The sequence below is a fragment of the Apodemus sylvaticus genome, chromosome 1 (assembly GCF_947179515.1).
Source record: "Apodemus sylvaticus chromosome 1, mApoSyl1.1, whole genome shotgun sequence".
Classification (NCBI taxonomy): Eukaryota; Metazoa; Chordata; class Mammalia; order Rodentia; family Muridae; genus Apodemus; species Apodemus sylvaticus.
In genome coordinates this window covers 141,448,304-142,025,019 of record NC_067472.1, presented here as the reverse complement: position 1 = coordinate 142,025,019, position 576,716 = coordinate 141,448,304, and the positions used below count along the sequence as shown (strand labels likewise).

At 44.9% G+C, this 576,716-nt stretch overlaps 4 protein-coding genes across 11 annotated transcripts; 3 read left to right on the top strand and 1 right to left on the bottom strand.

The window, feature by feature from the left end:
* Window positions 1–7,550: 7,550 nt before the first annotated feature.
* On the bottom strand, window positions 7,551–52,996 carry Asb7 (ankyrin repeat and SOCS box containing 7). 3 transcript variants are annotated; one of them, XR_007973936.1, is made up of 7 exons: window positions 52,458–52,996; window positions 52,173–52,270; window positions 45,990–46,107; window positions 43,387–43,648; window positions 23,245–23,850; window positions 10,693–10,945; window positions 7,551–7,887 (listed from the first exon to the last, which is right to left on the bottom strand). XR_007973936.1 is itself a non-coding variant. In XM_052161113.1 (7 exons), the coding sequence occupies exons 5-7, from the start codon at window positions 43,595–43,597 to the stop codon at window positions 10,806–10,808; spliced, it is 957 nt and encodes a 318-aa protein (XP_052017073.1). In that variant the 5' UTR covers window positions 43,598–43,648; window positions 45,990–46,107; window positions 51,244–51,318; window positions 52,173–52,270; window positions 52,458–52,996; the 3' UTR covers window positions 10,084–10,805. The 3 variants fall into 3 exon arrangements, 2 of the variants coding, with proteins under 2 accessions (XP_052017073.1, XP_052017065.1); XM_052161113.1 differs by lacking the exon at window positions 7,551–7,887 and adding an exon at window positions 51,244–51,318 and having other exon boundaries at window positions 10,084–10,945; XM_052161105.1 differs by lacking the exon at window positions 7,551–7,887 and having other exon boundaries at window positions 10,084–10,945.
* A 241-nt stretch (window positions 52,997–53,237) lies between these two features.
* On the top strand, window positions 53,238–78,684 carry Lins1 (lines homolog 1). 6 transcript variants are annotated; one of them, XM_052161058.1, is made up of 9 exons: window positions 53,238–53,377; window positions 59,280–59,410; window positions 64,958–65,238; window positions 70,974–71,476; window positions 71,562–71,651; window positions 72,258–72,399; window positions 73,131–73,718; window positions 74,856–75,027; window positions 77,744–78,684. In XM_052161058.1, the coding sequence occupies exons 4-9, from the start codon at window positions 71,078–71,080 to the stop codon at window positions 78,615–78,617; spliced, it is 2,265 nt and encodes a 754-aa protein (XP_052017018.1). In that variant the 5' UTR covers window positions 53,238–53,377; window positions 59,280–59,410; window positions 64,958–65,238; window positions 70,974–71,077; the 3' UTR covers window positions 78,618–78,684. The 6 variants fall into 6 exon arrangements, with proteins under 6 accessions (XP_052017018.1, XP_052017039.1, XP_052017007.1 ...); XM_052161079.1 differs by lacking the exon at window positions 64,958–65,238 and having other exon boundaries at window positions 71,181–71,476; XM_052161047.1 differs by lacking the exon at window positions 64,958–65,238.
* A 35,780-nt stretch (window positions 78,685–114,464) lies between these two features.
* On the top strand, window positions 114,465–196,458 carry Cers3 (ceramide synthase 3). Its single transcript, XM_052178453.1, has 11 exons — window positions 114,465–114,571; window positions 138,558–138,731; window positions 146,855–146,969; window positions 152,640–152,758; window positions 155,002–155,059; window positions 158,244–158,294; window positions 159,428–159,520; window positions 160,641–160,769; window positions 164,194–164,300; window positions 170,289–170,442; window positions 196,303–196,458. Exons 1-11 carry the CDS (start codon window positions 114,465–114,467, stop codon window positions 196,456–196,458), a joined length of 1,263 nt encoding a protein of 420 aa, XP_052034413.1.
* Window positions 196,459–215,773: 19,315 nt separating this feature from the next.
* Adamts17 (ADAM metallopeptidase with thrombospondin type 1 motif 17) lies at window positions 215,774–528,665 on the top strand. Its single transcript, XM_052161031.1, has 23 exons — window positions 215,774–215,955; window positions 216,302–216,672; window positions 225,767–225,932; window positions 270,076–270,245; window positions 291,980–292,063; window positions 292,724–292,881; window positions 298,687–298,730; window positions 347,584–347,689; window positions 376,416–376,556; window positions 378,248–378,398; window positions 402,324–402,425; window positions 403,947–404,092; window positions 417,393–417,559; window positions 422,906–423,033; window positions 429,871–429,991; window positions 441,639–441,719; window positions 450,711–450,868; window positions 455,246–455,405; window positions 458,124–458,259; window positions 496,938–497,142; window positions 501,001–501,153; window positions 524,081–524,258; window positions 525,969–528,665. The coding sequence occupies exons 1-23, from the start codon at window positions 215,877–215,879 to the stop codon at window positions 526,133–526,135; spliced, it is 3,372 nt and encodes a 1,123-aa protein (XP_052016991.1). The 5' UTR covers window positions 215,774–215,876; the 3' UTR covers window positions 526,136–528,665.
* The last annotated feature ends 48,051 nt before the right edge of the window (window positions 528,666–576,716 follow it).

The following is a 576,716-nucleotide window of genomic DNA, read 5'->3' as shown; positions in this document are numbered from 1 at the left end:
CCATCTCAAGACATTTAAATTAAAAGAGAAAACAAATTTTGAGATAGGATCTTACTATGTAGCTAAAGCTGTCCTAATCCTGCAATGTAGATTTGGGTGGCCTGGAAATAACAGAGATCTGCCTGTCTCTGTCTCTCAGTTACCGGGGTTAAAGGTGTGTACTAAAAGAAATCTAAAAACATTAAAAATAGCCATGACAAAGGTCAAGACTGTCAGAGTGGGCATTTTTTAGGGCTTCAGTCAAGGGAGTGCTCTGATGAGCCCTAAAGGCTTGCCAATACACACACCATTCCATTATTCCTGTCTGAAGAGTGCCTTGGTTTCTATTCCATGGCAAATACCTGGCACAGGCGAAATCAGAGCCCAGTAATTTGTAGAAGACTGATTAATAAAAAGCTGGGAGGCCTGGCTTCATTCTACTGGTGAATACTGGGAGTGAGGGGCCAAATCTCTCTCTCTCTCTCTCTCTCTCTCTCTCTCTCTCTCTCTCTCTCTCTCTCTCTCTCACACACACACACACACACACACACACACACACACACACACACACCACGTCCCCTCTATGCAATAAACAAACCAACAAGACTATGGAAAGAACTCAAGAGGTGGCAATGGAGAGGGCTCCACTAAAGTTCTCATTCCAATGCCTTGACAATTGGAACCCATAAGGACCCAGCCAACCTGAGAGCCCAGAAGGACACTCAGAGCTGGACAGTCAGAGCTTGTACCCTGCATGCTTCAGAGACCCAAAGTGCTATGGAAGCTCAGAGAGGGAGCTCCCCAGTACAACTCACGGAAGCCAGGGTCCAGTGGACTCTACGCAAGTTCATAGTCACCAGGACAGGAGGCCCACCATAATTCCCCCTGGAATTATGACAGAGAAAAAGCAAAAAAAAAAAAAAAAAAAAAAAAAAAAAAGGGCGAGTAGGGGCCAGGAGGAACAAACCCAGCATTGGCGGGAGCCAGGACTAAATCCACATGAGATTTGAAAAGACTGTGGATGCTGTCACCTACCTGGTCCTGTTTTCTTTATGGAATTGAAGAATAGACACAGTCCTAGAAGTAGTGAACAATCACCATGGCTGAACACAATACTGGAAAATAGAAAAACAGGCAAAGACCCAGGACACTGAGTGCCAAGAATCTCTCTGATCAGTAACTCAGAGAAAATGGTTTCTATAAGCATTAATAGTCAACCAGGAAGCCGTGGTATCTGTTCTTCCCCTGTACTTTCTAAAATAGAAGATGGTTGTAGCCCACAGCCTAATGATCAGTTATCAATCATTCTTTCCGAATTGCATTGAGATGTATTTTTATTTTTGGTAAGGGGGGGGGGGAGGGACCAAGCAGGTTAGGACTTTACAGCCAATGCCCCACTGCAGTTTTCTGAGGGTGAGCCCGTCCCTGTGGCCAGCTCACATTCCACTTCATTCCCACCCAAGGGTTCAGTGACTGACACTGACGAGGAAATCTGACGTGCTCCAGAACAGTAGATCTCAACCTTCCTAAAGCTGTGATCCTTTAAAACAGTTTGTCAGGTTGTGGTGACTTCCCCCAGCCATAAAATTACTTTTGTTGCTACTTCATAACCGTAATTCTGCTACTGTCATGAGCCTTCCTGTAAATATTTTGGGTAATAAGAGTTTGCCAAAGGGGTTGAGACCCGCAGTATAAGACACAGTGCTCTAGAGGAAGTGGTAAGAGTCACACACAGGGTCCACCATCTCCAAGCCCTCTTTAGTCTGGGAAAGAGAAAGACAATCGAGAAAACTCTTACCCAGAACTACCAGCGGAGGGAGAGCAGCACCAGGTCAAAGCTGAGCATCAGGAAAAAGAGCCTCCCGTTACCAGATGGATGGAATAGGAAATCCCCAGCCGTGCCGCGACTGTGTCAGTTGAAGGTTTAGTCTACTCATGACACATCCTAGTTTCTCCACCTAACCAGAATGTACAGCCACACACAGTCACGCCACCTGACCTACCTATAAGAGCTGATTTCACTGAGAGGTAAACCACTTCACTGTTCTCAACTTGACTTAAACTACATTGATATAATTTAAAACTTCCCTAAGGAGAGAAAAAAAAATCCACATAATCTGAAACCCAGTCCTGCAGAGGCAGAGACAAGTGAATCCCAGGGGCTTGCTGTCCGGTTGAGAGAACCTGTCTCAATAAATAAGAGGACAGCTCAGTGCCAATCTCTGGCCTGCAAGGATGAGCATATCTGCATGCGTGCGTGTCAACATTGCATGTGGAATTTAATACACACACACACAATCATATCTGCATACACACTTGGATGGACACACATACATACAATCCACAATGAGATTTTAAAGATCCTAAAACAAGCCAAGATTTTACATTTTTACATTACTCATAATTACAAATGACTTTCTTCTTCTTCTTCTTCTTCTTCTTCTTCTTCTTCTTCTTCTTCTTCTTCTTCTTCTTCTTCTTCTTCTTCTTCTTCTTCTTCTTCTTCCTCTTCCTCTTCCTCTTCCTCTTCCTCTTCCTCTTCCTCTTCCTCTTCCTCTTCCTCTTCCTCTTCTTCTTCTTCTTCTTCTTCTTCTTCTTCTTCTTCTTCTTCTTCTTCTTTTTTTTGGATTTGTTTTTGTTTTTTTTTTTTGAGACAGGGTTTCTCTGTGTAGCCCTGGCTGTCCTGGAACTCACTCTGTAGACCAGGCTGGCCTCGAACTCAGAAATCCGCCTGCCTCTGCCTCCCAGAGTGCTGGGATTACAGGCGTGCGCCACCACTGCCTGGCTTACTTTCTTCTTTTATCCTTGTTTTCTTCCTCTTCTTTCTCCTCCTCTTTTTAAATTGAATAGTAGTATTTTGTTTCACCAGAGTCCCTGGGCTATCCAGTTTCAGGTTCTTGGTCACTCATGCAGTGTTGGGAATGGGCTCCATTTCATGGAGTGGGCCTTAAGACGTCACATATTCACTGGATACTCCCACAAATTTTGTGCCACCATTGATTGCACTGGTGTATCTTGCAGGCAGAACAGCATTCCTGATCCAAGGATTTATGGCTAGTGTGGTGTTTATGTTAATCTTTTGGTAGCACGCTGAGAACTTTCCTGTAAGAGATGCTATAATGAGGTGAAGGCTCTGTGTCTACATAGGGTCCAGCTTAACTTCATCATATCCAATCAGTTGTGTGGGTGCTGTCTTCACCAACAGGGCCTTGCTGTCAATGTGTGTGGTGAGCAACCTAGAGTCTTGGCAACAGCCTGGGTTGTTTCAGGATTCTTATGGGTTATGAGAAGTAACCCAGTCCAGTGACTGGAAGCTTAATTTGGTGACAAGAAATGGTCCAGTTTGAGCTCTGTCTCCAGAATTATTTGGTTTTGGTAATTTCAGTTAAGTAGGCTTTATATATATTTTAGGAAGGGTCTACTGTATTATACTACCCTAAAATGCCCCTTGGTTTTAGCTGTCTCTCCCTATATTCCTTCCTTCGTCCTCCCTTTTCCTTCCCCTCCCCACTTGATCATCCTCTTCCAGGTGCCCCCACTCCACCTATTTGCCTTTCCCAGGGAGAGCTAACTGCACCCCCCTAGTCCCTTATTCTACATCTTACCTCTGTGGTTCTACGGATTGTAGCTTGGCTATCACTGACTTAACAGCTAACATCCTCATATAAGCAAGTGTATACTACAGCTCTTTCTAATATACCTCAGTCAGGATGATTTATTTTTTTCTAGTTCCATTCATTCACCTGTGAATTTCATCATTTCAATTTTTTAGATGGTTTAGTAATACTCCATTGTGTAGTTGTGCCACATATTCTTTACCCATTCTTTTGTTGAAGGACATCTAGGCTGTTTCCAATTTCTGGCTATTATGAACAGAGCAACAATGAATATGGTTGAGCAAGCGTCCCTACGGTAGGCTAAAGCGTCCTTTGGGTATATGCCCAGCAGTGGTATAACAGGATCTTGAGGGAGATCCAATTCTCATCTTCCTGAGGAACTGACACACTGATTTCTATAATGGATGTACAAGTTTGCACTTCTACCCGTAATGGATGAGTGTTTACTTCACATCCTTGTCATCAGGAGCTGCCACTTGTTTTATTGATTGGTGGGTGTAAGATAAAAATCTCAGAGTATCTTTGATTTCCATTTCCCTGATGGAATAACAAAAAACCACACGTAGCAATAAAATGACTCTGAATAACATTCTTCTACACTCATAGATCAGCGCCTTGCTAAGCCGTCATCAGAGAAGCCTCCTCCTACAGCAAAAGGAAAAAAGACAGAGACAGAGAGACACAGAGACCCACAGACAGACATTACACACAGAATGAGAGACCTCTGAATAGTCAGCCCTAAAAGAGGTGTCTCCATTAAACCCTTCCCCTCAGGGCTCAGGGAACCCCCAAGGAAAGAGGGTAGGAGCCAAGTAAGGATCAGGGTACAAAGGAAACAAGGTGTTCTAAATCAACAGTCAAAGCACACAGGGTCTGCAGGAGGCTTCTAGGTTAGTGTTTGTACAGGATTCTAGAGTATGAAGATGAGGGGCTTTCTGCTTCTCCTGCCTGTTCATGGGCCCTTATCCGTCTGTTTTGTCCAGTATCAATGCATTAGCTTGTTTTATGTTATTATATTTCACTATCCCTTAGAAGTCTGTTTTCTGAGAGACACAGAGAGGGTAGATTCAGATGGGAGGGGAGGTGGGGGAGGAACTGGAGTAATAGAGGGAGAGGAAACCATTATCAGGAGATACTATGAGAAAAAAAATCATAGCCTCATGGTGGTGGCACATATCTTTAATCCCAGAACTCTGGAAGCAGAGGCAGGCAAATCTGAGTTTGAGGCCAGCCTGATCTACAGAGAAAGTTCCAGGACGGCCAGATCTACACAGAAAAACAATCTCAAACAATAATAATCCCCCAACCCAAAAACCAAACACTTTCAAAATATACTTTCAACAAAAGGAAAACAAACACAGATGCCTACTAGACTTTTTTTTTAAAGGTCATGACTTACAACAGAAAACGTTTATAGTTTTAAGGATTAAAAAAAAATCATGAGTGCATGCCTGTATGTATGTTTGTGCACCAAATGAATTCCTGGTACGTGAGGTCAAAAGAGGATATCACATCTCCTTAGAATTGGAGTGACAGATGACTATGAACCACCATGTGGGTGCTGGGAACTGAACCTGATTCTCTGCACCAAGAAGTATTCTTAACTGCTGAGCCCTTTTTCTCTGGCCCCCAATTTTAATCACATTTTCTACTTCTAATGTATTAAATTTCTTCAGGATTGAAAACAGGTTTTGCTTGAAGATGCATACAGAACCTCCCTCCCCTCAAAACAAACACGCAGGGACACTTGAATAAATGACATGTAGGCACTTAGTAAAAGAGCCGTACTTAGCGAACAAACATGGCTCTGAGGTACTGGGGCTAGGGGTTTACCATGCCACCGACATTCTCTGGTAAAGCACTCAGGACCAGCCTCCTCGGTTTTTCCAAATGTGCTGTTGTCTGTGAAGACCACAACTTGTCCTTACAGAGAATGGAAACTCTTCTGGAACCTCTTCGATATAGAAGCATCTACACAATGGCCTCCAACATGGAACCAGAGATTTACCGAAAATTGTCTGATCCAGCTGGCACCCTCTTGTTCTCCTTGGATTAGCTAATACTCAACTACTGACTGCTACTAACTACCAGGCAGATGGGGAGCGGCAGCAGAGTAGAACAATAAAGAAGCATCGGGGTATACAGTGGGAGACTCCATCAGCTGCTCTGTAACCCCAGGATCGGGCAGAGGATACTTGACATCTCCTTTTTTTTTTTTTTTTTTTTGATGGTTTTGTTTGTTTGTTTGTTTGTTTGTTTGCTTTTTGGTTTTTCCGAGACAGGGCTTCTCTGTGTAGCCCAGGCTGTCCTGGAACTCACTGTGTAGACCAGGCTGGCCCCGAACTCAGAAGTCTGCCTGCCTCTGCCTCCCGAGTGCTGAGTGCTGGGATCAAAGGTGTGTGCCACCACCACCACCACTACCACCACCACTACCACCTGGCTCCTTTGGTTTTTAAGGAAGTGGAAGTTCACTTCTTTAATCTGACACTCAGCAGGCTAAAGGCAGGAGGATAAAGAGTTAGAGCCTTGGCCATACAGTGAGACGCTGTCTCAAAAACATTGAAATGTATACTGTTATTCCTTCTTGTGTTAAGTTACAGAACTAGGGGGAGGTGACCCAAAGCCTTTCTTTCATCTTGGACACCCAACTACATGGGGTGTGGAAATATTTTTTTTTTATCAAGCAGATGGTATGTTATGGCGATAGCTAGTAAGCCACTTTTGTAATCAGTCTTTTATCTGGAAAAACAATACACACCTTACATCAATCTTATCAGAAAAGGCATGGCTCCAAGATTTCCAGACAACCAAGCTAGTTTTCAAATCCAAACTCCATTAACTATTATAAATGATTTCAAATATCTCCACTCTTGGCCTCCATTTGCAGCAAACCCTGGACAAGCATGAAGCGAAGCGTTCTGGCATATCACTGTACCTCATGAGGTACTTCAAGAGTCTATCCTTTAGAAGGACACCATCATTCTCATTTGTAGCGCTGAAGGTCTCTCTCAGATCCAGCTGCACTTATGCTGCTGAGGAAATCCGGACTCTAGGCAATGCCGCTCTCTCATGCAGGCTGGCACGGCACGCCACCTCAGCTCTGCTGTGCCTGCATTTGCTGTCCTGCTTAGTGTGCTGTGGTCTGTACCCACACCAGTGGTTCGAATGAACATTTCCTCCACCGTTTATCAATACTCAGCTCCCAGGTAGTGGCACCGTTTGGGGAAGCTTGGGAGGTGAAGTGCAGCCTTGTTGGAGGAAGTGTCACTGGAAGTGAGCTCTGTGGGCTTGAGGGACTTGATCTACATACTCGATGTGAGTTCTCAGCTTGTTGTTCCAACCTTCATACCCGCTGTCCACCCTCTGTGGTGGCCTTTTATCCCCTTGGAACCGGAAGCCTAAATAAACGCCTCCTTCTATAAGTTGTCCTGGTTTAGTGCTTCATCACAGGTACGGAACGGCAGCTAAGCACCTGTCCTCTTCTCCACAATCTGGCAGATAATGAATATGACTCGTGAAGCCTCTGTGCTGGAGCGACACACTCAAGACCAAACCTTTGCTGGCTTGTGCTCACAAAGTGTACTCTCAGGGGGGAGGTGCAGTGGGAGGCTCAGCACATGAAGGGCCTCTGCCTGACAACCTCCGCTTGAACGCCATGGTGGGATGCAGAGCAGGAGAGAACAGACTCCTGCAGGTTGTCCTTTGATGTCCACAAAGTATTTAGGTAAATAAACAAATGTAATAAAATACTAAAAAGTAAATAAATAAAAAGGAGTTAAAGAAATGGCTTGAAATGTGCAATTGTTTTTGAATCATTTTCTCATCCAATCACCAGTGACCTAATGTGCTGATGAAAAACACAGCTTTATTTCACTTTACCAAACACCTGGAGTCATTACGACGTTAAGGCAGAGGAGAAAGAAAACACAAATTCAGTATTTTTTTTAAACCAGATTTAAGATTTTTTTTTTTAATTCAAATCGACCCAAAGCAAAACTTACATTACAAAGAAAGAACAGAATATATTATGGTACAACACACTGGGAGTTACATGAAAGCTAAATTTGTGGGCAAACGGCCTCGTCCCAATCCCATCCTGGGCTAACGGGTGATTCAGTGGGGAAGTTAGAAACTCTTTCGCACGGTCCACTCTGGCCATAAGCTATGCTTTTCGGGTGTCTTACGAGGGGTGAGGCTGACAGGCCGTGCTAGCCTCCCTCGTGCTTCTGAAGCGACTCCTGCCACTGCCACAATGCTGCCTTCTCCAGCAGAAACGTCGTTCCAAGCATGACTGATAATGAATTAAAAAAAAACCAAACAATCAAGTTACCCAAACTAATGAGCAGGGGTTATTCTGTAGTAAATAGTTTAGAAATATGGGAATTAAATAATCTAAAAAAACACTCTTAACTCTGCTGTACATTTATAAACACAAATATTTACAAAGAAACACCCTTGTTTTCAAAAGATGAGGTTTGCAGTTCATTAATGATCAGATTTTATGAGCTGGTTTCTTTGGTGTATTTGCCAAATGCATTTTATAAAGTTTTAGTAATAGGCTTAAATAATAAATTTCAAAAGAAGCACAAAAGAATCAGTGGTGAATTTTGAGTCAAGATTCTGGAAAAGCCAACAGGCTGAGTTTCTGAAAGGGCTGTCTCTCTCCTCAGGGCCACAGACTGCTTCTCTGATAACCAAATTCAAGTGCAGACCACATGTGCATCGAGACCACATCACCAACTGTACAGCCTTCAGTTACCTTAGATACAGTACATGACTGGGCTCTAGTAATAAACAAAGTGTCCAGATAAGTCAAACCACAAACAATAAATAAGGGAATTATACACTTCTTCATTAAATAGAATTTTCAATTCCAGGAAAAACACTCAGAATTTTTTTTTTTCTGAAGTCACAGCAGCAAACAGCACAAAGAATTTGCCGTAATATGATCTTTTTACTTGGGATTCCCTGATTCAACTCAATCTCAGTGGCTTAGTTCAGAACCCTCTGAATGGCTGGAGAGTGAATGTCATTTTTGACTTACTAAATAAATTAATTTACATGTGTGATTCCTGTGCAACTGAACACTAACATGGCAGCTCAGAGTCCAGACTCCAGACCCCCTCCCACCACCTCCCATGCTGGGCTGCGGTTCTAACAGAAGTTACACTCAAGTAATTTCTAGTGACTTTGTGTCCCTAAGGCTGTTAGCGAGTCTTCAGCCTTGGCCTGGGGCCTGAATAAAGAATGAGAACACTGCTTTGCAGTTGCCTTAGAAGGGAGATCTCCTTGGAGGGAACCTTCCAGACAGGGTCACCACACCCATCCCTACCTTCCTGGGTCCCAGCTATCACACTGGCCACAGGCTCCCCACTGAAGGAGGCTACGGGCCACATCAGCAAGTCCCCAAATCATCATTCTGCTTGTCCAGGAATCTGGGTGCCACCTAGGCACATGTAGATCCTATGTTCTGATGTCACAGTGACTCTGTGGCCAAGAGGGCAAGCTCTGGGCTTGAGTGAACAGCACTGCTAGCCTGAACTTGGGGAAACCTAATTCTGCTTAATTATACCATGAGGGAAAGACTTTACCCTCTATGCCTTCAAACTGGCAATTCTAACAAGAAAGGAGAAGCCCTTATCTTGCAACTTTTTGATAGCAAATTTATTAACAGTTTATAAATATTTAAAAAATTTGTCACAGCACTAAGAATAGCATGGGGGACTTAAAAAGGCTGTCTTCAAAGTAACATAATGTCAAATAAAACAGTGAGCACATGTCTGCAGGAGCACCCCTGATGCCTAGTACCTATGGGACCTTCTCCCTCCTTACTAATATTTTACTACATCTGGGTCTTCCTTGCACATAGTTGTCCAACCAACCCAGAAAATAAAATATTTGTCTTGAAGAGCTTTACTGTACCCACCTTCAAAATAGACAGTAAATATTTAATTAGCATATTAGCAATTTGCCAGGCTTACAAAAGGGTGCCCATTAGAGTCTTTCCCCTTAAAATATATATGCATACATATTACCAGGAAGGAAAAAAAATCATCATGAAACCACCCCAAATTATTTAATCATTAAAATAGAATGGTTTAGCAAGAATATGGGCTATTTCTAGGGAACACTGTTATCACCAGTATATGAAATTTGTTCCTTAAGGCGAAATAAAACACAAAGCTTAAAATGGAAACAGAGGTGACACTGGTGGCCTGCCGTGGGATGGAGGTGGTGGTTACGGCTCCGAGGGGCACAAGGAAGCCAGCCGAGGAACGGGAAGAGCAAAACCGTTCAGAGACGACACCAAGAGAGTTGCTTGCACAAGAGGCACCGGTTTTGTTTTGTTTTGTTTTTTTAAAAAACAGAATACACTGGCTTTAAAAAGTTAATTCCTTTCCCCATTGATTTTGTTTTAAAAGCACAATTCAATAAGACAGAAAGAGAGAGAGGGAAGGAGAGAGGGAGGGAGGGAGGGAGGGAGGGAGGGAAGGAGGAAGAGGAAGGAGTTGAAACACAATGTTTCAGGGTAGTGTCTTAGAGTTGTTAAAAAAAATAATTTAAAAAAAGCGCACACCAAAGGAAGCAGAGGTACTGGGTTTGTTTTTTTCATCGGAAAGCTACATTAATTAGAAGGGAAAAAGGATTTTTAAACAGCTCATCTGTACTCATTAAAAATGAATGAGGTGACAGCATCACTGTAAAGTTTCTTCACAGAGAATTTTCCAGCGTCACCCAGAATCACAGGAGGAGAGCCTGAGACCTTCAAACTTTAAGAAGTATTCCGTCTACTGGTTCCTAGTACCTTGTTTGACAGTGAAACCAGAGCATCGAAAGGGAAAATTCTCTGCTTCAAACCTGTCTATGTTGTGCATTAGGAAAAACAAGTTTTCTAAATGCAGTGTTGTATAGAAAGGCTTGGACCTCATCGACCTGGACCAAGAAACCAAATTAAGACCTTCAAGCGTGGGGTGTGTGTATGTGTGTATATGTGTGTGTGTGTATCCCCCCCCACATATACACACATACACACACCCATATAAAGATCCCTCCCCAAAATGAAATCCAAACAAACAGAAAACCTAGAAGTGTATACCTGCTTTCTGACTTGACCGCAAATCAGAAATTGCATAGGATATACTTTGTGCAAGGCCTGGAGCCTCGTAAGTATCTGGAATAACTCTGAATCTTGTTCACAGTCCAGGTATATCAAATATCATCAAATTTGTGTTTTAAGTAGTCTTTCATGACCTTGGCAATTGGTAGTTCATCAAGCAGCTTCAGGTTTTGAAGGCCTATACACTGTCGAATTTTAATTCGGCACAGGTCCTGCAGGGTTCTGGGCTGTCCTAAAACGACAGAGAAAAGAAAGTGTTACAAAGGTACAAAGCATTGGAGAGGGAGGGATGTGAGGGGAAGCACTGTCTGAGGAAGGGCCTGCTGTGGACTTACAGGCAAAGGACTGAGACTCAAGTGTCATATGTACCTTCCTGTGGCGTCTCACCCACTTGGTCTTTTCCAAAACTCTTTACAAGGGATGTTATGGTCTGAGTTCATAATGGCCCTGTTGGGCACTCGATTAGAAGGCTGGGTGCCTGGATGATAGCACTGCCTTGGTGAGTGCTGTGGATGCTCCAGGAGGCAGGGCGTGGCTGGAGGACAGAAATCAGTGGGAGCAGAGCTCTGGGAGTTGATTATTATTCCTGAATCATTTTCTGTTTCCTCTTCTCTATCTACCGTGACAGAAGCAGCCTCAGCTGCCATGACTTTCTGTCCAAACATGTGGGGCCAGTCAGCCTTTGATGTAACTTGCTGAAACCCTGGGTCCAAAGACTGTTTCCTCCTTTAAGTAGTCTGTGCTGGGTAACTGGGTTACTATGACAGATAAGCCACTAAGATAGAGGTAGATGCCTCCATCTCTGCCTTACATATAAGGTCCCGAGGATGAGAGATTTAAGGATACTGGCAGCTATCAGACAACCAACTGTAGTTTAGAATGAGACTAAGGATAGTCTCTATGATTCCAAGCCTGGCATTCTTTCTACTACAAATCAAAGAATTGTGGGTCTGTCCCGATGAGAATCTAATACAAAGGGGAGCTTCCACAGGTAGATGGTTTCTCTATGCCTCAGTTTCTCCACAAGAAAAGCATGGCCTGGATGATATGCTCTCTGGGGTGGCCTGCTTTAACTCTGAGGCAAGGACACTGGAGCCCTGATACTTAGTAGCATCTCTACAGAGCCCTTGGCAAATGACATCTGCTTGCCTATTCACTGTCATTGGGTCCAGCAGCAAGAATCTGAAAGCTATCTTAAACTAGTCTGAACTGGTAGCTTACTTCCTAATCCACACCCTGATCATCCATCGGCCAGTAACCACGGCTGTCACTGAATCCAAAAGAGAAGCAATAAGATCCAAATTCTTTTCTCTCAACAGTACTGAATATTATCAATACAAGGAAAACTTCTTCAACAGTGGTTCAGTAGGTGTCTGGAGTCACACAGGACATAATGGTATGTATGAAAAGGCTATCCCATATTGAATTCTTGCTGCTTCTTGTACAACAGAAGCCGTGTGATATGTCTGGAGTCCTTTAACCATTTTACAAGTGAGGCATATGTAGCTCCACTCCATTTTACTGGCAGTCTCAGAGAAATTAAGTAACATGCTTCAAAACCCAAGGAGGTAGTGTATTTCTATAGCCAGCAATCATTTAGTCTCAAATCCCATTATGGTTTTTAAAATTACTGAGGATATGAAAGAACTTTGATGTGAGTGGCAACTATGGTGATGACCACATCACAAGTTAGGACAGAAATTTTATAAATACCTGCAAATTCGTCTAGAAGTAATTCAAACAAACCAATTGCATATTAAAATGAACAACATGATAAAAACTGTTTTACGAAATGGTCGAAGAGTGTAGCAGCCCCCCACGCTTTGCCATGCTTTATATAATGCACGGCTTTCCAGAGATTAGCTAAGCTCTCCTGTGTACATTCAGTCTGTCCAGATAAAATCCCCACCACATAGTCTTCAGAGAGAAGGGACATGAAGACGGGCGGATAACACCACACTGCTGCTATGAGATCACTCCGACCTCAAGACCTCCCTGGAAGGGCCTTTGTCCCTTGCATGCATTGTTTTTATTGTGATAATGCAAAATTAAGTAATTTTTCCTAAGAACTCCATAAGACTTAGATCTTCTTATCTAGCAATGGTGCTCCACAGAGGAGGACTTCCCTAAGTGAGCACAAGGCCTCATCACATTCAACTCCAAATCGGAAGGAAAAATAAAAGACTCTGGAAGGCCTGGGTGAGCACGCTACTCTCCATCAGCACCTCACCCGTGGTCGCCTAGGAGCCCCAGGGCAGTAGAGCTCGGGCTCTCTCTCCATCACTCAGTCAGACACCCGTACCATTAGTGCTGAACTGAGTTCTCCTGGCAGTGAACCATTTAAGACAACATCCATTATATTATTTCTTTGCAGTGTTTCCGGAGAGGCTTGACTGGGGATTCTCTTGCAAACTAGCTCACTCAGCCAGGGCTGGCGAGTTAGTGCTGTGGCCACTGGGAGCCCAGCTAGGGCTGTCCAGGCCTCCATGCTCTGCAAGGCTTTGTTCAGTGGAAGTCCTAGGCCAAAGCATGTTAGAATGCTCTTCTCAGTTTGTAATTCTTCTTCTTAAGCGACATGCCACAAATGGCATCCTTTGATATTTTGGAAGAATGTGGTCTTTTCAAACTCCTTTTAACCGCATGGAACTCTTGACTACAGAACTGCCTTGCACGGTATGGGCACACTGTAGTGGTTAAACAACAATCCTGGAGACAGGACACATGCTTGGCTCCTGGCCACTCACAACCCACACAGCCCACGCCAAGGTGCTTAGCCTGCTGCCTTAGTTTCTTCATAACAGCACCTACCTCAAAGGTTGTGTAAGAAATAAAAACATTCACTCAGTGTAAGGCAAACTGGAAATAACCGGAGAATAAATTCTAAAAATATTAGTTGCTAAACACTTATAGGAATATTTCTTCTCATTTTCAGGAAACAAGAAGGCCATCCTTAGAAAGTGGTCTTGCTCTTCTGGTATAAAGATGGTAGGAAAGCGAGATGGCTGGAAAGGGGTGAGTAGTACCCGCTAGCAGAGAACAGTTGGGCAGACTGCTGGAAGCCACTGTTAGGACTTCAAAGGGCTGAAGACTTTGACTGCGTAAAAAGGCACGCATCAGGAAGCGGGTGTAACTACTCCTCCTGCTCACTCCAAGAAATGAGCTCGGCTGGCTTGTCAGCATGTAGAGTCAATAGCAGGCTGACGGCAAAGGGCCATAAGGGTGGCTCGGGGTTACTGTTCCTCCACAGATACCGCGGGGAATCTTTCTTCAGCATCTTGGGACTAGACTACGATTACAAGACAAATATTTTCTTGTCAACAGACCACATACAAGCATTTTCTGAGAACCCCCTGCATGCTTAGCAACGCACAGGGACAAAGAAGAGAAGGAAGGAGGAGTGGAGGAAGAGGAGGCAAAGGGCAAGAGAGGAGGGACAACTGCTGAGACTCAGGCACCGCCCACTAGGCACTGGCACTGCAGGGAGGGAGGAGTGCTGCCCCACTCCACCGTGGGGCTGTACCAGGGAGGCTCGAGGGCAGCTCCCTGCAGACTGTAATTTATGGAATCATACACACTGGAGGATGCAGCAGGAACTACAAGGTGTTCAGACTAATGAACGCCAATGGGATTACACAACAGTTCAAAGGGTTGATCTTTGCAAGTGTGGAGAAGCCTATCATTGCCAATAACCAGGCTGGCACAGAATAGGAAATCCCCGTCTGACGGGCCCAGGTTAGAATAGCTAGGAAGCCTGGACAATGGCATAACTTAGAAAATCAACTGTTCCAAAGGCCTTCCCCCTCCACACACACTTTGTGGCTTTTGTGAGGGAGGCCTACTTTATTTCTTGGGATAAAGATATCTGGACTTGGGGCCTGGAAAGATGACTCAGCCGTTAGAAGGGCGTGAGCTGGTCTTGCAGAGGTTCAGCTCCAGCACGGCGGCTGCTCACAACCATCGGTCACTCTCCAGCTCCGGAATCTCATGCCTCTGGGCCGTGTGGACACCTGGCCTCGTGGGCACAGACACCCACACATAATTAAATCCTTAAAGCATACTAATTTCTCATAAAGGTAGATGAAGACCAAGCATGTGAAGCAGTCAAGGGTAACCACCCAGAAGAGCAAGTCTCAGGCTTCACTGTGGAGGTGGACAGTGATGCGGAGGAGTAGGGCCCTCCCTCCTCTGGACTGCTTCAGGGTCTGTCATTCTCTAAAGAGCCCTCTATCTCCACCAGCATCCAGGATGATCTCCTAATATTTCTGTTTAATTCCAGTCTCCCCCACTTTTTTTGAGACAGGTCTCATTATGTAGCCCCAGCTGGCCAGGAACTCACTGTACCAGGTTGGCCTACACCTGCCTTTGCCTTCTGTGTGCTAGGATTAAAGGCAGGCACTGCCATGTCTGGCCAATGACACACTGTTCCTTTTGCTCTTGCTTCTAAAGTCCTTTCACTGAGACTAAGTATATAGTGGGATAAGCAACTCTGGCTCTGTAGGTCCAATGGCAGGTTCTAGCTCCCTTAAAATAAAATGACAGTATTCGCGTACAATTCAAATATACAGAATCAGCTTTCTAACATAAATCTATTGGTTACATTTTCCTCAGGTAACTGAGCACTGGTGGTATGAATGTGAGTTTCTCCATAATCGTGGGCATACAAATGCTCGGTCCCCGCTGGTGGCACTCTTTGGGGGCCTGAGGAGATGCGGTCCTGCTGAAGGACGCGTGTCACTGGAGGTGGGCTTTGGAGTTTAAAGCCAATCCTTTGGCTAGTTCTCTCTGCCTGGTGCTTCCTGTTCCTGCTGCCATGCCTTTGTTCTGCCATCACAGCCTCTAATCCTCTGGAACCAAATAAACTCTTTCTTCTATAAATGCCTTGGTCATGGTGTTTTATCACAGTGACAGAGAAGTAACAGAGTTAAGCAAAAATGATCCATGGTTTACTCTCAAATGTCAAGACATCTGTGCGTGCCAACAGTTACAGTAGGGATTATAAACACCTCAAGAAGGTAGAGAAGAAGAGCCTTTCTGGATAGTTAGAATACAGGGATTTATTTATTTATTTACAAGGATGGTCTCTGTGTCAAAGAACCTAAGATGTACTGTTATCTGGATGGCAATGGTGTTCATTTCTGAAAATGATTTTTAATATGTTAGCAGTAGAAACTTCTGTAAGGCTCTAATGTAGATGGTCTGGCAAAAGTTTCCAATTCACTAGGAAAAAAAAAAATCAAGACCCTTAGTTAAAATGTGTCACATGAATTTCTCCACAGGGAGAGTATACTTATAATAGGTCATCCTATAAACTAACAACAAAAGCATTAGGAATGAGCACAGTAGGTCAGGGCAGTTGTCATCCAGGCTGTGTGGGGGATAAATCCACTACATACTACTCTGGGCTGGATTTAGCTCAGAAAGCCACAGTCTGTTTGACTTCCTTAAATTTTAAAACACTGAGAAGTCGTGCGTTTTGTTAACATGCATTTTTTTAAAGGTGTATATTTGTGTGTGTGTGTTGCGTGTATTGTATGCACGTCTGAGTCTGTACATGTAAAGTGAGGTGTGTGTGTGTGTGTGTGTGTGTGTGTATGTGTGTTTGTTGGTATGTTGGTGGTGCCGGGACTGAACCCCGGGCCTCTTGCACACTAAGCGTATACTCTACCACAGAGCTACCAAACCAAGATTCCCCTGCCCCCGGGCCTCAAAGGGTTTTTTTCTCCTTTTTGCTTCACTTTTTACTTTTAGTCTCAAATCTTATTTCTGTAAACACAGTACTTTGTGTGTGTGTGTGTGTGTATGTGTGTTTTAATAATATAGTACTTGACTATTACTGAAATCTAAACAAAACCATATTTCTGGTTACTTCAATATTTATAAAACAGTATTTTTAAACATCTGTGATTAATGTTCCACCAAGCAACTATCTTAAGTACTTGACAGATTAAGTCCTGTGAAACAGTTTACACAGCGCAATTCCCAGCCACTTCAGTTTTTCCTTTTAGCATTATGAGCTATTTAATTCCTTAAAACAAACAAACCCAAATCCCCCCAGGCCTACCTTTTACACAGCTCTGAAAGCATGCGACAGTGACTCTAGTCTTTGCATGATGCTTCTGAGACACAGGTAACTGCCTCAACTCAAGTGTCTCAGGATATTAAAAATAAACTCAGTCAACTCAATGACCCAAGGCCGTCTAGACCAGCCGTGGAAGGAGGATGCTGACCACCGGAAGTGGGCCACACCAGCAAGATGGTGGATGCTTCATTTACTTGGGAACCTGGCATGTCTCGTCTCTGAAAACTGTCTCCAGGATCCAAGGTACTAAAATTCCCAAGTGTCAGGAAACACTAATCCCAAGTCAGCAAAGCCACCATTTCATAAATGCCAGCCAGGAAGGAGAGGCCTCACCATGAGCATTCATGCGTGCGGCAGGCTTCACCTCACCCACATTTTTACTTTAATTAAAAATACATAAAGGATTCTTCAAATTCTAAAATGCCAAGCTGAGAAGATACCTTTAAACCCCTGAGTGTAGGACTGGGCATGCAGTGTGGTGATGGTAACCAGGGACCGATTACCGAGGATGTCCACGGTCCTGTCTTTGATCGTTAGCACTGAAAATGTGGAAATTACACAGTGCTTGATTCCCATTGCTTAGCTGGAAGATAGCTCTGCACCTTTACCATGGGAAACTCTCAAGGAACATTTGTTTGTGCTGATTATATTGGTCTATATTTACCACAGTCAGAAAACTAAAAATTTCAGAAACATTTTTGACTTGTTTAAAAATAACAGTGATCAGTTCATCGGCTGATATAATTTTTATAAAACAAACAAAAACCAGAATCACTGTCCGGAACAAGGTGGCTGCAAACAGAGTGCTGTTTCTCCTCTCCTGCAAATGTCTGCCTTCCATCTGCTCTGAACTTCAGTGTGCTTGCCCAAAGGTCTCTAGCTTCACTCAAGCATGCTGCTAGGAAAGCAAGGAATACTTAAACAGCCTTTCCAGACAACCCTGGATCCTCTATGAAACTGTCATAAAATGAGCAATGAGCTTTTTTCTTTTTCAATTTGGTGTGTGTGTGTGTATGTACGTATGTGTGTATGTATTGTATACATATGTAAGTGCATGTGTGTGTGTGGTGTGTGTATTGCATACATATGTAAGTGTGCATGTGTGTGTGTTGTATATTGCATTCATGTGCACATGTGCGTGCGAGCGTGTGTATGTGTGTGTGTGTGTGTAGGGCATGTATTACATACATATGTAAGCGTGAGTATGTGTATGTGTGTGTATTGTATACATATGTAAGTGTATGTGTGTGTGGTGTGTATATTGCATACTTATGTAAGTGTATGTGTGTGTGGTGTATGTATTGCATACATATGTAAGTGCGCAAATGTGTGTGTGTTGTATATTGCATTCATGTGCACATGTGCGTGCGAGCGTGTGTATGTGTGTGTGTGTGTGTAGGGCATGTATTACATACATATGTAAGCGTGAGTATGTGTATGTGTGTGTATTGTATACATATGTAAGTGTATGTGTGTGTGGTGTGTATATTGCATACTTATGTAAGTGTATGTGTGTGTGGTGTATGTATTGCATACATATGTAAGTGCGCAAATGTGTGTATGTTGCGTATTGCATACATATGTAAGTGCATGTGTGTGCAGAAGCCAGAAGTAAATGTTGTCTTCCTCAACTGCTCTTTCACCTTAGTTTTTGAGGCAGGGTCTGTCTTTACTAAAGCTGGAGATGAGCAGCCGGCTGGAAGCAGGCCAGGGAGGCCCAGGGATCAGCCCTCTTCACTCGCCTGGCGCTGGGGTTACAAAAGCATGCTACCATGTCCAGCTTCTATCTGGGTGATGTCTCCATGCTTGCCTGGCCAACACTACCAGCTCAGCCGTCTCCCCAGGCCCAACGGTGATACAGAATCTGAAATACATTGATGAACTTTTTGTACTTTTAGATTATAGTCCATTGGAATATATTAAACTTTTAGTGGACCTTTTACCCATGCACACAGTAACATAAATTAGTCATCAGAAACACATGGCATACTAGGTTATGAATGTCTTCAAATTGTTAGCCAATTTAATTATATGATAGCAAAATAAATCACTTTTCTTAATATTTCCACCGATCTCAGACACTCATCACATAGGAGGACTCCCACAACTGGAAACACGAGTTTTTAAAACCCCTCTTTTCAAAGCTTAAGTCTGACTGGTCATCAATACTGTGGTCATTTTCCTTAATGTGACAAGTGAACTTGGTTCATTTCTAAGAAAATGCCTGCTAAGTGCCTATGATTAAACGGTATAGTTTGGCTGTCAGTCAATCTTTCAAGAAGAAATGGTTCTCCAAGAAAAAGCTGCTGGTCCAGCTCAGACAGACCTGCCACTTTCCCCCTCAGCCATCTTCACCCACAGAGCACTGACAAAAGGGACAAGGCTCAGTTCAGTTATGTGTACTGTTACATGAAGGCGTTTGTAAGTGGGCTGCAACACTCATGGCTGGGGCTGCCTGGCAGTGATGAAAACAGTGATTCTAGGTGCCGCAGCAGCCAGACAGGCGTGCCAACCTGAAAGCGGGTTCCCTTCAGAGCTTCTGCACTGTGGCATGAAGGTCACCGAGTGAAAACTGTGGCTGTGCACCTCGTCCTACAAGTCCATCCTTTGGAAAAATACAACAAATAAACACCACCCAGTGCTCTGTGGCATGGGCTCTTTCTCCCTTCTTTCCTTCCTTCTTTCCTTCCCTCCCTCTCTAGTAATAGAAAACCACTGCCTTTAAAAGTAGCTGTTGGTAAGAATTTGGTTCAGTTCCCCACCTTTTTTCAAGGAGGGCACCGAGCTCTGTGTGAGCCTTGGGGCTGAAGAACTGCTTGAGATTACTAGGTCATTAGGTTACTAGGCCAGCCATCTGTGGCACTCGGCAGCACCCCATTCTGCTGCTTTGATGGCATCTCTGATAATGGGCACAGTTGGGAGCCTGTGATGATGCAGGGACAGGAATCATCTGATCCCAGTGTGCAAGACACTCATAAGCTCAAGGATGCTTCTACACTTCAAATAAAAAAGGTAAAATCAGATGGATAGCCTATTCCACCTCCCACAGCTTAGACGGCAGCACTCCCGAGTCTGAGAGGAAGAAAAATGACTCAACTTAGTAAAAACTAAGACTGACTTTGGAGCAAGCAAAGAGACGGAAGCTTCAGGCAGAGCACCTTCCTCGAAAGCTCTGGAGATTATGATTAGCCCAGTGTGCCAAGACTGAGGCAGGCTTACCCGAGCAAAAGCCACGGGGCCCATAAACAGAAACACGGGACGGACAGAAAATCAAGAGCCAGTCAAAGGAAGCCCTGCCAGGTCCTCAAAGTGAGACGGATGAAGCCCCGGATGGTTATGACAGGGGAGGGTGTGTGCCGCACCTCAAACCTCTCCATTGTAAGGCTGCTCTCCAGAGGCAGACTCCCACAGAGAAGAGACACGTCCCAGTTCAGCCTCCTCAGCCTTCCTAGCTCACCTTACAGAACTGGAAGGAAAGCTACCTGACTGGAAGGAAAGCTACCTGACGGAGAAAGCACATGTGACCATTCCAGCCTGGGCCACCAGGACACCTACAAGACTGGAAGTCAATCAGAAGATCACAGGGTGGTGGGGCCTGTCACACCTTATATCTACACCAACTGCCGTCCAATGCAGTAGCAGTGGGTTAGACATGAGGAGGAGTCAAGGGAGGAGGGTGAGAGTGGAGGAGGGGCAGAGACAAGGACCCTGGGGAACTTAGCACACTCGGCCATCTGCAGTCACACAGGCACAGCCCACACCTGTCCAGATGACGAGAGAGCCTCCCATGAGGACGATTAGAAGGGGGTATGGTGGCTCAAACCTAGTTCCAGCACTAGGGAAGCACAGGCAGAGGGATCTGGTGCAGGTTTGCAGACAGCAAGGCACAAGACAGGCATAGCTAGAGCCAAGACCATCTTGAAAGGACCAAAATTGAAAAAAAAAGGGTGTGTGTGTGTGTGTGTGTGTGTGTGTGTGAGAGAGAGAGAGAGAGAGAGAGAGAGAGAGAGAGAGACAGAGAGAGTGCATGCACACTATTAACCTGAGTTCTTGATCTTCTCATCATGCCTAGTTTCAGCTTAAAAGAATTATCATACTATGCTAGACAAGATAAAAAGAAAAACATCCAAAATGATAAAGCTAGTGTCAGAACAGAATTAGGTGTGACGCAGATGTTGCAATTGGTGTAACCCAGAGAACCTAGAGTAACTAACTGCAGCTATTCATTTAAGCCTAGGAAAGCATTAGGGTGAGGAAGGCCCCACCAACGCCCTAAGGAAGCAGCAAGGAGGGAAGGTTCCCACACAGTGTGCAGATATGGAGGACCACAGCGTGCTAAATGAGGACCAGAGAAACACAACCAAGAAAAGCCCTAACTCTACCTGCCTGGACCCAACTTTGACTCTGTCTTCTGAGCAAGGCCCTCTCCTACCTAAGGGGAAACATTTACAAGGAAAGAACCCTGGAGGTCTGGGGCTCTTCCGTTACACAACCTCACCAAGCACCTCTCAGGTGCTGTGCTCTAGCTGGTTTCATACGGTAAGCACAGCAACTTCAGGTCACCAACTCTATTTGTTTTATGCTTTGGAAGCAGGGTCTGTGACTGCAGCCTGTTCCTACTCAGCTTGCCCGGCCTCAGCCTCCTGAGGTATCTGCCACACTCAGCAAGCAGGAGCAGCCCTTCCCAACCCTTCCCTTTCCCTGTAGAAGCGGCTGGGTAGCACAGAGGCCACCCTACCCAGTCCTCTGGTCTATAACCCAAGCCTGAGCATTTCTACATGTGCTATCGTCCCAAACTACAATTTCTCTATGAATGAAATTCCAGGCATGAATTGTTAGTCACTACCTGAGGTTATGTCCTGTCATAAAATGTCTCTGTCTTTCTGGGAAGAGTTTACATTCTGGGAGCTGGCTCAGCAGCACCGCTCTTACAGAAGTCCTGGGTTCAGGTTCCAACCTCTGCATGACAGCTAACAACCCCTCAAACTCTAGTTCCATAGGACCTAAAATTAGAATGCTTTCTGGCCTTTTTGGATACTATACGCACATGGTACACAGATGTATGGGCAGGCAAAGCATCCGAACACACTGAGTAAAAATAAATACATTCTAGAAAATATTCCATATTCTAATAACTCTTCAGTCTGTACTTACCCATTAACTACACAACTTTACACTGTGGTGAAGGATGCTGAGAACAAAAATAGCAGCTAAACTATAGCCAGTTCCTCAGGTGAGTTCCTATTAGCTAACCATATCCTCGGGTTATGCTATTCTTTGAATATTTTCACAGAGTTACACAATTGTACTCTTTCAACAATATTTCTTCTGCGTTCGCCCTTTTTGTATAAATAAGTCCCTCTTTTGGTTTAGGAAGACATTTTCATAATTCACTTTCCCCCTCAGCTGTAATGCAACCCCAAAGGCCCAAACACCCCCAACCCTCCTGGCTCCACAATTCTGTCCATGTGGGCACAGTACAAGCTGTCCCAGTCTCCCTTGCTCTAGCCCGGCCTAGGGAAGGGACAGTTCATCTCAGGCCTGCCAGCTGTGTGCCCTCACTACCATGCCACCAGGTCACTGCACATACCTCCAGGTCCTCCAGGTCTACTGTCCTCTCTGTTTACCTGCCCCACTCCCTGGCTTTTTAAAAACTCAAAACTAAAACTGGCCTCTAATCATAATCTAAATAAAACTAAATCAGAATCAGAATCCGGCCTTCTGCCTGTAATCAAGATCATGCAAGGAAAGGCATCGAAATACTGAATAGCACAACAGAGTTAATCAAAGGTGCGCACAGATGTCAGCTTCGGGTCACACATTAACCTGTGATACATACCCTTAGCTGGTAGGGAAGCCAGACAAGAGAAGGTGACAAAGTCCGTGCAAACTAACACCTCCCCTCAGAAAACAGCAAGGCTACCATCCACCATGAGTCAGACACTTGAAGGTGTAAATGAAGTGTCTCTCGGAAGTTGGGCAGCTGCTGAGGTAAGCCGTGTGGCCTAGGTTCCCAGTGTTTTCAGACACCTTCCTTAGCCTCTATTACTGGGGTGTCTAAATAATCCAGAGTGGCCTTCCTCTCGTGTGGAACTTAGCACGAAAGTACAAAGCTGTCCTCATAGTTAAGCAATCTAAGAGCCCACTCCTCTTTCAGGTCTCCATCTGAGCCTGCGCAGGGCCAGCCAGGCTATGGCTCGGAGCAGGGGAGCCACCCTACTCTAACATTCAGCTCCATCCATTCCGAAAACAGTGCCTGTCCTTGACCCAAACTTTCATGTCCACTTTTAAAAACACGAGGGGGTTTTGGATAAATGAGTACTACTTACCATGCAGGACTTATAAGAATGGTTAGCTTCTAGTCATCTCATATTACAAAAATATCTCAAGCAACTCAGAAGGTTCGGACTAAGAGGAAAAGATGCAATAATAGTAGTAATTGTATTACATACTTGTGACGTCTTGTAAGAAATCCAAACACGGCCGACTACTTCCTGAAATACTTATGGAAACGGCCAGTGGGGTCTGACCTTCATAGTTCCTTGTGTTCGTGTCCGCTCCATAGTTATACAGCATCCGTGCACAGAGCACGTCATCACGCAGGGCAGACAAGTGCAAAGGAGTCTGTCCGTCTTCTAGGCGCCCCAAGTTTGTGTCTGCTCCTCTCTGAAGAAACATGCGGCAGTAGGAGTGGTTGCTTTTGATCACAGCGTAGCGCAGCAGAAACCCGTTCTGAATGTCGATGTTGGCATTGTGGTCCAGCAGGATTTTCACACAGCTTGACCTCTCCCGGATGATGGCAAGCTGAAGCGGAGTGGTACCTTTATCGCTGAGCGGGTCGACCTCAGCCTTGAACTCCAGGAGGAGCCGGACAAATGAGTCCCTACCGTAGTGGGCAGCCACGTGGAGGGGAGTCCAGCCATCATTGCTTTTTGCATTAATAATGTCACTCCTGTACTCAGACTCTAACATCAGGCGAGCAATCCGGGCCCGGCCGTGCATGGCAGCGTAATGCAGAGCAGTGAAGCCTCCAATTAAATCCTTAACCGTGGGATCAGCTAGGGTTAAACCAAAATGAAAACATCAGTGCCTGCTAGACAGAGCAACTCTATCAAGGCAGAGTCATCAGGGACCAGCCAGCTATCCCAGCCTGTGAAGGGTTAAATGCACTGAAGGATGCTGTGGACTTTCCTCAAGCTTAACAGAAGTGTGTCTCAGTGGAAGGCACATTCTAGTAGCAAGTTACCAAGCCCAAGTCAGCGGAGGAGGAGGAGGAGGGAGAAGACCGACGGACTGATGACCGACCGGCACTGTTTAAAGACGGACCCTGCCAGCAGACCCACAGCCCTTTGCGCCCCCTGCTGGTCAGCCTGAGACTGTTCAGCCTCCGATTGCAGCCTCACTCACATTTCTCCTTTGTCTCCAGCTATTTTTGTGTTTTCTCTTGTGCTACTTCTTGGCCTAAGGAGAAGCAAGCACAGCAACAGTGCTTCTCTGGATTACAGTATCCAATGGTCAGCCTGACTTGTTTTAAAATTAAATATGGGGGGGGAAGGGGACAGAGATGAAGGCAAAGAATAAAGGCGCTGTCGCTGCACTCCATGGAAGAAGCAGGTAAGCCTGTGCTGAACGGCCTGGCAGGACACAGCATGGGTACATGTGTAAGGCAGGACACAGCATGGGTACATGTGTAAGGCAGGACACAGCATGGGTACATGTGTAAGGCAGGACACAGCATGGGTACATGTGTAAGGCAGGACACAGCATGTGTATGTGTGTAAGACAGGACACAGCATGGGTACGTGTGTAAGGCAGGACACAGCATGTGTATGTGTGTAAGGCGGGACACAGCATGTGTACTTGTGTAAGGCGGGACACAGCATGTGTACAGTGTAAGGCGGGACACAGCATGTGTACAGTGTAAGGCGGGACACAGCATGGGTACAGTGTAAGGCGGGACACAGCATGGGTGCATGTGTAAGGTGGGACACAGCATGGGTGCATGTGTAAGGAGGGACACAGCATGGGTGTATGTGTAAGGCGGGACACAGCATGGGTACAGTATAAGGCGGGACACAGCATGGGTACAGTGTAAGGCGGGACTAAGAGTTCATCTACAGCCAGTCCTGTGAGCGTACTAGCAAGTAGTCCCTCGAGCATACTAGTAAGTGCTTTATTTGGAAAAAAAAATGGAAGAAACCTCAGCACTATATCAACATTGCATTTTTTAAAAAGCTGTTTTAAAGACTCCTAAATTAATGGATCCCTGGGAAGACTTAAGCTTCGTCTGCTGAGTGACTCTCTGAGCTACTGACCTTTGCTGCCTACTTTGGCCTTTCCCGGGTGTCAAAGGTCAGCACTTTGTGGCTCTCATCCCATTGGCATCCGTGGGACAGAGACAAGAGTTACCTCTCCCACATGGGAGACCTGGCTTCCTGGGAGTGAGCGAACCAGCTGAGAACGCCCAGGTGGCCTAATGACAGCATTAAATGCACCTCACGTAACTCAGCTGTTAGTTACAAAAAAATAAAAAATAAAATAAAATAAAATAAAATAAAAAGAATGTTTTCACAGGCACAAAATGCCTCCAGAGCTATGTGACTAAATACTTATGTACAGTTTAATAAGGTCTTATTTAGTTCCAGACTACAACAGCTGGATTCTCTTACAAGAGGCTGTGAGGCAGAAAACGATATGTTGAAATATTAATAATACCGTAGCGGGTGAAGACTGCAGTTAAAGAGTTGTTAGCAAATAGAACCTGTACAAAGTAAACTATTACTTTAGCTCCTCATAATATGACATAAAGTGACAGGTAAAAACAGCAACAAGAAAAAACCCCAACAACAACAAAAGAGAAAGAAAGCATCAGCAACGGCCTTAACTAAAAGAATATTTAGTATCTAGGAGACTGCAACAGGCAAGCCAGAACCCCGATGCACAGCACTGTGCTGCCACCTGCTGGAAGAGTCTGATCATGCACTAGTCAGTCATCTTTCACTACTGATGAAAACATCTTTCACATCTTTTACATCTTTCACTACACTACGGAGCTCTCAGACCAAACTGAAGGGTCCTATAGATAGATCCTGCTGTTAATTAAAATAGATGAAGTGATGGTTGGGGAGATGGCTCAGTGGTTAAAAGCTCTTGCTGCTCTTTCAGTTCCCAGCACCCTTATCAGGCAGCTCACAACTACCTGCCTTCAGCTTCAGAACAACCACCGCCCTCTTCTGGTCTTAGCAGGGACTGCACGCATATACATAAATCATATTCTCTCTCTCTCTCTCTCTCTCTCTCTCTCTCTCTCTCTCTCTCTCTCTCTCTCTCTCTCTCTCTCTCACACACACACACACACACACACACACACACCACAATGAAAAAAGGTGTCTTTAAGCTATAATCCCTCTTGATCCTTCAGGGGATCTTGGGATCCCCTCCCTCCGCTCCTCCCACCTTTGAACGGTGCAGTGTTTCTTACCCATACCCTACAGTCATTCTAGATGACAGGTCAAGCTACAATGCTATAGCGAAGTTTCTCCTACATGTTTGATTTTCACTGTATGTCTATGTAAGGTTCCGCTTACATTCTAGTGCTACACTGAACCAAGAAAACACAGATTAACACACAGAGCAATGGCCTAACTCATCTCAGCACAAATCATTCAAATGTTAACCAACTGCTTCTTGCGAACAAAGGACAGAAGCAAGAACTAGAAGGTAATAATGCATAAAAACTACAGCCATTGTCCCCAGGAAAAGGTGACAACATGAAACACAGGGCATGTGAGGGTGCAAATCAGCCAGTGTGGCGAATGCAGTAAGAGCTCACTTGCAGCACCAATAAAATTCACAGGACAATGTCAAGTTGTAACGTGTAACACACATGCAAAAACTGCCTGACTGAATTTCCTCAAGTTTCTTCATTGGTATCTGCAATTTCTCTTTATCAGTGAGACTTCCGAGTACTCTGGCTAAAATAACAACCCCAGCAAGCTTCTTCTGCCTCCTTACCAGATACTCCACCCACCAGTGAGACCCATTTTAAACAATAAGTAGCATAACACATGGAAACACAATACCTTTAAAAACCAAAGATGCATCAGTGTGCTGCATGGGTCTGTTTACTAAAGGCTTTATCAAGTGGAAGTGTGATTTGTTTATCAAATGCACAGGTTGATAAGCTCCAAGAATTCACAGTCACATTAACTAAACGCACTCAACATCCACACCACGTTTGACCCCTCAAAGTTCCTCACTCGTTTCACAACCAACTTTCTACCTAGATTCTCAGAACCAAGCAGATGGAGGACAAAACTGCTTTTGAGGACAAAACTTTGCTTTCATAGGCTTTCACTAGAAAGGAGCCACTTACGGAAGTGAGGCTGGTTTAACTTCGCTTCGCAAGCACTTCTGAGCCACACGGACTTATCTGCAATGGGAGGCTCTGGAAGCGATGCTATCACAGCCATTTCTGTTTCTCTCTGTAACAGAGAACGTTTCTGTTTCTCTTTGTAACAGAGGAGAACAGCAGACGCTGATGTTCAGAGTTTAGCTGTGTAAGAAGCTGCTGTGCAGCCTGCCATCAGTGGCTACCCTGCCTGCTGTCCCTGACAGTGATGTTCCACAGCATCAGGACCACTTTTAAATTTGCCCATCAAAAGACTACGTGATGATTTCTATCCTGTTAATTCACATTACAGGAAACTGGAGAGCTGGCTTCTCTGTAGGCTTTCTTATGGATTATCTGACAGTGTCCACTCATTTCCTCCGGGATGTTCTATTATGGAGTTATAACGGTTCTGTGCATATTCTGCACATGGGCTGAATAGAGTATGTTTATTCACTGATTTATCTTTGCAGGGCTGGCGGCTGAACACAAGCAAGCGCCTGCCCCGACCTACACTCGGCTCTCTGTTAGTGACTTTATCAACCTCCCTTTCTTTTTGTAAGCATTTCCTAGACTATTGCTCTGCTGGAGAAAACTTTCCCCAACACAACATGATACATTTCCTTTTCTAGGGATTTTGCACTTTAAAGCCTTACACGCAGGTCAATGATCTACTACTAGTTAACATTTATGTATAGTACAAAGTAAGATCAAGGTTCATCATTTCCCATACAGCTATCTACTAGTTTTGGCACCATTTGTTAAAATACTTTCTTTACAAAATGGGGTGAGGGAATGGGGAGGACAGTGAGCAGGTAAAGGTGCTTGCCAAGAAACCTGCTGGCCTGAGTTCTAGTCCTCCATCTCACTAAGAAGAAAACAGACACCTAAGGAACTAAAGTGTATTCTGATCACTACATATATACCCCAGCAACACACACACACACATGCACACACACACGCACTATCCCTTCTGCTTGTACAAACACAAATATTTTTTTCTGCTTTTTTTGAAATTCATTTTATCATCTATGTGTAGTTTATTTCTAAACTATTCTGTTTATCTAAAAATACATCCGCGTTGGGTAGGGTGTCATAAAACCAAAGGTGGTGGCAGAAAGACAGTGGGTTTGAGACCAGCCCGGGAACAGGTTCAAGGGCAGAATAAGCTACACATCAAAGCCTCTGTCACCAAGCCACAGGGATGAGGCTGAGTGGCTGGGCAGCAGGCTTACACAGCACACACACGGCCCTTAGTCCACCACAGCCACAGAAAAAGATGCAATTAAACGAGACCACAGTTTTGGCACATGCCAATTCCAGACTGGTTTTTAACTACTGCATCTTTATAGCATGTTTGGTATTAGGTACTGTTAACGCCTCCAACCTTTCTAAAAATTATTTCAGGTAATACATTTTCAAAGTGCATTGTTAGTTTTCCTTACAAGCCTGACCTAATTTTTACTGTTCTCATTCCACCAACTTAACTGATGGCAAATTATCCCAAATGATCTAAATAATACCAACTTTCCATGGAACATGAAGACTTCTCTACTTATTTAGGACTTCTTAATCTATCCCATCAATGTTTCAGTATAGACTGTATATTTAATTGAAATTACTGTTAAAAACTTTAAATTGTTGCTATTATGAGCTGCTACTTCATCCTCTAGATGTTAACTGTTGACAGAACTTGTGTTTTGTCTGCAATCTAGTTCAATTCACATTTTAGCTTTTGTACATTATATATGTATACAACATATATGTATATACACATACATACATTCATATATATATGCTACATGTATGTATACTGAGACAGTGTTACCCATTTGATTTGCTATTATTTAGTGTGTATGATACTGAGGAGACACATATGCCAAGGCATGCCTATAAGGAGTCAGTTCTTTTCTTCCAGGGATGAAATTCAGGCTTCAGACTTGTCCAGCAAGTGTTTTTGCCCGAGCCATCCCACTGGCCTGTAATGCTTTTACTCGGTCTATTGCAACTGGTTTGTTGTGCTTTTACTCCAATGGTGACAATACAAGAGCATCTTGCATAAAATGAGTCAAAGTACACACAGCACACCACACAGTTCAACACTGAGCATGAAGCTAGCTGCAGCTTTTCCTGGGTCCCCTTCTGAGCTTCAGTCTTGTTTGCTCTGTCATCCTGAACGGGTAGTGTTGTCATAGGCTGTGAAGTGAGCCTTTGGCACTCATCTTTGATTCTATTAACTTAGCAAACAGCTAGCTCAAGGGCTGTGGATATTACACAAACCTTGAATTTCTGAGATAGAACTACACAGACACACTGTAACACCTCTTCAGAATGCTATGGGCATTGTATATAGTAGTATCTACCTAGAACCCGTGTCTGCTGTCATAAGGCTATTGCTCTGAAGTTTGTTTTCTGCCTGTGGCTTTGGTTTTAAAGCAAGACGTCATACTGCACAGTGAATTAGGAAGCATTCCTTCCTCTAAAGAATGTGTGCGGGATTACTGTTTGCCCCAGCAATACACAGTACGAGCAAAGCCGACAGGCCCTGTAGCTTTCTTGGTAGACGTTTTAATGAGGAACTCAGTTTGTCAACTCTATAGACAGTGACTAAGTCATTCTTTTCTTACAGCCATTCTTTCACATAGAAATGTTGACAATTTGTGTCTTCCAAGGAATGGAATTCTTCTCTATGACATGAAGCTCACAACATCCCTTGTCTTTTTTTAACTCTATAGCATCCGGGTGAGAGTCTGTCCCCAGCCCTGAAACTGGTTTTGGCTTTTCTCCTTTTCAGCCTGGCTACAGAGGTTTCAATTTTATTGACCTTTTCAAAGAATTACATTTTTTCTTTATCTCCATCAATTTTGCTCCCTTTCAGTAAGACTAGTTTTTGTTTTCTCCCCTTTTAAAAAATGTTTTGTCTTATTTTTAAGTTTATCACAATTATGTCATTTTCCCCTTTCTCCCTGCTTCTTCTAAACTCTCCCATACAACCTCCTTAGTCTCGTTCAAATTTACGACCTCTCTTTTTATTAATGGTTGTTACACACATGTATATACATGCATGTACATGCATGCGCCTAACCTGCGTAACATAAACCTAACCTGCTTACTAGCATGTATGTACACAGGGCTGTATTTGGCATTAGATAACCAGTCGGTGTGTGTCTCCTGGGGAAGACTGTCTCTCCTGATCTCAGCATTCCTTGGTGGCCTGTAGTGCTTGGTGGCTGAGGTCTCATGATTTTCAGTCTATTTGGCACGTCTGTTGATCTTATTAAGCTCATGCTTAGAGTCACGTTAGTGAGATATGAAGGATGCGGCTTCTGATACTACTTGGAGACACAACCTTTGGCAAATTCCTGATCCTCTGGCTTTTACAATCTTTTCAGCTGTTCTTCTTTGAGACTTACTGAACTGAAACTTAAGACTGACTGATAGGGGAAGTCGTCCTGGAGATGTATCCATTGGGACTGGGACCTACAACTTGTCTGCTGCAAGGAGACGCCTCCTTGCTGAGGGTGAAGACTATACTTACACTTCTCTGCAGGGATGAGGACAAGGGTTTAAGAATGGAGCCAAGGACTGCGTTCATCTGAGACAGTGGCAGTTATAGGTTCTCCTCTGAGATCCATGACTTCACTAGGCCTTGGGCGTTGGCTAGGTTTCCAGTACCTGGTATAGCTTCCCTCTGCTGAGTGGGCTTTAAGGCCAGCTGGAGGGCTGTTGGTTACCGCCAAGGCATGCCTGCCCCTAGTGCCCCAAGGGTGGTCAAGCCATGCTGGGCATCGTGGCTCATGGCATCAGAGCTGGGTGGGACTGCTGGCTACTTCCTTCCTTTAGGGGTTTGTACGATACCTGGTGCCACGAGAGCTGGTTCTCAGGTAGGAGCTTCCTGGTCAGCTCCAGATGAGGGCTTCTGGGTCCTGGGGTCTCCAGCAGTAAGACTTACCTTCCACCTTTGAGGAGCAACCAAGGGCAAGAGCAGTAGCTTAGGATGTCTTGGAAGCCTTTTGGACAACCCTGAAAAACTACCCAGGACATTCCTCATGCCTGGTATCAGGTTTTCTGGTAGATTAGCTCTTGGAAGGAGTACTGTCAGCTCAGAAGAGAAAATTTCATTTAAAATATCTATGCACATTAATATACAGACATATATTATAGTCTTAGGTAGACAGTTAATAGTGTGATTCATTATGACTTTTATAGACATCTGTCCTTATAACCTCCTCTCTTATTTCTCTTTCCCTTCCTAATTACACCCTCCTTCCCTACTTAAACCATTTGTACCCTGCTCCTAATTACAGTCTCCCTCAATATTCAAGTCATTTGTACAATGCTACTAATTAGAGCCCCACCTTTCCCTATTTAAATCAATGTACCCCACTATTCCCCTCTCTAATTCTCATCCACCCCAACTCCCCAGGAATGGTGCCCCCTTACTTTCTTGGTTTCTGCCTTTATTTCAGGATACATATTCACATATGAAGAGCTGGAGGGAGGAGCTTGCAATAAGAGAGAACAGGTAAGATTTGTCTGTCTGAGTCTGGGCTACCCCACTCAAAAGGCTTTTTTATAGTTAATTTCATTTACTTGCAATGTTCCTGACTGCGACTTCCTTTGCAATGAGTGGCGTTAGATAGGGTGTATCTACTACCATACCTTCATTCTCCATTCATGGGTTGAAGAAGACTCAGGCTGTTTCCATTTCCTAGCTTTGTGAATAAAGCAATAATGAGCATGACTGCACAAGTCTCTCTAGATATAGTCAAGTCTTTAGGACATACGCAAAAGAATGGAATGGCTAGGTCATAGGGTAGATTTCATTTTAGCTTCTGAAGAATTCTCCACACTGATTTCCACAATGGCTGCCCTGGTTTGCAGTCCCACCTGTGGTGAATGAGGACTCTTTTCCCCTGTATCCCCTCTTGCACCTGCTGTCTATTTTCTGTCGATTTTTGCCACTCTGACTGGGGTAGATGAACCTTCAATGTCATTTTGACTACTATTTGCTTAAATGCTAGGGGCAGTGAACATTTTTGGTGATATTTCTTAGTTACTTTTGTTTCTTCCTTTGAGAACTCTCTGCTCTAGCCTTAGGCACAATTTTAAATAAGCCATTTGATCTTTTTATTTTGTGAATTCTTTGTATACTCTGGGTAGTAATCCTCTGTCAGATGTGTAGCTGGCAGAGACTCTTTACTGTTCTGCAGGCTTCCTGTTCACCTCTTTATTTTGGTTTTTCAAGACAGTACCTGTCAGTGTAACAGCCCTAGCTGTCCTAGAACTGGTTCTGTAGACCAAGATAGCCTCAAACTCACAGAAATCCACCTGCCTCTACCTCCTGAGTGCTGGGATTCTAGATATGCACCAGCACCATCTGGACAGCTGACTGTTTCTTTGGCTGTGCAGAACATTTTAGTTTTATAAAACTGCATGCCAATTGTTAGCCTTCATTCTGGGGAAATAGACTCCTATCCAGAAAACATATCTCTATCATGCAGAATACCACCTGTTTTCATTCAGTGTTTGGGTCTTTATTCCATTTGGAGCTACTATTTTTTGCAGGTCTAACTGAATTTTTCTGTATGTGGACATTCAGATTCTCCAACACCATTTGTTCAAGATTCTTTCTCCAGTTTGTTTTTGACATTTTTTCAAATGTTAAATGGCTGAAGTTATGATTTTTTTCTACATGTCTACTTTTTTGCTAGTACCATACTGTTTTTATTACTATGGCTTTGTAATATAGTCTTAAGATCTGTCATGGTACTCATTTGTACTTTCCCCCCACCCCACAGGATTATTTTGGCTCTATGGCTCCCTATGAGTTTTAGGGTAGTTTTTTCCACTTTCTGTAAAGAATGAAATGGGTGTTTTGATCAGGATTGCTTGAATCTGAAAATTGTTTTTTATAAAAGTCATTTTCACAATATTAATTTTAGTAATCTATGACCATGGGATAACTTTAATTTTCCAGTTTCTCTCTTTAGAGCTGTAAAGTTTTCAATGTTAGAGGTCCTTCACTTCCTTGGGTAAGTTATTTTATTTTCTTTGAGACTGTTGTGTGTCCATGTTCATGTCAAATGCAAATAGGGATAGTTTGACTTTCTCTCACTTATTGTATCCCTCTAATTCCCTTCATTTGCCTTGCTGCTCCAGCTAGTACTTAAAGCACGATGCTGAACAGGAGTGGGGGTAGGGGGCCTCCATGTCTCAGTGGGATTGCTTCAAGCTTTTCTCAATTTAAGATGTTGGTTTTCCTGGGTTTCTCATATATAGACCTATTATGTTAAGGGGTGGTTCCCTCTATCCCTGAATTCTCTAGAACTTTAATCAAAAAAGTATGTTAGATTTTGTCAAAGGCATTTCTGTGTCTATTGAGAGGCTCATGTGAATTGTCTTTAAGTCTGTTTATGTAGTTTATTATACTTATTGACCTGGCTTATGATGAGCCATACTGCATTTCAGGAGAAAGCCAGATTGGATGTGTGTCTATACTGTTTTCAAGTACATTACTGAGTTTTAGTTAGTCTATGTTCATCAGAGATATGGGCCTCTAGTTGTATTTTGGTGCATCTTTACCTGGTTTTGGTGTTAGAATGATTCTGGTATTTGGAGTGCTCTTCTTTCTATTATTTTAAATCGTTTAAAAAGGATTGGCTATAGCTCTGACTGTCTGCCAGAATTCTGCTGTGAATTCATTTGGCTGCAGATTTTTTTTTTTTTTTTTTTTTTTTTTAAAGCTGGAAGGCCTTTTCTTACATTTCAATCTCAGTTGTTTGTTATAGGTTGTCTTCTTGGTCTAATTTTGGTGGTTTGGTTGAATTTAGAAATCTATCCATTTATTATACATTTTCCAACTTAATGGAATACAGGTTTTTAAAATACTCTCTGGCAATATTTTAAATTTCTTTTGGTATATGTTATAATGTCTCCCTGTTCATTTCTGACTATTAATATGGGTTGGGCCAAAGGTCTGTTAATCTCATTTATCTTCTCTGAGAACCAACTCTTAGATAAGGAGGTTATTTCTCTTTCATTGATTTCTATTCTTTCTTGCCATTAACTGGGTTTGGATTTGGTTTATTGTTTCCCCAAATTTTTGAGATGGATCATTAATCATTTATTTGTGCTCAGACTATTTTGATGTGGGTACTTCCCTTGGAGGGCAACTTTATAGAAATATACACTTCCCTCAAAGGACCACTTTGAACATGCCCCAGAAGTATGGCTGTGTGGTGCTTTCACTTAGTTCCAGATATTTTTTAATTGTTCTTCTTGATCTCTTCTTAGGCACAATCATCATTCAGTAATAAGTGGCTTAACCTCAATGAGTTTGTGTATTTACAAGATATTTGCTTGCTGTCAATTTCAAGTTTTATTGCAATGCCATCAGATGGAATACAAGGAGTTATTTCAACCTTTTTGAATTTGTAAAGATTTGTTTTGTGTTCCAGGATGGGTTCTATTTTAGGAAAACTTCCATGGGGTTGCTGAGTAAAATGTGTAACCTTTGGTGCTTAGGTGGAATGCTCTGTAGGTATCTGCTTAGCTCTTCTGATGTATGTCAACTAAGTCTGATGTTTCTGTTTATTTTTTGGCTCAGATGACCTTCCCGCTTATTGGAGAAACTGACATATTAAAAATCACTTAATATTAGTGGGTTGATGGTAACTTTTGAAAATGTTTATCTTTAAATCTAGCAGTACAATTTTAAGAAATGAAATTGGGTGCACCAGAGTTCGATGCATATATTCCTATAATACTGTCATCTTGGATAACTGTTCCCTTGATTAGAATGAAGCATCCCTCTTTTCCCTCTTTATCTCTTCTGATCTGTCTTAGTCTGAAGTTTATTCTGTCAGATATTAGGATATCACTCCCTGTTTGCTTCCTGGTCTCAACTGACCACAGTCCTCTTGTCCATCCTTTTACTATAAGGTAAAAGCTAAGATGCAGTTTTTGTAGAGAATAAATTGATGGGTTTTGTTTTTTGATGCATTTAGTAAGCCTGTGTCTTTTGACTGAAGACTTGAGGCTATTCATATTTAAAGCTATTATTAAAATGCGTGTTAATTGTGGTCATGGTGTTATTTTTGGCACTATGTCCTCAGTGGTAGTTTGTGGGTTTTGCTAATGATGACTTTGCATTTCTTTCTACCGTCTCTTTACTATCCTCATTCCTCTCTGCCATCTAAATATTGAGTTTTTTTTGTTTGTTTTTTTTTTTGTATTTTCTTTAGGTTTGGTTTGTTGAATATAATTTTTTTTAGGCTTTTTATATTGTGGAAAGGTTTTCTTCCTCATTTATGTGGGTATCTGCTGTCTATCAGTCTAGGCTGACAGACAGTCTTTAAGAACTTGAAATGCATTCTCCAGGCTCCCTGGGCTTTTGAAGTTTCCTGAGAAATCAGCTGTTATTTTGAGTTTTCCTTTATGTGTGACTTGAATTTCCTCTTGAAGCTTTCAGTACTTTCTCTGTTATGTATGCTTAATTGGTGTTTTAACTATAGTTGGTGTAATAAGCTGTGGGGATTTTTTTCTCTGGTCTTGTCTATTTGGTCTTTTGTGTGCTTCTTATATTAGTATGGCTGTGTCATTTCCTTATTTCATGGACATTTTCTTTTATAATCTTGTTGAAGATTTTTCTCCCTTATCTATGCCTAGATTTCAAAGGCTTGGGTTTTTACATGGTGTCCCACATTTCCTGTAGGTTGATTTTCTGTGTTTTGCTCTTCATGATATAGTCTTCTGCTTGATTCATCTGACAAGCCAGGCTCTCCTAAGTCTGCAGCTGAGTTGCTTGGGTTATTTGATCCCAGCATTGATTTCAGCCTGCATTCTCTGTCTCCTTAGAGAACTCCATCCCCAGGCCTGGGTGTACCTGCCATCCCACCAGCCCTAAGCTTTGCTTTCTTTGGGCATCACTAAGATATTTATTTTATTCTCCTTAAGCTGTTTTTCTTTTCTGTTTAATTTCACTATGTTGTTTATGGCTTCTTAAAATCTTTGAATTCTCTGATGAAGTGAATAACTCTTAAATTCTGTGTCCCAGTGTTATTGGCAAACATTTCCATAGGACTGTTGGGTTTAGGGGAGAAAATACTAGCTTGACTTTTCATTGTTGGTATTATTGGGATGAGTCTGGGCATATAGACATCTAAGTTTGATAGGACAGGATGGGGAAGAAGAGAGGATGGACAGGCAGGTTGGGCCTAGAGGCTGGAAAGGCTTGGGTGGAAAGTAGAGAACAGAAGGGACTGAGACGGTGTTCAGGATGGACCTCCTAGCCCAGCCTGGAGTGTGGGGGTAGATGTGGCTGGGTGAAGAGGCTAGACATGGAATGGAAGGGGCCTGTGCACTGGGGGTTAGGTAAGTTCTGGCAGATGACTAGAGATTGCTTATGGCACAGACAAAGGTAGCCAGAGTAGGCTATGGCACTAGGTGAAGGACACAAGCTAGATATGATGGCTGGGGAAACGATGGCATGAATGGAAAGGTTGCACGTTAGGAAGATGGCACGATGGGAAGCTCAGGGAGACTTACCAGTCTAGACCCTGGTAAGAAGGATATGGCTGGGTGGGGAGAGTCTCGGGTTTTATTTTGTATTTTCACCCTGCTGTCACTCTGGCTTTAATTCAAATTCTTTCTTGTGTGCTGTGCTGTCAGACACACAAACATACCCAGACAGTTGGATGGACACACACACACACACACACACACATTCTCTACCTCTCTCTAAAGACAAATAATAGTTACAAACATCTTGTTTTCTGCCATTGCAAATAATGAAATGAGCAAAAGAAGGAAAACAAACAACACACACACAGAGTGAAAGATAGGTATAGCATTTTTATGTAGAAAATATTTCCTGCTTTTAAAACTCTATCCTTGGAATAAACTAATAAAAGTTAGTTATTACTCAATCAAGTTCAAACTAAAAGGCTTACTGGTCAAAAGCATCTCCCACTCTTGAGGCCTTAACAAGGACTACCAAGCTGCGTCCCCAACTGTTCCTGCTGATCCCAATCACATGCGTATTTTTACGATACCTGGACTGTTGGCAAACCTTTCATTTCTACAGCTACAGACAGCTCTTCCCACTGCACCCTGGGTGTCTTGGAATGCTATCCCTCTCTCACTTATGTCCATGTGTCTATCAAGGGGTGCTGCCTTCTTTCCTCAGGGGACCTGGCAGTGTCCTCTATGTACTTAACTTCCAGTACTTCAGTCAAAGGCCTCCTCATCAGCTCACAAACTCACCGTATCTAAGGATGAACAAATGCACAATGACCATTTCTTCATCGTACTTTTTGAAATGTGCAGCACGGTCTTGGAACTTGTATAAACATTCAATAGGATATTAAAAGTGTGATAAGGGGTTTCTTATAACCTCTGCCTTTTCAAGACACTCTTAATCCGTAAGTTCCCTGCTGATATCGGAAAGAGTGCCACAATTTTCGATGATTATTAGTTGGCTATGAACACGTCCCCACCACACAGGGTGAGAGGCCAACTCTGTGGAATGACTTCTCTCCTCCCACACTTACACAGATTCTGAAGGACAAATGTAGGCTGACAGGCTTGCACGGCAAGTGCCTTCACTGCTGAGCAACCTCACCGGCCCCACTACCAGGATCTGTCCATGGTAAGATAATATGCAGCCATTTGTGTTGAAATTTTCAAGTTTTTAGACTTTTGAAAACCCCAAGTTTTCATTATTTTGAAACAGTATGCAAGGGAACACACTGTCACTTATCTGTGCAGTAACACTCTGCACATGTGACTACCAAGCACTTAAGTCATAGACAGTTCTTAAACTAAGGATGGAATCTGTCTCCTTTCACTGAAGTGCAATAGCCTCTCATACTACAGATAGCACAGGCTCAGTTAAACTATCGAGTAGGTCTCACCCCTAGCCCCTGCTTTTGTGTTATACAACTCAACCAGAGTTTTGTCATTTTAAGCAAACCTGGATTCCCTCTTGGCAGTACAGCTGTTTCCAGCAGGTTTCCTCCCAGGACGACATCACTCTCTTGACTGTCATGCACGAGCAGCCTTTGGTCCTGAGTTTACTAGCGCTGTGTGTCGGTATTACTACATGGCTATGTGGATTTGATAGATAAAAACTGTATGAATATCTAAGTAAACAATTTCTGGTTGTGTCAATGTCTTAGGTTTCTACATCTTCTTTCTTATACTCCACCTGGCTACCCCTTTTGCCTGCTTCCTGGTGTAGCTTTGCCATTTCAGTAAGTGGTGAGAGTTCTCCCTTCTTGTCAGCCCAAACCTTTAGTTGCCTTTGATTTTGCTCGCAGCATAGCTCACGTGCTCTTCTTGCCTATGTCTTGGGCCCCTCTGACGAGCTCTGTAACCAGAAAACTCCCTTCAGCCCGGTCTGCTCTTCTCTGTCCCCCACCAAGCCCCACATTCCCTAGAATAAACTGCTGGGCAAGCTCCAATTGTACTCAACTATTTCAGTGACCCACACAAGCAGAATATCCCACACCGTATTTCCGGTTCCTTCCTGCTTCACAACTTTCAAGAACTCTCCTCCAGTCCTGCACTCTGGAGGGATCCTGGACACACTCGTCACACCTCACACACAAAGGAGGCCTTGCTGCACACAGCATGTGGCTCGCTTGGGAATGCCTTTCTTCTTTTCTAGGCAATATGTAGAGACCCATAGTTTGGATTAGAGCCTAACTCCACACTCATCATGGTGGAAGGCTTGGGCTATTTGAGTTACATTTGCTTCTATAGCTTGTTTTCCAAGGGGAAAATGAATGTCACCCTCTTAAGAGCTGTGAAGCAACTGCACTCTCAGTCATCAGGAAGCATTGCAACCTACATAGCCACCCACTGGGCTTACTGGAGCCCTTCACTACTGCGGCTGCGCTGAGAGCAGGGCCTGGCATACATCAAGGCTTGGCAGCAATTTCTGAGTATGAGTGAATGCGTCATCAGGAACCAAAGGCCTTACACACCTTGGAGTCCTGTCATGTACATACAGGGAGTACAGAGTGCAAAGTGAACAAACCCATTTCTTCCAATTCTTTCCCTCATCTCCCCTATTTGATGATTTGGAAAAGCAGCGATCATGAATTTATGTTTAATCCTAACCCAACTTTTTAATTTTTTTTTTTTTTTGAAGAAACAGTGAGTCTTATCCTTTGAGGTCAGGAAACAGTCATTTTACTGGTTTGTTCTCTTTCTCACTGGGAACAAACATGTGGATGCAGTTCTTCCTTCAGGGAACTTCATATAAATAAGAACTACAGATGCTCAACAGGATGCTAAAAATCCTTTACCATGCTAGACTGGTGCTGCAGTAAGATCCAGGGAACAATATTACACAGGGGAGACAGAGCAGCATCCAGGGCCCAGCGGCAGCATCTAACAGGAACAAAAATAAAGTTCTCACCTGACCTGGTCTAGCGGAAGCAGGTAGTATCTCTGGGAGAGCACTAAAGACTTAAAGGGGAATCAGGCGTGTGCAAGGGAAAGTGGACTACGGTGGAGGGCACTTTATGATGACCTCTGTGGCTAAGCCTCTAAGCTCAGAGAGCCCAACCAAGAAGGGAGGGGGCTGCGCTGGGCTGCAGCTGAGGGCTCAGAGGCCCACTGCTGTGCCAAGTGCATGGTGGACTGAGGATATTCTGAACAGAGAAATAAGAAGTCCCTGCTGGATTTAATTTCCATTTCTACCTAGAAGTGTCACGTTATTTGGAGACTGGGTGGGAATCAGGCAATATAATATGAAGAAGATCATTTCAGCCTTGTTGAGGAAAGAGGCTTCCTCCCTAAGAGACAGCTAGCAGGAGAGGAAGAATCCAGAAGCTCAAGCAATAGGTCACATCACAGGTGAGGATGGAAGTGGGTAGAACAGTCCGGAGATTCCTGCGTGGCACTCCTAGACTGCAGGGCCACTTACAGATGTACTGGACATTACATGGAAGATGTGCTACGCACTCAACCCTGATGCATGACCATGGCAGGGGTTAGCAGCTGGGTTTCCTTCCTACCTAACCTTTGCAAACTTGTTTTACAATTTGCCGTGAGGGGGATGAGGAGGCTCATTCTCCAAACCTCTTTTCAGTAGGGTGATGTTCTCATAGAACAATACAAAAGCATTCCACGGATCCTGGAACACTAATGAGGTTTCAGAAGTGGAAGCACAACGAGAAAGCTGTGTGTGTGACCCAGCAGTGTCTAGCCGTGAGGAAAGAAGGAGTTCAGGCAGCCTTTGTGGGGAGGAGCAGTGACAGTGTACATTCTCATGCACAAACACCAATTCTGGGCAAATCCAAGGACCACAAAATCTGGAGAAGAAAATGCAGGCGAATAATGACCCCGCAGTATGAAGTGCTTACTAACCAAGACCCAACAGACACAAGCCAAAAGGCAAGAGCTAAACAGAATGTGCCCAGTTCATTGTGAGAGCAACAGGAATGTGAAAATGCTACAGCTAAGAGAAAGGTTTCCACCTGGTGCTAACAAAGGTGGGCACCTGAACACGCCTACGAGTGACGAGGAGGAGGGCAAGCTCAGGCTTGCCGCAGTCTGAGCTTCGCATGTCATCTTGGGAGGGGCAAGCACATCACACAAGAAAGAGCCAGCCACCTGGCAATACACTGCTGAGAGAAGTGGGGGAAGGGCACTGTCCCACCCAGTCCCAGGAGGCCACAAGAAGGAACTGCAGGCTCTTTGGAAGTCAGCATCCATAAGCTGCTGTTTGACTTGGCAAGTACTTCTGGGAATTAAGGCAGAAACTCTGACAAAGGTTTAAACAAAAAGGGAAGACCACCCGTCAAGGACACTCCCTGCTATACTGGCCCTAGCAAAAAATGCCAACAATTTCAAATGCCCCACACTGGGAGCTAAGCACAAATCAATTGCACCAGAACAGTGGAATCTGAGGCTTAACTAGGTTCTGATAAGGAATTATCTTGACATAGCTATTCCGTGACAAAATCAAGACACAGAACATAACATTAAACAGAGGAGTGGGCCAGAAGGAAGAGGCTGGAAGCCTATTTCTGCAGCTGTAGAAGCCTACGAGGCCAGTTTCTAGAAGGAGAGTCTGGTCCTGAAGAACAGCTAGCGCCACCTCTGGGCACTGCCAACAGAATATATACTTGGGTTTTAAGCAAGTAGATTATGCACCACATTCTCCGAAGTCTGCTGAGAAAATGTTATGCTTTCTAAAACACTAAGATGAACAAAGCTGAAAAAATAACCAAATGGTAGTCTGTTTATTTGAGTGACTACTGAAGATAACAGGGTAAGACTGAACTCATTACTAACAAAGCTCACGGAGGTTTTTTTCTGTAGTTGGGTAACTCTACAAATGCCCTAAATTACACTATGCAGTGTGGATTCAGGAATGGCAGAGTTCACTGTGCTAATGTACATACATGTACACATGCACACAGTCTTCTTAAACGTGTGCCGGCTTGAACCCTAGGCTTCACGCACGTTAGACATGCTCTAGCCCTGTCAGCCACCTTCAGCCCTGTCAGCGATCACCCGAGGGGTAGGGGAGAGAGTGGTGCTTAGGAACTGTAGCCCAAAAGTCAAATGCAACTCTGCAACGGATTTCCGTTTCTCCCTTAGCACTCACTGACATACACACACAAGTCAGGCTGAGCACAGCCACAGCTGTGACACATTTTCTATGGCTGCTCACGCACTACAACTGATAGGACAAAAATGTGTCATAAAATTGAGTGAAAAACTGTGGTAAAACAGTTGTGTCATGTGTAGACTAAAAATTACGTGAAGCACAGTTTCTACAGGCGTGCTAGAAACACTCAGAGGACTAAGTGCCCAGACTCACTCATGCCCAGAGACCCTTCTGAGTAGCGGCAGGCAAGACTGGGCAGCTGATGTCTGTCCGAATCTTATCTGAAGATGTGCTTTGTCTCAAGGAGCTCATGCATTTAACTACCCGAGCCCATTCTTCATTAAGGGAGAAAGGCAGAACTGGACAGCAACAGGACTTGGCAAAATAAGAAAATACTAGTGATCTTAGTCCTAACTGTCCCTGGTAAATTGGGCATTCCACTTGCACCCCTCAGTAACTTCAGAACCGAGGCCTGTAAGTTAAAAGCTGAAATGACATGGAAGATAGCCACTGAGAGAGCACAGGCCGGTGACCATCTGGACTGTGTACATACTCAATGACTTGGGACATATAAGTCTCATTTCAGGCCACTGGGACACACTCTTGGGCTGGATTCAGTCTTATCTTGGAGTCAGACTATGGGTAGCCTTAGCATCCATACAGTCTGATAACTCACATGGCCTGTCTGAGAGCTGTAGAACATCTAGTATCTTCTGTACTTTAGAAGGCAAGCAAGTCTGGCCAGTCTTTTAACAAAGTACACCCCTAGAAGGAAAAAAATAACTGCTGATGAGCAGTCCAGGCCTACAATGGCCGGGACAAGCTGTTCTACACCTTAATGCAATGTACATAGGAGTGCTATCTATACACACACACACATACACACACACACACCTCGAGAACAAACAGCCCTCCCCCCCAATATCTTCAGGGAAAGAATGAAGTTAAAATTCACTGGTGAGAAGAGTCAATAGTGTCAAAGTCTTAGAAAAATGTCCAGTTTTCTGAAGCAGACATATAAAATGGCAAATGTGGTCACCAACCAAGTCTGTCTACAGAATCAGACCTCTGATAAGCAGCCTTCTTGCATATGTAGACACCCTGTACGTTCTAGAAAAGTGGGGATATCCAAAAGCACAAGAAGAGAAGCCATCCAAGAGGCTAAGAAAGGCAAGAAGGACAGGAAGGGCCAAGATGCTTAAAGGGATCTGCGCTAGGCTCCTCTGCTTGAGCAATTTCCAAAAAGGGAAACCTGGGCAACTCCCCATGGCAGATGCCACCACCACTTCTGCTTCTGACACCCGGGTGGCAACCTGCCCCAATAAGGGCTCTTGGTTGAAGTAACCTGGGATAGTCTGTCTGTCTGCAGAAATTGCATGTGCCAGGGTAAAGCCCATTCAACAGTCTGGTTTGAAACAAAACTCAGTGTTTTGTCAACAAACATCTTTGCAAAGAGGGGAAGATAAGACACTGGGCAACAACGCAAGCAAAACATTAAACTCCATGTGCAAACGTGCACGGGTGCGTTTTCCACAAGCGCCATCCCAAGTTTCGCCTTGCATCCAGTGAACTCACCTCCGTGTTCCAGAAACACTCGAACACACCTCTCCTTTCCTCTTGCTGCAGAGAAATGGAGCAAGGTCCAGCCATTGGCATCCCGGCCATTTGGGGAATAGCCCTGTTCCAGCATCTTTCGTACTGTGTGAACATCCCCGGCCGCCACAGCAGCCTGAATCTGCAACTCTTCCTGGAGCTCAGGGTTCCTCCGGCAGTGGTGGTGTAACATCCTAGCTGAGTCTGCTTTTCACCAACCAGACATTAGGTCACAGGAGGCAGCCTTTCGGGAAGGGAGAACACATGCAATTTAGAATGCGTGGCTCTTCAAACTGTGCTCACTGACCACCACACAAAGGTTCGCTTCCTAAATCCGGACAGCGACAGGCAGCAGCAGTTCAACAAGACCCGGCAACAGGCATCTGCTTAGACCTGAAATAGCTGCATTAAGGCTACATATTAATTGAAAGAGAAAGCCAGGTAGAAAACCCCCACTTAACAAAAAAATCTTTCCTGTGTCCTTTTGACTACATTGGATCCTAACAGCTCTATCTGAGGTAAAATGGGAGGTGGCATTAGGAAGCTAAGATGGCCGCAGCAGTACCAGTCTTGGCAAGTCCGACTTATAAGATGCACCACCAAGGTGGAAGTCACAAGCTACTCAAGGACTTTATCATAGTCTGAGTCAATAAATATGGAGTACCAGAAAACAGCCCATTAAAGCCCAGAGGAGGAACTGAAAGGCTAAGTCTCTGGCCTAATCCACATCGGCATCTTCTTTTTCACACAAGGTAACAAAGCATTGGGGAAGCAGGCTGAGCGAAGTGACTGCATAAAATAGATTATATTCACACGTGTGTGTGTGGATGTGTGTGCATGCTCTGCTTTTTCTCAATTTTTTTTTACCTTGGGCTATCTGATCATGTTTGTCTTCTCTTTTACTGTCATATTCTTTTAAAACATTTTTTTTCTAATTTTGGTACCAGAAGTTCTACTTCATAAATACTCAAAGTAGTATGCTAAATCAATAACCTGTTGATTAACCGCGATGAAGTGACTTCAATGAATAATAGTGCTGCGGACTCCATACCCTCTGCAGGTCCTGGAGAAATGTGTCCTCACACCCAGCAGACATTGAGTTTGTCCATGCACACAGGGAAGCCACTTCTCATGTCGGGGTACAAGCCTGTCTTTATGCTTTGAAGCATTTGAGATACACGCAGAAACCCAGACTGACAAGATCTTAGGAAGAGATTCCAAATGGGCTGCTTTGTAAGACATAATTAGACTAATCTCCTGGTTTGTAACCTCCATTTCTATAAGTAAATCTGCCTGAAAGAAAACATGTGCTAAAGCCTTTGAAGACATTCTGTTCTCCGATGAAGGTTAGACAGCTCAGGATAATTTTGCGACCAATTCTTTTTCTTGCAAAATTTCTCATTATGGACTACACACAAGAAAAGTAAGCCTACCTTGGTGGAGCCAAAACAGGCTAGGAACACAAACATCTGATGTACTTTTACACAGAATAATGACATCATTATAGTCTCAGCAATATCACTCAGTGATATAATTTAAAAATATCAAGCTATTACCTCAAATAGCTGTTTCCTCAGAGAAAATTGGGAAATGAGAAATTTCTAGATAATCTGTTCTCTTAATAAGTAAGTTTCCTTGATTCTTCACTTAATTACTTCCTTGAAATTCAGTCTCTTGGCTTAGAAATTTGACATAAAAAAATACCTTTCAGAATAGGTTTCACGTTAGTTTCAGTGCTGTAACCAGCACACATTTAATGGGATCTCTGTGCACTCAGACCGTCATCTTTAGCAGAACGCCCTTGAAATTTGGATTTATTTTACTATTCTTCTTGAGTCAGTCTTATTTAGTTCCACCTGGCCTTCCAACTTGCTATGTAGCCCAGGCTGGCCTTGAGCTCTTGATCGTCCCATCTCTAGCTACCAAGTGTTGAGGTCATAGGTATGTGTCGCCATGTTGACTCAGGGTGAGTTCTGTGGGTGGTGTATGTGTTCAGATACACTTCCGTGTCCTCTGCAGTTCTCAGCTTACTGTTTTAGAGCAGGACCCTCATTGAACCTTGGCTTTACCATTTCTGACAGACTGGCTGTTGATCTAGCCTTCACCATCTTCCTTGTCTCCTTGCAATCTGGTCCTAGGGTTACAAGTGTATATCTAATGGAACCCCATGGAAGAGTCCATCCCCAGCTATTCCATGAGTAGATGGGATCTAAGCTCTTCATGCCTGTACCGAAGCACTTTCACCACCAAGCCTTCCCCAGGCCCCACCGCATGTGTTTAAATAGAAAATTGTCTTGGCACTTGAAAGAGGTCTCCTCTAGAGGAAAAAGACTGAAACAGGTCAAAATCAACTTAGGCTTTTCTTTCAGTGCATGCTACATTTATATCACTATTTTGCCCATTCATTTCTGTGCAACTCTATTCTATTAATGGTAGGGACCAGACCCAGAGCCTGCTAAATGCATACGCCATTACTGAGCTACAGCCCCAACCAACTCATTTGCAGATTTCAAGAGGAAAAATAAAAGTTATACGGGATTTTCCTCAAAACAATCTAAGAGGCTGATGACCCTGGGCCATCTTACCTTACAGAGGAACGCCTCTTCTCCCAGTAGATGGGTTGTCTACCAACCATGGCGTGCATGCAGCATGGTGGGAGGGGTTCCCAGTGTGTCCCAGCCTCAGAGGAGTAGTCTTCGTCACCTATAAACAAATCCGATGACAATCATGGGACTTTCCTAAGGTAACAGAGAAGCACAGCTATCTGCAGTCTACTATTTCTGCTACTTCCCGATGACTTTATGTTTCAGGAGTTTATGACGAATCGACAGAGAACTCAGAGAAGGTTTTTCAAGAAAATGATCTTGTTGCTTTACAACAGTCTCCAAGATGTAATCAAATATGATTTATTTTTGAAATTCTGTGCCCTTTACCCCCACCCCCAGCTTCTTGAAAAAACAGTAAATAACCCCACATTTGGAATTTGGCTACAAGCTAAGAATCTTGTTTTGTCTGATGAGAACTGTCTCTTCAGGCCTGCTTCCTTTACTTGGTAAGGATACCCTCAGTCACCTGCTCTTTTTAAAGAGAACTAAAGGGGGGGGGGGAAATGTGTGCATTCAATACAGCAGCTGCCTGGGGCCAAGTGTAAACTATGATAAGTAAATAGCACTTATGCCTTTGAAAGGTGGTTCTTCCCATGCCTTAAAGGCACCCAGTAATAACATTTACATACACACAACAAGCTAGTTAAAACATTAACTAGCCAGAGATTTTACTACCTACTCTCTTAGAATTATTAAAGGAAAAAAAAAAACAAAACAACAAAAACCCAACCTATTTCTCTCTCTACAATTAAAAGAAAAAACAAACAAACAAAAAAAACTCATTCCCCATTCCAACGGAATTCCAACTCTATACATTCTGTTCAGGTTAAGGTCATAAAGAGGAGACTTCCCTACAATATCACAAGGAAATCTTCAAGGGAGACCTGACACCCCTTCTGGGGAGGGGGTGGCTGAGCCTTTAGAACTTAAAAGGTTCCCACAAGGAGACGGATGCCCTCTGCCAAGTTGAGCTGTGCAGGGTAAGAGCAGCAGTGGTGGCTTGCTGGCTGTGCAAGGGGAGCTCTTCATGTTTTAGTCTTCCTTGTCAGAAGCCTTTAAGGAAGGCAAAAATGTTGGCCTGTTCACCAAGCTGAAGTCTGAGTGCAAACTGTGCCTATTATTTCCAAATAAATGGAGTAGACATGGTCAGAAGAACTCCTTCAAAGCCAAGCATAAATACCACAGAAGAATCCTTGCAGAAACCAAGACTGAGGCAGGAAGTCTACAGCATGAACCTGGAGCATCTTACAGTGCCTGAGGGCAAGGAAGTGCTCAATGAAAGCTACAGCCACAGGGGCGAAGGAGCCAACTTCTCAGCTCTCAGGGACCAGAGACCACCGATCATCACTTCTCACCAGGACGGCATCTGCAGTCAAGAGTAAACAGCATCTCGTGGTGCGCAGCTCTAAGCCCACCAGGTTCCAGGCTGGGGTCACAAACAATACTCGTTAAAATCATTGTGGGGCAGGCAGGACCAGGGTGGGCGATTAGAGTTAAACAGAAGGCAAAATATACAGGTATGAAGTTGTCAAAAAACAAACTTAATTTCTAAAAATCAAAATCAAACACCTTACATCTAAGTGTGTCTTCAGTATTTTCTGCTTCCCTAGGGTCATGAAAATGTCCCAGTGTGGCTTCAAGCCTTTAAGAGTCCCTGCAGATTTCCAGTGGTCTCCAAATGCCCATCACCACTTGCACAGAGACAGCTGGGCATGACTGCCAGGAACTGTGGGAGGTGGGAGCTGAAGAAAGCGTGAAAAGTATTCACTAATATAAGGAAAAGGCAGGGTGTTAGGAGATAAAAGGATCAAATTATTTCTCCCTGCAAGAAAGGTAATAATGTCACAATTCCCTGTAAGTGACTTTAATGGGACAAGGGGACAGCCCCTAAGTGTCTAATGTGTGCTCTGCACAGCTCACAGCTTCCTAAAATACAGTCCTGTACATTTAAAATGACATTTAAAAATATTTTTAATTTTTGAAAGAAATTGTTGTTTGTTTTTCTCTGAGTGCCTACACTTAAGTAGTGCACCTCATGCATGCTGATGCTAGGGGCGAGCAGAAGGTTTCCAGGCCTCTGGAGCTTCAGTTAAGGCAGACGTGTGTAACCCTGTGGGTGCTGAGACCTGAACTAGGTCCTCTGCAAGGGAAACATATTTCTGACAGCCTCTTAATATGACACTTTTAAGGATATAAGATATTTTAAGATATTTTGTTCCTGTTCTGATAATACCAAGGACTTATAATCAAAGATTCTTTTTTTAAAGTATAAAGTCACTCCTTGCATGCATGTGCTATATAATAGCATCATAGGGGAAACATATATGTGTGTACCCAGTACACATAATCTCTGTTGTCTGTACCATTGTCAATTATATAGGCAATGATTAAAGTAGCCTCAAAGTCCAAGGTATCAGACCAGCAGTGAATTTTCTCTTTGTGTTACATATAAAATAAAGAGAAAAAAAAAGGCATTATGGTCCTTAAGAACAAATTCAACCTCAGCAGCAAAGAAACTATTTTTTTAAAAAAAATCAAGAAAAGGCACAGATGGGAATGGAAAAAGGCCTAGTTTTCTGCAGGGAATGCAAGTTCAAAACTCTGATGGCTCACAGAAATCATCTATAAAACAGGTCTCTTGACAAAGGAGAAATTTCTTAAATAATACACAATCAATGGAAGGTTCTCTTAAATTAATGGTGGTTGGAGACGCCAGCAACTTCTGATACCAGACCCACTAGAAGTTACATTCTGGGTTTTAGTAAGCAAAGAAATAAATAATAAACAAACATGGAAGACTTTAGAGGTAATGGTGAACATTTGTTTGTATAGGAGACCAGGATATGAAAAGAAAATCTCAACTTTGAAGATACTGCCTCTGAAGACAAAACCTAAAAATCCACCAATGGATCACAAGACCCCAGAGCAAAACCAGATACAGACATACATTGTGCCCAATCACAGTTTGTAACATGGCCAACAGGCCTGCTGCTGGGCTCCACTTACATAGTCAAGAGCCGGACACCAGAAATAAGGCAGGTATTATTTTAGTATCGCCCAACATACCATAGTGATTATGCCCCTAAAGAAGGATATCATATTTCCTCTAAATGACTGGACCTCTATGTGATGCAAAGATTTATTATCACATGGAACTATGAATCACATAAATTCTAACAGAAAACGTAATGATTTTTTACAAAATGTAAATGAAGTGAGGTGACTGAGAAAAGTTTAGAATTATGCAGACCCAACTCAAAGTTTAAACCACAGGTATTAGAAATGCTTTGTCAATAGGGCTTGCCAAGTCAAAGCAGCCTCAGGCTAGTGCCTCAGAAGTCTGCAAGAACACTGCAAGGGAGTGCATTCAGATGAAAATGAAAAGACAGAAGGCCAGGTCTCAGATAGACAAACTGAATCTGACTCTATTTACCCATTTCAAGAATAGTATCACTAAGGCTACATGTTGACATACTAAAGACTGCACACACATACTCAAGCCTGTGCTCATGCATACACACACAGGAACAAAATAAGACAGTATATATTCAGCTTATATATAATGTACACATATAACTAACAGAATTAACTGTGAATCACATCATTTTAGGTATAAAGGACAGAAGTAGTCATAATATGCTGAAGACCTAGCACTGAATAACCCCAATAATTCTCCCTTTGTGCTATGAATTTGGCTTTGGTTACCAAATAATCAGGTAAGTGCCCTCTCATGTCACTCACAATAAAATTAATACTAAGTTGACTGCCAGATATAGAATATATTGAGCTGGTCATATGGTTAAGTAAATGTCCAAACTAAAGAAAACTAAATAAAATGTTAAATAACTTAGACCAAACATTCTCAACTATGCTAATTATTACATTATTAATGTAATTATACTCCCCACTGTCCTGTCTTAGTGTGTGCGCGCGTGTGTGTGTGTGTGTGTGTATACACACACACACACACACACACACACACATCTCCTTCTCAGGAAAGCCATTGTCAGCTGAGCAAATCCTTGTACTCGGACATAAGCAGCAACAATAACCTGGCTGGGAACCAGGACAGAGCAATGTCCTGTCTTTATAAGTCTGACTAGTTATAATCTGACTATTAATAATCTTAGGTAAAAAGAACCCTCATTTAGGAACCCTGGCAAGTGAGGTTGTCTCTAAAGCAGAAAAATGCCCTCCACCCCACTGAGAAGGCTAGACACAAAATATATACTGCATTTTATCTCTGAAATACACTCCAAATATTTTATTACCATTTTTAAAGTTATACAGTACTTAGAAGGCATCACATTGCTGATCCATATTTAGCTGCTGAGCCAGCTCTCTAGCCCTGAGTTCTGCATTTAAATAACCACCTCTCTTCAACTTGAGACTTTGCCTTGATTCACACACACACACACACACATACACACACACACACACACACACACACAAATGCTACCCTAAATTTTCTCCATAGTACAGTCACTAGTGAATTTTTTTTTTCTTCTTTCTTTTATTTGGTTCTCTAAAACTGTGTTTCACGCTGTAGTCAGCCCAGGTTGGCTTCAAATTCTCCATCCTCTTGCCTCAGGATCCCCATTCCTCAACCTGGAAAGTACAGCAATTAGAGTCAGGTACAAGCTTTTGATCCCAGCACTCAGGAGGCAGAGGCAGGCAGATCTGAGTTGAAGGCCATCCTGGTCTACAGGGAGTTGCTGGACAGCCAAAGCTACACAGAGAAGCACTGTGCCAAAGCACCAGAAATGTTTTTAAAAAGGAAGAAAGAGAAAGTATATCAATTACAGAGAGAACAGAGAGCTGATATATACTATTTTAAAATTCTATTCAGAACATACTTTCTTTGGCATGTAGTATCAAATCTTAAAAGTGTGCAAGCCCTCAGAGCCCCTTAAAATTATCTTTATGTCTTAAAGATTAGTAGAATCAAAAGGTATTACATGTGTCTGTGTGTGTGTGTGTGTGTGTGTGTACGCCCAAGTGCAGACAAGACATAAAATCTAAAGGACTAAATAAAAAGCTTACCATTTTGACATCTTTTACTAAAAATGTAAATAAAAAAAAACAATTGAGATATTAAAATGAATGAGTCACTTTTTGTATGTGATAACAAGTGTTATAGAGTTATGCATTAGGCAGTCTCTAGGCTGTCCTTTGTATAATCTCTCCCTATGGTTTACTTGTATACATTCTTTCTATAATGTTCTAAACTTACCTTTAGGGTATTTTCGGAGGCAGCAGAAATCTGAGCACATGACCTAGGTGCTTACATTTCAATCTAGTAAGTTCTCTGTAAGGGTTTTAAAATGAGAAAACAAGAATGACCACTGCCAAAACCGAGCAGCAGATAGCTAAACATACCAAAATAATACTTTGTTTTAAAATCCCTGACTGTGCCACTATTGTCAAGGAGATACATTGTAAAGTTTTATAAGTTCATCTAGAACACCAGAGATGTAATAAATACTATGTATCACTTCATAACAACTCCAGGGTCCATCCACTTAGTCACACACAAACACAAAAAAAACACTCATAGTAAACTATATACTTTGTTTCAGGGGCTAATAGCCCTTTTATACAGTTCCTATACTGATCCCATTCTTAAGCTACACACAGTCCCTTTTCCCAGGAAAACCAAATCCAATTATTTTCTTCAAAACCCGTAAATTTCAGTCCTCCAGTTCACCTTCTACTACTAAGCCATTATCAGTTAGGTAACTCTGAAGCTTTCCTGATGGAGGCATAGAAAAAAAAAAAAATGGACATGGGCAAAACAGTAAATTGTGGTTTAATTAAAAGCAGCATCATTCAGAATTAACAAGCAATTAACACGGAATTGAAGAATTCCTATGAGAGTATGGAAGGCGGGGAACTACAGAAAGGTCTCCAAGCATCAGAACAGAGTAAATGACACAGTAGACCAAAAAATAACGCAAAACACGGAAACACTCTGACCCGGTCCCAGAAGACTGGGATAGAGAAGTTACTGAGGTGTTAAGGACCAGGCATGAACAGTATTTGCCAGGAAACTAGCATCTAAGAAAGCTTGCATTCCCAGGCAACCACCCTGAAAATAAAGCACTACTTAGTGAGGTAGGGGCCAGGAGTAAACAATGGGGGAAGGGAGGTCTGGCCCTTTACCTTTAGAGAGGATGCTGGTCCAAAGCACTGTGCTTATTGCTTCTCTGGTGGGTGGCCAGACCCCTTCTGCTCGCGAGTGTCCTCCTGCCAGCTCAAACCTGGAAAACAGAAACCAATCGGTGGTGCAGTGATCCAGGGGCGAGGAGAGGGCTCTGAGGATGGGGGAGATAAGGAAAGGCTGGAGGGTGGCAAAAGCAGGCAGGCTAGAGCAGGGCTTCTTCCCCAACCCCCACCCAGCTAGCCAGCCAGCCCCTTCCCCTCAAGGGAGGAAGAAACTGACTTTACCTGTCTCCTCAGTTGCAGCTCCTCTCTCTCCTTTCAGCCTCCTCCACATTCACCAACTTCTCCATTGAAGAAACACCCCAGGCAGGGCCGGGCACCGTGTTCCTGATCCTCCTTGGTGCTTCACGGCCCCAACCCGGACAGCATCCAGATAGTCGATCAGGCTGGGGGTGGCGGTCTTGGCCTCAGAGCAGCCTCCGGGAAGGGGTGCTGGGAGGAAGTGCCGGCTCGGAGGGGTGGGGGGGCAGTCCCGGTCCAGGGGCTCAGACCAAGGGTCTGCCGCGCTCCGGGCCGGAGGCTTTCAGCTACCGAAGGACTCAAGAGGTCTGGGGACAGAGAGACCCCAAGTCGTGCCAGGTCCGAAGTGTCAGTAGCAGGGTGTCCCGACAGGGGGGTTTCGGGATGCACTTTGCACTGGGCCACCCCCGCCCCCTCCTTCCAGCACTTTGGGGTCACTGGGATGGGACCAAGCCTTCGACAACCAATCAGCTGCCGCACTGGAGCCTGCGCTCCAAGCCGTAAACCAGATCAGCGGTGGGTGGGGGTGGGGGTAGGGGGTGGGGGCGACTTGGTTGGTTGGTTGTTTCCTTCTCCTCACCCAGAGGCCCCCACCCCCTGGCTGTCGTAAAGCTGCCCGCGGATTCGCGACAGTTAGAGGAGGCGGGCTGGTAGAGGCTGGGACTTGTCTCCGATTGGTCACTCTCACTTTGTCCCTCCGCTTCCCCGCGGCGGTTTTCGAGGCTCCACCCCCGGCCTGGAGACTCGAAGCGGTTGCTAGGAGACACTGTACTACGAATGGGGCTTCTACGCCTGCTGAGGGAGGGGCCGGCGAGGCCTTCAGTGGAGTACGGTGGCCCGGAGTGGGCAGCTGTGGGCACGAGTGTCCGGGCGATGGCTGCGTGGCCCGGGCGGATGGTAGCCAGGTAACCACGAGTCCAGGTTGAGCTGGGTGGCTGGAGCGACGTGTGGGTGGCAGGCTGAGCAACGGGCGAGGCGACTGGCCCGAGGGCAGGCGAGGAGGGCCCCTACTCGCCGCCGTTCCGCGGTGCTTCTTGGAAGCGAGTGGCGGATGTTTGGTGCATCTGTCGGTCTCTGAGACCCGGTTAACTTCCAGGCTTCGCCTCGCCCAGCCTGCGAGAGAGCAAGCTCTTCGGGATCGCGAGGCGGGTTCCAGGGCTTTCCTGCGAGGATTGCGACCCTCGCGGTTTCCTGTGAATGAAAAGAGCCGGTGGGGGGGAGGGGCATGCAAAGTGGGCACATTGATACATTGTTTAAATGCATTGAGTCTTTTAGCAAGTGTTTACTGCGTTGATACTTGTTGGGGAGACTTTGTGAACTTTTCTTTCTTTTCTTTTTCTTTTTTCTTTCTTTTTTTTTCTTTTATCTTAACAAGAGAAGATGAAACTGCAGAATGATTAGGGAAACAAAAACAAAAAACCCACAAAGTAATGGAATACAGTTTGACTAGAATGCATTGGACTCTTAGATTGTTAGCCAGGTCTCCCAGAGAATGACATTTGCACGCTGTGAATGGCAATAAATAAATAAATAAATAAATAAATAAAAAACTAGCCAAACAAAGATCTGAGGGAAGACCTTTACTGGCAGTTAATCAGAAGTGCAAAGCCTTTGCTACTGGAATAAGTTTAGGGGAACTGTGGCTGAGTAAGGGGGAGAAAGATGGAAATGAGATTAGGGGGCATAGACAGGCTGCAGATTTTGCAGGAATGTATAGGTTCTGCAATGAGTCCAGTTTCTATGTTTTGCATTGATCACTTAATATAGAAAGCTGTTACGGAGAATTGGATTATTGGGAATGATGTAACCTATTGAGATATTTTGTTGCAGATGGGAGTCAGTGTTCAGTGTGCCTTTGGGTCTTTTCTTCTAGGCTGTTATTCAGACATTTAAAATTTATTCCTTTGGTGTCTTCCACAGGAGTCACCTCTAATGTGGACAAAGTTCACTCATTCCTAGGAAAGGTATTGGCAGGACTTGGGGTGTGGTATGGTACCAAAACTGAAATATATTGAAGACAATAATATTATGGTTTTAACAGGGAGTATTGGGCGGGGCTGTCTAGTCCTGACTTGAATATATACAGTGTTTCTAGGGGTTAGTAGATTCCGAGTCAAAAGGTAAGTAAGAGTAGATGAAAGACAACTGAATATGATTTCCTCAGAAAAAGGGCTTAGTGAATGCCTGGGCATCTTCTAATTGCAGAAGTCTTTGCGGGCCTCAGAAAAGTATACAGATTATTAGCTTGTGGGCACAGAAATAGAGACAGGCAGATCTTAAAGGCCCTGCAAGACCATATGTTGTTGGAGTTTGGGACATCATCCTAAGAAAAATAGAAAGATTTTTCAGACTGTGGATAGGTGTACTATAAGCCAAGATGCAACTGCTTAGGAAGGGATCTGTTGTCTATGTTGAGGGCAGAAATGGTTCACTGTAGCTGATGTGGGTCCTATTCGCTGAGCTGAGGAGAAGGAGGTGCAGTAAAAAGTGAGTTTGAAGGGCATGGAATGAGTTGAGTTGATGAAGGATAAATGTTTATGGGTATTCCCTCTCCAGGTAGAGTTCTGCAGGAGGCATGTGGGGTCTTCCTTGAAGACTCAAAGTTAGTATTCAGTGGAAGCCAAACAACCACATTTTAAAATGTAATTTTTCCCCTCTGTACTGGCTGGTTGTGTGTGTCAACTTGACGCTGGCTGGAGTTAGCACAGAGAAAGGAGCTTCAGTTGGGGAAGGGCCTCCATGAGATGGAGCAGTGAGGCGTTTTCTCAGTTGGTGTTCAAGGGGGGAGGGCCCATTGTGCCATCCCTGGGCTGGTAGTCCTGGGTTCTATAAGAGAGCAGGCTGAGCAAGCCAGGGGAAGTAAGCCAGTAAGGAACATCTCTCCATGGCCTCTGCATCAGCTCCTGCTTCCTGACCTGCTTGAGTTCCAGTCCTGACCTCCTTTGGTGATGAACAGCAGTGTGGAAAGTATAAGCTCAATAAACCCTTTTCTCCCCAACTTGCTTCTTGGTCATGATGTTTGCGCAGGAATAGAAGCCCTGACTAAGACACCCTCTTTCTCAAGATGCTGGGCAGAGGCAGCTAGCCACCGCTCCCAAGCAGCTGCACCATCAGGAAAACCAGGCAGTGTTCTGGGGTGTGCTGTGTTACCAGATTTGTTGGTCTGTGGTGTTTTTACATCCCTCTCCCCCATGTCTATAGAAGGCCTTGATACGTCTCCTCTACACATACAGCTGTGGGTTCTCACAGCATTCAACAGTGGACACGAGAGATTCCGTACTTTTATAAAATAGGTTTGTACTAAATGAAGTTTGCCCACCTGTAAGCTAATGTGAGTGTTGTAGACATTGTCAGTAAGTTAGGTTATAATAAGTAGGTTTTCTTACTACCTACCTAAGGTGTGCTTATTGGAATGTAGCCTCATGATAAGTCAGTGAGTATACTTACATAGCCCAGAAAGAAACTAAACCCTAACTTATAAAAGTAAAGTTGAGGACATAAAAGTTCATGGGATTATTCTGCAAGAGGAGATGGGGAGGGCTGAACTCTGAGAAGTCCTGACAATGAGAGACCAGGAGGGAAAGAGGATTCAGACAGGGTGATGGAGAAGGACTTTCTGGACATGGTGAGGCCTTGTCAAGACTCAGTGTGCTTTTAGAAAAGGCAGGTATTTTTAAAATGGAAAACCTGCAGTTATTTTCTATATGTATTAGGCTTACATTTTCTTTAGAGAATCTGTCCCTTTGGCCAGGAGGACAATTGATAAAATTTTAGTGGAAAGAAAGTATGAAAGTTCTAGGGAAGAGTAGGTTTATTTTAACATCCCCAGCATGAAGGCATCTGACCAATATGGGTAAATGATGAAGTCACCATTACCTTCAGTGAGCCCCACAGGCTGCTTTCCCTCCATCAGTATAAAGCTTTTCAGAAAATGTAAGTTCTCAGAACATCTTTATATGTTTTACACTTACTTATTTAATGTGTATATGTGGGCATGTGCATCCCCACTGTGCATGTGCGAAGGTCCGAAGACTGCTCGCGGGCTGGTCTCTCCTTCCACTCTGTGAGTCCCAGGTACTGAACTCAGCCATCATGCCGGCCTAGGAGAACATCTTTAATAACTGTTTACTTAGATTAGAAAATGTTTAAGTTTAGTTTCCCAAATAAGCAGGTTGCTCTACAAGAAGTTTTCAAACACTTCTGGCTATTAATTTAGATCAAATATCCGTAGAACCTAGAGCTATATAAATGCATATTCAGAGGAATAGGTGCGACTCTAAGCAGGTTCAGAATCTAACAACAAGCAAACACAAAACCTGCAACAAACTATTTGGAAAGACTCCACATATTTTCTAAAGCCTTTTAATCATCAGTTTTATCTTTGGTGCTTCCTTCTAGTTATCCTTTTATGAATTCAAATCTTGATATGACTCTTTAAAAAGATTTACAGTTAGAACCCAGTTCTCTTTTAAAAGGACTTACAGTTAGAATCCAGTTCTAATTGTCAAGGACTGGTCAATGGTATGTTTTGGTAACTTTGGATCTTTTCACTCTATATTTGAAAATGAAAGGAAGCACTCTACTCCGGGACTTTTAGGATTTCCTTGCTGTGGTGTACCACTCATAATACGTGAGGGAAACATATCAGAGGCCTTTGCTTTACACCAGGCTCGTCCGACCAACCCAGCTAAACCAGAGTGGCCAGTTGTACTAAGTATTAGTAATCAAATTAAACTCCATCAGGGCCCACTGTGCTTGAGCCAGCGTGGAAGGATGTCCTGTCATTCCTGGAGGACACTGAGCGGAAGTGAGCACCCTTTATACTCTGCTTTGCTTGTTCAGCCTGTAGAGCACAGCTCCACTGTCCAACTCCTTAGTCTCTTCTTTATCTTTATATGATGTCTGGAGATTGGCTCAAGGGTAGAGTACTTGCCTAGCATGTTCAACACATTGGGCTTAATCCTGTGCACTGTAGGAAAAAGAAAAAGGGGAAAGAGAATTAAAGGAGATTGTTGCCTAATTTATGAGTCATTGATTAAAAAAATCTTTTAGATCTTTACAGACATTAAAGTGTTTTTTTTTTTAACCATTCAGATGTAATTTACAAGTTAGTTGTAGAACATTTGCTAAGTATAAAACCAGGCAGTTTCAAAGTCCACAAAGAAGGAAAGGAAGGAGAGAGAGGAGGAAAGGAGTCTGTGTGTGAAAGGCAGGGAGAGCATAGCTTCGGCGCACACACAGCTCGGGCCAGATACCGCCTCTGCTTCTGAGACTGGAAGATCTGCTGCACCTTTGGGAGGGTCACTGTGCTCTTTCCGCATGGACAGCTCGGCCACCTTCCAGCTAGAACTCCACATCTGCGTTCCAACAATTTTTCAAGCAATGTAGAGATAACAGAAAGAACATCAGATAGCCAGAGTTTCACAGGGTGTGCTACTGGAGAGCACGACTTGCTTTGTTGATTTTGGCTATCAGATTTTAATTCTTTTATTGGAATTCTTTGACTTGAAAGGCAGTTTAGAGAATGGGGCTTTGGAGCAGTTGGAGGTGGTTTGTCTTTGGTCTGCTTTTGTTGCCTTGGGGATCTATCCCATCACTGAGCTACACCCCAGCCTTAGACTGCAGAATTATTATTTATTTAAGAAATATTTTAAAATTTTGCTCAAATGACCAAAGGCTAAATGTTACAAAACTGAAAAATGTTAGCACTCTGTTACAAAGAGTGAATTTAAATTAGTCAATGCCATGCATATTCTCAGTTAAGCATCTATATAAATACCTTTTTTTCACCATTTTGTTTATATGAGAATAAGGGCAATATTTGCATACAAATGCAATGCAATGATTCTGATCCCCAAAATCAAGACTATATTTAAAAGCACTGATTTAATTACATGATTTTTTTTATCTTCCCATAGCTTGGTTGTTAGTTTAAAAAGATACTTTTTTATATTTATTTCTTTTGTGCATGTATGCATGCGTATGGAGGATAACTTTCAACAGTTGCTTCTCTCTTTCCATCCCGTAGGTCTCAGGGATAAACTCAGTAGTTAGCCTTTGGAAGAAAGCTCCTTCACTTGCTGAGCTGTCTCGCCAGCCCTTTTTAATTTTATTTTTTAGTACAAGAGATATTGGTATAACATATATACTGGTATAATATACATTATAATACATTGACTTATTGTAACACTATATTTATAGTGTCAATATGGGCAAAATATTTTAATGTTGATTATTTACTATGTTTTAAATGTTCACGGTTTTTTAAAAGATAAAATAGCTGCATATATTTAAGTTTTATTTGAAAAATAAAAAATAATAACTGGTCTTTCTAGTTCCTAGTAGTAAGGCCTATCTTGCTTTTTAGTGTAAGTGATATTCCTGCACAGGATCGTATTAGGCCCAGTTCTTAAATAGCTGAATGAGTCCCACATGCATCGAAGGCTAATGGCCTTCCTGGGAGCACTTTTATCTCACTGATATGAAAGTCATGCCTTTGAGATGTTTTCTTACTTTGATGGAAAAAGTGGGTAGGGTTTCAGAATAGTGCTTTTTCTTGTAAGATCTGTTTCTGTCGTCTGGGAATGAGTGTTTGCATGTATGTCTGTGCACCACATGTGTGCTGGTGCCTGAGGAGGCCAGAAGGTGTCAGATACCCGGGACCTGGAGTTACAGAGTGCTATGAGCCACCACACGGGTTTTGAATTTAAGTTCTCCTCAAGAGCATCAAGCGCCATCTCTCCAGCCTGAGCTATTAAATGGTATTAGTAAGAGGAACTCATCTTTGCTCCTTTTCATCATTCACAGTTTTCAGAAGTGACTTTCGCTTGGGAACCGGACAGTCCAGGGATGTGGCAGGAACACAGAGCTCTTTCCGTAGGTGACCTCAACTGACCAGATGTGGTAAAGAAGCTTCTCCGTCCCTTGCTCTGTTACCGGTGAGCTGGCTTTCCTAGTTCTGTAGCCAATCTAGTTGTTGCTTTAAAATCTTGTTTCTGTTATTGTTCAGAACACCACCTGTCTTTTATTACTCAAATCCAATTTAAACAAGATTACATATTTTAAAATTTGTTTTTAAGCGATGACTTCACTGGGGACAGCATGTCTACACAGCAGCCAAGTCAGGCATGTTGTTCTCCCTACAAACTGTTAGCAGAAGCAGGGAGGCAACCCCAGGATCTTCCTTCAGCAGATAATCCACAAATCCACTGCACTGATCTCCAGTTCCTGCTGGACAAAACTTGGTCCTGAGAAACTTCATGAGAAACCTCACCTTGATATCTTAATGATGGGCTTTCTGTCCTTGAAACAGTGGTCACAGGAACCAACAGCTTTGTTTGACTATCCTTGTGTAATCTTTCAGTCAAGTGGCCTGCAGAAGCCAGTGTGTGTGTGTGTGTGTGTGTGTGTGTGTGTATATACATGTATATGTGGTTACATATGCGTGGGTTTATACCATGTGCTCATGTGGATGAAGGCCACAGGACAACCTTGGGTTTCAGAAACAACGTAATCCTCATTTGAGTCAGGATCCTTCATTGGCTTGAAGCTCACCAGTTAGGCTAGGCTGGCTGGCCAGTGTACCTCAGAAATACTCTCATCTCCAGTGCTAGGGTTACAAACATATGCAACCCCATCCTTACCATAACCCCTGCCCTCACCCCCAGCTTTCTCCTTAAGTACACACAGTGTTCCTTAAAGAACCCAAGTTCAGTTCCTGGCACCTTCACAACTACCTCTAATGTCAGCTCCATGAGACCTGATATCCTCTTCTGACCTCTGCAGGCACCTGGTGAACACATGTAGCATATGCACATACACACACAAATCTGTGTGCCCGCACATGCACGCATGTGTGCAGAGTTTGGTTTACTCATTAAAAAATGGGTCTTAAATATAAAGCAACATGGGCTTTTTGTTTGTTTTCAGTGGTTAAATACACAAATAAATCTTAATACCTCATTGGAAGAAGGAAGTTCCAACCCCAAATGTAGCAACTAGTTTAGTTGGTCTCTATAGAATCTGGGTCTTGGGAATTTTTCCTAGTAATTTGTGATGTCTTCCCTGTATGACCACTGCTCTGTAAGCCATATCTGTCCTCTAAAGCAGTCAATAGTAGAAGAAATGCTAGCTTGTGCTCTGGGTGGTGAGAGGCACTGTTGTGGATGGGACTGTGTAGGGACCTGAGAATGATGCATCAGGCCACATTAGACACAGATACCCAGTGACACCCTTGTCCTGCAGTCCAGCCGGCAGAAAGGGATAGGGGTGAGCAGAGAAACCACATTGTGATGCTGGTCTCACTGACCCAGCGAACAGGGCAGACGGGGCTAAAGAGCAGCGAATCTTTCCCATAAAGATTGACTCCTGAAGGACTGCTTAATCACTTCAGCAATTAAGAGCAGAAGACCAACACTTTTAATATTAATAAAATGTTCCACTTCTAGAAAATGCTTAGCTCGATGTGATATGAAGCCAGAGAACTCAACTTTCTTACCTGTAAAATCAAATAGATTGTGCAGAAAGTTTTAGTGTCATCTTTTGATCCAATTCTTAGTTCTTCCCAAATGCACAGAATCAGAATCGGGGGTGGAGGAGTGAGTATGTTGCCCACTTTCTAGCAAGCCTTCTGGGAAATTCTGATGCTAGAATTTGAGAACATTGTCTAGATGATATTCAAGATTCTTCTGGTACTAAAATGAGGGGTGGTGGTCCTGGGGCTAGAACCCAGGTTCTCACATGGAGTTACAACTCAGGACCTCACACATACCAGACAAATGCTCTACCTCTGAGCCATATTCTGCCTCAAAAACTGTTCTAATGCTCATTCCAAATCTGTGTGGTACATTAGAAAAGTTTGGCTTTGGAGAGTTCCAACAGCAGCTATCCAGGAAAGTTCAAATCTATAGTAAATGCTGCAGGCCTCCTGACTCCAGCTCCTGACAACCAGACTGCCATTCAGGGCGCTTTCATAGGGACTGACTGGGAGTCCGTATAGCCTCTGGGCCCTGTCAGTCTAGCTCAAGATGGCTCCTTTCTACAGTCGGCTTATAATAAAGGAGCAGAGTCAGAAGTTAACTGCCAGTCCCCTGACTATACTACCTATGTATGCTGTTGTTGAAATGACCCCTCCTCCTGAGCAAAAAGCAGTAGTTCCATTTTCAGTGTCCCACAATTACAGCTAAAGGCAACCCACGTGGTGGGCACATGGATTTTGACAGTTTTGAATAATGTGTTCTACTCGACAGCAGTCCTAACAGCCCAGTGAGGGCTCTTGTGAGCCAAGAGAGAAAGTTTTAATGAACATGGACTTTAGCATGTTGGATTGGGCTGTGACAGGAGGGTACCAGGGCTGCCCTATCATAGGCATGATCTATGATTGTTCTCCTGTACTGGGCCTGTTTGTCACATTGTCTCTCCTTCTTGGTCTCTGAAGCCTCATCCCAATCATAAATATCTTAAAGGAAATGCTATACCTAGTAAATTGAGACAAGTTTTTGTCATATATTCAAGGAAACTTGGCTGGCAAAATGGACCTTGAGAATGGCAAGGCCTTTGAGACTCCCTCCATCCAAGATCCTCATGGCCAATCTGGAATGAAGCAAGGCTGAGGTCTCAGTGGGCCTGTTTTACTTCTTTCAACTTGGTGTAATTAATAGGCTTTCTTGAGGCCAGCCTTTGTCATACCTTCTATTAAGCAGGGACACAGGTAATTATGACTCCTCTGTCTAGATCCTTATCTTGATAAGTTCAATTAGGGTCTGTTTGAAAACGGCATCTTCCCTGGGAATGACTTTCGTAGTGTCTTAGTTTGGTTTCTATTGCTGTGATAAGCACCATGACCAAAAGCAACTTGGAGAGGGAAGAGTTTGTTTCAGACTCTTATACTGGCAGTCAGGGTGATGGGAAGTCAGGGCAGGAACCTGGAGGTAGGAATTAAAGCAGAGACCACAAAGGAATGCTGCTTCCCGGCTGGCTTTCCATGGATAGCTCAACCTGCTTTCCTTTACTCTCTAGACCACCTTCCCAGGGTGGCCTTGCCCACACTGAGCTGAGCTCTCTTTCATCAATCAATCAATCAATCAGGATAGTACTCCACAGACTTGCCTACAGGCCATCCTTATAGCGGTATTTTCTTTTTTCTTTTTTAATTTCTTTTTTTTATTTCATTCAGTATATTTTTTATTTACATTTCAAATCATTTCCCCTTTCCTGGTCCCCCACTCCCCGAAATTCACATAAGCCCCCTTTCCTCCCCCTATTCTCCCACCTACCCCTTCCCACTTCCCTGTTTGGTTTTGCCCTATACTGCTACACTGAGTCCTTCCAGAACCAGGGGCCACTCCGCTGTTCTTCTTGTACCTCATTTGATGTGTGGATTATGTTTTGGGTATTCTAGTTTTCCAGGCTAATATCTACTTATTAGTGAGTGCATACCATGATTCATCTTTTGAGACTGGGTTACCTCACTTAGTATGATGTTCTCCAGCTCCATCCATTTGCCTAAGAATTTCAATTGAAACTCTCTTTACTCTGATGACTCTAGCCTAAGCCAAGTTGGCAGAAAATCTAACCAAGGGTTATAGGCATGAGCCTCACCAACCCATTTCTTGGCTATGAGCAAATTCCTCATGTATAGGAGGCATATATATTATATGAAATTCTTTAATGAAGTAGGGGTGGGGAGAGGGAAAGATACTGGAGAGGAGGTGCTGAAACTGTGGACAGCTTTTATAGAACAGCTCCTGCAATGGCATCTAACAAAAGCTGTAGGCTGAGGCAGGAAAGGTATTGCCACCATGGACAGCTCCTTGTGCACCAGTAGGGTGAGGCAGGCTAGGTGCTGACAGCTCTTGAGGGGCAGGAAAGGCAGTGCACCACCTTGGACAAGTCCTGTGAGGGCTCCAGGCTGAGGAGGTTCTGTGGTGTGGCCATTTTTTGACAGGAGTCACCATTTTGGACAGCTCCTTGGGACATTTTACTGTGGTAGCCTAAGACTGGGGTGGGAAAGAGGAGCCTGCTGCTGCTCTGATGGCTTTTGTGGTCACCTTCTCAGGAAGTCCTTTATCCCTTTTCGAAAGTTGCACATCAATTGCCTTGAACCTTTGTCCCTTAGAAGGATGTCTGTTAGAGCCTGGGGAACTGATTTCCAGTCTTCCCTCCTGCTTTTGAGGCAGGGCCACCCTAAGTGTCCCAGAGAGGCCTTGAACTCCACCTTCCTGCCTCAGCCTTCTGAGTAGATGGGATTATAGACACGTGCTGTTTATTTATTTAGCTAAAATTAATGGTTCATTTTAATAAATATTTTTTTCTTTAAGGTCATTGTAGAGTCACAAGCAGTTTAAAGAAAACATAGCAAGACCCTATGTAGCTTTTCCTGATTTTTCCCAAGGGTAGCATCTTGCTCAACACAGCCCAGGATCTTGATTGACACAACCTGCCTGTCCCCCTCAGATTTCCCTCTTTATCTGTAATGCATTTATTTGAATGTTTGCCTAGTTCTGTGTGGTTTTGTTAGCACTGGCATGCCTCCTGTTATCCTTCATCGCCCCACCCACTAAGGAGGCAGAGCCCTCAGCTGGAGGCTGATTTCTGTCTGTATTAGGATGCCCATTTGACTTTTAGGAATAGCAGCAGTACTACAGAGCTTCTAAGATTGCCCCCTTCCCCCACCTGAGCCCTCTAAGGCAGCTCAGGGAGTAACAGGTTTAGTTGATGATGGTGTGGCTCCCCCACTTTGATTCCACACACCCAGTGAAGGACATCTTGAGCAAGTTTTTGTGTGAGTGACTTTATTTTCCTGGCATGAATGCCAGCTCCCCAGTTGTTGGGTCATCTGGTAACTAGATGCTCCACTTTGGAGAAGCTGCCAGATTAATTTACAGACTAGCTGTTATAGTGGGACGCAGTTCCTACACATCTCTGCCAGCATCTGCTGCCTCTGGTTATTATTGCAGCTATTCTGAGCGTGGTTTTCTTTATAGTTATTTTTGTTGTTCTTTCATGTTTTTGTTTGTTTCCTGTTGTGGTAGGAGAACAGTCACTTGCCAAAGGTAGCTAGAACAGAGGACACTGATAGCCCTGGGTTATAGAGTCCTTGAACTTTTTTGGAACGTTATCTTACCTAAGTGCAGTTGTGTGATCTGTCTCAAAGCTAACGTTTCTATCTCTTTAGTGAACACTCTCAGCAACTCGGATTAAAAGGTCAGGTAAAATAGCTATGGGTGGCAACCATGCTGGCCCAGAAAGAGGCATTGGTGGGCACTGTTGTCCCCCAGGAAGGCTTCTCCAGGGCTCCCTGAAGCCTCTTGCTCAGGGATAGTCCTTGTTCGGGTCAGCTTGCAGCCTTGGCTTGTAAATGTGCAGTACCAGCCTCCTGGCAGTGTGCATAGGATTCCTCCTCGGGGTCGCCTTCCACTTCAAGACTGGCTTCTGTCTGGCTCTTTCTTCTGCATCACAACTGCATTTCCCCCTCTGTTCTGCAGAGAGAGTCCAGCGCTGGTGAGTGAGTGAGGGGACTGAGGAAGCAAATGGCTGCTGAGGACAGACAGACACTGAAGTGATCTTCATGCAGCCAGTCCCAGCTCTGCACTCATGACTAGGCGACACCTTGGGGACCATGGGCAGCAGCTCCCGTGTGACACCCTTCTGTGACTCAAAACAGTTCTGTACAGTGTTCATCAGCAACAAAGTCAACTCGTTTCTGCGTCCTCCTTTCTGTATCTGAACCTGCTTAGCCCTCTGGCCTCTGCAGATTCCAAGATAGGTGAGCTCCGGCGAATTTCTGATTCCCATTTGCTGGGGTGGTAAGGCTGCTAGGGACCACCTTCTGTTTCTGGGTAACTGATAACACCCAATGTCAGTTTGAAGACTGTTAGTTATGAACTGACTCCAGAGCCATCTGGTTTCATTAGAAGAATGGGCATTCCAAGTAGAGTGTTATAGAATTATAATCAGTTCTGATTTTTGTGTTTTTATGATACTACCTCTTTGTACCTATGGTGATTTAAATATGCTTGGTTTAGGGGGTGGCACTATTAGGAGGTGTGGCCTTCTTAGGAGGAAGTGTGTCACTGTGGAGATGGGCTTTGAGACTCTCCTTATAGCTGACTGGAAGTCAGTCTTCTCCCGGCTGCCTTCAGATCAAGATATAGAACTCTCAGCTCCTCTGCCACCACGCCTGCCTGGATGCTGCCATGCTTCCCACCATGATGATAATGGACTGAATCTCTGAATTTGTAAGCTAGCCCTATTAGATGGCCCTCATAAGAGTTGCCTTGGTCACAGTGTCTCTTCACAGCAATGGAAACCCTAACTAAGACAAGTACCTTTGTTTATTTTCTTTCTTCCTTTCCCTCTCTACCATGGATTGAACCTAGAACCTCATGCGTATTGATCATGGACTCTACTACTGAGCTATAGTCTTGGCTTCTTCATAGGATTTTTTTAGAAAGCAAATACTTTAATTTTGTTTGAGTCTAGGGCTTCAAATTTTGTTTTATGTACCATGTTTCCAGAAGAGGTTGTTGGAAGATGTTTTTGTATACTATATATTCTTTGACAAGAGGTCAAGACTTTATATTACATTTTTTCTAAAAAGATAATTTTTTTTTACATCAGAAAAATGTAACAATGTCAGTGCATATCATGTACGGATTAATTTCAGGTTTTATGTCCATGTTATGATTAGACATCTCCAATATTCTTTTTCCAGAGTGGGTAGCTTCCCTTTTGGACTCCATAGAGGTATTTCACAGCCTCACATACAGAGGCTCCCATACTAGACAGCTAGCTTTGACCACATTTTGATAGGCATGGCTTCAGAATGGACATCTCTCTCCAGGCCAACGTGACATTCCAGTTTGCAGTGAGCAAACCCATGGACAACCACTTGAGTGACACAGCATGGCCGGTTGATTCCTTAGTCTACTTTTTCAGATTTTTTTTCCCTTTAATACAGCATTTTTTTTTCTGGGTCAAGGCAGGAAATTTTTCTTGAGTAGTTTTCTATTTCAATGCTATATTTTTTGTTCATTTGTTTATTTTGATCACAATGAATTATGATTGAAGTACAATTGAAGTTTTATGGTAGGTCCCAGGAGAAGCACCCTGCCCTTTAATCTGTTCTTTCCTGCTGGGCCCTGAATATTTGTTATATCTTCTTTTTGTTTTGCTATTTTCTGTCTGTAAAAAGCCCATCTGAATATGCTGGGGAGTAGAACCTAGGAAGACCTCATTCATACACGGTAAATGCTCTACTCCTGAGCTCCATTTTCCAACCAAATATGTATTATTGTTGTCTGTATGTATTTGTATTTGTTCATGTACATTCATACTACACATGGATATCAGAATACAGCTTGTGGGAGTCAGTTCTCTCTTTCTACCTGGAGGATCCAGGGACTGAATTCTACCATTAGGCTTAGCAGAAGGCACCTGTGGCAAAGGACAGCGGTATTTTGAATGAGTGTGCCCACCATTCGAACAGACACTTAAATATTTCATTTAAACTGTACAAGCTTAGTCTGATTTCTTAGATTCATTCCTACTATAGAGGCTGGGTCCTACCATGAGAAGAAAACAAGCTGCCTTAACTTGACCCCCATTCTGATTGATATTCATTGACATTGACTTTAATCTGCTCCCTGAGAGGATGGTTGTGAAGAATGACCAAGGACTAAGTAGAGACTTCATTCTCACTTAGTAAAGTGTGAGGTGATAGCAACAGTGTTTGCAGTATTTCTGTTGCTATGTATAACACTGAAATGAAAATGCATTTGTTGCTGAAGTTCTTAATGATAAGAGATGAGTGTATGATAATAGTTAAAGCCTAATAGTCTAAGTATCAGTACTACTAAGAAAAAAAGTTAATGAAAAGGGATTTAGACTTTGAAATATAATATGAAGGCCAATTTCTGACCTATAACTGGAAAAATATGCCAACAGCTGATTTTATTCAGGCCATTGCAGTTCGGAGAGTGTTCTCTTACAGGAAACCTCTCAAAGAGGATGGCCAAGGGAAGAAAGGTGATGGGACCCTGTAGTTCTGGTGAATTTTGTGGCTGAGGAATGAAGATAATACTCAAGGCCAGCCTGTGCAACTTAGCAAAATCCATCTCCAAAAGAGGGGAAAAGGATATGCATGGTGGAGGTCAGTCCCATCTGGACACACAGACACAAGACAGCCCTTTCTGGTTAGCCGTGTGTTAGCATTACAGCGGGTTACGGAACTTCTTATCTGTTGCTGCTTATGTGGGTACAGAAAAGTTCAGCAGTGTGTAATGGAACAAAGCTACCATAATGTGGATAAATTCTAGGGAATACACACCACAGCTTGAAGATAGTGTTCAGAGGTTGGAAAGATTGCTTGGTAGCTAAGAATGCTTGCTACTGTTGCAGTGGACCTGAGTTCAGTTCCCAGTACCGACTTCTAGTCACTCACAACTGGCTGTGACTTCAGCTCCAGGGGAATCTGATGTCCTCTTCTGGCATCTGCTGTTAATGCAGTTATATAGTGCAAAAAAAGCCCACATAGACACTCACGTACTCATAAATAAAGATAAAAATGGCAGAGAAGACTTAACCAAAAGTTTTGTTCATAAATTTAAAATCTATAGGTTTGTTAATATTAACTGCTCCACTTTAGTTCTCTATTTCTCAAATGCTAAATAGAGAACTAAAGAAGAAAACCATAATAGTCTGAGGTAGGTGTGGCGGTACACAAGTGTAACCCCAGAACTCCTGAGGAAATGGCAGGTATGTATCTGTGAGTTTGAGACCAGCCTGGTCTATATAGTGGGACTCTGCCATAGAACAATCAACCAAGCAAACTAAAAACAAAAGAAAAACAATCAAACTAACAAGAGAGTAAGAAAGGTATGCTTATGGTCCACAAACATACATGCAAGCCAAACACCCATACACATCAGTTTTATAAAGAGATTGACAAAGTCAAGACCCGTGAATGAACCACACTGTAGAAGAGAGGCCCAGGGTGAATGCTGGCCTCATAACCTTTCCTCTGAAGAGGGGAACTAAACATGTGCAGGTAGGGTAGCTACATAGGAGACGTGGTGGAGAAGAGGAGTCCATGGGGTTTTTTAAAGGAGTGTCTTTTAAGAAGACAAAATTAAGGTCTACACAGATGGCTCAGCAGGGACTGGAGAGATGGCCTAGTAGTGAAGAGCACTGTCTCCTCTTCCAGACGATCTGGGTTTGATTGCCTGCACCCACATGGCAACTGTCTCAGCTACATTTCCTGTCATTTCATTGCTATGAAAAGACACCATGACCAAGGCAACTTGTAAAACAGTACATTTAATTTGGGAACTCATGGTTCCTAAAGATTAGGGTCATGGCTGGCATGCTGGGGAACATGGCAGCGGGCAGGGATGGCACTGGAGCAGTAGCTGAGCCCTCGATCCCCATGCTCGAGGCAGAGAGGGCTAACTGACAGTGCCATGGGCTTCTGAAACCTCAAAGCCCACCCCTAGTGACACACCTCCTCCAAATCCACGCCTCCTAATCCTTCCCAAGCAGTTTCACCTACTGCTGACCAAGCATGCAAGTGCCCGAGTCTTTGGGTGCCCTTCTCACTGCAGCTAGTATCCATTAGTAACTTCAGCTTCAGGGGATCTGACATTCTCTTCTGACCTCTATGAGCACCAGGTATGGAAATGGCACATGGACATATATGCAGGCAAAGCACCCGTACACATAAACAAAAGTAACATTTCCTAAAGAAGAAGACAGCATATGTGAAATGTATATTGGTTGTTGTTGGGTTTGTTTTTTGCTTTGTTTTGTTTTGTTTTTTGCTTTTTACAAAAACTCATGAACTAATGAGAGGGAATGAGGCAGCTCTCACAACCTATTTAAAGAAAGAGAACTAAGAACATATGGAAAATGGGAGTGTTAAAATAAGTTTACAAAAAGATGCAAAAAACAAAACAAAAAAACCTCTTTTCCCCCCTAGGGAGAAGATTCTTTGCTTGTCTATAATAGTGTGTGTGTGTGTGTGTGTGTGTGTGTGTGTGTGTGTGTGTGTGTGTTTTAAGATAGCCCAATAGATTCCCAGAGGCCCCTTTGGAAGAATTTCCAGGCCTGTCTTTGCTTACCCCAGTGGCAGCATTTTCCCTCTGGCATCGACTGATTGCTCATATTCTCTGTTTGAAAAGCTGTGTGTGACTTTAGTTTTTTGGATTTGGTTTTTTTGAGACAGGGTTTCTCTGTGTAGCCCTGGCTGTCCTGGAACTCACTCTGTAGACCAGGCTGGCTTTGAACTCAGAAATCCACCTACCTCTGCCTCCCAGAGTGCTGAGATTACAGGCATGCGCCACCACCGCCTGACTGTGTGTGACTTTAAATGGGTCGTGTGTATCTCACCCCTGGTCTTCATCATGGCAGAGAATTCTGGAACAGCCTGAATGTCTAAATTCATATCCAGTTACAAGTACAGACCGCTCATTTGGGGACTCTTTCCCTTTGCTTCTTGACTCTCTTGGAATAGCACCTAAAATTTACAGTTACAGAAGTGCTGACCAAGGATCTTAATCTTGTTATATAATATTATATAAAATTAAGTTGGAACTTAGTAATTGATAGCTATATAGCAATGTAACTTCAGGTTTTAATCTATAAATTGGAAGTGAAAGTAAAAATTTTGATTTACCCTAGTGGATTTAAACTGGGGCATCTAACAATGTCTGCAGACCTTTCTGGTCACCGGAATCTGGTGGGTGATGCTGGGGTGTTTGGCTGGGAGATGGCAAAGGTTTGAGAGAGATTGGGTGAGGGCAGGGGTGCTTACCAGCCTGGAGTGTGCTTGCAGCTCCCCATATAAGGGAGTCTGGCTCCACTTTGAACAGTACCAAGATTGAGAATTGAGGCAGCCGCCATGAAGCATTACAGGAAAGCTGCTGTTTTCCACCTGGGCTTGGTGATGCCAGCCCACGATCCCACATACCAGGAGGATCCCAAGTTCAAGGGCTTCTTGAGCTACCGAGTAAGACCAAGGGCAGCCTACAGCTGTAGGCAGCTTACAGAGTTCCCACCTCCAAACAAAATGAAAAGGCAAGTCTAGGCTGAAGATCAGAAGTAGAGTGCTTGTCTAGCGTGCATAGACACACTCATGCACAGGCACAAACGTCCTCACGCACTTACACACACACACACACACACACACACACACACACACCAAAAGCAAAACAACACTATAAAGAGTTTTATGCTCTTATATTTACATATAAAACATACATTTCATCATTGCAATTTTAAGTGTAATAATAATTTTCATTTGAAGAGTCCAGCAACTACTATTATCTCTAACTTGAGATTCCTAAGAGCACAGTTTTGTTTCCCTTGTAATACAGCTTTAACACTCATAAATCACTTTTTTTGTTTCAGGCTTCACTGAATCTCTAACTTGAGATTCCTAAGAGCACAGTTTTGTTTCCCTTGTAATACAGCTTTAACACTCATAAATCACTTTTTTTGTTTCAGGCTTCACTGAGGAAACATCTTAGAGATCAATTGTATTTCTAAGCCTTCAATATTTACTCCTTGTGGCTGTTGACCCTCTTTTGAAATAAATTTTGGAAATCAAAATGGAAGGTGTCCAAGTAATTTTGGATCAGTTATACAGGAAAGTACTTCTTGGAGCCACCCTTGAAGATGACGTCTATGGTTACATCTTTTATCTCAACCCAGATCTCTCAGAACAAGATGGCTGTCCAACCTTCTCCGTACCTCAGTGTAATGTCAGTGGCATGCTCCATGGCCTGGCAGGCCAGCGGGGGCCATCCTCCCACAAGGTGGCCGTCCTTCCTGAAGCACAAGAGTCTTCCAAGATGACTAGGGCCTGGGAGGTGAAGCTCCTTCAGCTCACGGTGATTGACACGGTACTGCGCAGAGTACTGTCTGCTGAACCTGAGACCCACGCAAAGGAGGGGTACAGAGAGCTAGCTGAAGTCCTTTTGCAGTCTGTTGAACTCGATTCCAAATTGGTGAGCCACTTTTTAAAAAGATATAGATACTAAGTAAAGTCGTTAAGGTTCAGCAGTGTGACAAACTGTGTTTGTTTTGCTGTAGATCTGCATGCTCCAGAATTCCGATAAATTATTGTCCCACATGGCTGCAAAGTGCCTCGCCTCGCTCCTGTATTTCCAGCTGAGAGAGAAGGTTGGAGAAGCCAGCACGTTAGTTATTTCCCTTAGTGTTTGAAAGTTCACATACTTGAGTTAATGAGATACTTGCACCCACAATAGCATGCAAAGCCAAAAATGTAGGAATAAAATAAGATCCTACCCCAAAAAATAAAGAAGAAAGTGCTTGTGGAGGCCACCTCGTGTGCGCGTGTGCACACACATACACACACACACACACACACACATGTGCGCGCACCTGTGCTTGCACACACATGCAGATCCAAGCTCTATTGTCTTTCTGCTTCAATTGCTTCTTTCTTAAGATAACACTTGGAATATGCAAGATGTTTATGGTAGAACATTTAGATAGTAGAATCGAGAATAAAGAAAAGAAAGACGCACTATTGTATCATTAGTAAATGACATGTGGCTATTTCCATAGTTCTCTTTGATCCTTCACTTCTAGCCTGTGTTGCCTTTCCTGCCTTAAAGAATATTGGAAGATTTTCCTTCTTTGTTTTGTCAAATATTAGCATATTATTTTCAAGCTAACAAGTAAACAACATTTTGCATGTTGTATTGTGCGATGATTTATTATGAACAAAATAATTATAACTACCCTCTTTTTTCTCATTTGTAGAAAACGTTGAGTGATTCCTGGGTCACTTCTTGCCAGAGGCATCTCTCTGAGTCCTCTGAGAGTGGCGAAGCAGTGCATTGCCTCTGGATCCTTACAGCCGTAATAAAAGAGATCTTTAAAGATACACACTCACGGAGAACAGGTAAAGATGACCTGGCCACAAATGATCACCACCCTCTCAGGAGCTCTGCATTTATAATGAAGAATAAAATTCATGCTGTATCTCATCTCTCTTGAAGTTTGGAAAAATCCACGATCTCATCGTGGATATTTTTTTATTGAACATAACATTGGAGCGGTGTGTGATGTGTGTGTTTGGTGTGTGAGCATGCATGTGTGGATGTGTGTGCATGTGCATGCTTGTAGAGGCAGAAGTCAGTCCTGGGTGTCTTCCTCCATCGCTCCCAGCATATTTATTGAGCTGAGATCTCTCACTGAGCCCAGAGCTCATGAGCTGAGCCAGGATGGCTGCCCCCCAGCTCTCCCTCCCAGCTCGGGTGTTACAGCTGTGCACCACATCTGGCTTTCCCACGGCTGCTAGTGATCCTAATCCAGGACTTCGTGTTGTACAGCCAGCACTTCACCAGACGAGCTCTCTCTCGAGCACTGAAGATAGCCTTTTAAAAAAGAAATCAAGACATAGTCATTAACTGTCTCTTGTATAACCTGCCCATATACATAAAGCATGCATTAAGTTTTAGTAATTAGATATTAACCTGTGTATTCTCACTTGGTCTTATTAGAAGTAACTACTCTTAAACCTATTTAATATCATATAGTGATATATATATATATACAAATTAAACTGTAAAGTTTTGTTTTAAGAAAGCTTTGTTTTTCCTGTTGCTTATAACTCCTGTTTTATAATTACAGAAAGTCTAAAGCAGCTCTTGACTCCTTTTGACATTACTTTTGAAGTATTCTACAATTCCTTATTTTCTCAGCATTTTGGAAGCTTCCAGAATCCCTCTAACATAATCAACAGCCTGATGTGCTTTCTGGAGCTGCTTGAGCTTCTTGTAGCCTCCAGAATCCACCTGAAACTGCACTTTAGGAGCCAGAGGATGTTATTTTTGAAACCCCATGCTCTAGATATTCTTGCCTGGCCTATTCCAGCTTTTATAAAAAGGAAATTGATTATACTCATCAAAAAGTGCCTTCTATGTAAAGTGGGCGAAGACCTCTGCCGTGAATCTGTGCCCACCCTGATGTCACCAGACCATCTTCTGGACAGTGACATGCTCGCTTTAGCTGATGCACTTCTGCAGGCTGTGCATTTGGGGTTGTGGAAGGCACTGACTGTTCCTGGAAAGCCTTCCTGCTTTGGAGGGGATGAAGTTCAACCTGGGTGCAGACTCGGGGCTGGTCCTGATCACGTGACCCTGAGAGCAGCAAGCTTAATTACAGTGAAATCCTTAGAAATCAAGTTCCAGAATTGTACCTCAGCAACAGAAATGAAAGGTAGTTCTCTAGACTCATTTTTTTTTAATTCAAAATTCTATACAACTAATTATTCACTTAAGAATGTCACTCATGACTATTGAGGCTAGTATCGTTTCAGTAATCTAGCTGTGTTTTCCTGATTAAACTTAGTAAACACCTTTTTAAAGGTAAAGGGGACTGTAGGAGACTGGAATTTCAAAAAGCATGTCAGCTTTTTATATACAATTAATATACGTTGGAAAATGAATACAAAAATAGTTGTTTTTTGAATTACTCCTAAGCAAATGAACATCAGCTCGTAGTTAATTATATTATTCATAAAAGCAGTATGACTATTCATGTTGATTATGAATAACTTAATAACTATGATTTTGATAATCAGAAGTTAGGTCGACACTATTGAGAAGCTCTGTTGATAAAGGAATTTTTTGCATATAACTTGAAGGTGCATGTTGAGAGTGCCCAGAAGAGCCCTTTTCAGTGTGGTGCTGTAGAGGACATGCCTTCCACTGCTCCAGGGGAGATGAACAGTAGAGGTCTCCAGGCAGGCAGCCTGAGGTTATAAAGAGAGCATGTTTTTAGCTGTGGTGGCCTCTCAGGATGATCTGAGTAGCATAAGGATGTTTAATTAGCGCCATTACAGTTTATAACACTAGGTGGCATCTGTTACGTAATTCAGAGGTTTGAGTTGCAGTTAGACTCCCAGAAGTCTAGACTTTTGCCGTACTATACTTGTACTTTCTTTTGGTTCTTTAACAAGCAAAAGGAAGGAAGATTTTTCTGTTATTTTGAAGCTATTTCTTTTTATGACTTAGTGGTCTGTAGTTAACATGAAGCTGTGGTCACCAAGGAAGAGGTCGTTGTCCATTCAGTTTCATTACATGCTGTCATCATGAAATCACATAGTTATCTCTTAGATAAACTGTGACTAGATTTTGGCTGGTAGATACCCTGACCATATGTTTTTAAATGTGTGCCCTTCTGTAAGTCACCTTTGCTGTCCTCATTTCTTCATTTGAGAAACAGAAATTCCCTCCTTTAGGGCTTTCTGAGAGTGTGAATTACACTAATGCATACATAAATTTGCATACAGACAAGATGGTATTTGTGCATTTATAAGCATTACCTGAACTTTGAAATCTCTGTCATTTGAAGTTGACCTGCAGAAGTTCATGTCTGAGTTATTGGCCTTCTTAAAGCCTCACCTCCAGCCCTCTCTCCAACTGCACAACCCGTGTGAGTGGCTGTCCAGGGTCTTCATAGAGCAGGACGATGACATGCTGGAAGCTGCCAAGGCCTCCCTGAGCATCTACCTTCGCTTGACCAGGTTTGTGTATTTCTAGTAACTCGGATCCTGCAAGCCAGAGAGTTGGGAAACACACACATCAGAAAGTGGGCTTCTGTCTGGGACATTATTTCTTTTCCCTACTTGGGTAGACTATCTTGTGATTTCCTATTGTTTCAGCTCTGCCTTGTGTGAAAATGGATGCTATTTGCATTATACTCAGGTATTGCCTATGTGATCAGGGCAGTACCTTTTCTGAACTTCAGCTGGTGGTTAAGAATGTTTTTAAACCTCTAAGACTGCTTGTCTGAATTAAGCTTCTACCTGGTGTGCTTTGCTTTGTCAAAGTGAATGCAAATATAATCTCGGGAGACTTTCCAGACTTGCACTTCATACACCTGGGCTGCTTCCACTGAAGACACATTGCTGGGACACTGGCACCCTATTGTGTTTCTACTCTATCCTTGCAGCAGTGTGGGAATTACTTCTGAACCTGATAATGCTGACCCTTTCTTTTTTAAAAAACAAATTATTTTATTAGATATATTCTTTATTTACATTTCAAATGCTGTCCCCTTTCCTGGTCACCCCCCCCCCATGAAAACCCCCTAAGCTATGCCCCCTCCCCCTGCTCACCACTCCTACTTCCCTGTCCTGGCATTCCCCTACACTGGGGCATCGAGCCTTCTCAGAACCAAGGGCCTCTCCTCCCTTTGATGTCCAACAAGGCCATCCTCTGCTACATATGAAGCTGGAGCCATGGGTCCATGTGTACTCTTTGATTGGTGGTTTAGTCCCTGGAAGCTCTGGGGGTACTGATTGGTTCATATTGTTGTTCCTCCTATGGGGCTGCAAACCCTTCAACTCCTTGGGTCCTTTCTCTAGCTCCTCCGTTGGGGACCCTGTTAAAAGCAGTAAGGGGGAAAGGTCAAGTAATATATAAAGGTAGATCTATCAGAATTACACCAGACTTCTCGCCAGAGACTGTGAAAGCTAGAAGATCCTGGGCAGACCTCAAACAGACCCTAAGAGAACACAAATGCCAGCCTAGGCTACCATACCCAGCAAAACTCTCAGTTACCTTAGATGGAGAAACCAAGATATTCCTTGACAAAACCAGATTTACACAATATCTTTCTATAAATCCAGCCCTAAAAGGATACAAAGGATAGTAGATGGAAAATGCCAACACAAGGAGGGAAACTACACCTTAGTAAAAGCAAGAAAGTAATCTTTCAACAAACCCAAAAGAAGACCCTTTCCATTATTTCAGTCTTGCTTTTTTTTTCTTTTCTTTTTTTTTTTTGATTATCTTCTTCATTTACATTGCCAATGGTAAAACCTTTCCCAATTTCCCCCTCCCCAAAGCCCCCTCCCCAACAATTCCCTACCCCTCTTCCCTCCCCCTGCCTCCATGTATATGCCCCTCTACCCAACACAGTCTCACCTCCCCCCCAACCTCCTCCCCCCCAACCTCCTCCCCCCATCTATTTCCCTTTGTTGGGGCCTCTATTGAGCCTTTACCTGACCAAAGGCCACTCCTCCCACTGATGCCCAAAAAGGCCTTCCTCTGCCACATTTTTGGCTGGAACCATGTATACCCCTTGTTTGATGATTCCAGTCTTGCTTCTTTAAAGCCCTCAAGTACCTGCTCCATTTCCCTCTCCCTTGGCCTGGCAGAAGGGCTTGCTCACTACTGATTGCTAATGCAGCCTGTGCCTGCTCCGTTAGGACCAGCTGACAGTGGCTCTCTGTCTCTGTGTGTGTGACTCTCTCTGTCTGTCTGTCTGTCTGTCTGTCTGTCTCTCTCTCTCTCTCTCTCTCTCTCTCTCTCTGTGTGTGTGTGTGTGTGTGTGTGTGATAAGTTGCTGAGGGAAGCAATGCTGCTTCCCATCCGTAAGTGTTTCAAAGGTTCTTCTCAAGAAACAGAAGTCCTAGTGTGTGTCAAGTCCTGATAGAAAGTTCAAGCGCGCCCCTTGACTGCTCAGCACTGCCTTTTTACTCCTCTGGTTTCTGTGAGTCTCCCTGCCTTCGCTTTAGCTCAGTGTTCAGAGGGGGGGTTTCATGCCTTGGGTACGAAAAGTGTCACCATACTTGTAAATTTAGATTCAATTCCAATTGTTTTAGGCAAAAACAGAAGTTTTTGAAACCTGGTTGAGAGTTTTAAGGGCATCAAATTGGCATCAGGTATAACTTTGTGTGTGTGTGTGTGTGTGTGTGTGTGTGTGTATTCTCAGATCACACCATCCATCCTTTTCCCTGTTTATGATCTCACAGCCTGACTCATCCCCAGACCTGGCCCCAGCAGCCTCAGGCTTTCTTTTTATCGGTCTTAGAGTTGTAATCTTTCTTAGGCTGGAGAGATGTCTCTGGGAGGATCTGATTAAATGTGGATCATGAGGCCATGTTCTGATTGGTCAGTCTGGGGTCACATGTCTACACAGATGAGATAGTTCGGTGTTCCATTTTAAACATGGACTGAGTCACCCTGGAGAGGGGGCTTCTGATGTAGAAGAAAGGACAGGAGGCTTTTGTGAACACAGAAACTAAAACTGGCCAGTGATGAGCAGATTCTATTTTGACTTGTTTCCTTTTAAAGTGATATGCAAGTAAGTGTGCAAACGTTTCTTTTGGTTTTGGTGTGTGTGTGTGTGTGTGTGTGTGTGTGTGTGTGTGTGTGTGTGTGTGTGTAATTGTGCACACACAGACATATTTGTAAAGACCTGTCACCCTGAGACTCCCTTGTCTGCCTTTTCAGAAAATTGGATGCTTCTGCAAGTCTGACCCAAGAACAGGAAGCATGGGTCCGCTCCACACATGGGCATGGCTGCAACCCTCACTGTGTCTTCTTATACTTCTTAAAGAATATAGCATTTGATTCTATGGTTCTTCTTGACTTCTTGATATCCTCAGAAACCTGTTTCCTTGAATATTTTGTTAAATATTTAAAACTACTGCAGAAAGATTGGGGCCACTTTCTGTCCACCTGTGAGTTCTGTGCTGCAGTGGAATCACAATGTGGACTAAATGTTCATGATACTGTCTCCTCATCTGCCTACAACCTAAGCATCAGCCACACAGTACCTCATGCTCCGGCTTCTCCTATTGAAGAAAATACTTGCCCCTGGCTCCCCCGGTCTTCTGATGCCTCCTCTGGATCCCAGAGCCAAGTCATGAAGCCTCAGGAAACTCGCTCAGTGCCAGCTACTGGCCCACCTTCCCAGACACCACGGAGTTTGGTAGATTATGACAGCTCCGAAGCTTCTGAGGAAGAAACCACCAATGAGCATTCAGCAAACAGCAAACAGACACCTTTATGTCAAGAAATGACTGGGGAAATCCAGGGCCTACCTAGGGCATGTAAGGCTCAAAAGGAACGTAGCCCAGAGTCTCAGTCAAGGCCTCTGCTCTCTGCAGAGTCCAGGTCTCTTTTCTCTGCCAAGTGTGGAGTTGCTCCAGACGGGACTGTCTGGAAAGTGGGATTGTTTCTTCGAACAGTGAAATGCCTTGAGGAGCTACAGGGTGCAATTTACCGTTTGCAGGAGAAAAATCTCTTTCCATATAACCCAGCAGCCCTTCTGAAGTTGTTGAAAGGCGTGGAAGCCAAGTGTGATAACATGAGCCCCAGGTGACATCGCAGCCTTTGTTTCCCTTTATATAAATTGTCTATCTAAGATAAATAAAAACAAACAAAACCTACCAAGATGGATTTCTGAGTCTTCGCCTAGTGTCTGAGAAAGGTGCATCCTGTGACAGGTCAGCTGCCCAACCATGCTGCAGCTGACAGTTTACGCTAGTTCAGACTCCGTGGAGTTCACCGTGACAAATGACTGCCTATGCTATAGCCTAAACTAAGTAAGATTTATCTTCTGAGCTCAAGAGGCCAGGAGCTTAAAATGAAGATGTGCAGTGGGATGTTCTGGGACAGTGCACACCTACCTACCCAGGATGCATCTCCATTTCTGCACGCTCTGCACCCTTTGCAACCATGGTGAATTTCTCCTGTTTTGAGCATAGCTTTCCAGTTTGAGTAACATTGTCTCGTAGCTTTGATTTGCCCTGCCCTGATCCGAGACATTGACTACTCATGTCTTACCCCCCCACCCCCCATCTGAGACATCGCATACTTATCCTTGTGAGTTGTTTGCCTGTCCAGAGAGCCAGTTTCAAGTTGGGTTCAAAGAAACCCTGTCTTAAGGCAGAAAAGCCAAGAGTGATGGAGGAAGCTTGCCGATGTCCTACTCCTCTCCCACAGGCTTGGGCACAGGTACACAAACCCACACATTCTCACGCTCCACACACACAAGGCACAAACCGCTGGTAGTAATCAAAACACTTTGATGCTTACTTAGGGAGGAAAATTTAACTATTAGAAACCAAAAGAGTAGTAGTCAAATAGAAGTGTGGATGTTAAGAGGTTGAGGGAGACATGAGGGTGAGGCTATGCATTGGCAGTGTGTACTTGAATTTTTAAACTTTCTTTGTCTTAGTTACAGGCCTTGCAATGGCGAGGGAAGCTTTGTAGTGCTGGCCTTGGGGCCATTTGCTCATTCTCACTCTCCTGTGTGCTGCCTTCTTGCCTTGGCTTCCCCACAGCTGGGGCTACAGACAAGTGGCACTACCCATAGCCCTCTCGTAATTAGTAAAGCACATCAAAAAGTGTGTGATTAAGTCTTACACATGTGGGGCTAGAGAGATGGCTCAGTGGTTAGGAACACCTGCTCCTCTTGCAGAGGACCTGGGTTCAATTCCCAGCACCCACATGGCAGCTCACTACTGTCTGTAACTCCAATTTTGGGGGAGTTGACACCCTTACCCAGATATTCATGCAGGTAAAACACCAATGTACTGAGATAAAAATAAAACTGTAAAACAAGAATTGTGCATTGTTAAAGACAGGAGAAGACATACTTCATTGGAATATTGCAGACCTGTGAAAAAGAATGCATTGTATCCATGTTGTGGATATGAAACTTCTCCACCAAAAAGAATATACTGGGCTTCCATTTGTTTAAGAAAAGTATTGGGACAGGAGCAACAGACATTTATATCTTCATGTTACATATGTGATTACCTTTTGGTATCTAAAGGCATGACTTCTGGGACCTGCTACTTCCCCCACCATGAAACCAAAATCCATTGACAGTCCCTTTATAGAACAGCATGCTCTCTTTGTACAACCTACATACATCCACCTAGATTCACTTACACTCACACAAGTTCTTGTTGCACTGTAATATTTATTTATTTTATTCCCTTTACATCCCAGTCACAGCTCTTCCCCCGTCTCCTCCCAGTCACACCCTTTCAAGTCCCTTCCCAGTGCCGCCCTTACCTTCTCAGAGAAGAGGAGCCCCCCTCACCCCTGTGCCACCTCACCCTAGGACATCTAGTCCCAGCAGGACTAGGAACGTCCTCTGCCACTGAAGCCCAACCAGGCAGTCCAGTTAGGGAAAGGGGAATCAATAGCTGGGAACAGAGTGAGAGAGTCCCTGCTCCAGATGTTAGGGGGCCACATGAAAACCAAGCAGCACATTCACTACAAATGTGTAGGAGGGGTCATAAATCCAGCCCCTGAAAGCTCCCTGGTTGGTGGCCCAGGCTCCATAAACCCCATGGTCCCAGGTTAGTTGACTCTAGGTCTTACATGGTGTCCTTGACCCCTCTGACAACGCTCACTTCTATCTCCAGCTCTTCCACAAGAGTCCCAGATCTCAACCTGATGATTGGCTGTGGGTCTCTGTACCTGCCTCCCTCTGCTGCTGGGTGAAGCCTCTCAGGAGACATGCTAGGTTCCTGTCTGCAAGCATAGAAGGATATTATTAATAGTGTTAGGGGTTGGAATGGGTCTCAATCAATGAGGCAGTTATTGGTTGGCTGTTTCCTCAGTCTCTCCTCCATCTTTATCCCTGCACATCATGTAAGCAGGACAGATTTTGTGTTGAAGATTTTGTGGGTAGATTGATGTCCCCCCTCCCTCCTCTGGGAGTCCTGCCTGGCTACAGGAGGTGGTCACTTCAGCCTCTGTATCTCCCTCTGGTAGGAATCTTAGCTAGGGTCACTGCCATAGACTCCCAGGATCCTCTCCAGTCCCAGGCGTCCAGCTAGTCTCTGTAGATGCCCCCCCCCCATTTCCATTCTCAGTCCTAGCCTTCTCCAGCCCCCCACCCCTTGCCACACCTGCACACCATGCTTGTTTCCCTCCTCACTCCCCCCCCCCTTCCCATCCACCTCCAGTGGCTATTGATTTACCACTTCTGAGTGAGATTTGTACATCTTCCCTTGGGACCTACTTTACCCCAGTATTGTTGGGTCTGTGAATTGAAGCATGGTTATCCTTCACTTTATAGCTAATGTCTGCTTACAAATAAGGATGGATCATATGCCTTTCTGGCTCCAAGATACCTCACTCAGGATAATATTCTCAAGTTCCATCCATTTGCCTGAAAATTTCATATTTTTGTTTTTAATAGCTGAATAGTATTCCATTGTGTAGATGTATAGAATATATATATTCTATATTCTTTGTTTGCATTCCAAATGATTTCCCCTTTCCCAGTTCCTCCCTCCCCATATGTCCTATAAGCCTTCTTCTCTCCACCCATCCTCCAATCACCTCCCTCCTTTTTCTCTGTCCTGGTACTCCTCTACAATGCTAGATCAAGCCTTTCCAGGATCAGGACCCTCTCCATACTTCTTCATGGGAGTCATTTGTTATGCTAATTGTGCCTTGGGTATTCAGAGCTTCTGGGCTAATTAATATCCACTTATCAGAGCTGGCATTCCATGTGTATTCTTTTGTGATTGGGTTACCTCACTTAGGATGATATTTTCCAGTTCCAACAATTTGCCTAAAAATTTCATGAATTTATTGTTTTTAATTGCTGTGTAGTATTCCATTGTGTAAATATACTACATTTTCTGTATCCATTCCTCCACTGAGGGACATCTGGGTTCTTTCCAGCTTCTGGCTATTATAAATAAGGCTGCTATGTACATAATGGAGCATGTGTCCTTATTGCATGCCTGGGGAATCCTTTGGGTACATGCCCAGGAGAGGTATAGCAGGGTCCTCTGGAAGTGTCATGTCCGGTTTTCTGAGGAATTGCCAAGCTGATTTCCATAGTGGTTGTACCATCTTGCAATCCCACCAGCAGTGGAGGAGTGTTTCTCTTTCTCCACATCCTCGCTAACGCCTGCTGTCTCCTGAATTTTTAACTTTAGCCATTCTGACTGGTGTGAGGTGAATCTCAGGGTTGTTTTGATTTGCTTTTCCCTAATGACTAATGATATTGAGCATTTCTTAAGGTGCTTCTCAGCCATCCGAATTTCTTCAGGTGAAAATTCTTTGTTTAGATCTGTACCCCATTTTTAATAGGGTTATTTGGTTCCCTGGGGTCTAACTTCTTGAGTTCTTTGTATATATTGGATATTAGCCCGCTATCGGATGTAGGGTTGGTGAAGATTTTTTCCCAATTTGTTGGTTGCCGTTTTTTGTTCTTTTGACAGTGTCCTTTGCCTTACAGAAACTTTGTGATTTTATGAGATCCCATTTGTCAATTCTTGATCTTAGAGCATAATCTATTGGTGTTCTATTCAGGAACTTTTCCCCTGTGCCCATGTCCTCAAGGGTCTTCCCCAGTTTCTTTTCTATTAGTTTCAGTGTGTCTGGTTTTATGTGGAGGTCCTTGATTCACTTGGAGTTAAACTTAGTACAAGGAGATAAGGATGGATCAATTCAAATTCTTCTGCATGCTGACCTCCATTTGAACCAGCACCATTTGTTGAAAAGGCTATCTTTTTTCCACTGGATGTTTTCCACTCCTTTGTCGAAGATCAAGTGACCATAGGTGTGTGGATTCATTTCTGGGTCTTCAATTCTATTCCATTGGTCTACTTGCCTGTCACTGTGTCAATACCATGCAGTTTTTAACACTATTGCTCTGTAGTATTACTTGAGGTCTGGGATACTGATTCCCCCAGAAGTTCTTTTACTGTTGAGAATAGTTTTAGCTATCCTGGGTTTTTTGTTATTCCAGATGAATTTGAGAATTGCTTTTTCTAACTCTGTGAAGAACTGAGTTGGGATTTTGATGGGGATTGCATTGAATCTGTATATTGCTTTTGGCAAGATGGCCATTTTAACTATATTAATCCTGCCACTCCACAAGCATAAAAGATTTTTCCATTTTCTGAAGAACTCTCAATCCTGAACATCTATGCTCCAAATGCAAGGGCACCCTCATTCATAAGAGAAACTTTACTAAAGCTCAAAGCACACATTGCACCTAACACAATAATTGTGGGTGACTTCAACACTGCACTTTCCTCAATGGACCGATCAGGAAAACAGAAACTGAACAGGGACACAGTGAAACTAATCGAAGCTTTGGACCAATTAGATTTAACAGATATATATATATATATATATATATATATATATATATATATATATATATATATAACATTTCATCCTAAAGCAAAAGAATATACCTTTTTCTCAGCACCTCATGGTACCTTCTCCAAATCGACCATATAATTGATCACAAGACAGACCTCAACAAAAATAAGAAGATCGAACTAATCCCATGCCTCCTATCAGATCACTATGGAGTAAAATTGGTATTCAATAGCAACAAAAACAACAGAAAGCTCACATACACATGGAAACTGAACAATACTCAATGATACCTTGGTAAAGGAAGAAATAAAGAAATCAAAGACTTTTTAGAATTTAATGAAAATGAAGATACAACATACCCAAATCTATGGGACACAATGAAAGCAGTGCTAAGGGGAAAACTCATAGCCCTGAGTGCCTCCAAAAAGAAAATGCAAAGAGCATACACTAGCAGCCTAACAACACACCTGAAAGCCCTGGAACAAAAAGAAGCTAATTCACCAAGGAGTAGAAGGCAGGAAATCAAACTCGGCTGAAATTAATTGAGTAGAAACAAAGAGAACCATACAAAGAATCAAGAAAACCAGGAGCTGGTTCTTTGAGAAAATCAACAAGATAGATAAACCCTTAGCCAGACTAACCAAAAGGCATAGAGACAGTATCCAGATTAACAAAATTAGAAATGAAAAGGGAGATATAACAACAGAAACTGAGGGAATTCAAAAAATCATCAGATCCTACTACAAAAGCCTATACTCAACACAACTGGAGAATCTGGAGGAAATGGACAGATTACTAGACAGATATCAAACACCAAAATTAAATCAGGATCAAATAGATCACCTAAACAGTCCCATAACCCCTAAAGAAATAAAAGGGGTCATAGAAAGTCTCCCAACCAAAAAAAGCACAGGACCAGATGGCTTCAGTGCAGAATTCTATCAGACCTTCAAAGAAGACCTAACACCAATACTCTAAACTATTCCACAAAATACAAGCAGAAGGAACACTACCCAACTCGTTCTACGAAGCCACAATTACACTGATACCAAAACCACACAAAGATCCAACAAAGAAAGAGAACTTCAGGTCAATTTCCCTTATGAATATGGATGCAAAAATACTAAATAAAATTCTTGCCAACCGAATCCAAGAACACATCAAAATGATCATCCACCATGATCAAGTAGGCTTCATCCCAGGGATGCAGGGATGGTTCAATATAAGGAAATCCATCAATGCAATGCACTACATAAACAAACTCAAAGAAAAAAAAATATGATCATTTCATTAGATGCTGAAAAAGCATTTGACAAAATTCAGCATCCTTTCATGCTAAAAGTCTCGGAAAGAACAGGAATTCAAGGCCCATACCTAAACATAGTCAAAGCAATATACAGCAAACTGGTAGCCAACATCAAATTAAATGAGGAGAAATTTGAAGCAATCCCACTAAAATCAGGGACTAGACAAGGCTGCCCTTTCTCTCCATATATTTTCAATATAGTTCTTGAAGTTCTAGCTAGAGCAATTGGACAACATAAGGAGGTCAAAGGGATACAAACTGGAAAGGAAGAAGTCAAATTATCACTATTTGCAGATGATATGATAGTATACTTAAATGATCCAAAAAACTCCACCAGAGAACTCCTACAGGTGATAAACAACTTCAGCAAAGTGGCTGGTTATAAAAATCTACTAAAGCAAATTTTCCTTTGCTATACTCAAAGGATAAGCAGGCTGAGAAAGAAGTTAGAGAAATGACACCCCTCACAATAGCCACAAACAATATAAAGTATCTTGGTGTGACTCTAACCAAACAAGTGAAAGATCTACACAACAAGAACTTCAGGTCTCTGAAGAAGGAAATCGAAGAAGACACATTTTTTTTTATTCTTTATTTAGGTTGTTTCCAGTTTCTGACATTATGAATAAAGCTGCTATGAGCATAGTTGAGCAAGTATTCTTGTGGTATAGTGGGGCATCTTGGGGGTATATCTGGATCTTGAAGTAGAACTAGTCCCGGTTTTCTGAGAAAGCGCCAAAGAGATTTCTAAAGTAGTTGTACAAGTTTGCACTCCCACCAGCAATAAGGGAGTGTTCCCCTTGCTCTACATCCTCACCAGAATGTGCTATCAATTGAATTTTTGATCTTAACCATTCCGATTGGTATAAGGTAGAATCTCAGGGTCATTTTGATTTGCATTTCCCTGATAACTAAGGATATTGAACATTTCTTTAAGTGCTTCTTGGCTATTCAAAATTCCTCTGATGATTATTCTGTTTATCTCAGTACCCCACTTTTTAATTGGGTTATTTGGTTTGCTGATGTGTAATTTCTTGAGTTCTTTATATATTATGGATATTAGCCCTCTGTTAATGTAGGGTTGATGAAGAACTCTTCCTAATCTGTAGTCTGGCATTTCATTCTATTGACAGTGTTCTTTGCCTTATAGAAGCTTTTCAATTTCATGAGGTCCCATTTATCAATTGTTGATCTTAGAGCCTGAGCCATTGGTGTTCTGTTAAAGAAGTTGTCTCCTGTACCAATGCATTCAAGGCTTTTCCCCCACTTTCTCTTCTAATAGATAAAATGTATCCAGTTTTATGTTGAAGTGTTTGATCCACTTGGACTTGAGTTTTATACAGGATAATAAATATGGATTTATTTACAATCTTTTACATGCAAACATCCAGTTAGACCAGTACCATTTATTGAAGATGCTTTCATTTTTCTATTGTATGGTTTGGCTCCTTTGACAAAAATCAAGCGTTCATAGGTGTGTGGGTTTATTTCAGGGTCTTTGATTCTATTCCATTGGTCAACCTGTCTGTTTCTATATCAGTACCATGCAGTTTTTATTACTGTTGCTCTATAGTATAGCTCTAGATCAGGGATGGCGATACCTCCAGAAATTCTTTTATCATTCAGAATTGTTTTAGCTATCCTGGGTTTTTTGTTTTTCCATATGAGGTTGAGAATTATTCTTTCAAGGTCTGTAAAGATTTGTGTTGGAATTTTGATGGGGACAGCATTGAATCTGTAAATTGCTTCTGTTAAGATGATAGGATTCCCTGTGTTAATCCTACCATGATCCTTGAGACAATCTTTCCATTGTCTGATATCTTCCTTTGTTTTTTCCTCTGGGGACTTGAAGTACTTGTCATATAGGTCTTTTACCTTTTTAGTTAGAGTCACACCAAGTATTTTATATTAGTTGTGGCTATTGTAAAGGGTATTGTTTCCCAAATTTCTTTCTCAGACTGTTTATTGTTTGTGTAAATAAAGTATACTCTTTTTTTAAAGTTACTTTTGTATCCAGCCCTTTGCTGAAGGTGTTTACCAACTGGAGGAGTTCTCTGGAAGAATTTTGGCACCAATTATGTATACTATCATATCATCCTCAAATATCAATACCTTGATTTCTTCCTTTCCAGTTTTTATTGTCTTGATGATCTTTAGTTGTTTTATTGTTCCATCCAGAGTTTCAAGTACTGTATTGAATATATAAAGACTTGGCAGCCTTGTCCTGTCCCTGATTTTAGTGGGATTGTTTTAGGTTTCTCTCCATTTAATTTGATGTTGGCTATTGGCTTGCTGTATATCACTTTTATAATGTTAAGGTATGTGCCTTGTATCCCTGATCTCTCAAAGACTTTTAACGTGAAGGGGTGCTATATTTTGTTAAAGGCGTTTTCAGTGTCTAATGAGATGGTCATGTGATTTTTTTTCAGTTTGTTTATATGGTAGATTACATTCATAGATTTTCCTATATATTGAACCATCCCCGCATTTCTGGGATGAAGTCTACTTGATCATGGTGGATGAAGTTTTTGATATGTTCTTGGATTTGGTTTGCAAGTATTATTTATTTATTTATTTTTAGTATCTTTACTTCAATGTTCATCAGAGAAATTGGTCTTAAATTCTCTTTCTTTGTTGGGTCTTTGTGTGGTTTAAGTATCATGGTAACTGTAGCCTCAGAATGAGTTTGGCAATATTGTTTCTTTTTGTATTTTGTGGAACAGTTTTAAGAGTATCAGTATTAGCTCTTCTTTGAAAATGTTGTAGAATTATGCACTAAAACCATCTAGCCCTGGGCGATTTTTGGTTGGAGGGCTTTTAATGATTGCTTCTATTTCCTTAGGGGTCATAGGAGTATTTAAATAGTTACCCTGATCTTTATTTAACTTTGATAAGTGGTATCTATCTAGAAAATCATCCATTTCATTTAGATTTTTCCAGTTTTGTGGTGTACAGGCTTTTGAAGTAAGACCTAGTGAGTCTTTGAAATTCCTCAGTTTCTGTTGTTATGTCTCTCTTTTCATTTCTGATTTTGTTAATTTTAGTTCTATCTCTCTGCCCTTTAGTTAGTTTGGCTAAGGATTTGTCTATCTTGTTAATTTTCTCAAAGAACCAGCTTTGGGTTTTGTTGATTCTTTATATTGAATTCTTTCTAACTGATTTTAGCCCTAATTTTTATTATTTCCTGTTGTCTGCTCCTCTTGGGTGTGTTTGCTGCTGCTGCTGCTGCTGCTGCTGCTGCTTCTCCTTCTTCTCCTCTCTTCTTCCTCTTCTCTTCCTCTTCCTTCTCCTCTTCCTCCTCCTCCTCTTCTCCTTCTTCTCCTTCTTCTTCCCTAGAGCTTTCAGATGTACTTTTAATGTGCTAGTATGAGAACTCTCTAGTTTCTTTATGGAGGTATTTATCACTATGAACTTTCCTCTTAACACTGCTTTAATCGTGTGCCATAGGTTTGGATATGTTGTGCCTTCATTTTCATTGAATTCTAGAAAGTCTTTCTTTGTTCCTTCCCTGAACCAGAGTTCATTGAGTAGAGAGTTGTTCAGTTTCCATGAATTTGTAGGCTTTCTGTTGTTTCTGTTGTTAAAGTCCAGCTTTAACCCATGGTGGTCTGATAAGATACAAGGCATTATTCCAATTTTCTTGTATCTGTTGAGGCTTGCTTTGTGACTGACTATATAATCAATTTTGGAGAATGTTCTGTGAGGTCCTGAGAAGAGGGTATATTTTGGGTGAAATGTGTTTTACATATCTGTTAGGTCCATTTGATTAATAATGTCAGTTTCATTATGTCTCTGTTTAGTTTTTTTCTGGATGACCTGTCCACTGGTGAGAGTGGAGTATTGAAGTTTCACACATGTGGGGTTCAGTGTGCAATTTAAGCTTTGCAATGTTTCTTGCCAAGGACCAGCCTCAGCTTGGAGATGGGGTGTTCAGGAGTGGTGACTTGAAATCAAATCATGGGTACAAGCAGGCAGCATGTATTCTGCTTGAGACAGCTTTCTCTAGAGATCTCCAGACAGCTCATCTGGATAGCTTAGCTCTCACAGATCAAAGCCCAGTCTTCCAGACTCGAGCTGTCTGATTATCAAGGAATCAATATATATATTGACTCATGTTCAACAACCATCATTCCAGGAGCAGGAACCATGTCACTTCATGCTGTTCCCTCTATGGCCATGCAGGATTCAGCAGTTTCTTTTATAAATGTGGGTGCCCTTGTGTTAGAGGCATAGATGTTCAGAATTGATGTGTCATCTTGGTGAATTTTTTCCTTAATAAGTATGAAGTGCTCCTCCCCATCTCTTTCAGTTAATTTTGGTTGAAAGTCTATTTAATTAGGTATTAGAATGTCTTCCTCAGCTTGCCTCTTGGGTCTGTTTGCTTGGAAAACTTTTTTCCAGCCTTTTACTCTATTGCTGAGGTATGGTTCTTGTGTGCAGCAGAATGTTGAATCCTGTGTTTTAATCCATTCTGTTAGCCTGTGTCTTTTTATTGGGGAACTGAGTTCATCAATGCTAAGAGATATTAATGACCAATGGTTGTTAATTCTGTTATTTTGATGTTGGTGGTGTGTGTGTGTGTGTGTGTGTGTGTGTGCTTCCCTTGTTTTGTTTGTGTTGTATGGAATTACTTATTTCCTGTGTTTTCTTCTCTGTAGTTAACCTCCTCAAGTTGGAGTTTTTTTTCTCCTAATATAGGGCTGGATTTGTGGATAGATATTGTTTACATTTGGATTTGTCTTGGAATATCTTGTTTTCTCCATGTATGGTGATTGAGAGTTTTGTTGGGTATAGTAGTCTAGGTTAGCATCTGTATTTTTTTTCCAGAGGCTGTAAGGCATCTATCCAGGCTTTTAGAGTTCTGTTAAGAAGCTGGGTGTAATTCTGATTGGTCTGTCTTTGTATATTACTTGGCCTTTTTTCCTTGCAGCTTTTAATACTCGTTTGTTGTTGTTGGTGGTGGTGGTGGTGGTGGTGGTGGTGGTGGTGGTGGTGGTGGTGGTATAGACTTAGTGTTTATTATGTGGCAGGAGGATTTCCTTTTCTGGTCCAATCTCATTGGTGTTCTGTAAGCTTCTTGTATGGCATCTTTTTCTTTAGGTCCGGAAAGTTTTCTTCTATGATTTGGGAAAGTTTTCTTCTATGATTTGGGAAAGTTTTCTTCTATGATTTTGCTGAATTTTTTTGGGTCCTTGGAACACGTCACCTTCTATTATTCCAATTATTCTTAGGTTAGGTATTTTCATAATATCCCAGATTTCCTGAATGATTTGTGTTAGGAATTTTTAAATTTCACATTATCTCTGACTATTGTGTCAATGTTTTCTATGGTATCTTCTATGCCTGAGATTCTCCCTTCCATCTCTTGTATTCTGTTGGAGATGCTTGTGTCTGTTGTTCCGGTTGTCTTCCCTAGGTTTTCCACCTCCAGGATTCCCTCAGTTTGTGTTTTCTTTATTGCTTCTATTTCTGTTTTGAGGTCTTGAACAGTTGCATTTATTTCCTTCACCAGTTTAATTGTTTTCCTATTTTTCTTTAAGGGATTTGTTTCCTCTTTAAAGACCTCTACCTGTTTGATCCTGTATTTCTTCAAGGAATTTATTCACTTCCTCTTTACAGGTACCTATCGTTTTTTATAAGATTGGATTTAAAAGCATTTGCTTGCCCTCTGGTTGTGTTAGAATGTCTAGGGCTTGCTGTGGTAGGATAGCTGTGCCCTGAAAAGTCATATTGCCTGACTTTTGTGGATTGTGTTTTTATGCTGGCCTTTAGCAATCTGTTTGCCCCTGGATGTTCCTGATGTAACAGGTGTTGGGAGCGGGACCTAACAGGCCTCTGGTGGGTATCCTTATCCTGGACAATGGAACTCAGGGGCAATGCAAATCTCCTAGCAGTTGGGTGTTCCATTCAGGTAATAGATTTGGAGGGGGGGGGCAGGCCTAGAGGTAGCAGCAGGACTGTGGAGAGAACTGCACACTGCTCAGTGCAGCTAGGGGTGTCCTAGAAAACTGGGTGGGCAGGATAATGGGTATAGGGATGGAATCTAAGCTGTATGCTTCCTGATCAGCAGATCTGGTGAAAGTGGGCAGAGAAGTATCAGACCGTGTTTACATGGGGCTAGATGGTGGCTCATTGGGTAAAGTTATTTCCTTTCAGGCAAGTATATGAGTCCACTGAGAAGGTGGCCTTCTCCATCCCCAAACCAAGAGTCTTTATCTCAAAATGTCTTTTGTCTGAAGATGGGTGGATGGCCCTAATTCTCTGACAGAGAGGGCAAAAGAGCCCAGGAATGGAAACAGCCAGAAGGTGAACGATTTCCAACAGGGGTTACTTTTGGCTCTTCCAGGGTATAAAAGTGCCTGCCGCAGGAAAGAGAAGCCCAAAGGTAGGACATGGAGTGAAGGCCTAGTAGGGAGCTCCAGCTCTCGGCCCCAGCTTCTCCAGCCTCTGATGGCTGTTTTGAGTCCCAGATTTGCTGATGGTATCTGTACTGATGTTATTTGCTTTTTCACTTGGAAGCGTCCCTGAAGGAGACATTCTGCCTGGACTCTCAGTCAGGAACTCCAGCTCAAGCTCAGCGTCCCTGGGGAGTTTCTCCTGGTGTTGATGGGCTCTGATTTGATGGCATTACCATTTGTTTGCTCTCTCAGTTGGGCAGTTCAGTGGGTTTGACTGGATGCTTTGGGTGTCTGATTAATATTTTGCTATTTGTTGGACCTCTCTGTCTGTAAATCACTATTTTCTCTTTTGTCTGCTCTACACTTAACAAACTCATTTAAAACCAAAAGCATGGCTATTGTAGATTATACCCTGGACCGTGCAGAACTAATAGGCATGTTGGTTCCACTGCATTTTGCCCAACACTGGAGGTGTATTCTTATTTGTTTTGAAAATACCAAGTAGCCACACTTGAGCTATTTTTAGTAACAGTTGTGTTAGTGTCTCATAATTATCTAGTACACCTAGCATGCTCGATTAATTAACTTGATAAATAAGTACTGGTCATACAACGAAGCATGGAGTCCAAACAGGTTCCTCAGGGCCTTATACAAAGGGCCCAGCCTCATTACAACCTCTTTAAGCCACTGTTACCCACTCAGATGCTTGGCCCTAACATGTATTTCTGGCAAGAATCTCTTAGATTTCTGGTCTAGGAAGCTGTTCCAATTGGTTCTGGGCCATTAATTCTGAGTGGCCCTGTATTCTCTGCACTTGACCCATTCCTTAGTGTAGTATCTGTCACAGCGTACTTAAATCAGCAGTCTTTCCATTTGTCAAGTCCTTTTTACATTGTCCCCAGTATATAGCAGTATTGCTTCATAGACACCGCAAACAAGAGGAGCTGGAGAATGTCCTGGGGAAGACGATGTGTGGACAATCAGAACTTGGAGCTTGTGTGCATTCTCGAGATGTCATCTCCTATTCAAGGTGCTCTTCAGCTCCCACAGGTGATAGTAAATGGTGTGTGCTGTGACAAGGCCTAAAAGATAAAGTCACTTGCAAGAAGATCACCAGTTGGAAAAGCAGCCTGGTGGAGCAAAGTAGAGGTTTCCAGGTAGTCTGCTCTAGACATCCTCTCATCTGCCTCCTTGTAATTGTTTTCTATCATGGAGATGCAGGGGTATGGACGTGGGTGGAAATGAAAATTGTTGCAGCTGTGAGTATGGGTGGCAGGGGGTATCATGAGGTCTAGAAAGGAGTATTCAGGTCAGATGACTTAGGATGCTGGGCTGAAGGATTTGAGTGGTTCCTCTAAGCAGTGGAGCGCTAACAATAAATGCAAGTAAATTCAGACAGCCATTCCATGAATCTCAGGCACTGTTCTGCCCAATGCTAACAGTGGAGGTTATGTTTCAGAGGGGCTGTCTTTGAACTGGAGGACACCAGGTTTGGCCAAAGGTCGGAGCATCACTTGCACTGATTGACCGAGAGTTGAAAAGCACCCCACTGAAGCTGTGTTCCTGCATCAGCTCCAGGACACCTATAACTCCAAGTAGGAAACTGGAAGGAACTCTTCTGGAGGAATCTAAGGCAGGAGGAACACCTGAAGAGAGGGATGCTGAGGGCTCACCAGAAGAAATGCCTCAACCAAGGCCATGCCAAGTGGAGCCCACAGTGGCAAACCTTCCTATATGCAGATTCCAATGGGCACGAAAGCATACTGTTTTAATTAGGGTTTCAGTGCTGGGAAGAGACACCATCACCAAAGCAACTCTTCTAAGTGACAATATTTCATTGGAGCTGGCTTACAGGTTCAGAAGTTCAGTCCATTATCATCATGGCAGGAAGCATGGTAGTGTCTGGGCAGATATGGTGCTGGAGAAGGAGATGAGAGTTCTACATCTTGATCCAAAGGCAGCCAGAAGGAGACTGACTCTTCCACACGGGATGGACTAAAGCATAGGCGATAAAGCATAAAGGGGTGGAGCCAAAACCCGTCCCGACAGTGACACACCTCCTCCAACAAGGTCACATCACATCATAGTGCCACTCCCTACGGGCCAAGCATATTCAAACCACCACACACACCACTAAGGCATGGATGGCCAAACTGCCAGGTCCTTGGGAAGAGTAGCAGGGAAAGCTGAGGCCAAAACAAACACAGCAAGCTAAGAGGAGGAAGGAGTCGGTGCAGTAGATTCAGAGGTGGTACTGTAATTAATACCACACCAAAAGGATAGTAAGCAGAAAGCAAATCCTTTTAAAACAGTGATAGAAACTAAATAGATTTCAGGAGAAATATATAAGATCTTATTCTGAAATCTAGAAAGCTTAGCAGGGGACAAAGAAGTAGGAAAACAGATCAGAGACACAATCACATCTGAAGACTAGTGCACAGGGTTCTGTGGCTGAATTAGAAGGAGTGAGGAATTGGAAAGCTGAGGACGGGAGAGGACACAGGAGCAAAGGGGACTGGGTAGAGGTGCGTGTTATAGAGGTGTGCAAAATGCCCGCACGAGGTCCAGTGCAATATACAGTGATCCTTTACCAGCAAAAACGCACTAAAGGAGACCTCTGAGCATAGAAGAAAGGGAGCAAGAAAGAATTGGAGGTGGGGCAGGGAAGTGCTAAAGAATTCAGGAAAGTCTTACACAATGGGCAAGTGTAATTCAAAGTAGGCTCCCCTGCAGCAAGGAGCCTTCTATTCATACACGGGGCTGCTGCTGCTGCTGAAGAAGAAGAAGATGATGATGATGATGATGATGGTGGTGGGGAATGTGATGATGATGATGGGGAATGTGATGATGATGATGATGGTGGTGGTGGTAATGATGATGGTGAGGGTAAGGGTGAAAATGACTTAAATGAAGAACAAGTCCTGTGAGGAAAATAATGAGCTACATTTTCACCTAGTGCCTTTCAGCACTGTGGTCAGTACAGATGGTGGCCAGCAGACAGAAAAGCTCTGCTGCACATCGAAGGGCCTCATTAGAGCAAGGTATAGGAGCTGTTTACATGCAGAAGTGATGTTTGCTGAAGAAATGCTGTTCCTGAGGACACAGACAAGAGGGAAAGGGGTGCTGAGGGTTTGAGTAGAAGGGAAGTGAAAAAGAAACAGAAAGAAATGCAAGGTAAGGGCAAGAGCTTGGGCAGGGCTTCAAGAAGGAAGCTACACATGGACGGCAGGGAGTGGGGTGAACAGTCTGACAAGAGGCTAGCTGCTAGAGTCTTGGACCACTATGACACTATGACTGGAGTTACGGCTCAGTAAACAGCTTACCACGTAAGCATGAGAGCCTGAGCCCAGTTCCCAGCACTCTGTGAAAAAGCAGGCACGATGGTTCAAGCCTGTAACCCAGGGCTTGGGAGACAGGGGCAGGGGATCCGTGGGGCTCACTGTCCAGCCAGTCTAGCCGGATCGGTGAGCTCTGGGCCAGTGAGAGCCCTAGTCTAAAAAAATGTGCTGGACCAGCTGACAAGAATGATGTGAGAGAGTGACCTCTGTCCTCTACATTCACATGAACACACATGTACGCACATGAGCACACATGTTCTCACATGAGTGCATATGAGCTCAAGTACACATATACACACAATACACGAATGCTCTCAGTTTAAGGTTCACTAGGAGGGGCTCACAAGATCCCCTCCCTGAGGATCCATAGTCAGTTATTAGTTTCTGGGAGAAGGGAAGACATTTTTTCCAGTGATGTAGCCACTGATAAGTTGCCTATGCTCCTAAGTAAACCTAATTAAACTCCTTAGTCACACATGCGGACACATGCGTGGTCACATACATACACACACATGTAAAAGAAGGCATGAGAGTAGAAGCGGGACTAAGTGGAAGAGGAGGGGATGGGGGAATAGGGCCAGGAAAGCAAGATTATTATTTAAAGTTGTCAGTGCATTTGGAGAAGCCAGTTTAGTCAGACCGAGTGTACAGGGAAAGGGAAAGGACAAACTACACAAGGACAATGGTTTTCAGCCTATTTGAGTTTCCTGTGCCATCTGAATACTGGAATTTTGAGTGGCAACCTTGACATAACAGGCTCAGCACATGCCATCCAATCAGAAACAGTTGAACTCCATCATTGAAAAGAGCATTCCAGTCCATTGACATCGCCCTGACTTTACCTATCACCCATGTTCCCTCCTCTTTCTCTGGTGTACAGGGCCCATGTCCACACTGTGTGACATGACCTAGTAGGACTCCAATTGGCAGACCTGAGAGGCATAGGCATTTGGAAATGTGACCTACATAATAAGCTACAACTGGACTCATTATTCACAACATGCAGAGCTATGTTACTGTACTGAAATAGCCGTGTACAAAGAAAGCCTTGTTTGAACTCTGTTGGCATAGATCAATAGCAAACTAAATTTTAATGTTCTGATTATTCTTAGGATGATATAGGCGAACTCAGACCAAGCCCTTGCTGGTTAAAGCCACGTATCCCCAGGGGTTTGTATACTGTTTAAGTACAGTGAAACCCAAGCGGCCCCTATTAAGATTTACAGTTGATGCTGAGCTTTACAAAGTCATTGGACTTAATGGTTGCCCAGTTTCCATAGGGGGTGAAATGGATGTTTATGAAGACTGTGGATTGCATATATTTTTCCTTTTCAGGGGTTTAGCTTTACTTTCAAACCTTGGGGTCTTTGGTATTTTTAATGCTTATAAAGCATTGAAAAACAGGGCTGGCTCTGTCCTGGGTTTCCTTTTCATCATGAAAAGCTCAGGTGGTAATTTTTCTTTTAAGATTTCTTTTTATTGGTGTGTGTGTGTGTGTGTGTGTGTGTGTGTGTGTGTGTGTCTGTGCGTGAATACCATCTAATTTCTGTGCCCCAGAGGTCAGAAGAGGGCATCAGATCCCTTGGAGCTGAGTTACTGGATCTTGTGAGCCATCGAGGATTATGAGCCACCCAGCATGGCCACTGACGACTGAACTCAGGTCTTCTGTAAGAGCAGGACGTGCTCTGTGCTCTTTGTCCCTGAGTCCTTTATAAGCTCAGCATTTAAGCTAAGATCCACTTAATTGCTGAAGGTGGCAAGGTTCTAAGCATGAGTTACAAGAAAGACATTAGGTAAGAATGCCGATAAACTTGCCTGGGACTTTTTTTTCTTTTTTCTTTTTTTTTGGGGGGGGGGTTGTTTTTTGAGACAGGGTTTCCCTTTGCCTGGGTCTTAATTTCTTGCTTGGTTTAGTTTTATTTTTTTTTTTTGAAACAGGGTCTTGCCTCACTGTTTAGCTATAATGACTTCAAACTCATATCTTCCCTTTGATGGCTCCTAAGTGCTGGGATTACATGCATGTGTCACCCAACAAAGATAGAATCTGTGGACATTTTTGTTTGTTTGATTGCATGTATAATCAGTATAAATGCTTATATAAAAATTCTTTTTAATTTTATTCATTTTGCTTCTTTTCTACATAATAAAAATAGTTTTCTTAGTAGATGGTTGGCAGGCTGACTCACTTCTGTTGTCAAGCAGCTGTCTTTGCTTGCATGTGGCATGTATTATTTTTTCCTTGCGATAGACATACTAGGTATTGAACTCCAGGATTTGTGCCTTGCAGACAAGAGCTTCCTCCTGTGTCTCATTTTTATTTGTGCCATGGGTGATGTGCTATGTATACAGAGAGGAAACGAACAGTAAGTTGGGACAAAACCAATCTGCAGCAACTTCTTCCCCTCATCGGTGACGTTTCCTACAGATTAGTAATTAAGTCAGGGGGTGCATGGAAGTGTTCACAAATAGCCTGAGTTTCTGGAAGAGTCTGTGTGAGCCAAAGAGGCCAGCTTCAGTTTTTAGGTTAGGCAAAAGATCTGAAAGGAGTACTGGGTTCCTGGACAGGTTGCCAGGATTCCCTGTCCAAAGCAAATACATAATGCTGCTTATTTCCCTCTTTAATAGTCTGCTATGGGGGCCAAAGGCCGCCTCCAGAGACAATGGTTCATGACAGATGTTCCAGATGTGTGGGATGGCACGCCTACTGTGGGCGGCTGGCTTCGTAAGCACACCAGCATGCCATTTGGAAGAGTGACATGCAAGGCAGGTGATTCTGGAAGCCCAGCCTTATACAATAAGCAGGTATAGGCTGTGGCACTCAGCTTGTGAATCACCTTTGTGGGGTGGGGTGGTAAGGAACACCGTGATATCTAGAGAAGGCCTTGAGATAATCCAGGGTACAACTTTCAGGCTTTAGTTTTGCAATATATTGTGTCACAGTTATCAATTTAATGAATTTGTAGCACTATGAATTGACCTTCCAGCTCTCTGCATGCTAGACAGAGCCGCTACGTCTGAACTACATCACTGGCATTTCACTTTCAATCTGAAGGTCGTAGTATGTTTTCTTTGTTCTGATTAGTTAAGGAGAAGCAGAAGATAAGCCCATTTTATATAATAAACCAATTTTAACTATATTAATCCTGCCAATCCACAAGCATGGAAGATTTTTCCATTTTCTGAGGTCTTCTTCCATTTCCTTCTTTAGAGACTTGAAGTTCTTGTCATACAGATCTTTCACTTGTTTGGTCAGAGTCACACTAAGATACTTTATATTGTTTGTGGCTATTGTAAAGGGTGTCATTTCCCTAATTTCTTTCTTAGTCTGCTTATCCTTTGAATATAAGAAGGCTACTGATTTGCTTGAGTTGATTTTATAACCAGCCACTTTGCTGAAGTTGTTTATCAGCTGTAGGAGTTCTCTGGTGAAGTTTTTTGGGTCACTTAAGTATGCTATTATATCATCTGCAAATAGTGATAGTTTGACTTCTTCCTTTCCAATTTGTAACCCCTTTACCTCCTTATGTTGTCTAACTGCTCTAGCTAGTACCTCAAGTACAATATTGAAAAGATATGGAGAGAGGGGGCAGCCTTGTCTAGTCCCTGATTTTAGTGGGATTGCTTCAAGTTTCTCTCCATTTAGTTTGATGCTGGCTACCGGTTTGCTCTATATTGCTTTGACTGTGTTTAGGTATGGGCCTTGAATTCCTGTTTTATCCAAGACTTTTAGCATGAAAGGATGCTGAATTTTGTCAAATGCTTTTTCAGCATCCAATGAAATGACCATCTGGTTTTTTTCTTTGAGTTTTTTTAGGTAGTGGATTGCATTGATGGATTTCCATATATTGAACCATCCCTGCATCCCTGGGATGAAGCCTACTTGATCATGGTGAATGTTCATTTTGATGTGTTCTTGGATTCAGTTGGCAAGAATTTTATTGAGTATTTTTGCATCGATGTTCATAAGGGAAATTGGTCTGAAGTTCTCTTTGTTGGATCTTTGTATGGCCGTGGATTGGCAGGATTAATATAGTTAAAATGGCCATCTTGCCAAAAGCAATCCACAGATTCAATGCAATTCCCATCAAAATCCCAACTCAGTTCTTCATAGAGTTAGAAAGAGCAATTCTCAAATTTATCTGGAATAACAAAAAACCCAAAATAGCTAAAACTATTCTCAACAGTAAAAGAACTTCTGGGGGAATCAGTATCCCAGACCTCAAGCAATACTACAGAGCAATAGTGTTAAAAACTGCATGGTATTGATACAGTGACAGGCAGGTGGATCAATGGAATAGGATTGAAAACCCAGAAATGAACCCACACACCTATGGCCACTTGATCTTTGACAAAGGAGCTGAAAACATCCAGTGGAAAAAAGATAGCCTTTTCAACAAATGGTGTTGGTTCAATTGGAGGTCAGCATGCAGAAGATTACGAATTGATCCATCCTTATCTCCTTGTACTAAGCTCAACTCCAAGTGAATCAAGGACCTCCACATAAAACCAGACACACTGAAACTAATAGAAAAGAAACTGGGGAAGACCCTTGAGGACATTGGCACAGGGGGAAAGTTCCTGAACAGAACACCAGTAGCTTATACTCTAAGATCAAGAATTGACAAATGGGACCTCATAAAATTACAAAGTTTCTGTAAGGCAAAGGACACCATCAAAAGGACAAATCAGCAACCAACAAATTGGGAAAAGATCTTTACCTACCCTAAATCCGACAGAGGCCTAATATCCAATATATACAAAGAACTCAAGAAGTTAGACCCCAGCAAACCAAATAACCCTATTAAAATATGGGATACAGATATAAACAAAGAATTTTCACTTGAAGAACTTCAGATAGCTGAGAAACATCTTAAAAAATGTTCAACATCATTAGTCATTAGGGAAATGCAAATCAAAACAACCCTGAGATTTCACCTCACACCAGTCAGAATGACTAAGATTTAAAACTCAGGAGACAGCAGGTGTTGGCGAGGATGTGGAGAAAGAGGAATACTCCTCCACTGCTGGTGGGGTTGTTGCAAGATGGTACAACCACTCTGGAAATCAGTCTGGCAGTTCCTCAGAAAACTGGGCACATCACTTCCAGAGGACCCTGCTATACCACTCCTGGGCATATACCCAGAGGATTCCCCAGCATGTAATAAGGGTATATGCTCCACTATGTTCATAGCAGTGCTGTTTATAATAGCCAGAAGCTGGAAAGAACCCAGATATCCCTCAATGGAGGAATGGATAAAAAAATATGTGGTACATATACACAATGGAGTACTATTCAGCCATTAGAAACAATGAATTCATGAAATTCTTAGACAAATGGATGGAGCTGGAGAACATCATACTAAGTGAGGCAACCCAGTCTCAAAAGATCAATCATGGTACGCACTCACTGATAAGCAGATATTAACCTGGAAACTTGAAATACCCAAGACATAATCCACATACCAAATGATGTCCAAGAAGAATGGAAGAGTGGCCCCTGGTTCTGGAAAGGCTCAGTGCAGTAGTGTAGGGCAATATCAGAACAGGGAAGTTGGAAGGGGTGGGTGGGGAACAGGGGGATGGAAAAGGGCTTATGGGACTTTCAGGGAGTTGGAAGCCAGAAAAGGGGAAATCATTTGAAATGTAAATAAAAATATATCAAATAAAAAAAAACAATTTTATGTTACAGACACAATCAGAAAATATTTTGCTGAATTATTATCTATCTACACATGTTTAGACTTCTTTTTTTTCCTTGTTACAAAATCCGTACTTGCTGCATGAAGAGGAAAACCAGTGAAATGAGTTATTTTGCAAATACATGCTGACACGGGATACATTGACTTTTTTATTTATTATTATATGTAAGTACACTGTAGCTGTCTTCAGACACACAAGAAGAGGGAGTCAGGTCTCATTACAGATGGTTGTGAGCCACCATGTGATTGCTGGGATTTGAAATCAGGACCTTTGGAAGACCTCTTAACCTCTGAGCCATCTCTCCAGGCCCACTGAGTGACTCTTAATCCAAGGCTAATCTGTTAGCCAAAATGAGCTAAGGCGAGCCTTCCGCTCTCCCCACCACTTACTCACACTGCCTTGACCCCTACAGAGCTACAGAAGTTGGCCTGGACAGTTACTTGGAAAAATGTATTTAACCATTTTGAACTGTATACATTATTGCTTTTCTATACTTAAAAAAGCACAAACAAACAAACAAACAAACACCACTTGAGGTAGGCAGAGTCTCTTGGTGGTGGACTGCTTGTCTAGCATCCACAAAGCCTAAATTCCATCCCCAGCAGTCAAACAACACAAACAGGGGAAGCTTTAAAGTCTTTCTCGAACTCCAAGAAACCTTAAACTTCTTAAGCTTTTTCTATTCATAAGCCTCCTTTCCACCAAAGAAATGTTTCTGCAGTTCTGTATAGATATATAAAATAGCTGTATGAATCAAACATTTACTGATAGTAAGTAAATCATAAACTTATTTTTAAAGAATTCTTTTGTGTTTGTTTCACCACTTACTAAAAACAGAACTAAATGAGATGAATGCACCTATTTATTTTAATATAAATTCTTAATTACTAGGTGCTGGGGAGATGGCTCGATTAGTAAAGTGTAGGACATGCAGCATGAGAAGCCCTCTGTCCTCTCATACGCACCCATGGAAAAGCCAGGCATGCTAACACATGCCTCTAATCCCAGAGCTGAGGAGATGAAGACAGGTGGATCCCAAGAGCTTGCTGGCCAGAGAGTTCTGCCAAATCCGGGACCTTCTTGTTCAATGAGAAGCCCTGGGCCCTGGTTCAAGAAATAAGATGGCAAGTGATTGAGGAAGGTTCCCAACGTCCAACATCCACCTGTCCTTGTCCTCTTGTGTGCATACATGCATGTGACCTCAGACACAAAGCAACACGCACATGCTCACACTCATGCACACAGGCACATTCGTACACAAAACCTTGGCTAAATAATGCTCCTGGAAGCATATCAGCTTCAACATTTTCATGTTGGTCAGTATTTTGCTTTTATAATCTCCAGTGCTAAGGTTGCCACCTCATGGAAACACACACAATGAAATGGTAGACCCGTTTCAGAAATCAAACTGAAGCCAAAACTCATGGAGAAAGTTGGTACAATAGTAATTTGGTTTATAATAAAAAAATGATAGGGTTGGGTATGGTGGTGCACGCCTTTAATCCCGTCACTCAGGAGGCAGTGGCATGGAGTTCTCAGAGTTCAAAGCCAGCCTGGTCTACAGAGTTCCAGACCAGCTAGGGCTGCTGTACAGAAAAATCTTATATTGAAAAACAAACAAACAAAAACCAACAAAAAGAAAAACACCCACAAACCAACCAAACAAAAAACAAACAAAACAACAACAACAAAAGAAATGGTAGTAGGAAATTATTTAAAAGTACGTGTTCTGTATAGTTTATACTACACAGGATTTTGGATCTGAGCCAAGGGTGTTTCCGGTAGTGATAGCGCCGTAAGGTGAGTGCGCGCGTGCGCGTTCACGGTGCATGGCGCGTGTTGTGTAATGAAAGCAAGGCTGCAGTGGGGTCTCACAAGGCATCACAGGCACGCACTGCCTGCAACATCTTGGATTATTTCTTCTGCAGTAGCTCCTGGTCACTGCGCATTCAGAAACCTTAGTTCCGGTCAGAATTCTCACCAATCCCTTTCAGTGACTCAACCTTGCAGGACTCCCAGCCCTGGCCGGGGTCAGGCTTTGTCCGTTCTTCTCCAGCAGCTTCCATTTTTCCGTGATGTTTCTGAACCTCCCTGCCCTTAACCAAAGAGTTAAGGCTAGTTTAACTTCACTGTGCCTGTCAGCTTCCTAATTTCTTGTCCTTAAAATTCAAATTATCCCGAGGTTATGTCGAAACTGGATTCTCTTTTGAGTAGGCTTGCCTCGTCTCAACCTAACTGATGCTGTGACCCTTTGACACAGCCCCCCATTTGGTAGTGACCCCCCCCAACCATACAATTGTTTTGCTGCTACTTAATTCTTGTAACTTTTCTACTGTTGTGAAACAATGTAAACGATATGCAACTCTTGCAAGAGGGGTGTGTTGGACCTCCGGGGTTGTGACCCATGCCTTGAGAACCACTTTTGTATATGCTAAGGGTTTTATGATTTGTGCCCCCAGAGCTTGCTTGTCCATTCTTTTACCCTCTTGGTGGTCTTTTGTTTTCTTTTGTCTTGTTTGTTTTAAATCTTGTTGTTTTGACTTAGTCCGACTGGAGTGTGATAAAATCAAATTATTACCTGTAGACTCTGTTTCTGCTTTTTAATTCCCAGAGTTATCTCCCTATCCCTGGCTCCCATCTTTTAAAATAATTCTCTTTGCTCTTTCCCCCATGCGCTTTGGAGACTTTCTGAATTCCAGTCCCTCATTCCTAGGTTGCTCTTCAGTGTCAACCCATGGTTATTTGGTCATCTCCCGTGTCTACCTGTTGTCCTCTCCAACACACAAATCTAACAATTTTGGAGACAGGGTTTCATGTAGCCCGGGATGACCTTAAACTCACTATGTACTTAATGAGGACTTTAAATTTTCTGGTCCTCCAACTTCCACCTACCAGGTCCTGGGGTTCCAGGCATGCACTGGCACCTCCATTTGACTTATTAGAGCTGAGGGTGGCACCCAGGACTTCATTCTACCAACGGCTACATCCCCAGATGAGCTTGTTTCAAATCTACAGCCTTTCTCATCACAACTGTCCTGTTACGGAGGTGCTGGTCTCATTTGTCTCCGCTAATTTCCCTTTAGTGCCATGGTTTTATTTCATGGAGCACTAAAGATGAGATTTAGCAAAACTTCATAATTTGGCTGCTTATTAACAATAACAGAAAGCAGATTTTTTTGGTGTGTGTCCTCTTATATCAAAACTAGCTATCTATCTCCTGAGTGCTCAATTTTACCAGTTAGTATTCTCAAGACTTTTTTTTGGGGGGGGGTTCGAAACAGGGTTTCTTTGTGCAGCCCTGGCTATCCTGGAACTCTTGCCTCGAACTCAGAAATCCGCCTGCCTCTGCCTCCCGAGTGCTGGGATTAAAGGCATGCGCCACCACCGCCCGGCTTTCTCAAGACTCTTTAACCATTATTTCATTGAACTCTTCAGACTTTTACAGAATAATTGCTCTTATTTTACTGGGGAAATCAACATTTTAAACGGACATTCAAAAGCTGGAGGTCAGCACATTCCAAAGTTAGGTCACGAAGAGTCAGAACTTAGATGTTCTCACCCCTGATTTCCCTTCACTCTCCACCTCTTGCATAAATAGCTTGAGATTTTTATTTTAACCAAATATCCAGAGAAATGGCACTCTCTCCAATACAGATGTTTATCGTGGCTTCTTTTAGTCCAGTTTCTGTCAATCCCCACCTCTGTTAATGCGACCTTAGAATCAGAGATTGATGGGTTTGTCAGAGAAGAGAGCACATGGATGCTTATGGAATTATTCTCGAATGCTTTCCCTTCTCTTCGCCAACTTGTCGGAAGTCTACAGACCAGTTACAATATTTGTCCTCTGAAAAAAATGACTTCATGGCATTGGGTTAAACCCAGCCTCATCCCCTTCTGTGTAGGTAGCTTGAGCAAGTGCTGCCTCTGTCACCCTTTCAGGTGCCCGTTGGGATGAACACAGTTCAAGCCAAGTAACGGACATCAGAGAACACCCACACGATCTTTAAGCTCAGCGCAAACACTCCCCTTCCAGGCTGGGGGTTCGCGGGCCTTCCCAGAATGCATCACTGCACAGCCTGCCTCGCAGCTTTGAAGCGGCGTCTTCTCAAGGCAATGGGAGAGAGGTGAGAAGGGCAAGGGGGTCAGCTCACGAGCGGTGTCCCAGCAGGGGCCACCCACAGGTCATCTCATTCATTTGTGTGCAGCTCAGACCCACATAGGACTGGTAATTCCCAGGTCCCATACCTGGGCAGGCCAAGGCTGGGTCCTTTCTCCCTAGAATCCCATAAGCCCTTGGGGCCCATACTGGCCATGCAGGTTTCTGGCCCTGCATAGATCAAGATGGGGTTCTAAGATGGGCCCATTTGACCTCGGGCCATGATGGCTATGTAGATCCTGACCCCACATAGGCCAAAATTGTGTCCTTATTCCTTAGAGATCCAGGGATTCGGCTCACACACCACACAGGGTCCCTGTTTCCTACAAGCCTAGGTCCTGGGTCCATGCTGGCCTGGAAGGGCCCATGTTCCCCACTCAAGTAAAAGCTATTCCTTTGGTCCCTCACAAGCTCAATTGCCGCCTGCAACAGCCCCCTTCTAGCTAAAAGTCCTTGCAGTTGCACGGGGCATGTGGGGTGGAACTGGGGTCCAATCCCAGTTCCCAAGTAAGAGCAGGGAGAGGCCCGTCTCCCCTCTCTGTAGCCACCGCACACTCAGCCTTGCATGAGTCCATTAGAGACATCTTGGGCTACAGTATCTAGGGGCTTGCATCTTCACCTGTACCTACCTTGACTTTTGTGATGTGAAACATTATGGAATTGTCTGTCTGCACCACGGTCAGTAGATCTAACCCAGCTTTCTTCTGAATACTAAGAGAATTTAGCAGGAAGCCTTGGTGACTGACTGGTGGTGGAGTAGATTTAAATTTGCCTTTATATGCCGTCCATGTCTTTGTGTTCTAGGGAGTTCCTCAGTTTATAATCCCCTGTGCCACAACTCCACACACACCCCACATGCCCCTTTCATTTAAAATGTATGAAGACCTAATATGTTCCAGGACTATACCACAGTTCTAGGTGCTGGCACCTTTGAGGTACGCAAGACACCCACACTTTGGCTGTAGTCCCAGTGCAGAGGCCTGAATCATCCTGATACTTGCTGCCTACCCAAGGTTTCCTTCAGTCTCATCAGAAAATGGCTTGAGGGTGGGAGGTGTGGCTCAGTGGTTTGCCCTGGATACAATCCCGGGGGTCCTCATCCCCTCTGCTACCTAAGGTGAAAAAAAAAAAAGAAAAATGTTTTAAACTCATCTGGGATCAGTGCAGAAAAGTTTAGGTGGCTTATAGAATTGAAGAAATGGTAAATGAAGCCGCTGTAATCACCTCTCATCAACAATGGGTAAGAAAATCAGCCCAGCATGTTTAAACTTTTTTAAAATAAATAAATAAATAAAGGTTTCTAGAATTACCATTTGCTTAGACTAGGATAAATATATTACACGTGTGGAAAGTGCCTTGACAGTAGTAATCTACGTTGTTAACATGATTAGTACTGAGGTAGAGTTAAGTGGTCTGTCCCAACTAACTCCATGCTTTGCACTGGCTTACTGCGGTGTTGGCATGCACATGTTTGGTTATCTGACCCATCGCCATCAGTGCAGAGCATTTCTGACATGTAAGGAATGGAAGAGCTTCTTGAATGTGTGAGTCACGGTGCTGGCTGGCGACTCCGGAAGCCGTGAGCCATCTCTGTCACCGAGGAGACATGAGTAACCCATACACTGCGTCTGTTGTCGCGTGTGGACCACACTGCGCTCTTTCTCTGCTTCCCCCCCCCCCCCCCCCCCCCCCCCCCCCCGCACTGACTCTCTGTTACTTTCTCAGGAAGCTTTGATGCTAAAGGGATTTTCATTAGTGACAGTCTATGGCCTTTGGTTTGTTTTTATTTGTTCGATGCCAAGAATTGAACTCCAGGGCCCTGCACAACTAGGCCAGGTTCACTAAGTAACCCACGCTTCCCTTGAACACAAGATTTTCCTGCCTCTGCTTTCTGAGTGTCTGACTCATTTCAGTATTGATAAAAAAAAAAATGGCTTTAATTTTAACTAAAAGTTACAGTACTTAAAGTTTATTGCTATAATTATGTTCATATAGTCTTATTGATTAGTAGACTGGTTGATCAATTTTGATTTTAAGAATTTTATTTAGTTTTTTAAATGGTTAAGTATTTTCTAAACATTTTTTTGGATTTATTTAATTTATGTATGTGAGATCACTGTTGAGGTCTTCAGACACATCAGAAAAGAGCTTTAGATCTCATTACAGATGGTTGAGAGCCACCATGTGGTTGCTGGGGATTGAACTCAGGACCTCGGGAAGAGCAGATGGTGCTCTTAACCACTGAGTCATCTCTCCAGCCCAATTTTAAGGATTTTAAATAGCTAAAATGTTGTACCATATTTCTAAAAGATGATTTCCCAGTGTATTTATTTTCCTGCTCAATGGCTAGTATCCTGTGTTGTGTATGGATCTTACAGACAATGTAACACGGTCAAGCAAGCTGTTTTCACATTTTCCGTACTTACTAGTGTCATCACTGCTGTGACAGGGCTGAAGTAAGTGTATAAATCGGTGAATCATATAAGTTATCTATCTGAATACTCAATAACATTCACTTTTCATAAACTTTGGTTTCGCATCAGGTTTCCTTTAGGAAGGGCTATTACTTGACAAGACTGTTTCCTGGGAGCTGGGAGTCATCCATCTAAACAGAGAAGTGCCTATGCGTCATGCTAGGCTGCAAACACTTTCCCTCACTGCTCTAGAGGAATGACTGAGCTAGCAGGGAGACCACTCGAATGACACAGGGTCTCCTTCCCTACGGTCTCCATGAAGGACAATAAGGAGTCCTTCATAACCGGCCTGTTATGTAGAGTTTTGTTCACACACCTTAGCCCCTTCCAAATAATTGGGCCCTCGTACTTACTGTGTTTGCCCTGTTGATGGGCTCAAGCTAAGGTAATTCCCTTCTAGAAACTCAACAGGCATAGCCAAAGCTGCAGCTCAAGGTGGGCAGAAAGCAAGACCTTTGTCTGGTTGTGCCCCAGGATTAACCTACTTTCATACACATAGGAAACATTCAATAAAAATATCTCAAAAGCATGAAAACATACTGGAAATAGGGAAGAAAAAAAGGAAGAATATAAAGTTTCAAACAGAGGAGAAAAGTCAGGGTTACCATGAGATAAAATAACAGATGACATCATCATAGGTAAAAGTTTGGTTTTGTACTCTTGATAAATCTTGAGTGTGTCTGATAAATCCTGTAATATTTCTTGGGAGAAATCTGAGCTTGGTATTGACAACAGCCTTGTAGAGACAGGGTACATGCCTACATACATATGTATTTATGCATGTATGTATGTATGTATGTATGTATGTATGTATGTGTGTGTGTGTATGTGTGTGTGTATGTTATACACACATGCTGTAGTACTCCAGAATTATATCACATCCAAAAATGTGGCTACTGGAGACACATGGACAAGGAAGAGGAAGACAACTCAAGAGAAAATGTCTTAGAAGAAATAGTAGAGGCTTGGAGAAGGAGTCATCTGCCAGTGGATGATTACAAATCAGAGTGAGTGCTTTCCCTGAACCCACTAAAGAGGAGATTAGTAATGGCATCTCATAGGGTATCAGGTGGGAATCACACCGAGTGGCACGAAGGAAATTGTAGCAGTTTAGAGGTAATGCAACTGGCAACGAGAGTCAGCAGTATTGGGGCCAGGCTATAGTTTAGTTGATAGAGCACTTGCCAAAATAGGCACTGAGTTAAGTCCCAGCCCTAGATAGGTAGGTAGGTAGGTAGGTAGATAGATAGATAGATAGATAGATAGATAGATAGATAGATAGATAGATGCTCAACTTCTACAGCAAGGAAGCAATTGACTAGGAACTGCTTTTTGCTTGGTTTTTGTTTTTGCCAGTGAGCGGCTTTAAAGGGAAAAGTCTTTGTATGTTTGAATACATCTCAACACCACTTCCATTCACCTTGGGATGTTGGGTCACAATGAATTCTTAAAACCTCCAATGCATCTGATGAGGGCAAACGTTTGAATTAGATCTGTCCCTGAGAGTCTGGAAATTATCGAAGAGTGACAGATCTCACTAACAACCACAGTCCTTAAGCGCTCTAGGGTCCTCTGGTATAAACTCATGCTTTGTCAGAAAGACATGTTCTTGGGAACAGGTCCTGGACAAATCATACCATGACACTTTATCTAATTTGTGAGTGTAGGGCTCTCCTTTTTTAAAAATTTCATCAGAGACTCCATAGATTGTACAGAGGTGTCTGTTCTTAGGGATCTCTGGTTTCTAAGCATTGTGTGTGTGTGTGTGTGTGTGTATGGTGTGGTGTGGGGTTGTAGTGTGGTGTGGGGTTGTGTGTGTGGTATGGGAGTGTGGCATATGTATGTGTGGTGTGGTGTAGTGTGGTGTGTATGTGTGTGTGTGGTGTGTGTGTATGGTGTGAGTGTGGGGGTTTGATGTGTTATGTGTGTGGAGGGGTGTGTATGTGGAATGTGGGGTATATTGTGGGGTGTGGTCTATATGTGGTGGTGGGGGTGTATGTGTGTATGTGGTGTGGTGTGTGGGGGGTATGGTGTGTATATGTGGTATGTGTTTGTGTGTGTGTGTGTGCATAGGTGTGCGTGAGTGCATGTAGGTGGCGTCATAGGACATGAGATAGGAAGTGGAGTGAGAAGAGGGAGGAGATAGATCATATCGCCTCAAGCTCAGGAACATTGTGTCAATCTCTGTATCCCAAGCTGCTTGTCCACGTGTCGGATGAAGATGCATCAGTAAAAACGATGTGTTTTGTTTCCTCATATTGTTCACACATGACACAGCATTGAGTATCCAAATATTTATTCAAGCTCCAACCCTCCTTATCACCTTTTTCTCCAGCTGGCTAGTGCTTACACAATTCTCATGCATCCACCCAAAGCCCTAGGATGCCCCAGCACAAGCCAGAGAGACTGATGGAAGATGCTAATTCTAACCAGTTCTATCTACAAACTGAGACAGGCGTGGGATTCATTTTGAGGAGGTGAAACTTTATCTGCCCTCTTCCATCTGTTTCTTGATTCCATGTTAGATAGTCTTAGTTCTTTGTTTAGAATCTGTGGCTCATACAATTGTGCTTTTCCTGTGGATTTGAAGTAGTAAATGTTGGAAAGTCCATCTTCTCAGCTGTGTTGAGCATGGGAGTCTATGCACCCCACACATACATGTGGGTGTGTTCCTTTTACTCCTGAGATCTGCAGCTCCTTCGAAACAGATAATGTGTCTGGTACATAGTATGAACCTAATAACTGTTAGCCAAGGGAGTTACCTGGTGAATATGGCATTCAGAGGCCCAAAGTAGTTGCAACATGGAGGCTTTCTGCAGTTGTTACACTCAAGATTTAATTGGACAAAGTCTAGATGCATAAATTAAAATCTGTTACAAAATATTGTAGGAACAAAAGCCTACAATTAACTGTACCAATCAGCATGCTAGCTATAATTACAGCTTCTATTCATTTAGTTCCACTTAGGAGCTTGTTTTATATAGGCTGACTAATACCTTACAGCACTAATGTATTGCTATTGATACTGTTTTCTAGTTGATAGATGTGAAGGTCTGATGGACTATGTGACTTATCTTTAGTCACACAATTAATAAAATTAAGGTTAATTTTTACAAGTACCAAGTAGGCCTTAGCAGCCACAATGGTCTAGGGGAACCAAGTCACACCATGTCTTCTTCAGTCATGATGACCACATATGGCTGAGGGCCAGATTCACAAGTGACTGTGAACATCTGGCCAAGCACTGGCCTTGAAGAAAGAGTTGTTTTAACAGGATGTGTATATGGAAATGTGGTCTGCCTTGCATATAGCACCACAAACAGAACATTGTTAGAATCATGTCTGTCAAGTCGTTAGTACATGACAGACTTGGCAAACCCATAGCAGAACTGACCACCTTCGTGATATGCAATGATCTCTTCATGTTTTGAAAGAGTCCAGTGGCCACCACTTGGAAGAGAAAACACCTATTATGGTAGAGGAGATTGGGTGCAATGGAAAGAATACAGACAAATAAGCAGTCTGTTGACACTGTACCCCAACAATTCAACAAACTCCAAAGGGATTCAGCAGTTTGACAGGCCAGCCAGAGATTCTATCCCTCTTAGAGCTTACGTGGGGGAATGTATGAATAAACTGGGAAGAGCACGAGTTAGAGGACAGGTAACTTAAGGAGGAGATGCTGCAGGATGGTGGGTGGCTTTTGTGCCAAGGGAGAGTGAGTTTGTAGGAATCTTCTCTCATGGGGCTCATTAACTGTAACTAATCTCTTCCTCCAAGAGTGGTCTCTTGGGTTATATACTAGGGAACCTTCTACCACCAGACCAGGGTAAGTGTGGAAACTGGGTAGAGTGGGTGGAGAAAGATGAAATTCAGATGTCCTAATCCTGTAATCCACTTGAGGATTTATGTGAGTCATATGGGAGATCTGATTGATTAATGTGAATATGGTGTAGCCTTTATATTCTTTTAGTGCAGATGCTGATCCAGGGATGTAAGTGTCTAAGCTTGTCCTTTAGGAAATCCCATGGCCAGGTGAGGTGATTTAATGAGGAAAGGTGCTTGACAGCAAATTTGATGACCTGGATTTTTATCCCTGGATCCCATGAAGTAGAAAAAAAAGAGCTGACCTGTACAAGTTGTCTTTTGACTTCCACACATACACTGTGGTACACACGCATACACATATACACACATACACACATATGTATGCCCTCTGCTCAAATGTTACAGCAGTTTTCATGCTGTAATGCTCACAAGTACATACAAACAAATGTAAACATATTTGAAAATCATAATGTAGCTGGAAGCAGGGTAGGAATGTGTGTTTCATTGCGTCTTGCAGGAGCCACACATACACGTGCACTGCAGGGTACAGAGGCTCTTAGCCTTTTGATTTAAAGTCTTGTCTATGCACAAACCTTAACATTTGAGAAGTGTAAAAAGACAAGATTACACACTATATAGAAACAAAGCTCAGGGACAACCCAGAGCACATGCCCAGTTAGATTAAGAGCATGGCAGAAGCTGCCTCTGTTGAGCGTCTCAGCAGGGAAGCATTGGTCTCTTCAAACTTGCATATTGCTTTCTGGGCTTAAAGCATCACCCACAGCACAGCAGTCCTGTCTGCTTCCTCCTGCCCTGCACTCCTAGAAGCGGCTTCCCTTTGCCTCCTGCGCAGAGCCTTTGCTGCAGTGGCTTCTCCTCTTCCTGTTGGATCCCAGCGTCCATCTTTCAGTATCCCGCTCTTCAGAGTTCAGGAGTGGGCCTCCAAAACCTTAATTGAGTTTGTCTCTGGGTAGCCTACTTCATTCCCTGCTTCACTGTGTGAGTGGACTGGGTAGGTACTCATCCCACTAATGACTAAGTTGACATTTGACCGACCATTGTTTTGTTCTCTGTGTAAGAGTTGGCCAGTTTTGTAATGTGTTTCCCTTTTACTCCTGCGAAACGGCTCCACTAGAATCCTGCTTCATTATCTACACTTCATTTGTCAGATAGCTACTCTCTAAAACACTCTAGAATAATAATAACATTCTGCTTGACTTCATGGCTTACTACCTGTTACTAAAGATTGAAAACATAACCCCAATTTAATGGCTCTCCTCCCTCTTAAAGTCCGCTCATCAAATGAAAGAATCGAGCATCGCTTAAGCCATGGGACCCCCACATGCACCATATTCTGTCTGTCTTTCCTTGGAGGTTCTCTATTTTACTACCAGTGGCCTAAATATAAATTCACTGCAGTGTGACACAAATGAAAAATTAAACTCAGAAAGCAATTCCCCTGATCTATTTTCAAAGGCCCCTGTTTGTTTGTTGCCCAACCCACCCCCAGGACTCCTGGGGTCATCTTCCCAAAGACACTGCACAGCAAAGGACACTGACACAGAACTCTTTAGCTCCAGAGAGGTCACAACTGACATGCACTTCCAGGCTTATTGTCCCCTCCCTCTAGTGTAGACTGTGCAGTGTGTCCCCAAAAAAGACAGGGACTGCTCCTTGACAGTGGCCCCAAAAGACAGGAGATAGTGCTGGGGCTGGCACTCAGAGGTAGACTACATTCTTAGCATATACTAGTCCCTGGGTTCAATCCCAAGCACTGCCCCAAGAGACACTAGCTACTAATTAGATTCCTTTCATTATATAGGATGTGTTGAAGTATGTGTGCTGATTCCTATTTGATGTGAACATTATTTTTCATTAGGAGATAATATGATTTTAATATACAAAGGACAAAAAATTGTGATTCTATAATCATCTCCTGGCTTATTTAAATGGGGGGCGGGGAGGATCCGGAATATACTTAAGAGAACTGTCTTCCCCCAGATTCCTCTGGAGTGGAATGAGTGTGAGACGGCTGGCTACTCCTGTGGTGTCTGACCAGCTGGTGTTTGACCTAGAAGTAGAAGAGCTGGAAGGTCCGGCCCTTGAGGGAATCCTCTGCAGAACAGAAGCAGTTAAGCTTGGCAACTGGTGTGGCAGCACGGGCCTCAGGACAGCAGGACTGCTGGCCAGTGGAGCATGAGAGAGCATCTGGAGCAGAGCACACCACACCCATGTCACTTCTGTTCCCTGAGAGCAGAGGGCCCAGGGTGTCCTGGAGCAGGCTGCTCTTGGTCCTGTAGGGGGAAGGTCAGCTTATCAGCTGGAGACAGGAATGAGAAAGAAAAAAAATACTTTAGAAAAGTGAACAAAGGAAGTTGGACTAGATCTGGAAGGCCAGATCTGGCCACAGGTGCGTCCATAGAGCAGACAAGGAAGACCTGAGTGGCCGTCCCCTTCTAGTGACCTCTGGCGTTCAGCCTTCCTATCTAAGGATGTTGGTTTGCTTTGGTTTTGTGAGACAGAGTCTCACTCTGTAGCCCAGGCTGGCCTGGAATGTAGCTCAGTCTAGCCTGAAACTTTGTTGATTGATCCCATTGCTCTTTACATGCTAGGATTACCAGCTTAAACCACACCCATTCCTAATAATGTGCTAGCTCTGTTAACTTGCTAATAAAAAATAGTATGCAAAAAGAAAATCTAGGAAGAATTTAGTGAGCAAGTATGGAATGAAAGGGCTTAACCAGTCCTCCTTCTGTGAACCAAATCCAGCAGGAAATTCAAGCTTGAGAGATGCTGTTCGTTTGAAACTGGCATCTCCCTTTCTCTACCTCTGGTCTTTTTAAGTTTTTCCATCATGTATGAGGTGACAGAAAAAAAAAATGAAAGGCTTTTGTCAGTTGGAGGCAGTTGTGGCTCCTGGGATCCAGCTCCAGGGCGGAAGAGGATGTGCTGCAGAGGCTCCAAGGATGCCGCCGTCGGCGTCTTACCAGCGTACGTGAACCGACTTGTTGCAGCTTTCCTACGATCAAAGCGCCTTTAAATAATCCAAGCCCAGAGCCAGTTTATCTTCTACAAGAGAAAGTCGAGCTGCCCTACACACACACACACACACACACAAGCATACCCACTCACACAGGGAACAACACACTCCACCTCAAATCATGGACACTCGCTCCCTTTTGAAATAAAACACTTCAGGCAGAGAATGGCCCTGTCCCGATGCCTTTAAATAGGCTTCTCTCTTTGTGGTGATTGCTCTTTGAAACTGAAACAAAAGCAAGGTGAATTATTTCTGACTGTTGTCTTGCTTTTTTAAAAGTTGCCAGACTCTTTTATTCATTTATTAGGTTGCTATATTTTTTTTCTTTAAATAGGTTTTGCCCCCATCACTGGGAAATAAGCAGAGAAACCACATTCGGTGGTCTAAGGCTCCTTCATGGATGAAGGATATGCTGTGGTAATGGTAGTGTTAGTGATGATGGTGGTTTAGTCAGCCAAATACTCTGCCAGGATTTGCAGCTACTAGAGTACACTGTAGTCGTCAAACCTGCTCACAGCCTGTCCACAGTGCTCCGAGTCGCTCTACGGCCATCTAAGTCCCTCTCCCTTAGTGTAAACAGCAAAGCAGTCTCATTCCGGGGCAGACTAATGCCTAGGCGGTGCTGGAGAGGTAATGGGTGCGTTTGTAAGTCAGTGTCTGACCAGACTCCAGTTTTTACCTCTCCCAGTGGTGAAACAGGAAGCGTCGTCCCATCTGGAAGAACCTGAAGGTGCCATCCAGTAGCTTTGCCTCACGTGACTAACTGCCCTCAGTCAGAAATCTTGACTTGCAACTTTCGAGGGTGGGTCTCTGCAAGAATTTCAGGGCTTACGTATAGATGAGGTGTGTTGCTCATGAGAACAAAGCTGGCTGGAACGGGAAGCCTCTCCAGTTGCTCCTCACCGGCGAGGAGTGTCCTGTGCAGACTGGCGCTTTGGGAAGAAGGTAGGTGTCAGCTCTGTGATGGTATCAGGGAACTTCCATACAAAGTTCTCTTGACTGTGTGTGTGTGTGTGTGTGTGTGTGTGTGTGTGTGTGTGTGGTTGTGGGGTATGAGGATGAGAGAAAGAATGAAACTGCTTGGTTTTTTCATGATGTGGGGGAAGATTCAGAAAGAGGGGTTTGGAGCCTCCTGCCTGGAGGCTTTGACCTGCGCAGTGCCTAGTAGTTGAGAGGAAATGTCGAGTCTGGACTTCTGCTGCTGGCTCGCTCACCTTGCTGTTGGCTGAGTAGCAGCTAATCCATTACAGGGCTGTGCTGAACTCGCACACAGCTGGGTTTTGGTTCTTAGGAAAACCTGACTCAAGATGAATGACAGGAGCAGTGTGGCCTCTGTGCCAGCTGTGTGGCCTGTCAAACCTATCTCAGACCACACCCCAGCCCCTTCAGCCCAGAGCAGGCAGGACTTGCTCAGCTTAGACACAAACTTTTCTAAGTTAGTATTATCGTTAGGGATGTAATACTCCTGTCATGTCCCAAAGGAACTAGCTGATTGATTAAAGCAATTACTCTCATGGAAAAAAAAAACTTTATTTTTCCTAAATTGAACAAAGTCTTAAAAAAGAAGCTCTTATACCAAAAAAAAAAAAAAAATCATCAATTCCTGGAAAATCACACAGTGCTAGGGAAAGAAACTTTGGAACTTTGGGACTCTAGGTGATCAGTATTAATTTACTCACTGATGTTCAGTGTCCTCTGCTATCTCTGTCCTCTGTCTCTTTACTTCCTCTGTGTGTGTCTGTCTCTCTGTCTTGCGCTTATGTAAGCCAAGTGAATGATGTACCACTGAGCTACATTCCCCGTTCTTTGTGTGTTCTTTCTATCAGGTCTGAGAGTCCAAACTTCTAACTTTCTTACCTTTTAATCCTCCTATAAGCCTGTTTTATTTCTTTGCTTAAGGGGAAATTTCAATTCTAATTTCACCCATATGATTGCTGCCAAAAGGAAAATACATTAAGGAGATAATGGACACATATAAGGATAATAACTGTATAAAAGACTTGTGAAATACCAATCAAATTGATTAACATAGTTTTGAAGAGAATTCTTAGTAATGTCTAAATTTATTATTGATAGTTAATAGTTTTAAACATTGGTTATTTGTATTGGCTACAATGTCTATTCATTGTTCAGTTCTTGGCTCTATATAAATGTATTTTCTCATTGAATTCAGCAAGGTGGGACTAATATTCACTTTCTACATGAGAAAGTTTAGTTTGGGGGCTGGAGAGATGGCTCAATGACTAAGAGCACTGGCTGCTTTTCCAGAGGACCTGTGTTCAATTCCCTGCCCCCACATGGCAGCTCAGCCACCTGTAACTCCAGGTCTAGGGGATCTGACACCCTCACACAGACCTACATGCAGGCAAAACACCAATGCACATAAAATATAAAATCAAACAAACAAACACAAATGTTTTTTAAAAGCTTACCTCCAGTGAGGTCTAGACTTCCATAACTCAGTGAGAGAGAGAACGCTTTCTTGCCCCTCTCTCTACCAAAATGCAGGGTCTAACCTCTTCCACCCCTATTGTATTAGTCTGCCAATGTCCTTAACATAGAGAGAAAGTTCTAAAGCCGGCAGTGACGTTTAAACATTCTACCTTAAAAAATTTTTAAACAGCATGAAAAGTAAAAGTTTTCCTTATGGTATTTTTATGTTTACTTAATTTTGGTTGTATCCTCTGCCATTTTCCTGCTTTCCCTCCCTCCCCCTGACCTTTCTGTCCCCACCCTTCCCTCTGTCCCTTCCTCCCCCACCCTCCCCCTGTCCCTTCCTCTCCCACCCTCCCCACTGTCCCTTCCTCCCCCACCCTCCCCACTGTCCCTTCCTCCACCACCCTCCCCACTGTCCCTTCCTTCCCCACCCTCCCCCTGTCCCTTCCTCCCCCACCCTCCCCACTGTCCCTTCCTCCCCCACCCTCCCCTGTCCCTTCCTCTCCCACCCTCCCCACTGTCCCTTCCTCCGCCACCCTCCCCCTGTCCCTTCCTCTCCCACCCTCCTCACTGTCCCTTCCTCCCCCACCCTCCCCACTGTCCCTTCCTTCCCCACCCTCCCCACTGTCCCTTCCTCCCCCACCCTCCCCACTGTCCCTTCCTCCCCCACCCTCCCCTGTCCCTTCCTTCCCCACCCTCCCCCTGTCCCTTCCTCCCCCACCCTCCCCCTGTCCCTTCCTCCCCCACCCTCCCCCTGTCCCTTCCTCCCCCACCCTCCCCACTGTCCCTTCCTCCCCCACCCTCCCCACTGTCTCTTCCTCCCCCACCCTCCCCACTGTCCCTTCCTCCCCCACCCTCCCCCTGTCCCTTCCTCCCCCACCCTCCCCACTGTCCCTTCCTCCCCCACCCTCCCCACTGTCCCTTCCTCCCCCACCCTCCCCACTGTCCCTTCCTCCCCCACCCTCCCCAATGTCTCTTCCTACCCCACCCTCCCCACTGTCCCTTCCTCCCCCACCCTCCCCCTTCCCTTCCTCCCCCACCCTCCCCCCATCCCTTCCTGTCCCCACCCCCCCACTGTCCCTTCCTCCCCCACCCTCCCCCCCATCCCTTCCTGTCCCCACCCTCCCCACTGTCCTTTCCTGCCCTCAGGCATTCTGCTGTCCCCTTTCATGTCTTGTGTGTTCTATTGTTCCTCTCCGACACCCCATGCACACCCCATGTAAATGAGGACTGAAGTCAGGCTGTACATCTGAGGGAGCATGCAGTGTTTGTCTTTCTGAGTCTAGGTCACCTCGCTTAATATTATCTGTTTTTATCCATTATCTTACCTTTATTTTCTATTTTTAACTATGTGTTTATTTTCTAACATGGGTACTGGAAATGATCTTGGCTCCCGTGCAAGAGCCAGATGTGCTCCTAACCATGGGGCCATCTTTTAGCCCTCTGAGAACTTCTTACTTTCATTTTTTATTTACAGATAAATCTGTTGTCTATGTGTACTATATTTTTGTTATTCATTCAAGTATTGTGGAATTGTGGCCGCTGGCACTGCCTGGCTGTGGTGGATAGAGCAGCAGTGTGCAAAGATGTGCAAGTGTTTCTGTGGTGGATAGAGAGTCCTTCTGGTCAATGCCCAGCTGGCTCACAAGGCAGTGTTAATGTTAGCTTTTTGAGGAAGCTCCACTTTTGTTTCCATACTGCTGCTCCAGGTCACAGTTGTACTAGCCAAAAGTGTTTCTCTTTCTCCAGTACTCTCCAGCATTTGCTGTCATTTGTCTTCCCAGAGACCATGCTGGGCTCGGTAACATGGGATCTCAAAGTGGTTTTACTTTTCATTACCCTGATGGATTAGAATTATGATTACTTCCAAGAAATATTTATTGGCCATTTGTATTTCTTCTTTTAAGAACTATATGCTCAATTCCATAATGCATTTATCAATTGGCACATTTTTATGGTATTTGATTTTTGTAGTACTTTATGTATTCTAGACATTAGCAGCATCATAAATATAGCTTGCAAAGATTTTCTCTGGTCCTTTAGAATTCCTGCTCATTAGGCTAATAGTTTTCTTTACTGTGAAGAAGCTCTTCTGATTTCATATAATTTCAATTGTCAATTATTGGGGATATTGGGGTCTTAGAGCCAAACATTCCAACTTGGTACCTTATGAAATAATTCAACTCAAACATCAAGCTACAATTTGTTATAGATTGGGGTGAAGGTGTGGTATGCTGGACAGAACATAGACAAGAAAGATTTGAATGTGAGTCACTGTTTCCTGCTCATCCTGGCCTAGACAGGCCAATGAAATTCTTCAGGTGGTGATTTCCTCATCTGTAAGCATACTGTTTTAATGCCTGTCATGTCAGGCTGGGTGTTCTGATGAATAGAAAGGCAAGACAATTTAAGTGCCTGCCACATGACACGGCCATAGTGGCTCTTGATAACTAGTATTTATTTCTCCATGTGGTGGTTATTTGTGAATGTTTTCAGTATGTTCAGGCCCAGGAGGATGAGCAGTGGCAGGGCACACAAACCCTGCCCCGCCCCCATGGAGCGGACTGTCTGGGAAGGCTGCTTTTTGGTAGTAAAGGGACTTTCTGAATGTTACTCTGTGGTTGCTGAAATCCTTCTTGGTGGAGCTGATCCATCCTTGAGACTGCCTCATGAAGGGTAGTGCATAGTGAGCGCTGTGTTCTGAATCATCCCAGAGCACGGCAAGCCCAGGGAGAAGCAGAAATAGAAGCTCTTTCCTCTAAGTGTCAGTTTGCTATGTTCATCACTGCAAAGCGACAGGCCAGGAGAGAGATGGTTTTAAACACATACCTAGCACACACAGATTTCTGACAGAAGTTTTCCCAAAGCCATTGCAGAGATATGACTAGAAATGGGCAGACGTATGACAGAGGGTGCCTGCAGCTCCCACCACCAGCCTTAGACTCCCCCCAAATTCCACGGTGTAGCTGAGGGAGGCAATGTGAAGAGATCAGCCCATAAAATACATACATACATACCTATGTACATACATATACACACATACATATATGCATACATACACACACATACCTATATACATACATATATATACATATACACATACATACATATATACATATACACATACATATATACATATACACATACATACATATATACATATACACATACATATATACATATACACATACATACATATACACATACATGCATACATATATACATATACACATACATACATAGATATATACATATATACATATACACATACATGCAATACATATGAGAAAAGATGGACTGTAGACAAGAGAGATTGAGTCATTCACAAGCAAGAAGGCTGGATTCTAATTTATTTGTGAATCAGTACACATAAAGAACAGGGATTTGGGTCCAGCAAAATGGCCAATAAGGACACCTGCTGCCATACTATGACCATCTGAGTTTGCCCTAGAGACCCACATGGCAGGTAGAAGGAGAGAGGAAACTCCTGCAATTTGTCGTGTGATTCCCCCACAGATGCAAAGGGGGGTGTGTGTGTGTGTGAGAGTGTGTAACACTCTCTCTCTCTCTCTCTCTCTCTCTCTCTCTCTCTCTCTCACACACACACACACACTCACATACACGAGTGACAGAATGTAACATGTTTTAAAGAATGGGACTTTTGGTGCTCTTCCTAACTCTGAATCCTGAGGAGCTGCATCATGTCAAAAGGACATAGTGAGGAATAGAGGGAAATGTCCTTGCCACCTGACACTTTGCTCTTCTCCCTTCTCCTTGAGAAACCTCCACACCATGTGTACCTTCCACGTCGCCCTCACAAGTCCAAGTGTGTGGTTTATTCACTTCAGGCATCTAGATAAGCTTAGAGACCGTTGTGCAGCTCTGGACAGGTTAGCCCATAAACCATATGAACCAAGGCTTACGTAGGAGTGGGCCTTCTTTCCTTAGAGCCGGCACAACCGTCAGGGACCATTTTCCTGCTCTACTCTTCATGTCACCTTAAGACTTGCCCTCAGAGCTGAAATTTTAAATTGTGTCATCCTAAGCAAGACAAAACCCTAATTAAAGAAAGTAAAGGATGCTTATATAGAAAACTCTCAACTAGCAAGGGAGTGGAGAAATTAAGACTCTTTGATCTCATACACATCTATAACAGCCAAATTCCCCATGGGGCTTTCTAATTTTTTTCTTTTTCCTTTTTTCTTTGTTTGCGCTTTCTGCTGACAGCTGACTCACTGGCCAGGGTGTATCCCCCAGAGCTTTCTGTCACACCTGAAGAAAGCCCGAGAAAGGCCAGAGCTGTGGGAAGACAAGAACATGGCTTGGGTGACCAGCAGACAGATTTTACCTTTCCTAAGCATGAGAATTAAAATGGTTTGGTCTGGGCCTACATGCTTCTCAGATATACCGCTGAGGGGTTTGGGTTTGCTCTGAAAGCCCTTCATTTTCACTGGCATTACTGCCTGAGCGACTGTGGAGAGGAAGGGCTCTCTGTGCTGTTGTGGGGGTAATAGTTACAACTTAATGGAGGCTTTCATTTTACTGCTCTCTAAATTCATTTGCTCTTTTCTTCCCTTTTCCTCCATTTTTTTCAACAGTGGAGCACAAACTCAAGGCTTGGTGCATGTGCTTCGCCTCTGAGCTATGTACCTATCTTCTGAATTATAGACACACAGACACGCGCATAGACAGAGAGAGGGAGGGAAATAAATATATATATATATACACACACACACACACACACAGAGAGAGAGAGAGAGAGAGAGAGAGAGAGACCCTTTCTGAGATGGACTCACCATGTATCTAAGGTTGACCCTGACCTCACTGTGGTATTTATTGTAAATCTTCCTGCCTCAGCCTGCTGAAATATAGGAATTGGAATAAACAAACAAACAAACAAACAAATAACTACCACCAGCCAAGATTTGTAACCCCAAATCTGCAAATTTCTGTAATATACAAACATAACGTGTATGGATGTGTACCATTAGAAAATCCTAAAGACATGCTCATTTTCTCATTGATGGGAACACTATAAAATTCACAAGCAGGGCCACTTAGATTATTTGAAAAGATCAACTATTATTTACTCAGGGGTGTGAGATGGTTACTTACTAAATCCACATTCTAAAATGAAGTGTTTTATGAGAAGCACTCCTTTGATAAACCATTTATTTCTCTGCAGGGTACTTGTCTGTGGAACAAAGCTCGTTTGTCTTACTTTGATTCCTTTGTCAGGCTTATTTCATTGGACAGTCAATAAAAAGTTGTTGATTAGATTGAGCCCGACACAGGCTAGCAGTAAATTAATCATTTCAAGATTCAAGCAAAAAATTATACAGCAGTTTTTTTTCTATTTCAATAATGAAGATTACTGGAGCTTGATATCTAAATTGGCTTCAATTTCTTCTCTTCAAAGTTTGTTTTCTTGTTTGACCTGGGAATAAAGCTATAAAAACATAAAATATGCTGATGCAAAGAAAACTTCAATTATGCTCATCTGTGCTGTTGTGCACGTTACAGGATCCTTGCCATGCTTTACTTTGGGTCAAAGTTGTACGGTCTCCTAATGAGCTCCTCCTGTTCCATTAACTACAACTGCCTTGATCTGGATGCTTTCCAGGAACAATCTACTTCCAGTGGAATTCTGGTCTCTGAACTCTGTGAGAACAAAACATTGTAGCTCCCCAAAATGATTACTGAAAAGTTAACGGGCAGATGTTTGTTTCATAGGATACTCGATCCCAATCACTTTCAAAGAGTTTTCCCCATTATTAAGAGTTAGAAATACTTTTTCACTTCAGTTAACCACTGCCCCTGCACACACACACACACACACACACACACGTGCCATTTTGAAATTATATCCTAAAGAGACACTTGATACACTCCTTTTAACTGTCACCCTCCTTTCCACGTTATAAAATTGCTCAGCATGGAATTGGTTCCTAACATTGGATGTGAACAAGAAATCAGCTGGGGACCTTTAAAGAATGGGTGTAGCATGCCAGTTGAGTGGCCTGGTGATCACAGGTTAATCTGCCAATGTTGGTACTTGTGATCTATGACCTCAGTACCACAGCAAATTGGGAGCTGTTTGACTATCATGTGGAAAGATTGCTGCCTTAAAATGTATTTAGATTTTATATATTGGTCAGGTTGTGGCAGAATAACTTCCAGACCTACATTGGTCTGACAAAGAAGCAAGCCCAATAAAGATGTTGCTTAAATGGAAAGAAAGAAAGAAAGAAAGAAAGAAAGAAAGAAAGAAAGAAAGAAAGAAAGAAAGAAAGAAAGAAAGAAGAAAGAAAGAAAGAAAGTAAGTCTGAGCAGGCCTGTTGACCTGAGATTGATTGATACCTGCCACTCATGGTGGAAGAAGAGAATCAGGTCCTGAGCATTGTCCTCTGACATCCACAAACATGCCACAGAATGATCACACACACGTAGTGCATACTCATACTACTAGTTAAGGCAAATAATAATGAATGGATAAAAATATAAAGCATTTTGTTGATAAATTTATATTGGTTCCACATCAAAATGATAATATTTTTGTTGTATTGGGTTATATAAAATCTTAAAATAAAATTTCAGCATATTTTACTTTTTAAAGATAGGTAAAACTAGGTGTCACTTCCATTTTTATCTTTTACTGAACAGCATTGTTCTCTATGGCAAAAGTAGAATATGTTTGTGACCTTGGCATGGGCAGTGGTTTCTTAAATGAGATACAGAAATACATGATAAAAAAGTAGAGTGGGGTTTATAAAATATAGAATATATAGAATAAAGAAGCTGAGGCTTGTGAGGCATACCGCTGAGAGAAGCCAAGGTGCAGAGGGAAGAGAGGTGTGTGCCTCCTGTACAGCTAACAGACCCATGCCCAAGACATGTAAACAAGTAAAAACACTTCACTCGGTTTTCAGTCGGCATACAAACTACTAGTCTGAATTGCAACAGCCTCACTCATACTGACCTCTCTCTGAAACAAATGAGTTCTGAAAGCCCAAACACAATAGAGAAATGAACAAGAGATCCAAACAGGTGCTTAGAAGGACAGAAGGACAGCTGCATGGCTGAGAACTTGGACACGCTCAGCACTGTCCGCTCTTGGGTACTAGAAATAAAAACCATGCTATAGTGCTGACACCCAGCAGATAGTATTTCATCTAAAAGTCCCATTGAGTGCTGCCTGAGCTCTGAGACGCTCCAATGGCAGTATAAGTTGACACCTTTGGATACATTTTTTTGTTTAGACAAATCTATTGGACCTCAATATGCAAACAATTTGTGCCTTGGCATTCCTGCTATAAGATATAAGTCCTATATATGTCTATGTATACATAGCTACAGAAATATCTAAGAATATTTGTAGATACTGGCATTCATTGTGTTAATACCAACTCAGAACAGCCCAAGTTTGCACTAATTATAGTGTGGGAAGACAGTTTACAGTAACGTCACCCAGTGAAGTAGGGAACAACAGTGAAGATGGGCCAGCTGATGACACAGGGACAGCTCAGTCCTCATGGTCAAGTGAAGAATCCCAACACCAAGATATAGACTCAGGGTGATTCTGTTGTTAGCAAGTTCAGCACAGGCAGCTTTAAGCTGTGGTACTGGGATTTGGGAGGAGCTAGATGAGGACAAGGGGTAATGGGGACAGGGGCACAGAGGGAACCAGAGGGAACCAGAGGGTGCTGGCAACACTGCTATCTCTGAGTGCTTCACAGAGCTTACCCAGCTCATACTGGGATTACACAGCCAGAAACCCTGGTCTAATTAGTCTAGATTAGAGAAAAGCATAGTTTTCAAATGTCTGCCTACAATCGACACGTAAAGTTGAGGGAGGACCAGTCTTTGAAAGCCCACAGCTATGACCAAACACCCCCTGTTGTACCTGGGTGTGCAGGGCCCGTTCCTCAAGTCATCCCGGCTTTGGAGGCATAGACCACAGTGAGAGATCCCAGCAGTGTGAGGCTCCACTGTCTTAAATGCTTTGGCAAAGTGTGCATGGATGGAGTTAGCAGCACACCAGCTAAGAAAGGGTGCCCTATTTAAGGCCTGTCATTCCAGATGACTGTTGACAGACCTAACTTTTCAAATAAACCTGCAATTCTGGATTTCTGTGAAAATTCTCGAGTCTTATGTTTGGAACTCTGACTTAACGTGTTCAAGCCGGAAGGCAGCTTATGCTTATCTTGGTATAACATAACATATTACATTTCTCCTTTTCTGCTTCTATGGGATGTGAATTTAAACAGGGCATCTAAAATATGCACACATACATATGTATCACACACATTGCCTTGATAGACCATTGCCACATCCCCTCAAGGTAATTATAGTCATTTGCATTTTTATTTCACCGCTGTTGTGTCTATTTGGATGTAATCTTGGGAAGTTACATCTGTGGCTCAGAAGTTGATTATGTTAGCATTGCTTTTCATAGCCTCTCGAGAATGGATATTTGGGTCATGCAGCTACACTCTGATGGTCTGTGAGGTTCTGCAGGTCTTTCCCGAAGGACAATGTTGTGTAGATGATTGACTGCTGTGAGACTCCCAGTCCCGCCCTACTCCCAGTGTCGTATTCCATTATAACTTCATGTACTTGGGGCAGCAAGGGCTTTGGTGCTTAGGAGGCAGGCTTCTTCTGACTTTCAGTTTTTAACGAGTCAAGACTGTTCAAAACCGCTTAGCTTCAAAAGTCATAAAGGGTGATAATAAAAACTGCTCTTTCGCGTTGGCAGTGAGGATGCACGCCTAGAATCCCAGCACGGTGAGCTTAAAGCAGGGAGACTGCGAGTTTCTGGTTAGTGTAGGCTGCATAGTGAGATGCTGTCACAGAAGCAAAACAAAACAAAAACAAAGTGATCAAACAAAAGCAAAAAAAACAAAACAAAAACAAAAAACCCAACCCTTTATGCAGTGTAAAACGAAGCAGATCAGCTTGCTGAAAACAAATTGAGGTCATGCACAGAGGTCATACCTGGACCCTTAGTGCCTCACGCTAGCATGGGACTCAGCGTTCTGAGCTTGGAGCTGTGCAAGTCCCTTCTGCTCGCTGAGTTTCTTTTCCTCCTCCGTGATAGGAATAATGGCTGCTGGAGGTGGCAGTGCATGGGTGCTGTGGAGAACTGGTACCTGTGACGTGTTGTACACATGTTAACCCTTTGATGGTCTTCTCTAGTCTGTAGAAAGGTGGTTTGTTCATTGTTCCAGCTTCTCAGCTATTAGACTGGTCTGGATGGCGATGGACAGCTCAATCATGCTGTGAACTTTCTCCTCTGCCTTCTCTCCCAGAAACACGGGCTTGATCTCACCTCCCACAGTCCAAGGATACCCAGACCCTCAGAGGGCAGTAAAGGATGCAGACAGAAGGGTCTACACCTAGCCCACTGCCTGCTGAGCCTGCTGTTTCCCCTGCCTGCTTCCTGGCGGTACAGAGAGTAAATGGTGAGGGGGTAGATGCCGGCGAAGGTCTAGGAGGCACAGATGAACCACACAGTAAATATGGACTTCCCAATGCCCTGCAAGGAGCTTTCTCTGGGAAGTGGTGGTTTAGCTGGATTATCAGAAAGTCTGAGGATTCGGAGCACAACCTGAACAGATAAATCTTTGATATCCAGAGTTTCAGACACCTAATCAGGCTCACCACAAATATTATAGGCAGCCCAAGGCCAGAGTGCCAATGCCAGCTTAGAGGCTTTAGCCTGTCCCATGCTTCGTCCCAATCCTGTTTCCTGCTTGGTACCCAGTACGTGTGCACACTCCACTCTACTTCTCTTCCCTGGGAGTATGAGATGATGTCACTTTGGGGAGAGAGATCAGACCTAGAAAGGTTTCGCACAGGCCCCTTCTCTGCAGAGCTCACAGTAGTAATTTGTAGCTTCATTTCTGCCAACTTTATATTCTGGCAGAAAAATGATTTAAGAATACTCATGTGTGTGTGTGTGTGTGTGTGTGTCCACCAAGGCCAGAAAAGGGTATTGGATCCATTGCTAGTTGTATGTTACCTGGTGTGGGTGCTGGGAATAGAACTGAGTTTCTCTATGAGAGCGAGTGCTCTTAAACACTGGCCACATCTCCAGCCTCAAGAGTTTGTTTAAAGAAGCATGTTTAATTTATTCTTTTGAATGCTGGGGATGAAACCAAGGTCCTTGCACATGCTAAGCATATGTGTTCTCTATGAATAACCTCAGTTCAAAACAATATATGGTGAAGAGAAAACATAGGGACATCTAGACTCCAAATCGGTAGTGGGGGGGGGGTGCAGTAACTGAGGAAGGGGCCTGGGTAGTGTGCAAGATGTGCTGAGCTGGGAATCCTCTTTGTCAGCTCAGCATTGTCTGCCATTCACACCAGCTGACTTTCATTAGTAAGGCAGACCCCAGAAAGATAAAACAGCAATTATATAAATGCATGTTGATAAAGGATTCCCTTTTAAAAATTCATGTATATGTGGAAGTTCTGGCAACCAGGAGAAGGTTTATTTCTAAGTAAAAGATTGTTCTTAAACAGAATACCCAGGTTTTTGTCTTTTCCCATGCACCTTTGTAAGCAAAGTCTCTATAAATTTAAAGCAATAGACTTGACCTTGTCCAGTGTACTGAGCAGTGAGACGCATTATCTGTATAGATTCCAGGCTTTCTAGATCAACCTAAAATTTATGTTCTGTCCCTCCTGCCTGCGCCTTCTGGAAATCAGAGCTTTACACTTTTCTCTTCCATAAGTAGAGTTTTGTACTGAACCTAGACCAGAAAGAGGAGCTCTTTCCAGCCACACCTTCTTACTTCCACTTGACAAAGAGGGCCCAGTGGCTGGGGCCACTGACTGAGGCAGTAGCTGCCTGACCAAAGGAGCCAAGCAGGCAAATGGTAGTTCCTCAGCCTTTTACATGAGAGACTAGCTGTCCCAGCAGAAGCGAGCTCTTAAGCCCAGTGCCAGAGATTAGAGTCAGAGAAAAAAAAAAAAAACAACAGAGTTTTTCATTCTTTAACTTTTCTAATGATTTAGCAGACCAAGGAGAGAGCAGCCGGGGCTGTGCATTTGCACCCACTCACGTTTGCCTGCCCTCCCCCTTGAGTTCACACCAAACACATCACCCTCACCAGAGATAACTAGCATCTGCCTTCTTGGGCCTTTCCACTGTGCAGGGACAATAGGCTGTATAGCAGGAAACCCCGCCTTTAAGTATTGCGTACACCCATATTTTAAAGTATCAAAACCTGGGACTTACTTCATCAGAGGACCTTAGTAATCCAGTCCCTGAAAGTGATTCAGCTTCCTGTGTATCTGGGTCTGACAACAGATGTTTCTTCTTCCTGCCTGATCAAAGGTGTGTCTCCACATTCTCCCCGCCCCCAGGTCTCCTTCTGTTTTAGAAAAGGGTGTATTTGGTGACACTGTCCAAGACAAAGTCCTTGATATAAAAAGAATTCTTGCACTGACAGCATGTAGCTGTCAAATCATTCAAAAAGTTGTCACCCAGCAATACCCGCTATGGCTGACCTAAACACAGATCTGGTTACTTGAGGATGGCTGGCCTCTGGATCGGAAGGGCACAGTGGCATTGTCGAGGAGCGGCGGGAGAGACCACAGTGCTGCTACCTAAGGTTTATTGGGCACTGTACACATCTTACAGACGAATCAGCTAAAGCTTAGGGCATGCCACTCATGCTAGGTTGTATAGCTAGGGAGAAGGAGAGCTAGCACTCAAGTTTCCACAGCCTTGGTTCCTAAGCCCTGAACTTACAATCTGCTCCAGTGTGCTGGGGTGGAGAGGTCTGGACACTGCACCCTGCCTCCCCTTAAGTCCATTGACAGGAATGTTTGAAAATGTATTACAATCCAGGGCTTGATGCCAGATTTTTGGCTTGACACAGCTGGTATCCATTCTGTAGGCTTCCCTTACTGTAAAAAGAATGTAAAGTCATTTACCCATTCCTAGCCTGTGAGGATCTTGCTAAAGAGTGTCTAATCTTAGTATTTAACTAAACTTACAGCTGATTCTTTCCCCATATCTAGTAGGTTAGAACAGCCAGCTATTATTAATGGTCACATTCACCCAGACTTCAGTGTATCCAGGTCTGTCTGCAGAGGCACTCGCCCTCAGTCCTGCAAGAGGTCTTTGCAATCTGAGGATTAGTCCCATTAGCAGGTGAGCAAATGAGAGTTGAGAGACACAGGGTGCCCATGTTGACTCTGCCATTCAGTGACAGGCCTCAAGATGTATTTCCCCTGGGGCAGGGGAGCCCTCATTTAAAATGTAAATATCTCTTTGATTTGTAGGCTCCATGAAAGAAAGGCTATGAGTTGTTTGAGGCGATGTGTGATTTTGTTGGCAACAATTATTACCAACTTGCCTCTTATATGGTGTACCTATTGCCTGAGTCCCTTCTCCTACCAACGGAGAAGGAAAACACCCTTGAGTGGCACACACAGGGATCTTTAAGGTCAAGACCCTAAGTAGATAGGGAGTATTTCAGGTTAGAAAACGGAGGCAGAGCCAGGTGAGTCACCTTGGGTCCTTTGTGAGTTACAGGCAGCAGGTTCCTTGCTCCCTTGCATTTGCTGGACCCAGACGCACTCTCTCATGCTGGAGATAACGCAGTGATCCGTGGAGTAGATGTGACTCACTAGGCAAGGGAGGGAGGAGAGCTTACAAGGGAGGACCTGCAAGGGAGGATCTGCTGGAGAGGGATGTAGTGTGGGAAAGAAAATGCTGACAGGCTGATGCTATTCAGACTGAGATGTCTTAATGTCCTGAACCCATTGTCTAGTTGCCCAGGTTCTAATTTGCATCTTAGTCTCTGGGAGGTAACAGGAGAAAAGACAGGAAAGGGCGGTTAATGAAGTTCCGCCTTCAAAGGTAAAATGGCCAGCCCTGTGGGACCTTCTCATCTTTCCTTTGACTTGTAATATTTGCATCCCCAGACTGCTCTTGGGAACTTGGCTTTGCCCACATCTGGTTGCATCATGCCTTTTCCCCCACAAATTTGTTTTTCCACAGATTTCCCACAGGTGACCAGTCTAAGGCTCATCTCTCTCTCTCAGATCTGAGGGGGGCTGTGCCAGCATCTGGTCAGTTAATGATGGGGCAGGGAGGAGCCAGAGTATCCAAGCAGGCGGGAGGAAAGCCCTCAGGAGGCACGCTTGGGGGAGGCGCCCTCAGGAACTCCAGCTCCTGTGTTGTTCTGATTTCAGTTGTCGGTTTGTAGGTCGATCCCAGGAAGCGGTCACTCAACACACTCTAGATTTTCTCTAAAATTGTTACGACACAAGATTGCAATAGTCATTAATTCTATGTGTATAAAGAGATAGGGTAAATTTTTATGAGGGTAATTCAAGGCAACCATTAGTTTTTTATATAGGAAACATTTATTTTAAAGATTAGCATCTTATGAAAATATTAATGTGAAGTGGATCCTCTTAGTAGCCTCATTAGTTAGGGAACTGGATATGTAGGAAAATACTAGCTGCCTGAGTTTTCTCAGATGGAGCAATAAAAGAAGATTATTTGAACCCTTAAATAAACCAATTATAAATAATCCTAATATTAGGTCAACAGTAGCAAATTTAAATATTTAAATCAGCCAGAACTACAAGGTGTCCATTTCATAGGTGGGGAAACTGAAATCAGTCAGTCGTCCAGAGGCTCATGGCTAGGGTACTGTGGTCAATACTGTGGCCAGGCTGTGTGGTCCCACTGGCTCTAAGTCCCCAAGAATGGCCACTCTATTATTCTAACTCCTCTGATAAGTATTGGCCATTTGCTTGCTGTGTGCAAAATTCTAGGTGCTACTGTGGATCACTAGAAATTAATCCCTGCTCTTGTGGGTCTTGGAATAAAGAAAGGCAATTACACTCAAAAATCACATCAGTGTACAAATAGGTAGTTACAAATTTGACATAGATTGTGGGTTGAAGGAAGCAGGTAGCAATTGTAGCATCTCACAGAGGTCCTTCCTTTATCTAGCTTTAGGGCAGCAGGGTCTCAGAAATTTTAGATGGAGGCCTTCCAGAAACATAAGGGAGATGCGACCGAGCAGATGAGTGGAAGCAAGACATGTGGGAAGAATAATCTAGGCAGAAGGATGCATGTGTCCTAAAGCTGCAGAGACCAACCTTTTCACCCAAGTATGAGAGAGCAGACCTCTCACTGTCACAGGATCCCAGAATGAGGGCATGGCAGGCACAAGGTCACTGCAGAAGTAAACAAAGCTCTCCTCATCCAGGGAAATCTTACAAGCATCTTAGCTCCAGGAGACTGTGCAGGGAGATGTGGGGCTCCAGATAGGATAAAGCCATTGTGGGCCATAGTTCTAGGGGAGTTTTGCCCAGGTAGAGTTTTTCTGCACACAGTAGAGGATGTGAATTCTGCCAGGCATTTCATGAGGTCGGTTGACACAACAGAGAGGAGCACTAGAGCTTCTCTCTCTCCTGGAAAAGAACGAGATCGTGTATGGATTCCAGGTATCTAACTGGCATTTCAGTGGGTTGTAAGCTTTGCTAGAAAAATATAAGATGGTTAGTAATGATTCATAAAATGTCCCTTGCAGAAAGCCATAGCTGGCTCACGACTTAATGTCATGGGACATTAAGTTTTGGCATGTATGGGAGTAACTTCAAGTAATCATCTGACCCCAAACAGAGTGAAGAAAACACAAGGCTTTTGACTTGTCTAGGAGAACCATAGTTGTCAGTTGTCTACTATTAGAGTAAGGGGAGGAAGATGGAGGCCTTCCCCTACCAGAGAGTAGGCTGGGCCCAGTGAGAGCTCATGAGGGACTGGCCTGTGGAAGAACGCTACCGTGTAATAATGCATGGGAACGGCAGGTTGAAGAAAAAGTCGCTACCCTAGGATAATAAGATTCACTGAGGGTTTAGAGGACTGGGGTGCAGAGGTGAGTCCTGAGAGTGCATCAGAATGTACCAAAAACTCTGAGGAACTTACCATAGCACAGCCACTAGGCACATGGCGGAGTTGCCCTGGGAGAACTGGCTCCCTGGAGGCTCCGTGCTGGAGGGAGGGGCTGGAACACTCTCGCTGCCAGAGAACCTGGGTAACTCCACTGCAAACTCTCTAGAACCTAGACACAAAACCCCTTTCTCTCTCGATGTACCTCCACTGCCCAGGGCCAGTTAGCATTAGAGAACTCTATTGTGGGTTGAGATTTATGCTTCCAAAGCAGGCAAGATGATGTTTGAAGTGGAAAGGTGTTAAAGTCAGAACTGGCAGAAGCTTCATACAAGAGGCCCCACAGGCAGAGCAAGTACTGGACACCCTAGCCTAGGTAGAAGGGTAATGGAGGTCCCCAGTTGACTTGTTAGGAAGGAAGTCCTCTGGTTTATTTTTATTGAGCTATGTATTTTAGACGTATATTTCTGATACACATTCTTGTATAGAAAATGTCTCAAATATTTTATCTCAGTGTATGGCTTGCGTTTTATTCTCTCACTCATAGTTTTGATGAGTACGTCTCTCCAGTTTAATAATCTACTCAGAAGCAGCACAAAGAATAGGTCAGGTATATGACTCCACCATAGACTTCTCCATATAATAGAGTGTATGTAGTATGTGTGTAGTTTTGCATAGTATTCATGTATATATATATATATATACACATATATATGTGTGTGTGTGTCTGATATATATATATATATATATATATATATATATATATATTAGGTGTGATGTATGTGTCTATGTCTGGTGTGTATATTGTGTATGTGTATAATGTGTATGTGTGTATAGTATATATGGTGTGTGTGTGAGTGTGTGAATGTATGGTGTCTATGTGTGTATAATGTATGTGTATGGTGTGTGTGTAGTATAGTGTATGTGAGTGTGTATATAATGTATGTGTATTGTTTGTATAGTATGTCTGTGTATGATGTGTGTGTATGCGTGTTTTTGTGTATATATGTGTGTACATGGTGTGTGTTTATGCGTGTGTCTTTAGTGTGTATATAAATGTGTATGTGTGTATATAGTGTATGTGTATATATGTGTCCACACATGCTCATTAATAGTCACAGTCACAATCACAGTGAATTTCTTTTAGGGTTAGGTGTTTGTGTCAGATGTCTTGCTTGTTTACCTGAAGTAGTCATGACTTCGATGCTTTGAGAGAATCCACAGTGGCCCAGTCTCTGGACTGTTCACAGGAAGCAAAGAGCTGCTAATGATTTCCTTTGTGCTTTATCTTAAAGGCATAACCAGTTCCTTGGGGCTGGGTGTGCAGTTCCCAAGAAAACACAAATCAGTAATGTAGACTGACATGTTTACCTGACCTACGACCCAAATCGTGAGGATTGTTTTGCAATTAGTAAAACTGAAGTTGCTTGTAGATAATTAACGTGAGCATCATTCTGGGCTATATTATCACTCCTGTTGTTCAAAATCCATTCTGGCTTCAGTCGGTAGCTCACAGTTCCTGACGCTCTGCCATGAGGGCGGTTCTGCACAGACTGTAGGTGAGTCCTTGCTGGTCAGCTGGTGTTCTCTTCCTAGAGACCTTATTCAGCTAGAACCTCATTGGATGCCCAGGCAAAGAGGAACTTTGAGTGACCAAGTAGTAAAACAATGTGCCTGTTTCCAGGAGAATCCCAAACAGACATGGTGAAGAGTGGTCCCTTGGGTTTCTTCATTTGTCTTTGTATATTGAGACAAGTTCTGCTGTATTACACAGGCTGACCCAAGCCGTAGTGTTACTTCAGAGTGACAATCTGGAAGTTGATGGGACCTGCTTTAACAGGTTCTTTTTTTCCCCCAAACTTACACAATGTCTAGAGCTAAACTGAGCAAGTATAAGATCATAACATGGGAGTCAGTGAGGTTCTCAGAACCACAAAACTAAATTAACTAAAAGTTAATGGATCACAGTCAGGAGCCCTAAGTGACAGAATCACTATTGTGAATTTTTTAAGGTCTCCCTCTCCTTCCCTCTCTTCTTATTTCTTGGTGTTTTAAACAAAAAGCATTATTGAAGATTATTGGCCTTTCCTAAAGGAAGGCTAGTGAGCCAGATTCGGATGGCACTGGAACCAGAAGGCAGGCCATGGAACTGAGAAATAGCAACTCTTGTGTTCTGTGCCGCAGCTGCCTCTGCAGATACTGTCTGACCCTTCAGGACAGCACTGGCTGCTGCTGCCCTGGATGTCCCAAGGAAAGCATTGGATGGAGGACATCCGCATATAAAATGTGATAGTGGAGTGGCTCTCAGTGACCTGGTCTCTGGCCAGGCCTTCTGAGATGCTAATGGACAGAGGTGTCCCCACCAGCTCCTGTTCTGAGAACATTACTGCCATATGTGGGTGGGACTTTTCATGTTTTCTATGGAGCCTGAGTACTGACCCACCTCCAAAGTGACCTGTGCAGTGTACTGGAGTCAGAGAGAGGTGATGCTATTACTCTGAAAGCTGCCAGAATTGTGTTAACAGAGAATGCAGGTTGTACCCTTACAGGCCTTACCAAGGGACCAGGTGAATGGGAACTGTGACTAAAAGTCAGAACATTTCTATCTCTTTCCCTCCCCCTTCCCCTCCCCTTCCCCCTCTGCCCCTCCCTTTTCTTCCCTCTCTGTCTCTCTCTCTCTCTCGCTCCATGATACACAAATGCAAGCACACACACACACACACACACACCACAGATCTTGAGAGAAAACAAACGGAAGGCAGAAAGGTTGGCTGAAAAGAAACTGGATTAGTAAGTCCTGTGCCTGGAGCTACTTGGCAGCATGAGTCGATCTGGTGGACGGTTTTATACTTGAGGGCTGTCATCTGATTGAGACACTTCTAATAAGACCAGAGTGGAAGTCCTGGTGGCTGCCCTGGCCATCTCTAACCCCAACAGAAGGGAGACAGTGAGTGCCATAACAGGTTTGGTGAACGGGCGCATAGGAGGGGAGGAAGGAACCAGAATCCGAGAGTACCACCAGGCAGTCATGATCAAGGTCAAGTGATGTTGAGCTGAGCCGATTGTCTATCCTCTGTACCATGGGAGGGGGAGGTCTGGAGAGTGGGGCAAGTGCAGGATTCACATGGAAAGCATATACCCAGGCCACAACACCGTCCACCTTGAGGCCTGTGGGAGTGGCTAGCAACACCAGGAAGGGTCCCGTCCATCATGGTTCTAGCGCTGTCCTGAAGCCTCCTTACATTGATTCAGTCACCAGTCTGGAAGCAGTGAGGAGTCTCTGGCATCCCTGGAGCATTTAAGGCAGACAATTTGGGCCAAATCCCATGTTGTGGGATACCTCCTGGGAGGACCCAGTGGACAACAAAGGAGTAGGGGTACCAAATATGATCTCAAAAGGGGTCAGGTTAAAATGGCAGGGACTGTTCTGGGCTCAGAACAGGAACAAGGGGAGGGGCACCACCCAGCCTGAGCCAGTCTCCAAGGTCAATTTAGTTAAGGTCTCTGATAAGGTTTTGTTTATTTTTCTCTACCTGCCCTGAGCTCTGGGGACAGTATGCCCAATACTGCTTCCAGTTAGTCCCCAATATCTCTGTCAATCCATGACTTACCTCAAGAGACAAAAGCAGGACCATTGTCTGATCCAATTGCCTTGGGCACTCCGAAACCTGGGAAAATTTCCTCTAATCATGGCAGCTGTTTCATGCTTGGTAGGGAAAGTCTCAACCCATCCAGAGAAAGTCTCTACAAACACTAGAAGGTATTTGTAAATTGTATAAGATGCTTTTATAAAATCTTTCAGTATACTCTAGGCTGTTCTCTTCTAAGTCTTTTGCCCTGTTCACTCTTTGCTGCATAAGCATTCACTTGCTGGCATACCTCTCTCTGGCCCAAAGCCTGAGTCATAAATATATACTTTAGGTCCCTTAACTGCCTGAAGAAGCTTTTTATCCCCTAAATGAGTCCATCAGTGTACTTGGCCTTATAAGGTTTTTTTTGTTTTTGTTTTTGTTTTTGTTTGTTTTTGCTTACTCCTGGGGAGTGTAGTTATCTCTTCTGTGTGCACCTTCTCTTGGTAATAGTTGGTAGGGTGGCTTCAGGATACTTTGTTTTTGTTTATTGTTGTGTGGCAGGTTCCAACTATACAGTTAGATTGGCTTTGAATCTTCCTCTCTGAGGTATCTTACTCTTTTTTAACATATAATCCACACATTACATTATTCATTTACGTGTACACTTAAATGCTCTTCGGTGTATTCTCTGTTGTGTAATAGCACAGATTTTTAATACTTCATTACTCCCAGAGAAATGCCATGCCCCTCCCTTAGAAGTCACCTTCCATCCTCTCAAACTAGTAATGCCACCCCCTTCACAGCACCAAGGTATATCAGTGCCAGTTCAATATGTTTGGCCCTCATAGTCTCATGTGTTTGGATGCTTGGCCCATGGGGAGTGGGCCTTGTTGGAATAGGTGTGACCTTGTTAGAGGATGTGTGCTACTCAAGCTATGCCCAGTGTGGTGCGGTCTCCTGCTGCTGTCTGCAGATCTAGATGTAGAACTCTCAGCTCCATCTCCAGCACCATGCCTGCTTACACCCTGCCATGCTTCCTGCCACGATGATAATGGAATGAACTGCTGAACTATAATCCAACCCCAATTAAATGTTACTGTAGTCATGCTGTGTCTTCACAGCAATGGAAACCCTAACTAAGGCCATCTCTAACTTACTCCCAGGCTCTATGGAGCTGTTTATTCTGCATGTTTCACAGCCATGAGCCCAGACAGGCCATGTGGCCTTTTACTTAAGGTAAGCCTTTAGGAGTCATCCAGTTTGTAAAGGAATTCTTTGAATTTTCTTGCTATCTAGAAGTGGTTGGCAGACAGTGTGAACTGTCAGGGGCAGTGCCTGGGGCTCGGACTTCTCTGCTGTCTGTCAGTGTTTGCCAGGCTTCCTTATCACCCTCAGGGCTGAGAAGCTGCAGTTTGAGCTCTTGTTTCTCTCATGGCAGATAATGGGGAGCATCCCTTCATGCGCTTACCTTCCTGATGGTGTGTGTGTGTCTCAGGTAAAACGTTTGATCAGATACTTTCTAAAGATGGGCTATTTGTCTTGCTCTTGGTGGGTTGTCAGGATTCTATGCGTATTTGAAACATTTCCCTCATGAGACACACTGAGACTTCCCTCTGTTGTGTGGGTCCTTGGCTCATGGCCCTGGTGCTGACCCTGACTCATGTCCGCTGATGCACAGGAATCTTTCCCTCTGATCTCCTGTGATCCACCTAGAAGCTCTTGTAGGCAAGAAGCTCTTGTGGCTTCTGCTGTGAGTGTCTCAGAAGGCCTGGTCTGACACAAGGTCGGTCACCAAGATTCGCTCCCCTGTCATATTGCGGGAGTTGTATAACTTTGGCTCTGTTGTATAATGTTTAGATCTGTGCTTCATTTTGAGTTCTTCTTGACTTTGATATGATCAAAGATCTCTAAGACCCCGAATCTTCAGTCGTGGATGTTTGAAAGCAATGACCCAGGAAAGGATGCATAGGATGGATTGACTGAGTTGTTTCTAAGTGTGAGCTACATTTTCTGGAGTCTGTCTTTTTCTTCTGTATCCTCCCTGTCTTCTATTAAGTTTTTGTTGGCTGTCTTCACTTGGCATGGCCAGGCATTAAATTGACTCTTGTTTCCAGCAGACCTGAAGCCCTGCTTGCACCTAGTGCTAAGGACTTACTTCTGCAGAACTTATAAGCTGTTTAAAAGCTGTATCCCTCCCAAGCAGAACAATCCACTTTTCTCTGAGTTGTGTTTTAGGAGTGAGCAACTTATTTTATGTAATAATTATTAAACAATACTAGGGGAAACCCCTAGCCCATTGCATTGCTGTTTGCTCCCAGCCCTGGTATCTTAATTCTTGTCAGAGGCAGTGATGCTACAAATCCACAGAGGTAGACTCCTCAAAAGATACATTTGTCTTTGCATTCATACCTAGCTCTGATCTGGATGCTGAGCCCAGGCTTGGTAAAAGGTTTTATCTGATGTTGATTTCTAAAATCTGTAAGAACTGAAGGCTGACTCAGACACCTGTATTCACCCCTGTTCTGAGCTGTACCTAGGTGTGAAAAGCTGCATAGATTTTGTCTTGGGTGGTAGGGGAGGTGTGCCAAGGTCAAACTCAGGCCAGAGCCTTGTGTGTGTGAGACAAATTCTCTACCACTGAGCTACATCCTCAGCCCTCACCCATGTTCCTGTGCTCAAAGATGCTTCTGGCCTTGTTGTTGGGGCAGCAAAGGGAGCAGCAGAACCCAAGTCACTTTCCAGTGCCGCTCGCTGCTGACCGGCATCTGCTCCTGCTTCTCCAGTTCCCGTCTTCTCCAGTACACATCTACTTGGTGCTGGCCACCTTCAGTGGCCATACCTGTGCTGGGCCCGGTGTCCAGCCTTGCCTCATAGCACCTTGCAGTTTTATTCTTTATTTTATTTTTCAGTTCTAGTTAGGATTCTTTTTTTCCTTTTATTGAAAACAGATCTTTTTCCACACAATATATTCTGCTTCCGGTTTCTGCTCCCTCTACTCCTCCAAGTTCCTCCTCATCTCCCCTCTTATTCTGAGCCACTCTGTTCTGTCTCTCATTAGAGAAAAACAGGCTTCTAAAGATAAGAACATCATCATCATCATCACCATCATCACCAAACAAATCTAATTCATTAGAGTTGATCAATTTTTATGGTGCCTAAAAAAAAACATGTATCAAAGCTAGTCATTTTAAACAGGCTTGCCTCACCTACAAGTCTATTTGGTTCTCCAGACGGGAACCTTATTTATTAACTTCTGTACCCCACATGTAGCACTGTGCCTCACAGGTGAGAGAGTCTCCACAAATAGAATTATTAAGAGGAGCCATGCCCAATGGCAAAGGGCTGCTAAGTACTAAGTAGCTGAGGCAGGAGGATCACAGATTGGAAGCCTGCCTGGGCTACAAAATGGACACAAGGCTAGTCTATGCAACTTAGTGACAACTGGCTTCAAAGTGAAAAGGGAAGAGAGACAGGCGCGGATCTTGCTGTAGAGTCCTTGCCGAATATAAGTGAAGATGTAAGTTCAATCCCCACTACCACAAACAATAAGAATAGTAAGGGTACCGCCGTGCCGTCATGCAAACTCCTGTTCTTCATCTCCTAGGAAATGTCTTAGAGTGTCTGTGAAGTTTTATCTATACATTGAAACTTTCAGGGACTTGATTTGTGATACCTGGAAGTTGTAGAACCCATTAGATTATTTTTACATCATGTGTCATATGAGGAAAATGAGTATCTGTAATAGCTACGCACATGCATCCCAAAATATGAAGAGGAGCGTGGGAAGCTCCGATTTTTCTATCCCACAGCCTAAGCACTCTGGGGGCCCTGGATGTGGTTTCCTTGTTAAATGCAGTGAAAGACGGTGAGAGCTAATCTCTCACTCTTTTTTACTTTCAGATCCTGCTTTACGTGTTTTCAAGGACAGCACTCCACAATATCCTTGTTCCAAGTGCTGAGCTGACGAGTCTAACGTATCCTTTTCTTCATTTGTCTAGAATGTTTCAGACATTTAGAAAATGGTTCTGGTCGGAGAGATTCTGGCTTCCTCCGACAATCAAGTGGTCAGACCTGGAAGATCATGAAGGGCTTGTCTTCGTGAAAGCATCCCACTTGTACATCACAATTCCATATGCCCTTCTCCTAATGGTCATCAGATACTTCTTTGAAAAGTAGGTGGTACTTACGTGTTTCCCTTCCCATCCCCCCTTTTGCTGACCCTACCATGGTAAAGTCCAAGACCTTGTCCTTAAGGAGTCCTTTGTTCAGAGTGCATGTGAAACATTATTTGCAGGCTGGAGAAGAAGAATTAGAGGTGTGAATATCATTGCGTGCTTTACTCTTACAGTAAAAATCAAGCAAGACCGAGACAAGCTGAGCTCAGGGAGACAGCCATGATGTGGGCATGCGCGGATTACCACAGCGAATTGCATTGATTTGTACAATTAACACTGCTAATAGCGAACTGTGACAGTGCTAGATAAAAACTATTTCTTGAAGATGAGCTGTCATTCTAGAATGCCTGGAAAACACCAGAAATGTCTCATTAAGGAGCAAACCAACTACCCCTGTGCAACATAGCTTATTTTTAAGTTGTATAGTTGTCCTATCTTCCCAAGCATAAGGAAACCAGGAAACAATGTTCATTTACTTTCTCAAAAAATTATAAATCTTTCTCTTGATTTAATTCATATAGATATTTCTATATACTATATTTCTATAAACTGTATGTCTATTCAGCCCCGGAATAAAACTGTCTTAGTGTTCTGACAACAGGAAGCAAAGGCTCACGTGTAGTTTCTGTAGCAGCCTCTGCTGTGAGCACATTAGTTCGTTTGAAGCAGAAAAAGCATGTTTGAATGGCAAGAGCTGGAGAGACTTAGGACAGACCAGATACAGATCAAGTAGTCCAGGATCAAATGCAGCACAGACCACAAGTTTATAACCATTGCAGGAGGTCTCACCTGGAGAGTCTGTGTGACCAGTTCTATTTCATGGGCTCACCAAAAAACAGCAGCTTAACTTGGGTCAAAAACGGACTGCTGCTATCATGAGGAAGAGACCCCTGGTCTGCCCCTAAACTGTGGCTCACTGCACTTGAGAAGCCCTTCCCTCTAAAAATAATTATTTTTATCAATGTGTACCTATTTATGATGCCTTTTCCCTTCCCTTAGAAGTATTATTTTTATTTATGTGTACATACTTACGATACATGAATCTTAGTGTCTGCAGAAGCTAGAAGGTGGCATTGGACCCCCATGGAGATGGAATTATAGACACTTGTGACCTGCACTAAGTAGATGCTGGGGACTGAATTCAGGTTCTATGGCAGAGCCACAACGCTCTTAACCTTAAATTCATCACTCTAGCTCCTGTCCTTCCTTTTTAGCAGTTATACTTTTTACATATGTAGTTTGATTTTCCAAATAATTTATTAAAAAAATAAAATTTGCCCCTGCACATTCAAATTAACAAATGACATTTTATTGCTTGAACTAGTCTCTATTTTTGATCTTTACTCATGACCATTGAATTTGGCATCTGGGTCCTTTATTTATTTCCATTCCAGATGTCCTGTTTTTTCAGTGGGCAGCTGTTGTTTCCAGCATCTGGCCAGCCAGCCAGGCAGAGCATCCTTTTGGTTGCCAGAGCATCACAGACCAAGTCCCTATGCTTATGTCTCACCTGGCTAACAACAGTGAGGAAGAAATCTCCTCTTTAATCCTTAGGGTCATTCTTGCTTCCTCGGGCGATTACATGTAGTCATTATCTTCTTACTTCTTATCAAGTTAATTCCCAACAACACATCCTGAGTTCTTTCTATTCTCTCTCTTATTTATTTTTATGTGTATGTAAGTTTTGCCTGCAGGTATGTCTGTATGCCACATGTGTTCAGTGCTTGAAAAAGTCAGAAGAGGGTGTTTGATTCCCCAGTATTGAAGTTACAGATGGTTAAGGGCCACCATGTGGGTGCTGGGATTTGAACATGGGTCCTCTGCAAGAGCAGCCAGTGCTCTTACCCACCGAGCCATCTCTCCAGCTCAGTTCTTTCGAGTCTGTGATGCTACAGAAGCATATTTGTTTGAGAGAGATAGAAACATGGCAGAGATATCATACTTGTATCTCAATATGGCAGAGATATCATACTTCATAAATTAAGATAAAGTTTATATTTTGGGGGATTCTATATTATTTGTTATAAATTAAATTAAACCACGTACACATTAAATGACGTATTTTCTCTTTGTTACTAAAGCATCTGTAAGTACAGTTTAGATGGTACAAAAACCATGAGTAGTCTGCAGGTGAGAAAACAGGAGTGCTCAGTGGTACTCAAACACACATGCCATCACATCAGGTTCAAGGGGGTTGACTTGAGGGAGAGTCTGTCTGTCTGTCTGTCTGACTGTTTGTTTGTTTGTTTGTTCTGGTTATACAGACTTTTTTAAATCTCACAGTACAATGCCTCTGATAGTGGAAGAGAGTAAGCAACTATCTCTTGGGAATCAAGAGATAGTTTAGAAAGTTTACTATAAATGTGAACCTTCTGGATTGCCTTCACAGACCTTATACATTTGACACTGTCAGACTGTTTATGTGTGTATTCATTTATTTAGGTTAAGACTAGTAGTTTCTCGATGGCTTACCTTCTCTAAGTTCTTTAATGTCTTTGAAATATGGTTTCAAAGAGGCCTACTCAAAGTTCAGTACATGAGGACTAGACAGTCCATGGGGGGGACAGAATGCAGCCCCTGAAGCCCAGGACATGGAGTACAAGATTCTCCCACAGAGGACAGAGTGTGGCCCCAGACAGAGGCAGAAGGTGCAAAGCCAGGTCACTTCTTTCATGCCTTTGTTCCCAGAGGAGGTCCCCGCTTCTCCCCTTTCTCACCATCTCATAGAGTCCTGAGAAACCAATCTCCAGCAGTTTTCAGGAGTGGAGAAAGGTGTATCCACTGTTAACTCATTAGAACAGATCAAAATGGCCTCGCACAAACTGTACATTAGAGCTGAAAGTTTGATGAAGGTGTCCTTTCTCTATCCAAGTGACTTTGGGACCCTTAGGCTGTGTGTGCCTGCATTGTTGGTTGCATAACTGATATGACACCAAGACTTAATTCCCCTCCTTTCTTGAAAACAATCAGCAGAAGAATGTCTGTCTGCTTTCTGCACTCTGTTCATCTGGTGCAAGCTACTTTCCTTTGATATGTCTCTGAATGCCGTGGCCTTTCTCCAATAGAATTTTGTCTGGAAGTTGGAATACGTTTTCTTTTTAGTCACATTACTTTATGAAACTTTTAGTTTCTGTATTTAAAAAATGAAATAAAGGGATTATCACTGGATCATTCATAACCAAGATTCTAGATTTTAATTAAACAGAAACTTTTTTGAAGTACCAGAATGGACGAAACTTGGCAGAAGTTACAGTCTTTGTCAGAACTGGAGAAAGGATTTATTTACTCATTTATCCATCCATTCGTTCATTTATTCCTCCTCCTTTTGGGGTTGTTTTTATTTGTTGGGGATGCTCTTGAGACTGGGTCTCTTGTAGCGCAGGCTGGCCAAAATGTCCATTTAGCTGAAGACGATCTTAAAGTTATGAGCCTTTCTACTTCTGTCTCCCAAGGGCTGATATTAGAGGCATGCTAGGTAAGTGCTCTGCTGAGATACACTGAACTCTTTGTGTGTATGTCTGTGTGTTTGTGTGTGTGCACATGTATGTGCAAATATGTGCACTTACCTGTAGAGGCCTGAGGCTGATGTCAGTCTAAATTGATTTCTACTTTATTAAGGCAGCGTCTCTCAATGGAACCCAGAACTTGAATATATCTCTCTAGCTTGCTTTGGGTATGGCCTGTGAGCATGTCTGGGATATTTCTGGATAGTTGATTGATGTTAGAAGACCCACTGTGGACAGCAACTGACCTGTAAGCTTAAAAAAAACCCTTTCCTCCTCAGAGTTGATCCTGCTCTTGTTACTCAGCCTTCTGAGCTCTGGAGTCACAGGCAGGGGTCACAGGCTCCCTCGGCATTTCCTTGGGTTCTGGGGATCCAGACTCTGGTCCTCACCCTTGACATGGCACAGGCTTTGTCCAATGAGTCACCTCCTTGGGCCCTCATTTGGATATTGTTTTCATTAGTTACCCTTTGAGGTAGGGTCTCTGTTGTCCAGTTGGGCCTTGAACACACAGCTCCAGTGGTCCACCCTTTCAGCCTTCCAAGTAGTTGAGACCGCAGCTTGGACCACATACCTAGTGTCACATACTTGTATTTTTAAAACTCAGTTTTATGAAGTTTTAATTTCATGTCATTCATTAAAAATGGATGCAAATAGTCACACCACCATCACCATGATTGTGATATGAATGTCTGTCGACTTGGACAATTCCATTTATCCTTTTCTATTTATCACCCTTATTAATCCATTTGCTTTTTATCATTTTAACTTCATACTTTTTTAGAATCATTCATAACCGAAATTATACATTGTAGTACTGTGTGTATGTGTTTTATTTAACAAATGTTTGAGATTTTTTCACATATGATGCATATGTATTAATGTTTTTCTGTTACTACTGACTAATCTTCCCATATATTTATACACCATACAAATATATTTTAACTATTCAATGGACACCTGTGCTATTTACATTGTAAGTCCATTGTGAGTAAAAACACTGTGAGCCTCTGAGTGCGGGAGCATGGCTGGACACGTGCTTTCGTTTTTCTTGGGAAAGATCTAAAATGTTTGCTTTTAAATGGCACTGTGTGCCTATGCCACAGGCTGTCACTCATCAAGAGGAGGGAACAGCCTTGAGAGCATGTGCTATGACATTGTACTCAGTGAGATAAGATGATATGAGTAACTATATATCATCTATATGAATAATTATTTATTACCAATTTAACTTATAAATATCCAGAAAAGCTTAAGATATAAAGATGGATAATAGATTAATAATTTCTGGGGCCAGTTTGAAGAGAAATAGAAAGCCACTGAGTTATATATTTTAAAAAGTGACATATTTTAAAATAATCTATTTTATATGTCTAAAAATCCATAATTATTTTTAAAGACAAAAGTCAAATGGATAAACCACAGACTAGGAGAAAATGTGTGTATACTATGTGTCTTGAAGAATTAAAATTCAGATTATAAGACAAACTGTATAACTCAATAGTAAATAAATAAGTAGATTGTTTTTAAAACAAGCAAAAAAGTTGAGTCAAAGAAAATATACAAAGAAAAAGTAAGCACATGAAAAGCTAATCAATATCATCAATCATTGGGCTGATGCAAATTAAAAGCCACAGAGGGAAAGGCTGAGAGACAGGTCACTGAGTGCAGTGGTTATGCTTTGTATGAGGACCTGAGTTCAATCATAGAAATGCCACACATGATGGTATAATTACACATGCTTGTAGTCCCAGAGCGAGGGAGGCATAGACTGGCGGATCCTTGGGGCCTGTGGCAGATGATGTGCCATAGTCAGAGAACCAGGCCAAGAGAGAACCTGTCTCAAAAAACTGGCTGGGTGGCTCCTGAGGAGCCACATCTGAGATGCTTCTCTGACTTTGACAGTCATGTGCATGCACCCTCAGACACACTTGGGCACCCACATGAACACACACACACACACACACACACACACACACATACACGCACACACATGCCCTCCCAACCCCACAGTGCATTCAGGAGGTTAACAAAAACATCGTAAATAAGGACCTATGAAATTTTTTTCTGTGTAAAAAGACTAGCAGGAATATTCGGAGTCAATATTTTTACAAGTAGACAAAGATTCATGACAACACAGGGCGTGTTGTCTAAGAAAAACAGTAAGATCCTGGAACGAGCATTGAGGCTTGCTTATCTTTAGCTGCCCCTATCTGTCTCTGTAATACCCCTGAGCAGCTAAGGGCTGCTCCTTCTCACCTCTCCATGGTTCCGATACATTCTGTGAACAGAAAGCGAGGTGGTCCTGCTGCCTGGCTGCCAGTGGGTGCTGGATCCCAGCACATGCGCAGCGCCCCCAGCAGACTGGGAGGCCTGTTGGCTCCAGGCATTGAAGGAAGCTGCGTAGCAACCTGACATGCTGAAGACGTTGGTCCCCATACATGACCGAGTTCAGGATGTACAGTTCAGGTTTTCAGAGTGACCTAACTCACAGATGGGCAAACGGGACAAGAGAACTGAGGAGGGAGGCGATCTGAGGTCTGTCGTCACCATCAACAGGCGACAAGACCTAAGCAGACATCTTAGAAGTAGGGAATTGTGGTACACGCGCAGAACACAGTGGCCCTGGGAAAGCAAGGATGCTGGATTTACTGGACGCTTAAAGCGTTTTCAGAGAATTAGAAACACGATGCTCAGGAACTAAAAGAAAGCAGCAGAGCAAGGACTCAGCAAATCACCATCGCAATAACATAATGGAAATCATAAATCAAGGCAGAGGGCCAGAGAGAAGCTGTAAAATTACAAAAGGTATGACAGAAGTGAAAAATACGATTGTAAAGGGTTTTGATAAGTTATGCTACTCACAGGTATCAAAAACCCACCAATTTATTGTGACTACATTTTCATTTGTAAAACTTGTTTATACTCTGTTTAAGTTTCATAAAGTAATAATAGATCTGTGTTGATTTGAGCATAATATATAAAGACATGATTTCTATGATAATAAAAGGGGAGAAAGAATGGAGGTCTTTTATTCTATTGAAAGAAATTTGCTATGATTTTGAACCTAGATGTTATAAATTAAGATGTATTTTAATTCCAGAAGGCTGAGCGTAAGTAGGCAGGAGGTTAGAATGAAATGGGTTTAAGCTTTATCGGCCATCAGACTGAGCAAGCATCACTGGGACTCTATCCGACAGCGACGTCTTCTCTTCTCATGCCCAGAGGGCACTCCCTGTGCCACACCAAGTGCCAGACCAAAGCACAAGTCTCAGTGAGTGTGAGGGGATGGCAACCGTGCACATGAAGAGAGGGCAGAAACCCGGAAATTAGCGGATAAATGAAAATTGTATCAACACACTTCTAAATAACCAGAGAAGCAATCTCTCAGTAAACCAGAAATATCTGTAATGGAATAAAAAAATAGCACACTATACTAGAACCTTCTGGAATGTGGAAGTAGCAGGGCTGGGAGGAGTCCTCAGCTTCAAACTCCTCTATGTAAAAATGAAGAAAGCTCAGATTAAGAATATATTCCACCTTAAGAAACCAGGAAAATAAGGTGAAAGTCCGCTTAGAGCAGAAGTTAGGAATACTAACATTTCTGGCAGGAAATGGGTAGACAGCCAGTGCAATCTCTGATGCCAGCAAAGTCAAGCCCCTGGAGGATCTGGGGTAACTGGAAACTTGACACATTATAGACAGGAGTGAAGAATGAAGAATGAAGCTACTTTGGAAAGCAACTTGTTTGTTTCATAAGAAGCTGTGAACACTTAATTTAACCCTTGGGTTTTTTTTAAAGTGAAATTCTAAATATAATATTTCATCCTAATTCCCAAATCTTGTAATAAATGTATTTGGACTCAAAATGTAATAAATTCCAAATTGTGTAGTATAACATGTATTCTTAAAATTATTGGATGTGTGTGGGTCTGGAAATTTTCTCTCCTTGGACTTAGATTTGTGGTGTTATTATTTTGTTTGTCTGCCTTTTGAGACACTGAAGCTACCCTGGAACTCACTGTGTATCCCAGGCTGGCCTCAGATTCAATGTATTCTTTCTCCTTCACCCTCCCCCCAAGTGTTAGGTTATAGTCATTTGCCACGATGCCCTGCTGTCTCCTTGGAAGTTTTGGCGGGCAGAAACTAGCTGTAGGTAGCTCCGTTGGCAATGTGTATTAGTCACATTTCCATTGCTGCAACAAAATACCCCCAAGCAATTAATCTATAAAGCAAACATAGCTTTCAGTCCAAGGTTGAGTGGCCTTAGTGCTTTGGCTCTGGTGAGATGTCTCAGTATAGAGGGAGCACGTGGTGGAACAGAAAGGAAAATGGAGAGAAGACTCTGAGGTTCTATGATTCCCTTGGAAGACAGTCGTCCAATAAGTCTTCAGGACTTCCCACTAGAACCGTCTCTGGCTGGCTTACCACAGCTCCTAACAGCACAGACCCTGTGCACTGAGCTGTTCAATGTGGCCCACTGGGCATACTCAGCATCCTAGCTAGAACAATAAAGCAAACACCCAAGCTTTCCTTGAACATCTAAAGGTACAGCCTGGGTTTCCTGGTATGGTCATGGACTTCTTACTTCTCAAACCTTCTTCTCCTATTTTGTAGGTTTGTTGCTACGCCTCTAGCAAATGCATTTGGTATTCATAAGACACAGCATAAAATCAAACCTAATGCCATCTTAGAGAACTTTTTCAAGCATTCCACAAGCAAACCATCACATGTAAGTAACAATTCAATTCTTTGCTTGTAGTCTTAAGGACCCCCTTTCTTAATGGTTTAGACATCTTGACCTGCTTTGTACAACAAAGAGCCTCCACTTGACCATCAAAGGGTTTCATTCATTGGTTACATTGCTTTGCTCTGTTGACAGATGCTGTAGCATCTAAAATGTGGTAAAGTATGGATATGTATTAGAAATTACTGGCATTAGTAGTTAAAGCATTGCTTGAAGCTGTAGTATCATGCATTAACAATCAATTCTATAGCAATTTGGGCTTAGTGTTGTAGTTTATGCCTGATACAGAAGGATTACCATGAGTTTGCTCCTGCATTGGACTGTGTAGTGACTCCAAGGAAAGCCTGAACTATATAGTAAGATCCTGCCTTAAAAATGCAAATAAATAAATAATATCACAGATTAATTTTAATGGTACTTTTTAAACATTTGAGTGGAGAAGGTGACACCTGATAATTTGATGATTGTGCCCCTATAGAAATATATCATGAAGTCAACTTTCACACTTATTTTATCCAGTTCCTCAACATACACACAAACATACAGAAACCATGATTTCTCCAAAAAAATAGAATTTTCAAGAGCATCACAATTCTTTCACAACACAGAGTATCCTTAGGTGATACAGAGCGCTGAAGGTTTCTATATCACAAAACATTAATGTTATGGTTATAAGGCCGTGTGCAATCACCTCTGTGCATAGTTAAAATGGTAGGCAAAAGACCTTCTCCCAAAGTGGCTCTCCTCTAGACTGTCTTTTTAAAAATCATGACTATGTGCTACCAATATTTTAGGTGAAAGGTTTTGAGCCGTTTAAACTGCATTTGTTGAATTGGGCTGTGCTTGTCAGCTACGGGGGATCATTGCTCTGGTGGGGTCCTGGCACAGGGAGGTATGCTGAGGCTTGACACAACATAACTAAGAGTGTAGTGTGGCTCCTGGTTGAAGAGCTATCTACAGCTCCTCTGCTCTTAGCTTCTGCACGTGATGACGTTATCAAACACGGACAGTCTGACAACACGCAGCCACCTGTTTTCTGTTTCCATGTCCTTTAAGTGACCATGGTCACCCACCCAAATAAATACTTTGGTTTCCACTGGTGATGTGTAAAAAATCCTCCGAGGAAGTCCTAATGCATAATATCTTCTATGTAGCTAATATATTCATAATAGCTTCTACGTAGCTCCTATCAGCTGTACTTGCTGAAACAAAGAACTCCAAATCATTGGAAAGGGTGTGTGTGTGTGTGTGTGTGTGTGTGTGTACATATATGCTTTGGTGTGCATGTGAAGAACAGAGGACAACTTTTGGGAGTCAGTTCTCTCCTTCCCACCCTGGGCGCAGAGGTTAAATTCTGGCCATCAGACTTACCTGGTAAGTACATTTACCCACCGAGTCATCTCAATACCTCTGAAGACTAAGATATTTGAAATTATTGAGAAAGCTTGCTTCCTATGGAAAGAAAGTGGCCATGTGACAGGCAAAACAAAACTGAGAAAGAACTAGACTAGGTGATATTCATGACTGAGCTGAGGAAACGAAGCCCAGCAAGGGCAAGCCAGCTGCCAGACAGTTAACACACAGCTGGACCAGGAGCCGGAGCTCATCCCATACCGGCCCATACTCATGCAGGGCTCCTACAGCTCTACCCCAAGAACGTCATCATCTATCCATAGCATGGGAAGACTTATTTTAAAAACAAACACCCACAAAGTTGGAGTTGTGCTGGTTGTCAAGTCCAACTTGACATAGGTATAACTCGGATATCTCTATCAAGTGAGAGAAAGGGCATCGTACTTCCCCCGCAGGATTGGCGAGCTTTATCTACCAAACCAAGGAGGTGATGGGAAAGAATCCTGATTCCCAGTGCTCCTGGCTCACAAAAGGATGCACATTTGGGTAGCAGATCTAGATAGCAGAAAAACATTTATTCTGAAAGGTTCTAGAATGTAGGAAGGTAGATGGCTTAAGTCGTGATTCAGATACTGAAACTAATCTCATGAGACCTTCAAGGGCATTGGTCAGCACCGTACTAAAACATTTTCTCCATTTATAGCTTAAGTTTAAAAATACTAAGTAGACTAAAAATGTTTTGTCTTAAATCAAGATCACTACAATCATATGTGAATCCTAGAATGTATGTAGAATAGTTACACCTGTAGGTAACACATACATTTATTCAAACAATTGGGCTCCTAAACCTAAGGCTATTTCTCCAGCTGTAGTTTGCACCAATAAGGCAGCAACATTTCAGAGTGGCCAGGGGTGTCCAGCTGTGAGATGACAATGTCATCTATAAATATGTAGAGCCACATGCATAGCTTTCTTGATTCATGTGCAGCCCAGAGCCCAACAGAATAGGCTGGGTTATGTGCAGTATATACAGTATCAACCCTGGGCTCCTTAATTCACTTTTCTATAGCATCCTTGGCACACAAAAGTAAATGCCAATGACCAATATTTGAGAGCTATACTATCAATCTTTTGTCTGTTGAATACAGAGGTCTATGAACTGTTTTAAAGGTGCTTTTTCAATGTAGACTATCGCAGAGAGCAATACTTGCTTCTTAATTGTCCTTGTTCCCACTCCCATGGCAACTTGAACTATTCTCTGCATGTTTTAGATGACTAGCAAGCACTTGCTTTGTGAGCTAAGAGAATGGTCTTGATCATTTTGTGTGTAAGGTTCCTCTCTCCAAAAAAGAAAAAAAAATACATGTATGATGCCAGTATTGTCCAGCTGGGCTTTCAGCTAGGTGCCTCTGTATCCCAAAACTAGAAAGAAAATACCATCATATGTTTGCTATCTTCTAGATGAATTTACTAATCAGGTGCTCGTAGAAATGAGACAATAGTAACAACACTGGATTGGTCTAAGATCTGGGAAAATTCCAGAAAGAAGGCAAGGCCTTGGTTGCTTTGCTCACTGCGGAATCTCTAACACCTAACATTGTGCCTGGTCTGCTAGTATGGAGAGGCTCTTTTCATGTTTTTCATTAAGTGGGTGAATAATGTATTTAAATGGCAAAGTGAACTCTAAGGTATTTCCACTGTAAGGATACAGAATACAGTGCACCAGCTACTCAGAATAAGCCTGTGACAGAAGAAGATGCACCAAGCATGGGATTTGAATTACATGTTGTTTCAGGGAATCAATAGGCTATTGGGTTATTTTAGAAGTAAGGATGTATATAGGTTTCTATTTTGTACATGATTTTCAGCCCACAGTCATTTTTCTGTTGTGAATACAAGAGTCCACAGCATTGGCAGCATTGGGTTCTGTGTATAGCACATGCTCACCCTGTGGTCCTAAGCCACTCTTGTGAGGTGGGTAGCAGGTGCTTTTATGCCTTGCCATTCTCTTTAGAACAGAGTACAGTGCTCAAGGCTCCCTGACTAGGGGCAGCAGGGTCGGGCCTTTCGTTTTCAGCTTCCCATCCTTTCCACCACCTTTGTGACCTGGATCCCTCCTGCATCCTTTTCCTCCATCAGGGAGAATGTGTACGGTGCCGTCTGTGTTGGAGTATCATCCTGTTGTCTTGTTTGACCTAGGGTGTGAGGTTTTTGCCATAAAAAGCAGAAGCCTAGCACAGAAGGGCAACATGGGAACGTGGACATGATCTCTACCTCTAGTCTCTGTTCTCATTGTCACCTTTATGAGAATAATGTCTTAAAATGCAAGCAGGTTGTAACCCACCATGTGCATTCCAGACAAGACCCCTGGAGTGACCCAACCTCGTGTGTGCTCTGTGGTTGTGTCTTCCTGTGGGACTGTTTTCTGATCCTTAAGCCTTCCCTACCCACCCCACTGCCACCTCTAGATAACCACACATGAGGGCCCTCCCTATCTTCCCCAGCGCTTTTCAGGGCTCAGCTACAGTGTGACTTCCAAGAGCTGCATGCATGAGGCAAGGCCAGTCTTGCCCTGTCTTTCCATAGCTCACCAAGCTGCCTTGTCATAATTCCTTGCTGCATTTTAGGATAGCCACATAAGGCTGACTGATCTAGATCGTCAGACTGTTGTACAGTGCTGGAAGATGGCACTAGTGAGCAGCTACCCACTCAGTCTCCTCAAAGGAACAAGGCAAACAACTAATGCTGGTTCCAGAATCCCTGACCTATAGAGTGCTGAATGGCTTGCTTTGTGGGGAAATGGTGATTTTGACAGGTTCTGTTCTCTGTGGTCTCTTGCCTTCTCATCAGGTTAGACACAGAACCACGGTCATGCTTCTGCCTGTGTTCAGTGTGTGGCTTCTGGTAACTGTGCTGTAGTCCTGGTTCCTGGACAACTGTGATCCATACCAGATGACATAGCAGAAACTGGCTGGTCACAACCTGCTGGATGACCAACAGCCAACTTTGTCAAATTTAGCCCCCAGAGTGCTCATTTGCAGTTAGCCTAAATTTACCGTTAGGCTCTGATTAATAATTTTAAAAGTGGTTTTCATCATAGTCCCAGGACTGTATTTTTTGTCTCTGGAAATGTTAGGGCTTGGCCTCAGCTCACCCTTGGTAATGGAAGCCACTGTGCCACAGCTGAAGCTCTTGTCTGGAGCAGGAAGCTGAGTTAGCTTTAGGCAATTCAGATTTTGTTTTGTTTTGTTATGAAGGCATTCTCTTATATTAGAAAATGAAAGACCAAGAGATCAATGCCATTTCAAAAGAACTAGTGAAGAACATGGTCCTTTTGGAAGTGGAGAGTGTTAGTGACCATAGGTCTAGTGCACGGGACACACCTGGGATAGTCCCACTGCAAAACGAATCTAGTCCTCTTGTCTTTAGTGTTTCTCTTCTGGCCCTAGTGGACTTTGGATTTTGTAATCTTTGGGCAGTAAGCCATCATCTGTGTTGTTTCTTATTTTAAATCATAGCCTGCAAAGCTGTTGCTTCCCAGAGGAGAAATCATCATCATTATTATATTTTATAATCATTATTTTAATGGCTGGAAACAGTTTGGATTATTGTGAAATAGACTGTGTACCAATTTGATTGTGAATGTGGCAACCTGCTGGGGTTTTCCTCGGATTACCTTTGTGACTGCAAGAAAGACTACATGAAGTAACAAAAAGCCTCCCTGCCTGCGTCTTGTCGACATGTGACTGTTTCCACGTCTTGCACAAGCCCTAGCAACTCTCAAGCAAATTTATATGTTTCTGTAGAAAATGTGAGGAACTCGTGTCTGACTGGCACTGTAAACTCTATCTGGTGCCTAACAGGCCCTAAATGAATCTGTCAGTTCGCACACACAACTGAAACCTGTGGGTTGCTAATACGTAGATAGTCATTCCGTCTCAAGAATCAGCAAGCTAGTATTCTCACATTCTGTTTTCTGTTTATTTGGCTTTGGCTTGGGGTCTGTGTGTGTGAATGTGTTTTCACTAACAATAAAAAATGAATTCTCTGACTCACAGTCTTCTGCCTGTGACCATTCCCTGACTGTGTGACATTTGACCCTGTTCTTTACCTTATTTTTACAGATATGTAGAGTGTGTATGTGCTTGTGCTTGTGCATGTGTATGTGCCTGTGAAGACACTCCCCCATGTCCTGCCTTTACCTGCTGAGATGCCATGCTGGCTGCTGGCTCTCTGCTGGCTGCTGGCTCTCTGCTGGCTGTTGTTTGCGCATTCATTTTTTTTTTCTTTTTTTTTTTTCAGACTGATGTTTATGGACTGGCAAAGAAATGTAACTTGACAGAGCGCCAAGTTGAAAGATGGTTTAGGATTCGGCAGAAGCAAAACAAGCCTTGCAGGTTGCAGAAATTCCAGGAATCTTGGTAAGAAGGACAGGAAGATTAGGTAGCTCTGTAGTTTTAGCTAACAGTGTGGCCATACAGAGCACACCATGCCACTGGAGGGGAGGAAGGATTCAAATTCATCTTCTCTCTCTCTCTCTCTCTCTCTCTCTCTCTCTCTCTCTCTCTCTCTCTCTCTCTCTCTCTCTCTCTCCACTTTCCATAGGATCTTTCTTGCTTGGCAGGATCTTCCTGTACCCCAACAAAAGCAAGTTTGGTTTATTTGAATGGTTTCATTAAATACATAGGCAAAGGTAACAAACTAAAGCACAAAACACAATCTTACAGCAGTTCAACAACAGACTTAGTGCAAAATGTACAGTTAGCAGCTACTGAGAGACCCTAAGGTTTGAATTCAGTTGTAAACAATATACATTGTTAAACAACATATGGAAAACATTTATAATTCAGAAAGTTGGTTTTTTTGTTTGTTTGTTTTTTTACTGAGGAAAAATATGTCATTCTTAACCGTCGCTGCTTCCCTCTTCTCTTCTAGAAGACACAAGGCCCTAAGGCGGACCCAGTGCCTATGCAGACATTCTGTCCTTATCTTGAACCCAGACAAACCATAAGCATGGCTTATCTGGTGTTTCACCTTTCTAGGGCTGAGGTTAGGAAGTCTCAAGGCTTTGTCCCATGTCTGCTGTCTCTGTGGTTATGGGGACAGCAGATGTGAGACCTAGGGCACACCCCTCAGAATGTCAACTCCGCTCTCTTCTTCCCTGTAAGGAGCCACCTGTGCAATAAACTCTTCTGCATGAGCATGGGGGCACTGGAGCTTAGGCAGCATGCCAGTGGCCATACCTCTGAAGACAAGGGGCTCCTCTCCAGAAGCTGTCATCTGCAAATATTTCTTATGCTAGAGTGGGGCCTCATGAGCCCCTCCCCCACCCGGGCTGGAATGTGGACCAGCTTGCTTTTGCACAGGCCTTGTGGGGGCTGTGAGTTAATGAGTAACTGTGGCTGTGCCAGTAGCCGGAAGTCAGTATTTCCAGCATTCCCCATTGTCCTTTGGCCCTTACCAGGTTTCAGCCCCCTCGCCCACCATGGTCACTGAGCACTGAGGCAGGCGTGGATGTGGGTACGGATGCCCCATTTGGGACTGAGAACACCCGGTGATCACGTACTGACCTGTATTAACTGCTGGCTGCTACACAAAGGAAGTTTTCCTTCCAGTCTTGAGAGCAGCACTAAGCTATAGCTTTAATCATAAATATTTGGAAGGCATCTCATAACACATTCATAGAGCAAAACAACAGAAGTAGATTTCTCCCCAGGGCCTATGCCCCTCCCCCACAGGCTCTTAATTAGATTTATAGGACCAGGAGTGAATTCTCCTCCTGTGAATCAGGGGCAGCCAATTGAGGCCTGATTTGTGAGAGAGTTCGTTTTCTTTTTCCTCCCCCCTTCTCTCTCTCTCTCTCTCTCTCTCTCTCTCTCTCTCTCTCTCTCTCTCTCTCTCTGTTTTTAGAACTGTCCATTTGGCTTGTGGCCCATTTCTTGACTGGGTGTTTGTTTTGTTTATTTTCATAGTTCTTAAGTCTTCTGCATAGTTGCCCTGTATCTGGTGTGCACTGGGCACTAAGCTGTCTCGTCCTATGCTAACTGCAGGGTTCTGCTGTGCAGAAACTGCCATTTCACAGCATCCCCCTATTGATTCTCGTCTTCACCAATGGCTTGAACTAGACAGTCCACTCAAGAAAGCCCTTGCCTACGTTTATGTCTTGAACTTTTTTTTTACATACATTTTCCTCTCAAAGTCTTCTTGGGTCTCACATTAATATTTTTAATACTTTTGAGTTGGTTTTTGTACAGAGTGAGAGATATAAATCATATTGAGTCCCAAATGTGTATATCCTGTTTCTTCCCTAGTACCATTTATTATGGGTCTATATTTTTCCAATGTATTTTTTGACATCTTGGTTGGCTATCTCTGTGACACTATCCTATTCCATATGTCTATATGTCTGCTTCTTGGGAAATTACCATAGCATGCTTGCTTTGTGGCCCTGGAGTAGGATTTGAGATCGGCTATTATGTGTCTTGCATGAAGGCTCTTTCCACTGTTTGGGTGTTTGTGCTCCTTGTGGATTTTAGGAAAAGATGAGCTTATTCTTGTTTGACTCTAGGATACCTGTTCTTCGAAGCCTGTTTTAGCAATTTCCCTTTCCCTCTTATGTCAATCTCTGTTCCAGAGGACTGAAGCTTTTCCTTTCTTTTGGCAGCTGGAGATTTACATTTTACTTCGTGATAACTGTGGCCGGAGCTGCATTTCTTTATGATGTAAGTTGTTATTTTTCACCTTTGGAATTCATCTTGAATTTTAAATATTTTTGCCTATGAATTCTATCAGTGTAAAGCCTTCACCTCAAAAGAGTAAAAGACAGTATATGCTGGAGCCATATAAACTGACCATGACCCGGGAGCACAGATAGAGGTCACCTCAAATTCCATGTCCCCACGTGGTAATGCTTTCCTGAAGTTTTATAACAGAACAAAGCAAATTATAAATGGAAAATCTTTTAAAATACATTGGTGGAAAAGCCAGACAAGCAGGTCGCAGCAGGCAGGGGTTCTCAAGCACAAGCCTCAGTGCCATGAGGCAACATTTGCAACCTTCGGCTGTCAGAAGCTAGGGGGCTGTTTGTGTATCCCAGAAGATTTACCTAATAGCCAGGAAGGTGCTAGGTCACATTCAGAGGCAGATAACAAGTGGCCATGAGAAGGGGCTCAGGCTCTGACCCACAGCATTCTAACCTTTTCACAAACTTAAAAGTTCCAGTCAGTCAGCCACTGCCTGTGCCTGGAACTTCACTCTCAATTCTCTCAGGACCTACTACGTCATGAGTCAACCAGGCTGAGGCCTCTTAGTCTGAGCATGAGCAGGGCCCAAAATAAGCCTCCTAACGTTTTATTGTTGTAATTGTCTCAAAGTATTTTTGCCTTTTCATCTATTTATTTATGTGCTTCTGTCTGTCTGTCTGTCTGTCTCTTGACACAGAGTCTCAATATGTATCTGAGGCTGGGCTGAAACTCACTATATATCCCATGCCAGCCTCACACTTTTTTTTCTTTTCTCTTTTTATTCGATATATTTTTTATTTACATTTCAAATGATTTCCCCTTTTCTGGCTCCCCACTCCCTGAAAGTCTCATAAGCCCTCTTCCCTCCCCCTTATTCCCCCATCCACCCCTTACCACTCCTCTGTTCTGGTATTCCCCTATACTGCTTCACTGAGTCTTTCCAGAACCAGGGGCCACTCCTCCGTTCCTCTTGGACATCATTTAATATATGGATTATGTCTTGGGTATTCCACATTTCTAGGCTAATATCCACTTATTAGTGAGTGCATACCATGACTGATCTTTTGAGACTGGGTTGCCTCACTTAGTATGATGTTCTCCAGATCCATTTATTTGTCCAAAAATTTCATGAATTCATTGTTTCTGATGGCTGAATAGTACTCCATTGTGTATATATACCACATTTTTTGTATCCATTCCTCTGTTGAGGGACACCTGGGTTCTTTCCAGCTTCTGGCTATTACAAACAGGGCTGCTATGAACATAGTGGAGCATGTGTCCTTATTGCATGCCAGGGAATCCTCTGTATATACGCCCAGGAGTGGTATAGCAGGGTCCCCTGGAAGTGTCATGCCCAGATTTCTGAGGAACCGCCAGACTGATTTCCAAAGTGGTTGTACCATCTTGCAAAACCACCAGCAGTGGAGGAGTGTTCCTCTTTCTCCACATCCTCACCAACACCAGCTGTCTCCTGAGTTTTTAACCTTAGCCATTCTGACTGGTGTAAGGTAAAATCTCAGGGTTGTTTTGATTTGCATTTCCCTAATGATTAATGATGTTGAACATTTCTTAAAGTGCTTCTCAGCCATTCGAGGTTCTTCAGGTGAAAATTCTTTGTTTAGCTCCGTACCCCACTTTTTAATAGGGTTATTAGGTTCTCTTCGGTCTACCTTCTTGAGTTCTTTGTATATATTAGATATTAGCCCTCTGTCAGATTTAGGGTTGGTGAAGATCCTTTCCCAATCTATTGGTTGACATTTTGTCCTTTTGACAGTGTCCTTTGCCTTACAGAAACTTTGTAATTTTATGAGGTCCCATTTAAACAACTTCAGCAAAGTAGCTGGTTACAAAATCAACTCAAGCAAATCAGTAGCCTTTCTATACTCAAAGGATAAGCAGACTGAGAAAGAAATTAGGGAAATGACACCATTCACAATAGCCACAAACAGCATAAAGTATCTTGGAGTGACTCTAACCAAACAAGTGAAAGACCTATACGACAAAAGCTTCAGATCTCTGAAGAAGGAAATCGAAGAATACCTCAGAAAATGGAAAGTACTTCCATGCTTGTGGATTGGCATTAATATAGTTAAAATGGCCATCTTGCCAAAAGCAATCTACAGATTCAACGCAATCCCCATCAAAATCCCAACTCAGTACTTCATAGAGTTAGAAAGAGCAATTTTCAAATTCATATGGAATAACAAAAAACCCAGGATAGCTAAAACTATTCTCAACAGTAAAAGAACTTCTGGGGGAATCAGTATATCAGACTCCAAACATTACTACAGAGCAATAGTGATAAAAACTGCATGGTATTGGTACAATGTCAGGCAAGCGGATCAATGGAATAGAATTGAAGACCCAGAAATGAACCCACACAACTATGGTCACTTGATCTTCGACAAAGGAGCTGAAAACATCCAGTGGAAAAAAGATAGCCTATTCAACAAATGGTGCTGGTTCAATTGGAGGTCAGCATGCAGAAGAATGCGAATTGATTCATTCTTATCTCCTTGTACTAAGCTCAACTCCAAGTGGATCAAGGACCTCCACATAAAACCAGACACACTGAAACTAACAGAAAAGAAACTGGGGAGGATGCTTAGGGACATGGGCACAGGGGAAAAGTTCCTGAACAGCTTCACACTTTTAATCTTCCCCTCTCAGCATCCCAAGTGCTGAGATTATAGGCATTTGCTAATAACCCAATGCAAGGAACAGATATAATAACTGAACCAGAAATTATCTTACTAGCCTATTTATTTATTCAAAACAATTCCTTCAATAAGAAAATCCTACTATTGATAACAGATTTATTATAAGTAGTAAATTTCTCAGTGTATATGGGAATGTATGTCAGTGCCCACAGAGGGAGAAATGCACTCAACAGATGAAATGGGATCTGCTCAGGAGAGCCAGTGAAAGATGCAATAGGAAGATGCAAGTGAGTCACTACAACAGTGAACGCACACGTGGGCCAGCGGGACAGTGAACACACACGTGGGTCAGTGAGACAGTGACTGTACACGTGGATCAGTGTGACAGGGAACATGCATGTGGGTCAGTGTGAGAGTGAACAGCACAAAGAGATATGCTTCCTGCTGAAACCAGCTTTCGACTGACAGGGTTGTATCTTCTCTTGGCTTCCTCTGTTTTTCAGAAACCATGGGCGTACGACCTCTGGGAGGTTTGGCGTGACTATCCCAGACAGGTAAGTCCTCCCTAAAGGAGCCTGTCCCGAGCTTAACACCAAGTTCAGATGCCTTCCCGGATCTTGGTGGGTTTTCTGTTTTGCTTGTTTCTCTGGTGGTTGGTTGGCTTGTTTGGCTTTTATGACCCACTCTCAGTAGGGTAACTGAGCTGGCCTCAAACTCAGTGCAGATCTAGGTTGGTCCTGAACTTGCAACCCTTCTACCCTCATTTCCAACCAAAGCAGCAGGCTAAAATAAATATTTTTGTCCTGTTAGCCTCAGCATAAACAAGAACAACAACAAAATGAGAAAGCTGCTGCAATGACCAGGACGGCAGGGAGTTAATTCTCGTTACCTACGTGCTAGCACGTGCCTATCCTTATCTCCAGCTACAGGGATCCAGAATGTTCTCTTCTGCCCTCTGCAGGAACCAGGCACACACATGGTCCATATGTATGTGCAGGCAAAACATCCATACAGATAAACAGTAAAAATGAAGTAAAACAACAAGGACAAAGGAACAAGAAAGCATTAAAAGAAAAGTCCTGTTCTAGCAGGTTGTGATCTAGTCCTGTTAACGCTAGCCCATGTACTCTTCTCAATAGCATCGTTATCTCTTGGTGCATAACAAGCTGTCCTCAAGCCTACTCCATAAAATGCTAACCGTCCATCTCTCATGATGAGGGTTGTGTGGTGTCAACTGAGATCATTCATGCATCCCAGCCAGTTGGTGGCCTTACTCCTCTTTACCAGCCAGCACTTTATAGACTTTTCCCCTTAATTAATCAATTAATTAATCGGTTAATTTTGATATTTTTATTTATGTTAAATATTTATTTATTTGTTTGTTTGTTTATTTATTTATTTATTTTGTGGCCTCTTTGGCATGATAGCTCAGCCAAAATGGGGCATTCACATCTATAGCATTTTTAAAATGTCTTAGTCAAATCATTTCTCTTGGTTCGAATGCTTACTTCTCTGCTCTTTCAAAAAGTAAACATCTTGACAGTTCATCTGTGACTCCTTTGGGGGAACTTAAGTCATTGCAGTCTCCTGCAATGATATGGAATATAACTGGGTGTCAGTGAATTAAAGCGCCTTGCTTGCCCTCGAGGTCACATTTGGAGTGACGAATGCTCTCTCCTTTCCTCAGCCCTTGCTGTCGTCTCAGTACTGGTACTACATCTCGGAGATGAGTTTTTATTGGTCACTGGTGTTTAGCCTGGGCTCTGATATCAAGAGGAAGGTATGTTCCATATTTATAAAACTTCTTTTATCCATTTCTTCAATTTTTGTCTTTTTTTTACCCTTAATTCTCCCTGTAAAGTATATGTTGTGCATGTTTAGCTTGAGCTCATTGACTATTTTTGCTTGTCACAATGCATAGATGAATTCAAATTATATGCAGGCTTTGATTGCTTGATAAATGCCTGTAGAAAAGCAGAGAAACTTTATGTTTGAAGCTGTTTCCCTGCTCTGCAAATCCCTCCTTTCTGTTTCCTTTGGCTTTAGAGGAAAAGCTTGTTAGTATAATGACTTTAAGATTGTGCAGCAGCTTTTATTGATGGCAGACTACTTTAGACAATCCTTTCTAGTGTTTTCAAGAACTTTGGCATGGCCACCACCTTCAACCCATTAACTCCATAGTTATCCCTCTGAGAAACCTTGTTTGACACTTCCGTAGGTTTGCTTTATTTACAGGAAAACTGGGTTGCAGGTATTAGTAGTGAGCCCCCGAGGTGACAGCATGATACATTTCAGGACTGTCTGGTTTACTGTGTCACTGGGTCAGTTGCCATGTTAGACCCTGAGTGCAGCCACAAGATTTTCCTCAGCAAATTAAATCAAATAAGAAGCAGTAATATTGGAGCCTTAGATGTAGAATTCTAGTGCACAGAAATATCTGTTTAATAAAGTTAAGATCAGCTCAATATTAGATTAAATGGTGCTGGCTGGATTAAATGTTCTTTGAGTGGAAGGCTGGTGCAGCCATCACTAGTGAGTCCACTGCAGTACACAGGTATCTCCCAAGAAAATTCACAGCATCTGAGAATACAGTGTTCAGAGTCATGGAAAGAATATCAGAAGGTACATTTAGATGGCAAGTGTTAGGTGCTGTCTCAGAGTTAAATTATTTCATCAATAAAGGCAACACTTACCCTGGCAAGACCCTGTTAAGAAAAACAGACATGCACATATGTATATAGACATATATGTGTAAGTATATATATTATAATATATTAAATTCTGAACATCAAAACATACGGATAGATGTAAGTTACTGGTACCATTAATACTCTCTCTTGCCAGTCACTGGGAAATAACTGCTTTTGATTAATGGCTTCCATTTCTCTCTCATTATGTAGGATTTCCTCGCTAATGTCATCCACCACCTGGCAGCCATTAGTCTGATGAGCTTCTCCTGGTGTGCTAATTACATTCGCAGCGGGACCCTCGTGATGTTTGTTCATGACATATCTGACATTTGGCTAGAGGTAAATGTTTACCATTTAAAAGATAATGACAGTGCCATGTCCTGGTTTTCTCTAAGTGCTCATAGAGAGAATTATCTGTGAGTGATCTGGCAGGGCCCTCTGTCCTGAACACACCCAGTGTCTAAGAAGGTGCGGTCTCCCAGACCCTTCGAGAAGAAACCTCTCGGTGTGTGTTTTTCCAGTGAGACTGGTTTGTGTGACCATGTGCTGCTGCCCATTCGGGAAGTGATATGAGATAGCTGAATGAAAAACAAATTCAAGTTTTTAGAGGCAAAGCTTGGAACTGGATGCTCAAGGTTTGACAGCACCCTCAGCTGCTTACTTATGCCAGAGGCTGGCTGTGAATACTCAGTCTACCCTTCCTCCAACTCCATCTCCTGCTGTAGGGAATGCACACTGGTGTTTATCAAAGAGCATTCATTTTCTAAGGGCTTAGAGTGTGTCCTGAAGCAGAGAATACTGAGACAAAAGCCTTACTACTTCTACTCCAGAGCTGTCCTTGGCCTCTGTTAGCATTAATTCCTGCTGGCATAGGCTGTGATTGAGTGGTCCTCTCTCTATCCAGTCTCCTGCTAGAGTTACAGCATTTCCCAGAACCAGTTGACTCACTTCAGTGTACTGATTTATAACAAACCTAGGGAAAACAATGCTGGACTACTTCATACTTGGAATTGCTCCTTTGAGTGCTAACATTTGAATATAGGTTAATATTGACAAAATTAAATTTAATAGAATTTCGTTCATACAGATTCAGATTTGAGCTTTTGATAACGTACTGGAAAGCAAATCTAGTGTTGTGGGACTCGTGTGATTATTCTTTGCTCTCCTCCCCTGTTTTTGTATCTTTTTACAAATATGAAAACCAGGGGTTGGAGAGATGGTTTAGCAGTTAAGAGCACTGGATGCTCTTCCAAAGGTCCTGGGTTCAATTCCCAGCAACCACCTGGTGGCTCACAACCACTGTAGTGGGATTTGATGCCCTCTTCTTGCATGAACCATGTGTGAACACAGAACACTCATACGTAAATAAATAAAAATGAAAACAACAACAACAAAAACAAAATAAGAAAACCATTCTTGAGACCTGGCTAGATTTAGCCCTTGGGCTGGAAGATAATTTGCCCAACCCTACTTAATAAGTAACCAGAAGTCATTTGAAGTCACATCAAAGCAACTGGCCTCTATGTAAACTCTTCTCAGCATAGAGTGGGTTAGGCTATCATACACACTTAGAGCAGCAGGCCATTGCCAGGGTTGTGTCCTGTTGCGTTCTGAACGTGGCCACCTCTGCTTACAAGCACCCCTTTCTGTGGTTCCATCTCAGTGATCTTAGCTGAAAAGCGAGGCTCCATTGGGCCTGAGTGAAGAACTGCATGCCCAGGTCTTGCTTCTGAGTCCTCATTTACTCAGCTTTGGTGAATGCAGCATTAAAATCCTTCCATTGTATTTTTAAGGGAAAGGAAGATGTTGAAGCTCAGGGTCTGAATGCTTGGTTTTCTCAGCTTTCCGGCTCTCTTGTCATAGACATAACTCCCCAAGAGACTTGGGCAAATTACTTATTGTTTTCTAACCCCAGCTGTAACATGAGAAGCCATATCAATCCCTTATGGTATATTATAATGTTTAGCTCATTACTATTTGAAAATTTTCCAAGTTTTTTAGGGGGGGGGATGGCATGTCAGACTTCAAGGTCCCCTCATGGTTAAAATGTAAGCACTGCCTCATGTTGTTTCTAAATCATGAGTCATTCTTGATCCATGGTCATGAGCTTACTCAAGGCTCATACCCAAGGCTAATGCCTTCCATCAATGGCTGGGGGTAGAGACAGCCCTGTGTGGTGGTGGGAGTTGGGGCCTCCTTTTGGTGTTCTCCCAAGGACATATGACCCATGGTTTCTTTGAATAGTTGTCGAGTGTTCACTTTCTCAATCAAGTTCTAATTGAACCCAGACCTGGTGCTGCCTTTGCTCGTGTAGATTTCCCTGGAGTTGGAGCCACTAATCTTTGTAAGCCTATGACAGGTGCTGTGTCCCTTAGCTCTTTCTTTGAAATAACAAAACCTCCTCAACACCTACAGCTCTTTCTTATACATGCCTTATGCCTTGCCTTTTCTTGGCCTCTTTCTGAGCATTTCTGATATACTCCGTGTCCTAGTTTGGATCCAGTACTCCACATTTTTATGTACCCTGATACATACTTAGCATTTATCAAAGCCTACCATTTGGTGTTTTATCATTACCTAGCCAAGAAGGTATTGAGGGTTTTTCTGCCCAACAGTGGCCTTTTGGCTTCCTGAGTGAGCTCACAGAGATGCCAATACCGGGCATCTATCCAGCTTCCCACCTTGGCACAGCTTCTGCCATTCTAAGACTCTGGTCTTTGCCTCTTACCCAGGCCCCATTACTGAGCATACTGGCTTTCTAGCTTAGCTGCCGAAGCCGTTGCCATTGTAGCTTCTGCTACCCCACAGGATGTCCTCGTTCTTGGTACGTTTTGTGAAGCATGGTGAATGCACTTCAGACACTTCCTGGAGGGCATACTTGTTGCCTTTCTTGTTTGAGGGAGATCTTGAGCCTCCAAGATGTCATTTCTGAATCTTTTCAAGTCTAAGTCATGCTTCCTTGTGTTAATGACTTCTCTGTTGGGTATGACAAAATACCATGACCAGAAGCAATTTAAGACAGAGTTTATTTTGGTGTAGAGTTCTGGTTAGATATCCACAATAGTGGAGAAGACACCTAGCAGGACTAGGAAGCTGACTCCACAGGAAACAGAATGAGCAGTAAGTATACCAAGGCTATTAACACTCAAATCCAATGCCCAGTGCTGTCCTTCCTCCTAAAAGCTCTATAACCTCCTCAAGTAATGCCGCCAATGGATGACCAAGCATTCAAATACTTGAGCCTATGGGGGATTCCCTAGAGGGCAGTCTGTATTTCAGGAACTCCCACCTATGCCTCACCTTCCACTTCCACTTTGGGCTTCATTGGAGAGTGTAAAGAGCATCCTTAATGTTACGTTGGCTGCAGCATTGCAGGCACACCCACATCTCACTCCTGTTTCAGGCTTCATCCAGTCCAGCTCCCTTCTTGAAGAAAGGGAGATATGAAATAGATGTTCACTAAAAAAGCATTAGGATTCATCATGCTCACTTGTAGTGTCTAGAGTCACAGGGAGCTTGTTATCATTATTTAACATACATTTTAAGGCGTTATTATATTATTGTACTTTTCACCCATGGATTGAGTCTCAGAGCTTGGCTCTACCTTTGAGGGTTACCATTATGGCCGATCTCACCTCACCCATGTTCCCGTCTATGGCTCTGACCTTCCCCGGGTGGCTTTCAAGCAAGACCTCATCTAATTGTTTTTAAAATGTATGCCATGAACATTTTAACTGAATGCAGTTTCTCTCTTCATTTTCAGTCTGCTAAGATGTTTTCCTATGCTGGATGGAAGCAGACCTGTAACATCCTGTTCTTCATCTTTGCCATTGTTTTCTTCTTTAGCCGGTTCATTATTTTTCCTTTCTGGTGAGTAGACAAGGTGTCACATCCTGCCTTGTGATAGTCACAGAACCATCCCCAATATGGCTCTGTACACCATCCCTTCACAGCTTTACTAAAAAACAAAACATTGTAGCTTTATGTATAAGGTAGTGACATGGGAAAGTGGGGAGTGGGTAATCATACACGTGCCCACGAGTCTGAGTTCATGCCCGGAGACCATCAGGGAGACGGTCCAATGCCATGATGGGCTGCTTCTTATTCTTTGATCAAGCAGCACAGAGTGATATTGGGCCATCCTTTTGTGAGCTCCTGATAGACCCCACCCAGTTCCACCTCGGCCCCTCCCCTCCACACCCTGTCCTGGCAAAGAATGTTCAGAAGGCACAGCCAGAGCCTAGCCAGTTCTGCAGCTGAAGGCGGGGCTGCTCTCCCTGAGTTGTTATTAGCTCTCCTGTTTGGGAAGCAGATGGAGCCAGAATGGGAGTGAGGGTGGTAGTTTTACTTGCCATGTTCTGAGAGCCTTCCTGAAGCACCAAGATCAGTGCCTGTAACTCCCAGATGAGGTAGGCAGGGAGTTCTCATTTCACAGATGAACTGGGGCCCAGAGGTATAAAGGCAGGCCTTGAAATCTGTGACCTCTGACCTACTTCTCCTACACCCCATAGCCCCGCCTTAGCTTTTCCAGGAGCCCAGCAAGTTTGCCAGGTTGGCTGTGGGTCTCCCCTGAACTTCCTGGTCACAGGGGTGTGGGTACAGTGAGTTCCACCCCATGATGAAGGAACTAGGACAAATGGCGTCTTGCTAGATCCAGCTATGAAGAGTTGTGCTGAATGTTTCAATACCTTTCTAAAATAAGCTTTCCCGGATGCTCTTATAAGGAAAGCCACAGCCCTATGAAAGACTCCTTGAATATCCGCACCCACCTCTGGCACCTGCTCTAATGCCACGCTTCCCTGCCACCTCTCTCTCCCCTAAACAAATTTTAAACTGCAGAGCTCTCAACATGGAAGAAAGTGCCACCCAGGCTCCTTCGGCCTCCTGAATTTCCCATCATGCCTCCCTGGGGGATTCTGTATATGCAGTGAAGGATTTCTTCTCTGACACAATCCTCTCTTCTGCCTTCACTTTCCACAAGCAGAAGCAAGGAAGCCAGTCTTGCTTCAGTGAGAGTCCTCTCCCACGCGCCACACCCCACTCTTTCTTTCTGTGAATTTAAGTGAGTGATTTATATATTTGATAGTTCACATTATCTGGCAAACTGTGAAAAGAATGGTTTTTTAAAGTAGTTTTCTTAGTTTTGGCACGGACAGATTTTGGTAGGGGACTGGGTAAGGGGCAGGTACTTGAGAAGAACACAGATGACCACAGGATGAGGCTATGGCTTTGGGAATCTGCCTGCTGGTGAGGCACACCCATGGGACAGCTGCCACTGTGCAGTAGGCTAGAGTCAACCCAGAGGCTAAGCCCATGGTTATAAATTCAAGGGTAATCAGAATAGCACAGGGACCTTTATTCCTGGTAGGTGAACAAGCACAAAAACATACAAATGTCATGATATGGGATGGGCATTATTCTGTGTAGAGTCTTGCCTAGCATGCACAGGACCCTGGGTTCAATCCTCACTACCAAAGATTTAAAAATAAGAAAAAAGAGGTAGCAGCAACATGTAAGTTACTCACAATCAGTAAGAAACATCATACCCATGGGGTGGGGGGAGGGAGCGTGTCCCTGTAATGACATTCATCATTTTATATAATGAGTATAGCCTAATATATTTCTTAACAGAAAATAGATATCATATACCAACAGTCTACAAAAGAACAAATGAAAACAGTAACAAAATGGCTGCATATGAAGTAACATGTCAATAGAAACAGGCAGTGCTTTTCCATGGAGACTGACAGAACATTTTGCTGGGGATCCAAGGAAGTGATGCCATCACACTGGGCCCAAGGATGTAATGCAAGTTGTGTGTCTTGCAGGAAAACAGCTGAGCAATATATTGTCACATCCAATGAGTGTAGTGTCTGACTCAGGTCCATGAGTTTAGCATCTCTAGAGGGAGAACTGAACAATCTTTATATGTTTCTCAAGTATTTTTTTTCTCACCATGTTCTTTACAATATAATAAAAATTTTGGAAAGAACTGTCTTATCAGGGAAAAGTTAAGTTGCAGTGTGTTCATGAAATGGATTTTGTGCAGCTGTTATAATGGCACTCTATGGCTTAGATTCAACTCTAGCTCACACTCTGGTTTGTGAATAAAACTTTATTGGCAGTCACTCAGCCACTCATTAATTTATATGCAAGGTGCCATATAGCTGTACTTTTCTTATAATGACAGGGCTAAGTAGTTGCAACAGAGACCAAATGACCAGTGGCCTGAAGGATTTATTGGTTTTTCCTTTTTATTTTTATTACTTCTTTTATTTTTTGAGATTATAAAATAATTACATCATTTCCCCCTTCCCTTTTCTCCAAACTCTTCCATGGTTTCTTTCAAATTCATGGTCTCTTTTTTCATTAATTATTGTTACATACACAACACACAGACACACAGACATATGTATGTATGTATGTATTATTATTATTATATACTTATTATATACGTACATACATTCATAGATGTCAATACATAAATACAACCTGTTCAGTCAGAATAATGTTGTATGTACCATGTTTTTAGCACTGACTACTTAGAATTGGATACTATATCACTGTTCGCACTGTGCTCTTCCCTGGGGAAGACTGTGCTGTCTGTCAGCTGTGAGCATCCTTTAGTTGTCTGTAGCACTTTGTGTAGGGTTGAGGTCTTGTTGTCTTTCTCTGTCCATGTGAGCATGTCTCTTGTTGTTGTACTTGTTCAGATCATGTTTAGGGCGTCATGCTGGTGAGAGTTTATGGGCGTGGCTTCAGACATTTCTAGAAGACACAATCTCACAACAAACTCCCTGATCCTCTGTCTCTTGCAATCTTCCCACCCTGTTCTCAGTAACCCCCCAATGCATAAGGGAGTTGAACTATGAATATGTCCACTGGGACTGGGTTCCACGACTCTGCATTTTGATTGGTTGTAGATTTCTATAATATAATGGTCCCCATCTGTTACTGGGAGAAGTTTCCTTCTTAAAGGTTAAGAACTATCATTATGTGTGGGTGTAAGGTCAAATTTTAGACTGTTGTTAGGGATAATACTGGTTTAGTGAGGTGATGGCCAAGGAATCTTCTTCAGGATCTGTGACGTATCTAGCCCTGAGTAGAAGAGAATTTTGCTTGCTTCTATTATACAGCTACATTCATTGAGATGAAAAGTTTCTGTGATGTGAGGTAGGAACAATCAGGGCCCCAAATCATATGTGTAGTGTTATCCTTGACATGAAGTCATCTGGGTGGAAGATAATATCCTAAAATATCATCAGGTTTTTAGGCACTTTTCAAATATATTTTGAATTTCTAAAAAGATAATAGAGTTATATTTTTGAGTTAAACTGTAAACTTAAGAGATGTCTGCATGAAAGTGAACGAGTTACACGACGAGGTTTTAATAGACAGAACATGAGCTTGAACTCACATAACTCTCAGCAGAGGAAGCAGTGCAGGGCAGGCAGATGTAGAGGAGCCCTAGAAGTCTTGCAAGTGATGCCTGTTTAGCTTGTCTTGAGTTTTAAAGTAGCAGACTTTAAAACCAGCAAATACTGGTGGTGGTGGTTTGAATATGGTTGGTCCAGGGAGTGGCACTATTAGGCAGTATGACCTTGTTGGAGTAGGCGTGGCCTTGTTGGAGGAAGTGTGTCACTGTTGGGTTGGGCTTTGAGACCCTTCTCACAGCTGTAGAACTCTCAGCAACTTCAGCACCATGCCTGCCTGGACTCTGCTGTGCTTCCTGCCATGATAATGGACTGAACATCTTAAGCTATAAGCCAGCCCTAATTAAATGTTGTCCTTTATAAGAAGAGTTACCTTGGTCATGGTGTCTTTTCACAGTAATGGAAACCCTAACTAAGACACTGGTAGCGCAACCCAAATAAGCTATTCATAAATTTCTGATGGTATTATCATTTGTAATTTTAGAAAACAATGTGGCAGTGTTTGCTACTCTCCAGAATGCTCCTTAGATTTCTGCACCTTTAATGTACACTTGGAAAGGAGTGTCTCTCTCTTATGAATATATGCTTCTAAGATCTTCTATTTGGGAAAGACTAGATACTTTAAGGTTTTTAAAGTGATTTTGGCATAAATGAATTTGACTGTTGTCTTGGTCACTGTTAAACTGCTGTGAAGAGACACCATGATCAAGGCAACTCTTATAAAAGGAAGCATTTAATTTAAGACTTGTTTATAGTTTCAGAGGTTAGTCATTTATCTTCATGGTAGGGAGTGTGGAGGCATACAGGCAGACATGGTGCTGGACGAGCAGAGAGTTGTTCATCCTAATCTATAGGCACAGAGAGAAAAACACTAGGCCTGGCATGGGCTCTTAAAAAAGACTCAAAGCCCATGTCCTCTAACAAAGCCATACTTATTCCAACAGACCACACCTTTTAATCCTTCTCAAATAGTGCCACTCCCTCTTAAGTATCCAAACATATGAGCCTGTGGGGTCCATTCCTCTTCCAACCAACACAAACATAGAACCTGCCAAGAACTGTATTCCTCATGGAGACAGACATCTCTGCAAGACAATAGGCAGTATTGACCCTGAACTTGCCGTATGCCACACAGTTCTACTTGCCTTCTTACCCTTCAGTAATGACAACTTCTGCTCATGCAAAAGCATGTGTGTGAGTATCTGTGGTGATTCTATTCATAGTGGTCAAACACAGAAAGCAACTCCAGTGCTCCTCAGTAGGTGAACAGATAAAGTGTGATCAGTCTGTATAGCAGGACACCACTGAGTGACAAAGGGAATGCTGCTGATTCCCCTGGGGGCTTGGTTAAGTCATAAAAGCAGTGGGAAAGAAAAAGACAACAGTTCCAAGAACACTCTGGGAAAAGATGTCAGTGAAGGGCAGGGAGCAGAGAAGTGGTTGTACCACTAAGGATGGAAAGAGGATGGCTGTAGAGGGATACACCGGGGCGTCCTTAGGTACAGTGTTCTCTTCTGTACCCTACAGCTCACTGAACTCTATGCCAAACCCCAGCAAAAGTGACTGTCGGTTTATTTAAAAATTAAATTAAATAATGTATTGAATAAAAAGGAAGATGAGACACTAAAATTACAGGGTTATTTAAGAGGCTGGAACTGTGAACATTTTTTTCCTTTTTCTAATTTTCTCAATTTAAATGAACAAATTATTTTTTATGAGTAAATAGATGCCTATCAGCCAACCTTTCTAGGTTCTAAAATCACAGTCATGTGGGGGTTGCTGAAAGAACATTTAGCTTTTGATCCTAGAGTAATTGCTGAAGATGCCATGTATGTTGATACATAGGAGGCAGTTAGGATGCGTTCGGGAGTCTGTGCATGCAGTGGACAAGAAGGGCGGCTCCCTTTAGGAAATGGGAACAATCGTGGGATGTGTGTTTGGGGAGGGATGCTAAAGATGGAATCTTGGCCTCATGTACACTAAGTACCGGCTGTCAGGGGGCCACATCCCGATCCTCTCAAGCTATGGTTGGCATCATGTAAATGAAACCATGTCATAAGGTGTCACACGTAAGCATGTGTTGTCTCGCCTGTGTCCATGGTTTTTCTCTTCCTGGAAGCTAAAGGGGGACCATGAAAGCTTTTCTGTTTGCAAAGAGGGAGCCTATGAGCGGGGCCTGTCAAGCAAGCAGTGGCATGGAGCAACCGTTGGTTTCTTTTTCTTTTTTCCTCAGGAGACAGACTATACTTTTCGATTGTCTGAGAAGTATGATATAAAATTTAATATCACCTTTTTTTTCCTTTAGGGAACTTTCTGGACATTTTTTGATATCAAGTACTAGTGTACTTTGGGGAGGGGAAAAATGTGTTATCTCATTGTGATTCACCAGTGCTTTGACCAACGTGTTTCCCCCCTTTTCCCACAGGATTCTGTACTGCACCCTGATCCTGCCTCTGCACTATCTCAAGCCCTTCTTCTCCTACATCTTCCTCAACCTCCAGCTCTTGATCCTTCAGGGGCTCCATGTCTACTGGGGTTACTTAATCCTGAAGATGCTCAACAGATGCATATTCACAAAGGTAAGGCTCCTCAAGTCGGGGATGTTTCCATGCTGTAGTCTCAATTGTTGGAATAAAAGCAAGGCCCAGACAGTAGAGCACGGTGTTCACTTACATTTTCTTGAAACACATTGTTTGCTTTATTAACTGACGGGAACAGAAGCTAGGCCCTTGTGTTCGGTATGTTCTACAGATAGGCTACCTCCTGGCACATTCGAAACGAAGGCCAGTGGGTCTAAAACGGAATAGTTTTAACCAGTATCGTTTATTTTTCTTGGTTTGATTGGTTTTGTTGGAGGTGTTGGGGACCAAACCCAGGGACTTTCACATACTAGGATGGTGTTCCACCAGTGAACTGTTGTCTGATTTTTATGATAAAGACATTTTCTGTAGTATTAAGTTTCTCATTAGTGGCTCTTTGCTTGGGGCTCAAGGAATAGCTCTGTGGCAGAGTGATTTTCAGGCATCTGTAGCACTGAAGAGGAAGAAAGAAAGAACTTTAGTAGAGTTCTATGGCCGTTAGAAAGAATTTTAATCCCCAAACGTGACTACTACTTTGAGAATCCCTTGAGTTAGAATTTGAGTTTTGAGCCAAAGGCCAATGTCAGGTGTCTTCCGCAATCATCCTCCACCTTTTTGTTTTTCTTGAGACAGAGTCTCTCACTGACCCTGGGCTCACTAGCTTGGCTGTTCTGCTTCCCAGCAAGCTCCGGGCTCTGCCTTTTTGGTGCTGAGGTCACAGATGCGTTCCACTGCTGTGTGTGGCTTTCACGTGGGTGCTAGGGAGCTCACCTCAAGTTCTCATACAAGCTCTTTACTGCTGAGCCATCTCCCCAGCCCCAGATAAGCTTTTAGATGCCGAGTGTTTCTTTCTTTGCTGAACTTCCAGTTTGTATGGAAGTTCCTATGAGCTTTTCTTTTCCCATGAGCTTGCTTCTGCTTTTGGAATATTGCCCATCATTTGGCTGTAGTTTGTTTCTGGAGAAAAAAAAACATTTTGCTAAATACAGCCACACATTGTTTAACTACAGATCATGTTCACAGATGCATTGCTGGATGATGAAGTCATTATGTGAACTCACACAAGACCTAGTTGTTACTGACTACTCATACTTAGGCTATACAGCATAGCATACTTCTCTTGGGGTCAAGGTGAACATATCATCATGAGAATAATTGAAACACAAGATAAAATGATGAGGGGCTCTAAGCATTGAGATGTATGAGACTGGGCTAGAGCAACACAGTAATGCCTTTACAATATGCTCCTATATAAATATGTAAAGGGTTTCACTGTATGATAATTAAGAGAGCTATACAGTAAATACATAAGCAAGTAATATTCATTAATCAAGTTCTTTGTATTATACATTATCATCTCTGCTGTAATTTTATGCATCCAGCAGCACAGCAGGTTTGCCTACGCCCTCCTAACACCACATATGCAAGTACAATATGTGCTTCAGTGTCAGAACAGCTGCTGTCCTCTGGACAATGGGCACTTGTCACTGACAGTCATTGTGGCCTTACAGGACCAGTAATACACATATGATTTCAAGACCAAAAGATGGTTATATAATATACGACTTTCATACAAATTCCTAATACCCTTTAGATACTTGACAGTTTATGTTTGTTCGTTTTGTATTTGCTCTGGACTTTGAGTTTCAGAAGTAGTAAGGGCAGGACTTGAGAAATGCACAAGATGCCATCACTGACTTAGAGAAGTGAGCCACTCACTAGCTACAATTACAGTGTATGAAGTATGTTAAGCAGCCAGCCTGGGCCTTGTTTTAGAGGCAGAAGTCACTGGCTCTGAGGACTAGCATGGAGTCTTCTGCTGTTGGGTCTTGACTTGGGAGCAGATAAAGTCAAACTAGTCTTGTGTGCCTAAATGAACTTCATTAAGCATCTTCCAGGGTGACGGAGCTGGTCCACCTGTTTGGAACAGCATTGTCACACCAGTGAGGGGTAACAAGTAGCTGCTTCATCAAATCAGATTATTTATTTCCTATTGAAGTAAGTTCATCTGAAAGATGCCTGACGAGTGAGCGAGTGAAACAGGCATTGCTGTCACTGGCCTCTGAGTTCCCAGCCATCTCTGAGCCTCTAGATCTAGAGATCTGAGTTTAGGGATTAATCTTTAGCTTATCTGGATTAATATTTTTTTAAACCAAACCCCGAGATATTTTTATTTTCCTTAAATTTCTGACATGGGTTTTATTTGGGACTTTTTCCCCCTGGAGACAGAGTCTTACTAGGTATTCCTGGCTGGCCTAAAACTTACTGTGTAGACCATACCGACTTATAGAGATCATCCTGCCTCTGTCTCCTGAGCACTGGGATTAAAGTCGTGAACCACTCCTAGCTTCCTGTTTTTTTGAAAATTGACTTTCCCTTAAAGTTGGGAGTAGCAAGAAATTAACTTCCACTAAATGTTCTAGATCAACATTCTAGCTCATGGGAATTCTAAATATTTTCCTATGAAAACATTATCTCTGCACAAAAACCTTGAAGAAACAGACATGAAGTTCCAAGCTGGACAGTTACACAACTGATGTTTGCAGTAGATAGCATAAAGACCCAGCTTCGGATAAGCCTGTGGTCCCATCTGGTCAGGCCTTCCTGAACCTCCTGCCCTTGTTCAGAAACTGCCCTCATATTAACTGGTGAGTGACATAATTCTAGATCTGGTAGGAAGCCATTGGACATACTTGGAGTCCAATGGACACCATTGTTTGGTTTCTCTGTGACCTTCACATTTTTGATGTCTAACAGATCATGCCAAGCCTGATTAGAAATGAAGCAGTCTGGCAGACACTTAGCAAGAATCCCTGAGTCCTCATGCCGTCCTGGGAAAAGCTGTTTCCAATTGCAATCTGACAGGATTGTGGCCCCACAGCCCTAATTCTTGCCATGCGCATGACTTCAGCTGGCTTGCTCATGCAATCTCTTTTCTGCTGCAGTGGCAAAACTGGCTGTGAATCCGGCAAACTCCTCCAAAGCCGTTAAGCCTCCCTTTAAAGAACGGCATTTGAAGGCAGAGTTGCATTGCAAAGGGAGAGAAGGGAGCTGAAAGTCCTAGAGGATCAAGGAAACCTACTGCCAACTCTGCTTCAAAAGCTTTTAACATTTCACGCAACTTAAGTTGTTACGAAGCTGACTAATTCTTGGATACTTTAAAAATGGAATTACAGAAGTTTATAAACCTCCAAAAATGTCTTTTAAGTCTTACAGTAGAGATTAAAAATTTGTCTCTTCAATTCCTTTACATGTAGCAGGCACTCAGAAAATATGAGAATATGTAGAGCTAGGTAATTTTTTGGTAAACAAACCACACTTTATTAGGTGCTGCTGTGTGACAAAACTTTTCCTGGGGATATGTAACACACATGTCTAATCACCCCAGATAGGGAACCCACGACAAAGTATGAATACCACTAAAGTTCAATTTGATGAACCAATGAGTTTTATTGGGTTTACTTACAAGAATATGGGTAAAGGGTTGCTTACAGGAGCAGAAATTGTTCACAGACAGCTGTGTCACTAAATCCCACCCCAGCTGGGTAGCAGCTCACCAAAGCTGAACTTGGAGCACACTGCACAGCCTGCAGGCAGCTCAACAGTTTGATGAGTGTCCTTTTCAGGTCCCTCTGTTGGCCTAAACCTCATCCAGGCTTCCAGGCTTCCAGGCATTCAGGCTGGTCTGGTCTCACATCCTTATTTGCAGTTTGGCTTATCTGGGTCTGAAAAGGACTCTGAACTTTAATTGCTTACTCTGGAAAGGAGAGGCCTAGTGAATCCGGTCTGTTTCAGCGACTTCCGGAAGGTATTTTCAGTGGTGTACCTTCCTGTTTAAAGAGCTTCGCTGCAGGCTGGAATGTTTTAATCTTGAAGGAAAATAATACACAGCAATTAGAAAATTACAAAATAATGATTTAATAATGTTTGAACCCCCCCCCCATGTATTTGTATAGCAGGCTGAAAAGAAGGCTATAATTAGCATTAAATAACCAACTTCTTTTTCAAATCAGAGTCCTTGCATGTATACCAAATGAGGGATATCCACTACTTGCTTTTGTTCTTTAATAACGTAAAGTATGAATACCACTACAGGACTGGGGGCAGAGGATCAGTCTGTAAATTGCTTGCCTTGCCTGAAACCCATGAGAAATGCAACATGATGACACATCTAATGATCTCAGACCTTGAGAGGCAGAGACAGAGGAGTCCCTTTGGTTTGCTAACCAGCTAGTTCATCCTAACTGATAAGCTTTAGGCCAGTGAGGAACATGGACCAAAAGGAGGTGGATGACATTTATAAGGATGCTACCTACTTCCACACATAAACTCAGGCACTCACAGACCTCCATACATTTGCACCCATACACACATGAATATGCACACATGCATGAATAAAAAATAATATAGCTATAATTTAAAGTTACATACATAGGTCATGCTTAGCATACATGCTGTTGCTTGGAAAAATAGACTTGACATTGAAACTTGATTCTTATAAAATGGGCATTTTTCCGATGAGCTACCAACCCGCACACGCCACATGAGGAAACATGACAAACTGACATATTCATTTTGTCATTCTCCATGTAAACATGGGAAGGGCTTTTACAGGAAATTGGAAGCAACATAGCACACTTTTATTTAACATAAACTTAAGAGAATTTGATCATCCTTAAGCCCTCATTTCTTCTCTCTGTGACTGTGGGTCCTGGCCAACCCAAGCATGTCTCTGTGACATCTTGTACTAGTTAACAGCCAAGACACTCGGGAGGAGCCAGAGAACACAGCAACCAGAGCCTGGTTGGAGGCCGGCCTATGGCAACCTTGGCCACCTGGCCCAGCCTCCTGAAACTAGCAATCGGTGTCTGTTGCGTCCACAGAGTGACACTGGGCAGGCCCTGCACTGAGTTGATGAAGAATGGAACATGAGGAAGCATGAGGAAACTGGCTGTTCCAGCCTTGCTGGGATTTACACAGAGATTTCATGAACAAGCCAGTACTGGAACTGAGGTCCCCCACTGTGTAAAATGTCATCCTTTGTTTTAGGCCTCATTTGAAATAAGTGTAGAAAATTAATAACCAGAAAAGTAAGTGGAAATACTTTGCTGGAGTCAAAAATAGCAAATACGTGAACATATCAAGTTCTTAGGAGATTGGAAGGCAGAACAGGGCTGAGGATGTGACTCAATTGACAAAGTTGTTGCTGTGTAAAAGTGAGGATCAGACTTCAAACCCTGAATCCATCGCAGAATATCACCACACACCTGTAATACTGGCACTAAGGAAGTGGACATTGCATAATCCCTGGAGTCACTGGCCACAGAAGTGGACCCTGGCTTGGGAAACAGGCAGACAATTCCTGTGAAACAACATTCAAGATTGTTTTCTGGAAAGCACATGTATTCATATGCACACATTGGAGCACACTCACACATACATACAGACTCAGCCCTAGCCCCTGACACCTCTATCTGCACGGATATACAACCCCTCCAAATACAAAATAATAAAAACAGAATGTAATTCAGCACACATCTGTTAATTTACTTTTGAACTTACTAGAATCCTACGAAGTGCTTTCTTCATTACACTTATTCCAAGTCTCTTCTGTTTAAGGCAATTAAGTAGCTAAGATCACAGGTTCTGGAGAATTTGTCTTCAGCTCTTCCATTTCCTAGGTGAGTGCTCCTGGGCCTGTTACCCATATCCACTGCCTCAGTTTCCTCATTTGTACACTGCAGCTGGTGACACTAGTAGCTGTTGACACCGTGTGGGACACACCAAGGCATAGGGTGCCCTTGCTGCCATCGCCACTGGCACAGCTTCTTCAGTGATGTCCTTCCTACCGACTCTCCGATAGCTGCAGGGCCAGCACCTGGCAGCCGACACCCCACCCCCACCCCATCAGGCCACTTATTTGGCTCCTACAGGCTGTGCAGCAGCTGATGTTGGATGTCAGGACCTTTGGCTTCAGACCAAGGCTCCAGGGACAGCATCCTAAGCTGTCTTTTGCCAGGCGACTGTCATGACTCACATTCCATGGTCCCTACTGACATGTCCTTGCAATGTCACCATGTCACAGAGGAAATATAAAATCCATAACAGCCAAGAGTCCTGCTCCAGCTAGCCAAGGTTTTAGTAGGTGCTAACAGATATTAAAATGTCCTTTATTGACCAAAATTTTGTAAAAATAGCACAAAGACTAATGATTGAAATAAAATAGCCAGAAACAACAAATACACAGTGTACAAATGAAGAGGGTATATCTACTCTCAATTTATATGTCCATGTTCCTGAATATTTGTACAGACCAGCTGTTTCAACCATCTATTCAAGAAACAATGGTAAATTCATAAATAGTTGTGCTAAATTGCTTGGCTTAAAGAATTTCAAATTTAGATATACTTCTAAATTATATATTTATTTCCACAACAAAATAGAATCCCCATAGGACTTTAGAGATGAAAGAGACCTCAAACCATCCACTCTGACAGCTGTTTCTTCTGAAAGTTTTGTGAACCATAATGAGCAGCCCCTCCCATTCACATAAGTTGGCAAATGCTGTCTCCGAGTCTCCTGGTTACTTAAGAAAGCTACTGTGGTCCTCCTGTTGCTCTAGAAGACAACAAGGTGGGGTGAAGAAGTTCTGTGGCAGCCCAAGGTCACACAGCAGTAAAAATGACCTCGAGGAGCCTGAGAAGCTGGAGTCTGGCTACAACAGTGAGCCCCGGGCATCTGCTCTTCCTAGCACTCTTAGCCCCTGGCATTGCTGATACGATACTTTGCCCTTGGCCTGTGGTAGAACCACACATACAGTAGGGCATTAAATTAAGGTTCAGGGAAAGAGCCCACCACTTATCCCTATTTGACTTGGAAGCAGGGATAATAGGAAGAACTTGTCTACAACAAAGAAACAGAAACCATGGTCACGCACATGCGGACTGGAGCTAATGGACATAGTGACCTGCTGGGTACCTTATGTCTGTCTCAGACAACACTACCTCAGCACTCTCTCGCCGACTTCCTCATATACTCTTGCAACTTGGTATGTAAATTAGCTGCCTGGAAATGCCCCCTCTGCTTGTTTCTAGGCTTTCACTTTCTGTTGGGACAGTGATGTAGTGCTATATTAGTTATTAATCTTCTCTAATCTCCCAGCAGTGGAGGCAGTGGTGGCAGCACATGCGTGTTCCTCGCTGCCCGCCCCAATACACACACACACACACACACACACACACATGCACACCATACACACACATGTGCAGCCTTCTATTTTAATATGAATATGCCTTAAACAGCTCAGTGCTTGGGCCACCCCCAAACTCCCATGTTGCTGACGTCTCCCCTCCAATACTCCTGAGGTATTACTTACTAAAATCTATATTCCATCTTTGCTACCCTAGATCCGATGGTGGGGGCTGCGGCAGCTCTTCCCCTGCACTTACACGATTGGTTTGCTCTCTTCTGCAGCTCCCAGGCCTGGGTCTTATTCCTTGCCCAGCACTGCTGTTCGAATTCCTTCTTCCTGAGTCCCCTTGCCCGTGAATACTCCAGTCCCACCTCTGTCTCTCTGCTCAGCCATTAGCCACTGGCAACTTTATTTCCCAAACAGAGCCAAGTGGGGGCAGGGACGCTCAGTGTCGTACATATGGATTCTCATGCAATTTTTGGAATCTAGATAACATAATGCAAGCATTAAACGGAATTCACACAGTGTAGAATCCACATGCAGGTGCAGCGGCATGTCTCTGTTGCTGCCAACACCAAGTGTTCCTACAGCTCTTCATTCCAGGTAACCAACCTCTGGTGAAGAAGAGATTATATCCATACTATTTAAAGAAAACCAGGGGACTTGGGGACAGGGATACCAGAACGGCCCTTTGCTTCTTCAGTCCATTCTTGTGTCCTGGGAAGGTATTACAGGAAGCAGCAGGATCCCGGAGCTGCCTGAGGATGGACAGGATCTCCCAGGAGCCTTCATCTTCTGGGTGTCCAACTAGAATCTACAAGTTCTCTATCACCCAAATTGCCTGCAAATTAACAAATCTCGTGGATGACTTGCTATGCTTTATTTTGTATTAGCTTCTTTTGCCTATTGTGATTTATGACACTGGTTTTAAAACACACAGTGTTGTAAGTTCATTTTTTTTAAAAAAATTGTATTTATTTATTTTATGTATATTTTTGCATACCTATGGAGCTCAGAGAACAAATTTCAGGAGTCTGTTCTGTCTGTTCCTGGGATTTACCTCAGGTCTTCAAGTTTAGCAGCAGGTGCCTTAATCTGCAGAGCCATGTGATCAATCCCATGTTACCCATTCTCCAGAGGCACTAGACTAGTGAAATCATCTACCCAATAAGAAGCCAACTGGGCAGTTTCCAGAATGAAAAGATATCAAAGAAAGCACACCTCTGGGCTGTACTGTTCATATGCAGACTTTCACTCCTGTCTCCCAAACAGGGTCTCTTAAGATCATAGAGCACACCGTGCTTCAGCTGGGAAGGAAAACAAAGGTGGGGAGGGTCCAGGCACAAGCTCTCAGAGAATCTGTGACATTGCTTGTACCCATGATCTAAAAATCATTTGACAAGAACTCAATGAGTTTCCATATCATTCTGAAAGGAGCAGATTGTCACCATTTTCTTAGCATTCACACACACACACACACACAGAGAGACAGAGAGAGAGAGAGAGAGAGAGAGAGAGAGAGAGAGAGAGAGAGAGAGAGAGAGATACAGAGGCAGAGACAAAGACAGAGACAGAGACCCAGAGACCCAGAGAGGGAGATACATAAAGAAAGATTCAGGGACAGAGATATACAGAGATAAAGAACGATAGACAGACAGACAGACAGACAGACACACACACACACACACACACACACACAGAGAGAGAGAGAGAGAGAGAGAGAGAGAGAGAGATACAGAGGCAGAGACAAAGACAGAGACAGAGACCCAGAGACCCAGAGAGGGAGATACATAAAGAAAGATTCAGGGACAGAGATATACAGAGATAAAGAACGATAGACAGACAAGACAGACAGACAGACACACACACACACACACACACACACACAGAGAGAGAGAGAGAGAGAGAGAGAGAGAGAGAGAGAGAGGCTCCACACAGATATCTTCTATAGAAGCTGAAGCTGACTTTAGACAAAGGAACAGATGTAATTCATGTAATTTATGGCTTGTTAATAAATCTACACACCCACTCCAGGATGTGGATGTTTTATTAAAGGGTTCTTGGGCCAAAGAGATTGGTAAGTGCAGGTGTGAGGGAGACACCATGCTGGTCAGCACTGTCCTCGTTAATCTCCAGCTATTTTCTGTGGTCACAGCCTGTGTCCACCTCCTCAGCCCCACTGAGTAAATCTCAGAGAGAGCTTCAAATAACACAAAGAAAACATTATTCATGAGAACTTAGAGAAACTACAAGAACACTGCTTTATCGTGTGGGCTCTAGTGCCTGAGTGATTTATGATGCAGGGGCTTGGTCCTACCTTCTGTTCTGTGAGCATCAAGGATGCCATCTGTAGCACTCTGGGCTTTCTAAGGAGCTGTGTTCTTACAGTGGTGTTTCCTACTATGTAAAAGATCAGGAGATCCTAAGGAGGGCAGCTCTGGCTACATACTCTCCCTGTGACTCCACAGCCCACAGACTCCACAGACTCACAATTGTTTCAAACAAACAGTATGCACATCTGTTCTGATGTGAACCTGGAAACACGGTTACGTTGTTCAGGGACGTGGGATTGGCTATCCCCTGTCCTTTAGCTGGGTCTGACCCACCTGCCACTGGGGCCCAGCTTCAGTAGAACCATTGACTATTGTCACAACTGATGCTATCCTGTAACTGCCTAGGGGATGCTTACGTGGTCAGCTCCAATACACCTGAAAACCACCCAGCCAACCAAACAACCAAACAAGCAACCAACCAAACAACCAACCAACAACCAACCAACCAACCCAACAACCAAACAAACATGACTTGCCCACTCTTGTGAGGATGAGCTGAGATGAAGGGTGTGAAGGAACTCCAGACTTTCGAAAAGGCCCCAGGACCTGTCTGTTCAGAGGAAGAGAGGGCTAAGAAGGGATAAGGCTCCATGTAACTGTTCAGGAAGCCTGAGGCAGTTTTCTTCCTTATACCAGTTGTGTGTGTGTGTGTGTGTGTGTGTACTTGAACATTTGGGATACTCTGTTCTCCTACATCTGTGACACAGTGAGGGTACTGGGCTGGGCAGGGAAGAAGTTGCAACAAAAGCCTCAACCAACGCTACAGAAAGAGCTGTAGCTAACTGGCCTCTTAGAGGTGTCTCCTTGGAGGCCAACCCATCATTAGAATGTCACTGAACATGTGCTGCCCTCTGCAGTGGGGCATAACTCTGAACAAGACGGCTTTTTGCCACCCATGATAACACTCAGCCATGTGCCTCCCACCATACAGATACAATGGAACCTTGCTCCCAAAAGGCTTCTGAGCAGCATCACCATATGATCTGAGTCTCCCCTGCTGAAACTTGATCCCAGACCCAAAATAATTTCATTTCTCTATGTCAGGCACCTGAAGACTCAGAGGGCTTACAGTCTCGAGCACCACCTCTGATGGTGCTGGGTAGAGTCTATACATTTTTAAAATCTCCTTGCTGTCAGTAACTGTCCTTTCCTTACAGAGTTTAGGTGAGGGCAAAGCGCTATGTGTGAACTCCCTGTTGCAGACTTTGTGGCCTGGAGCACATGGTGGTGGTGTAGCTATGGGGCCATGCAGCCCGATGGGGTGGTATAGGCGTGGGCCATGCATCCTGCCCGGTTTGCCATTCGGTCTCTGTTCCAGCTATTCTGCTGTGCTGCCCCTTTTCTTAGGCTGTTCGTCTTTCCTGTGTGTGTTCACATGGGCATGCATGCAGAGATACTCCAGTGTGGAGGAGACAGGAGACCATATGAAAGCCAGCACTCAGCCTCTGGTGGGATTCTCCGGGTGCAGTTTGAGTTTTTGAGAAACTCAGTGGATTCTTTATTACTTTGGGTTGTGGGCTCCAGAGCTGTTCATGGTATGCGTCTAGTTGTTCCTCTCCGCTGTTGATGTCAGCATACACTCTGGCCCTGGCTCCCATAGTATCTCCATAGTATTCTGGCTAGTATGCTGTCTGTTAGAGCTCCTCTGGCTTCTTATCACTGTTATTTTAAATGATATCTCCTTTCCCTGTAGCTTTGGGTTTTTGTAAGGTTCTTCTATCCATGGATTTGTAATTGTTTTTTTCAAATTCAGGTTTCAAATGTATTTTCCCTGCAGTGCTGAGGACCAGCCCTGGGGCTTTGTGTTGCTGGGCAGACGCGTCACCAGCAAGCTACATCCCTCGCCTTCCACATTTTTCTATCACCCTTTCCTCCTCTCCGTCCTCCTGTAACTCAATGTATGGTTTACTTTGGCTACTGGTTATTGGTACTCAGTGCATTTTGGGGTTTTCCTGTCTCTGTGCTTCATTGTCGATAATTTCTGCAGCGGTGTTCAGTACTTTGGTTCTTTCTTTCACAACATTTAACTGGTGGTTAATATTGTTTAATGTAATGTTTTATTTCAGATATTTATTTTTATTCCTATAAATTTTATTTTGGTCTTTAAAATATCTTCTATATTTCTTTCTATGATATGGTTTTTCTCTGCATCCTTGAATAGAACACACACGCGCGCGCGCGCACACACACACACATACACACAGACACACACAGATACACACACATTTCAGATTTGTTTATGTGTTTGAATATTTTGCCTTCATATGTGTCCATGCATCTTTTTCATCTGCCTGGTACAGGAGGAGGTCAGAGAGCATTAGATTCCTTGAAATTAAAGTTATGCACAGCTGTGAGTTGTCACATGGGTGCTAAGAGTTGAACCCAGGTCCTCTGCAAGAAGAACAACCGCTGTTTTCTACTGAGCCATCTCTCCAGCTCTCACAGGGAATTGCTTTCACCCACTCTCCATCAAACCCTTTGTTTCTAGACCTGTTTCTGTTAAGTGAATTTTACTACTGAGCCATCTCTCCAGCTCTTACAGGGAATTGCTTTCGCCCACTCTCCAACAAACCCTTTGTTTCTAGACCTGTTTCTGTTAAGTGAATTTCTCCCTGGTTATGTACTATATTTCCAAGTTTGCAAATTTTGTGATTACTTTTTTTTTTACTCAAAACAAGCCATTTTAAATTGTTGAATGCTAGATTAATTTTTGTATGCTTTTAAATGCTTTTAAATGGAGTTGAATGTTGTTTTTTAAGGCAGCTAGATTGCTAATGATAGCTGTAGTCTTTCTAAGACTTAAATGCTGGTAAGGTGAGCCCAGAACAGCCTGTAGTCTGTGCCTGTTAAGTAGAGGCCTTAATGCCCCCTAGATGTGCAGCACCAGAAGCTCTCACTGTGGCTCTTGAGGAGACAACAAATCATTAGCCCTTTACAGCTCCAGGGCTTGCTCTGCAGAGTCCCATCCGCCCAGGCTGTGCCTGGCCTCTAGGCAGATTTTCCCTCGCCACCTGCACTCTCTGGGCAGCATGCTCTCTCCCCCTGCTGCCCCCATCTCTTCTCTCTCCACTATTCTCCTTACAAAATTCTACCTCCTGGCCTTTAGTGAACTCAGTTCAGTGGCCCTCAGAGTGGTGGGTTTGAATGCATTAATAATAAATGCAGAGTTACCAATAATGTGTCAGCGTTGCCTTAGGGCCAAAATACAAGCACTGCCCCTGGCTGGCATTTAACTAAGAGGAGCCCAATTCGAATTCTCTGATTTGTTCTCCCTGTATCTAATTGTATGAGTTTGAATCTGTGACTACTTTGTCCATGTGTGTGTGTGTGTGTGTGTGTGTGTGTGTGTATGGGTGTGTCCGTGTCTGTGCGTTGTATGTCTGTCTGCCCCCAGCGAAGTGTGCTCCCTCTTTTTTTTGAATAGCATCACATTAGGAAGGAACAAAGGCTGCTTTACAGGATTTATCTGTCTATCTATCTATCTATCTATCTATCTATCTATCTATCTATCTATTTATTTATTTATATGCTTTTGAGACAGGGTTTCTCTGTGTAACAGAGCCCTGGCTGTCCTGGAATTGGCTTTGTAGACCAGGCTGGCCTTGAACTTACAGAAATATGCCTTTGCCTCCTGTGTGCTGGGATTAAAGGCATGTACCACCATACCCTGCACTTTAGAGAAAGGTTTTAACAGACTTTTACAGGGGCTTAAGTTACTGACTCCATTTGGCTCAGGTAACAAACAAACACTATCAATCAGAATTCAAATGGTGCCCCCGGCATTTGTGGCGGATGCTCATCCTGTCAGGCTTCTTTCACTCTATCTGCGACTTTCCAGCCAATGCTTATCATAGCACACATTACAAACACACATGCACTTACAATTCTCAGCATCCATGTGGAAGTCCACACTGTGCAGAACTCCAGTGCCAGGGGATCTGACGTCCTCTGACCACCCGGCACATGGACATGGTGCACAGACACATGCACACAAAGCACTCATGTACATTGAACCAGGGACTTGGAAGAGTACATAATATTACAGCTATACATTAGCTTAGGTTGTAAAAGTTGATTATTTGGAAAAATCCAAGGCACATAAGGTTGGTTTTTACATTGTTCTCTTCAAAGAAGTTTAAACAAATGGGCTGAAGATCCAGTAGGATGGCAGTCTCAAGTCTTATGTGCCCTCAAGGTATATTAGTAACTCAGTTGTGAGGTCCCACAAGAGCTCCAGTCTCCTTGACCAGAAGATATCTTCTCGTTGGCATTCTTCTGGCTGTGGGTGCTCCATTGTGCTTCACCTTAGAATCTGGACCTAAGAAGGCAAGAAGCTATGGAACTCTATCTCCTTCATTTCCCTTTTCCCAAGACTCAGTCTGAGCTGCTTCCAATTGTTTGATAATGCCTGTCTAGCTTTTTTAGTTGTTTAAACTAGTGGGGCAATCCCCCACTGTCCTCCTGCTCTGGCCAGAAGCAAGAGTCATGGTGCTGTGCCTTCCCAGTAATAATTGCCTTTGTGCTGCCTGTGTGTTTCCAGTGAAGTGTAATGGCCGCGCTGCTCTTCCTTTGTTTCTGATTTTTCCATCTAAGGGCAAAGCTGCCCAATAAACACAGATTATAAGCTACACATGTATTTCATTTTAACGATGCTAAAAGTAATAAGAAGGAGAAAGTGATTCAGTACAAAAAGGCCTTGTCCAGTGAGTGGGAAGACCATATTTTGGATTCCCAGAACCCATACAAAAGCAAGGCAGCCATGGAGCCTTCCTGTAACCCCAGCCCTTGGGAGGCAGAGACAGGACTTCCATGACAAGTTGGCAAGTCATTCTAGACAACCCACAAGCTCTAGACACAATTTAAAGGCCCTATAGGAATAACAGCTTCAGTTCTCCACATACTCATGCACAAATGCATATGTGCACATGAACACACATATACATACAGACATGCACACTACATACATATATATACACATACACATACAAAAATTTTAAAATGTAAGAAAATAGTAAGGCAAAATTAATTCTGATACTATCTTGCACATACGTACCCAGTTCCCCTTAAGCCCCATGCATCTGTGACTGCACATGTGTCTCAGAGTTTAAGGTATCATGTAGCGTAAGACAGCAGCAGCGTGGTACTCATAGCCTCCCTTTCTCTTCGGGGCCCACTCTCCTTGTGCTTCCCCTGACCCACACTTCCTTTCTGCTTGCATCTAGGCCTTTCTAGCCTTCTTTCACCTCCGAGTACTGTGGATACAGTGTTGGGCTTGGTGAAGCAATTTTCTTCTACGTAGCCATGTTGTGAGTCCATGGTGACTCTGCTATTGCTCTGGGAGAGTGAGGGATAGTTGAAATGAGGGTCGCACACTGTTCTTCAGTTCTAGATGGCATCACTTCAATCGATCTCTCTGTTGGAGCCATTTCTAACGATAGATACTTTATTTCCTACCTCAAAAGCATTATTTCCATATCGACAGTGTCCCAGCTAAGCAAGGCTTCACCAAGCAGCATAGAACCACAGGGCATAGCATCAGAGGCCACGGTGTTGCCCAGCACCAATCTCAACCATGTAAGCAAATTGGTGTCTGCCATGCCTCCAAAGGTGTGTGGTACAGCCCCTGCCTGATGACTGCTGGACAATTTTCTGATGACTCTTCTGCCGAGGCTGCCTGCTTCTATCTGCATTTGTGCCATCAGTGCTGGCACACTGAGCTGGGGCTAGGAATGAGGTCTTCTGTGTTTCACAGTCCAGCCGCATTACCTAGCTGTGATTGTGTGGGGTTGGCCACTTGAAGATTGATGAACTGGCTTCTGGTAATCTCTGCTTGATCAAGTTGTCATTTTGAGCTTTTTGTTCAAAAGTAGGAAGACATAATGTTTGTGACAAAGGCCTAGCAAGTGATAGTAGTCACTTGTGGGGATCTTTCAAGGAATTCAAGGAAGTTTGTGGGAATAATATCGATCAGTCTGCCTACTTGCCTTTTTTCTTGCAGGACTGAAAATTGAAATCAGGTCTTCATGAATGCTAGATAGGTACTCTACCACTGAGCTACAGCTCCAAGCCCTTGAAATAGTCTAGTCATGTTTTTAATCTGCTCATATTTAAGAACATCATGCAATAAGGTACGCTGATCATGCTAGGATCTCAGATGAACGGGCTGTGTGGACTGCAGTGCATCAGGATGACAAAAAAGGAAAAAATGCTTCCAGCAGCCCCCAAAGCAGGCCAGCTACATCAACAAGACAAGTGAGGTAGGTAGGACCCAGACACTGGAAGCCTTGACAGTCAGTCTCCTCCCTCAGCGGAAGTGACTCTGATTTACGTCGCAGGAGAGATCCTCTAGATTGTTTGGAGAGAATCCTGGGCCGTCCTCCGTCATGGAGAAGTCTCCATGGATGGACTTCCATTGCTGGGTCTCCTTCTGAGAAGCAGAGCCATTTCTCCATCAGGCTTCTGTCATGCAGGCCACTCCGCTTCAGCTGCTCCCTGGGCCTGGAAGTTTGGGGGGAAAAGCAACACTTTCATGTTCCAGAGGAGTAAAACTCACAACGATAAAGTGCTCAGAATGCAGACTGAGCAGATAGCAGGAAAGAAGAGTATAGAAGAGCAAGCTCTCCTCAACAACAAAAAGTGACATTTATTTCAGAACTTGACTAGTTCTTGTGTCTTCTTGAGACAGCCTTCCCCTATAGTCCAAGCTAGTCTTGAACTGACTCTGTAGCCAAGGCTGGTCTTGAACTCTATGTGTTCCATACTGACTAAACACTGTGATCTTCCTGCCTCTGCTTACTGAGACCTGGGATTACAGGTGAGAACCACCATGACTAGTTTATTAATTCTTTTTAGAACTACTTATATAAAGTGAAACATAGTTATGAGCTTATACTGCCTCTGTTGACTATACAGCTAATATAGGAAATCACAACCAAGGAAAAAAGATAATTTGAAATTAGAAAAACACAAAAGGACCCACGAAGAAAAACAGCCTAGAGAGGGTTTGTGGCTTAGCAAACAGCCTTGCTAGCCAAAGTAGCATCTGTGACCATCATCCTTGTTACTGCCCAAAGACTGTGAGGTACACAGCACCCTGGGGCTCACCAGTACCCTTGTGGTTGAGCATCTACAGAGCTGCCACAACCACAGACGATTTGTATGCCCATTTGAACTTGAAAAGCATTGGTCTAGAAAATTCCACATCACCAAAAAGAAAATGTCCGTTTGGGTTGAAAGAACCCAACTAAATGGAGTGCATTGCTGGCGAGGAGAAATATGAGAAGCAAGACTGACAACGGTCTGTCTGTCCTGCATCGTTGTCCACTTGGATGTTGAGAAGCACTACCACAAAAAGGGAAGGACTTTGCAGCAGCTTAGATAATTGAGCTCTTCACATGAATCTGAATTTTTTTTAATACAGTGAAAGCTAAAAGTTTGCTTTTAAAATAGCATAAAATGCTTATTATAGTGTTCTTTGCTTCTCTGCCAAGTGTGGCTTGAGACGTGGAGTCATTGACAAAGCAGCGGGATACTGTGAGTCACACACAGCCTCCTGGGCTCCTGACGCTACTGCAGGGCCACAGATTCCCAGGCACAGAGTTTAGTTACAGCGCTTCAAACACACAGCCACAGTTTTATTGAAGCTGCGGCTGCAGATGTCATTCCGGGAGAGTGAGGAAGTCCTGTGGGCAGAGATGACTCATCTGCTAGAAGTGAGCCTTGTGTCTGTTGCACTGATGTGTAGGGTTTCTCTGTTCCTTGTTGTCAACTTTGTTTGGGTTCTTTTTCTTGCAGACATTTTTTTTGAGGAATACAGATCAGGCCTTAACTAATAGTATGTACGGTTAATTAATAAAAACATAGACATTCTTGAACCAGAATGTACTAAAAAATATAGCAAAAATGAAGCCAGAGGTATGGCTTCTCAGATGTCATTTTTAACCCAGTGGGTAGCAATGAAGAAGCTTGACATCTCAGGAGTAACTGAGAGATGAGGCTGTACCTGTGCACTGTGCAGGGCAGGGTTAGGTAAGGTGTCATATGACCAGCAGGGAAGGAAAGGCTGTGTGAATCTCTTCTCTAGGGCTGTAACAAGTACCCAAGATTGGGTTCCTGATAAAGCAAAGAGGTTTATTTAATTAGCTCATGGTTCTGAAGCTGAAAGTCTAAGACCAAACGCTCTAGGCCCTCCACCTTCCATGGGCCACACCTCTCAAAGGTTCTAGTATCTCTCACCTGCAGTTTCCACTGAATGTGCTCTTGAGGATTCACCACAGCTAAACCAAATGAGTGGGAATGTGGAGCTGGAGGACGAATTAACTATCTTTAGCTTTGTAGAAAATAATAACAATGGTTGAAAGAGGTATACTCCCCCTGCCGCCAGCCCAAAGAAATAGAAATTGAAAAAAATAAAATCTGCAAGAAGAACAGTGGAAAAACAGAGAGAGAGAGAGAGAGAGAGAGAGAGAGAGAGAGAGAGAGAGAGAGAGAGCAGGCACACCTTTCTGCAGGTAGGTGTGAGAACCTCTTTTGCTCCAGTTGTCATAACGAACACAGAAACTTCAGAGAGAAACTAGGCTAGATGCCCTCAAGGTCCCTTTCAGTCCCAGAGGCTTTTGAAGAATGCTTTCCCAACGCAACACCCCTCCTACATCTCAAGCAACACCACTGCACTCTGAGCCACTAGCATTTGTCTTTACACCATGGCCGCTCTGAATTCCCCAGTCATTTCCACACAACAGCAAGGAGCGCTAATGGCACAGGAGCTGGCTTCCTTAAAGTGGCAAGCAGGGCCCATGGTAGATCATGAGCTAGCCATGTAGCATGCTCAACGCATCCCTGAATGGACAAATGACTCTCTGGTTGAACTAAGGGAACATGCATTGGTATGAGACTTCTTACTGGCTTGGTCACAATGTACCCATTGAGATGGCCAACTCCCAGTAGAGATACTTCATTCTTCACCCAATTTCCATAAAAGCAGCAGCAGCAGCAACAACAAAAACCACTCTTGGGAGTTATTTCTTATTTTTCCTTAATAAATCTATATTCATTCTATTTTTCCTTATTTGCATTTCCTTATTCCTCTTGAAAACATAAAACCTAGAAGGCACTGGCCTCAGTAGCTTGATAGCCCCTACCTCCTTGAGTTTAGTCAACCAAGAGCCAAAAAAGGCACTTGAGACTAGATCCATGACACTCAAAACTCCACATGGCTATTCTAAACACACCAGTGTCCTCGCTGGAGCAGTTCACTAGAGACAGGTGCTTTCTCTTCCTGTCACCAATAAGTCCCTGACACCTGGAATGATGTTTCTTAGTGACTTCCTATTGAACACGGAAGTGGATTTGAACCCATGACTTGGATCATCTTAGCAAAATGCTCTTTGTCCCACCATCATGACCACTCCCACTTCAATTTCAGGTCACAGCTTACTGAGTCTCACTCAGAGCCAACTACACTGGTGCTAGCCACCCCCACCTGCCCTACGTCCATGCCTCTTGCTGTCCGCAGGGAGCACTGTGAACCACACAGTGTTTAGCTAGTACATTAATGAGGGAGATGTCCTCATAGAAGGAAATGTGCCAAGGTTCTTCTTGTTGACATAGCTTCTTTCAGCCTTGTATTCAAAGCCTAAGACAGTAGCCCCAACCGTCACCCATGGTACCTGAAAATGATGTGTATCTGGCACATGGGGTAAACTGAGGTGGGATGCACTCACCCAAAGCAGAAAGGAAGGAACATGCAGCTCTAGGTGCCCAGGGTGCTGGCAGCATCAGCTCTGGGGCAGAGCTATCCCTGACTAGGAGACCAAATGGCACAGCTTCATCTCTACCCTTTCCAAGGTCTCTGGGTGGGCATTTCTGGTATAGAACAGCTTCAGATAATGACCATTCTGCCCATAGCCAGTAGGGAGCGCTGTGTTTCTTATCCCCTTTTGAAAGGGGACCTGTCCACTGGGGCTGTCAAAGAACATAATTTGCCTGGCCTTAGAGGAGAGCAGGCACGACACTTCTGAATTTTCCTTATTCAGAAATCTTGCCAACAATAGCAGCTTTGCTCCTCCGAGATGGGGAGGCAGCACTGTCCAGCAGGAACTGTGTGAAGTGTCTGTCCGTCACAAGTCTGCTGCCAAGGTCTACAGGTCAGTAGGTGTCAAGAGAACAAAACACACAAAACTATGCCTCAGCTCAGCTGACGGCTGTACAACTCACTCCAAGGCCACAGGCCAGCTGTGAAGCTGGAACCTGGCCACAGAGATTTGATACCAGTTGAAAGTAGCTGAGACAGTTTCTGGAAAGCCAATGATTACAGGGCCTGTATCAAAGTGCCTGGCTGAGGACGGCAGACTGGAGAACGAAGTCTCCTGTAAGAGGAGGACCTTGGGGATTTGCTCTGTGCCGCTGAGTGAGCGGTGGTGTCATTTGCAGAAATAGGGTAGACCAGCTGGGAGCACGAGAACTTGATGAGAGTGGTGGACAGCTGAGTGATTAACTAGCTTAGAAGCTGAGTTTGAAGCCCAGGTCCCTGTTACAGATATGAATTTATAATCCATGTACACTTGAATGGTGTTCAGGTATTGTTGGGATATAGATTTATTCCTTCGCTTACTCACTCACTGAACAAGTATCTGAATGCCTGCTATGGGTGTGATGGAATCACTCAGGAGTCAAAGGCAAAGGGGGATGGGTCATCCCCGTGAGTTCTGACTCTTCTGTTCCAGTTCTCCCTCCCATCTCCTTCTTCCCATCTCCTTCTGAAGAGACCTGCACGCTTGAAGCCAATGCGTCCCCCCCCCCCCGCCCCATGTTTTTGTATCATGACTTCCCTTGTACGTAGGCACAGACATTGCACTTTCAAGCTTTTCCCGAGTGATATTATCTACTATACAGAGCCTGTCCTTTGCGTGTCTCCTTGTTACTCACGCTGATGGCCTTCCTCACCAGCATGGCTGTGAGCGACTTGGCTGGAATTCCAGGCACATTCACAGGACGCTGTCAAAGGATGTTTCAAGGGGACTTATGTGAGAGCGTCCCCTTCCTTCATACTTTTTCAACTTGTTTTTATTACACTTCTTCGTGGTTGCCATTTTGACACAGTGCGCTGTCATCTTCCTGCACTGATCTCGCTTTCCCACAAGTGCCCTGTGTGATTTATCAGTCTGGTGCTGTGCCTTCTGCAGCCTGCCTGCTCACAGCCTCAGCTTGCCGGTCAGGACTGAGTTTTTCCATCTCAGTGGTCCATGTGAATTCTATGGCTTTAAAAAAAACTTGAATATTAATATTTGAAACTAGCTAACATTTTAGTTTTAAAAACAAAAGTTCTGGCCTTCATCCTGTTGAGCCAAAGTACTCTCCTGCTCTACGTCCCAGGAGATTTGATATTCTGTTGTTCAAAACAGTCCTGAGCATCTCTACTCAGGGAGGGATGAGGGACTTTCAGTACAGGGTGAACAGGAGGCACCGGATGGCCATGGAGAGAATACTGCAGTTCTAAGCGTTAGTCTCCAAAGCAAATCATATTTATTTAGTGAAGTCATTTCACCAGCAGCTGGTGGCCACCAGACTCTAGTGTATTTTTAAGTATGTTAGATAATCTGATGGGTTTGACAGAGTCCTGTGCCTTTTGTTTGTTTGGTTTTCAAAAAAGGAAGGAAGGAAGGAAGAAAGAAAGAAAGAAAGAAGAAAGAAAAAAGAAAGAAAGAAAGGTCAGAAGCTCCTCAGTATATTCTGGGCTGGGCTGTCACCAGGCTATGACAACAGGAAGGGTCTGTCTGAAATCTCCAGGATTTTTTCAACTTTGGAAAATGAAGACACCATTCTGAATCTGTCTGACCCTAAAACCAACTTTTTTCTTTGAAGCTCATTGGCAAAAGTTAGTAAAATGAAAAAATGCTTCACGAATTAGAAATAAATCAAATAACAGATTATAATTTAATAGTTCAATAATTAAATTATACCAAAATGAAATTTTATTATAACTTCATTAGATTTTGTTCATAATTTAAGAAAATAAAAGTCTCCTACTTTACATCAGTAAGTTGGAACAGTTTATATATATATATATATATATATATATATATATATATATACATATAAACTTTTGTTTCTGCCACTGAACCCAGAGAGAAAATTTTGTATGTGTGGACCAGCACAAAAACTGCCTGTTTTTTCTTCTGTGAATAAGGAACTATGACCAGGCCATTCATGAGGTCATGTCCATCCAGAGGCTGTAGCAAAACTGGAGCCCTTACTTCCAGATTCCCAGACTTGCCACGGACATAAACCTACATGAGGCTGCATGGGGCAGGCACGCGCATCAGTGGCCGGCCACAGAGTGAGCGCAGAAGCCACACGCCCCCGGCAGCCGATTCTGCTATAAGCCACAGAGACCACTCAACAGGCACAGGGTCGTCTCTTCAACAAGTGGTTATGGGAAATTGGACATTCGTGTGCCAAAGAATGAAACTTGACCCTCAGGTCTTCATGCTCTGCTTCTAGAACACACCCTGTGAGGAACAATTTTGGTTTTGAAAGGCCTTAAACCAGAAGGTCACATTCAGGTTTTCCTCTTTCTGCTAGTGTTTGGGGTGCTCTGATACTGACCTTACCGTCCCCTCATAGTGACTGCATGTTCCAATCAGCCCTGGGAATGCAAGCCTTCTCTGCCCACGTGACCCACCCGGTTAGGGCGTTGTCCCGGCTGGTCCTGCCCAATGATGTCAGGCCTGCAGAGCCCAGCTGACAAAGCCAGCACGCTTGCTCTTCACCACACACTTTCTCCTGAGCCTCCTGTGAGAGCAGAGGGGCTTGTTGATGAGGAACTTTGTAAAAGACATGGCAAAATTGGCATTCATCCATCTTTGGTTATGGGGTGAATATTAATAGTTCATCCTAAAGCCGCACTTCTCAACCTTTGGGCCACAATCCATTGTTGGGGAGGGAGGGGTCGAGCCTGTCACAGGTGTTGCTTATCATAAATCCTATGTACTGGATATTTACGCTATGGTTCCTAACAACAGCAAAATTACAATTGTGAAATATCAATAAAGTAATTTTATGGTTGGGGGTCACCACAACACGAGGAACTGTACTAAAGGGTCGCAGCATTAGAAAGGCTGAGAACGACGGGCGGTGGTGGCGCACACCTTTAATCCCAGCACCTGGGAGGCAGAGGCAGGTGGATTTCTGAGTTCAGGCCAGCCTGGTCTACAGAGTGAGTTCCAGGACAGCCAGGGCTACACAGAGAAACCCTGTCTCGAAAAAACAAAACAAAACCAAAAACAACAACAACAACAACAAAAACAAAAAAAAAAAGAAAGAAAGAAAAAGAAAAGAAAAAAGAAAAAGAAAGACTGAGAACGACTGTTGTAGAAGAACCAGAAGGACCAGGAAGATTTTAGAGAAAGGTCAGCTGAATGCTAGAATGCTTTTTTCCCCCTAATTCTAGGAGCAAGTAATCTCAAATGGTCAGGATACTAACAGAATAGTAATAGAAAGTTTTTGGCAGGGACTGCCAAGATCTTGGAGTGGGGCCTGGGGCACGAGGACGCATGTCTCTTAGTGAGCATAATGTCCATGCAGGGTCCACCCAGCCCTGCGGCTGCTGGAGCACAGGTCCACCAGTCTATCTTGAAAGCTTTGGATCCTGTGTGTATGCTCCAATTTTCTTGGGCCTTGGTGATTTGTCAAACTTCCGAGGCCAACAATCTGTATGAGACAAGTTCTGGTGGTCCAGAAACAGAACCTGGCATTTGGGTTGGATTGCACCAAGTGAGAAGCACGGTGAGACAAACGGAGTTAGCTGGCTCCAAGGATGCTGTGGGTGCACGTGCTGACCCTCATAGCACACAGGTCATGCTATAGAAAACGCTGGTCTTTACCATTGGTGTACACTCCGAGAGCCCCCTGGACAGAAAGCATTTGGTTCTCATTTCTATTAGGTACGTTAACTGCTGGGAAAATTTGCAGTTGTACTTTCTTTCCTAGAATATAGATTGTGGTCCTTATCTTAACCTTCTCTAATTCCAGCTCATTAGAGAATTTCCCTCTTCTAACATCCCTTATCTAGTGTCTGTTCAAATGGTACATTGTAAATCAGTACTAAGACAAATCTACTCCTAAATCTTGAACATTTATGAGTGTGTGTATGTCCTAATGTGTATTGTGTTTCTTATTTATGTGTGCTCTCTCTCTCTCTCTCTCTCTCTCTCTCTCTCTCTCTGTGTGTGTGTGTGTGTGTGTGTGTGCATCACAGCATATATGTGAAGGTAGGAGAAAAATGTCAGATGTCCATTCTCACCTTCCATTTTATTTGAGACAAGGACTCTCTTAAGTACCCACCACTGCCTAAGCCAGTCTGGCCAGCCCACAAACTTCTGGGGACTCTCTTGTCTCCGCACACCATCTTGGCATAGAAACAAAGACAACAGATGAGTTGGTGTCTGTCTCCGGCTTTAAGGAGGACCTGAGACTCCAAACTCAGATGATGAGAGCTTTGGACAGCTTTAACCACTGAGCATCTCCTCGACCCTGAACGTCTTTTTGTGGTGTTTGTTGTTTGGGTTTTGAGGCAGGATTTTGTTACATAGCCTTGGCTGACCTGGAACGTGCTCTGTAGATTAGGCTGGCCTTGAATTCATAGAGCTCCCCCTGCCTCTGCCTTCTGAGTGATAGAATTAAAGGCATGCTCCACCATAACCAGAAGAACATCCATTTTAACTGAAATCTAATGAACATGTCAGTGTTTGTCTAACCTAATACAATCATTTATTAGGGATGATTTTTATTTTTTTAAAATGTAAACCTGAAGACCAACCCTGATGGTATCAAGGTCAAGGTCAGAATGGGTATGCGGAGGAGTAAGGAGCTAGCCAGCACTCAGCCAGGGAGGAAGAGCTGGCTCCCTCAGATCTGGGTCGCAGGCCTCAGGGGTCTGCTGTCTCTCCCAGTGCTTACAACGCCCAGCTCTGTCCAGCAGGGGACGGTAGAGCTTCGTGTTTGCATCCTGGGTAGCTCCTTGCTGTGTGGTGGCTTTGTCAAAGTCACTTACCTGCCCCAAACCTCCTACATTCACCACTGTTAGATTTCTGTTTATTAAGTAAAGAGGATATTTCATATGTCCAGTCATCATGGTTGAGAATGTCCAACCTGCCCTTAGTAAGCCCTTTAAATGTCAATACTGTTAGTTATATTAAAGATGTCACATGTAAAACAAAATTGGACATAAAGTGATATTTTATTAATGTTTGAATAACACACTTTTGAATCTATATTATTAGATCTTGCATGGCAGACAAACACCTGCATATTAACCTACCACAGTCTCATTGGCAGGAAATCCATAGTCTGGGCTTTAATTCATTATCAGAGCCAGCAATTCTCAATTCTGCAAGACACAGAGCCTTTACTAACCTGAAGTTTAATTCCTAGGTAATACAGAACCCCTCTAAACATAATTTCAAACAATTCTGCAATGCTCCAGCAGCCATAAAAGCATAACAATGAAGGACATTTCCAACAACTTTGTACATTTACGGGTAGAGGGTGTGTGTGTGTGTGTGTGTATGTGTGTGTGTGTGTGTGTGATTATCCCCGAAACTATGCACACACTTTCATGGATGGGAAGGCAGAAGCACAGCTGACACCAGTGTGACACTGGTCAGATGTCACTGGTAGTTTGTCATTAGTAACCTGTCTTCAGGAATTGTGAACTCCTGAACAAAACGCAATGTGATCGTATGATTGCATTCACAGTTATATTTCTAGGGAATTCAAAATACAGTTACCTGTTCCTCCATACCTGCAGATCTTGACAAATGTAGGAGGGAGACAGCTTCCCTTGAATGCATTTTCTTCTTATTCTAAGTTGAGTGTAGGAAAGACATTGTGGATTGGCCAAGCACCTGACCTGAGGTACTACCCCCAGTGGAATTTGGATGCACACACACACACACACACACATTGCCATAATACAATTTTCATTTTTAAACATTTTTAGATTTATCTTACGTAATAAATGCATTGCCTGCCTGTATGTATGTGTGATTCCCATGGAGGGCAGAAGAAGGCGCCAGATGGTGGTGAGACCTCTGTGGGTGCTGGGAATTGAACCCTGGCCCTCTGCAAGAGCCACAGTATTCTAAACTACGGAGTCCATACTCCAGCCCACCATTTTTCAGTCTGTAAAGGCTATGGTATGCCCCTAGGTGGGTTGGTACGTGGGCATCGAGGTTCTTTAATAGGCGTGAGCTTTCCACCCTGGACCCATGTGTGTGTGCTCATGAGAGCCTTCTGCGATGCTGTCACTCATGGCCCATTCTGTCCTTTGTCTAGAATATCCAGGATGTGAGAAGTGACAACGAAGAGGAAGAAGAGGAGGAGGAGGAGGAAGAGGAAGAAGAGAGCACCAAAAGTAAAGAGACAGAGTATTTGAAGAATGGCCTTGGGACCAACAGGCATCTCATTCCCAATGGTCAGCACGGCCGTTAGCTTGTCATACAACGTGCTGCCAGGACACTGGGAGGCCACAGCTGCTTCCCCAGCCACTGTGTGGACCTACAGAGACCCCATTTTGCCTTTTATTTTATTTTATTTTATTGAGATGGAGTCTCCTATAGTCACCCTGCCTGTGATAAAATGTTAAAAAGTGGACCGTCCAGCAGTTAAATCCAGGCTGCTCGGAGAGCTTGGAGATTTCTCCAGGCAGGGTCAGTTCGTGTTGTGTTTCCCCCTTCCAGAATTTGAAGCACTTGCCTTTCTCAGGAACTTGTTTTCTCTGAACTTTTTTTTTAACTTACCACCTAGTACATGTTCCGTGTGGTTTGACAAATGTCCAGGAAACCCACTTTCTCCAGGTGGTTGGCCACAGTAGCACCTCATCTTCCAAAGTGTGTTTGCAGTGGCAAGAGCCAAAGGAGAGGCCAGGCCGCCGGGGCTCCTGAGCCACCCTGGGCAGCCCAAGTGCTTCTCTGCACAGGGCCTCTGAGGGCATCTGCTCGACTACCTCACAGAGTTAGAGTAAGGATCGGGTGAGATGACAGGGGCGCCTGTGTCCCCTGCAGGTTTAGCGACACTCACTGCACTACAAACCCAGCTTTGACAAAAAAGACAACCGTGGCTGCACTTGAGAAACCCCATCTTAAAAATGACTCTTAATGTGTAAGATCCCTGGAGGTACAAAGGCTCAGAAGTCTGTTTCTGTTTATAACTATATTGTTTCTCAGATGACCCCGAGAGCCTGCCTGGCAGGGTCCTGGGGTAGAGGGAATGGGGTTTTGGTGTCAAGCTGCCCTGTGCTGTCAGCCCTGAGCCCTAGCCTCAGGCTCACAGAGATGCCTGGGCTGAGAGAGTCACTTGGGGGCCGCTGAGGGGAGTGGGAGGATCCACTGAGCCATGTTACCCAGGAAGCCAGCCCCGCGTGGCATGCGTGGGAGCTCCTTATTCTGGAGGAACCCAGCTGGCTGCCAGGCACCCCAAGGAGCAAAGGTCCTGTGCGCACTAAATGGTCTGAGAGTTTCAGTTTTTAATTTTTAAAACCTCAGGCTAAGCAAATACAAGCAAACAAAAACTCTTTAGAGTTCTGTTCCCAACAAAATACCTTGTTAAAGAATTGTAGAAAAACAGGAAAAAAAAAAAGCAAGTCTTAAATTAATATACCTGTAACATGATCTCATATTTAAAATGTCTCTACTCACCTTAGGGCATAGTTATTGGTTTATTGTTCTTACTTTGGTGAAAGGTCTCACTAAAATTCTTTTATGTGTCCAGTTAACAAAGTGTTTCCCCTTGATTCATTTTTTTTATTTTGACTACAGAACCTTTTCTTGCTTACAGTGAAACATTGTTTATTGTTAGATCATCCAACTTCTTTTTCTGCCTTTGACGGTAGAAGGTAAAATTGATATGCTCTCAAAATCTGGGCTCTCAAACAGTTGGAGCAATATACTGCAGAAAAGGAAGAGGTGTGCTTTGTGGCAGCATTGGGGGCTGTTGTGGCTAGGAAAGGTGACCCCCCTTCCTATAGCACACAAGGGCTCAGTACTATGTGAGGTGACTTTGTAAAATTCTAAGCCACATTGACTTTCAATAAAACAAAAAGGAATCCCACAGTGTATAGTGACTGAGTCATTTTGGCACACATCCTATGACCTCAGAGGGAGAACTATAGATCTATGCGTGTAGTGTAAACAGAAAGACCCTGCTGGAAATATAAGGAAAGCTGCAGAGATGGGAGCTGGTGCAGACATTTATACTGAAGACCTTAGAGGTCCAACTGGCAAAGCCCTGGCCTGGGAGCGTAGACGGCCGTCAGGCTTCTGGGACTTTTGCATGTTTGAGTCTGAGCATCTCAGACACATTAAGTGGAGTGTTTACCCTTACAGCTGTAAGATTGACCTTCCTGCTTGAGACAGCTAGCCATTCTGGAGCTGAAGATAGCACGTGGGCTCTGTGCAGAGACAGCATAGGTGTTAAGAGGCCTATACAGGGAGAGGGCTCAGCAGGCAAGAACATTTGCTATATAAACATCAGGATCTGAGTTCAAATCCCTAGCAACCATGTAAAGAAAGGCTGGGCATGGTGTAACTGGGTGTGACTATAACTGGGCATGGCTGTGTGTACCCAGTACCTCCAGGGCTGAAATAGGCACAGAAACAAGAGGACTGTGGGGGCCGGCTGGACACCAGTGTAGTGAGAGGCTCTGTCTCAGGGGAATAAGGTGGGGCAGGGTCAAACAGTACACCTGGTGCCTTTCATACTTACACATGCACATAACACATACACACACACACACACAAGGGGGGGGGGAGAGAGAGAGAGAGTCAAGAATTGAAAGACAGAGTGCAAACTACCACCCTAAATGCTGCTATAGCTATTCTCATACCAGAGAGAGGCAAGGAAACAGTAGAGAATTCAGTAATAACAAAGGATATGGATGTAATGGGATCCTGTTTAAAACCCACCTTACAGTAAGACCTAAAAGATTTGAAGAATATTTCACAGGACTAAATGGAGTAAGAAACAAAGTCATAAGCACAGTTAACTGGCTTGAGTACCTCTCTTAGTATCCAGTAAACAAAACAAAAATTAGTAAGCAAAAGTTTTGAACAGTGAAATTAACAAAACTCACCTGCCACATGTACAATACCCTACTCCATAACTGCAGAATACAAATTATTTTCAAGTGCACCTTGAACGTTTTATCAAAATGTTGTGGACCATAAACAAAATACCCAAATATTTTAATGTTTAAAGTCATGGTCTATAGTCAGTGATCACTGTGAAATTAAACTGAGAACCTGTAACCAATGGACAAACAGCAAAATCTCCACATACTATTAAAGAAGATACACTTTTGTTTCTTAGGTATTGAGAAACTTGTTTTAAAACTGGTTTGAAAATGTATGGTGGCCCTTAGAAAAGCTAAAACAAATTTGAAAACATTCAACTCAGGAATCCTCTTACCCAGAATTCAGGCTTAATTCACAGCTGCCTTAATTCAGATTGTGGTCTTGGGGTTGGGAGACATACAGGCGACAAGTGGACTAGAACACAGGATCTCAGCTGGGAGCACAGCTTGGTGGTAGAATGCTTACTTAGCCTGTTGGAAGCTCCAGGATCCATCCCCTAGCTGGGGGAGTGTGTGTGTGTGTGTGTGTGTGTGTGTGTGAGAGAGAGAGAGAGAGAGAGAGAGAGAGAGAGAGAGAGAGAGAGCAAATACATCCACATGAATGTGACCAACTGCTTTGCACATCTGTTTAACCCACTGAGCTTTTACAAAATGCAAAAATTAATCCAATGGCACATGAATAATTTCAGTGGTATGGCGTAGAACAGAAATGAGGCCCGACCCAAACAGCATGCTCTACAAAAAGCAATTTAAATGGATGACGGGCTTAGATTTAAAATACAGATCTACTCTGTCGCTTAGCTGATTAAGGTCTGGTAAAATTCAGGACTTTAAACTTTGTGGTACTAGGGATTGGGCATCACCCATCCTGGGACAAGTGCTCTATCACTAAGCTACATGTCCGCTGTCATTTTAGGGTTTTACTGCTGTGAACACCATGACCAAGGCAACTCTTATAAGGACAACATTTAATTGGTGCTGGCTCATAGGGTCAGAGGTCCTTTATTATCCAGGCAGGCACGGTGCAGGAGGAGCAGGATCTTCATCTGAAGGCTGCTAGCAGAATACTGCCTTCCAGGCAGCTAGGGTGAGGGTCTTAAAGTCCAAGCCCACAGTGACACACCTAGTCCAATAGGCCCACACCTTCTCCTGGTGTCACTCCCTGGGCCAAGCATATACAAACCATGACACCAGCCTTTGGCTTTTGGGCAAAGGGTCTCATTATGTAGCCCAGGCTAGCCTTAAATTCATTTTCCTTATCTCAGCTTACAGAGTGATAGAGATGACAAGGTATGCACCATTATGTTCAGCAAGACTATAAACTTTGGAGGGCAGGGGGAGAGGAGGTTCCTTGGACTTCATTAAATATTGTTTCTGCAAAGATACCTGTCAGCAGGGTTAGTATTGCTGTGATAAAACAGCGTAAGCAAAGTCCCTCACTGCGTTAGCCAGACCCAGAACTGGTGGTGTGTGCTAAGGGACTGAAGTTTGAATGTGATCTCTCATCCGCTCACCTACGGGCTTCCCCTGGTTGCTGCCGCTGCTCTGTCCAGTAACCAGGCAAGCAGATAACCCAGCCTGTCTCTCAACGTTCACACTGAACGCACCCCGAGTCCCGATGCGGCAGTGCTAGACTGTTGTCTCAGCTGTCCTACAACCTGTTGTTTTTATTTTATCATGCAGTTTTTATTAATTAAATTTGTTCTTTGACTGGGCTGGAGAGATGGCTCAGCGGGTAAGAGCACTGACTGCTCTTCCAAAGGTCCTGAGTTCAAATCCCAGCAACCACATGGTGGCTCACAACCATCCGTAATGAGATCTGACCCCTTCTTCTGGGGCGTCTGAAGACAGCTACACTGTGCTTACATATAATAATAAATAAATCATATTTTTTACAGGCGGAGGTGGCGCACGCCTGTAATCCCAGCTCTCTGGGGAGAAGAGGCAAGCGGATTTCTGAGTTCAAGGCCAGTCTGATCTACAAAGTGAGTTCAGGACAGGCTATACAGAGAAACCCTGTCTTGGGAAAAAAAAAATCCAAAAAAAAAATTGTTCTTTGACATTTTCAGGCACGTGCATAACGCATTCCAATTACCCTCACCCCACCCATCCTCAGCTCTTGCTAGCCCCACCTAAGTTCCACCCACAGCCCACCTCCACTCCTCCCTACCCTCTGTTTTGTTTTTAAGGCTCAGTGAGTTTTCCTAGGGATGTCTTTTGCATATGGATTCAAGACCGCTCAATGCAGCCTGTGGGGGCTCAGCAGTAGATACACAACTAAAGACAACAACAACTCCTCTTTTCCTGATTCAGCAGCCAGTAGTAGTTCAGCTAGGAAAGATTCTCTTGAATCCATCAGTAGGTAGTAGTTCAGCAAGGAGGGATAGCACGAGCCCCTCCCTGACTATTAACTGACTGACAGGCCTGGCCTTGCACAGGCCCAGAGCAGACAACTGCCCACGTGAGGTGGTGAGGGGCCGGTTGTCGCGGCTGAGTCAAGACCAGAACATGGCCTTCTACAGCTCTTCCCCCTTGTCTTCAAGCTCTCTCCTTTCTGACTCCTCTTTCTCCACATTCCCTGAGCCTTGGAGGGCGTGTCCTGGTTAGGGGCGTGTCCTGGTTAGGGTTGAACACTCACCAGTCACTTGCTCTCAGCACTCTGAGCAGCCGTGAGTCTCTGCAGTTAGTAAACTGCAGAGGTTTCTCTGAGTAAGCTAAGTGGCCTCTGCATGTGAGTATAAAATTTTTTGCAGGGCAGTCTAATACCGTGGCACAGATCTAACTGGGGAGCAGGAGTAAGTTACTCAACAGGCCCCATGACCACACCAACCATTGGTGGGTTTGTGCAGTTCAGAGTGCCAGGGATGGGTTCTTTCTGGTCCAATCAGAAAGCCTGTGGCCAAGTCACCCAATCCTTGTGCTTCTCGCCAATAAAACCTTCCACCAGGTGAGTCTTTGTCTTAGTTGGCGTTTCTATTCCTGCACAAACATCATGACCAAGAAGCAAGTTGGAGAGGAAAGGATTTATTCAGCTTACACTTTTCATATTGCTGTTGATCACCAAAGGAAATCAGGGCTGGAACTCAAGCAGGTCAGGAAGCAGGAGCTGATGCAGAGGCCATGGAGGGATGTTACTTACTGGCTTGCTTCCCCTGGCTTGCTCAGCTTGCTTTCTTACAGAACCCAAGACTACCAGCCCAGGGATGGCACCACCCACAAGGGGCCCTTCCTCCTTTCAACACCAACTGAGAAAATGCCCCACAGCTGGATCTCATGAAGGCACTTCCCCAACTGAAACTCCTTTCTCTGTGATAACTCCGGCCTGTGTCATGTTGACACACAAAACCAGACAATACAGCCTTGAACTCCTGTTAAGGAAGAGAGAGGAAGGGATGGAGTGGATACAAGGCAAAACCCACCGATTTTGATAAATAAAAGAACATGAGGCTACAAGATCGACAGATCTAGAGACACGCCAAAAGCCTCCACTGGGGCTGCTCAGGAAATCACTTGTTCCCTAGCCCTTATCTCCAGTGCATAACAACTGCTGCAGGATTTGAGACAAAAGCCATGACGTCTTGGACTGACGTCTTGGACCAACATAACTTTGGGTTGGGCATACCTCTCAAGTCCTATTCCCACTGCAATGGTATATAGATCCCCCAAACTCGTTCCAAATGGGTCTTCCTTATTGTCCTTGTTCAATTGGGATCCAGCAGGTATGGGTGTCTGGCCTCTCCAAGGACTTTGTTGCTATAAAAGAGTGACATTTTACTAAAGGAACGTTGTGATAGGCATGACTCTCTGGGCTGCATCCCTGGGCAGATTCTGCATCTGTCCCTCTGGACGAGAACAGACATGAAGCCAAGCACTATGGAGCTAGCACTGGCCTTGTGGCCCTGACAAGGAGCAAGCAGGCTTGCATCCTGTTTGTGCTTAAGCTTTCTCCCAGTCTGCTGTTGTGGGGAGAAGGGAAAGCATCCAAAGGGTTCACAGCACCATCCTGGGATATAAACTAGATCGCAAAAGCTCCACCTTGTTGCTTCTCCCCAAAGGATGCTGATATTGGCAAGGACCAGGCACCTCTGTGGTTTGTGACCTGTGTGCTCAGGAGTAAGGTCTTTAGCCTGAACCCAGCAGAGTCAACCTCCAGAAACAGAAGGAGGTAGACTGCTAGAGTCAGGTCAGGGCACAGCACAGGTCAGCCAGCCATGAAAACCAAGCAAGCATGCAAATGCAAAATGGTCAATAAGATAAACCTTGAGCAGGCTGTGCCCATGCGTAGTGTGGGGACTTGTTTCCCAGGATAATGTACTAAAGCCACAGTACATTTACTTTTTTAAACACATTCAAAAATTACCTGTATGTATAATGGGATCCATAGAATTTCACCCAAATAATAGAGCATGTCTGTCATTGTGTGACCGAGGATTTGGAAGCTCATGGGCACTACAGGAAATGCCAAGAATAGAGTTTCTGGAGTTGGACTACAAACTGGATGTAGGACCTGGCCATCCAGTTCATCTCTTTGAGCCTGTTCTTTATTTGTAACACTGGTTCCTTTTGGGGTAGGTTGCAAGGATACATAAGACGATACAATGTAAGGCACCTTGGACATAAAAGGGTTCAGAATGTGGGCATGGCAGCATGCACCTGTAATCCGTGCACTGCTGCACCAAGGGAGGAAGATTATGAATTTGAGGCTAGCCTGAGCTACACAGTACAGGTTATGCCTTGAGCTAAAGGAAGAGAGAGACCCTGTTTCAACCTTGATGCGCTCCCACCCACCAAAAAATGTGACCAGAAAAAAATTTCCTTCATTTCCAAATCGTATGTCAAAGGTTTTGTCACTTAGCTTGGAAATGGCAAAGCTTAGATTTAAGACCACACTGAGGGATGACCTTCAAACACATACTCTTTGCATTGATGGGTTTAAAATAGTTCCCAGGGCTCACTGAACATCAGTTCATGGGATTAAAATAGATAACAGGGCACACACCTCTGCCCCTACTGCATGCAGTTAAGAAAGGCCATTAGAAATCTACTTTATTTGTCAGCTGCTTAGAGTGCAGCCAGGGAGATGGGTATTTCAGATACAGGAGGTTTAATGCAGGGGATTGCTTATGTGAGCATCAGAAGACTAAGAAAGAAAACTACCATACTTTGCCCAAGTATAGTGACTATAAGAAGTAAAGGTTTAAACATGTTACAGAATCTAAGGAATTAGAAGATCTGGGGGAGAGCTCAGATTGCCCAGCCTGTATAAGGCACTGGGTTCAATCCTCAGTACTCAAAATCATAAGTGATTTGGGGGATAGGCCCTATAGCATTAGTGCCTAGGTAGGCTCTGCACAATGGGTCCTCAAACTAGAGGACAGGACTTGGAAACCTCTCTGAGGAGAGGAGATTCTGGCTGGTGGTCTCTCAGACATGGACTAAGAATACTAGATACTAGAGCCTTCATCACGGAAGCTGGACAGTCAGAGGAAGGAATGCCACTGTCAGGGGTCGGTGGCCTTATAAAAGTAGCCACAGAAGAACCCTCACCTTTTCTACCATCAGAGAACCCAGCAAAAAAGCTTTTGTCTGGGAACCAGAAAACTGGTCCTAACCAGACACAGTCTGTCTACACCAGGCTCTGAGCATCCAAGAATTAGAAATCCGTGTCCATGTGCATCTGGGGGTCCATTCACTACCTAGTACAACAAACACACCAACAGCAAATGTATCGTGGAAGGTGGGTGCCTAAGGGGGCGTCTCTCCTATGGTAGCCATGGTGCAGGGTTTATATATTAATTTCCTGGTGATTATTCCTTTTATTTTTACCCATGACACACTTTGCCCATTGTCCCAAGTGTTGGTCACTTAACGGAGACTTTTTGAAGGATTTTTTTGGGGACAAAGTCCTGATCTGGCGCCTAGGCCTTTTTAGCTTCCGAAGTACCTTTTACAGAGTCCTGGCTCCTCCCAGCACCCTCCCTTCTCCCCCCCACCCAACTCTCCTAAACTTCTCCAGCCTCTGAGTTTCCCTTCCCTTCCCCCAGCTTCTGATTTCTATAAAAACCTAGCCATTCCAGCCACGTGCTCTCTGGGTTTCTCCTTTGATCTTCTTCGTCCTCTTGAACAAAGCTCTTGGTTCCTAGTCCCTCTCTTGCCCCTCTCTCCTCTCTTATCTCCCACACCTCCCCCATGGGCTGGGCTGTCTGCTGACCAAGTTCAGTCTGGACCCTAGCAGATGCCTCTGCCTGTTCTCTTCCTCATATCTACAATAAAAACTTCACCTCAACCACACCTTGGAATGGTCCTGCCTTAGTTTCATTCACGTGGTAGTCAGCTGATTGCTCCTCCTCCTCCTAGGAATTTGGTGGGAAGATGGCGAGAGGGCAGCTACTCTAAGAAAGTGCCCTTGCCTGCTGGCCTCTGCATTTCCAGCTGGAGTAGTGTCCTCACCAAGAGCCGCATTTTAGGACAGTTGTTCCGCTCCTGGGAGGGGACTCTCACCTGAGCTCTGTCTGTACCACACAGCTTCCCTTCCTGTCTACCTATTGTAGGACCATGTACAATAGAAAATGCACTCTTATCTGGAGGCCCTTGATTTTTCTCACTACCAAAGATGACTTGGGGAACTTTTTTTAGAAAGAAGGCACTGCAACAAGTCTATTTGGGAGTTGGCAAACAGCCAAATTCCATCTTAGAGCAAGAACTTGGCCTGTGCCCACAGCATTTTGCCAAAGCCCTCTTTATCAAGGTATGATTGACATCCAAAATGCTGCATGCATTTACTGTATATAACTGAGTGGTCGCTCCTCTCAGTTTTAACTCGAGGAGATATTTTATTGGGAAATTCCAGTTATTGTGGCTTAGGAAGTCAGGAGAGTCCCAGTTTAGTCAGAAAACAAAGCCATCTGTGACAAGACAGCTTCAGGAAGTACAGGGTTAATCTTGGGGACATTAGAGAAGGGGGGAACAGGGGGGTTGTTACTGTTGGTGGTGCTCTGTGGATGAGAGCATTTGCTGTGACAGTCACTGTTGCAAATCTTGAGTCCTCACACAACAGCCAGGTGCACCGTCAGCATGCAGCTGTAACCCAAGGAAGAGACAGGTGGATCCTAGGAGGTGGCTGGCCAGGCAGTGATGTAGAAATAGCAACCTTCGTGCTCAGCGAGAGACCCTGTCTCAAAAAATTAAATGGAGCCAGGTGATAGTGTCACTGGGCCTTTAGTCCCAGCACCTAGCAGGCAAATCTCTGAGTTCGAGGCCAGCCTGGTCTCCAGGATAGCCAGGGCTACACAGAAAAACCCTGTCTCAAAAAATAAGGTGGAGAGTGACAGAGTAAGACAGCCAGTGCCCTTCTCTGACCTCCACATGTACGCACACACCTGCATACACAGCCTAAAGCCAAAAAGAAACAAACCAATAAAAAACCCAAAAGAAGTTAGCAGAGCTGCTAACCAAGCACAAGATAATCACTAAAATGAAATATTCAGAGGATGAAAACAGAGCCAAGCAAGGCAAAAATCTGATGTTGGATGGAAAACTCGGAAGATTATAAGACAAAGATGAGGAACGTTCCCGAAAAGTAGACCAAGAAGACAGAGATTGAACACTGGATAGAACCGTTTTAAAACGTGTATCAGGGCTGGTGATTCATGGCTTTCCTCCCAGCCACTCTGGAGGTGGAGGCAGAAGAATCCTCACCAGTTAGAAGACAGCTACATGATAAATTGTAGACCAGACCTGGGCGAAAGTATGAGCCATGCCTCAAAAAATAAGAGCAAAAATTAAAACAAGAGTGACCGATTTAAGAAGGTCAATATTGGTGTTGTCAAGGTGCCTCAGCAGGTTAAAGCAATGCAAGCCTAATGACCTCAACTAGATCCATGAACCTATGGAAGGCTGGTCCAACGGCACACGTCTGTGGCCCTGGTTCTGCAGGAGACATCTCTAGGAGCCAATGGCCCACATAGCCTAGAACCGAGAGAGAGCCATACAGCAGGCAACTTGGGGGATGGCTTCGTGGGTAACAGCATGCATTGTGCAAGCATGCAGCCCAGAGTTTGAATCCTCAGGACTCATGTGAAAGTTGGGTAGTTTGAGAGGCTGTAATTGCAGTGCTCTTATGAGGAGATGTGGGCTGAAGACTATCAAGAGAATCTGGAGGCTCAAGGGCCAGCTAAACTGGAGAATGCAGCAGAAAAATAGCAGAGATCCTGTCTCAAACAAGGCAGAAACAAAGACAAACATCTCAGGTGGGTCTCTGATTCCATATGCATGCACATGTCTGACTGCATTCATGTACATGAAATCACACAGAGACACTCACATGCACACGCACATGCATGCCCCCATTCACGCATGCACACAAGCAGAAAACAAAGAGAGAACATCAGAAAGGAAAGAGAACCCACAGGCCTCGACTTCTGGTTAAGTTGTGAAGTGTCCCCAAGACCATCAGTTCCACCGTGCTTAGCATGCAAGCTAAGCTAGAAAACCGTAGCTTTAAAAGCTCATTAGATGGGCTGGGGAGATAGTTCACAGTTCACTTTATGTGAAAGCCCAAAGACTCAAGTTCAACTCTTACAACTGTGGAAGAGGAGAACCAAGTTTGAAATGTGGTTCATTTCAGCAACAGAAAGATTTGTGTCAGAGCAGGCAATCAAGAGTCAGATCCAGGTAAAATAAGTAACAAATCTGAAGATGACAGTCAAGCTAACGGAGAAAGAAAAAGTTTCCATCCCCCTGCCTCTCTCTTTCTCTCTTTTGCTTTTACTCTTTCCATCTCTGTCTCCTTTTTTCTTTCTTTTGTCTTAGTCTTCCTTATTTTTTGAGGTTTCAGGAACTGGATAACTCTATGGGGGGAAAGACCTTCAACTATGACTTTTTCCAGGCAAAAACTAATTGGAAACGGACTATAGACCAAAACGTAAAGGCCAATAAATAGTAAAGCTCCAATGAAATGTAGGAAATAGGCTTGAACTTGTTCCACTGCTGGTGGGACCACAAAATATTATGGCTGCTTTGGACGACAGTTTGGCAGCTTCTTGTAAAATAAAACATGCTCTTATCATGTAGTCCAGCTATTATACTCCTCAGGGCATTCACAGAAGTTGAAGCACATATCCACGTAAAAAGGAGCACGTGGCTATTTATAGCAGCCTTCTTCCTAACCACCAAACCTTGGAAGCAACCCAGACGTCTCTCAATAGGCAGATGGATACATAAACAGTGGAGTTCCTCAATAATAGGTATCTTTCTGCACCATGAAGAGATGAGCTCTCAGGCCCAATGACCTAGAGGGACTTTGAACATGTGTTGTAAGTATAAGAAGCCAATCTCCAAAGGCTATATTCTATGCAATTCTGACCTTAGGATGGTGGCTGCCAGGTTGTGAGGCGTGCAGAGTGTGCAGCAGGAACAAAGTGTCTTGAGGACAGCAAGACTCCTCAGCCTGACACTGAACAGTGGCGACATGCTTGACCCCATGTATCTGTCCCAAGCGTAGATAAGGAGAATGTCCCGCTCAAAGGATGCATCACACACCAAATAGCAATGGCTTGCTAGTGTGTGCTCGCGTGTTGTAACAAACGTACTTGCTACAAACGTACTTGCTTTTGTGTGCAGGATGTTTATAGTGGGTGGAGGGGTGTGTGCGCACATGCATGTGTGTGCGTGTGTGCGTGTGCGTGTGTGCATGCGCGCGTGTGTGTGTGTGTGTGTGTATGTGTGTGCATGTGTGTGTGTGTGTGTGTGAAAGGATACTCGAGAATCTACTTTCTTCTCAGTTTTGCTCTAATTTGAACTTCTTAAGAAATACAGTCTACTGAAATACAAAAAAAAAAAAAAAAAGTTCTAAACCCCTTTTAGGATTGACCAATATATTGAAGAGAATAAACAAGGAGAAGGAAACCGCGCATTGCTGCCCAAGTCCAGGTAGGCGTGCCTCTTGGTAGAGAAAGAGATTCAGACTCCAGGGAGCATGGAGTGCTGTTTCTAACAGAGCACACACTGGGTTTTGTTTGTTTTATCTAAGTGTGGTACACAGATGTGTTTGTGTATGTGCACGTGTGTGAAGGTATCTTCTTCCTCAGTTGTTCCTCAGCTTAATTTTAAGAACAAGATCTGTCACTGACCTTGGAACCTTGATCTCACTGTCTCAGCCTGACTGGCTGGCTAGCAAGCAAAGCCCTTTGACTCCACCCCTGCCCCGCCCTGCCCCGCCCCTGCCCTGCCCAGCCCCACCCGCCCCGCCCCTGCCTCATAGTGCAATTACAGACACACCATGACAGCTTTTTACATGAGTGCTGCAGATCCTCCTCTTGCAGGTTGAGCACTTAACAAACTAAACCCTCATCCCAGCCCCTCACTTTACTATTTTTTCATGATAAATATTATACATCTTGACTTGATATGTCAATTATACCTTTTAATTTTATTATTTTTAAAGTGCTTATATCCTCTTTGTGCTCTTATGCTTTATGTGCTCTTACAAATTTTAAAGATTAAAGTAGACAAGCCTGAGGGAGCCAAGAGTTTACAGTCAGGAAAAATCTAAGCTCTGACACCCAGTATCTGAGGCCTGGGCAGATTCACACCAGCCACGGGAACTCATCTCTGGCCCGACAAATCAGGCATCAGTAAAGTCAAGCAAATAGCGTGGCTGAACAGAAGCTGCTTGGGGTTTGGGGTTCTGGCACGTGGGAAATGACGACAGGAAAGATGAGTTCCTCATACATTCAGGGTGACAAGAGGCGTGCGACTGTGGCTGGACGGCAGTTCTGGTGACCTCCTGATCCTATTGTGTGAACTGTGATGACCATCTCATTTGGTTTAGTCACTAAAATCTAGAGAAATTCAGTGAGTCAAATTAACTATTAGGCATCCCCAAGCAAAGCTACTAAGTGGGGGTCACTCTGCTTGGAGAACTCAGGAGGATGTCTGGCCCTGGGATCCCCTCAGAGGGAGAGGCAGCTGCAGCACACACTATTTCTGTTCTGCAATAGGCATGCATGCATGAACAGTCCAGACCTGGGATAAAAGTGTGTGTGTGTGTGTGTGTGTGTGTCCACAGAAGAATCAACTCAAGAAGGAGAGGACAAGAGGAAGGAGCTCAGTCAGTGGGCACAGGAGAGGTGACAGGCATAAGTGAGCTCTGTAGGAGCCATAGGCCCCAACCCAATGCATCCTAGCTCCCCCAGCCCTCCTGTGTCCTTCATTGTCTTAGCCTCTTTCCTTCCACAATTGCAATGTGCCTGAGACTCTGTCCACATGGAAACTCTGGGAAGAGCCTGTTGGCCCATGTGCCTGGACCCTTGCTTTGGGAACTGTTTTGCACCCATCATTATTTCTATACCTAAAGGGTTGAGACCTTTAGATGCCGCTGGAATCACCCCAGAACCAGCCAAGTTCAAGTCCTGTTCAGCCCCCTCATGACTCCTCACTTCCACTAGGAGACCCCCAACGGTCCAGCTCCTAGCCCCACAAAGGAAAGGCCTTGTGGTGAGGCCCAGATGGGTGCACTTGTGCTGAGGGAGGTGTGGGTGTTTGTGCAGAAGGGGCTCAACCACCTCAGTTGTGCCTGGGGGTGGACCCCAGCAGAATGTTTGGAGCACTTATCCCAAGGCTCAGGCCACAGGGAAGGTCATTGGGAACACTGACACTGTACACTTGAGATACTGCACACTGGTCTGGGTCTCTGAGGACGGAGCCTAGCTTCCAGCCCTGCCTTTAGGATGCATCTGTAGTCTAGCCAAAGCACCACACAGCACCTGGGGCTTGTCCTGGCCCAGTTCTCACCCAGGTGTTCTGTCTGCAAGGGTCCCTGGGAGAGACACAGAGGTCAAGGAGGACCATGGAATCAAGCTGGAGGAAAACGAAAGAGAGTCGACGTGAGGGGCTTCCCCACTTCTGTCCTTGCCAAGCTTCCTTCTGGGGGCTCCAGGGAAGGAGAATTTGATAGCCATGTAACTTCACCCTCAGATCGCCCCGAGTAGTCGGGCTCACAGCCAAGCCCTCTGGGAGGGAAACTGCCAGCAATCTCTTCAAAATCCATTTGTCTTCTCTTCTTGTGCCCCCCTTCTTGACCCGCTTCTATGCCCCCACCTCTGGCACCCTGTCCCCCAGGACCTTAGCTGGACAGATCTGGTTTCATCCCTCTCTGCCAGGTCCAGCCACAGAACCATACCAAAGCTCCCCTTTGTCCTTTCTCTTCTCTCTTAACCCCTCGCCTTCTGCTCTGTAAGAGAGGATGCTGATCTGGTACGGATTTGGTACCCACTGCTCCAGCAACCTGCCACCTTTATACTATTGCTTTGAACTTTAATAGCACACAAGTATTGGGTCAATTTTGTATCTCATCATTTGAATTTTCAAGTTTAACGCTGGATTCAAAACTGTTTTATAAGGATATAAAACTGCACACGTGTCAAGTTCACGACTGGTTACAGCACACGTGAGCGCCCCTCAAACTATCACCGCAATGGACATTTCTTAACACCCCCAAAGGTCCCCCCTGCCCTTCAGCATCTTTCCTCTGTGTACCAACGCTATCAAATTGGTTTGCATTCTCTGGAATTTTATATAAATAAAACCATACACAATATGCCTTTTTTTTGTTAGTGCGACTCTCTTCACTTAATAATCATTTTGAGATTGATTTATATTGTGGGAGGAATTAACATCATCCCTCTTTGTGAGCAACTAGAGTAACCCGTTGGCTATGGTCTTTCTACACTCTGTTCGTCTGTTCAACTATTATTGATTGACAACTGGAATGTCTCCAGTTTGGGATTCTTACAATAACACTGCATGCCATCAATCCCTCACAATTCTTTGTGTGGGTATACAAGTTTGTACAGAAGTGGGGAATAATAGTGTAGGTGTGTGCTTACTTTTTAAAGAAACTCTCAAGGGCTGTGGCTATAGCTCAGTTGATAGAGTACCTGCCTATTATACTAGAAGTCCTGGGTTTGGTCCAGCACACATCAAGGAGAAGCATGGGTTCACCTGTAAATCCAGCACACAGGAAGTAGAGGTAGGAGCATCAGAATCCAAGGTCATCTTCAGCCACCCAGCAGGCTCAATGCTGAGACTGATATGCCAGACTGATATGCATGAGACCTGGTCTCAAAAGAGAATGAATAAGCAAGTAGTCAAAATAGTCAAAATGCTATCTAAAGCGGCTGTACTATTTCACACTCTTACCAGTTGTGCCTGTAAATTCTGGTTCTATGACTCCCTCCAGTACTTGGTTGGTGTGCTGTTTGTAACCCTTTCTAATAGGCATACAATAGTCATTTCATTGTGGTTCATTTGCATATGACCAAAGGCAAACATCTTTGACCGTCTTTATAAATCTTATTTTCCATTTGTTTGTCTTCTTTGGTGAGAAGTCTATTTAAGTCTTGCTCCTTTTTTAAGAATCGGGTTGTATTTCCTTGCATATGGTATTTTATTGTGATGAAGTTTTTGTAGCTGAGAAGTCACCATTTTAACATCTTAAGTGTACGACTCATAGCATCAAATGCATTAGCAAAGTTGCACAGCCAGTGCCATGATCATCTCCAAACCCTACCATCATCCTACACGGACACTCTATGCCTATTAAGTAACACTCGCCTCCCTCCAGCTTCTGGCAATCTCTGCCCTATACATTGAACCATATGGTAACTTTATATTTAATTTTTTGAGACATTTCTCAATACTTCAAAAGAGATGGCAGAGTGTTACTTTCCCACTATGAATGGTCAGATTGCATCTCTTCATTTCCTCACTAACAAGGCTATTTGCTCCTTGCAGGGGTCGAACATTAAACAAACAGGATGTAACAAACAGCCTCCCTCTGCTTACTTGAGCTCAGAGGAGCTCTGATATTAGCAACTAAGTGTCTTTGATAGCCACAGTCTTGTTACAGAGAGCTAGCTGGTCACAGCTTCGCGGTTCAGTTGTCTTTCAAAGCATCCTCCTTAGTGGAGGAACACTTTGAGCGGTGTACATAAAAGAGGAGAGATACTGCTGAGCTGCCGATGGTCTGGCAAATGTTTATTAGTGTTCCAACGAATCAGCAACGCCTGGGGTGCTGGGTGCAGACGTACACATTAGCAAGGTGGGGTTATTTAAACAACGGAGGCCTAGCATGTCCCGTTGCTTTCTCGCTAACAGAGGACTGTTTAACATCTGGCCCCCTAATCACTGTTGCTGTTTTTAATCCAACCTCCATGAGCTCACCAAACTGAAACTGCTCCAGACAAGAAAGAACGAGAAACAGTGAAGTGAGAGGGACGTGGGTTCGATGCTTGCTCGGCACATTTGGACAGCTGGAGTGTTGTCTGGGTACTCAGCAGAAAAGACTGCCCACATAAGGGTTTAAGCCATAGAAAGTCTATTAGCAAGCCGGCGGTTACATGGGATGTTTGGGATCTCAGTGTAGTCCTGAGCCTTCTTCAGGGTGAACTTTTAAGCACAAAAACCATGTCCTGGATTGACATACTGTTAACAAGAACAGCTGGGGGGGGGGGGTGGTGGTGGCTGAAGAGATGGCTCAGTGGATAAGAGCACGGACTGCTCTTCTGGAGGTCCTGAGTTCAAATCCCAGCAACCACATGGTGGCTCACAACCATCCGCAATGAGATAGGATGCCCTCTTCTGGTGTGTCTGAAGACAGCTACAGTGTACTTACATATAATAAACAAACAAACAAACAAACAAATAAATCTTTAAAAACAAAACAAGGACAGTTGGCCAGAGGCAAAACTACAGAAACCAAAGAGCAAGGTTAGTCCATTTAGAGACGTTCCTATAACTATGAATGTTATAGGCCTTTGGTTGGTTTTAGAAGGTGGTGCTGTCTATGGGCTGAGTTTTACAGCCTGACTCTATCATGGAGTCAGTTGTGCTAAATGTCTGGGGCCCTGTTGCAGGAGGAGTCTTAAACATCTGATTTAATCAATCACTTTTCTTCCTTTATTCATACATTCAGTAAATCTAACAAAGTGCTTATGGTATGTCAGGTATCTCAAAAGCCCTTGTTTTTATTTTCAAGAATAGTCCAAATGACTAGAAGTGTACCCTCCAAGGGGAGACAGTATAGCTTGGCCCCTTGATTTACAGAGAAGAAACTGAACAACTCTCAGGAGAAAAACATTCTCGGGCTGTCACTACTGTTAGCTGCTGAGTGACCATGCACTGATGGGGCTAAACTTTCTTCTTTTCTTCCTGTTTCCCATGAAATGGTTGAGGCCACAGTCAAGTTCTCTTGGTCGAGTGAGGCAAAGCCCTACTCATAGCCACCAACAGAGCCTGACTCCTGCTGCCTGGTCACCTGAGGGTGCCAACCTGTGAGTGACAGCCACTGGATCAGAGACTAACTAGGTCAGCAGCACATCCTGTGACAAGCGTTTGTAGAGAGCTACAGACAACTCACCAGAGCAGGGGCACCAGACTCAGGGAAACTCACCAGCGTTTGCCTTGCCTCTGGAGGCTTTCTGGTAATATAGCCCTGTGATGAAGTCTGGATCCTGTGATGAATGGGTGAGTGGGGGGGGCTGTGGTATTTCTGCTTTTCGTAAACAAGCAAGCAAACAGACAAAAAGGGAGAGATGGGGAGCCATCTGTGACTGCTGTGGTATGCTTGTGCGTGGTCGGTCCTGCTTTCTGTAAGACGATTTTAAAGAGGTCAATGGAATTACCTAAGGATATTGTCTGGTTGGATTTTGCTGGGGAAATGAACACTCATTGTGCTCCTCAAAGACAGACGGGGTTCTACCTCAGGCTCTGCCACGGAGCTCTCCAGTGTGCTATGACAGCTAATATATCTCCCCAAACATACCAGACCTAAAGTCAGGACCACAAATTCAAGGCCTGGCTCCGAGAGAAACTAGCTGTCCAATTTAAGCAAACTCCTTACGCTTTTTTTTTCTTTTTCTTTCTTTCTTTCTTTTTTTTTTTTGTTTTTGTTTGTTTGTTTGTTTTGAGACAGGGTTTCTCTGTGTAGCCCTGGCTGTCCTGGAAATCACTTTGTAGACCAGGCTGGCCTCGAACTCAGAAATCCGCCTGCCTCTGCCTCCCAAGTTCTGGGATTAAAGGCGTGCACCACCACCGCCCGGCCTCCTTACACTTTCTTTTCTCTAGGTTCCCAGTCTCCAGGAGAGTGCTAGCATGCTCTCACCTTTCTGGCTTCTGTGAAAGACTGCCAGAAGCTGTGGGGTGCGGACAAACACTGGAGATAGAGGAGTCAGGTAGGAGTTCACGTGTGCTAGAAACACCGCTCTGGGTCTTTCCAGCCCAAACAAATCAAAAATAGGAGTCACTTCAATAGAGATTTTTTTTTCTTGTACGGAACTGGTTGGTCTGGCCTATCTTCCTGGGAAGCTATAGTAGCCTCAGAGATGATCTCCCAACTGAGAACAAACTGAAGACCAGGTTGGTGTCCTCCTGGCAGCTCCAAGATCCTGCAGCCGAGTCGGCTCGCGCCTGCCACCTGGTGTCACAGCTTACCTACTGCCTAGAAAACACGTGTAAGAAAGTGCTTACAACCTAACTACGCACGTTGGTTTCGACCGGCCCTAACCAATACGGTCAGGGAAGGCGGGGCAGAGGAAAGCAAAAGCCCAATCACCGCCTACTTTCCAAGGAGAAGGTGGGGCTTAGTATTTACCATGTTGGGTTTGTCCGCAGCGCTAATTACTTTTTCCAAAGGCTGCAGGGCTTCACTCCGGCTGGCGTCGCCGCCTCGCTTCCCTTGCTCTGCCGCTACAGGTCTTGGGGGCTGCTGGTCCCGAGTACCATGTGTGACGGCACCCTGCTGCCCCCTCTCGTCCTGTCCTTGCTGCTGCTGCTGGTGTGGGGGTTGGACCCAAGCACAGGTAGCGTTCCTAGCTCTCGCGGCCACTTTCCCGGTGCCTTTCCGAAACATCCTGGCTCCCGGATGCATGGGTGGACCGCTGACAGCATCCCCAGAGGAGACAAGCGAGCGAAGGCCACGGCTGGAGAACTGGTCTCCGGTTCCCCCTTAGCACGCCGATGGCGCGCTGTTCCCTGGCGTGATCGAGTGGCTTCGCCGGCTCAGAGAGGCCCGGCTCGGGGAGGGAAGGGAAGGGAGTGTGGGGTCAAGGCTGCACGATACCCACGGAGCCCGGCGAGCCCGCGCCGGAGCGGCCCGCAAGCCCTGGTGGCCAGGCCGGTGCTGACGCGTGTCCTCTCTCCCGGCAGCTGTCGGCGACGCGGCGGCCGACGTGGAGGTGGTGCTCCCGAGGCGGCTGCGCCCCGACGACGTGCACCTGCAGCTGCTGCCGGGAGCAGCGGGGCTCCGGCAGTGGCGGCGACCGCGAGCATCTCCAGGTGGCCCTCGAGCGGGGCAGGGAGAGCGCGCCCTGCTGCTGCACCTGCCGGCCTTTGGGCGCGACCTATACCTGCAACTGCGCCGCGATCTGCGCTTCCTGTCCCCAAGCTTCGAGGTGGAGGAGGCGGGTGTCTCGGGGCGCAGCGGACACCCTACCGAGCTGTGCTTCTACTCCGGACGAGTCCTGGGCCACCCGGGCTCCCTCGTCTCCCTCAGCGCCTGCGGCGCCGCCGGCGGCCTGGTATTGCCCGCGCCCCCTATGGGTCTGCCCTGCCCAGTCTGTTGCTTCTCCTGGGGTGGTCCCGCGGAGGGCTGGGCGGGAGAGAAGACCTACCTCCCCATCTTCTTCACTTGGCCTTTCAGACTGTGCCTTCCTAGCAGAGAGAACACAAGGGAAAGCCTGTCATTGTCCTGGCTTCTGTTGTGTGCTGTACCTGGCCGAGGTGGGGTTGCATTGAGAAATTAGCTATAGCTCACCTAGAGGAAAGAATACAAACCTGTCGGTTCCTGTTCCCCCAGCATCAGCACAGGTGTGTATGTTTTCTGCACGTTATGGAGAAGCACTAAAGTGTTCATTCCCTCTGTCCGGGAATGGGGTATTTATGTACCTCTTTTCTGTCCCTTGAGCCTGGGGACCCCAGGCAGGCCGTGGTTAATCTCACTTTTGTTAGCTGAAGGGTGAGACCAAGAAAGGAACTGTAGTCAGTATCTTTACTGTCTTACTCCACAGTAGGCATTTATCTGAATGCATCCTCAGTGAGAATTGTGGGGTGTTTACCTGTCCTGGGTGTAAGCCCTGCTCTTATGCCTTCTTTTCTCGAAGACCTTGCCCCGCTGTGTTTGAGACACCCGTGGCGAGTGCACGGAGGGGCACAGGAAATTTGGGGTGCTTTCGCTCTCTTTGCGCTCACACTTGAGCATTGGACTATTTGATACCCAGCCAAATTTTCTCTGCTTCTCCAGGGTACCCCCAAGGGGAGCACGTGGCTGGCAGATGGTTTGCCCCTGGAGAGCCTGGCATCACTTCGCAGGCAGTGTCTACGTTGTTCCCCTATGCAGTTCCCACAGCATAACTCTGGGACAGTGGTTTCCGATATTGCCCCTTCGCTTCCCTTATATCACCACCTACACAACTGGTAGCAAAGTGTGAAAGCCCAAGACTCCAAGATTCTACTTGACACATCTGCTTTCTTGGTACTGAGTCAGTGTTGGGGCAACCTGTGAATATAATTTCCGGGGAGCAGCCTCATTTTCCGGAATTTTTAAAGGTCTCGATTTAGGGTACAGTTTACTTTTGTTTAACTGGGAGACATTGGCAACCTTGGCAAAAGAAGGCAGGGGCACAGATTGTGGTGGGGCCTGGTAGGTGTTAGCGTGGAACGGGGGCGAAGGGTGTGGGCTGTGGGCGAGGAGGCTTAAGTGGAGCGAGAAAGGCTCAGATCACTGTAGGGCTCGGGTCAGCGCTGTATCATGTTCTGGGAGGGACTCAAAGGCCCACATCATTTCTCCTGTTTTTTTGCCAAAGTGTTTCGAGTCTAGGTCACATCCCCGTACGGTACATAGAAACATCTGAATCCCATTTGCTGCGGTTTCGTGAGTTTCTGGAGAGGTCAGAGTTTATACTTCTTGGTGTAAAGTTTCCAGCGAGGAGCTATCTGTGAAGGAGCCCAGGCTGGAAATCTGGAGAACATTGATGTAAAGTCCTCCCAGAGTGGGTGCTGAGCCTCCCTCCTCTCCTGCCTTCTGAGCCAAGTTCGCAGGAAGACTGCACTGCCCTTTGGCGCCATGAGAGGGCGCTATGCTTTAGAGAAAGGAACCCGGCCAAGATTCTTGAGTTTTCACCCCAGCCGGTTGCGGGTGGAATTCTAAGTCTTTAGATTTTTCAATTCCAGTTTGAGGAAACACTGCTGTTGTTTAGTCTGCCCTATTCATCCTGTTCGTGCAAACTGCACATTGGACACTCTTCCTCGAGTACACGTAGGCAGAGGCCGAGAGCCGGAGGGAAGAGACATGACTGAGAACTGGTCTCTTAGCATCAAGGTGATCAAGGGACACAGAGGAAAAGAAAGTCCCTGACCGTAAGCTACCTGAGATTGCTCTGCACCTCATCTTTGGCTTGGTTGTCCACCCAAGGTGGTAAAGTTGTGCTAGGTCCCTTGACTAGGGCAGAAGCTCTCTGAAGTGTGCGGTGGTGTGTGTATGTGTGTTTGCCAGGATAGCCTCAGCTACAATACCTGGGTAGGGGGTGTGGTCCAGAAGACAGCTTGGGTGGCTGTTGGGTGGGGGAGGGGTATTCCAAAAGCCCTCTTCTATTGAAAGACTCATGTTGAGCAGGGGTTGTCAGGCTTTTCCCAGAAAGGAGCAGAAAGTGGATAATTTACACTTTTTGAGCCATCTAATCTCAGTTGCCCTTTTTGTGTGACAACACCTACAGGCGGCATAGAAATGTATGGGTGTGGCTACGCTCCTCCTCCTCTATCCTGGATGCTGGCTAATATTTTGGTCCTTCGTATGTTTTGCCACAGTTAATGTCTACAAGTGGCTGTGTCTCCACAGGGGGCAGGACCAGTGTGTGCTCTGTCTTCCTGGCATTTGTGCTGTCTTGTGCTCAGAGATGCTGGGAGTCTGTTTAAAGGGAGCTACACTACCAGCACAGAGCACTGCTAAATTGTTTATAGGGCACAGAGTATAACTCAGTCCCTTCCCCCAAGCTGGCGGCAGGCAGAGGCGTGGGCCTGTGGCACTTCCCCTTCGCTGCCTTATCAGGGAGAGCAATGCCAGCTGCACTTTTTGGATCTTCAAAGACCCCAGGCCTGAGGATTGATTGTTTTCTGTTTCTGCTGCTTAGTTTTATTTACATTTCACGGAGTCTTTAGATGTAGCGTAGTTTTGGAAGGATTCCTGTAACCATGGAATCGGAAAGCAATGAGCTGTAGGCTGGTGGAGAAGGTGTCCCTCCTAATAAATTTACCCAAGCCTCCTGTGACTAGCACTGGGTGGTGGAGGACCAACAGAATTCCAAATTGAACTTCATGGGTAGGCGGGGCGGGAAGCTTCATTAGCCAGCTGTCTGTGGTTGGTCCGTTGCGGCAAAGGTTCTTCATGGCTTATTTGAAGTGAGTGGGTGAAATGACTGTTTTAGGAATGGGGAAGGGAGGCTGTGGGCTGCCGTTGGGTCCGATGGACTGAGCAGTGGCTCCTCTTGAAGCTCTGTGATCTGATTCTGTTCACTCCATTGTGGCTAAGGATGTGGCCTGCAGAGGTAGACTATGTGAGCTGTAGGGACTGTGACTGTATGTGAGCTGGAGAGGCTGTGACTGTATGTGAGCTGTAGGGGCTGTGACTGTATGTGAGCTGTAGGGGCTGTGACTGTATGTGAGCTGTAGGGGCTGTGACTGTATGTGAGCTGTAGGGGCTGTGACTGTATGTGAGCTGGAGAGGACACCAAATCATTCTGGCTGTGGAATATTAAGTAGCCAGGCCCATTTCCAAGGCCATCCCAGAAGGACCATAGAGGGTCCCTAGGTATGCCTCTTCTGAAGTCACCGCTGTGCTCCGCACAGCATGGCTTCTCCATCATGTAAATTAGACACCAAGGCAGTTATCTTGGTGACAATTTTTGCTCTGGTTGGTCAGCAAAGACAGCACCATTTTTGTGACCCACCATGGGCATGGGTAGGGGTGTGCCTTTTACGATCACTTGTAGGGTTCTTGCAGTTCTCTTGGAGCCTTTGGAGAGTGTGCGCTTTGGTTTTTAGGGGAGGAAATGTGTGGAGATAGGAAAGGATAGGGACAGAGGCTTCCTAGCCAGTGAGTTCTCCAGCAGCAGCTGAGGTTACGAGAGGCTGGCCGTGTTGTTCTAAGGAGGGAAGCTGGCAGTCACATGGCCCTTGGAATCAGGAGACAGGGTTGAGATGCTGGCCTTGCACTTTACAAGATAGCATTATCCAGCTGTCTGTGGTTGGTCCGTTATTAAATTGCCCAGTTTTCTAAGGCAAACTTTCTTTGTCAAGTACAGCTGGGTAGGACTTAGTCTGGGCAAAATTCTTAGAGAGTGTGGTGACTACTCAGAAGGGATCAGATAGACCAAATGGCATCATTATCATCGTGTGAGTTATCACTGTGTTGACACAGGTACAATTAATTCATATCACTGAAGAACTGGTCACGTAAAGCATGAGTGTGCCGGGAAATGCAGAGCACGTTCTTAGGTCTTTGAAGAAGGGCAAAAGACTGCTGTGAAGGTTGAAGCTGAAGATGGAAGAATTAAAGAGAATCTGACCAGGAAATTCCCAGGGCCCTGGCCTCCTCTTGGGAGAGCATTTACACAGCCTTGGTGTGAGCTCTTCTCCTCTGACCTCTCTTCCCCTCCATGTTCTCTGTACTTCTAATTGTCCAGCTCAGGAGCTTCCCCACCTGCAGCTTTCCAGAACTTTCTAGATCCTCTTAGGATGGCAGGCTCTGACTCCATTCTGAGCATGTCTCAGGGGGGCTCAGGTTTCTCTTTGGAATTCTGCCAGGTGGCATCGTTTTTCTAGAGAGAAAAACTCAAGGTGGGATGACTCAGTCTTCTTAAACCGACTGCATTCTCATGTGCGCAAACCTGTGTGCCTGTTCATGTGTGTGTTTATGTCTGTGTGTGTCTGTGTCTGTATGCGTGTGTGTATGTATGTGTGTGTGTGTGTGTGTGTGTGTGCGCGTGCGCATGCTGAGATTACATGCCCTCCTCTTTATACAGGTTCTGAGAATCAAACTCAGGTCTTCATGCTTGCAAGATTATCTCTCTACTAAGCTAGCTCCCTAGCCCCGGACTCCATTCTTGAAGCATATTCCCCAAATGCTGCATGGCAGCAATGGCCTGACCTTAGCTGTAGATGACAGGAAATGCCTCTGCAATCTTTGTATCTGAAACAATTACCGTCACTGGCCGCTCGGTCTTTCTTGGGGGATATACTTTTCTGCTCAGGAATGCAAATGCACAGATAAAAAAAAAACACAAAACAGAACAAAACCCAAGCTTCCTGGTCATTTGAGACTGTGATCTTGAGAGAGTCTTTCACTCTTTTGAAGCTCTCCTCACTTGAAGCCATTCAAAGGATAAATGACACTGGCCTTACCCTGCTGTTGATGGACTAGAATAAGATCGATCTGTAAAATCTTTCAGTGAGAGCCTGGCATATTAAGGCATTAAAACCAGGTTTCTCTGTTAGCCCTATGTGTTATTTCCAGTTATATATCAACTGGTCAGCATAGCTGATCGAATAAATCACCTTTCCACTCCTGGCATGTGCAGAATGCTTGGGATGAGCCCTGCAGAGCCTCAGAGGTAAATGTGACACAGTCCTGTCTGAGAAGATGGTCCCTGTGTGTGTAGAAGGAAGGCTCACTGCAGCCTTTGGGAAAGAGGAGTCTGAGGAGCAAGAGCAGATTCTGGAAGATGGCTGCTGGAGCAGGCAGGGCAGAGCCTCAGTCAAAAGAGGGTTGGAGCTGAAGGGAGTTGATCTCATATTCCAGGACAGAAGAGTTATAGCCAAGCTACCTAGGCCGGGTCCTCCCAAGATGAGTGACCTGTGAGTTGGTAGTGGGGTAGGATAGAGTGGGCTGTTTCGGGGATGATGGGAGATGAACTGAATGGATGTTAGGATGTGATGGTTCACCAGATGCCAATCTGTAGCATGTGAAACTTCCCATGAACAGTTGTCCTCAGCTCTGAGCTAAGCAGAGACCCTGCTGGGCTGATTGAACTGACCGCTGAGCCCTACCCAGGGGCCATTTGTGGGTGCTCCTGCTGCTGTTGTTGGCCCAGGCTTACACTTGGGCCAAATGGTGACAGAGGACTGTGTAACAGTCATCTGGGGCATCCCAGTGAGAACATAGTGGGGGGACTAGAGGAGGACCCGTGGGATGACCTGCTCAGACCTTTGATGGGGGAGATGACCATAGGAAGGATGACAGCCTCACAAGGGAGTCTTCACAGAGAGCTTACAGTCCTTTTCAGCTATCTGACTGCAGTAAAGGGAAGGTCCCATGAGGACGGGACACTGGCAGCTGAAGTACAGCTGACCTGTCCCATCTCTCCTGTGCTGCTGCCCCAGTGGAGGGAAAGCTGTATATGGGATCCCCTCCCCCAAAAAAGATGCTCTGAAAAAAAATCCTTTCACTAAAGTAACGGTTTTGATTATGGGTGTGAAGGGTTTCCCACCAGACGGGCATCTCTAGTTCTAAAACCTTGCATCTGAGCTGGCCGCTCCATGATTCCCACACACTACATGGGAAGAATAACTGGTTTTGAAAATGCTGGGGACTGAAGCCGGCTTTGGCCTCCCACAGGCCGAGTGCTTTCAGAAGAACCCAGCCTTTCCTTAGAGCTGAGGGCCAATTATTACTTTACGGTAGGCGTGTTCAGCCCTTGAGCCCCTGCACTGCCCACCTCTCCCCTTCACACTCTCTGAGAAATCCGAGTGAGGAAAGTCAAGTTTTTACCTCCAAGTAGAGGTGGGGGGAGCATATCGGGGGAGGGAGAGAAACTGGGCTCTCCTGAGGGTCACACAGTGCCACTCAGAGACAGTCTCATTTAGGCAGTAACATCTGTGAGTTGGTCTTGGCAAAGGTTCTAATAAAATGGAAACCTTGAACTCCTCTCAGAGCTGGAGGTGTGGTCTCACACTGCATGTTGGGAAGGAATCGGGGTTGTAGATTCTCTGGGGAGCTGATCTCCTATCGGGAAGCTAACTACCTTATTTGGCTTGAAGAAGACGATCCCCAGTCACAGATAAGCTGCAGTGTTGTTCTGAGGATAGTGTTCTCAAACTGCCCACCAGACCAACACTATCCGTCACTGTTGGGGGACTTGCTAGAAGGTCACATTGTTGAACCTAACCCAAGGTTCCCAGGTGATTCTGCTACATAGGGCTTGAACCCCTGGGTCAGTTGGGTGTATATGAGCACATGCTTTGGGGGGGGGGTCAAAGGTCAACCTGGGCTATCCTTAGGTACTATATACCTTGCTTTTTTACGAGACCTGGTCCCTCTCTGGCCCACAACACATCAAGTAGGGGCTACACTGACTGGCTGTGAGCCCTGGGGACCCTCCTGTCTCTGCCTCCTCTCCAGTGTTGGGATTATAAGCATGTGTACCATGCCTGGCTTTCGTGCTTCTGTGCATTTTACCTACCATGGCTTCTGTGCATTTTACCTACCATGGCTTTAGAAATGGAAGAAGGTTAGGATGACTATGTATAAGATTGGCCTCCTAAGGTGGGTCTGCCCAGTCTGAACCTGTGCTGGGCGAGGCAGACCTGAGGCTCAGGAGAAGGGATGCCGCAAGGATCACTGCTCAGAGTGGAGCATTTCCCCTTTGGCCGCTTCAGCTTCTTGTGGGAGGTTTGCCTTGTTTTGCTGCCCACATATAAGGAAGGACAGTCAGAGAAGGCATCCCAGGCAGGGAGGGCCAGCTGCTTCAATGCAGTCAGCATTACTTCCAGGGAAAGTCCTCTGCACCACCCCCCCCATTAATATTTACACTATTAAAATGACAAATTAACCTGGGTGTGTTGGTGTACATTTTTAATCCCAGCACTCTGGAGATTTCTGTGAGTTCTAGGCCAGCCAGGGAGATCCTGTCTCAAAAAGAGAAAAAAAAAAAAGACAAATTAAAAATACTAGTTTTTAAGTTTTTCATTTGATTCATAAATCTTATTAGGTAGCAAGTATTTACACTCACTGTTAAGAGGATTATGATTTATCTTTAGGCTCATTTACAAATGTGATTTTTCACTTTAAGTATTTAGTGTTGTCTTAGAAATTTAACATTCAATTTCTTTTAGCTATCTGAAATCAAGGTTTTCACTAGACTTTGAGATTATATAAGCCATTCATTCTTCTAAGTCTGACAACCCTGCCTTATAAATACAGGAAGGTCTGAGGTCTCTTTACCCACCCTGATACTGTTTCTAAAATGACCACTTAAAAATTAGAACACAAAATCAAATCCATCAGACACTCTCTTGGTTTCTCTTAATGCTCCAAGTTTGGGGTGGAAATTTGTAAGGTCATCTTCCAACTCCTGGTAATTAATACTACATATGGGACTAGTTACTTCCTCTTGGTGTTTCCTTTTAAATATCCTCAAAGATGGACAAGATATATTTCCCTATTAGTGGTATAGTGTTCTGACCCAGTAGTTTGAAAGGCACTTCCACAGTGGATCGCCATACCCACTCTGCACTTTGGAGACAGATTCTCATTTATCCCATGCTAGGCTCAAACTCTTGATTCTCCTGCCTCAGTCTCTCATGAGCTGAGATTGTGAGATGTACCACCACACCTAGCTCAAAAAGACCACTGAGAGTTATTTACCGTGTAGGCTGTTTTGTCTGCATGTACGTCTACGCACCCCATGTACATAGTATTCAAGGAGGCCATAAAAGAGGGTTAGATCCCCTGGAATGGGAAGTAACAGACAGTTGTGAGCCGCCACATGGGTGCTGGGAGCCAAACCTAGGACCTCTACAAGACCAACTGCTCATGACCCCTTAGCCAAGGCAAGCCACCTCTCCAGCACCTCAAATAGACTCGTAAGAGGGTGCTTTTTAGGGCTTCAAATATAGCTCAGTTTTACTTGACTAGCATGTCACTGTTCATGCAAGGCCTAGGTTCAACCACAGTGTCATCCCCCACCCCCTGTATGTGTGTGTGTGTGTGTGTGTGTGTGCGCGCGCTTTTCTGAAAGTAGGCTTGGAAACTAGATACTGGTGATGATGGCATTCCACAGCAGTTTCAACCCCACTGTGCTGGTTTCATGTCAAGTGGACACAAGCTAGAGTCATTTGGGAAGAGGAACTCTCAACTGAGAAAATGTTCCTTGAGATTGACCCTGTAGGCAAGCCTGTAGGGCATTTTCTTAATTAGTGATTGGAGGCGGACCCTGCCCATTGTGGGTGGTACCACCCCTCAGCTTGGGTTCTATAAGAAAGCAGGCTGAGCAAGCTAGGAAGCAGGGCTCCTGCGTGGTCTCCCCGGCAGTTCCTACCCCGACTTCTTTAGCAGATCCTGTGTTCTGCAAGGTGAAGTAAACCCTTTCCTACCAAGTTGGTTTGGGTCATGGCGTTTTATCCCGGCAATAGAAACTTTATGTAAGACACCCACCCATCCGAACCTCCCAACATAACTACTAAGTGAGATATTCTTAAGTCAGATGCAGAGCACCATGGGGTTCAGTTGCAGACAGAAGCATAAACCCGGACATGGTGAACCAAAGCACAGCCAATGTTCTGCCGGGCCACGAGCATGCGCGAACAGGATGACCGATGTGTCTTGTCTTTTTCTCTGGGCAGGTTGGCCTCATCCAGCTCGAGCAGGAGCAGGTGTTCATCCAGCCTCTCAACAACTCAGGGGGCTCATTCAGCGGAAGAGAGCATCTGATCAGACGCAAATGGTCCTCCGGCCCCAGCCCGTCTCCGGAGGTGGAGGGACCCAGGCAGCGCTGCAAAGTAGTGACAGGTGAGTCTAGACAGCAGAGGGGTTGGAACGGAGCACCCGCACAGCTGGCATTCCATGGGCCACATGGGCTGAGGTCATAAGTGAGGACTTGCCTTCTTTACACAATCAAGTGTCACAGGATGGCAGAGCCATAATTCTAAGAAGGATTTTATTAGTCGATGTTCTTCCTGCCGGAATATCTGAACATCTAGCTCTATGGGCTTAGATTAAGATGACTACAATGTTGCCAGGTGGTAGAATCTTTAGGACCACAGCTGCATGTATCATCTGTTGTTAATAGAAACAGTGTTACTGGCATCTGAGAATATTTTGGAAGCTGCACTATTGTCCCCAAAGCCACATTCTTTTGGCGTATGTTAGTGTTAACATTTCATGCGTAACTGCCCTTTGAGAAATTTTATTTCTGCAAGGAATGCAGGATCGCCTTGGAATAGAGCCTTGGTTTTCTGTTCTGTTTTTCCACGTCAGGGTTTCTCTGTGTAGCCCTGGCTGGCCTGGAACCTGGTTTGTAGACCAGGCTAGCCTTGAATTCAGAAATTCATCTGCCTCTTACTCTTGAGTGCTGGGATCAAAGGTGTGCACCATTATGCCTGGCTTCAGAGCCTGAGTTTTAAGCATCAGGAGCAAGTAGATACCAAGCACCAGTTTGGCAGCCTGGCTGGGATACAATGTTCCCCAGTCTGATGAGACCCCTTCTGGGTGTCCCTGCTTTTTTATATGCTGGTCCCCAGCCTTGGAATTAAGAGGGTTATAATGAGAGCAACTCTCATGGTTGCTTGGGCAACCTGTGAACTCTGGGCCGGCAGCATCTACATCACCTGGAAACTTTTCAGTACATAACGTCCTCTGGCCTCATGTCAGACCGGCAGTGTCTAGAGGGCCACAGCTTGGTCCAGTCACAGGGGATTCAGATACATGATCTGGCATGAAAACTACCACTGAAAAAGTGCCATTTAGGGAATGGAGGAGATGACCTAGTCGGTAAAGTTCATGGCACACAATCATGAGGACCTAGAACCCACAGAAAGAGCAGGTATGGAGGGTCACATCTGTCATCCCAGCACTGGGGAGCAGAGACAGGTGATTCCTGGGCCTGGTTGGCCAGCTAGCCTTGCTGAATTGGTGAGCATCAGGTTCAGTGAATGTCTCCAAATGTAAGGGAGTGACTGAGCAAGTTGCCTGATGTTGCCCTCCAGCGTCCATAGATGTATGCACATGCACCATACACACACACATGCAGACACATTGAAAACATGCTTATACACACCCCACCCCCAGGATCATCTACTTAGCTCTTCTCTTATACCCTGAGCTAACTAGTCCGAGGTGTAACTTGCATGTCAAGGGTTTAAAAACATGACATGGGGCCTGGGTCCATTCTGCACCTCCATTTGAACAACTGTGGCATTTAAGCATATCTCCCGGTGCTGTATTACTAGCAGTATGTCTGAAAACATTCCCTGGTGAAGTTGGAGAACCTGCATCTTCAGGTAGTGTCTCTTCCTGGCTGGGTCTTGCTTTCACTGTTCAGAGTTTATCTTTCTATGGAGATGTCGTGTGGCTCTGTGGGGTGTTCTAGTTTTCTTGAAAATAAGTCAGGATTGCTTTGCCGTGTGGCTCAGCCACTGCCTGAGGCTTCTTGTTTGTTTTCCTTCTTAAGCTGTCTGCCTGTGGCAGGGACAGTTAGCCACAAGTGGATGCGTGGGTCCAAGGAGAGACTGTTGCCCCAATTACAGGGCTTTTCTTTTTATCTTTCTTTCTTTTGTTTTTTATTCTTCTTTCTCCTGTCCTGCTTACTCAGGGTTTTTTCTTAATTGCTGTCCACACCCTTAACACATGTTGGGAACACAGACCTCAGTGAAACATTAATAGGCGCTAAAATACCCTTTAATAGGATTCAGGGGTTTTTGACTCATGGGTATGAACTTTATTGGTCAGTTTCATTGGACCATTTATCTTCCCCACCCTCTGTTATCTGCTTTATAGTGAATAGCTATTAATTGCTTGTCAGTGTTTTCGTGCTGTCTGCAGCTGACCTGCACGCATGGGTTCAGAGGCTGTGACTCTGCTCTTTCTCAGTCCGGGTGGTGGGCTGGCATCACATGGAGAGTTTGTCCAACTGCCTCACATCTCCCTGCTTTAGCTGGTCTGGAGCATAACCTGGACCTCTGACCATGCAACAGTCCCCCAGGTACTTCTAAGGTTTGATGATGATAAATGCCACCCACCAGCAGGGCTGCTCAACCCTTTGATGTTGGGATAGGATGCCAACCTGTAAGCATGTTCGGAAGATCCAGACTTACTCTGTCACACACGTGGCCTGCAGGTTGGGTGATCCTGTAGAGAATACTACCCAATGGGAAAGCCCCATCTGTGGGCCATTGAGGGTGAATTTTCTCCGCTGAGGACCATCATCCAAGGGCCACACCGTGAAGTGAAGGGCAGATGCGTCTTGTTCGCCTCAGTCAACTGAGCACCCATCGGCTGCAGTCTGCGACTTGCAGCCCAGCGTGCCTGCCAGTGAGCTAATGGCATGTTTATCTGATGACCTGCTTCCATCCTCTTTGAGGGAGCAACAACTAGAATTGCTGAGCAATTGACAAACGGTGCCTGTGTTTGCATTTTTGTGCTCACAGCTAATTTTGGAACACATTCTGAGACTGTTTAGCTATTAATGGAGGAAATAAAATGGGGAGTCAGGGCAGGGCAGATATGGTGGACACTGAGTTAACCGCTGCCGTGCAGGCTGCAAAGAAACCTCAGAATTTGTTCCAAATGCGGTCTTTCCTTCCTTTCCCCCAAGTCTTACACCAGTTTCCTCTGAGGGGCAGGAGTGCTTGTATGTGACACAGGTTACAGGATGAGGTAGGGCCGTGACACTGGGGACAGACGTATACCATGCTTTGAATCCTTTTTGTTTTGCATACCATCCTCGGTCCACACTTCTACTGTGTTGAGAAAGATATTGGCCTTTTATTGGGCTTAGCTAATAAGACTTTTCTTATTTGGATTAGCTTTCTAACCATGCGCCGAAGACCTTGGATAAATTAACTTCCTGGCACACTAGCAAAGTACATTCTTAAAGTTTTCTATAAAGGTTGATCAGATTATTCTGAGCTTGCCAGAGTAACATGGTCTATCTAGATGAAGTAAAAGGCTATAGATTTCGCCACGGTGAACCTATATTGACCCTTTACTGTGTGATCTTTAGACTTGACCCAGACTGGCCTGAATGGATCCTTCGTGTGAGGAGCAATGTAACAGGTCCACCCTGAATCCCTAGACCTACCAGAGAGATGAACCTCAGTGACTCTCTAGTAGCTTGTGTCTGGATAGGCTCGGAACCGGAGGGACCAACACAGCCAGTGCTCACCGGGAGGAGGAAGAACGTCCTTCCCAGAGACACTAGTGGTCTTGCATTTCTGGGAAACGTGAGTGGGCGCCTGGTAAAGGAAGAGGTTGATTCTTTCCCCTCTGAGGCATTTCTTTTTAGAGCCCCATTTACTGATTCATTCATGAAGTAAAAGCCTAGTTTGCAATATGGCAAGAAAATATGGAAGTCGACAACCATTTTTTTTATGTTGGGTACAATCAGGAGGGCCTTTGGCTACTTTGATAGCTGAAGTGATTCTTCAGCTATGTGGATGGGCTCTTTGCTCTTTGAAATTGAAAAACCTCAAAACTCCGTCTTTCTTCTATGCTTGTTTGACTTTCTTACTGTCGTCAGTGTCACATGAAGGCAGCAGAAGTAAAAAATAAAAAAAGACTACAATGGGGGTATTTTCAAAAGAGGAATTCCATCCCAGTTTTGAGCAATGAGGAGCTCATTAGAATATAAATCTGCTCCAGAGCAGGGACTGCACAGCCTGAGGTGTGTTTGCCAAGTTCCGTCATCTTTTCTCTGTGAACCAATTAGTTGTCTTCTAGTATTGTCTGGTGCACATATAGTAATAAAAGTTATTTTTGATGAGTGTCTAGAAGACAGCACAACTTTTCAGAAATTTTATATTGCTAATTAGTATAAAAATTTGCCTGTCTAATCCTGCATGTCTGTGCTAATACATAGCTTGTCAGGACTTGGGCTCTATCTCAACTAAAATTCATTAGTTAGAAAAAAGGTGATCCAGTTCCATTCATTTGTCTAAGAATTTCATTGTTTCTAATGGCTGAGTAGTATTCCATTGTGTATATATACCACATTTTCTGTATCCATTACTCCATTGAAGGACATATGGGTTCTTTCCAGCTTCTGGCTAGTATAAACAGGGCTGCTATGAACATAGTGAAGCATGTATCCTTATCACATGCTGGGGAATACTCTGGGTATATGCCCAGGAGCGGTATAGTGGGGTCCTCTGGAAATATCATTCTCAGTTTTCTGAGGAACCACCAGACTGAATTCCAGAGTGGTAGTACCAGCAGTAGAGGAGTGTTCCTCTTTCTCCACATCCTCACCAGCACCTGTTTTCTCCTGACTTTTTGATCTTAGCCATTCTGACTGGTGTGAGGTGAAATCTTGGGGTTGTGAGGTAGCCCAGTCTCAAAAGAACACTCATGGTATGCACTCACTGATAAATGGATATTAGCCTAGAAGTTTGGAATACCCAAGACACAATGCACATATCAAATGATGCCCAAGAAGAAGGAAGGAGTGGCCCCCAGTCCTGGAAAAGCTCAGTGCAGCAGTGTCGGGGGAATACCAGGACAGGGAAGTGGGAAGGGGTAGATTGGGGAACAGGGGGAGGGAAGAGGGCTTATGGGACTTTGGGGAGGGGGGATGGGGGATCCAGGAAAAGGAAAATCACTTGAAATGTAAATAAAAAATATATCGAATAAAACAAAGAAAAGAAACAAAGGTGATCAAACTGGCTTAAATACTGGAAACAATGGCCTGAGCTTACAGGGTCAATGGGTGGAGCAAGAGGCTGGACTTCAGGTTAGGCTTAACCAAGTTCATCTTTATGTAATTAATCCCTCAGTTCTCGGTGATCCCTGTCACCTGGCAGAGGCAGCTCCAATGAGGGGTAAGGCCTTCTTCTGATTGGGATTTAAGGAAGGCCAGCTTGCCTGTCAGCTTGCCACTGCATTAAACTGTGTGGAGTCAGAATCAATCATATCTGCATCAGGAAGAGTGTAGATCCCATTCCCCAGGTGACTGTGGGCCACCACTCTGCCTGCTATCCCCGGCCTGACTGCCTGCAGGCCGCCACACTCTAGGCTAACACATGGTAGTGTAGATTTGTGTGGCACTGCCCCTTGGCCTAAGCCAGCTAGCTTTTTAGCCCCGGGGTTGATATATGGTCACTTCCTTCCTGTTTCCACAGTGAATAATTTAAGCTGATCAGCTCCTCTCAGTCCTCCTGGGCCAGGGAGAAGAGTGACAGCTGACCCTTACTCACTTAGGAAGAGCCAATTCCTCTGAGATTCGCTTCCTCTAGACCAGTGGCCCTCAGCCTGGGGGACTGAAGGACCCTTTCACTGGATTGCCTAAGGTCATCAGAAATATCATATTTACAATACAATTCATAGCAGTAGCAAAATTACAGTTATAAAGTAGCAAAGACAGTAATTTTATGGTTGGAGTCACCACAACATGAGGAACTGTGTTGAAGGGTCTCAGCATTAGGAAGATTGAGAACTACTGGTCTTGACTTTGAGATGTTAACTCATTGGTACACTTTTAATAATAATAATAATAATAGACAATGTATATGATTTTTTTCTTATTTTGCCCAGTGTTCATGGTTGGGATCAGTGGTTTTTTTTATGTTCTGTATCTTATCTTTAATAAGAAATGGATGGGGACAGGGGAGGTGGCTCAGCAGGCAAAGCCTTTGTCATGCAAGAATGAAGAGTGGAAGTCAGATCCCCAGCACCCTTGCTGATGCTGGATGGGCGTGGTCGCCAGTGAGACTAGGTGTCCTGATGAGCTCTAGGTTCAAGAGAGAGATCCTGCCTTATATATAAGGTGGAGAACGTCTAGGGAAGATGCCCTGTGTCATGTCACTCACATGTATAGTCATGCATGTTCACTGTTCCACATGTATCCACATATATATGAGTATGCACATATCCCATACAATACATATGCCAGAAATGGCATTAACTGCTACTCTGAGTTTCTTCAACTCAGTAGTTTATATACCTATTTGCATATAATTTGTAAAATGGTTTTCTATGAACACTAATTGTAGATACTAATATTTAATGCTTATTATGCCACAAGACAGAAGGAAGACTTGTGTCAGGGGCTCAGTTCTGGTTCCCTTAACTTATGTGCACTTCTGTCTCAGGCTGCTGGGTCTGCCATAACAAAATGCCTCTGGAGCAGGGTTTAAAGCTCTCCACAGTTGTGGAGGCGGGAAGTCTGGGGTCAGGGGTTGGCCAGGTTGGTCTTTCTGCGGCTGCTCTGTTGCAGACCTTTCTCCTTAGATCTTAAATGCCCTACTCCATTCTGGGCGTCTTCTCAGGGACCCACTTTGGTGACTTCATGTGAGGCAGGAGGTGGGGGGATTGGGACTTGGGAATTTGGGGACAGGAAACAATTCAGCTCCTCCCAGCCCCTGTTTTATTCTCATCTGGAATGTGGAGATTACCACAACATGCGTTTGCTATCCTGTACAGAAATGACGATGGCCGTCTTGCCTGCTTCTCCCAGTTGGTGTTGGCCAACAGTGCAAGTGACAGGGTTGGTACCTCTTCCGCTGCTGAGAGATCCGGCTAAGGGCACTGTCACAGTGCCTGGCTGAGAAAAAAGCGGAAGTGCCGATGCCGTCCGTGGTTGGCCTGCACCTCCTCCATGCTTCCTTTGGAGATCTCAGACACGTTTGGAACAACAGCCTCTCTGGCCTTCCTTTCCCTCTTCTGTGACTGAACCGTGTCTTCCCCAGCTCTCGGGAGTATCGAATCACCAGGAAACAATTGGCTATTTCTGCACCTACCAAGGTTAGATTCCCCATATGCTCACTCTTCATTGTGAAGGCGCCATTGCTTCGATGTCCCGGTTCTAGCTTCCGGACAGAGAGGGGCTCCCACTGAGCCCTGAGCAGGGACCCAGGGGCTGCCACGGTTACACTTGTTCCTGTCATTCTTCTCATAAGTAAATGCACAAAACAAACAAAACTTTGTTTTCAAAATATTGTTTTTCAATATTGAAACGTTCCCTTGAAGGTCCCAGGCTTAAGTTTTCCCTCTTACTAGCCCTCTGGTCCCTTACAGCCTGGTCTGGGATGGGAGACTAATGAAATAAAGAGAGTACAATTTATTTTTAGTAATGGAGTATCAGGCAAAGACACCACGCTGTACCAAAACCAGAGAGCCTCTCTCCTTGCACGTTGTCTTAAGCCTTGCTAATGTCTGGCTGTAGCTGTTTCAGAGAGAAGTGAACGTTCACTTCCCTCATGCTCTCCTCTGACACGGTCTCCAGAAGAAGCCGCCATACGGTGCTGATGCAGTGCGGTGCTGATGCTGTGCGGTGGTGGTGCTAATGTGACTCCTTCCCATCCTGCTCTCTGTGTAAGCTGCATGCTGTGGTTCCCGTCTGCATAAATGCTTTCATATCGGGCAGCTTGCATTTAGCATTCACAGTAATGGCTTCCAGTCCTATTGATGCTGATGGATGCAAATCAAGTCCATTCGCACCACTGTAGAAGCTTGCCTACTAATCTTTTCAAGGAAAGCATCTTCCTTACTGCCTTTGATTGGGCTTCTATTTCTCCAATGGATAAGTGATGTATATTGTTTGATTTTTCTATTTGTTGTCAGTGTATTCTATATTCAAATAGTCTCAGTGTATTGCCCTAGCTAGTCTGGCATTTGGGGCTCCAGTGATCCTCCTGTCTCAGCTTCCAGGGCACTTGGTACCATAGACCCACGCTATCATGCCTGGCTCTGTTTATTTTTTATTTGATTTATTTACATTATTAAAGGTTTATTCATGCATGTATGTGTTAGACATACATATGTTTGTATATGTTAGTATACATTCATGCATATGTATGGATGTGTATGAGTGTGCCTATGCAAGCATGGTTGTGTATGTGTATATGTGTGTGTATGTGTGTATAGGTGTGTGTGTGTGTGTGTGTGTGTGTGTAGAGGCCATAAAAGCATGCCAGGCACCTTCTTCTGTCATTCTCCACCCATTCGTTTAGAAGCAGGGTCCCTCTTTCTAAGTCTAGGGCTTGCATTCTCTCAACCAGACTGGAAGTGTAAGGCCTGAGGTGCCCCATGCCTCAGAAGGCGACACCCATATCACTCGAGAGAAATGGTCTTGATGCAATAAGCAAGAGGATTTTTATTCCAGAACTCTGGGGTCCACAGCCGTACACCACACAGGGGTAGAGGACTGTGGACCCCGAGTGCAGAATTGCGACAGCTTTTATAAGTTTACAACAAAGCCCTTGAATCACAAACCAATCATTCCTTAGCACCAAGAGCCTGCATAGTGCGAACCAATAGATTTGTACCACTCCATAGTTTTTAGGCCAATCAGTTTAAATTATCAGAGCGCGCGCTCCATGGACCAATTAGTTTCCTATTTTCTTGGAGGTTTATAGTTGCGTGAACTCCTGAATGGGGGTAATGGCATAAGCAGTTTACAGAAGCAAGATAAGCAGATAATTAGCTCATTTCCACTGGACATGACACTTCCGGAGGACCCTGCTATACCTCTCCTGGGCATATACCCAAAGGATTCCCCAGCATGCAATAAAGACATATGCTCCATTATGTTCATAGCAGCCTTATTTATAATAGCCATTTAAAAAACCCAGATGTCCCTCAAAGGAGGAATGGATACAGAAAATGTGGTATATTTACACAATGGAATACTACTCAGCAATTAGAAACAATGAATTCACAAAATTTTTAGGCAAGTGGTTTGATCTGGAAAATATCATCCTAAGTGAGGTAACCCAATCACAAAAGAATTCACATGGAGTGCAATCTCAGATAAGTGGATATTAATTAGCCCAGAAGCTCTGAATACCCAAGGCACAAATCGCATAACAAATGACTCTCATGAAGAAGTATGGAGAGGGTCCTGATCCTGGAAAGAATTGATCTAGCGCTGGAGGGGAATATAAGGACAGAGAAAAAGGAGGGAGGTGATTGGAGAATGGGTGGAGAGAAGAAGGTTTATGGGACATATGGGGAGGGGGGATCTGGGAAAGGGGAAATCATTTGGAATGTAAACAAAGAATATAGAAAATAAAAATATTAAAAAAAAATTAGCTCATTTCCAGTTACCTTACGGGGACAGCATCACTTATTCAAGGCCTTTTTGCCTATCTCTTAACAAAGGACGGGCTCTGGGATGTGACCTTTTACCTAGTTTCTAACGAAGAGCACAAAGAGCGGCTCTGGAATATGAAGTGTTTGGGGCTCCTTAGAAGGCTGGAGTTAGGGCTTCTTTGGAGCGAGATAGCATTTTAAACTTCTGACTTCTTGGGGTCATTAGAGTGTTAGGCTGTATTTTCTATCCTTTCAGAAGTCTGGAGGCCAGCAAGCCCCGCCCTTTTCTCACCCTCGGACCTGGCATTATCAATGTGTACAGGATGTCTGATTTGTTACCTGAGTGCTAGCACCCCAACTTTGATCCCCTTATTTGTTCTCATCTCTGAGCCCCTTTTCCTCCCATCCTTCCTGCCTGCCTGCCTGCCTTCTAGCCTTTGGAAAAACTATTTATTTGAGTCCTGTTGATTCCCCACCCCCATTTCTTTCAGAATACCTACTGAATTAAATGTTTAATCTTTCAAAATCTCTTCATTTTTCCCTCCTGGGGTAGATCTTATTATAGATCCTAGGCTGACATGGAACATTCTCTGTGCTCCTGGCTGCCTTTGAAATTGTGATGTTCCTGTCTCTATCTCTTTCCTGAATGCCAGGATTCTTGGGCGAGCCACTGGCTTAGTCAGTTTAAGTTTTATATCGGAGACTATGCCTTTTGCTTTTAGCTTGCCTTTGGCTGCAGACAGCTTTTTGCGTGCACTGCTGTTAGTGTCCAGGTCTAGATGCTCTCTCGGTGCCACTAGGGTTTGTGTGCTTGCTTGTTTACGTGTTACAGAAACAGTACAATACAGTGGTTAAGAGTTGAGATATGGGTCTACTGGCTTTGAATCAATGGCTTTCTCACATAATAGCTCAAATGACCATAGGATATTCCTATAACCCACTCGGATTATAATCCAAACAGATTCTTAGCCATTTAAAAAGATGATTTAGAATTCTGTGTATGGTGACTGGAGAGTATGCTCATATGATATTTTCACTTGGTTCTTTTTCAGAGTCCCTATATCTCTGCTGGGGTTTTTAATCTTTTCGTCTCTCATGAGCACATTTTCCTCCAAATCCTTAAGCATGGTGATGACTGTCGCGTGAACGTTCCTACGTGCTACTCTAACATCTGGGACATTTGGTTTCATATCCATTGTCTTTTCTCTTGAAAGTAGGTCACATGCTCCCAATTCTTGGCATGTCAAGTAATTTTGGATTGTGCTCTGGATGTTGTAAACATCGTATTGTGGAGACATCGGGTTCTGTTCCTCTGGAGAATGTCTTAGCAGAAACAATTTTACTGGACTCAGATTACAACATGTGTATCTTGGGTGGCAGCTCAAACCTCAGTTAGTTCTTTAAACAATTTCAAAAATGTATTCTTTGAGAATGTGACACATGTATACAATAAAATAGGATCATAGCCACGCCCAGTTCCCTCTTCTGATGCTCCCTCACTTCTCTCCAACACACACTCTGCTCCCCAGCTTCATGTCCCCCCCCCCTTTTTTTAAAAAATAACCAACTGTCAAGTGGATTTTCTGCCAGTGAGGGGGTGTGTCTAGGCAATATCTAACCTTGGCTTCATAAGGTTCCAATTATAAACCAAAGTTTGATTCCATCTAAGTTCATCCTGGGGAACCAATGTGTTTATTAAGGGTTGCTTACAGAGATTGGGTGAGAGTTACAAGCTGAAGAAAGGGCTACTTACTCTAAAGCCAGCCACACTGGAAAGCCTGTGTCTCCTGGCAATGATGGCTTTCCTATAGCTCTGTTGATGGAGCCCCTGCCTGGCCCTTTCCAGCCTCTCAACTAGGCCACTTGCAATTAGGGCAGGTTTGCATATAACTGACTGGAAGGAGTAGCTGGCTACTCCAGTGAGGTTCCAGTGACCCTCCCCAGCCTTCCTTTGATGAGGGTAAGTCAGCAGTTAACTAGCCTGGTTCTGATAATCTCTTCCCAGCAGGCACAGATGAATCATGAAGATGCTGGCAGTCTGGCCCAGAGAATAGTCCTTTAACACACCATTTAAAAGAAGTTTACTTATGTGTATGTGTATTTTGATTATATATATAAGAATATATATATGCATGCACACATATATATGTCTGTACATCACATGCATGCTTGGTACATGCGAAAGCAAGAAAAAGGTGTCAGATCTCTTGAAACTGGAGTTACATATAAATGTGCCTGCCATGTAGGAGCTCAGGCGTAGTTCCCAGCTCCACCACAGAGTAGGTGTGAGCCTGTTCCAACAGCACCATCAAGGAATATCATTTGAACTGTGAACAAATCCCAATTCAGGGTTTTCTCTGTTCAGTGGTAGAGGAATATTTTTGTGTTTATGGTGTCAGTGATACAGTTGGATTCCTTTAAGCTTTATTATATTTTGCTTTCTATTTCTTGTACCATGTTTTTTTTTTTTTTCCATTTGTGTGGTAGTGGTGCCACGGCCACCCCCTCTATTAGTTTAGCCAGGTTTTCTTCATCTTTCCTTCTCCCTCTGCTAGCTATGCATCATGTAAGTATTGTTGTTGTTATCTTTAAATCACTTACACACAATCACACACACACAAGCATGTGCACACCTGTGGACACACACACACACACACACACATACTTTTTCAAGTATCTTTGTTTGTAACACAAAACCTTCAAACACTTTACTTTTGATTTTCTATATCCCCCCCATTTTATTGTCTCATAATTATCATCAGTGTGTAGAGTTAGAATTATTCAGTTTTGTTTATATATTGATCAGCTTATCTGTTCAGCATTATTTCTTGCAGCTCCTGTCTCTGCCTTTGTCCTTAACAACATTCTTTTAAATGGGGGCTCTGTGTGGCTAAATCGTCACCTCTGCTTTAATCCAAGCACTGTTTATTTTACCCTCCCTCTCGGTGACAGCTTAACTGAAGATGGAGTTCTAGTCTGAGTGGTATCTTCTCGGCGCACTTTGAAGATACTCTCTGTGATCTGCTTTTGCTTATAAACAGCCCCTCTGACTTCAGATTCTGTGTAAATATTCTGTCTTTCCTCTCTGTTCCTCTGGCGAGAAACTGTTGCTGTGTGTGTGTTCCACAGCGTGTCTCCAGCAGGGTTCCTGTGGCCATCCCTGTTGGAGTCCTGGTTTCCGTGTGAGGCTGCATGGCTTTTGTCCATCCCAAGCAGTCTCTGTCTGTACACGCTGAGCGGAGTTCCCCCTGTTAAGAACTGATTCCTTGGGCATGCCTAACTGATAAGCGTGGCTTCTGCTCTTCTGAACTCTATGCTCTGTAACTTTTTTTTCGAATGTCCTTTTTTGTCTTTATATTCTGTATTCTGGAGAACTCTTTCTCACTGGTTCCCTAGATCAGCAGATTTTTCCCTCACTGGATCTGAACTATTTGCTCTTTCTTTGGGGTTTGGATTTGAACAATTCTGTCTGTCTCAGAGTTCTCCCCCGCCCCCTCATCTCTTATGGTGTCTTAGTTCAGCTTTCCTTTTGCCTCTTATCACCTGCCTCATTTTAGCTTAATCATATGATGTCATTTTTTGAGTAATTACTTCTGAGTTTCTTGAGACCGCTGTTTGATGTCACATGTTCTCACTGGTCCTTGCCACTGGACAAACAGCAAACAATGGCTTCTCACTGTCTTGGCAATATTTGGGTCTTTCAGCCACTAGATTGTTCAGACCACAACCCATTCACTCACTCTTCCGGGTGTGAAGCTTCTTTACATTTCTGCTACCTGAAAAATTTTGCTGCCTTTACATTGCATTTACTAAAGTGTTGTTTTAACCATTTGTGGCTGCTATAACAAAATGTTATAAATTTATATATATAAGCTTATATATAATAGAGAGCTTATATATAATATATAAAGCTTATATATAATAGAGAGCTTATATATAATATATAAAGCTTATATATAATAGAGAGGACATTGATTTCTTGGAGTTCTGAAATATGGAAAGCCAAAGATCTAGGCACTGGCAGATGGGTTGAGTGCTGAAGGACTTTCTCAGAGCTGATGCCTTGTCCTAGCACTGGGGACAAGGCTATTTTTTTAAAATCAGATTATTTATTTCACTTTGTAAAAGCTCCACACTCATGATCTAATGACCCCCAAAGGTCTCTTCTATCTCCTAAAAGTTTGCAGTAATGATTAAGGGTATAGAGATATCCAGTCTATAAAAGTAATTAAAACCTAAACACTTGCACCTTTAATCACAGCACTCAGGAGGCAGAGGTAGGAAGATCTCCTGAGTTCCAAGCCAACCTGGTCTACAAATTGAGTTCTAGGGCAGCCAGGGCTGCTACACAGAGAAACCTTATCTTGAAAAACCAAAACTTTTAAAACAACTTTTAAAAATATTTTTATATCTTTATTATTTCCAGGCTGCAATTTCTGAATACTTTGCTCCTCACTACAGCCACGTGTGAGGTGTATAGGAAATGTCACACGAGCTCACCCAAGTCCCCTCTTAGGCACAAACGAAGCCTTCTTTTCCATTCTTTGTAAATGTCTCTGAGGCATCAGTAGTCAGTTCATTTCACACTGTCCAGGTTCCAAGGACACCACGGGAGGACGGGATGTTTGGGAGGAGGTGTGGCCTATGGCACCCACTCCTGTAGTGTGTCTGATGTGAGGGACCCGGAGCTAAGGTTAGCAGACAGCTAGCAGCATGATGCAGCAGTCCTGCTCTCTGGGCTGGGAATCTGTATCTCCATTCCACAGTGACTCCCTGCTTGGGGGTTGCGGGTAAAGTATAGATTGTTGGATAAATGCTGCATAGGTGTCAGACAGTGAGAGGCGTGGTCATCAGTTTTGATGTGCTGTTATCTTCTGAGCCTAATTCTCACAACCTTCAAGACAGTTTGATCCTGCTGTTTGTTTTAAGTGAAGCCTGCATTTTCTAACTCAATCTATCTCATTATTAATCTCTTTAATCTGAAGGACCTTGAATGTCCGAGGAAATCTTTTTCTCTTTCTCTTTCTCTTGAGGTATTTGGGTGAATGGAGGATGCTTATTAATAACCCTTTGGGAAGAGTAAAATTAAAGCCTAAGTTTGTCCCAGTATACAATGATTATTCTTGGCTTTACTACCCCCTGCCCCTGCCCCTGAATTTAAAGTCTGGTGGACACTGTAAAGTAGATGCTGCCTGCTGCCTGCCTGTGTAGCCTGGGAATGGAGGCAGAGTGGAACAATGTTAGGTGTTTTGGATGGCTCTGACTCCACCTTCCAGCATGCAGAAGCGTGAACCAAGTCAGTTAATTTCTTCTGTTCCCTTTTTTATTTTCTTACCTATTGAAGATGAGAACTAACTGTGTGTTTAGAGGTTTGTGTGTGCATGTGCATATGGGGTCAGCCTGAATGTCATCACTCAGAAACCATCTATGTAGACCTTTTTCTGAGATAGGGTCTAGTGAGCTTGGGTGTTGCATCATTGTGCTTTTTTTCTTTCTTTCTTTTTTTTTTTTCTGCATCTCCACTGTGTACCATCAGCTGGTTTCCACACTGTGGACACCATAGGGTTCAAGATGTGGGACCAAAGTTGTTATATAGCACTGACTTTTTTTTCTTATTTTTTAATTTATTTTCTAAATTCTTTGTTTACATTCCAAATGCTTTCCCCTTTCCAGGTTCCCCCTCCCCCATATGTTCCATAGCCCTCTTCTTTCCATCCATTCTCCAAACACCCCCCCCCCCTTTCTCTGTCCTGGTACTCCCTTACAATGCTGGATCAAGTCTATCCAGGATCTAGGCCCTCTCCTTACTTCTTCATGGGAGTCATTTGATATGCTGTGTCTTGGGTATTCAGGGCTTCTGGGCTAATTAATATCCACTTATCAGTGAATGCATTCCATGTATATTCTTTTGTGATTGGGTTACCTCACTTAGGATGATATTTTCCAGTTCCAACCATTTGCTTAAAAATTTCATGAATTCATTGTTTTTAATTGCTGAGTAGTACTCCATTGAGTAAATATACCACATTTTCTGTATCCATTCCTCCATTGAGGGACATCTGGGTTCTTTCCAGCTTCTGGCTATTATAAATAAGGCTGCAATGAACATAGTGGAGCATGTTTCCTTATTGCATGCAGGGGAATCCTCTGGGTATATGCCCAGGAGTGGTATAGCCGGGTCCTCCGGAAGTGTCATGCCCAGTTTTCTGAGGAATCGCCAGACTGATTTCCAGAGTGGTTGTACCATCTTACACTCCCACCAGCAGTGGAGCAGTGTTCCTCTTTCCCCACATCCCTGACAACACCTGCTGTCTCCTGAGTTTTTAACCTTAGCCATTCTGACTGGTGTGATGTGAAATCTCAGGGTTGTTTTGATTTGCATTTCCCTAATGACTAATGATGTTGAGAACTTCTAAAGGTGCCTCTCGGCCATCGAAATTTCTTCAGGTGAAAATTCTTTGTTTAGATCTGTACCCCATTTTTTAATAGGGTTATTTGGTTCTCTGGGGTCTAACTTCTTGAGTTCTTTGTATATATTGGATATTAGACCTCTGTCAGATGTAGAGTTGGTGAAGATCTTTTCCCAATTTGTTGGTTGCCATTTTGTCCTTTTGATAGTGTCCTTTGCCTTACAGAAACTTTGTAATTTTATGAGGTCCCATTTGCCAATTCTTGATCTTAGAGCATAAGCTATTGGTGTTCTATTCAGGAACTTTTCCCCTGTGCCCATGACCTCAAGGGTCTTCCCCAGTTTCTTTTCTATTAGTTTCAGTGTGTCTGGATTTATGTGGAGGTCCTTGATCCACTTGGAGTTGAGCTTAGTACAAGGAGATAAGAATGGATCAATTCGCATTCTTCGACATGCTGAACTCCAGTTGGACCAGCACCATTTGTTAAAAAGGCTATCTTTTTTCCACTGGATGTTTTCAGCTCCTTTGTCAAAGATCAAGTGGACATAAGTATGTGGATTCATTTCTGGGTCTTCAATTCTATTCCATTGGTCCATTTGCCTGTCACTATGCCAATACCATGCAGTTGTTAACACTGTTGCTCTGTAGTATTGCTTGAGGTCTGGAATACTGATTCCTCCAGAAGTTCTTTTACTGTTGAGAATAGTTTTAGCTATCCTGGTTTTTTTGGTATTCCAGATGAATTTGAGAATTGCTCTTTCTAACTCTATGAAGAACTGAGTTGGGATTTTGATGGGGATTGCATTGAATCTGTATATTGCTTTTGGCAAGATGGCTATTTTAACTATGTTAATCCTGCCAATCCAGGAGCATGGAAGATTTTTCCATTTTCTGAGGTCTTCGATTTCCTTCTTCAGAGACCTGAAGTTCTTGTTGTATAGATCTTTCACTTGTTTGGTTAGAGTCACACCAAGATATTTTATATTGTTTGTGGCTATTGTGAATGGTGTCATTTCCCTAACTTCTTTCTCAACCTGCTTATCTTTTGAGTATAGGAAGACAACTGATTTGCTTGAGTTGATTTTATAGCCAGCCACTTTGCTGAAGTTGTTTATCAGCTGTAGGAGTTCTCCAGTGGAGTTTTTTTTGGGGGGGGGGGGTCACTTAAGTAGACTATCATATCATCTGCAAATAGTGATAGTTTGGCTTCTTCCTTTCCAATTTGTATCCCTTTGACCTCCTTATGTTGTGTAATTGCTCTAGCTAGAACTTCAAGTACTATATTGAAAAGATACGGAGAGAGAAGGCAATTTTGTCTTGTCCCTGATTTTAGTGGGATTGCTTCAAGTTTCTCTCCATTTAGTTTGATGTTAGCTACCAGTTTGCTATATATTGTTTTAACTATGTTTAAGTATGGGCCTTGAATTCCTTAAGAAAGAGAACTTCAGGCCAATTTCTCTTATGAATATCGATGCAAAAATAGTAAATACAATTTTTGCCAACCCAATCCAAGAACACATCAAAACGATCATCCACCATGATCAAGTAGGCTTCATCCCAGGGATGCAGGGATGGTTCAGTATAAGGAAATCCATCAATGCAATCCACTACATAAACAAACTCAAAGAAAAAACCACATGATCATTTTATTAGATGCTGAAAAAGCATTTGCCAAAATTCAACAACCTTTCATGCTAAAAGTCATTATGCTTTTTAACTAACATGGGTCCTGGAGACCAAAATCAGGTCCTCATGCTTCCACAGCAAGCACCTTACTGACTGAGCTGTCTCCCCAGCTGCAGAGACAATTTCCAAAATATTTTTACTTGCTCCAGCTGCTGGATGTTAAAAGCTTAATGCTGTGCTTTGATCAAGCAGAAAGTAGTATGAAAACACACAGTTGCCTGTCCCTGTGAGAAAGGTGAAAATGGATTCATTAATGCTAACCCTAAGATGGTGACGGGGCAGAGGGGATTAGTGGGTCTCAGGGAGTGGTGGAAGGAACACAGCACTCCAGAAAGTCTCTCCTAGCTCCATCTCTCTGATCGTAGATTTGTTTGTGGAGATAACGGACTGACAAAGAAGACAAATTCCCTGTGGCTCACAGCTTTGTAGGTTCCAGCCCATGGTTGTTTGGCTCTGTTGCTTGTGGGCCAGTGGTGACACATCATGGAGATTGAGCAAAACCCCCCTCCTCATACAGAACAAGAAGAAAGGAGGGTCTTACCCTCCTCCTTGAAAATGTGCTTCTAATAACCTTTAGACTTCCTATTCTTCCTTTCATAGGTTCCATGACATTGCAATAGTGCCACCTGGGTCCCCTAGACTCTAATGCATGGGCCTTTGAGGGGTGCATTCTAGATTCAAACTGTAGCTCTTCAAGCTGGGATCTGGTTTTATAGTCAAGGACTCAGCTTCCAGGTTTCTGGGCCGCTCTTCTGCAAGCTGGGTAGTTTTCTAGATATAAGAACTACGCAAAAGCAAAGGTCAATAGCTTGTGCTTGAGGAATGACCTCCATCATCCTGAGATGCTATCATAACAACCAGAAGAAAGGCAGTGAGGAGGCACAGAGGCCATGTTGTGGGAGGAGCCAGTGGGAGGAGCCATGAACATACAACACTTAGACCCCAATTTCTTTGTTTTTAAGAATTTAGTCATTCAAGCCGGGCAGTGGTGGCACATGCCTTTAATCCCAGCACTTGGGAGGCAGAGGCAGTTGGATTTCTGAGTTTGAGGCCAGTCTGGTCTACAGAGTGAGTTCCAGGATAGCCAGGGCTACACAGAGAAACCCTGTCTCAAAACAACAACAACAACAACAAAAAGAATGTAGTCATTAAACACAAGTAACCAACAGGTCTCTCTGAAGGAGGCCTGATCCAGCTATTGTTAACCTAAAAGATTTGTGGGCCCATCTCTAGAGCTGCTTCAAGAGCTGCGTGGGCCTTGACTTCCTCTTGAGGGCCTGACTTTCTGGGCTTATCCCTGGAACGTGAGAAATGGCTAAGCTAGTTTTGGAGGCTATGTCTATGTGAGTCTTTGTGCTAGGGAAGAAGATACAATCAAGACTTGGGGAGTCTTGAGTGGAAGGACTTTCTGATTCCCAGAAGTGTTGGTTGGGAAGGATAGGAGGGAAGGTAGCCCCCAGTCTGACAGCTCAGACTGTACCAGGAAGCAATGGTACTCAGATGTGGGCTGTCTTCTCTTCATTGTGAATTGATGGTGGTTTGCTCCAGGGTCTGAGACTGGTACCCGGAGCCTTGATTGAACATTGTCCATTGCCTGCTCTCCTTCTGGCCCATCCTGTATCCCTCTCCATATCCCTAGCACCTTTAATAGTCCTTCCATGACTTGGAGATGGAATAGAAACTGCAGCTGGTTCCTGCCCTTGCACCAGGCCGAACCTGTGGGTTTTGTCCTCTGTTTTCTAGCAACAGGGCGTCCATACTTCTCTGTCCTGGGTGCCCTGCTCTATTCCCTTCCTCTCCTCCCCTGTCTCTAGTGGATCACTAGGCCAAGTTTCACAAAGCTGGGATTGGATTTCTATACCTTTTTTCTTCCTTAGGCTGCGATTGAATGGAGGGATCTGCGTATGCTAGGGAAACACTCCCCACTGAGCCGCAGCCTCAGGCCCTCTGTACTTTCTTTTGTTGCCTTGGTGTGCTTGCCACCTTCCTACCCTGAACCAGCCCCTAGCTGTCTCCTCCTGTGTCTGTGGCCCTCATACATTCCACCTTCAACTGCCCAGCTTACCCTGTTCCCTATGGCATGCCTGCCCCTACCAACCAGACCCAATACTTTCTAGTCACTGGACTCAAAGTCCCAGTCTCCCACCATGCCCTCTCTCTGTGCTTTCCTGTTTACCTCACGTCTGCTTCTTATTTTGGTAGAGTTGCAAAGAGCATTGGCACACCCATTGCCCCAATCTACCAACTGATATTTCCCCCAATTGCTTACCCCCACCACCCTCCCGATCTCTCTACTTAAAACCTGTTATATAATTAGCATTGTTTGTCAACTTGAAACAAACCTAGTATCACCTAAGAAGAGAGTAACCTCAACCAAAGTATTGCCTCCATCAGATGCTCCAGAGGCATTTTCTTAATTGCTGGTTGATGTGGGAGGGTCAGCCCACTGTGGGTTATGCCTCTCCTTGGCAGGTTGGCCTGGGCTCTATAAGAAAGGTAGCTGAACATGAGCCTGGAAGCGAGCTGGTAAGCAGTGGTCCTTCATGGTCTCTGTTTAGGTTCCTGCTCTGGGTTTGATGGATGGACCATAACCTTCTTGGCCAAATGAGTCCGCCCTTTCTCTGAGTTCATTATGGTCAGTGATGTATCCCAGCAATGAAAGCAAACCGCCTACACGACCCTTCCTCATGCACTTTTCTCTGGCAATCCGCAGAGCACCTGTCCACCCTCATCTGCATGGACTTTACACTCTAGACGCTCATCCTCACTGTGGCAGCAAACCACATGAGGTCACACTGTTCTGTCTCCTGTCATCTGTATCTCCCCTCTAGTGTCTCTTTCAGCTTCCTTTTCTTGGTCCACAGTGCCATTCATTGCAAATGCATGCATGTGTGTATGATGTATAAGTGTGAGTGTTGGCATGTTGTGTGTGTGTGTGTGTGTAGGTCCGAGGACAACATTAGGAGCTAGTTCTTGCTCCTCTCCTTTCACAGTGGGTTCCCAGTTCACACCCAAGTCACCCAGCCTTAGGGGCAGGTGCTCTCAATCACGAAGCCTCACAATACAGCTTGGAACCGCACATTGTGTTTGAGTGTCCCGTCTTCCTACTCGCCTCCAATCTGGGTCAGCTCCTCAGTATTTGTTTTTCTAGATCTTCAATCTCTCTCTGTCTCTGTCTCTGTCTCTCTCTCTCTCTCTCTGTCTCTCTCTCTCTCTCTGTCTCTGTCTCTGTCTCTCTCTCTCTGTCTCTGTCTCTCTCTCTCTCTCTCTCTCTCTGTCTCTGTCTCACTCTCCAGAAATGATAATTATGGGCCATCTTACTTAGACTGAGAAGTACTCTAAGTAAGTGCTTCAGTGAAACACCATGACCAAAAGCAAGGCGGGAGGGAGGAAAGGGCTTATCTTCCACATCACTGAAAGAAGTCAGGTCAGAAGCTCAAACAGGGCAGGAACCTGAGGGCTGAGTTGATGTAGAGGCCCTGGAAGGGTGTTGCTTACTGACTTGCTCCCCGTGGCTTGCTCAGCCCGCTTTCTTATTGAATCCAGGACCACCAGCCTAGGGATAACACCACCCACAATGGGCTAGAACCATCCATATTGTTCACTAATTAAGAAAATGCTCAACAGGCTTGCCTGCAGCCCAATCTTACGGGAGATATGTTTCTCAATTGGCATTCCCTCCTTTCAGATAGCTCTTTTTTGTATCAAGCTGACGTAAGACTAGCCAACACAAGAATGTCTGTAGGTTTGCTTTTGTCTGGGGTTTCATCGCAATTGTCTTGGTAAGAGAGTTACAGAGAAGATTCTGTGTTCTCCTGGGTGGATCTTACTGTAGGCACCGGAAGTCTGGCTACATTTAGTGCTGGGTGAAGTTTGTGTTTCAAGGTTAACACAGGTCAACTTACAGTCTTTATTGTCTTTCCATATGTAATTAGACAGGAGCTTGGAGGAATTTCCAGAACATGTAGATATCATAAATGTCGTGTCACACCAGTTCTCCCTCACCAGCGTTGCTGACTCTCTCTTCTTCCTGGTGTTCCCATGAAGCTTCAAAACACTGACTCTCAGAGGCCCAGCACCCCTCCCACCCTTTCATCTGTTGTCCTCCTGTAAGGAGGGTTTCTATGTCTTCTCCATGACTGGGGGATTTACATCTGTGTGGACTTGTTGACTCCTTTTATTCCACAAATCCTCATTTATATGTATTTACTGTGATGCTCAAACTGCCTCAGACTTGGCCAGTGAGCGTGTAATTGTTCGAAATTAGACATGGCTATTGGATTTTCCAATGGCTTTTATAGCATTATGTAGACATGCATATGGTTTTCCTCCTTAGATGTATTAATGGGCTATATTATGTCAATGGTTTCCTAATATACCAACCTTAAATTCCTGGGGGGGAAAAAGATCCTACTGTTTTTGGTTTATTATGTTCTTCAATTGATGGTAGTTTTTGCTTGCTAAAGTTTTGCCTAAATATTTTGCATCCATAATTTAGATGTATGTGTATATTTGTTAAAATGTGTGTTTATCTGTGATTGTGTCTATCTATGTGAGTATCTGTGAATGGGTGTGTGTGTGTGTGTGCGTGTGTGTGTGTCTGTTTGTCTGTATGTATATGTGGACATGTGTTTGTCTGTACATCAGTCTTAGTTTGGACATTAACATGACACTGGCTCTATAAAAATGGGGACTTTTCTTCAATACTCTGGGACAGTTTATGAATCACACAGGCCATCTGGTGTGCAGAGGTTGGTTTGGTCCAGTCCCTCCCGGAGACTCAACATAGCGTTCTTTGTGACTGTGAGTCCTTTTTACTTTCCTCCTTCCATGAAAGCCTTGACCTGCTTGCTTACTTTTGCATTGCCATGGAAACACTTCTACTATGTGATGTTTTTCTTATATTGTCACCCAACCTTTCCCAGAGAAGTGCATAAAGTTTCTTTTGCACTTGATGTATTAGGACATCATTCTTGCTTAATGACATTCAAACAGGGCTGAAGACATTCTGGTCACAGGACCTTGGTATGTTGAAGGCAGACTTTTTAGCCAGGGGAAGACCTTTATGGTTCATCTTTGTACTACTGTTAGGTTTAGCAGCCCAAGTGAGGTACTGTTCGCTTGTCTAACAAGTCCACCCTGACAGTCTTCCTTGGTGTTCTGGAAACCCTGGATGCTTTGTCTGTGTCCTGAGCCTGGGACATCTTTGTCTGCTCTTCACTGTGTCCAGAGCACACTGGCTTGGGGACACAGTCACCCACTCAGGCATAACTTTCCTATGGCTTCTATACCACAGATGCAGTCGCCTAAAATAATACAGACAGTTAGTTCTCTTCCAGTCTGGGAGGTCAGAAGTCTAAAATCAGTTGCACTAGATGTCAGCAGGCCCTTGTTCCCGCTGGATGCTCTGGGAAAGGAATCTGTTCCCTCACCTTCTCCAGCTACCACAGTCCTTGGATCACGTTCCGCCTCTGCTTCCTCCAGCTTCGAAACCAGTGTGACATTTCTCATGCCGCGCCCCTCTGCCTGCTCTTCTGTAACTGAAAGCCCTTCCACCTGCCTCAGGGTTCTAAATGACTTCTGTGGAGTCCCTGTCCCCAGGCAGGCACCAGCCAGTCCCATGAGTTTTGGGCATTAGGGCACAGGCAACTTTAGAAAGCCCCTTGCAACCCAGAACGGCATTTATTCCTTTCTCCCACCGATTGAGAAGCACTGCCTTCTTGTCAGCACAAAGTAACTCTTTTCCTTTTTCGAATCTGTTCGGTGTGTTTCCTACAAGAACAGAGCGATGCCACTGGGAGGACGAACTTCCGTTGCGAACATTGCTAATATCCCGTCTTGAGAGAAAGGCTGAAATACCAACACGGAGACAACGAGACAGAGCACCGGTGCCATTTTTTATGGCCACTCCTGAACCCTCTCCTCACCCCCCCCCAATTCTGCCAAACAGAGGAACCGGGCAAGCGGCTACGCCATCTCTCCCCGGCTCTCCTCTGGGCTCTTATGCAACTCACGCACATCCCACTTTAGTAACTCAAAGCAGAGAAGGCCTCCAGCTTAAATAGGAAAATCTGCCTGGCGCTGCAGACCGATCAAAAAATGCATGGTTTATTATTTAAAGTGAGCACTGGCCGGAGCTGTCCAGGTGGCTCAGACACTCCTGGCAAGCTGGTCCTCTGTGAGACTGAGGAGGGTCGTGGCCCCTTGGAAGGCCTGGTCCAGGAGGCTGGGTACATGCATGGCCTACGGACTAGTTTGGTGTTCCAGAGAGCAGTGGGGGTGGGGGTAGGCAAAGCTCCTACCAGCTCTCCTCAGAGTGTCTGATTTTTGAATCAGCAGTGTTCATGTTCCTTCCAAGGGAGAGAACAGACAAGAGCAGGAGAGGGAATGTGTGACCAAGTGAAGGAGTGTAGCAGGCCTTCCCTCCCAGCAGGAGGCCTCAAGCCAGAAAGTCCACCCGAGGCAGGGCAGGGGCAAGAGTAATAGACTTTTAAAAAAAATGGCTTTAGGTTGCATATCCCTCCCCCTTCTGCAAAGAAGTCTAGCTTTTTCAGTACACTAATTTCTCATGGAAAATCCCAGAAAAAAAAAAAAAGAAAGAAAGAAAGAAAGTCTCATCGGGACAGCTGCTGCCCAGTTTCATTGGGCGATTTCCAGCTGCAGATGAAGTGGGTTCGTTTTGCACGGCCTTCTCCCTGAGCAACGGGTAATTTCTCGTGCACAACCAGACAGGGAATTCACTGGCTGGAACCCCGGTGGGGTTGCACAAACTGCCTCCGGGCTGAAGGAGCCCTACCTTTCCCAATCCATAAGTAAGTCATAGATCAAATCCCTGTCACTGGGTCTGAACAGAGTTAGAGAATGAAACATAGTGGGGAAGCCCCATAAAGCTGAGTGTTCCCGCCCGGTGGAGCAGAAAATGCCAGGCATCATTGGTGGTCGGCTTTGGCCGCAGTACGGCCGGATCCCAGACCCAACTGTAAAGGGACACAGGGCTCGTCTACGTCTGCCTTGGGGGACACCTTTCCGCCTTGGCTGCTTTTAGAGGATGGATGCTCTTCTCTAAGGAAAGAGGCGTCACTTAGAGACAGGGCTTATGAAATGGGGGTCCTGTAAGCACCCCCGTTAGGGTGTGTTTTCTGGGCCTTCACGGTTCACAGAGCTACAACTTATCCCTAAAATGGAACTGTTGAGCCACCATGGTGAAGGGTGACTGCTGCTTTTCTGACTCTGTGTTTGGGTGCCTTCTCCCCTCTCTTCCTGCTTGGGGATGACAGTCTACAGGGCTCTGGGCCTGCCCTGTCCTCCAGGGTGTCATCTGAGTCCTCCTCGGCCCATTGCCTTCTTTTCTGGGAGGCAGTTAATCATCCTGTCAGAGTTGAGCGCTCACGGCACACCAAGGCCCAGCTCTGCATCAGTTCCTGTCACGGGCCTGGTGGGTCAGCCTCTGAGTTTGAAAAACTGCCTCCTTCAGTCTAAACACGTGTGTTCCAGCAGTGCGCCGACAGCATCGCCACTGCATTTGCTTGTCCTTGAGGGCTACGCTGTCTCTCTTGCTAGGGACTCATCTCCCCTCTGTCTTTCTTATTTCTCCTATATTAACACCTCTGTCATTTGTGTGTGTGTGTGTGCATGCACACGTGTGCGCACACGCATGTACACATGTACATTTTTAAATTTTATTTTTCGACAATTTCATGTGTATGGAATGTTTTGACCATTACTTCATGATGCTCTTATCCCCCTTCCATTCTCTCTGAACCCCTTCTTCCTCCTTCGCTCCTTCCTCTGTCCCTCCCTCTGCCTCCCAGGAAATCCCCTCCCCCTTTCATACCTTTTAGGAAAGGATCCACTGAGTTCACTGAGTTTGTTCGCGTGAGCTGGGTGCAGGGTAGTCACTGCAGCATGAGCTACATAGCCCTGGCCACACCACTGAAGAAAAGAAAACATCTCCTTCTCCCAGCTCCTGTTAACTGCCTATCAGCCAGGAGGCGGGCCCTCACTAGCCTGTCCGTCATCTGCGCTGCTGTGCTGGTGGGCGTGCTCCCGCACAAGCCAGCTCAATTGTTAATTCATGAGTGCCATGGCCCAGTCAAACCCACCCTAGGGCTGGGCACTCAGCAGCCTCTTGGTCTCAGCAGACTCATAAGTGACCAGTCTTTGCGTTATGAACTGCCACCCACTGAGGAAAGGTGAGAGCAGTGCTGATCTGTGGGTATTATTAACACTAGGGTTCCATACTGACATTGTATGCGTGCATATAAATCATTTTGTTGATATGAGCCCTTACTTTTCTCTCCTTCCCCTCTAAGCTCTCCCCGACATACTTCTAATAATCTTCCCTTCATATTCCCCCCCCCCATCACCCCAGGATTTCATATACAATAAGAAAAAAATTCAGCATTTCATCCTCCTGATCTGGCTTATCTCACTTAGCATCTCTGGTCTCAGGTGTTTCCCTGGAAATGGCATGGTAATGCCCCACTGTATGTGAGAACCACATTTTCTTCATCTGTTCACGCACTGGTGGGCACTGTGCCCAGGCCACATACACAATACCACATCTTGGGTGTATTGAATAGTGCTACAATAAGCATGACTGTTCAGGAATGTCTGTGGAAGGACAACTGGATGTTTCACGTGTCTGGCTAGAGCATATGGAAGTTCTAGTTTTAGACTCAGAGACCTTCTTACCTACAGTGGCTCCTCTAACTTCTGTTGCCACCAGTAGTAAATAATAACCGTTTCCCCCAGAGTCCTTGGCAACACTTGTTGCAATTTCCTGACAGCGAAAGATCTCCAGTGCTTTCTCATGTGTTTATTGGGTGCCTCTTCTTTTCAAATGTAGCTGTTCAATTCATGGACCCCCCCCCCCTTTGCTGATTGAATCGTTTACTATTTTGGTGTTTAGTTCTTGAGTTCTTTATATATTCTGTGTATTATTTCCCTGTTTCTGTGTATTATTTCCCTGTTTCTCGGGCAGAATAGATGCATGAAAATGTTCCAGAGAAGGGGTGGCTTTGTCACATTTACCTTTGTATTCGATCTACATGCCTGGCTTCTTGTCACACTTTGAAACCCTAGTGTGAATAGGTGTGGGAGGCAGGACGGGATCCATGGCTGTCGGGTAAGTAGACCCTAGGGGGTGAGTCTAAGTCCTGGCTCCAGAACACACTTGGGAGTAAACTTTTAAGAGTTTGTGGAGCCTTCACGATGGGGCTGCTTGATGTCACAGATGATGGCAGAGGGCCAGCGGGCAAGAAGGGCAGGAGGGACATTCTGTTCACATGCATATTCCAGGCACAGTAGACGCTGGGACTGGGAATTGAAAACACAGCCCTTCTTGGGATATCAATGTTGAGACAGGTTCCCACCCCAAGTAGATAGCCCTGCTTACTGTCAGGGCTAGAGAGTCGCTGACTTAGGGACACTGTGACTTATGAGGACCTAAGGACAGTGGTAGTGTATCTAGTCCAGTTTCCTTACCATAGATGAGCAGGACAGCATGTATCCAAGGTGTGCCTAGGTGGGTGAGCACGTCCCTGTGTCCTCAAAACCGGCCTCTCCAAGATTGGGTCAAACTTCACTCGTTGAGAAAGTAACCTAAAGAAGCAGCCTGAGTGAATGGAGCTGGAGGCCCTGCCTAGATTTCTGTTTCCCTTTCCCATGACTGTCCTCCCGCCAGCCCTCCCCGATTCCAGTGTGGACAGTAGAGACTTCTTGAAGAACATCCAGCTTGGAGCGCATTAAGGAGCAGTTACTTGGAGTGACTACCCAAAAAGGGAGTGTATTTAGGAAAAGCACAGGAGACAGGAACCGTTCCAGTCATGGTGGGAATGTAGCGTGTTAAAGGACTGCCAGGGAGAGTGTCTTTGACAGTCTCCTCAGAGGGCCTGAGGGTCTCACCAGCTCACAGCCCATGGCGTCAGTCCCTAGTCTCTCTAGGGGCTTCTGAGATTCACAAGTGTCCTTCTACTGTTTCTCCCACAGCTGGCCATGACAGGCAGCCGCTGGCCCATGTTCCAGACGGCTACACATCATTTCTGGGTGCCAGATAAAATAAAGTGCTTTATAATAACCTTCTGACGAGGCTCCGCTGTAAGGCCCTTGTGCGGCATGTGTGTGAGCTGTTGGGGGATTGTGGGGGGCGGGTGGCAGTTTCTACAGGGCTGCAATGCTTTCCAAAATAGATGCTGCTGAACAGTTGTTTATAAAGTGAGATTTTTGTAAAGTGAACCAAACTTTAAATTAAGTAGATGAACTTACCATTTAAAAGAAATCTGGAACCCTCCCGTGGAGGAAAAGGGCTTTTGGCAAGAGGGGAACCAGCTGTTCAGAGTGTGTTTGTTGTTTGATTCTTGTATTTTTTTTTTCATACAGAATTATAACTGTGTAAATCAGATTTCTGAGTCAGGGGCTCAGAGTGGGACACCTTTATGGACGTACAAGATTCTTTCCCAGTGTGGCTGCCTCAAGTGTGCATGGCCGGGTGACAGCTGGCTGACTGACAGCTTTCTTCCACTGCTCGGGGTGCAGGCCTGTGTGCAGAGGGCCCGTGGATGCTCCCCACTGCATGCTGCTTCACCTGGACATGGGGACACCAGCCACACACCTGGCACTGGGCCACCCACATGACACCCCTTCCCTGACTCCGCCCTCTCAAGTGTTCAGCTAATTCCATCTGTAAAACCATGATTCCTGCTGTAGCTGAATAAGCGTGAAGGGCTCTCCTGAGGAGAGAGGCATGGGAGATTAAGACTCAAGTGGAAAAATCTATTAGGGAGCTGGGAGTATGGTTGGACCTGGGGTTTACAGTAGTGTGGAGGTTTGCGTCTCTTGCTAACTCGGCCTGTTTCTCTTCATGTTGGCTCTATTCTCTGGCAGCACAGATAGTCTACTATGGCTTGGGGTATTTTATCGCTGGGCTCCTATCCCCTGAGGGTTTTTACTGTGTCAGTGTTGGTGGTAAACCTTTAAGAGGTGCGACCTAATGGTGACCAGGACATGAGGAGGAATTAGGTAGTTCTCAAGGCACCCTGGTCTTGCTCTAGCTTTGTCTTTTATCAAGTAATCTATTTCTCTTTATGTGTGCTTGTGCCATTATGAGTCAATATTCAGTGAACTCCTTCCCAGAAGAGATCAACACTACTGCTATGCCCTTTAGATCTATTTTTCTTTATAAGGTACCCAGTTTTGGTATATTTTATTATACTCACAGGAAATGGACTAATTCATAGAGCCTGGAAGTTGCAGCTTCTGTAATTTTTGGTACCTGTGAGCCAGTCACATCAGACTTCCCAGGAGGGTGTGAATGGTTCTATTTGTGTCCCGTGTATATCCTGGGACATGTTAATATATCCGTTATATATAGTCCTTTCTTCTGTTCCTGTAGTAGTGATACCTGGTTATAGATAGCTATATTGGGTGTGGTCCCCAAAACAAGGAGACAAGGAGGTAAAACTACCCCTTACTTGTCATAGATAATAGTGTCAGTCTTCCTCCTTGGGTCAGCTTTCTGGAGGGGCTTTGTCCACTGGTGTTCATAATGTGCTTCCCCTTTTAGGCTCATTATCCCATGGGCAGTGAAAGAATGAAGTCATACGTGAGCTAGGTGCATGCATGTGGTGCACATAAGCTCATTTAGGCTAAACACATATGCACATAAATGCATCTTTATTATAAGTGATTATAACCTCTCAGATGGCCAAATACTTCTATGTATCTGATAACAAATGTGCCCGTAGGATGCCTGAAGAATTTCAATGGCTCAATAATAAAAAGACAGTTTGGTTCTTAAAAGCCAGCAAAGAAGGGGCTGCAGAGATGACCCAGTCAGCATGGCATTCCTCTCACAAGCACAAGGACATGAGTTCTATTCTTAGAACCTCTGTATTAATTTTTTAAAAGCTGAACATTGTAGCACAAGCAAGTCTGTCTGTAGTAAAGTGCATTCCTGTACACACACACACACACACACACACACATACAAAAGAGTGAAGAACTCAAACAACTCCACAAAGGCTATAATACAGATGGTCAATCAATATATAAGATGCTGAGCACTAAGGGCCACCAGGGAAATTTAAATCAAAATCACCCGGAGACACCACTTCACCACCACCCATACAACAGCTAGCTTATAATTAAAAAAAGAAGGTCCCTAATGAGTGTTGACAGGGTTTAGAGAAGTAAAGCCTTCATATGCTGCTGCTAGGAATATGAAATAGCATAGCCCTCTTAGAGAGAATTTGTGGGTTTATTAAAAGTTTTAAAATTGCAATATGACCCAGCTACCCCATATCTAACTTAGGTCCCAGAGACTTGAAAGCGTGTGTTATTAAAAACTTACACATCAGTCCTGAGTGGTATTGTTCACAGGAGGAAAAAAGGGGGGTGGGACAACTCAAATGCCTATCTACATGTAAATGGTAGCTAGAGCAAGTGTATTTGTGGATGGGACCTCACTTAGCCATTAGAAAAAGGAAACCATACATGGATGGATATGTGCTCCATCAATCACAAGCAAACCTTGCATTCATCCTGTGAGTCAGCCAGAACACATGATGTACTTACATGGAATGCTAGGAATCAGAAACAGTATTCGGACTGGATGGATATTAATGATTTGTTAGGTTATAGTGGAGGAAGGTGAGGAACAATGAGGAGTGGGTGGGCTTTGTTAGGGGGCAGTTAAGCTGTTCATGGTGGGACCTAATGGTGACCAGGACATGAGGAGAAATTAGGTAGTTCTCAAGGCACCCTGGTCTTGCTCTAGCTTTGTCTTTTATCAAGTAATCTATTTCTCTTTATGTGTGCTTGTGCCATTATGAGTCAATATTCAGTGAACTCCTTCCCAGAAGAGATCAACACTACTGCTATGCCCTTTAGATCTATTTTTCTTTATAAGGTACCCAGCTTTGGTATATTTTATTATACTCACAGGAAATGGACTAATTCATAGAGCCTGGAAGTCCCATGAGTCATCAAATTATATCCCCATGTGAACTGCATGCATGGAATGGGAATCTCATCTCAATGATGCTGTTCAGAATTAAGGGCATTGAAGGTGATAACATATGCCTGCTTAGAATCCCAGAACTTGGGAGGGACACCTGACTACACAGTGAGGGGAAAAGACCACATAGTCTTAACAAAGAGGGTGTGGCATGAAATGCCAAGTATTGCCCTTTAATTGTAAACTATACCCAGGGTTACAAAATATTTACAAGAAGAATTAAAGGGGCATTTGGGAGAAGACAGGATTCTGGGTTCTTCTTTGTACCCAAAGGGAAGCTCAAGTTCTGCCCTTTCTTGACATGAATTGTCAGAAGTAAATAGAGGAACATGTGCCACTTCAAGTGATAAAGATAAGGCCCCAGTAAAATTGAGATGGTAAAATGAAATCTAGCTAACATGAGAAAATATAAGGAGAACTAAAGTATGGCAGAAAGTCAGATGATAAATTTTACAATAAATATAAAGGTATCAAAAACCTCACTTGAAAGATGAGACTCAGAAGAGACTAGAAAAAAGAAAGATCATGGGCAAACATTCACAGGCGTGATTAAGAGGGACTGAAGGCAGAGGCGTGTTTAACATGGTACTATAAAACCTCAGTATGGTATATCTCCTCCTTCTATTTTAACTAGTGAACAACTTGTAAGGCCCTGGGCCTGGGCCCTTTGCTTATTGATCTTCCTGTATGGCAAGTGTTAAGACAGAATCCTAATGGCAAGAACTCCCAGGAAGATCAGTGTGCTGTAGCAACTTGCACATAAAGGCCCTGGCGAAGGCCTCTTGAGAAAGTAGCATTGCAGTTGTGTTTATGAGTTAGTGAAATGATTGGCTATTAGGGAAAGAACTTTCCGGATATAGCTACAACACATCCAGGGCCTCTGGGGAGAGGCTGAAGAAGTGCCTGATAACAAGAAGGCTGGTGTGATGGGCTTTGGTCAACAGTTGGGTTTTGCAAGGGGCTCCAGAAAACTGTGAGTTGCCTGGCAGGGCTTTCTACCCTCCAGTGGCTTGCCTTATTTGTTTGCTCTGGTCTCCTTCAAGGCTGCTTGCCCAGGGAGTTAGATGTGTTGGGAAAGGGCTGCTCTGGCTCTGAAGGCCTCATTGGTAACTTCTTGGTAATCCAATGCGGGCATCAAAAGTTTGAGGGTAGGAGCCTCAGTGGGTCAGGGTTCTCATAGGACCAGAAGGGCCACAGCTTATGGCTGTCTAAAAGGAAGCTTTACTCCCAGGGTCCTTGCATTTGGGAAACAGGTTTCTTTAGGAACAAATCACATTCTGGTGAGTTGATCTGGGCCCAAGAAATACTTCTCCCTCCCTGTACTAGTTGGCCAATTATTTGAGTGTTTTTCTGAGTCTTAGGGGACACCTGGAGACCCCACAGGCTTTCAGTGAAGCCTGCTGTGGAAAGATTGTGGGTGTTTGATGCATCTGGGAGAAGCCCGGACATCTAAGAGGCCCACAGGCCTCAGCTTTGGGAAGGGTGCCATTCTTTCTCCTGTTTGTTTATTCTTGTACTTCATTCTCTTACAAACCCACTTTAAAACAACAATTAACACCTACTGTGTGGCCCCATCCTCCAAACCTTATCAGCCTAGGGAGACACTGAGGGACCTCACAGGGTGTGGACCAGCTTTGGGAGCTGGGGTGGGGGTGGGGAAGAACAGAGCCTTCAGTTTTTGTCGGATTTGGGGTAGAAGCAATGAAGTCTGAGAATTTGGGTTACTAGCTGGCCCCTCCAAAGGTGGAGGAATTCTTCAGCTGTCTGAAGATTTGGCTGCGACAGCAGTGGCGGCCTCCTTGTTGAAGATGAAAGGCCTTCTGTTAAAAGCAACAATGCTCAGGGTCTCCATGGGGGATTCCAGGTGCAGAGAAGGGCGGATTGCTCTACAGGTTTTTGTTTGTCTTGTCTTGCTCTGGTTGAAACACGAAACACATTAATTAATTTCTTCCCCCAAGCTGTGTGTTGGTGGAATGTTCTATCCCCACCCCCTCCCCACCCTTTAGTGAAGTCCTTAGCTGTAAGATTAACTTGGGCTACTGGTGCCTGACAGCTTTATCTTCTAAGTTGATGGAAGACGGGTGTGGTAAAAGGCCCAGGATAGTTCTAAACACTGCTGGGGTTTTGTTTTGGGCCTGAGACTGCCAAACTCATGGCTCTAAGGTGATTATATGGGGACGCTCCACACTGTCCTGGTTTGGTGGCTGCATATACAGTGGTGACCCATCCTGTCCATGCTTCTTAAGGGTAGAAAGGAAGTGGGTATCTCTCACCAGCCAACCCCACCTCCTACCCCGACCCTGCATATTCACAGGTTAAAAAACTACCCCCCCCCAGTACCTCAGGATGTACTTGTCTGTGCAGTTGTTAGGATCTTTCTGGAAAGAAGAGAGGATCTAACAGTAAGCCTTGGTTCAATATGAATACCATCGTCATAGGTAAGGGGAAATTTAGAGGGCTGGGAAAAGGGCTCTGTGGAAGGTGCTTGCTGCACAGGAAGGAGGACTTGAGTTCAGATCCCCAGAACCCATAAAAAGCCAACACAGAAGCACATGCCCAAGAACTGGGACTCCTAGAGACATGGAAGCAGAAGCGGGAGAAACCCTAGCAGCTCATGGGCCAAAATGTGCAGCAGCCAGGAAAGACCCTATCTTAGAGGAGGAAGGCAAAGATGGCTACCTAAATGTATCCCCTATACTATAGCATCCACATTCATGCTATAGCATAGGCATGCTCAAGCTCTCATAAACACACACACAAGCACACACACACACACACACACACACACACACACACACACTGGGGCAGATTTAAATAATCGCTTTAGACACATTCATACAGCATGTGAAGACACAGGAATAGAGAACAGCCTTCTGTGAGTGCAGGAGAGAGACCCAGGTGGACCTTTGCTTTACCACCCTCAGAGGGACCCAGCCACCTTCAACCCAGATCCACCTTCTATCCACATAGATCCCATAGATCCACAAAGTATATTTCTGTGGTTTTAGCACTGCGGTCTCTGCCCACCCCCACCCCAACCTGGGCTACTTTATGACAGACCTAGAAAGATGATACCAGTTTTATTTACAAGTACATTTAATATTTATTTGAGGTTGAGATGAAGAGCAGAGACTAATGGGAAATTCACAAGAAAGTTCAGCATTCTACCTTAGTTTGGGGTCTTCTATGCTGGTCAGACTGCTGGCCCTCTACCCTGTTAGGCACCGAAGCTTTTTATATCTGATTCTGATTTGCATTTCCTACCTGCCTTAAGTTCTTCTGTTAACTAATTAATTAACTCATCTGCAAATGTCCCTGTGAGGGTTGTGAAGAAAAGGTCCACTCTCTCCTGGGGTCACAGAAGGCTGTCTTCTATTCCTGTATCTTCACACACTGTATGTATGTTAATTATAATTAAACTTTGCTGATGCTAGGTCTTTTTTTGGATACAACGGAGGTGGTATCCTTGTGTCCCATCATCAGGAAGGCAGCTTTCTTTCCCAAAAGCTTTGTCACAGAAAACTATCTTCAGCCATAGGTGCTCCTAGCAATGAGGCTTCTCTTGACTTCCTCTGCTGGGGGCTGGGGTGCAGGTAGCACCCAGTTGTGCAGGGTCTGGGCTTTGTGGATGCTCCCTGAACTACTGTGGCTTTCCTTGCCAGATAGGAAGGTGGTGAGAATCATGGGTCTCCTTCCTTAGATGTCTATGAAGTTGCCATCTGCAAATGCCACTGGAGGGGGCAGCAGCAGAGATGGAGTAAGGGGCAGGGGGGTCCTTCAAGAACTGCTTTCCTCAGCTATCCATCCTGAGGAACTCCTCGGTCTGCTTCTAGCTCCTTCACAGACACCTCCAAGTTGACCCCATTTCCTCTCCTCTAAAATAGGTCATAAATTGCTTCTCTCACCTGTGGCCTTACTCATTTGGAGATAGATGCCCAGTGACTCCTCCCTTGAGATGCCGGGTGACTCCTCCCTCTTGTTCGCTGTAGCTCTGTCTCCATGGCCATCTTCAGCCCCAGAGATGCCAAGCATTGTTCCTCCCCCGTTTTCCCCGATGTGCCACCCATTCTGCCGTATCTTTCTACCCTGGCCTCACCATCTCTCACAGTCCAGTCTCTGGTTCCTCTTCCCCATCTAGTCATGTGGTTTTGCTGTCCATGAAGGGTTGGCCTTGGGGCTGATGCTTCCTAAAAGTCCATTGGTTTTCCTCATGAACTCCGAATCTGCGTACCCATCAACCAGTTTCAAATTCTCTTAGCTGTACCTTAATCTGCACCCTACACCACTACTACCACCATGCTTTTCTTCATCCCTGGCTCAGTAACTGATTCTGTTACACATGAGGTAATCCTGGATCCTGAAGCCAGAATCCCACTTTGTGCCCCTCCCTTGTTCACCCTGTTAGTCTGGATGCTGTAAATTTCACCTCCTGAACCTTCTTCTTTTTTTTTTTTAAAAAAAAAGGTTTATTTATTTATTTGAGTACACTGTAGCTGTCTTCAGACACACAGAAGATGGCGTTGGATCCCATTACAGGTGGTTGTGAGCCACCATGTGGTTGCTGGGAACTGAACTCATGACCTCTGGAAGAGCAAGAAGCCAGTGCTCTTAACCACTGAGCCATCTCTCCAGTCCCTCCTGAATCTTCTTGTATCCTTTCTCCTGCAGGTTCCTTTTTGTCAAGCTATCACCTTCTCAACCAGGAACCTGTTTCCCATAGGAAAGACACAGTTAGTGTGCAGCTAGGGGGACACAGTTAGTGTGCAAGCCGTGGGTAGCAACTAGCTCCTGGAATAGAGAAAGGCCCTTGACCTTTCCTTTTCACCTTCCCCTATTGGTTCTTATCCACTGCTCAGGCCCCTCCCGTTCTTCGCCTACTGTTTCTAGAATATGCCGTGCCCTTTTTCTTTTCTTGAAGCCTGTGATGGTTTGGATGAGAAATGTTTCTCATCATCTCTGGAATTTGAACACTTGGTCCCCAGTTGGTAGTACTGTTCAGGGAGATCTAGGAAGTGTGGCCTTTCTGGAGGAAGTGTGTCACTGGGGGTGGGGGGGGCTTTGAGAGTAACAGTGCTCCCTCGCACTTATAGTTTCCTTCCTGTTCCATGATTGTGGTTCGAGACGTACACTCTCGGCTCGATACTCCAGCTGCCATGCCTGCTGCCCGCTTCTCTGCCTCTCCACTCATATAGGAGGATCTAGCCCTCTGGGGCAGGAGACCTGTTTAAGCTCCTTTTTCTATAAGTGGCCTTGGTCATGTTGTTTGCCACAGCAGCAGCCCGAGTACACACTGTTCCTGATCCTGTCTGGGCATGTCAAAACTGGCCATTTTCTCTACTGATTAAAGAATTAAAAGGTAGGGGAAAAGTCTCACCAGAAATCTTGAGGAGTCCCAATGAAGCCATCATATAATACTGGAAAAAAAAATAGAGGACCTTTCTCCCGGTTCTTAATCTTATTAATGAAAAAAGAACTGGCTCACATGGAAGCTGGAGAAGAATCTGCTAAGAGTTTAAAAGGAAATTTCTGGGACATTCAAGCTGTAAATCTTGCAATTGCCCTGGAGGAGAATGGAGAGCAGAAGGAAGGAAAGTTGTTCCATTTGATTTAAGCTAGTGTGGAGGTCAGCTCATGGTAGGGTGGGGAGCTTTAGGAAAATGGTGTGGCCTTTAAAGACCTGCTTACGTTGTAGCCAGCATCTGAAAGAGAGAATAGAATGAAAAGGAACAGCCATGCACTTGTCTGTCAGGACTCAGAAAGACGGACAGACCCTGCTAAAATCCTTGGTGGTTCTGAAGGCCTCACTGGAGAGAGGGAGTCTTGGAAGGAAAAGTATATTAAGGTGAACCCACCTTCCAAGGTCCCCCAGCCAGATCCCGGACCGCCCTGCCTCACTCCATTAACCCTCAGGGGAGGAGACATTACTAGGTCTCTCTCCACCTAGAGGGAGACTATATTATTTACTAGAACATTCCCTTACTGGAATCTCTCTCTGATCCCCATGGGTTAACAGTTTCTGCCCCTTGGTTTTGATCCCATGGTGTGAGCTTGGGAAGCCTCCTTGCTGAGGTTTGGCTATCCTGTGATCTGTTCATTTGTAGCTACAAGGATTCCTAGTAGCTGAAAGGTTGGTCCATAGGGTGGTACTCTTGGGAGGGGAGGGGAACCTTTGGGAACCATGGTGGGAGGTTTTTATGTCATTTGGGTATATGTCTCAAAAAGGGTTGCCAGACTCTGCTCCATCCTTTCTCTTTCTGCTAAGCTTTGAGAAGTGACCAGTCCACACCCAGGTAACCTCTCTGGGTACGAGAGCCAGCTTGGTCCCATAGGATCTCTCCAGCCATGCCCAGAGCCACAAAGACATCATATATACAGAAACTACTACCTGCAAGTAAAACCAGAAGACATTCAGTTAATAGATAGTTATCAAGGACCTGTGTCCTAATGTCACCATCTGCCACCCTCTCTAGAACAGAACTGATACATGTTTCCGATGGTTTTGAAATTTCTGGACCTGTGAACTAAATAAACCTTTTCTCTTTATAGTGTTAATTGTCTCGGGCATTTCAGTGTAGTAATGCAATATGCTAATTAGTAAGCTAATATGCCCTTAATTTAAAGTGTGGTCACTTATCCGCCTCCCTTAGATTATTTTGTAGCAATGTCTGCTGCTGCTTCCCTACACTTGTGCTGTGTATAGTTTTAGATTGTATTTTCTGCTCATTTAGTTACCATCTACTCTTTCCCAGTGGTCCCCAACACTGTGCCAGTGTTTACCATACTTGGGTCCTTGATAAATATCCATTAACTGAGTATCTTCTGATTTTACTTATTGGTAGTGGTTTCTGCATGCTTGGTGTCTTTGTGGCTCTGAGCATGGCTGGAAAGATCCCATGGGGCCAGGGCAGCTTTCCTACCCTGGCCCTGCGCCCTGCGCCCTTGGCAGAATGTAGACCTGGGTCACAACAAACTGTCTAGTGCAGACATGATTTTGAGCTTTAGGGGTATCAGCTCCTCGCTTGGAATCTTAACCACACAAAGGGGGGGGGAACCCTGCAACTATTTTTCCACCTTTCTTTTTAAGGAATTTACATGAAAAAAAAAAGATGGCTTTTATAAAAATGACTTGGCCTTGGAGGAAGTTATTTCAAGAATTCGTACTTGGAGAGCAAAAAAGAAAAAAGTTTTCCTCCTTCTTGTAAGAAACAAAAAATAAGAGGGCATTATTTTTCAACGATGGTGGGATTTATACAGCTATGAGGGAGGGCATTACCTGGCTAGGGGCTTAGGGTCACATGGGCCATCATTTTCAGTCAAAAAGGTAGTTTTCTATGGACAGAGTCTTTGCTTTTAAATTTTATTTATTTTTTTTTAAGACACATTTCTGTCTTTCTTTTTTCTTTTGAGCTGATAGTTCTCTTGGAGAGCGTCGACTATGTAAGCTCTGTGTGCTTGGGTTTTCACACCATGCCTAAGCATGCACTGCTGGTCCCATCTGGCCCAGGCCCCAACTTGACTTTGATGTGGAAACATGGTCCTGGCACCTTGGGTGTGGGAATACTAGGTATCAAGAAGCTGACCTTTGCTGACCCGTATCCATCCCTGGCAACTCCCTGACTGGGTTCTGTCAGATGGTGACTCAGACTAGAGCCAGACACTCAGGTCTCTAGTAGTGTTTTGCCCCAGAATCAGATGGGGAACAGTGGGAGGGTACTGGGGAGCAAAAGGCACATCACCTCTAGTCCCTTTGAGGCACCAGGAGGAGGCTCTGGGTATGATTTATTTGGGCGTATGATTTCAGAGGGTTTCTGTCCATTATAGAGGGGAAGGTCTGGTGGAGGGTCTCAGTCATGACATTGGACACAGCAAGTCTTCTTAACTCTTGTATGCAGAGGTTACTGAAATGAAGAACGCACCCAGGGTCTTCTCCCTCTCTGTCCCCCTGTCTCAATCTGGTTTGCCCTAATTACAGTCTCTATCTCAGAGCTCCAAGGTGACAATAAGGGACAGATAGCCTTCCTCTTGGCCCAGGCAGATCCTTTATAACTCACCACACTGGTCTGTAGGGTCTCCTGGCATCCCACCTTGCTTACGGATATGCTGGAGAAAGCTAGTGGTTTATGTATTTGAGACAAGGTCTGGTTCTGATGCTCCCACCTCTGGCTGTCCGCTGTCTCATGAATCACAGCGAGAACACATTCTTGTTTCTAGCCTTGGAATGCTGGTGTGGGAAAGACTGACACTGAGGTGATCATAATTAGATGTCAACATTTCCCATGTGTGCCCCTGGTCTCTGACACCTTGGCCTGATGTGCCTTCTCCTGTCCACCCAAGGCTGCCCAGTGCCCTTGGGCACCGGCCTGCATTTCCTCCACTCTGTTTTTCTCGACCCTCTAATTTGCTTCCGTGATGGGGAGAGACATGTTCTTCCTGTGCCTGGGCACAAAGAGCACATTGAGACCATCCCTGGATGTGGCCTTAGGATACCTTAGGACACTAGGACCTTGCACAACAGGAGATGGAGGAATTTAGGGAGGAACTTCATGTCTAATATTTTTGTTTTCCACAGAGAGTGTTTAAATATTTTTATCATTATTATGTTTTTTAAGCTAAAGATAAAACCCAGAGCTTTAAGCATGCTAGAGTAACCCTCTACCATTGAGCCACACCCATAGCTTGATTCTTTAATTTTTAATGAAAAAGAATATTCCATTGGATTGGTTAACTAATAATTAAGAATATTTTTATTTCCCAAGAACAAAATTAGTAACTACATAAACATTTATGTACTTTTAGTATGTGTGTTTATATAGTGTATTGTATGTGTACTGTATGGTGTGTGTGCACATGTGTGTGCAGATACATGTACATATATGTGTGTGTGTGTGTGTGTGTGTATATATATATATATATATATATATATATATATATATATATATATATATACACACACACACACAGAGACTGGAGAGGGTCATAAGGTGTCCTACTCTTTCACTGTCCATCTAGCCCTTTAGGACAGAAGTTCCCATGAGTTCCTCTGTCTGTCCCAACTCCATAGGCCTGGTTCCAGGCATGCTCTACATGGCTTTGGGGGTTTGAACTCAGGTCCTCACACTTGCCCACAAGTGCTCTTATCAGCTGTTCCCCCATCCCCAGTCCTCAAATGTGTTTGCTCAGCACTTTTGACAGGTCTCAAACTTGTACAACAAATCATAATTTGAGTATTGAAAATGTTTAACATGTAGATTTAACATGTAGATTACCCTTTATCGCTTCGCCCCCTTCCTTGCCTTGGAAAGGAAGACCTGGAGTGTCTCATGTAAATATGTCAAATTGTCTGCTTTAATGGTTAACTGGAGTAAAGAGAGAATAAATGCAAAATATGGAGGGAGTTCTTTACGATCCCCACGTGATTACTAATTCAGCAATGTGCTGACAAAGGAAGCTGCAGGCTTGGCTTCAGAAATGACTCCTGGTGCCTCACATCCTCATTGTCAATATGAGGGCCTCTGTCTCTCCTGTGGTGGCTTGGGAGCAGAGCTTGGGGACCACTCCCCCATTTAGTCACAAGCCTGCCACCCACACTCAGTCCCTCTAGGGATGGGGAACCCAGCACTGTGATCCCCAAGACTTGTTTCATTTATCTTGAAGGAGCTGATAAGCATGTTGGTGTCTGTGATCTGTCTCTCAGGGTGTGTTTATACACCTTAGGAATTTCAGGTGTGAGTGTGGTGAAGCTCTCTCCTCAGTGCAGTAACAACCATAGAACACTGAATAGGGGGAGGTGTCGAGATGTGGGAAGGCAAGCGTCCTCTCAAGAACATCCATTTGTCCCACTCCCGAGAAGACACCTGCATTGGAAGACAATTCCAATCTACAATATCCTCTCTCTGGTCCCCAAACCTAGGGTTTGAAGCCTGCCTAGAGCAGTGGTTCTCAACCTGGGGATCGAGACCCCCTGGTGGTCAAATGACCCTGTATCAGATAGCCAATGTATCAGGCAGTTACATCGTGACTCATAACAGTAGCAAAGTCACTGTCATGAAAGAGCAGTGCAAATAATTTTACGGTTGTGGAGTCACCACAACACGAGGAGCTGTATTAAAGGACCACAGCCTTAGGAAGGTTGAGAACCACTGGAGTAGAGGAACAGAGAAGGAGAGGATCAGGGTTAGATATGTGCCACGAGTGTGCACTTGGGTAGGAGGAACTGGTTCTGAAGTGCTTTACCTGTTTGGTCTTAAACTTGTGATCCTCCTGCCTCAGTTTCCTGCATACTGGGGTTCATGATACACCTGGCCCATGGCCTAATTCTAGTATTCTGTCATAAAGTAAGGCAACTGGGGTCTGTAGCAATTCATGATTTATTTAAAAATTAAAAATAACCAGAGAAGAAGGGTCCAGAGGTTTTCTGTAGATGGAAACGATGAATGCGTGAGGAGGTAGAAATGCTAATTGCCTTGATTTAATCACTGCACACTTTATGCAAGCAGAAGCTGATTATACCATAAATATGTAGACATATATTGTTCATTGATCAGAAAAAAATTGTCAAAAATAAATTGAAAGAAAAAATGAAAAGCTGAAATATAAAACAAATGCTCAAGCAGGAACAAAATCAGGGTTTTTTTTTAAACTCATTTTATGGTGAGGCTTGGTCTGCATTGAAGTGTGAGGCTGGTTTTAAGCAAGAATATTAATTTATTCCTTTTTTAAAAAAGATATTTTTTAGTTTATTTTATGTGTATAACATTTACACTGTCACTGTCTTCAGACACACTAGAAAAGAGCATCAGATCCCATTACAGATGGTTGTGAGCCACCATGTGGTTGCTGGGAATTGAACTTAGTACCTCTGGAAGAACAGTGCTCTTGCAGGGTGGTGGTGGTGACGGCGGAGGCACGGCGGAGGCGGTGGCGGTGGTGGCACACGCCTTTAATCTCAGCACTTGGGAGGCAGAGCCAGGCAGATTTCTGGGTTTGAGGCCAGCCTGGTCTACAAAGTGAGTTCCAGGACAGCCAGGGCTACACTGAGAAACCCTGTCACAAAACAAAACAAAACAAAACAAAACAAAACAAAACAAAACAAAACAAAACAAAATCAGTGCTCTTAACTGCTGAGCCTCTCTCCAATCCCTTCATTTACTCCTTTTAGCTCATTTCCCCAAGTGGGTTTGTTCCCATAGGAAATAGTCCTATAGGAGGGAGGCTTCCACAACAGGAGGAGCAAATGATACTCCAGAGTGAAAACTCTTTCAAACCACCCGGCCCTGATCCAACATGCTTTTCCTGCCTCTTGGCATCCTCCGGGGTTCATGATCACTTGCAACTTTGAGGACTGATACTCAGTGCAAGATTATGCTGTAAAATGTTCAGGAGGCACCTGCTCCTCTTGTCAAGTGGTGATGGGCTCTCCAGCTCTCCAGTCTCACATGTTCAGGCTCCTGCTGCTGCTGCTGCTCCTGCTGCTGCTGCTGCTGCTGCTGCTTCTACTTCTGCTTCTGCTTCTGCTGCTTCTCCTTCTCTTTCTCCTGGTCTACCTCCTCCTCTCTTCCTTTTCCTCCTTCTCCTCTTCTCCTACAACCTCTTCCTCACCTTCTCCTCCTCCTCTCTCTTCCTCCTCCTTTTCCTTTAATTTCTCTTCCTTCTCCTTTTCTGAGATAGGATATCTCAGTGTAGCCCTGCTGTCCTGGAACTCACTCTATAGACCAGGCTAGCCTCAAACTCATAGAGATACACCTGGGATCAAAGGCATACATCACCACCTCATGCCTGTGTTCAGACTCTTAAGTGGTATTTGAATGGATCTGTTAGGACCCACTGAAATGTACCATGGCAAAGTGTAAAAACAAGTGTGAACAGCCAGTGGGAATGTCTGCAGGCGAGAACACTAGTTGATGATATCTGGAGATAACTTCTAAGCAAACATTAGGAACGCTAAGGCCACCCGTGAGCTGTGGAAATTCATTCACCTGGGGGATGCTGCTGGCATGTAGGTTCCTTTGAAGCTCCTCCTTGGGAACAGGTGTCCCTCAACTCTGTTGCTTTAAAATGAAACAGAGTGACTCTTCACCAATTCTGCATCAGCAGGTTGGTCATAGCCAAGCCACCTGGCTTTGGCAAGTGTTGGGAGACCAGAACGTGGGCATCATTCTTGTTCTGTCTGTCTACTTTGGTGGATGTGGGTAAAAGTCCACAGAGCCTCGTTCATTCTTTTAGTGTGCAAAGGCAATACCATCTGAGACCTCACCCTTTGTCCTGATCTGGTTTCCCTGCAGGGTCAGAAGGCATTCAGAAGCAGAACAGACTGTAGGGGTGAGGAGACATCCTTCACTTACATTTTACAATTTTTTTGATGAGTCTGATGACATATTTTACTTCCTGATGCCTTCTGTTTTTATCATTTAGAATTTAAAAGTAGCTTCTATATTTTTCACAAAGTCATATTTCTTCAAATAAGTGAATAAGTAACTCACTACTTGTTCATTGCATAGATTTGGAAAGTGCTGAGGCAGAAAGGAAAATGAATCTCATATATCACCCACCATTAACATTTTACTTTTTCATCACTCATTTACTTGTTTCCCTGAAAGTACTTGTTCATATGGTGCTCCTGCAAAATTGCAACCTAATTATATACAGACTTATGGTTGTGTCTGTCTATATTTTAGAGTCTCCCTAGACAGACTTTGCAGGATTGAATCCTTCTTATCACGGGCCAGATTTCTCTATGCTTGAGGATTCTTACAAGATTCTTCCCAGGTTCTCAAGATTGTAGAACATGTTGAGTAGCATTATTGTTTCCCAAATGGCACCTAGAGATCCAGCCATTTCATGCTATTGACTTTTGCAGCTAGAAGGATCAGTCACCCTTACAAAGACTCAGAACATATGTGGTGTTTTCCTCCATGGATGATATAGTAGAGCCCTTTCCACGGCTAAGATGGAAATACCAAACTGCTTTTCACATTTGGATTCCAAGGGTGTGTTCAATTCATATCAACCTGTCACATGGGTCAGAGACAGTTCCCCATACAGAGACCTTGTCAGCCCTCAGCAGCCTTCAACTTTCAGAGGTAGGCTCTGTAAATGAAAGTAATAGATGTTTGTGTAAGATCTTATGGAGGGATGGTTTAGCCCACAAGTCTGCAGAGGTATCTACTTAACCTTCCTCATTTTGAGGAAATAGCAAGCTAACAGCCTGCGTGTGCATTGTGATCTTTTTCTTACTACACTTTTCTTCTTCTGCATCTGTTTCTATTGTTTCTATGACTTGTTAAGGTTTATGGCCCCTTCTTCTTCTTGACTCTCAGTGTGTGAGGTTCATTCCACAAGGGAATGAATCCTGGTCTCAACCAAGCCTGCTTCCCCAGGTATCATTAGGGAAGTTGAGTACCTTTCAGGTAGGTCTGTATCATCACCCTGAGAGCCCCCCACTATCCTTCATCACTGAGTGTAGTCGCCCTTTTTCCTCCTGCCTGCTGTGTGTGGCCCTCCATGCTTCTATTATGAATAGGTTCCCATTTTCTGATGTTGAGCGTCAGGTACCTCCTTGGCTGTGAGGATGAACAAGGGAGAGTTTTCCTTTGATGCCTTGCCCACGAGCTCATTCTCCGGCTCCCACATGGTACCACCAGTGGCTGGGAACTCAGGCTGCCCTGTGTAACCATGGAGATCTGCAGCTTTGGGTTCATCCATAGGCACTTGAGACTGATCATATTCTTGGGACCTCTCATGGAATGGCTTCATATATCAGTAAGCCGAGAACTGCACACATGTCTCTGTCATTTTCTAGAAAAGAAGCCCAGGAAGGGCAAGCTGTCTCAGGACTGGAGGGAGCGGAGGAATGCCATCAGGCTTACCAACGAGCACACGGTGGAGACCCTGGTGGTGGCCGATGCCGACATGGTGCAGTACCACGGGGCAGAGGCTGCACAGAGATTCATCCTCACTGTCATGAACATGGTGAGTCCACGAGAGGGTCCTGCTGGTGGTGGGCTAAGATTTCTCCACAAGGGAGGTAGGTGTGGCACCCCTATCTCCTGAGGCATGGGATCACAGCCTATGCTCCTGAGAGCAGGTGCAATGAACAGGAGAGGGGTTGATGCTGGATTCTACCTGCTGTGACGTTTTTTGTGCATGGATTTACTCAGCGATGGGAATGCTTGTGACCACATTTTCCAAGATCCTTGGTACATGTAAGACCTTTTCCAAATGACAGTCATATAGAACAGAGAGTTAGCCCCTGCTCTCATAATAATGAGTCTGCTTGGGAGAAATCAGAATCAAACCCTAGTTGAAAAATGGCTTACCATGTGCAGCAAAAACATATAGTAATTGTGAGAGTTATCTATTGAGGATGCCAAAAAAAGGGCTATGAAGCCAATTCTGCACCCACTTTGTTGAGTGGGGAAAGAGGGAAGCCTTTATACAATGGGTAGGTGAGGGAGAGGCTGCTTCATCAAATCTTAGACACCAAAGTCTCTTTCTTCAAAGGCATCCACACTCCTCCAAGTCATCTACTTACCCAGAAAATGCTTTTGAAGGCCTTCAAAACCCCTTAACATTGTGTTCCATGCTAGGGCTACAAATGCAACACACAGGCTGGCCCTTCCCCTGGGAGGCTATCGTCTTAGCAGGCAGAGCATCCATCTACCATAGAGACATCTGCGATCATCCTTTGACATAAGGCTTCATGAAAGAGCAAACCTTGATTAGAGAGAGAGGAAGTGCTGACTGGGAGAGGATAATGGAAAGGCCACGCCCGTGGGTGCCACAGGTGCAAGACTTGGAGGTTCACTAGCTCCCTTCAGGGGGAGGCGATACAGCTGCAGGAGCCTTGAAGGAGTGTATGGATGTGAACAGCAGAGGCTAGAGGAAGTGAACAAGAGGTCTTGAAATGTAGGGGCTCTACCCAGAAGACTGGGGCCACCCAAGAGTAGGAGATGTTGTCTCACGTTCATCTCAGTGTGAGAAAGAGCCAGAGCAGCTAGATGCTGGGTAGATTGATGTGCTGCCTGTGGGAAGAGGGTCTGAACCTAAGTGCCGGGGGAGTGGGTGGAAGAACACGGAGGTCCGATGGGGGAAGACTGGCAGGTATCAATGAGTGTGAGGAGGAGAGAAATCCCACCTTACCTGGTCTCATGTGTGTGCCTGAAGCAGGAAGAGAGAGAGCATTTAGACCCCAGGAAGAGTTTCTCAGTGGACAAGCTCAGCTTAAGGTGAGAGATTAGGCTAGAAGGATTGGGTAGGAGGAGGAACTTGAGGCTTCTCAACCTTGAGCTGGTACCCAAAGCCTTAAGAGTGGGCAGCACTGCCAAGATGCAGCATCTCCTGTGAGTAGAACAGTTTTGGGGTAAGCCCAGAGGAAGAGAAGGGATTGTGGCTGGGCCCGATTCCCATCACTACACAGTTTCTCTAAGAATAACAATCAGGAACAGGCCCTCCCTGTCTATCCTTAGATTGTGTTCTCTAAAGTTGTAGGACTGAAGTAGCTGGCTCCTCAGATTTCCTTGGATTGGAAAGAAACCTGCTTGGGTTGGTGGGTCTGGTCATTCAGACAGAGCCTGTGGAAAATAGCAGCTCTGGTGCCTGGTAATTATCCTGTTTTTGCCCTCCTGCTTGGGTCTCTGTGAGCAGAGATCCTGCATCCCAATGTGTCACACCAAGGCTCCCAAGGCAGAACCCAGACAAGCCCCAACCATGGCCAAGGAGACAATCCAGTTTCCTAAGCTGGGAAAACTTGTCATCTGGTGTTTGTTCATATTCTCCCAGCATCCTTCAGGGTTAGGATGTGTTTGTTCCGTGCTATCTGGTGGCCTGAGGATCCCTGTGGGAGAAGGGTGGGTACTTAAGGTGAGCTTCTCAGCCCTGGCAGTGTTCTCCTACCCCTGACACTCCAGGCCTGGCAGGCTCCATCATGTCACAGGGAAGATTTGAAATAGAGGCTTGGGGGCTGCTGACTACACAGTTGAAATGGAAGGCACTAGCTCCCAGCTGATGATCCTTGAATCCGCTTGCTCGGGCATTTCTGGTTCCCATCGTTTCTTGTTCTCAGCTCTGGGCTAACCTTCATCCTTCTCGGCCTTCCACAGTGAAGCTGCTTCCATCTGAGTACCACCTCAGGCCCTGCTGCCGAGTGGCCTGGAAAGGTCTCAGTAGAGAGAAGCTTGTCAGTAAGGAGTACCAGGTCCACTGTGGCTTCCCCTGAGCCTTACAGCAGTCTGTCTGCCTCTCCTGGGGCTCCTTCTTCCTGTCTCAGCCCTGGCTCTGGTTCAGACACCACCCCTTACTCAGGAGATCCCAGCTCCTCCCTCCCTTGTGTTCTGTCTTTCAACTGCTCTTCTGCTTCTTAGAGAAGGGGCTTTTTTCTGTATCACAAATGTTCCTCAGAGGGACCCTTCTTGCCAGCCAGGGCAAAGAGCTCCAGCATGATGCCTTTATTGCAGTAGCCTGCATTTGAGTGGAACACCTAATCCATGTTGCAACTCCATCCTTATATGCTTTTAATGAAATCTTTTACTTTGTAATTTTCTTGTGTTATCCAAATTAGGAGAGTGTGAAGGTGGAACAGTGTTAAAACTTTATATTTTAATGACATGTAATTTGTATAGGGACTCCAAAGAAAATAGCCGTGGGGTACCAAACAAAAGGAAATGAAAAGGAATTTATAAAGTTGTACTATAGGAAAAAATGAGCTCAACACATACAGAAAATGAGGGACAAAAAAAAATTTATAAGGGATATGAAAACAAAAACAAACAAAAAAAGTAAGTAACTTTTAGAGGTTCATTCGTTACCTTAAATGTAAACAGATTGTGAATTCTATTAAAGACAGAGATTTTTAGAATGGATTAAAACAAAACAAAAAAACCCAAAATCCAAATATGTCGCTAAGAGACTCACTTTAGATCTAAAGGTAAGAATGGGTTGAAAGTAAACAGGTGGGACAGTCTCTGGATGGCCTTTCCTTCTGCCTCTTTTCCATACTTTGTCTCCATATTTCTTCCTGTGAGTATTTGTTCACCCTTCTAAGAAGCATTGAAGCATCCACACTTTGCTCTTCCTTCTTGAGCTTCATGTGGTCTGTGAATTGTATCTTGGGTATTCCAAGCTTCTGGGCTAACATCCACTTATCAGTGAGTACATACCATGTATGTTCTTTTGTGACTGTGTTACCTCACTCAGGATGATATTTTCAAGTTCCATCCATTTTCCTGTGAACTTCAAGAAGTCATTGTTTTTAATAGCTGAGTAGTAGTCCATTGTGTAAATGTACCACATTTTCTGTATCCATTCTTCTGTTGAGGGACATCTGGGTTGTTTCCTCCGGCTTCTGACTATAAACAACCTGCTGCTATGAACATGGTGGAGAATTTGTCCTTATTACATGGGTATATGTCCAAGAGTGGTACAGCTGAGTCCTCAGGTAGTACTATGCCATGTTTTCTGAGGAACTGCCAGACTGATTTCCAGAGTGGTTGTACCAACTTGCAATCCCACCAACAATGGAGGAGTGTTCTTCTTTTTCCAGATCCATCCCAAATACAATTGTCAAACCCAGACACTATTGTGGATGCTGGGAAGTGCTTGCTGACAGGAGCTATCTCCTGAGAGGTTCTGCCAGAGCCTGACAAATACAGAGGTGGAAGCTCACAGCCAACCATTGGACTGAGTGCAGGGTCCCCGATAGAGGAGTTGGAGAAGGGACTGAAGGAGCTTAGGAGGTTTGCAGCCCCATGGAGGGAGCAACATTGTCAACTGGCCAGACCCCCCAGATCTCCCAGGGGCTGGACCATCTACCAAAGAATACACATGGAGGGATCTGTGGCTCCAGCCACATAGGTGGCAGAGGATGGACATCAGTGGAAGGAGCGGCCCAGGGTTCTGAGGGAGTTTGATGCCCCAGTGTAGGGGTATGCCAGAGTGGGAAGGTAGGTGGTGGAGAGGGAGGAGGAGGGGGTAAAAATAAAATGCTTGCTTTTAGATGTGGAAAAAAAAGAACGTAAACAGGTGCAAAAGATATTCTGTGCAGATCATAATGGGAAAGAGAGCAGAACAGACTATGCTAACAGGGAAAGCAGACTGAGAGGAAAAAGGGTCATCTGTGACAAAGAAGGCCATTAGATGTCAGTAGAATTCAAAGGTAGCAAAATATATAGTAATTATAAATTTCTATGTATAAATATTTGTATGGAAACTAGTGAGCATGCTCAACCATATTAACCAACAAAGGGAGAAACTAATAATTAGTGCTCAATGCAGAAAAGGAATTTGGAAAGATCCAATAGCCTTTTATAACAAAATATGTAAAATGAACACAATTAAACTGTCTCATTGTCATAAAAGGCATAAATGAAGACTCCGTGGCTGACGTGGTAGGTAGTGGAGCACCTTTCCCTGCAAAACAAGACAGAGATGCCATACTTGCCACTTTGGTTCCACACAGTTCTAAAAGTTTTAGCAAGAGAAGTTGGGCACAAAGAATAAAATAAAATAAAATGAAATGAAATAAAATAAAATAAAATAGTCATTCAAGTAGGAAAGAAAGAGGCTGAGTAATCTCTGGTCATGTGTGATGTGATATTAACTAGAGAAGACCATGAAAGTTACATACATTGTGCATGTGCACATGCATGCGTGTGTCCATCCATTCGTGCATGGTTACCAATAAATAGCAAAGTAACAGTCTAAATACCAACATATATGGGCTAGTTTCATTTGTGTGCACAAACAGTAAACACTCTGGAAAGTAGATTTATAGGAAAATCCTATCTGCAAGAGTATCAAAATAACACAGTACTGAGCATTTACTTAATCAGGGTGAGCGAGGCTCCACAGTTAGAGCTGTGAACCATTGGTGTTAGAAGCAAAGGAAGAGATAGGTGGGAAGTCATGTTGATCATCTTAAGACCATGTTTCAGCATCCATGTTACTTAAAACAACAGATACAGTGGTTTCTGTAAATACACCAATGTCTATGGATTTTAGAAAACTACATCCTAAAAACCATATGGAGTAGGAAATGAAAGAGAAAAGTTGGAGGATTCATGCTTCCAGAGATCAGATTTTCTTCAGAGCTACAAAAATCAGAGCACTCCTCTTATGTTGCTACCCTATGCCTGATGGAATAATCTAGACCCCAGCAGTGGACACTAATATATTTGGTCAAATGGTTGACACAGATAAGGGAGAATTGGAAGTCTTTTCAACAACTAGTACTAGCTAAATTGGATGCCTACATGCAATAGAAGTCCCACATTTAAAATGTGCTAAAGTCCTAATTTGAGAGTTGAAGCAAGTAGACACAGAAGAAAGGGGGAGGAGGGGAGGCCCTGACATCCATCTTGGCAGCAATTTCTTGGATATATCAAAGACACAGCCAACAACAAAAGGAAAAGTAGACATATTGGATTTGAGCACAATCAATTCTTTTGCATCAAAAGATCCCATTATCATGGGAAAAGGGCAACACACAGAATGAAAGAAAATATTTGCAAATTACACATCAGTTAATATTCAGAATATAGACTTCTAAAACTTATCACCAGCACTACCAACAGAAGAAAAAATTGGGAAAGGATTTGAGTAGACTTTAAAAAAAAAAGATTTACATATAGCCAATAAAGGGACTTAACATCACTCATCAGTAGGAAAATGGAAGTCTGACCCACAATGAAATACTTCCTCACCCACTGGGATATCTATTGTAATGCTAACACATACACAGAAGTACAACTGAGCACAAGTATTTGTGACAGAAAAGAGATCCAATGGGGATGCAAGATGGTACAGCTGTTGTGGGAAGTAAGACTGTTCCTTAGAACCAAAACCAAGCCCTACTTCCCAGCAATCCCACTTTTAAGAAATCAAAGACATGGATAGATACTTGAAGGTCTGCTTTATAGTTGACAATAGCCCAAAGGTGGAAGCAACCCAAGTATGTGTTGACACCTGGGCAGACAGAGAAATGAGGCATATATATATACATATACTGAGATATTAGCCTTCCAACCAGAGGAAACACTAGGGTGTGTGCAATACCTCAGTGGTTAACAGCATTGCAGCATTGGCTGCTCTTATAGAGGACCCAGATTCAATTTCCACCACTCACATGGCAGCTCATAACTGTCTATAACTTCAGTTTCAGAGGAGCTGATGTCCTCTTTTCCCTGTGGACACGAGGCATGCCTAGTGTACAAACATGAACACAGGCAACAACTCATTGTTGGAGAGTGATGGCTGTAAGTATTTAGTGGGGACAGATTTTCAGTTTTATAAGAAAGGACTGGCGATGGCTAATGGGAATGTGTGAATGTATTTAATACCACGGAATGGACACTCCAAAATGCCCACCCACTTATTCCATGTTCTCCCAGTTTCCGTAGCAAACTCCTCAGAATAAGATTGTGCATATACCTTTCCTATTATCTGCTGCCTGTCTTCACGCAGATAGTCTAGGATATCTGAGTCTGTAAATACAGACTGAGTGACTGGTGCCTCTGAGCAATATCCTTTGCCAATGACTTATTAGCAAAGAAGTTGTATTAGCAAATACTGGGGGGATGGAGAGATGGCTCAGAGGTCCTGAGGTCAAGTCCCAGTGGCTCATAACCATCTATAATGAGGTCTGGTGCCCTCTTCTGGCTAGCAGGCATACATACATACAGAATGCTGTATACATAAGAAATAAATCTTTAAAAAATAATACTGACTGTACTTTGTTTTTTTCCTAAAAATTGTTTGCCTTCTCAACCAAAGTTTGGAGAAAGACTGAAATGAGGACGAAGCTGGATCTACGCTTTTTCCCCCTTCAATTTTTATAGTTTTTAATTTTTAGTTAAAATTATTTTTATACAGTATAGTTTGGTCGTGCTCCCCCCTTCCCCTGATTCCTCCCAGATCCTCCTCACCAACTTTATGTTCTTTATCTTTCTCTCTCTTTTAAAATGAACAAACAAAAACAAGAAACAAAAACAAAACAGAAAACACAAAAATGAAAATCTAAACAAATAGGCAAGATTAAAAAGATTTATTTTTAAAAAGGCCCCAAAATGGCAAAAATAAAACACAGAGTTCATAAAAATACCAATGAGTACATTTCATATTGGTGAACTACTCTGGGCCTGACCAGGAATGTGGTTTATATACTACCCAGTGAGACACCATTAGAGAAAACTGATTTTTCCTCTTGCTAGTGGTTTCAGTTGCAGATATCTTCTTAGTTAGGGCTGGCACCCTGTGTGTCTTAAACCTGTGTAAGTTCTTCTGAGTATGGCCATAGTCTCTGTGAATCCATTTGTGCATCATCTTCTTGTATCCGGAAGACAATTTCCTTGGCATCTTCCAGTCAACCTCCTGTTCCACATAGATCCCTGAGCCTTGATAAGAAGGAGTTGATGAAGACATGCTATGCAGAACTGAATTTTCCAAAGATTCTCATTCTCTGGACACTGTCCAGTTGTGAATCTCTGCATTAATTACCATCTACTGTGAGAAGCTTCTTTGAGTGGGTTGAGTGATGCACTGATCTAGGGGTATAACACTGTGTCACTGGCAGTCATTGTATTGCAATATTCCTTTAACAGACTGATAATAATATGTTTTCCCTAGGCCTGTGACCTATGTAGTGTCAGGTTCTTTACCCCTTTAGTAGTGTCAGGTATTGGTTCAATCTCATGGAATGGGTTTTAAATCCAATCAAAGAATGACTGGTTACTCCTATAACATTTGTGCCACTATTGCACTGGTAAATCTTGGAGGTGGGTTCGTGTTGTAGGTCACAGGGTTTATACCTGGGTGATACTGATAATTAATTTTCTCTTCCAGCTCGTGTGCAGAGTTCTTTCCAGTACCATGAACACTAGTCAGCAGTGGTGAAGCTTTTAAATCAAGCACCAGCTTCCTTCTCAGTGTTCAATGGTATAACTGAGGGTTTTATTCTGCAATAGGGCCTTATTATCAGGTTATAGAGAGCAACTAGTAGCCTTGGTCAATAACTGTGATATGTGGAGGTTTCCATGGAGCCTCTTTGGACAACAACTCAACAAGATGTAATCTATTCTGAGGACTGGAGGTTACACTTGGTGGCATAATGTCTAGTTGGGGCATTGTCTTCCCTATTATTTGTTGACTAATTAGATTCCTTTCATATATGTATATACTCTAGGATCCTTCTATATAGTAGGTCTCTATCTAGTTTTAAAAAGTATTTTTCTCTTCTAGCACACATTTTAAAAACCTAACAGCTAGCATCCACATATAAGGGAAAGCATACAACATTTGTCTTTTAGGGTCTAGGTTACCTAACCCAGAATGGTTTTTTTCTAGCTCTATTCATTTACATGCAAAGTCCATAATTTCATTTTTCCTTAATAGCTGAGAAATAGTCTATTGTGTAAATGTATCACGGTAACACATCTTCAATATCCATTCATCAGTTGATGGACATCTAGGCTGTTTTCCAATTTCTGGCTACTATAAATAGAGCAGCAATGAGCATGGGCAAGCGAGTGTCTCTGTAGCAGGATGTACGGCCCTTTAGGTGCATTCCCAAGAGCGGCACAGCTGCATCTTGAGGTAGATCCATTCTCAGCCTCTTGAGGAACCCCTACACTGATTTCCATAGTGGTCGTACCAGTTCACACTCCTACCAGCAATGGAGGAGTGTTCATCTTTCTCTACACCCTCCCTAGCATATGCTGTCATTTGTTTGATTGATCTTGCCATTCTGACTGATATAAGATAAAAATCTCAAAGTAGTTTTAACTTGCATTCCCCTGGTGACTAAGGATCTTGAGCATTTCTTTAAATGTTTCTCAGTCATGTGCGTTTCATCTTTTAATAACCCTCTGCTTACCTCTGTACTCCATTTTTTTTAAATTGGGTTATTAGTTTTCTTGATATTTACTGGTTTTTTAAAAGACATATTTATTTGTATTTATATGAACACATCAGACACACACCTGAAGAGGGCATCTTATTCCATTACAAATGGTTGTGAGCCACCATGTGGTTGCTGGGAATTGAACTCAGGACCTCTGGAAGAGCAGTTAGTACTCTTAACTGCTGAGCCATCTCTCCAGACTACTGATTTGTATACTGCTACTGACTGAAAGTGTTTATCAGTTGTAAAAGTTACCTAGTGGAATGTTTAGGGTCACTTACGTATATTATCATATCATCTATAAAGATACTTGGAGTTCTTTCTTTCCTATTTCTATCCCTATGATCTCCTTTGGTTGTCTTATTGTTCTGGTTAAGACTTCAAATGCTGTATTGAATATCTATGGAGAGAGTACAACTCCTTATCTTGTTCCTAATTATAGTGGAAATGTTTTGAATTTCTCTTCTTTTAGATTATTTGATTATGGGCTTGCTATAAACTACCTTTATTATGTGGAGGTATTTCCGTTACATCCCTAGACTCTCTAGGCTTTTATTATGAAGGGATACTAGATTTTGTCAAAGGCCTTTTCTAAATCTAATGAAATGATCATGTGGGTTTTTTTTGTTTTAGTTTGTTTATATTATTGCATCTTGGCCTTTTGGCTAAGATCAAGTGTGGTTTGTTTATGTAGGGAATTATATTGATTTTTATATATGTTGAATCGTCTCTGCATCTCTGGGTTGAAATCAACATGATTATGGTGGATGATCTTTTTGATGTTTGTATTTGACTTATAAGTATTTTGAGAATTTTTGCATCTATTTTCATAAGGAATTGGTCTATAATTTTCTTTCTTCCTTTGGTCTTTGTATGGCTTTGGTATGAGGGCAATAGTAGCTTTGTAAAAATAATGAGAAAATATAATCCTTCAGTTTTTATTTTGTAGAATAATTTGAGAAGTATTGGCATTAATTCTGCTTTGAAGGTCTGGTACAATTCTGCATTGAATCCATCTGGCCTTTTTTCTGGTTGAGGACTTTTAATTACTGATTCTATTCCATGGGGGATTATAGGTCTAGTTAAGTGGATTGTTTGATCTTGCTTTGATTTTTCTGTACCTTTGACCTGGATTGTCCTCTTGTCTCTATACTTCTATTTATAAGTTTAGTCTTTTGGGAGCATCCCAGATTTCTGAGATGTTTTATGCCTGGGATTTTTCCCTTTTTTTAAGTTGTAAAAAGGCTGAGAGGGGAAGTAGGAAAGATATAGGGGCACCCTGGGTCCACACCACGAGGCAGAGCCTAGGAAGTGGAGGTGGGGTGGGAGGAGGCGCTCCTGCAGGCAGACTGACACAGGACTAATGAATCTGGAGAAACTGGCACAGAAGAGCAAGGTTGGAACTTTCCCCCTGTGCCCATGTCCTCAAGGGTCTTCCCCAGTTTCTTTTCTATTAGTTTCAGTGTGTCTGGTCTTATGTGGAGGTCCTTGATCCACTTGGAGTTGAGCTTAGTACGAGGAGATAAGAATGGATCAATTTGCATTCTTCTGCATGCTGACCTCCATTTGAACCAGCACCATTTGTTGAAAAGGCTATCTTTTTTCCACTGGATACTTTCCGATCCTTTGTTGAAGATCAAGTGACCATAGGTGTATGGGTTCATCTCTGGGTCTTCAATCCTATTCCATTGATCCACTTACCTGTCACTGTACCAATACCATGCAGTTTTTAACACTATTGCTCTATAGTATTGCTTGAGGTCTGGGATACTGATTCCACCAGAAGTTCTTTTACTGTTGAGAATAGTTTTAGCTATCCTGGGATTTTGTTATTCCAGATGAATTTGAGAATTGCTGTTTCTAACTCTATGAAGAACTGAGTTGGAATTTTGATGGGGATTGCGTTGAATCTGTAGATTGCTTTTGGCAAGATGGCCATTTTAACTATATTAATTCTGCCAATCCATGAGCATGGAAGGTTTTTCCATTTTCTGAGGTCTTCTTTGATTTCCTTCTTCAGAGCCCTGAAGTTCTTGCCATACAGATCTTTGATTTGTTTGGTTAGAGTCACACCAAGATACTTTACATTGTTTGTGGCTATTGTGAAGGTGTCATTTCCCTAACTTCTTTCTCAGCCTGCTTATCCTTTGAGTTACTGATTTGCTTGAGTTGATTTTATAACCAGTCACTTTGCTGAAGTTGTTTATTAGCTGTAGGAGTTCTCTGGTGGAGTTTTTTGGGTCACCTAAGTAGACTAGCATATCATCTGCAAATAGTGATAGTTTGACTTCTTCCTTTCCAATTTGTATCCCTTTGACCTCCTTATGTTGTCTAATTGCTCTAGCTAGAACTTCAAGAACTATATTGAAAGATATGGAGAGAGAGAGCAGCCTTGTCTAGTCCCTGATTTTAGTGGGATTGCTTCAAGTTTCTCTCCATTTAGTTTGATGTTGGCTACCGGTTTGCTGTATATTGCTTTAACTATGTTTAGGTATGAGCCTCGAATTCCTGTTCTTTCCAAGATTTTTAGCATGAAAGGATGCTGAATTTTGTCAAATGCTTTGTCAGCATCTAATGAAATGACCATGTGGTTTTTTTCTTTGAGTTTGTTTATGTAGTGGATAGCATTGATGGATTTCCATATATTGAACCATCCCTGCATCCCTGGGATAAAGCCTACTTGATCATGGTGGATGATCATTTTGATGTGTTCTTGGATTCGGTTGGCAAGAATTTTATTGAGTATTTTTGCATCAATATTCATAAGGGAAATTGGCCTGAAGTTCTCTTTCTTTGTTGGATCTTTGTGTGGTTTTGGTATCAGCGTAATTGTGGCTTCATAGAACAAGTTGGGTAGTGTTCCTTCTGTTTCTATTTTATGGAATAGTTTGAAGAGTATTGGTGTTAGGTCTTCTTTGAAGGTCTGATAGAATTCTGCACTAAAACCTGTGCTTTTTTTGATTGGAAATCTTTCTATGACCCATTTTATTTCTTTAGAGGCTATGGGACTGTTTAGATGATCTATTTGATCCTAATTTACTTTTGGTCTAAGATCAGAATTGACAAATGGGACCTCATAAAATTACAAAGTTTCTATAAGGCAAAGGACACCAACAAAAGGACAAAACAGCAACCAACAAATTGGGGAAAGATCTTCATCAACCCTACATCCAACAGAGGGCTAATATCCAATATATACAAAGAACTCAAGAAGTTAGACCCCAGAGAACCAAATAACCCTATTAAAAAATAGGGTACAGAGCTAAACAAAGAATTTTCACCTGAAGAAATTCAGATGGCTGAGAAGCACCTTAAGAAATGTTCAACATCTTTAGTCATTAAGGAAATGCAAATCAAAACAACCTGAGATTTCACCTCACACCAGTCAGAATGGCTAAGGTTAAAAACTCAGGAGATGGCAGGTGTTGGTGAGGATGTGGAAAAAGAGGAACACTCTTCCGCTGCTGGTGGGATTGCCAGATGGTACAACCACTCTGAAAATCAGTCTGGCAGTTCCTGAGAAAACTGGGCATGACACTTCCAGAGGACCCTGCTATATCACTCCTGGGCATATACCCAGAGGATTCCCCAGCATGCAATAAGGACACATGTTCCACTTTGTTCATAGCAGCCTTATTTATAATAGCCAGAAGCTGGAAAGAACCCAGATGTCCCTCAATGGAGGAATGGATACAGAAAATGTGGTATATGGAATACTACTCAGCAATTAAAAACAATGAATTCATGAAATTTTTAGGCAAATAGTTGGAACGGGAAAATATCATCGTAAGTGAGGTAACCCAATCACAAAAGAATACACATGGAATGCAATCACTGATAAGTGGATATTAATTAGCCAAGAAGCTCTGAATACTCAAGATACAATTAGCATATCAAATGATTCCCAAGAAGAAGGAAGGAGAGGGCCCTGGTCCTGGAAAGACTTGATCCAGCATTGTAGGGGAGTACCAGGACAGAGAAATGGGAGGGGGTGATTGGGGAATGGGTGGAGAGAAGAGGGCTTATGGGGCATATGGGGAGGGGGGAACCGGGAAAGGGGAAAGCATTTGGAATGTAAACAAAGAATATAGAAAATAAATAAATAAAAAAAAAAGGAAGAGCAAGGTTGGGCTGCTTCTGACTGTACGTTTTCAATTCCTTGGTTAATTTGCTTTGACTGAGCTATATATTTTTTCTACCTTATCTTCAAGACCTGAAATTCTTTCTCGCATGTCTTAATCTGTTGGTGAGGCTTTCCTGTGAGGTTTCGGCATCCTGAGTTTTCACTTCCAGTTTTATTTCAATTTGGGTTTTCTTTGCTGGTTCTCTTTTCTTTGTTAAGTCCTACTTTCATGCCTTAAAGCATCTCTATTAGTTCATTAAACTGTGTTTTAAGGACTTTTTAAAAGCATTTATCCATATTTCCCCTCAGGTCTGTAAACATCCATAGTTGCTATTTTGTCTTGTGCTTCAGCTACAGTGGTTTTTTGAGGGCCCATTGCAATGCTGTTACTTGAAGGAGATATATTGTCTTGAGTGCCCATGTTTCCATTTGTGTGCTAGGATCCAGGCACCTAGAATTATGACGTTTGAAGTGTTTCATGGTGTAGGTATCTGTTCTTGTCTTCTTTGAGTGGTTGGTCTGGTTTTTGGCTTCTCTTGTCACTCTGGGTCCTAGGCAAATGTGATGGCCATGGGGTCCCCATTAGAGAGCATTTCTGTAGGTTGGTGGGTATACAAACAAAGTAAAGGTGGGTTAGGAGGAAAGGCTGAGAGGGGAAGCAGGAAAGATCTAGAGGAATGAGGGTACACACCCAGAGGCAGAGCCCAGGAAACAGAGGTAGGGTGGAAGGAGGGACTTCCTGTAAGCACATAGCTGCCAACTGTATCTGGAGAAACTGGAACAAGAGTGGGGTGAGAGGAATCTGACTATATATTTTTTTTTAATTCCTTGATTAATTTACTCTGGAGAGGCTTTTGTGTATCCTAAACACAGCACATGGATTTACGTTGTATGCACAGCCCAGTAGGAAGTGTTTCCACACTCATGTGGTTATGTATTTACCCACCTCCCAGGGTGCCCAGGCAGCCATGTGCAATGGAAAGTCTCCCGGGTCCCCTTAGCACACCTGTTGTTTTATAAGAGCGTTGGCAGAGGATGAAACCAAGCCATACAAGGTTAAGAGGAGGAACCAGCTAGCCGGAGCGGCCTCCCACCCACACCCTGGTGTGACAGGCACAGGCGTGGCAGGCGTGGACAGTGGAGAAAAGAGACACCAAGGAAAACTGGCCTTGGGCAAGGTGGGCTTGCTTTCTGGGTGGTAAAGAAAGCCTTTTATGAAACCTGGAGCAGGAAGCTTGGCTCCAGGGTCTGTTGGGTGTTGGGCTCATAAGGCAAGAGGGCCATACAGGAGCTATCCCTGGTCAAAGGGAGAATGGGACCACCAGCTCAGGATTTGAGAAAGGCTTGTGGGGGAGAAGATTAAGGTAGGTAAGGCCACAGGAAAGGTCAGAGTAAAGGGTCCGTCAGGGACGAGGCTGAGCCACACTGTGGCCATGTCTGTGTTCCAAGAACACAGTCTACTGTCTGCTCACTCTGCTGCTGTGTCTGTGTTCCAGGGACACAGTCTACTGTCCGCGCCCTCTCTTTCAGAGCCTCGTGAGGAATTCACGAGCCCAGGTCTTCTCTGGAGGCTGCTGAGGAGACAGAATCCATGTCTGTACACACAGAAACAGACCTGAGCAGGGTCCTGGAGGGGTTCGCGACTGAATCACTCCCAGTAGCCGGAAGCACAGAAGTGTGTCCACTGATTGATGGACAGATAAGGAAAGTGTAGCAGATATACAATATGGAATGTCGTATTCAGCCTTAAAAAGAAAGACATTTGGGTATGTTCTGTAAAAAGGATGATCCTAAAGGACATCATACTTAGTGAAATAAGCCGGCCACCAAAGGTTGAGTAGCAGACCATCCCTTTTATGACTGACATCTAGAGCCATCAGGCTTATAGAGACAGAAGAGAGGGACTGGGGAGATGGGTTGCTAAGTGTGCAGTGGGGAAAGCAGTTTATCTCACAGGGAGGTTAAGTTCTGGCGGCAACACTGTGCACGCAAACATGGTGCAAATTACAGGCTGTATGCTCTATGAATTTTACTATCAAGATAAAAGATGTGCATTGGTTCCATTTGGCCGAGTTTTCAGTACCTTTCTGTCCACTTCAGGCACCACAAACACAGGACCTTGCTACCCACTCATGTGTACAACAGGAATCATTGGCACGGCTTATCCTAGATGTAGACACCATCCAACACAACTCGGAGAAAGGGAGTCCTAGAGAGTAGGAGCTGCCCCATCCTGGCCCATATGAGAGCAAGTGACCGGAGCACCTCTGTGAGGGGCTGTCTTCTCTTCCAAAGGGCGGCACTGAGCTAATAAACAATGCCAGCCAGATGGGAGGTTCATAGGAGTTACTAAGCCAAGGTCAGACTAACCCTGCTGGCTGACGAACATGAGGAAAAAGCATCTCTCTCTCTCTCTCTCTCTCTCTCTCTCTCTCTCTCTCTCTCTGTGTGTGTGTGTGTGTGTGTGTGTGTGTGTGTGTAGCCACCAATGGGTCTAAAATGAAGAGTGGTATGGTCTAGTTGGTATTTTAAAAATGCTTCTGATTCAGGCATAGTGGGACACCCAGGGCATCTGGGTAGGAGGCTAGGAAGGACACAGACCTGGGCTATGTAGACAGAGACTGTTTTAAAAAAATAAATAAAGATACTTCTGTAGCTTGCAGGTAGCTCAGTAGTAGAGCACTTTCCTGGCATAATCAAGACCCCAGGTGTTGTAATAAATAAAAGCTGCTTTTCTGTGTCTTCGCTGAGGGGCATGGAGTCCTATGTCTGAATTTTTTTTTTGTCCCTGGATCTGTGCACAAGCTGCTTCCAGGACAGATGTGCAAAAAATTGCCTCAGTGCACAGGGGGTTCTGTGGGCTGCTGTGACTTTTCCACACAAATTACAGAGCCTCCTGTGTATATGGGATTTGGTTCTCCTTGGGTGGGGGTCCTCAGGTGACACCAGAGAAGGAATGCTTTAAGGCACAAACTGGAGACAGAAACAGGTGGTGTGGCACCAGAAACCACGCGGAGGGACAGCCAAGTCGGAAAGCAGGGCCACCCCTCAGAGCTTTCGTTGTTCTTTGCTTCCTTAACAACCGTGGAGTGGTATTAAAAACCCAAGACCGTCCAGGCAAGCTGTTTGGAGGAAAAATGACATCAATTTTGCTTTATTACCATATGAAACAGACAATGAATCTCTCTGTGGTAACCCCCCCCCCAAGGCAGCCCACCATTAGAATGCTCACTGGTTCTTACACGTGAACTCATGCTAGAAGCCCTGGGAGGCTCCTTCACCACACACAGCCAGTCTCTGTTTCAGGGCGTCTGGGGACTCTGGAGTATGCATTCCCAATCCATGCCTGGGGACCTCCCATAGAGGTCCTGTGAAGTTAGTAAATTTAGCCCTTGCCTTTTTGGGTGAGGTGTGAATGGGGCAGAAGGGGACCCTGAGCAGGGGCGGGCTCATCCTGAGTGACAGCCTTGTGAAAAATCCCAACTGGTGTGATGACAGGTACGTCCCAGTCTATCCCAGCCTCTCATTCCTTCTCTGGTCCCTGTCTGTGCTCCCAAGCATCTCTGTGTCCCCAAGTCACCCAACTGAGAGAGCCACAGTGTGCTGTTGGCAGCAAGTCTACCTGCTTGGCTCAGACTGCTGAGGGAATGTGACGAAGGCGGCCAGGGCTCTGAGCTCTGACTGGAACGCGGCCAGAGTTGGACACCAGGGACAGACTTTCCAGACAATTGGCTGCACTGCTGCAGGCCCAGCCAGGTGTCTCCCTAAGCGTCAGGCACTGCCTTCAAGACTTCCCCTGAGCAGGAATTTCCATGGGAAAAGGAGAGGCAGAGCATCTTGTTTGCTTGTCTCCGGCGTCCACCTCGGTTTGCTGCTGTTATCAGATGTTCAGCAGGCTTTCCTGGCCCGGAGGGAGCTCCCGTGACCATTCTGCCCTGCCCTGTGCCCTGCCCCACCCCATGCAGCTCTGTGGGTGGGAAGCCTGTAAATAACAGGTGACAGAGTGCTCAGCTGTGGTGGTTAGGCTTGGCTAAGGGTTCCCTGGGATTGGAGAGCCTGTATTATAAGGGGGATGCTGTCCTTCGTTACTAGTCATGACGTTGTAATAGTTACCTTTCTCTTGTGCTAAAACAGCATGACCAAGGCAATGTACAGAAGGAGAGGTTTATTTGGGGGCTTAGGGTTTCTGTGGCATAACAGCACAATTACCATGGCAGCAGGGAAATATGGCGTCAGGCAGGCATGGAGGCTAGAGCTGGAACCTGAGAACCGAGGGCTCACATCTCAAAAAGACAAGCATGAAGCAGAGAGATTGAACTTGAAATGGTGTGTGGCTTCTGAAACCTCACAGCCCACTCCCAGTGACATGCTTCCTCTAGCAAGGCCATCTCTGCCAGTGCTGCCCAAACAAGACCATCAACTGGAGACCCCCAACCGTTCAAGTGCCAGAGTCTCTGGAGGGCATTTCTCATTCAGTCCACCACAGATATTTAGGGCATGAGGCTTTCTTTCTTTTTTTCTACTTTTTATTCGATATATTCTTTATTTACATTTCAAATGATTTCCCCTTTTCCTGATTTCCCCTCCCTGCAAGTCCCATAAGCCCTCTTCCCTCCCCCTGCTCCCCCATCCACCCTTTCCCACTTCCCTGTGCTGGTATTCCCCTACACTGCTGCACTGAGCCTTTCCAGAACCAGGGGCCACTCCTTTTTTCTTCTTGGACATCATTTGATATGTGGATTATGTCTTGGGTATTCCAAGCTTCTAGGCTAACATCCGCTTATCAGTGAGTGCATACCATGAGTGTTCTTTTGAGACTGGGTTACCTCACTTAGGATGATATTTTCTAGTTCCAACCATTTGCCTAAGAATTTCATGAATTCATTGTTTTTAATTGCTGAGTAGTACTCCATTGTGTAAATATATCACATTTTCTGCATCCATTCCTCCATTGAGGGGCATCTGGGTTCTTTCCAGCTTCTGGCTATTATAAATAAGGCTGCTATGAACATAGTGGAGCCTGTGTTCTTATTGCATGCTGGGGAATCCTCTGGGTATATGCCCAGGAGTGGTATAGTAGGGTCCTCCGGAAGTGTCGTGCCCAGTTTTCTGAGGAACCACCAGACTGATTTCCAGAGTGATTGTACCATCTTGCAACCCCTCCAGCAGTGGAGGAGTGTTCCTCTTTCCCCACATCCTCGCCAACACCTGCTGTCTCCTGAGTTTTTAACCTTAGCCATTCTGACTGGTGTGAGGTGAAATCTCAGGGTTGTTTTGATTTGCATTTCCCTAATGACTAATGATGTTGAACATTTTTAAAGATGCTTCTCAGCTATCTGAAGTTCTTCAGGTAAAAATTCTTTGTTTAGCTCTGTACCCCATTTTTAATAGGGTTATTTGGTTTTCTGGGGTCTAACTTCTTGAGTTCTTTGTATATATTGGATATTAGCCCGGCATGAGGCTTTCATAAATGAATCATACTTTTAAATGTGACAACAGACACATTATCGAATTTATTGTCGCAGCCATGTGTAAGTTTAGTGACAATGAATGCATTCACCTGTCACCTACCTAGCATCCAGATGGCCTCATCTTTGAGAACTGACCCTGTGCACCCATTTCCTGTTTCTAGCATTTTTCTCTATTTTTCCTCTCCAAAGCCCCTGGGATGTGAGGCTGTTTTCTTCCCTCATCTTTTCTTCATGCATTCATCCCAAGGGAGGCACACACGTCTTGGAACATGGAATATGCGTGCCACTAGGCTATTCTCAGCCTGACAGTGGATGATTCTATCTCAAGGACTTGCCCTGGGTTCTGTCTGGCATTCACACATTTGCCTGTGTGTCCTCTGTTCCTGCAGCAGACCAGAGCACCTTGACCAGAAGCTCCTTGTCACACTACTATCTTACTTAAGTAATTAAAAGATGTAAGGCATGCTCACACAGTATGGCCTAGCCTGGCCTGGCCTAGCAGTGAATATCAGGCTCACCTCCAACTTCCAATTCCTCCATCTCAGTCTCCCCAGTACTGGGATTACAGGCGTGAACCTCACTGTCTTAGGGTTACCATTGCTATGATGAAACACCACGACCAAAAGCAAGTTGGAGAGGAAAGGGTGTAATTGGGCTACACTTCCACATGGCTGTTCAGCATTGAAGGAGGGAGGACAAGGATTCAAATAAGGCAGGAACCTGCAGGCAGGAGCTGATGCAGAGGCCGTGGACGGCTGTTAGAAACCAAGTCTACCAGCCCAGGGGTGGAACCACCCACAATGGACTGGGCCGTCCATTAATTAAGAAAATGCCTTACACCTGGATTGTCTGGAGGCATTTTTCTCAATTGATAATTATTAGTAAACTCAGAGAAATTTTCTCAAATAATTCTAGCTTGTGTCAAGTTTACATAAGACAAGCCAGCATACCCACCGTGTTTAACTTCACATCATTTATGTGTATGTATATGTATATATGTTGCATATATATAATAAATAGGTGTTATATTCATATATATATATGTGTATGTGTAGCATTTATTCATTCATTTCTTTATATTTTATTGTGTGCATGACACACTTATGTCCACACTCCAGTACATATACAGAAATCAGAGGACAACTTGCAGGCGTCTATTCTACCTTTCATCATGTGGGTTCCAGGGTTTGAACTTATGTCATCAGTCTTCACAACAAGCGCCTTTATGTCATCAGTCTTAGCAACAAGCGCCTTTACCCCCTAAGCTATCTTGTCAGCCTGCATGCTACTTCTTTAAACCCATAATATTCTTGAGTGTCTTTAGGGTTTCGCTAGTATAGTATTACAGTTATTGTGCATTTAATTTTTTATGTTTGGGTGCTGGGATGGAACCCAGGGCCTCCTTGGGCTACATCCATGCTGTCTCGTTGGGTTCACATGCACTCCGAATGCATTGCTTAAACAGCCCCCTGTGGCCAAACCCTGTACAACTTGAACTGTTTCCTTTATAACCTCAAGCTTGCTTTCTTTGTTTGGAATTTCCATGTTTAGAACTGATGTATACCAGTTGAGGTCCAAATCCTCATACTGGGTATTTCAGGAAAAAAATGAATTAGAGCCATTTGGGAGGTTCTTGAAATATCCAAACAAGGAAAAAGTTGTGTGTTCCCTTCTTGCCCCAGGGTCAGGAATAGATAATGAAGAACTGACTTCAGAATTTGCCTGTAGATGGACAGCCCGGCATTAAAGGACAGATATTTTGTACTTGAGGACAAGGCATTTGGAGGGAGGCACTGAGAACATAGCAGTTGAGTGCATCCCCCCCTTTTTCTTATGGGAAAAATAATTAAGTTGCACAAAGATAGATTTTAATTTAACCATAATAGCAGTGTGCAAGGGCCAAGCTTAGACACAGCTAATGCTGCGTCACAGACAGAGCTGCCCACAGTCTGTGCTTGCTAGTTTGCAGGCTCGGTAGCCTTTGGGTGGCCAGCCGCACTTGGCCTGGACTGACCTTGCCATCTGCCCTGGCCATCGATTCATGCTGCTTCTGCAAAGTAGGAAGGAGGCACTGAACGGGGGTGGTTTAATGCCCTTGGTATGAAATCCCCTTCCAGGTGATGTCTATGAGCTAAAACTAGATGCATAGAAAAAGCACTACTGCCTGATCCTCTATTTCATATAACTATGACCACCCTTATTACCTCTCCATCAAACCTCTCAGAGTTCTGCTTTTGCTATCATAGAGGAGAGGACCTGGGGTGAGTCGTGCTGACCTGGGAGCCTCACATCCAATGGGATTTCTTGGTTCTTGAGAACCCTGGTTCCTCTGCTGCATGATTTTTTTTCCCCCGTTCATTCTTCCTTTAGAAGACCTTCTGGGACTTCTTGATGTTAAGTTCCTGAACAGTAAGTTCTGCTGACAAGAGGCATATTTGTACCTAAGTTGGTCTTCTGTAGCCATGATGGAATAAATACCCAAGACAAGAACTTCACAGAGAAAAGTTCTGTCCTGCCCACAGCTTGGGAGGTTCAGGTCCAATTCTGGGAGACCCACTACTTTGGAGGCTTGCAAAGAGCATCTGGGAAATGGTCTCATCTATGTATATCTGTGTATACATACATATTTTTGCTTAAATCACATTTTATTGACAATGAAGTTTAAATTGCATGTTAATTATCATTTGTAATTTTTCTCATATAGAAGAAAACAGTGCATTTAGATTTTTTTTAATGGATACTGTGCTTTTTAGACAAGTTTTAAAAGTATAGAAAAATTGGGCAGGTAGGATAGAGTTCACATGCACAATTGTTTGTATTTTTAGCATCTTGCATTTACAGTTAATAAGCAGGAGACCAGTATTGGCTAATACCTAAACTATGTCCATACTTTAAGCAGATTTCTTTAGTTTTTATCTAGTAACCTTTCTCTGTTCCAAGCTACTATCCAGAACACTGCTCTACTTAAAAAGCTATATTTGTTTTGTTTTTTTTTTTTTGATTTATTTATTTTATTTATATGACTACACTATATGAGTGTCTGGTCTTCAGGCACACCAGAAGAGGGCATCAGATCCCATTAGAGATGGTTGTGAGCCACCATGTGGTTGCTGGGAATTGAACTCAGGACCTTTGGAATAGCACTCAATGCTCTTAACTATTGAACCATCTCTTCAGCCCAAAAAGTTATATTTGTATCTTTATTTTTCTCTCTTACTAGGTATACAACATGTTTCAGCACCAGAGTCTTGGGATAAAAATTAACATTCAAGTCACCAAGCTGGTTCTTCTGAGACAACGCCCTGTAAGTCTTTGTGGGTGCCTTTCAGAGAACATGCTGAGAATTTGATGGGTTTGGCTGTGTCTGCTAAGGAGGGCAAGCTTGCTCATCTCCTGGCTGTGAAGATGACACTCCTGTGAGAGAAGAGAAAGAGCCCGGGGTCTCAAACCATGGGAGTATGCAGGCTGCTTAAATCTCAGGGACTACTGAGCCATGGGTTCACACTCATCTTCCCCTGCTCCTAGAAGGTCTGGCACATGGCTGTCATGTGTGCAGAAAGCTGAATGAGGTCTCAGAAGTAGGACTTTCCTCCTGGAGCTCCTGCTTCACTGGGACCCAGTAGAGCATTGGTTTTGGTATTTCAGTTGAGTGCTTCCCTTTAAGCCAGGGCTACCTGCAAGGTGAACCCGTCAGTAGACATCAAGGGAGTGCACTGATTTTGGAGACCATTCTGTTTCTGAGAAGTATTTTGGTTTGCTTTAATGTTAGTTACTATTTGAACTTGTAGATAAAGTCCTGAATGGTCACCCTTGGGGCCTCCTGAACATCCTTTGGTTCTAGGCTGTCTCAGGGCATCTATTGAATTCTGTCTTCGAGAATATCTACCATTTGTAATATAGACTGGGGGCAGCTTTGGCTTCCTGAATGACACTATCTTTGACTACCTCCTTCAATTTCTTTTAGGCCAAGTTATCCATTGGGCACCATGGCGAGCGGTCCCTGGAGAGCTTCTGTCACTGGCAGAATGAGGAGTATGGAGGAGCACGCTACCTCGGCAATAACCAGGTGCCAGGAGGGAAGGATGATACGCCTCCTGTGGATGCTGCTGTATTTGTGACCAGGTAAGCCTGGTGCAGGAGGAGACAGTCCAGTTGTGAGAGCATGTTAGCAATCCAGAAGTGGATGGTCAGCTTGGATGGAGCCTCTGTCTACTTGCTTGGACTGTAGGATCCTCACTGGTCAAATGGGACTGTTGTAGGTCCAGCCTCTGAGAAAAGAGCTATTGCCTATAAGCAGTGCCTGACCCACAGTGTTAGTCATCCAAAGCTCTGTTGTCAGTATTAGAAGAACACTGAGATTCTAGGTAACCAGAAACTTAGAACTTTCTAGAAATCCACTTACTTCTCCCTTCTTCCCACTCCTTCCTCCCAATAGCATGCTCGTAAGAGGGGGACTGAGAGCGTTTGCAGCTGCTGCGCTCACTTAGGCAACATGTTAGGGAGGAGAGTGTGTGATGGAGTTCCCTGTGGGAGAACTCCATGGCCCCTGGGCAACCTCACAGCCTTGCAGGACCATCCGCAGGACCCTCTAGAAAACTCCATCTTTCAGATACCCATGAACATCATGTGAAGAACTCTTGTTTGAAGCAGGGGTTAAGGTTTTTTCTAGCTGCCATCATCCTTCTAGACCAAGGGGCCAAGAAGTAAATAGAAGAAACCCAGGGCAGCCTCTGAAGCAGCAGGCAACCACACTGCCATAGCTTCTTTTTCTTTTTTCTTTCTTTTTTTCTTTTTTTCTTTCTCTTTTTCTTTCTTTCTTTCTTTCTTTTTTTGGTATTTTATTTTATTTTATTGTGATTTTTTAATTTGATATATTTTTATTTACATTTCAAATGATTTCCCCTTTTCTAGACCCCCCACTCCCTGAAAGTCCCATCAGCCCCCTTCCCTCCCCCTGTTTTCCCACCCAACCCTTCCCACTTCCCTGTTCTGGTTTTGCCCTATACTGCTTCACTGAGTCTTTCCAGAACAAGGGGCCACTCCTCCATAGTTTCTTAGTACCACCGTAGCTACTGACCAAAAGCAGATGACCCTAAATAATAAAAATTATCCCCTTACATTCAAAATCGGGGTGTCAGTAAGGCCCCACTCTCCCCGAATCCTCAAGGGGAGGGTCGTTCTCTGTTTTCTCCCTTCTGGCGGTTGTTGCCACTGTTGGCAGCCGCTGGCTTGTGGACACCTCACTTGAGTGTCTCTTCCACCACTACAGGGCCATCTCTCGATGTCTCTCCTCTGTGTCCGGATTGAGCTCTTAAGAGAACATTGTCTTTGGATTAGGATCTACCTCAACCATTGTGACCATTTCTTAACTGGATTATGCCTAGACCCTCTTTGCAAGTAAAGTCACATCTGTAGGCACTTAACCATATCTATTCTGGGGTCACAGTTCTAGCACACACATGCAAACATGTATACATGTATAAATATATATGTGTGCATACATGTATACACACACACACACACACACAGAGAGAGAGAGAGAGAGAGAGAGAGAGAGAGAGAGAGAGAGAGAGAGAACACATATACCTTGCCATTACCAGACTACTGACAGATGTCTGATCCCTCTTCTAGAAAGTAAATCAGGCAGATCAGTCACCAGCCCCTGGGATTGAGAGGCCCTCAGTAGGCATGCTGCTTCCCTATGAGAACAATTGCTACTTGCATGGGTTCGGTTAAATGCCTAATGGCACGCTCCAAGCATAGTCTCTTAGATAGTTCTGCAGCTGTGGTAGGATCACCAGCTGGCATGCCTGCTTTAGGTCTGGGCTTGCCAGGCAGAGAGTGCTGGGCATCTCAAGGTGCTTCTTCCTTAGAAGTGTTGGGAACCCATCTTCCCTAGCTAAAGGCTGCTACCATACACTCAGGAATGGCATTTGGGGACCTATTGGACTGCCTATAGAACACCTGAAGGATTGCGCTGATGGGGGTTGGGGAGGCAGATGTTTGGAGGGTGGATTCTACTTGGTAAGTAGGCAGGAATCCTGTGGAGCTATGTTTATGCATAACCATAAATTTTACGATTAATTTCCTACATGAAATTAATTAGGTCTAATCAAATGAGGTCTAAGAGTCCTTCATAGAGAAGAACTTGTTTTAAATAACCCCAGGATTGTAAATTGCAGCTAAACTTCTAGTATCCCTACTTTGAGAGTAGTTTTTATAAACACTATAAAACTTAGGGATTCTAGTGTTTATTAAAAATATTACTAACTTAGGGGATTCTCTTCCGACACCATATTTGAAACCGCTTTTTGCCTTCCCGCTATTTCCTTTCACAAGAAGCTAGTGAATATGTTTGTAACCTACCCATCTTACTAATGTTTCTGGGATGAGACTATTTTAAATGCACCCATCAGTTTCTGGGGTGAGACTATTTTAAATGCACCCATCAATTTTATACAATACATCAGTTGTCACCGAGGCTTACAGAGACCTCCAGAATGGGAGAGAAAAAGCATTTTGGAGTTGTCCTGTTCTGGAAATAAAAACTTTTTTTTTCCTAGAGAAAATAAACATCATCGAAATCAGAGTTGGCAAAACTTCTGGTGTGGGTCTTTTATAAAACCACAAATAGCCAAGGAAAGAAGTACATGTCCGTAATCCCATCACTTAGGTGGTAGAGACAGGAGGATCAGGCGTTTAAGGTCACCTGTGCCTACACAGTTTGATGCAAGCTTTTAGACTATGTGAGATTCTGTTTTAAACAACAGAATCAGCTAGGGACCTGGGAAGATGGCTAAGTCAGTGATGTGCTTGTGGCACAAGCATGAAGACCGAGTTTGAGCCTCGGGAACCCAAGTGAAAGCACTGGGTTCGCTGGTGTCCATTTGGCAGTGATGGGAGCTTGTTGACTTGCTGCTGTAGTCCAGTGGATAAGGTTCGCTTTCAGTGAGAGACCTTGTCTCAAAAAAACTGAGGTGAAGAGAAATTAACAACATCATCTTTTGAACACACACACACACACACACATAAACACACATGCATACATAAATACAAGTACAAGTGCACACACAAACAAATGCACACACACAAACACAAGCAAATGAGCACACACCCATACAGACAAACACACACAAGTGCACACATGGACAAGCCCATATAAACATGTGCATGCCTAGGGGCCTGTTTTCTTGTTCCCTTTCACGATGACACCTCAGGGCTGCCTAAGCCTTTGTTCTTGCTTCTGTGAATGAATCACTACTTAGCTACACCCCCAGAGGCTGTCCTTGCAAATGTTGACTCGAGCAGCCGCACAGGGGTGGGTGGAATAAGAGCTGGCTGAGAAGCCTGGTGTATGACCAGGAGCTGGGGCTGCGATTCCTGAGGTTGAGCTAATGGCAGGTTGATGTTTTGCAGGGAAATGGAATGCAAGGGCAGCAGCTGCTTTAGAGAGGTGCCCTTTCTGCCCAGAGTTAACCCTAGCCAAGTGTTGAATAGAAAATCGCACAGGCCAGGCAGTGTTCAGGGGACAGCATCCCCACATTCCGGCCTCGCGTCTGGACAGCGTGATGGTTTTCTTTTCCTTCTCTCTTTTGGCCAGTGGCTAAGCCTGGAAGCTGTTCTCCTGGACACTGGCTGCTACAGAGGATGTGAACATGATGTCATGGCTAGCAGAGGCAGTCAGCTTTTCTGCAGCTGTGTGTGTGTCTAGGCTGTAGACAACCACCATGTGTACTGTGGTTGGAGGCCAGCCAGGGCCACACAGAGGACTGGGGCTCCAGCCCTAGTGGCTTTACCTTTGCTTCTGAACTTGACCTAGGAAGACAGGCACATACTGTTTCTCCCCAAGCTCTGTGCTTCTGTAGAGAACATCAGAGAGACATCTCAGCAAGTGTGCAGGTCTGGCTGAGGGTCACGCTGGGATCCCCTGCAGGTCCCAATCCTCAGCACCTCAGAATCTGTTTTCTTCCTGACCCTCTGCTTCCTGTTCAGTAGCCTCCTAACCAGGAAACCCAAGAGCAAAACAGCAAAGTGAGGACAGGAGGCTTGCTTTGACCACTTAGCATCTTAGCCCCGCTTCCTTTCCACAAAATTCATTGGTTTGTGGGTAAGGTCATGATAATAAAGGGTTTAAATTTTTTTCATAGTAGCAGATTCTTTAAGTTCTAGATATTTATTGCACAGTTCACAGTGACATATGCTTAAGGACCACCGTGAAAGTGGATCTTAAGTATTGTCACCAACAAACAAACAAACAAAAACCCCCACAAAACTAAAAATACAAAAAACAAAACCTTAACTCATTCCTGAGGTGATGGATGTTTCTATTAGCTAGATTTTATCCTTTCACAATATACACATCCAACCTCATATTTGCATTGTATAAGTATAAATCATTTTATATGTCAGTTGATAAATGATAATATTAAAACTAGTTGACCAAAACAGATAACCCAAAGTATATCTTTTTTGTTGTGAAAAACTTGGGAATTCCCAGAAGCAGAACCTATTGAGTGGCAGCCACAGCAGACCTTGGTTGCCTCCCTGACTCTGCTTACCTCCTCTCTGGCCATACTTCTAAGCTTTCATTCCCATCCATGCCTCCTGCCCTGCCATTTCCTCTGGCCTGCAGGATGCCCAGTGTGCTTGTGGAGGTGACTCTGTCCCACAGTGCTCAGTTGTCAGCCCAGGCCTGGGAATCTGTGCATCAGGATGTCAAGCAGAGCCATTAGGCCTCCGATCCAGAGCCTGTGGGTGAGAGCCGTCCGTTGCGATCCATGCCTAGCAGGAGTAGGCGGAGGAATGGGCACACTCTGGGTGGGGCTCGCTCCTTTAACACACAGCACACTGGGGATGAGCATGGGCTGGGATGCATACAGAGATGACTGTGGGTAGAGTGGGAGGAAAGTGACAGCCCCTGCATGGCTCCCAGAGTCATTGCTGTGAGTAGGTAAGATCAGAGTGAAGGCCAGAGTCACGGTCATGAATGATAGAGTGGAAACGTGGGAGTGTTCACCAGGGCAGGTCAGTTGGGACCAGGGCTGCCACCTGCTGTCATACTGTGCTGAGTGTCTGGCTACCTCTAGGATCTCTCCGTCAGTCTGTCTGTCTGTCTTTCTATTTATTGGTGAATGGAGCATGGCTTGGTTGGGGACTGTCATTCTCCTCCTCTAATTCCGTTTCTGTGGTTGGCTACTAACTGGGGGAATTTTAAAGGGAAGTCTGGGAATGTTTGTTGATGGACAAGCTGGGCTCGCCCCTTCATCTCATCAAGAGAGGTGACTGAACCCACGGGCTCTGTGGGACCAAGGCTGGAGCAGGCTTTGAACCTCTGCTTTCTCACTCATCCACAACTGCACACCTGGGGGATCTCTGAGAGCTTTAAAATGATTTTTAGAAATGGCTTTTTGTTGCTTTTCCGTGGCTATAAAGAATGGCTCTTCTAGCTCTCCAGGTTGAGTAGCTTTGAGATCCCACCACAGTTAGCTAGTAATTAATTGTCTCTGATCCCAAAAAGGCCTTTTAATTTTTTTCAACTTTTGAAAGAATAACTTCTTTCTAAAAGCTATGCGTGGAGAAGTTCAGCTGTAAGAGGGAGTCCTGAGGCAGTGAGGTGGCTCAGTGTGTGAAGGTTCTTACCGCCAAGTCTGATAGCCCGAGTTCTCTCCCACAATCTACCTCCAGAAGAGAACTGACTCCCTCACCCCTCTCTCTGTGTGCTCTGTCACATGCACACACACTTCACAAATAAATGCAAAAAAATTAATATGGGCTTCTTGCATGTTGACAGACATTGTTTGTCTAAATTAAAGCAACAACATTGTAAGATCACCAACCCATATTAGTATGTAATTTTCCTCTCCAATTCTTGCAGAGTACCACATACATCAGACTGTATCTTTTCTTTTCCTTTTATTTTTTTTTTAGGACAGATTTCTGCGTTCACAAAGATGAACCTTGTGACACCGTTGGTAAGTTTCCACCTCTGACAATGATTCAAAGAGATGATGCATCATGGGACTTGTAATCTGATGGAATTACCTCCATCTCCTCAAACATGCTTAGTATTTTCTGTTGCCTCTCTTCCTGTAAATTGGTTCCTCTATTTCCTTTTCAGGTGAGTTTTGAGGCTGCCTATGACAGAAGACATCTAGATGATGGGTTGAGAAAGAATGTTATAACAAGTCAAACCAAGGGCCAGAGCTGCCAAGTAGCTCCAAGATGTCTAATGTTGAGAGTGTAATCGTCTCTAAGCATCTTGTCTGCCCTGGCAGCTTGTTTTCTAGTCTAAACAGTACTGACATCTAGATACAGATGTGGATGTCTTTCCTTTCGTCTGTCTCTCACCCACCCTTCATATGTAGGTTCCCTTCCTTTCTTATTTTCAGTGATACCTGAATTGCCCTTCCATCCTTAAAGGATACAGGTAGAAACCTTCCTTCTTCTGGGTATAGTGGTGCACGTCTTTAATCCCAGCACTTGGGAGGTAGAGTTTGCCAGATCTCTGTGTTTGAGGCCAGCCTGGTCTACAAAACAAATGCCAGGACAGCAAGGGATACACAGAGAAACTCTTTCTTGGAAAACAAACAAAGAAAACCCAAACAGCCAACAAACCCAAATACCTTTTGTTTGTTTTGTTTTGTTTTGTTTTGTTTTGTTTTGTTTTGTTTTGTTTTTTGAGAAGGGGTTTCTCTATATAGCCCTGGCTGTCTTGAACTCACTCTATAGACCAGGCTGGCCTTGAACTCAGAAATCCACCTGCCTCTGCTTCTGCCTCCCAAGTGATGGGATTAAAGGCATGAGCCACCACTGCCTGGCCCCAAATACCTTTTTTTAAAAGCGTAGGCAGAGTACCTGTCTAAGAGGAGACACCCAGAGCACCCTTCTGTGTCTCCTGCTCTCTCACACAGGGAAGGAGCAAATATTGTATTACCCAAAGAAAAGAAAAGTTGGGAATCTCATATGGTCATATGCTTCGAATTACAGACATACCGGTGGGAAGCCAGCTAGGATTGACATCATATCTAATATTGTACAGTTCAGATGTTAGCAACCTGTTTCCATGGAGTCTTAGTTCTGGGTAGCCTTGGCCTCTGTTAGGATTCTATGTGACTGAACTGGGTGACTCAAGTTTCTTTACACAAAGGATGACTGCATTGATTAGGTGATTTAATGAGGCCCTTCAAAATCTGGTTTGATGATAGCCAACATTTATTCTATATGTTGCAGTTTGTGATTATCTTATTCCTTTATCAGTCTTCAAAACAGATCAGAGAACAAGATCTCAAAATTCAGCCAATAGCTATCTGTGCTTTGCCCCTGAGGACTGGTTCCATGGTGGAATCCCTGGACAAAGGCAATGCCAGCTTTGCTTTGCTGGTGGGGTAGCGAGCCAGGGAAGCGTGTTGCTGGCACAGTGCTCTTTCCAGAGTTCATCGTGTAGCTCTTTTTGGAGTTTGCATCTGCATCTGCATCTGCTTTGCGCTGCACCGTCTCCTTGCCTAGACCCAGGAGGCATTAATTCCTCACCTAGCCCTTGCTCTATACTCCCTGATTTCCCAGAAGCCTGCTGTGCAGTGCAGTGCAGTGCATGGCAGTTTCCACAGCATGTGTCCTGCAGCACCTGGCTGAGAACCCAATTGGCTTTTGTGTACCGTGTTGCATAGCTAAGATATCACAGAGAAGGAATGAATACAGATGATATAAGCTTCGTGTCCTTGAATAATGTGTACTGGAGCATGTGCCTCTCTTTCCTATGATTGACAGCTACCCTTCCTTTTATTGTGAGTATACAAACTATCTTATGAGATGAATCACACACCTCACCCCTTGTGAAAGATCAAGTAGCTAATTCTAATCAAGTGTCCTTCTCTTGCCTACTCAATAGTCCGATGTTTCTTTAAGTACTTTTCTCATGACATTTTTCAACACAAAATGCTGCAAGGTCCTGGGTATCTCAGGTGACAAAATCTTAGGTTTCACAGATCTGGAGGCCACTGGTCCAGGTCCAATTGTCTTCAGTCTCTGGTGTCCCATGAGGGTTCTCCATGGCTTGCGGATGGCTGCCTCCACACCTTTCTCTTACTTCTCTGTGCTCCTGATCTCTTTCTTTTCATGAGGACATCAGTCACAGTGGATTATGGCCCACGTTTATAACATCATTTAACTTTATTTAATTACATTTCTCAAAGCCCTGTTTCAAAATATAGTCATATGGGGGGTCAATTCTTCATGCTGTGGATTCTGATAATTTAGGGCTAATTGTTTGACACTTAGCCACACATCACCCAGTGGTAACTGATATCCTTATGTGGCCTCTCCAGCATGTATGTAGCAGTTCCTAAAGAGGCATGTCTTTTCCGGTAATTTTTAATTTTTACAATGGAATTGGATCTAGAAACTTAACATTTTATTATGCTTATTTTAATGTACCATAATCTACTTGGACATGTAATCGAGTCGGTTTTAAAATGAAATTTTAATTTGATAGGCATTTTAAAGCTGGGGGTATGGCAATTCACCAACCAGCCTCAGATGCTTATTAATTTCCATATACATGTGTGTATATATATATGTGTGTGTGTTATATAGTATGATTATATATATATATATATATATATATATATATATATATATATATGACCATCTATCATTTCTGTCTGTCTGTGTGTCTGTGTATGTGTGTCTGTCTGTCTAGTGGTACAGAATCAAAAGAAGCTACAACATTAGTAGAAAGGCCATTAGCTAGTTTATCTGGACATAGCTCCATCACAGGTGGAGGAGCATCTGTGTATAGACTTAAGGAATTGCCTCCCAGGGATAATTCCTTTGAATGATGCAGTTTAGATGTCATCCATTTTATCTTGGTCCTGTGGATGTACCACAGTTTTAGACTCTTCCTCACCTTGTGATTTGACAGAAGTAAAAGCTTGACATTTAATTGTTTATTTTTTGTCACAGGGCAGAACTTCCAGGCTCTGACAAATTCATCTCCTTGCCAGTTTTATTGGTACTAGTCATTAGGATTTGACAATCTCCTGTGCTATGTGTGTGTGTGTGTGTGTGTGTGTGTGTGTGTGTGTGTGTGTGTATGTGCGCGGGGGTATCTTCCTTATATTTGTTTTAGAAATACAACATCCATTCACAAGAGTGAGTTATAAATTAGCATTCTATCATATTAGGGTATTGTGTATCATGATCCAGTTGGATTTCTTAAGGTAGGGCAGCAGTCGTGTAGGTAGGGAAGGGGGACATCTGAGAGAAGTCAGAAAAGGAGTGAATATGACCAAAATACATTCTACAAAATTCTCAAAGAACTAGTTTTAAAAATGGGGCAGGGAAAGTTTCTGGGAAAGCCGAAGAGTGCCTATTTCACTATAGCAACTCCTTCCTTCACACAATTAGCTTTAAATGTTGCTAGAACCTATTTAAAATGCTGATTAGCTTGTACTTAGATGTTGGGGAAAAGTCTTCTCAAAGGCCATGTGTAAGGGCTGCCAGGTTTCAGAACAAAGGAGATGTGGGTAGCCCCAGTCCTGCCCTTGTCTCCCCATACGGCTATTGCCAGCATGGCCTAGGAGAACGGTGGCTGGAAAAAAAGGTAAGTGAATCTGTGCCTGTGCATATAGACACACACATACACGTGTACATACACGGTGCAGGTGTGTGGGTCAGAGCGTGCAATGTGTACTTCCTGTGTCTGATGGTGTGGCTCTGCTTTGTCTGTGTGTGAGAGTTCTCTCAGCCCTCAGCTCATTCTTGTTAGAGCCTCCTGAGGGGACCTGTCTGTCTTGAAAGTTATGCTACAGTGTAAACATTCTGTGTTTGGGATGTGTCTGGGCACTCATAACTGAAACCACTTGCCCCAGAGGACCAAGTTCACCTTGTCTCATTTTTTTTTCTGTCGGGTTCTCTTCTAAGGTTCCAAGATGGCTGGACTGTATTAGATAGGGTGAAAAGGCAGAGAGGTGTGGTTTTCCATGGGATGGAATTCTATCAGCCCTTTCAAGATGTGGAACCAACATTTAGTTTTGGAGCTAGATAGAGACCAATGAAGAAGAATGTGTTTGTGCCTTATTGCCTTTGGAATTAGAAGGCAAGGGGGCTGAAGAAGCAAACATGGTCAACATACAAGATACACAACTGAGGGCATGAAGCGTAGGCTTGGACATTGATTGTGCAGGGCAGCAGTACCATTTCCTTTAAAGACATGAGTCTCTCACATCTTGAGGTTACAATATGATATTATTTTCTTCTTCCCTTTCTTCCCTCAAACCCTTTCGGATATCTCTGCCTGTTCTCTCTTAAATTTATAGCCTCTCTTTTCATTCATTGTGTGTGTGTGTGTGTGTGTGTACAAGCCGTCCAGTCTATATAATGTTACTTATATGTGAGGTTTCCAGGGATGACCACGTGGTATTAAATTGGTATGTTCTTCCCGTCCGTAGGGAGGACCACTGTCTAGCTGTGAGCATTTCTTAGTTGCCCACACTCCTTTGAGCAAGGTTGGGACCTTGTGGTCTTCCCCTGTTCACTTTAGCATGTCAGCATTGTCCTTATTCAGCTCATGTTTGGACAGTCATGTTGATGACTGTGTGTGTGTAGCTTCTGACGCTCCTGGGAGACACAGTCTTTTTTTTTGTTGTTGTTTAATTCTTTTTTTTATTCGATATATTTTTTATTTATATTTCAAATGATTTCCCCTTTTCTGGTCCCCCACTCCCCGAAAGTCACATAAGCCCCCTTCCCTCCCCCTGTTCTCCCACCCACTCCTTCCCATTTCCCTGTTCTGGTTTTGCCTTATATTGCTACACTGAGTCTTTCCAGAACCAGGGGCCACTCCTCCGTTCTTCTTGTACCTCATTTGATGTATGGATTATGTTTTGGGTATTCTAGTTTTCCAGACTAATATCCACTTATTCTTATATCACATTTCCTGATCTTTCCTTCCTTTCTTCCACAGTGATCCCTGAGCCTTATTGTGCAAGAGTTGTAGTATCACACACTGTTAGTATCACACACGGTTTCTCAGGAGTGGAGGCTGAGTTTCTGTCTGTCACTGTATCCATCCAAGCTTGTGAGAGGACTCCAAAAATACATCATGTGTTCAGGTCAGACACAAGACACTGGGGACATTGGTGTTAGGCCAAAACCCACCGCCATTTCCTTCTCAGCGTGGCCCTGGTGTGACAGGTATCAGAGGGACTTCTTTGTTCCCTCTATGTTCCTCTTGGCCAAGGGAACACTTTATAATCGGCTTAGAAGGAAGTGCCATTCTTCATCATATTAGAGGATTGTTCTTGCTTGACTCAGAATCACAATCCTTTTTAGGTTTGTTAGAATCAAGTGAGCGAGTCCTCTAGTGGTCTGGGTAAGCAGAGATAGCAATGAGAAGTGAGGCAGTGTGAGAATTCAGTGTTGTGAGAATTCTATTGTAGCTTATGAGAAGCCACATAAACATAGCATACGGTAGGGTATTGGGTATGGAGACCAAGGAGTACCACTGGGCACTCCACGGGAACAAAGCCTGTGTTCACTAGAAGAAGCCTGGGGAATTGAGACTGAAAGCCAGAGAAGCCCCATCATCTCAACAGTAATGGTGACTCATTGGAAGAGGGGACAGGCAAAGCTCAGTCCTGTGGTCTGGATGCTGGTTCTACAGTTAGGCCTGGACTCACTTCTTTCCTCTGCCACAAGCGTTGTGACTTACCTTCCAGAGGTGATCTCATCTATACAATGGAAATAGTAATCCTCAGGGTTCCTAAGAGGATGAAGGGGGTGACTGAACACAGCTATTAGTTTGGTGGTTGTCAAGAATCAGAAAGAAGGGCTGGAGGGATGAGTCCGAGGTTAAGAACATATACAGAGAACCCAAGTTTGGTTCTTGTCACCTATGTTGGATGGCTCACAACCACCTTTAAGTAGTTCAGGGGCTCTGACACCCTCTTTTGCCCACCTCAGGCACCTGCACACATGTGAACCTCATATGTAATTTTAAAAAAACAAATCTAAAAAACACCCCATCCAAAGCCAGGAAATGACAAATGCCACTGAGGCTGTGGAGAAGTAGAGACTCTTGTGCACCACTGGTGGTGGTCATGGGAAATTTTGTATCTTGTATAGAAAAACAACATTGTTTTTTTCTCCCCAGATTAAAGTGCAAAGCAAGAATTCATACATACATACATACAGACAGACACATACACACATGTGTGTGCATACACACATAAACAAGAGCAGGTACTCAAGCAGATATTTGTACACTTGTGTTCACAGCAGCACTATTCCCAAGAGCCAAAAGATGGAAGTATTCTTTAAGTGTCCACCACTGGATAAATGCAGTATGGTATGCACATATGGTGGGATAGAAAGCCAACCATAAAACAGAAGACAGTTCTGACACAGACTACATCATAGGTGAGCCTTTGGGGCATGCCACTGAGCAAAATGAGCCTACATTATTAGAAAGGCATGTGTGCTGTAGGATTCCCCATGTATAAGGCACCCAAAGAATAATTATAGAGAAAGAAAATGGTTGTGTCCAGGGGCTGGGAGGAGGGAGAAAGAGCGAGCTATTCCTTAATAGCCTAAATTTCTAGTTTTACAAGATGAAAACTCAAAGTTCAATGTTGGTTGGTTTTAATCATCAACTTGATCCAAGGTAGGATCATTGGGAGAGAGTCTCAGTGATGGTTTTTCTGGATTGTGTTGACCTCAGGTATTTTCTCTGGGAGATTTCCTTGGTTAGTTGATATAGGGAGACACAGCCCACTGAGGGCAGCATCGTTCCCTGGGTTTGGGTCCTGACCTGTATAAGAATAGAGAACGTGAGCTAAGCCCTAGAGGCACGCATGCATTCATTTCTCCCTTTGCTCTTGACTGTTGATGTGATGAGCTGCTTCTAGTTTCTTGCCTTGGCTTCATCACAATGATGAGTAATAACTTGGAACCATAAGCCAAATAAACCCTTTCTTCCTCAATTGCTTATGGTGACGGTGTTTTAGAATCATGAGAACAGTATGATTGAACAGCTGTGTGAACTGATATTTTGCTACTGAACCGCACACCAAGAAGTGGTTAATATGGTAAGTTTCATGTTGTGTTTAGTTGGCCATAGCAGGGTTTGTGTTTGTTTGCTTTGTTTTGTTTTAGGTGAGATGACAAGAGAAACTGTAGATTTGATTCCATAGAATTTTTGAAAGGCAACTTCATTTGAAAAACAGTTTCTAGGTAAAGGGGAGCCGTTGATCTATGGAAGGAAGAATGGGGCTCTAGCTGGGGTATGGGCAGTACATGGGGGGGGGGGCAATTAGCTGCTGGAGGGCAAAGAGAGGATGGACTCAGTAGAAAGGGGTACTGGAGCTAAAGTAAAGTCTTTTTCAATATTTTCAAGTTTTCCTTTTGGTTCTCAAGCTGTGCTATGTGGCTTTAGATAATGGGTCTCAGTTAGACCACATGGCTCACTGACATTTTTGGACAGTGGGAAGTGTGCACTGAAATCTGGCAACAAATCTGCCCTTTTGTCTAGCCCTGAGCTCATTTTCCCAGCAGCTGCTCAGCCATTGGACTCCTGGTATGAAGAGATGAGATCAGCCGCTGAGGCCACTGTGGTGCTGGGAACTGACCGCAGACCAGCATCAGGTGACCTTTGTGGCTCAGAGCTGCATCTTATAGCTTACATCATCATTTAGACAGTTACCAGGCTCCCTTGGTCACTGTGAGTTTATAAAGTGAAGAACCCTCAATTCTCTCTTGAGAAATTGGAAGTTGGCTCTGAATTTTTAACCTCAACTTCTTCATATATACAATTTAAGAAATCAGAGTGCTTTGGGAGGCACAGAGATGGTTCATCTAAGGCAGTGGTTCCCAACCTTCCTACTGCGGTGACCCTTTAATGAAGGTTCCTCATGCTGTGGCAGCCCCCAACCATAAAATCACATCGTTGTTACTTCATAACTGTAATTTTCATCTGTTATGTATCATAATGTAAATATTTGGTATGAAAGGGTTGGCATGGGTCAGTGTGATCAAAAACGTATGACAAGCAGGAATAGACTATGTCATGGTTAATGAAGAGCTGGGCAGAGACTCAGGAGAGGGTGTGCCATGATTAGAGTATGGACTGACCATGTCTAGGGCTGGGCTGAGCCATGGTTGGTTGAGGCTGGACTGAATCATAGTTAGGACCTTCACACAGTCTGGGGTATTATGGTAAATATTGTTAACTGATATTCACAGAATTCCTCCCCCTAATTGTGTGAAGAAGGTGAGGTTAAGTGTCTCAGTCTTCCTGGCAAGAGCCAACAGCAGCCCTCTGCCCAATGGAACAAGATTGGAAGTGACTTGTGATATTTTGGAGATTTTGTGTTTACAAGCCTCCTATGAGCAGTGCTTGGAGATCTTTCCTCATTGATCATCCTAAGGTTACCCAGTTGGCAGCCAGAGTCCCTGAAACTGGGTGTTACAGGAGACAAAACAAAAGAGTATTGGGACACTGGTTCTGGTTTGCAGGGCTGTCAAGAGCCAAGTCGACTTTGGTTTGTCCGTGGGAAGTTGAAGAGCTTTGCTCCAAGAGAGCCATCTCCCTAGCTGTCTCAGTCACTGCTCCTGGGAAGAGACGCCATGAGACACCAAAGCAACTCTTATGAAGAGGAAGCATTTAATTGGGGCTGGCTTAGGATTTCAGAGGTCTAGTCCATTACCATCATGGCAGCATTCATGGCTCTGGAACAGAGTTGAGAGCTGCATCCTTATTCACAGGCCAAGAGGCAGAACTAGGCCTAGCACTGATTGGCTTTTAAATTCCAAACCCCACCCACAGGAATATACTTCCTCCAATCAGGCAACACTTACTTCAACAAGCCACACCTCCTAGTCCTTCTCAAATAGTGTCATTTTTCTGATGACTGAGCATTCAAATATGTAAGCCTATGGGTGCCGTTCTTATGCAAACTACACAGCCTTCAATGATCTCTTAAATAAAGGCTTTATTTTGTTAGCCCATGGGGAAACTGAGGCACTGAAAGGATACAAATCTCATGTGAAATTACCTCACTCATGAGTGATAAAGCTGAGGTCAGCTAACTCACTGTGAAGCCTGGGATTTAATCCCCAGCCCATTTTTGCCCTCTGTCCACTTCTTATTTCAGCAAGAGTTAAACTGCACATCACTATTTCCCCTGTACTTGCTTCATCTTCATGTCCTTATAATGTGAAGTGTTTTTCTGACAGATCTTTATCCTTGCAGACACATTCTGCTTTTTCACATTGACAGGGTTGAGTATCTTCCAGGTGCCACTCTAACCCAGGTGCATAAAACAGACTCTCATTCTTGTGGAGTTTGTGATGAAGTGGAGAGCAGTTGGGGCTTCCATGATAATCAGTGAGTATGTTAGCTTTCCATTACTATTACAAACACCTGAGTTAATGGCTTACAAAGAAAAAGTTTATTTTTAAAAGTGTTTATGCATATGTGTTTTGCTGTGTGTATGTGTGTGTGTGTGTGTGTGTGTGTGTATAGTAGTAATTGTAGTACCAGTACCCTCACAAGCCAGAAAGTGTTAGCTCCTCTGAAACTAGACTTCCATATGGTTGTGATATGCCATGTGGGTACTGGGAACCAAATCTATATTCTTATCCTCTGTGTGAGCATCAAATGCTCTTACCTCCTGAGCCATCTCTCCAGCCCCAGAGAAAAGATGTTTCTACTCATAGCTTTAGAAGTTTCCATTAGTGCTTCCTTGACCCAGTTGGGAGGATAGAACATCATGGTGACATTTCATGATGGAGCAAAACCTCTCACCGTGTGCCAAGAGAGAAAGAAAAATGCATGTTTTAGAGACGGGGCAAGCACACATGGGTACATCTCAGATCACTTGAAGGGCATACCCCTAATGACCTAACATCCTCCAAATAGGCCACATTTCTCAGAGGGCTTGCCAACTCCCAGCAGTGTCAAGCTGGGACCAAGCCTTTAACACATGGGCATTCGTAAGACATTCAGCACCAAAATGTAGCAATAAGCAGGCCGTAGAGTCTGGATGCAGGTCAATGATAAAGGACTGAAGACAGATAGTTGACGGTGTGGGATTTGAAATTTTAGTTGGCATGGCCAAAGGCTTTTCAGAGAAGGGACATTTTGGAAAACCTTTGTAGTACCTCTGGCTTGCCAGGGCTTCTAGAAGTTCTGAGTTATCAAGCTGATATTAATCCGTGAAGTCACAGCAAGCGTCAGCACAGTTGGTCTCCTGGGTGGGCAGCTCTTCCAAAATCATAGTTCCGGTCCCCCACTTCCTTTGCTCCTTGCACAGAAGCAAGAAGACTATTCAGAGCTCAGGATCCCACTGTCAGCAGCAGAGTTGAGTCTGTTCCTGTCAGAGTCACACCACAGGCTGTGGCTCTCTGCCACACCTTCCCCCACCCTGCCTCTCTCGAAGACCAACACTAGGTTCATGGAAAATCTGATGAGGTGGCAGGACACTGGAGCAGAGTAATTCCTTGCATGTGAGTCAGTATCCTAATGACCACGGACATCCACAGTCCTGGGGGAGCTGTTTGGTTACCATCTCGGATCCGGGTCAGCTGTGAGAGTGCTACAGGCCCAACCAGGAACACGTGGGAAGGAACTCGGAAACTCACATCAGCGCTGCCTTTAGTAAAAGCGTAAATGTTTAAGACATGCACATGAGCCATGATGAAATAACAGTAAACAATGAGCAAGCTTCTGTAAGATCAGGGCGTCCATGCCAGGCTTGTTTTATAATAACAAACTACCACAAGGAAATAAAGGACCCTCAGCTACAAAAACAGAGAGCAGGGGTCCTTGAAGTGTGGTCCCTGAATCAACAGCTTTAATGCCAACTGTGCCACCCAAGTCCCTCATCCAGCTTCAGGCTGGAGCCCAGCACTATTTTAAGGATCCCTAGAGTGGCTCACACGCATGTTAATCTCAGAAGCTCTTTTAACCCAAGAAAGTTAATATGGATCTGGTATCCAAGACAGTACAAACCACCTATCCCAGAGTCACTGTCCTCCTTCTCACAGACAACCCAGCAGCTATGGGCTACATTGACCTGATTTAGGTGCCCTGAATTCAACAGGTGTTGGACAGGGTTCTGAATGCCTTTGTGCTGGTGGAGAAAAAAATACTCAGAACTAAAGACCAAAGCATCAGCAGAAGTTTGGAGAATTCTAGAAATGCTCAATTCTTGCCCTAATCCTTATGTATTAGGATTTGATTAGCCAGGTCTGGGTCAGTGTACCATGTGCTACAAGCCCTGTAGTGACTGTATAGTCAGCTTTCATAGACACTGATCTAAATCTTGTTTACAATGGGCATAATGTCTGTCTTTCTGTGTCTCTGTCTCTCTATCCTGTGTGTATGTGTGTGCATGCTCACATGTGTGTAAATGTGTATATGTGTGTGTATGTGTGTGTATGTGTGTGTACAAGCATGCATGTGTACCATGTCAGAGGTGCTTTCAGCAAGAAGCACTGGGTTCAATTCCTGGCCGGACAAGAGAGTCAAAACACACAAACAAACAAAAATCTGGAGAGGAAAACTGGGAAGACCCTATGCCCTGGCCTTTCTTTCCAGAGAACCCACTGGCTGTGGCAGCTAGAATCAGCTCATTCCTCTGCCCTTCCCACACCTCTGTCTACCTCCGCTTCTCAGGTTGCCTCAGCAGGAGACGTGCACGCTGTACGTACCCAAGGCTATCCTCTCAAGCATCCAGGGTGCCATTTGCGTGTTAAAAAACCAGTTGACCAGAATGCTTCTTTCCCCCAAGTTCCTGCTGCCCTTTCTCTTGTTTACTTTCATAATATTCCAGATATTTTCTATTGTCTCCTGTACCCCATGGTTACAAAATCAAACAGGACAAAACAGCTGTGCAAAGGCGGTGGAGGAGGGGTGGGATTCAGGAGCAGCCACGATGGCTCATCTCTCTCCTTGGCTCGGCTGCTGATTAAATGGAAGGGTTCCCAGAGAGGCAGCAGGGAGGCTGGGGAGTCCCTGGGGTCAGCCTCACAGGCCGGTTGCAGCCGTTCCTGAGCCATAGAGCTCTCACTGCCAAGATAAACACAAGTTTCGAGATAAAGTCCCAACCCCAAGAGGTTTTCATCTTGGAAAAGGAACCTGTAAGACAGTCAGTATATTGGAGAAGGAGGCGCATTTGCCCACACCCGGTTCTACAAGCACTGTGTGAAAGTCCACAGGAGCTAAGAATGCAGGGGTTATAGACAGGGTTAAGGGAACCGGGGAGGAGTGGAAGGAGGTGATGTCTGGGGACAGGTCTCTTTACCATCATGAGCCCTGGGGTGTAAAACTTTCCCCCTTCCCTTCCCTCCTGAGTATAATTGTGATGGGGACATCAGACAACATGGTGGGGAGGAAGTACAAGATCAATAGGCAGCATTTGTCACAGAGCCTGCCTACCTTGTAGAAGAGAGTGTGTGAGCATTATAAACTGCTTAGTGCCTGGGAATATGGTTCAGTGTCAGAGGCTTATCTAACCTTCCATGCTCAAGGCTCTTGATTGGATGCTCTTCCTAGTACTGTGAAACCAAAATGTAGTCGTTAACCTGACATTCTATTGGCTTTATCTCTGCATAGGTGTGATACATGCTTTGAACTTACCACGAGTCCCTCTTCTCTATTACCAGCATGGTTGGAGGTCAGAGTCTGTGCCCTGATAACTCTAACAAGCTAGGTGTAGCCATCTGTCATTGTCTCAGCAAGCCAATTAAACACGGAAGCAATAGCAAAAAGCAGAAAAGGAAGACCTATTCAATATGGCCACAAATAAAGAAGTCATTTTCTTGGTTCTACCATGAGGTTTAAACAGAAAGCCAGAGGTGTATATAGCTAAGCAGCCCTGTCCAAGACTTTGGCCTGCCCACCACTGATCCATCACTATCCAAGACGTAGGCCTGTTCACCACTGATCCACCACTATCTGAGACCTAGGCCTGTTCACCACTGATCCATCACTATCTGAGACCTAGGCCTGTTCACCACTGATCCATCACTATCCAAGACCTAGGCCTGTTCACCACTGATCCATCACTATCTGAGACCTAGACCTGTTCACCACTGATCCATCACTATCTGAGACCTAGGCCTGTTCACCACTGATCCATCACTGTCTGAGACCTAGGCCTGTTCACCACTGATCCATCACTATCTGAGACCTAGGCCTGTTCACCACTGATCCATCACTATCCGAGACCTAGGCCTGTTCACCACTGATCCATCACTATCTGAGACCTAGACCTGTTCACCACTGATCCATCACTATCTGAGACCTAGGCCTGTTCACCACTGATCCATCACTATCTGAGACCTAGGCCTGTTCACCACTGATCCATCACTATCTGAGACCTAGGCCTGTTCACCACTGATCCATCACTATCTGAGATCTAGGCCTGTTCACCACTGATCCATCACTGTCTGAGACCTAGGCCTGCCCACCACTGATCCATCACTATCCAAGACCTAGGCCTGTTCACCACTGATCCATCACTATCTGAGACCTAGACCTGTTCACCACTGATCCATCACTATCTGAGACCTAGGCCTGTTCACCACTGATCCATCACTATCCAAGACCTAGGCCTGTTCACCACTGATCCATCACTATCTGAGACCTAGGCCTGTTCACCACTGATCCATCACTATCTGAGACCTAGGCCTGTTCACCACTGATCCATCACTATCTGAGACCTAGGCCTGTTCACCACTGATCCATCACTGTCTGAGACCTAGGCCTGTTCACCACTGATCCATCACTGTCTGAGACCTAGGCCTGTTCACCACTGATCCATCACTGTCTGAGACCTAGGCCTGCCCACCTCTGATCAATTATCACTATCCAGCTCCATTCTCTTCTGCAAAATGGATGAAGAAGTGGTCAGAACTCATGAAATCTCTTTCCCAGGGATAAGTTCCTTCTCTGGCAGCTCCAGCATGAGATTGCTAGTGTAGTTACAGTTTCCTGGGGACCACTGTTCGGTAGTCTCATGTCCATAAGGAGGGCACAAGTGTCATCTTAAAATAACCTCTTCCCTGCTGGGATGAGCACATAACTTTAACATGCATTACTAAGACTCCCTTTAACCATATCTGTTATTTCCTCTAGTCCAAGCTATATCAGGTCCCTTCACCCACTATAACCTTCTCAACAGCTTATATGTAGCTAGAGGGGACATTCAAAAAAATCTAAATCCAAGGATTGGAGAGATGGCTCCACAGTTAGGAGCACTCACAGCTTTTCCAGAGAACCAATGTTCATTTTCCAACACCCACATGGATCATTACAACCATCTGTAACTCCAGCTGGAGGGGTTTCACTCCCTCTTCTGGCCTCCTCGGGTATATGTAAACATGCACACACACAGACACACACACACACACACACACACACACACACACAGAGAGAGAGAGAGAGAGAGAGAGAGAGAGAGAGAGAGAGAGAGAGAGAGAGAGAGAGAGAGAAGACTTACAAAAAATCTAAATCAAATAGCACAGGTTCCTCCAGGAGGTTTCTAGCATATTTAGAAGAAATCCCAGAGGCCTGTAAAACCCAACCCCCACAGCACGTGGTTCCATTACTTAGTTCTTGTTTCTTAAGCGCTGGGCCACCTGCACCAGCCACACCCACCTTCTCCTCCTCCCTCCTTCTTGAGTTCATCTTGAGCCTCAGTCTGACTGTTCTGGGGGTGGCGCGCTCTTCCTCTGACATCTCTGAGGCTCAATGTATCCCTCTTGGTTCTCCATTCAGCCAGCATCCAACAAGTGAGGCCGAGCAGCCTTCCACTTCACCCGAGGCTGCCTGTTTGCCTCTAGGATGAGAACCAAGCCTCCTGGGTTAGAGCTGCTGCTCTTCGTGCCCCACTGTGTTTCAGCAACAAGCATAGGAGAGAAGCTGCTGTTTATTAGACAAGGACATTTGGCTATTGCTATGGATTTTGTCCTTAAATGTCCCAAGGCCTATGCCTTAAAGTCTTTGTTCCCAGCCTGAGGCCCTGTCAGAAATTGGTAGAACTTTTAGAAGATGGGTTCAAAGGAGAAATCCTATTTTATGGAGGTAGTGCCCTTGAAGGGAGATATTTGGATCCTGGCCTCTTCCTCTCTTCTTGCTTCCACTCCTCTTCTACCATTAGTTGAGTTGGTCTCCTCAGCCATATTGTCCCTTGATGGTATCCTGCTTACCACAGGCCCAGAGCAACAGGGCCAAGCAATGATAAAGTCAAGCCACGAGCCAGAAATCAAACCCTTCATTCCTATAAACTTATTGGTCTAGGGTTTGTTGCAAGAATGGGAAGCCAACTAACACATCTATTTTCATGCCAATGACAGTGAGACAGTGCTGGTCTAGTCACCTTATAGGGGACTTCGCAATTCTTTTTACGATTCTTGATTTACTTTTTTACAGAAGGAAGAGGTAGATAATGCCACAAGGAAGTTCTTAATACAATTTTGAATAATAAGTAAATAAAGTCCAGATTTAACTGATATTTATCAAAGTTTTGCTACCAGCTTTGATAGTTAATATTGTCAACCTGACAGAATCTATCTAGATAACCCTCTGGGCATTTCCTGAGGAATTCTGTAGTCCAAGTTAGCCTGTGCAACATGACTATTAGAAGTAGATTAGCTAGCTGGGCTGTGGTGGCACACGCCTTTAATCCCAGCACTTGGGAAGCAGAGGCAGGTGGATTTCTAAATTCAAGGCCAGCCTGGTCTACAGAGTGAGTTTCAGGACAGTCAGGGCTACATAGAGAAACCCTGTCTCGAAAAAACAGAAAAAAAAAAAGATTAGCTTAACTGAGGTAGGAAGACATGTCCTCTGTGGGCAGCACCACACCCTAGGCTCTGTTCCTAGACTGCATTAAAGAATGAGAGGAAGTGGACATGAGTGTTTATCTCTTCCTGATCTCTGCGTGTGGATGCCATGCAACCAGCCAGCCTACCTTCCCTGCCTGCTGCCATGTCTGCCCTTACATAGAATGACCACCTAGAACTGCAAGCCACCATAAACCCTCTCTCCTTTCCTCCCTGAAAGTCCTTCTTCTCAAGTATTCGGTCACAGGTATGAGAACAATAATCTAAACATCTTCCCTTTGATAAAGAAAATTAGATAGTGTGCCACCAGGGTTAAGAGTGTACACTTCCATTTGTGGGACATGAGTACTCCTCTGCTCTGAGACCTTGGGCAGTTAAAAAGTTTAACAGTCCTTAAAATGCACCTAACCTGGTGTCTCCACCTCAAACATTGCCATGAGGAGTTAGTGGGCTCAGACATGGGCGCACTGTCTGTGTGGATTTATGGGCCAAGTTGTTCCTATTGCTCAGGAAACAGGCTTGTGTTGGGGGCAGATGACTTGTACAGTTTACACAGAAGAACTGAGCAGGCTCATTGAGGTGAAGCCTTCAGTGCTGAGACACAGTGGGGAAAGGTAGACATTACCCAATGCCATCCCACAGGTATATTTTCAGAAGGAAGCTGGCTTGTTGGACGATGTTTAGACCCTGTGTGACTGGGTAGTCTAATAGTACGGTACGTAAATAGAGTCACTTTTTACCCCTTAAACACCCAGAGCCTGAGTCCACACCAGAACCTTTAGCCTCATTTCACTTTGGGGAAGGGAATGAGACTTTGAGGGTAGAAATGGCCACAAAAGCAGCCAGCCTCTGTCTACTGTGACTCCATCAGGAGCCAATGGTCCCAGAGAGGTGGGTTGCTTTCCAAAACTGGGCCAGTTTTCTTTCTCCTGAGAGAGCTCCATATTCTGAGATGTATAATAAATCTGGAGCTGCCACAGGCCAGGTACCCCAGCCCCACCCAGTTCTGCTATCTGCACGGCATAGAACTTGAAGTTTCTTCATTACCTCATCTGTGCGCTCTTAAGAGAATCCAAGTGAGGCCGGGGTCACCCCTGTTCATTTTGTGAATCTATTAAGTTCTAGAATAAGTCTAATTTGTAAGTAAGATGAAGGCTCAGGACTTAGGCATGGAGACAGAGAAAGAGAAGTGGGCCAGGGCTTTATTTTGCATCTGTGCTCAGTCCTGATTAGGCTCAAAGGCAGGAAAGTGATGAGGACCGAGGAGAGGTCACTCCCCAGGATGGCTGTAAGATGACATAATCCCATCAGGGAGGAATCCGAGGCCAGGAAGCGTGCCTGCATGGTTCAGAAGGAAGCAGCAGACAATAGGAGACCCTTTGGATGAGATTCCATGAATTCAGGAAGAGCCCGCACAGCTGGCCAGCTAAGCAAATGATGCAGAACTGCCTCCAGCCCCAAGACAACCCTGGGCATGCTGGGAAATGACAGTGTGACATCCATCCCAGAGAGAGCCTTTTAAATCCCACTAAGACATAGGTTTACAAACCCAGTACAAAAGTGGCCTGCTCACAGGTGGTCCAAGGAGACAGGGCCATACCACCAAGAGTAATGGGCCGCATCTTCCTCCCACATCCCTGCTGGGCCCAGTGTAGGAGAAGTGCCTGATGTTCCCGTAAGAAGGTGATTATTGTCTGGGGAGTTCCAGTGGCTGCTGGTTTATGACATAAGAACCTTTGGCACACAGAGAAATGCCTTTAATGAAATAAGAATAAGCCAAAGAGTGAGACACGAGGGTCACTGCCAAGAGGTCTATCGCCGAAGCCACAATTAAACTTTCCATTGGATTATCTAATGATAAGTAGACGTGCCTTGAGGATTTCACTGTCTTTGATAAATGGCAGGAGTTCAAAACTTAAAGCATCGCGTGCCATAGCATGACACAGCCCCGGAAATAAAGAGGCACGCCATTGCTCCATACAGAGTACTTCAATTACCCTGATGGAAGTGCTTGTTTTAAAGACTGTTTGGGGTTATTTGTGCCCTGGGATGTGCGGGCGTTTGGTCTGCATTCCATTGGGAAGGGCTTCCAACAACACAATCCCTTCTGGTGCCAACAGTTTTCAGCACCCGGAGGAAAGGGTGGCTGCCTTCCAAGACCTACCTTGCTGTGTTACTAATCCCTCTCTTCCTCCCTCGTGGACCATTCTTGTCTTCTGGCTTCTGGGAGACAGCGTGATGGCCTCCTAATTGGGTCCCCAGGCAGAGTCACAACACCTGTGTCTGGAGGCGTTTGGAATAAACAGTGGGCTTTGCATCTCAGGGTAAGATGAGTGTGTGTCTGTGCACGCGTGGGTGAGGAACCCTATTTTTGTACCTATCTTTCTTCCGAGCATTCTTGTCATCCATGAGGCACCTTCATGAAAGCAATAAAACCTTGCCTTTAAAACACAGCTCCCTTCTGTCCCCAAGCATTTGCCGAGCCATTGAACTGAAAGCAGTGTTAAATTCTAGTCATTTCTGTCTAACCCAGTGGTCGGGCTTGAGGCAGATGCTATGAGGATGCCGCTGGCCATTTTGACTCTGTTTTGGGAACCTTGTGGCCAGTGTGCTGTTGTTTGAAGGCCATTCCCATTACAACCTATTCCCTCCCCTGCTTGGTCTCTGGAGTTACCACAGGCCTCAGATGCCTCCCTCTGGTAGGTTTGGCATTGGCCTCTGGGCCTCCCTGTTATAGACTCCTCCTTCAACTCTGTACCAGCATCTGGAGAAAGTTACACACAAGGACCTGTTAGTGTTTAGCCTGCCTTCAGCTTTAGACACTTGTCTGGTGGGCCTTACAGAACCTAGAAATCACTGTCAAGGCACCTTGAAGAATGGGTACCATGAGGGTGGCCTCTGAGATATGTTTGTGTTAGTCAACTGTTTTCTCAGTTAAGATGCTTTGCTTATGCCGGCCTAGTCTGGATGGTTGGTTGTGGAGTAGAATGAGCTGGAGCTGACAAATGCTATGCCAGTCTGTCTGCCAGGGCCTGGGAGAGAGGCTGGCATGGATAAATGCCTTTTCTCCACACTGATTCTTTCAGGTGACCTTGTACAACACTCTAGTGCTAGCTAAGAGAGCAGTGCTTGCCTCTCATCAGAGTACAGAGCCCACCTACTCACTGGGCCTTAGTATTCCAACACTAGGAATGTTCCTTGCCTTTCCTGTTTACTCTCTGTAAGTAAATGAATGTGTGTGTGTGTGTGTGTGTGTGTGTGTGTGTCCATCCTAGAATTCACTCTGTAGACCAGGCTGGCCTTGAACTCACAAATGTCTGCCTGCCTCTGCCTCCTGAGTGCTAAGCAAGCACCACCACTCCCTGGAGCATATGTATTTTTGTTTGTTTGTTTGTTTGTTTGTTTGTTTGTTTTTAAATAGAATCTTTCATTGGCCTGGAGCTCACCCAATAGGTTAAGATAGCCGACTGTGGCCAATGAACCTTAGAGGTCTGCCTAGCTTTAACTGCCAGCACTCAGATGACAAGCGCAGGCCACCATGCCTAGCTTTTTTATATTGGTGCTGAGGATAGACATCAGTTCCTCACACTTGCAGTCAGGCACTTAATAGCTGAGCTTTCTCCCCAGTCCCCATCTGGTCTTCAAAGGAAGCTGTTTAACCTTGGTCAGGTGGAGAGGACTTGGTGTCTGCTTCTCCCGAGGCTCCGCTACTGTGTATGTGCTGTTTGACGTGGGGTGGCGGCATCAGCTGAATTTGTGTTTCCCTCTGAGACACTGTATAGTTCTGTGTAACCGAGGATGGGCTATCTCGATGACAGTCCAGAAGAATGGAGTCTAATCGGCTTAGTGGGAAGAGCTTTGTTCTAGTTTCTAATCCACAGTCCCTCTGCCTTTGTGAAGACTGGGTACCAGCTTTTAAAATATACAATAAGGAAGCAAAGGCCACTGAAATGAATGTGGTTGGCCCAGGGGCCTGGATGTCAGCAGAAATCCCAAGGCTGGAATTTTCCAGGGAAGGCGCAGACAAGACTCACACACTACATGGTAGAATTGGAACAGTGGCCTGTGGAAGCTTGGCTCACCGCCATCTCTTCATCAACACTTGGAATGGGTGCATTGATGTTTAGGGGCAGCCTGGGGGAGGTGAGAGGGGGTTTCATAGCCTGAAGCAATCTTTTGTGTCCCGTTCTCATACTGTTGGGCTGCTCAGAAGCTCAGACTGCTTGGGCTTCTCTTATCTACTGAGAACATGGTAAGGCACCATGTTGGAGTCTTCAAAGAATGATTCATAAGGGCCAGGCCCCCCATGAAGCTGGAAGTCAAGACTGCTCACCACACCATATCGGTCTTCCTGCTGACAGTGCTGCTTGCCAAGGGGCCTGGAGTAGTTGCTCCCTAAAATCTGAAGCTCCCCCGGGGCATCACCTGGCTTCTCTTCCTACAGCATCGCAGGCAGGCAGGGGTGGGCAGTGACGCAGATGTGACGACTTCCCCCTCAGGTCCCCACCTGCCTGCTAGCAGACCAGGACATGAGAGAGCTAGTGAGCCACTGGCTCCTTCGCAGGCTGCCAGGCAGACAGGTCACCCCAACCTCACTTTGGCATGGGGTCCTATAGCTCCCTGACAGTGCAGCCCTTAAAAGAGTTTTATAAGCGCCGTGTCAGTGGTGTGCCTTTGCCAACACGCACCTCTTCCTCAGTTTCCTGTGGCCACTCAAATCAGGATGTCTACTGCGGGCAGACTGTCAACCACATTCTCTCTTGACTACATTCTGATCACCTTTTCATTTTGAATATTCCTTTTCCCTTGAGGCAAGAACATATTCTAGGGGCCAGGGTTAGCCTACTTACTCACCAGTCCCATTAACTCTTATTTCCGTGGTGGTAACACACTACCCTAGACCAGGTAACTCTGTAAATAGTAGAGCTCATTTGGGGGTAAAGTGCTGGGGGTTGGGAATCCAAGAATGTGGTACTGACATCTGGTAAAGGACTTCTTGCTACAGCACAACAAGCAGAGTCACATGGCAGTGTGCAGCAAGCGTGCAAGCGTAAACCCCTCTTCCTTTTCTCATAAAGCCACTAATACTGTCACAGGGGGCCCACACTCATGTCCTCAGCAGCAGCAATTGCCTCTCAAAGATCCCCCCTCAAAGCAGGATGAACTTGGGGATTACATTTCTGCATGAATCTTTGAAGCATTTTGTTGGTGAATTCACTGGGGTTCATGAACTCTTGATATATGCAATTGTTGTCACAGTGCTGTGTCACACCAATGAGATCTGGCTTTTGGGGGTGTTTATGCACATGCTTTCAAGCACACACACACACACACATGACCAATCTGGAACTGCCCACCCACAACTTCTGGTCTGCCCAGTGGTGGTTGTGTTCTACGATTAAACCATGGCCAGCAAGTTTTCTGTTATTTGAAGTCAAGTTCATATACATTTCCATTTAAGGGAAATGGAGAGAAGTGGGTGATGTGAGGTTTCCAAACCAATGTGGTTCAGTTATTAGGTTCAACAGTAATGAGCAGGAGGCAAGTAAGGTGGGGCCGGAGTACAAGGGGCTCCTAGGGACTTCTGGTGTCCCACACATGGTGGATGGGCAAAGGTAAGGGTATCGTTTCTTTACCAGCTGGTGTCTGGCACAGCTCTTAGCACAGAGGGAGGGGCCATCTACATGAAGGTGGAACTGCTTTGTATGGAGCTGGGGCAAAGGCTCGACTTCCGACCATACAACACCCAGGGTGAGCTACAAAGGAGGCTGCTGATAAATGGACTTGTTGAGAGGGCAGTGGGGCTTATCAATACCCTGAGTGGGGACATGGGGCAGCTGAGGTCACTTGCGGCAGAAGAGGCCAGGTACAGACAGCTGCTCCTTTCTTAACTATCTGTCCATCTAGCACCTTCATCTTGGTGACCTTCAAAATGGTAGATGGGCATCATGTATTTGTCTCTCTTCATTGTTCTAAGTCACAAACCTAGGGTGAACCCCACACTGTGGCTCATCATCATTGAGGAGCAGGAACAGCTGCCTGTCAGCGTCACCTGTGATTCATTGTCATCTTACAACTCTGCACTGAAGCTGTCTTAGGTCAAGTCAACTAGCATACTGCTGGTGCTTTTCCTGGTACAGTTAAGCAGGAGCTCCCCTTTTACAAACCACTGATTTCTCCACATCTCAAGAGGCTTCCATGCACCATGGCTGTGGACCACCTTTACTGGAAGTCCATATACTTTTCTCTCCAGACCACCCTGGACCACTCATTTCTACAGAGGGGCACCTCATCACTAATCTTTTGCTTGTGTGTTTCTTTGTACCACAGGTTCAGTGGCAGTGAAGTTTCCATGACCTACTGTGGAGGGTACAAATATGTGTTTCTGGTGCTATGTGCCTGGAATTTCTAGGGCTTTGTATCTTGTGGGAAGCCATGTCCTGAGAGCTAAGTAGACCACTGTCCCAGTGTTTCTGTGCTTTGGACCCTGGCTGTCTTGAGAGCATTCCCTCAGTATGAGAGGCTTCTTGTGCTTTACGCTCTCACTGTCCAGATCTGTTTCTGAGCTGTTTGGGAATCTCTCCTAGGTTTCCGTTCCCTCCTGGGTCCTCCCATAAGCAACGCCCCGACACTCGGAACTTCGATGAAACCATAGGCATTTTCAGACATGAGAATAGTTCTGTGTGTTCTCCATCTATGAGAGGAGGAAGGATTTTTGCAGCTCTGTAAAATACCTGCATGTCCTTTATGCTATGATAAATAAATCTTCTTACTCTTACCAAGGCTTGTGCTATGATATATAAACGGTTTTATTCCAACAGGAGAGCTATTGGGGATGCCTCTTCTGCTATAAATGGTAGTAAAAGATCCCTTTTGGAATCCAAGCTACCTCACCCCAGATGCTCGCCACTTCCTGAGTTTCTTGGTCCAGGTGAACATGGTTCTCCTTTGTAGGGTTCTTGAAATTGCCTGACTAGTTTCATAGTCTCCTTGGCTGCCTGCTTCTCACATTTGTGGGTAGCCAATCCCTGGCAAGTAGCAGAATTGTAGGGAGCCCTGATCTCCTCCCTCAGACTCTCTGTAACTTGAGGGAGCCCCCCCCCCCCCACTTCCTGTAGCTCCAGTGATGGACAAAGCATTCTCTGTCCCTTGACATCTTTGGAAATCTAATCCAGCCAGAAGGGTAAGGCAGATCTGAGGGGTTGCTAGGCAAACAATGGCCTCCTAAAGAACTGAACCCTTATAAGCTAAGAGAGTATTTTGCCTCCACAATAGCCAGCATTTTCTCTCTTAAATCCCTTTCAAGTCCACCCTCCCCCAACTTGAGTATTTGTACTTAGTGAGTACACAGTGACAGAGTAACCTTGTGTGCTTTTACCCCCATTAGCAGTTAAATGTCTGGTTTCAGTGGAAATTTCTACAATGAACTCCCCCACCCCCACCCCCACCCCCAACCCCAACCATGGGAGGAGGCAGGGTGCTCATCTTCGTCTGAGTCTCAGGTTGGAAGTGTTCACTGTTTGATTGCATAGCCTGCAATCTGTGTAGACGTCCCTATGTGCAGGGGATACCAGGGCAGCATGTGTAGACCTCCCTATGTGCAGGGGATTCCAGGGCAGCATGTGTAGACGTCCCTATGTGCAGGGGATACCAGGGCAGCATGTGTAGACGTCCCTATGTGCAGGGGATACCAGGGCAGCATGTGTAGACGTCCCTATGTGCAGGGGATTCCAGGGCATCATGTGTAGACGTCCCTATGTGCAGGGGATTCCAGGGTAGCATGTGTAGACGTCCCTATGTGCAGGGGATTCCAGGGCAGCATGTGCTGTGCCTCTCACTCTTCTCATGTCGAATTAGGTGCCTGGCTCTTGGCCCTGCTCCTGATATGTCTTGGGAAGGCAAGGTCTCTTTACAGGCCTCATGCCGGGTGCTTAGGGCCACACAGGGGCGCTGAACTAGAGAGGTGGGCGCATACCTATGCAAAAGCAACACAGCCACATCCACCACACACTTATTTTGGTTTCATTTTTCACTTCTTTTCTAATATTGAAGACGAAATGTACCATTGTGGATCCATGTGACTGTTTGGAGGGAGCTAGCAAGTTCAGGCCCACATTCCTGCAGGGCGCATGGAAGAGATTGTGAGATTGATGGCTGCGCCCTCATATCATTTCCACCATTTCTGATCCCCTCACCCACCTGATGCTATGCGGTAACATCCATTATCCTTCAGTTGGTGCCTATGCTCAGCATGGGGTAGAGTGAGAGGAAGAGACCTGCTTCTTTACTCACAACCTTATCAGAAATGGGAAGAGTGAGGAATACAGTGGAGAGGATGAGCATTTCAAGAAGAAATATGAATATATTCCTTTGTAGAATTAAGTCACCAAAGACTCTTGTCACTGAAGTGCTATCGAGGTGCTTGGGGAAAAGGGTCAGTGGTTAAAGCATTTATTCTATGATGAGGAAAAAGATGAGGAAAGGAGTTCAGATCCCCAGGACCCACATAAATGCCAGGTGGGCAGAGCAGAACACTTACAGTCTCAAGAGCATGCTGCCTTGCCGTATCAGTGAGCTCTGGGTTTGATTGAGAGACCCTACCTCAGTCAGTGAAGGGGAAGAACAATGGAAGATGATTCCTGATGTCAGCCTTGGGCCCATACATAGATGTACACACATGTGCAAGTGAATTCACATACATACAGACTATGCACACAGCACATATACATAAGTGGAAAAAGGAAAATAAATGTCATCAGAGTTTATCTATAACAGGAGACCACTATACGAGGAGCTACCTTACCCGAAGACACTTGCCTTGTCCCCAGAACATTTGAGTTAGTGGCTCTTGCCCTATAAGGGCTGTTTCTTATTGTTGGGCACTTTTGGCTTTGAGGGAGAATGGTTTTTCACTGAATTGAGCCTGGCATTCTGCAGAGCATTTCTCCACCCTGGCTCTGCCCATATATGGCTCCGCCATTACAAATAACCCTACCCCAGGATGTCTAAACTTTGCCAAGGTAGAAGCTCAGACCTCCGGGGCAGTGGGGCATGGCCCAAACCCATGTGCTTGGTGTGAAGAGGCTGTGGGAGCCACCTAAGGAAACCAACCCGTGTTCTGCTAGCTTGGCACCAAGGCTGGTTAGACTAGCCTTCTCCAGGGCAAGCTTCCAGGGATTTCAAAGGATAGTGCAGAACAAAGCCCCCCTTGTTCTTATCAGGTCGTTTGCGTTCTGACATGTCATGGTCCTTTTGATCCAACTGAGCTGGCAGCAGCATTCTGCTTGCCCGCCAGTGTGGTATTTGGAACAATCCTTAGCAAGGTGCCCAGACTTACTACAGAGTTGTCTGCCCAGTGTGGCACCTCCGCAAAGGTTACCTGGCGCCCTGATTCCCTTCCAAGATCAGTTCAGGTGTTTATAGGGTAGTCTACATTGAGGTTTTGGTAGCTTCAAAGAAGTAAGCACGATGCAAATTGTTGGGTTGGTTTCAGCGTCGAGATCAAAGAACCCAAGGCTGAGGCACGGTTTGGATGAATACAGTGTCTAGAGGCACACACAAATCCCGTGGTTGATTGGGTCACTATCTGTGTAAGAGTCTTGACAGGCCTCTGCAAGGAGGCCACTCAGCGTCCCCAAAGCTGCATGGCTTCTCAGAGACTCTTGAATACTTAAGGAGTCTGTTTAGGCTGTACCAGCCCTGAGAAAAAAGAACATTGGGGGAGGTATGGGAGGGAGTGCATGGGGTGGGGCTTGGGGCTTCGGGTCAGTCCCTGTTACAAAAGCTTGGGGTTTTGGAAGCAGGTAAAATCCTGAACAAGTTCATGCCAGTCTTCATGTTCCATAAACCTAAAGATACGTAAACATGGAAACAACATTCCAGAAAGATTTGTGATTCTTAAGAATGACATGGATAGACTGTGTACTGGGTCTTTATCAAACAGTCATGACTGATATGGAGTACTACTTAGTCTAGAACTAAGGAAAAATTATATACCATATGTAGAAGAGAGCTGTAGGTATATTGAAGTCAATCATTCAGGGAAGACCTCCCTTAAGATATTCTCTCTCTCTCTCTCTCTCTCTCTCTCTCTCTCTCTCTCTCTCTCTCTCTCTCTCTCTAATGTATGCACTCACATAAATATAAGACTGTTTTAGAGAAAGGTCATTTAGCTAACACTTTGGTGTCATAGTGCTGAAACCCACTCTGGCTGTGTCTGCTCATAGCAGATGACATCATGACAGGACCATAAGCAAGAAAGAGGGATTGCATAGTGATACAGAGATTAGAGGGGCTCAGAAGTGAGGACCCCTCTTTTTACAACAACCTGTTTTCATGGGAAACCATGTTACTCCAACAGACCAGGAATAGTGCCTTCTTAGGATGATGGCCAATAACCTAATCACTTTTCACTAAGACCCCACCACCACTTAACTCTGACGCACTGGGGAATAGCTCATATCCAACCCATACTTCATTCAGGACTCAAAAGTCTTCAGTCAATGTGAAGCCTTTGTGTCATTGTTACAAAGCAGATTTAAAAAGCAGACCAATGTTTATTGGCACAGATCTTCAGTGCATCAGGCATACCTCCTGTGTACTCTTGGGTGTGCCAAGAGACTGTCTGGAGCTGGGGACGTAGCTCCATGGTAGATCATTTCCTAACAGGTATACATTCAGGCCCTAAGTTGAGTTCCTAGAATCTCCCCGATCCCACCCCCAAACAAAGGGAAAAAAATGGGAAGAGCAGTTCATTTCATTGATAAACTTGGAAATGATCTTAAAAGCCACCATTTTAAGAAATATGCATTTGTCTGGCAAAGTGGAAATAGTGGGAACTGAAAAGCATACTCTTGGTTCATCAAAAAATTAAACAGTGGTCTTATGGACTAGCATTTTCACCTCTAAGCTACCCCTAAGGGAACCAGGAGCATATCTATGAGAGACGTGTACATGAATGACCATATAATGTCCATAATAGTCCCAAGAAGGAAATACCTGAATGTCCCTTGGATGACGAACATCTATACATCCTAAGCTCCTCATGAAGCAATGGTTGTAAAGGTTGCTGACCCCAACATCTGGCATATGGTATTTAAACTGCTGGATGGTGAATGTTCAGTAGAAAATAGAAGGAATTATGGGAAGGCTAAAGGGAGAACTAATGTCATTCCTTTCTTCTCACATGAAAGGAGCATCAGCAAATGCAGGAGATTTTCAGATCTTTGGGTGTCCCCGGGAATCCCTGATTAAACGAAGAGACACCCCTTCTCTGTGGAGCAGCCAGAATTCTTCTCTTTGTCATCTCTAGACCACAAAACCCTCACAATTTCTTGTCAAAGTTTGCCACAAGTTCTCTCTGGCTTCTCTCCTTGCCTGCCTATAAGCCACTGAGGATACTGACTGAGCCCACCAAGAAGATGAATCTGGGACCTGCTGGGTATGCTGGTACCCATTTTGCTTCTAACTGGGATTGAGACTCGGGTGCAATGGGAAGTGCCCTCTTGAAACCAACAGTTGTCTCATTGTATAGAGAGTTAGAAGTCACTTTTGTATTTCTGTTTCAAGTTCTTTAGTGTTTTCAAGTATACATTATGTTATACTTTTATAATTAGAAAGGAAGATTGTTTTGTTTTAAAGAAAATTTTACTTTGAGTGCTAGATGACATTTTAAGATCTCTTTGAAGCACAGTTTGTTTGCCATAGAATCCACCTGTTTAAATATATGCTTTGGTGGTGTTTAATGCAACTGGGGAGTTGCACAACCACCGCCATAATTTAATTTTGAATATTTTTATCTTCCCAGAAATGAGCCCTGTTCCTGTTAGAAGTCACCCTGACCTCCCCTTGCCAAGTCCTAGACAACCACTAATTTGTTTTCTGTGTCTGCAGATCTGCCTATCCTGGATATTTAATGCAGTACTGGGTTTTGTTGATTGTTTCTTTAGATGGTAGATATTTGAGAGGTTCCCCCCTCTAAGGTCTACTCTTACATAATGCTTCACCATTTGTAGATGAGGTATTTATGGGCAAGTTTTCACCTCTCTTGGGTGTGTAACTAGGAGATAAGTCTCTGGGTCATGTGGTACCTCTCTGTTTATATTATATTTTGAGCTGTATTCCAGTGCCTACCCCATTTCACATCCCCACCAGCAGTGTGAGAAGAGTTCAGTTTCTTCAAAAACCAGCCACCAACCTTCTTTAATCAAAGTCATTCTGGTGGGTGTGAAGCATTGTCCTTACATGATTTGGATTCTATTTCTTTCTTCCTTGTCTCTTTTCTTTGTGACAAGGTCACAAAGCCTGTAGCACAGGCTACCCTCAGCTTAAACCCTTTGTAAACTAAAATGGCCTTGAACTCCTGATCCCTCTGCCTCTATGCCTCTGCCCCTCTCTGCCTCTCTGCCTCTCTGCCTCTCTGCCTCTCTGCCTCTGCCTCTGTCTCTGCTTCCCAAATCCCAGGATTACAGGTGTGCACTACCACACCCAGCTTTGACTTGGTATTTTTCTGATGGTGATGTTGAATAGCTTTGTGATAGATTGCTAGGTAGGTTGACAGATTTTCTTGATCAAAGAAATGATTTGTGAATGTCATCTGTAATTAGGGGGATTTTCTTTTTAGCTTCTTATAATATCACATTAAGTATAAAGCTTTCAATCTTCTCTTATTATGTATACTGTTGTTGTTATACTTAATAAATAGTTGTCTAGCCTAAGGTTGAAAACATTTAAATCCATGGTTTCTTCTAAGAGTTTCCTGCTTCTCACTTCTGTGTTCCGGGCTGTGCTGTTCTTGTAGTTAATTTCTGATTCTAAAATGAGGTAGGTGTCTTAAATCCACCTTCTTGCATCTGATATCATTTATTTAGAAGACTCCTCTTTCCCCCATTGGATTGTCTGGGTAGATGATATTTTGGTATAAAAACCTATATATTTTCTCCTGTTGCATAGACATCTTTTTTTCCTTTTTGGAAGGATGTTTTAGAAACATTAATCCATCCCCAAGACAAGTTTCCCTTATCCAGTTAGAGATTTAATATCCATTCTTGAAAAAATATGCTTTCTGCACCAGGAAACTAATTTTATTTTTAGAAGTGGACTTGATCAAATACATAGAGGGCCTAAAAATGGACAATGATGAGGACAATGCCAACAACTGAGGACTGTGTGATGGTTCCAAGGTGTTTATTCTGTACATGCAATGTGCTTAGTGTTAGTAAATGTCCTTGCGCCTCCCCCTAGGTTAGCAGAGGGCTCACTGGATGTGCTCAGAATACAAGGACCCAGGCAGAAGTGGACCCGCAGGGGCCTCTAGATGATGTGTTCGAGTACTTTGGCAGATAAGCAAGGAAGCTCGGGGCAGGTAACAACATCAGGTGATGGGGGCCTCTACTCTTGTCTGAAGGAAATCATACTAGGTTAAAATTGGTCAAGAGAAACTAGAGCAAGAATGCTAAGGTATTGTGGGTTCCAAACATTTTAATCCGTCACCATTCTAGTTGGGAATGTGGGCAGTAACACTTAGAGATGTGTTATCCCCACCCACACCCGACCCCAGCCCAAGGCTATATACAGAGAATAACCCCTAGCATTAAGAAGGATGGTATTTCCCCAAGCCTGGCTGCTTACTCTTCTGTCTTTGGTTTCCCTGGTTCTATCCTGAGAAAGGCACTTTCAGACTCAACAGTGTGACCTCAGCAACTGGAGCTTCCTGTACTTACAAAGCCATTTCCTGCTCCATAGCACAGAGCCAGAGTTTAGGGACACTTTTGGCCTTTAAAAAAAAAAAAATTCGGATTTGATCAAAATCATTGTAGTGACAGATTATATTTTTCAAGTGTTTTTTTCTACATAAAATGTGTTTATCCGTCACATAGGACTCATTTGCTCCTCAGCTCTTTAAGGGGTAAGTATCAGGTAAATGAGGCACTAAGGTAATCGGTGGCACAGGATGATCCAGATACAACCTGCCACTCTTCCCTCCTCATCCTCTTAGAATCTGCTGACCCAAAGAGAAATGCAGCACTGACTTATTTCCTTGGAGAATGCCCCAAGAGAGCCCCCACCCCACTCCAAGACTATATACAGACAACAGCCCTGCTATTAAGAACTTGAAAAAGCAGCCTTCTAGTCAGCTCTGCTTATGAAAAGCATACTCCCAATCCTCTTAGAGACATATAATACCCACAGTAGTGAATTCGTTTGAGTATAACCTCAGTGGATCAGAGTCTCTCGTGCTCATCCAGCAGCCTGCCTATGGGCACGTGTCTTTGCAAAAGAGAATGGAAGTATTCTAAAAGCTGAGCTTGGATACCATTTTCCCCTCACTAACAGAGCAGGCTATCCTAATGCCCAGAGATAGTCTAGGAAAGACACCTGGGCTACTGCTGTCTTGGTCATTGACACCAAACCAGCCCAGACCCTTGTTTGCACTATCATCCAGAGACCCAACCTTGTCACCCAAGGGCAGCAGTGACCAGTGCAGGTATCCTAGGGTGGTCAGGCTCTGAGTAGGCCCTGGGACGATTGTAGGTGGAACATTCTGTGTTGGGATGCTGAGACGCTGAACTAGAGGAGTTCAGTACTGTCTAATGGACCATTCCCATCGCTGAGACAGAGAGCCAGTGACAGGCCTTGGGATTACCAGAGGAATGCCTGCTATTTGGGCCTGACTCCGCTTGGATGTTACAGATGAGATCCAGACATGAAATCTGCAAATGAAGGCAAGAAAATTACCCCCTGGTTTCATGAGCAGCTGATTGCCTGCATCAACATCTTGCTTTACTTTGGGAAATTTGTTTCCCACCCCTGGTTGGATTGATTCCTGCCAGTTGGTCTCAGGTTGGGTTTTGTTGTTGTTCTTTTTTTATATTTTAATTGTGGCTACAGCCCAGATGTATCAGGAGGGCTGGCTCTGCTGTGGTCAGCAGAGTCTCCCCAGTATGGTACAGGGGCAGGAAATAGCAGTCTGCATTCTCAGTTCATGGTTTTGGATGGTAGATCCTACATGCAGAGGGCTGGAATTGGTTCTTACTGAAAAATCAAAGTTTAATAGATGAATTTTACATGAGACTGAGTAAAACACAGACCAATAGGACTGGCCTATTTTGGACCAGTTCTCTTTTCCCTAAGGAGCGGTTCTTTCTTTAGGATAGTACTTTGTCAGGATTTTCTCATGTAATGATATGTCTTGTTTAGGGTAACTATGGCTGCGATGAAAAGCAAGAAGAGATGGAAAGGGTGTATTTTGCTTACACTTCCACATCACTGTTCATCACTGAAGGAAGTCAGGGAAGGACCATGAATGCAGAAGCAGATGTAGAAGCCTCGGAGGAGTGCTGTTGACTGCGCTGCTCCTCATGGCTTGCTCAGTCTCCTTTTTTATAGAACCCAGGACCACCAGCAGAGGGATGGCACCACCCACAATGCACCGGGCCCTCCCTCATCAATCACAACTTAAGAAAATACCTGCTAGGCTTGTGTACAGCTTAATCTTTCGGGGGGCTTTTTCTCCATTGAGGTTCCTTCCTCTTGTATAACTATGGCTTGTATCAAATTAGCCTACAACTAGCCAGCACAGTGTAGTAAGCCACAACTTCCTGGTGATACTGATAACAAAGGCCCATCTGAGAGGAAATACACACACGCACACACACAGGATTTAGAGTGGGGCTCATAAATCAAAGAATACAATGTGGGTTTCCTTAAGTGGTGATTTCAGGGATGGAGAACAATGCCCACTTCCATTCTTAGAACCAATAGAAAAATGCTGGGTGTAGTAGAGCTCCCCACCCCCACCCCCACCCAGGAAGAAGGGCCGGGAGGATCCCTGGCAAGCTTCAGGGCACTGAAGAAAAAAGAAGAAGGAGGAGGAGGAGGAGGAAGAAGGAAGGAAGGAAGGAAGGAAGGAAGGAAGGAAGGAAGGAAGGAAGGAAGGAAGGAAGGAAGGAAGGAAGGAAGGAAAGGAAAGAAGGAAGGAAGGAAGGAAGGAAGGAAGGAAGGAAGGAAGAATACAATATTCCTGAGGATGGTGCCAAAGGTCATCCTCTGACCTCCACCCTCATGTGCACATGTGCACACACGTGCATTAAAAACAGAAAAGACTTAGCCTCCCGCATGGAACAGCCTAGACATGTGAACCGAGAGTGCTTCAGTCTCCAGGACTGGAGTGGAGGAGTGGCCAGGCCATTGGTATTGTTTTTTAAAATGTCAGAGAAGAGGAAGGAAAGCAAAAGTGTGTTCAGTTCCACACTGCCTCGGAAGATTTTCCACGGGATGGAGCTGTCTGGGGGTTTTGTGTAGTTGGTTGCTTATGATAGAGCAACACCAGGCTGCCTTATGAACATTGCTATGTTCTGTTTAAATGCTCGTGGACAATGTATGGAATCCTCGTGGGGTATGTATGACCTCGTTGGCATGCAGCCAGAAATGGCCTTTTGGTTTTAGTCATGAAAGTGAAAGAACAGATGTCTGTACTTTTTTTTAAGGCAGTCATGGTTATTATATAATCTTTTAACTGTATCACCCAAAAGATATGTTTTATATGATGATTTTGATCATGTTAACTATAACAAGTTCATTTTTGTGGAAGAACTAATTTCCTAAAAGCAAAGGTAGTTAGTTAGAACCATCAATGTGTATTCTTCCTCCGCATCACATCTATTGCCATACATTCTCGAGCCTGTACATCACAATCAAAAGCACCAAGATACAATAAAAAGACGAATGTTAGAAGCAGCCACAGTGACCCCTGCCAGTTACAGCACTTGGGAGAGTGGGCCCCGCAGCTCACTAGGTCGGCACAGTTGAGCAGTGAGGTGGAATGGGAGAGTGTGTGATGGCCCCCTCCCTTGCCCCTCAACACCTGTGGTAGTTAGGTGATCTTGCCCCCAAACTTATCTAGCCCTGTCCTTTATTGGCTGTAGCTCTTGAGAGAGCAGGCCCTGTACCTTACCTGGCCAACCCAGTGGAGCTGGCCCTGATGGAGAAGACACGGGTGAGCCAGCCAGGAGGGTGGGAGAGTGGGAGAGCTGGCCCAGCCCCTCACTGGCTGCAGCACTTGGGCTACTGGGCCCTGCATCTTGACTGGGCAGAACAGCAGAGATGCCTCTTTTTTTTTTTTAAAGATTTATTTATTATATTCAAGTACACTGTAGCTGTCTTCACACACCCCAGAAGAGGGCATCAGATCTCGTTGTGAATGGTTGTGAGCCACCATGTGGTTGCTGGGATTTGAACTCAGGACCTTTGGAAGAGCAGTCAGTGCTCTTGACCGCTGAGCCATCTCTCCAGCCCCAGAGATAGCTCTTGAGTGGGCCCCAAGGGCATGGAAGCAGGAGAGCTGATCCTACCTTCTGACGTCGTGGCGCTGCCATTGGGTGGTCTAGCTGGAGCAATGCTGGTGGTTTGGAGAAGAGAGAGCAGGCAGGCTGAGCAGCTCAACTCCCACCAAGGCCCAGATACGGGTCTTTAAAGCAGCCCACCCCCAAGTCTGCATCATCTGTGAACTGTTGGAATGCATGAACGGCCCGGTCCTGCTGAGGCAAAGCTTGAGGATCTGTCTGACGCAGGACAACAGCAGGATAACCAAAAAGAGTCCCGGGGAGATCCAACTGATGGCGTGTCAGAAGCCAGAAGCTTCAGAGCAGTGACTCCACTCTATTGAATATTTGCAAATGAAGATGTATGGACATGGAGTTATACTGTAGGACACACTACAGCCTCCAGAATGAGACGTTTTCTATGCTTTGTTTTGTTTTATTTTTGTTTGTTTGTTTGTTTGTTTGTTTGATTGATTGATTGTTTGACTGAGGCGACAGGAGAGATGGGTGGAACTGGAGTGTGTGCTATGAGACCCACAAATAATCAGTAAAATGTTAAAAGAAGGAGAAAGAGGGAGGAGAGAGAGGAGAAGGAGGCAAGGAAGAGGAGGAAACGATGAAGCAGAAGCAGATGAGGAGGAGGAAGAAGAAGAGGAAGAGCAGCATCTGTAGCAGCAGCAGTTCCCCCCCCCCCCACATACACACACACACACGTACACGCACACATACACACAGGGAAACAGCCCCAATGGGGAGACTGCAGTGGTTTCTTTTTCAAGGCTCACACTAACATTTTAGCACTCAGGCTTTCATACAGAGTTCCTTTGACATGCAAAGGGCTATATCCCAACGAATCCATCATCAGATGAAAATGCCCTAAGCCATAAAAATGCATAGGGTACACTTAATCTAGCAAAGAAACATAGTCCAGTGTAAGGCATGGGTTGTTTCCACTGGTGGTCTGGTGGCTAACTGTTGCTTAAGTGTCATGAGACGACACTGGGTCCCATATCACTAGCCCAGGTACAGATGACAATTCAAAGTTTTGGCCTCTCTTATATGTTTATGGCTCAGATACCATTGTGACATTCCAAAGTCAAAGTGGTTGAGTCAAGATCGTCTGTATTTGTCATCTCTGTGTGTGAATGTGTCCTTGCGCATGCTCACCTGCTCCCTCTTTCTTTGACTTTGAACTCACAGGGCCCGATTTAAGTTGGATGCTTAATGCAAGATGCTTCCTCAATGAAGTGCTTGCACCGAGGTGACAAAACACAGACCTCAACCTCCTCATTACCTTGGCTGTTCTGTTAAGAGTAACTTTGCTGGTGAATCATAACAGACCTTCCTGCCTCATTCATTCCGTGTGTCAGTTCATTGCGATCTGGCAAAGAGAAACACATTCTCCAAAACTCCACTGGTTATCACCTTCTGAGGAATGCTTGCATAATCCCTCAGGGCCTAGGGGTAATTTTCCCAGGATCTTTTGGTCTGGCATGGCTATACTGAGGAGATTTTTTTTTCCAGAGGAATGTCTTTGTGTCCTGGGATTCCCGTATTTAAGTACTTTCAACTTTTTGAGGTCATGGACCCCTTTGAAAATCCATTGAACATTAGAAACCTTCTTACCAAAAAAAAATAAATAAATAAAAATAATAATAATCCATATATGCAATACTAAAATGTGCAGTTTCAGGGGTTAAAGATGCCTATGTGAGAACCTTATTAATCTGCTTGAGTAAGAAACCCCCTGGCCTTTGCACAGTAGGTAGCCACCGTCTCCTGAATTCCCTGGAACAGATTGTGCACAGACCTGACTGTGAATCTGTCTTTGGGTGTAGCTGTCTGTGCAGCCCCCCAACCAAGAAGAGTCTTTACTTTCTCTGTGGTAGTTGAAGGAGGGTCCTCAACCAAAGTGTTTGCATTTGGCAGGTTCTTTAAAGTCCCCTCCTGCAGTGTGAAGGTAGTGGTGTGCCCACATCTATTTGTGAGTGAAGACAAGAATAGTATCTTCTATAGTGTGGTGCCTCTGTGTGTGTGTGTGCGTGTGTGCATGTGTGTGTGTATGTGTTTGTGTGTGTGTGTGCACGCACACACATGCATTCAGAACTCAAGCTTCTGCATGTGCATGTATGACAGGTACAGACATTCTTCTCTGCAGGTCCAGATGTGCTGGGATTGCCTGTACATAAATGCAGTAATAGTCCCCGACCTGACTCTTTCTGGGGTGCAGCTACTTTCCAAACCCTGTACTAAATCGCTGTGGGGGGAGGGTATCTGCATGCATGCATGTGCAGACGTATACATCTTTCCATAGCTGTGGGGTCCCCTATCATCATCCTCTGCCTGACATCCTTCACACAGGCTATTTCACTGGAGCTGAGGCTAGGCTAGACCAGTAAACACAGCTTCCTTACATCAGCCTGAGAGGGGGCAGTGCCTCCAGGAAGAATCAGGAGGAGAAACCACCAGAGGCCCTACTTTTCAGGCCAGTCTGGGAGGGGAAGAACAAGCCAAGTGACCTCTGAGGAGATTTCCCAGCAATCCAAGTTCAAGGTGATGACAAAGGTCTGGCCTTGGGACCACGGGAACGGAAACGAATTCCAGAGTCTCTCAGCAGCAGGAAATGGCAGATGGATTGGAATTAGAACGACTGAGTGGGCCTGTGAGCTTTAGACCTCCGAGGGGAGGGAAACTTGAGAAGGCCCAACTTTGGCTGGCCAGACCTGTGTGGAGCAGGCTAAGCCAGGGGTGGGAGTAGGGCCACAGAGTGCAAACAGGAGCCTGGCCCCGGGGTGTTGTATGGCACACCGTTGGTACAGAGGAAACGTGAAATGTGTGAACTTGCTTAAAAGCCAAAGCACGTCTGTTTCTTCTCTTCTTGACATTTTAAAGGCAGACCCTGACACCCTGACGCACATGCTGTTTCTGTGGCTTGGGAATCATCCTAACACCCAAAGTAGCCATTGACGGTGAGCTGCATCTGTAAGCAGAGAGCAAGGAAGTGACCTCACTCCGAGGCAGGGCCAGAGAGCCCATGCTATGCTTTTCCTGTACCTCCAGCGCTGAAATTCCCAGACTCTGGCTGGCTGCCATGCCTGCTGACAGTTACCACAGATCAGCTGTTTCCTCTGGCAGCCCTTGGTGCCCACATTACTGTTATAGTTCTTCTCAACCTTCTTTCTAAGGGAACACACACACACACACACACACACACACACACACACCTTAATGAAATGGCTTATCTTCATTTTTACTCCTGTCTGACACAGGCTGAGATGGTTCTAGGGTCGCCCTCTCGGGCTTGTCATGGTAGGTTGATGTGAAACCAGAACAGGAGCCATTCTATTGCTAAGGAGCCACATTGTTATACCTTGCTATTAAGTCTCCATTCTTTATAAGAATAAGTTTCTGGTTCCTAAGCTGAATGTATCCTGCAAACCATGTTGCTCAACCCACGTGGAACTTGTGACCTCCCGTGGCCAGTTTTAAATCTGGCTTGCTTTAATCAGACTACTGTGGGACTGCCCTCTTCCTCCGGTCTAACACTGACTTTCGCTCTTGAATATTGGGTCAATATTCAGATGGCAGCTGGTTCCCCGTGTGGAGGAATTACACAGCCCCATAGTTAAGGGGCTGTGGCGCCCTGATAAGGTGTGGTTTATGGAGGTGGTGTCTGGAGCTGCTTAGGGTCTAGTGTGAGTCTTTCTTCATAGCCCAGGATCAGGGGCCTGAGAGGTTCTTAGAATAGAGTCCAGACTGCAAGCCCTCGATGCTTGCTCCAAGCTTCCCTAAAATTGCACATTTCATCCCCCCAAAGAATAGCCTAAGAACTGAGCAAAAAGTGTGGGTAATTATTCTAAGAAAGTGTCTCTTCTTTGCTATCTTGGCAAACATCCCTGTGTGGGATTGTGTTTTATCCATGCGTTAGGGACACAGAGGTTAGTCTAAAGGGGGTGAAGCTGGTGTTCACGGTCTTCTGAGGTAAATTTCAGAACTATAGCACTACAAATGGCCTTGAATGATGTAAAGGCGAATTATAGAAAGAGCTCATACAATTGGAGACTGGTACATAATACAGCAGAAGCTGGGTAAGAGTGGACATCGACCAATGTGTGAAACATGGCCTTGGGGACCTGTGACTCTTATGTGTGCTTAAGATACATTCTTACTCTCTAAATTCTCCTTTGGACAACTTCTAGATTGCTAAACAAGGGCCACTAACTGACTCCTATTTTATTTACTTGCATCTCTGCTTTATTTCATAAACATCAATTAGCATAATCTACATATAACCATCTATAACAATGCCTACCACTACTAAATAAGTATTTAAAAATGGAACACCTTTGTGAGCCAGAAATGTAGTTTAAGAGCAAAAGCTTTCTACCCCAGGCATATCCTAGTAGCCTATTTTGGATTCCATCCTCTACACTATGACTACAGCCAGAGTTTTTGGCCACCATAGTCTTACTATGGAAGGCAAGCATCCTTGTGACCATCCCCAGGTCAGACAGTAGCAGCTGTCATCCCTGTAGGTGTCCCTTCACAGGTCCTGTCCATGTGCCAAGCCCTTTTCATCACGTGACCATGTCCTGAGCCTTTGTAGCAATATTTCCCTTGCATCCCCTGACACTGACTGCATTTGTGGATTTCAGGTGATGCAGAGTGAAAACTAGAAGCTTCTGTGCTTGCTGGGTCCGGCCATGAGCAACTAGAATGCCTTGTAGCCTCTTGTCCATGAGACTCACCCAGTAGAAGCAGCAGTAGGGTCTCCTTTCTGCTGGGCATTCTGTTGCCAAATGGCTGAGGAAGGCTACTTGTGAGCCCCTGGATACAGCTGATTGGGGAGTAGTGGGATTTCCACACCCAGGCTCATCACCACTTTCATTCAGCTGTGGTATAGTTGTCAACCTATAACTTCCAACGTGGTTTCTGATTATTTAGCCATGTTCTGAGCATCGAGCTGGTTTGCACAGTGAGTCTGGGGCCAGCGTTGTGCAACAGTGAGGGCTATAAATTTTGGTAGCTGCTTCTCTTATGGGTTGTCCGCATGAGAAGGCTTGAACTTTGAGCTACACTCAACGTATGTGTGCTGCCTGTCAAAGTATCATAGACTGGGTGGTATAAATAAGCTGGGTTTTTTTCCTCGTAATTATAAAGGTTGGGAAATCAGGCATAATAGACATGTTTTCTGGTGAGGGCCCTCTCTCCTGGACCATGGATGGTTACCTTCTTGCTACAGTTTTGCCAGTCCTCTTATGCATACTCAGAAAGCAAGAGAAGAAGCGGCATGTCACCTTGTCTTGTGTCTGTACCTTTGCTGTCGAGGACAGAAGCTCCATCAAGGCCCCACTATGAAAACTTGTCTAACTTTAATTAAAACTTTAATTGCTTCCCTAAAAGCCCCGTCTCCAAATCAAGTCATACTGTCCTGACTCAACCTTTGGGTTTCAGGGAATGTAACTTAGTCAGTGATGGGGTCATGGTGGTCGCCATTGAGTGTCTACTCAACTGGACCTACAATCACCTAAGAGACGAGCCTTGGGGTATGCCTGTGAAGGGCAACCTATATTAGGTTGATTGAGACAGAAAGACCTACCTTTGTTGAAGGCATCTCGTTATATGGGCTGGGATCCTATCCTAAATAAAAAGAGAAGTGACCAGAGAACTAGCCATATTTCTCTGCTTATCTACAGATGCAGTGTCACCAGTTGTCCCATCATGCCCCCTCTAGATGATGTCCACCTCCATGATTGGTTGTACCCTCAACCTCTAAGCCAGCAGAAGTCTTTTCCTCCTTAGGACACTTCTGTCGGGGTATTTTATCATAGCACCAGAGAAAGGCACTGCTACAAATGGGATGAGTGGGATGTGCATGCTCGCTCCACACCACGGGGCATCTTCCTTGTCAGCTTTTCTGGATTGGGGGACACCTGGGGAATCAGAGACACCTATGCAGATGTGGCATTTCCAAACACATGAAGGCTCTGACCTAATAAGCAGGCTAATCCCTTGAAGAATTATCCAGTAGTAATTATCTGTATGAGGTGGCAAAGGTACACACAAGGGCCCAGGAGGCAAAAGTGAGACACAAGGAATATGTCCTTAAGAGGCCATGTCTTGCACTGAACTCTTCCCATAATTCCTTCCTTCTGTTCCCTGCGATCATAATATTTTGCCCAAGTCTGTGGAACAAGTGGCTAAGGACTGACGTCTCTGTAATTGTGAGCCAAGATACAGTTTTCCTTCCTCAAGGCTGTATAAGCCCCCGCTCTCCCCTCACACTTCAGTCGCCCTTCCTTCTGGCCTTGTCTGTGGAGTGCCCTAAATTCAGTTCAAGCACACATGTCAAGAGATCAGGGTTCAATATGCTCAATCAGGCCTCGGGGTCAAGAATGTAACCCCCCTTCCAGGTAACATTTGACTTTGTAGAAAAAAAAATCAACTCAGATTACCTTGGAGATCTCTGGCTTTTTAGAAGCCTGAGGTGTGTCATTTCCCACACCATGAAGGTAGTTTAGGTAAACTGGTTCTTCCCAGTCTTTCTTCCGCCTCCAGCCCCAGCTTTCCCTAGATGGAGGGAAGACAGTTTAGCTTACCAGTAAAGGGGCAGGGACTGACTTATAGTGAGAATACAAAGGGATTTTACAGCCACTGGTAGGACAGATGACGTTTATTTTTAAATTATAGACCAAAAATCGATTGTGAGTGTTTTAGAGGTTTGGCCAGGAGTGGTCACACACATCTGTAGCATATAGGAGTAGAAACCAGGAGGATGGCTGAGGAGAAGGCCAGAGAACTGGAGGCAAGAAGATCATGAGTTCAAGGCCAACCTGGGCAACATCATGAGTCTTTGTCATAGACTCCCACTGCCCCCTAAAACAGTTTCCAAAACTATTGTAGTTTGTTAGTATAAAAATGTAGGTGTCAACGTCACGCAGCCAGGTTCCAGGACTGCTGGCCCGAGCTACCTTCCCAGAAGCATGTTGTATGGGCACACTGGTGTGTACGTACGCATGGGGGCAGGTGTTCTGTTGCTGGGCTACAGGCATGTTAGCTGAGCACAGTTCCCGAATGGCAAATTGTTGATGGATCCCGGGCATCTCGGATGTCCTCACATGAGCAGGCACAGAGATCTTCTGAAACAGGACATGGAGACTCATGTTCCCCTCTGCATTCATGAATGCTGGCCACAGATGCTGATGACAAAGGGAACTCCTGTGGTCCCGGGTGGATGATCAGGAATGTTTGCTTAGTAAACAGAAGCAAGGGGAGCCTCTGTTATAACAGGTGACAAGCAGGAAGGGAGAGCGAGGGAGGACTCCTTGTGCAGCTGCCTCTCCAGCTGCCAAAGAGGCCAGAGCTGGATTGAGGTCCCCAGGGCAGGTGTCTAGAAGAGACCCCAGTACCCACCTTATGGTCCCCGGGCCTTGACTGAGGGCTTCTCCACTCGCCTGTCTACATGAGCCTCTCCTCCTTCCGCTACAACCGTGTTCTGGGGCCTTTCTCCCACCTGGCAGTTCTTGTTCCACTTGCCTGTGCCTGGCTTGAGGCTCATCACAGTCAGGAAACACTTGATGAAGTGTTTGTCAGAACAAAAGATTTTCAAGGCTCCTCCTGTGTCCTGAGGTGAACCTGCCAGGGGCTGTCGTCGCTGATTTGCCTGTTCCAGAAGCCCCTGAGCACTTGAGGGGTCGTCCAAGGTGAGTTACATTGGTCACTGGAGAAACATGATACTGGCTTCTCGGGGGTCCCCTCCTACCCAGTGGGCCCTGCGTCCAAATGTACCATCTTGTTTTGAGGGCGGGAAGTCTGCACAGAATCTCCACGCACTTGGCTCACACTGGTTATGGTCTGTTGAATATCAACAGTTATTTATTTCTCTCCTCTAGGCCCTCGCCTGGCCTGTTTTGATTTCTACAGATTATAGCAAACCGCCTGGATAAAACCTTTTTGCTTCCAACTTATGAATTCCACAGGAATTTGCTCCTTACACTGACAATTTACACTTAGCTCACTGACTGCATCAGCTCTCTTGGCTTCTAGGAGCTACTGCTTTAACCCAGAGACCTTCAGATCCTGGTTCAAAACCTGCTACACGACTTCCAAAGCTGAGGAGCTTGGCCACGCCTGGGAAACCCAGCCAGGAGCATGTGCCCTCAGCCGCAATATTATGATCAGATTGACCACAGTGAGCAAGACCTAGCCTGCGTGATCTCCGTGACTCTGACCGATAGCAAGGACACCCCGTGACAGAGCGGTGGCTCGTGCAATGTCAGGGCACACCTGCCAGCTCAGCTCACCTGTGAGGCTGTCGCTGGGCTTACACAAGTGAACATTACACCGTAAAGCAGGGTGGGGGCCTGGAACCTTCCGTGGAGAGTAGGCCGGCATGCTCACACTTGGCCCGGCAGATGAAATGAAGGTGACTCCATAGCGCTCCCCGAATATTCCACTCCCAGCCATTCTTTGCGTTTTTACCATTCCATCTGAGACGGCACTGCCTACCCCCAGGCTGGGAAGATCTCCTCTCTTGCTCTCTGATGATTCTGTAATTCTGCCACTTGTGGTTTTGTGCTTCATTCGTTTCATTTTGTGTGTGGTGTGAGGTAGGGCATCCATCACCTTTCTTCTGTACTTGGCTATCTAGCTGTCCAGCACCATCTGCTGAAAAGATACTGCTTTGCTAATTGAATGACTGTAGTAGCCCTGCCAACAATCAGCATACCCTATATGTGTGAGTTCATTTCTTTGGACTATGAGTCCCATTCCCATGATCTGAATGTCCATCTCATATCAGTGCCATTGAGGCTCTGAGTTATATTGAGGCTCAAATTCAGAACTATTGAACCATCAGTGTCATACTTTTTTTTTTAAAAGCTTTATCCATCTATTTACTCTTTCATCTAATGTTGAGTGGGCTACGAAATATCTCAGCTCCCCTGGGTTCTTCTCATTCAGTAGGTATAAGGCGTGGGTATTTTTGCTGGCAATGACATTGTCTATTTGGGAAAGAAGCAAGTGACCTTTGAGCCCATCACTCCAATGTATATATAGACCTTGGTTAACTCTTCTTCTTTCTACACGGCCGATCCTAAGGGACTAAGAGAGAAGAGAGCAAACAGCATATCCTGGTGGGAGAATGGCTACGGTACGGCAACGGCTTGGGGAACCATCCACTATGCCCCAGGAGATAGATGGCCCAAGGTAGGACAGAAAGTCAGGGCCCAGCAGGCATGGAGCACAGAGCTTCTGAGTCCCAGGCAGAGAGATCTCTACCTGGTCACTTCTCTTGCCAGCCAGCCAAAGCCTCATCATAAATGGACGCTGCCTGTTTGGTTTGGTTTGCTTTGTTTAGATTCTGAGCTCCCAATGGGGCTCTGGGGTTCCTTGGGAGACCAATGACTTACGATGCTGTGACATCCTGCATACTGAGTGAGTAAATCCTGAAGGATCCCTGATTTCAGAAACCAGACTGAGAGGAGACGACCCAAGTGGGTCAATGAATTTGGAGAGAAAAGTCAAGACAGGGGTGGTGCTGGGATGAATATGGCGTTTATCACATTGGAGAAACAATTTGTTCTGCCCGACCTGGGGGGGTTTGTTTGTTTGTGGGTTTGGGTTTTGTTTTAGGGTACCCTGATTTAATTTTGCAGCTTGCTACGATGTGTTTGCAGCTCAGTCACTGGCAGTCGTTCAGGGACCCGTGCAGAGCGGTGGAGAGCTGAGTCACCCGACAGGCACGTTCCGGCTGAGGTTGAACAAGGCCACGCTGTGCCTTGCTGCTTCAGCTCTCAGACCATAGCAAGTGCCCTTTTCCGTGTACTTGGTGCCACATGGTTTGCATTTTTTGTGCCCCCCCCCCGTGATTTCACTGTTTCAAATGACTTCCAAGACTAGTGCTTCAGTGCAGTGTTCCTAAGAGCCAGATGCCAGACTGCGCCTTATAGAGCCTTGTGGAGAAAATATTGAGAGGGAGGAAGAAGAGCTAAGCATTCCTGTTCAAGCCTGATTATTACAGGGATGTGGGTTTAATGTGAACACGTCAGCAATATATAAGAAACAAAGTATCTTTATACTAGAATGTAACTATAGATTGATACAACCAAAGACCCCTAAAGCTACTCCTGTTATTTTACCCAAATGTATGTATTTGTAATTCAGTGGTCATAGCAATTTTTAGAATCAACTGACTTAGGTATATGTCTCTGCATTGAGTCCTAGCAACACATGCACACACACATGCACATTATTTAAAATGTATATATGGCCTGCCTGTCATTACGAAGGAGAATCAATTGTCACCTATTATACTATTGACATTTGCTCTTAAATGCTATTCCCCAAGTTCAATAGCACCCATTCACACTGTTTGAAGCTCTTCTACCAGAGCTTCAACACACCATTGTCAATAAGCATGACCGTAACATACTCGCCACTGAGAGAAACGCCAAATGAGTAGACACTAATCACTCCCTTGTCTTGATCGTATGAGGGCTCAGTGATAAGCGTTGGTATTGGCACAATGTGCAGCAGGCAAGGGAAACCCGACTGTCAGCTCGAAGGCGGAGGCCTCTGCATCTGACTAATGCGCTACAGGGCCAACAGCTGCAGACAGTTTACACACCGTGATTTACTGGAGAAAGTAGGTTTATATGGTTGTGTGGTGTTTGCTCTGTGACTCTAGAGCAGATTGAATAGATAGCTCCGAGTTTATGAATTATAAACTTACATGCAGCTCTCTACTGAAAAAGAAAACAGTTAAGCTTCTTCACCCGATTTCCTCCCCAACACTATGATCTTACAGAGACAGAGAGGAAGGAGGGGGGCCCGTGTGTGGTCAGCCTGGCTAGGGAGGTGGAGTGGGGGCTCTGTGGTCATGGTCAGCTTCTCTGAAGGAGTGAATTAAACACCCCTATCATCAAAAGAACGAAGAAGAATTCATTATTGCCCTTTCTTCCTACACTCAGCACTTGAGGCTTTGAAATGTGATTTACTCCTGTTAATCCCAGGGGTTCAGCAGCAGTTCTCCTGCTTAAGTAGACATGCAGTTCCGTGTTCATTTGAGTTGACTGAGAACTTCCTTCAACATTCGCTTCCTGTAGAACTGAACATCTGGGACCATAATCCAGTGGCGTCTTATTTTTGCTTCTGTCTCCCTCCTCTGCTTTGTCACCTAGAATAAATGAAATATACAGCTATGTTAATGGTATGACATTTAAGTCCAATATAAAAACTTCATTTGGCCTCTTCTTATTAACATTTTTATGTCTCTATTTTATAGCAAGGTGGGGCATCACATGCGTGAGTTGAGGTCAGAGGGCAGCCTGTGAGAGTTGGTCCTCTCTCCTCACGATGTGGGTTCCAGGGATCAAACTCCAGTCTTTAGCTTTAGAGGCAACCACCTTCACCTCCTGATCCATTTCAATAGCCCATCTTATCACTTAAGACTGTGAAAAGGGAAAGCATCTTAAAAGGTCTCTAATCCCTTACCGCATCCCAGCATCTCTGGAATCGTCTTATCTTTAGGCTTAAGAGCATTCTGGATTAAATAGAAGAAGCCTTTGTTCTTTTCCTCCTACCTCATTCTGTAAGCACACACTAAGATTTATGAAACCCTCCCCTCAGCCCAAGTGTATTCATTGTTGTCCATTAGCCAAGCTTTGAGGGTCATGCCAGCTGTCGGTGGAGGTGTTAGAGGCAGAGCGCCCTTCATTCCTCCCCAGCCTCAACATCGGCAGTCAGTCTTGATTGCTAACTTTATTAGATGGAGATAAAACAAGGCGATTAGCCACTCCCATCTCTCTCGTGAGTGTGAGATCATGTCGAGAGCACGGTGGCTCCGTCCTCGGTGGCTCCGTCCTAACTAATGGCTCACCCATTACCAGATCTAAAACCGTTGAGGGGTGGTGGGACTGTGGAAGACAAGTCCTGGTTGGAGGAGGTGGGTGGGTCACGGGAGAGTACCAGGGAATGGAGCTGTCTTGCCTGGATCACTGTCTGGCTCTGCTCTGCTCCCTGGTTTCTGTAACCTAAGCACTTCTGCTGCACTGTGCCTGCCTGCCTTTGAGCTTGCCGTCTCTCTCACATGATCTCGCAGCCTCACCACAGTCTCACACATGAAAATCTAGGCAGCCACAGATTGAAACCTCTCGGGACTGTGAGCCCAAACCGGTCCAGCCAAAACTTCCCCCTTTGGTGTCTCTCTCTGGTGTTTGTCACAGTGAGGAGAATCTGACTAGCATTAGCACTGATTGACTGAACAGCCTGTGTTTGCCTGTGTCTGCCCATTAAAAAAAAAAGTCTTCCTCCACAGGGATGGGTCAGGAGGCAGCTTTGTTCTTGCAGGGACACCACTAGTAAGTGGCAGGTGCCTGTCTGCTTTCTTTTTTGTCCCAGGGACTATGCAAGCATGCGGGACTGGTGTTTTAAAAATGAGTCCTGCTATCATTTCTTTTGTGGAGAGTTTTAACTCATGGAAGGGTGAAAGTATTGGAAGTCCCGGGGTGGCTGTAAGAAACCTTGCCCTAAAGGGACTCTGGATCAAAAAGTTAGTAGAGCAGATGTTACAGGGTCTTTTTGGTTTTTAAATAAACTGATGCAGAGAAAAGGAGGTGTTCCGCTGTTTCTGACAAACACCAAGATGGCCTCTTCCGGTTTGGTGCTTTCTGGAGCCTGAGATGATCAAGTTTTGTGTAAGTTAGCGTTGCACTGCTGGGGAGAATCCCCAAGAGAAGTGAGCTGTAGAGGTTCCGGGGGGTGTCCGTCAGTCCCTTTCTCTTAGGCCCCTTGTGCTGGTGCTGGATGCACTGGTCGGAGTTACACAGTGGAGGGAATGGCTCACAAGATGGGCAGTGTGAGCCCTACCATCCCCTTCAGGAGTATGTCCCCAAACACCTAGAGGCCTCCCACCAAGCTAAACAGACACCTCAGCACCTCCCCAGAATGCCACCCCAGTGACCTCCACCCCTGGGATTTAGGAAACAGTTGATCCAGACTAGACCCTGGTCTCCAGCACTCCTGCTCTAAGTGGCTGTTTCTTTCCGTGAAGCACTGAACACTGGGGGCCCTGTTTTCCACAGAAGCACCATGGCTTAATTACCATTTATTTACCCAGCAGATCTTGCATTTATGGCAACCTGGGATTTTCTCCAGTCTTTGTTTACATATTCGAAGTGTTTCAACGCCCTTGCTCACAACCTCACACAGCTCTTGTGTTTTGTGATCAAGGGTTGCTTTTTTTTAATGTGTTTTCTTTTGCTGGGTTTTATCACCAGGCTGGTAATGATTGCGATCAATCATTAGAAGCAATGGCCCTTAATCCGCCCTTGTGCAAGAGAATTCTTATAAATAAACCAATCCTTTGTTTTCTAGTTGTTTCTTTTTTTTTTTAAATCCAAACATCTGTGCCTTGGAAAAATTAAAATGCAATTATTGGAAGTTTCTTTGCTGGCGGCTGCTTATAGCGCTGCATGCTATCCTATTAAGAGTGGGAAGTCCAGTCTGCCAGCTCAGAGTGCAGAGGGATGCTGGGACCCAGGAAAGTATTTGTGTGGCATTTAAGGTCTGCTGGTTCAGCAGCAGAGCCTACAAGCAGTATGCTCAGGACAGCAAGCTCAGCACATCTGGCCATATTATGCCTCCCTTCTCTCTCACCACATGACTGCCTTAGAATGTATGCTTCTGATTGCCTATAATTGATTCACTGACCTTGACAGAATGGCTGTAACCTTTGTTGGCAGCCACTGCAGTATGTATCTTAGGGTGTGCGTGTATGTGTGTGTGTGTCCCATGCACACACCATCAGGACTGAGTAACGACATCCCATCTGTTTACTGGTAGACTGTCAGCAACAACCCACAAAACAGAACCAGAATAAAGCCCTTGAAGGCCACAGTCAGCCAGATCGCATCCTTTCTGAATGTTGTTTCCTTTCATTGTCCAAGGGGCTGGATTGTTACGTCCACATGCACAGAATGTGTTTCAGACCAATATAGCGTTTAATTTATTTCTTTACTGCTGCTGCTGCATTTGAATTCTGCAGCCTTGGCCAAACCCATCAAACAATTGCAGAGAAAAATAGGCCCATAGGCCCGCGGTAGGACCCAGCTGCTCAGCACGTGGGATGGGGACTGTGTCACCCACTGGCAGCCCCAGGACCGAATCTTTCTGCAAAGCCTGCATGTGAGCCCCCTCTGTGCCTCATGGAAGGGACTCAGAAGGAGGGACTGGCCTGCGTGTGCCAACTTGATCACACGTTCCTTTATGGTGCCGAGGACCAGGCCCTCACGTTGCTCAGGAAGCACTTTACCTCCAAGTTGTATTGAAAACCCTCATTTTCTTTTCCACGGGACTCTTGGGCAGGCGTCATTGCCAGTCTTGCTCTGAAGGCGGACGATGAGTACCATCATGAGCATCACGTGCACAGGAAGCACAGCGGTGCCCAGGCGGGCTTCACGCTAAGGAGATGAGGTTATTTTACATAGGGAGGGGGGTCATTTTTAATGAGTTAGTTCCCCCTAGATGGTTCTCTTTACTCTCTGCCAACTCTGTCCCTCCCACGTCGGTTCAGGAAAATTAGCGAGGGAGTCCCGAGCTCTAGCATGATGCAGCTTAGCAGGTGGACTGCAGACATGTGGTGGCCGCACACAGGCTCTTCTACCTAAAGAGATCACAGCGTGTTGCTGAGCCTGAGGATAAAGAGCCACCATGCTCCTCCTTCATCGCTTAGGGCTTCTGCTGCACAGCTCCAGTGTGACCCAGTGTGACCTCTCAAGGCCTTCCTGAAGCACAGCCTGCACTGGGGTGACCAGCCAATAAATAGGGAAGGGGCAGGAGTCCAGAGACCTAGCTACCCTAAACCCTGAGGTGACTGGATGGTACAGGATGGATGTCCTGGGAACAGCGAGCAGACGTACAGACAGATGCTGTGAGGGCAGGAAGCCTGGGGGCAGCGTGCTGAAGTGGGGCTTTCTTCCCCTGTCCGTGGCTAAGCACAATAATCAAGTTCTCCTCAGCCATCCATGTTGTTCACATGCAGCCCCCACCAGTAAGCCTTCCTCTCAGGGAAACCTCAGGCCCTTCCTTCTCTGGCATTCGGCTTACTGATACACGTTCCGGCCCTCTGCATGTTGCCTCTCTTGCCAGGTGTTGCCTTTGTCCCTGAGGGTCAGGACTGGGGGTGGGGCAAAAAATACAAAACACCAGGATATCCTTCTCAAGGACATGTAAGTGCAAGAGGGACACCCTCCTTAAATTTTGCATACTGTTCATCTTGCTTTGATGGTCCCTCTCTGAGCCCTGATACCAAACCAGGTGACCTTGGGAAGCTCTCCCTTCCTTTCCGAACTTTGGTTTGGGTCACCTCTATTCTCAGTGATGAGAATGGAATTAAATCCTTAGGAGAAGCCACACACACACAGCACACTACTGACCCACGTCACGGGCTTACTCGAAGTTTATGGTCACTGACATTATTACTGGGTGATACCAAGCATCCTGCCAGTCCCAGGGGAGCTCCTGGCTTGCTGGACCAGCCTGGTGGACTGCTGTGTCCCCGTTTGCCCCTTTCCAGATTGCTCTTGATTCTCACTGGGTGGACTTCCCTGGAGGTCAGGGCCTCCCCGTTCTGAAGAGGATGTATTTTGTGTCTCTGCTGCAGGAATTGCTTACTTAGGAGGCGTGTGCAGTGCTGAGAGGAAATGTGTGCTGGCCGAAGACAATGGTCTCAATTTGGCCTTTACCATCGCGCATGAGCTGGGCCACAAGTAAGTATCAGACTCCGAGGTTCTGCCTTCTTCCTTCCTCCTTCTCCAAACGCACTTCCTACACGGCCTGTGCCTTTGCCGGCTCTGTAATTAAAAGGTCCACCTCACAAACAAGACTCTTGAGTGTGGAAACGTTAATCTCAAGATTATTTATTCTTGAGGCCAGCAGTGAGGCCTTCCTAGGTGTCTTCGTGGGTTGTACTACTTTTCCCAGCTCAGCACAGTCCTTTGATGCACTCTAAGGACATTGTTCAAGACAGCTGGATTTCTCTTTGGACTGTTGGCTTTCTGTTTTCTCTTCAGTCGCTTCAGAAGCCTCACTTTCTGAATGTGGAACAGAACATAGTGAGTGTCTCAGTCTGGAAGAATCAGCAGCATCCGCCTTTGCAAAATCTCTCTTTTAGAATGAAAGAACCTCAAAGCCCCAGAGCCCAAAGGTGCCTCCTCCTGGAGAATCTGGGGCAGCCTCCTCCATTTTCAGAGGTGAAAACTGGGTGTTAGGGGGTTGTAATCACCTACAGGAACTCTCAGGGGCAGATAGCCAGTCTATTCTACAAACGTGGCCTCAAAGTTCACCCTTTCTGCTAGAAAGGATGTCTGTTTTCTGTTTCTCTGAAGGGAAAAACTGTGATATGACTGTGTAAGAATTAAAAAAAAATTAAATCGAGGAACCCTGAGCACAGAGAGCAGTGGGGAAATTTATATTGGATTGTATAGAAGTGGAAACGGAAATCAGTTCTAGGGAAATGGACTTTTTCTAATGACCTCCACAGGAAAGGGCCTGGGGCCTTAACTGTTATGGCTGGTTGTTGCAAGAATAAAGCCAGTATGTACAAAGCATGGAAAAGCTATTGTTTTCCTGAAGTCATAGTGATATCTCGGGCCTTCCTTTCTCTTTTGTCCTATTTATCTGGTACCACTTGCAGGAGGCTTGACAGTTGACTCCTCTGGACCTGGTGGAGATACCACGGTATAGGCACATAGAGGAAGAACAGACAAAGAGGATGCTGTGTGTATAGCATGAGGAACATGGTATTTATTGAAGTGACGAAACCAAGCTAGCCAGGCTGGGCTCCGATGTACTCCCTGGCTTCCTGCACATGTTGCTTCCTGATAACACTTGGCCCACACTGGTTTTTCTTTTATCTCTCATTGCATTTATAACAATGCTTTCCAGGGGTTTACACTCCATACTCAAGTGGCTCACTAGGGGCAGGGGAGAGCATAGATCACCAAGGCCTTGGCGGGCATTCTCTGACTGTTAGAGAACGCAGCCTGTCTCAGTGCCTGGGAGTCCGTGAGCTGTGCAGTAGCTGTGAGAATGCAGAGCTCTCAGGGACGGCGAGGAGCAATGGGTGGATAGTCAAGTCAGAGAAGATTAAATGAAGAGCTGAAACCTGGCATGGCTCGGTGAGAGAAGAGTGCTTGCCACTCAGGGAAGATCCCAGGTACAGCCAGATGAGGTACCGTGTTTGTCATCCCAGTCTTCTGGCGGGTAAGATGGCCCAGTGGAAAAAGCAGAATCTCTCTGGAAGCTCACAGGCCAACTAGCCTAGTGTACATAGCTGTGAACAAGAGACCATAACCAGCCCTCGGCTATCTGAGTGTGTGTGCGCTCATACACATAGACACACAGACAGACAGACACACGCACACACACACACACATACTGAGAGAGAGAGAGAGAGAGAGAGAGAGAGAGAGAGAGAGATGGGGAAGGGGTAGTGGGTGGAAATGACCCTTCAGCTATAGTCTATATATAGTTTCTTAGAGAATTCTTTGTAGCCTGCTTCTAAACTCTAGTTACCCTCAAAAACAAATACTATGTTGAATCAAAGCCAATAAACTACTAGGCAGTGGTTAAAAACATGCATCATCCTTTTCAGAGGATCCAGGCTCAATTCCTAGCACCCACATCTACCCACTCATCACCACCCATCACTACACCTACAGGAGATCTGATATCCTCTGGCCTCTACAGACACCTATAGGAATGTATGTATAGAAACTCACACAGGCACGCATGCATACACATAAATAAAAAAATAACAAAGGGAAAAGATGATTTGAGCTACTGGTATGTGAATTACAGTGTCCTGCGGTAGCATCCAGCCCCATGGTCTGGACATGCATGCTGTTTGTACACATACTGGGACACATGTGTGCTGCATGAAGGTATTGCTTCCCGAGTAGGAAAACTCAGAGGCCTTCTCTTCCTGATAACCTGTTGGGTCAAACACAGGCTGCTTAGTACAGGAGGTTTGCCGAGAGGAATGGCTAGACACAGGCACACTTCAGTGCCCTTGAGCTATAGACTGTGTACAGTCTCTTGGAGAATTCTTTATAGCTCGCTACTAAACTCTAATTACCTACAAAAACAAACACTGTTGTGAATGAAAGCCAATAAACCCTGCCAGTTTGGCCTCCTCCTAGCCTAGTGATTACAGTTCTCCCAAGGAAGTCTGTTGTCTAAGTCTGTTGTCTGAGGGGTGTCACTGTTGGGTGGTAGCCCCCTCCTCACTCAGACCCCACCTGCCAAGCCACACAGTCCTTCTCTGAAGTCCTCTCTGGTCACCCTAGTTCAAAATGGTGGGGGATGGGGTGGGCCATGTGGGCTGCTTAGAAAAGGGAAGGCCTACACTCTCAGCAAAGCCAAAGACCAAACCGCTTCAGAGATGTAAAACCCCACCCACCGTGGGTCCTGGTCTGGGAGAGAGCGGGCATTGCAGTGCTGCATCCTCTCACTTACGGTCCCCAGGGCACAGATGCAGGCGCTGGGCCCTGCTGACACAGTACTGATGGGGATGGGGCTTCCAGGGGAAGCTTTGAGTCTACGCCTGGGTCTCAGGAGCCCTTCCATCCCTTCCTAACATGCCTCCTCTCAGAAGCCCTGTGAGCAGCTGCCCTCCGCGCGATTGCACTGCACATGGAATAGTCACCCCCTGTGTGAGTCACACACTCTCATTTATTAACCGCTGAACCAGCTGACTTCATGATTTTCCTTCTGATTGATTTTAAGGAAACAGAATGCTCAGTGGGGCAGGGTGGAGGGTTCTTTTCAGCATCCTAGAACTGTGATTCCTGAATCTTTCTCAGGGCTCTCTTTGTGTGTATGCATAGTTTTATCTTTTTTTAAAAAAATTATTTTATTTTATGTGTCTGAGTGTTTTGCCCGTGTGTGTGTGTGTGTGTGTGTGTGTGTGTGTGTTTGACTGGTATCTAAGGAAGTCAGAAAAGGGTATCAAATCCCCTGGAATTGGAATTGTAGACAGCTGTGAGCTGCCAGGTGGATTCTGGGACTTGAACCTGGATCCTCTAGAGGAGCAGTGAGTGCTTCTAACCTCTCAACCTTTTCAACCTCTCTTCTCAGAGTTCAGAGCTGTTCTATCTATGGGTATAATGCAGTACTTGGAAGGCACTTTAAGACCATGTCCACTTAGCAGAATAATAGTGGTGGGTTCTCCCAGAGGACATACAACCTACCTAGCCATGGGCTCTTGGCTCCATTAACCTTGCCTCATGACTTCAATCTTGTGGAGCAGGCTCTGAATTTAATCAGAAGGAGATTGGTTACTCCTATGACATTTGAGGCACAGTTCAATTCCCAGCAAGCATGTCAGGAAGCTCACAACTGCCTGTAACACCAGCTCCAGGGAATGTAATATTTTCTTCTCACTTCCTTGGGTTTCTGTACACCATAACATTTCTCTCTCTCTCTCTCTCTCTCTCTCTCTCTCTCTCTCTCTCTCTCTCTCTGTGTGTGTGTGTGTGTGTGTGTGTGTGTGTGTGTGTAGATAGACAGTATGTCAGAGTTGAAGTTATAGGACAAAATGACTCTGTGCAGGTTGATATAACCCTCTTAGGTTTTGAGAGGTCGAAATGTCAAATGTGGCAGTAGACCTAGGAGTGACTTGTGGTTGGTAAGAGCTTGTGTCTGGTGCATGGGGAGGCTGGAAACACACCAGAGAAGGTTGATATTCTAGGTTCATGGAAACCCAGAACCTGTGTATGCAGCATGCATGTGTGTAGAATGTGCCATGCAGAACATGCAACACACCTTTCAATGGGTAAGGCAGAGTGGCCTTAAGCAAGGTGGGCTGGTGGGGAGATGAAAAACCCATTTTGTGAATGTCCACTCAAATAAAATGTATATGTAGGAATACCGATTTCCCTCCATAGAGAATAATCTTTGTTTGTTGAATGTGGGAGCTTTGTTAGATACGCCCCAGCTGAATCTGGGTACATCAGTAGCTACCAGAACCCAGTCTACACCCTGCATGCTCTACAGCACAAAGGAATTGCAGAAAGTCCTCTCAGATAACATAAATGCTACTTGTGAAGCCAGCCCCTTGCTTCTGGTTCTCAGGATGAGTGTCTCCTTGTTCCTGTTGGGTTGTTTGTTTTGCTTGGGTGTTTTTGTTTGTCTGCTTTGTTTTGTTTTGCATCTTTCTCTCTGCCTTTTCATAGAGCAAGTTTCTCCCTATTCTGAAAATTACACTTCTTCTGGTCTATGATCGCTGCTCCCCACATAAGGCTGTCCTCGTAGAAGCTTGGGCCCTGGCCTAGAAGACATCTCAGCAGGGCTCTACATCAGGCGGCCTGGGGTGTGTAGTACACCAGTGGCCTTGCTTCACCACAGGCCAGCTGTCCTGAGGAGAAGCCTTAGCGAGGCTCTCCAGGAGGCTCCCTCCTCCCAGGAGAGATCCACGGAAGCACAGCATCACACAGGGTCCTCCGATGCTCTTTCTAGCACCAGCCACGTTCTTGCTCCCATATCTTGCTCCCACATCCCAATCCTCCTGAGGTTCCTTCTGAATTAAACCGCAGTGGTGCTGCAAGCTGTCTTGCCCTCCCCGACCCTGTCCCCTTGGTCACTCTGAATTGCATGCTTTTTCTCTGAGGAGTCATGCTGTAGGCAGGTTTATTCTCCCTATCTTCAACTGTCACCTCCTAGGATACCTTAGCTAAGTATACAGTGCAGAGCCTAAAAGATCCCATGATTGAAAGTGTGGGGCTGACTGGTAGAGGCATGTCTGTGGAGATGTGGAGGGGCACTGTCTCATTCAAATGCACTGATACAGAACTCTGGTCCTCTAGTTGTCATGTAAACACCCATAGGCACTTACACGTTATACACAAACACAGTCAAACCACTCGTACTCCCCTGAAAGCACAGATTCATGCACGGCCCTGGAGCCATCTTCCTTCTTTTACAAACATTGGCCCTGGTTGACTAAAATATAAGGAAGCATGAGCAGACCCAGGGGCACCACAGGTACCTGGAGGTGACAGGACTCATGGCGTTAGAAATTTCACATGGCACCTCAGAACAGGAGCCTCTTCACTGTGGGTGTTTCCTGCCAGAATGTGACATTACAGAGGTGAGCTGAGGACAGCAGGTGTCAAGAGACCGGGCAGCTGACCACGTATGTGTAATCAAGGACTTCTTGACTACTCTGCTACTCAGAACATGAGGGACTCAGTCCCTGGGACACGCAGCTGATGGGAAGCAGGCAGAAACATGTCTGGAGCAGAGGGGAGAGGGAAGAAGGGAGAGGAGGGGAGAGGAGAGGCGGGTGGGGAAATGTTCTCATAACTGAAGTCGACACAGTTCAAATGAGAAGGAATTGTCTTGGCCCCAGAACAGGAAGGAAAGCAAACCGTAATCCAGATGTGGCAGGCGTGGAAGCTCGTCTGTGATTTGTATTAGGGAAGAACTGGCTGGTGCATGCTGAGGGATGCTAAGGGTACAGGACAGTTCTGGGCTGGCAGGTGGCCTCCTAGCATCCTGTGCAGCGGGTCTGGCTTATGTGCTGTGCCTAGGGGGTGCTGAGTGTAGCACACCATCAGATGGGCCAGCTTTTTAAGAGGGCATTAAGGAGACTTTCTGGAAATGGCATAACTGTTCAGACATCTTTGTGTGCATGTGGGGGTGCTTTTATTCTAGAGAGAATTGGAACAGTTGGTACACTCAGAGCCAGGCCTTCTTGAGAACCGAGAGTTGGGGAAGTCTTCTCCTAACAAGGGTGTGGTATCTTGGGTCTGATTATGCATAGGGGTTTCTGGCAGGCTTTTTCACTGGTCCTCAGACCACATCTCCATCTCCTAGTCACCTTCCATAGCCCCTGGGAGGCTATTGCTCTGCCCTTCCTTGAGAAAGGATCATCATGGTGGTAGCTACCTGCAAGGGCTTAGGTTTCCCTGGGAGGGGGTCTTATAGAGATTTGGGGGATACGATTTTCTTCCCTTCCTCCTCCATCAAAGGCAAAAGACAGTGCTTAGCATTTGTTGTTGGATGTGGCGTTATTATCCAAATTGAGAAAAGTACACAACATGTTGACCTTTCTCATTTTGCGTTTTCATTGATGTTCATGTCCATATTTCATGAGCTTGCTACATAAATCAACCTTCCCTGACTCCCATAGCGTCTCAGCAGAGATACAATTCTAATGTCTAGAGTGTTCTCAGCATGGCTGACCCTGAAACGTCACCCACGTTTCTTCTTTTCCCTGGTCCGCTCCTCCAAGAGTCCCTGTCTCCATCTCATGATGGGGGTTTCGAGTGGGATTGCTTCAGTGAGCAGAGCATCAAGGATGTTTGTATAGGTGGCCTTCCTGTTCCCTCCTCCTCCACCCCCTCCCCAGCTCTGTTCCTCTCATCCAGCATTCAGGACTGCAGAGACACCGCAACCGCAACCTTTCCTTTGCCATCTCAACATGCAACTCAGAGGCCTGTATGAGGAGAAGATACTTCAAGTCTGGGAAACCCAGAGCCCCCCCCCCCCTTGAAAGGACATTAACTATGGCATTCCTCTGTGTGCTCAGGCCAGGCTTGACACCGTGCTGCAGAGGAACAAACCACTAGGAAGCTCTTCCAGGAGCTCGTCCTCCAGCCTGCTAATACAGTTCTGCCTGCATGCTGAGCAGTGTGGACCAATAGTTATTCCATAGATGTCATCCGCTATGATTAGAAAGTGCAGCTGCAAAGAGGCGCCACTGTATCAGTACCAGTCTTTACCCCCAGAATGATGTGTGTTTGATTATCCGCTGGACTGCCGTGCCCAAAGCGAAGCCATCCAAGATGGTGGTGTGCACAGATGGGAAGACAGTTGAGTTTGGCTGAAGAGCCCCATCTGAAATCCCCTCGGAGCTCCCTTCCACTAAAGACCCTGCCAGGAGTCAGACAAGATCCAATTTTCTCGTTAGATTGCCGAGGCTTCTGGCAGCTTCAGCTAAGTGGCTTTTCTCGTGCTTCTTGGAGCTAGAAGGGACTTCTGAAGTCATCGTAGCCTCATCTTCTGGGTGGCAAGGCTGTTCCCTTCCCACAGCTACAAGTGGTTAAGTGGAGACTTGGGCCGGAGCCTGGACTGCAGCACAATGTGCTTCCCACACAGGGACAGAAACTGGGCTACTGCCCTGTAAAATCTCTACCCTCTGTCATTATATATCCACTCGCCTTTACATAAAGCAGCAGTTCTCAGCCTTTGGGTTGCAACCGCTTTGGAGTCACATATCAGATACTCTGCATATCAGGTATTTACATTGTGATTTGTAAGTAACAATGAAATACTTTTATGGTTATGGGGTCACCACTGCATGAGGAGCTAACTGTATTAAAGGGTCACAGCTTTAGGAAGATTGAGAACCACTAACTTAGAAGGTCGCCCTCCCATGTGGCTGGTCTCTTAGAGCCTGTGGAATAGGTGTATCCTAAAAAGGGTTGGGCCCTCCCTTTCTCCCAACTGAAGTCCTCATGTATCAAATGCCTACTAGTAGTGAAAAATTTAAACCAAATACCCACAGATACCTGCAGATGCTGAGAGCTCAGGGGTCTTGTCTGCAGCCTGTGCACTGACATACTCTGAGAAAGGACCCTGCTAGCCTTTTCTGTCTGGTGTACACGGGACATGTTTGCACTTTGCATGTAACTAGTGACTTGATCAGATGGCAGAAAGTCCCAGTTGAAGGACCGGGGTTCTGGAGAGAGCTGTGCATTCACATACTTTCACTAACACCCCAGCAGGACATAGAGGTTGCCAGGGACCAACATGTGAATCTAAAAGAGGCTACTAGGGAAAAATAGCAGTATGCGGGTGGTTGTACATGAGGAAGGCTATCATTTTCTTCAAGTCATTGGAATTGTTAAGCTTCACGATTCCGTCTCATTCCTGGATTTTAATTCAGATCTTTATAGCTCTCTGGGATGATTTGATGAGTTAAGACTGAGGGAAATCTGCCAGTTTCAAAATCAGATCCTTTGTGCTCATAACTATCCTGATGAATGTTCTCATTCCAAAAGGCCACACTCCTGAGGTGTTACGAAAGGGCTTATACAAAGCAGACTTCTGTCATTCGTTGACCCTTAGATTGCATAAGGACAAGAGGGGACGCCAAGGACCAAGTTGGGAAATATCTAGATCCCTGATGAGGCTGGGAGGCAAGACAGGCAGCTGTGTGACAAGAAGCAGAGCCCTGTGGTCCTGGGATGTGTGACCCTGAGAGTTTGAACCTTCGTCTGTGCCTCAGCATGACTTCCCCAGCTGACAGCCATATGGATTGTCAAAGGGAACAAGGAAGAGACATCCCCGTGGTCTTCAGAAGTCACATCACTCTTGGTCCCAGTGTTTCCACATCCAGGATGTGACAAATTCCGTAGCACCCATGCTGGGGGCAGCTTCAGACACTCTGGGGACCAAAGGACAAAAACGTCCACTTGACATGGACCATAGGGGCTTTCACCAATATCACTCCTTTGGACAAAAGCAGTGATTGACAGTCCTGTAACTGACCCCTAACGGGTCTTCAGTTGTTGGTATTTAGGGATTCTAGAAGAGATGGGACACATGCTTTGTGACACTTGTTCTCTAATAATCAAAGGGCATCAAAAATGTCTCCTCCCCTGCAGGAAGTGATGCCAGAAATGGGCCTCTGAGTTCCCAGGAGCTGCCTGCTGCACAATCCAGCCCCCTCAGCAGAGCAAGCCCCCCTAAATGTCCATCCTCCCCTGATGCCCACTGGATGGGCCCCTCTCTTTCACAATTGTCACCTCATTTGCCTCGTGTCCAGTTCAGAATCTGGCAAAGGAGCTCAAGGAAGGCTCTGTCTGTGTCACTGTTCAGACATTGTCATTGTCATTGTCCTTTCCTGCCCTCTTTCTGGGATCTTTCTTGGTTCCAGAGACATCAGAAGCTTGCAGGGTTTGCTGCTAGGTTTCTATGTTTTCCCCTGAAGCTCAGGGACTATATCTTAATAGATGTGGTTGGAATGACCATCATTGCTAATTGCTTGTACCTCTTGAAGTCCCCACTTGCTCTAAACATTTAGCTTGATATATCATAAGGTCTAGTGTATATTTTTAGCTGAACTCTGATATTGAACGCTTGAATTTTGATTGAGTGGATTGTCATTCAACAAGTTTGTCGGTCAGACTTTGGGTTGCTGTGAAATGGGGATTTCTCATATAGAAAAAGGAAGAAACCAAAATTGTCCACAACAGGGACTGACTTGTGAGAGAGAGTCCTCGGAGTCCCCAGAGAAGTGACATTGGGCTGCAGTCTCTTGGTCAGGGCTGGAAATACCAGAGTCATAATCTTGTTCTTCTCTGGTCACACACTCAATTATTTTTGGTTTGGGGGCAGAAGCTGAAGCCTGAGCCATAGTATTTTCCCTGGACAGTGACATCTTCCCATCCCCAAATCCAGGCCATAGCCCCTCTTTTTAGTTAACATCTACAGAGAACAAGCCAGCCTTTTTAATTATCCCAGGGCATCATTTTATCTTTTCTGGTGTGCCACATGTTTACCGATGGTGTAAAAGGCTAGTGTAACCTCCAAATGCTGTGTGGAAATGTCTAGAATCTGAGGGTTGACAGTCAGCCCTGAAGTTCAAGTTCCTAACCACCTCAGGCTACATCATGAATTGAATCTTCCTTCCTGAGAGGCTGGGCTGCCTTTGGAGGCTGGGCATGCAACTGCTGAAATGTTCCTGTTCCAGGGGGCCTTTTGCCTGCAGCAAGTCTCACAAAGGTGTTAGGAAATCTATTTCCTTGTGCAGTGGAGCTCAAGGGAGAAAGCCCAAAGGGTGGGTTACCTAAGTAGAAAGAGTGCTCAGGAGTCCTGGCCAGGACCCAGCCCAAAGCTGTCACATTTTGTTAACTTTAAAAGGGCCATAAATGCAAAGGGTATAGTGTGCTTTGAAGAACTAGCCCCTGGCTGGGTGCTTTCTATGACTTAATGCACTGTGCTTCACAGAACCTGCCTTTATCTCCAGGCCTGCCCTGGTGACCTTGACTGCCCAGTGAGTCTTACTGGCTTCCATGCAGCCTGAGGTTACAAGGTATGCCCGGTCCATTTGTAAGTGGGGTAATGGATAAAAGGGACGGCTAGTTGCTCCCGATGATTCAGGTTCTCGGGCAACATTAATCAACCACCAGCAAAAATGACACAGTGCAGAGATGTCTGAAGCTGGTTCATCTTCATCCCAAGGCTTTAGAGACAGTAGCATTCACATAAGAGACCCAGTTAGGGCTCGGGACCTTTGTGGGTACTGAAGACCAGGTGCTAACCATATGCTTTACAGCTTGACAGGTGGCATCTCAAATGAGCCTCGGACCAGCTAGATATACGGATGAAAGGAGTTTGACTTGTGGTATGTTTGACCAGGATTCATTCATGCCAGCATACACATCTGTACATCTTTCTTAGCTATTCTCCACAGATACATGCTACTAATTAATCCCAGCGCCCTTTCCATTGACTCCCAATTCATAGCCCCTTTAACTCTACAGGCAGCCACTGCCGTTGTATTTGGGTCAAAACCAATTTGCCATCTTGTATCGGAGGGGTGATGCTAAGACAGTGCCGTCTTGGGTTGCATTGACATAGCCTTCTCTCCAGAAGTGGAGGAGGGAAGGGCTGTTCTGCTCGCCTCTCCAAAGTTAAAACACAGAGAAGCCTGCACTCCACATGGGAGGTCTGGTTTAAGAACTTTCATTGGACATGCACTATGCACGTGCCATGATGGGAAATCAGAGAGAAGAAAGAGCTAGAAGAACTTAGTGTTGGCGGGGTGCAGGGACACCAGCCCTTGGCACACTGGAGGCTGCCAGGACCTCCCCTCACCCACTCAAGAAAGAATCTCTCCTTGAACCCGGAACTCACTGGTTCACTGAGACTGGGCATTGGGCCCCATGACACCTGGCTTTGGTGTACAAGCTGAAGATCCAGTTTCAGGTCTCCTTGTTTACATGGCAACCACCTTATCAACCAAGCCACCTTCCAAGCACCTCATCTCTCTTTTATAGTCAAGCATCACATGAACACACTCACGCGTGTGGACACACACACACACACACACACACACGTGCATGCACACGTGCACACTCATATGTGCACACACACATGCACAGGCACATGCATACACACACATGCACACACACACATGCATCCACATGCACACACACACACACACACGTGCGCTCATACACACATACATATGTAGCATATGTATGAGAATAAGGCAATTCTATTTGTAAAATGGGAAGGCTAGAGATGGGGTGGTTGTTTACTGGGCAAGCACTTGATCCCACCTGTAATCTTCTTGCTGAGGACAGAGACAGGGGCTTGATGCCCAGTCTCAGTGAACCAGTGAGCCCCAGGTTCAAGGAGAGATTCTGTCTTGAGTGGCTGGGGGGAGGTCCTGGCAGCCTCCAGTGTGCCAACATGTACTAAGGCCTAGGCTCCATCCCCAGCAGGACCGAAGGTTGGGAAGAGGTTGGTAGGGAGAGTAAATTAGACTAAATAGGAGTTCCACTGCTCACTCAAAGTGGTAAAGTGAAAATATAACTCCCAGGATGGCAATGACAAAAGAAACAAAGGAAACAGAAAGCCACATGCCTAAGGTTTAGTCCCAGTGTAAATGAAAAGACATGAATACAGATTTAAAAGCGCTATATATATATATATATATATATATATATATATATATATATATATATATATATATATATACCATCCATCTAAAGCAGGGCTGCTTAAGCTTGTGGCGCCATTTTTATCTGAGAACATTTTACATAACTTTGGGTATACAGGCAGATAAAATATACAGCTCAAGCATTTACTATAAATAAATCATAATTTGCTTTAAGATAATTTTTGATATACATGCAATTTTTCCTTTTGTTAAAGCTAAAGAGGCATTTATATAGTAATGCAATGAATGTGCTTGTTTATTTTTATGAGAATAACCAGGTTTTGTTTGGATATTTGGTATCGTAAAGCATAAAACTTTTTCAGAGCTGACCAATGTTTTGATTTTGTAGTCATCGATGCTGGGAGCACTGCTTTTTTTTTTTTAATTGAATATCATCTTCATTTACATTGCCATGGTAAAACCTTTCCAATTTCCCCCCTCCCCAAAGACCCCAACCCCTCCTCCCTCCCCCTGCCTCCACATATATGCCCCTCGACCGGACACACTTCCACTTCCCCCCCTCAGTTTCCCTTTGTTGGGGCCTCTGTTGAGCCTTTATCTGACCAAGGGAACACTGCTTTGTATAAGCCATAGTATAAAACAACAGACATGTTTAGGGGTCATGGTCGGAAATTCTGTCTTAACCTGTCAGGTAACCTTATTTTTTCAATTGAAACATTTTCTTCTGGAGGGAGGAGGGAGCCTCAAGAGTCAAGAAGGTAAAACTGAGAAGGCTCTGTATACTCATGAACCTTGTAAGATGCAGAGACAATGTTACAAGACTCGGGAGGCTCTCCTGAGCCTGTGTGTGTAGTGAGCAGCAGATGGGAAAGAGCAGAGACTCTTCCACGGAGCTGCCTACGAGTTGTACAGGGCACTCCAGGGGAACAGCAGAGTCATCACCCGTGGTACATGGCCTCTCTGAGACGCTACTGCCTTTGTGTTCTGTGGATCTCTAAACAACCCCTCACCCATGCTCTTGCAAGTAACAGCCCCCTCACTGCCACCCTCCAAAAAATTAGTTGACTTAGCTAGAGTTGGGGAGAATTATTTCTTTGGTCTACCATTGGCAGCCCATCTAGGGTAAAGAGGTGTTTGTTTCTCTCCAGGGCAAGTCACACAACCAAAATCTCTTTTATTTTTTTTAATTGAAATTCAAGTGAGTAACTCAGACATTCGACCACAGTAAGATGCTAACACATAAAGAAAGATATTGAGAAACTGTCACAGATCTTTGCTTTCTGTGGTTAGTCCATTGTGCTCCTAGAAGAGCAGAAACCATTATAGACATAAAAGCCCTCAGTTGACAGTGTTCCTTCCAAGTGTGGAGTCTGCACTGAGGTATCTCAGGTGGTGTCTGGCACTGCAGGAAGGGAAGGGATGTGCGTTCAGAGGAGTGCCTACTGCTGGTAATACCTCCCATTTGTTATGTGATTGATTTGGGGGGGTTACATTTTGATTGCTTTATGTTCTGAAAATGTTGCTGTTGCTATAGCTCCTGCCCTGCCCCCACCTCCACTCATTCTGCTATGTGGCACTGCATGGGATCACAACTTAGGGTTTAAGAACCTCTGAGGTCTAAAGGAAGACACACAGGAGAGCACTGCAAAATGCTCATTTTCTTCAAGGTTCTGTGGAACTTCTCAGCCAGATAAGCTGTATCCTGGAACATACAACAAGCCAGAAGAAGTCTTAGGACTTAAGACCATGTAAAATATATTCTGTGATATAATGGAATCAAACCACATATCCTTAATGAAAACAAGAGAAAAGTCTCCAGATACTTAGAAATTATTTAGAAATATGTTATTTAACCAAAAAAAAAAAAAAAAAAAAAAAGATTGAGCTCAAAGGCAGAATTAGGGCCCGAGAAGATAACTCAGTTGGCAACGTTTTTTTCTTTGCAAGCATAAGCACCTGAGTTGGATCCCTACAGCACACACATTTAAGAAAAAGTCAGGCATAGTGGTCAGCTCTGTGCTCAGGAGGTGGAGACAGACAGACGTCTGGGGCATTCAAGTAAACCTAGCCCACTCAGGCAGCTGGCTCCAGGCCAGTGTTTGTCACAAACACACAAAATAAGAGTAAAAAAATAAGTAAGTGTTTAAGAGGGTAGATAATCCTGGAGGAATTATATACAGGATTAGCTTGTCCTCTGGCTCCACCTGCATGTGCACACATGACCCTGTACAACCAACTGAGAACACATATGCATGTGCACACAGAAAGCCAGAAGTGAAAAGACTCTGGCGAGCCTTAACTTACCAGAGGACCTCCCTCCCCCCACCAACCCCAGTGAACAATGTGGAGCCGGGGATCAATGCAAAAGCAGGAGGAATTTTATTGTTTCAGCATGCTGGGGTCGCCCTGCACAGGAAGGAGAGAGAGAACGATCCAGTCAGCAAGTTTTTATACAATTTTCAGAGCAGCAGCCATTAGTCGCAATGTGATTGGCAGAACAGTGTGATTTTTAAACTGTTTGATCTTTAGGGAATGAGGTGGCAAGGACTTCCCTTGTCTGTAGGTGGCCAACAGTCAGTCTGCAATGTGTCTACATGCTCTGGGCCTCCCCCACCCACAGGTGGCCAATGGTTGGTTCCTCCCCTCTCTGTGGTCTAAGGAATGTAATTGCCTCTTCCTTCTGGAGGGGAGGGGTGCCTAAGTGCTCCATGACCTCTCTCTTCAAGGAGAGGAGGGGTCTGGTGGAATTTTCCAAAGGTCCTGAACTGACCTCTTCAATAACACTAGGTGCTTAATTGGAAAAGAAAGACCTTCACCCATTGGTATTCTAAGTTCTTACCTCAAAAAAAAAAAAAAATGGGAGGACAGAAACATACAATGTCAATAACAGTAAGGAGTAGGGATCAACAGTATTGAAAACAGGAAAAGACCAGAGGGAATTAATGAAAAAAAAATGTTCTCCAAAATAATCGACAAAAAAAAAAAAAAAAAAAAAAAAAGCTAAATCTGCAGGAAGATTGACAAAGCTAAAGAGGAGATATATCTTCAGCATCAGGCATGACCTGGGGTGTCACAAATCCTAAGGCCATAAAAGGATTGTAACCGGACAACTGAAAAGTAACAGAGAACATTCTTGGAAGCTACAAAGTAATAAAACCCAATAGATGTGTCTACTAAAGAAAAAGAATTTGTCTCAATAACCCACTGAGATCCATTGTGTGCATGGGAATGGGGCCATGCACAGAAGCTTGGGGAACCAACCGGCATTTTCAGTAAAGAATGATTCTCCCTGCCCCAGCCATTGCCAACTATCCATTGCCAATAGTTCCTCCAGATGGGGCCAAGTCTGAAGACCATGCACTCCATCTATGCTTGGTTTGGCTGGTTCAATCTTATGTAGATCTTGTGCAAGTCGCGGAGCAGCTGTGAGTTCATGAGCAGGGTGGCCATGTCCAGAAGACGTCACTTCACAGCATGCTCCAGAGTCCCCACTTAAGGCTGAGCATCTCCTGCTCTGCACACTGGGATCAGGGGGGCATCGCTACATTGGCTGCAGCCCACTGCAAAATTCAAAGACATGACATTGCAAACATGACACAACAGGAAAAAATGGGGAGTGGGGAAGGGGATATGGTATGTGGATTCGATCATATTTCAGTCTGTGTGTATGTATTTCTCAATAATATTTAAAAACTTTTTAAATTTGTAGTTACAGCTGTATTTAACATGATCTACTATACAGTGAATACATCAAACTATCCAGTTGCCTCCTTAACATGTTCATTTTAAATCTGAACTTATTTTTAACATTATTTCTTTGTGTGTGTGTGTGTGTGCGTGCGTGGCATGCACGGCATGCATATGTCACAATACACACGAGGAAGTCGGAAGACAGCTTTCAGGAGTCGGTTCTCGCCTTTCACATGGTTGAGGTAGAATTCCTCTTTTTTTCTCATGCTATACAGCTTATTCCAGGCTAGGGTTCCTGTGAGCTTCTGGCTGAGTATCCGGTCCCCATCTTCCATCTCAGGGTAGGAATGCTGGGATTATAGGTGCATGCCGTAACTTCCAGCCCTTTATGTGGGGCCCAGGTCATCAAGTTTGAGTGGCTAGTGCTTTATGCTATCTCTTTGTCCCCTGTACAGTTTGTATGCATCAGTTTAAAAACTTTAAGTAAATCTCAAAAAATATAAACTAAAACTATACAGATGTTTCCAGGCCAGAGTGATTTCACTGAAAATTTTTACCAAATACACAAAAGAATAATTATCAATTTTATATAGTGTCTTACAGTAAGGAGAAAAGGAAGAAACATTTCCCAACTAAATGTAAGAAGCCACCAACAGGCATGCCACAGAACAGGGCAGATGGGTAGAAGTCAAATGCTTGAAGGATTTCAGCATCATTGATAGGGAGATGCAGACTCAGACCACAGTGTGTCTTCAGCACACACTACTGGATGGCTTACACTGAGGAGAGTGGCATCAAGTGCTGGCCAGGCTGCAGGAAATCGAGTCACTCCCACATCACTGGTGAAACTATAAAATAGTTACCCTACAGAACAGTTTGAGGACTTCTTTTAAAACTAAAGCTTCCCAAGCCCTAGGGAGGAAGAAGCAGGAAGGTCAGGAGTTCAAGGCCCTCTTCAGCTGCATAGCTAGTTCAAGGTCAATCTGGAATACGAGACCCAGTCTCAAACCCTGGAGCTTACCAAATGACCCAGTGGTTACACTCCTGTGCATTCACCCCAGAGAACTGACAACACCTTCACCTAGGAACTTACATGTGCACGTTAAAGGAGTTGTCTTCATAATTTCCCCCAGACCAAAACTACCAAGCCCTCCAATGGGAAGACAACTAAACTGGGTTTTTCATTTCCAGAACTACTCCTAGCAATTAAAAGCGCATGAATTCTAGATGCACAGGGCTACTTAAGCAAACCTCAAATTAGGCTGAATAAAAAAGCTCCTATTTAGAGGAATGTACAGTACATGATTCCATTCATGTAACAGCTGTACAATGGCATAATTGTAGAGAGGAAAAGAAGAGATTGGCCGTTGTTAGGGCTTAAAGGCTAAGGGAGAGTGTGGGTAAAGCCCTTAAAGGGGAAGTCTGTTGGTGATAGTACACTTAAGCTTTTTGATTGCAGTGGTGATTACCCAGGGATATGTGTGTTCAAATTGTATTCAGCTAGAGCCAGGCACCCAACAGAGTGCATGGCTTCCTGGAAAGACAGAGCAGGTTCTATGGACGGTGCCGATTTCAAAGGTCAGATCTTCACTATACTGTGCTTATGTAAGATCTTGCCACTAGGGAAGGTGGAGTCAATGAGAAAATAAGAACCTGCATGTGTTCTTATTTTTAATTTTTAAAAATATATTTTAAATTTAAGATTTTTTAAGGAAATAGATAATTGACAATTGCAGGACAATCCAGGTGACACATCACACTAACCTGTGATTTCCACAGGTAGAATGTGGGCATCTCTCCTTTTCAAAACTCATTAGGTGACTCCACATGCAGCCACATTTGTGGTTCTGTGCTCATTGATGTGAGTTACTGTCATGATTATTGTCATCCTGCCCTTCCAGTGAGACTTACAGGGTCTTTGCTCTGTGCCCCTGCATCGGAAGCAACAACCCTTACCATCGTATCTAACCATCAGTAGTAATGGCCACTCCCCATTCACTGCTACAGTCTGGACTTCCCAGTGTGGATCAGTTGGCCCCTGATGAATGATCCTGAAAATGTAGAGAGAGGTCTCATCCCCACCCCACGGCACTCAGTTTTCCTTGCACGGGAGTCCAGATTGGCACTGGCTTCTGGTTCATTATCCAAGGCCTTCTTGAGTTTTCCCATATCAAGAGGGAAGAGAGAATTGAAGCTCCAGAATGGGGCATTGCTGTTGGCAATATGCATACTTCTGAATAGGATGCTGTCTTTGCAAAGGCAGGCTGGGAGGAGTGAATGGTAAACATTGGAAGGCCTTCCTAATTGCGGTCATTTTGGTTTCATGTTTCTCCCCCTCCTCCCTGAAGTACCTTCTAGATGTAGATGTCTGTGCTGTCCTTAGGGTACCATGACGGTCATCTGAGACCTAGAGCATGTCCATACTGGGAGACAGAAACGAGGGCATGGGCTGAAGGCAGCCATTGACTGACATCAACACAGCCCTTAGGGAATGCAGCATGCCAGGCCTTGCTGGATACACTGAGAGCTGTGGTTTAATATGGTCTGCTGGGAGGTGTTTGGGTAATGGTCGTGGGTATCAATGCCCTTCTCAAGGAATGGGTCGCTCAGGCCATGTGTGGCTGGCTCCCTTTGTTGTATTCTGCATGCACCAATTTCTAGCTCCTTCCATTCTGAGTTGAAGAAGCTGGAGCCCTAACAAGAGGATTCCTCCCTATCTTGGACCTCTTGGTTTCCAGAATGGTGAGCCCAAGTAAACCTCTCCTCTCTGTAAATTAGCTAGTCTCAGTATTCTAACATCATAAAACCGAGGCCTTGGGAAGATGGCACAAGGAAGACATTGCAACAGAGGGCCATCCTTGCGTGAATCCATTGTTCTGTTTGGCCTCCTGGACGGGCAGCAGAGTCTCTAAAGCAAATCACGAGTCAGGCTTCAGGCTAGCAGGTGGTTGTGTTATCTTTTTGGGGTTCCTGGGTCAATCTGTTACATAACTTCATGTGCCCTGAAAAAGAAAGGCTTTGCCTGCCAAAAATTAGATGTTTATATTGCCCGTGACATTGCCTGAAGCAAATCTGCCTTATTAATGGGGAGTAAAGGACAGAGAAGAGAGGAGGCAAAGGAAATCTCCCCTGCTACAAGTTCCAGAGGCACTGTTCACACAGACCAGTATCACTCAGACAAGCTGAAGTCAGCACTGATGTGACATGAAGACAGCTAAACCTGAGGCTCCTGATTCCACAGAACCCAGAACCAAGCCACAGAGCAATCAACATTCAGAGGTAGCTGAGTCTCATCAAATCAAATCTGAGCTTAGAGTCTCTGTCACTCATCCTCTCCTCAGCCCCCACCAGTCAGCACAGATCTGTTCTCAGTTTCCCTGAATGGTTCAAGCACCGATTTTATTTTCTCAAAGAATCAACCCTTCCCCTGACCATCTCAAAATGGAGAGGGGATAGCATTTGTTGACTTGTGGTTCCTTCCCCATGTTAGTCAGTGAAACCTCACTGACATCTTACCTGGAGTGGAAGGCAAACCTTTCGACCTTGTGAGTGAAGAGAGGTGGCCAGGGGGAAGAGCAGGAGGCCATTCTTTCAGAGAAGTGAGTCTCTGCTTGCCAGAGTTGCCGAGGCTTAGAACTCCTCTGTCAGTCCACACTGACGGACATTTAAAGCAAGATTAGTATCAGAGTTGTTTTAAAAGAAGAAAAGGGATAAGGATAGCATAGTATGCTTAGACTGGATTCCCACGCCAGGGCATAAGAGGAGCCGAGGCCCATGGTGGCTGGTGCCTTGGAGCTTCAGGGTGAGGGGACTTGGCAGGCAGAGGTGCTGCGACATGGAGACATCATCTTCTGCCATGTTTTGTCCCTAGAAGTAACTCATTTGGGGAGCTGGCGGCCCTACTGGGACTTCCCTATATCAACCCTGGGGAGGCTTTTTGTCTGAAACACCTTTTCTATCTCTGATGAGACTTTGCGGGCAGGGTCTCTTTCCTGTTTTAATAACCCATTATCAACTACAAAGTTGCTGCTAGTAAAAACATCAATTATCACTTATGCAAGACTTGGCATGACTTGAAGCCACATTCCACTCTCAGAGCACCATAGCTGCCTTGAGCCAAAATCCAGAGAGGGGTTGAGGACAACTTGTGTACACGATCGTTAAGTCGGCCAAAAGAATATATTTTTATCCTGTAAGTTGAATGCCAGCTAAGCAGTAATGATTACTGCAAGAAGCTGTAATTTATACTAGGCAAAGAGGAGAATTTTTTTCTAAACGATTAAAAACTATGTATTGCTCAAGGCCGGGGGAATATAAAGCCTCCAAAGGTTCAAATGGAAGTGTCAGAAACAAGCTATTGCCTTAAATTTTTGTATATTTATTTTATTTTATATGTATGGATTTTTACTGCATCATATACAAACACTTTATGTGTGTATATATGTGCGTGTCTGGTGTCTGAGGAGGTCAGAAGAGGATATTGGATCACCTGGAACTGGAGTTGCAGATGAGCTACCATGGAGGTGCTGGGACTTGAACCCAGGACCTCTGCAAGAGCAACAAGTGCTTTTAACCACCAGGCCAAACTCACCAGCCCTTAGCCCTTGGTTAGAAAAAAACGATGATTCAATACAATGTCCAAGTTTCTTGAACAGTGTATAGTCATAAACTGGTACAGCCATGTGCTGCATGCTATTATATTCGGGGGGCACAAAATGTACCATGTGTATAACCACGGTCCCTACAGATATACCACACAGCGGCATAAAGCTGCCACAAAAGCTGCCATGGTGGAGTACACATTGTGTGGTGGTGTTTGCACAGCGGCAGAATCTCCCATGATGCATTTCTCAGATTGTTCCTAGTGGCGAAGCAAGCAGTGGTATGGTCAACACTTCTTAGAAATACTCATCTCAGAGTGGAGGCAAAGAGAGACTTAGGCCTTGGATTTTGGATGTGTCCAGAATGTGCCAACATGAATGTCCTCTCTGGTCTCACCCAGAACAGTTGGCTTTTTGGTTGGAAAGAATGGTTGCTCTGAGTTTTGGCTAATCAATCTAAAATGTGCTGATGTTTGACTATCAATGGGTCTGCCTTAGGGCAGGGTCCTGAGATTTCTAAGGGTTACAATCATGTGGGAATATGTAAGAATCCAAATGTTGAGGTCAGGCTTCAAGCCAATGAAGTCAGAAATCAGATCTGTAAGAGCCAGGTACCAATGTTTCTTCAGGCTTTCTAGAAGAGTCCACTGTATGCCATATTTGAAAGACAATGCTTTAGAGAAACTGAAATTGGTCTTTCTTGCTCTTGTAATGGTAGATTCTGTCTTTCAAATTCTGTCTTTCAAATTCTGTCCTGCCTCCCTGGTTTTAAGTTGCATTAGGCTGGATATAAACTGCTTTGAGGCTGCAATGTACATCCATATCAATAAACCATCTCATGCTACTTGAACTAACTGGGAAGCTGGCTCTGGAAGTGGGGTACCCCCACCACTTCAGGCTCACACAGTTTTATACCAAATGTCCTCCAAGACCTTGTGTCTGTGGATGGGATGATCCCTAACTCTGTGACAGAGAGGGCAGAACAACAGGACAGCCCAAGGATAAAACACTGTGTTTTAGAACAGCTAGAAGGTGAACGATTTCCAACAGAGGTTACTGGTGTTTATTCCGTGACATGAAAGTACCTGTGGTGGGAAAGAGGCAGACAGTTCAGCCATGGAAAGCTCATTGATGGAGGGAAAAATCAATGGGGAACAGCAGCCCACAATCTCAACTTCCCCAACTGGTTTCTGTCAGGTGTTATGAGCTCCCAAGTTGAAGATATTTTACTCTATTGTCTGGCTAGCTAGTTGGCTGGCTGTCTGGCTGGCTGTCTCTTTTCCATTGGCCAACTATTTATTTAATAAACATATGCATTGAAAACCAACAGAATCGAGGGCCATATAGAACTGAGCCTCGAAGGAACACAGCACACACACACACACACACACACACACACTCATATACACTCACCTCTGCTTGGAACTGTGGCTTATGCTTTTGATCTGTATGACCTGGAGAAGTGTGTTCCCTGCATTCTGTGGTAAGGTGACCCTGACCCACCTACTTCAGGAAGAGGACAGCACCCCCAGGAGGGTAAAACCCTTTCAAAGGAATTCTGAGATTTAGCCAGTCTGCTTTGTTTTCTGTCTGTCTATGAGTTAAACAATTTGCCAATACTTACCAACTCCTCTATGTGGTTAGCTAGGCTATCACAGCTATAAGAATGGTAAGTCCTGCCTTCAGGGTGACTCAGAGAGTCATTAAGAGAGGGACTGTGGTGGTCAGAGTTCAAGGTCATCCCCTCCAACTCTCCCAAGAATGGAGAGCCATTTTAAAGAGGAAACGACCTGTATGCTGTGCTTAGAGCAGGACTGGGCCCCATATGTGCCAAAGGCATCAAGAGAAGCACTGGACAGAGACATGTTGTGGGAATCCTGGCGATGCTGAATGGACTGAGGTTTCTCTCTGTCCTGTGATGAGCATTTCACAGCCTGGGGAAGGGCGGGAGGGATATATAGTCTCCTTCCCACTTCCTCTCCACCTTCCTGGCAGGATGGAAAAGGCAGAATCCAAATAACAGTCCATAAAGACCCCCTGATGATTAGTTTCAAACAAGGCAAGGAGGTGATGGTCATTAGGAGCAGGAAGTCAGGTCCTTAGGATGACTACTGCCTAAAGCATCCTGTGCCCTTTGAAGTCTCCAACAGGCCTTTGAACTTTGGGAGGCAGCAGGTTCCCCCTTTCTTCAGCCCCTCCCCCCCTGCTGTCAGCTAATCCCCTTCTTCACTGTTCTTTGAAGAAAGAGACAGGAAATGCTCTTTCTTCAAATGCTCTGGGGTCTGGATTTCCATGCCCATTAGCTGGCTGCACCACTGAGGAGCGCAGAGTCTGGAAGCTAGTAGGAGCTAGTAGTGGGGTCCCATCTTAGGCCCCTTGGTAGCCTTAGGTTCCCCCCTCATTCTGAGTTTTAGGTTATTAATAAATTATCAAGCATCATAACCACCCCCTTTTCCCATTGTCTGAGAGATCTAGAATTTACTATTGTTGGGGCTCGGGTTAAATGTAAGCTTCCTGGGAATCAAAGCTGCTATATTTAGATGGGCTTGAAACTAATCAAGGGTGACACAAAACCAGTTTATTATAATAATGCATATTATATATACACATACACACACAAATATGCATACATTCATGTAATCTATGTGCATGATTGCAATAAACTGGTTTTGTGGGTGTATATAATATATATGTATATTTGCATATAGTCTGTGTGTGTGTGTATGCATATATGTATAGGAACATCTGCCTATTGCTACCTTCAGAGGTCAGAGGAAGATGTCTAGTGCCCAGCTCTGTCCTACACATGCTATCCCTGTAAGACATAGTCTCTTACTAAATCTAGAGCATGCTGGTTTAGGGCTGTGTCAGCTAGTCAACAAAGCCCAGAAATCCTCCTGCCTCCCATCCACTGGAGTTACAGGGGCATAGCCACACCCAGCTTTTACTTGAGTGCTCTGAATTTGAACTGTCTCCTGTGTTGGATGCCTTTAGGGCCCTGAGTTGTCAGCCCAGAGGCTATTTAATTCCCTCACTCCCGTGGATAAATGTGCCTAAAATGAATAAAGTCACTGTCTCCTTTATAGTCATCGTGACCTATTAACCCTTCAGGGCACTGGTTCTCAACCTTCCTAACACTGCAACCCTTTAATACAGTTCATCTAGTTATGGTGACCTCCAATGATAAAAATTATTCTGTGGCTACTTCATAACCATAATTTTTCTACTGTTGTGAATTGTGATGTAAAGATCTGATGTGCAGGTTATCTGATATGCACCCCCACTCTGATATCAGGACCTACAGGTATCGAACCACTGCTTTAGAATGAAAGCTCCACGCACCTAGCACTTCAGGCCTGCGACTTTCTAGTAGAAAGCGTTTGACAACTATATACTGAATGAATAGCTTCATGTGGCTACCCTGTGTCTAGTCAGGGATGAACAAATTGGGGTGCAGAGGTGTTGCTGACTAGGAGAAGGGACAGCCCCTCCATCCTATGTCCTTCCTTTGCCCCTTTTTCTCTATCTCCACATAATTATTTGAAGTTTTATTAAATTAGAATTAGAAGCCCACTTGTGAGTCTCTTTTACACATTTGTAAATGCAATGTAAAAGCAAACGCATGCACACACGTGACTCACACACCCCTCTTCTTCTGAGATAGTCAATATACATTACACATATATTATCCATTTTTCCCTACCATGATATTACCTGTTATAGAAATTACCACACCAGTCTGCTTTTGATCCCATCTGGTGGAGGAAATGTGCTCCTTAGAGTCGTTCCTTGGGCTCTTCCTCCCAACACCTCTAGCATTCATTTGCCTAAACTGACCAAAGCCGGTTGAGGAGAGGCCAGACCTGACTCCTGTTCCCTTTCATCAAAACCCAAGAGCTTTTGAATGACAAGTCAGCTCAGAGACTGCCAAGTCCAAAGCTTCCAGCATGTCAGCTGCACAGACCCCTGGCTCTCTCCTCTGGTATATTCAGTCTCCAACGGTACTCAATGGTATAGTGAATTGTGAGAGTTCTTTCTTGACTCCCTCCTTGGTATGCCTTGAGATTTCTTGTAGCAAATCCAGCAGAGGTGTGCTATTTTGTTTAAGATCTGTCCAAAGCCATTAAGTTATTATCGCGTCTGACATAGGAGGCACAAGGCCCATCTGTGCCCTCAACCTCACAGTCATTTAGAGTTAAAATGACTGTGTCCTTAATGCCACGCATTTCCGTTAAATATAACATGGCCAGAAATAATACATGCCCTGGGACACAAACCTAAAATAACATGGAATTTTCAGTCAGGTAATCTTTAATTTAAACTAAAAATAACCTAAACAGTAGTTTAAATAAACCTCAAGTACCAGGACACCCACCCACTGCCAGTTCATCTAACTGTAAGCTTATGAGACATTTAGTTAGCCTTTGAAGGATTCAAACCAGATCAACTGTGAACTAGATTAATATGAGCCCCCAGAAAACCAGAATCCCACTCTTAGCTGGTCCTGCTGACTAGAACATTCCTTTGGGAAGGCCACTGCTGAGGGCTGGCAAGGGAAAATGCTCACAGCAAGTGTCCCACTCCTGTTGAGATAGATGCTATCAAGAACATAGCCTGTTGGACACACCATCAGCTTGAGTGCTTGTATAAATGCTAAAATGTATAAACTATGGGTTTGGCTAATCTCTCTGTGAAAAATTTAATTTGCAGCTTCTTTCCAATGGTATTAGTTGTTAAAAAGGACACATATTTCTGGTGGCTGCTTGGGAGATGCCTGCTGGGGAGGGTGTGTGTTCATTGACAGAGGACAACTGTAGATCAGGTCGCCTAGCATGTTGGTTCTCCATAGGACTGTGGCCCACTTCACAAGGCAGAAGATGCTACTGCTTTTAGCTGATTATTGACGGAAGGGTAGGGGAGAGGCTGTAGAGAATTCCTGTAAGCAGAACTGAGGTTCCTAGAGGGACTTAACCATTTCCCAAAATAAGAGAAGGCTGTGTGGAGTTGAAAGAAGGCGAATGTGATGATATTTGCCATGATCTACATGCTGTGACTGGCAAGGTGTTCTTTCCTTGGGGTCCTCTGTGACGGGATTTGAAAGGCTAACAAGTTAGGCAAGCAGGGATCCTAAGTCAGTGCTCAGAGTGCCAGTGTCCATCACACACTTGGTCTCTCCCTCCCTTCAACATGGTCTTGCCAATGAAAGTAAAGAGACAGATGTCATCCAACTTTCTTATATAACCCAGGTCCACCTGTTCAGGGGTGATACTAACCACAGTGGTCTGGGCCCTCCCACATCCCTCCAGAAAATGTACCACAGGTTTGCCCACAGTCCAATCTGATAGAGGTATTTTTCTCATTTGAGGTCCCCTTTTACCAGGTGCCCCTAGCTTGTGTCAAATAGACAAAAAGCCAACTGGCAGAGACGTGTAGGCAGTGTCCAGGTTAGCTATTGTGATCAGTACCAAAACAAATGTAAGCGTGCAGATCTCTGAGATCTGAATCTTACTCTTTTGGAGAAATACACAGAAATGAAATCACTGGATCATACACTAGTTTTGTAGTTCTGTGTTTATTTTTTTCTCTGACTTGCATCCTGACCATCAGGTACAGGGTTTCAAGCACCCTACATCATTGTAGGCACTGGCCTCATCACTACAGGCATAAGTAAGACCATAGAATGGTTTGTATCTTCCTGATACAAATCAGCTGTCATCAAGAGCATCTCTTTCACAGACCTGATGACTTTTGCAAATTGTCTTTGGAGAAATGACTGTTCAAATCTTTAGCCTGCATTTCAAATTCAGGTTATTAGGGGATTTTTGTTTTCAATTGACTTATAGGACTTGCTTATGTATATTGTAAATAAACCTCTCATAATGTGCTAAGTCAATGTTTCTCAACTTGTAGGTTGCAACCCCTTTGGGAGGTTGCATATCAGATATTTACATTACAATCCATAACAGTAGCAAGTCACAGTTATGAAGTTGCAATGAAGATAATTTTGTGGTTGGGGGTTCTATATCATGAGGAACTGTATTAAAGGGTTGTAGCATTAGGAAGGTTGAGAACCTTCTGTGCTAAGTGAAATGACACAATCACAGAAAGAACATACTATATGGTTCACTTATGGTGTAAGAGTGGAGTGGTCAGTGCAGAGAGACAAGTCATGCATTCAGCTGCAAGGTAAGTAGGGTCTGAAAGCCCATCATGGCCTGTGAATGTAATTAGCACTACGAGATCAAATACCCAGGAACTTAGAACACAAATGTTAAAATCTCTTGCCACAACAACAAAAAAGTTTAGAAAACTTAGGACTAAGGATGTGGCCTCATTGTACAATGTTCGCCTACCATGTACAAGGCCCTGACCTCAAACCCGATTATGTAAAATAAAATTGCCTCAAGTTTATTGGGTTTAGTTAGGACATGGTGTTGGGCACCTTCGATCCAAGCACTTGAGAGACAGAGGCAGGTGGATCTCTGTGAGTTTGAGGTCAGAACTGGTCTATAGAATGAGTTATGGGCCAGCCAGTGGTATGAGATCATGTCTCAAATATATACAAAGTAAACCTCAAGAAGAAATAAGCCTATTAAACAAAGCTTTATTTGAAAAGTAGTTTTCGCATTTATTTATAGATAAGTAAATGCTTTCTGTTGCCCACCAACAGAAAAGGTTATTTAAAAGGAAGAAAAGAAAAACAGAGGAATTGTATTGACACAGAGAACTCACTTTATACATCTAAACGAGCATAGGGCCAATCATTCTCATTGGACAGGATTATTCAGTCATTTCCTGGATTTCCCTTTGACCTTTAACATTTGGGAGAGTGATACCCACACAGGTAGATGGAGATTATCCACCCAGAGGTAGTTCTCATCCTGTGAGCACACCTGACACAGAGATGAGGTATCTGATATTTAGGGCACACTGTTTGGTTTCAGACAGGTAAATATTTACCAGGGCTTACGAGAGGCCAGCCTCTGAGGAAGCTATGTCAAGGTCAGGGTTAAGAAGGAGGAGGCTCTCAGTTTGAGATCTTCTGGGGTGCTATAAAGAGCACTGTGAGATTCATTTCTGGATCTTCAATCCTGTTCCATTGATCTTCCTGCCTGTCACTGTACCAATACCATGCAGTTTTTAACACTATTGCTCTGTAGTATTGCTTGAGGTCAGGGATACTGATTCCCCCAGATTTTCTTTTGTTGCTGAGAATAGTTTTAGCTATCCTGGGTTTTTTGTTGTTCCAGATGAATTTGATAATTGCTCTTTCTAACTCTGTGAAGAATTGAGTTGGGATTTTGATGGGTATTGCATTGAATCTGTATAGTGCTTTAGGCAAAATGGCCATTTTAACTATATTGATTCTACCGATCCATGAGCATGGGAGGTTTTCCCATTTTTTGAGGTCTTCTTCCATTTCCTTCTTCAGAGTCTTGAAGTTCTTGTCATACAGATCTTTCACATGTTTGGTAAGAGTCACCCCAAGATACTTTATACTGTTTGTGGCTATTGTGAAGGGGGTCATTTCCCTAATTTCTTTCTCAGCCTGTTGCAAATTGGTACAACCACTCTGGAAAGCAGTCTGGCGGTTCCTCCGAAAACTGGGCACCTCACTTCCAGAAGATCCTACTATACCACTCCTGGGCATATACCCAGAGGATTCCCCACCATGTAATAAGGAAACATGCTCTACTATGTTCATAGCAGCCCTATTTATAATTGCCAGATGCTGGAAAGAACCCAGGTATCCCTCAACAGAAGAGTGGACACAAAAAATGTGGTATATCTACACAATGGAGTACTATTCAGCCATTAGAAACAATGAATCCATGAAATTCTTAGGCAAATGGATGGAGCTAGAGAACATCATACTAAGTGAGGTAACCCAGACTCAAAAGACACTAATAATCAGTATATGAATACTAGTCTCTCTGTTTCTCACAGTGATTCTCAGAGTGAATCATGGTATGCACTCACTAATAAGTGGTTATTAACCTAGAAAACTGGAATACCCAAAACATAATCCACACATCAAATGAGGTACAAGAAGAAAGCAGGAGTGGTCCCTGGTTCTGGAAAGACTCAGTGAAACAGTATTTCGCAAAACCAGAACGGGGAACTGGGAAGGGGTGGGAGGGAGGACAGGGGAAGAGAAGGGGGCTTACGGGACTTTCGGGGAGTGGGGGGGGGCTAGAAAAGGGGAAATCATTTGAAATGTAAATAAATTATATCGAATAAAAAAAAAGAGCACTGTGAGAAACAGAGAGACTAGTATTCATATACTGATTATTGGTGTCATTTTGCTGAACCTTCATACATTCTATAGTCAAGCCACCTCATCTTCTGTATAAACTCCTGACTGTAGTCTATAGTATGAGAACATTATCACCCTACCTACATCATGCTTTGTACTTGAAACCTGACTTAAACCTGACCCAGAGCCTAGAAGTGAGGCATGGTGGGGCATAGCATCTCACACTCCTCCTCTTTCTCTTTGAACAGCCTGGGGATGAACCACGATGATGACCGCTCATCTTGCTCTGGCCGGTCACACATCATGTCGGGAGAGTGGGTGAAAGGCCGGAATCCCAGCGACCTCTCTTGGTCATCCTGTAGTCGAGATGACCTTGAGAACTTTCTCAAGTAAGTCTTTGAGCAACCAAAGATGGGAAATTCAGCCAGTGTAAGAAATGAATTTTTGGATGAATTCTCATCTGACTTGGGACATGTTCAATGCGGAGTGTCCTGTAGTGGGCAAAGGCTTCTTCCTGAGGTTGTAGCTGATATGATGTTGGGTGTCCGGTAGGGAATCATTAAATGAATGGTTGAATGAAATATCAACCCAGTGACTCTGTCTTTCCTTCCTCTGCCAATCTGTAACCATAAATGGGCACCACTGGAGGGAGAACCTGCTACTTTCTGCTTCCCTTGATGGGACTGAATTTGCTGGGGATGGGTATGCACACTTGCCTCCTTTATGGGGAAAGGGATGTGCTTCTCTCCCTAGCCCTTTCTTCCTAGAGAATGTCCGTACTTCTTAGTTCTCAGATTCTTATGGAACAGCTTCTAGTCTAGTTTTCAACCCAGGTTGAAGCAAGCATACCCATGGTCCCTGTTGGTCCCTGATAGTCCCTGTTGGTTCCTGTTGCCTGATCTTAGGGATGTGTTCACAGTGTTAATTTATGGGTCCCGAATGCTTCCCTACTTTACCGTGTTAAGCCACAATCCACATGAAGTGGAAATAGGAGTCAGTGTGTTTCACTGGAGGGTGGAGTTTGATAGACCAGCTCTCTGTGACAGTACCCAGGGAATGTGGGCTAAAGTAGTTAGAGTCTTCTACTTGTTTCCTGTGGATGGGAACATTGTTTGGTAAATAGGTTTAGAAATGGACTTACTCGTTCTAAGATAGTCCACTTCCACTGAGTATTGTAATTACTGACTCATAATAAAATATTGTAAGCCAAATATTGTAAGCCACTCGATGTTTTGCCGTATCACCCTGCAGGGTCAGAGTGACAAGAGCTTTACATTTGCGCAAGTGCATAGTGCTGCTCTCACTGGTGACAAATGGCTTCTGATTGATCCTGGAAGCTATAGACTAGCCTCAGTTGTAGATAGATAGATAGATAGATAGATAGATAGATAGATAGATAGATAGATAGATAGATTGATAGATGAATTACATTCTTTCCTTCAAGGGTTTTGGCAAGTGCCTGGTTTTATCTCCCTTGCTATAAGGTTAGAAAATAAAAGCACTGGGCATTTTATCTGCTAGCAGCCTCTTTTGGGGAAATGTATTTCCCACTGTAAGTGAACATTCTCTTCCTAGTTGAAATCTGGAAGTTCTTAGCACAGTGAGCCCCTGGCTTGCCGTCTGCACTAACGGGAGGTCTGGTAGGGCGAGACAGCAAATCTGACATACTTGCTTGGGCCCAGCCGACCCTCAGAGAGACTCCATGCTGTCAGAAATCAGCACTTTGGGTTTATTTAACATTAAATAACCTTAGTTTGTGCTCTTTTTGTTCATGGTAACTTTTGTTCAAAGCCATTTTCTAAGGCAATTTAGAGTCTAATTTCAAAAAGAACTTTGCCAAACGCTCCCCTTGCATCATCAGAGCTGTTCTAAGGTTCTACCAAGTGGTCAGTTCTGTGCTTTTACTTTAGCCATATAGTAAAAGAACTCACGCACTGGATGGATAATCCCTGGTGCTCAGTGTTGAGGCCATTGTCCCATGAATCACCCAAGGCACATCCTTCTCAGAGGCTGAAGATTCAGACAGAACAAAGATGTGGCTAGTGAATTTGGGGACTAACCTGCTTCTTGGCTTTTCCAGATCCAAAGTCAGTACCTGTTTACTGATCACTGACCCCAGGAGCCAGTATGCCCTGCGCCTCCCACACAAGCTGCCAGGCATGCACTACAGTGCCAACGAGCAGTGCCAGATTTTGTTTGGCACCAATGCTACCTTCTGCAAAAATATGGAGGTAAGCAACCAGGGAAGGGCAGACTCGGGACCATACACAAGCTCAATAGTCCCTCTGCAGGTCCGGATCCTGGAGGTCATGGATATCTCAGACATAGACCTGCATATGACCATGTATATGCACAGGCATGAGGGTCCGGTGCCAAAGGCCTTTTCACAGAGGTTGCATATCAGATACTGTCTTAGAGTTTGTATTCCTAAACAAAACATCATGACCAAGAAGCAAGTTGAGGAGGAAAGGGCTTATTCAACTTACACTTCCACATCGCTGTTTATCACCAAAGGAAGTCAGGACAGGAACTCACACAGGGCAGGAACTTGGAGGCAGGAGCTGATGCAGAGGTCATGGAGGGATGTTACTTACTGGCTTGCTTCCCCTGGCTTGCTCAGCTTGCTTTCTTATAGAACCCAGGACTACCAGCCCAGGGATGGCACCACCCACAATGGGCCCTTCCACCCTTGATCACTAATTGAGAAAATGCCTTACAGATGAATCTCATGGAGGCGTTTCCTCAAGGGAGGCTCCTTTCTCTGTGATAACTCCAGCTTGTGTCAAGTTGACACACAAAACTAGCCAATATAGATGCCCTGTATATCAGATACTGATGTTACAATTCATAACAGTCGCAAAATTATAGTTTTGGAGTAACAGGGATAGAATTTTATGATTGGGGCTCACCACATCATATTAAATGTACAGCACTATATTAAAGGGGCCTCAGTATTAGGAGGGTTGAGAACAACTGCCCTAGAAGCTCAAAATCCCCATGCATACCCTGAAGATGGCCCATTTGTAAGTTCTCCAGCAGCTGCAGCTCATGCTCCCCGATAGCTCTTTCCTTTAATACAGTCATCAGGAAATAGACACATTAAATTGTCCTCTTCTAGCTTGTCACTAGATGAGGTAACTATATGTGAATAGAGGGAGAGGGTAGCCTAGTGACAGGCACTGGTGGCCGCTAGCCACAGCTACTACTGGTCATCATCCCCTCTGGTGATTTAGTGATTGTTGGGGGACTCTGGAAGCGAGCCGAAAGTGACTGTTCACCCAGTATACAGTGTCCCCATTACACTCTTTCTCTTGGGAAACACATGACAGACGGCCCATGCTTCTTGGGATACCTGGTATGCTGAGGACGTGGGGAATGGTGCCCTGAACCTGAGCACATCTCCTTGACGGATGCACGCCAGAACTGTGCTGTGATTCTGGGCTCTTAAGTCACTACATCCTCCGTCTTCCATGAACCGTCTTCCCTGGTTCAGAGATCTGTGCTCTGACCACACTCATCAGCATCCATGGCTGTCTTTTCTTCTACCTGGAGCATAAGCTAAGCTAAGTGCTGTTGAGTGCTCTCTCACCACTGTCTGTACCCATCCCATTCACCAGACCCAGCTCGTCTCTATTCTAGCCTAGCCTTCCTGCCTTCTCTGCCCACCAGAAAGGAAGTTCACAGCAAAGACACAGCCAGCTGCTTGGGGCCCTTCCCTCCATCTGGTTATCTGAATGACTCATTGTTTTGTTTTTGTTGTTGTTTGTTTCAGTTTTCAGATTTTTTTAAAAAGATTTATTTATTTATTATATATGAGTACACTGTTGCTGTCTTCAGACATGCCAGAAGAGGGCATTAGATCTCATTACAGATGGCTGTGAGCCACCATGTGGCTTCTGGGATTTGAACTCAGGACCTTCAGAAGAGCAGTCAGTGCTCTTAACTGCTGAGCCATCTCTCCATCCCTTGTTTCAATTTTCAAATGTAACCTTCTCAATGTTTCAGTTTTAAATGTTACCTTCTTAATGAGGCCTGCCTCAAGCACCCTGATTGAGATTATACTCTGTTATAATCTCTTATATATTCACACACACACACACACACACACACACACACACACACACATATGTCTTAGTCAGGGTTTCTATTCCTGCACAAACATCATGACCAAGAAGCAAGCTGGGGAGGAAAGAGTTTATTGAGCTTACACTTCCATGTTGCAGTTCATCACTAAAGGAAGTCAGAACTGGAACTCAAGCAGGTCAGGAAGCAGGAGCTGATGCAGAGGCCATGGAGGGATGTTTCTTACTGGCTTGCTTCCCCTGGCTTGCTCAGCCTGCTCTCTTATGGAACCCAAGAATACCAGCCCAGAGATGGCACCCACCCACAAAGGGCCCTCTCCCCTTGATCACTAATTGAGAAAATGCCCCACAGCTGGATCTCATGGAGGCACTTCCCCAACTGAAGCTCCTTTCTCTGTGATAACTCCAGCCTGTGTCAAGTTGACACACAAAACCAGCCAGTACAATATATAAATATATAATATTCTTATAGGAAGCCCTGCTTCCAGATGCTTCCTCTCCCATTTGAAATAATTAAAGACAAAGCATAGAAAATGGTGAGCTTTGAAGACACTGGCCATCAAACAGCCAAGGCCTTCAAGGACTGAGAGGTCTGAAATAGATGGAGGAGGCCATGCTCTGCTCACCGATGACCTGGCCCACCCTCGATCTGCACACAGGGAGGAGGAATGGAAGAGAGCTGCAGTGGTTATACAGAAGACTAGCCTTCTAAGAGTCTGCAGAACTCACAGAAGGAAGAGCTGGTTTTTTTAAAATATTTTTATTTGCTATATTCTTTGTTTACATTCCAAATGATTTCCCCTTTCCCAGATCCCCCCTCCCCATATGTCCCATAAACCTTCTTCTCTCCATCCATTCTCCAATCACCTCCCTCCTTTTTCTCTGTCCTTATATTCCCCTCCAATGCTAGATCAATCCTTTCCAGGATCAGGACCCTCTCCATATTTCTTCATGGGAGTCATTTGTTATGCGATTTGTGCCTTGGGTATTCAGAGCTTCTGGGCTAATTAATATCCACTTATCTGAGATTGCATTCCATGTGTATTCTTTTGTGATTGGGTTACCTCACTTAGGATAATATTTTCATGAACAAACCATTTGCCTAAAAATTTTGTGAATTCATTGTTTCTAATTGCTGAGTAGTATTCCATTGTGTAAATATACCACATTTTCTGTATCCATTCCTCCTTTGAGGGACATCTGGGTTCTTTCCAGCGTCTGGCTATTATAAATAAGGCTGCTATGAACATAATGGAGCATGTGTCTTTATTGCATGCCAGGGAATACTTTGGGTATATGCCCAGGAGAGGTATAGCAGGGTCCTCCGGAACTGTCATGTTTCTGAGGAACCGCCAGACTGATTTCCAAAGTGGTTGTACCATCTTACAGCCCCACCAGCAGTGGAGGAGTGTTCCTCTTTCTCCACATCCTCGCCAACACCTAATGTCTCCTGAGTTTTTGACCTTAGCCATTCTGACTGGTGTAAGAAATCTCAGGGTTGTTTTGATTTGCATTTCCCTAATGACTAATGATGTTGAGCACTTCTTAAGGTGCCTCTCGGCCATCCGAATTTCTTCAAGTGAATATTCTTTGTTTAGATCTGTACCCCATTTTTTAATAGGGTTATTTGGTTCCCTGGGGTCTAACTTCTTTTTCTTTTTCTTTTTTTTTTTTGTCTTTTTTTTATTCAATATATTTTTTATTTACATTTCAAATGATTTCCCCTTTTCTAGCCCTCCACTCTCCGAAAGTCCCATAAGCCCTCTTCTCTCCCCCTGTCCTCCCACCCACCCCTTGCCACTTCCCCGTTCTAGTTTTGCCGAATACTGCTTCACTGAGTCTTTCCAGAACAAGGGGCCACTCCTCCTTTCTTCGTGTACTCATTTGATGCGTGGATTATGTTTTGAGTATTCCAGTTTTCTAGGTTAATATCCATTTATTAGTGAGCATGATTCACCTTTTGAGTCTGGGTTACCTCACTTAAGTTCTTTGTATATATTGGATATTAGCCCTCTATCAGATATAGGGTTGATGAATATCCTTTCCCAATTTGATGGTTGCCATTTTGTCCTTTTAACAGTGTCCTTTGCCTTACAGAAACTTTGTAATTTTATGAGGTCCCATTTGCCAATTCTTGCTCTTGATCTTAGAGCATAAGCTATTGGTGTTCTGTTCAGGAACTTTTCCCCTGTGCCCATGTCCTCAAGGATCTTCCCCAGTTTCTTTTCTATTAGCTTCAGTGTGTCTGGTTTTACATGGAGGTCCTTGATCCAAATGCCCCTCCTCCTAAAAGCAACCTGTGGGAGATAGGCTTTACTTGGGCTCCTTATTCTGAGCCAGTCCATCATGATGGAAGGCATGCTAGCAGAAGGATCCATTCATAGCAGGAGAAACATGAGGTGTTAGTTCCTTACATACTGGTGGATCAGGAAGCAGAGTTGTTTAGTTATATATCAGGGATAGGCATAACCTTCAAGGCCCTCCTGCAATAACCTACTTTCACTACATATCCTCAAAGTTTCACAAGTTCCCAGAGCAATCTGGAGACCAGGTATTCAAACACAGGAACATATGGGAGATGATTTGCATTCAAATCTTAACAAACCTACAAAGAACCTTGGAGACCTGAAGAGGATGCCCCTTGACTAAGCTTAGTGCAGTGCATGTGTGTGAGAAAACTCCTCAAAGCTCAGCAAATAACTATCCTAAATGTTAGAGGGAGCCTCTCAGGAACTCTTGTAAGCATCATGTAGAACATATCAGGTTCTGTTTCAGAGCAGTGCAATATTAATCTTCCACTAAAATGTTGCTCTAGTCTTACCCAGCAAAGCTTCAAGATATGAGAGGGTCAAACTTGCTATTAATTTACATGATTCTTGGGCTGGGAAGATGACCCAGTCAGTAAAGTGCTGTGATGCAAGCCTGAGAACCTGTGTTTGAATCCTCATTATACACATAAAAGCCAGGTGTGGCAGCATGTGTCTATAACTCCATGGCTTGGGGCAAAGGGCACAGGCTTATCTCTGGATTTTGCACATGTGCACACATAATATATACATTTTAACATATTTCACACGCATTTAAAAATAATATTAGCCAATTTTAGAACAAAATTCAGATAATATAAATACAAAACTACTCATTATTCAAAAAACAAAACTACAATGTCCAGTATCAACTAAAAAAAAAAAAAAACCAACTTTGACAGCTATGCAAAGCAGGAAAATGCATCCATATTGAGGGAAAGTCAATTAAAACTGGCCCAGAAATGACACGGGACATTAGAACAACAATTATAATAATGGACATACTGAGTACACACATGGACTGTGGAAATGTTATCTACCTGGGACTTTGTAGAAGAAATACTGCAAAGACTTAGATGAAGAATCTCCCAGGCAAGACTGCTGGTTAATTAGACACCAAAAGAGAGGGAGTTAGTAAATTTAAACACAAACCAACCAAAACTATTTAAAAGCAAAACACCAAGAGGAAAAAATAGACTGAAAACAAAATAAAACAAAACAACCTATTAAATATAAAGAAGAGAAGGTAAGAATGGCAAATGACTGAAATTTGACAAATTTGATAAAACCATTCAGACAACAGGTCAAAGGAGGTCAGCGAACTCCAAATAAAAGAAACAAGGAAATCCAGGCCAACATTCATCATGATTTAATTATTTTTAAAGTAGTAATAGGTTCCAGCAAGAAAGTTTAGTGGGTAAAGAAACTTGCTCCCAAGTCTTATGATCTGAATTCTATCCCCATGATCCACATTGGTAGGAGAGAACCCTCTCCCACATGTGCAAATGCACACATACATGTACACAAATAAATGAACAAATAAATAATTGTAATACAAAAGCAGTATTAAAGGTAAAAATCTTAAAGTCAGCCAGTTGATTAAAGACAAGCATACATTGCTCATTATAAACAATGCAAGCAGATAAGAGTAGAGCAGTCTTTTACAGTATTGAAAGAAAGAAGTCTGTTAATGTAAAATTCTATACCCAGCAAAACTATCTCTCAAAAGTAATTGTGACATGCAGGCTTTCTATTATACCAAAGCTGAAAAACTCACCAGGCACAGACCTGCACTATGAGAAATAATGTGTTCCTTTCAGCAAAAGGAAGATATTGGATGAAAACCGGTTTCTAAAAGAGAATTAAGAGTCTCAGAAACAGCCTCTAAGTTGGTAAAACATGTGGTTTACATAAACATCTATACCTGTCCTTAAAATGACATTGATCATTTTACAAAAAGAACAAGAATGTTCTTGTGGTAGACCCCCCAGAGTACAAAAGCCCAGATACTCTGACTGTTGCCTACAGTGTAAGAGGCTTCTCTGGTGTGCTTTATCATCCTCAGATGGAGACATTGCCCTGGATTATCTGTGCTGGCCTGATGCACAGTGACTGGGTGATAAAGATGTAAGGAGCAGGAGGTTGGAGTAACACCAGGAGTGGGCATGACATAGGACATGTGTTCATCTGGACAGTCAGCAGAATGCAGCCTTAGGAAGGAGCCAGGCTTGCAGGTGCCTTTTCTTTAGCCCAATGAGTGCGATTTTAGACTTCTGACTTCTAGAACTACCAGACGACTGTGTTGTTTTAAAGTAGTCATTTCTTTTTATCAGCAATAGAAAGTGAGATTCTCCAGTGGAAACTAATTCACTCAAAGATGTGACATATGACATTTGCCAGAAAGAAAGCAGTGGAAGTGTGGTGCTCTGGGCTGGGCTTTTCATACACGAGGAGAGGAATAAAGTAGCCTTTCTTTGACTACGACTTTACTTTCCAGAGTTTCAGTTACCACAGTCAACCACAGTCCAAAAATGCTAAGTAGAAAATCCCAGAAATAAGAAACTACACAGTTTTAGATAATTTTTGTCACTTTGTTGATAATTGTTGATAATCCCAGTTCCTTGCTGTATTATTTAAATTCAACTTTATAATAGCTATGTGTAGGAAAGAAGCAGTATATGTAATGTTAGGTACAACTGTGTATCTGGTGTTAAGATAACACAGATTTATTAAAGACTGACAATATCAATTATAAAACAACCAGTTAACAGGAAAATGCATGCAACTATATATTGTCTCTTTTACGGTTATTAAGCTCATTAGAAGAGCATATAAGGATGGATTTTAGATATGTGTTATAAATGACACTCCATCACATTCAGAAAGTCAAGCAATGTACATGCCTCAGACCCTGGAGATGTGATTCATTTAGGTGTGAGACTTCCTACAACCCACAACCCTCCCCTGACTCCATGTAGACAGCACAAACTGTGCAGTCCATGTACCAGCAATCTTACCGAATGCTGTCATTACATCTCAAATAGTTTCCCCTGGACTCAAAAAGAACTATGCTATGGGCCAGAAAGATGGCTCAGTGAGGAACGTGCTTGGTGTACAAGCCTAAAACCTTTGGATCCAGGTCTCCAGAACCCACATAAAAGTCAGACATAGCAGCATATCTGTAATTCTGGTACTGTTATAGATACATTGGAGGTGGATGTTGGCAAATCCATGGAAGCTCCTGGGCCAGCTAGCCTGGTGTACACAAAATGAAAACAAGACAGAGCTTGCCTCAAATAAGATGGGAGGTGAGGACAAACATCCATCATTGTGCTCTGAACTACACACACATACACATACACACACACACAGAGAGAGAGAGAGAGAGAGAGAGAGAGAGAGAGAGAGAGAGAGATTACTTTAAGATTTTTTTAAACCATGCTGCAAAATACTCAACATTCTCCAAACCACTTTGGTCCTCTTTAATAGGAAAAAAAAAATCTACTTACTTACTAGATGTCATAAAACATAAGAAAACACTCATAGACAGGCATTTTAGGAGAGAGAATATCATGCAGAAATTACAACTTCAAAAATCTGGAGGAACCTCTCTCTTAAAAGCTGCATTCCTGTGTGGGAATTGAGAATGCTGTCTGAATTCCCAGGCCCTGAGTTCCCTGGAAGACAAAAACCAAGGGGGAAGTTCACAGCCAGCCATGGGACTGAGCCCCTGTGAAGAGTTATCATGGAAAGTTTGGAAGAGCACCTGAACATTAATGAGACAAGTGTGTGTGTATTGTGTCTGTCTGCCTTTTGTCTCCAACATTTCTAGAACTTTAAGCCTACCACTAAAACTAACGAACTGGAAGAGGGGTTGGACATATCCCAGGAAATAAAAATGAGACACCGAGGCTGCAGGGTGGAGCACTTTCTGGTTTTGGAATACAGAACTTAAAACAAAGAATGAAAGAAACTAGGTAGATTGCATTTTGAGACAAGCAATAGCATCTTCACTACCTGTGAACCTTCTTCCAGTCTCTGCTCTGCCTTCTGAGGAACAAGTTTCCCCGATCAGGGCTGGCAGGGTTGCTCAGTGGGGAAAGGCCAGCAAGACAGCATGAACTCAATCCCTGGGACCCACATGGTGGAAAGAGAGAACAGATTCCCCAAGTTGTCCTTCAACCTCCAAATATGTGCCATTCTGCTTACGTGGATATATGTGTGTGCATGCACACACAGAGAGATACAGACAGATAGACACATATACACACATAAATTTACCAAATAAACAAACAAACACATAAACACTAAATATATAAAAAAGTTCTTCTGGAAGTTGAGGCTACAGTGCGTCTTGACTGAAGGTGGAAGGCAGATACAACCTCCCTGGTCTCAGGGGATAGAATTTCTCATCCCCATTCCCCATAACCCCCAGTGATTATCCTGAACTAAAGCCTTTGGATGGTTTCACCAGATTTTTGTGAAGCAGGCTGGGAAAGTGATTGCAACTCTTCCCTCCAGCTTCTCACTGAAGCGAACATCCCCTTCGCATATGATGGCTGGCGGCAGGCCGCAGCTGTCTTTGCAGTTCCCATGGCTGTCCTGAGATTAGAAATCACAGATACCTTCATTCTGTCTAACAGCCATGGCTGAAATCACAAAGTACCATTTGTCCTCCCCACATCTCCAACATCACAGCAAGTATTACACCCCCAGCCAACCCTTGTCATTCTGTGTGTTTATCAACACGTATTCCAGGCCAGGGGCATTTCAGGTCTAATGACCTGAGTTTAATCCCCAGTCCCTATGTAGGGAAAGGGGGAAATATGTTCTCTGACCTTCACACATATGTAATGGCACCTGCACAACCAAACATCCCCACATTCACATACACACACACACACACACACACACACACTCATGCACGCAATGGAATTTAAACATTTTTAAAAACCAGAAACACTCATTATTGTGTTACTCAAAAGGAAATATCTTTTTGTGCTTTGGAAACCTCATTGTCTCCCTGCTTGTCCTACAAGTCTCACATTACTAGGCTTTGACTAACATAACTCTGCCACTAAATGTTCAGGGAGAAGGGCAGGCAGGCTGACTACTGCCCATTGTAGGAAGCCCCAGCTGCCCTGAATTCTTTCGTCTTGGCTATAACTCCTTGCGATTAGACTTCCTTGTATGTTCTAGTCCTGGCACCCACAGCACATAGCTGTTTTAAGACCCATAGAAGTTAAGAAGCATGCCCTTACTCATAGGAAAAACATTGCTGCGATCTGTGTTAGGAGCTACCTACACTTCAAATAGTAACCAGGTTTCTGCTCTCCTGAACATTTGCATACTTCAGAACCAAGACAAATTAAAACATGGTCCAGTTTTGCTTGTGGGGTTATGGAGGCCCGCATACCATCGCTGTTGAATCTTTTGTGTCTGTCTGCAGAATGCTGGTATTGTAAGGCTCAGGGCTGTCTATGGAAATATGAACTACAAAAAAAATTGGCATCAATAGCTGGCATTTGTTGTAGAAGTTACTGGCAAGTAGAACTGTCTCTTCTCTTAGCCAATGGTAATGTGATGTTTTTAATTCAATAAAGCATTTCAAGAAAGTCCAAACATAAAAGTTATAAACACTAGAGGGTAAATATTTATTAGAAAGGGGAAATGAACTTTATGCAATTAGCACAATCAATCTTCTTTATGATTACAAGTTCCTCCTGTCCCCCATCAGCGAAGAAGTCACTCCTCAGCAAGGCTTCAAAGCTGTCAGAGCTCAAACGCTCTGCCAGGTGAGGCAGAGGGTGGCAAGTGAACTGTAGACAGTGTCAGCTGGAAGCGCTAGTATACATCGCTACTGGAACCAGAGCCAGTGGGTGGGGACACACCGAACAATGTCCTGACCAGGGTCACTGCCTCACAGTCCAGAGGGAGTTCATACATGCCTTAGTCCAGCACTGAGGGGTCTTAGCCGAGAGAGGCTGTGTGATGGTCACTCATGCCCACATGTCAGCTGCCTCTCTGCAACATGGTGTGCCTTTATTGCCCCGGAGCCTGTGTGTGATGGCCACAGGTCAAAAGGAAGATGGCTCTCAGAATGAATTGAACAGGTCATAGTTGCCGTTAACATGGGTGTGTCCACACATATAGTATACACAAAGGACTGTGATGTTTGTGTTATGTTGAAGAGTGTTGAGTGTCATAGCCATGAGCCAACTGTTTCAGGATGGCGAGAGAGTTTGGCGAAGCCACTGGTGAGAGGACCCTATCTTCTACAATATTCCCCCTCCCCACCTCTTTACCATGGTGCTCCCATAGCCCTAGGTACGCGTCACACAGTGATAAGAGAGTCTCCCTCATCAGGCTGCCTGCTCCCACCTGTCTACACGCGGTAGTCATGGTCTTTCTCTGCCTCAGTCTGCTAATCTGAAAAAAATGAGAGAGGGAGTCCTATTGACCCATCATCAAGTCATTTTAGAAGTTCAATGAGAGATGACCTAACTTTTAGCACTCATCAGTAAGTGTTGCTGGATGTTTTTCTGTTACATTGTTTCTTGGATCCAGCAGGACAGTGGCAGATGCAGGGCAGCTGGCTGTCCTACTAACCTGTCCTTTTCTCTTGTGTCTCTGTGTCCTTGCCATGTCTCCTGGCACCCTGAAACGTTAGAACCCTCAAAGATAGCCTCTCACCTAGTATGTGCTGCCACAATAACCTATCACCAGTCTGGAAAGACTTTTAAAAAAAAAGATTTATTTATTATATATAAGTACACAGTCACACTCTTCAGTCACACCAGAAAAGGGCATCAGATCCCATTACAGATGGTTGTGAGCCACCATGTGGTTGCTGGGATTTGAACTCAGGACCTCTGGAAGTGCACTCAGTGCTCTTAACTGCTGAACCATCTCTCTAGCGCCCCCCTCCCCCCCCCAAAGCCTCTTTGTCTGTGTGTCCAGGAAGCCCAGGTATTCAAATCCCATAGAAGAACATGGTTCCATTTCTCTGATGTCAATCAGATCTCAACCAGGAGCCACCTCAGAGCCCCCTCCAGAGACTGGCAGAAGCGACTGTGACCTGCTACGAATCTCACCTTCTCTTTCTCAGAGAGACAGACACGGATTTCAGGTTATTGTCTCTTTCTATAGCTCTGGGACTTACAGTCAGACTAGGTTGGAAACTACTGGCCTAAATACAATCTGTCCCTTCAGTGCCAGTGGACCTGGCCAGAGTAGGAGGCTGGCAGAGTCCAGGAGCTTGTGTAGCCCTGCCCCTCTCAGACAGGCTTGTCCAGCCGAGCTAGACACCCGGCTGCAAGCTGCCTTGACTGTCTCAGTTGGATCTCAGTTTCAGCATCTGCAGCCTTCTGAAGCTGCTGGACTTTGGCAGAAGTCAACCTGGATTTTCCAGAAGTGTTTTGAAAGCTTACAGTAGACAGCCTTCTCAGAGAACTCTCCAGACGATGCAAGTTGTGTGCTATCTTTCATTCCTTGTCCCTTTGCCAGCCGAGTGCCCCCATCCTCACCTTGAAGCACTCAGTCCCAGCCAGTTAAGGGTCTCCACCACCCTCAGGACCATGGAAGGAGAGACCACACCCGGGATTCAGGAAATATTCCAGGTGCGGTGCTGGCGTGCTGGGCTCGGACTTCAGACTGCAGTAGTACTTGTGGGAAATTTGGACCAGTTACTGTTTCATCCAGCTCTTGGCATGCTATCTGCCTTTGGCTTGTGTTATCAGCAAAACTTTTTAAAGGGAGTTTACATAACTGTCCCCTCAGGACTCGCTAGCTGCTCTCTCCGCTCATAGTGGTCACCCGGTGAGGAAAGAGGTGAAAGGGGAACCACAGTCAAATGCTCACCCTAGGAAGGACCGCCGCCAGTTGGAGAAAAGCAGGAACAGCTTGGGACGTGATCAAGGGGTCCTTGAAGCCTGCCTTATATTTTCATAGGGCCAAGGACAGAGCATAGCGCTGACTGGGTTTTCCCAAGGTACCAGCAGGAACCAGGCAGGAAAAGAACCAGGATGCCCCAATTACCAGACCTTAAACATGACTCTTGAGGTGGCACGGACTAAATCCGAGAAGCAGAAGCTCTTTCATCTCCTTGTTGTTTTTAGGAACTTTCTGCTGCTGTTCATGAATGGCTCCCGGGATCTGATCAAGCCTGAGAGTCGCCCCCACTCCCCCCTAGTCTCTCCCTCCCTATCCAGGAGCACCATGTTTTCATCAAGCCAGAGAGCACACTACTGAGCAGAACTTCACACAACGCTTGGGTGTTCTTAACCCCTTTGGCACCCGTACTATACCAAATTCCAAATCTGGAGCATTTTTGATACAGGTCTCTGGATTAAGAATGTCCAAGTACAGTCTCTGCAGATACCTCCCCTATACACACACCATTAAAAAAATATCCACATTTTGAAACACTGCTGGTCTCAAGCATTTTGGATAAGGGATCTTCTCCCACCTTTACGGAGTCTGGCAGGCAGACCTGGGATGAACAAGATGTTGAATACCCTTGTCTGCCTGATAGACTTAGTTCTTGGGAGGACATGGGAAGGGAAAACTGGGAACCGATGAAGACCTCATGTGTCCCGTGTGTGGGCGCCATGGGTTTAGAGGTCAGTACAGGATTTGCAGTGTATAGTGGGGGTAGTAACTGTCTGCCTCACGGGGTTGATAAAGTGCGTGATACTTAGGATTGGTAAACAGTTAAATGCTTATAGTTTGTTGGTTCTTCCTTCACCTCAGAGGCAGTCATTGCTTGACTTAGAAGGACATTTGTACATTCATTCATTCATTCCTTCAGCCAGCATGCCTCTGTGGGGTAAGTCATGTGCTCCTGGGCCTGTGTGGAGGTGAGGAGGAGGCTTCCTGGTTGGGACTGGAGGAAGGGACCATTGGAGGAGTCTGGATCCCCAATTCCTGATTGGTTTGAGCGGCTGCTCCTCCACAGTGCCTGAGCTCCTTGCATTTGATCAATAAGCATTAAGGGCCTATTGATATCATTTATGCCAGTCCTGGACTAAACTCTCCAGAGGCAGGCAGGATGCCATGTTCGCTGTCCACTCTGAATCTTTAGTAACTTTAGTATCAAGCAACTCTTGGGAGATGAGCCCTGAGAAGGGGTACAGGATCCTTGAGGAAAATACAGCCACCCCTGTATCACCAGAGTGCTATCTGGTATAAGAACAGGCTACACGGAGGTACAGAGGAGAGGAGTGGTGTAGGAGGTCAGCCAGAGACTACAGCTGTCCCGTGACATGCGTGTGAGTTTATCCGGGTCCTGCAGGAGTTTGGAAGGTGTATGTGGCATCTGAGTGTTAGATTTGCAAGCTGTGGTGAAGGTGGACATGACTAGGGTTAGCTAGGTGGGAGAGGGAAAGTTCTTCAAGGGGCAGTGCCCTTGAGGAGGAAATAAAAGAATTTGCTCAGGAAAAGTTGGAAACGTTTGATCACTTTTATTTTTATTGTTTTGAGAATTTCACATGTGCTTAGTATATGGTTTGATGAATTCAACCCCACTCTTTCCTCTCCGGTTCCTTCCATATCTGCCCCCTAACTTTTCCCTCTTAACTTCAAGTGCTGTTTGTTTGTTACAGGATCTTTCTATGTATCTGTGTTCTATCCTAGAACTACATAGTACCTGCTCTCCTCAAAGCCACAGAGATCCCTTGTCTCTGCCTTCTGAGTGTTGGGTTAAAGGCATGTGTCACCATGACTTTTTTGTGTGTTCTATTTTAAAAGTCCACTTGGTCCAGCCAGTATGAGCATGGGGATCCATCCCCCCATAGGTAATATCCCTGAACAAAACAGAATCACCCTCCCCAGTAGCCATCAACTGCCTATAGTTCATCATCTAAAGCTGGGGCTTCTCTCCCGTCTATGCAGGGAGTTTCACCTGGCTTGATCCTGTGCAAATCTGTGCATACACTTACAGACATTGTAGGTTCGTGTGTGTAATTGTCCTGCCCTGGCCAGCAAATACTCTTTGTCTGCAGACATCCACTTCCTCTGACTCTTAAGAGCAATGTCTGTTCTTCCCTGAGTCTTATGCAGAAGGGTTGTGACGTGGACATCTCATGCAGAGCTGACCATTCCACAGTCTGAGTCTTCACATGCCGATCAGCTGTGGGCTCTGTGTTCATAGCTGTCGGCCACAAAGAGACGCTTTCCTGGTGAGGACTGAGAGATGCATCCGTCTATAGGTATAAAGGCATAAAGTTATCCACCTATAGGTATAAAGGTAACTTAGGAGAGTAGAGTTGCTAGTAGTTAGTAACTGTGCATTGCAGCTACTAAACAATTATAACAAAGAGTATATTTGTCAGCTTTCTGTTACTATAACAATATACTGGAGATAATGAACTTAGAAGAAGACCAGATATATTTTTGCCTCATGGTTTCTGAATCTTCACTCCCTGGTCTGATGCTTTTGATAATCTGATGAGGTAGTTCATCTTGGCAGTCAGAACATAATGAAACAATGTTGTTCACCTCATGGTGACCAGGAAATGGAGAGGAAATGATTGGGGTCTTCTGCAAGAGGACTATCCCAATAACTGGATGCCCCCCTTACCTCTCAACAGGCTTATCAGTTTCCAACAGTGCCAAGCTGGGGGACTCATGGCCCTTAGCAGATCTTTCAGAGTATTCCCACCACAGACACTTGGCTTTCAGTGTGATTTTTCAGATTTATTTAAATGTTTCCCAAATGAGCAAAACATGCACAAAGTTCAAGAGCTGAAGCATGACCATGTATATATATATACATTTAAACTAGCACGCTCCTATATTTGTTTGGCCTTTGAAGTTTTTTTCTTTTGACAGTGTCTTAGAGTTAGACAAGTCTGTTATGAATGGAGTCGCTCCATATAAACTTACCATAGATTGTGTTATATATTAACTTATTGTGAGACAATTTTAGATCCCAGGGGAGTGTCATGAAAATAGTTAAATTTCATTTACAATTTCCCATACATCAATACATTCCATAATTCTAGAACAATTACTAAAACCAGGAAATTTGCAAGGAAGTGATAATACATGGGGAAATAGATGCGTTTAACCTGCTTTGAACATTACACAAAGGATACAAGTATGAAACCAACATATGGTTTCATAGAAATTAGGAACTGAAAGGGCTAGGGTAGCATTTCGAAGGGAGAACACTGTGTAGCATGCTTATGCCCTGTGTTGGATCCACAACACTTAAATACACTCTTGTTAAAAATAGGACATTACCTTGCCACAGTCTGAGACTCAGATTCTGCCCATTTTCCTCCTAATGGCCTTTTCTCCGCTCCGCAGTCCCACCAGGATTCTGATTGGCATTTACTCTTCTGTCTCCCGCATCACTGCCCATCCGTGGAATTTCCTCAGTCTGTCAAAATTGTTAACAACTTCCATGCTTTTGCAGAACACTAGCCAGTCGGTTCATGGACTGGGCCTTTCTTACACCTTCATTAGTGTGAGATTATTTATTATTTCAAGGATAACCTGAAGAAGGTTGCTATGGCTGATAACAATACTCTTACCTTCCTCATTGTAACTTACAGCTTCCCCTTTTGCACTCAGAGCTTGTCTGTAGCAGGGTTTCCCATCCTAGGCACTCCTGACATGCTGAGCTCGACAATTCTTTGTTGCTGGGAGACAGTTTGTATACTTAGGAGTTTAGCAGAATCCCTGGAATACATTCACCATGCTGGAGGCACAGTGACCATCCCTGACTAAGTAGTGACAATGAAAAGCGGTATCTTCAGAAACCACCAAATGTTCTTATGGGAGGCTCAGCTGACCCCAACTGAGAATCATAGATCTTACAGGATAAATACCTTAGAAGTAGGCCAAAGGCCATTTCACACACATGTAAATTCTGTAGTTTTATTTACCTAGGATCCAACAGAAGACACACAGAAAAGTGCACAGATTTTAAGTGTGCGGTCACATTGTTTGTTTTTCACTATGTGTACAAGTATGGCCAGACACCAGGAAGCAGGCCATGTCGGTCATCCAGACTGGCCCTGGTTACTCATTTCTACTCATTCCCCCTAAGAGTGACTACTGTTGTGACCACCAATGTCCACTGTGGTCCCTCAGGCTGTTTGCCTACCTTTGAATTTTATATAACACCAAGAGCACACATCGGTGATAGATCTTGTGTGCCACATTGCCAAAGAGACTTAAGTTGCACACTTTTTTTTTATTCGATATATTTTTTATTTACATTTCAAATGATTTCCCCTTTCCTGGCTCCCCACTCCCATAAGCCCTTCCCTCCCCTTCCCTATCTGCCCCTTCCCACTTCCCTGTTCTGGTATTGCCCTATACTGCTGCACTGAGCCGTTCTAGAACCAGGGGCCACTCCTCCATTTTTCTTGGGTTGCACACTTTCATAAGCAGTTCAGGAGAGTGCCTCTCTGCCCTGCACCTTTACCTTGTTTCTTAATGTATATTTTACCTATTTATTTATTTTTATTTCATGTGCATTGATGTTTGGCCTACATGTCTGTCTGTCTGAGGGTGCTGGATCCCCTGAAACCAGAGTTAGAGACAATTGCGAGGTGTCGTGGGGTTGCTTGGAATTGAACCTGGGTCCTGGAAGAAAAGCCAGTGCTCTTAACCACTAAACAATTTCTCCAGCCCTGTCAGCCCATCTTCCTTATCTTCGCCCATCTTGACTGTTTTGAAAATAAGTCCATTGCAAGTGAAACTGAATTTCTTATATTCCTGAGCTTGAGTATTTATCCATATATTGAAGACTAGTGCTTTCTTTTCTGTGAGTTGGTATTATGCTTGTTTGTTTTTTTCTAAATTTTGCTACATTGTGTCACTGAGATTTTTTTAAATGGTTTTTAGAAACTTGGCCAGTAACAGAAGATGGACCTTTAGCTGATATAAAAGTCCTTCAGCCTTTTCTTTGATTCAGTTCAGGATAGTTTTTTGCTGTTTTATGTAGATATATGTGAAGTGTGTGTGTGTGCCTGAATGTGTGTGTGTGTGTGTGTGTGTGTGTGTGTGTGTGTGCATGAGTACAAGTGCCCATGGGAGCCAAAAGAGGGTGTTGGGTCCCTGGAACTGGAGTAGCCCTGTTGGGTGGGGGTGGGGGCAGCTGGGAATCCAACCCAGGTCCTGTGCAAGAACAGGAAGTGCTCTTAACCACAGAGCTGTCTCTCCAAAACCCCCGAGTCTTATTCTTTATTTCTGTATTTCCCTGTCTGTACCACTAATCACATCATGCACTTAATGTTTACATGACCATAGCTTTATAAAGTATTTTAATACACTGAACATGTGCTCCTCTACAATTTTCCTGGAGAATTATTCCTTGTTTGTTTTCCCATGTGGTCTTCAGAATATTCTCATTTAGTTCAAACGTGTGTGATTGTGTTAAATTCAATTAGATTCTTTTGTAAATTAACTTAGTGGAAAGTATGTTCTTGTACCTAACTGTGAATCATCCTACAGTAACATCATGTTCTCTTACATGATTTTTAGATGTTTTCTGACCCACCCTTGGGAGAACTTCTAATTTCTCTTTGTATAAATCGTGCATATTTCTTCTTATATTTACTTCTACAAAATAGTCCTGTTCTTTTCTTGAATGAGGGCTTTTCTTCCATTATATCACTGAACTAATATGTCTTAAAAGGAGGTACAGCCATCTTCCTAAATGAACTGTCTGGATACTGTACATGTTCTGGTTGAATAGTTTCATTTTCTAATTACAAAATTCCCTTTGCCCACCCACTAATTTCTTCTCTGATCTAAAAAAACAAACAAACAAAAAAAAAACAATTGGCTTTCCTTTTCTTCTTGACTTTGAGGCAAATGCTTCTAATAGTCCATGGGTATTTATCAAGTTTAAAAAGTAGACGTTGTTTTAAATCTTATTAGGCATTTAATAAGAATCACAATTGAATTTTATAAGATGTCTTTTCATTATCCATGGGGAAAACAAATCACTTCTCAGTTTAAGAACTATCTTTTCGTGAGCATGAATGTCTTGCCTGCATGTGTGTCATCACAGGGAGCCTGATCATGCCTGGTGCCCATGGATACCAGAAGAAGGTATCAGATCCTGTGGAACTGGGGTTACAGGCTGTAAGGAGATGAGCAGTCATGTGAATACTAGGAACCACACCCCAGTCCTCTTCGAGAGTTCCCAGTGCTCCTGACCTCTGAGACATCTTTCCAGCCACAGCATCTCATTTTGAGTAGTAAGATGGGAGATTGATTAGCATATATTCGAACAGTTAGCTCTCCACATTCTGGAGGGTATTTTATTTGGTCTTGGTATAATTCATTCTAATGTGCTAGCAAATTGTATTTTGAGTCTTTGTAACATTTATTCACAAATAAGTTCCGTATGGATTTTTCTTTATGCTTATTCTGTTTGGGGTCAATTACATCACCCCAAACATTACAGTTATATTAGTTAGTATTTAAAAAAAATAGGGGAAATGCCTTCCCTTCACATGTTCTTAAATACTTTAAGGATGTTGGTGTTAGCTGTTCCTTGGAAGTTAAATAGAAATACCTGTGAGGAAAAACAGTGCTAAGAATCCATTAGGATGCCCATGGGGCCTTTCTAGGTCTCCTCCATCACTCTGTCTGTAGTCAAAGAGAGGGGAGGAAGTGGAAGAGAAAGGAGAGGAAATTAATTAGTTTGGTTTAATTAATTAGGGGATTGATTAGATTGATGAATTGATTAAGCAGTAATTAGTATTGTGGTAGGATGCCTGATGATAAACAACTTGAGGGGGACATATTCGGTTCATCTAACAGTTGGAGGGAACTGGCTATCATGACAAGCATGGTGACAGCCACTTGAGCTGCCTGGTGATGCTGTATCCAGTCAGGATGTGAAACATAGGAAATCCGTGTTCTCACGTAGCTTTCTACTCTGTTATACAGTGCGGTGCTCAAACCCAAGGCAGGCACTATCCACTTGAACTCCTAGCAAGGATGATAACCCCTCACAAGTGCAGATGAAGCTATTTTTGATAAAACTCACAGGTGTGTCCAGATACTTGTTTCTTAGGTGATTCTAGATCCTGTGAATTTGTTAATTAGTATTAGCCAGTACAATGTGCATGTATATGTATGAGGCCAGAAGTCAGAGTCGGGGGTCAGCCTCAGTCACTCAGTACTATATTGTTGTTTGAGACAGGATCTCAGTATGTAGCCTTGGGTGGCCTAGAGCTTGCTATGTAGATGAGGCTGAACCCACAGGGATCCTCCTGTTTTAATTATCTTGGTGGCAGTGTTCATATTCATGGTACTGACCACTGACACAGATTTCTGCATGTAACAAGAGAGGGCTCTATGCAGTCTCTTTTACTTTACAAGAAGATACAATCTTCTTGAATAGCCCAGGCTGGCCTTGAACTCACTCTGTAGCCAAAATGAACCTTGAACCTTATTGGGGCTACATTTTATGAATATTCCGTGACCATTAAAGATGTGCCTTGATGGCCTGGAAAGATGGCTCAGCAGCTAAGAGCGCTGACTGCTCTTCCAGAGGTCATGAGTTCAATTCCCAGCAACCACATGGTGGCTCACAACCATCTGTAATGAGATCTGGTGCCTTCTTCTGACATGTTTGAAAACATACACAATAAATAAATAAATAAATAAATAAATAAATAAATAAATAAATCTTTTTAAAAAGACGTGTCTTGACATATTTGTTTTAAGACCTGGAATTCTTCTCAATTCTTTTATGTTATTTACATCTCTGATATCAATTATTACATGACTTTTATTTGTCATGGGCTGAGAAAGTCCATTAAATTATTGTAGTAACTTCTTTTTTGTTTCTTACCCTTATATCCCAAGTCAGTTTTGTTTAATGAGATTTCATACTATGTACTATTTGGGGCATAGATCCTAGATGGCCATTGAGGGTCTTATATCCTTATATTATTTCATGTCTCAGGTTCTAGGTTCAAGTTTGACTGACATTATAATTTTCGTTCTCCTTGGTCTTTACTTCCAGCTTCCAAATCACATGAAATGATTGTCACACAGCACATAGCCAAGCTTTAGTTGTGATCTGATATGAAGGTTTGATCTTAGGAAACAAGATTAGCTCATTTGTTGCTATGTTAGATAATTTTTGTCATAGGTTCTGCGTTTCTATTTTTTTTGTTCTTTTGCTTTTGTTTTTGTTTTCTCTGGCTTTCCTTGCTTTTTCTGTTAGTGTTTCTTTTGTAGAAGTTTGGGGCTATTTCCAGTCATTGCCTCTACTGCACATTGGATATACAATTAATCCTCCATGTTTTTATTCTCTAGACACTTACAAAAATATCTCTCACCTTTGATGTTTGGAAAAGTACAAAAAAGTGTACCCCTGTTAGCTCACTGTTGTTTTTTTTAAAAATTACCACAAAATATGGCCACTTAAAACAAAACATATCTATTATCAGTCAGGCTCTGGGGTGAGGGATAAAGGCATGGCCCAGCCAGGCCTACTATGTCTCGGCAAGTTTACAAGGTTATGGGGAGGCCATAGGTCTGGCCTATGGGCTTATCGGAAGTTCAGCTGGGGACACGTTTGTTGCCAGACTCACTGGCTCACTAAGGAACTGTTGGAAAGCCCCTGTTCCTTGCAGGTTGTTGGAGCAAAGGCAGAAGTTTCGTGCTGTCTAATTTGTCGGGCTGGGCTCGGTTCACCGTAGCGGTTCACCATAGCATGGTCTTTTCCAACATGGCAGCTGGTTTGACCAAAGAGGGAGCCTTTGCAGAGATCAGAGTATTGTGTTGCGTGAGATAATCATGATGTCACATCCTGCCGTTCGTGATGCATTCTGTGGATTAAAAGTTAGTCCATGGCAAGGAAAAATGGTGGGCATGGTCATCTGCAAAGATGAATGTGGAACTCAACAGCTTCACCCACTGCCTGCACATCAGCATAGTCATGAGGTGCCCAGCATCATCCAGAGGATCATGGTAACATTCAGGTTGCAGAACCATTAACAGCTTGGCCACTGACTCCGCCAGACAGGCCAAGGGGAAGGCAGAGAGAGGTCTCATTCCTAACACCAAAGTTTTGCCTGTGCTAGTAGTATATGCAAACGAAATCCTCCTATGTTCTACTGTTGTACCCATGATCTGTCTGCTCTGACGCCAGAGCATTTGTCTTGTTCTTGCCTTCATGATAATACAAGTTTTATTGAACAATGAACATTCCTGACATCTTCACAGAACATATATTCAGATTTCTTTCCAGTATACTCTTGGGAGTGTAATTATAGATATGACAGTATACAATGCCTGTAAGAAATATTGATGAATCATTTTCCAGAGTTGCTCAAAAAGTCCCAATGTTAACATTAGTATACCACAGTTCTTGTTGGCTGTATCTTTGTCAAGGTTTGGAATTCTCCATCTTTTTTCAGTCTATGTGTAAGTATCTAAACATGGTCTTAATTTACCTTTCCTTGATGGCTGAATAGGTTTGGGCATATTTTCATATGCTTAATTGCCATTTAAATATCATCTTTTTTTTTCTGTTTTTTTCTGAGACAGGGTTTCTCTGTATAGCCCTGGCTGTCCTGGAACACACTGTGTAAACCAGGCCGGCCTAGAACTCAGAAATCCGCCTGCCTCTGCCTCCCAAGTGCTGGGATTAAAGGCATGTGCCACCACTGCCCGGCTAAATATCATCTTATGAAATGCTCAAGTCTTCTGCCCATTTTTCCATTAGGTCTCTTTTCTTATTTGATCTGTAATAGTTTTGGTTTGTTGTTCTTATTTTATGTAAAAAAAAATGTGCTAGATACATTTTGTTGGTTACATTTATTGCAAATACCTCCCCCATCTATTGCAAATACTTTCTCTGATATTCTTATACTTGCCTTTTAATAAACACAAGCTCTTCATTTTAATGAAGTATGATACATTTCTATCATCTCCTCCTTTGTCGTTGGTATTGTTTAAGAAGCTCTGCCTCACCTCCTGCTCTCTGACTTTGATAATTAGGGAAGTTTCATGAGAAAATGCCATCCATAAACTGCACTATAAACAGTTTGTCCCACCTCCTTCCTGTCTCTCCTAATCCTAAGCTTTCCTGCTCCCTAATTGCACTCCTGGGTCTGCTTTGTGTCGTGACCACGTGTCTGAACAGCGGTGCGGCACTCTGGAGGAGCGCTTAGGTGAGAGAGTTCGAGAGATCAGGCTTTTAATGAGGTGCCGTCATCTTTATGGGAGCGGCTGTGCTGTGTTCCGGTTCTCATCTTTTTACCGTTCCATGGAGAGGTACGCAGAACCCGGCATGGGTCGCTCTCTCTGGACCCACGCGTACAGTGCTCGGCCTCAGTCGCTGACTGCTCAGACCAGCTCCCATGTACTTGAGAAGTGAGTAGGAGCTGTGAGCTTTCCTTGGCTTGTTGGAAGAGCCCCTCCGCCGCTGTTTGCCGCTCTTCTTCCTTTCTACTTTATTTTTGTCCCTCCAAACTCCACACATTTCTTTCCTTCAGACAGCACAGTTGCACATCTGCTCGGTGCAGATGTTTGAGACTGCTTGGGACAGCAGCCTTCTAAATTGAGTACAGCACACCCTTTGCAAAACTCACTGTCACCTCACTTGGCTGTGCTGCGAGGAGGGTGGGGAAGGGGGTCGGTCCTGTGTTGCCCGAAGGGCACCAGCTATCTGCTGGCCACACAGTGAGGGGTAAGGTCTTCCCACTCCCGCTCAAACTTCTTAGCCTGAATTGGGTTTGGCATCCTGGAAGCACTGTGTCTTTAAAAGCGCTGTAGGAACATCTGTTTCCAATTTTCAGGCCATGATCATGGTGAGGATTTGGGTGCAAGTAGTTTATGTGGGAAGCAATCCCAGGAAATACTGTGAGGGGCCATCTACAGGGGGAAAGTGAGGAAAGGTACGTGGATGAGTGTAACTCATCAACGGCCTTGGGCAACAGACCTGCCCCATGAGGACCCCTAAGTCATGTGTAGAACATAGCCCAGAATCCCTCTCCCAATGGAACAGGCTCAGCCAGCCCCCATCTCTTATGGTTGATGGGCCTGTCTGCTCACAAGTCCTCTGGGGAAGAAGAACAGCTATGCCTGCCTTGGTAATTTTGATAATTTGTCTCATTCTGAACACTTTGTCAATGTCCAAATGTCTTATTAATATAGCTGGGAGTCTGTCTTTTTCGATGCCTATTCCTGTTTTAGTAGAATTGCTTTAGTTCTCTATTTGCAGCCGTTCCAAGTTTTTCTAGGTAAAATACTGTAATAATTTATGCCCAGCTCAGCAGAGGCAAAAGCCAGGCAGGGAGACTAGAAGGCTGCCTCTGCCTTTTGGCCTCTATCTCTGGCCCCTATGGTATCTGCTTAACCCGCCATCTCACTCATGTGGGACCCTGGCCGCAAGGCCGCCGCTGCTGAAATTAGGCTAAGCCTCTTTTTTTGTGTTCTTTGTCTGCCCACGGGTATCTGCTTCACCCCGTGCACTCAATGGAAGTTATCTGTCTACTGACCACTCCTGGGAAGCACCTCCAAGAATCCCCTGAGTTTGGAACCCCTGAGCTCAGTCCCATTGAGACAAACCTTTCTAGGAGTAAATGCAGAAATTCTGCTGAGCTGAAAGAGCCGATTACCATTTTAGAGTTCCCGACTCACGGCTCTTTCTTCTCCCCGTGAGAAGGGGAGGTTCAAGTCCCAAATCTGAGCTGTGACTTCTCCATGGCTCTGACCCCAGCTGGGACCTGCATCTGGGAGTGTTCTGGAGGCACTCATGGTGGCTTCTCTTACCCCACAGCATCTGATGTGTGCTGGGCTGTGGTGCCTGGTGGAGGGAGACACATCCTGCAAGACCAAGCTGGACCCTCCCCTGGATGGCACTGAGTGCGGAGCAGACAAGGTAACACCCAGCTTCCCGCACTCCCGGCGAGCGGCCCCACATCTGGACACTGAGCCTCTCTCTGTCTGGAAGGCAGTGTGCACTCTGCCTGGGAGCCTCTGAAACACCCCTGAGCACCCTCGGAATGCCTGTGGAGCCCACGGCACACCGAGTGTCTGTGTCACAAGAAACAATCATTTCCTTATTAAAATGAACTCATTTTGTTATGCAAGTGAAATTTCTTAGTGGGGAAAGGTTGGGTTTTTGTTTTGCTTTGTTTTGTTTTTCAAGACTGGGTTTCTCCGTGTAGCCTGTGCTGTCCTGGATCTTGCTCTGTAGATCAGGCTGGCCTCAAACTCAGAGACCCACCTGCCCCTGCCTCCGGAGTGCTGGGATTAAAGGCTTGTGCCACCACTGCCTGGCAAGGGGAAAGGTTTGAAATGAGTGGATGTTAAATGGGAAATGAGTTCATTTGCCATACACTGATGAGAATCGTTCTAGTTAGATTTAATTCAGCAACCTGGGCCTTAGGCAGGGTGAGACTCTAAGGGTGTGAGAGAAAGGTAGGCAGGACCTGCAGCCCCACAGCTTTCTCTTTAGTCTTGTGTGCAAGCCTTCATTACTTGGTTTCTTGTTCCCTCTGCCCCCCTCCTTTCCCTCCTTCTAACCCCTCCCCCTGCCCCTACTCCCTCCCTCTTCTCCCTCCTTCCCTTCTTCCCTTTTTTCCTCCCTCCTTCCCCTTCCCTTCATCTTCCAGTTTTCTTTTCTTTTCTTTCTTTTCTTTTATTTTTGCCCCTTTTGAGATAGAATCTCTGTATATACCGCAGGCTGTCCTGAAACTTGCTGTATATCCCAGACCGTCCTTGAACTTGTGATCCTTCAATCCTCTCAGTCCTTCACCTCTCAAATGCTGGGATTTCAGGCCCCTTGCTGCCATGCCTAGCTTATTGGAAGTCCTGAAATAATTAAAACAGGAAGTAATGTTTTGTTGTGCTTGGGGAGCACTGGGTCACACACTCAGGGAAATCTGTTTTAGTGATTGGCTTCTTTTTATCCTCAGAATGCTTCTACCCACAGCTAATCCCTTTCCTCCTCTGTCTGCCTAGAGCAAGGCCTCCCAGTGCTGGCCCTGGCTTTAGAAGCACGCACCACCACACCTAACTTTAACTGCTGTTTCTAAGTACTAAACCCAACCTCTGGCCTCAGATGCTGAAATCGTTGCCCTCCTGGAGAGAGAGACACACATGCACGTTATTCAGTGTTTGCACACCTCTAGTTGTGTTCTCCGGCCTTGTGGATCAATCCATTTCTTGAGAATTTAGAAATTCTCAGTGGAGCACATCCTCTTGTATAAATTTATGGCACGTTCCAATCTCTAGGGAGATTGCACACCAGACTGAGCAGCAATCACCCAACATGCCTACCCTGAAATAATCAACTTCTGTCACCATTTCAAAGTGGATTTTGACACCAAGAGGGAATCAGGCCTTTGTGGGAGTGGGTGGCTTTGCTAAGCGTGGCGTGGCCCCCTGTGCGTTTCAGTGGTGCCGGGCTGGAGAGTGTGTGAGCAAGACGCCCATCCCGGAGCACGTGGACGGAGACTGGAGTCCATGGAGCGCCTGGAGCATGTGCAGCCGGACGTGCGGGACAGGAGCGCGATTCCGGCAGAGGAAATGTGACAACCCCCCGTAAGTTCCCCTTCAGATCCTACTCAGAGGACATCCCACTCTGTGGGCCTTTCCCTGTAATGCTGAGAATTGTCTTATAAAGGGAAGTGGACTAGACTACAGTTGAGTTCAAGGGCCTTGAGTGTATTGCATCATCTTCCCTATGACGGAGTTCTCTCCAAGCACAGTGAGGTCTCAATGGGAGCACAAGCGGGCACCATTATCCCTTACTTGGCTGTGGTATAAAGACTCCCTAAGACAACTAGCTGACAGTCTGTCTTGACGGCATCATGGTTTACTGAGTTGAGGGCCATTCTCAGGAAGCATGGAGACTTTCCTGAAGGGGAGGCTGACCTTCAAGTTGCTGTTGGCAGATTTGGGAGCCGTTTGAGCACGTGCTTGGCACTATCTGTGGATGGATTCAGGGTTTGCTCAGCGAAACCATTTTCACTGTTTTTCTTTCTAGAACTATTTAACAGGGGGGGGGGGGGAAACAGATATTTTTCTAAATTCCTTTTCATGGATTATGCTACACCAAAGACCCTTCCTGTTCACCCCAGGAGATTTGCCCTGCAAAACTCAGGGATAGATTTTTATGCTCCAATATAATAATTACACCCCATGGTTTCCTCCTCCTTTGAACTTTCCCAATATTTATTTATTTATTTAGTTAGTTAGTTAGTTAGTTAGTTAGTTAGTTAGTTTGTTTTTCAAGACAGGGTTTCTCTGTGTAGCCCTGGCTGTCCTGGAACTCACTCTGTAGGAGCAGGCTGGCCTTGAACTCAGAAATCTGCCTGCATCTGCCTCTGCCTCCCAAGTGCTAGGATTAAAGGCGTGTGCCACCACTGCCCGGCTTAAACTTTCCCAATTTTATAGTCCTCTTTGATGATCTACTTTTTCTCTTGAATGTCCTCAGTCAGGTCCTCTGTCCATTTAGAGAGTGAGCAAGTGTTAAATCGTGTCTAAACATGAAATGGTTTTCCACATCAAAGTCATATTCGTGACTAATTAGCAGATACCGGTTTGTAAAAAGCCTCGATGTTCAGGCTGCATAGTTAAATGACAGGGGTGAGTGGATCCTTCACTGCCCCAGGTGATGCCAGGACCTAACCAATGCTAGGAGAATGTCCTTTATAAGGAGAGGTGGCATCCATAGTTTAGCAGCATCATAATTTTCAGTGATCTGTAACAATTGGAGTTATGTAAAATGTCTTTTTCAATTGAGATACAGCTTAATGTCTGGCACACAGGAAGTACTGAAACTCATAGGAATGACTTTCTTAACTGAAAGTCTAATGACCGCCTACTGCGATGGCCGGGCAAGGGAGATGATTAAATACCTTTGGCTGAGTGGTGAGAAATGACTGGAGGGTAGATTAATTTTTGTTTAAACATGGCTCAGTTGAAAGTCATAGCTCTGACTCTCAAAGGAGAGATGTGGATTTGGATTCAGCGACCTGAGGTTTGGGCCCCAACTGTCATAGCCATTGGCCATTTGACCCTGAGGGAAACTCTCCTGTCCCCTGGGCCTTAGTTTCCCCCGTCAGAGCCCACTGGCATGTGAGAGGAGGAAGACCCAAATGTGAAAACTGGCCCAGGCCAGTCTTCAAGTCCAGTGATGGTCCTTACATGACAGCCCCCAGCAGCTCCTACTTGTCCAACTGGTAAAAATTGTAAAAATCTGTGGGATACCTTTGGCATTGCGTAAGTGGTCCTTATCACTAGCAGATCCAGGATGACGATACCCACCTTGTCCCATCTACTTCAGAGAGCTGAACTGCAGCTCAGCACGGTGAGAGAGGAGATTATATGAGTGTGGAAGGTTGTCTGGGTTGTGTTTAGCTCTCAGAGCCCTTGGCCGCATACTGGTCTCCTCTGGCTTATCACATATGTCAACCCTTATCAGGTGGTACTCAGCATCACACAGAACCCTGAATGTTCAACATTCCCTATGTCCTCACATGCTAGGCAGTTTGATTTATTTAGGTGACAGCAGTACTTGAACATATCCCACCATGTCCCCAGAGCTGGGAAAATGCTTTAGGCACGTGTTTCAGGGACCAGCGGCACCCCTTGTGTCTTGCAGGGTTATTGGCTAAGATCCCCCTGCTGGAGACAACTTGCAGAGGAGACTTTCCAGGCCTTTGTGGCTTCTCACCAAGGCTGTCACAAGGCTACATCTTGACCTGCCCTCCTGCTGCTCTGTCTTACCCACAAGGCATTTTGCATTTTGCAAGCCAGTCTCCTTAAGATTTCCCAGTACCTAGAATTGTGTTGCAGTACCCACCCTGGCTGGCCCTGCTGTGAGGTTCTAAGTGTTGGGAATCTAGTCCCATCCTTCCAGACCCATGGCCCCAGAAGAGAAAATACTTACACAATTTTCTTTCATGTATCTGCTTTCTCAAACAGTACTCATACACCCTATTGTGCCCAGACCTTGGCCCTCAGGCCTGTCACTGTCACGAATTCACCTCTTCATTACTTCTTGTGCTTTGTCACTGAGGACTGAGAGAATTAAAAGGACAGCCACACACACAGCTACAGGCATGTGGGCTCTTCACACAGTGGTGTTGGACAATGGTGTGTGTCCATTCTCAACCAGTCTCTGCAGGCCTGGTGGCTGTGGTGACTGATGACTGATGCTTAAAATGTACCAGAAAGAGAAGGCTACTGTTCTTGTTCCTTCAAAGCCTGTGTTCCTCCTAACATTTTTAACCCTGCTCTCAGTAAGCATTAGGTATCAATAATTCTGGGCATGGTTTATAGCAACAAGCAAAGACATACAAAATCCTGTCCACCCTCCCACAATTCCCCTTACCCCTATTTCAAACCTTGTAAGCTACACTTTCCTCCCTGTTCACTTCTACCCTCTTTGTACATATTACTACTGTGATGGTTTGTATATGCTCAGCCCAGTGAGTGGCACTGTTAGGAGATGTGGCCTTGTTGGAGTAGGTGTGTCACTGTGGGTGTGGGCTTGGGACCTCACCCTAGTTGTATGGAAGTGAGTATTCTGCTAGCAGCCTGCAAATGAAGGTGTAGAACTCTCAGCTCCTCCTGTACTATGCCTGCCTGGATGCTGCCATGTTCCTGCTCTAGATGATACTGGCCTGAACCTCTGAACCTATAAGCCAGCTCCAATGAAATGTTGTCTTTAATAAGACTTGCCTTGGACATGGTGTCTGTTTACAGCAGTAAAACCCTAAGACAACCACCACGTCTGCCTTTCTGAAGGGCACAGCTCTGTGTCCATGGTTACCTCTTTGTCTCACATGCAGCTATTTATAACAAGTCAGGTGAACGGAGCCCACTGTCACCGTGTATCAATTTCCTGAAGCACTGTGGAATACACAGGCTCTGTTGGCTATTAGCCAGGCAGGTCTGTGGAAGAGGCTCTTCTTTTTTTAAATCCCCATTGTGGAGATCCAAAACAGACTAGTGTAACAACTCGATGACTTGCCCCAGGCCACACAGGTGAGTAGTAACCAATGGCTTGGTAATATCTCTTTAAAAAGAAAAAAAAAAAAGCAGAAGTCCAAAATCAAAGGTATCCACAGGATTGGTTCCTCCTTGAGTGCCTGGAACACTGCGTGTTTCCTGGCTTGGTGTTCTGGCTTGGTGGCTTCGGTGGGCTTCGTCCTCCCCAACTTATAAACGTCCCAGTCCACCCATGCTTTCACGTGGTCTCTCTTCCTTCTCGTCTCCTGGGAGTACGTACCATTGGATTTCAGGCCCATGTAGTCTGAGATATCCTCAGCTTAAAATCCTGAAGTGTGTCCCCTTTACAGACCATTTCCTGAATGCAGTGATGTTCTCACACTCCAGACCAGCCTGTCTTAGGGGACCAGCGTGACTGCCATTCAGCCCACCCTCACCTTGAAGCATCTTGTCTGCACCTCAGCCACCATGGTCCACCAGGTCTAACCTTCCCTCACCGTTATGAAGATCTCAGTGCAAATCTCTGGTCCCCCGAGGAGCCTCTTCCCTGTTCATAGTGGGGTTCAGCCTCGTTCTGTCTGAGCATCCTCCTAGCCCTGCAGCTGCTCTGCCACTTGTGTTTCAACTCAGTTTTGCTTTGTTCTCATTGGCCTTGGAGCTTCCTGCAGGCCCAGGGCAGGCTCTACCTTCTCTTCCCTGCCGACCACGGAGCAGTGGCTCGATAAAATGTGCTAGGACATCCTGCTTTCCCAGGAGAAGTGATCGGTCTGCCTTTCCCAGGCCTTATAACACACCCCTAATGTCTTTCTTCCCTTCAGAAACACGAAAATTAACCAAATCCATCAGGCCAAATAATAGGTCACCAATATGCGTCCTTCACCTGTATCGCCTCTTGGACGCTCTGACAAGCCAGGCCGTGTAGCCCACCCTTCCCCTGCAATGCTGTCACTTGTAGCCAGAAATAAGCCTGCGCACATCACCCCAGTCTTGGGTATTTCAAGTTAGAAAATGACCTGGTTGTGATTCAGTAATATTGACACATTGGTAGTCAGTCTCATCATTTGCTATAACCATTCACCTCCATTTCCTGTTGGGAATGGGAACAGCTTGTCCTATTACCTTGGAAAAATGGTCTATGAGAGTTCACCCTAACCTTCCGGGAGCCAACCCAGAAAGAAGAGATAAACATGGTCAGACTTTGGGCAGGTGGATCCCAGCAGCCCTGGTGTTTCCTGAAGTAACTAGGTCAGCAGTGCAGGCGGTTAGGGCTTAGAGCGTACTGCCTGATCTTGCACAATGCCTATGTGATGATTGTTACAAAGCACAGCTGATCATGGACTCTGCGCCAAGCTCTGACCATAACAACATATTCTCTGTCTCACTCCTTAAATCAGACAGCTCACTGCCCTGATATTCCGAGAGCATGGCCAGAGCTCACCACTGTGTACAGCTTGGAATGCTCCCATGAACCTCTCCCCATGGCTTTCTCTGCACATCCCTGGCTCCCTTCCCTCTATTCTGCAGCTGGTTTATTCACTGTCCAAAGATACTGGCCAGAGACTCCCCCATCACCCCACCCATTTTTCCTGGTCCTGGTTTTTATAGCTATTGGTGGTTTTACTTCCCAGTATACACAGAGGTTGGGGTGGGCATCTGTGTTTTTAAACCAGCTTTCTATGTTTGTTCTTTCCTGCCATTTCTACTGCTCTTGGTTAGAGTTAGTAGAAAATCAGTCTCTGTTCTGGATTTTGATGCTGGGTAAAAGGGGGAGGCAGAGAGAAAGGCTCAGGTGCACATGTGTCGAGAGCTCTCTCTGTCCCAGTACCTGCAGGATGGCATGAAAAGCAGAGGAGAGAAGTTGGCACATCAGGGTCACTGCAGCAGTGTCACCCCATGGCCACATCAAAGGGACGGGGAGGCAGCTAGTCACTTGGTACTCAGAGAAAGGGAGGGCAGAGTAGAGTTCTGTGACTATGCTTGGCTTAGGGTCCCTGTGAGTGCCAGCTGTGTGCTTTCAGTATAAGCACTTGGACTTTCCATGGGTTCCTCATTATAAAAAACAAACAAACAAGCAAACATTGTCTGTTCTTAGCAGCAGTTACAATCTGGCTTAGATACTTCTCAGAGACCTTAACACTAGAACACATTGCCCCAAGGTGCGCCAGCTGGATCCTCCTCTCCTGGCTTACGTGGATTTATTTGTCCTGTCCCTCCCATGGAAGGGCCGGCCTGCCACCACCCAGTCTACCATCTTATCTTTACTGCTTCTCTGTGGATGCTCAGGGCAGTGCATGCTGCTATGAAGCCAGTCCTGGTAGGAAACGAGAACAGCTTGCGGAGGATCAGAGGTGGATGAAGTACGCCTTTCTCTCCCCACGTTTTCCTCAAAACATCACTTCCTTGTTCTCTTTTATTCTTAAGCATGTTTATAAAAGTTAATGAAAATTAAAACATCCTCTAAAGTATTGTCCGTTACCACCAGGCTCACATATGCTGTTGCATCCATGCATGTGTGTGCTAGCACCCTGCAAGTGAAGGTGCTGGCTCTGAGTGTCTGCATGGGTGACCATATGATGACTGGTCAGCTCTGCATAGTGGCCGCCCCGCTTGTGCTGCCATGAGCCCATGGGTTTCCATTTGTTCCACCTCTTGGCTGCCACACACCACCGTTGGCCTTCTCCACTGTGGACATTCTGGTGGGCATGTTGCAGCATCTCCTAAGGTTTGGGTTTTGCTCACCAACTTGAAGTCGAGCATCTCTGTATGCCGCCCTTGGGTATCCTTGTCTTGGGCGGGGCCTGTTCAAGCCCTGTTGGTTTATATCTCTCTAAACTGTGTCAATGTTTAGACGGTCCTCAAAGAAGATGCTTTAAACATGGAGAGGGTGGACATCAGCTATACATCTTTTTTTACATGGGCATGTGTTGGCCATATGTGTGTGGGTGCAAGACTGTGTGCATGCTTGTGGAGAGCAGCATCTGCCTTGATTTCTCCCCTCTTCATGTTTTGAGGCAGGGTTTCTAACTTAAATTCAGAACTCAACAACTCAACTAGTTTCATTAGTTGTCCTGCTCTAGAGATCTTGTCTCTGCCTCCCAAGTGCAGGGATTACAAATGGGTTACCATGGCTACCCAGTGTTTGTGTAGATGCAGGTGATCCAAACTCTGCTCCTTATGCTTGTGTGGCAATAAGTCATCCATTGAGCCCTAGAGATGCATCTTTAAAAACCTCATGCCCAACTCTGTGTCAGGCCGTCCTTTGACAACTACGGGGCAGTTCTGTGTTGTTTCTCCAGTCCTAGCTCGCACCCCTAAACAGTCATCCTTCTTCTCACTGAATCTTTGGTGTCTGCATCTGAAGATTGTGGTCAAGAACTTGTAGGGTTTTTGTTTTGTTGTTGTTGTTGTTCTTGTTGTTTTAACGCAGACTATCTTCTGTACATCCTCAGGCTCTCACATTAGGGTAAGATTTCAACTTGCTGTCACCTCCCTGTCATAGGCCCTACAGAGCTATGGAGCCTCTGCTGTGGAGCCCAGAGGCCTGGGCCTTCTAGTTCTCTGTCAGAATAAAAGATGTAGACCCAACTAGCTGCTCTCAAAGGGATTGACTATTCTATTATGAACTCATTTTTGCTGCCCTCATTTTTGCCACAACATGTTGGGATTTTGTTATCTTAGTCTTCCTAGATGTGTTTGGCTCTAATCCACAATGAATGGCTTCAGAGGACCTCCAGAGTAAACAAGAGTCCCAGCCCTCTGCTTCACATGCACCACAAGTGATCCAGCCTTTCCCTCCTGCCCTTGCTGATTCAGCAAAACATCTCCCTAAGCCCAAGCCCTTATGTCTATGACTCAGGCTTAGGATGTGTCTCAGTCAGGGTTTCTATTCCTGCAAAACATCATGACCAGGAAGCAAGTTTGGAAGGCAAGGGTTTATTCAGCTTACATTTCCAAATTACTGTTCATCACTAAAGGAGGTCAGGGCTGGAACTCAAGCAGGTCAGGAAGCAGGAGCTGATGCAGAGGCCATGTTTCTTACTGGCTTGCTTCCCCTGGCTTGCTCAGCCTGCTCTCTTATAGAACCCAAGACTACCAGCCCAGGGATGGCACCACCCACAAAGGGCCCTCCCGCTTTGATCACTAATTGAAAAATTGCCCCACAGCTGGATCTCATGGAGGCACTTCCCCAACTGAAGCTCCTGTCTCTGTTATAACTCCAGCCTGTGTCAAACTGACACACAAAACCAGCCAATCCAGGATGGTGGGTAAACTCCATCCCACCTATGTCATCCTCCATAGACCTTTTTCCTAGCCACACCCTCCCACAGGGACTCTTTATGTCCCTCTGTGCCACGAATGAAGGACATCTTTTTCTAAAGGCTGCAGAATCTCTATGCATGGAGGGAGATCCCATCGATGGCCTGATTCTTGCACACAGTCTCTATGGTTACTATCCCTCTTGTCTGCTGGAATGCTGAAACCATGGATAATGCCAAGCCCTATCTATATATGCTATGCTTCCTTCCAGACACCCAGGGCCACAAGAAGTTTAACTTTAAAATTAGGTACAGTAGCAGGTTAATAGCAATGATAAGCAAAGTACATTCACAACTGTTGGCTATAATAAAGTCACTACTTATGAATTATGTATTTGCGGCATTTCCTATTTTGTATTTTTAGACCATGTTTGATTGTCCATAACTGAAACTACAGGAAGGAAAACTGTGAATCCGAGAAGTCACCATACTGCAGCTGGACATGCAGAGTAAGGGCCTGTGTGATCCTGCCATATGTGATGGGGGGATTCCTAGGGTCATGGACCACAGAGCTAGTTAGTCAGTTTTTCTTTTCCCGTGCTAGTCAGAATAACAATTCTAATTATTTTTATCAGTTTCTGAGTTGTAGATCTTTTTTCCCATTTTTGGATGTGTTTGTGTGTATGTGTGTTTGTGTGTCGTGCACCTGTTTATGCATGTTTGCACTGTGTGTCTGTATATCCACATGTGTGCACACAGATCTGGAGTCCCAAGATTGATGCTAGGACCCATCCATCATAGCTCTTCTACCTTATTCGTCAAGACAGGATCTCTCAATCAAACCACATGATCCTTGAGATGGCTAGTTCTGCTAGCCAGCTTGCTCTGGGCAATCCCCTGTCTCTGTCTTCCAAGGCTAAAAGTACAGGCAGGATATCATGCCCATACAGCATTGACGTGGATTCTTGGATTCCAGACTCCATTATTCATGCTTGTGTGGTAAGCACTCCAACCAGTAAGCCATCTCCCCAGTCCTTGTGGACACTTTGACCAGAGTAAGTTTACCGTGAAGCAACCCTTGTTTTCTATAGCAAGTGATGAGAGTCAGTGGGAAAACGGAACTTGGAGACAACCGGAACTCTGACGAATACAGGACATGTAGATGTAGGCAGAGTCCTCATGTCTCATCTGGATGAGGCTGCTTACTGCACACCTAGGTCTAAGACTCTGTTAGCCTTCTCCGAGAGGTCTCATCTAGGGCCCACAGACAGGGGAGAAGCCTGTAAGATGAACTCCCTGGGAAGGCAAGGTGGGTGTCAGAGGAGAGAGGCTGCATTGCAGGGCAGGGCAGAACTCTGCCTCAATGGTTCCTGTGCTCAGACATGCAGGAGGATGCTGCCCCAAGGTACTAATGAGGTGTACCGAGGGAAATAGGGAGGAGCACGCGCCTCTCTAGAACCTTTATTAGCAAAACTGAGCTCAAAGCCTGCTCTAACTGGCGACTCTTCTCATGCTATCCTGAGAATCATTTCATTGAAATTTGAAAGACACTCTCCTACATTTCTATATCCTTTTTTAAATTGTTTATTATTGAGATAATATAATTATATCATTTTCCCTTCCTGTCCCTTACTTAAACCCCCTCCATATGCCCCTCTTTGCTCTCTTTCAAATTCATGGTCTCCTTTTTCGTTAATTATTGTTATATACGTGCATGTATATGTATATATGATTGTGTATGTGTATATCTAACATATATATGTATATACATATATATTCTTAAATACAACATGGTTATTGTGTATAATGTTACTTGTACATTTATTTTCAGGTCTGGCCATACATATTAGATGGTCAGTTGGTATGCTGTTCCCTGGGGAGAACTATTTTTCCCAGCATTCCTTAGTTGCCATTTGTATAGGTTTGAGGCCTTGTGGGCTTTTCCCTGTCCATGTTAGCAAGTCTATTGTTGTTCTCCTGGTTCAGCTCATGTTTAGGCAGTCATGTTGGCGAGACTTTATTGGTGTAGCTTCTGACATTCCTAGAAGACACAGTCTCACAGCAAACTCCCCGACCCTCCAGCTCTCGCCGTTGTTCCGCCCCTCTTCCACAGTGTTCCCAGAGGCTCATGGGTATCTGCTGGAACTGGCTCTGCAATTCCGCATTTTGATCTGTTGCGGTTTTTGTTTTGATTTGTTGTGATGTAGTGTTTTCCATCTGCTGCAAAGAAAAGTGCCCTAAATAAAGAGTGAGGCCTATATTTACTTGTGGGTTCAAATTAAATATTAAGAATGTTGCAAATATGTCCTGGCTCCTTCAGTGATGGAATGTATCTTGGAAGACATGAAAACTCTTCCCCTGCCTGCCCTCCATCAGAGCCAGAGCGCTCTAGCGCAGTAACACAGAAAATCTGTTCAAGTCCATGGTCTCTCTCTTGCTCTAAGCTCCTCTGATGACTGTGGCTAATTTTACTTTTGTTTCTTTGTAATAACTCCATCTCACTTTCATACAGCATACTCCTGTCTCTGTCTCTGTCTCTGTCTCTGTCTCTGTCTCTCTCTCTCTCTCTCTCTCTCTCTCTCTCTCTGTGATTTCCTTTTACTCTTAAGTATCTTTATGAGAGTTGTTTTAAAGTATCTATTAATACATTTGCCTAACAGCTGAGTTATCAGGGATGGGGTCTGCGGATACATTTTGTTGTTGTATTTGTTTATGGCTGAATGAGATTACTATGCCGGGTATCAATCTGAAGGAAAAGTTTAAGGTCTTTTCTGACCATGAATGTTTTTCTGGCCATGCTTCATAGCTTTCTAAGTTCTGGAGATCAAATTACTTTTAAATGAGTTAATCCCTAAATGTCTGGCACTTATCTATTTACTTTTTTTTTAATTTCGAGGCAGGGTCTCTCTATGTAGTCCTGACTGTCCTGGAAACTGACAGGCATTAAGAAGAAAAAAATGGTGCAGGGTGTTGTGATCATAAAAAGAGAAAGAGGTATAAGAATATGTTCTATGGGGGTGTGGTGAGGTGTGGGGGAAGGGGTGCCTCAACAGGCCCATGCCGAGACATCCCTTTCCCCTGAGGGACCGGCCACACAGTGATATAGCATAGAATAGAGTTCATTCAGGGCATGGGGAGGGGAGTTAAGAGGGTAGAAGAGGCAGAGAAAGGCAGAGAGAAGGAGAGAGTAAAGAGGTAGAAGTAGAGGCGGGCCATGAGCACGTGGAGAGGGAGGGAAGGGAAGGGGGAAGGGAGAAGCCCAGGAGGGCAAGAGAGGCAAGAGGAAGAGAGCAAGAGAGAGAGGAGGGGCAACAGCCCCTTTTATAGTGGACCGGACCTACCTGGCTGTTGCCAGGTAACTGTGGTGTAGAGCTTAGACAGAATCCTAACACAGGGTAGCTGATCTTTGAAAATCCTTGGAAGCCATGTCACCTGCTGGGGTCTTGAGCAGTGCCAGCTCAGTGGTCAGAAGCACAGTCTGCACTTGGAGCACAGAAGCTGGATATTTGGTGAATGGGGCTTTTCTTACACCCCGGCTCCATCAAGGTCTTGACTGTCTTTCATGGTGCTTGGGGAGGAAGATGAATATTAGCTTCCACCACAGGAAAGAATGAAATAGACCGAAGCTAACAACAGGACACCAGGTGGGAATTGACAAGCTTTGGCATACACTCCCACATTTCAAAAGTAGCTATGGAGACATCCCTGTGTTGTGGATATAGGGAGATTCCTGGTGCTTTCCGCTCTGCCGTCTTCTTTGACCTCTCTTGCTCTCTACCGCGCATTTCTCCCACTCCTCTTCTCCCCCCAACCTCCATCACTTTAAAGTAATCAATCTTCATATAGTTCAGTTCAATCTGCTATTTATTGTGGTCTGGCCCAGGCTCTGCTGGAGGCACCGGGGCAGGGTAGAATTTTAATATACAGTTAAGGAGAGGGGGGCATGGCAAACATGGAACAGTTTGCCAGAAGATACTGCTCTGTCATGCATCCCTTCTTGTTTGCCAGTCGTGAGAACTTACCTATTACCGTGAAAGTGTCTCTCTCAATGTCCCATGTGACTTTGGGGGCCTCATCCATCTCTGTTCCTTCTATACTTGCTTTGTGATACAGAAGCCCATTCTTTGGTACATGGTATCTGAGCCCAGTCCTTGGGGACAAGGTGTGAGGTTGTATCTATCTAGGTTCACGATGTGATCACTTCTCTAAAATGTGCTTGCCTGGTGTTCTAGGCAGAAAACCAAGCGCAAGGTCTGTCTATCCTTCAGATCCCTTCAGCCTTCAAAGAACTGACTTTTTCTTAACTTGGGCCTAATTAGAACTCAGGAACCCTCAAAGAGCCATCGGTATATAATTTTCCCAATCTTCTCCTCTGTAGAGGAAGGAATTCTTTAGTGTGTGTGAAGCTGACAGACCTGTAAGGGGACCCTGGTACATTAATCCCATAATACCTTGTATACTAGAGCAGTGGACTCATCTGCTCCACCAGATGTTTTATAACACTTTATTACAATACAGCTGAACCATTTATTTCACATGCTGTCTCTGCCTTCTCCTATATGGTAGCAGTTGCTGCAAGAAACTATGTGGCTCAAAAGACCAAAGCTACTTATTCTCTGGCCCTTCTATGGAAAAGACTCATTGATCACTGGGTAGATTTTATTTTATAAAGACTTTCGTCATTCCCTATTCTTACATCTTTCCTCTAAAAACAAGATCAGAGGGTAGCCTGTGGATATGATGAGAGGCAGAGGGAAGGAAAGAAATAACCACCCCTCCAATACTTGGTTTGTGAGTACAAAGTACAGGTACCAGACATGTTAAGTGTATAAATACCTACAATGCAGTTTTCTTTCTTATGCTGAATCTTAATAAAAAGCGAATAGTAGAAGTGTCTAATCATGACTTTGGTACCATGGAGATGTGGTCAGAATCCCTCAAGGATGCCTTGGGGCCTCTCAGAGAAGCTAAGCAAGCCACACTGTGGCCATCACAGCTAGCATCCCACCATTCTGTCTGGATGAACCGTAGATTTGTGTACTCTGCCAGGGAACACAGCCTGTTCTCCAGAAGTGCTTATCACCCAGTCAGTCTAGACATGACACCTAGAAATCCAGGCCACGGTATTGGCCTCACACTTGCAGGGCTGAGACTTAACTGGCCACTATCCAGACACCGACCACGTGTGAATGAATTAATCACTCCACTGTTTTATAAAGTAAGTGAGAACTCTTTATTCCTCCTAAAACTTGGAAACGGCTAGAACATATCAAAGAGTGTTTTAAAGGTCTTTATTTATAGTGATTTTTTTTTAAGTAACAAAATTTCATTTGGGATATTCAAGGTTACACATGACCAAGTCTTAAATCTGGATGGAAGATACAACTTGTGGGTCTTGCCGAACTGATACTCACTGTACCCTGTTTCCAGATGACCTTTATTAACAGTCCTCTGAGGCAGTTTTCTGCTGAACACAGTTTAGCATGGTATGGGGCTGGGCTTACCCAGATGTGATCTACATGAGAGACCCAGGTACTCTGAAAACCTTGCCCACATCTTCCTAGCAACTGCTCGGGACCTCTACTGTTTCCACCAGATCAGCTGACTGACACAGATCTACTTTCTAGCCCTGGGCCTGGAGGCACACACTGCCAGGGTGCCAGCGTAGAACATGCTGCCTGCGAGAACCTGCCCTGCCCCAAGGGTGTGCCCAGCTTCCGGGACCAACAGTGCCAAGCCCACGACCGACTGAGCAGCAAGAAGAAAGGCCTGTTGACAGCAGTGGTGGTTGATGGTAACGACATATGGTCCTTCCTTTCAATGTAACCTCCCTCTCTCTCTTTTCCCAAGAACTATAAAACCCAGTTAGGGATGCTCATAATCCTCAACTCCCATCCCAACCCACCTGAGAACACTTCTGTCTTCCGCCCAAGTTAGTCATGGTCTTGCTCCTGCAATAAGGAAGCTGAATTCTAACAACTTGAAATCTCTCAACACAGGTGTGAAGGCAGACGGTAGGCTAGATTAATTTTGAGCAAGGCAAGTATGCTGGCATATGTTTCCCACTATGCTGTGTTCTGAGGTACCAAGAGTAGAATGGTGTGTTTTGAATGGGTACCATTTTGCTTTCCTTGGTGCACTTGGGTTGGCTTTAGTCTTTGCCTGGAGTACTTGGAAGACTTTTGAGAACCATGTACAACATAGGAAAGAGGTCACATTTCTGTTCTAAAAGCTTTCTCCCCCACCAGGAGACTGCCATGGCTGCCCCTATATTTTCAGTCCCCAGAAACAAGTCTAGGTGTTGGACCATGTCTCCATAGAGTCTGTCATCTCTGGTCATTGTAGGTGAGGACATCCAGAGCGTTGGGGTTTTGCCTAAAACTCTTCCCCTTTAAGAAACAGGACTTTGTATTGTAATACTGACAGCATGGTCTCATTTATCAAGCATACCACAAGCCAGGTACACGTTATGTCCACATTCACCATCTGAGTAAGCAAAAGCTGCTGCTGAGGGTGGGAGGTGACAGGTTGTGTGAGGTCTAAGCTCCAGCAGCTGACAGTTAACCCAGAGAATAACCCACTGGCTCTCGGTACCCAGATACTCTGGCAGGAAGGAAGAGGTCGCAGGCACAGTGAGGGATCTTTAGAACTAAAGCAACTGAGTCTGATTTCTATAACTTCCGAGTGGTTTTCAGAAGAATGAACTCTCACATCTTCGTTTTCTTCCCCATGAAATCCCCATTCGGAGACCTGCGATTTACAAGTTCAAATGTGCCTAGATGTTTGGGGGTGGGGGAGGGGACCCAGTTATCCCCAGGAACAGCAGCTTTGGATATGCAGCTCTTAGCCCAACAACCTGACCTCTCAGTTTTGAGCTAGCTTGTAAAATAACACATGTTGTTTTTAATGTTACCTGCTTACCTGGGGAACTTTGAAGTAATAGAAAGGTCATTCCCCAGATATTTTTTTTCTTGTATTTAAAAAGATACCTCCTTGGTGGGGGGGATGTCGGGGGTTGGGGTGGGCAATGATGGCCGTGCTGTCACTTAGCCAGCAGAATTCAGGATGACCTCAGCTTTCTCATCCCCAACTTTTCCCTGAAGGGAGAGAAAGGAGACAATAGGCTTCCCTCTCCCAAAATAGAGGATGCTGTTAGAGGCACCCTCACTTTTCTGTCTGGGCATTAAAGTGTTGCATGATCAGCCTAGAGGCTCCCAGCTACCTTGGGCATATTCAGACCCTTGCGTGGAACCAAGACTTTACCAGAGACAGCGCTCGCTGTCCAGTACAGCAGCTCGCTGTGATGGGAACCACTCTGGTACCAACCTTTCTGTTGTCTCCTGAGAGCCAGGGAAAGATGGTTCAAAACCTCTTTTGTCCTCTCCTCCTTTCCTTGAGCCAGAAGGCATGAGGGCTGAGATACCCTCATCCCTTGAACATTTCCTCTCAGCCCTGTGGGGGTGGGGGTGGGGAGGCACTTGTTTGTTGCTTGCTTGCTTTGTTTTAATCAGTCTTGCTTCAGGTATTCAGGATGGAAGCCCCACTCGAGCAACTCTATCTTAAATTTCTGTTGACCACTAACAGCTTTTGAATGGCTGAATGTTTGGGTCCCCTTATCATCATAGTAACTCAGACTGCCGTCAGCCCAGGCCTCCCTCACGAGGAGGCTCCTTGAGGACCTTGACAGATCTAAGATGCATTTTCCTCACACATTTGTCTGTTGTTCCATTCTATCCACGTAACAGATAATTAGATTTAACAAATACTTTGACCTGAGAAGACTTGCCATATTTGATAAGACTTCCAGACTGGAAGTGTTCAGTTGAAGGAGAGACCTCCAGTTCGGGACTTTGCGAGGGTAGCTTGACCCAATGTCCTCTGTGGTGAAATTGCCACGACTTCTTACGTATGAGGTTCCAATTTTTCTCAGTACAAACAGAAGCCAGCATTTTTAAAAAGTACTTCAGAAGGGCAACAACGAAATAATAAATGGCTGATTCAGATGGCTGATGATAAATGTTCCCCTGAAACCCCTCTTTCTAAGAGGCACAGTTCTAGCTGAGCCGTGCTAGGAGTGATCTGTGTGGTTGGGCTCTGGCTCCTCACAGCCCATTATAACTGCCCTATTCATAGCACTGCTATCGCTGCAGAATTCTTTGGCGAGTGACGCACAATTCAGTAAAGGGGAAGCAGTATTTTCTCTTTTCCCTTTTTCCCTCTTTTAAAAAGAATTCTTGCAGAGGTAGACTTTCCGAAGGAGGACTCGGGACCACAAATCCATTCCACCTCCAAAGGGAGGACAAAGACTCTCCTCAGAAATGATCCCCAAGAGGAAAAGCCTTCAGACAGAAACCCACTGAGGTGGCCACTGGCCAGATCTGTTTCTGCCTTCCCTGTGGGATCTTTTTACAGTAGAAATGTCCAAAGGTTCAGACCCATGTGACCAGGCCAACAGCAGGCTCCATTCCCACTAAAGTGTTGGAAAGCTGTGTCTGGACAAAGTGGCTTTTTCCCAGCTCTTTGGTTCACACAAGAGACATCCCCCACCCTACAGTCTGAGGTCTGAGCAAATAAGGGATGGGAGGGTCAGAGCCATGACTCCTACTCAGCCAAGTGGCCCAGAGATGGAGGAGCATTGTGACAAAGATGAAGGGTGTTCCCAAAGGACCAATGAGGGGCTGGAACCAAGATATCTGAAAGCATGAGGCCCTTCTTCTATGGCTTCCAGGAGCCCTGCCCCGATGCAGCCGGCCTTTCTCTACACTTCTCCTCAAGCAGCCAACTAGGGAAAACCACAGCTCTCATTAAGTAAATCTGTGTCGCATCTCTGAATCCTTCCAGGTCACTTGAAGGATCTGGCTCAGAATTCAAAGCTCTGTAGTGTTTGAAAGGCAATAATGGCTCAGTAGCCACATCCTCGCTGGCACCTAAGAGGACACATGGCAGCCTGCCAGGGGCGGGAGGCCTAATGAGGTGGGTCCTCATTCCTGTCAGAAAAGGTTGGTTTTGTAGCCAGATAGTTTGATTCACATATAAGAAAACACTCATTTTCAGAGCTTTGCGTGTTTCTGAATTATAAATAAGATAACCTAGCCTTCTCTGAGACCCACCAGCCATGAACCATGGTCTCTCTGTGTCATAGAGTGGCTGTGGTAAGTGCTATCCCATTAACTGAGACCTGTCTGGAGGCTCTAGCTACTCCAGAAGAAAGACTATGATTCATCTCTTCATAGTCAGGCAGACTTTTCTGATCCAATCAGCTAAAGCCTGGTACCTAGGGACTGGTTATGAAATCCTGGTTGACAGCTTGCAGGAGAGAAGACTGAATAGCCAAGACAGAAGACAGAACTTAGATGATCATTCATTCTGGCCTCAACATTAACTAGACTCTGCCTTAAAAGTAAAGACAAAGTAAGATTGTGTAACTGAGTCTGAGCAGGGCCGTAAGAACATTGCGAGCCACAGTGTCCATGTTCCCTTTGGCGCTCGCTCGGGAGGAATTCCAGACCTCTAAGCTGATGTAATCACCAGCTCTCAAACCTCAGAGCCCATCTTTCTTGCCCTGGCTGTGGCTTCTGCTTCCTCTGGTCAGTTAGAAGCTCTTGCCAACAGGCAGGCCTCGAAGACGCCAGACAGAAGCCTCAGCCAGAATTCATCTAAGTCCACACCATCCATGCAGGAGGCGTGTCTAGGCATCTTTCCTTGCTATGCATGGCTGTACAGCTTTTAAGATTTCATCCTCTCCCAAACTCCTAGAGATGTAAGAGTTCTCATGCTATGCTCAGAGCTGAAACCCACCACCTCATGATATTTAAAGGGATCTTTTCTCCTGGAGATTTAACTTCCCACTCACAGAAACCTGGGCTGGGGGAACTATTCAGAGAATTTGGAGGAACTTTGAACCTCTTTCTCTCAATTTAAAATTTCTCCCTTTGGGAGAAATAACTGAGTATAATCCTTGGAGGTGGTAGGCAAATACAGGGAGATCTAGCCAATGAAGGGATCTCCACCTCCCACCTCCCACCTCCCACCTCCCACCTCCCACCTCCCACCTCCCACCTCCCACCTCCCACCTCCCACGCTGTCAAGCCCTGGTATCCTAGTTGCCTGTGCCTGACAGGCACCATCTGCAGATGGCACTGCACAGTAAGAGGCAGGCAGAGCTCGGAAGAATGCCTTGCCTAAAAGATCACAGCCAACATCTGTTCACCCAAGCCACCGCCCCTGATTTAGAGTCTCCTCATCTCTGAAACTTGTACCAAAGAACCCAAACTTTTATCCCTTTCCATGCTGGAACTTTCCAGACTCAACCTTCCTTAGAAGAGTTTCTGCCTTTCTGCCCAAATCCCATTCCCATTTCCGTTCAAATCCGAGCATACACTTAGAAACCATAAATATTTATGAACATTGTGGTTTGGTTTTGGCAGCACCATTTTATCCCTTAGTATTTGGGGCCCCGAGGGTTCCTCAGTCAGAGTAAACACTGATGGTCAAAAGACCATCAAGATGGAACAAAGAGAAATGTGACTGTTCCTATTGGAGGAGTTGAGCGTATCCTATGAGCCCCATACTTGTCTGCAGTAAGTCAGGTAGATATCACTTAGTGTGTTGTTTGGCATGGGGATGATCATGTTAATGCCTGACTTCTTTATTATATCTTCATGATTATCATTACTGCTATCAAATAAATCCATTGGCCCTCAGTGTTGAATTAACACATTAGTCCAAAGGAAATTAAGTATTATGACCCATACTTTCAAGCTACTTCTTAACAATGAGACCTTAGAGGTGGCATAGAATGTCCCATTGGTGTGCAATAGACACACTAGACCAGACTGCAGAGCTGTGTTGTCCCCCCTAAGGCACTCACAGGGAACCTCAAACACCTGATGAGCTCTCATTACTCCCATCCAATAAATTTCCACTTACTGAGGCAGGGGATCCTGATCTCTGTGTTATTTTAGATGTCCTCAGGTATTGAGGACAGAGCTAAGTGACTGAGACCTTTATTTCCACTAATCGCTCTGCCATTGGGCTCCCTGCTCACTTGTGCCTGTCCGTTCCCCCCTCCCCTCCCCCTCCCTCTCACTGCCCACATACCCCTTCCCACATCAATACCCACCAACCTTTCCCTCCTCAGATAAACCCTGTGAACTCTACTGCTCACCCCTCGGGAAGGAGTCCCCGCTGCTGGTGGCTGACAGGGTCCTGGATGGCACACCCTGTGGACCCTACGAGGCTGACCTCTGCGTGTATGGCAGATGCCAGGTGACCTGATTTTCCTACTGTCCTTGGTGGGGCTGTGGAGAAAGGTTCCCTCATCCCCAAAATGGATCTATGGTGGAGCTGGGGCTTTTGCGGGTCAGTGGGGAGGTGGTTTTCTCAAAGAGGTCTGTGCTGCCCTCTGTGGCCAGTGGCCACCAGCACATGCCCTGTCCTTGGCAGTGACTGAGTACTATGTCCATGGTAGGCTTAAGTGGCCGAAAGATCAGTAACCTCTTGAAACTATTTGAAAATTCCTCTAGATATAATTTATACAAAGGCCCGGTGTGTATGAGATAGGACTAGAGGGTGAGCAGACTCACACACTACACAGCACAACTCTGTCTACTTACAAACACTTAGCGAAGCTAAGCAAGCACCTTTGTAGACAGTGTCCATGGAGAGGGGTGTGCCTACATAGATCCCCGACTCGTGACTTGTTAGGAAATTGACAAATACCCAAAGCAAGGAGGAAGGGAGAAAGAAGAAAGAAGTGCTCTGTTGTCCTGTTGTCAGTCCCTAGCCATCAGCAGGAGCATCCCAATGGGATGAAGACCAGGAGGATGGAGATGCTATAACTTTTCAATGGGCAAGGCATATGGCTCAGGTAAAGCAGCCTCTGTCCGCAGGGGTCACCTCCTCATGACTCAGCTCAACCTGAGCATGTGCAGCCTGAGCAGAGTTAACCCTATCAAGCAGCTGTGGGGAAGAGTCTAGGCTAGCTTATAAAGGAAGGAACTATTTCCCAACATGCTGGAGGTACAGGATGCCAAGGTCTCGACACTGGGCATAGTTTAGGTCTGGTGAGGGCTCACGTCTCATGAACGCCTTCTTTATGTTCCATCCTCGCATGATGGAGGGACAAAAGCTGCTCTCAGGGGTCTCCTTTAGGAAGACATTAACTCCATCTTTGAACGTTCTGCCATCAAGATATAATCAGATCCCAGTGGCTCATTTCCTAGTAATATCACCTTGAGGGCGATGGGAATTGGGAGCATACAAGTCTTCAGTGTGCCCAGCCACTGTCACCCTGTGCCTTTACTGTGTCCTTATCAAGTGAGCCAATCAGGAACTGTTGGAGGAAGACACAGATAGAGACTCAGTGTCTCCATTGGCTCCTGCAGCAAACAGTTTCAGCCCAAGTAGGTTTTCTCCCAGGATAGTCCAAGCCAGTCGCATTGGTGAATCTTTCAAGGAAACATTCCCTGGATTTGTCGCTAACAGATATGCTGAGTGTCCGTGCATCTTAGCAAGGACACGTCCCAGAAACCAAGAAGTGCTTGAGCAAGCCCTTCTGGGATACTTTATTGTAGCAAAGAATGTTCCAGGTCCTATTCCTGGACAGCACGAAGAAAGCCCTTATCATTACTGCTGAGACAAAGCATTGCTGCCAGTTCTCAAGCAGCCTGCTTATGGTCTCTGTTTGCTAAATTCCATGCTTGCCTGGGTCGTCCTGCATGTTGACATATTGCAAGTCAGTGATCTAATTCTTTTGCTATCAGCTTTGCAAGTCAAAGCTCTTGTACCTTTTGGTCAGTGCCAGCTGAGCCACCCCAGCCCCTTGCAGGCATCTGCTTCAGTAGTCTTGCCAGCAAGGAGGTAGGTACTTCTAAGAATCCTACGATTCTTCAGCCAGTGAAGCCTGTGTTCACGCTGAACATGACTTCTATTCCTAGTGCTCTGTGCCAATGGGCACATCCATGAAACTGGATTTAATCTCAGGCTTTTCAACCTGAGAATGTTCTATGTACTATGACAATGGATTTCTCAGATCCCTGCCCAGATGTAAACCCTGCATACTACAATAATGACCCACATTGGGAAAATTGGCCCATTGGCATAACAATGGCATGAATCTTATGGGCATAAGCAACCACTTCCTGGTTGGATTTAAAACATCCTCCACAAGAGAAAGCACATCTCTAGTACTTTATCTGGCTAAAAAACCTGTGACATAAAAGCTCACAGGTCTCAGGGATAAACCTGTTGCTATTATTTTGCTAAATAAACAGTATCAAACTGTCTTCTAAATGCCTGTCTCTATGCTCATAGATCGTGGAGTGCTTAGGTCTCATCAGAGATTACTCTTTGTACAATGGACTGTGGTTAATACAGAAGCTCTTATCTGATTAAAGGGCAGAGAATAAAGGTCTGTAGAGTTCTTAGCCACAAATGGGACGTCCATAACATTCTTCTGAAGACTCAGGGAGTACTGCAGAAAGATGATGAGTCAAGTATTGGGGAGAAATATTGCAAAACAGTATCTTCTGGAAAAGATGGCACCACTACACTCAAACTTAAGTAGCTGTGGTTGTCTGTATAAGACCTTCATGAGATCAAACCAATTGATGTTATAGCATAGAGGTAGCAGGGATTCGTGAAGCTCCCACCCCTCACTGAGGAGCTATTGACCAATGATGGCTTCTGAGGGAAGGGATAGAGAATCACTTTTCTCTAAGGATATTGCCATGTTCCAGTGGATAGCACCGTACCCATGAATATATAAACAACAAGAATTTGACTCCATGGAGCATTGTTTTAAGGGTAAGAGAGGAATAGGAAATTGGAAGGGAATAGGGATTTGGGGGGGCAGGCAGGAGGGTGAATCCCAGAGGAGTGAGGGGATCAATGTGAACAAAATACATTGTATGAAAAACCCAAGTAATTAATAGAAACATATATTTAAATCCTAAAATAGTCCTGAAGAAGAAGAAACAAAACTGTAAAGGTCTGGTATATGTAAAGGAGAAAATGAAACCCTTCCCAGGAAAGTCAGTGAGGGCGCATGACTGAGAAGCTGAGAAGGGTGGCATGGCGATCTCTGGAGAGAAGTCAGCCTTGGAGAACCCTGGTGGAGATAAGGGCAGAGATCTCCCAGCAGAAGGAGCCAAGAATGACGCTGCCTCAGTCAAGCTGTGAAAACTCGGGGTAGTGGAACGTGGGAGACAGGCCTGAGTTGGGGATGGGGGGGGGGGATCAGACCCAGGGAGAGTTTGGGCTTACTCTAAATGTGATCAAGAGATTGAAGGAGACGGGCAAAGCACTCTTTGTCACTGGAATTGGCTGGGATGGAGCCTGAGTAGACCGTTCTAGAAGCTCATCTTGTTGGGAAGAGCTGGGGTACTTGCAAGACACAAGTAGGGAGGCTTATAAAACAGACTAGGAGATGATTAGAGTCAGGGTACATGTGGAGAAGGAAGGTTAGTTAGACATTAGCAGTGCCATGACCAAATACCTAAAAAGATCTACCTCAAAAGAGGAAATACTTACTTTAGCTCACTTTTAGAGGCTCCGTTCTACCATGACAGGCAAAGCTTGGCAGAGCCAGGAGGTTCACACCAGTGTCAAGAGACACTATGCTGGGAGACACTATGCTGGGAGACAATGCCTATGCTGGACTTTTGTCCCTTCCTCTTTTATTGTGTCTGGACCCTTCCTTCCCCTTGGAATGTGCTGGCTCTCCTCCCCTAGTTAATCCTCCCTGGAAACACCCTCGGTCTTGATTTACCAATCTCCTAGGCACTTTTCAAGCTAATCAATATGACAGTATTAAACATAAGTGATGACAAGCTGAGCTGGTGAGCTTTGGGTAGAAGTTGTACAGAGTCGGTGTGCATATGTTGGGCTATAGCATTCCACAGTCATGGCTCTGTTCCTTGAGTCTTCAGATGGAGATCAGTATAGCATTGAGGGTCAAAACAACATTGTGGCAACTCATATATATCCTGAGCAAGAAGTTCTGAACCAAGAGTGGCCCTGTGCATAGTAAAGTAGACAGCGGATGTTATCAGGAAACCGAGACACCTGGCAAGGTAGATATCTGGGTACAGTCAAATGGCTTAAAGGTGCCAGGCTAGGATAGGGTATTTATCATTTTCAAGCCATACTGGTAAGGTTTGACTAGACTTTACAAGTTGGACTGGAGCAGCTTTGGAGATTAAATGATCCACCAAATCCAAACATTGTCTACAATTCCAAAAAGGTTACACATTGGACTCTTGAGACTATAAGTGTCTGGTAAGTGGAGGAAGAATTAGACTTAAGACTTTTGATTGTTGAAGTCTATGGAGAAGGTGAATTACTAAGAGAATCAGAGAGAAGCAGAAGGTTGGCTCAAAGTTGGCACATACTCAGTTGACCATGCCCAGGCAGCTGGAGAAGTGAGGAGAGAGGAAGTGAGAAGAGCTGGGAGAGAAACAGACAAGAGCCATCACACTGATATATTAGCTTATTTCTGCATTATATTCTCTTTCTTACACACCTTTGTCCCAGGTTAGACATAGTAGGTCCTCAATAACTGTCTTGGATAGATTCTATCTAGAGATTCAACTAACTTTAAGTGCAAAATACTTCAGAAAAAATGTATTTTTTCCTGAACATATGCACAGTTTTTCTTATCGTTAACAATTTATTATTATTTAATTATAAGCAACATAAAATTATTTACATTTATTCATTATTATATCTACTCCGAGACAATTGAAAGCATACAAGAGAATGTGTGTAGGTTCTGGGTAAATACTACATCATTTTCTGTAAGGGACTTGAGCATCCCTAGATCTTCCTATTCTTAAAGACTTCTAGAACCAGTCCTCGGTGGATGCAGAGAGACAAATACACACAAATCGAAGCTGGTGTGGGTGGTGCACTGTGACAAATGCTAAAGAAAAGGTCAAAGAGGAGAAGGAGACAAAGCCTCTGCCATCAAGTGTTCTGACAGGAGGCTGTTTGCTACTGGGAACAGGGCAAAACTTACAGGCCTGGAATCCAGGATGCAAATCAGTAGCGACCAATGCTTCTCATTCCTGGGGCAAAGCATGGCTTCTGCATATGTCCTGCACATGGTACACTCCAGCACATGGCCTGCACATAGCCTGCACATGGCTTGCATTGACACACTCCAGCACATGGCTTACCCATGGAACACTCCAGCACATGGCTTACACACATGACACACTCTAGCACATGGATTATACATGACACACTCCAGCACATGGCTTACACACATGACACACTCCAGCACATGGATTACACATGACACACTCTAGCACATGGATTATACATGACACACTCCAGCACATGGCTTACACACATGACACACTCTAGCACATGGATTACACATGACACACTCCAGCACATGGCTTACACATGACACACTCCAGCACATGGCTTACACATGACACACTCCAGCACATGGCTTACACATGACACACTCCAGCACATGGCTTACACACATGACACACTCCAGCACATGGATTATACATGGCCTGCCCCTGGAACACTTCAGCATGTGGCCCTGAACTAGATCTCTTCGAACTTAAGTCTGTATGAGATACAGGAACTGCCTTGACCAAAAAGAACATTTGCATAGCTTGCCAATTCTATGACATCTCACACTTTTTGTTATGCCATGAGGTGCTCTTGCCCCTAACTTTTCCAGAGGAGCAGCACCCTGGCCAGCACATGTTGGCTAGGGATTTGGGAGCTCAGAAGTGAGTGTCCTGACGATTCCTTCAAGGCAACTGAAAGGGTAGCCCAGGACTCTCAGGATGCTGTGGGGAGGCCCTGGACCACTTACTGTTTGGAGTTTCCTTGGGTTCGGTCATCCTGTTCTCTTGGAATACTGAGGCTCATAAATGCAGTTGTTAAAGCTCCACTAACACTCAGAAGTCACGCCTTCAATTGTGCTCTACAGTTGCTTCCATCTCAAAAGAATCGGGTCTGTCCCTGCCAAACATATTATAGACTTCACTGACTTTAGCAAAGGGAGAAAGTGTCCTGTTGGCAGAGTGCTTTGGCTGGTTCCCTTCAGGCCTCAGATTTGCTGCTGTTCTGACAAGGATAGCTCTGCAGGCCTGGCTTCCAAATGCAAAAAGGTGCTACAGGGAGAACTCAGAGGCCTGCCCCAGCCTGAGATCCCAGGGTTCACCTCAGGGGCCATCTGACTTGCATATCTGTTCAGCACTGACGGGCAAAGCTCCCTTCACTGCTGTTGGGAGAAGCTATGGGGACCAAGTAGGATGTTTGTGTAGAACATCCAAAGCTGCTTAATCAGGAAATCCTAACTGAATTTCAAGACGTGCAGCCAGAGTCTTGGCCATGATAGCATGGGAGTGGATTAGAAATCGCAGAAAGACAATGGAAGAAAGAGCTACAGCGGGGAGCACATGACAGAAATGGGGAGGCCAGAAGGAAGCAGGTCCCAGCAAATGAAGAGGCTGGGGTGAGGGGCCCGTTCTGATGCCAGCTTGTAGCCGGGCCACCAACAGCCCAAATAGTAACTGTGAGACTCAGAAGCAGGATGCAGAACCTTACATTTTAGCAATGGGATATTGACTGAGCTTTCTGCTCTGAGCAGATTCCATGATCTGGCATGCTCTGTCTCTGAGCCCTGGTCAGTTTCTATGGAACAACTTCACAGAGTAAGAAGTAAGGCATAGCATGGTGTGACCACGCCCCCCTATGGCTACCTGCTTCACCACCCTAATGTTTCTGCTGTAATGAGGCAGAGGTTGATAGTCCCTTGCTTCTCAGAGGTACATAGAGGATATATCCCTGTGAGTATTTTCAGGTAGCAAAGCTCCTTTATTTCATAGTACATGTTTTTAAATGCATTTGATAGATGTTTTCAAATACATTTGATAAATTGATAAAAAGATAAAAAAGACAAACCAAATCTGTATTCTGGTTAAGTTTTTTTTTCTCTTCTGAATTTAATAATAACTAAAATGAGACAAGATGCCCCAGGCATATTGCCTCTCAGAGAAATTAGTTGTGCAAAGAATCAGCTTCAAAACACCAACAAATCTTAAACACAGATGAACCAGCCCTTTGGTTTTCTAGAAAATTGGCTGTGATGGCATCATCGGGTCCGAGGCTAAAGAAGACAGGTGTGGTGTCTGCAGTGGGGATGGCAAGACCTGCCGTGTTGTGAAGGGTGACTTCAGCCACTCCCGGGGGACAGGTGAGTGCTGGGCCCGAGGGCTATGGTGGTTACAGGACCACTGACACATACTTCATATTTCATCTTCTTTGCCCTGATGCTAATGGTGATGTGACTTTTTGAATGTCACCATTCTGATACTGAGTCTTCTTCTTCTTCTTCTTCTTCTTCTTCTTCTTCTTCTTCTTCTTCTTCTTCTTCTTCTTCTTCTTCTTCTTCTTCCTCCTCCTCCTCCTCCTCCTCCTCCTCCTCCTCCTAGTCCTCTCCTCCTTCTATTCCTCCTCCTCCTTCTCCTCCTCATATATATATATATATATATATATATATATATATATATATTCTTTATTTACATTTCAAATGTTCTTTATCTTTCTATTGGCACCACCTTCCTAGCCATGAGCTTCTTTATCCAGAAACAGGAGGTGGTTTGCTGGTCTGCTGTTGTAGAAGACATCAGCTTATAGCATTTAGTTGAGTGAGTAGTACAGCCGTGGGACAGAATGAGGAAAAACAGGCAAACAGTCTACAAAGCATCTCTCAAAGCCTTCAAGGGAATGAGTGGATCTAAGCTGGAACACAGCTACTCTAATCCCTACATGTGGTTTTGCATAGAAACATGTCAGTTCAGTTTGACCTGATGAGAGAACAGAATTGTGCTTTTAAGTCCTTCCTCACAGAACAGCCCATAGGATAAAGCAGAAGTCTGACCTTCCTGTGTGGATAGAAAGCTTGGTTTATAGGAACATCCCTTCTAGAAACTATCAAAAAGACACACTATTCAGGATCTTGTGAAAGCAAACCCAGACAAAACAGCAAACACAAATTAAATTTAGAAACAGAGTTTCAGGGCCAGAGAGATGGTGCTTGCCATGAAGCTTGCAGGTAACCTGAGTTCAATCCCCAGAACCCACAAGGTGGGAATAGAGAACCAACTCCCACAGCTTGACATTTGATCTCTACATATGCACTATGACACAGCCATGTGCACACACATCTGTGCACACACACACACACACACACACATGAATGTTTGTTTTTAAAAAAAGTTAAAGTTGACACTCATCATGTTGCTCCAGAGAGAAACAGAAGCTACCACTAGGATGAGTTCATTTGGGGGGACTTTGCAAAATACACTGGCCACTGGAGTCTACCCAAATTTAAATCATAACTGGTAGAAATTAAACTGACTCAATAATGATGGCCACAATTCAGGTTCCCCATTGCCAGCAGGGCTGGTGGGTCTCAGATCAGACCAAGAATATCCTTGTTGTCATAGAAGGATTCCTTGGGCCACACAGCTCTGAAATGTAGCTGATTGTTCTTTGCTTTGGTGAATCTGATACCATTTCACCCCTAAGCACCCTGGATTTGCCTTGTGTAGTTGTAGTTGTCAAAGTTAGGGATAAAACCTCCACAGTGCAAATGCACACACACACACACACACACACACACACACACAGGTGATGATAGTGATGGTGGTGGTGAATAGACACCTCATTTAAAATGGAGGTTATGCTCTCCCTCAGTTGTCAGAACTGAGTGCAGTTACACAGGTCTGCATTAGATGGGTTGAGCACAGCCACACCCACCACTTGATGAGTTCAATAGAACATTAAAGAAGGTTCTACTCTAACCTTTGAAATCCTCTGACACGGCAGCTCACTGGTCAGACAGCCCGGGTTAGGACAGAAGCATCAACTTTGACCTCAGGAGATGCTTCCACAGCAGCATCCTTACCCTCCTTCCTCTATTTACCCAGTCAGCACTGGGCTCCATTTGTGTGTCCCCCCGGGAAGAGGGCAGGCTTCTGTGGCTGTAGAATTGTCCTGTGGAGGGAAAATCTTATGGGGAACCTCTTTGGGATATCTTCTCACCAGAACTTTTAGCTTAGTATGCTTACTTCTAGCTGCTTGGGGTACGGAGCCCATAGCAAATCTTCAGAGAAGGGAGACAAGCATTAGTGTCATCTACCTGTGAGCTTGACACTTCTGGGCAGCTGCCAAATGACATACATGAGTATTAAAGTGCAGTCAAGGGTTTGGTTTTAACTTTTAAACCCTCCGCCATCGGAGTCTGTGAGGTAAGATCACATCAGTTTGGATTTTGTTTACTGAAAATCTGCATGTGATGTTCTTTCGCATAGGAGTAGCTATTGGCCGCTTGGATTAATGTGCTAGACAGCATTAATGCAGAATATGGACAAACACTGGGTCAATGCATGCTGCCTCCCTCACCCCACCCCACCCCACCCCCAGAAGCATTTATTTGTCATGCATACATTTCAATATCAGATATACAACCTATCAAAGTTAACAGTCATCACATTAGTCACAGTCGAGGTGAGGCACCTGGCCAGGACCCACGTATAGATCAGTTATAAAGGTGTCTTAAGACAGTGGCAGCCAGGGTGGAGAGAAGAAAGATGCTCTGGCTAAAGGTGAACCCATATATTTGAATGAGACTCAACAGTGAAATTCTGTGAAGGTCCCAGGTCCCTTGGCATCTCGGTGACCCCGATCGAGTGAATTTGCTAATCTTGTTGGTACAGATAGGAAGGTAGCTTTCATCTGTGCCCAGCTCCGAGGAATGAAAATGGGAGGACTACCTTATCACCCTTCAGGGTGGGTATCAAAGAGAAACGCCATACAGAGAGATAAAGCAACATCAAACGCAGGAACTCTGCCAGGTTCTGGAGGAAGGCCTGACCTCAGCCTGAACTCTCCCAGGTCTGCTTTCAAAAGCCCCTGAGCTGGGAATCCAGGGTCGATGCATACAGTGCCCTAGGTAAGCCAGAAACCTATGGTGGAAGACCTCAGAGCCTTGCCTGGGGAACTAGCTTTCGAAGTGTAGAATGTTTGCCACCCCCTACCCTTTGCCTCCCAGTCCTGAACAGACAGGCCTTTAGCTGCTCATGGTTAGAAGGAATTCTCAAGCCTTCAACTGGACCAAAATGGTTCCTCGACCACTTGAATAGAGTAGGTTGGAATTTTCTGCTATGATGCTTTTCCATCAAGCATTAACTTTTCATTTAAATGCCGTCATCTTTATTCCATCTTTCTCTGTAGAACCGGAAGGATGGCCAGTTCCCATGGACATTCAGTAGAGAGAGGCCAAAGTTCCAACTGCAGCCCAGCCAGGGTGCCTGATGGGTTTTGGCTCCCTTTGCACTTTGTTCTTGAAGAGACAGTAGATTCCTAGCAGGAAGGTTGACATGGTCTTCCTTTTATGAATACAGATAGATACACGTCGTAGTGTGTCATCAGTCCTTAGCCTCCAGCTACTGCCACATTCTGAGTTCTGGGCTCCATCTTTAGGTGTGGGAATGGGAGTTCCATGGGAAAGCTCATGGTTCGACGACGACGCTAAAGCATAGTTCCACTGACAGAGGGAACAATATCCACTGCTAAACTGTGCGCAAACCAACGGCAACCTTTTTCTTTTTCTCAGTCAAGAACAATCTTTGTATGAAGGTGTCCACATGTGTGATGGCAAAGGCGATTCCCAAGTGTTTCTCATGTAAGATGTTTGACTCTATGGCATGGTCCTGAGGGTGACGTGCTTGGTGTGGGGCTCTTGCTTACGTGCCTGAGTGTTTTCTGAATAGAATTAGCAAGACTGAGTCATGAAGCAAGTCATGGGCAAAACAATGGCTGATGACTACTTATTATAGGACACACTCAGGCCAGTTGCCAACCTCGGAAAACTAAACTAAAATCAATATTAAAGACAAAAGAGCTGTGAATAAAAACATTACCTAGGGTGCCATGGGTGGCTTTGTATTCTTATCAACTACATCTGGTACCTTAGCCAGAAATGCAAAGACAAGAGGCTAGTCTTGATTGGTGCCTCCCTCATAGGGAAGTTTTCATATCACCATTATCACTGGACTAGATTTTCCTGTTGGCAGAGGGGATGGTAATGCCTTCCTGGTAGAGATAAAGGCAGTGTCCTTGATCTGACCTGGCTGTACTGACCACACACTGCAAGGGTCAGCTAAAGTGTAGATTAGACTCATGGGCTTCTTGAGAGCAATGAGATCTTTTCAGTTGTAATCAAGAACTACCTTTTTATACAACACACAGAGTAACACAGATGGTCCCCAGTTCATCTTTCACAGCAGTTTTTCAACTTGATGGAGGAAGCCATCCATTTCCAACAGGAACTGGACTTTGAGCCTTGGATCTTATTCTGTTCTAGGCTTAGAGTTTGCACTATGATCCTCTGTCATACTGCTGTGGTAGCCAGTCACTATTCCCAGGAGCAAATCACAGTGGGAGCAGGCTGTGCCACACAGTATGGGCTGAGCTGTGTCTCTCGGTAAATTAGGTGTCGTGCATGCACTTTAGACTTATCGATATTCTCAACTTACAATGGGTGTTTCAGGGTGTGACCCCATTATAAGTTCAAAAGAGTCTGAATTCTCATAAACAATTTTGAAAATGGAGTAAAGCAAAAACCTAGCAAAATCCTTTCTAAATATCTTGGGATTTGTCTAGCAAAATTAAATTTCTTTATTTTACCATAAATTAGACACCACATAGAAAAAGAATCCCAGTACATAATCAAGATTAGACCATTATTCTAATATCTCAGTGATGTTTATCCCAAAATAGTCAATACTGCTTAACAACAAAACTATAATTCCAAATCTTCTCGAAGAAAAAGTACTTGAAAAATTTAGGTATATGTAATTGCACAAAGGGGGAAAAAGCCCACACCCTGGTAATGTTAATTGGTAGAGTCAAGACAGACTTAAGCTCACCATTCCTAAGACTTCACTTGATGCAAAAACTGTGTGTGTCCTAGAACAATGGTGAAGGTTTGGTTTCCCCAGTGACTTCTTCATAATCAAATTGTTTCTCTAACCAATTCCTCTTGCTTGGTGAATGGAACTAAACTGGAAATTTACTCTGAGGTGAAGCCTTGCTCCTTGGTCTAAAATGTGAATTTATCTTGTGCATCCTCAAAGTGATTCTACCTTTTTGTTATATCATGTGCTATCTCTGACCAAGTCATGGGACATCTGGCCTTTGGGACTTGGTGAAGGCACTCTCTCCCTTCCTGGTCACTCTTCTTACCACCTAGTGCAGGTTTTGAGCTCTGGGTCAGATCTGACAAGTGAACACTGTGAGATAGACGCCTGCCTCTCATTAGGGTCTTTCTCTTTAATTGGTTCCTTCTGTGTTAAAATCAGAGAAACTAATCAGGCATAGTGGTACACCCTTTTAAGCCTGGCACTCAGGAGGTAGAGGCTGATGGACGTCTCTGATCTCTTTGAGTTCAAGGTCAGCTTTGGCCTGTATATCAAGTTCCAAGACAACCAAGGCTACATAGAGACACCTTATCTCAAAGAAATATAGATTAGATTAGATTAGATTAGATTAGATTAGATAGATAGATAGATAGATGATAGATAGATGTAAAAAAGAAGATAGATAGATAGACAAGACAGACAGACAGAGAACAGAGAAAGTAGTAGTATAAAAGAAGATTAGCAGAGCCCATATGCCCCCCCACCTCCCTGCTGGGAGAGGCCACCATACTTGACTTGGTTTGCACATCTGCCTGGAGCTTGCCACTGTTGACCAGCCTCTCCACCCCAGGAGAGGCCTGGGAAGAGAGAGAAAGCAGATGCCCTTTCAGTGTTGCAACTTATGCCAAAATTAGATTTAAAAATAGCACAGTGACCATGCCTGGTTGCAAATGTTCCTTGCTCGGGAATTTAGGAAATCAACTAATTAAGACAGAGGCAGCTCCACACACTGCCTCTGATGCTGCCAGCTGATGGTGCTAATACCAAACTGTTAGTCACAAAGCAGGAAAAAAGACCCAACCCCCCCAGCAGCTGCTTTCCTCCCCATCTCCCCCTATACCGAAATATAGTTTGGCTCCACAAACTTGTTTAGTTCTCAAGTATATGGCTTCTGGTTTAAATGGAAATTCTGAAAAACATTTTGCAACTTTGACCTTGAAGAATTTTTATCTTTGACACTTCACTATAATGTATTCCTCATAGCCAATAATTCTTCAAATTCCCCCCGAAGGAACAAAAATCTCTAAGAAATATCTGGAGTTTAAGAATCTAGTGCTATCTCAAAAGGGATGCAGTGAGGTGGGGGGGGGAGGGGGTCACCCTTCCAGGTTTCCCTCTAGCCCCTGCTACTACTGATCTGGTCTGTGTTGATATATTTGCCTTCTTCTGACCGTCTCACCTCTGCAGTCATGAGCAGGTGGTGCTTTGTGTGACCTCTTTACAATGTTTCCACACTTCACCTTTGTAGCTGCCTACAGCAACATTTCGCCCCTTTTCCTTTTGTCAAACACTGTTGCATTGCTTAGCTGGGTCACTTTGTAGTGTGGTCATCAGGTTTGGGCGTGGTTTTGTTTTGCTGCTGTTGTGGTAGTGGTGGCTTTTGCTACCACAAATAAAACTGGGTATGAGATTTTGTGCACAAGTTATCATGCAGACAGGTTTTCATTTCTTTTGTGTATAATATGTTACTTGGAAACATATTTTTCTTGGGGAAGTTACCAGTCTTTCCCAGGGTGTCTAACTGGCAGTGGATTCAGGTCCTACTCTATCCACCGCTCATCCGTGCTCCCTATCCTGCCTTCTGATGCTGTAGTTATGGTGCAGATGATGCGGTACCTTGCCGTCCTCTCTATTGGGGTTCCTTAGTGATTCATCCATGTGGTATATTTTCATGAACTCTTATAATGGCCAGGCCATGTCTGTATCTTTTTTTCAAGAAATGCCCATGTAATTGCTTACCAGCTGGAATGTTTGTTTTACTACTGAATTGTATATTCTGGATCATATTCTTGATAAGATAAATGACTCTCAACTCCTTCATCCCAACATTACAAACTGCCTTTTCATACTGTTCACGGCGAAGAATGACAACCTCTTAAACATTTATAGGAGCCAAGATTTGACTTTCTTTTGCTGCTATAGAGTTAAGCCGCTGCCCCAAGCTTAGAACACCAAGGTTTGCTTCTGTCTTGTCCTCAGAGTTTCGTAGTTTTATCTCTTACATTAGGTCTATGACCCAGCTTTAGTTAGTTGGACTTTGTGGAGAGTGTGGTCTGAGATAGAAGGGAGCCAGTTATCCCAATGCTGTTTGTCGAAGACTGTTCTTTCTCCCATTGAGTATTCCTGGCATCTTTGTTTTATAAAAAATAAGCAACAAATGATTTGTTTCTGGACTCTTAATCATATCCCATTGAGAGAAGTATCTATCCTCATGCCAATACCACACTGTTTTTGATTAGTGTTGTTAGCTAAAATGTTTGGTAATCAAAAGTATGAGTTCTCTGACTTCACTTGAAATATGTGTTTTGACTCTTGTGAGGCCCTTGCATTTCCATATGAATTTTAAGTTCAATTTATCATGTTTGGCTTCTTGGGGGGGGGGATTTTAATAGTTATTACCTTAGATCTACAAGTTGCTTCTCTCATCCTCTTAGTAAGTCTTCTGGTGCTGTGGCTGGAACTCCATGGTGGCCTGCTTGCCCCTCATGCATAAGGTCCTAGATCAAGTACCAGGATCCACCCCCACCACCCCAAAATAATATCTTTCTGATCCACAAACATAAACAGATGGTATCTTCTAATTTACTTAGATCTTCCCTAATATGTCTCAATAACTTGTTGTAGTGTTAAGTATAGAGGACTAACATATGATGTCTTAGATTTATTCTGAAATGTTTTATTGTTTTTGGATGGTGCCTAAACTGTTTCCTAACTGTTGCTTCCCAATGCAGCAGATTTTTATAGTTTCCCCTGCAGCTTCCAACCCACTGCACTGCTTTCTAGTAGTTCCCATGGGTCTTTCCTTGGGGTGCATTGCTGTGCACACAATGTTACCGTATGTGAACAAGGATAATCTTACCTTTCTTGTTCCTATGTTTATGACTTTTAAGTATTTATAGATTTAGTCATTTATTTTTGCCTAATGGCTTAAGACTCTCCAATACACAGTTGAGTAGGAAAAGAAAGCAAGATATGCTATTTAAAAACCCTCCTAAGGGGAGAATGACTCAGTATTGAAATCAGTTATATCGTTAGCTGTGAGGCCTCTTTAGATAACCTTTATCGTGCTGAGGTTGTTCCCTTTCTACTGGTTGAATTTGCCAAGTATTTTCTTAGTTTCTATTGAGATAATCATGTAGATTTTATCTCCTATTAATATGGGTGATTACCTTACGTCCCTGAAGTAAGTCACATTGGATCATAGTATATAATGCTTTGTAGATGCTGCTTGACTGGGTCAGCTGAAATTTTATTAATTTTATGTGTATATTTATCTATGACATAGCTTTGTCTCTAACACTGTTTATACCAGTATAAGTAGCTGTTACCAAGGCAATACATACGTCAAAATTCAAACAAAACCATGAAATAGTTTGTTTCATGGTTATTTTAGTGCATGTATATTTTAGTGCATATCATTTTTGAGACAGATCATGTTTTAAAATAGCAAATAGTTATTCAAAATATTGTAGTATAAGAAAATATTGAGTTATGATGATACTCCTGACATTAATGTACAATATTATACATATTTATAATTGTGCAGATATATGTGCAAGAAGATATATAAGTGACCATACCAATAAAGGTGTTTCTAATAAGAGAGATAAATGGGATAAAATATACATGAAATTGAGCTGTTCATAAAAATCCTACCATATATTTTATGTAAACTTAAAAAAAATAGAAATTGTTTTATGGTAAAAGTGATTTTAACAGTTATGGGTAAACCCATGTTCTAGCTAGTTACACTATAAGCCAAGGGAAATCCTACTCACTGGCCTGTCCCTCACAGCCTCACGGACTGGTCTATACAAGTAGTTGGTGCAGTTAGAACTCTCTCACTTAAAACTTGGTGACTGTGCAGAGAAGCAGCACAAGCTCTGTAGTGCAGTGGTTAGCCTTCACTGTCCACTTGCTCAGGAATGGAACAGAATATAGCTTGGAACATTCATGGGGGCCCCTCTCTGACATGTGGACTGATAGACTCTTGGATTCATAATATGGTAGCACTAATTGGAGGTGTTAAAAGCAAGGAAAAGGAGCCCCAGGGTGTGTCCTTGTGACTGTATCTTCTCTGTTGTGTTTTGTTGGGTTTCAGGGGTAAGGTTGAACTAGGTAGGTCTGGACTGGCCTGGAACTCACTCTATAAACCAGGCTAACCTTGAACTCATAAAAACATGCCTGCTTCTGCCTCTGCCTCTGCCTCTGCCTCTGCCTCTGCCTCTGCCTCTGCCTCTGCCTCTGCCTCTGCCTCTGCCTCTGCCTCTGCCTCTGCCTCTGCCTCTGCCTCTGCCTCTGCCTCTGCCTGAGTGCTGGCATTAAAGCTGTGTTCACCATGTCTAACCTTGGCTGTATCTTTCCCTGGCCTACTCTGGTTACATTATATACCCATGCTATATAAAAAATACTTTGTTTCCATTGTATAATTCACATACTGAAATGCAGAATGGTATATCTATTCCTGTTATAATTGGCAAAAAAGTGTGTGGGGGGTTAGTATTTAGCATTCATAAGATTCTTTTCCATTGAAAAGACATTTTCTATGGAATGTACTGCTATCACTTGTGACTCAGAGAGGGTCTTTATGTCCTAAAGATTTAATTGCTCTCATTATAATGAGTTAATGACGTTAACCCATTGTTGTTATGTATCTGTTGAAATTGTGGTATTTTTTTTCCCCAACAACACCAGACCTCAGAGTAATTAAACAGAATTCATAATCTCCATGACTTAATCCAGTTGTTTTCAACCTTCCTGATGCTGTGACCCTTTAATCCAATTTCTCATGTTGTGGGAACCCCCCAATCATAAGATTATTTCATTGCTACTTCATAACTATAATTTTCCTACTGTTATGAATCATAATATAATGTAAATATTTTTAGAGGGAGAGGTTTGCCCAAGAGGTCATAACCCACAGGTTGTAGTGCTGTGTGGATCTGTACTTTGCAAAATGGTGTTCTTGTTACTTTATAACATACCACTTGCCTTTTACATAAATGTTTGTGCACCTCATAGCTGCATTTTAAATTCTCCTTTTACATTGAAAGCATATATAACATCAGATTAACAGAAGGCATGTGTGTTTAAATGCACAAGACGTTGAAAATTAAAGCATTGAAATATTTTTAGTGTGATGTGATATAAGTCAATTTTCATTTTTAGCTAGATTAGGTTGTTTCAATGATTGATCACAATATTTTATAATAAAAGGTGTCTATATTGTGAGAAATCAAGATGTAAATAATTCCTCCAGATATTTTCCAGCCTTTAGTAGCTGGACCTAGAAATCTCTGTGTTTTTAAGTGACCACACTGAGACACACAGCATCCTCCCAGAGGCTGAGGTGAATACATGATACCCTTGTCTTGAACCTAAACACTGGTGTAAATGGTTACCAGTCTGCACTGCAGAATCCCAATCCACATTGGGCCACTTACTGACATAGTAAACTTGGCATTCCCTGACCGGATCCCTGACTGCCCTCGGGCATTTCCATCCTGAATGGTCACTAACAATCCTTGTCCAGTTCTGGGAGCAGACAGAGCACGCAGAGCTGCCCCTCTACATGGCAGTGGTCAAGGAAGCAGGCAAAAGTATATGCTACAAATGCCACAGAAGTCACCAGGGCAATGGAGGCAGGAGGTGGTGCTGGGCAAGGGAAGGGAATGGTTTTATTATAAGATGACTCTCTCTGCCTTTGTTATGATCCTGTGGACATTCAGAGGAAAGGTAAGCTGCGACAGAGCATGAGGAACTTCCAACAGAGGCGGGACACCAGAGCGTTCCTTATGATGTGCCCATGCTGAGTCCAGGCAGCTGTAGCAATGTGCTGCTAATGGGGAGGCACGGGCAGAAGACACATAGGTCCTTACCCTGGAGAAGGATAGTCTGAGATAACTGCCCCGGGCAGGTCTATCTCTTCTTCTCCTCTGGTGTGTGTGTGCATTCTGGTGCTCCTTACCTTGTACAGGATTCACCCATCTCCTCTGTCCTCGTGGTGTTTGCCTGTGGCATACCCATGTGCAATTCCTTCCTCCTTAAAAGCTATTTTAAGGCAAGATGACTCAGCAGAGAAGGGAGCTTGCCACCAAGGTTAGAGACCTGAGTTGATCCCTCAAGCCCACATAGTGGAAAGAGAGGATTGACTTTCCCAAGTTTCCCCTGAACATCCACACATGTGGTGTGATACAAGGATTCCCACACACAATAAACAAGGAAATCTAACTTTTTAATGAAAGGGTGTCAGACTAAGATCCTGCTGAATTCTAAATGACTTCCTAAGTATGTGTGCAATGCTCCTATTTCCAAATGAGGTCACACTCTAACACACATGCCTGCATATCTCCATAGGTTTGGATTTTATCCTGACTAGTGCACATTGCCCTCTGTGGAGGGACTGGGTTTGGGGGTTCGGGGGTTCCAGAATGTATTTTCAAGACAGGATTGCAACTCAACATAGAATACCTACCAATGGAACTGAGTGGGTTTAGAAGACAGAACTCCACTGTCAGCCTACAGTCTCAGAACTCTCCATAGGGGGCATGGTTGGCAGTTTAAATGGGGGATTCCACGTAGGCATCTGATCCAGGACTGGGGTGTGTTTCAGCTGTATGTCATCTGTCACCGCAGGTTATATCGAAGCTGTTGTCATTCCGGCTGGAGCTCGGCGGATCCGTGTGGTGGAAGACAAACCTGCCCACAGCTTCCTGGGTAAAACAAAACTCATTCACTCAAAGATGCTGCCCTATGAGTTGATTCTGACAACTGGAGTTGTAGCTCCGACACTAAATCTTTCTCCCAGTTTATATGCATATATATATATATATATATATATATATATATATATATATATATATATATATAACTGTACTTCCTCCCTATATACCTTCACCCAGGTATAACCCTGGTGTTATACCTGCACTTTCATTAGAATACCATAAGTACCCAAAATGGACCATACAATACTTTTTGCAGGAAGACCCAAGGTATGCTATTGGGGGAGAATACAGTCAGAATCATCACTTTTGGACAGGATGGAAAATAAAAATGTGGAGGAATCCATGAGGCATTGGGGATGTGTGTTTCCCAACAATCTCTCCTGGAAAACCCAGTGAAGTTAGCCCAGGCAGCAGAGAGCCAACGGTCCATCCTTCAGCTGGTCCCTGCAGGCTGCCAAGGGCGCTGGACATGTCTCTTGCTGAGGAGAGAAGAGTGGTCCCAAGCTGAATGGGGACACAGAACAGCACTGGCCCTCACCAAGCACTGGGGACCTAACTTCATAGTAACTGACTTCATAGTAACTTCATAGTAGCTGACTTCATAGTAACTTCATAGTAGCTGACTTCATAGTAACTTCATAGTAGCTGACTGGGAGCACAAACACTTACATAGCTCTACAGGGTTGAATTCCATCCTGACTGGTACTATTTGGCCTCTGTTGAGAGATGGATTCACTGAAACCCCTCCTAGCTAAAGGAGGTCCTCTGAGTGACTCCAGTCTTACTATTAACCCCCAGCAAAGATCAGCCTGGGCCTTGAGCATCAGGAAGTAGGAGCACTGCATTGAATGCCTGAGTATTGTTTCCACAGGCTTCAGGAAGAAAACACTCATTTGGGTTTCAAGGGCTGCTCTTTGCTTGGTTCAGCAGGACAGAGCTGCTGTCACCCATAGCCTTTGGTCAGCCAAGACCCCATGGTCCTTGTTTGGGGTTTCAAACTAGGCATGGCTGATCTTCAGGAGCCCCTCTCTCAGCCTCTGTTGTAAAGTATCCAGGGAGTGGGGGGGAGGCACAATTGTCAATGTTCAGGGTGAACCAGAAGTGCCCATGAAACCTTTTTATTTGAACTTTCAACACTGATGGAAAAAGAAACTGTGTCTTTGACCACATGCTTACCTTTCTTAGATTACACAAAAGTATCCATGCTGTTCTTAGAAATGGTCACAACTTGAGTTAACTCTGCTGAAACAGACATAAAACCAATCTCTAGCAGGTGCATGTTAATTAAGACCACAGCGCTACTATGTAGAGCCTAAGGTGATGACCATGGTGCTATTATAGGGCCTTCAATAGCAATGTAGTCCTTACTGAGGAGGAGACACTTCCAGGGATACTGCACATCTGCCCCAGGAAGCTGCATGGGCACTGTCCCAGCCCAGCCTAGCACACTCCTAGAATCGCCAGTGGAATCTATCAGGACCAGAGGTCAACTGACAGAGGTGACATTTCATTGTGTGCAACCGCCAGTCTGTATCCCAAGAGGATTGGTTTAAATGCACTGGACTACCACACAGAACAGAGCTTATGAAAGCTAACACAAGCCTTATACTGCTTTGGGCACCTTTCTCAGAGTGGCAGCCTTCTGCTAAATTCCCGGAGATCCTGCCCCCTTCCACTTACCTGAGAAAATGTGTCAACTTCTGCAGCGTTGACATCAGAAGTCTTGCTGCTTAGTGTCACCCCCCCCCCCAAAGTTAGCTTTCCCAGCTGACACTCTAGGAAATGAATCCTTCTGCCAGGGAAGCTTGTTTCTTTTCCCAAGGGCACAGCACTGAGATTCCACAAGAGACTGAGGTCAGCTTTCACCCTCACTTCACAAAATTACGCACCCAGTAGTCGAAGAGTTCTAAGTGCGCCATGCCAGTTCTTCCATGAAGCGGCAGATTAAGTCCGGAGCTCCCAAGATGCCCCAGCAGCCATCTTGCCTGACCCACCTCCTTGAGTCTGGGAGAAATAACAAAACCACCTTCATTTCTGCTCCTCTGTGGAGTGTAAGCACGGCAGGGGATGGGACCAGAATTAACAAAGCCTTGGCATTTAAAGCCCAGAATATAAAGGAACTCATCCCTGGGACCCACATGAGGGCTTGCTGTCACAGTTGACCCTATCAGCTCGACTGTGGAAGCCTACAGGTCACATATGCAGAATAGAGTAGTAATATCCACATTTGTGGTTCCCAGTCACTGGGCTGCCCAGCACTTTAGAGACCCGACCCCCACATCCCAATCTACCACAGAGTATCACTATGCTGGATTTGCAGATAGGAAGCAAAAGCCCCAGGAGGCTTACTTTCATGCCCAGTTCTGCACTCAACCTGAATCCATTTCAGTCTGGAGCCTCTCAGAATTGCCAGAGGAGTCTAATCAGGACAAGATGTCCACTGACGGAGATGACATTTCATTGTGTACAACTGCCAGTCTGTATCCCGAGAGGATTGGTTTAAATGCCTGAATGACTTGACTCCCCAGAAGCAGTGTCATGCCTCCATGGGAGCTTGGGGCCAGCTTTGGTCCCCTTATCTTACCCCAAATTCATAACCCAAGCATTCATTCCAGGCCCTGGCGCATAGACAGGAGCAAGCCCGAAGGTGGTCCACGCTCGCTGGTTATGTTTCTAGAGTCAACTCCAGCAGGCCGTGTTTCCACTCAGGGCTGGGTGCTTGGAAGTCAACCCAGTTTAATTCTGAATTACTCTCACATTTGCTGGGAGCAGTTCCTGAAGAATTTCACCCCCGCCTACCTTCAACCCACGCTGGCTGGCTCTCTGCTCAAAACCACCTGGAACAGGAAATGCCTCCACAGTTAGTATCCATGGCTAAGAACAGAGCTGGCTGAACTCCTAGTGGAAATAAAAAAACAAAAATAAAAAAATAAAAAGAATCTGACACAGTGCCAGGAATAGAAGTGGGTTGACTGTGGGTCAAGTCTTCCAGTTGACTCCTGATGGAGAAGAACCAAAAGAACCCTCTGGCCTTCTGTGCCCCTCTGAGCTGGAGGAGGCAGGGGAAGAGCCTACCTCTACATGGCCACTGCTGACAAGGAGTACCCCCTTTTTGCTCTGTGGAACAAACACTTGCTGTCTTCTCTGAGAGTGTTTACAAATCCCAAGATGGTGGGCAAACATCCACCTAGAAAAGGGCCCGAGCTGAAACTGGCTGGCTGTTGAAAATGTGACATTATATACTGTGGGATATGCAGAGATCTCCTTCAGTCACCGTGGCCAAATTCTTTGTTCCTGTGGCACCCTGCAAAAAAAAGTCTGTCCAACTATTGAAAGCATGTAAGCAAAATCCAAAAAGCATGCTTTTTTTTCCCCCTGGGATCATGATTTAAAACATGCAGCCTCTGGCCCCGACAGAAGAAGCAGCTGGAGAAATCTCCCCCAACAAACCAGAACCTCAGACCTTGCAGCTGAAATCAAACCACAGGTGGAATCCCGTCCTCTCTGCTGCACACTGCTATTGGCCTATAAGTCAAAGCTTGTGGGGTCACGTTGATGATGTCACTGAGTCATCTCGGAGCCCCCAAATCCTAGTGTAGACTGCAGGCTGATTGGTCTTGACATGCTCACAGACTAAGAGGGTTGGATGCCTAAGAGCTACACGGACAGCAGCTTTGTTAGGGAAACCTCAGGATGCATTCCCTCACAGAGGAGCTATCTTCTTCCGCAGACCCTGCTTGGGCCCACTCCCAGGAGGCAGGGGAGCAGCTCCTGCTGCAACCTAAGGGGGCAAGAAGCCACAACCCCATGAAGTCATTGAATCACTAGACTCTGAAAGAAAGCTACCTGTTCACTGTCAGAAATGACCATGATGTCCCAACACTAACCCAAGACTGACCTCTCATTCTTTTTGAAAGGAATGTCAGGTGCTAAATTCTGCATGTTTTGGTTTGGTTTGGTTTTTTTCTCTACATGAACTATAGGAACTTAGAAATCTTGTAACTTGGGCTAGAGAGAAGGCTCAGCCATTAAGGACTAGGCTCACAACCATAAAATATAAGAAATCTTGTATCTTACTAGGTGACTCCCACCCAAGTCAGAACTTAAAAAAACATGCCCAGGCCTCAGGAAGCTCTTGCTTCAAATTCTTCCTGAACTGAGAAATCAGGGGGGGAAAAAAAGCACTACTATCCTGAGGTCCCTGCTGAGCAGAGGGTTCAGCCAGGCCTCCACCCCATCCTGCCCGCTGCAGATGCCACTTCTACCCCAGCTCCTCTGGGACCGAGCAGCTGATGATAGTGACCATCCCCCAACCCTAAGTGTAGTTTTTCCTCTCTCTAGATGTACTTTCTCAGACCTTGCCTCCCAAATGTTGGCCTCTGGGTATGGGCCAGGGTGATTTTGAGATCATTAATTTATAAGTTACTCGAAGCATCTTACAAAAGGGGCCAGAGGCCGCTACACACAAAGCTGGTGAGCAGGGGCCGCCTGTGCAGGAGCCTGCTGCAGGACGGGAGCAGCAGCCCAGGAGCATACACTCGGCCTGCTGCATGTCAGGGCTCTGGAGCTCACGGGAACAGCTCAGGCAACCCTGGGGAACTCATGGGAGTAGCTTTCTCCCTTCATCCGCCTCACCCTTGCCACAGCAAGCATTTTTATAAGTTTGGCCTCCTAAAGACACAGTGGCAAAAGATCCAGTCCTTAGTCGATGGGCTCCTGGGCTTCAGCTTCAGGTCCTGCTGAATTTGGGAGTCTCAAATGATGTGACAGGAAACACTCTCTGCCTCTCTCAGAGGCTCTTTCCATGTGGTGACAGATTAGCTTTATATCTTTGGACAACACCTAGGAAGAAAGGGGCTTCTCTCTAAGGTGAAAGGCAGCCAAAGCCCAGAACTGGACACTGTCATATGACCAGAGGGGACATATACTCTCAAAGGAAGCTCAGAGGATGGGGGGGGGGGCAGTCCTTGAAGATGGAGAATCAGAATGGACAGCAGGTATACTAGGCAGTCAAGATGGCCACCTTGCAAGAAAGGCCAAGGCCCTGACCTCTAGACTCCCAGCCCTAGCCTTGGGCTTGGAAGGGAGGCTGGCGAGTGAATGCAGAGGGTCAGTGCACACGGGAGTTTCTGAGGAGAAGACAGAGCTGCCGCTCAGATTCTCTCATCTGTGTGTGGTATATGGGTTCTAGCAGGGGCCCAGGCGTGCCTGTGAATGACACACGGCTTTAGGGAGGGAGATACATTGATCTCACTGGTTCCTGCTCACCAACAGCTACAAGTGCTCCAGAGTCCTCTACCACAGCCACAATGACGGTCACCTTCTACCTCCTTTCTGTGACTGCACTCCATCTCTCAATCTGTTTCCCTAGCCAGACCTGTGGGAAAAGATAGCTGTCACCTTTACTCGCTCCCTTGCCTTCCTATCACAGGAGATCACCTTGATACTGGGGCCTCCGAGGGTCACTCGTGAGGGTCCCACCTCCAAGTCTGTCACATACTCCCAGAAGTAGTTTCCTTTCCTGGGGTTCGATAGCTAACTTTATAGGGTCTTCCCCCAAAACATCTCCAGTTGCCTGTTTGTATCACCCCCACTTACATACCCAAGGCACAAATGTGTCTCTACCACGGAGCAGGTCAAGCTGTGTCATATCACTCTGTGGTCTGATCCTTCTCCAAACTATGAGTGACCCAAGACCAGGAGCACTGTGTCCTAACACCCCTGCCAGAACACACTCACAATAGGGGAGAGACAGGCTAGAGGCACCCAGCTGCTCCATGGCCATCCTCAGCTAATTCTTTGTTAGACAACAGATGCCTCTATCACCTCAAGCTGAAGCGTATGAGGCAAGTGTGTGGGGCGTGGTCTATCCGAGTCTCATTGCTACAACTTTATAGCTGAGTGTCTTCTGGCGAGTTTCTTAAACTTCCCATGCTTCTGTGTTTTTGTTTGATCTGTAGAAAAATAACTCCAAGAGAGTCGTTGGGGAGGTGAATGGGTTGAGAGTGCATGAGGTAGTGCTTCTTAAATAATGACTTGCAAAGCTGCTGTTAGAAGAGAAACACTGGGGGGGGGGGGGGAGGCGGGGTAGAGTCTTGTCATTTCCTCTTCAGTAGCCAGAAACTTTCAATCTCCATTGAATGTTTCTAGCAAAAAATAGATTCTGTCCCAGGTAGTAGAGAATTCTTTTTCCCTAGTCCCTTGCTGGAGTCCAGGAATCCTCTAGTTCCTACACACAACCTCCCTGAGACATAGTCACCATGTTGGATAGCATCCTGCCCGTTCCCCTGGGTGCCTGCACAGCTGCAACGCCCCTGCTCACTTGCCCACTGCATTTGCTGGGACTGTAACATCACAGAGCCCAGGGAGCTGAGGCTGGACCTGATCTATATTCTGCAGCCACCTGTCTGAGCAGACCTCAACTTCAGGCTCCTGACCCAGCGTGGCTGACGGATGCAGCTTCTAGGGGCCCCTTTGAGTCACCAACCTGAGTGCCAATGGGTTGTTTAGTTGCTAGTCTTGGCAGGCAGGGATGGCTAGGAAGGGGAATGGTCTTTGAATGTTCTGACTGTGAAGTGGGGCCCCAAAGTGACATGGAGAAGCCCTGGGCAATGGCTGTGTACCAAGAGCCCATGTTCATTCTGGACAACTATCTTAAGACTTACTGTCACCTCTGGTCGTCTGCCGCCTACTAAGTGCCAAAGTAGATCCTGTTATTTCTTTGTCTGGTTTTAATATTTTTTATTTCATTATTCTTAATTATAGGTGTAGGCATTTGCACACGGGTGCAGGAGCACTTGGAGACCAGAAGCACTGGATCCCCTGGCACTAGAGTTACAGGCAGTTGTGAACTGCCCGATGTGGGTGCTGGGAATCAAACTTGGGTTGTCTGGAAGAACAGTGCATTCTCTCAACCACTGAGCCATCTCTCTGGTTCTGTTTTTCATTTGTTTCTTTGTTTTTAATGCAGTGATTTTTCTATAAGTGGAAACAAATAACCAAAGAAAAGGATATAAGAACTCTAGAAGGTTCTCCTAAGCAAACAGGCCACAGAACCTCGGTCTGTCCTATAGGAGGCAGTAGCACAGGAATGCCCTCTCCCACAGCCCTCTAGAAACTTTGCACCAGAGCTGAGAGTTAGAGAGTGTGGGGCTTGATTGCCCAGAGCTCAGGCCTTACCCCATCCTGGCAGCTGCTAAGTGTCGGCACCACATCTGTGAGTAGCCAGGTTTTCATGTGTAAGTGTTTGGCAGAATAATCTCACTTCCTAAAGGAATATCCACTTTCCCAGTGTGGGGGTGTCGGATCCTTGGGGGGACACTGGAGTTACATTGCCCTTCCAAAGGCCTAGGGAGGTAGTGGTAAAACAGATAATTGCCTACATTTTTCTTCATGAGTAAATAATGCTCCAGTTCATGTCTGTGCCCCACATTTCCTGTATCCTCTCATATGTCAGTCTACACTGAGGCTGACTCATGCCTTACCTGTTGTGAGCAATGCTATATAGCACATCTCTAGATGTGCCGATTTCGGTTCCCAGGGATGTTTACCAGAAGTGGGGAAGCCGAATCCTGGGCTGGGTCTATGCTTTTTCTATGAGTTTCCCATAACAGCTGGGGAAATGTACAGCCCTACCCACAACGCATATGATTTTCTTCTTGTCTTTGCCAATTCATGAGAACATTCTGACTAAGATGAGATGGATCACATTTCCTGATGACTTGTGATACTGAGGAGTTTGGATTGGAGGGGTTGGTTTGTTTGGGGACTTTTTGGGTTGATTTGGCTTTTTTATATGTTTGTAAGCCATTTGCATCTTATTTTTAGAGAAGTATTGAGCTGGGCAGAGTAGTTAAGGCCAGCCTGGGCTACAATGTAAACCTTGTCTCGAATGGAGGCAAGTGGGCTGGAGAGATAGTGTAGAGGTTAAGAAAAGGTACTCCTCTTATAGAGGACACCAGTTCAATTCCTAGCTCCTACACAGTGGCTCACAACTGGCTGTAACTCCATTCCTGGCAATCTGATGCTCTCTTCTGACCTCTGCACCTACATGTGGTGCACATGAACTCATGCAGGAACGTGCACACACATACAAAGAAATAGAGATTAAAAGCTAAACAGAGCATGATTTAAGGTGCTGGGGATATAGCTCAGTTGGTACAGTGCTTGGCTGGCACGCAGGAAGCTCCTGATTCAATCCCCCAGCACTATATTAACTGGGCGCCTGGAACCCCAGCAATAGTGGGCTAGAATCAGGAAGATGAGGAGTTCAGACCCCCTCAGCTATATAGAGGGTGTGAGCAGAACTAGGCTGGAGATGATGTTGGTCCCTTGACCATCTTTGGCCTCTCCTTGGCAGCAATGAGGGTGGAACTGTAGGAGACTGTGTGATGTGTAGTAAACTACACAGATGTGTATTAAACTAGTCACAGGACGATAAGTCCTGTGTGTTCTCTTTCACATGTAGAGTGTAGACCATTGATTATCAATGTGTGCTGTATGCACATATTGAGCTCTCACACTAAACCCCAATAGTGCCACAGTTGTTATTTTCTTTTAATCTCCAATGAGTATATGTCCTGGAGTTTTTCCAAAGCTCAAAGACATATTTTGTGGCCTTGAACTTACCAAGGTAAAACTCACTCATCAATCAAGAAGCCATCTCCTGCCACAGGCTTGGACTGGATCCTGGCCTCTCTATCCTCTGGCCTCCCCCGGAGTCCCACTATGGGAATCAGTAGTGAGATAGGCAGCTGCGTTGGAAGATGTGCCGTCAGCCCTTACAGCTCTTTCCCTTGTAAACCAGGAGACGTTTGTTCTCTGTGAGCTAGCCTCTGCCCTTGGCATCCAGAGAGTACAGAAGTCCTCTTCCTGCAGGTGCTTGCCTGTGCTTGTGGAAACCTCAGACTCAGACAGACGCCCAGATTCCTTCCAAGGACAGGCTAGATGGCACTGATTTTCCAATTGTCAATTTCCTTCCCAGCTCTCAAAGACTCCAGTAAGAGATCCATCAACAGCGACTGGAAGATAGAACTTCCTGGAGAGTTCCAGATTGCGGGCACAACTGTCCGCTATGTGAGGAGAGGTCTGTGGGAGAAGTTCTCAGCCAAGGGACCTACCACAGTGCCGCTGCATCTGATGGTGAGTGCTGGCCCTGCGCCTCTGAGAAGCTGGTGGCTCAGCTGGGTTATTAGATTCTTGTTCTCCAGAGCCTGAGTGGAAAAGGATGCCTCTGATTCCTGGAGGTGTGCAAGGCTCCCTGCCTCAGAGGCCCTTTTCTTCTTCTTCTTTTTTTTTATTTTTCATTTCTTCATGTATTTACATGTGATGCATTTGTATGTTCTGTGTATATGACATACAAGCATGTTCTTGAGAGTATACAAATGTACATTCTTGTACACATCTGTACACATGTGTGTAGCTGCCGGAGGTCAGCTGCCAGTACTGTCTATATTTATATTTTGAGACAGGGCCTCCCACTCATCCTGAAGCTCATTGGTCTGACCAGGCTGGCTGGCCAGTAACTGTCGTCAGTCCCCACATACTGTCCTGGGATTCCACCCTCGAGATGCCGTGCCTGGCGTGGGCGCTGAGGATACAAACTCAGATCCTTGCGTTTCTGTAGCAGGCACATCGCTGATTGAGACATCTCCCCAGCGGTTCGACTCTTTCTTGGTCTTATTCCTTCCACCTTGAGGTTCCTTCCTCCCCAGAATCTCTTCCTGGCTCCTCACTGGGCAGAGCACCTATCTTTTTCAAAAGAAGACTCTTCCAAGACAGGAATTGCATTCACACGGGTGACAGCCAGGGAGGGACATCTGGTACCCATTAAGAGAATAGACATTGTCTTAGGGTTTCCAATGGGGTGAGAAGACACTGACAAAAATGCAGCTTGGAGAGGAAGGGTTTGTGTAGCTTTTATACCCAGAGTTGCAGTGCCCTGAGGGGAACCAAGGCGAGAATGAAACCAGGTGGGAACCTGGAGGTCGTGGAGGGGTGCTGCTCACTGTCCTGCTCCTCGAGGCTTGTTCCGCCTGCTTTTATATAGCACCCAGGTTGATCTGCCCTGTGACGGACCAAACCACATTAGACTGGGCCCTCCCACATCACTCACTAATTAAGGAAATGGCCCACAGCCCCAGTCTTATGGAAGCATTTTCTCAACTGAGGTTCCCTCCTCTGAAGTCGACATAAAACTAGCCAGCACAGCTGTGCTCCAAATCTTTTAGCATCAGATAGCAGCATGCATGGGCTACCTCATAGCTGAGAAGCACCTTGTAGAAGTGAACTATGTAAGCAACGTGTGGTCTGTACTACACAGATGGCCAGATTCAGCTTCTAAGCACTGAGGAATCAGGTAAGCACCGCTTACTCCCCAGGCCGTCTTCAGAAACCTGTATACATGGGCTAGGCAGGATGTCAGTGTTAGGTTATATCCTGGCCACGTATGCCACTCAAACATGGGCTCAGTATCCAAGGCCTCCAGGGGGAGTCAGGCCATGGTTTTCTTCTCAGAGGTCTGAGTAGTCTCAAAGACTATTTTTGACAATACCCCATTGTGGGTAATTTTGTGAAGGTGCCGGAGATTGAACACAGGCCTCGTGCGTGCCAGATGATACTCATTGATTCTGATCTCCTAAAAACAGGGCTTGTAGCGGTGTGTGCATTTGTTATCAAAGCACATGTCCGAAGCCCCCGCCAGTCCCAGAAGTTCTCCCCCCACCCCTACCCCCGCTTATCTGTGCCCCTGGAGATGAGCTAACACTCAGAAGATTCTCTGGCCAGCACCTACTGTGGGTGTTGAGTGTGGCCTGGTGAGGGTGCCGACCCCATTGTAGTTTCTGCTGAACTAAAAGCCAGCCAGCTTCTGTGTGTGCCATAAACCTTCTGGGGATCTGCCAGCAATTCTGCTGTAATCATTTCTGCAAGTAGGATCTCTGGGACGCAGGGACCTGTCCCAGAGCCGTTTCTCCAGGATGAGCTTGTTTCCCAGTCAAAGCCTTTGAAACAACCCCCACCACTATCCTGAGTTCAAAGCAATATTCAGAGGGCTAGAGGCAAAATGAGGCTTATGCGGCAATGTCCGCTGTTAGTGCAGGAGCTTGCCTTCCCAAACAAACACTGAGGTGTGCATAGGACCCCTCTTCACCGAAAGCTCTTATACACAGATGTGTCTTTAGCTCAGTGAAGTGTACACTGCCTAGAACTCCTCGAACCATAACAGAAGTCAGAGAAGGCCTCTGTCTCACCACCGGCTGGATTTTCAGCCCTTATGTAAGATTTAATTGCTTTTTCTCTTGAAACGTGCTCCTTATTCCTTGTCACTTGAAGGCACCTTCCCTCTGTGTAACGGGCTTCGGTCCCCCACACTGGAGTGTGTATATTATGTTCACAATCAGGGGCACCCACGGAGTCCTAGAGATCAGCATTTGAAACCAGACACACATGTACCCTAATCATACACGGCTATGAAACTGGTTTTACATGGAGCCTCAATTTGCTGATCTCTGCCCTACACTGAGATCATAAAGATCTCTTGTAAAGACTAGTTTAGAGCACTTAGTTTTGGTGGCTTGGGGGTGTTTGTTTTGTTGTTTTGGTTTTTAGCCGGAAGCATTCCTGTAAGTGCACCACTGCCGGTCTACTGGCTAGGGAAGTAAGCTTGAATACCCTTACCCCGCTCATCCTGCAGTTCAGCCTTGAAGCCCAGGAAGCCTTGGAACAATGATCTCCTGTCACCTGACACTCCATCCCGGGCTGCCTCAGAGCGGGCAGGTGGGCTGTGTACTCTGTCTTTAGCCCCTGCTGGCCCCTTCTCCCAGATGGCTGTGGCTGGAAATGCACTTGCTAACTGCTTAGTCTCAGGGACACTCACTGGTCTACAGCCCGGTCTGACTCCCCCAGAAAAGCCTGCTTTGCCTCACATGTCTACATTATGTCGAAAGCCAGCTGGGCACCTGGTGGTTTTACAAGGCTTGTCATGATTTTCCCCAGGCAAAGCACAGACCCTTCCATTCTGAACCATCACTGGGATTCCGATGCATGGTTCCCAAGCTGTAGCATGGCTCCCATAAATGAAGCTTAGCTCCATCTCTGCACCTCTGTCTACCCTTAGTGTCAGCCATGAGCCAGGCCCCTGCCTTCCAACAGACACAGACATCATCCAGGCTCCAGGGCAGTACCAAGATGCAGATACCCTCAGCATCCCCAAAACAGGATGCCCCAGATTCCTCTGCTGCAGGCTGTATCTTTCTCTTAAGTACATTTACTGTAATGTAGCAATGACAGGTGATGGGAGATACCATCTGGAGGGCAGAGCTTGTCTTCCTTGGCATTTCTATTACTATGAAAAGCGCCAGGGGCTGGAGAGATGGCTCAGCAGTTAAGAGCACCGGCTGCTCTTCCAGAGGTCCTGAGTTCAATTTCCAGCAACCACATGGTGGTTCACAGTCATCTGTAATGGGATCCGATGCCCTCTTCTGGTGTGTCTGAAGATAGCTACAGTGGACTCAGACATAACATTAAAAAATTTTTTTAAAAAAGAAAAGCATGAGTGCCAGGCAGTGGTGGCACATACCTTCAAATTCTAACTTGGGAGGCAGAGGCAGGTGGATCTCTGAGTTTGAGACCAGCCTGGTGGTCTCAGAGTAAGTTCCAGAATAGCCAGGGCTACACAGAGAAACCCTATCTTGGGAGAGGAAAAAAAAAGAGGAGGAAAAGAAAGGATGAAAGGAAAGAAGGAAGAAAAAGGAAAAGTACCATGACCAAAAGCAGCTTGGGAAAAAGTGTTTACTTCATCTTACATTTTCAGATCTGTCACTGAGGGAACTCAAGTGAGTCAGAAACCAGAACACAGGAACTGAAGCAGAAGCCATGGGGGACACTGCTTACTAGCTTGCCTCTCATGCCTTACTCAACCTTTCTCCTTATAGCCCAAAGAAAAGGCCCTCCCACAACAACTGTCAATTAAAACGTGCTGCCACAGGCCTGCAGATGGGTAGATCCGCTGTGGACATTTTCTCTATTGAGGTTTTCCTCTTCCCAGATGATTCTAGCTTATGTCAAGTCAACATAAACCAGCCAGCACGGTGCTTATGCTCAAAGAAATAGTTTAGCACCACTGTTGGATCTCTTTCTAGGAAGAAGCACCACGCATGTCTCTCTCATCTGTAAGCTTAGCCTTGTCGATGGGAATGCGGACCCTGCTGCGTGGTGCAGAAACATGCTACAAACAGCCATGCAGTTCACCACCCCCAAATCCCTCATGTAAACAGGCCCTCTGTGGGATAGGAAAGAACGGAGCTCACTAATGATTGTGTGCCCGCCCCCATACACCCACCAAGCCCCTGAGGAACCTGAGGCTAAGGTAAAGGGACACCTCTGGTTTTCATATGCCTCGATCTTCAGAAAAGAGCAAGCTGGTAGAGGTGCCGCCACAGGTCGCTCAGAGTCCACGTCCAGCCCTCTGTGGCTGCCTGTTCCGTCTCAGCAAGGCCTTCCTTTCCCCCGTGTCTCCAGGTGCTGTTATTTCATGATCAGAATTACGGAATTCATTACGAGTACACCATACCTGTAAACCAGAGTACGGAAAACCAGAGCGAGCCGGCCAAGCCTCAGGATGCTCTGTTCCTCTGGACCCACAGCGGCTGGGAAGGGTGCAGCGTGCAGTGTGGAGGAGGTAAGGTCTGGATTGGGGAGGCTGGGGTGCAGCCCCTCTGCACCAGTCTACCCGGTGTGGAAATTGAGAATTTGGGCTTCCATAGGGACTTAAGCCCTGAAGATCTCAACAGAACATGCAGCCAAGCCATCCCAGGTCCCACAGGTTTGTTAGAGGGCCCGCTTCACTCCTTGGCCTAGAGTAGAGATTTACCAGTTATGTGGCTATATGGTAGTTATGAAAAATGGCCCTGGGAATAATTGAAATAGACCTCCAATGTGGTGGACTGGCAGCAGATGAAGGCCTCACCCATACCCAAGCACCCTGTCATCTATGCTGCAGCTGCCGTCTCCAGGATGCAAAGAGAAGTAAGAGTCCTCTGGGTTAAGCAGAACACTCCATGTCGCCCCTTCTTCCTCCCCTCTAAATGCAACATCTGCCCCCACACTCCCACTTCAGAGACTGCAGGTGAGCCAGAGACCGCAGCGGGGTGTGTTTGCTAGTAGGGCATTAAGGAGGAGCAGAGTAAGCTGCTCCTTAAAGAATCCCCCACTCGTGTCAGCAACTCTCATTCAAGTCAGTGTTTCGCAAAAACAGACAGCAAACTAGGAGAGGGCTTATCTGGAAGAAGGGTTTCAGCAAGTGTCAAGGATAAAAGAGGGTATTGGGGGAGCAATGGCCAAGATTCAACATAGACATGGATGAAGTCAGCAAAGAACAAAAGAAAGAAATGGGGGTTTTAACAAGGAGCAGCAGGAAACAGCATTCAAGGGGGTGCGGGAAAGAAGATAATGACATGACCATTCCATGGTACGGGAAGGTTTTTTGTAGATAAGAGGAAGAAAATGCCCAGAGGCATCTGGGAGAGTCCAGAGCAGAGAGAGAAAGACATATACCGAACATGGCGAACATGGCTGGCATAGGGAAGTAGGGAAGTGGGAGAAAATAGTGGAGATTGTGAGGGGGGAGGGAAGGAAAGGAGGGGGAGGAAAGGATGAATATAACAAGAGGGAGAAAAAGAATAAGAGACAGTAATTCTCTTACTATATACCTCGATGTCACTGTCATTTGCCACCCTAATAAGGCACTCAGAAAAGTCATGAGAGATGACACAGTGGATGCTGGATAAGACGGAGTTGGGGCGGGGGATTGACTGAGTCTCTGGACGTCTACCAGTGAGTGGGCAGCAAGCTAGGACCCAGCTGCCACCCATGTCTGCTCGTGAGCCCCTTGACTGCTAAGGCGATGCTGTCCATCGTGCAGTGTGTACAGCGTGTTCTAACCTTTAGGGGCTCATCCTGTTGTTCATGTAGAGATCTGAGCCACCACAGCATCACGGAGCCCTTCAGTGTCTTCCTGTGCATCTCAGCTCACCGCAAACACTAAATGTTTTACATGTTTTCCATTGCAATTGACACAGCTTCAAGGTGGTACCATCAGCCCCACCAGAGTACACCTGTTGCAGGAGATCTCTTATCCTGGGGCCTTTTGCTGGCCCTGGACTGATGGTCTCCCACCCCGCCCCCCAACATTAGGGGCCCATGCCCACATCTCTGACTGCCACCAGACATCCTTTGTGACCCCCTGTGAACAAACCCAGCCCAAGGGAGCCATAGCAGGCTATGCTCCACTAGGAGCTCTGAGCTGCCACAGCCACTGCTGCCTCTGTGCATTCCCTTTGTGGCACCAGTAGTCACTGCTCCCTGCAGTGGTCAATGCTGAAAGCTCTTTGCTTTTGTATTCATATATGACTACATACCTAGGCCATAGGACAGACAGTATGGCTCAAGACTCCGCAGTTTTTAGCCATCCCTACATAACAAATTCCCCCAGACAACATATCCTACAAAGAATCCTGGGCCTAAGGAGTTGTACTTGACTCACTATTCATCTGTTATGGCCACTCTCCTGAAGCCTGTGACTCCAATACAGTAGCATGAAGTGTCAGCACAGATGCATCCGAAAGCCAAGGGGAGGGGAAGCAAGCTGGCCCATGGCGGGGAAACTAAGATGGAGAAGCAGGGGGCCAACCGTTGATACTATATGGTCAGGTGACACTTAGTAACAATGCCTAGAGGCACCCAGACAGCTGGTTCCAGACACCACCCTCCTAACTGCCACCACCATCTTAACTGCTATCGCTCTGCCTCCCTGATGAAGTCGTAGCCTCAGACAGAGAGCTCGGAGGAAACACTGAAAGAAAGGCTAACGAGTCTGCAAAGCTGCCTTAGAGCACATGGCACAGAGGCGTTGGCGACACTGGGCACAGTGAACGAGGACAGGCCTCCTGCGCCTGTGTCCCGTGTGCCCGCCACACCAGCCACCTCGTTCCTCTCGAGAATCAAGCCTCTAACAGCGAGCAGCAACTGACCATTCTCTCCGTGAAGGCTGACAGACATGTGTTTAATTGGGACCAGATCTCCGTAGACTTCAACTCTCAGACATGAAAGGCTCAAACCAAAGTGTTGGCCTCAGCAACTCCTAAACTGTCCAAGGACAGAGTCGACCTGAGGTCCTGCTGCTTCCTCAGATTGTTCTGGAATCCTACCCTGGTCCACACTACTCTGCTATGGCTTAAGCACTTTATCCCTAAGCGTCTAGCTCTTCCTCTTTGACAAATGTGCTATGGCTCCCTTAGTGATAGATAGCTGTCCTCATACAGCCCTCCCTAAGTATAAATACCTGGCTTTCTGGGCATGTACAGCCGTAACTCCTCATCTCCCCTGGCTTGGCTTCCAGGAGAACGCAGGACCATCGTATCGTGCACACGGATTGTTAACAAGACCACGACCCTGGTGAATGACAGTGACTGCCCCCAAGCAAGCCGCCCTGAGCCCCAGGTCCGACGGTGTAACTCTCACCCGTGCCAGTCCCGGTAAGTTCCTGTATTCTGTGAACCACCAGCATGATGGGGAGCAGCTCCTCAGATGAGGGGATGGCAATACCTGGATAATATCACAGAACCAGCCTGGGTCACATTCTAGAGGGGTGGTTGGTGATTGATTGATTGATTGATTGGTTGGTTGGTTGATTGCTCGAATAGTCATGCTGTTTGATAATGGAGTTACATTCTGAGAAGTGCCTATCTGGACACTGTAATGTTTACCACACAAGTAGGCTACAGCAGATATGTGTTATACTTCATTGTTCCCTAGGATATGAACAAAATAGAAAACTACTTTAAGCATAAAAAAAACAATGATATAATCAGTAAACACAATATGGATAGGCTGGTGCTATTCTAACACAAACTTTCGTAAAGTGGACAATTTTTTTTTAATCAGGAGCACATTCTAAAATAACTGTTAACAACCACAGCATAGTGACGACAGGAACCAGTAAGTTACTATCACTAATTCTTGTTGTCATGAGCATGTACTGAACTGAGATGGGGCCCGGGCAATGGCTCAGTGTGGAAAGTCCAATCTTCAGGACCTGAGTCTGGGTCCTTAGCAGTCAAACAAAAGATGAAAACATATATATATATATATATATATATATATATATATATATATATATATATATATATATATATATATATAATAAAGATGAAAACATCTGTATAGAGGAATGGATGTGTGGAGACAGGCAGATACCCAAGGCTGGCTGGAACCAGCTTAGACAGTTGGTAAGCTCTAAGTTCACCAAGAGACACTGTCTCAGAATAAAATACAGTGAAATGATAGACATGATAGACAATGCCCAACTCTGACCTTTGACCTCCTTGTGAGCACACATAGGCAAGTATACCACAGGTTTATCTGCACACACCTGAATATCCCACCACTCTCCACTAATAACGTGACAGCATAGTAGGTTTGTTTCCATGAGCATTGGCGCAAACATGGTGCATGGCACTGTGACGTGGTGGAGGTGATGGGAATTTTTAGCCCCACTGTAATCTTCAGGCACCATTTCTGCACACACGGTCTGTTACCAACTGAAGCACCATGAGGTAGGGCTGTTCTGAACGTGGCTAAGCCAGAACACTGACGGAAATACACTGCCCTACCCGGAGGGCACCTTACGGGTAATGACAGACAGCATCTCACAGAGAAAACATTGCCCAGGGCAATCGACTGGCATCCATTGGCTCCCCTTAATCACTTGCCTTGGAGGAAAAGGACATGTTAGAATTTTAGTGTCTGAAGTGTCCACAGGGGCTAATGGCTGTGCTTGACCTGTTTCCCTGCCTGTTTGTTGTTTGGAAGCCATCTGACCCTCTCTCCCATTCTTCCCATGTGCCCTGGTGTAAAGTCTGGAGTTCTCGTGCAAAGTCTGTTCCCGGGTTTCTTTCTGGTTGCTTCAGTGGTACTGAGCATGGTACTCACTCGGTGACTGATGCATCGTGTGATGTTACCCTCTGCCTCCCTTTCTGCCCTGAGTTGAGCGAATAGTTTTCACTTCATACCCTACCATCATGTCAAGGGGTACATACCTTTGCTAGCTAGACTTTGATTTTGATGTGAGTCTTTTGGGTCTTTAAAGTTCTGCTTGTACCACGTGCCTGATTCAGGAGCCTTACAAACTATTTGTCTTTTGTACCAAACCTTTGCTTAGTTAAACTGGTTTGCTTTGGTTTGGTTTTTTATTAAGTGTGTGTGTGTTCACACATGTAGATGTGAGTGTGCACACATGAGTGTGTATGTGTGTGTACATGTATATGTGTGTACATGTATGTATGTGTATACATGTGTATGTGTTACATGTGTATGTGTTACATGTGTATGTATGTATACATGTGTGTGTATGTGTGTACACATACACCTTGGTACATGTGTGGAGGTCAAAGGACAATCTTCAGGAGTTAATATCTTTTCAGCGTGTGGGCCCTAGATGTCTAACTCTGGTTCTCAGATTGGTGCAAGTGCCCTTCCCTTCTGAGCCATAGTCACATCATTAAGGCTTTTTGTTAAAACTCTTGAGTGTATACTTAAGGGGAAATGAGAAGAAAAAGCAAGCAAGTAACATTCCTTATTCGATTTTGCATGCTCCTTCAAAATCAAGAATGAAAGCCTTTTTTTCATGCTAAAGGCTTTAAGGGAAGACTCATTCAGAAAGTCTGCATGGTGGATAGTTTTGAATGTCAACTTACCCCCATCCTAGAATCACTAAGAAAAGGTCTTCAATTTCAAAATTGCTTAGGTTAGGTTGTCCTGTGGGCATGTCTTTGTGGGGAAGGAGTTGTCTTGATTGTTAATGGAGATAGGAGTATCCATCCTGAATGTGGGCAGTCCCATTTCATGGCCTGGATTCTGAACTATACAAGAATAAAAACAAAAACAAACAAACAACAGCAAAAACAAAAAAGAGGAGAGGCCAAGCAGCCTGGGTGTGTTCATTTCTCACTGCACTTGACCGTGGTGTGTGTTGACTAGCTACTTGAAGTCTAAGTGTCTTAGGATTTTACTGCTGTGAACAGACACCATGACAAAAGCAACTCTTATAAGGACAACATTTAATTGGGGCTGGCTTACAGGTCTAGAGGTTCAGTCCCCATTATCAAGGTGGGAGCATGGCAGCATCCAGGCAGGCATGGTGCAGGAGGAGCTACATCTTCATCTGAAGGCTGCTAGCAGAACGCTGGCTTCCAGGCAGCTTTGGATAAGGATATTAAAGCCCACCCACAGTGACACACATATTCCAACAGGGCCACACCTTCTAATAGTGCCACTTCCTGGGCCTAGCATATACTTAGGGGCCTGGGATTGTGAGCTAAGTAAGTCCCCCCAGTTGTATCTTTTAAGTATTGACAGCCATGCCAAGCGGTGGTGGCACACGCCTTTAATCCCAGCACTTGGGAGGCAGAGGCAGGTGGATTTCTGAGTTCGAGGCCAGCCTGGTCTACAGAGTGAGTTCCAGGACAGCCAGGGCTACACAGAGAAACCCTGTCTCAAAAAAACCAAATCCAAAAACAACAACAACAACAACAAAAAAACCATTAATTATGAGGGAAGGCAGTGGTGGCATATGCCTTTAATCTCAGCACTAGGGAAGCAGAGGCAGGCAGATCTCTGAATTAAAGGCCAGTCTGGTGTACAGAGTAAGTTCCAGGACAGCCAGGGCTACACAGAGAAACCCTGTCTCAGAAAAACAAAACATAATTGACTCAGTGATCAGACAGGCGTCAATCTCTCTACCTGAACCCAAGAGCAGCCTGCTCCCTGGATGAATAAGCAGAAAATGGCGTAAGGGCCTCATCAGGACACAGAGAGGTCAGGATAGGCTCAAGAGTAAAAAACCTTGTGGATGCCTTCAAGAGTCAAGAATCATATTTCCCAATCAATGTTTACAAATTATTTTTTTAATTATGTGCAAGGACCAAAAACATTTACTTAGTCCGCACCCCCTCTCCCACAGCAGGCCCATGGCACCTCTGTGGAGCACTAGGGGTTAGAATTTAAAAGCTCCCAGTCAGCGGGGTTCACGTCCTGTAATGGAGCAGCAGATAACAAAGAACTCTGAAGAAAGCAAAAAAAGCAACTGTTTGAAAGCTAGATCACAGAGAGAAACGGGAACAGAGGCTATGCATAGGAGACCAGAGGGGCTCCATGTTGAATTTCCAAGTGTGAGATGGATACTGTTTTAGTTGCCTGTGATTGCTGTGACAGAGCATCCAACAAGAACATCCACAACGAAGACTCATGGTTACCGTGGCTCATGGTCTCTGAGGGCTTGCGGAGTCTGTAGCTCATAGGAAGCATGACATCAGAGCTCAGCTCACAGTAGTGGCTGGCATCTGTGGTGGTGCTGTCTGTGTGGCTACAGAGCAGGTCACCGTGAGGGTGCTGGTAGCAGGGTCCAGGCCAGGGCCTTCAAAGTCCTTCCCCACAATGACTCACTTCTGCCAGCCAAGCTCTACCTCCTAAAGGTTCCATACCCTCCTTTGGGAACAATTTAAAACAAGAACATAAGAGGAACAAATCAGATCCAGACCATAGCAGAGGCCCAGCTAGAACTATGGCGGATGGCTGCTGGGCTCCCATAGATGATCAGAGTGATCATGGCAACTGGAAATTAAGAAGGTAAAAAAAAAAAAAAAAAAAAAAAAAAAAAAAAAAAAAAAAAACCACAGAAAGGAGAGAGCCAGCAGGGGCTCTCGGATTCTGCAGATGTACTTGGCCCAGTCCCTAGGAATAAGACACAGATAGGACAGACTTCCTCTAAGTTGTTCCAAAGAACAACTTCTCCCCCAGAGAGCTCACCTCGGGCAAGCTGGATACATTCCTCAGGTGTCAGCCAGCCCTCCGTGGAAGCTTCTAAGTGCCAAGTGAAGGGAGTAGTCTACCCATAGGCTGTGACTGTGGACTTTAATTTTTCTAAAATTTTAAAGTCAAGGGGCTTGTAAGAGTCCTGAAGTTAGAATGACCACCTGTCCTGCTAACTCTCTTGCTCCTTTAAGAGAGCTACTTGCTCTTTGCATTTCTCTTCCATTTGGCAGAGAGGAGAAGTTTCTTCAGTGGCTCTCCTGCAGGCATCTTTCTCCTCCAAATTGGCTTCCTCCCCAGTAATAGAGTGTCAGCACCTGAATTGTGACTAGATTTCAAAGTTTGTAGAGAAAGATAGACTTTGTTCTTTTTGAGAAATTAGGGAAAAGAGCAGACCTAGACAGAGACCGTTTTAAATGTCCCTCCTCCGTATCTATCAGAGGCAGGAGGGATAAGAGAGCACAGAGACAGTGTCCGGATGAGCGCTTTTTCAGAGAACTAGATCCTGGAAGCAGGAGGAATTCTGAATAGTGTCATTAATCAGAGACCAGTACTTAAAGGCAGTAACCGGAACTTCCCCCCTCACCACCACCAAAAGTTGCATGGTAATCTCTAAAACAATTACAGACTCTAGCCCATGTTTTCTTATCTATGGTTCCTTCCTCTGGGAACTGGGACAAAACTGTCTGACATAATACTTAAGACCCTAAGTACTTCTCAAAGAAGTACCTAAGATCTCCTTTTCTTAACCCAGCCCCTCGTGTCTTGAGCCTTAAAACAGGCTGAATAAATTCTTGCCCCATGGGATCTCACCTTCCGAGATGAGTTGGCATGGAGATTTTCACATGGCCAAGTGCAAGCGGGTCAACCGTGCCTTGACCTAATCCGCTCCTGGAGCTGCACTGAAGGGCCCTTCCTTCTTTCTTTTTTTCTTTTTTTCCTACAGCTTTCCTCTTCTTAGTCGCTCCACAGGTACCTCACTGTTGGGGGCCAGAGTATCCCTACCCGCAAGACAGTCAACAGGGTTCCTGGAGCTACCTAGGAAAAGGGCAGTGGGGGGTGGAGGCAAGAAACACAAAGAGGCAGACAGCAAGTCAGTATTTCCAATCAAGCTGTCAAACTTTAATTTTCACACAAGGCGTTATAAAGGCAAGCAAGCATGTGTGGGGAGGGGTGAAGGGGGAAAGTCATTGTATTCAGGGGAACAATCTCAGGGGGCTAGCATCATTCCTCAGGAACAGTTTCTCAGAATTGTCTCCAGGATCTCAGGGAAGATGCAGTAAGAACTTGGCATCATATTTTGATCATGAGGAGGTAAAGTGGAAAGGAGTTGCTATGGTAACCTAACCACAGGTGAGCTTCATTTGTTTGAGCCCACTCAGGTGAGCTCTGTATGTACTGACCATCTAGCTTACTTGACTAATCTTTAAACTAGTTCATTTCCTTCTAAAAGCAGTCTAGAGAAAGCAGGAGAGAAATGGCTGAGAGGAGGGGTTTTTGAGATCTCTGTGAGAATGGCTCCTGGCATGTTTTATTGTGCTGGGACATTTCACTGGCCCTGATGTGTTTTGTTTTGCGTTTTTAGTGTGTGGGTGTTTGTTGTGTAGAGCTGTGCCTGTTTAGTCCTCTACCCCTGATCTCTAGTTCCAACCCTACAGTATGCTATTGAAATGGAGTATCCATCTGCCTCCTTTCACGGTTCCCATGGCTGCTGGAAAATTCAATTGACATGTTCAGCTCCTTAGCACTGAGCAGCACTGACTCAATCAGTGAGTGCATCCTTGATAATGTTCAGGGCACAACTGGGAATTAGTAGTAATGCAGAGAAACGGATTCAGACCAGACTCAAAACAGGACAAAAGATTGACTCGAGAGATAAAGGATTTTTTTTTTTAATCTTTAGCTAACATTTCCACATCTCCACAAGGGAACGTACATGGAAACTTGTTTTAGTAACTTTGTCCCTCTATACTAAGTTTTTAATATGGTGTTTTTATTGATTTTTCAAGAATTTCATACATGTACACAATATAGTTTGATCATTTTCATTTCTACTCCCCCCTTACTCCTTCCAGAGCTACCTCTACCTTCTCCTCCTCCTCTTCTTCTTCCTCTTCTTCCTCCTCTTCTTCCTCTTCCTCTTCCTCCTCTTCTTCCTCTTCCTCTTCTTCCTCTTCCTCCTCTTCTTCTTCTTCCTCTTCCTCCTCTTCTCCCTGATCCCTTCCTCCTCCTCCATAACCTACTAATTTCAATTTGTGCTGTTCAGTAATACTCATGGAGTGCAGACAGCCTTCCAGAGGCTGTACTCTGAAATACTCCCTCCCCCAGAGCCCCAGAGAGAGTCCACTGCTCCTCAGTCAGGGGTGACCGGCCCTCCCTGCTCCATGCTAGAAAGGCTTTTATGTGGGCGTGCAGGGCTGCTGGGAGTTCATGAGTGTAGCTGTCCTGCCATGTCCAGGGACACGGCTTTTATCTGCTTCTCCCTGACCTCTGGCTCTTTCTCCTGCTCTTGCATGATGGCTCCTGAGCCCGGACAGGGAAAGAGTGCCATGCAGATGCCGCATTGTGACTGAGCAGACATTTTCTCTCTGCTGCGCATGGGAGTAGATTGCTGACATGCCTGTCCATCCCTCCTGATGCTAACCATTGAGGCTCCAGAACTTCATTCAGCAAGAGGCCGGTCAGTCTCACACTCTTGGTATACACCGGAGGACATGTTAGTACACTGGATTACTTTTTCTTTGCATCCCCTGGGCATCTAGCACAGCCGTGATCATATGCCGTACCTTCTGAAACATTCCTCTACAACCCTCCTGTCCACCAGACACCTTCTGAGCAGCCGGTATTTAGAGAGAGGAGACCAAGCCTTTGCTTGCCTGTAACTTGACAGGGGTATCTCCCTCCCCTCCACTCTTTCTTTTTTAATCCCACCCTCTTCCAGCCTCTTTCTGACTATAATGTCATCTAAAGCCAGCATAAAGAATGAGTGGAATTTCCATTAACAGAAGAGAAAATGAAATTGAGTAAAGACAAGTCAATACCTAGGATTTTCTGGAGGACTCACAAAAGGAAATACTGGGTGTCTGCTCCAGGCCAGTTAGGTTGTTGATTCTGTACCATCTGACTCTTTAATGTTGTTTAAGATCAGTCCATGCAAATGAATTGACAGGAGTCAGCAGAGAGTGCTTACTGTTTAACACAAGAAACATGTCTGATAATAGAATTTGAAAGGGGGCTAGAGAGATGGCTCAGTGGTTAAGAGCACTGGCTGCTCTTCCAGAGGTCCTGAGTTCAATTCCCAGCAACCATATGGTGGCTCACAACCATCTGTAATGGGATCTGATGCCCCCTTCTGGTGTGTCTGAAGACAGCTACAGTGTACTCATATAAATAAAAATAAATAAATCATTAAAAAAATAGAATTTGAAAATCTTCCAAATCCTAGCAAGATATATGTGCACAGGAATATTGTACAGCTATATGTACACATGTGAATGCATACTATACACAAATGTATGTATAACATACAGATTTTTGGTGTGTAATCTACACATATGAACAGTAGCATTTGAACTATTGCAGAGTGTATTCTAGTTGTCACCTGTCCTTCATAAAAACCTGAAGGTGTGGACTCGGGCTCCTTAAGTGACAAAGTGGAAAGCCTGGCCTCAGGAAGAGATCTGACACACCAAGAAAACCTGCCTTGTGTACGATGGGCGGAACTTGGAGCCATGGAGGGCCAAGAGCACAAAGATCTGTTGGAATGGGGCGGACATAACCAGAGGGCAAAGCCAATGACCCAGAAGAATAGCCTAGGAACTGAGGGTGTGAACTTTATTAACGGGAGCTAAAAAGAACCTGCTGTTGAGCCTGGCACTGTGGAAGACCCTTTCTGTTATGATTACTCTTTGACCTTTAAACCAACATCAATATTTGTCTTTCCCCCCCTGCATTTTCCTTTCTCTCCTGCTCTCTTAATTCACTTCAAGCTGCTTTTTCCACCAAGTTCCCGACAGTTCTCTTTGCCTTCCCAACTGCACGCCATTAGCACCTCCTTATTCTGATCCGGTGCCTGGCTCTGTGGATGTCTCTCCCAGCGCTTGCTGTAACCATATGGAATCTGACACAGGACGGCTGGCTCCTCTCCAGCCTCCTGCACACCAACACAAATACCGGCAAACCTGGCCCCACCGTTGGCAGGAGAGGCAGAAATCACAGATTGGATCAGCTGTTGTGAGTGTGGCCGGCAGCCTTCGCCTTGCTGACCACAGTCTGCGGGAAGAGAGCCCTGTCATTGGCATGTAATACTGTATGCCAGCCCTAGAGACCCAGCCACAGACAGCTCAGTGGGCTCCACTTGGAGCCCAGAACTCATGCATTACCAGAGTTAACATTTTTGCAGCCTTTTAGAGCGTATTAGCCACTTGAAAAGCTATTCCAAGTTATTAGATATTTCCCTATAGCATTTATGATTTGAATCTCTTCCCAGGCAGTACATGTTGTACTGTACATTGAATTAGGGTGATTCAGAAAAGAACATTCAGCAACTTACTTGCAATTGGATTGAATAGTCATCTTCACAGAGGGTATTTGGTTTTAAAATTTGTGTTCTTTCTTCAATAACCTTAACCAGGCTAGCCTTGGTTTTTTGTTTTTTTTTTTTGTTAAAATGGGATGGAATACCACATTCATATTAAACAATGTTCTGTGTGTATATATGTACATCTACACAGAGAGGAAGTTGGAAGATCATGACCTAGAATAAAGTTTGAAATGTGTGTATCTTAAGCCACAGGTATACTCTGAAAAGATGCTGTTGATTAATCTATTTCTTGCTACTATGAAACCTCAAAGCATTTTTCTGCTTTCTTCTGAAGTGAAATCAATAACTGTAGTTGGGAGACCATTGGCCGGCATGAGGCTTTAATGGCGTGTGAATGGTGGATACGCCTGCATTAGCTGTGCACCACCTCATCCCTCAGACACTGTCCAGATTCCAGGGCCTCCCTCACATTCCAACTAAACGGTAAAGTTCTACAACTTCTTCTTCGTTTATCAAAATTAGGGAAGCACAAGAGAAGACGAGAGGGTAGCTTCAGACTTGCTTTGATTGCTTGGGTGCCCCTTCTTTCATTATTTCAGACAGTAAGTAATTCCCAGACATTGGTTTCACAGGTAACAGACTCCTCCTGTTAGGAAATGACCGTCTTATAAATTGCCCCATACCAAAGAGGCCTTCTCTCTCCCTACCTTATCCAAATAATGAAATGGGGCACGGAAAAATACAGGGCAGTGTGCAATGTGGTCTCAGGTATTCCTCAAGCAGAAGCAGCTGAGAGCAGCAGCTCGCTGACCCCTTGCCTTGCCTTGCTGCTTCACCCACTGGCATATGTATGGGAAGGCCTGGCCCTCGGCAAGACAGAGTCCAGGTTCTGAAGGCGCGCCTGCACACCCAGAAGAAGAGGTTGCTGGCTTTCTGCTCCTTTGTAACAACGTGATCCAGCTGAAATGAAAGGGAACTGTATGTCCTCCAGGTTCCAGGAGAATGGTCAGGCTATAGAATAAATGCACTATCATGAGCAAGGTGACAGAAGGGTCTCTAACTGGCAGGACTGTTGAAGTTTTAGAAACAAATCTGATGTGCATAGTGACCAAAATCCTAGTACAGTCTGCTTCTTATGAGATCTAATGAGTCTTCTTAAGTTTGGTGCTGGCCAACTCTCTTAAAGCAACAGTTTACAGATATGGAATGACCATTCTTTTCTCCTTGAAAATGTGTATTTATGCCAGGCAGTGGTGGTGCACACCTTTAATCACAGCACCTGGGAGTCAGAGGCAGGCAAATTTCTGAGTTCAAGACCCGCCTGGTCTACAGAGTGAGTGCTAGGACAGCCAGGGCTATATAGAAAAATCCTGTCTCGAATCCCCACCCCCAAAAAAGAAAGAAAATGCATATTTATATTGACATGCAATGAAAATAAAGGCTTCATGCAAACAGAAGCTATTATAGTAAAGTGTCTAGGTTTCTTTTCCTGTGGCTATGATAAAATACTCAAGACAAAAGCATTTAAGGGAAAAAGCTTTATTCTGGCTCATAGTTCAAGAATACAGTCTATCTTATTAGGAAATTCAGCATCACAGCTGCTGGTCACAACACTGTCACAGTTGGAAAACAGAGAGGAACCCAGGACAAGTGTTCAGTTTGCTTTCTAAAATTTATCCAGCTCAGGATCCTCAGCTCAGGGAATGGTTCCACCCACAGGTAACATGGGTCTTCCCACATCAATTAACAAAATCTAGATAACCCCTCACAAACATTATCAAACAATAGCCTTAGTTTAGGTGTGGCCTTAATCCCAGGTGTAGCCAAAGGCATGCCTCCTAGGAAAGTCTAGATTGTGTAGACAGTCAATACTATCCCAGAATGAGTGGGTGCTGTGCTAATAACAGACTTAGAGATTTTCCCAAAATATGTTCAGTCAGGGAATGGAGCTCAGTGATAGAATGAAGCTAGCATATGCAAAGCCATGAGTTCAATCCCTAGGGTTAATAAAACAAATGCTGGTAGAGATGGAGGTGGGTTGTAATGATAATGGGTGTATCTATCAAGAAGATAGAACAGTTACAAAATGTATACACTAAGCCACAAAACTCTAGAGAAAGGGTGGCAGAAATGAAGGGTGAGGTGGAATTTAATTGTATTAAGAGAGTGACTCACACCCAGTTTCAATAGTTTCAGTTTAAAAAACTAGGTAAAAGATTAGAAACAGAAAACTCGAGTGAGCAACCCTCTAAAGCAACAAAACTTCGCAGACATGTATAGAAGAGTCTACCTGATGTGACAGAACACAGTAGGTTCTCAGACCACAGTAGGTTAAAATTAGAACTAAATAAGAGAAAGAATCTTGGAGAATTCACAAATATGTGGAAATTAAGTGATATACTTTCTAAAATAACCAAAAGGACAAAGAGAAGTTACAGAAGAGACCATAGTTTTGAGATGAATAAAAATGAAAACATCATATGCCAAAACTTGGAACATGTAGTAAAAACAGTCCATAAGAAAATGCCTATCTTAATAAATTTACACTTTAAAATCTGCTTTTACATTTATTGTATTTAGTGTGTATGGATATTTTGCCTGCCTGTATATTGGTGTGACCACTTGTATGACGGATGCCCTTGGAGGCTAGAAGAGGGTGTTGAATCTCCTAGAAGTTAAAATGACTATAGGCCACTATGTACATTCTGGGAATTAAACACAGGTCCTGGGAGCAGGTGGGGGTGAACCACCAGTGCTTCTAACCACTGAGCAATCTCAGCAGCTCATATTGACATTTAAACATTTTATAAGTTAGAAAGGGGCTTGTCTTAGGATTTTATTACTATGAACAGACACCATGACCAAGGCAACTCATATAAGGACAAGATTTAATTGGGGCCAGCTTACAGGTTCAAAGGTTCAGTCCAATATCATCAAGGCAGAAATATGGCAGCATCCAGGCAGGCATGGCACAGGAGGAGCTGAGAGTTCTACATCTTCATCTAAAGGCTGCTAGCAGAATATTGACTTCCAGGCAGCTAGGATAAGAGGCTTATAACCCACACCCACAGTGAAACACCTATTCCAGTGGGGCCACAACTTCTAACCCTGCCACTCCCTGGGCCAAGCATATACAAACCATCACAGGGCTAGAGAAATGCTTCAGCAACAGAGAGTACACTCTTCAGCGAACCCATGTTGAGTTCCCAGCACCTGTGGTAAGAGGCTCACCACTGTAACCCCAGTATCAAGGGACCCGGTGTTCTCTTCCAGTTTGTGTAGAAACTATACTCACACATGCAGAACCCACATGCACTCGCATGTACAAAATTAAAACTAAAAACAAAATCTTTTTCTTTTTAAAATTTCAAATCAATAGCTCTACATCACAGCAATGGAAAAAGCAAGGACATCCAAAGCAAGCAGAAGGAAATCACTAAAAACATGGCAGCAGACATTAATTAAGTGGGGAATGGAGAAAAGCAACCCAACCCAAAATTGACTATACGGAAAAGAAAACAACATAACTGATAAACCTTTGGCTATCAAAGGTTTGACCATAAAAATTGGCTACATGAACAAATCAATGTAAGTAATAAACCTTCATTTCCAGGGTGAAAAGACTGGAATTACAAAAATCATAGGTGAAGGGGCATTAATTTTGAGACTACAGAAACAAACAGAAGGGGGGGTAATAAACACCATGAAGAGCTACATGCGATAAATTACATAGCTTCCGTATAAGTACATGTACTTCTACGAGGAAACAAACCATCAAACAGACTCACACACACGCATACAAAACACAAACATATACACACACAAACACACACACACACACACACACACACACACACACACATGAATACTATGATAGCACTGTCTGCTCTTCCCAGGGCCCTGGGTTCAAATCTCAGTACCCACATGGCAGCTCACTATAACTCCAAGATCTGATACCCTCACACAGCTATACATGCACCCCAAAACACAATGTACATAAAACGAAAATAAGTTTTAAAAGTTTATTTTTAAAAAAAACATGAAAACAAAAGAACATAGAAACATCATACTAACCACAAAAAAATTGAAGGCTTTCCTACAGCAAATGAAAGCATGACACAGTATCCACCCTTGCCATTTATGTGTAACATTGTATGTGAGGGTCTTGCCAGGCCATCTACCAAGAAGATGTAACATTGAGAGGGAAGAGGCAGGACTCCAGGTATAGTGATCTTGTATTTGGAAATTCCTAAAGAGTCTGCTGAGGAGACTGACTGGATTAATCTCAGGGAGCTCCCGGAGAAGAGACAGATGAGCAAGACTGGTTAGATTCCTGCATATTACAATTGAACACACTGAGAATGTGTTCTAGTTACCAGACTAGTTAGGGGTCGAATTGAACTTATCCATCCCGGGCTTACTTATTTAAACACTTGGTCCCCAGCTGGTGACACCATCTTGGGGAGGTTCTGAAACTGCTGGCTTTGTGACCTAGCTTGTACAAGTGAACTTCTGGGAGCAGATCTTTTTTTATTTTTTATTATTTATTTATTTAGTTAGTTGGTTGGTTGGTTTTTTGGATTTGGTTTTTTTGAGACAGGGTTTCTCTCTGTATAGCCCTGGCTGTCCTGGAACTCACTCTGTAGACCAGGCTGGCCTCGAACTCAGAAATCCGCCTGCCTCTGCCTCCCAAGTGCTGGGATTACACTTGTGCGCCACCACTGCCTGGCTCACAAATCTTAAAAAAACAAAAACAAAAAACAAAACAAACAAAAAAAGATGTATTTATTTATTAAATGTAAGTACACTGTAGCTGTCTTCAGACATTCCAGAAGAGGGCATCAGATCTCATTACGGAAGGTTGTGAGCCACCATGTGGTTGCTGGGATTTGAACTCAGGACCTTCAGAAGAACAGTCAGTGCTCTTAACCACTGAGCCATCTCTTCAGGCCCCTAGGAGCAGATCTTGAAGGGCATGTCTACTTATGGTTCTGGCTACAGTGTTCTGTTGCCAGGGCTATCAGATGTGAATAAGCCACACCACAAGCTCCTGCCACTGCAGGCCACATCACTCCGGCTGCATGCATTCCTACCACAGTGGACTATACCCTTCGAACTATGAGCCCAAATAAATGCCTTCCTCCCTTGAGTTGCCTCTGCTCTGTGGCGCTGTGGCAAGCAAAGTGACTAGCATGCCAAAACGCCAAGAAGAACGAAACACCTAAAAATAAGTTTAAAACGCATAACCTGAAAACTAGCAAACCTTAACAAGTAGAAGGATATCCTCTTTCCATGGATTGGAATATTTCAAGATGTAGTACTGTACAAATTGCTTCCCAGGACAATCCCTGTCAAAATTCCATCTGCCTTCCTCGCACCAGTGAGCAGCAAACTGATCCTAAAATTCACATGGAATTGAAAAGGGCTCAGAACAGCCAATTCAGTCTTCAAAGAGAATAATGAACCTGGAAATTTGATGCCTCCTGGTTTCAAAACTTAGTGTCAAAGAAACACCATGTGGCGCCATCACTAGAGTAGACGCAAGGAGCAAGAGAAGAATTGAGAGTCAAGAAACAAATCCTTACATTTACTCTCTGTTGATTTTCACTGAGGGTCTAAGAATATTCCACAGGGAACTTGTCTTTTTAGCAAGTGTTTCCGGCACAACTGGATATCCAAGGGTAAAAGTGACGTCACACATACATTCTTGCTCACAAGGTGTCAGCGCTCCAACTATCTAAACACAGAAAATTCAGAAATTACCACAGGCAAGAATTTTCCTGATATAGATTTGCTAATAAGACACCAAAGATACAAGCAGTGGAGAGTGGAGAGATGGCTCTGCAGTTAAGAGCACCAGTTGTTCTTTCAGAGGTCCTGAGTTCAATTCCCAGCAACCATGTGATGGCTCACAACCATCTGCAATGGGATCTGATCCTGGCTTCTGGCATGCAGGTGCACATGTTAAACATAAAATACATAAATAAGAACTCTCTTTAAACAAGAACAAGTGACAACAAAAAAAAAAAAGGAGGTTAAAGATCATCAAAATGTTAAGGTTTTTGTTTTGCTTTTATTTCAAAAGAGATTATCAAGAAAGCAAAAAGATAACCAAGGAATGGGAGAAATTTTTACATCTGTAATCTGAGGAACCACAACTACTCAGATAGTAAATTCACAGATAACCCATAACCCACGTGCAGACTGTACAAATGTCTAGATAAGATAGAGACCCTATGGCCCACATATACTCAGAGTAGCAATTACATGAGCTTCACTGATGTGGGGATATTTAGCCCGTTCCAGCCCATGCCCGACTGAGACCTAGGATATACCAGGATCTGAGTGTGACTGGTATGTAGCCTCTGAGGTCACAGTAGCCATAGTGAAACCCCGGGAGCCTACAGTAATAAATGCGCATTGGGGAGATTTTTTAAAGTATACCATTCTTTTTGTTCAGTGGCCTCCTGGCGTCTCCTCATCCCCTCCACATCCTTCAGGAAGAGCTTGCTTACAAGGTGTGTGCCCCAGAAACTATCACTGCCACAGACACTGGCTGGGGAGACAGAACCCATTCTCAGATGCCAGCCATCATCATGTTACATCACAGGAAAAGCTGCCCCTGGGGCCGGGGAGGGCGATGGTCTGGTCTATAAAGAGGCTGCTGTGTAAGCATGGAGCCCTGAGTGTGATCCTTAACGCCTAAGTGAAAACCAGACCCAGTGCCTGTAAGCCTGTGCTGAGGTTAGGAGACAGAGACAGGTCAATCCCTGAAGCCTGGTGGACTCCCACCCTAGCTAAGTCGATCAGCTCTGGGTTCAGCGGGAGACTTTGTCCAATGTAACATATAGAAATGCATGGTGGTGCACGCCTGCAATCCCAGCACTTGGGAGGCAGAAGCAGGTGAATTTCTGAGTTCGAGGCCAGCCTGGTCTGTAGAGTGAGTTCCAGGACAGCCATGGCTACACAGAGAAACCCTGTCTCGAAAAACAAAAACAAACAAACAAACAAACAAAAATAACATCATTGGGTGGGCATGTCTTCCTTGACTTGGCTACTTCCTTTCAGTGTATATACTGTCTGTTACTATGTATATACTATGTTCAGTTTATATACTATGTTACAGGGTTGACATCGCCCTGTGCTGGTATCCTGAAGTGTTTCCCTCTGTCACTTTCAGAGTTTCTGCTCTCCTATTGAAGTCTTACTACTGTGGTTCCCAGCCCTCCTAACGCAGAAGCCCTTTAATACAGTTCCTCATGTTGTAGTGACCCCTCCCCAACCATAAAATCACTTTCCTGGTGACTTCATAACTGTAATTCTGCTGCTGTTATGAACTGTAATGTAAATATCTGGTCTGAAGAATAGCTGATATTGGAACCTTGAGAACGGGTCATTTGGGGTCACAACCCCCAGGTTGAGAGCCACTGTCTTAATACACTCTGTACCTCACCTGCCTTGCAGTGTTTAGCATCGGACAAGATGAGAGAGGGCTTGAATTAGTTACTTTTCTGTTGCTGTGATTAAAAAATAATTAATTAATTAATTAATTACTGAAAAAGCAAGTTAAGAAAGAGAGAGTTTAATTTTGGCTGTGGCTGCAGATTATAATCCGGAACGATGGGTACAATATTGGCAAGCAGGCAGCAGACACAGTGGTAGAAACAAATTCCCTGCACAAAGTTCAGAGGCTAAGCTAGAAGTGACTTGAGGGTTAACCTTTCAAAGCCTGCCCACAGTGGCTTGCTTCCCCTAGCAAGGCCACACCTCAACTGGGGACCAAGCATTTAGTTCCCCAAGACTATGGGAGCACTCCTCATCTGAAGCACCACATGGTTTTATGCTGACACAGAGTCCACACTCAGGACCTGGCTGTCCTGCAGGCTTCCAGCATTTCTCCAGGCTTAGCATGCCTTAGGTTACGTCCTGGTTTTTCAGTCCCTCCTCTTCTACCCCAAAAAGGAACCATAGTCTCCTTTTCTTCTCTTGACTGGCATCTCTTCCCCCTAAATCTGAAACAGAAATCTTGGGATAAGAATGGGCAGATTCTATCCACAAGTGAGACAATTAAAACAAGTCCTAACTAAAGTTGTGGCCAAGATCTCTTTAGACAAAAACAGGGTAATTCTTTCCTAAGTAATGCACGTACTCTGGAAATATTCCAACACTCATATTTTTTTAAATAACCAAGCACTTCCCTCATAGTTATATTTTATATCTATTGCTCCGTAAGAAAACACTAGAGCCTTTTGGAAAGACACCACCCAGGCTGGGTCCATAAAGCTTCAAAGGGCTCAAGTAAAAGCTGGAACCTGGGCTATTTCAAAGGATGACGATCTCAAAGGATGCTGTGGGCCTGCGTGTCTGTCCTTTGTTCAGAGTGACTGTGCTTTGCAACACTCGGCTTCTCAGTACCACGAGTGTCCTATTTTCAATGCATCTGTGTGTGTCTGTCTGTGCATGTTTATGTGTGCAGATGTAAGTGTACATGCTTGCATATACAGTGCACATGTGTGTGTGTGTGTGTGTGTGTGTGTGTGTGTGTGTGTGTGCATAGAGAAGCCAGAGGACATCCTCAGGCACCACCTTTGAAGGGACCTGAAGCTCATTGACTAGGTCAGACTGGCCGCAGGCTCCCAGAATCCCCCTGTCTCCTCTCCAGGCTGGAAATGCTAGTGTGCTTCTATACCTGGCATTTTTTAATGGGTTATGGACATTTAAATAGGCCAATCATGCTAATGAAGCAATACCTTCCCAACTGAGCTATTGAAGGTTTTCTGAGTACTTGGGGTTTCCTTGTGAAATGCGAAGTTATTCTCAGGTCCTAGAGACAGCAAAATTGGCAGAGAGACTCATTGGTTTTCAGTTTAGTTTATTTATTTATTTATTTATTTATTTATTTATTTATTTATGTATTTTAAAAAAAAGGCTTCCTCTCAGCTTTGTGTCTACACATTCATCTTAAATGCTTATAGAATGAAAGATTTCTGCAGTGTATACCCAAGGACACTGCCCTGGTAGGGAACACAATTGGACTTTTTAACTTTCTCCTGGGCAGGAATGAGGGTATGTGGGTGGCCCTCTTCTCAGAGGCTGCACACTGGTGCAACGAGCAGTGTTGGACACACAGGAGAGGGCCAGGGGCAGGTAAGAAGTTAGCTCAGGGTGCAGCCATTGTGGCCTTTCCCCCAAGTGTTCACTGTAGCTTACAAAGGGAAGGGAAGAGGTTTCAAGTCAGATTTCAAAGGCTGCTTGTCTGTGAGTATCCTTCCTCTAAAATCCAAAACCCAACATGCTTTAAAAATATGCAACTTTCTGAGTTCCAACATGATAGTACAAGTAGGAAAGTAATACTCTAACAATGTCACATAAATTTGCTCCAGGCTATGTGCACTTTGCATATAAGGTGTGTGTGTGTGTGTGTGTGTGTGTGTGAGAGAGAGAGAGAGAGAGAGAGAGAGAGAGAGAGAGAGAGAGAGAAATGATTGGTCTTAGCCACTATTCCCAAAATACCTCATCATATCTGTGAAAATAGCCAGAACCTGAAAAAGAAATGGATAAGGAGAAGCCTGGACCGTTGCCAGCACGATCCATGAGATAACTGGGTGATCTCATGCTGATGGCCTTTTGATGTACCACTCTATGCTGCCAACTGCTATCAGAGTGTGGAATCGCCCTGCTTCCCAAAGCTTTGATCTTGGAGGCTATTTTTCTACCCTTCTTCAGAGAAATACCCTCTCAGTAGTTTAGCTGTAGGGCCCACTGGCCTGCAGGGGGCGCTGTTCAGTGCAGCCTTCTGCCTTCACCAGAAAAGCAGACTGAGCCAACTGCTTCCTCCCATTGAGTTGGCATTGTTTCTAATGGGAGGGACGGTGGCCATCTAGAAAGCCAATATGGCTGTCTATGCAACTCCTGACCTGACCAGTGGCTACAGTGAGGAAAGGCAGGCAGGTAACTGGTCACCACCAGCCAGTCTGAAAGAACATTGGGCCTTTGGTGAAGTAGGAGGAAGGACCTGGGCAGTGATCCAAGATAACAGATCTGAAAGAGCAGAAAAAGAATGCAGAGATGAGGGACTAGAAAGGTGGCTCAGGGGATAAGAGGGCTTGCTGCTCATGCAGGGAATACAAGGTTGGGTCTCAGCACCCACACTGCATGACTCACAACAGATTAGTTCTCCAGCTAGCTTTAGAGGACCTGATACCTCTGGCCTCTAGTGACATTTACTAGACATTTACTAGTGGCATGCACACATATGCAGAGACATACAAACACACAAATACAATAAAAGAATAATAAAAAAGAAATACTTTAAAAAACATAGAAAAAGTATGTTGAGTAGCCCCTGAAGTTGAAAAACAAATTCTTAAAGTAGATTTGATAAAGGAGGTATCCAGGCAAGTAGCTGTAGTTACCCTGCTTGGGCCCTGCAGGTGTTCTTCTGCAGACAGGTGATCTTCTGCAGACAGGTGATCTGCAGACAGGTGTTCTTCTGCACACAGGTGTTCTTCTGCACACAGGCAATCTTTTGAAGACAGGTGATCTTCTGCACACAGGTGTTCTTCTGCAGACAGGTGATCTGCACACAGCTGTTCTTCTGCACACAGGCAATCTTTTGAAGACAAGTGATCTTATGTACACAGGTGTTCTTCTGCAGACAGGTGTTCTTCTGCAGACAGGTGTTCTGCAGACAGGTGATCTTCTGCACACAGGTGTTCTTCTGCACACAGGTGTTCTTGTGCACACAGGCAATCTTTTGAAGACAGGTGTTCTTCTGCAGACAGGTGATCTTCTGCAGACAGGTGATCTGCAGACAGGTTTTCTTCTGCACACAGGCAATCTTTTGAAGACAGGTGATCTTCTGCACACAGGTGTTCTTCTGCAGACAGGTAATCTTCTGCACACAGCTGTTCTTCTGCACACAGGTGTTCTTCTGCACACAGGCAATCTTTTGAAGACAAGTGATCTTATGCACACAGGTGTTCTTCTGCACACAGGTGTTCTTGTGCACACAGGTAATCTTTTGAAGACAGGTGTTTTTCTGCAGACAGGTGATCTTCTGCAGACAGGTGTTCTTCTGCACACAGGTGTTCTTCTGCAGACAGGTGATCTGCAGACAGGTGATCTTCTGCAGACAGGTGTTCTGCACACAGGTGTTCTTCTGCACACAGGCAATCTTTTGAAGACAGGTGTTCTTTTGCAGATAGGTGTTCTTCTGCACACAGGTGTTCTGCACACAGGCAATCTTTTGAAGACAGGTGTTCTTCTGCAGATAGGTGATCTTCTGCAGACAGGTGTTCTTCTGCACACAGGTGATCTTCTGCAGACAGGTGTTCTTCTGCAGACTTCCTTTCTAAGTCTCTCCTAGGTCTAATGACCTAGTGCAGTTCACACACTCTCCTGCCAGCCAGCGTGAATTCCCAAGGAAAACCAAGAAGTCCTCACTAGAAGGAAGATAGTGATGGGCAGACAAGAACAGATAGGCCCCATGTAAAACACATAGGCATCGTGGTCACACCGAAAGTCAGATATAATCTGACTAGATCCTGCTAAATCAAGAGCTAGATCTAGATCATTAACCTTGAGCTACTGTACTGGAAAATTCCTGTGCCTGGGTAAGAAAGGCAGCCCGCCCAGAATGTTAGTCTTGGATAGAAGCTACGACATCGGCAGCTGTATGATTCTCAAAGCATGAGAGTTTCTTTTCCAAACTCTTGGTGGCTGGGTGTGGTACAACCTGTTAGCTAACCCAGATCTCACCACCATATTTCAGCTCCCAAACTGTACTGGCCTGAGGTCTGGATCCTGGTGTGTAACTCAACAGGGTTTGATGGCTGAAGACAGGCCAAATGGATGTTTCGGCTGTTAGCTGAACCCTGTTCTCTTAGTACTTTCTGCTTCCCCAGTGAGAACTAAGTTTGTTCCCCTAAGTCCCAGAGAAACTTCTTTTTTTTTTCAACAACCTTCTTGAAAATGAATTTGCTGTAAAAGTTAGAAAAACCTGAAAACTCATATTTTTCAGCAACTAGCTCATACAGATGTACGTGTCTCACAAACATAGTACCCGAGTTCCATTCCCCAAACATACATTTTTTTAAGAAAGTCAGGCACGGTAGAGTATGCTTATGATCCCAGTACTAGGAAAGCAGAAACAGGTGGATTTGGGGGGGCTTGCTGGTCAACCAAGCCCAGCAAAATTGGTAGATTTTGGCCAAGTGCCTGAGATTGACTTCTGAGGTACAGATAGATACACACACACACACACACACAGAAAGAGAGAGAGAGAGAGAGAGAGAGAGAGAGAGAGAGAGAGAGAGAGAGTTTTCTTTTATTACAGATTATTTTTATAAAATAAATGTACAGATCAAATGAAGCCCCAAAAGAAGGAAGAACAAAGTTTGGATACTCTGGTCCTTATTAGAAGGGGAAAAAAGACCCACAGGAGGAGATACAAAGTGTGGAGCAGAGACTGAGGGAAAGACCATCCAGAGACTGCCTCACCTAGGGACCCATCCCAAATACAGTTACAAAACACAGACAGTATTGTGGATGCCAACAAGTGCCTGCTGACAGGAACCTGATGTAGCTGTCACCTGGGAGGCTCTGCCAGTGCATGACAAATACAGAGGGGGACACTCTCAGTCAAATATTGTTCTGAGCACAGGGTCCCTAATGGAGGAGCTAGAGAAAGGACCCAAGGAGCTGAAGAGTCCTTTTGCAGCCCCATAGGAGGAACAACAATATGAGCCACCCGTACCACCAGAGCTCCCAGGGACTAAACCACCAACCAAAGAGTACACATGGAGGGACCCATGGCTCCAGCTGCATATGTAACAGAGGATGGCCTTGTTGGACATCAAAGGGAGGAGAGGTCCTTGGTCCTGAGAAGGCTAGATGCCCCAGTACAGGGGAATGCCGGGACAGGGAAGCAGGAGCGGGTGGATTGGTGAGCAGGGGGAATAGGGATGGGTTAGGGGATTTGGTGGCGGGGAGAACCAGGAAAGGGGACAACATTTGAAATGTAAATAAAGAATATGTCTAATAAAAAAAATCCAGAAAAAAAAAGATAAATGTATGGAGGCAGCAGATACTAAGGCCGCTGGAGGACCAGTCTGTCCCTCTGGGTAGATAATAAAGAGAGAAAGGAAGGGGTGCCTGCGCTCTGCTGCATGATTTAGATGAGCCCATAAATCATCATGGGCAAACCCTACAACCCTCTGGAAGGTCGAAAACACATTCATTGCATTTTATAAACGAATCCTTCAGGATACTTAGTTACTGAGTAACTTCCTCAAGCCCTAAGCCATGGCAAGGACGACCTCACACCAAGCCCTCATCCTATGACTCTTACATACTTCCTGATGGCCCATTATGAATTAAGAAGCAATGCCAAGGAAGGTCAAGAGAAGGCAGCATTGGTGTTTTCTTAGCTCCTAGTTTAGCAGTTGGTGAGGGGAAGGCTACGATGGCTCCCTTCTCTGGAAGTTAAAACACAGCTACAGGTTCAAAGTTGTAAAACTAAACCATTCTAGTTTAAATCCTTAATCCCCCAAATGTCCATGTTGTAAAGGCTTGGTCCCCAGCCATGGTGCTAGTGAAAGATGGGGAGGGGAGGTGTGAGGAGGCAGGGTCTGGTGGGATTAGTTAGGGGTTTGGTGCTAGGCCCTTAAAGGGGAGGCTGGGGACTTGCTCCTTTCTGTCTCTCCTAGCTTCCTGGCCACCTACGAGAACTCTCCTCTGCCTCATGCTACTGTAATAATGTACTGCCCCACAACTGGCCCAAAGCCAGTGGAGCCAACTGAACCTTGACTCAAGCCATGAGCCAAGCAAACCATTTCTCTGCATAAGCTGACTCCTCTTAGGCATTTTATCACAGGATGGGAAGATGACTCACACATAAGTAGAACACCAACAGTGTTAGCATTAGGTGCATCCATGTACAGCCAGAAGCTCTCCTTAGGGAGCTCTGGACCCAGCTACAAGAGCACCACACCTGCGTCCATTACCATGGCACCCACCGCACATCCCTTCCCACCTGTGTGCGTCACAGCCCAGATAAAAAACTCCTACCCCAGCCCAGAGCTCCCCTTCTTCTCTTCTTCTTCCCTCTCACCCCCTCAGAGGCCACCTCTACCAATAAAACCTCCCCTGTGAGACCTGTTGCTAGTGTGCCCTGTTGGGGACTGTGCCACATGTAGTCTAACAGTTTATAATGAACACTAGAATTGGTTTAGTGTGTGTGTGTATGTGTGTGTGTGTGTGTGTGTGTGTGTGTTAAATGGAATTGTATCAGCGTAGAAACAACTTTAGAGCCTACGCTATCTAAGATGAAGTTTTCCAGTAAGACTCTGGCTTCCCAGGCTAGGCTCCTGTTAGGGAAGATGGGTGTGGCCCTCCTCTGAACTCTGCATGCAGTGCTTTCTCCACCCACAGTTAGCCAACCTAGGGCTTGGAGAGGCTGAGAGGGTTTCCCACACTGTCTCAGATCCCACAGGAGTGGTGTGTAAGGTTGCTCGGGGCTAAGGAAGTGACACAGCCGATGATGGCCCAGGTCTGAGATTTTTCTGAGTGAGCCCATGCAGTCAAGGAACAAATGCACAGCCTGGCACATCATCTGTGGCTGAATAATGAGCTTGCCCAGCTTGAGGGTCATCCACACACGATACCTTTACCACTCCCAAAGCCAGTCGAGACAGCATTTACTCCCCTTTTCTGATACAGTTCTCTTTCCTAACAAGGGGCGGGGCCTGCATGAAGTCATGCTCACTCAGCTAGCTGAGCTTGCCGGGCACTCTTTGTGGTGCCAAGAGGGTCCCTCTGCCAATAGGGAACTCTTGGGATGTGCTTCCTTTCCGTGCCAGCGTCTCCAGAGTTCAGGGTGCCTCAATAAGCCAATTTCCCAAATGTATGGCTCAAGACAGGAGAAAGTGCCCCAGCCATAGCAGAATTCCACGGGTTAGCTCCCCTGAAAGGGGGGGAGGAAATTTCACTCTAGTTACAAGAGAATTTAAACACTAAGACACAGTGGTTTGACCTTGACCAGTATTCCACTGACAGAGGTCGAAATCAGAGGCTACTTCAGGACCCCAGCTTGCGTTTGATTGGCTAAATCATTTAAGTTCACATAGTGTGGTTTGTCGTGGACCTCAGCTCTGTTGAGTGTCTGTTGCCTACCTAGATCAGTGTCATCCTAAGCCCTTCCACTGGCCCTACTCGTCCTTAGAAATACCTCAAGTCCTGTGTTTACCTGGCCATGCCTTGCCCTGGCTTTTGATTTACATAGATATGTTTAAAACTATGGAACAAACCAAGATGGGTAAATTCCGGTCATGGGGAGGCACCAAAGCACTCCACTGGCTAAGCTCAATAGCCTAGCTAGCAGGAACGGGGAAGTCTCACCTCCGGGTTGGAGAGAGTGTGGTGTCAGGTGCCCCCTTGCCACTAGCTATACATGAACCCCTGGGCATGTTCCCAAATCTCTCCATCTGTAAAACTATGAAACTCGATCCTCTCTCATAGAAGTCTTGAGAAGATTAGGTGAAGTAATGCCTATAAATTCCTTCATCCCAAATAAGCACTTGATGAACGCAAGCCAAGCCCATCACTGCTATACAAGACTATAATAATTATAAACATGAGCCAGCTGCTGAACCCCAGCATTTCGTGGGTTATTCATCATGTCCCAAGACGCTACACACATGTACGAACACATGTGCATGAACATACATATGAATGCACCCCACATGCATGCACACACATATGAATGTGCACACACATGCATGCACATATATATGAATGCACACATGCATGCATGCACACACATATATGAATGCACACATACATGCATGCACACACGTGTATGCACACACATATGAATGCATATGTGCACATGCATACACACATATGAATGTACACACACACATACACACATATTTTTAATACAGTATGACTACAGAGCTTAAATAGGCCATGCTGGTATTTTCCAGGTAATAAAATATTGGGTCAAGTCCTGGCATTTTCTACTACTTCCCTTCTTGTCAGAGCAAGTCCATATAATTTATATGTATTTCAGGGTAAATGGAAACAGCAGGAAAAACCTCAAGTGGTTCATTGCCAACCTTATGAGGGTACCCTAACTTCAGATAGTGTTATCAGCACAATGAGGTGAGGCTGGGGAACTCTGAAAGGGGTTGGGTGTCATTCAGACCTGAAGACTGGGCTCTGAGCTCAGAGCTTGGCATGTCGTTTTCCAGACACCTAAGAGCATGCAGCCTGTTAGTGGCTGAGCTGAGACAGGGGAGTGCAGATAATGAGCTTGAACTTGAGATGGGTGGCTGGGAGGTGCTAAGCCCTGCCAGCACTTCTCTCTTCTAACCAGGACATGAATTTAAACATTGCAGACAAAAGCAGCCTGGGGAAAGAGAGGTAGGTTATTTCCAAGGCTTATGTCCCCACATCTGTCAGAGCAGAAATTAACACCATAATGGTGGTAACGAATGTTCTAGGCTATACTGTGTGGGTGACTTGGTCACCTTGTCCCCTCCTTAATGTTTAATATACTTCTAGGGAAGAGGACACTCCCTGGCCAGTCAGACTGAGCCTTACTCTGACTTTTGACATCAGGAAGAGAGGACATTTCAGCTGCTGTGCCTGCCCAGTGGGCTCATCTGGTGGCAGTGGTGACTATTTTCATGATCTGTGCAGGCTCGCTGCAACGGCTATTTTCATGATAGCTGCTGCTCTGTCTCCTCAGAATCTCCTGCTGGAGAAAGAGGGGGTACTTCTTTGCTGACATGTTGAGGGGGCCCCCTCTCTGGGGTTCCTGGTGTAACAGTGTCTCCTGTCTGAGAACTGGGAGTCTGCGTCTCCAGCATCTCCAGCATCTCCAGCCTGTTCCCTTGTACCAGTTCTAGTTACTGATGCTAGTAGGAGTTAATTTGACAAAAGGTGGCAAAAGTTCTTAGAAATCTAGATTGTGAAGCTACTAACATGAATGAATAGGTCTTGATCCTTGAACTAGAGGACAAAAGTCTGTGGTGAGAAGAGGGACATAAAAGCAACCAACCAGTTATCTCATCTCCTGAGGGCTGAGAAGCCCAGAGCCCAGCTTCTGAAGGTGAAGACAATGGGCCAGGCTCCCTATCTAAGTCAGCCAGAGCTGACAGGAAGCTCCAAGCCTTGCTCTGCATGTGTTCTAGAGCCTGAGATGGGTCAAGGAAACAGAGGGACCGGCAGCCAGATATTGCTGCTTCTAGACAAGGCACTCTCTGCCCAAGCTTCAAGTGCACAAAAGAGCTATCTCTGTGACCTTAATTCCAACACAGCGGGAATATCATGGACAGAGGGCAGCGAGGCAGTGAGTGGCTGTCGTTCTTCAGTTTGCCAGTCAGGGAAGAGGCTTGGAGCAAGGTTAAATCTAGGCCCCTGCGCTTCAAGAAAAGTAAATAAGGACCAAGAACTCAGTCTGAACCCACAAATTACAAAAAGGTCAATCCGGGTTGCTTAGCATTTAAAGAAAGTTCTGAGAGATTCCATTCTGATTCTGTAATCAGGAATGGAGACACACAGGAGCAGGGCTCCCATGGTTTCGGGTGAATCCAAGAGCCTGGCGAGTAAACACCAGTGTACTACCATAGCCCAGCAAACAAACCCCCAAGAGTCCTGCTGAGAAGAGTTTAATAAAGGCAGGTTGTTGGTGTTGTTTGTAACATAAGAGAAACCAGAAAGAATAATTAAGCTCTTACATACACACACACACACACACACACACACACAAATAGCAGAAGGAAAATTTTTGCTGCAAACTGAAAATGAGGGTAAAAGCGAGAAAGGGAAAAGAAGGTATGTAGGAAGTATGGAGAGAGAGAGAGAGAGAGAGAGAGAGAGAGAGAGAGAGAGAGAGAGAGAGAGAATGAGAATGAAGAAACTAATGCACAGCCCCAGGAGGCGGGCATGCTTGTTATCATGGTTAAAGAACTAGGACCCAGGCAGCCACGTCCACATCCCAGTTCCACAGCTGCTGTTTGGGACCCGGGGTGGGTCACCACCCTAGCCCTGTAAGACAGGACACAAGCATTGTGTCTGCCTCGTGGGGTTGTTGCGAGTATGAATTAATAGAAACAAATTAGTCAGGCCATTTCCAGACATGCAGTAATTGCTAAATTTGGTGCCTCTAGGATCCCTGTTCTCACTGTGGTGTATTTTTTAGAAGTGTCCAAAACCCTCACCCAGGATGGAGTCTGATTCAAGAAATTAAAGAAGCCATGCCTGAGGCCATGCTGCTCAGTTCTGAGATATCACAACAGGAGAAGAGGAGTCAGGAGCCTGTGGCGTGTGCTTTAGTCTCCTAAAAAGAGTAGCTCATAGGTCCCAGGGATGTGTCCTGTGCGTGTTGTCGGTCCCTGACGTGCTGAGAGAAGGGGCAGAGGAAGGGTGCCCAGTGTGGGAGTGGTCAGCCAGAGCTTTAAGCCTGGCACTGTTGCTGAGGTGAATGGAAGGTCCTCGAGCACTCAGCGGATTTCTCACACGACTATAGAAGCAGGGAGACAGTCCATCCCCATGGGGCCAGAACCAAGTCTCCTTGACCCATGTCCAAGCGGCCCCTAGAGGCTCCTTTCGTGATTCTGTCTTTGTGGCTTATCAGGAGCCTCCTATCACATGACTTCTAAGAGCAGGACTCTGTAGTGGGACCATATATATGTGGCACTAGCTCTTAGAAAGGAGACCTTGGGGTGTCCACCGACCTTAGTCTGAGCTCTTAACCTGCTGCAATTACTCTTACTCTAACTCTTACCCAGCGACTTATTGGGTGTTTACAAGGTGCCAGATTCTGTGTCCTAGCTCTGCTAGCCTAAGGTGAAGAGATTCCTCTCAGCCTTGTGGAACCTTTCTTGTGGGCAAGATGGACAAACAGAGAAGACAGCTCCTTTCCTAGGAGCATAGGTTATGCCCTTCTTGTTCTTACGCTGCTTTTGAGATTCTAGTACAGAGGCCGTGCGGTATGCCACAGGGCTCTGGCATCCAGGAACAAAGGTGCCCACCTTGCCTCAGGTTATGGCGAGGGAGTTGCCTCTTCCTCGTCTGCCTGGGTGTCCAGTAAAGACTAGAGGACGCCACATCTGGCACAGGAAAAGGCCCAGTTAGTGTGGTTCTTATTGCTTATTTACTTGAAGCTAGTCAGGCTACACCCAGACATGGGTTTGTAGAAGCCACATGCGCTCGGGAGGCTTCGGCCAGCAGGGTGTGTCCGCAGCAGAAGAGGCGGGTAGAAGCCAAGCGGCCTGGCTGCTGCTGCCTCCTGAAGAACAGCTAACAGGCTGTGTATGTTGCAGAAGGAAGACAGCAGACTGTGTACTTCAGGTCTTGATAGCTAGAGAATGGGTGTGCCTCCTCTGAGGAGAACGTGGCCGGTTTGGAGTACAGTGAGCCCCGTGTCATGGAGAGACACAGGCAGGAAGTTCCCCCCAGCTACCCTGCTATTCACTCTGGATTCGGAACTTCTAGCTCCACCTTCAGGAAATCACCCAAAATCTGGGAGGTTACAATGGAAACTCTCCAAACAGTCAACCCATATATACTGGCTAGGTGATTTATAGACAGGAGTATTACATAAGCCTTAAAAAGTCAATATTTAGAAAAAAACTCAGTAATCGCCTGGGAATTGCTTCTACTATCAATAGTGGAACAAAACATGAAATGTTTGTGTATGGCGTGCGTGACATGGGGCGTTACGGAAAATATGTGTGATAAAGAGTCGGCTCATATGTGTTCCATGTTCCTTCCCTTCCGAGTTTTAGGGGCCTTCCAGATTTTCTGCTGTGTGCATAAATTATCATTATAATTTCTACAAACTAAAGGAAAACTAAGGCCAAAGAGCTTCCTAAAACTGAATGAATCATAGCCCACGGCTCTCTAGAGAGCGGCCGGAAGAGGGCTCGAGGGCGCTTCAGTCAGTTCTCGCCGCTCCTTATTGAGACAGAGTTCAGGACGTGAAAGAAAGACATTTTCAAGGTTCTTTCCCAGCCCAAGGCTCTGTGCTAAAAGCTGTCATTCAAAAGAGTCGGGGATAAGGCATGGACCAGATCACCACAGCCAGGTGGAGCAGGCCTTTGTGGATGGAGGGAGAAAGCCTGGGCTCTGTGGCTAGGCCGTGCATCACAGAGCAGACTGTTGTGTGGGATTCTCTAATTAAATGGTTTCCTAGTTGTCTGAGAAGCTGAGAGATGGCCAGTGATAAAAGTACTTGCTGCACAAGCACAAATGCCTAAATTTGGATCTCTAGCACCCATGTAAGTGTTGTACACAGAGAGAGGGGTGCATCTGGGAAAGTGGGGAAATAGGACAACCTTAGGACCATGTTAGCCAGCCAGTCCACCAAAACAGCAAGGCCCATGTTCAGGGAGAGACCTTGTCCCAAAGAACTAGGGAAAGGAATCAAGGAATTGGCATTGACCTCTGGTTTCTATATGTGCATGCACTCATGCATGCGGTGCAAGTTCACCACCCACACATGCATGCACATGCATGTACACACAAACACACACACACACACACACATTACTAATCATGAAAACTGCTAACCCGCAACGCTTGGAGGAGAGAAAATATGTCACAAACTCAATGTAATAGGATGACGTGGGGTGGGAAACCCCAGTCTCCAGTTACCCTGAAAACTTTCCCTGAACAGAGAGACTCAGGAAACAGATAAACGTGGAAGAGAAGCTGTGTTCTCTTCCATCTAATAGGATACTTGCCGGGAAAAAAAAAATCTCTGAAGCATCCTGGGTGATTTAATGCCACCAACTTAATAAGCCCAGAAAGCTAACGAATCTCTTCCTTCTCTTCTGGGAGGACTCATAAACATGGTTTCTGTAGCTCATTAGCTATTAAAGTTATTAACAAATTATTATTTTCAATTGAGAGTGGTTATGGAATTCATTAATTCCTCTCATGCCAAGACTCTGCAGTTCACTGAGAACATGAATTATCCCTCGCAGTCCGGAGTTTCTAAATCATCCTGGACCAGGTTCGTTCCCTCTGGCGCAGCAAGCCATGCAGGGCTGAATTGCTAGAAGCCTCCCATACATAATTTACTGAGAACTTAATTGGGACTAATTATTGTCTCTCATTTGCCTGCCTGGGAACATCTGCCCAGCAGCTGCTCTGACTCCATTCGGCTGGGATGTTTGAAGCTTTCTGTAAAGTGAGACAAGGGGCATGAATATTTTATCATAGATTTATCTCACTGTAACTTTTTATAGGAAACTGCTGCTGGCTTTATTAGGCCGGTGTATTAATGCACAGTCTTCCCGAAGCACTGGAGCTGAGCTGTGAGCATACTGTCTTACAAGGCTCACGACAGAGGAGAGGGAGATGTGACTGGGGTGTGTGGAAGGGGAGGATACAGGCGTGGAAGGAAGCTTGCTGACTTGTACATTTTAAATTGTTTTCTGTGCCTGTTGGAATCTTGAGTCAGTCCATAAAGAAACATATAGTCGGCCATATGTGATCAGGCCATGGCATAAATGCCCATTTCATGGATCAAAACTGTGAACCCAGGGGAAGCTGGACTGGATAGCCAAAGTCGCCTCCCAAACTGTGCCTGGGCCTCTTTACCCTCAGGAGTCTCAAGCCTAAGATGTTCTCGCAGGAGGCGAATCATTGCAACCCTTTGGTGAGCCCAGTGAGTAAGCAGGGATCCGAGAGGAATGGGCTGTGTGGGCCCTGCAGTGGCCAGCTGAGGAGTGAGGAGAGAGTGCCAGTCAGAGAGCCACACCAACATCTCTGGATCAGGGGGCACACAGGCATCCATGGCCAACCAAAGCAGGGCAATTAGGCATTTTACCCGTGCCTTGAACTTGACCCATTCCTCTTTCCGCAATCTGAAGACTTATTTTTGTCTGTTTGCACATCTTCCTGGAAATGTCTGTAATCCTCACTGAAATAAGAAGGCATGTGGGCTGAACGAATGAGAACATCATCAGATTGTCTTGAAAGTCAGGCAGGCCCAGCATAGGACAGTCAGCAGGTAGAGGGACTGCTCAAAGTAGCAGGGCGGAGCTAGCTGCCGGGGTGGCCTCTTAGTTGCTTACCTCAGGTGAGGTGACTGTGGACGTGGGGGTGGAGGCCATAACTGAGATCCCCTTGGGATCTCTTCCCTTGGGAGCCTTAGTAGGATGTAACAGGGTCTCACGTGTGCTCTGGAAAACAGTCCAAGCTGAGCCCCTTTTCTTGACTTGGCATGACTGGGCTTTGTTACCCATCACGTACCCTGGGCACCGTGGGCATGGCAGGACAGTCACACTAGTGGGGTTTCAGGGCAGAAAGTTGGAGGCCCAACATCCTAGAAACTACATTTTCATCTCTCTCTCTATCCCTCTCTCTCTCTCTCTCTCTCTCTCTCTCTCTCTGTGTGTGTGTGTGTGTGTGTGTGTGTGTCTTTCTCTCTGTATGTGTCTCTCTCTGTCTCTCTGTCTCTCTGTCTCTCTGTCTCTCTCTCTCTCTCTCTCTCTCTGTGTGTGTGTGTGTGTGTGTGTGTGTGTGTGTGCCAACAGAGGCTAGAGGTTCGCATCAAGTGTCTTCCTCTCCACTTTATTCTTTGAGGCAAGCCCTCTCTTGAACCCGGAGCTTGCTGAGGTTGATAGCCTGTCTAGGCTGGCATTACTGGGGTCCTCTCGAGTCCTTCCCCTGCTCTAGGGGTATAAGAGCATGCAGGACCACACCTGTATTTTTATTGTAGATGTTTGGGATAAAATTCAGGTCCTCAGCAGGTTTGTGCAGCAAGACTTCACAGTCTAAGCCATCTCCCCACTTGCAGTTTTCTGTTTAAAAAAAAAAAAAGTCCGTGCTAAGAGACTGTTCAAACGACAGTCTGCTTTTGAAGAAGGAGCTGGGGAAACAGAGCGCAGCATGGTAAGCAGCCACAGCCCAGAGAAGTCAGGAGTGGTGCAGAGGAAAACAAGGAGTGGCTGTCAGGGCCACAAGGGTCCCGCTGCCATCTCCTCTGAGGTTTGTGGTGACGTGTCGTACTCACCAGGCACCCTCGCTCAGTGTAGGCTTATGAAAAGGTCGGCACTGCCCAGTGCCAGCCGCTGACTCAGGGCTGAGATCCGCAAGCACCAGCTGTGTCTGCATGGCTCCACCCAGCTTGTCTGTCACCTTGGGCCATTGTTTTTTCAGGTTCACCACCCACATGGCCTTTAGAAGCCATGACCACCGGCCGCCACTTCTAACACGGTGGCACATTAACAGGAACCAGGGATTCAAACTGCACCAATGGTCGTCATCACCTTGGAGTGTTGCTAAGGAGACTTGCTGGCCGATGGATGGATGTTCTCAGGGAGTCAGGACTGACTGAGTGTGTGGCTTTTGGGAAAGGTATTAAGGACAAAGTGGCAGAGCGCGAGCCCCTCACCCTTACGGCTCTCTGTACCAGACCCCTTGCAGGGCATCCAGCTGCGGGGGTGGGTTGTGCCTCCAGATCCTACAGTTGGAATAATCCTTCACTTCAGCACCACTTCCAGAAGCAGCAGAGCTGGCACCCTCTAGCCCTTGAGAACTCCCCCTAGGAACATTTCCTGAGTCTTATAAAATTCTGAGCCTTTCCATAGCCAAAGCTGGACAGCCGCAGGGCGGAATGCTGAGGAGATCTGCCTGCATCGTTTCATGTTGAGTAATCTTGTGGGGCCAGGCAGCTGAGGCATCTGTGAGGGTCCTCTACTGGTGTTAACCGGGCCTGGGGTGTTGCCTGCAACTCTCTGGGTTGGGGATTTTAGTATTCCTTTCTATTGGGTATCACTCAGTGCATATCCTGGGGGAAATACTGTCTCACCATCCCTCCAGGGAACCTCTTTTTGTTGTTCTTGGTTTTCCCTCTTTTTAGAGTAGAATGTTTTAGGATAACCTATTAAGCCAACCTGAATGTAAAACCAACATTTTTATCTCATAGAAATGTAGAGGGTCAAACCCCAGGAGGAAGTGATGGGGTGGTGTATAACAGCAGTGGTTCTGTGCCTCCTTTGCGATGGGAGATGGGATGATGCACCCCTGGCCTTTGAGGGGTTTTTCTCAGAAATCCGCAGCTGCCAGCTTGGGATATTAAAGTGTAAAGTCCCAGACAGGGTCGAATTCCTCAGTAGACATGACTTGGCCCACACAGGCCGCTCAAGGCTTTAGAGTCCAACATCTGAAAGCTCAGAAGAAAGCTGCTCTCTCAACTTGGCTGGTTAAGATGGAGAGGGTCCAGCACTGGCCACAGTGGGCTGGCAGCTGGTGGGCCACCGTGAGCTGGCACCTGGCGACTCTCCCTCACAGGTAAAATGGGACCTAAAATAGGACCACTGTACAGTGTCCCCAGCATGAAGCAGGAAAGCCCACCTCACCATTAAGAGATAAATGTGGCTGGGTTGCTTTGTCTTGTCTTGCTGCTTTATGGGCAGGACATGGTGATACATTTTTTTTCTTGTCATGTATCACCAATTTGCCTATTTTTATGTTTATCCAGCATTTTTATTTCTTTTGTGATTTAGTCCCTTAGTTTTTGCCCACTATCTGATTGTCTTTTTCCTAATTGATTTCTATGTTCAGCCTTAAAAAGAAAGGAAACAATGACTCAAGCTATAACACAGATGGACCTTTAAGGTGTCATAGAAAGCAGCATCCTAGGAAGTAACTCCAGGGGCCTAAGAAACATCAGGGCCAATGCTATATTGTGCCACTTTCAGAACAGGGAAATGTGTAGAATCAAATAGAACAAGACCACTTAGGACAAGGGTGGACTTGGGATGACAGCTCAGGAACATGGGTTTCTTGTGGAAATGATGAATAACTTCCAAACTTAGATGGTGGTGGTTTCATAACTGAGCATCTTGAAGACGCTCTTTCAGCGAGTTTACTATTTGGCAAGTGAGCCAAAGCCTAATGACACTTCTAGAAAGTGGATCTGCCACTCATTATTGAGTGGCCTCCAGCGGGCTACTGAACCCTGCAGTGCCTCAGTCTCCCCACCTATAGAATGGGTCAACTATATCAAATCTTTACAGGGGTTCAGAACATTGCTGACCACACAGCTGTTGTAGTATCTGGTGAAAGTATTGTCGAAACAATTTCCCTTGAAGCATATTTTAACAGAGTATTCACAGACAGGCTGCCAGCTTCCTCTCTCCTTCCCCCCATCCCCTCCCACCCTTCCTCTTGTCCCCCAAACCCTTCCTTAACTTAATCATTCTTTGTACAACACATACGAAATAATCACGACTGTCCAAGGGCAAAAGGCACGGAACAGTCACAGATGCTGTCAAATCCCCTCCTGCTCCAGCTTAGGATGCAATGGGCACAAGACATTTTAAAGTCAGAATTCAGGGCTGAAGATTGTTTCCCTCAAAAGCATTCATGGTTGGCCACACCAAGGAGAACATCATGAGTTGCTGGGCCTCTCTGCAAGCAGCAATGCCTGCTTCCAGGCAAGCTCATATCCACAAGCCGGCGTGATGCGTGTCAGATTTTCATTTCCTCTTTTAAAAAACAAATATGTGAATAATATTACTTTTCAGGGAACGGTATATGAGAACTCATAACTTCTGAGTTTAAGTGGAGAGAGGCGGAATTGAAGCCTCATGTGAAACTGTTATTGGGGCCCTGTTGACTCCCCTGGGAGAACAGCCCGTCCAGGCTCCTGTCACCTTTGCAGCACCACGCCAGTCCTCCTCCACACACATCTGTTTAATAAAAGCAGTCTCCTGTCTCCAGAAACTATAAATGGCATATGTGAAAGTTGTCTGACTTCTCATCAGAGTCGCTAGCCCCAGTCTACCAGGAGCTGAGGAAGGGACACAGTTCCGAGCAGAGGGGTAGGTCTGCCATTATGCGTGGTCCTTGTGGGTGTTGATTGGTGTTAAACGGGGAGGAAGGTCTCTTGGCAAGACTCTGCACGTTCCATCCCTCGGGCTCACAACATACATAGTGAGCAAAGTTACAGGTGTCCTAGGAAAGACTGTGTCACCACAGCAAGACAGAGAAAAGTGTTGGCTTCCTCTTAGCCGGACATTCATACCAGGGCACAGAAGTCCTGGGCCAAGGAAAATGGACTTACGTCTCTGTAGGCTGCCCTGTGCTAAGCATCTTCCAAATACTTTGACTGCTCTGTTCAAATCATATTCAAACTGCTCTGCTGTTGCCCCATGTGTGAAGGATCCCAGAGCTCAAAGGAAATGAATAGGATGCCCTGCTCTATGGTAACTAGTCCTGCTCTATGGTAACTAGTCCTACTTTATTGTAACTAGTCCTCAAGCAGGAGACTTGTGTTATTATACCCACTGCTCACATCTGAATCGTGCAAACTTATTAAGAATTAGTGGGGGATTAATTTTAGGGGACCTTATTCATCCCTCTCTTACTCCAGAATGGACACCCAGATGCCCTTTCCAGGGGCCCCTGGGAAACCACTGCTCCTCTTGACAGAACCAGTGTCTACATTTTGAAAAGTAGTTACACAGTCAGAATAGGCTGCATCTATCAGGCCTGAAGCGTGGTAGACTCACTGAGTTCTCAGGCCCACAGAAAAGGTCATCTCAGCCAATCTAGCAAAAGCTTGTGGGGTGTGAGCAGTTGCCAATGTTTTATAAAGAAAGGACAGGATGTGGTCCCTTCCTGGTCATCCAGCAGGCAAGTTGGGGATTGGGGACTTGAGTGTGCACCCCTCAGACCCAGGTACTTCGTGAGAAGCTGAGACTGTCTTCAATATATCAGCCTTGCCTGCTGCCGGGGCATGAATGCAGTGAGTCAGAGATACCATGGATAGAAAAGAGTTGATGTGACTGAAAATGAGAGCCCTAAGATGGGTGTAGGGAGCATGCCTGCCATCCCAGCTACCTAAGAGACTGAGGCAGGAGAGGGACTAGTTTAAAGCCAGATTGAGAAAAGCCTTCCAGCATGTTCTCTAACACCTGTTGACTCCATTGGCTGATCTGCATGCCTCCCAACCCCCACTCTCCTGTACCCTCCCCACACACAGACACACACACACTCTGTCACTTTGTCACTCTGTCCCTATGCACTCTGTATGTATGACCAGACTCTCTTAAGCCTCTGGCTGCTGCCTCCTCCACTTCCAGACCATCCTGAGTGACAATTCATACTCTTTACCTGGCCATACAGTCAGGCCTCACCCAGAGTTGAGTAGACTCAACGAGGAAGGTCTGTGGAGCTGGCTGTAAAGGGATGAAGACCAGCCTTGCTTCTTCACCCTCCCTGAGCCCCACCCACCACACTTGCTGTGTGACACTATTGCTGTCTTTTCTATTCCACTGACAGGCTCTCCCCCACCAGACTGCTGAACCTCAATTCTTTAGCCAATTTCACTTTGACCTTCAGGCCCCAGTGTAAGCTGCATTTGCTCTGTAGCCAAGCGCTAGCTGCAGATAAGTCCCTTTGCTTCTCATCAACAAAGACTCATCATAAAGGCTAGGATGCTGAAAAGAGCATCCCAGCCCCGGAGTCTGGACACAGCATAAAGCTGACTCAGTGTGTATGCATCTGCTTTAGCCAGGCTGGGATTGAGCAAGTTTACTTACTATCTCGGTGGCTGTGGCCTGCCTACAGCTTCTTGGGACTGCTGGAGTGGTTTGCAACATCCACCCTATGCTGTGGGATTCTAGGTGTGGCCTGTTTGATGCTGTGCCTGGGATATGCTCACCTCTGTAACAAGCACTTGGAATCACATGCGGGTGTCTTGTTCCTTGGGTTTGAGTTTTGGACAGATGTGCTGGACATTCCAATTGCTCATGAATAGCACATTCTTCCTTATCCCCTACACTGAAGTGCTGAGGTTAACCCCGAGCCCCCTAGATAATTCCTTTGTTAGCTGGTATTGCGGTGAAATACAGCATGTCACCCTGTCTTCTGTGATTGGAAGTCTGTGTGCTCTTTATAGTCATCCAATCTGAGATCTGCTGTACATTCATCACAAAGTAACTGTGCCAGAAGGCTGTGCCTCTGACAAAGCCATCATTTCTGTGACAGCTCAATCGTTTTTCAAGAGAACTCACAAGTCCTTTTGTCTAGTTTAAATTTCACCCACAGCACAGGTGGTACACCTCTTATCTGAGCACTTAATCAGCTAAAGGAGGAAGATTAAAAGTTCAAATTGTGCCTGGCCCATGTAACAAGACCCTTCATAAATATGAGAGTGAAGAGAGCGGGTGGGGCTGGCTCACTGGTGGAACACATTGCCTAGTATACACAAGCCTGGATTTCATCCTTAACATAAGGAGTAGTGAATGAAAGCCGAAGATTCTCAGAGTTATGAATGAGACGGTCTTTAATAATGGCCTAACCCACCCCCTCAATGCCCACTCTATTGTCTTAGACCTGGGAATTTGTTAAATTACACAGTGCAGAGGAATTAAGTTGAAGACAGGACTAAAGTTGTATGGTGGGTTGAATCGCAGTCTCCTTTTAAAGAAAAGTATGCTAGAGTCCTAACACCCAGGAAGCTAGAATGTGATCCCACTTGGAAATAATGTCATTGCAGACGTAATTAATCAAGATGAGGTCACACCAGGGCAGGATGTCCCCAGCCCCATCCAATATCCTTATGAGAAGGTAGCTGGGAAGACACAGGCATGCAGGGAGTACATGTGACTGTGAAGACAGAGAGTGGATAATGCTTTCATAAGCCCAGGAATTCCAGTTCCTCTCAGAGCCCAGGCAAGATCTGTGCAATAGACCTTCCTTCAAGGCTTAGAAGGACTACCACACCAATTGGTTAGTAAATGTAATGTGCACTTCAAAAAAAAATGGCCTAAATTATAACTGTAATATAAATTGCTACACAGCAGCTTCCCTGAATAAAAGTATTTGGAACTTCAGCTGCACAGTAGTATTGACACACATTCACAGACAATTGAAACAAGGAAAACTATGTGGGTGGTAGACAGTTTTAGAAAAACATTTCAAGTGTCATCCTCAGTCCCATTCTCCAGTGGCCCACAAGATGCCTTCTTCAAGAGTTACTGGCTCTAGTCTGGAAGCTTCTTGGACCAAGGAAAGCAAGGAGGACCTGGTCTTGGTGTACTGGACAGGCCTATATCAGTCAGCTAATTCTGTGGTAACAGATACTACATTGCCTTAAAACAGTGCTGGGTTCTCACAGCAGAGGGCAGGAAACAGAATCATAACCAACTTCATAACCGTATTGAAAGTTTCTGTTGGTCAGGTCTTGGGGTTGGGAGTTGGGAGTTGGGGGAGGTGGTTGGAGAGATGGATTAGTGGTTAAGAATGCTTGTTCCACAATTTATGAAGATCAGAACTTGCTCCTAGCACCCACATAACAAGCTGATTGCCTCTGCAAACGCCTGCATCCCCAGCTCCAGGGGGAGATGGAGACAGGAAGATTTCTAGTACCTTCTGGCTTCTAACCTAGCCAAAATCTTAGCCCTTAGTTAGGAAGAGACCTTTTCTCTGAGGCATAGGTGGAAAGAGATGGAAGACCACGATGCCTTCTGCCCCCCCCCACACACACATCAGCATATATGTATATACATTCTCATGCACACACATAAATAAATATCATATTTTTTAAGCTGCTGTTGGGACACGACCAGCTTCGTGTCCACTCACACTCCGTTGAACTAAGCATGTTCCCTATACCAAAGGAGCCACTGAATTAGATGACAGCTCTGATCTCTCTCTATTTGAAGCTCTGGAATGATCTCCAGAGTTGATGACAAAGATCCCAGATCCATCTCTTTCCCTACTCAGCCACTGCCAGGTTATCTTCTCATGGTCCTTTCTCCCTCTGGGCAGGTGGGTGGCCGGTCAGTGGAGCCCCTGCTCAGCGACCTGTGAGAAGGGCATTCAGCATCGGGAGGTGACCTGCGTGTACCAGCTACAGAACGGCACACACGTCACGACTCGGCCCATCTACTGCTCAGAACCTCGGCCCACACCAGTACAGAGCTGTGAAGGCCAGGACTGCCTGTCTATCTGGGAGGCTTCAGAGTGGTCAGAGGTGAGTGCCTGGCCCTGCCTCTGAGGCTGAAGCCATGCGAGAACCTGTAGGCTTAACCACAGGGCCTACTGTGTGCTGTCTACTCCAGAGTATTTGTAACTAGTCCCTGTATACCACAGTCCTCACCTGCCCCGTGACCAGCTCACAAGTGCATTCCAGCTCCTATTTCCTTAAGCTCCATCTAAAATAACATAGATTAAAAACAGACAAACAAACATAGACAATATGGTTTTGAGGTTGGATATGTATACACCACTGGGAAAGTACTATTTGATTCCATTTCTTGTGAAAATTCCCACCAAGGGATAATAAATGGGCAGATGATTGACATGATAGATAGATAGATAGATAGATAGATAGATAGATAGATAGATAGACAGACAGATAGACAGACACATCATACAAACATACGTACCCACTGACCTTCTTATTCTCCTTCAGATGTGGTTGGATTGTTGTAATATGGTCAGGTTGAGTAGCCGGTGTCAAAGTCTTCCCTGCAGTGCCATGGAAGCCTTTTTGGGTTGCAGGAGTCAGATGCTAGAACAGACAGTCTTTGGTATGCTAGTTAGTTGCAAATCTCACACCAAAAATCATGTTGGAAAGAGGTCAGCTAGGCCCAGCTTTTAAGTTAGAAGGCTAGTCCTGGAAATACCATTTTGTCTCTGGTGATGTCATCTTTCAGGGCTTTGCCTTGACATTGCAATTATGTTGATTGTCTGGATATAAAACAAGCAAAAAAATAGCTAAATAAAAGGGTGGCCTTCTTGTGGGTTCCACCAAACCTGGAGTGGTCTTGGAAATGTAAGGAGGCTAGATCCAAGAAACTCTTCAGTATGGAAAATATTTTTAAAGTTCCCTTTGATTGCCAAACAGAATTATTTTGAATAAAAAAGTATTTGGCCCATTTTTAATGAACAGAAAGCCTGCTGTTAGCTGCTCTAAACTGAAGTTTAATTTCAGACAAATCTTGAAATGTGCCCATTTAAGGACCAGGGTCCTTATCCTGCCCTTTGTGATGATGAAAAACGGGGAATTTAAAATCAGTTGTTTCTTTTTCTTTATATACACTTAGGTTCTAGTTTATTCTTTGTGAGGATTCTTCTTCTGTTCTTGAGGTAGAGGTGAGTGAACATGCCCTCCCCTTTCCCCAGGACAGGTGATCCCTAGGGTTTTGGCCACCTGATCTCAGTCAAACAAGTTTTGTTCTTTAATCAGGTAGAATCTCCACATTTTCCACTTAGACTCTTCCCTATGGGGAAAAGAAAATCCATTCTTACCTAAAGAACCAAGCCTCATTACAACATGGAAGGCTACTGCATGGGAAGTGTGACCCAGAGGAACAGGATTTGAAGGCCATCTCCTCTGCACACACTTGATCCTAATCCTGAGCCAGTGTCCACACTGGTCCATCTGACAATGCCTGCCTAGGACACAGGTCTAATCATCCCCTTGAATTATCCGCAAAGGTGCCATTCCGCCCCTCTGCTGTGTGCCAGCAAGCCTACAGCCCTTCTGCCAGGAACTTTCATTTTCTCATGGGAGAAGAGACTTGGAAACTTATTTATCCAACAGTATTGATCACACTTACCACCCACCTCCTCTGCAGATTCTTCATGACTTTATTGGAAAGAGAATCTAATATCAGGAGGAAATGAAAAGCAGCTGGCCGCCCTCCTATCCTCAGCGTCTCAGCCCCATCCCGAGGGGAAGTAAAGAGACTGACATCTCCTTCCTAGGTCCTTCAAAAGCAGCGTCCTGCTGTGCCTGCTCTGTGCCTTCCTCAGGCAGGAAGGGCTCAGAGCCTCAATGGAATGACCTACTGACCAAAGAGGGCCGAGCCAGGCCTTGGCCAAGAAAACTGTTTAAAAGCCCAGAGAGTGGCTGGAAACACAGACTAGACAACACAGGAACCAACCACAGGCAGAGGTGGTGACGTGGCCTCGTAGTTACAGAGCAGCCACTGTGGGTACTGGTACCAGGATACACACCACAAGTTTGGTGTTAAAGGTGGAAATTGTCACATGAAGAAAAGGGATAGATTTTCAGTACAGAAACCACTACGGTAGTGGCCTGGATCCCTGCGATGGCCCTCCTGGGCTAAGAGGCACAATGTCCTGAAGTCTACTAGGGCAAGGCCCCTCCTGTCAGAGGTCGCTTTCAGCCAGCCCTTTACCAGCACCACACACATGCGTACATGTGCTTCCCGAGCTCTTCCAGGTGACCCCTGTTTCAAGGCATGTGTGTGCCTTCTGAGACAAGCCAGTCAAGACTAGTCTCAAAGTACCACAGAAGGAAGAGGGCTGGAGAGCCGGAGGCTTTGCAGAGGATCCAGGTTTGGTTTCCAATATCTGCACGGAGGCTTACGATTGGCTGTGACTCTAGTTCCAGGGGATATAATGCTCCCTTCTGGACTCTGAAGCTACCTTTACATATGTGTGACATATACATATACTCAGGCACACCCACACACATAAAATTTAACATTAAAAAGTTCATATGGAGAAGGTAGGTAGGTAGTGTTTTAGGACAAACATCAATAACAGAAATGTCAAGTATAATGCTTGTCCTCTATGTGTTCTATCTGAACATGCTGGAACTTTTTAATTAAAAAGTTGGCTCCATTGTCACTGTCACTGCATGGATTGCCACACATGATAAACTGGGCAGCCTGAAACCTTTGCAGAGCAGAGTCTTTATCCTCCTCCACTTCTCCGTGGAAAGGCAGTGTCTGTCAGGGAGTCACACCCAGCAATAGTGAATGACGGGGTGTGGGAGCTCCCTGAGCTGTGGTCTGTATTCCTCCTGCCCTCTGGCTAGGGGGTGCAAAGCACATGCCCACTGCTCATGGACAACTTGTCATCTTGTCCATTATGCCCTCCCAAAGGTGACAAGTCCTCTCTGTCTAGGCTTTCTTCTACCTCGGGAGATATGTCACTGCTGCACCATGCCTTCCCACAGTGGAGTAAGCCAGTAGCAGGATGCAGACATGTCCCAGAGCACCCAGTATCACTGTGCCTTGTCAATTCCTTTTTGCTTTGTTCTGTTTGTTTGTTTGTTTGTTTGTTCATTTGTTTTTTCCAAAGGCAGGGTCTCTCTGTATCCCTGGATGCCCTAGAACTAACTCTGTAAACCAGGCTGGCCTCGAACTCAGAGATCTGCCTGCCTCTGCTTCCTAAGTGCTAGGATTAAATGTGTGTGTCACCACTGCCCAGCATTTGTCGTTCCTTCTTGTTGTGTGAGGACATCTCAGACTTGGCCTCTTGAGAGCTTGATCTTCATTTGTGACCCTCCCCTCGGACTCTACCTAGATACCCTCTCCGAGTCATCTCTTGCCATGACTCCTAGTAAACTATATGGAGGAGTGGTGCCATCTTGGTTCTTGGTATCCACGCTGAGATTCTATGAGAAGCACCCATAGCTTCTAGCCACTGTCTCCTTTTCTGATGGTGGCCCTTGCCTTGTGTATCTGGAGGCCAGCTGGCTCAGACTCCTTTGCTTTCAGAGCCTTACCTAGCTCCAGCTGGCCCTTGCTTTCCTGACAGCTCACGTTTCATTTGCCCTTTGAACTCCCGCACTGCATAGATTGTTTAGACCTGGCGACTGGCCATTAAATCCCATATTACTCCTTTGACCACCTGGGTACCATGAGTTCTTCTGAGTCCTGAATCCTGTACCCAGTACTGGCCACCAGGCTGGGTCCCCGGAGGGTATAAGAGGACTGTGCAGGACTCAAATTCAAGTACAACATCATTTCTGCTCCTCCACTTTGGGCCAGGCACACAGTGGGGACCTCAGTGGCATTAATGGACTTAAACTAATTAGAATATATTTAAACACCTGTATTGTGCCCCGCAGTGCTCTGCCAACTGTGGCAAAGGGATCCAGAAACGGACAGTGACATGCACCAACTCCCAAGGGAAATGTGATGCGTCCACCAGGCCGAAAGCAGAGGAAGTGTGTGAGGACTACTCAGGCTGCTATGAGTGGAAAACTGGGGACTGGTCTAAGGTGAGAACAGCGCGCTGGGTTTCCTCCCTGCCCCGCCCCGCCCCGCCCCGCCCCGCCCCGCCCCGCCCCGCCCCGCCCCGCCCCGCCCCGGCAGTGTGAGCTAGTGTGAGCTCCCGTTCTGCTGGAGATCCTAATGAGCCACGTTCACTTTCTTTCTCCACTCCTCGGAGCTGTCCTCACTGTTGACCCTGCATGCATCCATCTGCCTCTTCCCTTTCTTTTCCATGCCAGGGTTTCTCTGTCTCCTGGTTTGTCCTGGAACTCACCCTGTAGACCAGGCTGGCCCTGAACTCACAGAGATCCACCTGCCTCTACCTTTGCTGGGGTTAAAGGTGCGTGCCACCACGCCCTGCTCTCCTGCTCTTTTCAACCTGCACACTGCACTGGGAACATCCCACTGTGTGGTGGGAGCAAATCGAATGCAGCCTAAAGCGCACAGTAGGTGTGCCTCACCAGCCCCACTGCTCTTTGCTGCAGGCTAGTAGTGCCCCAGCAGACTGCCATGAGGCTAACCATGTAGCTACCCACCGTGAAAGGCTCACAGATCTGGGGACCAGGCCGAGGCAGAGCCATCTTGTCAAAGCCTGTGAAATGCCTCATTTCTGAGGCAAGAGCCCAACGGGTGCAGGAGACCTTGATGTCGAAGAGCTGCAGAGTCAGCACCTCAAGAGGCAGGGAAGGTTCAATGACGATTGAATGTTTCTCAGAATGATGCTGTGTGTGTGTGTGTGTGTGTGTGTGTGTGTGTGTGTGTGTGTGTGTGTGAAAACTGTGTATGTAGTTTCCCTTGTAACCCCAGAGCCGGAGCAGTGGAGATCAGTGGATCCTTGGGGCTTGTGGCCAATCAGCCCACCTAACCAAATCAGTGTGCTCCATGCTAGTGAGAAACCTGTTCAAAAAAAAAAGATTAAAGGCAGGTGAAGAACTATACCTGGCATCCACATCCATGTGCACCTGCATTTATTCCTATATACTGCACCAAGGCTATCCAGTATAGTTCATCAACATCATCATCATCATCATCATCATCATCATCACCATCATTCTTTGCTGTTTGACCCATGGTAACTTTGAATGATTCATTTCTGCTGAGGATTGAGGTCTATGTAAGAACTAGCTAGTAGATTGTCCCAAGAATCTTGCTGCAGAGATATACTTAGTGTTTCATGAATACAGAGAGCATATTTGCTTTCCTATGGTCTCAGCAACTGAAAATCTCCCCACACTCTGAGAGTCTCCACTCAACAGGCCCGAGCGCAGTTGTCTTTGCTTAGCCTGCCTAGTCAGAACCATCAACATTCCAGAGTCAGTTCCAAAAATTGTTTTTAAATGGTACCTGAAAATTTGGTTTGGGTTTCACTATAAAACCTGGCAATATGTCCTGTTGGATTTGGGGTAGAAGCAGAGAAAACTCACTTCAGAGACAGAAACTTAAAAATAAAAGCTTTGTTTTCTGCGCACACAGGGAGGTGGCCAGTTCAGGATCTGAACCGTGGTCCCGAAGGGAGATCATACAATGTTTTTATAGAATGTGAACCCAAAGCAACGGGGAAGGGGGGGGGATGGGGGAGGGGGAGGGGGCAGAGTGGCCTGCTGCACTGGCCAATCATATTTTGACACAAGGGGTTAAGCAAGGACATGAATATTGGTGACCAGACTTTATCTGGGTCACCTGGTCTCAGGGCCCTCCATTCAGCTTTTGCAGTTAGGTCCCCTCCTGGACTCGGGCCCAGAATTTATAATGATAAGAGACCAAAGGAAGCAGGCAGGCAAGTCACACATAGCCACTTTAAGTCACAACAGGCAACACATTTTCCACTTGTATGCCTTAGTTTAGATCGGTGACTTCCCCCTTTATATCGCTTACTGATTATCAGACAAATGTGGGACACCCAAAGAAGCAGGACAGGCATTGGTTCTGGGGCCTGGGAACAGGGACTCAGTTTTTGTCCCTGCCTGTAAGATGGTGCTTGTTCCTGAGATGGCTGGACTCGGATACCGTCTCCTGGCAGTCCCACGCAGGCAGTTAGGTTCTGCCCCTGGCTTCTAGGAAGAGGAGTGACCTCTCTCCTAGAAAACTGTACCCCAGATTCTAGTACCTACAGAGATTCCCATGCCATATTCGAGCCTGTATCAGAGCTCAAACCCTCCCAAAACATCCAGTGCAAACCAACAGGTATGTCCTGTTGTGCCAAACCGCAGCCTGTGGATAACTGTGATTTTGGAAATGACAAAAACAAAACAAAACCCTTCCTAATCTTTGACAAATTCTGACCAAGGAATCAGAATTAGGCCATAGGATCCTTCTCCAGATGAAACCGATATACCCCAGAAGCATGACTGTTAGTGAGGCTCAGCGTGGAGCTGCCAGGATGAATCTCAAGAGAAGGAATCTAACTTCAAAGAACAGTGCCAACCCTGCATCCCTGGGATAAAGCCTACTTGATCATGGTGGATGATCGTTTTGATGTGCTCTTGGATTCGGTTGGCAAGAATTTTATTGAGTATTTTTGCATCGATGTTCATAAGGGAAATTGGTCTGAAGTTCTCTTTCTTTGTTGGATCTTTGTGTGGTTTTGGTATCAGCGTGATTGTGGCTTCGTAGAAGGAATTGGGTAGGGTTCCTTCTGTTTCTATTTTGTGGAATAGTTTGAAGAGTATTGGTGTTAGGTCTTCTTTGAAGGTCTGATAGAATTCTGCACTGAAAACATCTGGTCCTGTGCTTTTTTTGATTGGAAGATTTTCTATGACTCCTTCTATTTCTTTAGGGGTTATGGGACTGTTTAGATGATCTATTTGGTCCTGATTTAATTTTGGTATTTGGTACCTGTCAAGGAAATTGTCCATTTCCTCCAGATTCTCCAGTTGTGTTGAGTATAGACTTTTGTAGTAGGATCTGATGATTTTTTGGATTTCCTCAGTTTCTGTTGTTACATCCCCCTTTTCATTTCTAATTTTGTTAATTTGGATACTTTCTCTGTGCCCTTTGATCAGTCTGGCTAAGGGTTTATTTATCTTGTTGATTTTCTAAAAGAACCAGCTCCTGGATTCATTGATTCTTTGAATGATTCTCTTTGTTTCCACTTGATTGATTTCAGCAGCAGCCCTATTTATAATAGCCAGAAGCTGGAAAGAACCCAGGTATCCCTCAACAGAAGAGTGGATGCAAAAAATGTGGTATATATTCACAATGGAGTACTATTCAGCCATTAGAAATAATGAATTCATGAAATTCTTAGGCAAATGGATAGAGCTGGAGAACATCATACTAAGGGAGGTAACCCAGACTCAAAAGATGAATCATGGTATGCACTCACTAATAAGTGGATATTAACCTAGAAAACTGGAATACCAAAAACATAATCCACACATCAAATGAGGTGCAAAAAGAGCGGAGGAGTGGCCCCTTGTTCTGGAAAGACTCAGTGAAGCAGTATAGAGTAAAACCAGAACAGGGAAGTGGGAAGGGTTGGGTGGGAAAACAGGGGGAGGGAAGGGGGCTGATGGGACTTTCGGGCAGTGGGGGTATAAAAAAGGAGAAATCATTTCAAATGTAAATAAAAATTTATCGAATAAAAAAAATGAAAAGAAAAAAAAAAAAAAAGCACAGTGCTGCCCTGGGAGGCTGTGAGCGCTGAGTGGAGACAGCACAAGCCACAGGTTTAGTGCTCTGACTCTCCATGCGTGCGTCTCACTCTCTCCTCCTGGGTCTGGGTCTCCAACATGGGAATCGCAGAGGCTGTCCTTGCCTGGTCTTCAACGATGTCCATGCATTCCAAGGTCTAGATGAGGATTACTCTTAGACAACTAAACTCAGCCACCTAAAACACATCACTCCATTCCCACTGTTGCAGCCCTGGGTAACAAGACTGTTCTCACCCAACTTGACCTCATTAGTTAAGCTTCCCTGAGCACAGCCTTGGAGGAACCAATGACCTTTACGGCCACAGGCAGTCCTGGGCAGAGGCAGAGGAGAGTTCTAGGACCACACGAGCCCGTGTACTATTGGGGTACAAAGTGCCCGATTTTTCTTTGTTGTGCATCCTGTGTCCCACACCCCCGTTCTCCTCTAGCCAGCCTTGGTCACTCCTCTCACTGAGAAAAGGAGATGGAGGCAATTAAGCCACTTGCTTCTGGCCGAGTCCAAGCTCTTAGACCCCAGTAACATGCTCAGGGCACGGGGTGGCTTTGGGAGTCCAAAGGCTGGTGCCTGTAAACCTTAGAATACCATAGTCCGTCTCTGGTCACCCAAGGCTTGAATGTCTTTCCCCTCTGGTTTGGGGGATGGGATGGGTACTTTTGTTTTCTTGAGGACTTTGACTTTCTGCTATAAAGAGTAGCGAAGCACCAACGATGATTAGAAAGAGCCCAAGAAAGGATCCCAGAGTGCTGTGGAGCTCTGCAACCTCACTGGTCCTGTGGTTCCCTCTTCCATGGATCTTACTTCCCTCCCTGCCTGAGGATGCTAATTAACACAGTATCCCTCAAACTTGCAGGTCCTCACCTGCCTGTCTTGGGAGGCAGACATCAGATGTCCCCCTTCCTAGCCATTGCTTGGTGGATGAGTGCTTCCTGGGTTTTCAGAGCAACTTTTAGGGAGACTAGAGTGCTCACCTTGACATAGCCAGCTTGGTCAGTTGTCCCTGACAACAAGGATCTATAGAATGTAATGACCTCCCCAGATTGTGGCTAGTTTACAGGCTGAGTGACTCTGTGTGTATATGTGTGTGTGTGTGTGTGTGTGTGTGTGTGTGTGTGTGTGTGTGTGTGTGAATCAGCTACCCCAACCCAGCCACAAGCAGGTCTGTGCAGAGCATGGCCTGCCCACAGCCCTACAGTGATTTAATTCCATGGGGGATGTTCCCAGTCCCCGTCTCCGATGATGGCAGTATCAGAGAAGCAGCCATCATGCCAGATCGCACAGACAGATCAGAACCCAGAAATACTAAATTACATGTGTATACAGGATCAGCTGGGAACAAAATCGAGTTGAAAGGGCGTAGATGTGATTCAAGAACTACCCCAAAAGCTATCTACCCCACCACCTTCTCTGATGCTGCCATCATTGGGGATGGGGGCTAAGAACATCCCCCATCCAGATAGAATTTTTCCACTGGTTTTCCTTGTATGCCTTAGGCAAAGAAAGGTGGGACCCCTGACCTCCCTCTCCGGGTGACTGGAACAGTGGATGTGGATGCTACTATTTTCCTATGACTAATTAATAAGCAAGCAAACTAGACAAAAAACAGAAGACTATTGCTCTGAGTCGTCCTAGCCTCCTCATATCAGTAGGACCCCATAATTGATGGGAGGTAACATCTTCACAGCAGGTACTGAGAATAAGTTGTGGCAGGGGCTTTCAGAGATGTGTCTTCCTGCCCAAACAGTCTTCGGTCCCTTCTGCCCAAGTGCTGTCAAGAAGTAAGTCTGTTCCAGGGAGGTGATAGGTGGGGCAAACCACACACCTGCAGACCTAAGGATAACCACCCATATGTAAAGAAATCACCAAAGTAGACAACCCTGTGGGTAAAAAGAAAGGTTTATTGGGGGCTCAGAACTGCCAGGCCGTGCAAGGGGAAAGCCTTTCCAATTTCAAGGAGGTTTCAAGGTTGTGGTGGGGGAGGTGCACAAGGTGGACAGCTGGGAACTAGTAGTAGTGGGGGAAGGGGCTGGATCATGGGCCACAACAGCCTGAGAGCTGGTGTAGGGATTTTGATCTTTACAAGTTTATTTGGACTAATAGGACACCAAGATGCCCCATTGTTGGAGTTAGTTGGCTATGGGGGGAGGAGGTGGGAATAACGAATAATGGCTTTTCTTGACAAACAGAAACCCACTTCACAGCATTTCTGAGGGATGCTGAGTTATGGGGGTAATCCTTCTAGTTACCACAGTGCAGCCTGAGCTGAGCCCGGGATGTCATCTAGGACAGTGTCAGCAGCACTGCCATTTGGGGGCCCACTTTGGACCTAACACTGCAGCCTTCTGTTTATTGTGAAGACCAACTGTACTGATCTAGCTACTTCTGAATGGAGATGGCGTGAGGGCGTTCTTTAAAAGGCTGGAATGCCAGTCAGTGGTGGGGAGTCAGACAGGCAAGCTATTGCAGGAGCCCTGGAGAGATTCTATCAGAAGCAGCTGGTTTACCTTGGGTTATTTTACCAGTTCTCTCCTGAACGTGGTTCCGAGTTCAGCTTCCTCCCTCTGGATATGAAACAGTTCTCTTAGATGATACTCACTGAAGCAGCCTATGCATATATATTTTATTTGGGGTGAAGGAGGGCTGTAGAAACCTTCAAGGGTGGGAAGGGTTTTTTCAGGTGAATTTACATTGGCTGGAACTTAAGGTCTTGGGAATGCCTCAGTTGCATGGAGAGGCATTTCCAGGTGCTGGCTAGGCAAGCTCTTACCAGGAGAAAGGGCCTTGAACCTGTGACTTTGACAAGAACTGCATGGCATTCCTCAGATAGAGGATGTGGATGGAGGCCAGGCTCCCCAGATAAGGTCAGAAGGAGAAGAGGAAGCCCCTCTGCAAAAGGGAGGCTTCCGCGTCCTGTGCCAAGCTCACGGAGCTGTCTGGTCATGGTGGACTGTGAGATTAGTAGTAGGGTTTCCCAACACTGAAAGAACCTGATGAAACAGGGAACAATCAGTATTACAAGAAAGATGGATATCGGTGGGCCAAGGAACTGGAGGGATCCAGGTTCTCCATCCACAGGAGACCAGAGGGAGAGTCCCACATAGGAGTTAGCCCCTGGAAGCATTGCTGTGTGGTCCAGCTCCTACATGTCTTTAATCTTCTCTCCCTGGCCCTGCTGCTTCACATGGTAACAACGTTCTTCACTGGGGAAGAGGCAAGGGTCTCCGTTTTGGCTGTCAACAAATTGAGGGCTTCCCGGTTTTGTAGACCCACCAAAGCTAATGAGATGAGCTGGGTTGGGAGCAGCCTTAGTGCCAAGATTTACTCCTGGATGCTGTCTGCCAGCTGAGTGAACATCTATGTGGTAGTTACAGGCTGTGGAACCTAGAAAAGGTCTTTATTTCAAACCTCTATTTGAAACTTCCAGGCCTGGCACTTCCTGGAAGGTCGGGAAGACAGAACATCCACCAGTGCAAGGAGGAAAGCGCCCATCCTCCCTCATGGAAAGGCTGTAGGTAGGGCAGCTTAAGCTTTGGCAGCCCCATTGACTGACAAGTGAACTTATCAACTTGAGCTGTGATAGGTGGGTCCAAGCCATGACGCCCTGATGCTTACATGAAATTGTGAAGTTGACAGAAAGTGATAAAAGGTTTAGATCTATCAGCAAGACCCTTGTCTGTTATAACCCACATTGGAGTCCTCCTGGTAGAGAACACCATTTGTAAATGTCTACAAATAGTTGGAGCAGACTTGTGTCTCGAGATATAGCAAAATTAAAGCCTGAGAAGTTATCAATACAGACATGAACTCTCATCAGTGATAAGACAGAAATATCCTAGCAGGAAAGAGAACCAAAGGCACGAGGAACTTGAAGGCCAGAAAGACAAATCTGGGACAGAAGTATGAATATTCTTTCTTCTGCCTGCCGTCCTCCTACCCCCACCTTAACAGAACTGGGCAGATATGAATTACACAGAGCTATTTCCAGCACAATGAGAAGCACTTAAAAAAAAGTCTGTATCTAAGGAAAAAAAATGAGCCTCTGACAAGAATAATTTTAATTATTTTTGAAAAAGCTATAGCAGACAGTACTTATAACTGTTACTAAGACTAGATTAATAACTTACCAGAATTTTATTGGTTAATATGTTAAATTTTGAAGTCTTAATACTATATGTATCAGCTGTAAGCCTCATTTCTCAAATACCTTAAATCACTTCCTCAAACCGTCACTACTTGTATAAACCTATTTTTTCTTCTTCTGTCCACTCTGGAAACATCTAGCCATCTTAATCTTTAGACTTTGTCATTCCTTTCTGTAGCAGTAGTGAGTTAAACTGCTCTAAACAACCCAGCAGGTACACGAGCCTCCTCTACATCTGCCCAAATGTTTCAATTCACAAATGAAAACCACATACACATGCAACCTTGTATTTACATTTGCCTTAAACAGCACAATGGTTGGACATTTCCAAACCTCCCCATGGCTAGCACACTCTCCCCTCTGATATTCCTGAATGATTTCTTTCTAAAATCCATATTCCATCTCTTCTACCCTAGTCCCAATCAGGAGAAGGGGCCCTGGGGCCCCTCTACCCTAACTCTTACATATTTATGCTTTCTCTCTGGCAGCTCCCAGGCTTGATCCTTCTGCTTCTCCATCATGGCGATTCTAAACTTTCCTTCTCCCCAGGGTCTGGGGAAATCTAAAGTCCTGCCTCTGTCTCCCTGCCTAGCCATTGAAACTGGAAACTTTATTTACTAATTAGAGCCAACTGGGGGCAGGGACCCTCAGCGTCTGGACATGCAGATTCCCATGTGATTTGGAGAGCAGAATTAATACAAATAGCATTAGAACCATCTACAACACCTTTCCATCTAGAAATATTCAATCACTTATATGGGTATAGGTGCATGATTATTGACAGCAGCCATTGAAAAGTGTTATGGTTTGTATATGTTTGGTACTAGGGAGTGGCACTATTAGGAGGTGTGACCTTGCTGGAGTGGGTGTGTCACTGTGGGCATGGGCTTTAAGACCCTCATCCTAGCTGCCTGGAAGTCAGTCTTCCACTAGCAGCTTGCAGATAAAAATCTCAGCTCTTCCAACAACCATTCCTGCCTGGATGCTGCCATGCTCCTGCCTTGATGATAATGGACTGAACCTCTGAACCTGTAAGCTAGCCCCAATTAAATGTTGTCCTTATGAGTGTTGCATTGGTCATGGTGTCTGTTTATAGCAGTAAAACCCTAACTAAGACAAAAAGCAAGTCCTTTTTAAATTGTCATTGGAGCTTGACTTTTAGAATTGAAACCAACTTAAACTGGCAGGTAACTGAGCCTCAGTTTTGATGTTTTTTTTTTCCGATATATTTTTTTATTTACATTTCAAATGATTTCCCCTTTTCTAGACCCCCCCATTCCCCGAAAGTCCCATCAGCCCCCTTCCCTCCCCCTGTTTTCCCACCCAACCCTTCCCACTTCCCTGTTCTGGTTTTACCCTATACTGCTTCACTGAGTCTTTCGAGAACAAGGGGCCACTCCTCCGTTCTTCTTCTACCTCATTTGATGTCTGGATTATGTTTTTGGTATTCCAGTTTTCTAGGTTAATATCCACTTATTAGTGAGTGCATACCATGATTCATCTTTTGAGTCTGGGTTACCTCACTTAGTATGATGTTCTCCAGCTCCATCCATTTGCCTAAGAATTTCATGAATTCATTGTTTCTAATGGCTGAATAGTACTCCATTGTATATACCACATTTTTTGCATCCACTCTTCTGTTGAGGGATACCTGGGTTCTTTCCAGCTTCTGGCAATTATAAATAGGGCTACTATGAACATAGTGGAACATGTATCCTTATTACATGCTGGGGCATCTTCTGGGTATATGCCTAGGAGTGGTATAGCAGGATCTTCTGGAAGTGAGGTGCCCAGTTTTCGGAGAAACCGCCAGACTGATTTCCAGAGTGGTTGTACCAATTTGCAACCCCACCAGCAGTGGAGGAGTGTTCATCTTTCTCCACATCCTCGTCAACATCTGCTGTCTCCTGAATTTTTAATATTAGCCATTCTGACTGGTGTAAGGTGAAATCTCAGGGTTGTTTTGATTTGCATTTCCCTAATGACTAATGAAGTTGAGCATTTTTTAAGATGCTTCTCCACCATCCAAAGTTCTTCAGGTGAAAATTCTTTGTTTAACTCTGTACTCCATTTTTTTAATAGGGTTGTTTGGTTTTCTGGAGTCTAACTTCTTGAGTTCTTTATATATATTGGATATTAGCCCTCTATCTGATGTAGGGTTGGTGAAGATTTTTTCCCAATTTGTTGGTTGCTGATTTGCCCTTTTGATGGTGTCCTTTGCCGTACAGAAACTTTGTAATTTTATGAGGTCCCATTTGTCAATTCTTGATCTTAGAGCATAAGCTATTGGTGTTCTGTTCAGGAACTTTCCCCCTGTACCGATGTCCTCAAGGGTCTTCCCCAGTTTCTTTTCTATTAGCTTCAGAGTGTCTGGCTTTATGTGGAGGTCCTTGATCCATTTGGAGTTGAGCTTAGTACAAGGAGACAAGGATGGATCAATTCCCATTCTTCGGCATGCTGACCTTGACGGGTTTTTATTCAAGAGACTTAGGTAAGGATAAGTTTCACCAGAATATACAAAAAATATGGATCAAGTAGCTTCCATATCAATTAAAAATTACAGTCTTACCCACTGATCTAGATAGTTAACCTGGGATCTTCCATGGCCATCTTGATGGAGATGTTGGGTGCCAAGGTTCCAAAGCAGATCTGAGAGATTTTCCTGTAGAGGAGGAACTTGGGAGAGTGACCAACCTTGGCAAGGCAAAGTGGGGGACAGTCAGGCTTCCAGTGTCCAGTCTGACCATACTTTCCGTGGGTCCTAGGGGTGAGTGAGGGAAAGTGCAGTTCTTTGCCCAGTGAATTCTATAGACACATTTGAAGCAGGCTCAAGGTGGAATCCACCGGTACCCTGTCTTCTTTGGAGGTAGCTGTGAGAATCTGGTATTTCTGTTCGTTATAGGAAGCCTTTTCCATCTTTTCCTGCTTCTCTCTCCCATGACACACCTTAAATGCCATACTCAGGTCTCTCTGAGGGGTTTAGGGCTGTCAACTGGCCTCTTAAGTTCTTTAATATATCTGATTTTGAATACTATTTACACTAAAGAGACTTTAAGTTTACTTTAAACTTGTTTTCAGTTACTTGCCTCACGCTTAACATTAACAACAATACACAAAAGACTATATATAATGGAAGATATAATTTGGTCTTTCTCTCCAAGTTTGTTTCCATAAATAAATTGCATAAATACTTAGCATGACTACAAACATAGTTCTGAGCACATTAAATTTGATAATTTATAGGGTGACAGACCATTAACTTTTATGTTTTAATTATCTTTCCCAGCTTATAAGGATTCCTAAGTTTATCTCTGTTAAATTTGTGCCTTAAAATTTATAAGTTTTGAATAAAAGATGCTTTAATATAAAAATAAACTTTAAACAAAAAAATAAAAATAAAAATAAACTTTAAACAATAAATACATTCCACAGAGATACTAGGAACCTCATTTTCCTGATCCTTTATAATATACATTTTATAAAATATCATCTTTATATAACTCAGTTCTCCAAATAGCTTAAGCTTAACCATATTAGCAAAGACAAAAATGGTTAGACATATATCTTTAAGTCAGTTTCTGTTAACCTTAGGAAATTATAAACCTTATCCAAAAAATCTTAGAGGTATGGTGTTGCCTAATTAGTCTAGTGAAAATAAAATAAGATAAACCATCTTAGAGGTCTGACATTGTCTCCTTAGTCAAATAAAAAAAAATCTATTTTTCCCTAAACAAAAGTTATATCCAAGTTACATATATAGTATGCTATAGCAAATAGAAATTACCTATATAGAGATTTTTAACTATTAACCTCTTTTGCTTCAATTTTTAAGGTAACTTTTCTGTTTGGGATTTTACATATTACAGACTTTTTGTTTAAATGATATCTCCAGTGGTCTACAAGTCCTGCAATAAAGAAAGCTTCATCTCAGCAAAAGCTTTAAAGACATCAGTAACTTTAAGTAGGGGAACAATTTAGGAAACAAAACCAAGAAATTGGGTCAGAGTATTCAGAGCTAAACATGTGTGATTATATGTAGCCATCAGAAACTTCTATTGGAACTTGTTTACCTCCTGGTTGTTCTCAAAATATAATGTCTTTTTCCTGGGCTTTGCTATTTGTTTGTTTGTTTTCTCCCTGTCAGAGTCAGGTGACTAAGTGGTCCAGGACAAAGGCTTTAGAGGTAACATGCTCGGGTCTAATGTGGGCAAACCAAATGTCATCTTAAGAGCCAGCTTTTTAGTAGACTGAAACAGCATGTGACAATTCTTTCAATATTATCCATGCCCAAAAGACATTTGAATCTCTGCAAGACTGGACCCAGGGATCCGAGAAAGGGAGAGGAGCAGAGAGCAAAGGTGAAAGCTAAGAACAAAGAAGGCTTGGAGATAAGAGCTTTTGGAATCGTTTGCTTATGTCGCAGCAGAAGTTGCCGCAACCTGTAAGAATTCGGAAATCGGATGTGCAGTTTCCTGGCCACTGAGCCTGACTGACTGACTGCGAAGCTTGGAGGCCAAGCCATATCTGCAGTAAAAATAAGGCAGCGTCATTTAATGGTGTCTGAGTCTGAGGGGGAAGAGATTAGGGAAAGCAGGAGAGAGGAGTCAACAGTCTAATCTGAAAGGAGAAGAGCACATGGAAGAGAAAGAGAGGAAGAGAAAGATCCTGGAAGAACGGGGAGCATAGCAATCAGGAGGTGGAAAAGACTGAGGAAAGGGGCCATCGATAGGAGTCCCAGCAAAGGTAGGATTCCAACAGAAAGGCACCAAAGGCACAGGGAGGGTGACATGCCATTGAACAGTGTCTCAGTCCCCCAGGGATTTGTCAGTGAGGCATGGACACGGTGGACAGTGTCCCTTTCCATGTGAGGAGGTTCCCAGGAGTGCATAGTGAGCTTCTGTGAGGAAGAGACAGAGTAGGCAGCTCTGAGAGGACATGTACCCAGCAGGCCAGGAGAAGTGAGTGGGTAGCAGGTGGAGAAGAGAAGCAGCAGAAGAGATAGACTCAAACCTTAGCGTTGAATGTGGTAGCTGACTGAAACCTGCATAGGCAAATTATCCACATCCAGGAGGGTCAAACCAATGGTTCGGTTCAGTTAGGAGGGACCACGATTTTAGAGGGCAGGTAATATCTCTCTCCCATGAAACTACCAAACAAGCCCACTCCCTGGGTAAAAAGAAAGGTTTTCTGGGGGTTCAAAACTGTCAGCCTGTGTCTTTTTTTTTTAATTGGATATTTTCTTTATTTACATTTCAATTGTTATCCCCTTTCCTGACCTCCCAAACTCCCTATCCCATCCCCCTTCCCCCTGCTTCTATGAGGGTGTTTCCCCAACCATCCCCTACACTAGAGCATCTAACCTTCACAGGGCCTCTCCTCCCACTGATGCCCAACAAGGCCATCCTCTGCTACATATGCAGCTGGAGCCATGGGTCCCTCCATATGTACTCTTTGGTTGGTGGTTTAGTCCTTGGGTGCTCTGGGGGGTCTGGTTGGTTGATAATGTTGTTTTTCCTATGGGATTGCAAACCCCTGCAGCTCTTTCAGTCATTTCTCTAACTCCTCCACTGGGGACCCGGTGCTCTGTCCAATGGTTGGCTGTGAGTATCCACCTCTGTATTTGTCAGGCATTGGCAAAGCCTCTCAGGAGACAGCTATATCAGACTCCTGTCGAAAAGCACAATAGTGTCTGGAATTAATGACTGTATATGGGATGGATCCCCAGATGGGGCAGTCTCTGGATGGCCTTTCCTACAGTCTCTGCTCCATACTTTGTCTCCACATTTCCTCCCATGAGTATTTTATTCCCCCTTCTAAGAAGGACAGAAGCATCCACACTTCCATCTTCCTTTTTCTTGACCTTCATGTGGTCTGTGAATACCTTGGGCATTATTTGAAGCATAGATGTTCAGAATTGAGAGTTCATCTTGGTAAATTTTCCTTTTGATGAGTATGAAATGACCTTCCTTATCTTTTTTGATAAATTTGGGTTGAAAGTCAATTTTATTTGATATTAGAATGGCTACTGCAGCTTGTTTCTTGGGACCATTTGCTTAGAAATTTTTTTCCAGCCTTTTACTCTGAGGTAGTGTCTATCTTTGTTACTGAGGTGTGTTTCCTGTATCCAGCAAAATACCAGGTCCTGTTTACATATCCAGTCTGTTAGTCTATGTCTTTTTATTGTGGAATTAAGTCCATTGATGTTAAAAGATATTAAGGAAAAGTGGCAGTTGCTTCCTGTTATTTTTATTGTTAGAGGTGGAATTATGTTTATGTGGCTATCTTCTTTTGGGTTTGTTGAAAGAAGATTACTTTCTTGCTTTTTCTAGGGTGTAGTTCCCTCCCTCCTTGTGTTGGCATTTTCCATCTATTATCCTTTGTAGGGCTGGATTTGTGGAAAGATACTGTGTAAATTTGGTTTTGTCATGGAATATCTTGGTTTCTCCATCTATGATAATTAAGAGTTTTGCTGGGTGTAGTAGCCAGGGCTGGCATTTGTGTTCTCTTGGGGTCTGTATGACATCTGTCCAGGATCTTCTGGCTTTTATAGTCTGTGGCAAGAAGTCTGGTACAATTCTGATAGGTCTCCCTTTATATATTACTTGACCTTTTCCTCTTACTGCTTTTAATATTTTTCTTTGTTTTGCGCATTTGGTGTTTTGATTATTATGTTACAGGAGAAATTTGTTTTCTGGTCCAGTCTGTTTGGAGTTCTGAAGGCTTCTTGTATGTTCATGGCATCTCTTTCTCTAGGTTAGGGAAGTTTTCTTATATAATTTTGTTGAAGATATTTCCTGATCCTTTAAGATGGGAATCTTTGCTCTCTTCTATACCTATAATCCTTAGGTTTGGTTTTCTCATTGTGTCCTGGATTTTCTGGGTGTTTTTGGAATAGGAGCTTTTTACATTTCACATTTTCTTTGAGTGTTGTGTCAATGTTTTCTATGGTATCTTCTGCACCTGAGATTCTCTCTTCTATCTCTTGTATTCTGTTCATGATGTTTGCATTTATGATTCCTGATCTCCTTCCTAGGTTTTCTATCTCCAGGGTTGTCTCCCTTTGTAATTTTTTTTATTTTTTTATTTTTTCATTTTTAGATCCTGGATCGTTTTGTTCAATTCCTTCACCTGTTTGGTTGTGTTTTCCAGTAATTCTTGAAGGGATTTTTGTGTTTCCTCTTTAAGGGCTTCTACCTGTTTACCAGTCTTCTCCTGTTTTTCTTTAAATGAGTTATTTACGTCCTTCTTAAAGTCCTCTATCATCAGCATGAGATGAGAAGCAAGATTTAAATTCAAATCTTGCTTTGCCAGTGTGATGGGGTATCCAGGACTTGCTGTAGTAGGGAGAACTGGGTTCTGATAATGCTAAGTAGCCTTGGTTTCTGTTGCTTATGTTCTTGAGCTTGCCTCTTGCCATCTGGTTATCTCTAGTGCTACCTGCCCTTGATGTCTCTGACTACAGCCTGCCCCTCCTGTGACTCTAGTTATGTCAGAACTCCTTAGGATCCAGCTGTCTCTGTGATTCTGAGATTCTGTGATACTGGGTGTGTCAGAGCTCCTGGGAATCAAGATTTGTCTGGGTGTTGCAGGGGTGTGTGGGGAGCCACAGCCCTGGGTTTGTTCCAGGCACAGGTGCAAGCTGAAAGAAACCCCTGCCTTTGGCTGTGAGGGGGGCTGGGGTGGGGGACTCCTGGCTCCTGTAGGGAGGGGTCCCAGTTATGCTGGATGTTGGGAAAGATGTTGTGGCCTCAGATGTGATCTTGAGTGTGTCAGAGCTCCAGTGTTCCTGGGTGTGTCCCACCAGGCTGTGTCTTGGGGGCAGATAGAACAGCAAACTGTGGGGGAAGCCTTCATGGTTTTAAGGATGGATGTTGTGGTGAGATAAGGTGTATAAGCCAGAATGTCCTGAGCTGTAGAACAGGGAGCTAGATGTCCCACTGACAGAACTAGTCGGCTAGAAGGTGGGAGGGGCTGGGAAGTAACTTTTTCCTGACAATCAGAAACCCACTTCACAGGGTTTCTGAGGAATGCTGAGTTCAGATGGTAATCCTTCTGTTTACCAATCCGAGTGCAGCCTGAGCTGAGCCTAGACTGTCATTTAGCAATGTCAGCAGCCCTGCTATTAGGAAGCCACTTTGGACCTTATGCTATGTACAGTTACAACATCGTTGAGAGCAGCTGGGCCCCTCAGTGCTCTGAGTCTGGGAGAGGCTAGAGGCTCTCTATGAGCTGGATTCCAACAAGCAGCCAATCCTTTATTAGAGTCATGTATAAGGAATGTACAAGGAACACCCCCCCAAAAAACAAAAAAACAATAAAAAGTTTAAAAACAAACAAACAAACAAAACCACCACTAGCCAGCAGTGATCCCAGGAGGAAGAAGAGGAGCTTACTGCTCCGCTCCAGCATTCACACAAACACTGTGGTCAGGATGCTTCCGGGCATGGAGCTGTTAGACACTCACTCTCCTGTGCTCCTGACAGGGTGAGCTGGGCTGAGAGCCATGGTGGCCTTAGAAATGAGCAAACATTGTCAAGTGAGGGGAACTTACAGAAAGCTCTTCTGCCCCCTACCCCTTCTGAGCCTCTGCTTGCTGGGGTCTCTACTTTCTGTGGACCTGTGGCCACCTCACTGTGACTCAGCCAGCACTTCCTGAGCCTCTGCCCTGCACTGGATCCCAGGCCCACCCATGGAGATGCAATGGTAGGCCTTTCCTTGTGCCTTCAGGGCCTCCTGACCAGCACGAAGATATGCTAAGCCCCAAGAGCAGAATAAAGGATAAATGCTACTGTGCAAACCCCTGTCTTGGGAAGTCCTGGATGAGGTGCCGGTGGAAGATCATACATTTGGGCAGAGTCCTTGGCAGAGTTCATCCACTCATATGACCCTGTTTGACCCTCACAGCCATCGGCCCCAGGTTCCTAGATGCAGAAATTGAGGCTCATGTTGGTTTCTAGCCTGTCTGCAGCTTTCCTTGGGGTTCCATGTCTCCCCACTTCTAAGGATGGAGAGGACAGTGATAATGGGGATCCTCTGCCCTCAGAGGAGAGACTTAGAGCCACCAACCTCTGAGGATCTTGCAGATCAGCAGGTGCTAACTGTGGTTTCAGGCTTCCTGACTGGAAAGACCCACCCTGAATTGGGGTGTCAGGTTACACATTCAGAGTTAGGGGAGTCTCTGGAAGCCAAGCCAAGCTGAAGGAGGAGGGTATGCGTGAGTGCTTGCCTCTAAGTTTTCCTTCCACGGCAGAGTTAGCACGAGGACTGTCATTACTGTCCAGACCAGCTCTTTCAGGTTTCAACAGCTGTCCCAGTTTATTCTGTTCCTGACAAGTCTGAAGGGAAACCTGTCAGGAGAGCCTTTGAGGGACTTCTGACATTCACCAGCCTTCCAGACACAGAGAAAGTGGAGCTACTGTCAGGGATCCTACGCCATCTTTACCATCCAGAACCTGCTTCCTGCTGCCCTGGGAGTTCCTTCCCGCCTCAGTCTACCCAGAAGCAGTACAGGCAGGGCAGCCTGAGCTGAACTCCTCTACTCCAAATAAGTTCCCACAGGATACCATGTCTCTCAGAAGATTTTTAAAAATAATGAGTCCTGAAAGCAGCCCATTAGGATGTCGTGTTGGTTACAGCTAGTTACAGCTGCTTAGAAGAGTTCTTTCCTGCCAGGGCGGTGCCCCAGGGTAGGGCCACTGAACAGCAATGGACTGACTCCTCCCTGCTGGAGTGGTCTTTATGCTAAAGACTTACACCCTGCCTCTAAAAGATGGCATCTGGTTTTCTACAGATGCATTTATTGAGTACCTACTGTGCGCTAAGCATGTTAGGCTACTGTTTATTAGCTGTCAGTGTGGGAACTAACTAGAACATCCCTAAGCCCAGTTCACTGTACACAGTAGGCGGGTCCTGCTGCAATGGCTATTACAATTACTGTTTTTTGAAAGATACCAAGCAATACTGTTGCTGTACAGTGTCACAAGGGGGTCTCGTAACCTGTTTCCTCCTGTTTGCCTAAAACTCTCTACCCAGAGAGAAATCCCTTTTTCCTAGACCCTTTGTAATTTCCTTTAAAAGTCTATGAGAAAAATCCACACTTCATCTCCCTTTTTTGTCTTGTGGGTCTGCATCCTGACTTCTGCTGTTGTGGTGGGGTGTTTTGGGTTTCTTGTTTTGTTTTTTGATTATGCTGCGGGGGGAGGATGAAAGCCAGGTTGTCCTCCTGCATGCTAAGCAAATGCTCTACCACTGTACCACCATGGCTCCAGTCCATAAAATCGTCATTTCGCTATCGTGACAGCACTTCTGCCAGTGGCATCTCTGATCCCGGCCCTTCCTGCCCCACTGACAGTGTTCCCTGAGGCAGCATACAATGTGTTTTATAGCTGCTTGTTCCAGAAGGAACAGGAAGAGAACTGTCCTTCCCCAGCAGTCCTGAGGATGAGCATTCCTTCAGGGATTTATGGCTGCTTTACTTCTGTCTCGGTTTAGGGGAGCCACATTAACTGCTGATGAAATGAGCTACTTTAAAAGGGGGGTCGGAGGGGGACAGCCTGGAGAGAGCGTCAAACAAGACCAGATCTGTTTTTATAGATGTGTTTGCTTAGATTGTAAAAGCCTGAAAAAAATGGCTTTCTGAGCAAGGCTGGAGGCAGAACTCGATGCTATCAGGAGTGCCTGTCATCTCTTCCGTGTTTAATTAAGTCTAGGGCCTCAGGGGAGGTCACAAGAATGGAATTCACAGGAGTCTCTGTTCTCCTGTAACTTGAGCCTGGGGTCCCAGAAAGGTGCCAGGCAGAAACAGCTCCTTCTCTGCCAGAGCCCCTAATTGTGCTCCTGGATATCTGGCTGAGGGGTCAACCAGGAGCTAGAGCCTACTGACAGCTACAGCTCAAGGGACCAAGGGAAGATGGCCACCTCCGGGTGTACCTGCTGCGCGGCCTGCAGGCCAGCTGCTTTGTCCTTGGTCCTGCCTTTGCAGCTAAAAATAATGGCAGTTCTAAAGTTTGTTGAGACCTCTAATATCCCAGACTCCTGCAGGGTCCCAGCAGGCCCATTTCCCACCAGCCACTCCCTGATAAGATAAACATCTGCCCCATAGACTCCCTGCAGAGAGATAAGCTATGTGGCTCTTTAGGGGACAGGTTCAAATCAAAATACAGTCAGTGTAGGTCATCAGTGGGAATTCTCCATTCTTATTTATTTCCTGAGAAGTCTTTAGTACAGAATACCTGGGGGAAGTTAACCCCAGAAACAATATAGAACTTCCACAGTAAAATTCTCAATGCTTTCTTCCAAACCTCCATATCAGAACACACTCCTGTGGACAAAAATGATGTGATTATATCCTACTCCTCCTCTCAAACACGGGACAGCATCACCAGAGAGGCAGACTCCGGGTGAACCAGTGATGGATAAACAAATGTCTCAATGTTCACAAAAGTTTTTGCAGGTGATCTGAGGCAGAGGAAGGCCCTCGAGCACCATTGGCTGTGGGGACAGTGCCCTCTAGGACTCCAGGTAAAATCTGACAAAACTCAAGTAAAGTCCTTCCCGAGGGCAGGCTTTGCAGGGCCCCCTCCACCACAAGGGAGCCCAGCTCAGGTCTGCCTCGTAGGAGCAGATGTCCTTGTCCAAGAACTTCAGAGACATCATTCACCGCAGGCTTCCCAAAGCTCTTGCGTCTTTTTATAGACTGGGAAACTGAAAGCCATCAAATGTGCTAAGAAAGATGCTGAGTGTTAGAACTGTGTGATCCCTGACCACCCATCGGATCTCCATTCCGTACCGCCTCTGATTCCGCCTGGGGAACAAGGCAGCTGACCTGACCAACTTTCCTCTGTCAAGCTCAGGGCCTGCATCAGCCTCAGAATGTCCTTGTCAAATGTATCTGCACACTGTGGGTGGGTGGATGTGAGTGGTCCAAGCCTTGTTCTGAGGAGAAACGCATGCTCACGCTGCTGTGGTTAGTACAGGTACCCCTCCCTGTCTTCTAAAAACAGGCCCATCCACGTGAACTCAACACAAACCTAAGATTGGCTGTACAGCAATCACAATTCTGCTTGGCCCAGGAGCAGAGTGCTTTCATAATTATGTGACCAGTTTTACCTGAATATCTATTATAGCAATATTGCCCTATGAACAAGTCACATGACTATGTGTGGGCACATACATGCGTCTGTGTGCGCTCTCTCAGGCACACATATCATAGCATGCACGTGGAGGTAAGAGGAAACTCGGGGAGATGAGTTGTCTCCTAGATGTGGGTCCTAGGGACCTAACTTGATTATTTGAACTTGTGTATTAGGCATCTGGGCTTCGCTATTTGCTTTCTATAGAGTTTTTAAACTGGGCCTTATGAGCTCAACACTGAATCAGAGAGCAATCCTGTGCACTGCAGTGCGGTATTTGCATTGTCTGAGCCACCATCTCCCCTGAGATGACTGGGCTGTTTGTCAGGGCTCACATAGTCACTGCTGGCTAGGACGCTCCACCTTCATGAATATTCGCATTTGCTGGTCCGGCTTAGCTCTCTGATGGATTGACTTGTCACCTTATGGGATGTCTTCAAATTAGTGTGACATCGCATAGACATGGTGTCTTCCAGGGTATGGCTTTGCTCTGCTGTGAGTTGACTGCTCCGACTGGGCCACTGACCTGTCGCTGACCTTATTCAAATGGACTCTGCAGGGACTATTACTTTTCTAAGAGATCTTTATACATTTTTAGACCATCCGTCTTCCTTGCATTTATGAGATCCTGTCTCTAGGAGTAGAGAGCTAAATGCTTTGCCTCTTTCATTTTTAAACCTGTGCCTGTCTTCATAAGACCTACAATGAACCTTGGTATCGGTCACACAGATGAGTGGCCTTTTCCCAAATAGCACTTTGGCTACAAAATATGGGAAGGCATTGCCTCCTTGAAGCCCCTGAACTCAGAGAAGTTTGATCTTACGAAAACATTAAGCGTGATTTTGACGGGAGGCTGTCATGGCCTCGTCTGAGCACACCTGTCAGCTATACATAAATTCAGCAGTACAAGCTGCAGCCGGCTGTCGTTCCAGCTTAATTAGGCTTAGCTGGGTATAAATCCGTGATGGATTCATAGGAAGAGGCCTTTGCTTTTTCTACATGGCATAGAAACTCCGATTAAGTCGTGGGCTCACAATTTTGGATACCTAGTGCGTCCTCCTGAAGAACTTGAAAATAAAAAAGGTGATGTCCATGGTCTCCCCTGATATATTTTTGCAGAGGTCAGGACATCAGGATTTTTTTTTTTTTCAAAGCTTACCAGGTTAGCCCTGCAGCCAATCCTAGCTTCTTACAAGATAACTCTAAAACATACATTACTCTACCCCATGTTCAAGGGCTCCCTGTCAGTAGGAATCTCCTTATACGACCTCAGCACCCCTCAGACATCCATGTACCCTGGTACTCCTGAGGTTAAGGCTAGCACCTAGAAATCTGCATTGGGGATGTAGGATGAATTCCCCCAGGCCACAAGAAACCTCTGGTGGGTGTGTCTGGGATACAGAACTGGGCATGAAGCCAGGAGTAGGGCTAGCCTTGCATGCCAGGGAGAGAGTCTGAGCTGGTTTGAACATGCTGTGGCGGCCCAGTGGGGAGCTGCCTGTACTTTACCACATGTTCTGTGATTTGAAGATTGGTGATCCTTCCAAGCAGCATTCCCTTGAATGTTTATACTTGAAAGTGCAAACACCAGCATGACCCTGCTTGTTAGACAGGAATGCAAAGCGCCCCAGCTCCCAGCAGCCCCTCTGAACAGGAGCTGCCAGTGCCCATGTGGGCAAAATGGTGCCACCCATGCCTCTATGAGCCTATGACTCCCATAACCTCCCAGAAAGGCCCTCCTCCTACTATTCCAGGGGTACTCCGGGAAACACTGATCAGGATAGCACCTGGCTTTCTCTGCACACGCAGCAGTCTGAGAGAGTTCCTTTTTTCCCTTACCCTGGGCGTCGTTATGAACTCCAGCTGGGCTACTCTGCAGCCTGGGCGATATTAAAGTTTTGCAGAGTGTTCTCAGTACCCCATAAATCAGAGAAGTGGGGGCTCTGGGGACACCAGATGAACAAGGTATGCACGTGGCTGTGGTTCTTTACTTGGGAGGAAACCAACTTAGTGGAGAAATGATTCCAAGAGTCCTGGAGAGAGTTAGAACCAAGGGGCCAGGTTTGAGGAGAGGACCAAACTACCTTGGGAAATAGAGTCGTGTGCACTAAACATGAAGGACTCAGAAAAGCACCGTTAGGGAAATTGGTCCTTGTGTAACATGGAGGGCGTGCTCATAAACCATACAGCGCCAAGGGCACACTGCGACATGGACTCCCCTTGCAGCCACAAGATGCTGCAAACACAAGGTATTGACAATAACTCTTTCCTAGGTAGGACTGTACTCTAAATGTCGTGTGTGGTAGATACAGCCAGAGACATTGTTTATCGTTATCAAATATCTCCCCTTGATCATAGTTCTGTGCTGTGTTTTTAAAGACTGGTAGAGCAGTTGTGTTTACAAAAGTGTCACCAAAACATGGGGCTGATATCCCCTGGTTTGCAGAGAGCAATCTTGGTTGGCATCCTCACTTAGATGGTCTGTGTGTTCTTATAAAGACACTAATCTCATCTGAGTGGCCTGTCCTCAGACCTTACCTAATCACTTCTGTGTCAGTGACATCACTGGGACAAAAGACCTGACCAAAGCAACGTCACGTTTCAGGTTTCAGGTGGGAAAGTCAATGACAGGAGTTAAAGGTAGCTGGTCACACGGTACCCACAGTCAGGAAACAGGAAGCAATGAACGCCGGTGCTCAGCACACTCAGTCCAGGACCGCAGCCCAACCTAGACGTTATTGCCTCCCCGAGATGCCCAAAGATGTGTTACCATGGTGATTCTAAATCCCATCAAGTTGGCAATCCAGATTAACCAAGGCCTCGACTACCTCTATCAGGCACTGAGGGGTTAGGGATTCTGTATGTGCTTCGGCTAGGATTAAGCAAGTCGTCCTGAAGCATTCTCCCAGCAGGTGCTAAGCATCATTGACAGGCAGATAGCGCAGGCCGGTGGGAAAGACATGCCCCGGAGCCACAGACCCTCATAGACCATGCCGCCCCTGTCTCTGGCAGTGCTCATCCACCTGCGGGAAGGGGCTCCAGTCGCGAGTGGTCCAGTGCATGCACAAGGTCACCGGACGCCATGGCAATGACTGCCCCAGCCTCTCAAAGCCAGCAGCCTACAGGCAGTGCCACCAGGAAGTCTGCAATGAGAAGATCAACGTGAACACCATCACCTCCCCTCGCCTTGGTAAGTACCTCCCCGACCCCAGTCTCTACGTGGAACTGTTCCCCTGTGGTAAACCAGAAAGCCATCTTCTTTGAGCAAGCTAAAGGGGCTGACATTTGCTAGGGCTGAAGAAGGTTCAGAGGTGTTTGACCATCCCCCTCACCCTTCTTCCAACACAGGTAGATAACCTCAATCCTGCACCAGGGTGTGCGCTGGGTGAAGAGCCGTGCTTCTTTCTAGAAAGATCCTCCAGGATATCTCCATGGGCTCCTCTGTGCCATGATGGGTCTGCACACAGACAGGGTGGAAAGGTTACTGTTGTGATCGTAGAAAGAAAAAGCAGTGTAAGAATATATGTTCTATGAGCATGTGGGGGAAGGGTGTGCCTCAGCGGGCCCATGCCGAGGCATCCCTTCCCCCTGAGGGGCCAGACACACGATGATATAGTATAGAACAGTTTATGCAAGGCATGGGGAGGGGAGTTAAGAGGGTAGAAGAGGCAGAGAAAGGCAGAGAGGAGAGAGGAGAGAAGTAGAGGCCAGCCATGAGCACATGGAGAGGGAGGGAAGGGAAGGGGGAAGGGAGGAGGCCAGGAGGGCAAGAGAGGCAAGAGGAAGAGAGCAAGAGAGAGAGGAGTGGCAACAGCCCCTTTTATAGTGGGCCGGACCTACCTGGCAACAGCCAGGTAACTGTGGGGTGGAGCTTGGACAGAACCCTAACAGTTACATTTCTTTGTAAGCACTTTGACTGTTGGTGCTCAGAAAAGGACGGCTTATGTATCCACAGTCTAGCCAGTGACTGGGATAAACTGAGGAACATGTAATGAGTTGATGAATACCTGTCCACAGAAAGTTAAGGAAGGGGTTATTCTGGCTATGCTTTAAGGGTACACACCATATCGTGGGGAAGTCATGGTGAACTGTCAGTGAAACCAATAACTGTGCTGTTAGGCACAGAGAGGCAGAGAGACGGGTGCTGGGTCTCAGCTTGCTTTCTCCTTTTTATTCGTGTCAGGCCCCCAGGCATGGAATGGTACCACCCACATTCAGGATGAGTCTTCCAACCTCAGTTAACCCAGCTAGATACTCCCTGATGGATCCGCCGAGAGGCTTGCCTCCTAAGCAAACCAGGCTCCTGTTAGGTTAACAACATTCACCACCATACTATATGCTACATACTACATACCATGCTACAGGGAGCTCCGAGCCTGCCAGGAAGGGCTCTAAGCAGCTTCCATCTGAGTCTGGGGAGCTGCTGAGCCTAGAGAGGTTACATCCACATCTGTGGCCAGCATAAGTCTGCTTGGTATCTTTTCAGGGACCTCCTAAGTGCAGGGCGTTCTAGCTAAAGGACTAAGACCCTGAAGGAAACTCGAGGCTCATGTTTATCCTTCTGCTTGGTGCTTTGGTGGATCCTTTTTTAAATAGCCTCTGTTCCACATCACCATGTTTTTATAAATGCCGACAGAAGCTGTACCGTCCGTCCATCACAGAGCAGCTCCTCCAGGCTCAGGAGCCAGTCGTCTAGTGTCTCTTACTCTGGAGAGGCAGCAGGAGTCTCAGACAGGGGACTGGGCTGACTGCAGAGATAGATCCGTAGGAGGAAAATACCATTCATATAGCCCTCGAGTGCCATAACCTTGTGCGAGGCTAATGTGTGCTGAAGGTAATGGCTCACTTCTGGGTATCCAGCCATGACGCTATACCTGTGCTCTTCCCACTGTCCCCTTAGCCGCTCTGACCTACAAATGCACACGGGACCAGTGGACGGTGTACTGCCGGGTCATCCGAGAGAAGAACCTCTGCCAGGACATGCGATGGTACCAGCGCTGCTGCCAGACCTGTAGAGACTTCTACGCAAATAAGATGCGCCAGCCGCCCTCTCCACCAAGCTCCTGACGACAGCGGAGTGCTTACTCGGTGCTCTGACTGGAGGTCTGAGGCATGGCAGTTAGTGAGTGGAGAGCCCTCGCCCTACCCAAAAGCACACCAGCCCTGCAGCCAGGACCCCCGCCCCAAGCACTCCTCTGCTCCCACAATAAGGCCACCTCAAGAATCCAGTTGCCTAGAGCTAGAGAGTGGATTGACATTACCTTAGTCCTTTGAACCTAATATATTGTTAACAGCCACTGGATGGCTTTCTAAGGAAAAACTACACAAGAGTCATAAAATAATTTTAATTTTCAAGCTCCTATGTACCTCAAAGGGGGACACCTCTGGCAGATAAAAATTACACACACACACACACACAGAGAGAGAGAGAGAGAGAGAGAGAGAGAGAGAGAGAGAGAGAGAGAGAGAATTTAGAGCTTCTGTTCTAGTTTTCTGTTGACATTTGAATTCCTCAAGTTTGATGTAGCTTTGTGGAAATGAGATACCACATTAGAAAAGGCTCTGTCCTGAAAGTCAGCAAAGCTCTGATCAACCAGCCTCTGCTAATGGCTTCTCTGGAAGAGGGATGAGCTGCCTTCCTACAAACAAGAATCAAGACTTGGCCTCTGCCCATCTCAAAAACATAGTCTCAAAAATCCTTAGAAACTGCCTTAGAAATCTTGCCCACCTGAGAGTTTAAGTCCAAGTAGACCAACAAGAAACTCCAGTGTCGCATGGCTCTGTACACCGCCTGTGTGGGAGAACATTCCCAAAGAGCTGGGTTTGGGAAGGTATCTGCTTTTCAGAGCTCAGCTGTGGTATCCTGCAGGGAGACAGGAGACCTCTCTTCAAGGTGCTATGAAAAGGGGCGTGCACCTGGTCCATGGGCTGCTTCCTGATGTAAAGGTGTCCTCAGCTTTCTCAGGGGTGTGACAGCCCTGCCTCCAGGTACATCCACCCTGGCCTGCACTCTGTAAGACTCTGTACCTTGTGTACATGTTACAACTTGACAAAGGAGTTTGCCATTGACACTGGCCTTTCCTCTGAGGTTTGGATGACATATTGGACATCTGAGGACACATGTCAGTCCTGGGTTCTGCAGCCTAAGGCTTGACTTCAGTATCCAGACACAAGGAAGATGTGCCAGGACTTGTGGAGGAACACCGCGTGGCCGAAATGGCTGTGTGTCCGTCAAGCCTTCGTTGCTTATAGCTGTAGTCGTTGACCCATCTGGGCATGGCATGGAAAGATGGAGAAGATCCTCTCTTCCATCCCCATGCCATCATCCTCACCACAGAACTCTCCCATCTCCAGAAGGTCAGAGAAGTGCCAGACTGGACTCTCCTAGAGCAGGCCAGCGGATAGACTCGCAGCTGCCCGGGAGGCTGGCTCTGCTCCGCCTCTTAAGGGTTTTCGTGGGTGCTTACAAACTACCTTGAGAGACCCATCTTTGTGAGACGGAAGCTCTCACTTGGGCCAGTTTCCTGGGGATCATCTCCAAGTGCTTCTTGATGTATTACTGGTGCTGTTTTGACTTTTGTTTGGGGTTTGTCCTGTTTTGGTTTTTACTAGCCCAGCACAGAGAGGTGGTCGGGGTGGCAGGAAATTTGCTTGGTTCTACTTGAACTGAGAAAGGAATGCTGAGAAGATTCCTTAGGTGCTCTGAGAGTGTGAGGATGAAATAACCCACTGGTTGTCACCCCAGTGCCTTGCTTAACACTGCCCCGCCCCCAGCTCAGGCCTGGTCACCAGCACACTCTCCAGGCTATTTTGAAAACCCACAAATTCTAGGGAGCTTCAGAGGCGGAGGGGAAGGTGCTGTCCGTGTTCCCTCTGCCCAACAGCTTCTGTTAGTTTACCCAAAGGCATTCGTATTTTGGAGCCAGAGATTAATGAGAACACCAGCATAATTGGCTCAGGAGGCCATGCAATTTTCCTTGTGGATCTGCAGAGGCCCACCTAGGCAGAGAAAGTCCCCATGGGTGTGCACTGTCCCTGGTGCCTCGAAGCCCCACCCCCCAGCCATCTGTCACCTGAAGGAGCCTCACACCATAAACCTTAAGCCCGTCACACATGCGCTTTCTGAGCAGATGCTGGCGTCACTTTGAACTCCACCACGATTTCACCCTGCCATGGAAGCTCTGGGGTCACAAAGGTGATGTCCCTGGGTTAAACCCACACTTGTCACTCCAGTACTGTAACCGCATATGTGTCCCTAGCGTCTCTCAGTCTTATGGTGCTATTCACACTGGTGCAAGACAAACCACTCGCCGTTGTCTGTGGCTTGATAGATCAGAACACAGAAAAGGAGCCGTGGTGGCGACCTCAAATCCTCTGCTCTTTTGCCCATTTTAAGAGTCAAATGTATATAGTTCCCACTAGTTAACTTACACTCAGTACTGTATCTGTGGGTTCTGTTTTGTGTTGTCTTACTTTGCTGTGCTGGTTATGAAAGAACACAGACTAGACAACAAACGTCGGATGCCATTAGACATGAAAAACTCATTATTTTGATGGGAGCAAGTTGAACGTGTGTAATAAAAATGTTTTTCCATAACAGTGTTAAGATCTCTGGATAGAAAGTCAAAGACACAAGCTGGTCCCCAGGGGCTGATGGAGGGGCTGCTGTCCTTCCCTGCTGCAGCAGTAGCCTGGTGCTTCTGTCACGTGGTTTTAGGGAAGAGATCACCAGCTAGTAAATGCAGTGCTGGCGGAGGCCTGCGTCTCCCCAAGGGAATGCTAATAATAAATTCTTCAGTCTCTGGCCTTTCCCCTGCCTGGGGATGCCAAGGTCTGGCAGTGCCAGTGAGGAACAACTCCCTCACTAGACTGCTGAATGGCAGGACTGCAGGCATCCCTAGAGCATAAGGCCTTGCCACACCATACCTGTTCACTTCCCTAACAACCTGGGGACAGGGACAGCACCTGCACTCACTGTCTTTATGACTGCCACATGGAGCCCATCTGGGCCTGCTTGGAGCAAGTATGTCATAGCTGGGCGGCGGGAAAGAGATTCCCTTTGAGTGGGGAGAAAGACACACACACACACACACACACACCTGCTGCACTCACTAAGGTCAAAAAGCATTCAAAATTTACCAAATAAAGACAATTTTTTTCCAGAAAAACTTTCAAAGTCCCACCACCACCACCCACCCACCCGTTTTTATGTCTACCAATCCAGTTTTTATTGCTATTGTAAATGCCTGAGGCAGGTAACTTTATAAAGAAAGCTTTAGGTTGGCCCACGGTTCAGAGGATCCAAGGTTCTGAGGTGAAGAGGTTCCGATACCGGCTTTGCTACTGGCTGGCTCCCAAGGCAGCACAGAGCGTCACCTGCTGAAACTCAAAGTGTGCTTGTGTGTTTCCTCTAGCCTCGTTCCCTCTTCTTCTGAAGCTGCCAGGATGTAGTGAGGGTGGCTTTGCCCCATGACCTTATCTAATCCTGATCACCTCTCAAAGGCTCTAATGCCCAGGACACCACAGTCAGACTAAATTCTTACCTCTTAAAACCATTACCATTGTAACTTGTAGATTGGACTTAACTTCTGCACGAGTCCAGGGACCAACCGTTTTCACACCGCAGATCCAGGAAATCTATAGTTAGTGTTCACGCTCAGAACCGTCCCCCCCACCCCCCAGCACTTGGGGAAACTGTCTCCTTCCTCAGAGCCTTCTGGTGGGAGAGGGAGGCAGAAATGTAATGATGGGTAGGGTAGCCTCAGTGTTATCAGGTTTGTTGGATGAAGGTGCGCCATTGGTACAGAACACAGAAAACCGGAAGGCCTCGCGGGGTCCCACAGTCCTGCTGTGCAGACCAGCCTAGAGACCACACACTAGCAAATGCACAAGCTACGGGAACTTCGAGGAAGAAGTGAGGACTGTTGGGGAGCTGGTTGAGCTTTCAGACCTGAGGCTGTGGTGCTCACTCGCTCGCTCCCTCCTCCTCTCCCTCACTCATTCTGCCCGAGACACCAAAAGCCCTCTTCCCCACCCACACCAGGCACAAATCTGTCTGCCTCTGTGTCCACTTCAGTCTGAGAGTGAGGCAGTGTTCAGTGTCCTCCAAGGCTACACCTCACTAAGTTCTCCCCTCTGCTCTTGTCTCCTTACAGCCCTGTGCCTGCTCCCTGGTTTTCATGCCCTCTTCTGCCCTGATGTTGGTTTTGATGGGTTTCCAATGACTTTCCAGTGTCAGCTTGCTTAGACAACTATAGACCTCTCCAGCTCCCAGCAGCACCCCCTTTACTAGCTTCTGTAGCACCCCATTCCTGACCTTCCCATTAGTTCTCTCAGTGATGAGGTAGCTTAGGCTCACCCACCTTTCACCAAGACCCAAGGCTTTAAAAACTTACAGTGTCTCTCCCAAATGAGCCTCCTTAGTCCTAGAAACTCCAGAACTCACACACGACTCCCCAAAGATGTGGTTAGTCTCACAGGAAGCTCCAGGCCTGTGGTGTGCCAGTGCCAGAAGGAAGAAAATCATTTTCGTCCACCGTGTTGTTACAGGGTTCCACTGATCGGCAGGTACCCACCCACATTCTGAAGACAGTCGTCTGCTCCATTGTCTGATTCTGATGTCTGTGTGAAACATTCAGATCCACCCAGACATGCCTTACCAGCCAGCAAGGCATCTTCTGGCCAGGTAGAGTGACCTAATATCAGTCACGGCACACACATCGTGACATGTGACACTCACTGTCGTTCTGACCCTGGAGTCTCATCCAATCTCCAAATCTGGTTCAGACTCTAGCTCCAAGATGGAATCATCTCAGGCACGTGCAGATGTGGCTCCTTCCTCCTCAGTGGTCCCAGGTACATGTCTTAAGCAGTTTCTCTGTATCTATGAATACCCAAGAGAAAGAGGTACAGGCAAAGTGATGGATGCTACATCAGTAGGGAGAGAGCTGCGCTCCACAGTCCCTGCATAGCAGCTCTGAGATTTGCTCTGCGCATGCGTTGTCAGCTCCACTAGGCTTAGTCCTGCTCCTGAAGCATGGATTCTGCATGGGCGCCCTAGTGCCCAGAGGACTCCCCCTGGACACGAACCAGGCCCCCTTCCTTGCTCATGCTAGGCAAGCACTCTACCTACCACTGAGCAGCATCCCCAGCCCAAGGCTCTTCTGTTTAAAACTTCAGGATAGAGAGCCCTTGAACTCACTCTAACCCAGGCAGAGCTTGATTTTGTAATCCACCCCCTCTGCCTCAGACTCCTGAGGAGCCAGGATTACAGAAGCCTATGTCACTACTTGTAGCTTTGTTGATCATCCTTGACATTGGAAGCAGGACATGGCATGGTGTGGAACTCTGTCCCAAAGTGTCTGAGGCCTCTGCTTGACTGATACTGGGATGTCTGGCCCCGCCTGGCTCCTTTTCTGCTCTGGGGGGAGGGGCACGTGTTTCTTGCTGTAGCCTCCTGGCAGGCCTGCTGCTTCTTGGCCATCTGTGGTTATCCCCGTTTCGTGGATGTGATGGGTTGGTATGATTCTGCAGACTATCATACCAGAGCAGAGCAGAGTGGGAAAGCTAAACAAAGGAGGGTTGCATATCAGATATCCTGCATATCATAATGGTAGCAAAATTAGTTACGAAGTAGCTACAGAAACCCTTTTATGGTTGGGGTCACCATGACAGGAACTGTATTAGAGGGTCACAGCATTAGGAAGGTTGAGGACTGTTGTGATTATAAAAAGATAAAGGGGTATAAGGATATGTTCTATGAGGGTGTGGTGAGGTGTGGGGGAAGAGGTGCCTCAGCGGGCCCATGCTGAGGCATCCCTTCCCCCTGAGAGGCCAGTCACATGATAGTATAGTACAGAATAGTCTATTCGGGGCATGGGGAGGGAGTTGAAAGGGTAGTAGAGGCAGAGAAAGGCAGAGAGAGACAGAGAGTAGAGAAGTAGAAGCTGGTCATGACCATGTGGAGGAGGGGGAGGGGAAGGGAGAGAGAGAAAAGTCCCAGAGGGCCAGAGAGAAGCAAGCAGGAAACAGGAGTAAGAGAGGGAGGAGGGGCAAGCAGCCCCTTTTATAGTGGGCCAGGCCTACCTGGCTGTTGCCAGGTAACTGTGGGGTGGAGCTTAGATAGAATGCTAACAAGGACTAAGAGCTTAGAGTCTCTAGAACCAGTCTCCAAGGTGAATTCTTGTTGATTGGAGGTTCACTACCCTGAGTTCCACTGCCCCCCCCCCCAATACACATACCATGGTCTCCAGCAGAACATCATGACAGCCTGTGTGCACTACCAACAGATGGCACTAGTTTCTGTCTCCATATGTTTCTATCTAGTCTGCTCCTCTGTGTCTCTGCTATGTGGTGCAGAGTCACAGGCTCCTTGCTGTGGTCCTGCTGTAGCTTTCTGTCTTAGTCACCTTGAAATGGGTGACGTACAATACAACGCAGTGGGCATTGGGAAGCAAGGCCAAAGTTTCAAGTTCCCAGTGTCAGCTGAGGGGTCCTCTGCTCCACAGAGCGTGGCTTCTTGCTTCACATGAGAGAAGGGTAAATCCAGCTCTCTTAGACCTCTTAGTTACAGATCTGTGAACCTTGTTCCTGAACACCTCGCCTTCAGGGCTGAATCTCCTCCTAGAGGCCCCACCCCCTAATCCCACTAAGGATTCATTTTCAATACACGAAATTTGATGGAATGCAAACACATAGCATTTCATGACCCTCTGCACCTTTATCTCTGGTCCCTTTAAGACATTCTCCATATCACAGCCAGGGTACATTTGAAGGAGAGAAAATTGAAAGGAAATCATAAAGCAAAGTACAGATCATCCCCCTGCCTACCTTCCTCCACTAGCTTACCCTGGTCCTTCTCCTGCCTCCCTCTGCCCCCACCCTGTGCTTTCCCCACACACAGGCTCCACTGTGCCCTGCAATCCCCTCACTCTCTCCCTGCCTTTGAGCCTGTGTAGGTGTTGTCCCCACCATTTGCAATGTTCCCATCCACCCCTCCAGTGTTCCCCAGCCTTATCCGCCCGCATCTGGCACCGCAGTATGACCTTTCAGGTGGACACTCCCTAAGCAATCCCCCTAATGCGGCAGTTGTGTTTTATAAAAAGATAGGAGAGGCCAGGTGGTGGTGGCGCATGCCTGTAATCCCAGCACTCTGGGAGGCAGAAGCAGGCGGATTTCTGAGTTCGAGGCCAGCCTGGTCTACAGAGTGAGTTCCAGGACAGCCAGGGCTACACAGAGAAACCCTGTCTTGGAAAAAAAAAAAAAGATAGGAGAGACTAGAGATATGTTTGGTGGAGCAGTGATGTGGTGTGGGGGAAGAGGGTGCCTCTGCGGGCCCATGCTGAGGCACCCTTTCCCCATGAGGGACCAGCCATATGAAGACAACAATGACGAAGACGAAGATGGCTATGGCGGTATAGTATAGCATAGAGTTTATTCAGGGCTTGGGGAAAGGAGTAGAGGGAGTAAAGACAGAGAAAGATATGAAGGGAGAGAGAGAGAGAGAGAGAGAGAGAAGAGGCTGACTGAGCACATGGAGAGAGGTGGGAGGGGAATGGGGAGAGAGAGGGAAGGAGGTTGGGAGCAAGGGCAAGAGGGCAAGAGAGGAGGGGGCAAGAGGGCAAGAGAGGAGGGGGCAAGAGAGCAAGAGAGGAGGGGGCAAGAGAGCAAGAGAGGAGGGGGCAAGAGGGCAAGAGAGGAGGGGGCAAGAGAGCAAGAGAGGAGGGGGCAAGAGGGCAAGAGAGGAGGGGGCAAGAGAGCAAGAGAGGAGGGGGCAAGAGGGCAAGAGAGGAGGGGGCAAGAGGGCCCTTTGATAGTGAGTCAGGCACACCTGCCTGTTGCCAGGTAACTGTGGGGCGGAGCCCAGACTAAATGCCAACTGTGGCTTCCCAAGGCTGGCAGCCACCCTTCTTCAGCTGTGGAAGTTCTAGGGGCTGTGTGCCGCTTCCCTCCCCATTAGAAAGTAGGTTGGGCCAGGGCAGAAACGGGTTCCATCTTCCACGACGCTGGGGCCCCAGCGTGCAGCACAGGTGCTGCATCTTAAGTAAATACACTCGCCCTCTGCTAATGTCTCTTCCAATGTCTGTTGTTTACATCACCTGAACATGAATTAAAGAATGTACCAGAAGATGTTTGTACACGGGTAATACAAATGCACTCTAAATTCAGTGGGGGTTTTGGAGGGTTGGTTTGGTTTTATTTTGTGCTTGCTTGTTTGTTTGTTTGGGTTTATATTCCAAGTGATTACAATTTCTCGGACAACCAGCTTTTAAGTCAATTTAAAAAAAAAAGATGCTGCCATTTGTCGAATTCTCTCCCATGTTAGCCTGCCTTTGACAACACAGACAGGTATTTTCAAATGGTCTCTGTGGCCAACCACATTTTCTCTCCCCGTCGTCTTAATCTGTGGGTCAGGAGAACAAGACTGGCACCTGGTGAGTCAAGGAAACCCATGGCTTGGGAAGGGTCTTGGCTAGGCTAACTAACTGATAGACCACCCCCTGTTGTTTCAAAGATAAAAGCTAAGCGTATGGCTCGCATGGGCCTTCTGAGGCACCCCCTTCCCCCACACCTTATATTCCTTCTCTTCCTTATCTTTTTATAAAACACAACAGTCAGGACAAGCCATGTAACTGGCCAGCGCCCTGTGTAACATAGAGCCCATGGTGGGATTCCTCAGACGCACATCTATGCTCACACCCCTGGGTACATGCCCTCCCGCCCTACCCTACCCCCCCTCAAGCCCTTCTCAGGAAGACAGCTCTTTCTAGAGCCTGGGCAGCTCCAACGCTTCAAGAGAGGCATTCAAAGCAAAGCAGGACCAAGAAGTTAAACTAGATTTCCTTTGGAACAGACTATCAGCTCAGGACGCGGGGATCCATCCCACTCATGAAACAATACAGAGGGTGCAGTGAAGAAGACCGCGTGAGCCAATGTGGGACTCTTTTCTGGCAGAGCCACCAGGTAAGTGTCAGTCCAACCACCAGCCTCTGCTGTGTACACAGCCCAACACTTCACACAGCTCTGCAGCCTACCTTTTGCAGGCCTCAGGAAGGGCAGGGTACCCTGACTTAGTTTCCCACAAGTTCCTTCTTACTACCCTCACCCCATTCTCTCAGCTTGCTAGCTGCTCCAGTTCTGTCCCTTTCTGTGCCTTTCTGTGCCTTGTTAATCCCTCTCTCCACATTATCTCTCCTTTCTTTCCCTCCCTCTCCAGCTCAGAGGATCACACACCCTGAATCAGCTCCATTGAGAAGCAAATTCATCTACTAAGCACCCATCCACTAAGTACCCACCCACTAAGCACCCATCCACTAAGCACCCATCCACTAAGCACCCACCCACTAAGCACACATCCACTAAGTACCCATCCACTAAGCACCCATCCACTAAGTGCCCATCCACTAAGCACACATCCACTAAGTACCCATCCACTAAGCACCCATCCACTAAGTGCCCATCCACTAAGCACATATCCACTCGTCTTCAGGAAGTAGGGCTGCTCCAGGGCTGTGTTCCTCCATGCCTTTACCATACCAAGACCCCCTTTTTAAAAAGGTGCCCTACAGCTGTTCACCCTGAACCCTTGCACACACACTGGTCCTTAGAAGCTTACTGCTGGGTGTGCCAATCGCACGTTCAACTAAGGATGTATCTCCTGCTATTGACTTTTTTGCCACTGAGGTTAGTTTTAACGTGCCAGTCGATGGTTATAAAAGCAGCAATCCTGGAAGTCCTGTCCAAGGATCGTTATGTATTAACACATCGTTAACATGAGACATCACAAAGTCAACATACAATTATAACTGTTGACCTATCAAATACTGACAGGCTTTGAAAGCTCAGTGGAAACCAAATGCCATTTTATTAGATGGCCTCGGGAAAGGGAAGAGGACGTGGAAGTGGAGATATTACAATGGAATTGGTTTGATGTGTTAATGGTCTTTGCTAATATTTTCTTTTGCAAAGCAAACAGATCATATAGCCACCTGTATTACATCATGAATGTACAACTGAGTTCCGCAGATGTACCTCCATGCACACAAGCACATACACAATGCAAAGTACCACCCCGTTGACATGGAATAATCCACTGTGACTTTCCTAATGGCTCTGGGACAATTTTAACAGGGTCTCTGCATCGACTGAAGCGATAATCACATGCCCAATTAAGGCGAGAGGCTCCCAAGAGGGCTACAACACCCATCTGAAGATACAAGTTATGGTATATAGAATTTACTGCCACTATGACTCATAGATTAACTATCCATTTTACAATGCAAATCAATAAACTTTTATTGAGCAGTGTAACAGATGCAGGGTAAAGGGACAAAAGATGAATAATGCCCAGCCCCCATCCTGGGACAGAGATTCATAACAATATGTTTATTGTACTACCCTTCTTCTGGCAAGTAAAAAGCTCTGCCCAAATGTGGAAAAATATTTAAGTCTGTTCAAAACTAATAGGAGGGTTGGCTCTGAGCTCAGGATAAACAAACCTTTGCCCACAGAGAAATCAGATCTTCTTGCCCTTCTGATCTGACTCGCCAAAGCCAATTTCTCTGAGTTTGACTGCCTCCCTCACAAATGGCCTCAGATGAACTCTGTCCCTCTGACATCGTGACACTGTCTGTGCTTCACAGACATAGTGACCGCCAGGCGCGGTGAAGCGCCTGCCTGGTCTTCCTCTGAAGATCTTCCTAGAGGTCATGATAGATAGACACAGCCTGTCTGCACACAGCCAGGTGCGCAGGTGGGCTTGGCTTTCATGTGGCTATTTTGGGGTGTTCAAAGAGATAAAGGGGGACGCACATTTTAAAAGAACGGGAAATCATGGGAAAGATCAAGGAGAGAAGAAAAAAAAAAGGTCTAAGAAGAAAAGTCAGAATTGACAAGCAAAGTTAGTAAAACGCAAAAGTCAAAAACAGCAGATGAAATCCAGAGCTAAAGGAATCAAACAGAGGATTCACGAAGTGAAAGATGATAATGAAGAACTTTACCCAGAAGAGAGCACAGAGGGACAGATGGATTTTTCAAAAGGTGAAAATACAGATAAGAAAGAGCAAAGATATTTTGAAAGTTGTTAACTTCTCTCTAATAGCCGCTCCAGAGGCCAGAATAAAGGAAACGCAGCGAGGAGTGGCCTGGAGACACAATGGCCAAAGGCAGGAAGGAGTTCTTACATCAAAAGGCCCGACAGCTCCAGGCTCTGCAGACCTGGGGTGCGGGAGGAGGTTCGTCCAGTCCTTCCAGGGCAAGTCTGAAGCTGAGTGCACTACTAAACCCTATTCAAACTGTGTCCCATTCCTGCATAGGCTAAACTATGATTAAGCTTAATTTTAAATTAGACACAGAAAGAAAAGAACAATAAAAATAGAATAATTATAATACTCTATCAACCTTAGCATATAATTTTTTCCACAGTTAAGGATATGTTTACTCAAAGGAAGCCCATTTTGGTTCCTCTTAAGCATATCTGAATTGCTAATAAAACTATGGCTTTGTTTGAGGACTGGTACATAAACCAGAGATGACCTCCATACAAGCACTTGGGCAAACCATAGTTTATCTAATAACGTAGATGGCTATTAGATGTGATGTGATGAACTGGCAGATAGCATATGCAGTCTGGATACACCAGACCTAGGGATAGTTCACATCCTAAGCAAGGCAGAGCAGTGTGGGTCTTTACTGTGCTCCTTAGAACAGAGCACAGCTTAGAACTTATGAATGGTCTGTTTCTAGAATTTTCCATTTAGTATCTTTTGGACTGTAGATCTATTGAAAATACAAACATTGATAAAGGGCCATGCTGCTATAGGAAAAATAATAAATAAAAGTAAATCCACAGGCTATACACATCATAGTGAAACTTCAGACATTAAGAAGGGAGAGACCATTTTAGTGTTGCTGAGGAAAGACAGTACCCCTCTGAGAAATCACAGAGATGCACTAGGAGATGGAGAAACATCTTTAAAATGCTGAGAGGCCATCCCTGCTTCTGTCTGCCTCATCTCCAGTCATCCCCCCACGAACCTCTTCGGTGTGGCAACTTCCTCCTTCAGAGCTCTTCGAAAGTTGTCACTTTTTTTTTTTAATTTGTCCTTGGCCATTTTACACATGTGTATGATCTGTCCTGATTGTTGTCAACCCACCCTCATACTCCTCCGATTCCTGACCATCTGCCCTCCTTCCTACAAGTTCCTTTCCCATATCCATCTTGTTTAGCTTTGTGATCCACTGAACTGGAGCTGCGTCTGTGTGCTAGAAGCTGGTAGGCTCACTACCTAATGCATAAAAGAAGACAACAGATGCCCCGTCCCAAGAATCCATCATTAACCAATAGTTCAGCAAGGAGGGTATCTTGGTCAGGGTATCTATTCTTGCACAAAACATCATGACCAAGAAGTAAGTTGGGGAGGAAAGGGTTTATTCAGCTTACACGTTCATGGTGCTGTTCATCACCAAAGGAAGTCAGGACTGGAACTCAAGTAGGAGCTGATACAGAGGCCATGGAGGGATGTTACTTACTGGCTTGCTTCCCCTGGCTTGCTCAGCTTGCTTTCTTAAAGAACCCAAAACTACCAGCCCAGGGATGGCACCGCCCACAATGGGCCCTCCCCGCATGATCACTAATTGAGAAAATGCCCCACAGCTGGATCTCATGGAGGCATTTCCCCAACTGAAGTTCCTTTCTCTGTGATAACTCCAGCCTGTGTCAAGTTGTAGAGAAGGGTTGGTCCCTACGATCCCTTCCCTGACCCACGGGGTTGTCTGTTGGTAGTCTTGTGTACCCCAGGGCAGCCATCTGTAGCTGCTGTGAGACCCTGATTGTAATAACCATCTCACACACAATATGGCATTTCATCATCATCTTCCACAGTGTCCCTTATATCCGTTCATGTTTTAGGCTTTACACCGGTATGTAGTTCTCAGTAGTCAGCCTATCTTCTCACACTATAGCTTAAATGTACTTTAATATGTCCCCAAAGGATCCCGACTTGGAACCCTGGTCTTCAGTGTAATGTTGCTGAGAGGAACTTAGGGTAAGAGACCAGCAGTCTCAGAAGGAGCTGTTGTAGTTCTCACAGGACCCCAGTTAGCTCTCTCAGGAAAGGAGAATTAGGACAAAGTGTTCCCTCCTTGTTTTCTGGATTCCAGTCTCATCCTGTGATTTCTTTCCCTCCGATGTATTCCTGCCTCAATACCATCAACCATATCGTGCATCCTGGGAAAACCTAAGACAGAGCCGAGACAATACTGGTATCGTGATTTTGAATCCTCAACACTGTGAGCTATAGAACTGTCTTACTTAAGTAACCAGTTCTGGATACTTGGTTAATAGCAATAGAAAACGACCAGTCTGTGAGGCCATGGGCTGTGTTTGATCTCCCTCAGCTTCCTAGGGGAACATAAACCCACTTGTGGTAGACTGGGTGGGTAAGTGAAAGAAGTGTGCCTTCAGGGATAGATGACTAGCAGCTTCCATCTATGTCAATATGAGCTGTTCTGCTTGAGAAGCAGAGAGCCCTGGTCTCACTGTCTGCAGGTGGGTTGCTGTTCACCTCTGCTCTCATACAGATCTGAAGGTAGGCCTTCCCTGCCTCTTTCCTGTGGACCCTCAGTAAATGCTGCAGCTTGCCACCAAGGTTGCTACTGAAAGCACTTCTGGTCCTCGCAGATACCAATGTCTTTGCTGTCCAAGGCCTAGAAGTCTTTGGGATACGATAGGAGCAAAGATGGTTAAAACCAGCAGCCCTTGGCTCTGATGCAGATTTGGTTTATTGCTGGTTTGTCTCTGGATCCTTTGGCTTGTATAATGTCCCTCTCTGCCCAGCCTATGCTGGGGTCATTTCCTGCCATGCCACATCATGATGTCTAGCAAAAGCCTTCAAGGTCCTTTGGACGCAAACCTTTCAGCCACCATGGTCCAATGAGTCACATTATAATCTGTCTTTACTTCCATATAAATGGCTCTTTCAGAAGAGTGTAATCATTTCAAGGAGAGAAAAATTGTCCCCATGTGCCCTTGAACATCATCATGACTCTGTTGCAGTGTCAACAGTCTCCTATGCCACCATCCCAAGCAACCACACCCCTGGCAGACACAAGCTAGCCAGGAGAAGCTCTACACCCAGCACAGCTAGAACCATCCCAGCAGCTCAACCTGCTCACGCCCATGTCCTGTGTCATCTATCCCTTCTCAGGGAAACCACAACTCAGGCTCTTCTCCACATTGCTCCCATCTGACTCTTGATGGAGCCCAGGGTTTCCACAGAAGCCCTGCACCTCTCAAGAAAGTTCCCTGCTTAGGGACAGGGATGGTCCTCTCTATAGCGGTTATCTCCTGTCCTACCTCAACGTCTCTGCTGCCACACTATTCTAAAACAAGAGGCAAAGAAGAGGGTAGTCAAGACTCCCCCAAAAGACTCAAGACAGAGCCACAGGTAGACACCCAAGCCTGTTCACTGATCCCACAAGAGAAGACAGATGGATCATTGTAGGGAAAATGAGCAGGCCCGCATACCTGTATAGGGATGGCAGGCAGCTGCGTACCTACAGAAGGAGGCTGCCCAGTTGGCAGGAAGGTCTTTACTCAGAATGTGGGGCTGTCCTGGCATGGATTCCATGTACCTGTAGAGGAAGCCTGACTGGGCAGGAGAATCCTTGGTCCAGTCTGGCAACTGGAGATGCTGAGGCCTACTCCATTACTCCTACACGACAGGTTTTGATAAGAGACAGTCCATGATTTCAAAGCTTTATTATAGAGAAGTAGGAAAAGCAAAAGATAGAGAAATAAAGAGAGAAAGAAAAGATAGAGGGCTGAGAGCTGGCCATTACCACATGGAAAATGTGGAGAAAAATGGGGAGAGAAGGGGAACAGGGGCACAAGAGACAAGAGGAATTGTAAGGGCAAGAGAGAAAAAGCAAGAGGGCGAGGAGGGACCTGGCATCCCCTTTTATAGTGGGCTGGGTTACCTGGCTATAGCCAGGTGACTGTAGGGGTGGAGTCCAGACAGAACTATGACCACAGGCTTATGTCCAACAGATCATTAGGTTGTGTCTAAGCAAGTGGTCGGTGGCCAGCTCAAAGCTGTCCACGCTCAGCAGTCCATCTTTCTGTGGCCTGCGTTTCCTCCCTCAGTTAGAAAATGAAGCTGATTTTTCCTGGCTCTCCTCTGAAAGAGAAAACACTAATAAATCAAAACCAAAGTATTTATTCCCCTTGTCTCAGTGTCATGTACACTTCCTGAGGGCTTCAGCACCTTTGCCTCTCCACCTGGGATCTGTGTAAGATCATGGTACGGATTACTTATCAGGACCCCAACAGCCTTCCAGAGGTATGAGAGAAGGCTGGCCTGCCAGATGTGAGACCTGAGGCTGATGTGGGGGTGAAACCATCTAAAAGACGAAAAACTACTTAGCTTTGAGTAATTAATCTCCCTGAATGATCCAGAAGCATCCATCATTGTACAGAGTGGGTACTCCCTCAGGCATCAAGGAATGCCAAAGAGGGTGTGGAAGGCATGAAGAGGGCGTGGGAGTGGCATGCTCTGCCCTTATGTCATCTCTCGAGGCCACAGAGCATTTACCGGCAGCATCATAGAACCCATGAGACTCTCTCTTGAAGAAGTAAGGATGGGCAAGCAGAGGAGAACGAAAACCCTTCTGGCATAAAGGACAGAGCTTGCAAGGGAGCTGTGGTGGGTGCAAGTTGCTGGCACATGAGTCCTGCATTATTGATTAACACAAGCAGTAATTCATGACACAGAGACCACTGTGCTTCCAGTTTGGACCCAATGGCTCTCTACAAGGCCTGGTATAAACTCAGGGCACCACAGCATTCCCTGGATGGATGAATGAGTTCAAGAGGCCACTGTGAGCAAATACCCAGGCCCCTGAATGCCAGACCAATGCCATTCTGCCTTCAGGCTAGTTGGGCTCCGGGCACAAAAGGACACCTAATTGGACTCTGTTGCTCCTGCAGAGACCATGGCCCCGAGATAGCCAGGGGTGTTTCAGGGCTAAGCTGGATGAGTTAGTTAAGCCTTGCTTTTTAAAATAAATAGCTTGTACCGTTTGTGCCCCAAGGACAAAATACAAAATATGCTTCATGGAGCCTGTCTCATTTATTCCTTGCAGCATACACATGCAAAGCATTAGCCAGCAAACTCCCCCACCAGGGTTGTTTGGAGAATAAGGATGCTTGCCAAGGTCACGCAACACATCAGGGGTGATGCTGAGGCAGCAAGGACCCACACCCCACAGCCTGAGATGTGTCTCTCTCTGATTGGTTTCCTCCTGTTTCAGCCAAGGCCCATGGCCAACCTACCAAACCATGCAGCCCTCTCTAACTCTGAACCCAGAGATAGGTCTTCCCCATAGGGAGCAGTTGGATGGTGCCATTTCCCAGCTATGGGCATGAAGTTTCCCTCACTGAGTGGCCTTCCTTTACCTTAGGCCTCAGTGTCTTTCTGCAAGTTTCTCCTCCTGACACTGGAAAGCAGGTGTCTCTTTCCAGCCAACAATTTTGCTATTCATTGAGCTCTTAATATCTGTCGATATTAAGAGCACATCTAAGAGAGGAGTTCCAGGTTCTCGTGTCCCAGATCACAAAACTGTCAGAGACATGTGTTTACATTGGAGGCAGTGGCAGTCTATTAAATACACTTCCTGGTTGAGGAGATGGCTCAGCGGTTAAGAGCACTGACTGCTCTTCAGAAGGTCCTGAGTTCAAATCCCAGCAACCACATGGTGGCTCACAACCATTTGTAATAAATCTGATGCCCTCTTCTGGTATGTTTGAAGACAGCTACAGTATACTTAGATATAACACTAAGATACACTTCCAAGGAAAAGGCTAGTCAGTGCAAAGAGTTTGTTTAGTAGCTCAAAGGGCCCTGCTGCACAAAAGGTATGCCTTTTTTATTTTCCCTAAGATTTATTTATTTGTTTTATTTATGAGCACACTGTCACTCAGACACACCAGAAGAGGGCATCATCTGATCCCATTATAGGTGGTTGTGAGCTACCACATGGTTGCTAGGAATTGAACTCAGGACCTCTGCAAGAGCAGTCAGTGCTCTTAACCACTAAGCCATCTCTCCAGCCCCCAAAAGGAATGTGTTTATATTCTCATCTGCACATCATGGGCTTTCTTGCCCATGTTCATTCACATGTTGCACATGCAATGTCATGTGCCATGTGTCTTATTGTCATTTTAAATCTCTATTTATCGGTGTGTGTTTTAGTATTAGAACAAACCATAAGTCACCCTCAGATGCTGTGGAATGGCCCCAGCACTGCTCCAGTGAGAACTGAGTGACTCTTGACTGAGGAGTCTTCCTCTTTGCCAACTTGTCCCTTTCATGCTAATTCTAATCTTTGTTCAGTCTCTCCCAGGAACTCACTCCCTACCCCATTCTTTTGCCTCACAGGATGCCAGGCACTATCCAGGTTACTATCTGTGTTGTAACGTCTACAGAAAACGGAGAAACACATCGATAAATAGACATGAGCTTACAGCCTGCCGCTTTTGTCCCAAAGGCTCTGTGTAATGTCATTCAGGAAGACCATTAATCATAGCCACAGAGACTGAATTCCAGATGTGGGTCTTGTAGCTTCAGATGTTTCAAAGACCTACTTGTAATGATGATTCTTCCAGTTCAGCCGTGTCTGGGATAGCAGAAGCAGTGGTATGACCTACCAGGAACAGCCAGCCCTCAGCAGGCAAGAGTCAGCAGGAGAGATTAGGACCAGCGGGGATACCAGGAGACTTTCTCGGTTGTGCCTCTCTCAAGGAAGTGAAGATCAGAGAAGACACTCATCCAAGAAGTGTTACAAAGGGAGCTCAGCAAGCAAGCCAAGCCTCTCTCATAGTCATTGTGGGGGCTTAAAAAGGGAGAGGATGGGGGTTAGGGGAGTGAGGCTTGGCCGTGTGGGGGAAGGTGTCCAGGCCGGCCCTTGCCTGGGCACCTCTGCCCCTGAGGGACCACACACACACAGGCATGGTATAGAATAGAGTTTATTCAGAGTAGGGGATGGGAGTTAGTGGTAGAGAAGAGAGAGAGAGAGAGAGAGAGAGAGAGAGAGAGAGAGAGAGAGAGAGAGAGAGAGAGAGAGAAGTGGAGTGGAGGCCGGCCATGACCACGTGGAGGGTGGGAGGAGAGCCCAAGGGGCAGAGATGTGGGAGAATGTGGGAGAGAGGAGAGCAAAGAGGGAGAAGAGAGGCAAGTAGCCCCTCTTATAGTGGGCCAGATCTCTGGGGCAGGGCATACCTGGCTATTGCCAGGTAGGTGTGGGGTGGAGCTTAGACAGAACATCAACAGTCACCCATTAAATCCTATTTACACTCCCTCCAAACATCACGTGTCCTCCAAGGGTCTTGCCTCAGCACGTGAGTCTGTCTGACGTCACTCTGCCAATTGGCCCAAGTCTGTGGCAGTGGCGAGAAGCCACCAGCACACCACCAGAAGGTTTTTGATGTGTTTCTCTCTATGGAGTCGCGACAAATGGAACTCAACAATGTATGTAAGGAGAACCAATACATGCGTGTCCTTAGCAAAGAATTCTTTATCACACGTCCTTTCAACATGCTTGCTTTAGCAAAACATCCTTTTACCTGTGTCTGCTTCAGTGAAATGTTCCTTCATGAATCTACTTTATCAAAACATCCCAGTGCCTGTATCTACTTCAGTGAAAAGTTCCTTCACATGTCTGTTTTAGCAAAACATTCTTTCATTTGTATCTACTTCAGGAAAATACTCCTTCATGTGTTTGCCCCAGCCAAACACCATCCAACACAATTGACTTTCCAAAGATATGGAAGTTCCACTTGTTTATCTTCTATCAGCTATGCAACAAAGGACATGAAAATGGAAGCTGGGGTCGACATCAAGATGACAACCACCGCCTGAGATACTGACTACCGATCCAGAGTGTCAAGCCATCGTTCCCAGACCAAAATCTACTTCATGGATCTAGGAGAGCTAGGCTCTGGTGATTACAGTACGGTTCCTTTGGAAAGAACTGAGACATACCAATGCTAGTGGGGCCAAAATCGGGTACTTTCCATTCCTCTTAGACCGCTGAAAGAAAGGCTGTGTGGAGCCTTAACAGATCACTAAGTACATGTGCCCAGAAGTTTGAACGGCACCATGAACTCCTCCTGATCACATGCCTTCAAATAGAAAAGGTTCTCGAACAGGCTGTGTCTCAGTCTGTCTCAGATGCTCTAATACAAAGGAACAGAATGGATATCGTGAGTGTCAGTCACTGCTCTGGAGGTTAGAGGTCCACAGCAAGGTCTGCTTGGGTTTGCTTCCTAACACAAGTTCTTTTACTTCCTCCTGCCAGCTCTGTCCTGATGCTCTTTCTTCCAAGGGAGGGGAGGGAGGAAATTCTGCTGTCGTGTTTCATAAGTACACTAATCCCAATGGATCAGGGCCTCACCCTTGCCTCATTATAGTTCCTATTTCCAAACACAGAATGGAGGTTTGGGTTTCAACCTATGACTCTGAGAGATTCAAGTCAGCCATCCTTGGTAGGTAGACTATGTGGCTAGCAGAGGAGAGGACAGGCCACTCTACAAGAATAACCCTGCTTCCCTAGAGTATATCAGGACCAAGAAGTGGGACATACATGAGAGAGTGCCTCTGGTGGTTTGAATAGACTTGGCTCACAGGAAATAGCACTATGAGGAGGTGTGACCTTGTTAGAATAGGTGTAGCCTTGCTAGAGGAAGGGTGTCACCGTGTAGGCAGGTTTTAAGATCCTGTTCTCAGGTCTGTTTTCCCTATAGGAAAGAGACCCTCCTCCTGGCTGCCCGTGAGAGAGTCTTCTCCTGGATGTAGTAGGATTAAGATGTAGAACACTCAGCTCCTTCTCCAGAACCATGCCTGCCTGGACACTGCCATGCTTCCTACCATGATGATAATGGACTGAACCTCTGACACTATAAGCCAGCCCTAATGAAATGTTGTCCTTTATAAGAGCTGCCTTGATCATGGTGTCTCTTCACAGCAATGGAAACCCTAACTAAGACAGTGCCAGTGTAGAATGGCCCGTTATCTATTCAATAGAACTGTGTGGTGGGGAACACGATCAGGGCCTGCCAGCTATGACCAGCCAGCATCCCAGCAGCTGAGGTAGACACACCATTATATGGGAGAGAAGCAGATATCCCACACAACCCTAAAGGTTAAAATCCCCATAGATGGTGGGGATATAAGTTTGTATCATCAAGAAACCTAAGTTCTCAAGAAGCAAAATCAACTGTAAAAGCCTGCAAGATTTGAAGAATGCTTCTATTTGGTGGTCAAAACAGGGCAGGTACCCCTCAGGACCCATGGGGCCTGGTTCCAAGAGCCCCACAGATAATAAAATGTTCAGACACTCAAGACCTATATGTAAAATGGCACAGCATTAATACAGATTTTCCGCATATCCTCCTCTGACTTTAAATCCTTTCCAGATGACTTACAGTACCGAATACAACACCAGTGCTGTGTAAATGGAGGTTACTCTGCTTTGTGTCCAGAAGGATGACAGGAAAACAGTTTACACATTTTTAGCACAGATGCAAATTTTTATGTTGTTCTAAATATTCTCAGTCCACAGTTGACTAAGTCTGCAGGTAAGGGACCCATGGGCAAGGGTGGCTGTAGGGGTGACTGTCCTTGGGTAGAAGTTTTCCTTGACCCTGTTTGTGTAGACTTCCTCCAGGTTAATGGAGGAGGAATTCCCAGAGGGAGAAAGCCTAGAGATCAATCACAGATCTTTTCCTGTGGGCAGGTTTCCTGCCCAAGTCTGGAAAGAAAAGCTGAATCAACCTGAAGTGAAATTTGGAGTTGGGTTGTGACACAGAACTAGATATTTTTATTACTGAATCGGGACCCTATTTTGCAATTTAAATTGGCTTGACAAAGTAGCTGAAGAACTATTTTTACTATCTAGGAGAGACCAAAAACTTCTTTCATCTGGGAGCAGAGGAGGACTCAGACTCCCTGCATGTCTTTATGGGAACAGTGAGAAGACAGGAAGAACACACTCCATGGGCAACCTCCATCGTGGGCCTGATGCGTCTTCCATGCTGCACGTTCATTGGGATATAGCCCTCTTATGGAGTAGTGGTGACACAGCCTACCATGCAAGACTACTCTGAAACCTCAACCGTGTATCCTAGTGACCTTAGGACAATGCCTGGCACACAGCAAGTCCAAAGAGATGACAGCCACTGCTACTGTTGTTTGTGACAGTAATGGTAACTGGAGCGATGGTGTCAGAGAGCCCCTGTCAGTCAGATGTCTCTGCAGCTCCAAGCTTGCTGTGTGTCCTGGCCTCCAAAGTTGACTCTCCTGTTAAAGTCAGCTTCCAATACTACAGCACTTTAAGGAAGTCTCAAACCACTCAGAAATATGGCCTCTCTCCTCAGCCCAAAGCAACTGTTGGATTTTATGTGGAAACCTTAGACTTCAACTCCTCATTTGGTCTCTATTTAGAGCTTTGAAAATATGAGATGTGCCGTCTATGACTTCTCCCCAGACTCTCACTGAATGCTAAGCACTGTTTTCCAGAAAGCTCAGCCTCTGGACAGCTATCTAGCCCGTGGGATCACCCATGGAGTTGGACTAGTACCAAAGACTGGTTACCACAACACACCATCTACTCATGAATATCATTAAAGCAAGCTTGGTTCTGAGAAACCTTAAACCTTCAACCTTTGGCTCACTCCTGTCTTTTCTCAGCATTATAGAACATGATTAATGGTGACACCATGCCACAAAAAAGTTACATGTGGTCGAAACTCTAATTCACAACTGATGAGTCCTTTAACAATGGCCCTGGATAGTATGGTGTTAATGACTAGCCCTGGTGGTCTGCTTGGACCAGAAGCCCATTACCAAGCCTGCCTTGTGTTTTATAGCCTTCTCGCCAGACCCTGATGTCTGCTCATGGGACAAGAACTTTACTTAACTGTTACTAACCATGCATAATTGGCTAGAGATGAATAGACATTCTAGAAGTTACTGCTTCAGCCTCCTGGAGATAAGACAGAAAATGGGATGTTCTTAAAGTCATATGCCTTCACACAGGTCATCTTCCTAGAGTTTTGGAGAGAAGGCAACCTGTGACCAGGAACCTTGGGAGGTAGCCAAAGCCGGTGGCTGGCTGTGCAGAATGAAGGGACACTCTCACAAGCCCGCACGACAGTGTCAAAGAGCATTTGAGACAGTGGGGGGGGATGAAGACACTGAGAAGCCACGGAAAGGAAGATATGGGAGCCGGGTAGCAAAGAGCCATGAATGCACAGACTGACAGACAGCCCAGTGACTATGGAGTAAGGGTGTGAGGGAGGGACAACAGGATCACAGCTTTGCTCGTTCACTTCCTTTATCATTTCATTTTGTGATATTTGAGATTATATTTTAATTACTCCATTTCCCTCTTCTCCCTCCAGCCCCTCCCATGTACCCCTGGCCTCACTCACATTTAAAGTCAAGGACTTTTGTTCTTTAATTGGGGGTGAGGGTGGTGGTGGTAGTGATGTGTGTGTGTGTGTGTGTGTGTGTGTGTGTGTGTGTGTGTGTGTGTTCCTAAATATATAAATATAACCGTCTCTGTATTATGATATTTGTATATATTTTTTCATGGCTAACCAATTGATCTTGGATACGAGCTGGTGAGCTCCTTCCTGGGGAAGAATATTTCTCCTGCTCTCAGCAGTCTTTTTTTTTTTTTTTCATTCTTTTTTTTTTTATTCGATATAATTTATTTACATTTCAAATGATTTCCCCTTTTCTAGCCCCCCCCACTCCCCGAAAGTCCCGTAAGCCCCCTTCTCTTCCCCTGTCCTCCCTCCCACCCCTTCCCAGTTCCCCGTTCTGGTTTTGCCAAATACTGTTTCACTGAGTCTTTCCAGAACCAGGGACCACTCCTGCTTTCTTCTTGTATCTCATTTGATGTGTGGATTATGTTTTGGGTATTCCAGTTTTCTAGGTTAATAACCACTTATTAGTGAGTGCATACCATGATTCACCTTTTGAGTCTGGGTTACCTCACTTAGTATGATGTTCTCTAGCTCCATCCATTTGCCTAAGAATTTCATGAATTCATTGTTTCTAATGGCTGAATAGTACTCCATTGTGTAGATATACCACATTTTTTGTATCCACTCTTCTGTTGAGGGATACCTGGGTTCTTTCCAGCATCTGGCAATTATAAATAGGGCTGCTATGAACATAGTAGAGCATGTATCCTTATTACATGGTGGGGAATCCTCTGGGTATATGCCCAGGAGTGGTATAGCAGGATCTTCTGGAAGTGAGGTGCCCAGTTTTCGGAGGAACCGCCAGACTGATTTCCAGAGTGGTTGTACCAATTTGCAACCCCACCAGCAGTGGAGGAGTGTTCCTCTTTCTCCGCACCCTCTCCAACACCTGCTGTCTCCTGAATTTTTAATCTTAGCCATTCTGACTGGTGTAAGATGAAATCTTAGGGTTGTTTTGATTTGCATTTCCCTAATGACTAATGAAGTTGAGCATTTTTTAAGATGCTTCTCCGCCATCCGAAGTTCTTCCGGTGAGAATTCTTTGTTTAACTCTGTACCCCATTTTTTAATAGGGTTGTTCGGTTTTCTGGAGTCTAACTTCTTGAGTTCTTTATATATATTGGATATTAGCCCTCTATCTGATGTAGGATTGGTGAAGATCTTTTCCCAATTTGTTGGTTGCCGATCTGTCCTCTTGATGGTGTCCTTTGCCTTACAGAAACTCTGTAACCTTATGAGGTCCCATTTGTCAATTCTTGCTCTTAGAGCATACGCTATTGGTGTTCTGTTCAGAAACTTTCTCCCTGTACCGATGTCCTCAAGGGTCTTCCCCAGTTTCTTTTCTATTAGCTTCAGAGTGTCTGGCTTTATGTGGAGGTCCTTGATCCATTTGGATTTGAGCTTAGTACAAGGAGACAAGGATGGATCAATTCGCATTCTTCTGCATGCTGACCTCCAGTTGAACCAGCACCATTTGTTGAAAAGGCTATCTTTTTTCCATTGGATGTTTTCAGCCTCTTTGTCGAGGATCAAGTGGCCATAGGTGTGTGGGTTCATTTCTGGATCTTCAATCCTGTTCCATTGATCCTCCTGCCTGTCACTGTACCAATACCATGCAGTTTTTAACACTATTGCTCTGTAGTATTGCTTGAGGTCAGGGATACTGATTCCCCCAGATTTTCTTTTGTTGCTGAGAATAGTTTTAGCTATTCTGGGTTTTTTGTTGTTCCAGATGAATTTGATAATTGCTCTTTCTAACTCTGTGAAGAATTGAGTTGGGATTTTGATGGGTATTGCATTGAATCTGTATAGTGCTTTAGGCAAAATGGCCATTTTAACTATATTGATTCTACCGATCCATGAGCATGGGAGGTTTTCCCATTTTTTGAGGTCTTCTTCCATTTCCTTCTTCAGAGTCTTGAAGTTCTTGTCATACAGATCTTTTGCATGTTTGGTAAGAGTCACCCCAAGATACTTTATACTGTTTGTGGCTATTGTGAAGGGGGTCATTTCCCTAATTTCTTTCTCAGCCTGCTTATCCTTTGGAAGGGAGTGGCTGTCCACTAGGAAGGACTGGGCAAAGTTGGAGCAAACAGGGAGGACAGGCTCTATGGATGTCTTGATGACTGCCTCCCACCATTCCATAGGATTCCTGTCTTGTGGAGGGGCGGGGGAGATCTATAACTTATTTCTAAGCAGCTGAGTAGCATACCCTAGAACTACATTGTACCACATGAGACTCCTTCCATCTTTCTAACAAAATTGCGGTGGCATTGCAGTCTTTATTTGCCCATAGTTCTTGGTCCACGTTTGAAGACCAGTTATCATTAAGAACGGTCAGTTTGGAGGCAGAGGCAAAAGACGAATTATACATCGTAGAAGTAGAAGCAGTGAACTATGAAGGCCATCCAACTAAAGTCACACTGGCAACTTTGGGAATGTCTGTACAACCAACAGCTTCCCTTGGGGACTTCGAAATTATACAATCTGTGGTCTTAAGGTTGCAGTGCTGTTCAGGGCCTGTGCACATTAGTGGACAGCATCTACTAGCTGTTAGAGGAAGATGCAGGGTCAGAAGATGAAGATGAGGAGGATGTAAAACTCTTAGATATGTCTGGAAAAGGATCTGCTCCTAGAGGTGGTAACAAGGCTCCACAGATGTGCTGGCAAGTAAATGCCAGCAGGCGAAGAAGAGTGAGCCTTCCTTCTTCCAACGTTCTTTAACATGCATCGGTATTTAAGTTGAGATACTGAAAGAATGTTCCCAAGGGACATTGACCCATTGCAAATTTACAAATGCATTTGCAGTTGTACAAGAAATAGTTATATCATGTTAGGCGTATTCATGACCTTGTTATTGCTTCATGTGAACATGAGATATTATTTGTGTCAAGTAAACAAGGGGTGGATTGTGATGGCTATTTCTGGTTGTCAACTTGGCTATATCTGGAATGAGCTACAATACAAAATTGGAAGGCTCACATTTGATCCAGAACTTGAGGCTGGAAGGCAGAAGTTTCTAACCTGGATCTTGGCACGGAGACCTTGAGGCATAGTGGCCATGGAAAGCTTAGGCCCAGGAAAGGTAGTACACACATGTAATACCAGGAGACTGAGGCAAGGAGATCAGCTTGGGACAAAGCAAGACCCAGATCCAGGTGTGATGATACATACCTTTAATCTGGGCCACGCCTTCTGCTGGAGACCTTGAAGGACATTGGAAGAAGGAAGACTCATTGTTCTTCACCTGTTTACATGGGCTGTATCATATATGCTGTGTGTGCTAGCTAAATTTATGTCAACTTGACACAAACTATAGTCATCTGAGAGGCAAAAACCTCGATTTAAAAAAAAGAGGCTTCCCAAAATCAGGCTGTGGCCTAGCCTATGAAGCATGCTCTTAGGGATTGATGGGGGAGGAGCTTGATGGGGGAGGGCCCAGCCCATCTCGGGTGAAGTCATGCCTGGGCTGGCAGTTCTGGGTTCTATACAAGGACAGGCTAAAGCCAAGTGGCAGTGGTACGTGCCTTTAATTCCAGCACTTGGGAGGCAGAGGCAGGCAGATCTCTGAGTTTGAGATCAGCCTGGTCTACAGAGTGAGTTCCAAGACAGCCAGGGCTATACAGAAACCCTGTCTTGAAAAGAAAAGAAAAGAAAAGAAGAGAAGAGAAGAGAAGAGAAGAGAAGAGAAGAAAAGAAAAGAAAAAAGGAAGGGAAGGGAAGGGAAGGGAAAAGGGAAGGGAAGGGAGAAGGGAAGGGAAAAGGGAAGGGAAAAGGGAAGGGAAGGGAAGGGAAGGGAAGGGAAGGGAAAAGGGAAGGGAAGGGAAGGGAAAAGGGAAGGGAGAAGGGAAGGGAGAAGGGAAGGGAGAAGGGAAGGGAGAAGGGAAGGGAGAAGGGAAGGGAGAAGGGAAGGGAGAAGGGAAGGGAGAAGGGAAGGGAGAAGGGAAAGGAGAAGGTAAGGGAGAAGGGAAGGGAGAAGGGAAGGGAGAAGGGAAGGGAGAAGGGAAGGGAGAAGGGAAGGGAGAAGGGAAGGGAGAAGGGAAGGGAAAAGGGAAAAGGGAAAAGGGAAAAGGGAAGGGAAAAGGGAAAAGGAAAGGGAAAAGGAAAGGGAAAAGGAAAGGGAAAAGGAAAGGGAAAAGGAAAGGGAAAAGGAAAGGGAAAAGGAAAGGGAAAAGGAAAGGGAAAAGGAAAGGGAAAAGGAAAGGGAAAAGGAAAGGGAAAAGGAAAGGGAAAAGGAAAGGGAAAAGGAAAGGGAAAAGGAAAGGGAAAAGGAAAGGGAAAAGGAAAAAGGGAAGGAAAGGAAAGGAAAGGAAAGGAAAGGAAAGGAAAGGAAAGGAAAGGAAAGGAAAGGAAAGGAAAGGAAAGGAAAGGAAAGGAAAGGAAGCAGGCTGAGCACGTCACAGAAAGAAAGCCGGTAAGCAGCATCCTTCTATGCCCTCTGCATCAGTTCCTGCCTTTGAGTTCCTGTCCTGACTTCCTCTAATGATAAACTGTAGTGTGGAAGTGTAAGCCAAAAAACCCTTTCCTTCCCATCTTGTTTTTTAGTCATAATGTTTTATCAGAGCAAAAGCACCCTTAAGAGAGACACTATGTAAGACACTATGGGATGCTGTTCAGCTATAAAGGAAAAATGAAACTCTACAGGAAGGTAAATGGATAAAACCACAAAAGGCCATAGTGAGTGAGGTAACCCAAACCCAGAAAAGAAAAGTGTCAAGTGTTCTCTCACGGGGGCTCAAGTCTTCAGATGTGAGCACACAGCCTGGAGAAACTGCGGAAACCAGAAAGTACAAGAGGACCATTGCTGTGGTACGGGGTGAGGGACCAGTAGAGAGAAGACTGGCAGGTGGTCTGATCAGGAAGATGTGGGAGGGGGAGGGAGAGGGGTAAAATAGCAGTAAGGTTATCTGAAAGGGTATAAGAAATCATATTACTAACTATCTGCCTTAAAAATACAATAAACATAAGTTTATATGTAAACAGACATATACTTTTCAAATAAAAATTTTCATCTAAACTGACAATGCTTCCTCCAAGAGCCAAAGGCCACTGAACAAAAACCACAACACCAAGCATGAAAATCCCTCTTTTGAGTTATCGGTCAGGGTTGTCAAAGAAGCTTCCAAAATATTAGTCAATTGCTATTGGCCTTTGTCATGCCCCAGGCGTGTAAAGTAAGCCCTGTTGCTGAAGCCACCGTACACTGCAGTCAGGGCCCAGAAGCCTGGTCTGGAACTGACCTGAGAGCCTCCTCCCGAAGAACTAGCTTTCATACTACCACAAGGCACCGTGCAAGCCTCCTAAGGGAACAACACACAGTCCTCCCCAGCTAAGATGCCTGAGACACAGCAAGGACCAGCATGGCACGGCACCCCTCAGGGTGCAGTAGTGGCACACATATCTTGGTGGTAACCAACAGCCCTCTAATTGGACTTAGGACTTCTGGGAAATCATGGCTGGTACTAGAAACCTAGCCAACTCCTCGGGTCTATTGCAGTCATGCATCTTGGAGAAGACCCTACAAATACCACTTTACTAAACCAGCATAATCCCTAATTACATTTTCAATATATGTCCTTATGCCCACAATAAGTGGAGTTTTTAGCTCTCCCCATGGAAATTTCTTTCTGCATCACAAAAAGCCACAACTGGTCAAAGCAGAATTGTGGCACCTAGTCCACAATACAGATGAGAAATCTATAGCACTAGCACAGCTTCTGCAGCTAAGGGTCAGCCTTCATTTCAGAAGAAGGGAGCGGAAAGGGTAAGTTAAGGGCTAATGACCTACAAGCCTCAGGTGGACAGAGGAATGCTAGACAGGAGAGTTGACATGACTGATTACACCAATAGAAACATCTGATAAGGAGACCCACGCACAAACCTGCTGTCACCTGCCACTTCCATCTCCAAAGTTCCACCTTAACCATCTACAGCATGCAGGCACAATCTCCACCCCTGCAGAAAGCCTGGGGCCTTCTGTTGATCTGGTTAAAAGAACCATTTTGCTCCTGCAGATGCCTGTGTGCATTCTTCTATTTCCAAGTCAATTCTGATCTAGTAAGAATAAGAAGAACAGGAAGTCTGCTGTGAGATCATGTCTCATTTTATTTTAAAGGCAACTATAAAATATATTGTAAGTCTGTACTGGTGGGCATAAACTGTACAGATATTAATTTATGACAATAAAAACAAAACAAAGATACAATGATTACACTGGGGGGGGGGAAGCATCTTTTGCTATCAAAAGATCAGATGCTTTTGGGAAAAAATCTGTACACTCAAAACTAAAACATTAATGAAAGAAATTGGGAAAGGCACAAATGAATAAAAAGGTGTTCTGTGTACATGTATTGGAAGAATATTGCTAGAATGTCCCTGCTACTGAAAGTGATATACACACTCACTGCAATTCATATAAAAAGAACACTAATGATATTTCTCACTGAATTAGTGTACTGGCTGGTTTTGTGTGTCAACTTGACACAGGCTGGAGTTATCACAGAGAAAGGAGCTTCAGTTGGGGAAGTGCCTCCATGAGATCCAGCTGTGGAGCATTTTCTCAATTAGTGATCAAGGGGAGAGGGCCCCTTGTGGGTGGTTCCACCTTTGGGTTGGTGCTCTTGGGTTCTATAAGAGAGCAGGCTGAGCAAGCCAGGGGAAGCAAGCCAGTAAGAAACAACCCTCCATGGCCTCTGCATCAGCTCCTGCTTCCTGACCTGCTTGAGTTCCAGTCCTGACTTCCTTTAGTGATGACCTGCAACATGGAAGTGTAAGCTCAATAAACCCTTTCCTCCCCAACTTGCTTCTTGGTCATGATGTTTGTGCAGGAATAGAAACCCTGACTAAGACAATTAGGAAAAAAAAACAATCAATTTTAAAATGCAAGTGGAACTTCAAAGTAATCGTGAGCCAAGTGAATAAGGCTGGAGACATCACACTTCCTAACTTCAAACTACACCACAAAAGACATCATGACCAGAACATGTTCCTGGTACAAAAAACTGACAAGAGAAGCCAATGGCATGATATACAACACAGAGAAGTAAGCTCACACACAGTTGATTTGCCAGGAGCACTCTATGGTGATAGGTCATTCTTCCATCACGTGTACCAGGAAAACCAGATAGCCACATGCAGGACAGCAAATAGCTGTGTGCAGGTGAACGGAATCAAACCCTTATGTCCTGTGCTAGTCACAAAAACATTCCCAGTGAGTTGATCACTGAAATATAGGGCCAAAAAGTGTAGTTTAGCTGTGACAAAAAAAAAACAAAAACAAAACAAACAAACAAACAAAAAACCACTGCTGGCAGACAAAAGAATAAGAAAATGGGTTTTTAACCAAAGTCAAAGACTTTTGCATCTCAAAGGAAACAGGAAAGAGACAGTATACAGTACAAAGGAGAATGTCTACAAAGAGTACATCTAATAAGGGAATATCATGTAAAACGTATGTGTGATATATATAAAATACTAAAGGGGTTCAGCTCAACACCAATAACCAAAGAACCTGGTTTTAAAATGAGCAAAGGGTCCCAGAAGTCACTACTCAAAAGTACACATAAAAATATGAAAAAGAAAATCTTCCCATCAAGGAAGCACAGATCAGAAAAGACAATGTGATGCCTCGGTCCTTGTGCGACGGCCAGTATCAAAAAGATAACGATACAAACTGAGGGCCATGGCCCGGGAAGGTGTTTTCCTTGTAGATATGAGAGAGAGAACAGCCAGAGGCACCTGGAAGAGTCCAGAGCAGGGAGGAAAAGAGGTGGACTGCCCTGGCCAGGGCTATCTGTGAGAGAGCAGAGCTTGCAGGAGATGGAGAACCGAGAAACCCTAGGAAAGAGGCAGGAGCTGTGGGGAGCGGGAATGAATAGCGGTAGGGAGGGAAGCCAAGAGCCAGAGGGAGTTCGGGGTCTGGGAGAAGGTAGGAAGGGAAGGATGCTAACACAGACTTTGAACAGCGCAATAGGGACTTGACAGTAAAGCAGCCTGGAGGCCAGCGTGTGCTTTGATATGCTAAAAGACACCGCAGGTAGCCATTTACCCCTTCAACTAACGCTGAGGAAAATGACTCCTTTCCATAGAGGGTAACAGTTTCACAAGTTCCTAAAAAATGCTGGCTTTTCTATCTACTGCCAGAAATCCTTCTATAGTCAAAGTTGAGCCTGATTCTAGATACTTGGGCTGCCTTTTGGAGTTTGGGAAAACGGGAGTTTCCTTTGGACCTAACAGTAACAAGTGTTGACGGGGAGGTACAAGTGAATCTACTTCCTTACTGACTGACATACAAACACAGCTTGGACGGGTAAACAGTCTGGGGTCTCAGAGGTGAGACGTTTGACTGTCAAGATGCTAAGGAAAAGAGTGTCATACTGAGGGACATCTGCAAACCATGCTCACTGCAGCCTTAGGCACAGTAACCAAGATGTAGCAGCAACACACGTGTCCACCAACGGTGAGGGCTACACTGTGGGACATGAGGGAGATTAAGCCTATCTTTAAAAAGAAGGAAATGGGCTGGGCAGTGGTGGCGCATGCCTTTAATCCCAGCACTTGGGAGGCAGAGGCAGGTGGATTTCTATGTTCGAGGCCAGCCTGGTCTCCAGAGTGAGTTCCAGGACAGCCAGGGCTACACAGAGAAACTCTGTCTTAAAAAAAGAAAGAAAGAAAGAAAGAAAGAAAGAAAGAAAGAAAGAAAGAAAGAAAGAAAGAAAGAAAGAAAGAAAGAAAGAAAGAAAGAAAGAAAGAAAGAAAGAAAGAAAGAAAGAAAGAAAGAAAGAAAGAAAGAAAGAAAGAAAGAAAGAAAGAAAGAAAGAAAGAAAAAAGAAAAAGAAGGAAATGAACATGAGCATGGACACACTACACACACACAAAGTCAATAAGTAAATAATTAAAACACTGAATTCACACACACAAAGTCAATAAGTAAATAATTAAAACACTGAATTCACATAATTCAGTGCAGAGCGTAGAAGCAGGTTGCACGGGGACAGAACACAAATTTCAGACAAGAGGAGTAAGCTGAAGAGATCAACTGTGTGACGGAGTGGCTATTCTTACCAACCACGACTACAGATTTTACGTTTTCTCGCCACCAGAAACAAGAAATATTGTGAAGATACTCATACAATCAACAGTATATAGGAATTCCACAATATGCACATATTTCTAACCAGCATGTTATGTATCATTGAAGGACTTTTGGCAGCAGGATGATGAAGGGGCTTAAAGGGGGGAGTATAGGGGGTTAGGTGAGTGTGGCTAGGCGGCGTGGGGGAAGGTGTCCAGGCGGGCCCTTGCCTGGGCACCTCTGCCCCTGAGGGACCACACACACACAGACATGGTATAGAATAGAGTTTATTCAGAATAGGGGATGGGAGTTAGTGGAGAGAGAGAGAGAGAGAGAGAGAGAGAGAGAGAGAGAGAGAGAGAGGAGGCCGGCCATGACCACGTGGGAGGGGGGGAAGAGCCCCAGGGGCAGAGAGGTGAGAGAGTGTGGGAGAGCAGAGAGCAAAGAGGGAGAGGAGGAGCAAGTAGCCCCTCTTATAGTGGGCCAGATCTCTGGGGCGGGGCATACCTGGCTATTGCCAGGTAGGTGTGGGGTGGAGCTTAGACAAAACCCCAACAATCATATTGTAATTATTTATTGATTCAAGTCTAATTTTTTAAGGTTCTATTAAATAGGAAGTGGAAGGAAAGGAGCAGCCAGAGGGAGACAAAAAGAGTCCAGGTCCCTGAACCACAGGCGTCTGTCTGTACCAGCTGTAGAATCCACTTCCACAGCGTTCAAATGAAAGAGGCTGTCAGCCCCACCCAGCCGCGGGAGCACAGACCTGGCACACAGCTACAGACCATGCAAGACGACGTGAGCTGTTGACTGCAGGTCAACAACAAAAATTACTACAGTCAGAGCAAATCCCTCTCCCTCAGGGCTCAGGGAATCTTGCAGGAGGAGAGGCAGAAAGATTCTAAGGGCAAGAAGGCACGGAGGACACTGAGGAAGCAAGGCCTTCTAAACACAGCGTGACTGACACACACAGGAAGTCCCAGGGACTGTGACAGCATGCACAAGACCTGCACATGTTCAAGCCAGACAACAATCCCATTACAAAGAAGAGGACATGGATAAAAGCCAACATTCCTAACCCAGAAGCTATCTGATAACCGTGCAAATGAAAAATTAGTTTTCTCCAAGGGATCTAACTACACATACAAACCTCTCCTATGGGTGGGCCCCAAGCCAGCAGTAGATGGCTAACACAAACTGGAGTCTGTCAGCCTTGGAGTTCTTTGTCTCATAATGTCTGTCAGGGCCCCTTTTTTTTTTTTTAACTTACAGGTCCTTTGTGTGTGTGTGTGTGTGTGTGTGTGTGTGTGTGTGTGTGTGTGTGTGATGCTTCTGGTTTTGTTTTGAATAGATCCCTATGTGTACAAATGTGTGTGTGTGTGTGTGTGTGTGTCTTTGTATCTGGTTTGGAGGTAGTTACACAGAGTCCATGGCATGCTTCATAACAAAACATAATAAGTTCTAGGATAGCCAGGGCCACACAGAATGGTCCTGTCTCTCAAAAAATAATAAATAAAAAATAAATAAGATAAAGAAGGAAAAAGAAAAAGAATAAGAATAAGAAAAAGAAGAAATGAGGGGTGCTCTGCTTCCCACTCCCTGGCCTCCGGGACACATGAATCTCGCAGCTGTATGTGTCCACACTGTAGGCCCAGAACCAGCAGGGCCAAGGAGTGCAGACTAAAACACCTAAAACAGGGAGCAAAGTAAGCAACCCTCCCCCATCCCAGCAAGGCAGGGATTGCGCCAGCACCTGGCCCCAGAGAACACTCATGAAGTGGAGAGAGAGAGAAAGAGACTGAATGGACAGATTAAGGAAAGTCAGCAAAGTGGTTTGTTTGTTTGTTTGTTTTAAGTACAGACAATTAATCCCATGAAATCAGAAAAACAGCATGTGATCTGAATGTTAAATGCAACGTAGAGCTACATGTTATCTGTCTGTCTCTTACCTGAAATGCTTGGGACCAGAGCTCCTTGGGTTTCAGAGTTTCTCAGGTCTCAAGTATTTGTATGTACGAAGTATTTTACCAGTTGATCGGCACTGATCCAAAAATTAGAAAGTCAAATTTCTTGTGCAGCGTGTTAGCACTCCAAACGTTTCCCGTTTGTGAGCATCTCAGATGTCCTCATTAGGGATGCCCAACTTACATAATAAAATAATCAAACACAGATTCGAGAGCTGGAGACCGAAGCAAAGGAAATAAGGATTCAGTGGAGGGCTCCAGCAGCCTCAGATCCGGAACAGCCTCTGAATTTGAAGATAGGGCTTTTAAAATTACCTATTCTGGGGCTGGAGAGGCAGCTCGGCTGTTAAGAGCACTTGTTGCTCTTCCAGAGGACCAGAGTTCTAATCTCACCCAGCACCTGTAGCTCCACTTCTAATGAATCCAATGCCCTCTCTGGCCTCCAAGGATCTTAGGCAGATATGTGGTACACATACCCTTACACGTAATAAAAATAAAACAATTTAAATTACCCAGTAACTGAGGAAACTAACAATATTTTTAAGTAAAGATGAGCTGGGATCACTGAGTGAACAAGGTTGACAACTAGGTCACTGGAGTTTCAGAGAAAGAGACAAACACAGGAGTTTATTTTAACAAATAACCGTAAACTTCCTGTGGCTTAGGGAGGATTTAGACATCTCTATGTGTGAAGCAACCCACCCCCCCAACACACACACACAAAAGATTCAGCCTAAAGGGGTTCTTGCCAAGGTACATAAGGAAACGGCCCAAAGCCAAAGGCAATGCATTGTAACAGCTACAAGAGAAAGTCATCAAGTCATATGTACAGGGATCCCTGAAAGTTTATCAGGGATAGGGATTGGAATGGGATTGTCTAAGTGCTGGAAAACAACAACAACAACAACAACAAAACAAAACAAGCAACAACAAAAACTCCTACCATCTAACAGTATTATACCCAGCAAAACTGTCCCTCATAAAGGAAAGAAAACCTTTCCCAGACAGACAAAAGACAAACAGTACAGGAAGGTAGGGAATTCATTCATTGAAGACAGCCAAATCTAGCAGTGTTACAGTTCTCCATAGTTGTGCACATCTTTAATACAAAGGTTAAAAATTAAAACCATCAAAAATAAGTCTAGGGCTAGAGAGATGGCTCAGCATTTAAGAGCACTGACTGCTCTTCCAGGGGTCCTGAGTTCAATTCCCAGCAACCACATGGTGGCTCACAACCATCTATAATGTGATCTGATGCCCTCTTCTGTCACACAGGTATACATGCAGATAGAACTCTCATACACTAAGTAAATAAGTAAATCTTAAAAAAAAATTCTAGCTACAGGAAATTATTAAGGAATATATAATATAAAGGAATAAGGACATAGCTTTACAGTAGAACACTTGTCCAGGATATTTGAAGTCATGGGTTCAAGTTCCAGAACTGCCAAAAACTTGTCAAACATTCTTATGACATATTTACATTTAATGTTTAATTTACATTAAAATGTAAATTATTACATCAAATATATAAACTGTATGGTCCAGGTTAAAAGGCTAGAGGGCTTTTAAATTTTAATTAATACAAAAATATAACACATTCTGGTCATAGTCACTCTCTCTATGTCCCTCCAATGCCTACCAACCCTCCTCCTTTCAGCAAGTCCCCTGGTCTGAGGAGGGATTTACAAACAACTGACCAATGTATGCAGCAGAAACTCACCACAATTTCTTCCTCCTAGATAACTAAAACCTGACACTGCTCCCTACAGAGGCCTACTAATGAGATTAGCTGGCCCCGCCTACTCATTGAGCTGTGTGAAATAAACCCACCCTTGTGATCAGCAGTATATAATCAGCATCGAATGTCCAGGCTGCTGGCTCATTTCCATGAGAGTGTAGAGCTCACCAGATCCCAGCTTTTCTGTCTGTGTGTCTGTCAATCACATCAGTCCTAAAGCTGTGCCGGTCACAGTACATGATCTTATACATACAAATCCCAAAGGTGCAAAGAAAACCTGTTAGAACTAACAAATTCAGCAAAGTGGCAGGACGTGAGATAAATATACAACGTGAAGCAGTGCTGCTGGATGCCAGTAGTATTTGAAATAGAAATCTAAAGACCAATCCTATTCACAACGGGTACAAAATATCCAAGAATAAGTTTAACCAGCTCTGTGGGACTGCAAAGATTGGAGCAGCAACCTGTCTTAGTCAGGGTTTCTATTGCTGCCATGAAACACCATGACCAAAAGCAGCTTGAGGAAGAAAGAGTTTATTTCACCCACAGTTTCATAGAACAGTTCATCATCCAAAGCACTAAGGGCAGAATCCCAAGCAGGGCAGGAACCTGCAAGCAGGAGCTGATATAGAAGCCATGGAGAAACGCTACCTACTGGTTTGTTCAGCCTGCTGTCATATGAAACCCAGGCCCACCCACCACCCACAATGGTCTAGGCCCTCCCCATCAAGAACTAATTAAGAAAATGCCCCACAGCTAGACCTTACAAAGACATTTTCTCAATTAAGGTTGCAATCTCTACTCAAACCAATAACATCCTTCCCAGGAATAGATGAAATGACACTACATTTTACAGAACCTTGAAAAAGCTCTGAAGAGACAAAGCAATCATGGGCAAAAAGAATAAATCAGGAAGCACCACCTGACTTGAAAATATATAATAAACTATAGTCAGCAAACCAGGCACTTTGGCATAAAGACACAGACCATGAAATGTAATCACATAGCCAGGTGTGGTGGCGCACGCCTGTAATTCCAGCACTTGGGAGGCAGAGGTAGGCGGATTTCTGAGTTCAAGGCCAGCCTGGTCTACAGAGTAAGTTCCAGGACAGCCAGGGCTGTACAGAAAAACCCTGTCTCAAAAAACCAAAAAGAAAAAAAAAGAAAAAAGAAGTAAAAGAAATGTAATCACATAAAAGGTGAGCCTACATGTCTACAGCCAACTGATTTTCGACAGAGATAAAAAAAAATAAAGCTAGTAGAAAGAAGACGGTCTTTTCAATAAATGATGCTGGAAAAATTGATTATCAATATGCAGAATGATGATAGACCCCTCTCTCACATTTAGTTATTAAAGTCAATGCCTGGGCCTGAGGAGATGGCTCAGTGGTTAAGAGAACATACTGGGACTAAAGAGATAGCTCAGTGGTTAGGAGCACTGACTGTTCTTTCAGAAGTCCTGAGTTCAATTTCCAGCACCCATATGGTGGTTCACAACCATCTGTAATGGGATCTGATTTCCTCTTCTGGTGTGAGTAGAGACAGAACACTCATATAAAATAAATAAAGATTTTTAAAAAGTAAACAAGAGAGAGAGACAGAGAGAGAGAGACAGAGAGAGAGAGGGAGAGAGAGAGAACATACTGATCTTTCAGAGGACCCAAGTTTGGTTGCCAACACCCATGTTAGGAGGCTACAATCATCTGTGAATCCAACTAAGGGAATCCACATTGTCTTCTGGCCTCTGTGGGCACCTGCAATCATGTGTATATACCCACACATAAACACATAATTAAAAAATAACAATCTTTTTAAACTCAAAATGGATTAAGAACTTAAATCTAAGACCTGAAACTGTGAAACTACTAGAAGAAAACAGAAGAAAAATGCTTTGGGGCATTGGAACAGGTGAGAACGTTTAGATATGATTTTAAATGCACAAAAAGCACAGCAGAAACGCACAAACTCAACTGATAAGGAAGGACAGGCAGCCTGTAGCACAGAAGGAAGGATCTGCAAAGAAAGTATCAGACTAGAGTAATATCCAGAACTCATAGGAACTCAATAGCCAAAAGTGAATAAACAAATAAAAATTTAAAGATTCACAGTAAATCCAAATAGATAGTTCTCAAAAGAAGACGTCTATGTTTGAAAATGTTCCATATCAGAAAACATTGGGAAAATGCAAATCAAGATCCCTTGAGTGATCACCTTACTCTAAAAGGAGTGACTAACAAGAAAGAAGGGAGGAAGGAAGGAAGGAGGGAGGGAGGGAAGGAAGGAGGAAAGGAAGGAAGGAAAAAAGAGGGAGGGAGGGAGGAAAAAAAAGAAAGAAACAAAGAAAGAAAGAAAGAAAGAAAGAAAGAAAGAAACAAAGAAACAAAGAAACAAAGAAACAAAGAAAGAAAGAAACAAAGAAAGAAAAAGAAGCAAGATCAAAAGAATAAACTACTTTGTGATCCAGCAATTCCACTATGAACAAAGTTTATGGACAAGGACAATGACATGAGTATGTTGAAGACACACCTGCACTCCTGTGTCCACCACAGCTCTATTCACAATGGCCAAGAAAGGGAAACTATGTGCGTATCCACTCGATGAGTTAACGTCTTAAAACTGTTTCCCCTGTATTAAACATAGTTTCTTTTCTCATGCCAACAGTCTGAATATACTTCCCCCCCCTCTGTCCCCCCCCAGCCTCTTCACCTCCTCTCCCATCCATCCACTCCCTTTCTGTCTCTCATGAGAAAAGAGCAGGCTTCTAAGAGATAACAACCAAACATATCAGAATAAAATACGATGAAATAAAATAAAAGCCGTCATGTTGAAGTTGGACAAGACACGCCAATAGAAAAATAAAAGAGCCCCAAGAGAAGGCACAGGAATCGGAGACCCATTCACTTACACACTCAGGAGTCCCTTAAAAGTCCTAGCCTGGAAGCCATAGTGTGTGTGCCGAGGAGCTGATGCAGACCCCTGGAGGGCCTGCTCTTGTTGCTTCCGTCTCTGTGAGTTCCTATGATGAGCGTGGCTCATTTGTTTTTGAGGGTCTTGTTCTCCTAGTGTCCTCCATCCCCTGTCTCCCCAAGTCCTTCTGTCTGCTCTTCCACAGCGTTCCCTGAGTTCTGAGGGGCGGAGTTTGGTGGAGACCTCTCATTTAGAGCTGTGAGGTCCAAGGTTCCCCCACCTCTCTTTCTATGTAGCATCTGGATGTGGGTCTCTGGGTTTGTTCCCATCTGCTGCAAAAAGCCTCTGGTGAGGGGATGCTTCAATGTGTTTTAAATTTTAAAAATTGGTGCTGACATATGTATATATCTATATCTATCTATAACTATTCTGTATAAAATGATTTCCAGCATTTATAATGATATATAGATATACTTACATAAATAATTAAGCCAAACACATAAAGGCAAGTACTATGTAACTGATCTCAGTTGAATGTGGATTCCTAAGAAGATGATCTTCTAGAGGTTGGGAGTTGATTGGCAATTACCAAAGGAGAAGAAGGGCAGAGCTGACCAACAGGAACCGAGTTATAGTTAAGAGTAAAAGGTACTGGTGTTCTTTTATACATTAACTTAACTATAGATAAGCATAGTGAAAAAACACATTTCAAAACATAGACTAAACGTTTTTAGAAGTATTTCTCCATAAATAAATGATGCTTGATGCAATATGCTTGCCCTGACTTAGTCAGTTAAATGTATCTTTTATATGAAGCCTCATGTTTCATATATAGATACATACAAATATTCTTGTTATCAATTACATGTAGAGCCAAACAAAACTAAAGCAAATCACAGATCGGTGACCTGCCTTTCTGCCTTAGGGAACTTGAAGACGAGAGAGAGAGAGAGAGAGAGAGAGAGAGAGAGAGAGAGAGAGAGAGAGAGAGAGAGAGAGAGAGAGAGCAGCAGAAGGAAGACACTGATCATTGTTAGGGTGAGGACAAAATAGAGAACGCTGGAAATCAGTGACCCCTGGAGTAGGTTCTTTGTAAAGATCAACAAGCTTGAAAGCCCCTTAGCTGGACCCTGAACAAGGAGATAAATAGTCATGTCCAGACTCACCAGCCAGCACGCTGTGCTAGCTGGTAGCTTTGGATCCTGCGTCATTGGGCATAGAAAGCTACACTTGAACTGGAGTGGTGACAGACACTGCCCCTCTGCCCCAGACAGCAATAGACTGTCACTTTCCTGGGCCTCCTGCTCTGGCAGCCAATCCTAGAATCCCTTACTTCCTCTGCCCTCTCAGGTCCACAGGACCTATAGTGCATCTAAGATGGGAACGCTCTAAAGGGACAGTCGGACGGGGAAGCGGATGGAACCGCCCCTTAGGACCTGCTCCCATGCACCGCGGTCATCTACCACCTCATTCTCTCCCACCTATGACACCAGGCCCACATGGCTAACTCAGAACAGTCTTATCCAAGCTTCTGCACTGTATTTCTTCCGTGTCCTGTAAGGCAGCTTTCCCAAGGGTTCTAAGGAAGAGGGTGTGGGCAGTTGGAGGTCACTACTCTGCCTTCTACAGTAGGAGACTTCAGACCCTTTGGACAGGGTGTTAGTTGCTGGAGCCTTCAGGTATCTCTGAGGTACCTGCTTCAAAGGGCCCCAAGTACCTGGCCTGGATAAGTGACCCTAACTGTGGAGCTACAGTTTCCTAAGTCCCAGGACAAAGCCCAGTTAACAAGTAAGTGAGTTTCTTTCCTTATTCACTGCCATTGCTTATACCGGAAACAGGTGCCTTCTTGGCTCTCTTTCTAAGAAGCTGTATCCCATATTTGAGGAAACTAAGCCGTGGATACTGGGACAATCTCCACCATCAATGCTGAATAGAAAACAAACTCAGGTTATCACCGGCTCCTAAATTTTGGGTGAGAAATGCTAGTTAAGTCTGGGCTCACGCGACGCCGCAGTGCCCCCTGCTGGCTAGAAGCCTCCCATGCAGCTCATCCCATTGTAGCCCTTTCAATAGCTGAGCAACACCGGAGCTTGTGCCATGCCTCTCAGAAGAGCATATATATATATATATGCACACACTCACGCAGTCTTCTATTGACTGATACGTCCTTAGCACTTACCAGGGTTGCCCTACAAAAACCAAGTGCCCACTCAATGCTCACTGGTCCAAGGAGTTCACATTAAATAATCGAGTTGATTCCTCAAATCTTCTAAAATTAGGGATTTTACTCTACATTTCACAGAATTAAAACTCAACACGAGGAACCTAAGTGGCTTCTATGTAGCGATTCAATGCTGGGTAGAAGAGCAGGGAGGCCGGCCTGGGTGGATGAAGCAGCCGTCAGGACTCTGCTGGAATGCTAGTTACTGGGTAAAACAGGGAAGACACGCGGGCATTAGCTGTACTGCCTTAGTTCCTTTTACTAAATGATGAGTAAAGTCAATGCTGAAATTTACCTAGCACAACAGCATACTGTGTCTGCTCAAAAGTTTCTCCAAGACCCTCAGAGACTAGAAACAGAAACTGAAGGGAACTATTTTTAGATCCAGTTAAATGAATTTACATCACATCTGAATGCTATGCACACATTTATAGTTCCGCTACAACAGCAATATAGTAAGAGATGTGGAGCCAATAAGAAGACTCAGAGGGTAACCCCCAAACCCAGGTAAAGGTGGAAGAGAGAACTCATAGAGTATTCCTCTGATCTCTACACATGTGCTGTGGCATATTTGCCTCTCTCTCTCTCTGTGTGTCTCTCCGTGTGTCTCTCTGTCTCTCTTTCTTTCTCTGTCTCTCTCTCTTTCACACACACACACTAATAGTAATAATAATAATAATAATGTTGAAAAATCTATGACTTAGAAGAGTAATTAAACTCATAATTCAAATAGATGGATTCAATGGAAATTTGAACTCAACTTAAGAACTGGGAACTGGGAGGCCAATCAAAGGAGATAAACAATTAAGACATTAATAATAAAGAGGATTATTAATATACTAATATATATTATATAATAAGGTTGAGGCTAAAAGGCTGGGGAATAGGAAGCGTTGTAAGAGGTGTCAGGACACTGTCAAAGTGTCTGCTCTGTTGATAGGAACCAAAGAGGAGAGGAGAAAGGGACGGTGTAGAAACCGTATATGGAAAGTTCAAAGAAAAGAATTTTCACAACCTGATGATAAGCTATTACACTATAGATTTGAATGGCACTAGAGTCCCATGAAAAATAAAAACACAAATGAGATAAAACCACCACGAGCCAATTTCTTCCCTGCGGTGTGTGGTGAAAAGGCAGGGTTTCTAACTGCCGAGATCCAGTTGTGCCCATGTTCCATTTTGTCCATTGAGTGAGTTTGCCATCCTTGTCCAGACTCCACTGCCCTTCATTGTGAGGACTGTTCTGGGTCACATTGACCTGCGGGGTGGGTCCTGTTCCCTTGCTGTGGCTTTGGGTTTGTGCGTTTTTACTATAGCTTTGCAGTATGTTTTGGAGTAGGACCTTAGGAGCCCACCAACCTTGTCTTCAGTGTGTTCTCACTACTGGTGCCCTCGGAGTTCTGGGGATTAGGCAAACATCTTCTTGTCTGTGTTTGAAGCAAGGTAAGGAAGACAATTGAATGGTTCTCATTTAAATATTTAAATATTCATTTATTCATATTCCCGCCCTCTCTCTCCCTCTCCCTCTCTCTTTTTCCTCTCCCTCTCTCTCTCTCTTTTCCCTCTCCCTCTTCTCCCTACCATCCACCTTTTCCTAAACACCTGTCTTTAGGAATCTTTCTGTCCTTTCAAGGAAGCCAGTTTTGGTTCCAGTCCCCACCCTTCCCAATTCATTCTTCAGCTTTGTTCATCCCCCACCCCAACCCACCCACCGCCATTGTTATTTCCAGGCATTTTCCTGCAAGGCAAAGAAAAGGAAAAGGCTTCCCAGGCTGGGACAAAGGCAGGGATAGGGAGCAGGGTGGGTGCTTCTAGTGACTGGTGAATAGAGCTAGGGACTTTTTGAAGAGGAAATAGGGAGACAGGAGTGGGTTCCTCAAAGCTGGGGGCAGGGGTGGGACACAACTAAACTGTGCTTTAGCATGACTGGTCCAGCCATGAGGGGAAGTAGAATGGAGGAGGCAAGGTATGCTAGTGGAGAGCAGCCATGGTGGTGAGGATGAGGAGGGAGCAATGGGGTGACGAGGTTTTCACCACAGCGGTTCTCAGTCTGTGAGTTGAAACCCCTCTGTGGGCCGAACAGCCCTCTTACAGGGGTTGCATATCAGATATATCACATATCAGGCATTTACATTTATGATTCATATAACAGAAGCAAAATTACAGTTATGAAATAGCAACAGAAAGAGTTATATGGTTGGGGGTCGCTACAACATGTCTTAAAGGGTCGCAGCATTAGAAAGGTGGAGAACCATTGCTTTAAGAGATTTCACTGTCCGATCTACCCTTACTCCTGAAGAGGGGGGTGTGAAGCTGAGGAGCTCGGGGTAGAGCGGGGTGTGTGCCGAGAGATCATGAAGCATCCACAAGGAATTGCCCACCAGACAGTGAGAAACACAGATTAAAGTGGGGATGTGTGTGGGGGGGAGCAGTAGTAGGTGGGACATAGGGGAGTATGTCCTGCAGGGGTGGGGTGGATATAAAACCTAGAACTTCTGATACATCAGTGCTTAGGGTCTGACCACACAAACGGGAGTCATCAGAAGGGACAGGAAACAGATAGAGGAGCAATTAGCACTGAGGACACCATCACTGGAAACAGTCCCACAAGCCAAAGGACAAGCAAAACCCAAAGCGGGACAAGGTCAGTGAGGACAGAGTCCAGGAGAACAGCCTTGGTCTCTGGACATGGCAGTGAGCCAAGCCCAGGGAGTGGGGTGTAGAGGTACCAGAATTCCCGACCCTCCCAGAAGCCTCGGAACAAACAGAAGCAAAGGGGCTGGAAGGAAACCAAGACCTTTTTTGATTTGTGGTTCTGCTTTTGTTTCTTATTTGTGGTTGTGTCTCAGTTGGGGTTTCTATTGATGCAACAAAATGCCATGACCAAAGGCAACTTGAGGAGGAAATAGTTTATTTCATCTTACAGTGTACAAGTCCATCACTGAAGGAAGCCAGGGCAGGAACGGGAGCAGAGGAAATGTGAATATTAATTTGCTTGCTAGACGCAGTTCACTTGGGCTGCTTTCTTATACAACTGGGGACCACTTGCCCAGGGGTAGCAACATTCCCTGGAGGCTGGGCCATCCCATGTCAAGCATTAATTGAGATAATGCCCAACATACTTACCTATAAGCCAATCTGTGGAGGCAGTTTCTCAGTTGTGGTGGCTTCTCAGATAACTGTAGCTTAGGTCACGTTGACCTAAAATTACCCAACACAAGTTTATGTGTGAGCTTGAACGGGCTGTGGGCTGCCCACTTATTTGACCAAGGATGATTCTGGATGTACATCTGAGATATTCTGGATGAGATGAATATTGAAGTTGGCAGAGCGATCAAAGGGAAAAGGCCTCCTATGTGAGGGTGAGCCTCACTCAGTCAGTCCGGAAGTCTTCATGAAGAGTGATACTTCCATGAATATGAAGGTGCTCCTCCTGCCTTGTGGTCTTTACAACGGCTTCTCTTCTTTGTTTGGAGTCAAAAAGAAACACTGGGTCTCACTGGGTCTCAGGCCTGCTGGTTTCCAACTAGGATTACACCATTCTTTCTCCTGGGTTTCCAGCCAGAGAACTGCAGAATCAGAGGCATGTCAGCCTCCACGGCTCTATGAACCAATTCTCTAGAGTAAACTCATATATGGTATAGAGTGCACGAGTAAACTCATATATGGTATAGAGTGCACATGTATGTGTGTGTATGTGCACATGCATGTGTGTGTGCATGCTCTAGGTTTTCCTTCTCTAGAAGATTCCAATCAGTACAGAGAATGCTGGTGATAACGGTAGAAAGGCAGAATCGCCCTTCTGGCAGAAAGGAGAGGGGTGGGCAAGCTGAAGAGACAAGTGGGGTGGCCCTTTGGACGGGAGGAGCTTGGGACAAGGACATTTACACCTAGTCCCAGGGCCTTGTGTCTTCATCACATTTATCTTTGCCATTGCAACAAAGCCCAAGGTCTAGGAAGCCTTACTAGAAGGCACTGATAGAGGAACTGGCTTTGTTTTCTTTCTGTCATCATCTTGTCTACAAAACACTGCACCCTACCACCCCCCCACAACCCCGTGAATATCAGCTCCCTAAGAAACTTCTAGACCAATTAGGCTGTATCTTCCAGCCCTGAGGATGCAGTCTTTTAGCAGATCTGCCCCCTAGGAACCTCCATACCGAAAAGGCCCACATCTCCATGCTAGGGATTCATTCCTACCTGTCTATTCCCTTGTCCCCAGGGAGCAAGGAAATGGGGTCTCAATAGTTACTGTGGCCACCACAGGCTCAGGACCACCCTCTCCTCTCAAGTGGCCTCATTACTTGGGAAAGGTAGTACCTGCACACAATGAATGAGGTCTAAATTAGAGGTCAAGGCAGGGTAGAGAGTGTCCTACGAAATAGCCAGAGGGCAGCTGAGGAGGCTTTCTTCGTGGAGGGAGGCGTCAGGGCCCAGCCTGACTGATAGAGAGCAGAGTGTACATGTGGTCCCAGTGATGGGCAAACACCTCCTGCTGTCATCGAGTGTTCATTAATCCCTGCATGTTGAAGCAGACTCTAGAGACTACAGCTAACCGTTCAGCTAGCCCGGCTGACCCGCGAGCCACAGGGATATATACCTCTGCCTTCTCTGCTCTTGAATTCCAGGTGTGCCCCACCAGGCCTGGCTTTTCACATGGGAATCTAAAAATAGATCCGAGAGAACTTTACCAAATGAGCCATCTGTCCACTCCACTTCCTACTTTCTTGCTTCTGTTCTTTAAGACAGGGTCTCACTACACAGCACTCTCTGGCCAAGCAACTCAATTTGTAGGTCACACTTAGCTTCCAGCTTGCAGCAATCCTCCTGCCTCAGCCTCCCAGGCATGAGCCACCATGCTTGGATTATAAAACTCAATACACCAAGTTATAGCATGCTGTCCAGTTTTGCACTGTTTATTTTTACTTAATGATGTGCTACATGATCTCTCCCGATCACTTCTTCCTAGTGTTGTAGCTTGGTTAAGCAGATGTACGGGTCTTCATCCTCTCCCCATTGATGCACTATCTCCTTATAGTAGTAGCCTGACACTAGACATTTCTCTTTTTTTAAAGATTTATTTATTTATTTTATGTATACGAATACACTGTAGCTGTCTTCAGAAACCCAGCAGAAGGCGTCAGATCCCATTATGGATCTGTGAGCCACCATGTGGTTGCTGGGATTTGGACTCAAGACCTCTGGAAGAGCAGTCAGTGTGCTCTTAACCGCTGAGCCATCTCTCCAGCCCCGACACTAGACATTTCTTATGCTTGTCAGTAGGATGGACGGAGCCTCTGGGTCTATCACACAGTCCAGGATTTTGTGGATTTTGTTTCGGCTGAGTTAGAATGGCCCTCCACAGATGTATGACAACTTCTGATGGTTTTCATCAGGGTGTGCGAAGTTTTCCAAGATCCCATCCATGCTCCATGTACCTCAGAGTAGCTCCAGCCCCATGCTGTTAAAAAGCATCCCACGGAGGGCTTTCTACACGAGGAAGTTGCCTGGATGGTGAGCTGGAGAGGAAGGGCCCTGAGGTCTCCCTGGGGAAGACTGTGCTATAAGAGGCAGCAGTTTCAACAGCTTTGCCAAACCTCTCTATGCACCAAGCAAGGGAGTCCCCAGGAGAGCCACAGCTCGTATGGGAGGGAAGAGGGAAGGCCAGCCAGGGTAGACGCAAGGGTGATATCAGTGTGAGACTTTGTAGGCGTCTCCACTGAACATACGGTTTCGAAGCCTTTCCAGTTGCCTGCTACAGAGACACCAGCGATCTTGTGGCTGCAGGTCGGTTAGGGCCACGGAGTACCGGAAGTTAACGTATAGTCTCCCTATTGGTTGCTTTGAGAGCAGGTAGATAGGAGTGACAGCTATAATAAATAACCAAGGACACCACAGCTGTAATTGGGCATCGGCCCCTCCTAAAGGTCAGAGGTTAACCTTTTGAGGTTAAGGCCGTCAAGCTGAGCTGAAGCTCTTCCCACTTGTCAAAACTGAAGACCTTTCCCAGACCCTTTCCCGGTTGTCTCCACCCAGCCACACACATGCACAAAACATCTGCATCCTCTAAGGACTTTAGCTTCATTATTATTAATATCATTTTCATTGTGGTTTTGACACACATACCCCAGTCCTTGTGGACTTTCACAAAGATCATGAGAAGAATTACCCCAAGAGGGAGATCTGGTCCCAACATGATCTACAGGGGGAAAAATATGAAAAAGTTGCCTACCTCATAAATATTCATAATAATCTCTTTAAAATTCAGAGCACAGAGCTCAGTGAGTTGCTACTCTTCCCCTGGGATAGCTGGGATAGCCCACTTGGCTCTTCCCCTGAAGTGCATGCCTTCCCTGCTCTGTAAAATGAAATTCTGCTGAACTGTGTGTCTCAGCTAAACACTTCCCAAGAAGAGAAGAACACGAGAAACCTTCCTGGTACTGTGGTTACTTTCTGTGGTTTCAGGTACCTGCCGTCGCCTGAAATCCTAGAGCTTTCCATTAAATGGAAAACTGCAGAAGTAAAGAACTCATATGTGTTTAGTCGGGCACCACCGTAAGCAGCACAATGAAATCTCATGCAATCCTACCTGGGAAGGGATGCTGTTTTAGGACTGCGAGGAGATCCTTGCGGTGTTACGATTGTGTGGAATGTGGTTTATTAAGCATTAACTGTTTAACATTAAGAAAAGAAGGATTAGGCCGCAGGGCAGTGGTGGTAGTCTTTAATCACAGGAGGAGGAGGAAGGGAAGAGGGAGGGGGAGTAAGAGGAGAAGGGGGAAGGAAAGAAAGAGAAGGAGGGGGAAGGAAAGGAAGAGGAGGGACAGGGGAGGGGGAGGGAGGGGAGAGGAATGGGAAGGAGGGAGGGGGAAAGAGGGAAGGGGAAGAGGAGGAGGGAGAGGAGAAAGGGAAGGAGGAGGAAGCCAACTTAACTCCTTACACCTGGACCTACCTGGCCAAAAGCCGTGCAGAGTACAGAGGTCCACGAAAGGAACGGACCACGGAAGGAACAGACTTAGAACCTCTGTCTGGTCTTCCTCCGTGCTCTGCCCAGAAACCCTGAGCCTGCAGGGACAATTGGCCCGCGCTCGCCCCTCCCTCACCCAGCACCAAATGGTGCCTACTAAGGTCAGAAGGACCCGGAGAACTTCAGCTTTCAACGGAGCTCACCAGCGCTGGCAATCCGCTCTTTAAGTATTCTTTCCTGTTAGTTTTCACTCCTGAAGTTTAGGTCTCATGCTAGCTTTGCTTTCGCTCGAGTACCACTCAGCTAGGTTTTCAAGATGGTTGTTTCTGTCTCTCCGCCCAGTTTTCTATAATGTACTCTGTGCTCTCCAGTCATATCGCCTCATATTCCTCCCCTTGTTCCTATTTTATCACAGCCTTGCCCCTCCCCTTTTATAAGCCTAATTATAACTCTATAGCTAAAACGCTATGGATCCTTACAGCATCACAACTGTCCTCTCCTAACCATTTTATTCACCTTGATTGTCTTTTCAAAATCAACCTAGCATTTCATGCTTGTCCTTACCTACCCTAGGTCCCTCCCATTCCCGATCTTGTTAAATCTGATGCTATTTCATGCTGCCCTTGATTGTTTATCTAACAAAAGTTAGTGAAGTCAGAGTGGTCACTGTAAGATATCTGCAGAACGGTGGTACCCAGAAGCCGTGCTCGCTCTCCCAGTTAATGTACTCAGGGAGCGACACACTGCCTACACCAGGAGCTCTGAGCTCCCAGACTGAGGAGGTTCTGAACTACATACACACTCAACTCTACCACATCTGGGTCCCACTCGAACACTGCAAATATCTTAACTAAAAAAAAATATAGTGGATAATAATATACATGAAGTAATGGAATAATATTAGATGTATAAAATCTCAGTGCAGTGACCTACAAAACACACACACAACATTAACACCTCCAAATAAGTTATTAACCAGATGTGTGTGTTGGGGGGGATTATTAACCCTACAATAACAACATCTAGTGAGAGTGAATTAGATGAGATTCCAGACAGAGAACTCAATGGTCTCCGGTGTGTTCAAAGACACACAACTGAATGAAATATGGAAAGCAATGAATTATATAAAAGAAGAATTCAACAAAGGGAGAAATGCTGACGACAGCCCATTCTGCAACCCTGGAAGTAAACATTCAGCGAGTCAAATACAAAGTTCTGTGGACAGTCTCAACAATCAAATGCATCCAGGAGAAACTAAACCATCTGAGCTTAAAGACCGCCCAACAAGGAACAAGTTAGAATAAGAGAATATCAGTGGGAGATGCATGGGGCACCTCGGACTTGCAGAACCTACAGCTGACAGGCATAGAAGGAGAAGAATCTCACCTTGGAGGCATATAACACATTACCAGAGGATCGTAACAGAAAATTTCCCAGGGTTTGGAAAATAGATACCAACCCAGACACAGAAGGGGGACATTTCAGATGTGAAACAAAACCAAGAGGGACTGCCTCCCCCATCATAGTTAATGAAAAAAGTATATTGCCACAGCATAGAGAAACGCCAAGACAGGCCCTTCAGAGAGCAGCAGGTCTGTCAACAGAAACCTTAAAAGCCGGGAGAGCCTGGACAGATGTATTTCAAAATCTGATAGATACGTACCAGCATAGAAATATACCCAGTAAGCCTGACCTCCACACATGTGTATGTGTCCTGGATATACTCATATCACACACACACACACACACACACACACATACACACACACGAGAGCACTCTAAACCTCATCTGTTAAGAAGGGCGCTCCCTTTCCATGAGCACCAGCGAAGGTGCTGTTGTTATACCAGTTCCAAGCCGCCCATGATAAACTCAACCAAAGACATTTCTGTTTTGGGATTGCTTAGAGCTTACGGCTGACCGTCAGGAGCCCGCCCTCCCGGTCACACCGGTTCATTCAGCTGGGGGAGGGGGCTGCTGTGGTTTAGATGTACATCTCCTGGGGGGCACAAGCCTTAAAGCTGTGGGTCTCTTAGGTCAGTGGGGGTATATCCCTGAAGGAGATTGTGGGACCCCTATCCCCTCCCTCTCCTCTTCCTCCTCCCCATGAAGTGCTGTTCCCTCATTCACAGCTGCCGGGATGCACTGCCTCACTCCAGGTCCAAAGGGACAAAACAAATTAGCCAGCCATGGACCAGAGCTGTGTGACTGATAATTCCTGGGAGGAAGCTGTGTCTGCAGAGAGACTTTATCTTGGGCTAGTTCTAGCCCTCCAGAGCAACCATTCCTTGATCTGTGGTCAGAACTGACGTCGTGTAGTAAATTTAAAACAAACAAACAACAAAAACCTTTAGAATCTATTCACTTAGCAGACCCCATCAACCTGAAAGCTATGGATGTCATCAGACAATTTCAGGCTGTCCCTGATTCCCGGGAAGTGGGGGTGGGGGTGGGCATGGGGGGAGTAGGGGGGTGCAAAGCTTCCCTTTTAGTTAATATGTATCCACTGTGCAGGGGATGTCACGGGTTGCCTGGTGACTTGGGAGCTCTGCAAACTCCCTTTCAGGAAGGAGTAGTGACTCTCAGTCTCAGTCGGCCTGTTATTTCTCTGGAGCAGGAGACAGCTTTGGAAAAAGAAAGGTGCAGTGGCAAATGTGGCCTGTGAAGCCCAGAGCATAAACCTAGTGAGAACCTCTGCGATTATGCACCAAAATAAACCTCTTCTGTCTTGTGTAAGACAGAAGAGTCTATGCAGCCCAGGCCGTCCTGAAGCTTGCTATGCAAACAGGGCTGCTCTCAAAGCTACAGAGATCTGCCCGCCTCTGCCTCCCGAGTGCCAGGATTAAAGAAAGGTGTGCACCACCACACAGGGCCCACGCCCCTTCTGTTTTTAAATTGATCTTAGTTACGTGTTACAGTGTTGAAAGCTGCCTGGCACAGGGATTTTGCTCTGCACCTCCAGGTCCTCCCTGCCATCACCTGAAGTGGTGGGCATTCCTGCCTGTGACCCCATCCCTCCTCCTGTAAGGGAGAGCCAGCAGCAGCCAAGCACTGTCCCAGCACCTGCCTGCAGTCTTACTTCTTGATGGTCCGCCTATTAATGTTAACACTCATTAATATGTGGGACGCACAGCCTACATTTCTTGGGAGAGAAGTTACTGGACTCGAGTGAATCTTTGCCCATCCTGAGCCCAGAGTCCCTGCCCCTCCTGTCAAGAAAGCTACATCCTGTC

Bases quoted from the DNA above. Each gene is read 5' to 3' on its own strand.
- Cers3 (XM_052178453.1), top strand. From the start codon at position 114,465: ATGAGGTGTGTTGCTCATGAGAACAAAGCTGGCTGGAACGGGAAGCCT. The intron at 152,759-155,001 runs GTAAGAAGGACA...TTCTTTTGGCAG, and splicing joins CAGAAATTCCAGGAATCTTG to CTGGAGATTTACATTTTACT. The intron at 155,060-158,243 runs GTAAGTTGTTAT...TCTGTTTTTCAG, and splicing joins GAGCTGCATTTCTTTATGAT to AAACCATGGGCGTACGACCT.
- Asb7 (XM_052161113.1), bottom strand. From the start codon at position 43,597: ATGTTACACCACCACTGCCGGAGGAACCCTGAGCTCCAGGAAGAGTTG. The intron at 23,851-43,386 runs GTGAGTTCACTG...GTTTAACCCTAG, and splicing joins AGTGTTTCTGGAACACGGAG to CTGATCCCACGGTTAAGGAT. The intron at 10,946-23,244 runs GTATGTAATACA...CTGTCGTTTTAG, and splicing joins TTTCTTACAAGACGTCACAA to GACAGCCCAGAACCCTGCAG.
- Lins1 (XM_052161069.1), top strand. From the start codon at position 71,078: ATGGAAGGTGTCCAAGTAATTTTGGATCAGTTATACAGGAAAGTACTT. The intron at 71,652-72,257 runs GTTGGAGAAGCC...TCTCATTTGTAG, and splicing joins ATTTCCAGCTGAGAGAGAAG to AAAACGTTGAGTGATTCCTG. The intron at 72,400-73,130 runs GTAAAGATGACC...TTATAATTACAG, and splicing joins TACACACTCACGGAGAACAG to AAAGTCTAAAGCAGCTCTTG.
- Adamts17 (XM_052161031.1), top strand. From the start codon at position 215,877: ATGTGTGACGGCACCCTGCTGCCCCCTCTCGTCCTGTCCTTGCTGCTG. The intron at 404,093-417,392 runs GTAAGTTCCCCT...TCTACTTTCTAG, and splicing joins AGGAAATGTGACAACCCCCC to CCCTGGGCCTGGAGGCACAC. The intron at 497,143-501,000 runs GTGAGTGCCTGG...TGTGCCCCGCAG, and splicing joins AGGCTTCAGAGTGGTCAGAG to TGCTCTGCCAACTGTGGCAA.